Source organism: Schistocerca americana, chromosome 1 (assembly GCF_021461395.2).
Source record: "Schistocerca americana isolate TAMUIC-IGC-003095 chromosome 1, iqSchAmer2.1, whole genome shotgun sequence".
NCBI lineage: Eukaryota > Metazoa > Arthropoda > Insecta > Orthoptera > Acrididae > Schistocerca > Schistocerca americana.
The window spans coordinates 854,450,490-855,027,205 of NC_060119.1; the positions used below are offsets into that span (position 1 = coordinate 854,450,490).

Here is a 576,716-nt window from a genome sequence, read left to right on the forward strand (position 1 = left end):
TTAAGTGACTGTTTAAAATAGTTGAATAAGTGATAGTGCATATTTTAATGCTACTGACATACATAATCAGGTAAATTTACTTCATGGTCATGGTTTGGATTAAATACAAATTTTAACTGCATTCCTTAAGAAGAGGTTTAAGTTAATGCTCAAGAATACGGGATAGATGGGAGTTCACATTTTCTCGTAACGACATAGATAAATTTGCATTTTATCACCACAATTACAGTTAAACTACAAGTAACAGCATCACACTTTTTCTTTAAGGGACTGCTTTTCTTAGGCAGTTTCCTCCACTCTTGTACCTTATAACTCTAAGTATTCATTCATTTTACACAAAGTTTGTCCGATGAGGAATAATTTTAGTTTCCTTTTGAAAACCTGTACATTATTTATTTCCTTTTCTATATCGATAGGGGGCTTATTGAAGACCTTTATACCTGACTCAGTAGCTCCCCTGTGTACTTTAGTGACAGTTGCAAAGTCTTGGTGAAAATTTTTCACCTGTCTTGTGTCATGGTTGTGGAAGTCACAATTTTTCTGCACCAATTCCCTGTTGTTGACTACAAATAACACCTGCAGCACGCCCTCAGAAGATTATGCCATAGGAGAGAACAGAACGGAAATGTGCAAAATATGAAAGCAAAATTATTTCTCTGTCCACTAACTGATGGAGACCTCTTAGTGCAAAGCACGATGAGCTAAATTCCTTGACCAGCTTATCAAATCGTTCTTTCCATCTTAGTGACTGTCTATCTGGATACCTAGGAATTTTGCACGTGTGGTTTCATTAAGTTTGTGATTGTTAACACGTATTTCAGGAACTTTAGGTTTTTTATTTTTTGTCATAAACTGTATCATACTGGTTTTTGAAAGTTTTAAGGTTAGGCTATTCGCAGTGAACCATTTGTGTACTCGAGTGTAGACTGTCATGGCTGTATCCTGCATTGTGGTGTTGGGTCCTTTTATGAGGATACTTGTATCATTGGCAAATTGTGATTGGTAGATACTTAATGTAGATCAGGAAAATTAGTGGCCAAAGAATTGAGCCCTGCGGGTCTCCATACTTTATATTTTCCCAGTCTGATTTTAATGCTGTATCTGTCCCCCCTAAGACAACCATTTGCTTCCTGTTCTGTAGCCGGCCGGTGTGGCCGTGTGGTTCTAGGCACTTCAGTCTGGAACCGCATGACCGCTACAGTCGCAGGTTCGTATCCAGCCTCGGGCATGGGTGTGTGTGATGTCCTTAGGTTAGTTAGGTTTAAGTAGTTCTAAGTTCTAGGGGACTGATGACCATTTCTGTTCAATACCTCCTCATTAGTTATGTGATCTACCCATCCAATCTTCAGCATTCTTCTGTAGCACCACATTTCGAAAGCTTCTATTCTCTTCTTGTCCAAACTATTTATCGTCCATGTTTCACTTCCTAGTTAACGTGCCAATTACGCTCTTTCGGAACATTAATCCACCCCGATTATGTAATGGAAAAAGACTTGCTGTGAAAAAACTGATGCAGAATGTCATCGAGGCAACTATACTTAATGGAAAGTCGAAGGTGAAGATGTGCTCATTACATGCATTCCCAAATTCCCACTGACATGCCGTTTAATTTCAAATGACTGCAGTTCCCAATTCAGCTTGTATTCTGAATGACCATCAACAAGGCACAAGGTCAATCATTTCAAGCGTGCGGATTAAATCTAGAAAATTCTCATTTTTTCACAAGGCTAGCTGTAAATTGCATGCTCACAAGTTGGACAGCCACGAAATTTCTCTGTTTTTGCTGGAGATGGAAAAACAAAAAATATTGTCTACCTTGAAGCACTTGAATAATAAAGTCAACAAATTAAAATGAATATTATTTGTACTTGTCTCTTACATATCATTCAATTTCAATAAATGTATTTGTTATTGACAATAACATACATATCATTCTTTCTGTCATTCCTAATTTAGAAAAACTGGAAGCATTAGGTATTCATGGGACAGGGAAAAAGCGGTTTGAATCATACCTACAAAACATAACACAGATTGTAGGACTTACGTCAGATTAATCCAACCACAAAATAAATTTATTATCAGATGCAAAAGAAAGTGAAGATGGAAGTGCCGCAAGGCAGTATTCTAGGTCCCTTATGGTTCCTTGTCTACATAAATGACGTTCACACCTCAGATAGAGCAGCAACACTATTCGCAGATCTACTTCTACATTTACATCCATACTCTGCAAGCCACCAAGACACCTGAAGGCGTGTGGCAGAGGGTGCTTTGAGTACCTCTATCGGTTCTCCGTTCTATTCCTGTCTCGTATTGTTCATGGAAAGAAAGATTGTCGGTATGCCTCTGTGTGGGCTCTAATCTCTCTGATTTTATCCTCATGGTCTCTTCACAAGATATACGTAGGAGGGAGCAATATACTGCTTGACTCCTCGGTGAACGTATGTTCTCGAAACTTCAACAAAAGCCCGTACCGAGCTACTGAGTGTCTCTCTTGCAGAGTCTTCCACTGGAGTTTATCTATCATCTCCATAACGCTTTCGCGATTACTAAATAATCCTGTAACGAAGCGCGCTGCTCTCCGTTGGATCTTCTCTATCTCTTCTATCAACCCCATCTGGTATGGAACCCACACCGGTGAGCAGTGATCAAGCAGTGGGCGAACAAGTGTATTGTAACTGTACAAGACACCATGTCAATGTGGCTGTTACCACGTCGACCACACAGTACACACGGTGGAGTAACGCCGGACGAACACCAGAGGTGCTTACGCCTACGGTATCCAGAAAAATCAGTCGTGGCAGAAAACGCCTTAGAAAATGGACACCGAATTCTATTCGACGAAATATCTGTCGTTATGAAGACGAAAGGATTTTGGGATAGCCTCATAACAGAAGCTATTGAAATAAAAACCTCTGAAAACTCCATTAACAAGGAGTGAGATTTGCAGCTCAGCACAGCCTGGGACCCGGCTATCGCGATGTTAAAACGGGCGCGATGGACGCGGAATGAAAAAATTGCCATATATGGCGAGGAAGAGAGCACCAGTGACGTCACAGCCAGCAGAGCGGCTATATAACGACGCGGCCACGGCAACACAGCAGTCAGCCTTACCACTTGACAATGACCGGAGAGAACGCGGTTGAAAGCTCGTGGGATTTTAACCACCTAACGCGGCTGGAAGCCCGAGAGAATTTTATTAATTCATATCGCCCCGAAACCATGCATTCATACAAGTGTACTGTAACCTACTTACTTTGTTTTCGGATTGCATTTCCTTAGGATTCTTCCAATGATTCTCAGTCTGACATTTACTTTACCGACGATTAATTTTATATAGTCATTCCATTTTAAATAATTCCTAATGCCTACTCCCACATAATTTATGGAATTAACTGCTTCTAGTTGCTGACCTGCTATATTGTAGTTAAATGATAAAGGATCTTTCTTTCTATGTATTCGAGCACATTACACTTGTCTGCATTGAGATTCAATTGCCATTCCCTGCACCATGCGTCAATTCGTTGCAGATCCTCCCACATTTCAGTACAATTTTCCACTGTTACAACCTCTCGATATACTACAGCATCATCCGCAAAAAGCCTCAGTGAACTTCCGATGTTATCCAAAAGGTCATTTATATATATTGTGAATAGCAACGGTCCTACAACACTCCCCTGCGGCACACCTGAAATCACTCTTACTTCGGAAGACTTCTCTCCATTGAGAATGACATGCTGCGTTCTATTATCTAGGAACTCTTCATTCCAATCACACAATTGGTCTGATAGTCCGTATGCTCTTACTTTGTTCATTAAACGACTGTGAGGAACTATATCAAACGCCTTGCGGAAGTCAAGAAACATGGCCTGTAACTGGAAAACCGTGTCTATAGCCCTCTGAGTCTCGTGGACGAATAGCGCGAACTGGGTTTCACACGATTGTCTTTTTCGAAACCCGTGCTGATTCCTGCAGAGTAGATGGTTCAAATGGCTCTGAGCACTATGGGACTTAACATCTATGGTCATCAGTCCCCTAGAACTTAGAACTATTTAAACCTAACTAACCTAAGGACATCACACAACACCCAGTCAACACGAGGCAGAGAAAATCCCTGACCCCCCCCCCCCCCCCCCCCCGGGAATCGAACCCGGGAGCCCAGGCGCGCAGAGTAGATTTCTAGTCCCCAGAAAAGTCATTATACTCGAACATAATACGTGTTCCAAAATTCTACAACTGATCGTCGTTAGAGATGTACTCGTAGGTCTATAGTTCTGCACACCTGTTCGACGTCCCTTCTTGAAAACGGGGATGACCTGTGCCATTTTCCAATCTTTTGAAACGCTACTCTCTTCTAGAGACCTACGGTACACCGCTGCAAGAAGGGGGACAAGTTCCTTTGCGTACTCTGTGTAAAATCGAACTGGTATCCCATCAGGTCCAGCGGCCTTTCCTCTTTTGAGCGATTTTAATTGTTTTTCTATCCCTCTGTCATCTATTTCGATATCTACCATTTTGTCATCTATGCGACAATCTAGAGAAGGAACTACAGTGCAGTCTTCCTCTGTGAAACAGCTTTGGAAAAAGACATTTAGTACTTCGGCCTTTAGTCTGTCATCCTCTGTTTCAGTACCATTTTGGTCACAGAGTGTCTGGACATTTTGTTTTGATCCGCCTACCGCGTTGACATAAGACCAAAATTTCTTAGGATTTTCTGCCAAGTCAGTACATAGATCTTTACTTTCGAAATCATTGAACACCTCTCGCATAGCCCTCCTCACACTACATTTCGCTTCGTGTAATTTTTGTTTGTCTGCAAGGCTTTGGCTATGTTTATGTTTGCTGTGAAGTTCCCTTTGCTTCCGAAGCACTTTTCTAACTCGGTTGTTGTACCACAGTGGCTCTTTTCCATCTCTTATGATCTTGCTTGGCACTTACTCATCTAATGCATAATGTACGATGGTTTTGAACTTTGTCCACTGATCCTCAACACTATCTGTACTTGAGACAAAACTTTTGTGTTGAGGCGTCAAGTACTCTGAAATCTGCTTTTTGTCACTTTTGCTAAACAGAAAAATCTTCCTATCTTTTTTAATATTTCTATTTACGGCTGAAATCATCGATGCGGTAACCGATTTATGATCGCTGATTCCATGTTCTGCGTTAACTGTTTCAAATAGTTCGGGTCTGTTTGTCACCAGAAGGTCTAATATGTTATCGCCATGAAAACTGCTCAAGGTAGTTTCCAGATAATGCACTTTAAAATTTTTTATGGATTCTTTGTCCCTGCCACCTGTTATGAACGTTTGAGTGTCCCAGTCTATATCTGGTAAATTAAAATCTTCACCCAGAATTGTGACATGGTAGGGAAATCTACTCGAAATATTTTACAAATTTTCCTTGAGGTGCTCTGCCACAACAGCTGCTGAGCCAGGAGGCCTATAGAGACATCCAACTACAATGTTTGAGCCTGCTTGAACCATGACCTTCACCCAAATTATTTCACATTTCGGATGTCCATCAATTTTCTTCGATACTATTGCACTTCTTATTGCTATAAACACGCCTCCCCCTTCACTGTCCAGCCTGTCTCTGTGGTATACATTCCAATCTGAGTTTAGAATTTCATTACTGTTTACATCTGATTTCAGCCAACTTTCCGTCCCTAGTACTATGTGGGCATTGTGACCGTTTATTAATGACAGCATTTCTGGGACCTTTCTATAGACGCTCCTGCAGTTTACAATTACCACATTAATATTGTTATTCCCTGTTGCGTTTTGCCTACTACTACCTTGTCGCGTCTCAGGAGGCGTCTTGTCGGGCATAGGGAGGGAATTCTCCAACCTAAAAAACCCACATGTGCACTCCACACGTACTCCGCTACCCTTGTAGCCGCTTCCTGCGTGTAGTGCACGCCTGATCTATTCAGGGGGATCCTACATTTCTCCACCCGATAGAGGAGGTCGAGAAATTTGCACTCCAGATCTCCGCAGAATCATCTGAGCCTCTGGTTTAAGGCTTCCACTCGGCTCCAAACCAGAAGACCGCGATCGGTTCTGGGAACGATACTGCAAATAGCTGATTCCACCCCGCGAGCGAGGCTTTCCCCCTTCACCAGCCGCCTGTACGATCTGAGGATGACCTCTGATCCCAGACGGCAGGAGTCATTGGTGACGACATGAGCAACAATTTGCAGTCGGGTGCACCCAGTGCTCTCTATCGCCGCCGGCAGGGCCTCCTCCACATCTCGGATGACACCCCCCCGGCAAGCAGACAGAGTGAACGCTGGCCTTCTTCCCCGATCTTTCCGCTCTTTCCCTAAGGGGCTCCATCACCCGCCTAACATTGGAGCTCGCAATCACTAATAAACCCCTCTCCCCGTGTGCCTGCTCGGACCTTGCTGAAAGAACAGCCACATGTCCACTCACAGGCAGAGCGGGCGATGCCACACGGCCAGCCTCCACATAGACCCTCCGCCTTGTGTGACGCAAACGTCGCTGAACCCGCCACTCCCCTTGCGGAGAGGGCGGCCCAACCGCGCCCGGTACCCGCGAAGATGTCTCCATAGCAGCGACCGTGGGTGAAGCATGTAACACCTGGGGTGTACCATGCGCCGCACCAGACTCCCCACTGCTGCTACACTCCGAGGCAACAGCCTGAAGACGGCTGACCGCGGCCATCAGCACGCTCAACTGTTCGCGAACAGTGGCCAGCTCCTCCTGCGTCAGTCACACATCCTGCCCGTCCTAAGAAATCAACAATTTACTGTAGAGAGTTAATCAACTTTTAACTAGACTGCTAATTCACTAAAGGAGGTTGATAGCTGACTAAACTGTGGTTACTAGACACTTCTTGTTGGAAACAATGAAAATAAGCACTACCTGTCTTTGGACTGTATTCAAAACACACACGAAATCTATGGAACACTACTGCTAGTACTCGAAAATTAAAGCTTCCTAATAGCAAAAACACACGGAAAACGAAGTGACAAGTAAGAAAAACACAGTTAATACTTAAATTAACGTAGCTCGCTGCACAGCAGATGTGAAGCAGACGGCTGTCACTACGACACTGGCACTATTGGCACTAAGGCTGACTAAAGAGACTCTCTCTGACTGTATTTAAAACAAACACGAAAGCTATGGAACACTATCACTAGTACTCGAAAATTAAAGCTTCCTAAAAGCAAAAACACACGGAAAAAGAAGTGACAAGTAAGAAAAACACCGTTAATAAATGCAGTTTGTATTGCATTCCTAAGGACTATATATTTAAGTAGTTAAGCAAAGAATCATATGTATCTACAGTAAACATTAGAGACAACATACAAAGTAGAATATTCATAATGCATCTTTATTTTTGTTGTTTGGTTTCTAGGTACTCTGCGAGACTGTAAAAGCAGTGATCAATTAAATTTGCCTTTAGTTCAGCATTAAAACTACTGAGTTTACTTACTGATAATAGTTGCACCAAAGAATATGCTGCAAACTACTACTGATCAAGTAATAAAGAATATCCACACTTGGTTCAATGCAAACCGGTTGACATTAAATGCAAATAAAACTTTGGGAAAATATGTCAAAATGTAAATCTTGATCTGTTGTTAGGCAACAAGGCCATAGACAGAATGGCATCAACAAAATTGCTGGGGATTCGTGTAGATGAAAATCTTAATTTTAATGATCGTGTAATGAAACTTGTGCAGAAACTTAACTCAACTTGTATTGCTCTTAGAATTATTGTAAATGTTTGTACTGCACAGGGTGGCATATTTTGGCTATTTTCAGTCTCTTGCACCATACGGAATAGTATTTTGAGGTTCCACCACTTGCCATCTAAAACAAATCTTTCTGTTACAGAAGAGGGCTATCCGAATACTAACACACAGTCATCCACAGACACAATGCAAACCCTTATTCAACAAGCTTAAAGTACTAACAATACCTTCCTTATATATATATACAAATGTGTTTTATATGTTATGACCCATCTTGCAGATTTTCAGACAAATGCCGACTTGCATAACTACAATACTATTCGAAATAGCACAGCACTCCATACTCAGCGAACAAACAGAACACACACACAAAGGCATGTGAGCCATTCTGGTACAAAGCTCTACAACGCACTGCCAGCCAACATCAGGAAGTTAGAAGATAAAAACAGATTTAAAGTAGAACTTAAAGAATTTCTACTTGAACAGTGTTTTTACTTGGCAAATGACTATTTAGGCCAATAAATAATTCTGAAGTGTTTATATTAAGGCTAAACTGAAAACACTATCTTTCATCCCCTAAAGTTTCTGTTAATTTTTTAAATCTGATGGACATCTGTCGAGTGTGGAAAAACCTTGACTGAATTATTGCAGTGATTATAAGGGCTTCTTGTTTAGGAAAGACAAAAGTAAACCCTTTGGGCAAACAGACAATGCAGTTACAATACTGTTAGTACACATGTATAAAAAGTTGTATTACTGTGTCTTGTATGACCAAGTATTATTCCTTGTACATTTCTTTGCACAATTTTGTATTTATTATTCTTTGTATGACTTGATGTAAAATTTTGTATGTTCCTTTTTGCACAGATTGTTTCCCATAAATTTACATGTACTTTTGGACAACATTCATACAATGTTTATTGGCTACATATGGATAAATAAATAAATAAAATGACTAAACAAGATAACTCTTTCAACTTTCACACAATAGTTCCACAGTTATTTCTTCTGCGGTAGCAACATGCCGGGTACCAGTCTAGTAATAGATAAAAAATCTGCTGATTGGATATGAACCTCGGTCCCTGCCATCAGTGGTCAACACTCAGTGAAGTAACCTACACGAAATCATGCAAAGTCTGTCACTGCATATATCCACAATTTGAAACTCTACTGACACAGCCTAAAAATGATGCATTAGCAGCAACCATGGGGACAAATAACAATCCAACTGGTGAGAAGCCAGCGCAGGTTAATTTCCGAAAGAGGAAATTCAGTTTTGAGTCTTTGCTTTCAAAAATCATCATGTGCTAGTAGTATTTCCATTATCTCCTACCAAGTTCTTTTAAAAGTAGGTGGTAGCTAGCTCTACATTACTTTAGTGCAGTTTTTTGTTAGCAGGAAAGAGGAAGTGGTAGAATGAAATTCTCTCTCAAGGGACGTGCTGAAATGGGTTCCCTGAAAGAAGTCCTATAAATGGTATATAGGCAGGTTCAAGTTGGTACCCAGTACAGTTTATCTGTCTAATACACTGTTGAGAAGCTGACTCTAATCCAGGGTTGCCACAAGTTTCCCCAAGTGAAATTCCCTGATTTCCAGACAAGTTTTAGCATCTTTCCCTGACAAATTTTGAGATCTCAGGGGTAAGTTAAGACGTACGTTGACAATCTGTCTTTCTAGCTACAATACAAGAAGCAATGGTACAGACAAGAAAATACACTCCTGGAAATTGAAATAAGAACACCGTGAATTCATTGTCCCAGGAAGGGGAAACTTTATTGACACATTCCTGGGGTCAGATACATCACATGATCACACTGACAGAACCACAGGCACATAGACACAGGCAACAGAGCATCCACAATGTCGGCACTAGTACAGTGTATATCCACCTTTCGCAGCAATGCAGGCTGCTATTCTCCCATGGAGACGATCGTAGAGATGCTGGATGTAGTCCTGTGGAACGGCTTGCCATGCCATTTCCACCTGGCGCCTCAGTTGGACCAGCGTTCGTGCTGGACGTGCAGACCGCGTGAGACGACGCTTCATCCAGTCCCAAACATGCTCAATGGGGGACAGATCCGGAGATCTTGCTGGCCAGGGTAGTTGACTTACACCTTCTAGAGCACGTTGGGTGGCACGGGATACATGCGGACGTGCATTGTCCTGTTGGAACAGCACGTTCTCTTGCCGGTCTAGGAATGGTAGAACGATGGGTTCGATGACGGTTTGGATGTACCGTGCACTATTCAGTGTCCCCTCGACGATCACCAGTGGTGTACGGCCAGTGTAGGAGATCGCTCCCCACACCATGATGCCGGGTGTTGGCCCTGTGTGCCTCGGTCGTATGCAGTCCTGATTGTGGCGCTCACCTGCACGGCACCAAACACGCATACGACCGTCATTGGCACCAAGGCAGAAGCGACTCTCATCGCTGAAGACGACACGTCTCCATTCGTCCCTCCATTCACGCCTGTCGCGACACCACTGGAGGCGGGCTGCACGATGTTGGGGCGTGAGCGGAAGACGGCCTAACGGTGTGCGGGACCGTAGCCCAGCTTCATGGAGACGGTTGCGGAATGGTCCTCGCCGATACCCCAGGAGCAACAGTGTCCCTAATTTGCTGGGAAGTGGCGGTGCGGTCCCCTACGGCACTGCGTAGGATCCTACGGTCTTGGCGTGCATCCGTGCGTTGCTGCGGTCCGGTCCCAGGTTGACGGGCATGTGCACCTTCCGCCGACCACTGGCGACAACATCGATGTACTGTGGAGACCTCACGTCCCACGTGTTGAGCAATTCGGCGGTACGTCCACCCGGCCTCCCGCATGCCCACTATACGCCCTCGCTCAAAGTCCGTCAACTGCACATACGGTTCACGTCCACGCTGTCGCGGCATGCTACCAGTGTTAAAGACTGCGATTGGGGCTCCGTATGCCACGGCAAACTGGCTGACACTGACGGTGGCGGTGCACAAATGCTGCGCAGCTAGCGCCATTCGACGGCCAACACCGCGGTTCCTGGTGTGTCCGCTGTGCCGTGTGTGTGATCATTGCTTGTACAGCCCTCTCGCAGTGTCCGGAGCAAGTATGGTGGGTCTGACACACCGGTGTCAATGTGTTCTTTTTTCCATTTCCAGGAGTGTATTTAAAAAAACCTTCCAAGCTGGTGGCATTTCCTGATGTGAGCAGAAATCTTCAGAACTAACATCAGCATCTTTTGTAATGAACTGGTTATAGATGAAGAACGCAAGCCAAATGGTATGTATGTTTCATAAAGACCACTGATGTTAATTTATTTGAATACAACAAAACACATTTGGTAAAAAAAAATATGTATTTCCTTGGAGTCACAAGACAGATTTAAAATACCTTCACTCATTTTGTAAATAACTTCAGAATAAAGTAGGCCTCTTGAAAGAAATGTGTAAGGCGGGGAAGAATTGTGTAAATCAACACTGTAGGTGACCACCGATAACATGTTGGTTCTACTTTGTTCTACTATGCCTACTGTGGTATATCTATTATTTTATACGTATTTTGTGATGTTTCTTATGAGAAATATATGAGTACATAGCGTACAAACCACCAGCGACTGAGACAATTTTCATCTTCTTATCGTCCATACTTTTTAACATATAAACTACTTCTGAACCGCCAAAATGTTCTAGAACAAATAAAATTTCTATAAAATGCCACACTGTACAACGCACTTGCAGTGAGGCAGTCGCAATTCCTAAAATCCATCGCCCGTGGCCTCTAGCCTGCTGAGGAGCACCACAGTCCTGGATCCATGGATAAACCATGAAAATCCGCTGCACTGTGCCACACAGACAGACCCGGCCTGTGGGCAGGTTGGTGAGACTAGATCCGACGGGCAAGGCCTGCACATTAGTGGAAACTGAATGGCTTCAGATCGGCAGGTGCAATCCATTACAGATACCCGCAGAAACGTCCTGCAGTTTTAGCCCATCCCCGAAATCCACTCGTGGAAATACTCTGAGAATCAATAATAATGAGGATAGGTAACAACTCACTACAAAGATGATTGCTGAGCTGCAGACAGGCATGTAGAAAAACAGTCACACTCTCACAACCAAATTTTCAGCCATAGCTTTTGTCAGAAAATGAGAGCACACATGCATTCACACAATCACTCAGACACAACTCATGCACGCTGCCATCTCCAGCCACTGTGTCTACAGTCTCTAAGAAGATCCAAACAAACCACTCCTAATGCCTCCCCGCCTCTCGTCAGCAGCTGCTAGGATAGCTGCAAGAAGTGGTGGCAGCACTGACTGCAAGTGCACCTCAGTAATCATACCGTTTCACCCATTGAGACAAAAAATTAGATTTTTCCAGTGACTTTTTTTTTCAAATTTCCCTGACATGTTTGAAATTCCCTGATTTCCAGATCCTGTGGCAACCCTGTAATAAAAAATACAAGCAATAACTGTACAGGATCAAGATATCCACAGATGCTTCTTACAAGAAAGGTGTACTCTTCATATTGATTATGCAGAATTCAAAGATGACAAGAAATAGAGTCGGCCTGTAATATCCATCATGTTTGTACTTCCATTATGAGAGTAATGTAATATCTTAGCAAAGATTGTGGTGAAATTTCACAGGAACCATTTTGACCACGTTAGTTACCCCAGCTCCTTGCAGCAGATTAGACAGGGCAGTCTTGCGAATATTGAAGAGTCATTTCTATCCACAACAATAGTTCCAAAGACACAAAAAATGTTCACGTAACTGATCAAGGATAACCATTCCACAACAAGATGATGAAACTCTGATGTCTAGACTTTGCCTGCAAAGTCTGTTACCTCAGAACTCACAATTTCCTGATCAACTGTGTCAGGGGCATAAAGTAGTTGATCCTTTATGTCAAGACATCTTGCAGCCATACAGATAGACCTCTTCGTTGTGGTGCCAAAATGCATACTGTATAATGGATAAATGTGCTTTTCAGAAATGAGTCCTCCCCCTCTTGAGATTACAGAATTATTTTTCTCTCTCATTTGTGGAGGGCAAGCAGTAACTTCTACAAACACAAGAACATTGTGGGAGAGCAGTTTGGTAGTGATATATGGCGTGAGCAGGCATCATCTAAGATGGAGCTTCGCATGGAACAGTGGCCACTGAAGTTTTCAACCCATGGTCACACAAATATTGTTCACTGATTAAATCGGTCATGACACCGCTCATTTTAAATAGCCTTCTTGGCAAATGGCTGTCTCAGAATGTGGTAGCAGTGAGCAATTCTTCAAGGCTCCTATTAGAGTACTATAGAGACTACAAACTATCACCAAAACCTCTTCACACCTTGAGAACATTTCATTCTAAGGGATTGGAGTGATTGTCAGTAGAACTGTTATGAACCACATAACAGAGAGCATGACACCTTGCTGTCCAGTATAAGTGATGGTTGAGAGTTACCACATCTATTAATTATTTTGTTGTTGGAAAAGATTTTCCAGGTTTTTTTACATTTAAAGAAAAGTGTATAATTTGTTTCATAACTTTCCTAATTACGAGTTCTTGACACTTGTGCAATAAATGTTTTGTGGTTAAACATTACCTTGTTCTGTAACCATTCTGACTTCCTGTTGAGTCATGCCCTCTTTTCCAGGACAACACACTGTGCCCATGCATTCCTTACATGGACTTTTGAGACTTTGTAATACTTCATAGCATGTAACATCTGGTGCAATGAAATACTTGTAATATGGGTACGTTTGTTTTTTAACACAAGCCACTGAATTTTTCATCCATTCAAAATGGGCATACAATTAAGATATTTAGCTGTTCGTATTTTCTCCAAATGTGTTGAAATGTGACAGATATAAACAGCAAATAAACTTTCTCCATGCAGTTCTCTTTCCAAGAACACAGTGTGTAAATGTTAAAGTGGAAATTCTAACCATATAGATGTGTGAAGTCTTTGTAACATGCCAGTTCAGAATTTCCCTGACTAGAAATTTATTATGGATTTCTCTGGTATGGAGCTGCATGGATAATTGATGTATTGACACAATTAGTTTTCAGTTTTCACCTGCTCTGAGAATGATATTTTTATTTGTCATTTTTAATATAAAAAAAGGTTTGTTGCCAGTACAGAAGAGTAACTGTCATTTCTATGTTTGCCTCACAAATCCTGCAGCTTTCCTCTCTCTGCACTATTTGCTGTTTGTTGATGTGACTTGTGTTAAAAGTTCACACTGAACCCACTTGTCCTGGATGTCACCTGCATCAATTTTTACCTTATGGAAGTCACACTGTTAGCAGTTTAGGTTGAGAGATTAAATCTATTAAAAAGATTAGAAAATGCATTGTGGGAGATTCTCCATGTTTGTGCTAATACAAATGATAACTCCCGTGGATTGAGAACCTGTGATGAATGTACAAGGATAATCCCAAAAGTAAGGTCTCCTATTTTTTTGTAAGTATATAGACCTGTTTATTTCTACAATGGTTCACATCAGTTTACAGCTTGAACATTTAGCTATTTCTTGACATAATCACCATTTCTGTCGGCGCATTTTTGTAGATTCTGTGGCAGTTTTTGTATGCCCGTGTCATACCAGCTTGCTGCCGTGCTGTTCAGAAAGTTATGAACCTCTTCTTTCACCTCGTCGTTGAAGCTGAATCGCTTTCTGGCCAAATGTTCTTTTAACCTATGGAACAGGTGATAGTCACTGGGCACCAAGTCAGGACTGTAGGTGCGTGATTACGTTCCACTGAAACTGTTGCGGGAAGGCAATGGTTTGCCGAGCGATGGGTGGGCGAGCATTGTCATGCAGAATGTGTACACCCTTGCTCAACGTTCCTCTTCTCTGGTTCTGAATTGACCGTTTTCAGAGTCTCACAGTACCTGTCCATGTTAATTGTGGTCCCAGTGATTCAGCTCCAGTGGCGAAGTGAAAGAAGAGGTTCATAACTTTCTGAACAGCATGGCGGCGAGCTGGTATGACATGGGCATACAAAAACTGCCACAGCGTCTACAAAAATGCATCAACAGAAATGGTGATTGTTGTTGTTGTTGTGGTCTTCAGTCCTGAGACTGGTTTGATGCAGCTCTCCATGCTACTCTATCTTGTGCAAGCTTCTTCCTCTCCCAGTACCTACTGCAACCTACATCCTTCTGAATCTGCTTAGTGTATTCATCTCTTGGTCTCCCGCTACGATTTTTACCCTCCATGCTGCCCTCCAATACTAAATTGGTGATCCCTTGATGGCTCAGCACATGTCCTACCAGCCGATCCCTTCTTCTAGTCAAGTTGTGCCACAAACTTCTCTTCTCCCCAATCCTATTCAATACCTCCTCATTAGTTATGTGATCTACCCATCTAATCTTCAGTATTCTTCTGTAGCACCACATTTCGAAAGCTTCTATTCTCTTCTTGTCCAAACTATTTATTGTCCATGTTTCACTTCCATACACGGCTACACTCCATACAAATACTTTCAGAAATGACTTCCTGACACTTAAATCTATATTCGATGTTAACAAATTTCTCTTCTTCAGAAACGCTTTCCTTGCCATTGTCAGTTTACATTTTATGTCCTCTCTACTTCGACTTATCATAAGTTATTTTGCTCTCCAAATAGCAAAACTCCTTTACTACTTTAAGTGTCTCATTTCCTAATCTAATTCCCTCAGCATCACCCGACTTAATTCGACTACATTCCATTATCCTCGTTTTGCTTTTGTTGATGTTCATCTTATATCCTCCTTTCAAGACACTATCCATTCCGTTCAACTGCTCTTCCAAGTCCTTTACTGTCTCTGATAGAATTACAATGTCATCGGCAAACCTCAAAGTTTTTATTACTTCTCCATGGATTTTAATACCAACTCTGAATTTTTCTTTTGTGTCCTTCACTGCTTGCTCAATATAAAGATTGAATAACATTGGGGAAAGGCTACAAACCTGTCTCACTCCCTTCCCAACCACTGCTTCCCATTCATGTCCCTCAACTCCTATAACTGCCATCTGGTTTCTGTACAAATTGTAAATAGCCTTTCGCTCCCTGTATTTTACCCCTGCCACCTTCAGAATTTGAAAGAGAGTATTCCAGTCAACATTGTCAAATGCTTTCTCTAAGTCTACAAATGCTAGAAATGTAGGTTTGCCTTTCCTTAATCTAGCTTCTAAGATGAGTCGTAGCGTCAGTATTGCCTCACGTGTTCCAATATTTCTACGGAATCCAAACTGATCCTCCCCAAGGTCGGCCTCTACCAGTTCTTCTATTCGTCTGTAAAAAATTCGTGTCAGTATTTTGCAGCTGTGACTTATTAAACTGATAGTTCGGTAATTTTCACATCTGTCAACACCTGCTTTCTTTGGGATTGGAATTATTATATTCTTCTTGAAATCTGAGGGAATTTCGCCTGTCTCATACATCTTGCTCACCAGATGGTAGAGTTTTGTCATGACTGGTTCTCCCAAGGCTGTCAGTAGTTGTAAAGGAATGTTGTCTACTCCCGGGGCCTTGTTTCGACTCAGATCTTTCAGTGCTCTGTCAAACTCTTCACGCAGTATCTTATCTCCCATTTCGTCTTCATCTACATCCTCTTCAATTTCCATAATATTGTCCTCAAGTACATCGCTCTTGTATAGACCCTCTATATACTCCTTCCACCTTTCTACTTTCCCTTCTTTGCTTAGAACTGGATTTCCACATGAGCTCTTGATATTCAAGCAAGTGGATCTCTTTTCGCCAAAGGTCAATTTAATTTTTCTGTAGGCAGTATCTACCTTACCCCTCATGAGATAAGCCTCTACATCCTTACATTTGTCCTCTAGCCATCCCTGCCTTAGCCATTTTGCACTTCTTGTTGATCTCATTTTTGAGACGTATGTATTCCTTTTTGCCTGCTCCACTTACTGCATTTTTGTATTTTCTACTTTCATCAATTAAATTCAGCATCTCTTCTGTTACCCAAGGATTTCTACTAGCCCTCGTCTTTTTACCTACTTGATCCTCTGCTGCCTCCACTATTTCATTCCTCATAGCTACCCATTCTTCTTCTACTGTATTTCTTTCCCCCATTCCTATCAATTGTTCCCTCGTGCTCTCCCTGAAACTCTGTACAACCTCTGGTTCTTTCAGTTTATCCAGGTCCCATCTCCTTAAATTCCCACCTTTTTGCAGTTTCTTCAGTTTTAATCTACAGATCATAACCAATAGATTGTGGTCAGAGTCCACATCTGCCCCTGGAAATGTCTTACAATTTAAAACCTGGTTCCTAAATCTCTGTCTTACCATTACATAATCTATCTGGAATCTGTCAGTATCTCCAGGCTTCTTCCATGTATACAGCCTTCTTTTATGATTCTTGAACCAAGTGTTAGCTATAATTAAGTTGTGCTCTGTGCAAAATTCTATCATGCGGCTTCCTCTTTCATTTCTTAGCCCCAATCCATATTCACCTACTACATTTCCTTCACTCTCTTTTCCTACTACAGAATTCCAGTCACCCATGACTATTAAAGTTTCGTCTGCCTTCACTATCTGAATAATTTTTTTGATTTCATCATACATTTCTTCAATTTCTTCATCATCTGCAGAGTTAGTAGGCATATAAACTTGTACTACTGTAGTAGGCATGGGTTTCGTGTCTATCTTGGCCACAATAATGCGTTCACTATGCTGTTTGTTGTAGCTTACCCGCACTCCTATTTTTTTATTCATTATTAAACCTACTCCTGCATTACCCCTATCTGATTTTGTATTTATAACCCTGTACTCACTTGACCAAAAGTCTTGTTCCTTCTGCCACCGAACTTCACTAATTCCCACTATATCTAACTTTAACCTATCCATTTCCCTTTTTAAATTTTCTAACCTACCTGCCCGATTAAGGGATCTGACATTCCAAGCTCCGATCCGTAGAACGCCAGTTTTCTTTCTCCTTATAACGACGTCCTCCTGAGTAGTTCCCGCCCGTAGATCCGAATGGGGGACTATTTTACCTCCGGAATATTTTACCCAAGAGGACGCCATCATCATTTAACCATACAGTAAAGCTGCAGTTAAATGTTCAAGCTGTAAACCATTGTAGAAATAAACAGGTCTATGTACTTATAAAAAAAATAGGAGACCTTACTTTTGGGATTACCCTCGTACATACATAGACCGAAGCAATGAATGAAAATTGATGCCAACCAGGATCTCCGGCTTACTAGGCAGATGTGCTAACCATTATGCCACCCTGCCACAATGGCTTTGCACCTACCTCCTCAGTCCAAATTCTGTATGAGTATTTACACATTCCAGTTTTGTCTTGTACTTTGTGATGGTTTGTTGAAAGATACGATAAATTCTTCTACTTCATTCTTTCCCGGCAGTGTGATACTCATAGAATACATTTGCCTCTCAGCCATAGGTGGTGTTTCTAATTAGATTTATGTAAAAGACCTCTAAAATCATTCTATTCAATTTTCATAAAATAGTTTCAGTTACATTACACTTCTTTTTTCAATTCCTCTTAAACATTAAAGCTGTAGTTGGATTTCTCATCAGTTCAGCTGTAGCAAGGGTAAGTAAGTGTGACTTGAGAACAAACATCACAGAGGAAGAAGTAGTAGTTGGTTGAAAGTCAGTAACCTAGAATGAATCAGATGAATATGACAAAGTGAAAATTTCTAAAACAGTCATTGTTACACTGGTTGAACTTTTGATATAACATTACTCTAAGCATTTTTTTCCCTCTTCACCAACAACTACTTTCATATTGACTGTTGATTTCTGACAAATGCTCTTCCTATTTGATGTTGTTTTGTATTAGCAGTACCAGTACAAACATCAAATGTTGTCTGATAGCAACAAAATTACCAGTGAGGTTATGACCAAGTAAAATAGTATATGTTTGTGGACATATATTACAAATAGACACATTGCCAACTCACCAAGGTCCAGAGATCCTTAGAATGCAAATATGTTTCATATGTACTTACACTTGCAGTGTGATTTCAGTTGCCTGAGACTGCAGTCGTGTGTGTGTGTGTGTGTGTGTGTGTGTGTGTGTGTGTGTGTGTGTCTATTGTTGGCAAAGGCCCATTAAGCGTGAAAATCTTTTTGTTGTGCCTATCTGCGACTCACCATCTCCGCTGTATGGTCAGTAGCAACTTCCCTTCTCATAATATTGTTACTTACACCTGAACACTTTCATATCAACCATTTGTATCACAAAGGCAGTGAGTGTACAATGTTTACATGTCCACATAGCATCCTGTCATTTGATGATGGTCTGAGGTATGCCAACTTTTGTCACCACCAGACTTATTGCTATGTTTAATTGTTTTCTCCGCCAGCATTCATTGTATGTACAACTATGGTTGACACAACATGTGTTATGATGCATGGTGGTATGAGCTATGAATGAACAATCATTAGCAACACATCAGTGCGTGTACAATGCAAAATAACGGGGCCATTACTGAGCATTTATAAAGCAATAGTTTGATGCGCACATATGTTTTCGTGTGCTCATTTTCTGAATGCAGCCAGCAGATAACTTTGACTACTGTAGCAGCAATGGTTGAGTTATAAAGGAGAATTAAAACCTAATATTGAATTTCATCCCAAAATATGTAACATCATTATTGTGACGACGTCTCATTTGCAGAATTCATGTTAATTTTGATAGCTGACTGTTCATGGGTTTGAAATGGAATACTTTTAAAGCAATAATTACCATGATCTTAAAGTGAGGCATTTGAGTGATATTATGGTTGCATGGTCATGTTCATGAAAGAAATCATAAGTAGGAAAAAAAGTTCCAGCATCCTGCAAATAACACTGCTGAAGAAAATACTCATTGCATCTACCAGAATGTCGTGAGGTCTTTGGACTGTCTCTATGAAAGTTTTCTGCACTGCTTAACAGGCAGATATCACTCAAAATGTAGAATTTTGACACTTGATAGGTTTAGCTCCAGCATCCCAGTTTGACCAAAACATGAAGAGTCATTCATCTAAATCTTTCTCAGTGAACAGGGATGTGACAGGCGCTTTTATTTCTAATTATTAGATGAAAGATTGAGTCAAGGAGACACCGAAGAAAAACAGTAGTAGCATTAATACAGAAATTTGGGTTGCATACTGGCTTTGGTGGGGCGTCCACGACTAGATAAGGGTGTAATACATTTTAGGAGATTGGCAGTCACTGAAAGAAATAAAAATACATATAAACTCTAGATCTTCTTGTATAATAGAGGTATGGGGACAACAACCAGTTTTAACATCGAAATGGCTAGTCGTCTATTTTTTCATTCAGTTGGTTTTTCCAGTTGAATGGAACAACTGTATGGAACTAACCTCCATGGTCACATCAGCTATATGAATGTTTTGCATTCACTCTCCAGGTCTGAGTGGTTTCACTCAATGTGAGGCAACCGAGGGAGGTAAGATTACTTATGCAGATGTTTCCACTCAGTCTCTGGGTTTCAACTGTTTCACTTATACATTTGTTGTGTCTTCTATGAGGTGCTACCCAAATGTACTCGGAACGTATGTGTATGTTGTTGGATGTTTAAGGGGGACTAAACAGCGAAGGTCATCAGTCCCGTATGTGTATCTGGCGAAGTCTAGCGAGTATGGCGAAATGTTGCAAGATGGTACCTCACACATCCTTTGAAGAGTTAATTCGCATGTGTTATGTAACTGATTACGGCGGTGACTGAGAATGAGTGTGTATCAACTGAAACTTGGAAAAACCGCTACGTACATAAACACATGACATGTTGAAGGGAGCTTATCAGGAAGATGCCAACATATCAGGAAGATGTCACAGTCAAACCTGCAACCTTTTTAAGCATTTTCAAGGTGACAGAACATTGTTTTACGATGATCCCCACGCAAGACAGCTGTCAACTCACATTACTTCTGATACTGTCACTGCTGCTTGGAATACAGTGCTGGAAGACCGTAGGTGGACCTCCAGGCTGTACACAAAGTCATGGAGCTGCCTTATGGGAGATGTCAGGGGATGTTGTCCAACAAAAGCGGTGTATGGCCAATTGGTTCCTCCATCATGACAACGTCAAGTCACACACTGTTTTGATCACCCAGGACATTCCGGTAAAAAAAAAACAGATTCAAACACAATCACAAGCGGAGCAAAACAGGACATGAAAAATGTGTTTGAAAGAGCTTTCAGTTCATGGATAAACTGCTGGGAGTGGTGTATACTACTTAGAAGGTGATGGGTGATAAATGAGATCCAAGTAACGAATAATTTTAATTATTGGTGTATTCCAGGAATTTTTGGGTAGCACCTTGTAGTTATACATGAATCATGACTAGGTTGAAAATTATTTTAGACGGAAGTGCTGTATTTTATTTCAAGGTGGTTAAAAAAGAAATCTTTCTAAAAATTAATATTTTCAAAATTCATTTACTTACAAATGAAGTTTTCATGTTCTTGCCATCAAACAACAATTTTTTGTTGGTTTGAAAGTTGCGTAACTGGCGCTACATTGTATATTTATGTCTAAATTAATGACCAATTACTTTTTCTCTTAAATTTAAGCTCTGTCTCTCTTCACTTTGGTTTGCACCAATCACCAATGATTCTCTTCTGGTAAATGCTGAGGTGATGTGAACAGAAATCATAAAGGATACAATATTTTTTGTTTCTTGACAATCACTTATTTTTTAAGCATATACTGCCACTTGTCGGCAGTATTTATTTAAGGAAGTAATTGCCATCATTTGTTAATTTTCTTCAAATTTCTTTAATTATTAGTTTCAGAATATGAATCATTCTTGCAAGCATTACGTACCAGGTGTCTCTCCTAAGAGCTGTCAGATGCATTTTCTCTGGCTTTTTGGCAAATATTTGCAATTTCATTTTTGCACTGTATAGCTGGAGTCAACCAAACAGTTATGATCAACACGTGTTTCAAGCCACAGTAAGTGTCAAAAGAAAGCATTGGTTTATTTCCCATTGCAAACAAAATTATTTTTAAACCATAATTTTATCTGCACTTTTGATAAGAGTGCTCCAAAATTTGTCTAATCCATTATTTGTTACACTGATATGTATTAACAGGGACAGTAAACCAAGAAAAGTAAACAGCAATCCAGCAGTGATTCAGTAGTGCTGCATGCTTGGCGTTAGCAGTCAGTGCGGGCCACAGCACTGCTGGAGTACTGGTTATTCTTAGAGTTTTAATGTCCGTGTCAACACATATAGAAAAAAACGAATATCGAACTCGAGTAATCTGGGACAACTCTATCTAATGGGCACAATAATTCCACTTTAACCCCTTAGCTTACAATGACTTGTGAGAGATGTAGCATGCCAACCTGGCCAAACATCACTTACACGTATCAGAGGCGTGGTATGTTTACTGCGCCGAAACAAGCGCAAGTCGTGTGAGAGACCAGGCCAAACATCAACTAGACGTATCAGAGACGTGGTACGTTTACCGTGCCGAACAAGTTCATGTCGTGTGAGAGACGTCATCGGTCAGCCACGCCAAATGTAAACAGAACGTATCTGACACGTTGCAGAGCTGATCGAGTACACGCGGCATACACGAAGTGTTCTTCGTCGCATTCAGACCTGCCGACATCACAAAAATACTTTCACAATGTTCCCGACGTGTAGCAAACGTGTTCACGAGGAAAGGCGGACATGTGGTGGCATAGCCAACAATGATTTTGACAGCAGCAGTGACAGTGGTAGCAGCGTTTTACCTCCTGTACGAAAATGGTGTAACCGGCTGGTGATTGAAGATGATACTGACGAAGAAGAGCAAACCTACCAGCAACAATCAAGAGTCGTGGATGTGGCAAAGGAAGACAATGAACCAACAATGTGGAAATTCCCGGAATAAAGGAAGCAGCTTTACAGCACGCGAGTACAAGCATAAGAGAACTAGAAATTTTCTATGTAATATTTAATAGCACATTTTGGAAAAACATCATAACTGAGATGAATAGATATGCACATGACATATTCAACAATGAACAGAAGAGACAAAAAATAGACCAAAAGCAGTCTCCTTACGGCTGTAATGAAATAAAAATATAAATTGGGCTACGTATAATCATGGCTGAAGTAAAGAAACCATTGATTCAGATGTATTGGTCTAGGAGGGCCGTTATAGAAACACCAATATTTAGGAAGACGATGCCATTCAGGAGATTTCTGCACGTAAGTAGATTTCTGCATCTAGCGAATAACAGTTTAGCCAATAACACGGATAAGCTGTACACACTAAGGCCAGTCATAGATATGTTCAATCGAAAATTTAAGGAAGTGTACACAATGTAAGAGAATATTGCCATTGATGAATCATTAATGAAATTTAAGGGGCGTTTATCATACAAACAATTTAACCCATCAAGAAGAGCGAGGTTTGGTATTAAAATTTATAAATTGTGTGAGTCAAGTTCAGGATACGGCTATGATTTTAAGATATACACGGGTAGTGACAAACGTGATGCTAGTGGTACTGCCTCTGCAAGTGTAGTTCTAGAACTATCACTGTCGGTATTACACAAAGGGCATACTCTATATTTAGATAACTAGTTTTCTTCACCGAAACTTTTCAAAACTCTCCTCACCAATAAAACTAATGTGATTGGAACAGTGCGCTCAAACAGAAAAAATTTGCACACAGACTTCCTGAAGGCAAAATTAAAGAGGGGAGAATATACAGTGAGGAGTTGTAATGGAATATTGGCACTAAAATGGAAAGATAAATGAGACGTTTACAGGTTTTCCACAAAACATTCAACAGCAGAAATGATTGCCATAGACACACCTCTCCGCAATGTGTCGTGGAAACCGAAATGTCTCGTCGAATACAATAGAGGCATGATTCGAATTGATGGCCAAGATCAGATGCTCGCATGCTTCCCTCTGATGAGAAAATGTATGAAAGGATACCGCAAGATATTCTTTTACATCTACATCTACATCTACATTGATACTCCGCAAGCCACCCAACGGCGTGTGGCGGAGGGCACTTTACGTGCCACTGTCATTACCTCCCTTTCCTGTTCCAGTCGCGTATGGTTCGCGGGAAGAACGACTGTCTGAAAGCCTCCGTGCGCGCTCTAATCTCTCTAATTTTACATTCGTGATCTCCTCGGGAAGTATAAGTAGGGGGAAGCAGTATATTCGATACCTCATCCAGAAACGCACCCTCTCGAAACCTGGCGAGCAAGCTACACCGCGATGCAGAGCGCCTCTCTTGCAGAGTCTGCCACTTGAGTTTATTAAACATCTCCGTAACGCTATCACGGTTACCAAATAACCCAGTGACGAAACGCGCCGCTCTTCTTTGGATCTTCTCTATCTCCTCCGTCAACCCGACCTGGTACGGATCCCACACTGATGAGCAATACTCAAGTATAGGTCGAACGAGTGTTTTGTAAGCCACCTCCTTTGTTGATGGACTACATTTTCTAAGCACTCTCCCAATGAATCTCAACCTGGTACCCGCCTTACCAACAATTAATTTTATATGATCATTCCACTTCAAATCGTTCCGTACGCATACTCCCAGATATTTTACAGAAGTAACTGCTACCAGTGTTTGTTCCGCTATCATATAATCATACAATAAAGGATCCTTCTTTCTATGTATTCGCAATACATTACATTTGTCTATGTTAAGGGTCAGTTGCCACTCCCTGCACCAAGTGCCTACCCGCTGCAGATCTTCCTGTATTTCGCTACAATTTTCTAATGCAGCAACTTCTCTGTATACTACAGCATCATCCGCGAAAAGCCGCATGGAACTTCCGACACTATCTACTAAGTCATTTATATATATTGTGAAAAGCAATGGTCCCATAACACTCCCCTGTGGCACGCCAGAGGTTACTTTAACGTCTGTAGACGTCTCTCCATTGATAACAACATGCTGTGTTCTGTTTGCTAAAAACTCTTCAATCCAGCCACACAGCTGGTCTGATATTTTACTTATTTGATGGTCCTTTATTTAACACATACATTTTGTATTACAAAATACACTGCAGCAAACGACAGAGCTACGCAGAATATAGGATTCACACTGCAGAATCATTGTTGAAAACTACACCGTTTTCGGAATATAATCAGAAGGGACGATTAGCATCCGGCGATATACCACCAAGACTGCACACGCAACATTGGACACATTTTCCCAAATATATTGATCCAACACCATCAAAAGTAAATCCTACGAGAGCTTGTGTAGTGTGCAGAAAGCATAAACGACGCAGCGAAACAATGTGGGAATGCAAAAAGTGCGATTGCTTTACATGTGCCAGATTGTTTTGAACGATATCATACAATCGAAGACTATTAAATTCGTTTACTTGTTATTGTGAAGACACTGCGTTTGAAAATACGTTCGCCAACGTACTAACATAACAGGTCCCAGAATGTTTTGAACAAAATATTACACAGTCTTAGATCATTGCATTGTTGTGAATATTATTATTAAGATGTTTTTCATCAATGTATGTTTGCTTATAAAGGGGAAAAAAACGTTTGTGAATATATCGTTGCGTTTGAGACAATGAATGATTCGTTTCCAATGGGCAACTTATCGTCGTTATTTATGATAACTGTAGAAATGTCACCTCCCGAGGGCGTCTGCACGACTGTGGACCCCACCAGGTGTAGTGCACCGCAGCCTCAGCGTGTGTAAGCGCCGGGAATCGTAAGGCGCATCCGTACCTTTGAGCCACTTACGGCTCATGCTAACGGAACTTATAGCCAAGCTCAGTGGTAAACGGTGCTGCACAGTGGTAACTGTATAGGAAATGGAGTGCTGTCACCACACCAGGGTAAGTCTCTTGTTACAGCAACATGACTAGGCATAAGGTTTTAGTGAAACAAATGGGTACTGGAGGCATATACGTCTGGATTTTAAGGCAGGGATCATTTGTCATTGCTGGAAGCCAGCTGTAGTACCACAATGTCAGACAGCAATGAGACGACTGTGCACCGTCAGATACAGCCATGGGTTTGAGAATGGGCTGCACCCACCACCTGCACTAAATTCTTCATGAGACTTGGTGTCGCAGCCCTGATGTCCACGTCTGCTGCCACCGATGCCGAATTCCTTGGCACCACAGCACTAGCTGACTTCTCTCTGAGGGCTGTGGGTTAAATCCCACACACAGCAGACACCTTGATGCTGCTGTGTGTGGAGCTGAGGGGCTACCTGCCGAGTGAGATGCCATTGCAGCATTCTACAATGCTCCACTGACATCAACGGCCGTGCCCCATAGAGGCTGCTAGCCTCATCAATGCAAGGCACCGGTTCAGCAGCAAAACCAGGCAGGAGCTGCCACCCATTTATCAGCCCTGGCCAGGATAACAAATGAGAGGCGTGCCTGCCTCCCTGTGCCATGTGTCGAAAACAATAAAGTTTTTTTGTAACTTTTAAGATAACTGAAAAGCCACGATCGCTTCAATCGTTTATTAGATGACCGGTTTCATCACTCTGAAGGTGCTATCATCATATCTGTGAAGGTAAAACATAACAGGTTTGAAGGAGGGCTTACATGAGTTAACTATATACATTACAATTATTACAGAATCACATACCTGAAACGTGGATTAACATTTATAAAACCATATACCATGATGCCCATATGGTTTTATATATGTTAATCCACGTTTCAGGTATGTGGTTCTGTAATAATTGTGATGTATATAGTTATCTCGTGTAAGCCCTCCCTCAAACCTGTTATGTTATACCTTCACAGATCTGATGATGGCACCTTCAGAGTGCTGAAACCGGTCATCTAATAAACGATTGAAGCGATCGTGGCTTTTCAATTATTTTAAAAATAGTGTGATTGCCCCATGACACACCATGTGTTTTTTGTAATTGTTAACAGTATTTGCCCACAGACCCCCTCATCTCTGTCACTATACACTACACAGTGGTGTCAGCAGAGGATCTTTCAGCCAGTCACCATGCTGTTTGGCGAAAGCAGGAGGAGCAACAATGTCTACAGTACCTTCATTCTGGGATGAGTGCAATCTCTTTCTTTTGTTTGACTGTGAGTGTCGTGGCAAGTCAGTGGGCTTTGTCAGGGGTTGAGTTGTACTCGTACGTTCAGCGGTAAAAACAGACAGAAATGGGAGGAGCCGTAAATACATATGCCACTTTTCACCTGGTTGAAGACAATATGAGTGTCATGAGCAAGATGTGTGGCTCATTGTTGAGAACTAACCACGAGTAATAATTTGGGAGGTGAAGCTAAGTCAGTCATTGTTCCGTTGTGTAATAGTAAGTATCAGTAGTCACTCGAGTAAGAGTAATTAAGTTATAGTTAGAATAACACGACGGTGTTAAGTGTTCTCGAAATCAGATTTTGCTTCCTGTACAGCAAGGAGTATGAGTCAGTAATTAAACATGAAGGGTGGAGAGAAGTGTTAGGGCAGTGGTATGTTTAAGTGATTTTCTTTTTTAGTTATGTTTGCATAATTGATAGGAGGTAATTACGCCATGATCAGTATCACAGGGTGTAAGGTTTTTGATACCGCAAGGGGCTGGCACAGAGGAGGTACTGAGAATTTCAGGAGGCAAAGTATGTAAGTTGCAATAGGAAAAAAATGAAGCAGGGTAAGAGATTCAAAGCATTTGATGTTGAAGTGAAGGAAATAACTTACTACAAGCCCTAGAGTATAGGGAGGAGTTGCATAGAATGAACAAAGAATGATCACTGGTATGTGATGAATAGGTTGATTATAGAAAGAATGGAAAGAAAGAAAAAAGAGGAAGCAGAGAGGGGAGATAAGGACACTGAATGGAAGAGGAACAGGCTCATGGATAGCTTGCCTGTTCCTGCAGGACAGCCATCTTCCATTAAGATAGTTGAGCCTGTCTGTCCTAGGAAAATTAAATTATTTGAGGATGGTGTTTTAACATCAGTTCCTGGGAATTTGAGCAAGGCGCAGAACAGTGACGCCATTGGAGTTAAACAGAGTAATTTATAAGTACCATCTCCAGTATCCAGCCTAATTGAGGAGTCTGGTGTAACAGCAGTACCAGACAGAATAAATGTGGGCTGTACTGATGTAGCGATTTTTGATGGCAGAGTTATATGCCCCACTGGATGATAATGAGCGTTTTGTTCAGGTCCGAGAGACTGGGCCATATGCGCGGGGAACTGCATGTGGCAGTGATTTTTGCATCACGCAGAGTAAAACTGCAGACAATGTTGTTGTTTTAGATACTACACAACGCAAAATTTAACCGACAGGAAGAAGATGCTGCGATATGCAGATGATTAGCTTTTCAGAGTATTCACACAAGGTTGGCGCCGGTGGCGACACCTACAACGTGCTGACATGAGGAAAGTTTCCAACCGATTTCTCATACACAAACAGCAGTTGACGGACGTTGCCTGCTGAAACGTTGTTGTGATGCCTCGTGTAAGGAGGAGAAATGTGTACCATCACGGTAAAGGTCGGATTGTAGCGTATCACGATTGCAGGTTATCGAATTGTGACATTGCTGCTCACGTTGGTCGAGATCCAATGACTGTTAGCAGACTATGGAATCAGTGGGTTCAGGATGGTAATACGGAATGCAGTGCTGGATCCCAACAACCTTGTATCACTAGCACTCGAGATGACAGGCATCTTATCCGCATGGCTGTATGGGATTGTGCAGCCACGTCTCGATCCCTGAGTCAACAGATGGGGACGTTTGCAAAACAACAACCACCTGCACGAACAGTTCGTTGACGTTTGCAGCAGCTTGGACTATCAGCTCGGAGACCGTGGCTACAGTTACCCTTGACGCTGCATCACAGACAGGAGCGCCTGTGATGGTGTACTTAACGACCAACCTGGGAGCACGAATGGCAAAACGTCATTTTTTCGGATGAATCCAGGTTCTGTTTACAGCATCATGATGGTCGCATCTGTGTTTCGCGACATCGTGGTGAACACACATTGGTAGCGTGTATTCGTCATCGCCATACTGGCATATCTCCCGGCGTGATGGTATGGGGTGCCACTGGTTACACGTCTCGGTCACCTCTTGTTCGCATTGACGGCACTTTGAACAGTGGACGTTACATTTCAGATGTGTTACGACCCGTGGCTCTACCCTTCATTCAATCCCTGCGACACCCTACATTTCAGCAGGATAATGCACGACTGCATGTTGCAGGTCCTGTACGGCCCTCTCTGGATACTGAAAATGTTCAACTGCTGCCCTAGCCAGCACATTTTCCAGATCTCTCACCAATTGAAAACGTCTGATCAATGGTGGCCGAGCAACTGGTTCGTCACAATACGCCAGTCGTTACTCTTGATGAACTGTGGTATCGTGTTGAAGCTGAATGGGCAGCTGTACCTGTACACGCCATCCAATGCCCAAGCGTATCAAGGCCGTTATTACAGCCAGAGATGGTTGTTCTGGGTACTGATTTCTCAGGATCTATGCACCCAAATTGCATGAAAATGTAATCACATGTCAGTTCTAGTATAATATATTTGTCTAATTAATACCCGTTTATCATCTGCATTTCTTCCTGGTGTAGCAATTTTAATGGCCAGTAGTGTAGTTGTTGGCAATGATGTTTTAGCATAAATGCTACAAGCACACATATTTCCTCAGGAAGAGGGTGAATGGATGAAGAGGAAGAGGAGACGAGTTAGTAGAAATGATAATGAAGTAGACAGGGCTGATTCTGTTGAAGAGTGTAAGCCAGCAGTTCAGAATTGGACACGAACACAAATACTCGCTCACACTCTTGCAGGGCAAGCAGGTGACATGGGCAGTGAGCTGTTTACAGAACAGCTGAAATCTGATGGTATGCAAAGAGAATGAAATGGGTGAAGCGTCTTACACAGCTCTGAAAGTAAACATTCTGACTGAACATCATGCCAAAGTTAACCTTTGGTGATAGGAAGCTCTTGCCAATGTAGAGCTGTCACGATGTGCATCTAGTGTAAAAGACAAACCAGGTAACCCCCGTACAATTACATTAAGGAATAATCCGTACAATGCTTTGGAGTATGTTTTCTTACGAAGTGTAATGAGAATTGTTTTGACAAGGACAAAGTTCTAAAACTTGTTCAAAGTAAAGGATTACAAAACCACCTGACATGGGACACCAACCATAAGAGTTTAACAAACCCAGACCATGTTTTGTGTAGGTTGATATGTTAGGGGTAATTTATTAAGAAAGAGTCATTTTTAGTTTGTAAGTGTAGAAAGGAGAGTTAGAAGTTGTGTGTGCAGGAACATGGCAAGAAGCCTAGCAATAAAATATGCTTCTTAGTTTCTGAGTTAATGTGCAGGGCAAATAAGCAGTATCAGCATGAGACGAGAAATGAGTTTATGGAGTTTGTAAGGAGTAGTGTGGTAACTGCCTAGTCAACAGGAATAACCAGTCTACTAGTCTATTAATAAGTCTAGTTGTCTGTGGATTACAGGGTAGAGGTATCTTAGTGAGAGATCAGTTACAACATGCAAGGGACCAGGTCTTCTTCGTAAGGAGGGCAGTGTAGTGACATGACCCAATCTTTGGTCATAGAATTATTACTCTTTAACAATACTAAGGAGAAGTAGCACGGAAGCACCACACAGCACTGCATTAACAGCAGCGGGTCGGTGGTCACCAGTGTGGCGACATGTGGGTTAGATTAACAGACATGCCAGTAGATTATGAAGCCAGGATAGCCAACTTCAGTGCTAACTGTGTAACAAGTGGGGCAGTGCCACCACAACAGGGCAAGTCTTGACGATGGGGACTAGGTGCTGGGTTTTAGTAAAACAAATTGTAATGGAAGCAGGTAAATGAGCCTGGGTCACATGTCATTGCCAGGAAGCAGCAGCACCACGACGACACTAGACAGCATTACAATTGAGCTCTGCCAGCTGCAGCCATTTGTTTCAGACCACGCTGTGCCTGCCATCTGTGCTACATCGTTCACAGGTCTTGGTGTCCCATTACCGCCTGCCATCACTGACATTGAGTTCCTAGCAGGACTCTGCACTACAGCATCATCCACCGGCCGACTTTCACTCGAGGGCAGCGAGTTGAATCCCGCACACAGAAGACTCTTTTCACACCACCAATGCGGAGCCCAGGGCTGACAACGAAGTAAGTGTCCAAGGAATAGAAAAGCAACTGGAATCACTCAACAGAGGAAAGTCCACTGGACCTGACGGGATACCAATTCGATTCTACACAGAGTACGCGATAGAACTTGCGCCCCTTCTAACAGCCGTGTACCGCAAGTCTCTAGAGGAACGGAAGGTTCCAAATGATTGGAAAAGAGCACAGGTAGTCCCAGTCTTCAAGAAGGGTCGTCGAGCAGATGCACAAAACTATAGACCTATATCTCTGACGTCGATCCGTTGTAGAATTATAGAACATGTTTTTTGCTCGCGTATCATGTCGTTTTTGGAAACCCAGAATCTACTCTGTAGGAATTAACATGGATTCCGGAAACAGCGATCGTGTGAGACCCAACTCGCTTTATTTGTTCATGAGACCCAGAAAATATTAGATACAGGCTCCCAGGTAGATGCTATTTTCCTTGACTTCCGGAAGGCGTTCGATACAGTTCCGCACTGTCGCCTGATAAACAAAGCAAGAGCCTACGGAATATCAGACCAGCTGTGTGGCTGGATTGAAGAGTTTTTAGCAAACAGAACACAGCATGTTGTTCTCAATGGAGAGACGTCTACAGATGTTAAAGTAACCTCTGGCATGCCACAGGGGAGTGTTATGGGACCATTGCTTTTTACAATATATATAAATGACCTAGTAGATAGTGTCGGAAGTTCCATGCGGCTTTTCGTGGATGATGCTGTAGTATACAGAGAACTTGCAGCATTAGAAAATAGTAGCGAAATGCAGGAAGATCTGCAGCGGATAGGCACTTGGTGCAGGAAGTGGCAACTGACCCTTAACATAGACAAATGTAATGTATTGCGAATACGTAGAAAGAAGGATCCTTTATTGTATGATTGTATGATAGTGGAACAAACACTGGTAGCAGTTACTTCTGTAAAATATCTGGGAGTATGCGTGCGGAACGATTTGAAGTGGAATGATCATATAAAATTAATTGTTGGTAAAGCAGGTGCCAGTTTGAGATTCATTGGGAGAGTCCTTAGAAAATGTAGTCCATCAACAAAGGAGGTGGCTTACAAAACACTCGTTCGACCTATACTTGAGTATTGCTCATCAGTGTGGGATCCGTACCAGGTCGGGTTGACAGAGGAGACAGAGAAGATCCAAAATTTCGTCACAGGGTTATTTGGTAAGCGTGATAGCATTACGGAGATGTTTAGAAAACTCAAGTGGCAGACTCTGCAAGAGAGGCGCTCTGCATCGTGGTGTAGCTTGCTCGCCAGGTTTCGAAAGGGTGCGTTTTTGGATGAGGTATTGAATATATTGCTTCCCCTTACTTATACCTCCCGAGGAGATCACGAATGTAAAATTAAAGAGATTCGAGCGCGCACGGAGGCTTTCAGACAGTCGTTCTTCCCGCGGACCATACGTGACTGGAAAAGAAAAGGGAGGTAACAACAGTGGCACGTAAAGTGCCCTCCGCCACACACCGTTGGGTGGCTCGCGGAGTATAAATGTAGATGTAGATGTAGGGGCCATCTCCCGAGTGAGACACCATTGCAACTCAACATAATGCACTGCTGAAATCAGCAGCAGCAGCACCAGGCATCATCTGTCGCCCATTCATCAACCCCAGCCACATGAACGAGAAGCGTGCCTACCTCCGTCATATATTGAAATCAATAAAAGTTCTTTGTAATTGTCAACAATGTTTGCCTACGGCCTCCTTGTCTCTGTCACCATCCCTCTACTGCTTCAGAACAATGTACTTGGTGTGGCTATAAAATGAGACTATTGCTTTTAAATACTTTATTTCAAAAACATACATATATAGTTATTGTTACATATTTGGTTATTGTCACCCCCAATATACTCAGTTTTCACTGTGAACTGGTTTTATCTCCTCCACATCATCATAATGTTTCCTCTTTAGTGATTTTTTATGTTCACGAGAATACGAAAAAGTCACATACCATAATATCTGATGAATACGGAGGGTGGGAAATAAGAGACCATCCTTGAGGCACCGTATAGTGGGTCACTCGCAAAGCCGTGTGCGGGAAAGGGTGGGGGCGGCGTTGTCATGACGAATGAGCCAGTCACCTGATCACCAAAGTTTCAGATGTTTCTCACAAACGTCTTGGAACCACCAAATAAAACTGCTGGTTAACAGTTTGGCCAGGAGGTGCTAATTCCCAATGCACAATTCCATGAGGATCATTTTGACATTCGAATTCACTTGGCTTGCCTTTTTTGGTCTGGGAATATTGGGAGTAGTCCACTGGTTTGACACACTGTTTCTGCGTCATATCCACAACACCAATTCTTCGTCGCCTGCAATGATTATGTTGCAAGGCATCCAGGATGAGGGTGGTCTTCAACATTGATCTCATAGTGTTTAAAGCGCTCTAAGCAGTCAAAAATTTGGTTGTGGTTCATAACATCCTCCTGGAAAGCTTATAGCATTTGGTGAGTATTTGTTGCCGACTATTTAAGCAGGAAAAAAAATTTCACACACACTGTTTGTTCTTTTTAAAGTTGCCATAATGGCTTCATAAATGGGACACACTAACAGTCAGATAAACACAACACCACACTCTCACATTCGCCTACACACTGATGCTGTCAGCACACAGGATATTAACCAGCACTTCTGTACTAACACCACTAATTCGCTCATTCAAACTTTGTGACTTTGGGCGCTTTCGATCCATGGACTGGCACCTACTTTCTTAATTATAAGTGAAAAACCAAGATTTGTCAAGTTTTCACTCTTTCCAAGAAATCATCATTTTAAAATGGTATTCAAAGTGTCCATACATAACATTTTCACAAGCTTTTTTCCTGTTAGATCGTGACAGCTGTCTACCTGTTCTGCAAACATTTTACTCCTATGAAACTGGTTGTGTAAAATTTGCCTTGTTCATTTTTTGTGAATGCCTACAGTTTTGGCAATCTATCAAATACTTAACCGGCCGTCAGAGCGAATCAGGTTACCTACTTTTCTGATATTTTCATCCGTTTCTGATGTTGAAGGGTGCAAGTCATCTCCAAAGTCTCCTCAGTTATCCTGGAAATACTTTGACCACTAGAGTCTTTCACTTCTCTTAGTGAAGGGTTAAGTTTCTGTAGAAGATTTTCCAAGTTTCGTGTGTACCATCATGACAGTTCATTATTCTATTATTACACTTCTTACACCAGAGACACTGTATTCAACTGAAGCTTTCACACTTCACAGTTACCGATTGTTCATCTTTGGCACACGTGTACTTACATGTGACAGCATGTCCTGTTATTTTATAGCCACGCCTTAAATTTACCTTCCACACACATAAATAACCGAATAAATGATTAAGGACTAGATTAATACAATTTTTAATTCATGAAGTTCATCACAATGGAATAAAATTTGCACTAAAATTCGGCGATGTTTCTTTTTCTTCACATACCCCTACAGGAACTTTTACACTCAACTATGCACTTGACGAAATGGCTGCAAGAAAAATGTGAAGACATCGAAAAAGATACAATTGTCGGAAGGACAGACTCAGCATACAGGAAAGTCAAAACAACCTTTGGCGACATTAAAAGCAACGGTAGTAACATTAAGAGTGCAATGGGAATTCCAATGTTAAATGCAGAGGAGAGAGCAGATAGGTGGAAAGAATACACTGACAGCCTCTATGAGGGTGAAGATTTGTCTGATGTGATAGAAGAAGAAACAGGAGTCGATTTAGAAGAGATAGGGGATCCAGTATTAGAATCGGAATTTAAAAGAGCTTTGGAGGACTTACGGTCAAATAAGTCAGAAGGAATTGATAACATTCCATCAGAATTTCTAAAATCATTGGGGGGAAGTGGCAACAAAACGACTATTCACGTTGGTGTGTAGAATATACGAGTCTGGCGATATACCATCTGACTTTCGGAAAAGCATCATCCACACAATTCCGAAGACGGCAAGAGCTGACAAGTGCAAGAATTATCTCACAATCAGCTTAACAGCTCATGCATTGAAGCTGCTTACAAGAACAATATACAGAAGAATGGAAAAGAAAACTGAGAATGCGTTAGGTGATGATCAGTTTGGCTTTAGGAAAAGTAAAGGGACGAGAGAGGCAATTCTGACGTTACGGCTAATAATGGAAGCAAGGCTAAAGAAAAATCAAGACACTTTCATAGGATTTGTCGACCTGGAAAAAGCGTTCGACAATATAAAATGGTGCAAGCTGTTCGAGATTCTGAAAAAAGTAGGGGTAAGCTATAGGGAGAGATGGGTCATATACAATATGTACAACAACCAAAAGGGAATAATAAGAGTGGACAATCAAGAACGAAGTGCTCGTATTAAGAAGGGTGTCAGACAAGGCTGTAGCCTTTCGCCCCTACTCTTCAATCTGTACATCGAAGAAGCCATGATGGAAATAAAAGAAAGGTTCAGGAGTGGAATTAAAATACAAGGTGAAAGGATATCAATGATACAATTCGCTGATGACATTGCTATCCTGAGTGAAAGTGAGGAAGAATTAAATGATCTGCTGAACGGAATGAACAGTCTAATGAGTACACAGTTTGGTTTGAGAGTAAATTGGAGAAAGACGAAGGTAATGAGAAGTAGTAGAAATGAAAACAGCGAGAAACTTAACATCAGGATTGATTGTCACGAATTCTGCTACCTAGGCAGTAAAATAACCAGTGACAAACGGAGCAAGGAGGACTACAAAAGCAGACTCGCTATTGCAAAAAAGGCATTTCTGGCCAAGAGAAGACTACTAATATCAAATACCGGCCTTAATCTGAGGAAGAAATTTCTGAGGATGTACATCTGGAGTACAGCATTGTATGGTAGTGAAACATGGACTGTGGCAAAACCGGAACAGAAGAGAATCGTAGCATTTGAGATGTGGTGCTATAGACAAATGTTGAAAATTGGGTGGACTGATAAGGTAAGGAATGAGGAGGTTCTACGCAGAATCGGAGAGGAAACGAATATGAGGAAAACACTGATAAGGAGAAGGGACAGGATGATAGGACATCTGCTAAGACATGAGGGAATGACTTCCATGGTACTAGAGGGAGCTGTAGAGGGCAAAAACTGTAGAGGAAGACAGAGATTGGAATACGTCAAGCAAATAATTGAGGACATAGGTTGCAAGTGCTACTCTGAGATGAAGAGGTTAGCACAGGAAAGGAATTCGTGGCGGGCCGCATCAAACCAGTCAGTAGACTGATGGAAAAAAAAAAGTGAGAGAGAGAGAGAGAGAGAGAGAGAGAGAGAGAGAGAGAGAGAGAGAGAGAGAGAGAGAGAGAGAGAAAATGCACTTGCAATGATGCATCACCTGAATTTGTTACACGTTGATTCCATCTGGAAGAAGTTAATCCACATGAGTTGCAAATTATGAACAGAAGAATTAACCTATTCATGGCATACCTCTTGAGATGTCTTAGCGTTTCCACGAGAAGAGGGTTATCTTCTAGGTTACACATACCTCATTTGTGAATCCCTGCTTTAGTTAAGCAAACTAAAGTACTACGGACTAATTTTGCTAAGAGGAGTGAATGGATAACTCAGTAAAAAAAACCAACCATATGAAAGAATAAATAAATGTCAACTGACAACTACAGACCAGTTTCACTTGAAAAGAAAGCATGAGTAATTCACTCAACACACCAAACTACAACAGACTGAATCAACTGCTTTTACTCGGTTGCTCCCACATACTGGTTTCACTGTAAGGAAGAGAACGAATAATAATCCAACCAACACGTAAAACTGTCCGCATCCACAGGTGAGTTGTTAGCATGGTCAACTGCGATGTGGAAGACCTGGGTGTGATTCCGAGTACTGTTACAAATTTTTTCCTGGTGGGAGGATCGGAAGGGGGTACACTCAGCTTCGTGGTGCTTACTGAGGAACTACTAGGCCAAAGTATTAGTGGCTCCAGGTCATGACGACTGACAACGTAAGTGAGAGTGGTTCACTGACCCCACACCCCTCCGTACCGCATACAATGATGCCATTGGCCCAGACGACATGATGGTTGATAGGTACTGATAGGCCCACCAAGGTCTATGGACAGAGTTTTTAATATGTAAAACTGCAAGCGACAATCTATTTTAATTTGGTTGCTCTCTTCACTAGCAACAGCTTAATTCCAAGATCAGAAACTATAACCCTGCAGCCTTTGAAAAAACTGGGATGAGTAAAGGGTTGTTAAAAAGTTAACATAAGCAACCTGCAATTTTAATGAAATATTAATGATAGTGTATACTGCCGAATCCACTACTGTTTCCGTAAGATGTTTATGTGAATGAGCTACAGAAAGCTTGACAAAAGGACAGATAGTAAAAGTTCCAACTTCTTCTAGTACAACAGCATAGTAACATGTTGACTGAGCAGCCCCTCACTAGGCCTTTAACCTGTCCTTCAGTAACAAAAATCAGCCAGGTGTGTAAACTCAGAAGAATTTTGAAATCACTGTGCTATGCTTTTAGACAATCTCATGTTCCTATTGACTGCTAAATTCTCGATTTCACTGATTCAACAGCTTCCAACATTTACACTTCAAAGGAAAAATAAACTTTTGTATGTGATCAAGTTTGAACTTGATATGCCAAATCATTACAGAGAAAGATGGTCTTAGCAGACAGACAAGATAAAAATGACAATTTTTTTTGTGTTACATAATTTGAAAGTAATGATTTCCAGATTTTTTCCTTTCATTAGGACTGTGAAACCTTGCTTCTTTCCAAATTTCATTATTATAGGTCAATGGGAACACACTATTACTATCTATATATTCCAATAAATGCATGTTGGAGTTATGGCCCTAAGAAAACACAGTCTGCTGTTTGTCTCAAATGAATTATAGTGCTCTACAAGACAAACGACATGCATACACTGCTTTCAACTGTGTAAGTGTAGTTGAAACGGAAATTTTCGAACATTGTCATCTCATCTTCTGACTGGAGACAACTTCAACTATACTCATTATTAAAAACACATATGGAATTTAATAGTGCGCTATATGGTTTCAGATTTATCAAACCCACAAATTTTGTTTTATACAAACTTCATGGTACACCACCCGTTAATATTCTCTTGATATTACGTACGTCTTTATTCAGTATTTTGGGTTAAAGCAAGAGTATACAGAAAAATTGTATTCCTGAAATGGGGAAATTATATTCTACATCACAATTTTTGTAAAGAAAACAGTCTCCATTATTAACTGGTAGTGCAAGCTTGAGGGTCAACGAAAGGTTCATGCTATTTGATGTAGAAAATTTATTCATGCTATTTGAATGTTGGCCTTGTCAAGGTCATCTACATAAACATGATGCACTTATGGATTTATTTACTGATTAATTTTCACTTATTTGTAGGCTAGTAACAATTAAGAATGCAAACCAGACCACTCAAAAACCTGGATTTATCTGAAATTTTACTACTGATAAACCTTTTGGAAATTACTTTCACTTATGCTTTTGTTTTGAATGAGAAACTTTGCATGGAACATTCTGTTAATTTAGCTATTTTGAATGCTTTCAGCTTTTCCTGGTGGTTTAGTGCTTTTAACTACAATATGACAACAGAAATGCACGTGTTTTCTGGAATCTTCACCATTCACCACACTTCTCTCATGATGGGAAGTCTCGCAACAAAACCCTCCACTTGTAATTTGGTGGATCAATGTTTAGGGTGTACCAAGTAGGAAAGAAACTATAAAATTCATACCAAAGGTGTGTCTTTAAATTTTTTGTATCATCAAATATAGAAATCTGAGATTTATTTTAAATTTTGTGAAAACAGCACATTAACACTGAACACACAATAAACTGTGAATCCTGTTTCTACAGGTATTACAACTTTCAATTAAAATTAATAAAGGAGTCAATTGGAAATACTGTCAAAAATATAACACTGCATATAAAATAAGACATGGCTAATGAGAAGATACACATGTAACATGTCTGTAAATGCTTATACATCCTAAACATTACTAAAGAAATTTAAATTACAGTCTTATGAAGTAGCAGTGCTTACACAAATTACAACCATTCAGGCTGCACATATTTCACATATTTCAGTTACAGATCCACAAAATGAGATTCATTTAACTTCCAAAGCACTACCTTAAAGATGCCACAAAACTTAGAAAATCCTTATATGCACACAAATTGACAATCGCAAAAACAAAAAAAAATGAACAAGTACAAAAGGTACACCACCGCTTTACACTGTCTCGTATTCTTTTCGAATTGACTTGGCCAAGCAGCATGCTAGGATTACACCAACCAGCTGGAAAAAGACAAAAATGTTATTTTACCTTTCAGATGTACCCATACCTTTCACATAATAGTCACTACAACCCTCTCTTAAATAAGTTACATTACGGTAAGAGGAATAGCTGTGATTCTATTTGACCTCGTAGACATGTCACAAAATTGCTATCTTTCAGCTTCATAAGGATTCATTGACAAATAAAAGGGTTTGATGAAATGGGAATAATCAGTTATTAAAGCGAGACATCAGATTACAGTATAGAGCACAAACTAAAATGTGGCAGTTGGCCACAAATGTCAAAAAATTAGAGATCTTACATCGACCGACAGGAAGGAGTGGTGCAGGGGAACAATCCCCATATCCTCTCAGTGCTGGCACCAAGACCAATGTTTTGCACTTCTACAAAAATAGAACTGATATACTGCCTTAGGGTTAGGAGTAGTGCTCAAATTCTGGAAGGGAAATGTACTAGTCTCTTCACTTTTTTAAAAAATAAGAAGACTATGAACTATGCTTAATCCAAAGCAAGGCAGAGAGCACAGAAAGCAAAGGGTATGGTTACAGCACTAGTGCTTGCTCAGGTTGTCAGTGTCAAACGCGGCAGTTTATGCCCTACTATCTCTACCAGGATCTTAGGCAACCATAGTTCAAAACACCACCACATGAAACTACCACAATGAAGTATCAACACAACATGAAAAACAAAGACAACCTACATGCCATGATTTACAGACTTGGGTCATTTGAAGTAGCAGAGAGAACTTGTAAAGTTTGAGAATCACAGACTGAAAACCAAAATCTGCGAGCAGAGCAACTGAGTGAAAGAACACAAGAGCAACTTATAGAGAAGCAGCAAGTAAACATGTCAGGCACAAAAAACAAACAGTGACAACAGGGCACAACAGCTGTGGAATTTATTGGAATTAAATGGCAGGGGGAAAATTATTAACATTGAGACCAAGAGGGTGATTGGAACTAACTAAATTCTGAACAGCAAGCTGTTACCTGCCGAGATTTAGATCAATGATGACGCGAGAAGATTGAGACATGGTGCAATAACTGTCAAGGTTACAGTTATCAGGTTGCACAGCATTTTCTGCGACCAGTACAGAATGTTTATTGTCTCTTTGAAAACTTAGTGATTACAACAGTGCAAAAAGCAGAACCATGGTTACACAATGTAATTTTGCCCATATGAAGCTTGGTGCTCAGTGATGTGCAGTAGCAAAAATGTGTATAATGAGACCACCAAGTAATAGTGTAATTCCACTGGATATTTCTGTAGGGGTTGATGTATTAGCACATGTATGCTGACTGCAGCTCAAAAGGATGTAAGTTACAGTAGTTATTCAGAGATGAAGAGACTTGCACAAAATGTAGTAGTATGGAGAGCAGCATGAAACCAGATTGGAGACCACAACACCAACTGCTGTTTTGCCAATGTCTTTTCTTCTCATTACGAAGAAAAGAAGTGTGATAGTGATCACAGTAGTGTCCGTATGTGAAGAGAGAAAGATCCTACAAAGAACATTGCCAATACTGCAGCATAATTTTCGTTCTACTTCCGTGGAGAATGTGTCTGCCTTCTGAAGTATGAAACACTAATATGAAGACTGCGCTCTAAGGTAGCTTTCCTTTACAGCCTGTCCAATTGGTGATAATATATTGGCACAGAATGGCACAGAATGGCACATGATGGCTTTACACAGGTGAAGATTATGAGGCCATATGAACCCTACAACAACGTCATTTCACTCAGGAGCACAGCATCTCACTGAGATGTTCTGAGGCTGGGAAAGTGAGGTTTAGTTTGCTTTAATTTAGGTTAAGTTGCTTTGAATGGCATTAGGGAAACAATGGTTTGGGTTGATCTCATTTTACAGTGAACATATTAACAGTGAACTTCATAAAATCAGTGTTCTGACTGAGAAGTGAAGTGATGATCAAAATTAATACAGTAGGTTACTAATCCATAACAAGGAGCATTTTGTTGTGTACAATTTTATCATCAAGAGTTTATTGCCAGCAACTTACTTCTAATCATCCTAAGGCAACTTACTTCTAATCATCCTAAGGTAAAGTAACATGGTATTCCAAAATTTCTCCTAAGGTCAAAATTATACACAGAGAATCCTGAACTGGGAACTTTCAGATGATCTATTGGGTAGAAAGTAGTAATATGTTTGAATTAACATGAAACCCCTAACATTTTAAATTTTACAAAATGTAACTATAGACAACATAACAGAGATTCAGTGACTGTTTAGATAATTAAGATAATTCTTCGTTTACTGTTATGTCTCAGTTGCAAATTCTTAATTAGATTATATGTTTCTATCACTGCATCACCTTCAGATGTGAGTAGTTGTGTCAGCAACACAATTTGTCTACTCAGAACCACATACCAGAGTACTGTTAGCCAAAGATAGTCACTGTGTATGAGGTGCTTGCTTGTGTGAATGCATGTGTTTCCCTTCCAACGAAGGCTTTGGCCGAAAGCTTCACGAGTAACTGTCATTTCATTACGTCTGACTGCAACTAAACTAGTCACCTATTCTTTCCCTAATTATTGATATTTCAACCTGGGCTCTCCATTGTTTGAAAATAATGAGTTATAAATATTCAAAGGTCACCATTAATAAAATTAGCTGCAAACTGTTCTTTGACTACAACAGCCTGAAATTTAGTAATCTTTTGCTCTCTGTGTATGTATGATTAACTACGTAGAAATCTTTCAGAGTTATATGGCGCACAGCATCGAAGAGCACCTGTCAGTCATCTGACAACCGTCATTTTCAGTCTTTAATGACTAACATCCCTTTCTCCCTCACTTTTTGAGCCACTAAATTCAATATCAAACAAACTCTGATCACTACTGCCATCCACTTTCAGAAGCACTACCTAAACATCAATACAGAACATAGGCTAAAAGTTCACAAAATGTGAAGTATCCAAAGCTGCACACTACAGATGGTATCTAGTGGCAACCACTTCAACGAAAGGACAACAGCCAGGCTAAAAATGTAGGACAGGATGCTCTTTAGCAGCCAAACAACTACAGCACTGGGACGGATATAACAGATTTCATTTCAAATGCCTGAGTATACCCACTATTCAGCTTGTGTCAAAATAATAAAAACAAGATAACTAGAGACTTTACATTAAGAGGTTACCCACTTATAATTTATATCAAACATTTGAAGTGGCTATGTCTTGTTTCAATATATGCATTACACTCCACTAACAGAATTGAACTCTGGTTCCAAAGTCATTCAGTCCCACTGATTGAACATTTTTATGATTATGTGTATAACTGGTGCTCCAGCAGTAGTCTGCTTACTCGTTTCCCACACAAGCCAAGACTGTCTTCTCAAATTCCACCAATTAATTGTTAAGAAACTTTGCCAACTATGTGGCTTGAACAAACTAGGTTTTTCATATCTCTGAACCTATTAACACTCTCTGTACCAGGCCTATTTTATGCACCCGTCCCTAGAAACCGGGCAATTTTACCAATATTAAAAAAATTACTGCATCAAATCTACTGTTTGGATTGTGGCAAATTTGGTACCATCTTGAAGCTGCACATTTCTACTTTAATTCTGAGTGAAAGAAACTACTTTACAATGCACAGCTTTAAGGTACAGTTATAGAAATCACTTAGATGTTTTAAGAATTTAGAAAAAGTCATACGAATAAGGGAATACAATTGTGATTTATTTTTAACCAAAATTGTGGCACTACATTACATGTTTCTGATAGTATACAGTATTACATATAAATTTCACACAGAATCATATTGTTTTTTAGTGTGGAAAATTTTAAAGCAAGGTTCCAGGCAGAGTGCAACGCCACACTGTTCACATTCGTATCGTGTCTCTTTGCGAGAAGCCTTGCCACTCTGTTTCTTGCTCCTGGAACTGCACACGTGACACACACGAGCAGCATACTTCTTAGTAGTTGCAGGTATGTGCTGCAAAAAATGTCTCTTTGTTAGCCGACCTACAGTTCCTTCATTTCTTGGAATGAATTCAAGTGTGTCGTCTTCAACAAGCTGAACTGCAAGCACTGTTATAAAGTCTGTTATTGTAATTTTCTTCCTGTGCACTGCATTGTACAGCCAAAATGCATTTGATACTCCCATAAGCAGCAAATGGAAATATAATTTTCGCCACCATTTCACAGTTCTGTGCTGGAACGGATTGTACTGCAGGCGTTGGTCTCCAATATCCACTCCAATTTTATTGAGGTTGTAATCAAGTACCTGAAGTGGTTTCAATACTACAGACCCATTTCTCTTAGTATGCGTACCAAATGTTGCTTGATGCCTTGTAGACAATGTATACACATCTCTCTTATCTTTCCACTTCATTGCCAATACATTATCTTTACGCCGAAAAGACATTTCGCCCTTTTTCAGCTTAGCAGATACTAAATCTTTAGGCAATCCTTTCCTGGATTTGTTCACAGTACCAACAGCTCCAGTGCCTTTCTCTGCCAGTTGCTGAAATAGCTCTGGACTGGAATAAAATCGATCTAAATACACAGTGTGGCCTTTGTTCAGCAAGCTGCTGTCAGACAACAATCGCAAAATAACCGCAGACGAAGAATTGTCAACAATATGCTTACCAGCATAAACTTCAAAATTTACAACATAGCCACTACTGGCTTCAGCAACAGCATATACTTTCAGTCCATACTTATGAGGCTTATTTTGCATGTAAACACGGAAACTCACACGACCTCGAAATGGGCAAATTCCTTCATCAATTGTCACTTTTTCTGAGGGACGATATGCCTGGATACATCGCTCCTTCAAATTATTATAATATGGCAAAACTTTGTAAAGTGGATGAAATCCATCTTCGCCTGGTTTTTTCTGATTTGAATTGTCAACAAGATGCAAGCATGACAGTATCTGAGTGAAACGCAAACGGCTCATGACATGGGGACAAAAGTTACAACTAAGAACAGGATTAGTGCTCCAATGGTCCGCAATTTTTGGCTTTTTCGAAACACACATGTGGAAAATAATACCCAAGAAACGCCTCATCTCACTTATAGTCACTGGCTTCCACGAACTCAAAACTGAATGGGGCTTCAGATTATTTCCTCTTCTTTTCTTCTGTATTGTCTGTGATGCATACAAATTTGTCTGTCTCTTGAGTTCATTTACGTCACTGTCAGTAAGGAACACTTTACTGCAATCCAGTACAGAACTCGACTCATCAATATCCACTAGTATCTGCCTGGGTGTCGTGTTGACAGGCAGAGGTCGGTAGGTGTCAACTGCAGTCCACTCACTGTCTTTCGGATACGGCACAGCTGCTGGATTTGAAGCAACACCTTCAACATCATTCTCGTCTTCATCTGAAGACAAACTGTCATCAATCTCGTCTTCTAAAAAGAATATCACATTATGTGTAACTACATACATCGTTTACACATGTTCAACAGATATGTGCGTACTGCACAATTACGTGGAAAATTCGGAAATACGTACCTTCAAACACACCATTGCATTCAGAATCGTCTGAATCACTCTCTACATTATCCAGAGTGTCGCTATGATTGATCAAATCCGCAATTTCTGCGTCTGATAAACCGCGCCGAAACATGATGACAAACAACTGAATGATATACAGACTGAGAACGCAAAGATAAGTTTTAACATGAATTACAGCGCTGCCGTGACATCTATGGACGCATTTTGTTAATAAACATCTGAAAAACGTATAGCGCTGGCCAAACCCGTAGAAATAACGTTGCAGTGTTTTGAATGAAATTAAATGTAGCGGCCCGTAAATTTTACGGGCTTGGTGATTTTCGCGCGATCCCAGGCCCGTAAATTTTACGGGCTTGGCGCTTAGAGTGTTAAAACTTTCCTCTACATTTGTTTTGCTTGCCGGGCAGTAAATCCTGCTGCATCATACATTAAATGACATCCAAAATGTAGAAAGAGAAATGCTCAGCCTCCAAAACAGGCAACTGTTATGAAACAATGTGTACGCACACGCACACCTGCCTTACTATCTAATAATTATCAGCCATTGGTTTCTCATTTCAAAATACCAGTCTAGCACCTCCTATTGTCTAAGTCTGACCCTGAATGTTTGGGGTGCACAAGAATAAATTATAGCTCACTAACGGAAACTTAGTATTAAGATCCTTATGGCACTCAGGAAGTCTTCTGCACATTATACCACTATGCAATATAACTGATTATTACAAATTATCTGTGAAGCAGTTTACTATGATGGCAGGTTTACCTGAACGAATGCAATTCCTATGCCGACGCCGCCAAGTACTACAGCATGGTGACTGATGAGGTTTTCTAATGCGCCCATGCAACCTTTGTCGTACTGCTTGGATGCGCACATCCCATTAAGATCATAGCTGGGGCAGCACGAGTCAGGAACCTTCAGCCCTACCTTATTCCAGTCATTGGGACCATTGATGCCACAGCAGTTTAACTAAAATTATGAAAATTTAAGTTACAGTCTTTTATACTCTTTGCAGAAGTAATATTAATACACATCAGGTCAACTGTACCTGAAGAAGAGCACTATGATTATACAAGAACTGAATTTTTGTAAGGTTGGATAGTACAGTTTATAAACTGTGACTAAACTCTGCCAGAAATGTAACAATAATCTAAATACACTTTTAGCAACAGCACCTCAAGGTAAAGCATGAAGTAAACAACATGAAAATGTTTACTGAAGGCAAGGCTCTTCTTGTTACACACAGAGTCATTCCATGCCAACTCACCTAGGCCTTCCTGCTCAACCATCACGGATTTAGTTTAAATATTATGTAAACATTCACAGATGTCCCCAATGAACACTGGTACAGTTTAATTTTTGTCTAAACAACACTGGGACATCTTTAGAGTACATTCACTACTTTATGCAGAGAGAGAGAGCATTTCTGGTGAGTAAGCTGTTATATAAATGGAAATATTTTGTTTAAAAGAAATGAAATTTGATCATCTTTAACAACTTCATGCATTCTCTTAAGAATAATAGTGAAGAGACTTTACAAGCCATATCTCACTAAAAAATTTTAGGCAAAATCCTGGGGGGTTTCAATGTTTGGATTCTTATATATCAGGGACTAAAGGTATGACGAACATTGAACTTAGCATGTAGTAATCAAACAACACAAGGTTCTCAAATATAAAGTTTCACTCAAATATTACTTTCCAATACTGAATAAATTAAGTGCACAAAGTTGTAAATTTTGTAAAGAAGAGTATAAAACACAATATTTTCAACCAGACTTTGCAAAAAATGATGTTCTTTAAAACTCTTCAAATTGGGCTCACTAGGAAAACCTCCAAAAAATTCATACAATTATTCAATGCAGGCTAAAAAGCTAGATAATTTAACTGATTCTTATTTCAAATGCTTGGTGACCACCGAACTTAATACACAATAGGTCTGTAGAACAAGTGTGTGGAGTACAAATTTTCCATTCATCTGCTATTTTCCAATGGGGTAGGATCTTTGTGAAGAGGTGAAAACAGGGTACAATTGACACTTTAAAAATACTGTTTTCTACTGAAGCTTCAAAACCAGCTTCTTCAAAACAAAATGTTTTAATCTCTCCCCAAACAATGGGTACCTTTGGTTTCTCGTCGATTAAAGGCATGATAAACATGAAACTTTAGGCAACAACTTAGCAACATAAGATTTTCAGGTATAAAATATAATTCACATACTGCTTTCCAACTTTCTGCAAAATCAGTTCCAACCAGATTTTTGTAAAAATTACAGAAATTGAGCACATTCAATTTGCTTTTAAAAAATTTGTTTTCTGTAACAGATTTCAAACTAATCACATTTGGAAAGAAGATGCGGGGGGGGGGGGGGAATAAGTTCTATTGTCTAATGTGTGCTAACAATACATGAAAATTACTGACAAATTTGAGGAAATGTACTATGGCAACAGACTACATTGCAGCAACCCATTGTCTATTTTGTTGATAGTTTCTATTTTTTAACTGACAATATCACTCAGGTTCTCAAGCCTGTAATTTGGTAGAGCCTTGTGGTGGTACCTGCCTGCTTAAAAAGCCATTTCGTAAGTACCTTATAGCCTCTGTTCATTGCTGGAAGACTATATTCTTTTCCTCAGAAATTTCAGTGGTAGGTGCATGCAAGTTGATCATGAATGTCACTGTGGACCAACGCAATACTCCGAGATGATATTTGATAATACACAAATAAAAAAACAAATACAACGAAACACTGTCAACAGGTAGTTTAAATATAGCCCACGGCTGTGGTACATTCCCTCAAATTTGTCCATCATTGAAGCACTATTTCCAGCTGCGACTAGCTTGAAATCAATTATGGATAACTGAATTTTCTAAATTCAAACTGAATGTGATCAATTTTTGTAATTGTTAGTAAAGTCAAGTTTGAACTAATTGTCTAGAAATTAGAAAGCCATTACGTGAAATATATTCAGGTTGTATATGTGGAAAAGCAAAAAAAAATTCCCGAATTTCCTGGTTAAAAATACACTTCCTCCCGGATGAAAATACACTTTTTTCGTGTTAAGTGACAGTATGCTCTTCCTCGGCACTGTAAAAGTCATCAATCCTTTGAATGTTTATTGTTTTATATACCGACGTAGAATTTCCCAGCACTTTAGAAAACGAAACTCAGGGAAAAACACGTTTTGAAAGACCTTCGATTTGCAGCAACATATACACTGAATATTTTCGTATTACGAAGGTACAAATTTGAATTCCACCAAATAACGCATGTCACTTTCCGAAGCATTGAAATTGAGATTGCGATGCACTTTTGTAAGCGTCATAGCTCATTCACGTGATCTCGCCAACTGATGACAGCAATAGGACACATGATGTAGTCAGCCAATAGCGAGATCACTTAAGTAGCGCGAATACACAAATAAGAAAAGTTAATGCCTTAAATTAATATACTTAGCATTCACATATAATATTGTGTCTCTAAGATTAATAAGTTTGAAGAGAAGCTAAGCTTCGACATATAATGTTGATCTTTTTGCGCATATTGCACTTTAAGATACACACACAAATGTGCCAGTAAAATTTTTAATAACGACGCAAATGTCTCATCTTCTGGGCTCTAAATACTTCTAAATGGACATCCTCAAAGAGTTGATTTGTAAATGAGAGTCTAACGCTTTTTGATTTAAGAAATTCATCGTACATTCTCACACACAATTCATCTTACGTAGAAGGAAATCTGCTTTGAATGTAACGCTTTTCAAACCACCCGCGACCTGTTAGAAATAGGTTCGTTTCAGCAGTTGCAAGAAAGCACCAGATAACTGGCGTCACCGCGCTTGCGCAGCTAGAATGACGCAGGAAGCCCATATGTTCGCACGTGTAAAACATTAAAAGATCTTACATTATGTCATAAAAGAAACAAGACATCAAAGCATACTTCAAGAGCGTCGGGATTTCGCATAATTCGGCTTAAAATGCACATCCGTATGTAAATTCTCTTGGAGTACTAGTACTCGTGTTTGGTTCTTTATTATAGCATGATGCCATATGTGCACTTTAAATGCAGTGAACAGTTTAAACTAGCCAATAGTGTGAAATTAAACACTTCGTTTCAAATAAATTGACTGCCTCGGTGGAAAGGATTAATAGATGCCAAATCTCTTTAGCAAACCAGCAAAAATAACTTCATTGTTTTGTAAGGCGATTAATGCTTGACTGTCAAGGGTGGAAATAAAATCTGAAACTACTAACATATATTAGCCTGCCATAATTATGCGAACATATTTTAATTTATTTGATAGCTCCCGGCCACAAAAATCCGTCCTCATTTTGTTATTATTTAACGTGAGAGCAATAAACAAAGAGGAAACAACAAAATCACAAAGTAAACACAGGTCACGTGGAGACCCAACTCCCCACCACAACTCTGACTGCTCTGTGCATCAGCCCCGGATCTACAATATCTCAAAACCAGGGCAATATTAAATAGCGGCACCTAGCCACAGTTCCATAACCAGAAGTGCGAGAAAGTACTACCATACGTGACAACTGCGCATGCGCAAGAGTCCGCCCGCAACTGCTCAAACGAATCTAATTTAAACAGTTGTCACGTCACGCTCTTCGGAGGCAATTTTTTGTTATAAAGCATTGCATAGTGTTCCTAAAGCCTTTGACACACTTTACTGTTGGCAGACGCTTGTATGAGCACTGTTTTGTTGTTGTATACGGCGCATTTCCTCTGCAACTTAAGTTTTATTTTCTTTTTTTTTTTCCTTCTCCCGTTCATGTTTTGTTGCTGCAGTATCATTCCACAGTAGCTGGATACAATAATATCTTTTGTTAGAGTATTGGTTCTTACCAGTCAAAAATCACAAAAATTTAACTGAAAACTAAAAGAATGAAAAATTCCTAGAATCCTACACAATTCACGGGTTTTTCCCGGTTTTCTCCCGGATGGAAAAATTCCCAGGTTTTTCCCGGATGTCCCAGGTTTTATACACCCTGATATTTTATGCTGGAAAACCTTATATTGCTAAGTTGTGCCCGAAGTTCATGTTTCACACCTTTAATCAATGAGATGTTAGAACCCGAAGTAAAAACTTTATTCACAGCACGATTTTCCCGGAGACTACTTGACCTGAATTTATGCGGCATTGTTAAACCATGTTGGAAATTAAATCAACTGTTCCGGGCAGGCTGAAAACATGTTTTGAATGAGACTTGTTTCGAAGTTTTAAAAGGTATGAGTATTTATAAAAGAAGTATCGAATATACAGTATTTTCCACCTTTCCACAAAAATAATCATCTTTTTAATGAATTTGTACATCACTGGAAAACAGCAGATGAATAAAATTTTGTACTCCAAATCGTTGTGCAAGCAAACTATTGCATATCAAGTTTTATGTTCACCATGCATTTACTCAAAGGGATAAACCATTTCACGATCAGCTTAGATTCAAATTATCTATCATTGTTAGCCTGTGTTCGATAATCATGTAAACATTTCAGAGGGGTTAAAACATACAGCTGAACAAGACGGCCAAATTTCATTTCTTTCAACAAAATATTGCGCAAGCTTTAACAGTTCTAAGTTGTCCGAAATTCATGCTCATTCTGTGCAAAGTTGTGAAGTGCCTACCTCTGTCAGTATTGCTTCAATGAATGTTAAACTCTACTTATGTCCATTGGGGACAAACTCCAATGATCACACAAAATTTCAGCAGTATTGGTGATAGTGGAGGTGGAACATACTCCAAAATATGGCAACTGACATGGGATGTTCCTATAAATAGCCAGCAGAACGAGCCTCGAAATAAGTATAACTTATTGCATATGCCAACAAAAAAGTAAGAAGACAATCGATATATGAATACAATGTGTATTGTATTTAATTTACCTTATTTACTAAGTATAATAAGCTTCTATTTAATAACATAGATGTAGTTTGCTGTCTGTGAGGTGCTTTAACACTCAGGGAAATCACTGTAATGCACATATGAAGATTTCCCTTTAATGGCTCCCCCCCCCCCCCCCCCCCAATTACGTATAATGGAGAAAAGTAGTAATTTTCCTTAGCAAAATTTCAGTTTCCATGTGTAGGACATAAAAAAATTCATTACCTCATTGCAACAGCAGCTCCCTAATGACAAGTACTACATACATATTTAAAAAAAGGGGAGGCAACAGTATTTAAGGGAATGATACGCTACTGCCCCAGTATTAGAAGAGTTGTTTTAGAGTGAATTTTCATGGTCATCATTTAGAAAATATTCATTTTTTGTTCCATAAGTCTCAATATCAAACAACCTTCTGGTATACTCACACATCTTTCAGAAAATAAGACTACTAATCTTTCAATGAACTACTGTACTAGTGTACTATTTGTAGTGATAAGATTTTAACACAAAAATTAAACATGAATGCTACTATACTTCGTTCATCATAAAATAAACTTTATGTAAACATTATACTACATATTCATCCGCCTTTGCTGTAACCTCATTGGATTTTGTTTCACGTGGAGCAGAAGCCAAGCTGCCTCGAGTACAGTCAAGTAAGATAACGAGGATACGTTTCCTCCTGTGCATTACGCACACTGACTTGGCAATAATACGGCACAACAGCTTTAGTGGCGCATTTGAACTTCGATAGCACTGGCCAGGCAAGTGAGCCAACTAACGTGCAGTGATGTGAACCGTTTCAGTAAAGACGTAAACAGAGACGAGCAGAGTACAATATAGCTTTGAATGTCATTTAATTTTGAAACAGTAGGGAATAATATATGGTGTGACTCAGGCGATGCACCTGCTAGGTGATCGGATGAAAACAACACCCTCTCGAACTTAGCAAACATATTACTGTAATTAAAAACAAAGAGTGATAAGAATTTCTGACTTTAAAAATGGTAATTTCTCTGTATGGGCTACGTGTGGCGTAAAGTGCACTGCTGGGATTTCACAAAGTTGTTAAATATTGAAGCCACTGAAGCCATGACAGTCAGTCATCTCTGAACTACTTCCATATCAGACTCCGAGGAATACATTTCAGTACAGCTACAATGATGAGGCGATCAGCAACAGAATCCCAAGCCACCAAGAAGTCCACGTATCCTCCTCCTCTTATGACAGGCTGTTCTGCATTTCGCCATTGATCAGCAGAGATGTGTCAAAAAGGCTTCGGGTGATAGTTCCAGTGCATTTGACAACTTAGACATACTTATTTCTCGGAACAAATTCCTTGACTTGGCTCCAGATCAAATCTGTTTGGTTCAGATTGCAGTGTTACGGCAGCAACCGTAAAAATGCAGCATGTCTACAACGTGCTCAACACCGTGAACATTGTTTTCCACTTTTCTATGATGCTCATCACTCTGGTTCGTGAGAGACCACATCTGTACTACAAAACAATGGGCATATTTGAACAAACAGTATTTGATTTTTCATTCTTCTCCAAACAATTTAATTGTGTTCTGATTTCTTAACTTCAATAATAAAAGATCAATAATTAAGAATGTGCATTTTCAATGAAAACCAGAATTTTCCATGCGGTACAGTTTACGGGTCATCCGAGGGGTTTCGAACAGCCGCCCTGAAGCACTCCCGTACGATAGTCTACGATGGTATCAATTACACCACACATTTAGTTTAGTTTATGTCCCTTATATTTAGGACATAGTTTTTCTCAAAAGACATCAAAGATTTAATCTTGTGAAAGCGTTAACAACAACCTGTTTTAGCCATCAATGGAGTTCCAGGCACATTTCACTACGAAGCAGGAAGTAGTGTCATCCATTTTCACAGTATGCAAAAACACCGAGACAATTACAGCACAAGTAGCATATAAGCCTGTGACAGAGACTGACTGTACACGATTTCTGAAATAAAAATTGGTAGCTAAAGTATGATTAAGAAAAACACTGATGGCTACTAATACATCAGAATATATTAAAGTTTCATACACGATGATATAGTAATAAGATTTCTAGAATGTAAGTTGGTCCTACTTCCAAGGGCGGAACAGCACCAGAGAACAAGAGTTATGGCTGCTGACCAATCATTGTATTTGTGTTTGTTTACATCAGGTTTATTCTTACGATGAACGGAGTATACTTTCGAAGAAGCACCTTCTGCTTCAGTTACATTACATTTGTTACTATTCCTCTTTTACTGCTAAATTAATAGTATCTACGTGACCAAATGACATTTATCGGCTAAAGTGTCCTGTGTGATGTGACAGGCCGATCTGTAGCAAAGCCCAAAATTTAGAATATGTTGGAAAGTGTCGATTTGGTTATGAAGTGGCAGAGCTTGTAAATGCAAAATATAGGTTCTATTAACAAAAGTGATTGGCACTGAATCCCAAAATACATATTTGTATATGACAAATTTTCTTCCATATTTAATACAACTAAGAAAGATGATTTACGACTCCTCCTTTACGGCTGGTTTAGCCGTTTCTCATTTCAGTACGAATCTGAACAGCCAACATTCAACATTTTTAAAAATACACTGTAATATAAATCTCTGCCGAGTATCTGGTGCACATTATATACATCAACTATGAAAATACAACCCCCCCCCCCCCCCAACGAAACAGGGGGGGGGGGGGGGGGGGGGGGGGGGGGGAGGAGTAGGAACAGAGTGAGGGAGTGAAAGAGGGTGGGGGTGTAGTTTGAACACATTCGACTGCTATTAACCACCACTAGCCTTGGAGCACAGAACATGTTAAGCAATGTAAATGCTGAACATAGCTAATTAGTTTTGTAGTAATGCAAGAAATTATGTTCTAAACTATATTATTCAGTTCATCAGATGTTATCTATACATATGTTTGTTACTCAACACGAGTTTCACTTACATCTGTTTGCATGATGTCCCACGCCTTTTTAATATCTCCGTTACTTTCATATTTGTAAAGTGTGCTGTTCAACTGAGTATGAAGATCATCTTCCAAAACATCCTTCAAGACATAACCCGCTATGCCCCCTCCTAGTTCCATGGCAAAGATGATCAAAAGTAGCACTGAAAACTGAACACAGAAAATTATACATTTCACGTATGCACCAATATACAGTGTGTGTCAATGTATGGCTCTGAGTATCAATTTCACTCTTAAGTATACTTACTGTAACTACCATACAATGATTTTCCTTCAGCGCTCCACAACAGCCAAAAAATGCAACTATAAAAACAATGATTCCAACAATAAGCAGCAGCACAGGTCCCGCAATGACACTCCCACCAAAGAAGGTATCGTAAGATGAAAAATTACTTATAGCAAGTGCACCAACTGATACAATTACTATACCAGAAATCTGAAACATACAAAAACATTTTTTGTTGTTTTAAAAACTTAGTGGTTTGATTAATAACTACAACATTAACATGACTACATCAATGCACTATAGATGTATCTGCTATGAAGCCCTGTCTATATTCCACATACCTACGAACCTGAAAAAGCAACAGCCTCTAAAGTGTCTAATATGATAACTCTTATTCTTTATGCTAAGGACATAGAATATTACGTAACTCTGTACTGTCACCCTCCAGACTTAAAAATGTACAAAGTACCTACTATATTAACCGAACAGTAATTTTGAGTGCAATTTTAGAATTAACATTGCATCTCAAGAAGAAAGTACCAATATTTACACTACATGATACATTGTGATGTTGAAACTTCTAGGAGCTTTGGTTTTTTTCCGATATCTACAGACACAGGTTTACAGATCTAATGGCTAAGTATGCACTACAGTTTTTTTCACGAACTGCACACTAAATTTTGAGCTAAAGGTCCTACTGTGGACACTGAAATCTACAGTCATAATGAACTTCAAACGTTTCATTTCTTGTTAACAGAAATAAGCTTCCAGTGAATATAAGACTTATGTACACTATGGATGCTATCTACATAATGACATTTTATTAAGGTAATGGTACTTAGGGTCGAGGCCCCAGTTACGGCCACATTAAGGGCAATTCGAGATACATCACATTTTTACTATAGGAAGAAAGTATACAAATTACTTCAAAAAATTGTATCTATTGCTTCAAAGTCTACACATTACAACCATGTAAAAACAAATATTCTAAGTTGTATAACAAAAGCAGAAAAAAATATTGAAAAATAAATGGCGCATTTCCCCAGTTTTGGCCATGTTAACCCTACTTATAGCCAGTTGTTTCCCCACTTATGGCCACTTCATATTATAATAAAACAATGGCTACAATAATTGTCAATCATGTGCCAGAAAGTAATTTGTGCTTTATACAAGTATATAAGACAACAAACATACATCAAATAGGTAAAAGGTACAGAAACTGAATGAACAGAAAAAAAAATCATTAGGCAAAGTATTGTCCCAGTAATTACTTAAATCAACTTCCAGACAAGTTTATTTTTCATGAGTATCAATGGAACCAGGGAACTTTGTTTTTAATGAATGTCCTCCTTCCATCAAGACTGGATCTGGCAGTTTCCCTATAATACCTTCACCCGTTATAGTCGAAACATCATTTGCAATGTATTCGAAACAAGTTTTCTGAACATTAGAACTTTTTAGGCACTGAATTTCATATTCAGAGTCAGAAAGCACTTTCAAAATTACAGATACATACTTAAAAATTGCAGGTCTTGTTCTTCTATTTCCTGTTAAACTAAATTTTACCAAAATAAAGTCCTCTACTTTCAAATTCTCACTCGAAGATAGTTTCACATTTTCTGGTATTTCATCTTCATCTCCTTCTATGTAGTCATCTAAACTGCTTCCACTGTCCGTCCATTCTTCTTCCTCGGAAGAACTTGTTGGCCTATCACTTAACTCTGGTCTGTTTTCTGTTTTCTCCTTTTTTACATGAGATAATGCCAAGTGCTGCTCTTTGGAATTTAACTCCTTCATAGCTTTTCTCTTCCTTTTTTCCTGTTCCTTCTCCTGCTTCTCTTTTTCCTTCAGTTCATGATATTCCACCCACTTGTCATTAGTCACAACAGTGGGTGTATGTTCATTCTCTCTCTTTGTGCCTCATTGTTTGGGTTCTGGCCAAGTGATGACACTTTCAAAAACTGTTGCTAATGATTTTGGTGGCGTCACTTGGATACGCACTGAAGATGGACTATGGTTGGATGTTGGAGTACCTGAATTATGTGAAATACTATTGGTGGTTGTTGATATATCTGCCTGAATTTTGTAAAATGCTGCTGCATGTTGAAGATATGTCAATATTATCAACATTTTGAATGGATGAATGATTAAGTCTGTCTGTGTTTTGTGAAAGATCCTCTGTTTGATTATCTTCGGAGGGAGGCGCTAAGCTATCTGTCAGAATGTCATCAGTGTTACCACTAGCACCATGCATTTCAACCTCATCAGCTATTTTTCTCCAGAACTTGAAAAGTAGGCCTAATAATGCTTCTTGATTTCCTTCCCACTCATGATTCCTTCTCTTGGTTGCTCTGAACTCATCTAGAAGGACAGGATCAATTTGCTTTTCTATATATGAGAAATGTCTCTGAAGTTCCTCATTTGTCCGAACTGTGGCTGAGGCTGGTATACTATGAACAACTATCTTGCTGTAATCTACATTGTTCACATTAAATGGAAACAGACCAGTTGCCCTGAAACCAGCACAAATATTTGCCACCATTTTAGGTTCTGTAATAATCTGTGACAGAACAGAAGGTACATCAGATTTTGAAATTTCAGTGCCATTATTTTCAAAATGCCATTTTTGAACAATCTTCTTCCACATTTTTTTCATAGGTCCAAAGACAGCTACACCTAATGGTTGCAAGATGTGTGTAGAATTGGGATGGAGAGCAACTAGAATGATCTTATTTTCCCTACAATATCTGCTCAAATGAAGTGTCAAATGAGAGCAGTGCCCATCTAAAAATATTACTACAGGCCGGGGAATTTCAGCTTCTTTCAAGAACGGATCAAACATTTGTTATATACTCAAAAAAACTTTCACCTGTCATCCACCCATTTTCTGTTTTTCCAATGCCCCAGTTTAGAGGAGCTGCTTTCACCAATGATGCTGGAATCCTTGCATATTTGAACAGCGTTAAGGGAGGAGCAAATTTTCCAGCAGCATTCACTGCAAACAATGTAGTAACGTTATCTTTGTCAGAGTTACATAAACATGATGGCCACGAGGACCTATGATTAATTCCCCTTTAGGAGCCAGAAAAAAAGAAGTTTCATCCATATTAAAAATTCTATTTGGGTCATTTAACACATCAATATCATTTAAAGTGATGGATACTTCGTACAACCAGTTTCTTATTTTCTCTTCTGTAACAGAACCCCTAGCCCGATTGATATATTCTGCATGTTTTGTGACAGAACCTTGTGTCTCTTAAAAAATCCATTATACCACTTTTTTCCAGGTCGATTATTAGTAAATGTAGCCTTACAACTTTCCATATCTGCACTCTCAATAAGTTTTTGCACAGATGCACAGAGATTTTCTTTAGTAACTGGAAATCCCATGCTAGAACAGTCCAAAACCCAGTCCACCAATTTTTTTTCAATTTGTTCTCCTAAGACAGAATGTGGACCACAGTGCCCTGTAGATTCTTTTGGAGATACACCAGAAATTTTGTTTCTTAATGTTGTCCTTGGAACTTTGTACAACTTGCTTGCAGTAGCAACCTTCATTCCCTCATCAATAGCCTTTAACTTTGCTGGGAGAGTACTGAAACTTCTTATTCTTTGGTTGACTCATTTTTCCTATAAATAATGCTCAAAGATAGAGTTAAAGAATGTTGCACATTTGAATAATGTCTACTGCATATTTTGTATCTTATAAGCATTAGTAAATTGGTATGATATGCCAAGACAGTACTAACAATGAGGTATATATTGATATAAAAATACCAAAAATATTTTAATAAGCCTATTTATATAAAATTAGCCTAGCTTAGTGTAGGACAGAACACTAATATTGATGTTTTTGTATCAGTTTTTAGAAGTGGCCAAAACAGGATACATATATGTCTCCACTTACGGCCACATGCATGGCCATAACACGGAACCAGGGCCAAATATGGATCTGTTAATGGCCACATACTTTTGATAACATGTTTTTAGGCTGAGCGATATAAAACTTAAAAGAAATTAAAATATAATCTCTTATCTTACCTCTGAACAGATTAAGTTTCTTCTGATGTTTTATTTAAACATGTAAAATACAAAAAAAACAGATCATGTGTTGCTTAAAGAAAACTTCTGCAAAGCCCAGCTTCTGCAACACTGATCATTTAAAGAAATGGTGTCTCCAAACAGAAACAGACAAAAGAATGATTATGTAGACAAATGAATAGAGCCTTTCACAAAGTTTATAATAATCTATAGCAGAACTGGCCGGTATTCCAGAGAAGCTTAAAAATTAACCTTTGACATCAAGGTGGCCATAAGTGGGCTAGTGGCCAAAACTAGAGCCTTCACCCTATCCAATCATGCCAAGGCTTGAAGAATAATTTCGCAAGTACATTAAATGTGAAAAAGTTACGGAAAATCACCGGGAACTCTCAGCCACAGCTTCATGGTACGACACTTAACAGAGCATTCAGATACAGCCCCACCATCAGTGCAACAAAGAACGAAATTTTATAATTTAACGGACCACAGAATGTCGGGTTTGGTGAGTAATTTAACCTCAAGGCTTGTGAATACAATACTGAACAAAGTTGGCTGATCCACACTAGAACCAAACACTCTACCATGTCCCCCCAATTACCTACGCGACAACACATCCGGAGTAGGTGAAGTTAGAACCAACCAGGAAACTATTTAGGCCTGCACCACAGATTTTTTAACTAAGGGAATATTCTTTCAACTTTTGTGGTACGCAATATAATGTTTTGAGATAAGAGCAGAAATTTCTGAAACTTACTGTTAAACGCTGCACAGCATAAACCTCTTCCTCTACAGTACATCATACTTCTTTTAAACTAACCATAAATTCTACGCATTACGGAAATACTGTCATTGACATCTGTCCTATATATGTGCGCAAGGATTTTCTTTTCTTTTAATTACTAGAAAGGTATTTTTTTCTTTTTTTTTTACCGAGAACCACATACTAGTATTTTAGCACAATTCGCGGTACAGTGAACACACACAGGGTTAATACAACCAATAGCACTGGGCATCAATAATGCATTAAAGACACACAATATTGTTTTAATTTTTTATGTGAAGCTATAAGTCAACAACGAAGCTCTACAACAACGAAGCTCTACTAAGCCAGGTATCTACTATTCAAATTCGCCACGTACGACTGCTAAGCAAACATTTAGCTACGAATTTTGAATCACAAACCAATTTATGTATCTGGAAATACATACAATACATATGGAAAATTTCTTCCGGGTTATTTACTTCCAATCGTGTATTTTTCTCAAAATGTTGACGATTTCCGCTTACATTACAAGTATTGGCAACAAAAGGGGTATATTTTTACAAATCAATGTTTCGAATACAACTAAAACGCCTATTTATACACAAGCCAGTGAGTTGCCTGAAGTCTACCTCTTACATCTGTCCGAGCGAATCTAACGAAGGCTAAAAATTCCACTAGGCGCAACAGTTACCGTTGTAAAACATTCTTATTCTTCACACGTGTTAAGGGAAACAACAACAGACAACAAAGTGAAAACTACTTTCCACTCTCACAGTTTATCAAGAAATACGAATGGAAGCGTGACATACGAACCACAAACAACAGGTTGAATGTGAAGAGTAAATACTTCACGCAGGACATTCCACCGGACACCATGTTGGCTTTTCTTTCTGAAAACAAGAAAACCAGTAAATAGAAGAGTCGCAATAAGCCATACACATACAGTACACCCTAGATAAATTCCTTACTTAATGTATTAACCTGATTACACTACAACACTTTACAACCACACTACCCAATTCGCAGTCCACTACGAACTGTCAGTGTCGCTCTCACGATCCCGTGATGCCGTTCACGCAAGAAAACGAAGTGACGTATTCTTCCGCGAATCAACATCTCTGATACGCTGTTTACTCGTATAATTCAAAGGTGGAGAGGTACTTCGTGGGTAGTTAACTTGGAAACTGACAGCAGGCAGCTATACCAGTAGCAATCTGCAGATAACTGATTTGAGGGCAATTTTGTAATGTTTGGGCACTATCTCTCATCGCGTAAATATTCATTTCACATGCTTTTAAGGCCTTAATCACGTGAGTGCCCACAAAAGTTGGAAAACTGTGGCTTGCTCGATGTTATTGTTGATGACGTTCGTAACTTTTAAGTTAATACATCTATTCGTTTCTTTCTTTCTATGCAACAGTAGTTAGTACTTTCATTATTATTTGAGGCAACGCGACACATCGTTGTTTCACTAGTGAACTAATTGTTCAAATTTCTGACATGTCTTGCGTTCGGAAACAGTTTTCTAAAATGTAAGAAAGTTTATAGATATGGAGGTGAACTACTCTTTAAGTCTTGAGTGTCCATTTATCATTACCATCACTAAAATCATACATCTATGGTTTTTCTGACAATGATCTTTGTGGTAATGGAATGTATGTTCCGGCTATTGTCTACGGCACCAGTGCCCATTGTGTGTGACAGGCCAAAGAAAACAGCAAATGTGCGTCACAAATCACGTACAAAAGAAGCAAGAGAGTAAAAACGTAGATACAATTATTTCGCTAGGCGTTGAATGTAACAGTTAAATTTTCTTAAATCAAACATGTCATCGTTGTTAACACAGGTCAACACTGATTTTCCTTTTTTGATATGACGCTTGTTTCACGCTGACTTTGTTCACCCAGATCCAAAATACCATTATTTTTGCCCTGTCACATAGTTTTAGTATTTGTCATTAAAATACTAACAATGCAATATACCCAGTGAAGCTGTTGCACAAATATTTATTTAAAAGTAAACAGCCACATCGAAGTAGTTAATTTTCCATTACTTTGTCTTTGCAGATAAAAAGTATTACGTATGACGCTGAACACGGCAGCAATTTCCACTGTTATAATTGTGGGAATCAGATACAAATTACTCAATTACGTGGAGCAAGAGATCTAGGAGTCTTTCAGTGGACTGTCTTGTTTTAGTTTATTTCTTGAGCTATAACCATGCAGAGAGAAAGTGTGGTGAACACTCGAGATATATGTTATATTTGTGGATGTTTTATGATCGGCACACATAGACCAGGTACATATCTCATGTAAAGTGACCAGGCGTTCCAATTTGATTGGGATAGTTACGATTTATGGAGTATGGTCCCCTAGTCCCCGTCAGATTCTGCCGGGATGCTTAAATGGCCCGGTATTTAGAAATCAAATCAAATTCTCAGTCACGTGAGTTCTAGCATTGTGAAAGTGTCTGTATTTTATTTCAATGTCATATCCCTAATCTAACATACCGTATGACGAAATGCGTTTACACGACCTTATATGTGGTGCATTCAAGCTCGAAATCTTCAATAGTACTAGCAATGGATATGGTATTACTCAGCTGCATTTGTCTAGAAGTAACTAATGCTTTCATGTGTATTTCATTCGCGTAAGTATTATAGGACATGTAGTGCAGGTGATAGATTGTTTATTCACTTTGTTTAGACTGGAACCATCTTCGCAGTGACCAAACGCCACTGCAGTTTAAGTGCGGAACTTCAGGAGAAGCAACTAACGTATTCATAATCCAATGCCATAAACAATATAACACTGTTTTTTATTAAATCAAATCTGAGCAAACAAACTCTCGCACATTATCATTTATTTACTTTTAAAATGGGTATCCATTCATAGTAAAGAGAGGTCGAACATACTACGATGTCCTTTGCACGAAATGTGGAAGCGCGTCTTCTGTTGCGCATGGAGTGAATTATGACATAGAGTATCGTTTCAAAACGAGCAAATACAAGTTGTACCTTCGAGAAATTTAACGGACTTTTTTCAGCAAGTCGTTCCAAGTGAGCACGAATTTAAACGGCCTGTAACGGAAGGCACACAGGTCTTCCATTTAGTACAAGAGGACCATAGCATTCATTCAAATGCTAGTAAGTCTAAACTTATTCAAAAATCTTTCGAATCTAAGAACATTTGTTGTTGTGTTGTTGTTGTGGTCTTCAGTCCTGAGACTGGTTTGATGCAGCTATCCATGCTAATCTATCCTGTGCAAGCTCCTTCATTTCCCAGTACCTACTACAACCTACATCCTTCTGAATCTGCTTAGTGTATTCATCTCTTGGTCTCCCTCTACGATTTTTACCCTCCACGCTGCCCTCCAATACTAAATTTGTGATCCCTTGATGCCTCAGGACATGTCCTACCAATCGATCCCTTCTTCTAGTCAAGTTGTGCCACAAACTTCTCTTCTCCCCAATCCTATTCACTACCTCCTCATTAGTTACATGATCTACCCATCTAATCTTCAACATTCTTCTGTAGCACCACATTTCGAAAGCTTCTATCCTCTTCTTGTCCAAACTAGTTATTGTCCGCGTTTCACTTCCATACATGGCTACACTCCATACAAATACTTTCAGAAACGACTTCCTGACACTTAAATCTATACTCGATGTTAACAAATTTCTCTTCTTCAGAAACGCTTTCCTTGCCATTGCCAGTCTACATTTTATATCCTCTCTACTTCGACCATCATCAGTTATTTTGCTCCCCAAATAGCAAAACTCCTTTACTACTTTAAGTGTCTAATTTCCTAATCTAATTCCCACAGCATCACCCGACTTAATTCGCCCACATTCCATTATCCTCGTTTTGCTTTTATTGATGTTCATCTTATATCCTCCTTTCAAGACACTGTCAATTCCATTCGACTGCTCTTCCAAGTCCTTTGCTGTCTCTGACAGAATTACAATGTCATCGGCGAACCTCAAAGTTTTTATTTCTTCTCCATGGATTTTAATACCTACTCCGAATTTTTCTTTTGTTTCGTTTACTGCTTGCTCAATATACAGATTAAATAACATCGGGGAGAGGCTACAACCCTGTCTCACTCCCTTCCCAACCATTGCTTCCCTTTCATGCCCCTCGCCTCTTATAACTGCCATGTGCTTTCTGTACAAATTGTAAATAGTCTTTCGCTCCTTGTATTTTACCTCTGCCACCTTTAGAATTTGAAAGAGAGTGTTCCAGTCAACATTGTCAAAAGCTTCCTCTAAGTCTACAAATGCTAGAAACGTAGGTTTGCCTTTCCTTAATCTTTCTTCTAAGATAAGTCGTAAGATCAGTATTGCCTCACGTGTTCCAACATTTCTACGGAATCCGAACTGATCTTTCCCGAGGTCGGCTTCTACCAGTTTTTCGATTCGTCTGTAAATAATTCGCGTTAGTATTTTGCAGCTGTGACTTTTTAAACTGATAGTTCGGTAATTTTCACATCTGTCAACACCTGCTTTCTTTGGGATTGGAATTATTGTATTCTTCTTGAAGTCTGAGGGTATTTCGCCTGTCTTGTACATCTTGCTCACCAGATGGTAGAGTTTTGTCAGGACTGGCTCTCCCAAGGCCGCCAGTAGTTCTAATGGAATGTTGTCTACTCCCGGGGCCTTGTTTCGACTCAGATCTTTCAGCGCTCTGTCAAACTCTTCACACAGTATCGTATCTCCCATTTCATATTCATCTACCTCCTCTTCCATTTCCATAATATTGTCCTCAAGTACTTCGCCCCTGTATAGGCCCCCTATATACTCCTTCCACCTTTCTGCTTTCCCCTCTTTGCTTAGAACTGGGTTTCCATCTGAGCTCTTGATATTCATACAAGTGGCTCTCTTTTCTCCAAGGGTCTCTTTAATTTTCCTGTAGGCTATCTGTCTTACCCCTAGTGAGATAAGCCTTACATCCCTACATTTGTCCTCTAGCCATCCCTGCTTAGCAGTTTTGCACGTACTGTTGATCTCATTTTTGAGACGTTTGTATTCCTTTTTGCCTGCTTCATTTACTGCATTTTTATATTTTCTCCTTTCATCAATTAAATTCAATATTTCTTCTGTTACCCAAGGATTTCTACTAGCCCTTGGATTTCTACTAGATCCTCTGGTGCCTTCACTACAGAAGTTTGGAAAGTAGGAGACGAGGTACTGGCAGAAGTAAAGCTGTGAGTACCGAGCGTGAGTCGTGCTTCGGTAGCTCAGTTGGTAGAGCACTTGCCCGCGAAAGGCAAAGGTCCCGAGTTCGAGTCTCGGTCGGGCACACAGTTTTAATATGCCAGGAAGTTTCATATCAGCGCACGCTCCGCTGCAGAGTGAAAATCTCATTCTGGAAACATCCCCCAGGGTGTGGCTAAGCCATGTCGCCTTAATATCGTTTCTTTCAGGAGTGCTAGTTCTGCAAGGTTCGCAGGAGAGCTTCTGTAAAGCTTGGAAGGTAGGAGACGAGGTACTGGCAGAAGTAAAGCTGTGAGTACCGGGCGTGAGTCGTGCTTCGGTAGCTCAGTTGGTAGAGCACTTGCCCCCGAAAGGCAAAGGTCCCGAGTTCGAGTCTCGGTCGGGCACACAGTTTTAATCTGCCAGGAAGTTTCATATCAGCGTACACTCCGCTGCAGAGTGAAAAATCTCATTCTGGAAACATCCCCCAGGCTGTGGCTAAGCCATGTCTCCGCAATATCCTTTCTTTCACGAGTGCTAGTTCTGCAAGGTTCGCAGGAGAGCTTCTGTAAAGTTTGGAAGGTAGGAGACGAGGTACTGGCAGAAGTAAAGCTGTGAGTACCGGGCGTGAGTCGTGCTTCGGTAGCTCAGTTGGTAGAGCACTTGCCCGCGAAAGGCAAAGGTCCCGAGTTCGAGTCTCGGTCGGGCACACAGTTTTAATATGCCAGGAAGTTTCATATCAGCGCACGCTCCGCTGCAGAGTGAAAATCTCATTCTGGAAACATCCCCCAGGGTGTGGCTAAGCCATGTCGCCTTAATATCGTTTCTTTCAGGAGTGCTAGTTCTGCAAGGTTCGCAGGAGAGCTTCTGTAAAGTTTGGAAGGTAGGAGACGAGGTACTGGCAGAAGTAAAGCTGTGAGTTCTGGGCGTGAGTTTTACAAAAACCTTTGTTGTTCTTGTATGATACATCTTGCCTCTTGAAGGCGTATGTGTGAAAATTCTCCAGTTTAATGAGCAGCCTGGTGAAACTGCAGAGATATAAATAATACTTTTAGTGATAAAGTTGTAACATTCTTAGTGAAAATGATAGCATAAAACTTTGTGGGTGGTTTCGAAGAATGACAAACAATGTTTTTCACAAATTAAAGGTCGCGGTTGGCAAAGATGGACAAACAATATTATCCACAAATTAAAGGTTTAGCCTGGTCATGACATCATTGGTGTAGGATGTGCAGTGCATATTATCACTGTGATATTATCACTCGATGGAAAGTGTATCATTCACAAGATTCTGTCCAACATATGTTATGTCCACGAAGAAAGCATAGAACAATTCTGTACCTTTTGACGCAGAGTACAAACAGTTATTTGGATACAGCAGTACCATACGGTTGGCCTTGATGCTAGCCATCGAGAGAGTTTGCGGCTATGTAATACCACTAAAATCACATTTTTCTGAGTGAAGTAAAGTGCCTAACAATATTAAAGACATTTTCTGAAAACCTGTTTTTTGAAGTTCTTCGCATGTTTTTACATAATCAGGCATCAACTTTTCATTCAACAGTATTGAAGGTAGAAGGACAGCATGTCACATTCGTGGAGGCCGAGAAGCAATTAATGATTTAAGAATAAATACGATAGAAAAACGAAAAGCCATACTCATGCCACACACTATAAGAAGTACTTTAAGAAAACTTGAGTCTGAGGGGGAGACCATCCGTGAACTTTATGATAGCAGTGCACACTATGCTGAGCAACAGACGAATCAGTTTAAGGTCTTTTCAGACTACAAAGTGCTTTAAGTAAACTTGAATCTCAGGAGGATGTAAATGTTACTGAGTTCACTGAAACCGTCTAAATTTTATGATAGCAGTACACAATATGTTGAGCAGTGGAGAGATCATTTTAATGGCTGTTCAGGCTACAAATTGCTTCTTTTTAACTATGTACCTACGTGGGATGAGGTGCAAACATGCTATAATTATCTTGCAAATGTGTTCCCAAGCTGCAAAATGATTATAATAACTTGTTCCAAGAGTGTGTTAATATGCAGCAGTTTGTCACACCTCAGGAAATGGAGTATAGAAGAAACTCTCACTGATAAGTGTCAGGTACAAGTGTCCCAGCATTCATATCCAATACTCTAACTTATGAAAATATTTATAAGATTAAGGATTATATGTTGTGTGTTCCCAGTACAAATGCAGCTGTTGAGCATGTCTTTTCTTTGATGAATAAGATATGAACATCTGAGAAAACTAAAGTGAAAGTAGAGACTTTGAAAGTAATACTGATGCTGAAAGTCCATTTGAAATACAGTTAGTTGGAATTCTATGCCTTCTTAAACTTAAAGGGAAGCAAACATTTACTGAATCAAATTCAATCATCACAGAAGTATGGGGACGTGAACAACTGAGGGTGTTAAATGCCGTATGTGGTTACCTGCAGTGTAGTATCCTGTTTAATAACTTTTATGATTTAAGTGTGTTATAATTAGACAGTAGGCCCTAATGGTGAATGTACCTATGTTTTATATTATGTTTGTTGTATTATCAGTTGGTACTTGTAAAAATGTACAAAAATTACAGAGCATTGTTGCTTTCTGAGCAGTGAGCAGCTATAAAACTGGTTCCAGCCTTCACTGCCACTAACATTGTTACCTTATGTCATTTCTTAAAAGTGTTTATTTTGCTTGTTTTGAAGTTAAAATGAGAAATCAGAATACGTCATGGGTACCTCATAGAGTCTGTAGCGTTTGTGTTTCAGAGTAAGAAAATGGTCAAAGGGAAAGTTAACGTCCCTTATTTTTCGAGTTAAACTGGTGTGGCGTTAACTCAAGAACCACATGGATTGCTGTTACTTCTGTATTTGCGAAGTAAACGGTTCCAAAACAAAGAACAAAACGCAATGATTTATCTTGATTTGGAGTACATGTACATCTACATTTATACTCCGCAAGCCACCCAACGGTGAGTGGCGGAGGGCACTTTACGTGCCACTGTCATTACCTCCCTTTTCTGTTCCAGTCGCGTATGGTTCGCGGGAAGAATGACTGTCTGAAAGCCTCCGTGCGCGCTCGAATCTCTCTAATTTTACATTCGTGATCTCCTTGGGAGGTATAAGTAGGGGGAAGCAATATATTCGATACCTCATCCAGAAACGCACCCTCTCGAAACCTGGCGAGCAAGCTACACCGCGATGCGGAGCGCCTCTCTTGCAGAGTCTGCCACTTGAGTTTGCTAAACATCTCCGTAACGCTATCACGCTTACCAAATAACCCTGTGACGAAACGCGCCGCTCTTCTTTGGATCTTCTCTATCTCCTCCGTCAACCCGATCTGGTACGGATCCCACATCGATGAGCAATACTCAAGTATAGGTCGAACGAGTGTTTTGTAAGCCACCTCCTTTGTTGATGGATTACATTTTCTAAGGACTCTCCCAACGAATCTCAACCTGGTACCCGCGTTACCAGCAATTAATTTTATATGATCATTCCACTTCAAATCGTTCCGCACGCATACTCCCAGATATTTTACAGAAGTACTGCTACCAGTGTTTGTTCCGCTATCATATAATCATACAATAAAGGATCCTTCTTTCTATGTATTCGCAATACATTACATTTGTCTATGTTAAGGGTCAGTTGCCACTCCCTGCACCAAGTGCCTATCCGCTGCAGATCTTCCTGCATTTCGCTACAATTTTCTAATGCTGCAACTTCTCTGTATACTACAGCATCATCCGCGAAAAGCCGTATGGAACTTCCGACACTATCAACTAGGTCACTTATATATATTGTGAAAAGCAATGGTGCCATAACACTCTCCTGTGGCACGCCAGAGGTTACTTTAGCGTCTGTAGACGTCTCTCCATTGAGAACAACATGCTGTGTTCTGTTTGCTAAAAACTCTTCAATCCAGCCACACAGCTGGTGTGATATTCCGTAGGCTCTTACTTTGTTTATCAGGCGACAGTGCGGAACACCTTCCGGAAGTCAAGGAAAATAGCATCTACCTGGGAGCCTGTATCTAATATTTTCTGGGTCTTATGGACAAATAAAACGAGTTGGGTCTCACAGGATCGCTGTTTCCGGAATCCATGTTGATTCCTACAGAGTAGATTCTGGGTTTCCAAAAACGACATGATACTCGAGCAAAAAACATGTTCTAAAATTCTACAACAGATCGACGTCAGAGATATAGGTCTATAGTTTTGCGCATCTGCTCGACGACCCTACTTGGAGACTGGGACTACTTGTGCTCTTTTCCAATCATTTGGAACCTTCCGTTCCTCTAGAGACTTGCGGTACACGGCTGTTAGAAGAGGGGCAAGTTCTTTCGCGTACTCTGTGTAGAATCGAATTGGTATCCCGTCAGGTCCAGTGGACTTTCCTCTGTTGAGTGATTCCAGTTGCTTTTCTATTCCTTGGACACTTATTTCGATGTCAGCCATTTTTTCGTTTGTGCGAGGATTTAGGGAAGGAACTGCAGTGCGGTCTTCCTCTGTGAAACAGCTTTGGTAAAAGGTGTTTAGTATTTCAGCTTTACGCGTGTCATCCTCTGTTTCAATGCCATCATCGTTATGCTGTTTCGAGCCACTTACTGATTTAACGTAAGACCAGAACTTCCTAGGATTTTTTGTCAAGTCGTTGCATACAATTTCACTTTCGAATTCACCGAAAGCTTCACGCATGGCCCTCCTTACGCTAACTTTATCATCGTTTAGCTTCTGTTTCTCTGAGAGGTTTTGGCTGCGTTTAAACTTGTAGTGAAGCTATCTTTGCTTTCGCAGTAGTTTCCTAACTTTGTTGTTGAACCACGGTGGATTTTTCCCGTCCCTCACAGTTTTACTCGGCACGTACCTGTCTAAAACACATTTTACGATTGCCTTAAACTTTTTCCATAACCACTCAACATTGTCAGTGTCGGAACAGAAATTTTGGTTTTGATCTTTTAGGTAGTCTGAAATCTGCCTTCTATTACTCTTGCTAAACAGATAAACCTTCCTCCCTTTTTTATATTCCTATTAACTTCCATATTCAGGGATGCTGCAACGGCCTTATGATCACTGATTCCCTGATCTGCACTTACAGAGTCGAAAAGTTCGGGTCTGTTTGTTATCAGTAGGTCAAAGATGTTATCTCCACGAGTCGGTTCTCTGTTTAATTGCTCGAGGTAATTTTCGGATAGTGCACTCAGTATAATGTTACTCGATGCTCTGTCCCTACCACCCGTCCTAAACGTCTGAGTGTCCTCGTCTATATCTGGTAAATTGAAATCTCCACCTAAGACTATAACATGCTGAGAAAATTTATGTGAAATGTATTCCAAAATTTCTCTCAGTTGTTCTGCCATTAATGCTGCTGAGTCGGGAGTAGGTAAAAGGAGCCAATTATTAATCTAGCTCGGTTGTTGAGTGTAACCTCCACCCATAATAATTCACAGGAACTATCCACTTCTACTTCACTACAGGATAAACTACTACTAACAGCGACAAACACGCCACCACCGGTTGCATGCAATCTATCCTTTCTAAACACCGTCTGTGCATTTGTAAAAATTTCGGCAGAATTTATCTCTGTCTTCAGCCAGCTTTCTGTACCTATAACGATTTCAGCTTCGGTGCTTTGTATCAGCGCTTGAAGTTCTGGTACTTTACCAATGCAGCTTCGACAGTTGACAATTACAATACCGATTGCTGCTTGGTCCCCGCATGTCCTGACTGCCCCGCACCCTTTGAGGCTGTTGCCCTTTCTGCACTTGCCTGAGGCCATATAACCTAAAAAACCGCCCAGTCCACGCCACACAACCCCTGCTACCCGTGTAGCCGCTTGCTGCGTGTAGTGGACTCCTGACCTATCCAGCGGAACACGAAACCCCACCACCCTATGGCGCAAGTCGAGGAATCTGCAGCCCACACGGTCGCAGAACCGTCTCAGCCTCTGATTCAGACCCTCCACTCGGCTCTTTACCAAAGGTCCGTAGTCAGTCCTGTCGACGATGCTGCAGATGGTGAGCTCTGCTTTCATCCCGCTAGCGAGACTGGCAGTCTTCACCAAATCAGATAGCCGCCGGAAGCCAGAGAGGATTTCCTCCGATCCATAGCGACACACATCATTGGTGCCGACATGAGCGACCACCTGCAGATGGGTGCACCCTGTACCCTTCATGGCATCCGGAAGGACCCTTTCCATACCTAGAATGACTCACCCCGGTATGCACACGGAGTGCACATTGGTTTTCTTCCCCTCTCTTGCTGCCATATTCCTAAGGGGCCCCATTACGCACCTGACGTTGGAGCTCCCAACTACCAGTAAGCCCACCCTCTGCGACCGCCCGGATCTTGCAGAGTGAGGGGCAACCTCTGGAACAGGACAAGCAGCCATGTCCGGCTGAAGATCAGTATCAGTCTGAGACAGAGCCTGAAACCGGTTCGTCAGACAAACTGGAGAGGCCTTCCGTTTAGCCCTCCGGAATGTCTTTCGCCCCCTGCCACACCTTGAGACGACCTCCCACTCTGCCACAGGTGAGGGATCAGCCTCAATGTGGGCAGTATCCTGGGCAGCCGCAGTTGTAGTCCGATCGGGGGATGCATGGGACGAGCTGGCCGTCCCCGACAAACCCCCATCCGGACCCCCACAGTGATGCTCATTGGCAACAGCCTCAAGCTGTGTGACCGAAGCCAACACTGCCTGAAGCTGACAGCGAAGGGATGCCAACTCAGCCTGCATCCGAATACAGCAGTTGCAGTCCCTATCCATGCTAAAAACTGTTGTGCAAAGAACGTCTGAACTAATCTACAGAGAGCACAAACAAATCGACACCAAATTTAAACGGTTATTAAAATACAAGATTGCCTAGTAAATGCAGTAATGCTGCTACTTGCGCACTGCTGACACACTTCTCGGCGGCGTAAGGAGACTACGCGATGTTACACTATTCAGGTACTAAAACGCGATGCTACAACTCTCAAATACTACAATACGCCCGAAATTTATGAATTAAACAATGCAAGTACCAAAAACACGCAAACAAATTAAGAATTAAACTATGTAACAAATGAGTGAGCTAGGAGTATACGACTTTCTGCTGGCAGCTGATTATCCAACGGCGGCAGGGAGTATGCTAGAAAACCTGTACCGTATGTTGCTGGTGGCCTATACCTATCCTTCCTACGAACCTTCAGACATTACATTCTGAATCAAGTTGTACATCAGATGAGCCCTCTGAAGATTCTGATTGGGCAGGTGCCAAAGACATACCGGTACCCTAACATTTCACATAAATTGAGCTAAACGATTTGGTCAAAGATTTAGATCTGTCAAAGATTACTTCAAAACTCTTAGCTCCAAGGCTGAAAGAAAAGAACTTAACTAGCTCCAGAAACAAGGGTAATTTTGTACAGACACACAGAGAAAAATTTGGAACGCTATTTTAGGCAGGAAGACCACTTAGTATACTGAACGGACATTGAAAACCTAATGATCAAGATAGAAACAGATGACTGGATGCTCTTCATTGACTTGAGTAAAATAAATTTAGAAGATCTGCATGCAGTACTGAACCACTGACCACAGATATTTTAGGACCTGAAAACTGCCAACCAGCTTATTTGACTAATCGATTTTTGGCTACTGAGTTTACCCAAAGTATTCATGTGCCATCTACTTTCAGTACTGATGTTTATGACAAGGTGACAACTGTATCTCCGAACATACCACAGCCCACTGAAGAACTCAACGTCAGTGACAAAAGAAATGAGACAATACAGTCAGAAAACATTCAGCCTCATGTCAAAGACTCTCTTCCAAGAAGAAATGTAATGAAACTTAATTAGTGTTTCTGACATACACTCTCGTCAAAAAACACTCTTGAAGAAGGTAGATTAATAGACGAAAATGAAGAAATGTAATAGGCCTACAGGAAAATGGTCTAGAAATGAAAGGAAGATAAACTTGAAGAGAAACGTATTTGACTTGGAAGAATCCAAAGAGCCTGAAGGATATGTTATCTATGATGACTCATCTTATATTCATCAGAAAATTTTGTGAATGTGAAGATCTGTGGCAAAAAGTCAACAACTTTTAGACATTATGTTGCTAAGGTTTCGGAAATGCTAAAAGGTGGAATCCAAGTATCATTTTGTATATGTATGACTGGAACAAAGAAATTTATGCAAACACATGAAAGAAGTTTAGTGCAAGTTACTGATGATGTATTGAAATTCGAGGTTAGTTCCATATACAAACACAGTATCTTTTAATATCGCATTTTGAGTGTCTTTATGTTGTTTTAGCTGTTTATTAGCTTTTTGTGTTAGCTTGTGTCTTTAATTTATTGTTTGTATGTCATTACACTGTATTCCATAGGGTGCAGCGATGTGTACTTTGTTTCTGTATGTATACCACTTAATGACACTGTTTCAGTTAACTGCAATGCATGGCTTAGTTAACCCGCTTCAGGTGGTTGAGTGGACCACTTGTTGGTCTCTGCTTTTGTTAATTTTTGTTTTAGGCTCGTACTATTTTTCCCAAACATTCCTTACATAGCAACCAAACCAGGAATGTGTTAAACTTCACTTATTGTGAAAAATAAAAGTAGGAAAAAATGAATGTAAAAGCTCATCCAGTTAACATTATTCAAAATCTTGAAATTAAAATGACATTGTTTAATGCCCCCGCTCCCAAAAACAAGTGTTTTTGTTCATCGTGGTTTTACAGAACGCAAGGGATTAACGACACTACAACAGAAAAGTATTTTTCACTTACTTCGAATATTTTGCAACGCATTGACCGCTGTATTCTCCCTGTCGAATACATAGTGTTCCAGCTACAGTATTGTCACATCTTCTGAACTAGTTTGTTACAGTATATGTAGAACGACTAGGCTCAGTAGAGTTCGTGAAAACACCACCGTTTTGCATTCTCCATTCTCTTTCTGCAGTGACTGAATGGGGGAATTGAAAGTACTGAGAGACACTTCTTTGTTCAGAACATGCAGTAAACACTCGCCTCCATACAGGAGCACCGACAGATTTTCATGTCAGTAGGGGCATAAAATTTTCTCCACACGCTGTGATTTAGGAGTTTCGAGGACGTTGTTACCTGTTCACCAATTGCTGTCATTGATTTCTACAGTGCACATTTCAGTAACTTGTAATTGTTATACACTCATTCCATCTATAGGACGTGACGATCCCAAGTCACACACACTATATGCCTCCTGTTCCTCCTGCCTCTTTCTTTCATTCAGTGATAGCCATCACTCTGCAGTCTGTCGCCTCATCTTGCCATTTACGTCAGAGCTGACCTGAAGATCTCAAGTCTTCCATTTTTTTCCGTCATACGTATTCTAGCAGGGCCGTTCTGACAATTTTGCCTGCCCACTGCAAAAGTTTCGCTTTGGTGATCTTTACTGCTGAGAGTTGCTTAGCTAGCTCAGCTAGTTCTGCATTGGATCTCCAAACCCATCTTCATGTTGCTTAATCAACTATTGACCCAAAAACTTTCTGTACACTTTATTAACAAAGACTGATAGTTGGTGGTCTTCTCTTTCGGTCATGCTCGATGTTTCCACACTTTACAGTACTGGCCTGATGACTGTGTTGCAGCATTTCAGCTTGGATTTTCTGGTCATGAGTTTGGAGGATGCAAGTCTTTGGAGGGAAAAATGAACTCTATTTTATGTAGTACAATTTATCATCGACATGTCTTCTATTACAGTAGTTTACTTTCACACCACGTCATTTGAAGTTGAGAGTGTTCTTGAAAATGTAGTTTTCTATATGAAGTCCATCACGTTATTTCATAGTAATGTTCTCCTTTTGTATAATCATGTATTCTGTCTTTTCTTCATTAATTTTCAAGACGACTTTCACGACAGTTTCGTTTAGTTTTTTGAAACGTGTTTCAATTCCATAAGTGCTATTTCCTACTAAAATTATATCATTATATGGGCGAGTTTATTTGTTTGGTTATCTGTGATGTTTCCATTTCTTTCTCTCACTACTTTCTCCATGAAAGATGGAGCTAAGTGGGGGGTAGCGCATCCCATTGCTTTAGTCCAGTTTTTCTCAAAACAGTCTGCTAACGAGTTGCACTGTGTCACTTTCTCCAGACACGATTTGACCAGGCTTATGCGCTTCTGATCTATTTCGCATTCTGCCATAATTTCCTATACTATTTCACTCTACACTCAATCGTAGGTACTCTAGGAGTCAATGAACAGTTAATGTGCATGCTGTTGTACCTCCACAATGGTTTTCGAGTACCATTCTGTTAATCCCCTGTTAAGCCCTCAGTATAAGTGGTGAATTTTTGAAATGTTGTACTTTGTAGGCTGTGACTAGTAGGGAAGGCCATCATGTTGTCCTCAGTAATTCCTGCAGTTTCGATTATCTCCTTTACTGTGTATAGGTACTATGGTTGATTTCTTCCACCCATTTGATATTTTTACATCTCGCCAAATTGGTTAAGAATAAGATGAAAGTATTTCCCATGAAGTTTACGATCATCAAATTTCAGCAATTCCATTGGTATTTCGTCGGTTCCGACTGCTTTGTGTTTTTTAAATTTTTTTACAAACTGTTGTGAACCTCTTCGTATTTTGTGCCATTTACAAGAGATTCAGCTGCTGGAGGGCAAGTTCTTGTCTGTTTGTTTCCTGCTTTAGGGCAGTTCAGTAGGTAGTCAAAATATTCTTTTCAAGATGTCATATATATCTGACCCAGCGATAACGTTACCGCTGATGTCGCAAACAGCTGTTGTTCGCTATATCCCTTTCTGATGTTATTTATGCTGCCAAATGCGGATGTTGTTTTCTTTCTTGTCGCTGTAGTGTGCTTCAGGCGTACCCATTTTTTCTCTTCGTAGAATCTTACTTGGTTCGTTCTGTGTGTCCATGTAGCCATGTCGTAATACTTAGTTTTCCTGTCTTGTGGGCATGCCTTCCTGGCTAAGAAGCTAGTTTCTACTGCCGTTTTACATATACAGAAGAACCATTTCTTTTTCTTATTTTCTACTTTCGTTAATGTATTTTCTGCTGACGTTTGAATCACTTTCTTGAAGTCTGTACAGAGTCCATTAATGTCTGTAGTTTCACTGTCATACACGTCTGCTGTTGTTTTGTCAAATGTTTCAGATACAGTATGTTGCTCATTTCCTATTGATACTGAAAAGTTTTAGGATTGTCCCTCAACGGCTGCACTTCGTACTACGCTGTGCGTCCTTCGTGTTTTCTGTGATTTGTTTTCAAATTTGACTTCCATACATGCTACCACCAAGTTATCATCAGAGCCTGCGTCAGCTCTTCGGTCAGTGGTACAAACAAGGTAGCAGTATAATTATAGCAAAGGCTGTTTTTACATTCCCAAATGTTACTTTTTCCCGCCATTTTCCTTATTTGCTGTTGGTCCCATCATAACTGTATTCTCTTAGTTAATTGGTTTCCTGCCATTAAAAACTTCGTATGGATGACATTTCCTACATTTTACACTTTTGAACCACTACCACGAGTTTCAACATCGAATGATGTGGAATCTACGTCGTGTTCTGGCTCACACACAACCAGTAGGGTAATGCATAACATAAACTGGTAGCCTGCAGTTTGTTTCAGAATCTAAATCATCTTGTGTTCTATGAGAAATGTGGCATTATTAGGGGCACTTTCAAAATGTTTCCGCAATGTTTCGTCATCTGATTGTTCTCTATACAGCAATAGCTCAGTAACCGCATTTCAAGTTCGTTTTCCTTTTAAAGGCAAGTCATGTAATGAACGAAACGATACGCAAGAGCTAACTGATTTCGACTTAGCGCTATCAACCTGTACTAATTTTGCAGGATTCTTACTGGCTTGTTCTTCTGCACTCTTGGTAGGTATTTTTCATCATCATATTAACTAAATTACTGGACTTCTTAACTGCAACTTTATGCCACTCAAGATTCGTACGAATTCTAAAAGATTCGTGAAACTTTATGAAATTTCTGTAGTCCTATTGTGAAAGCGGCATGATGACTCTAAATGTTCTCTTTTACACGATCTACGTCATTCTAGAAATTATACTTTTGGTCAGGTTGCCATGGATTCAGTAAAATCTATACTCTTGGACAGCGTCGCCCTTAGCTGGCAGGGGCACTTTGTGAAAACTTCTCCGTGGGGCTTTACCGCTTCTGTCAGTCACTACGTTTACGTGCGACACATCTTCCGGAAGACAAAAACCGAACTTCGGAAACCGATTTTTGCTGTCGCGTTTATATGTGATGACCCGTAGCGGATTTCCTAGCCCAGTTAAATATGGCGCCTGGAAAACAGCTGTTACAATCTTTGATTTAGTCAGCACAGTCGCAATTTGTCTTCAATTAGACCCGGTGTAAACAGATTCAGTCTAATTTTTCTACTTATCCTTCACTGTACAAAAAGTCACTCCGTCCATATTAACCGAAAATTTGTAAGAACGAACAAAACCCGACAGCTGAAGCACGTTCCAAAACCGGTTACGTTTACGTGGGGGCGAAAATCGATTGCGAAATTGGAAAACCGGCACCAGAAGCGGATTTCCAGAATCAATTTTGCAGTGTTTACATGACCGCCCAGAAGCAGTATTGGGAAATGGGTTTAGGAAATCCAGTTTTGGGAGCCCCGTGTAAACAGGGTGAATTACTCTCCCCACTCCCTCCCTATCACTCCTCCGACACAAATGATACACCTTTTCCAGATTTAGAAGGATCGGTAGTTTCGTCGTTGACTTATTACTAATATATCAAAAAGCTATTAGTACAGCAGAGCTACTGTTATGTAGGAAAATAATTCACAGGAAAAGCAATCTTAATACGTATGGTAAATAGTAAAATGTTTATAATAAAAACTAACTTACCTGTGGGAACCCTTCGAATTTAATGAAATTCAAATTCAAACAAAGTTCACTTCACTGTTCTCTGTACTCACATGAAATTAAATGATTTGTGAGTTATGAACACTAAGAGTTTTCTGCTTTTTATATTTTGCACAAAACGTCTTTTCCTCACTTTTTGATGAGCAACAGAATCATAAAAATTCAATTTTGAAACCACGTTATGCTCCTCTAACAAAATAACAAGTGAAAACAAGTGTTCTCGGAAGATGCTGTTGCTGAAATGATTCTTGATTAACTATCAACTTCAAACATGAAAGCTCCTTTTAGAGGAGACCACAGTCACTGGTATGGTTAGCAAAATTCTATATGGCATATAAATTTTGGGAATTATGTTTCCAATTTCCTTAAAGTATTCCAGTATTAGCACTGGAGTTTCATATGCTTGGGCACCATTTTTCTGAACACTCTGATTTTTGTGAAAAACAATGATTTACAAACATTCACCATTTATGTGTACACTTATCTCTTTCTCATGTTTTTTACATAGCAGTTTCAGTTTTTCGTTCTGTATGCGTCTTAAACTTTATGGAGAAAACAACAAACTGAACATTTCGGAATACTTTCCCAATTGGCCAAAACTTTCTTCAAATTTTTTAAGACTGTGTCAACGGCAGGTTTTAAAAAATCAGTTTCGTGTTCCTCCTCTGGAAGTTGTACCCTGCAAACCATGTCGCTACTTTCGTAACCAAATTGCTTCGCCTATTTGCCAATTCTCTTTTTTTAAATTTTGGCCCAATTTGTAACTTTTCAGCTCTGTTTTGCAGTTATCTGCGCACAAACAAAATCTCAAAATTCTCAAGAAAATTCACGAAACTTTCGAGGGATTTAGTTGCTACTTTCACATTCATATTTTCTGCTTGAAGTGCGTTACTTGCTGCGTTAATGGCAAAGAGAAGATGGTACCATATGACAATGCCTACCAAAAACTCAAAGTTTTCTAATTTGTTCGCAGCAAGCGAGTGTGCTTCAATCTTCGTTTTCGATTCGTCAGTTTATTGTTCACCTCAAGAAGAGTACCTCTTACTCCTCTTTTCCGGAACTTTATAGATATGACACTCTCCACCCTACTTGCCCAATTTGGTATCCGAAAACTTATTCACTGATAATGTTGATACCCTGCCCAGTAATCTTCCCATATCTGAGTGGATTCACCAGAAACAATATACGTTCTTTGAATTACACAAGAAAATGATTTCTTTACTGAAGAGTTTGCCGCGTCTGCTAACACAAGATTAAGGCAGTGGCATATGAAATGCTCTTGGATTACGCTTTAGAGTGGGCGTGAACACCACTGTGATGACCTTTCATATTTGTGACATTATTGTAACTTTGGCCTCTGCAGTCATGAACATCGAGACCTTGTTGATCTAGTTTGCACAAAAAGGTTTCAGTCAAACTCTCTCCTGTTGCTGAAGCGACGTTCAGAAACCCGAGAAAGTATTCTACAGTCAGTGCATCTTCTGAAAAGTTTACAAACCTAACAACCAATGTCTTGTTTTTTACTTTGTCAAGTAAATTTATGAGTTCAGTTTGGATATTTCTTTCGAAGATGATGGTCATGAATTTCTTGAGTTTTGACCTCCCTTAAATGTTCCTGCAAAACAGGGTCAAATTCTGCTATCATTTCAATCAAATCAAGAAAATTATCATTATTATCTTGACATGATTGTCTTAAGAACCTGATGCCTGTGTTTGTTCTCTCTTTCTAGCTGTTCAAGGTCAATTCGATGAATACTACTTTTTTGTTGCAACTGTATCTAACACTCTGTTCATTTTTGTACACTCAATGTGGTTAAATGATTATTCATGCTCTGAAGCTGATTTCCTAAATGAACCGAATCACAGAGTCCCATCACTTGACAGCTTATTTGAAGGAGATCCAAAAGGTTTCGAATACACAAGCCGTTTTCAATCCCTTTTTTTCGTCCATTGGTTGAAATTCTTACTTAAAATGAGTTAAAATTTTTTTATTCTCATTTAAAGTGTAATGAACATTTACAATTGTAGTAGGGTATACCTGAACAATTTCGTCTATCATGGAAAATGTTAACAAAGTAAGCCAATCGCATGGGTCCCAGTTTGTAATTATTTCATGGCCGCTACTAGTAGTCTCCGCTACTTTTTAATTTAGTCCTAGAATATATTGTACGAATGGCGGCAGATAATTCAGATGGTGTGGAGTTAAATGGAAATATTAAGATATTAGGGTATGCAGATGATCTAAACATCATTAGCGATAGGAAAAAATCTGTAACAGCAAATGCGAATGCGTTAATGAAGGCTAGTGAAGATGTAGGTCTAAGGATAAGTGAAGACAAAACTAAATACCTAGTAACTACTAGAATGCCAACAGCATTAGATCAGGAAATGTTAGGAGTTGGAGACATGCAGTTTGAAAAAGTGAACACATTTAAGTATCTAGGCGTGAACATCACTTCGAGAAATGAGATTGAATCCGAACTGAAGAAGAGATTACTTTCATCACGGATATTGTTTAGGAATTTAAAGATTAGAATATACAAAACTGTTGTTCTACCAGTTATGCTGTATGGGTGCGAAACTTGATCTCTCACTGTGCAAAATGAAAAGCCGTTTAGAGTATTTGAAAACAAAATTTTGAGGAAAATTTTCGGAGAAAAAAAGGAATGACATTAGCGGAGAGTGGCAAAAACTGCATAACGAAGAGGTTCACGAACTCTATTCAAGCCCTGACATAAACAGTATTATTAAATCACGTAGGCTGCGATGGGCGGGTCACGTAGCTCGAATGGATGAGGGCAGGGCAGCGCGCAGAGTATTGGTAGGGCACCTAGAGGGAAAACGTCCTATGGGGAGACCGAGGCGTAGATGGGAGGACAATGTGAGGGCTGATTTGAGGAGCCTAGGTATTGAAGGTGAATGGAAGGAAATAGCCCAAGACAGGGACAGATGGCGAACATACGTTGCTGCGGTAATGGACTCTCGAGTCTGGTATGACCAGTGAGTAAGTAAGTAAGTACTAGTAGTCCTATGTGTATGTGGGATAGCAGGAGGTTTACATTCCAATACATTGTCATTTGTAACTAAAATACCATATGATGAGAGGCTACTGTTAATGCCATCGCCATTTAAGCATACTTTGGTTTTATTCTTAATTTGTGAAGATGTTGGTCGAAGAAACTTTTCGAAAGCACCTTTTCGCAAGTTCATGATGTAGTATTTTCTTGTTCTTTTGAGTAACTGAACCGTTTTTTTAAAATCTGTCCCTTTTACGAGGCATTTCCCTGCCAGCTCTTTAAATTTCACAGCACAGGAAAAACGCTATACACTAGACTCTCTGTAATCCGGCCATTCCTGGCACATATGGCTGCCGGATTAGCGGAAGTGCCGGGTCTGAAATTTATTTCATTCATTTACTTTGTTTTTTATTTATTTTGGAAACATAGGGATGTAGTGTACTATACTTCATTAAACCTAAGGATACAATTTTATAACATAGAGGATATACTTTATTAAATCCAAAAATACATTAATTTTCAAAGAAAACTTAGTCCTTGCGTGTATACAGTACAGAATTATATAGTCGTGGCGCTCACTATGATACATCTCCCTAATTTTTAACTGTCACAATAATGATAGGCGGGCATGCTTTATCACGCAACCGCTTTACAAGCATTACATCGGTACTGCATGTATCTGGTCGTTGCATAACGTACTCCAGAAAGACCTCGACAGCAGCAGCACCAGCAGTGTGAGAAATCTTCATGCTCTCTCCTCCTGTGTTCTCTTCTTCATCACTTTCATCATTACTTTCTTGCACGACTTTGATTATTTCTTCATTTGTTAAAGTTTGGTTCGTATCACAGTTTTCCGGATTCAGCCACTAGTAACATCTTCATCATGAAGGTTGTGGGACATGTCAGTGTACAAAGTAATTGATAATTCCGAATTGACTGGCTCATCGCTGTCACTCATTACTGGATCCAACTCGGCATCAATGGACGGCCACAATTTTCTCGAGCTCTTCATTATGGTAGCGTTCTCCACTTTATCCCATGATTCGGACGCTTGGAAAACAACATCATGTATGTTAATTGCTTTCCACGCCTTCAGCATAGTCTTCATAGAGTCATTTTCACTTTCGTTCAGCAAGGAGACGATAATGACGTTTAATTGATTCCAAAATTCCGTGGCCCATGGGCTGAATTAGGGCTGTCACATTGAGTGGGAGAAAGAGTGCTTGTATACCATCGGACTTCAGAGAAACATCTGACGGATGACTGGGAGCATCGTCAGTTATAAGGATAGCTTTCAGTGAAAGATTTTTCTTCTTTAGCTCCTTACTGACTGCTGGTACAAACGTTTCATGGAACCACCGAGAGAATATTTGTCTGTCCATCCACGATTTCTTCTGAGCATAATACTGCACTGGTAGAGTATTTATGTCAGTGTGTTGAAAACAACGTGGATGTTGGCATTTTCCTGTCACCATAAGAGGTGGTTTATGACTCCCATTTGCATTACAACACGCCATTAATGTTACACGCTGTTTCTGTTGCTTCCTTGGCAGCAAATGTTTTTGAAGGAAGCACCTTGTAAAATAGTCCTGTTTCATCAGCATTATACAAGGATCAGTAGTTAAATCTTCTTCATTATCTTCTGTATCTTGCTTATAAACTCATCAGCATCTTTATCGTTAGCTGAGCGACTTTCCCCAGTGACTGTCAGCTGCCGAATGCCATGTCGTTTTTTCTCGTTTGATAGCCAACCTTCGCTCTCTGCAAGCAAGTTACTACCAAGTGGTTTGCTACATGCAGCAGCATTTTCCTTTATAATCGGGTCACTGACTGGAATTTCTTTACTGTGTTGTTGTATGAACCATCTATAAACTGCTACGTCCAGTTCTTCATTCTCACTCTTTCGAACAACCTTCCGTTTTCCCAGCTCGCTATCCATTTGTGTTACATCTTTTTTCTATATTATAAAAGCTACAATTTCAATTACAGTATATAAAGCATTGTTTATCTAAGCACTGTTGCGCACGATAATTCATTGTGCACTTGTTTTTGGATGTGCACCGGATTACTGAGAGGCCGGACTACTGAGGGCCAGATTAGGGAGTGTTTAGTGTATCTGGACACAGAACGCACACATATACAAATGAAAGGGCGTGAACCAGAAACACATATTTATACTCATAACAATGAACAGATTATTCTGTGAGAGACGCCTACTGACCAATGCTTGATTGTTAACCACAGCAATGAGTTGCAAGGGCATGGAGCAGTGTGGAGAGCCAATGAATTGCGTATCTCTTAATTACAGATGAGCAGTAGCGTATGCTAACGCCAGATATTACATTATGAATGAAATACACACAACAATGATGTAATATTCTACCAATATTAATTACTTGTTACACGAACTGGTTTTCGGCTGTTACACCATTATCAGGTACAAAGACAATTATGTGGTGCAGTGAAATTTTGTTGGATCAAAGATTTTAAACTAGTGAATCTACACAGTAACATCATTTCCAGAGATGATAAACGTTAATGTTAGGAAACATGAGGGATTATTTCAGTGTAAATGTAATGTAAGATTATTTAACTAAGATAAAATTGTGACACATTAACTAATGTATCACAGACAAGTTGCAGTAGTTTTATATAGAAGAAAATAACAGTAAGCTTTCGTGACATATTACAAAGATGTGGCTGAACAAAATAATCTTGTCTTTGATAGGTACTAAACTACAAACAGATAAAATAGAGTAATGGTATTAAGCTGGTGAGTGAAGCAGCTGTGATATTAAAAAGTAAAATTTTTTAGCAGAGTGAAAAAAAATTATAGTGACTGAAGTAAAGGAAAATGGAGCATGTGAGTAAACGGGGTAATTTAAAACACGGTCTGGATGGGATTATGAGTAGTATCTGCAGTTAGAAGTGGGGAGTTAGAGAACTGTGTCTGGTTATTCAGTACTAAGCTTGTGTTGATGGACATGTGTTTATTTATTTCCGTTACTCCAAATAGTTCATTTTCCTTCCTTTATGGATGTGATGCAATACTTCATGTTTTACCCTCTACGTATGGAATTCTTCAAGCAGGTGGTCTGCAAAAGTAGAGTGCCATTTTCTAAGTTTCTAGCTTATGTAGTGTTTTTTCAAGCAGGTGCAATTGCCCTACCAGACTGACCTACATGGAATTTTCTACAATTACAAGCAATTTTATACAATCTTTTCTTTTCCAAAGCTAGAGTGCTGTCTTTACCATTGGGCCAAATGTGTCCAACAGTACTGTGCACAAATATTGTGTGTCTTTACACTTCTGGATTTAAGCTTTCTGGCTACATCCTGTGAGATTTTCCTAAGTAAGAAATTTGCACCATTTGTTGCGTTCTTGAGATAGTAGGTCAAGTGTTAGTATTAGTATTAGGATCTGATGCACACTTCCTCACCAACATAAATCCTATAGCTCCCAGACTTTATAGTCTCTGTAAAGACAATATCCCAATTTGTCCTGTGGAGTCTTCATTCTCAGCTGTCACAAATTAGCCAGAGACTTAAGTGACCTGATCAAGATCAAAACCAAGTTCAAACCCAGTCATTGTATCCTCAATTCAGCTGACTTAGTGAACAAGTTAAAAGATGTGCAAATCCCTCCTAGTGACAAGCTGATTTATTTTAATGTTAGCAACTTATTCACTAATATTGTCGCAGAAGAAGCTGAGTAGCACAGTCATCGTGGTGTAGTGCTTGTGATACCAGTATGTTGCATGGAGGGTTGTGAGTTCAAAACTCACCTGAACTGTAAAATTTTAATTTCTATATTCAGTTAGAGTACATTCTAGAAGTATCCACAAATGTCAGGAATAAAATTAAATTAAATGCAGTATGACTAGGGCCTCCCGTCAGATAGACCGCTCGCCAGGGGCAAGTCTTTCGATGTGACGCCACTTCGGTGACTTGCGCGTCGATGGGGATGAAATGAGGATGATTAGGACAACACAGCCGGGAATCGAACCCAGGCCCTTAGAATCGGCATTCTGTCACGCTGACCACTCAACTACCGGGGGCGGACGTGTCAGGAATCATTGTACTGGAATGTTCTGCAACTGTATATATACCGTATGTGTTCTGGCCGGAGGCAGTTCGCTCCGCGCTCTTGTATGTGCAAGTGCTGAATAAACCTTCGTTAAGTGAAAGTAGTGTTCGTCATTCATCTAATTTCACCTTCTTCTACGTGACATTATTCTGGCGGAGGCGCTGGGTATTGGAACTTGTGATAGCGCACATTATCGACGACACAGTGGCTCCCATCAGGCCACGACAGAGCCGCTGTTTACATGACGAGAAAGCCGAGTTCGAGCCATATTAAACAGATCGCAATCTATCGGAGACAGAAGAAGAAGACGACGTTACGAAGACATCAACTGTGTGCCACCACATGAGACATCCTTCCGGGTTCTCGGTGACGATGGCCAAGACCCAAACAAGTGGCTGAAGGTATATGAGCGTATAGCCAAATTTAACAAATGGGATGACACCGTGTGTTTGGCTAGCGTATTTTTCTGCTTGGAGGGCACTTCCAAGCAATGGTATGAGAACAACGAGGAGAAGTTCACAAGCTGGGAAGTATTCCAGGCGGAACTGCGCAAGTATTTTGGCGACACACAGCGACAGAAGTGCAAGGCTGAAGATAAATTAAAGTGCAGGGCACAGTATCCAGGAGAAAGTACAGCATCCTACATTCAAGACGTCTTGGAGCTGTATAAAATAGTGGATCCTAGAATGAAGGAGGAAGATAAGGTTGCACATCTCATGAAGGGTGAAAAAGTCGAGACCCTGGTGAAGTTACGTTCCTACAATGCCGCATGAGGAACCTGTCTGGGCACCAAGGAAGACTGACTTCCGGAGGACCCCGGATAACCAACCAGTATGTTTTCACTGCGGCCGACCGGGACATGTGGTATGCTATTGTCGAGAAAGGCGGATATTTGATGACGCCCGCGCCAGAAGACAGCAGACCGATCTTAGCTGACGCCAACTACGGGACGAAGAAGATGAACAAGAAGATGTGGGTGCAGGACGACGTAGGTCACCATTGCCGCAAGCTAGCCATGGGAGAGGGCGCTCCCCAACACGTCGATCAAGGTCTACATCGCCGTTTAGAGGCTCCAGCCGATCACCTAGCCGCCGCAACCTGGAAAATTAAAGGGTGCGACCTTCCTTGGAGGTGAGGCCGCTGAAGAGAAAAATCCTCCACCGTCGATTACTACGAAAATGATAGGAAACTACGTCGATATCCTCATGGATGGCCGACCAGCCCAAGTTCTTGTGGACTCTGGAGCATCATATTCAGTCATTTCGGAGAAGTACCGTCGCCAGTTGCAGAAAACCGTATTCGTCGACTACACGGTGGCTAATGGGAAATACGTAAAACCTACAGAAAGATGCGTCATTCGTGTGGGTATAAGTGGCCAAACACTGCCCTTAGAATTCATCGTTTTACAAGAGTGTAGTCAAGACGTCATTCTCGGATGGGATTTCTTGAAAGCTTCTCAGGCAATTATAGATTGTGGTCACTCGAAGATTATGCTAGACGTGATGAGATACTGTGGACAGGAAGATGCGCATCTGAGTGTGTGGAGACTATGTGTACTGGCTGAAGTGATCATTCCTGCAGTCAGAGCTAGAAAGGTAACTGTCATGTGTCATGCCATGCATCATCCCATGGACCTTGTAGTGGAATGTAAGAGAAGCATACCACTGAAGAATAACTTGGTCATCCCAGCGTCTGTCGTCTCATTTAAGAACGGACTCGGTGAATTGTGGATAGTTAACTGTCGCCGAGAACCGCAGATCCTTCCAAGATGCATGTGTGTAGCAAACGATGAGCCGTTAATCGCCGAACAGCTGAGCATCATAGAAGTCTCCCATGCCGAGTCTGTGGGCGAAATTGGCGCTACCACTACGAGACAAGATCTTCTACCTCGACTATCACTAGATCTCACTAAGGAACAACAGAAGAAGCTACTTGCCATTCTTCAACAGTTCAGTGAATGCTTCAATCAACGGGTGAAGAGCAAATTAGACAAATCGACGGTGAAGCACCGGATTAGCACTGGATACCACCAACCAACAAGCCAGAGAGCATATCATGTGTCAGCAACGGAACGTCGAATGATTCGCGACGAGGTAGAGAAAATGATGAAGAATGACATCATTCAGCCTTTGCAGAGCCCATGGTCATCACCAGTGGTTCTTGTCAGGAAGAAGAATGGCAGTTGTTGCTTTTGTGTTGATTACAGGAAGCTTAATAAGATAACTAAACAGGACGTTTACCACATTCCACGAATTGACGATACACTAGATTGTCTGAAGGGGGCTACGTTTTTCTCAACCTTGGACATGCACTCGGGATACTGGCAAATCGAAGTAGATGAGGCTGATCGTGAGAAAACTGCATTCACCAACCATGAGGGTCTGTATGAGTTGAAGGTAATGCCATTTGGTTTGTATAATGCACCAGCAATTTTAGAACGGATGATGGATAATCTTCTAAGTCACCTGAAGTGGACGATGTGTCTTTGTTATTTGAATGACTGTAACCTCCCCAGAGAATTTTGAAAAATGACATAATTAAATGTTAATGGGAATAGAACCTAGTGTAACCTTCCCACAAAAATGAAAGGAATTCAATAGAATTGCAAATAGACCCAAATGTTATCTTCCCACAGTAATAAAAGTCAATGATAACAAAAATGTGCAAAAATGCTAAGTCCCTACAAAATTAACGTTAAGATCAACCTGCTAAATTGATTCTGGGAGGAAAAGCAAAGGAAATATTGTTTCAATTGTAATGATTATTTTCTTAAAAATTGATAGCTTTGAGAACAAAATTATTATTGGGGCAATTCTTGAACAAATTAATTACAGTTAATATACATTACATTATCAGATGAGCGCAGTGCTGCTTCATTACCTTATTTAAAAATATACCTCATCCCGAATCTTGACCAGAGACCCATGTCGACGCCCGCCGACAGCGTCCCACTCGCGACAGACTGCCATTCGCAACTGCGTCCCACTCGCGACCGACTCTCATTCGCAACTTACAACTCGGAACTGAACTCTCGCGCGGTCAAGCGCAGACTAGCAACGATAAATAACTCTCTGGTCAGAGATTCTGTCATGCATCGCCATCGCTGGTACTGAATACATGAATACATATACGTTTCATAACCCTCCACAGGGGGGGGGGGGCAAAAATTTGGCAGCGATGGTGAGTCATTTGGAGTTGCCATGAGCAACAATTTTTTTCTTAACTAATTAACTTTTACAATTCACAGAATATACAGATGTAGTAAATAGTCAATAACAAAAAATATATACAATGAGTACAGAACGTATCAGCAAATCAGAAAAATGTATATACAGATCATATTGATAAATGACAAAAGTGCACACTTACTGACGTTCAGCACAAAAACATATTATCACATGACATAAGTGCACTTGCACTGAAAAATTCTTCAACGTTTTCACAACAAATAAATGTAATGGCAAAAAATCATCAAATCACAAAATGTATATACAATATAAATGACAAGAGTGCACATATACTGTGCTTCAGAATATATCAACAAATCGAAAAAAAATGTCTTTAGCATTTTTACAACAAATAAACATAATGGCAAAAAAATCATGTTGACAAGTGACATAAGTGCACATGCACTGCAGTTGAGAATATATCAGCAAATCACAAAATGTATAGAAATCATGTTAGCCAAAGAAATGATTTTCACTATGTTACAAGAATTAGGATAGGAAAGTGAAGGATTGCATCATGGTTGTAGCACTTTAGGTTGCATGCAGCTGCTCTGAAAGTCCATATCTTTCCACAGAAGTACAACACCAAGTGAGACAATCTGAAGTTCTTTTCCCAGAAGTGTTTATCAGCGTAGCCAAGACACTGAAATGTCGTAGTAATATTCCATGTTATCATTTTCGCAGTACATCAGGTACACCAAACAGTGGGACAATAATAACGTCTCCATCGCTCACGGTGGTGGACAGCATGTCGTGTCAACACCACGCTCTTACAAGGCACACCAACGTAGAATTAGTGCAAAAACCAAATATAGTGCTCCATGATCAGGAGGATGTACAGGACAAATGGATATTGCAGTAATTCAGGGTAGCGAGGTCAGAAGGTGAAGGACATTAAGTTACATACTAGTCTTCATTAGGAATTACATTAGTAGTTTGCGGCATTCATAGCCCAGTTATTGAACATTTCTGTACCATGTATGTAGTATTACAGAAAAAGTTCATTAATTGTTTTACATAGAATATTTGCACCCATTCTCTAATTACAAATCATGAGAAGTCATTACTTAAAACAGGAGGTAGTCAATAATAATGTTGATACTCAATCATTTGGTCATCCCAATACAGTCATCATTTCTCAGTTACAAAGCATTACTAATTAGTAGCATTCATTTTCCAGTTATAAAGCATTATTAATTAATCATTTGTCATTTCAATAAAGTAATAATCAGTAGCCTTCTTTTCCTGGTTACAAAGCATTGGTCATCTCTATACAGTAATTAGTGGTATTTTCCTAGTTACAAAGCATTATTAGTAGTTTTTTCTAGTTACAAAGCATTGGACATCTCAATACAGTAATTAGTAGTATTTCCCTAGTCACAAAGCATTATTAGCAGTTCTTTCTAGTTACAAAGCATTGGTCATCTCAATACAGTAATTAGTTTTCCCAGTTACAAAGCATAATGAATAGCATTCAGTTTCTAGTTAGAAAGCATAATTAGTAGCATTCTTTTCCTAGTTACAAAGCATTGGTCATCTCAATACAGTAATTAGTTTTCCCAGTTACAAAGCACAATGAATAGCATTCAGTTTCTAGTTAAAAAGCATAATTAGTAGCATTCTTTTCCTAGTTACAAAGCATTGGTCAGTAATTAATAGTATTCTCCTAGTTACAAAGCATTACAGTAATTAGTAATATTCAATTTTCAGGTAACATATTATTCATAGCTGAACAGCATTACTCAGAACTCTCTTAAACTGGTATCATTATTTGGGACTGGTAATACATTATTTTTGTTAACAATGCATTGCGTTGGGTAATTATAGAGGAAAGCAAGAGAGAAAAATTTGCTTCTGGGTTGTTGGTGTAAATGAAAATGTGTAACGTCATTCGTCATAAGTCAGCTGTGACAAGATTATGAAACAAGTAGAGTATATGTAATCACATTCATAGACGACATAGATTTAATGAACCACTGCTTATAGCACATTAATTTCATAAATAATTTCTCCTGCAAAAATATATAAAAAAATGGATTATTAAGCTGAAAGAAGAAATGCATTTTATGCTGAAAAGTAGTGATCTTCGAATTAACAGGTAGTGAAATGTGTATAAAAATGTGTCCCATAGCTGTCCTTTCCAAAACCTTCTGTCATTATACTATGCAATATAACACCTGCTGTCAAAGCAAACTGCAACAAATACTTAAATAACTATATAGCATAAATGCATAACTTCAACAATATCCTCATCTGTAAAGAAAAAACTTCGTTATCCATCACTTCATTACTTATATTATCATAACTCCATTATTATCATCACCTGTAAAGAAAAACTTCATTATCCATAGTAGCATATTTTTCATCATTATTCATCAGCATTCATTATCATCTGCAAAAAATCACTTCGTTACTCATTACATAACTATTCCTTATCTCTAGCATATTTCATCACTAAAACTAAGATGTGTAGTTCTGTCTGACAGCCTGCATCAATCGCTTCGTATTCTGAAAGAAACAATTAGTTAAGACTGCTATTCTGCGATGTGTATAGTATATTCTTGTTAATGCTTGTTAATTCTGATCCATTTACTCTTCCTCATAAGGTTTTTGCATCTTCTTTCGTTTATTCCGAAGGTGAAATTCCCATTTCTGTTTAATTTATTTCCTTTACTCGTTATTTCCTTCTGAAAATGATGAACAGAGATTAATGTCGTGCATTTACATCATATACTCATTAAATAATGACTGGTTTATGGTAACATAATTAAGCATACAGCATAACATGACAGAAAACGTAATATGTCAAAAACATTGACAGTGTTCAGATGCAAAAATGTACACAGAATATCACAATGCAGCAGCAAATAAAAAAAAATGTAAAACAGTCACGATGTTGAGATATCATAGGGCAAAAAATGTCAAAGTCAACTGGTGTTTGTTATATCTTAACCATTTCATAGTGCATACAAACAAAACATGAAAACAATCGTACATACATTAAAAAAATAGATAATGTGCACGGTCTGATGTGTAACGACAAGAAAAGCGACCTGCTAACCTTACCTTGCCGGACACTTGCCAAGAAAAAATACGATAATCATCAATAGGTAGTCATGTGAATATAATTGCAGAAATAGTCATAAAATGTGTAAATGGCATCATAACATGTTAAATCATAAAGTGTCTTCATTCAATAAAGGGTTTAATGTTAAAGACATGGTGGTTGCCTTTACTTTTTCTGGTTCTCAGAGTTTCGACATGTACTACATTGGGGTGAGGAATGCTGCGAATCCGATATGGACCTGCATATAGAAGTTCAAATTTACTGCACTTACCTTTTATTCTGCTGGATAAATAGTGTGTACTTACTAATATCTTCTGTCCAATGTGAAAGTCTCGGCGTGTACAAACCTGTTTTTGCTGTCTTCTCCGGCGCTCTGTGGCACGTTTGATGTTGTTCAGCGCAATGTCAATTATTTCGTGGTGTCGTAATCGACGAGATGTAGGAAAATTTACTAATTCTGTAATTTTGTTTGGTGGTTCAACGTTTTTCAGTATAACAGACGGAGATAGCATAGTGGATTCATTTGGAATGGAATTAATTACATCTTGGAATGAGAATATGTGTGTGTCCCAATCAATATGTCTTTTGTGGCAGTATATTCTACACAGTTTACCAATTTCTTTCATTAATCGTTCACAAGGGTTCGAAGAAGCATGGTACTTGGATATATAGATCGGAGAAATGTTTCTAGCTCGTATCATGCGTGTCCATATAGCAGAACGAAATTGTGATCCATTGTCGGAAATTACTTTCATCACGTGCCCTACATGAAATAGAAAATGTTTTGCAAATGCTTTTGAAACTGTTTTGGCAGTAGCTTGGCGTAACGAAGTGAAAGTAACAAATTTTGAAGTGAGTTCAACAGCGACAAAGATGTAGCAAAAACCTCTATTAGTTCTGGGAATCGGACCAAAAATGTCTACAGCGGCCATATGTCTTAATTTAACAGGTACAATGGGATATAATGGAGGAATATGTGAAGTGGTGTCTGACTTAGCTTTCTGGCAAATTTTACATCACGCTAAAACTCGTCGTATACGTTTTTCCATATTGGTAAAATAACAGTTCTGTCTCAGTATAAGAAAACATTTTCTGGCTCCGTAATGTGCGTAACTTAAATGAGAGTACCAGATTAATTTGTTAACCAGTTCGTCAGGAATGCATAATAACCAATTGTTGCTGTCAGGATGAGAGCGGCGAAATAGAATGTCATTGCGTACAGTGTAATGGTTCCTAATCGTAACATTATTGTTATCTTGCCAAAGGTGTTTAACTTCTTTCCACACATTGTCTTTATTCTGCTCTTGTGCTATGTCCTGTAATGACGACGAAATAAAATTTTCAAATGCAACTTGCTGAATGTACATGACGCTGAAATTTGCTTTGCAGAAGTTGGTTGCGACGTCTTGCTGATTGTTGCTGAGAGAACGGGATAATGCGTCTGCTATAATATTTTGTGTGCCGGGAATGTGAACAATTGTAAAATTAAATTCCTGCAAGTAAAGTTTCCATCTGCTTAATCTGTCGTGAGTGAATTTAGCCGAAAGTAAGAACTGTATCGCTCTGTGGTCTGTGTAAACGGTGGTATGTCTGCCATAAAGAAAGTGCCCAAATCTCGTGAAAGCCCATACAACACATAACGTTTCCAGTTCTGTAACAGAATAATTTCGTTCAGCAGGTGACAGAATGCGACTTGCAAATGCGATGTTTTTAATTACGGTTGAGCCATCTTCTTCAATTTCCTGAGAAATGTGTACGCCTAAAGCGGTGTTGGAACTGTCGGTGGCAATGGAAAAATTTCTAGTAAGATCTGGGTGCGATAAAAGTGGTGCATTCAACAAAGCATGTTTCAGGTTCATGAATTCAGAATGTGCTTGCTTATCCCAAGACCAAATAGTGTTTTTACCTGTCAATTGGCATAATCTAGGTGTGTCTAAAGCAGAATGATGAATAAATTTACGAAAAAAGTTAATTAAGCCCAAAAAACTGCGTAGTTGTTTCTTCGTCGTAGGAACAGTAATGCCACGTAGAGCTTGAAGTTTTTCCGGATCAGGCGCAATACCTTCTGCTGAAATTACGTGTCCAAGATATTTTATAGAAGTTTTGCCAAAATGCGATTTACTGAGATTAACTGTAAGTCCTTGTGCATGAAAAGTTTGCAACAGTTGTTCTAGAATCAGATTGTGTTCAGACCAGTTAGCTTCTGCGACAAGAATGTCATCTACGTACGTCGTAATTCTGTCCTTAAGTTCTGTCGGAAGTATTGTGTTCAAACCGCGAATAAAAGCTGCTGAAGAAATAGTTAAGCCGAACGGTAATTTGCAAAATTGATAACAGTCGCCAAAACAGAGAAAAGCTGTATACTTTCTACAATTCGGATGAAGTTGAATTTGCCAAAAATCCCGATTTCAAATCTAGCGTAGAATAAATAGCCGTACCATGAAATTTCTGTAGTAGTTCTTCTAGTGTCTGTGGTCGATCTGTTTCATTAATAATAATGTCATTGATGTGACGTGAATCAAGTACGAGGCGAAGTGAGCCATCTTTTTTCTTAACAATATGCAGCGGGTTTATGTACGGACTAACTGCCGGTTCAATAATTCCTTGGTCAAGCATATCCTGCAACTCTTTTTTAACCTGTTCTCTGTGGATATATGGAATGGGATAATGCTTTGCTTTAAATGTGTCGTGCTGTTTGACTTGAAATTCATACATAAAACCGGACATAGTACCAGGAATGTTGTCGAAAACTGGAGCTTGCTTTAAAAGAATTTTGTGTAGTTGCGTGCGTTCGTCGTCTGTATTTGCACTACTTTGTTTAACTTTATCAGAAATCATCTGCATTACGTCGTAGTCAGCTTCGTCTGGAGTATTATAGTTATGTACGTACGTATCAGTGAACAATGTGGGATTACAGTCTATGTTACGTGATACGGAAATGACCTCTGTGCGGTTAATTGTTTGTTCTTCCGCAGATAGTGAGTGCTGAAATTCTAAAGCAAGTTGTACATTTTCGTCCTTCAACATTAAATAGGAATTCTGAAAATCAATAATTGCGTCGTGTTGTACCAGAAAATTCGTACCTAAAATAACGTCTGTTGTCAATAATGGAACAATCCAAAAATTTGAATGAAAAGTATGACCTGCAATACAAAATGATAAATGTGTCTGTAATTTAACGTCTACTCCTTTACTCGATACTGCTCCTTTTACTTTCGTTTTGCCTAATGGAAATGTAGGATAGGTATTCTCTTTGTTACACTCGTTAAAGGTTTCTTCGTTTATTACTGACATAGGTGATCCAGAATCGATTATTGCTGAAAATTTCGATGAACCTATTTTAATTTCGATGACAGGATGTGAAATGGTTTTTTGAACAACTGGTCTTTCCTGCAAAAGAGTGTCTCTGATATCGTCAAAAGTAATTACATTTTCGTGAACAACATTCTGCGTGTCTAAAGTAGTGCTTGTGTTACTGAAAGATGCGATCTGTACTGTATCTACTCAAATTCTATCTGACGTATTATTATTATCAGGAGGATGCTGTGGCATTTCGACTATTTGAACTGTCCTATTATTTCTTCGAGACGTATTACGCTCTTGATGATACCTACTATCTGGTTCATTCATCAGAATATCTTGTTGCTGATCATTTTGCTGCTGGTAGGACCGATTGTTATTAAACGTATGTTGGTAATTATGCTCATTGTTTTTTACGTCTGTCGTGATAGTCATTCCTATACGGTGCATTGCGATAGGAATTGAAATACTGTCTTCTCTGTACGTAGTTATTTCCTTGCTGCCGTGCGTTACTATTTGTTGGATCTGGGACTATACGTGCACGCGGCGAAACATTAAAGCTTGGCTGACCTTGTGTATTACATTGTTGGTTATGTATGCAAACCGGTTGACTTCCATGCTGTTGTGGTGGAAAACATCTATTGTTACTAAAATGTGGTTCCTGTTGCTGAAAATTTTGACGATATTCATAGTTAGAATTTTGTCTGTTATTAAAGTTCTGGTGGTAGTTTTGGAATGCCTAATGAAAATTGTCACTTTTGGTAAAAATTTGTCACATCGGGCTTTCATTACTACGTTTCTTAATTCTAGATAGAGCAATAGTTAAAGAGCTGTTTTGATAGATATAAAGGATAGCGGAAGAGAAGGCAGCAGTGCAGAAAACTAAAGATGAAACAGCACTACTACAGCTCGGGGCCCTATGCACGCTACGGCACATATTCATTAAAGCGTAATGAATCCCCTGAGGTCAATTACGCACTGCAAATAAATTTTAGCTTTTGCGTTACGGCACATATTCATTAAAGCGTAATGAATCCCCTGAGGTCAATTACGCACTGCAAATAAATTTTAGCTTTTGCGTTACAGGCAAAGTCGGTGGAAAAGCAAAGCTAAACTGTTGTATCCGATCCAGTGGGTGAATCTGTGTTCTGACGTTCTTAAACACTTTAAATTTTCTCACTGATAGAAAATGTTTGTAATCAAAATTATCGTCTCTGTATGATGGAACAGGTTCACGATTGAAAGAGAATCTGTTGAACTGTGGTTGTTCGGAATCTAAGTCCCGTACTCTCTGTAGATTACCCAAATTATACGCGCTGCGTGAGTCTGACAAATGTTCGCAAAGTGGCGTCTGCTGTGATGTGTTGAACCCAGAAACATTTTTTATCTCTGTTACCTCTTGCTGTAAACATGACAATTTTCTACGTAGGGTGTTATTAGATGAATCGATCTCATTAATTGTCTGCTGTAAATTTTGAAATTCAGGTGTTTGGTTAAATGAAACCGGTGCAGTATCGTCTGATTTATTGTCATTAGTACTTTCGATAACATCAATACGATAACATCATATTTTTCAGTAAGTATTTTTACCTGATCATCGGTTTTAGTGTCTGAGGCATTAATCTGTTTTTGCAATTTACGTGTAGTTTCGTTCAGTTTTTTAACGTCAGCTTTGACGACATCGGAATCCTGTGTTAGTTCTAATTGTTCGAGTCTGTCGGTCACTGTTTGAAAATCTGTTGTGTATGTGTCTGTTTCGATTTAAGATCGGAAATTTCGCCACGTAATTCTGTGTTCGACTGTTTGATGGTATTAATTTCGTCGGACACTGTAGCAATATTGTTGTCTACGTATGTCTTTGCTTTCGCGAACAATTTACGTTTGTCTTCCTGTCTCTGTGCAGTGATTGTTTCCATGACTTGACGTTTTACTTTATTTTGATCCTGAATAAATTTGCGGAAACGCGTATCACTGTTTTGTATGTTGTGATTAAAACGTTCGTCAATCTGAGTGTTCTGTTGGTCGAATTTCGCGTCTATCTTTGTATCGATTGTCCGCGAAAGTTCTGCTGTCATTGCTTTAAACTCGTCGCGTAATTGTGTAGCTTTTTCAGAGCATTGTTTAGCGACTCCGCTAATTTCGTCTCTAAGTGTTTCTGTTGCAGCTGTTTGCATTTCCCTTAATTCCTGAGCAACAGACCTAATTTCTTCGCTATTTTTTCTTGAACAAGCCTCAATTTCCTCGCGCAACTGTTCCTTAGTATCATGACATTGCGCAGCAACGTCTCTAATTTGTTCACTAAGCTGTCTGGAATTGTTGTCTAATTTTTCATTAAAGTATTGTTTGAGTTTTTCGTTATCTTGTTTGTTATCTTCACTTTGTTGTCTGACCTGTTTACTAAGTTGTTTGAGATCTTCATTATTATTGTCTAGTTTTTCATTAAGATTGTCTTGTTTTTCATTAAGTTGTTTGAAATCTTCCCTATTTTCATTAAGTTGTTTACTCATTTGTAGCAACAATGCCATAATTTGATCCGACACAAAATTAGCATTTCTATTCTCTGTGCTATTTAATGGTGGATCTAGAATTGTCTCGCTTTCTGTAACCATTTGGTTATTCTGGGATTTACAAAAAGGTTTGCCAGTCGAATGTGCACTGTCGGTCACTATTTCGGAATTAAATAAATCCGTCGTACTTTCAGTACACTGTCCATTTGCATTAGAAAAATTTGTCTGTGCGTTACTTGAATTTTCCAAACCGGGTGTGTTAAGCTGGGCAGCGCTCATTACAATAGGGCGCCCCGCGTCATCAATTGTAGTCAAATTAACAGAGTTCGTTTGTTCATCATTAAGATAAAAATCATCATGAGTGGTTGGAACGCACTGATTGTCAGTGAACGCAGAATTGTCATCATTACACTGCGTGTCACAAGTACTATCGGTGCCCGCATCTCGTGGTCGTGCGGTAGCGTTCTCGCTTCCCACGCCCGGGTTCCCGGGTTCGATTCCCGGCGGGGTCAGGGATTTTCTCTGCCTCGTGATGGCTGGGTGTTGTGTGCTGTCCTTAGGTTAGTTAGGTTTAAGTAGTTCTAAGTTCTAGGGGACTTATGACCACAGCAGTTGAGTCCCATAGTGCTCAGAGCCATTTGAACCAAGTACTATCGGTGAAGTTGTTTAAGTCGGTAATTTCGTTCATAATACCTCGCGATACACTATTCACAGTCTTTCGCGGCATTTTTACAATAGACACAATTATTCACTAATGAAATAAGCACAATGCAAAAAGCAACAAACACAAATACAACAGAGCAACGAATTGCCGATGATCTGAGGAAAAAAAGTCATAAAATTAGTAAAATGCTAATTATATTAATTAAATAAGAGCAAATATCTGACTACTTTTCAGAAGATTCTCAAAGAAATACGATCCTGGACCGGATGTCGCCAAGTGTAACCTCCCCAGAGAATTTTGAAAATGACAATAGTGTAACCTCCCCGGAGAATTTTGTAAATTGACATAATTAAATGTTAATGGGAATAGAACCTAGTGCAACCTTCCCACAAAAATACAAAAATGAAAGGAATTCAATAGAATTGCAAATAGACCCAAATGTTATCTTCCCACAGTAATAAAAGTCAATGATAACAAAAATGTGCAGAAATGCTAAGTCCCTACAAAATTAACGTTAAGATCAACCTGCTAAATTTTATAAGGTTAGCTGCGCTAACCTTAAGCCCTGTGCAATAATGTTAAGTCCCTACAAAATTAACGTTAAGATCAATCTGATAAATTGATTCTGGGAGGAAAAGCAAAGGAAATATTGTTTCAATTGTAATGATTATTTTCTTAAAAATTGATAGCTTTGAGAACAAAATTATTATTGGGGCAAATCTTGAACAAATTATTTACAGTTAATATACATTACATTATCAGATGGGCGCAATGCTGCTTCATTACCTTATTTAAAAATATACCTCATCCCGAATCTTGACCAGAGACCCATGTCGACGCCCGCCGACAGCGTCCCACTCGCGACAGACTGCCATTCGCAACTGCGTCCCACTCGCGACCGACTCTCATTCGCAACTTACAACTCGGAACTGAACTCTCGCGCGGTCAAGCGCAGACTAGCAACGATAAATAACTCTCTGGTCAGAGATTCTGTCATGCCTCGCCATCGCTGGTACTGAATACATACGCGTTTCATGACATTATAGTGTTGTCAGAGACATTTGATGAACACGTAAAAAGACTGAGGGCCGTTCTTGTCTCCAACAAGGCGGACTGAAATTTAATCCAAGAAAGTGTCTCTTTGGAGCAAAAGAAATCAAAATACTTGGACACCTTGTGTCAAACGAAGGTGTGCGGCCAAACCCAGAAAAGATGCGATCTATAACGGAATTTCATACTCCTAGAAGTATTAGAGATGTGAGAAGCTTCCTCGGACTATGTTCTTATTACTGTCGTTTCATCAAAGACTTTTGTATCAAAGCCAGGCCACTCCAAGAGTTGTTAAAAGCCGATGCTAAATTTATCTGAAGTGGTGCTCAACAACATTCTTTCGATGTCCTGCGAAAAGCTCTGACGACTGACCCTGTACTTGGTCTGTATCATGAGAGAGCACCTACAGAACTACACACAGATGCCAGTGGGTATGGGATCGGTGCTGTTCTGGCGCAAATTTCGGATTGAAAAGAGAAGGTTATAAGCCTATGCTTCTAGAACACTTACAAAAGCCGAAAGAAACTACTCAACTACAGGAAGAGAATGTCTTGCTGTGATCTGGGCCATGTGCAAATTTCGACAGTATCTCTATGGAAGGCCATTCAAAGTTCTTACAAACCATCATTTACTTTGTTGGTCGACAGGTCTTAAGGATCCAACAGGTGGGCACTATGTCTTCAAGAGTATGACATTACCACAGTGTACAAAAGTGGAAGAAAACACCAAGATGCCGACTGTCTCTCAAGAAACCCTGTGCAAGACCATCAAGACTTTGGTGGAGACAGTGACTGTCTCCCTGTACTCCAGGATCTCTCTGCTGAGCAGAAGAAGGACGCCAAGATATCTCAAATTATGCTTGCCTTAAATCGGTCAGAGGATGTGAAAGGACAATTTAAGGTGGTTCATGGATTACTTTGTAAGATAAACTTTGATCCATTTGGAAAGAGGTGGCTACCACTGATTCCTAAACACATGCTCTTAGATGTTCTACAGAAATTCCATGACACACCTGAGGCCGAACATTTAGGATTTATTAAGACATACGACAGGATGCGCAAGAGATTTTTCTGGCCAGGTTTATTTAGGAGTGTCAATCACTATGTGTCGCACTGCCGAGAGTGCCAGGGGAGAAAGGCAGTTCATCAGAAACCACCTGGCCGACTCATACCAATTCCACGAGCCGGAACGCCTTTCCAGCGTGTTGGGATTGACCTCCTCGGACGATTTCCAACGTCTGCTGGTGGCAATAGATGGATTATTCTTTGCATTGATTATCTGACGTGCTATGCCATTACAAAAGCCGTGAAAACAGCCGAAGCATTCAAGGTAGCCAAATTCATCGTGGAAGACATGGTATTAAAACACAGTGCCGCAAGACTTAATTACGGACCGAGGGAAAGTTTTTCAATCGAATCTTCTGACAGAGATAAACCGTCGATGCAACATTACTCATCACATGATGATTGCCTACCATCCGAAAATCCGCAAACTAACGGGCTTACTGAACGCCTTACTAAGACCTTGGCCGACATGCTATCAATGTTCGTCAATGTTGAGCAGAGCAACTGGGACGAGGTGCTACCTTTCGTGACGTTTGCCTAAAACACCGGCAAACAAGGCACCACAGGATTTACGCCATTTTTCCTGGTGCATGAGCGTGAGGCGACTACGACGATGGACACTGTGTTTCCGTTACATCCTGATGACGTGGACGACGACTACATGGGTCAGGTGTTTACCAGAGCCGGCCGGAGTGGGCGTGCGGTTCTAGGCGCTACAGTCTGGAGCCGAGCGACCGCTACGGTCGCAGGTTCGAATCCTGCCTCGGGCATGGATGTATGTGATGCCCTTAGGTTAGTTAGGTTTAATTAGTTCTAAGTTCTAGGCGACTGATGACCTCAGAAGTTAAGTCGCATAGTGCTCAGAGCCATTTGAACCATTTTTTTTTTTTTTTTTGTTAACCAGAGCTGACGACTCCGCACGCTGCAGGCTGAAGAAAACGATCGCCGAAGGTATGACGCGAGCCACCGCCCTGTTGTCAACCAGCCTGGTGACCTCGCCTGGATCTTCACTTCCGTTCGGAAGGTTGGTCTCCCCGAGAAGCTACCCAAGCGCTACTTTGGACCTTATAAGGTTGTAAAAAAGTTGTCTGATGTTACTTATGAAGTCGAAGATTTCGACCCCGACAAAAGACGACGAAAAATCAGAGATACGGTCCACGTCCTTCGAATGAAGCCCTATAAGAATCCTGAAATCCAGGGTAAATTCGAAGCTCGAGCGACAGGCAACAAGCGGAAAGGTTGCGAAGAGTGTAGCGGCAAAGGAAGTTCTAAGAAGATCACCGCCAGGGCGAACATCAGTCATTGGGTGTCGGAGTATGCAGGACCGATGACTCGTTCCTGGACTAGGAGGACGTAACACCGACGACGCTGTTCACTTCAGGAGTGAGCAATGTCGCAGAAGAAGCTGAGTAGCACAGTTGTAAGTAGGCTGTTTAGGTTTTTATGTTGGTAACGCCACGTAGCGCTCTTCATGAAAATCACTGACTGTGCTGTGTGAAGTCTGTGGCTGGTTTGCGCTGTTGGAATATTTGCTTTGGAGTGTTGGGCAGTTGGATGTGAACAGCGCGTAGCGTTGCGCAGTTTGAGGTGAGCCGCCAGCAGTGGTGGTTGTGGGGAGAGAGAGGGCAGAATTTTGAGAGCGGACGATCTGGACGTGTGTCCATCAGAGAGAGTAAATTTGTTCAAATGGTTCAAATGGCTCTGAGCACTATGGGACTTAAATTCTGAGGTCATCAGTTCCATAGAACTTAGAACTACTTAAACCTAACTAACCTAAGGACGTCACACACATCCATGCCCGAGGCAGGATTCGAACCTGCGACTGTAGCGGTCGCGCGGTTCCAGACTGTAGCGCCTAAAACCGCTCGGCCACACGGCCGGCAGTAAATTTGTAATATTGGATATCATGAACTGATATAATGTTTTTGAACATTATTAAGGTAAATACATTGTTTGTTCCCTATCAAAATCTTTCATTTGCTAACTATGCCTATCAGTAGTTAGTGCCTTCAGTAGTTACAATCCTTTGTTCAGCTGGCAGTATTGGTGCACACTGTATTGCAGTAGTTTGAGTAACGAAGATTTTTGTGAGGTAAGTGATTCATGAAAGGTATAGGTTATTGTTAGTCGGGACCATTCTTTTGTAGGGATTATTGAAAGTCAGATTGCGTTGCGCTAAAAATATAGTGTGAGTTTAGTGTTGATCAGAATAAGCAAAGAGAGAAATGTCTGAGTACGTTCAGTTTTGCTCAGCTGTTTGAAAATTAAATAACGTAAGGGGTTAAGAAGTACAGTAATTGATAAATTTTTCTAAGGGGACGTTTCACATGTCGTGCACTGTAAGGAAAAAAATCTTGCGCCAGCTCTGTGAAATAAAAGGAAGGAAATGAGAATAATTAAAAGCCGCCTAGTGGTGGGAAAATATCCCTCCAATCAGCAGGCTACAACAAAGAAGATGTTTTGTATTCAGACGGTCTCACAAATTCCGTACTGTTTTCTGTAGGCACGAGCCATTCAAGAGAAGAGCTAAAATACGCGTAAAATGAAAAGGAATGTGTTTAAGCGAAAGGGAAAATAAATGGAAATCGTAAAGGATCGACTCTGTGAAGGCGCTGTGGGAGTAGTACCGGCTGCCTCCGCAAAGTCAATTTTAGCAGTGAGCAGCGCTGGCAGAGAGCTGTGATTCAGATTCCCTCCCGGCAACGGGTACCTGCCCTCTGCTTTGCGCTGAGTGGCTCATGACGTCGAACAAGTGTGACGCATACTCACGCAGCAAGTCTTGCGTCATTCATTCACCGTCCTGTATCTTGGCAATCCCCGCAGCAATGTCGCTTGCCTATGGCCTACCACACGCGCCTCTGCGTCACCGTCCTTGACGGGCCTCAGTGGAAGAACAACGTCATTGGGTTAAGTCTTGAACACTCGGTTAACGTTAGGGGAATTTGCTGTTGTAGGGCGTTCAGTCAGTTTAATAAAAAAAATACGGCTATCTATATAACGTATTTTGATATTTACAAATTCACTCATCAAAACCTATAGGGCACTTGCCGTTGATCTAGAATCATGAAATTTGCCAAAAAGCGAGGTTTCACAGTACAGCTTCAGGAAAGAAAGTCCGAAAACTATTCTTTTGTAATTACACCACACGAACAAAAATTTTTTTTGTCGTTTGTTGTTGAAATAGATGTCTATGATGCCTTGTTGGCGAAAAAAATGTTAAACATGTTTGATACACTACACGCTAACTCACTCATTGAAACCTGTGGGGCACTTCCCGTTTGCCTGCTATTGTTGTGGTCTGCAGTCCAGAGACAGGTTTGATGCAGCTCTCCATGCTACTCTATCCTGTGCAAGCTTCTTCATCTCTCAGTACTTACTGCAACCTACATCCTTCAGAATCTGTTTAGTGTATTCATCTCTTGGTCTCCCTCTACGATTTTTACCCTCCACGCTGCCCTCCAATACTAAATTGGTGATCCCTTGATGCCTCAGAATATGCCATACCAACCGAACCCTTCTTCTAGTCAAGATGCGCCACAAATTTCTCTTCTCTCCAATTCTGTTCAATACCTCCTCATTAGTTATGTGATCTATCCATCTAATCTTCAGTGTTCTTCTGTAGCTCCACATTTCGAAAGCTTCTATCCTCTTTTTGTCTAAACTATTTATCGTCCACGTTTCACTTCCGTACATGGCTACTCTCCATACAAATACTTTCAGGAATGACTTCCTCGCACTTAAATCTATACTCGATGTTGACAAATTTTTCTTCTTCAGAAACGCTTTTCTTGCCATTGCCAGTCTACATTTTGTATCCTCTCTTCTTTGACCATCATCAGTTATTTTGCTCCCCAAACAGCAAAACTCATTTACTACTTTAAGTGTCGCATTTCCTAATCTAATTGCCGCAGCATCACCCGATTTAATTCGACTACAGTCCATTAATTTATCCTCGTTTTGCTTTTGTGATGTTCATCTTATATCCTCCTTTTAAGACACTGTCCATTCCGTTCAGCTGCTCTTTCAAGTCCTTTGCTGTCTCTGACAGAATTACAATGTCATCGGCGAACCTCAAAGTTTTTATTTCTTCTCCATGAATTTTAATTCCTACTCCGAATTTTTCTTTTGTTTCCTTTACTGCTTGCTCAATACACAGATTGAATAACATCGGGGATAGGCTACAACCCTGTCTCACTCCCTTCCCAACCACTGCTTCCCTTTCATGCCCTTCGACTCTTATAACAGCCATCTGGCTTCTGTACAAATTGTAAATAGCCTTTCGCTCCCTGTATTTTACCCCTGCCACCGTTTACCTAGAATCATGAAATTTGGCAAGAACATGGTTTCACAGTTCAAGCAAAGCAAAAACCAGTTAGTTATATCACACGAAGGAAATTTCTTTGTCATTTGTTATCTGACTGTCTGTCCCTCTGTTAAGACCCCTTTTTCTGAGGTGGGTAGATGTATATTTTGCCCATATCGATATCGATAGCAGACAAAAATTGTGAAGATTTTCGATTCCCGGGATTGACAAACTGTCTATGTAAACAATTAAGTTTGTACGGGGCCCTCGGTGCGCGAGTCATAGTCGCACTTATGCACTTATCCGGATTTTATTTAAGTATGTAATTTTCTTAAAGAAAGTCCTTTCCCTGCGTACGCATTCTATTATTTTGAAATAAAAATCTTAATTCGTGACTCAGCAAGTAACAAATTTCATCTCCTTGTGCGTAATCAAGCGGCCTGGTAGTACAAAACAATAACAAAAGATACGTCAGCTTCAAGCAAGATCAAGAAATAAAAGTCAAAAATATACGAATATATAAAAAATGCTCGTCTTAGTTACTGACGTTATAACAACTGAGACGTGTACTTCGAAACCTCTTGACGAGGTAGCTGGAGGCTGTCAGGGCGAAGTGTCGCGGTGAACTGTCCGAGGGTGTTCTCCGCTCCACGGAAACGCACAACTGAATCTGCACTGGACGCAGTCACACATATTACTATTTCGGGCTATCAAATTTTTCCTCGGCCACATATTTTCGTGAGATGGAATCCAGTGACTTCTTCCTCGGATGAGGATACCATGGCAGACATTTATAGAATAATGACGAAGTGATTTTCAAGATGGAGCGTTTCCTAAATAATCAAAAAACCGGCTTTCTACAAACAAGTTAGCCATCGTTGGGAAAATGTGTCGCACACTTAAGTATCAGTATGTAGAGAAGGACTAATGTCAGCACCAGGTTTCATAGTCGCAACTTGATTTTTGCGAGTTGACAATTAAAACTTTGTAACTACCCCATCATAAATCTGGAAATCAGCCACAAATTGAACTGACGAATGGGCAGTGAGGAGAAGCAAATAGGAATTGCAGGAAGGAACTGAGAGTTGAAATAAAAATTTCGGTTGAAATAAAAACTTTCGTGTTTCGTGACTTCTGGAGACGACTTCTACAAGTCTACCGACCAGCAAAGAAGCAGACTCTCTGCATAACTGTGAGATATTTGCTTCTTTGCTCTGTTGTTGAAGGTCGTGTGCACATAATTAGAGCTCATATCTCTGACATCAGTCTGTCGTAGAATTATAGAACACTGTCGTTTAGTGATCAAAACGCGAGATTTCCGACTATTGGATCAGATTTGTATTTGTGACTGGGTTCTGGACTTCCATAAGATAGAACTCCGTACGTCTCTAACGCGATCGAGAGATGAAAAAAGAACGTCGGATGATCCCCATGGGAGTCTTATACGCCGTTACTGTTTCATTGTGTGGTGTTGTCCGGTGAAAGAGGTTCCACGGCAAAGATGGTACCACACCACAGAGACACAAGTGTGAACAGTCGCCGTCTGACACAGCAACGAATGAGAGGCGTCGGCATAGACACGCCCTCGAGAGGTTCCATACGCCACCGCTGCTGGAAGAGTGTTTACGTCATAGTGCAGTGGCACTCACCCCAATTTGCAACCACTGCTTACGTGGACAGCATCATCTTTCCCAGATCCAGCAGCGCGAGTTGTATTAGAAGTCAGAACTGTATCGAAGTTTGTAGTCAGTTGTACACTGAAACGAGACTATCATTCCGTATTGTGACAAGTGATAAGTAACGTGTCCAGCGACAGTAACAAATGCATATACATTCTTGTGGATATGGATTGTTTCCATGTTAAGTCTTTCAGATTGTTCAAAGTTTAATAAAATGACATGAGTTTTGTGGGTGTTGTAGTATCTCTCCAGAAGTAAATGTAATCTTGCAATAACCCACTACAGTGTTGAAGCGAATGTCGCAAGGGTTTTTTTCGTCCGGCGCCATACATTGTGTGTGCACTAAAAGTGGACATTGACACGCTGTGTGTCCATCCTTCGCTTTTATGACGGCTTGAACTATGCTGGGGACACTTTCAATGCGACGTCTGAATGCCTGTGGAGGAATGGCCGACTATTCTTACTCAAGAGCCGAAACCAGAGAAGATAGTGAAGTATCACGCTGGGAACGAACTCGACGTTCCATCTCATCCCAAAGGTGTTCCACTGGATTCGCGTCGGGACTATGGGCAGGCAAATACATTGCAGGAATGTTACTGTCAACGAAGCATTGCCTCCCAGATGCTGTTTTATGCCAGGGTGCATTATCATACTGACAGAAACGATCATCGTCTCCGGACTTTTCCTCTAATGGATACAATACACAATGCTATAAAATGTGTTCATATCCTTCCGCCTTCAGCGTTTCCTTAAGCGGAATGAAGGGACCGTACGCTAACCAAGAAAAATACACCCTTACTGCATCATCTCATCCGTACTCCACTGTTGGCGCTACACACGACGGCAGGTAACGTTCTCCAGGAACTGACCAAACCCAAACGCTTCCACTGGCTTTCCGCTCATAAACGATCGTTTCTAGTCATCCACTATGCAGTGGTGCCGCCCTTTATACCGCCTCAAGCGTCGCTTAGCAGTGAGCACAGAAATGTGTGGCCTGCGAGCAGCTGCTCGACCTCTGTACGTCATAGCTTTTAACTCCATACGCACAATCATTGTGCTAGCTGAGCTGCTGGTGGCACTTTGCTACTCGGCGACCGAAGTTCCCCAGGTGGGGACTCCTGACCATCAATGGCATACTATTACTTTAATAGCTACATCATTTCGTTACTTTCCACGCCTGTCACTATAACAGTTGTGTCATCTGCAAAGAGAACGATTTTTGTGTCATCTGTCAGGTTTTGTGGTAGATCATTGATGCACATCAAAGAAAGCAACGGAGCCAGAGCAGAACTCTACAGCATCTCCCGCCCCCTCACTTTACATGACGTCAGCCGCTCTTAATGGAATGTAAATGTCTTGTGACTAGCGAGGGCCTCCCGTCGGGTAAACCGTTCACCGGGTGCAAGTCTTTCGATTTGACGCCACTTCGGTGACTTACGCGTCGATGAGGATGAAATGATGATGATTAGGACAACACAACACCCAGTCCCTGAGCGGAGAAAATCTCCGACCCAGCTGGGAATCGAACCCGGGCCCTTAGGATTGACATTCTGTCGCGCTGACCACTTAAAAAAAATTTTTTTTAAATCTCATTTTGTTCGTTATAGTTCGTTGCAATTGTTCGTGGCGGACGTCCCCAGACGCCCGTTGAAGTTCGTTATTGACCCATTCACTCAGTTTTTTTATTACAGAGGACAACTAACCCTCTTTTTTTTTTTTTTTTTTTTTTTTTTTTTTTTTTTTTTTTTTTTTTTTCATTTTGTTCGTTATTGATCGTTGTGTTTGCTCGTTGCGGACGTCGCAAGACATCCTGTACAGGTTCGGTGGTTGATCCTTCCACTCAGTTTTTTTATTACAGAGGCCAACCCTCTGACCGAACACGCTGAGCTACCGTGCCGGCAAATCACTCAGCTATCGGGGGCGGACACTTAATGGACTCAGTCTGGTCCCTTTAAATCCCCAAACCAACCAACTTAATGGACTAAAATCGACGAATGTAAAGGTCATTTTCGGAGTAAGCCAAGAATGTGTCATAGGAATGTTACTGTTTACGAAGTATATAAATGATCTAGTCGAAAGCATCCGAAATTCCTTAAGACTGTTCGCAGATGATATGGTTGTGTGTAAGAAAGTAGCAACGTAAGAAGACAGTAACAATTTGCAGAGGGACCTATAGAGTATTAATGAAAGGTGCTCGGACTCGCAGTTGACCGTGAACATAAATGAATGTGACACATTGCGCATACATGGAAAAAGAAACCCACTTCGTACAACTATATTATTGATGACAAATTTCTGGTAGCAGTAACCTCCGTAAAACATCTAGTAGTATCTATTCAGAATGAACTTAAGCGAAATGATCACATTAAACAAATAGCAAGAAAAGCAGATGCCAAACTGTGATTCATACGAAGGATGTTAGGGAAGTATAATTCATCCAGGAAAGGGAATGGCTTACAAGACGCTAGTTCGACCAATTCTTGAGTAACGTTCACCAGACTGGGACCCTTACCAGTTAGGACTGGCAGAAGAGATGAAGAAGATCCCACGAAGAGCGACGCGTTTCGTTGCCGGATCGTTTAGTCGACGCAAGAACGTTACAGAAATACTCAACAAACTACAGTTGCAGTCCGCCCCTGGTAGCTGAGTGGCGCCTGCACGGTAGCTCAGCGTGTTCGGTCAGAGGGTTAGCTGCCCCTTGTAATAAAAAAATGAGTTAATCGATCAACAGCGAACATAAACGCATGTCTTACGACGTCCGCCCCGAGCAGATGCAACGAACAAAAGCGAACAAAATGAGATTTTTAAAAAAAGTAGTCAGCGCAACGGAATGTTGTCCCCAACAGCCCGGGTCGGAGATTTTCTCCGCTCAGGTAGTGGGTCTTGTCCTTATCACAATCATTTTATCCCCATCGACACGCAAGTCGCCGAAGTGGCGTCAACTCGAAAGACTTGAATCAGGCGAACGGTCTACCCGACGGGAGGCCCTCGCCACATGGGATTTCGATTTCCAACTACAGCTGCAGACGCTACAGGAGAGGCATTGTACATCACGAAGAGATTTGGTATTGCAATTTCGAAAGGGTACTTTCTGGGAAGAGTCGGACAACATACTACTTCCTCCCACATACATTTCGCGAAATGACCACGACGAGAAAATTCGAAAAATTACAACTAATACAGAGGTTCACCGGCAATCATTCTTCCCAAGTGCCAATCACGTGTGGATAAGTTAGTGGTGCCAGAAATACCCTCCGTCACACATTGTTAAGTGACTTGTGGAGCATGATGTAGATGTACATCCAAACCTCTTTCCTGTTTATTGATACTGGAGAACGACCTTCTGCTTCCTACTATCGATTTATGAAGTGAACCGATGTTGAACATTTTCCCTAATACCGTAATGTTCCAAATTATTCAAAAGTGTTGTACGATCTACACAATCAAATATTTTAGTAAAATCAAAGAACATACCCAAAGTCTTCAGTCTATCGTTCAGCCCTGCTAATGCCTCACAAATAAAAGAATAAATAGCATGTTCACTCGACACACCCTTTCAGAAGCTAAACTGACATTCTGGCAGCAAACTATGTGTACTAAGATGAGCCACTACTCTCACACTCATTGCTTTCTCAGGAACGTTTGAAAACAGTGGTAGCAAAGAAACTGACCGATAACTGTCTACGTTATCTCCTTCGCCCTTTTGCACTAACGAATATTTCAGTCTGTCAGGAAATTCATAACAACTGAAAGATTCATTGCAAAGGCGACTGGGTACAGACCTAATGTATGATGGAGTGATCTCCATAGCCCTACTTGGAATGTCATCATTCCATGGAAGTCTTTATTCTTTAATGATGTAATTATTGACTCTTCATCTGAGCTTGTTTCCTCAACTGGTATATTACGTAATTATCTCAGAAAATCAGCTTTCAAGCGTTATACATATTTGCCTGAACTAATAAAATTTTGATTTAACTTCACAGTTACGGACATTATTAAATATTTTACACAACTCTGGTGGATCCCTAACAGTTTCATTCTCATATTGTTGTTGTGGTCTTCAGTCCTGAGACTGGTTTGATGCAGCTCTCCATGCTACCCTATCCTGTGCAAGCTTCTTCATCTCCCAGTACCTACTGCAGCCTACATCCTTCTGAGTCTGCTTAGAGTATTCATCTCTTGGTCTCCCTCTACGATTTTTACCCTTCACGCTGCCCTCCAATACTAAATTGGTGATCCCTTGATGCCTCAGAACGTGTCCTACCAATCGATCCCTTCTTCTAGTCAAGTTGTGCCACAAACTCCTCTTCTCCCCAATCCTATTCAATACCTCCTCATTAGTTACGTGATCTACCCATCTAATCTTCAGCATTCTTCTGTAGCACCACATTTCGAAAGCTTCTATTCTCTTCTTGTCTAAACTATTTATCGTCCACGTTTCACCTCCATACATAGCTACACTCCATACAAATACTTTCAGAAACGACTTCCTGACACTTAAATCTATACTCGATGTTAACAAATTTCTCTTCTTCAGAAACACTTTCCTTGCCATTGCCAGTCTACATTTTATATCCTCCCTACTTCGACGACCGTCAGTTATTTTGCTTCCCAAATAGCAAAACTCCTTTAGTACTTTAAGTGTCTCGTTTCCTAATCTAATTCCCTCAGCATCACCCGACTTAATTCGACTACATTCCATTATCCTCGTTTTGCTTTTGTTGATGTTCATCTTATATCCTCCCTTCAAGACACTGTCCAATCTGTTCAACTGCTCTTCTAAGTCCTTTGCTGTCTCTTGACAGAATTACAATGTCATCGACGAACCTCAAGGTTTTTATTTATTCTCCATGGATTTTAAAACCTACTCCGAATTTTTCTTTTGTTTTCTTTACTGCTTACTAAATATACCGATCTCATACAAGGGAGGAGTAATAAGCTCAGCACTCGCATTCTGCCCTGATACATCTTTCGCAACTGGCCATCGATGGTACACAATGAAAACCTCCAAACTCTATTTTGTTAAAATTTATGGAAGAAGCAAAAATGGTTTCTTGAAACATAAGTAAAGTGATACAGATGATGTTCGTAATGTTTAACTATCCGATAGAAGCCCAGTTATTGACAAGTCAGGGAAATCCGTGCACTTCCAAATCTCTCTTTGATGATGGAGTTACTGCTTATTGGAATCACGAGGTTTTCACAGATGAGTGGAGTTACAAGGATTTCATTACATGCCATTGCCATTTAGTTTTAATTTCGTTCCAAGTGCTTTCTATTCTCTCGGTGCAACGCATTGTTTTAGCCCTCTAATGTCATTTCTCAGTACTTTGCAGAATGTTCTGTAGTTTAATTCTATTACTGTGCGCTGACTGCCCTTCGGCGGCCTGTGTGGCCGAGCGGTTCTAGGCGCTACAGTCTGGAACCGCGCGACCGCTACGGTCGCAGGTTCGAATCCTGCCTCGGGCATGGATGTGTGTGATGTCCTTAGGTTAGTTAGGTTTAAGTAGTTCTAAGTTCCAGGGGACTGATGACCTCAGCAGTTAAGTTCCATAGTGCCCAGGGCCATTTGAACCATTTTGACTGCCCTTCACGTTAAGATATTCCTCATACGCGATATTCTAGTGCCATTAGTTACGAAATAGTTTGCTTATTAGTAGTTCATATGTGCTTGCACTTTTAAATGGAAAGGAGCTATTGAATAAAGTGATAATAGTTTGAAGTAATGTGTTACATTTGTCGTTCGTGTTGTCTGTATTGTAGACTGTTGACGATTTTGCCCTTCGAAACTCTCTCCTTCTCCTTCCCCAACTGTGTCTCTCTCTCAATCTCCTTCTCCCTCTGCGAATTCCTCTCCATCTCTGACTGTCTCTCACTCTCCCCCTGCCTTTCTCCCTCCCTCTCCCAACCCCTCTCCCTTTCTATCTCCCCCTCTCCCTCTGAGTAACCTTTCCTGACTCCCTCTCCCTCACCCTCTGCCATTCCATTTCCCTCTCCCTCTCTTTCTCTTCCTCCCCCAAACTTTCTCTCACCTTCATTGCAGCAAGTTCCTAAGGTTTACACCTATCTTTTTGTTTATTACCATGCTGTTCACAAATAAAGAATATAAACACTGGATTTTATCATCTATATCCATGACTGTTTACACTATTAATATAATAAGTATTTTCAGTCGAGGTATTTCACATTAGATGTAAGACCTCTTGTAACATTAATGTCGTAATAAATGTAATGAAAAATGTGAGGAATACCTAATTCGATGTATGTGAAGATCTAATGGCGTTAGTATTTCCAGAATAAATGAATAAATAAAGAAATGTAAGTTCCACAGTAAGCTTCAGTGTTCTCCTGATACCTTTTTCAGATCGATTCTTTTTTATAGCATTTGCATTGGATCGAAAACAATCGCAGCTTACTGGATTGACGAAAGAAAATCGGTAATGCCGAAGCACCGATCGACGCTTCAGATGTCCCTCCAGCAAGAGGAGAACTGCATGACGGCCAGCAACTGCAGCTGCTATCCTCGCCGCCGGGTCAGCTAGCGCTTCCTTCTCACGCGCTCAGCATGTGGTTATGACGCCTCGCCGCTGTTGCTGCCGGTTGCGCAATACAGTGTGGACACAGTACCCACAACGAAGAGTCATTCTGCAGCGGAGTGTGCGCTGTTTTGAAACTTCCTGGCAGATTAAAACTGTGTGCCGGGCCGGGAGTCGAAGCCGGAAGCAAGATTCTGCATTCAAGTCCTGCTCCGGCACACAGTTTTAATCTGCTGGGAAGTTTCACTGTACAGTTAATTCTAAGCCAGTAGTGGTAGTACTCCAGAAATTTACTCTCTACACGGGAACGGAAACAAAACGATCGTTTATTTCACTGTCACCTGCTTCAGTGATAACAATAAATAATTGGACGACAGGAATATGGTGCTGGCCAAGATGCTACCGGTATGAGATTGCAGAACTGTTAGTCATTTGCTACGAAGTACAATCGCACCAAAAAGTATTGGCACACGTGCGTGTTTATCGTTGCTGGTTACAAACGCCGCACCGTCCCGTACACAGCACATGTACGTGCTACCTCACATACCAGACATTACAATTCTGCCCACAGTGCCTAACATTAACAAATAAATGCAGCGTTTGGGGCAAACATGTATCTTCTCTGCACATAAAAAGTATTGGCACAGAGCGTGGCTTCTCGGTATATTGCTAGGTTTTCAGGTACCGGAACGCCATCTGCTGACGCAATAGACACTGCGTGTTGTTGATGTCCCAGTCGCTGGTAGGTTGCTGTATTGCGCGCTAATGGTCAGCATGGGGCCAAAGAAGAAGGAACATTCAGTGGCGTTGCGTGAGAGAGTGGTATTGCTCCATTCACAAGAGAGAAGCTATCGACAAATCGGAGCAGAGGTGTCTGTAAGTTACACCACAGTACGAGCCATCATTCATAAATATAAAGAGACTGGAACAACAGTGAATAAGTGTCGTCCAAAAGTGCTTACAACCAGACAGCGTCGCCGTATCATCGCACTTGCTCGGAAGGAACCTGCTACAAGTACAGCAACTACTGCCGAGGTTGTTCAGGCAACGTCCGACAAGATGGTTAGTGTTCAAACTATACGAAATGTGTTGAATGAGGCTGACATGCATGAACGTTCTCCCAGGAAAAAGCCATACATACCGGAAATTAACCGGCAGAAGGCCGCGCGGGATTAGCCGAGCGGTCTTAGGCGCTACAGTCATGGACTGTGCGGCTGATCCCGGCGGAGATTCAAGTCCTCCCTCGTGCATGGGTGTGTGTGTTTGTCCTTAAGTAGTGTGTAAGCTTAGGGACTGATGACCTTAGCAGTTAAGTCCCATACGATTTCACACCCCTTTGAACATTTTTTGAACGGGCAGAAACGCCTACAGTTTGCCAAGGACTACAATAGCAAGCCGATGGAGTTTTGGAACACTGTGATATTTAGCGACGAATCGAAGTTCAGATTTGATGCAAGAAAGAAAGTTTGGCGCAAGCCGAATACGCACCTCGACATCAAACACATGCATCCCACAGTCAGACACGGTACGGGCGGCACCATGGCCTGGGGCTGTATGGCGGCGTCCGGAGTTGGAAATCTGGCTGTAATCCACGGTACAATGGATCATATGAGGTACATCGGCGTGTTGCGAGGTAATTTACACGCTAGTGCACAGACATTGGGCCTCACTGGGGTGCTTCATTTCCAGCGAGACAACAACCCAAAACATACCGCCATGAAAACCCGCGAGTGGTTACTGTACAATGCCCCCAGAAGGGTTCTAACACCACCTCAGAGCCCTGATTTGAACCCCATTGAGAACCTGTGGGCTCATCTTGAGACACAAATCAGAAAAAGGCGTCTGTCCGGTAAAAACGACTTGGAGAAAGTGCTCCTGGAGGAATGGCCGAAAATTACCCCTGATATCACCCGGGATTTAATATAAAGCATTCCTAGGCGTTTACACGCTGTTATATATGCTAAAGGGATGCACACTAGCTATTAGAAGGTAAACATCAATGAAGAAAATGAACACACTGTCCGATTCATACGCGTGTGCTGATACTTTTTTGGATGCAGAAGAGCGATGTTTATTTTCATAACACTGTATTTAACTTTACGGACAGGTGATTTAGAGATATTTGTAGCCTATGTAATGTAAGGAGGCACGTGTCGGGGTTCTGTTCTGAAATATATGCTTCGTTTAACCTACAACCACTAAAATGTAACTGTGCCAATACTTTTTGGTACCATTGTACGTTAATGTAAGGATGCAGAAAATATATTCAATTTCTTTGATTGTGGAGCGTGTGACGAGTGACACACAGTAACAAAATTTTTATGATCTGAATATGACTGCCAGTACAATCGCAACAGGTCATATTATTGCATACTACTGGGATAAAGACAACAAAAAATTACAAAAATTTATTTAAAAGAATTATATTGAAATACATTAAGGATTAAACGGTAGAGGCTTTTTCACTCGATCACAATCATAAATTGTTTGCATGCGTTCGAAAAACGTATAAGCAGATGGGGAGACTTGAACTCTTCTGAGAAATGTAGAGCCTTTCTCTAATAAGGATCAACAAATTATCGAGTACGTAGATCCACAATCATCGTAAACCATTTTACCTTTTATGCTGAATGAAAGACAATTACCTCACATCTGCAGCACAAAGTTTTTAGATTTACCTTGCTTGTTTCCATTAGATTTTCACTAATGTGGTTTTTATGATTTCGTACATCAGTCGGTAGAAACGGGTCTGTCTGTCCGTTCGCCTGGCCGACTGTTAAAGAACTCTTTTTCTCAGGAACGGGGTGGTGTATCAAGATGAAATAGATGTCGTACACTGACATACGTGGCCCATTGCCGGTGTAAAAGATTTAAGCTTCTAAGTCAATTAAATCGAAAAATACGACTATTTATATCACATATTTTGATACTCGCAGACTCACTCATCAAAACCTATAGTGTACTTCCCACTGACTAAGAATCATGAAATTTGGAAAGCAGCAAGTTTTCACGCTACAAGTAAAGGAAAAAATCCGAGAATTGTTAATTTGTAATTATACTACGCTAAAAAAATATTTTTGTCATGTGTTACCCGATTGTCTGCCTGTCCATCTCTTAAGACCACTTTTTCTCAATAATTAAATAGAAAATGCGAAACTACAGAAAAAATTTGAACTTGAAAATAGAATCAAATATTCTAGAAAGGATTGGAACTCCCGAGAAAGAAACCTTGCCAGTATCGATATCGATAACAGGCAAAAATCGTCGAGATTCTCGATTCCTGGGATGTGTGAACTATCTCTGCACATAATTAGGTTTGTACGGAATACTCAGAGTTTGTTTCCTAAAGTGAATGCAAAACATTACTTTTTAGTCCCTCTTTCGTCAGTTCGTTAGCTATTAAGCATGTTTAGGGTGAAAACAGTCATTAAAAGGTAACAGCATGGTTCATTCTGGACGGAAATTATCACCTAATCATTTGCTTTATTTCCGAGACACAGTTATTTGAATCCGTCAGCAAGAGGACGATGCCGGGGATCGTAAATTAAAAGACGTTCGATTATAGCATTCCATTACCAATTTCGTTTCAAAACTCCGCCCTAACAAACTACATTTTAGTATATTCTAAGGGTTGTGTAGACATATGTTTTTGTGCTAATCGGAGCCTTGCTACTCATTCTAATTTAAAGTGCGCACAATCACTTCAAATGGGGGAAGCAAATGCATCGAAGTTGACAGTACCAATTTCTGAAAAGAACTACACTGGAACGGCGAGAATAAAAGACAGCACGTAACGAGCTACTAATTTACTAATACCTTCGTCCGCTCGTACCAGCGTAATACAGTTACATCACAAACAACTGAGAGTAGAAACGTGATTACTCGATGTTTTCCTTTAGGACGGTCCAAACTATCAAATGACAACGTATATTCCATCAGTTATCGACGATGCAGCGGGAACACCTTTATTTCCTGTTGCGATATTTCTGCACGCAGCTTCCCGGCCATTGTTAAGCGAACCGATAACCGATTTTTGAGCGAGCGCACATGATCTCTTTTTTATTCTATGGGAAGCCGATAACACATGACGCAACGATGTATTGGGCAATTCGAGGCGCATGTCTCAGGGCTGATCTACAGCAATAGACAAAATTTACAGGTTTTTAAATGAAATGGCTAAGCGAAGAAACTGAATTAGCGCCCAGTGAGCTGCTCGACTGAAGGTGCATGCTTGTAATGTTTATGAGTAGACCTAGGAGTTCCAGGTGCTAGGCCTATACAGTTTAAGTGTTGTAAATTTCTGATCGTAAAAAGAAAACCTGAAATAAACTTTCCTACCTGTAATATTGTGTCGCGTCGTTTTCCAGATTCAGAATCTTTTTCTTTCTTTCTTTCCTTTTTTTTTCCAACATCATGACCCTTTTTTCCATCTTTAATAGTTTCATGCCACATTTCAGTTACCATATTTTTTGAGATCCGCTGCTAAATTCGTAAACGAGTTACTCATAAAAGACATATATTCAAAAGTTTCCCAAGCACTCCACTTTTTTAGGTACTAATAGAGACAAATATTGCCTAGTGGAATACAAGTGGGAAGTTATGCGAAAACATTATTCTGAAAGTTTGCATTATCTCCTCAGAAATAAATATATTTAACCTTCCTGCCACAAGGTAGAATATCAGAAAATATGTCACAAGGCTGTGCCGTATACGACACTTGGCTAAAAAACTGCTTTCCCCCTTACAAATCGGGTTCATCTGGTTTACATGCGTCAGGCACGGTAGTTCATTCTAGGTCTGTTTCCAGTACAAACGAAAAGAAACGAGACATGTTGGATCAGACACCGCCTTGAGGTAGGAAGGTTAATCATAACCGTTAGTGAACTGCAAATATCAACAATGTTTCATTGCCATACTTGCATACATCGTGGAATTCGAACGACCTTTCCTCCACTTTTTCAGTTTCGAACTACTCTAGAGTCACAAAGTAACAACTCAGCTAGTGCCTATCATTGAGTCTACACTTGTAAGCCAGTACTGGTGAAGCAAACTGACAATTTTCAGTTCACTTAAACAAATAACAAAAGTATACATTAACAAGTGGGAATACAGTTTAAAATTTGTTTATATAGATCCGCGCTTCTCGTGCATTTGATCCATCACGTTAACAGAAACTACGTAACTGTGCACCGCTACTAGAAGATCTAAACAAATACTTTTCTCACAAAAACAGTTCCAAGTGCGAACTTCGACTGCTCGCGTAGATTTCCAAGTCAAAACTACCGCAAATCACATCTACAAAACATACACTCGACGACTACCGCGCAATGACTATTTATTTTAATGATTACAATAGCAAATTATCACTTGACAAACGATAAACTGAGAACTCGCTCAAGAGTAACTCGCAAAGAATAAACGTGCAAACAAACACCACTCAGACGATGGGCCAAAGAATAATTAAGTCTCCAGAACGAAAATTTCACTCTGCATCGGAGTGTGCACTGATAAGAAACTTCCTAGCAAATTGAAACTATGCCGAACCGAAACCGGGATCTTTGCCTTTCGCAGGCAAGATCTTTATCAAATGAGCTACCCAAGCACGTTTCAAAGGCTGTGGCTAATCCATGTCTCCGCAGTATCCTTTCTTCGAGGAGTACTAGTCCCACAAGTTTCGCAGGAGAACTTCTCTGAAGTTTGGAAGGTAGGAGACGAGGCACTGCCGGAAGTAAAGCTGTGAGGAGCCATTGTGCGTCGTGTTTGGGTAGCTCAGGTGGTAGAGCACTTGCCTGCAAAAAGGAAAGGACCCGAGTTTTAATATGCCAGGAAATTTCAATAATTAAGTCTCTCCACTCGCTGTTCGTAACTGGTGCCTGCCACACAGTCCCGTGTCTGCCCGCCCCCGCCCTCTCGGTACAGCGGAGCCCCCCGGTATGTGCGGGAACGTGGGCCGTACTCCTAGACCTGTCTCTTGCTTCTTTTGTGATATAGTTTTCGCGTCGAAGGCGGCGCTGTTGCAGGTTGTACAGTCTCCACGTCGGGAGGGGCGAATCGCCGGTGTAGCAGCCATATTTTCTAGCTGTTGGATAGGCGTGTCGGGAGTGGCATCATACGCATATGTCTTTCCCATGACACTTTCAGAGGCCGGTCGTTGTACGCTGTTTGGCCGGCCGTTGTCGCCGAGCGGTTCTAGGCGCTTCAGTCTGGAACCGCACGACCGCTATGGTCGCCGGTTCGAATCCTGCCGCCGGCCGGGATGGCCGAGCGGTTCTAGGCGCTACAGTCTGGAACCGCGCGACCGCTACTGTCGCAGGTTCGAATCCTGCCTCGGGCATGGATGTGTTGAAACGTCCCCTTAGAAAAATTAATGAATTACTGTGCTGATAAACCCCTGACGTTATTTGATTTTGAAACAGCTGAGCAAAACTGAACGTACTCAGACATTTCTCTCTTTACTTATTCTGATCAACACTAAACTGACACACAATATTTTTTAGCGCAACGCAATCTGACTTTTAATAATCCCTACAAGAGAATGGCCCTGACTAACATTAACCTATACGTTTCACAAATCACTTACATCACAAAAATATTCATTGCTCGAACTACTGCAATACAGTGAGCGCCAATAGTGCCAGCTAAATAAAAGATTCTAACTACTGAAGTCATTAACTACTGATAGGCATAGTTGGCAAATGAAAGAATTTGATAAAGAACAAATAATGTATTTACCTTAATAGTGTTCAAAAGTCATAATATATATATATATATATCAGTTCATGTCATCCAGTCTTACAAATTTACTGTTTCCGATGGACACATGTCCAGATCGTCCGCTCTCAAAACTCCGCCATCTCTCTCCCCACATCCACCACTGCTGGCGGCTCACCTCCAACTGCGCAACACTACGCGCTGTTCACATCCAACTGCCCAACACTACAATAGCAAATTCCAACAATGCAAACTAGCCACAGACTGCACACAGCACAGTCACTGATTATCATATAGAGCGCTACATGGCGTTACCAACATAAAAACCTAAACAGCCTACTTACATTGTGTGATGTCCTTAGCTTAGTTAGGTTTAAGTAGTACTAAGTTCTAGGGGACTGATGACCTCAGAAGTCCCATAGTGCTCAGAGCCATTTGAACCATTTGAATCCTGCCGCGGGCATGGATCTGTGTGGTGTCCTTAGGTTAGTTGAATTTATGTAGTCTTAAGTTCTAGGGGACTGATGACCTCAGATGTTAAGACCCACAGTGCTCAGAGCCATTTGTACGCTGTTTGGACCATACCAACATTGCATTTTAATACGCGGAAACGTCCACAGTAAGATGGTTGTGATGGCGAGCGTACAGCATCTGTCCGCAACATCACATGGTGGCCTGTCGCAATGTCTTTATCTACAAAAACTTTCTGAACCTCGTGACGTAATGCTGGGGACGGGCGTAGCCAGGCTCTCAGGAACCCCACCTGTTGCAGCATATACGACAGTTTCGCTTCCACAGACGCCGGCAGTGTTGGAAAAAACTCTGACGGATGACACAGTTTTTCGCCGTATACCATCTTGGTGGTTGAAGCCTTAATGTCAGGCTTAAATGACAACCCCTGACAACACTACTGGAAGAGCTGCTTTCCAGCAACTGTCGTAGCACATGAGAGCTGCCTTTTAGTATTCTATGCCATCGCTCCACCATTCCAACGCTCCAGGGATTGTAGCTGGTGGTATAGTGGTACTGGAATTTACGAGTAGATAGCTCAGGAAACAACGGTGGCTCAAATTTGCGCCCTTGGTCAGGAGGTTGCGTGTTCAGATAACGTCGTGGTTACCATTTTATAGATACTACTAATAGTCTAGGCTATAGGACAGACCTTCAGAGAATACCGCGCAGTAACTATTCGTATTACTGATTACAACAGAAAATTTCGCTTGACAACCGATAAAAAGAGAACTCACCCAAGAACAGCTCGAAATTAATAAACGAGCAAACACATGTCTGCCGGTCGGTCAAAGAATAATTAAGTATCTTCGTTACGTACGAGGCGAGTTTTTTTTAAGTAAGTACCGTTTTGAAATTAAAAAAAGACGTGCTAAGATATCTCAATAATTTTATTTTTACATGAAAGCCTGTACCTTAATCTACTTTTCTACATAATTTTCTCAATATTGAGGCACTTGTCATAACGTTGTACCAGTTTTTGAATACCCTCCTCATAGAAGTCTGCCGCCTGACTTGTTAACCACGGCATTACCACTGTTTTGACTTCGTCATCGTCCTGAAAATGCTGACCGCCCCGGTGTTTCTTCAAGTGCAGGAACAGCTGGTAGTCATTGGGCGCAAGATCGAGGCTGTACGGAGGATGATCTAGAGTTTCCCATCGAAAAGACGTGATGAGATCTTTGGTCTGATTCGCCACATGCGGACGGGCATTGTCTTGCAGCAAAACGATGCCCTTGCTCAACTTCCATGGACTGTTGCTTTGATTCTGGTGTGACGTAGGGCACCCATGTTTCATCGCCCGTAACAATTTGGCTTAAGAAATCATCACCGTCGTTGTGGTACCGCTCAAGGGAAGCCAGTGCACTGTCTAAACGTTTGGTTTTGTGCACATCCTTCAACATTTTCGGTACCCAACGTGCGCACAATTTTCGGTAATTCTAGAGCTCGGTCACAATGCCATCCAAAACACTACGAGAAACATTAGGAAAGTCATCCCGCAAGGAGGAAATCGTAAAGCGTCTGTTTTCTCTCACCTTATTGTCCACTTCCTGGACCAAACTTTCATTAACGACCGAAGGACGCCCACTCCGTAGTTCATCATGCACATTTGTGCGGCCATCTTTAAATGCTCTCACCCACTTTCTTACCGTTCCATCACTCATAATGTTTTCTCCGTAAACTGCACAGATCTCACGATGGATATCGATCGCTTTTAGGCCTTTAAGAAATCTTGTAACAGCCCGTACTTCACAGTCGGCGGGACTCACGATTATCGGAGGCATCTTAAACACTCAGTACACAACGTAAACAAGGAAGAATCAGACTGTAAAGGCGTCAGTGCGTAGATTAAGGGACAGGCTTTAATGTAAAAATAAAATTATTGAGATATCTTAGCACGTCTTTTCTTTTAATTTCAAAACGGTACTTACTTAAAAAACACGCCTCGTATATTGAAGGTGGAGGGCAGAGAAAGGAAAGGAAAGGGAAGGGACTATTGATGTCAGTTGCATCGGGACTTTATGCGAAATGAGTGTAAATGTCTGCCGGACCGGGATTAAAACTCGGGCTCTCCGCTTATTAGGCACTTGTGTTAACCACTGCGCCACCCGGACGTAGTTTTTCTCGCAAGTGCGCCATCTGGGCACGCCTCTCGGGCGACCCGCACTGCCACCCAGCGCCACCTATCCACAGTCCTTGTCCACGTCCTCCATGCTCACCACTTTGAGATTCCCGCAGCAGTCTGTCCTTTCCGACATGTCCGAAACAACAGACGGCAGGTATTCATATAAGTCTCTTCACTCGCTGTCCGTAATTGTTGCTTCTTATAATACTAATTCAGACAGCTCGTGTAGAGTTCCAGGTCAAAACCACAGCAAATCGCATCTCGAAATACACTCCTGGAAATGGAAAAAAGAACACATTGACACCGGTGTGTCAGACCCACCATACTTGCTCCGGACACTGCGAGAGGGCTGTACAAGCAATGATCACACGCACGGCACAGCGGACACACCAGGAACCGCGGTGTTGGCCGTCGAATGGCGCTAGCTGCGCAGCATTTGTGCACCGCCGCCGTCAGTGTCAGCCAGTTTGCCGTGGCATACGGAGCTCCATCGCAGTCTTTAACACTGGTAGCATGCCGCGACAGCGTGGACGTGAACCGTATGTGCAGTTGACGGACTTTGAGCGAGGGCGTATAGTGGGCATGCGGGAGGCCGGGTGGACGTACCGCCGAATTGCTCAACACGTGGGGCGTGAGGTCTCCACAGTACATCATTGTTGTCGCCAGTGGTCGGCGGAAGGTGCACGTGCCCGTCGACCTGGGACCGGACCGCAGCGACGCACGGATGCACGCCAAGACCGTAGGATCCTACGCAGTGCCGTAGGGGACCGCACCGCCACTTCCCAGCAAATTAGGGACACTGTTGCTCCTGGGGTATCGGCGAGGACCATTCGCAACCGTCTCCATGAAGCTGGGCTACGGTCCCGCACACCGTTAGGCCGTCTTCCGCTCACGCCCCAACATTGTGCAGCCCGCCTCCAGTGGTGTCGTGACAGGCGTGAATGGAGGGACGAATGGAGACGTGTCGTCTTCAGCGATGAGAGTCGCTTCTGCCTTGGTGCCAATGATGGTCGTATGCGTGTTTGGCGCCGTGCAGGTGAGCGCCACAATCAGGACTGCATACGACCGAGGCACGCAGGGCCAACACCCGGCATCATGGTGTGGGGAGCGATCTCCTACACTGGCCGTACACCACTGGTGATCGTCGAGGGGACACTGAATAGTGCACGGTACATCCAAACCGTCATCGAACCCATCGTTCTACCATTCCTAGACCGGCAAGGGAACTTGCTGTTCCAACAGGACAATGCACGTCCGCATGTATCCCGTGCCACCCAACGTGCTCTAGAAGGTGTAAGTCAACTACCCTGGCCAGCAAGATCTCCGGATCTGTCACCCATTGAGCATGTTTGGGACTGGATGAAGCGTCGTCTCACGCGGTCTGCACGTCCAGCACGAACGCTGGTCCAACTGAGGCGCCAGGTGGAAATGGCATGGCAAGCCGTTCCACAGGACTACATCCAGCATCTCTACGATCGTCTCCATGGGAGAATAGCAGCCTGCATTGCTGCGAAAGGTGGATATACACTGTACTAGTGCCGACATTGTGCATGCTCTGTTGCCTGTGTCTATGTGCCTGAGGTTCTGTCAGTGTGATCATGTGATGTATCTGACCCCAGGAATGTGTCAATAAAGTTTCCCCTCCGTGAAATCTTCTCGGGTGATCAGCCGAGTAAAGGCGTCGTCTTCTCGCAACGTTTCGAAGGGTTTCGTACCCATCATCTTCAAGCGCTTCGCTTGAAGATGATGGGTACGAAACCCTTCGAAACGTTGCGAGAAGACGACGCCTTTACTCGGCTGATCACCCGAGAAGATTTCACGAATGGAATACGCCGAGAAAGTCTCAAATCACATTTAAAGTTTCCCCTTCCTGGGACAATGAATTCACGGTGTTCTTATTTCAATTTCCAGGAGTGTATGCTGATCCGGACTTGACAGACACACAAACTTTACTAAGTTTAATATGCGGCTAACTACCCAAGCACTATTGTGACGAAGCAAGCTGGGATATTTTTACTTCCCCTCTTGTTTTGTTATCTGCCTCTTTAGAATTCATTTTTCACTTTTAACTAATTACCATTAACGTATGTGAATATAATCTGCATTTCCGTAAAAGAGAAAGTCTGGCCCTCAGTTTTAAAGAATATAACACCAGATCTAATTTTGTGCTTAGTTTAATGTATGTAATTGATTTTCTAATTAATGTCGACTATACCTAGCTAGTATCTTTTGTTACAGCGTGAAATCAGTAATTGTTTGGTAACTTAAATTCTATTGTTGACGTATAAACAAATACAAATTCTATACTAATTATAGATATTTGGAGGAACAGCTAATAGCATTCTTAAAGGATCTATTTGGCTCTGTTTGAAAACATGTTAGAAAATCCAGCCCTTAATTAATTCCAAAGTAATTAACAGTATTGTCAAAAGTATGGCTTGCGCAACGATACATGTTAATTTCATCATATAAAGCAATAATTCGGCCTAAACCTTGTAGTAGAAGAAACTGTTAAAAGGAACGAATTTTTCGATATATTTAATTAGTTTAATGAGTTAAGTTTTAGTTGTAATTTCTGTAAATTTAACTTCGAACAATGTGTAGTTTCAGTACCTATTATTCTGAGGATATATAAGGGCCCGATTTTTGGTTCCGAGACAGTCAGTCCACGGCCGAGTATCAGACGAGGAACCTGTACTGGTTAGGACAACAACAATGCATCCTTGAAATAAGTGTAACACAATTAGGCCGTGTGTTAAAACAATGACAGTCTCTGCTCCATACGTACCTTTCTGTTCTTCATGAATTGTGAACTTTCTGGTTAGGTTTTTACTGCTCGTAGATGTTCAGTAGTAAACTATTGTAGCAGTATATGGAGGTTTGCCCGCAAACTATTAATGAGGCTTATGGAAAGTTAAAACAATAGTGCACTGGCCATATATAACTGTGTATTATTGGGGGGTTGTGAATAGTTAAAAGTAAAGTACTGTGAAACGCAAATGTGCACCTGTCAGCTACATCATTTCAAGTATTCAGTGTTGTACTTCCACACCCCAATCTTCAGCCAGTATAGCAACGCAGGACGTCGACACCGAGGACAACAAACAAAGAAAAGAACTGTCACACTATCGCCGGCCGGAGTGACCGAGCGGTTCTAGGCGCTACAGTCTGGAACCGCGCGACCGATACGGTCGCAGGTTCGAATCCTGCCTCGGGCATGGATGTGTGTGATGTCCTTAGGTTAGTTAGGTTTAAGTAGTTCTAAGTTCTAGGGGACTGATGACCTCAGAAGTTAAGTCCCGTAGTGCTCAGAGCCATTTGAACCATTTTTTTTTGTCACACTATCTCTGCTTCAGAGACACATGTGTAAAGACAATAGCACGAATGGGATAATCTCACTATTTCTCCAAAAATACAAAAAAACCTTTAACTTGTGTTTGTAATTTGATGCACATCTGGCTGTTGTCCTTGCTTGCCCTATTATTGCTTCTGAGTGTTTGTAAAATTATAACCAGTACGGAGGTATTGCTAGTAAAAGAGCAATGGTGGCAGTATTCATTACTTTTACTGCGATAAATACTGAACACAAGATAATGGACCATTATTCTTTTTTTATTTACCAAATTCAGTACCCTTGTTGGCGTGATGTTGCGTCAAAATAAGCGTCTAGCTACCACGCCATCTATATGTAAGCTTGTATATAAAAAAACAGAGCTAGTCCTATTTTTCAACATACCAACAAAAACTGACCCTTCCTCCACACGCGTTCTCATCCACCTATCATCAAAAATCTCCCAATATAAATCTATATAATATTGTGCCAATCCTACTCCAGTTTAAGATCTGAAACACAATCCTTTACTATCATCCAGCGTATTCCGATGAACATGTACGTCCCCAAACTCCAATGGCTGGCGATGACATCACACTCACGATAAAACTTACGTAGACCGTTTACTATTGACAAAGGAGCATTTTTAATTCATTATAAACATTGTAATGATGTCAGCCTTCGCTGCCGGCCGGAGTGGCCGTGCGATTCTAGGCGCTACAGTCTGGAGTCGAGCGACCACTACGGTCGCAGGTTCGAATCCTGCCTCGGGCATGGATGTGCGTAATGTCCTTAGGTTAGTTAGGTTTAATTAGTTCTAAGTTCTAGGCGACTGATGACCTCAGAAGTTAAGTCGCGTAGTGCTCAGAGCCATTTGAACCATTCAGCCTTCGCTGTTAGTGGCCGGATATTCTCTGTTTGAGGGTGTTCGCTGCCGGCAGCTTATGTGGTCCAGGTTATCGCTGTTAAGTTACGTTGTGCAAGACGCGACACTTGGCTGCGACTGCGACGCTGCCCCCTCCTCTTTCCCCACCCTGGCAGAAGGCGACACGGCCGCAACACGACTGGAGTCGTCGCCGTTTCCCAAGCACCGGTCGGCGGCGGCGGATTCAAATACATAAGAAAAATAAGAATTCCGATTTTCTTGCTGTAAAAAATACTGTATGTTAATGCAACAAAGTTACATCGGCTCCCAGAGTTAGTTTTTCGATACAGATTCTCCTTTTACTTTAAAAAATTGAAAAGTATCTCTTCCGGTTTTGCGTGTTTTTTTCGCTGTATATTACTTCTCTATCAATTGTGAGGAAAGTAAAAGGCACAAAAAATTGATGTTTGCGTATCTTACAGTTTCACATCACAGCTTGATAATATGGTGTCTATTTTTCCGATATTCGTCACAGTTATCCCGATACTTAATTTACAAGTAACCTACTGCATAAAATTTGAATTGTGTACAGTGAAAAATGTGGTCGCTGGCTACTTTACGTATGGTTCACGTTAGGTCATACATCGTTGCCGATGGAAAGAAGCTAACATATCGAAATTATTTTTTAAGTTGAGATCAGATTGATATCGATCTCCGTTTCCGAGATTTGGGCTCATATATCTCCGGGAGCGTCGCGACTAGCCGCCAGTTCTGTCGACGCGCAACGAGAATCGTGTGGTCATCACACGATAGAGAATGCATTTGTTTTGTTTCGCTGACACATTTGGACCTAATGAAACCATTTTATGTCATATTCCTCCGGTATGAGCTACTAATGTTTCTCCATATGCTCTTGACAATTTCATTTAAAATGCCACGAAACGTAGGTTTCTTAAAGCCAAGTGATCAAGCAGAACCCATTTTCTTGGTTTTGCTGAGGCATCTGAACCTGTTCCAAGCTTTCTTTCTCGTTTATTTCTCTGATACGAGTCCCGAATATTCCTCCATCTGTTTTTGCACATTTCACCTAAAATTCCAATGAAAGATAAGTTTATTAACAATAAGCGCACGCTAGCTTCATTGCATTGTTTCAAGTTCTTGACAACAAGATAGGGTTACACCTTAAACATCTCTAGAATTTTGATTCTGAACGTCTACAGTATACACTGGCAGAAATGTGGAAGAAATAATGTCCGTGCTTGTTCACAAAATTTCCCCAAATTATACTTGTCAGTTTCTCCCATGCAGAAACTTTTGGAACAAGCTAAGGCAACTTTCATAGCCGACTGACTCTTTATTCCCATCCAAATGAACTTCCATATTCTTGTATTCTGACAGCATACATCGTTATGGATGACATCAACATTTAATCCATTTAATCTTGCCAAGCTGCACTCAAAAGATGACTCCAGGATTTACAAAAGACGAATTTCAGTTGTGAACTGTGTCAGACCAGAAGGGCCTTGTAAAACAGTAGTGCACTTTTGGCACAAGTTTTTTGAGCACCATCTTCTACCAATGAATTGAAGTGAATGTGACAAATTACTTATTGCAGCATACTGTTTGCGCAATCTGTTGAGAAACGCCTTCCTCAAAAACGAACATCTATTGATTACAGAAAGCTGTACAACAATCTGGCGGTGGTTTTTCACAACTAGAAGGTATCATCAAGACACCAATCTACCGTTTACTTTCAAAGTGAAGGTATTGTAAAATGTAACTTTCTCGTTGTACGTTATATTGTTCATTTTATAATGTATTTGCCGTTTTCAATTTTTATCGTCACAAAAAAGAGTAATGCGAAAATTGACCTTCAAGTTCATTTTCATCATTCTAATTCTACATCTGCATGGATTATACTCATTTTCATAACAGGCCTGAAAAATTTGCATTAATGGGAAAATATTATATATTTCACTCACCTGCCAGTTTCAACTGTGCACCAATTTCTTCCCAAATTCTGTCTCTGAACATAGTGTCTCTATATTTAGGGTTCTTCAAATCGTAAAGGCAAGGCTGTTGCGAGACCAGCTCACAGAGCATCACATCCTGTGAGTGGCTCATTTCAGTTTTCCTTGACTGGCTCGACATCTTCTCGCAGCCGTACGTCTTTGTGTCGTGCGACTTCCGTCGCAACACTGCTCACTGGTGCAGTGCTGCGACAGCTGCCGCAACAGTCGCGCGTCGCATCCCAAACTCGAACTGCGCATGCGCCAGCGGACAACTTCTGACGTCACGTAGCGACCCGTCGCAGTCGCTGGTGTGCGTCGCGTCTTGGACAACGTACCTTTAGGTGGTTCTTCTCTTGCCCCATACCTCTCAAGCACCGTACGATACATGCACAATAATACTTAACAAAAAATGGCTCTGAGCACTATGGGACTTAACTTCTAAGGTCATCAGTCCCCTAGAACTTAGAACTACTTAAACCTAGCTAACCTAAGGACATCACACACATCCATGCCCGAGGCAGGATTCGAATCTGTGACGTAGCGGTCGCGCGGTTCCAGACTGAAGCGCCTAGAACCAATCGGCCACTCCGGCCGGCAATACTTAACAACTGCAATTAATGTACATTAGAATATATACTTTTACTCTTTTCCTAATTCTTAAAAAAATTAATTAGCAGCTCGAAATTCTGAGTGGTGTAAATGTGTAGAAAGAAAACTGACAGGAAGAGAAAGTTGTATCTTAAACAGGCATCTTTGTTATTCTAAATACTCCCATCATACTCAGATCTTTACCCTGACAGAACTGTCAAAACTAGCCTCCCCTCTTCTCCCCCCCCCCCCCCCACTGTTAAACTACTTGTTTGTAATGTTTCCTACGCAGATTTAGAAAATTTGTTAATTGGCTGGATAAAATGAAGCGTCATTGAAAAATATGACTTAAATTAAATAAATTTGTGAAAAATATTGCACACAACAAATTAAGGGTGTCACTGTAGTAAATAAATCACAAATTGTATAATTCTTCTCGTAAGCGAAAGATACGCACGTACTTCTACCGGTTAATTCTAAAAAAGTCTTTCGCTCTTATTTTTTTATCGGTCGGTTTGTGCACCCTTCCTGCGCTTGCGTCTTCGGTACAGCCCTGGTCATTCTTAAGAAAGAATCATACAGTTTTACATTCAGTTTGTATTTTTGACCATTGGATCTCACACTACATTATAATTATGTCTTCCTACTTTAATTTGCTGTTTTAATTCATTAAATTGGATGAAAATTGGCCCTTTCATCAGCATTTAATTTGTAAGCCGTAAAGAAACGACATTGCATGTAGTTATTTAAATTTATTCTGTTTTATGCACTAATGGCATAAGTCCACTACAGATATCTAGCGCTCATCTCAATGGAACAAAGTTTTGTTTCTTTTTTCTTTTCTTTTTTTTTTAGCTATGTGCTTTTGGTTAAAGTCAGTTTTCGTTTCGGTCTATAAAGATATAATCAGCAGTAACTTTTAAAACATTGGTGATCCAAGAACGAAGCCACTATTTAGGATATTGTGCCAACAAGCTGCAACATTGCAAATTACCTGTTATTACACCTATCTAATTTTATGTAAGCCTTTGCTTACTGAAATGACGGTTTTCAATAAAAACTACAATTCTTGTTTTAGTTTCATGCAAATCCGCGCCATTCTTAGGCTTGAATAGTGGTCATGCATGTTCTATAACTTAATCGGATCATCAAAAATGTAGTTTTAGTTTTATTATTTTACATGCTGAGATGCCGAAAGGTCCTCTGTCAGCTCTGGAAGCATGGGCTTTGTATCTCTGTCATCTGCTGTCTCTTCCGGAAACGAACTGCCAGCCCTTCGTCACAATACAGGTGCAGCCCTGGAAGCATTCTGCTAGACGTTCACTGATAGTTAATTCGACTGAAGCTTACGTTCTAGTGCTGTGTGGCACACAATAGAGGCGTTCCCAGTGCTCAACGTGCCCCTGTAGCCTTCTTTAGAGATCGTAGTTTTGCCTGGGCTTTTCAGTCTCCCTCTCTCGCTTTTACGACCAATTAATCACGATGAACGCTTTGTTTGTTTCATTTAGACGCGAGCCATGCATACCGGAATAATCAAAAAAATATATTAGCTTGAAAGGATGTTTCCCATCAGAAACGTACAATTATTGGTTTGGTTTTTCAATTTAGCTTTTCCACAAACACAAATATTTAAGGGGAGCTAGAACGGAATTTTTTCACATTTTAGGTTATTTAACTCATTACAAAATTTGCAATTTTCCGAATGAATCACTCATAAGCTCAAATGGGAAATATTTTATTTTTTTAAATGTAATCTACGCCAGTTGAAAATGTTAAATTTTTACGTGCATTACTTCAAGATCTAATAAAATCGGTAATTTTTTATGTAGAAGGTTGTGGATTGCTGCGTTATAAAGGTCATGTCCAGAAGAGGATGGGCACCAGTTTCAGGAAATTGAAACAAAGTTTGAGAGACAAGAAACTTTTTAATGGTAAAACCATAAGAGGCATGCTGACAGACAAAATGATTGATGAACTACAACAGTATTTTAAGATGGCTATTAGAAATAATACTGAGGATTTGTTGAAAATGAAGCAAGCAGTATGGGCTACCTTCTTACAGACTGTCAACTGATGAAAAACCAGTACAACACCTTTGCGCTTCTGGACTCTTTGCCCTTCTGGACTCAATTCATGGTGCAATTACCGCAACACCCAGTACTCAAACAGTTCATACAGCCATAAACATTCCATCCCAGCAGCAGTCATGGATATCATAAAAACTATTTTCAGAGACTTGGCAAATTCCGAATTACTCGAGAAGTGTCTGCATGGTCAGATTTAAAATCCCAATGGACTCGCTTACCAAAAAATGTTTTTGTTGGAATGAAGACACTAAAGGGGAGGGGTGGTCAGTGATGCTGTTATTGCTTTTAATGATGGCAACATTGGTAGGGTGAAAGTGCTACAGCGTATGCAAATTAATCCTCGAGCAAACTGCACAAGGTTCAAATTGATAAAGCAGAGTATGCAGCACTTTGGCCACTAAGGAGTCCAGAAAGCAGAAAAGCAGAAAATACTTGGAAAAAGATCAAGAGGATGATATACAGTATAGTCCAGAGTGCTTCTGACTGATTGTTGCATTTTCCCCTAAATTTCAGAAACCACTTCGAGTAAAGTATTCCAATTTTCTGGGAGTAACTGACTGAAACGCAATTATTATAGTTAAGTAGACTCAGAACATACAGTTTAATGTCCTGTAAAGTTTCATGTCAGTGATCATACAATGTAAGCTTTCACGGCCGGTATTGTCTTCACTTAAAACTTCCGGGCTGATAGGCCGTGGTCGAAGTATAAAGCTCTCTCCTGACGTTTCGTCTCCAACTACGGCAGACATCCTCGGAGGTAAAGCGACGAACTGGTCCAAATGGCTCTGAACACTATGGGACTTGACATCTGAGGTCATCAGTCCCCTAGAACTTAGAACTACTTAAACCTAACCTAAGGGCATCACACACATCCATGCCTGAGGCAGCATTCGAACCTGCGACCGTAGCAGTCGCGCGGTTCCGGACTGAAGCGCCTAGAACCGCTCGGCTACAACGGCCGGCCATGTCAATGGCTACAGTGGTTCCTGAAATACAGGGAAGCCAAGATACTGAATTTAACATTGTCGGGATAGGGCGTTCCAGCTTCCCTTAACAAAACGATAGCCGGCCGGAGTGGCCGAGCGGTTCTAGGCGCTTCTGGAACCGCGCGACCGCTACGGTCGCAGGTTCGAATCCTGCCTCGGGCATGGATGTGTGTGATGTCCTTAGGTTAGATAGGTTTAAGTAGTTCTAAGTTCTAGGGGACTTATGACCTCAGAAGTTGAGTCCCATAATGCTCAGAACCATTTGAACCATTTTGAACCAAAACGATATAGTAATCAATACAAATGAGAGGATTAAATGATTCAGTCAAATCTTCCGGCCTTTCCATACGAGTTGTCGCAGTTTTTAAGAGCGGTCGGTTATCAATTAATAACGCAACAAAAAAGCTATATGAAAAATCCATATGCGTCCACGAAATCTATTTCTTTAGCAGAGGTTTCGTTATTTGTGCGCTGTGTTCAATCGCATAGACACCACGAGCTAACAGAAGTGGCTGCGGGGGCAACGGCAGGGCTTCTGGAGTTTCAGGTTACAAGAAGGGTGCTGAGAAGTGCGAGACGCGAGGGAGGCGTTTGTCAACGAAGCTATCGGGTACAGCCGCAAGCCGTTGCTCAATAAAGCATCGAAGTTGGAGACACAACACGTTGGTAATGAAAGACAAGTTATTAGACGTGGAATATAAGCTCGAACTGGAGACACAACATCCGCCAGATGGCGTTTCTGGGGACCAAAGGACTATAATGGTTTCTATAATTGTGTGATCAACAAGGAACGGATTTTTTTTTTTAATTTCGCGGGCTTTATAAATCCAATTTTCAAAAATATTATCTTGTTGGTACACATATACCTGATGTATGTTTGCATTTTGAGCTCTTTTCAGTATTTAATTTATTGTCGGTAGTCGAAAAGGTTATACGTGTTCTCGAGTGCTCGGCGGGTTTTTACTTTCGAAAAAGATGGATCAAAGAATTCCTTTTAATTTTGCTTGCAAAGTGGAATAAAGTGCTGCACCGCATTCGAAATGCTGACTGTATCTTACGGCGAATCTACTACGAGTCAGAGACGATTTTACGAGTGGTATGAGCGTTTCGAAGAGAGAAGACCTGAAGACGACGATCGCCGTGGACGCCCTAGCATATAAATTAATGACGACAGTGGGGAAGAAACAAAGCAAATGGTTGTTGAAAATCGCAGGATCACCATCAGAAAGGCTGCTGATGATGTCGGCATATCCTCCGGCTCAGGCTAAGCAATGTTTCGGATGTTTCAGGCATGAAACGTGTCGGTGCAAACTTTGATCCGAAATTTTAGAATTTCGACCAAAAACGACGTTGGGAATTGCTGAATGAGGTCGACAGCGATTCATAACTTCTAAAGAAGGCTATAACAGGTGACGAAACATGGGTGTACGGGTATGACGTAGAAAGCAAGGCCCAATCGTCGTAATTGAAACTGCCTGAAGAGACAAGACCGAAAAAAATCGACACGTGAAAGTTCTTCTCACTGTTTTCCTCGATTACAATAGGATAGTGCATTATGAATTCCTGCCTGTGGTAGTGCGGTCAATGAGGAATACTATCTGGAATTTATGTGCCGTTTTCGTGAAGCAATCCGAAGAAAACGACCAGAATTGTAGCAGAACCACTCGTGGAAATTGCATCAAGATAATGCTCCTGCTCACATCTCAACGCCTGTTCGTGATTTTTTGACAAAAAAGAAAACCTTTATGTTGCCTCAGCCTCCGTATTCGCCAGACATGACTTCCTGCGACTTTTCCACTGAAGGAAAGCATAAAACGACGTCGTTTTGCCACCACTGACGAGATAAAAATAGAATCGCTGAAGCAGCTAGCTGAACGGCATGACGATAAGTGAGTTCCAGAAGTGCTTCCAAGACTGGAAAAAGCACTGGCTCAAGTATATTATATCTCAGGGGGATTACTTTGAAAAGGACGATGTTTTTTGAATAAATAAAGACTCTTTAAGAAAAACAAAAATTCCCGTTACTTCTTGATCACATCTTGTAAAGATTGGGCAGAGATTTGGAATCCGCTCCTTCAGAATACGAAGTCGGTCCCTTAACCACTATGACTACTCCCCACCACTAGCTGTACTAAAAAAAAAAAAAAAAATACTAGTTCATATTGTGAGATCAGTTCAGTTACATTACACGTTTCTAGGTACATGAATGACGCGTTAGCTTGAATTCAAAACGTAGTGTCCTAATGTATGACTTACGAGATAAGCCCAGTACTACAGCATGTGTGAAGCTGTAGATAAAGACTCCGAGTGGCGCGTAAACTGAAAACTGTAATATTTTCATTCAATAAGTTTTGTAAACAGAAAAAACACCCTTATAAACGCTATAATTTTTTATTTGATTAATTACACAAACATTTATTTTCACTAAAAAAAATACTACTGCAAAGTAGCCATAATGGGATGAAATTACACATGTTGGGATTTATTACCATACTACCAACTAGCATGAAGTCGATGATGATGCGGAGCAGCTGCGCAGTGTGGCCCTGACAATTGTTTCTGTGATCGCTGGCTCTTTCTTATAGCACATAACTTAGATCACTTCTTTGGTACGTTTTCGAATTCCAAATGCTTGTGTGTCATGTTTCTGTGTTTTAGGTGAGAAACCGACCAGGAATTCATCAAAACAGTATACCCAAGACGTTAAATGGATGCACAGGCTCCATATGAGTACAGATGTATCACTTCCTTTGACGAAATAAGGCTGCTGCAAATGTCAAAAAATTTCGTTCTGTGGGTACAACGTGGTGAAATTTCTTTGTGGCCCTCTGAAGCATGTTGGACGAGGATAATTTCGATTTTACAACGTTTTCTTATAACCATGTGGCGCGAGACCTACCCTGCAAAAGAAATCATTGAGCTGTCTTTTCCAATAAGAACTTTCTTTCTGTTGATGTTGTCAAGAAACTCTCATTCAGCTAGAACAAAACATCTTACTATTTTAGAATTTTGGTTACGAAAGACTCTTTTTGTCCAAGAATATTTTGCAGTTCGTTCTGGTGGACAGCTGGCTGGTTGTCATACTAACATAAAAAGCTGTGCTGTGATTGTAGCAGAGTTGGAATACGACAACGCTGGTTTTACAGGTGGCCCTGACTCTGATGGGATAGGATAATCGTGTGACAGGACTGGAGTAGAAAGTCACGCGTGGGTGGATTGGGCAGGTTTTGCACCTGGGCTTCCGCAGGGAATTGATCCCTGTGTTAAGGGGTTGGGAATGTGAGTGGCACAGAGGTGGACCAGGGTGTCGTGTGGGTTTGGTGGGTGACAGGATACCACTTTAAGAGAGGTGAGAAAGCCATGGTGAAGGATATGGTTCAGTTGTTCCAATCTAGTGTGACAGTGAGTGACGTTGACGCTGATTCTTGGGGGCTGTGGGAGGATTAGGGGTTTGTGATCACAAGACACAGGAAATTTGTTTGTGGACTAGATTTGGAGTGTAGTGCCACTCAGAGAAGGCCATCGTGAGACCTTCACTGTACTGGACAAGGGAGCTCTCATCACTGCTGGCACACTCTCTGAGCCGTGCATGGCTCGCTGCCCCACAATTTGATATTTTACACCCTGTTATAACGTCTTTCCAGTCCACCACGTTGATTTAAGTTACTGGCGTACAGAGTTGCTGTTTGCCTGACCGTCATTGGCGCTAGTAGCGCGTATCGATATATCCCCTCTGTAGGATCTTTGCTCGTCTGCTATTACTTCCCAGTTGTCATCTGTCGTGGAGTGAGTCGGAACGTGCGAGGAGGAGAGTTAGGCCCTGGCAGTCAGTTGCAACGCGTCTGGAGTGCAGCCCGGGCCAGCCAGTCGCCGGCTTCAGCAGCAGTGAGCCCTGCGTGGACATCGCCCGCCCGCCTGCCGCCACGCATCACTTAAGCCGGGCCTGACTTTTGGTTTATTGTTGGTCGGTCGGTTGGTCCGAGGACATCTCCGTGCGGCGTGGTCGACTGGGCCGCTGGCTGTCTCTGCGCAGTGTCGGATTCTGTCTGGAGCTGTCCGATTGGTACGAGCATCGTCGCTCGCCGACCTAGGATGTGAAGGTTGAGTGGTTTTGAGCATTACGTTGTTGGTTCCGGCGTTGCTGTTGTGGAGGTTTTCGTGCGAGCAACGAGTGAAGTGTTCGAGATAGCCGCCATCAGGTGGAACTGATCAAATTAATTTCTCCATAGTCAAGTACGCCAGCGGAATTGTCTGCCTTGTGGCCGTTAGTGTACTGGTTACCTGCCCTGGCCGCTAACGTAGATTTTGGGCAGTGTCTTTTCCTCACCTGTTGTTGCTGCCCAACATGGTGTGTAGTTTTGGCAGCTCAGTTCACATACGCCTTTGTTTGGGGACAGTGATACTTATATTTTTTTTTGGGGGGGGGGGGGGGGGGAGAGGCTTGAATTCTCGTGTACTCCGTCGTGGCAAGCAAGCGGTTAGTCGGTCGGTCCGTGACTGTCCCTTGGTTGGGTTCATCTACATCTACATCTACATTGATACTCCGCAAGCCACCCAACGGTGTGTGGCGGAGGGGTTCACACGAATTAAGTGTAGTTGGACTCACCACCTGTCTCACCTAAGTGAACGAGGGCAGACCGATGCACTGGACTCTCCCGAGAGCCGTTCTCTTAATTATCTTTTTGGCAGTGGTAATGTTGTTGTAATTTAACTGTATTTTATATTTTTAATTTGGCAAGGTTAGTTTGGACCTTCAGCCCTGGAAACATGTTCTCAGAGTTTCCTTCAAGTCCAAACATTCTCGTCTTCTGCTCTTGAAAGGTGGTTGTAATTTCCTCTGAAAGATTTTACAAGTTATTGTGAGCCTTCCGCCGTTGGTGTTGCAAAAGGAAATTTTTAAATTTCATGTATTGTTTTACCGATTGTTGCAATATGTATTTCCTTAATTTGCAGAATTTAACTTTGCGGCCTTCAGCCATTTTATTGCGTTTGTTTATCTCTTTCTGTGCACCTTGTGGGCCATCAGCCCTGTTAGCATCTTAAAACATTGTGGCCTTCTGCCTTCAGTAATCATCATAGTATATTTGGAATTTTGAAGATTTAATCCGGCGACCTTCAGCCGCTCTGCATGCTGATCTCATATATGTATACATTTTATCTTATTCGTAAATTTAACTGTGTGTCATGTCTTTTCGAAATTGACCTTATTCTAAAGCATCTGTTTAGAGGCCTTCAGCAGCAAAGCAAATTTAATTATTTCGAAAGTGTATTTGTGAACTAAATGATTATAAATTACAATTGTGAAATGAATCCGACCGCAACTCCCTTGGCCCTTTCCACAATCCTAATTACCTGTTAGTCCTGCGTGATTTAGCGGACGTTTCACTCTCCATGGGAGGCCATACTGTATGGAAGCGATTTTTTTTTTTTTTTTGTGTGAGAAGGGTGACAGCTATAGAAATGGTGGTACTGTTGGTGGTTAGTGGGTTTAATACAGACAGAGGAGTGGATGGCTCCGTCGCAGAGGTGGAGATCAACGTCCAGGAATGGGGCATGTTGAGTTGAGGAGGACCAGGTGAAGGGGATGGGGGAGAAGGTGTTGAGGTTGTGGAGGAACGATGATAGGATGTCTTGGTCCTGAGTCCAGATCATGAAGATGTAATTAATGAACCTGAACCACACAAGGTGTCTGTGGACGTTCCCCTCAATGGAGAAGAAGTCATGTGTCAGGGTATGGTTGGTAAAATATATGAGGAAAGTGGTGGTTGGTTTTGAGTCAGAAAGACATTGGGAGAGGTGTTCGATAGCGTTGCCGTTATCAAACAATGCCTTTTCCATTGTCCTTCAGACTCCAAACCAAATGTGTCAGTCTTCATACAATTTACCACCTATATCCCAAAACAGGGCTTCTCCTGTGAGGGCAAGACATTTAAACAAATCTTCAGCACAGCCATTGACACCTACATGGTTCCCTCCCATGGCAACCATTTACATATCATCTAGAGGAACCTTTCCTAGCTTCCTAAAACCCAGTGGCAGTCCTACAGGAGATACATGGTGCATCACTGATAGGCTTATTTTTAGAACGCAGAGAGCGCAGATACCTCGCCAAGTTAGGCAAGATATTACGTGTCCAATATTTATCTCACTATATGGCCATAACAGTAAAATTAGACACATTCTATCTTGCATAAAGGTTTACAATCACTCATTTCGCTCACCATTCCCGAGCAGAAGAAGAGGGATGGAGGATAATAACGATATTTAATGTAACCTCCACTACACATTGTAAAGTAGCGTGTGAATTATAATAACGGCCTAGAGTGTAGTTGAGTATATCCTTGATGATGAGAAACCAAGGGAAAGTACACTACTGGCCATTAAAATTGCTACACCAACAAGAAATGCAGATGATAAACGGGTATTCATTGGACAAATATATTATACTAGAATTGACGTGTGATTACATTTTCACGCAATTTGGGAACATAGATCTTGAGAAATCAGTACCCAGAACAACCACCTCTGGGCGTAATATTGGCCTTGATACGCCTGGTCATTGAGTCAAACAGAGCTTGGATGGCGTGTACAGGTACAGCTGCCCATGCAGCTTCAACATGATACCACAGTTCATCAAGAGTAGTGACTGGCGTATTGTGACGAGCCAGTTGCTCGGCCACCATTGACCAGACGTTTCCAATTGGTGAGAGATCTGGAGAATGTGCTGGCCAGGGCAGCAGTCGAACATTTTCTGTATCCAAAAAGGCCCGTACAGGACCTGCAACATGCGGTCGTGCATTATCCTGCTGAAATGTAGGGTTTCACAGGGATCGAATGAAGGGTAGAGCCACTGGTCGTAACACATCTGAAATGTAACGTCCACTGTTCGAAGTGCCGTCAGTGCGAACAAGAGGTGACCGAGACGTGTAACCAATGGTACCCCATAGCATCACGACGGGTGATACGCAGTACGGCGATGAGGAATACACGCTTCCAATGTGCGTTCGCCGCGATATCGCCAAACACGGATGCGACCATCATGATGCTGTAAACAGAACGTGTACTCATCCGAAAAAAATGTCGTTTTGCCATTTGTGCACCCAGGTTCGTCGTTGTGTACACCATCGCAGGCGCTCCTGTCTGTGATGCAGCGTCAAGGGTAACCGCAGCCATGGTCTCCGTGCTGCTCCAAACATCGTCGAACTGTTCTTGCAGATGGTTGTTGTCTTGCAAACGTCCCCATCTGTTGACCCAAGGATCGAGACGTGGCTGCACGATCCGTTACATCGATGCGGATAAGATGCCTATCATCTCGGCTGTTAGTGATATGAGGCCGTTGGGATCCAGCACGGCATTCCGTATTACCCTCCTGAACCCACCGATTCCATATTCTGCTAACAGTCATTGGATCTCGACCAACGCGAGCAGCAATGTCGCGATACGATAAACCGCAATCGCGACAGACTACAATCCGGCCTTTATCGAAGTCGTAAACGTGATGGTACGCATTTCTTCTCTTTACACGAGGCATCACAACAACTTTTGACCAGGCAACACCGGTCAACTGCTGTTTGTGCATGAGAAATCGGTTGGAAACTTTCGTCATGTCAGCACGTTGTATGTGTCGCCACCGGCGCCAACCTAGTGTGAATGCTCGGAAAAACTAATCATTTGCATATCACAGCATCTTCTTCCTGTCTGTTAAATTTCGCGTCTGTAGCACGTCATCTTCGTGGTGTAGCAATTTTAATGGCCAGTAGTGTAAGTAATTGTTGTATGAGACACTGCATGCATCGTATCGAAAGGAGCTGCCGCTGACTCGGCTGTGAAAATGTGTGTTGGAGGAGGATCCCGCTGTCGACGACAGTGCCTCGGTGAGCGAGCAGCGCGCGGCGGCCAGGTGTTGAGAGATGTGAGGGGAGCGGCGCGCAGGCCGGTGGGCGTGCGTGGCCCGGTAGGGGGAGGTGGCCGGCAGCCGACCCGGCGCCCACTTCAGGGGTCGAGTAGGGCAGGCGCGTGCCTGCGGCAGGCGCGACGTGGCGGCGCCGGCCGGTAATGGCGTACCCGGCACGCCGATAACTCCCCAGGCCCGAGGCACTGCACTCCAGTTAACGGCGAGTGCAACGCTATTAAAATTCACAACGCGTGTGTACCAGTTTGGTACAGCACAACACCGTCTGTAGAGAGAGTAATTTTGTCGAGCAACAATAACTCGTCGACGTGCCGTCTGACATACGGTTAATGGCGATATCGACGACCGTACCCAGGGCGAAGAGTGGGGGGATGGGGAGGGTGGTAATGAAATTTTGAAATTTCACGGCAAATAGCACTAGGTACATTTCCATACTATCGTTAGTAATTGTTTGGCAATTACATACCATTTTAGAAATAGAAATACAATTCAGTACATAATTTACGACATATCGATATAAATAAAAATATAAATTTTCATGTCTTCAAACTCATATACAGTAGAGCGTCGATTATCCGAAGTAATTGGGGGACATGGGTGTTCGGAAAACTGGTTTGTTCGGATAATCGAACTGTACATGTTTATTTGCCAAAAAGAAGTACTGTACACTGTTCGCACCGTGACAAGTTCTTCTTGGGGGCCCGCAATCCTTCAAACTGCACGGAGCGGCACGCCTCAACTCTAAGGTGGCGCAGCTGTTGCTGTGAACAGCATTTCATACTGCCGCTGCTTCTACTGCCAGTGCCAAGCCGACAGAAGTGTGCTGATTGTTGAAACAGCGACTGGCGGCTTGGTCTGTCAGCAGCGCCTTGTGAAGACCCCATTAGAAGCAATGTTCCGCCAGCGGTGGCCCAATGCGGCGACTACTGTGGGAAACTTGATTTGGGAGTGAGGATGGTAGGGTGGAAGAGTAACCGGTGCGAGCGAGTTCACAGTTCGGTTAAGCGGTCGTTCGGTTGACCGACGTTCGGATAATCGACGCTCTACTGTACCTCCGAAAGTTCTTCACTGATTGCTTTGAAGTTTTGATACAATGCTGCACTCGATTTTTTATAGAGGTGGAACCCCTCCACACCGGTATGATGGCCAACTCAAAAGGTCTACTGCCATCTCTGCGTGAAGGGTTAGTTTTCACTAAAGTGAGGTGTCGCAGGATCTGGGTACTGCGATGTTTGCGTACGTATGGCTTAGGTTAGCCATTTATACGCGCTCATCTGGAGATAGCTTGGGTCGAAAATCGAACGAAGGGTAGCGGTTTTAAGGGAAGAGGGAAAAAAGTGCCAAGGCAAGCGCCAAGGGAAAAAAAACCCTCTGCGATAGTTAGGTCGGCTAGTAAGAGCAGTAGCGGATGTCTTGCTGACTGCGATAGGCCGTGCAAGGGTAGGTTATGTTAGAGGCGGGTATCATGCAATCGGATACCGTGTCATGCCAAGTTTCGTCATAACAGATCAGTCCTGGACGGTGCTGCAGCGCAGAGTGGTGCAATTCGAGTTGAGAGAGCCCCTACCGCACTGTCAGTGATGACATCACGTAGGCTAGGGCCCAGGTCGTCCATCGGCGTCTGGTGGGCGTACGTCGAAGCCAAGTCCTCGGAGATGCAATCGAATACGGGCGTGTTTTTATATACCTATTGGAGCGCTGTATGTTCGTTTGTTCAAAATCATAATCTCTGAAAGTTCTTCATCAGTTGCTTTGAAATTATGACACAAGGTTGCATTCGAATACGTACATGTTTTTATGTACTTATTATAGTGCCACTCGTAACATAATAACATATATGTAATAGTTACAGAGGAAATCAATAAAAATGTAAATTTTAGTTTGCACAAAATCATAACTCTCAAAAAGGTGACGGTGTTAGCAAACAGGAAAGTTTAAGTTATGGGCTATCGGCAGTTTATGATTAGAATACTACTACAGAATCTTAATATGCAATAACAATAGACAAGGGTCAAGGACAGAGGGATGGGGGTCATGGAAGATGGACAGTGGGGTGCAAGGAAATGGAGATAGGAAGCAAAATGGTGGAGACAGATAAGGGGCAGGAGAAGATGGACATAGAAAGGGGGGAGGAGGTAATGAACTGAGAGAGGGGGCAGGAGGGGATGCGGCAGAGATAGTGGGGAGGAGCCAGCCGGTGTAGCTGAGCGGTTCTAGGTGGTCTGGAACCACGCGGCTGCTACGGTCGCGTTCGAATCCTGCCTCAGGCATGGATTTGTGTGATGTCCTTAGGCTAGCTAGGTTTAAATAGTTCTAAGTTCTAGGGGACTGATGACCTCAGATGTTAAGTCCCTTAGAGCTCAGAGCCATTTGAACCATATGAGGAGGAGGTTACAGACAGGGAGAAGAAGAAAGAAGGGGGGTAGGAGGAGGTGGGGGAGACTGGGGAGGAGAACATGAACAGAGAGAGGGTGGAGGAGGTGATGGGCAGAGAGAAGGAGAACGAGGAGGGGATGGACAGAGAGAGAGAGGGAGAGAGAGAGAGAGAGAGAGAGAGAGAGAGAGGAGATGGACAGAGACACAGGAGAGAAGGAGATTACGGCCTACATCCAATTCCCATACATATTAGAAACGTTGATTTGTTTGTGCTGTGGTGTTGTACCCAATCATTAGCATAGCCAGACTTCCTGGACTGAGTGATCTGCAATACACATGCTAAATAGTAACGGCCCTAGGACTGAGCCTTGAGGTAAGCCATTGTTGACTCTTCTGGTCACTTGTGGTATTGCCTATAACTACCTGAAATGGCCTGTCAGTGAGTATATTGTCAGCAAGTTGTGCTATTCTTTTGCAGGGCATCACACGGAGGAGGTCAATGGTGGCCGAATAACTGGCTCGTCACAATACGCCAGTCACTACTCTTGATGAACTGTGGTATCGTGTTGAAGCTGCATGGGCAGCTGTACCTGCACACGCCATCCAAGCTCTGTTTGACTCAATGCCCAGACGTATTAAGGCCGTTATTACGGCCAGAGGTGGTTATTCTGGGTACTGATTTCTCTGGATCTATGCACCCAAATTGCTTGAAAATGTAATCACATGTCAGTTCTAGTATTATATATTTGTCCAATGCATACCCGTTTATCATCTGCATTTCTTCTTGGTGTAGCAATTTTAAGGGCTAGTAGTGTAGATTTGTCGATAAAGAAATTAGTAGATTGATCTGTCCTCGTGGCAGCTTACGATTGATTTATTGTGAAAGTGCGATAGGCTATTACATCCCTGGGTGGGAAATTTTCTAAACTCGCATCCAGTGAGCATAGAGCATGGTAAGCAATGCTTGGCCAGCGTCGACAGAAACATCAGTAACTGCAAAATCGACACGCTTGCAGCTGGAAACGGATGGCCCATGTAGAACATCGATTATGTTGGCAGGATCAACGTTCATATTATAATCGGTCTCGCAATCCACCAGTGTATTGCGATGATTTTGGTGCGGCTGCAGTCAGTGGCCAACATGCCTCGCCGTCGCACGCATCGTGTGTATCGATGGCGTCCTACCATCTACAAAACAGTTGTAGACGTAGAGACTGACTGTATATGAATGCTGATCCTCCCAAAACAATCGATGTCCTACATGGACCAACCGTTTTCCGTGGCGAGCCTGTCGATTTTGCGCTTTCTGTCGACATTGGTCTAGCATGGCTTACCGTCGCCATTTTTCCTATTGATTCACCTCTACGTTCACTGGCTACGAATTTGGAGAATTTTCCACCCAGAGATGTATTCACCTATCGCACTTTCACGATAAACCAATCATGAGCTCCCCCGAGGATGAACCAATCTACAAATTTCTTTATCGACAAACCTATGCTTATTCGTACTAGACGTATGTGTAAATTGTCTAAAGATGACTCTGTATCAATATTTATACGTGGTAGGGGTATTGCAATAAATTTATCGGTGGCTGTACTGTGTATAATAGTGCATAAATTTCTGGCGATAGCCGAGTCCCGTTCACGTACATCCCGAACGACGGGCTCAAATATACAACAGTAAGCTTAAAAAACTACATTTATCTGTCTTTAAAGTCTTTTTATTTGTATTCCTATCTTCACCCACCAACCTATTCATTGACCTTTCTGCGCGTAAACATCTATTATGTAATTAGTGGCAATGCTTTGTGCCACAAACGGGTACCTCGGCGCAATGTACGTCGTCGCTGTAAAGTTTGTAGTGCTGCGAATGGAAGAAGGCGGTAGATGGGGTGATGGAAAGGATAGAGAGCATTATTTAAGGGGCAGTCAAATGAAATCAAGACAGCGCGGACGTTATTAATGCAGGCAGGTCTGTGTATAGAAGTGCCCTCTATTAGGAATCACGAAGGAACAACACGAATGTTGGAACTTCCTGGCAGATTAAAACCGTGTGCCGGGCCGAGACTCGAACTCGGGACCTTTGCCTTTCGCGGGCAAGCCGTGAGTACGGGGCGTGAGTCATGCTTGGGTAGCTCAGTTGGTAGAGCTCTAGCCCGCGAAAGGCAAAGGTCCCGAGTTCGAGTCTCGGCCCGGCACACGGTTTTAATCTGCCAGGAAGTTTCATATCTGCGCACACTCCGCTGCAGAGTGAAAATCTCATTCTGGAACGCGAATGTTCATTGCCTGGCCATTTGTCTGTTATATGTGATCGAAGTGAGGTCAGCGAGTGAGGTCAGCGAGTCGTGTTTGCGTCCGACTCCACAAGGGGGACCGGGGAAGGGGAATAGCGGAGTGTAATGCGGTTTTTGATTGCGGAAGGAGTGTCGGGAAGTGAAATTTACGTCCGGATGTATGCTGCGTATGGCAAACACAGTATGTCACGTGAGCGTGTGTTTGCGTGGAATAAACGATTTCGAGTAGGTTGGGTGTCACTGCAAGACAGTATTGGGGTAGGACAGGCCCATGGTGTTATTACCCCTTCTGGCATTGCTACGTTGGATGCTGCAGTCAGGAATGACCGATGGCGGTCGGTGGAAGACATCTGCTCATGTTGGACATCGGTAACATTACCGCTCACACCATCCGGAAGATCTACGCGCAGTGGACTGCTCAGAGCTTGACGGAAAAGCAGCAGTCCCCAACAGCATTGAACATCAGTCCATCACCTGGACCGGTATCACAATGAACAATATCGTTTCCTGTCCCTCATTGTCACGGGAGATGTAACATGGTCTCATCTTCTTGAGCCAGAGAGCAAGCCTTGAAGCTGACAATGGAAGCACGTGGATTCACCACCACCGAAAATATCCAAAGCCATGCATGCCAACTCCGGGAAAGTCTAATGACCTTTCTTAGAGCGCAATGGACTACTGCTCTGTGCTGCACTAGTATTAATCCTAGTCGAAGGAAAGGGAAATTTTGTCAAAATTCAATGAAGGCAAGGTTTGGCAATGAAATCTGGCGCCGCTGGCAGAGTGTGATAACAGTCAACAGCCAGCGGGCCAGGCAACGTAAACATGGCACTCGCAGGCGCGGAGCTGCGATGGCAGTATTGCACGCGCAATTTGAGTGGAGCAACTATGAACCAGAAAACTGCAGCGTTTCTTTAAGTTATTACGATGTATGAGGTGGGGCACTAGGCCAGAACCAAGAGTGCCGATTTGTAAGTAGCTGACGTGTGGGAATTTATCCCTGCCATAGTTTCTGTCTCTCTCACACACTACATCAAAAGCGAGGGAAAAACTGATATAAATAGACAGATAATTTTAGCTTGGGACAGAGTGGATGGATCTGTGCTGGTCTTCGTTTGTAGGGGCCAGTCTGGCAGCAATGGTATAAGTATTCTGCATAAACTACTAAGAGGTCCGAGCACATGTAATTTCGATGTATTGCTCATGCGCTGCCTGCGATATGCAAGGTATAAGAAAATCTCTGACCAGAGAGCAGTGTTGACTGCAGTTGGAACTGTGTAGCTGTAGCAGTAAGTTGTTGCTAGTCTGCAGTCTGCTCTCGTCTGGTCTGGTGTATCGTGTTGGCTGGCCCGGTCGTGGTGCAGCGATGCCGGAGCCTGAGTATTATTGTATAAGGTAAAAAGCAGCCTCGCGCATATGTAGTAATGTTATCTCAAGTCCCATGTAAATGTTTTAAAAATCTCGTAATAATAATCTTCCTCATAAAAAGTAACTTTTTACAACCATTCATTTCAATTTAAAGAATTTACTAATTTCTTCCATCCATGATCATCCGGATGGTTGCAAAAAAAAAAAAAAAAAAAAAAAAAAAAAAAAAAAAAAAAAAAAAAAATCAGTTTCTTCCTTTCATAAATGACAGATCTATCGGGCAGCATTGCACAGGGCTGTGCCAGAAAAACTTTTTGTAAGAGCAGATGTATATGCGTTATCCGGCGACTTCATTGAGGTAAGAATTTTTCCTTTTTTTTTTTATTCAGAATGATCTTTCAGGGCCATGACGCAGCACTGCTGTCGTCCAAAATTTACCAGGTTAAATTCACAGTGAATTATTGAAAAGTCATCATAAGTGAGCGACAATTTAATTGAGAGGTTTGTTACATTGTATCATTACCAGGTTAGTGAATTTATTTTTTTTGTTGGGACGTTACACATGAATGTGAATGACATAATTATAATTTTTACTGTTGAGAATTTTAAGAATTTTTCTGTTTTGAGGATACATTAAAAGAGAAAAAATTTTGTGGGGAGGTTACAAACTTGTATTCTGTTTTCTATGTGCTTGTTCGGGCTATATTCCGCCTCCGGGGACACAACACCAGGGCGGGACGGAACGACAGCCTGGAACTTGGAGATCGCACTGTCTGCCTGAAAGAGGGCAGTGACAGCAGTCTGCAGCGGGTTCAGAAGGGGCTCGGTTCCACTCGAGTCTACGGGCCACGTTCGCTTCCCACCTGGCGTACCAGGGTCTGGGCGAGGCGCACGCTGCAGGACGCGCAGCAGCACTGCAACAGTGTCAGAGACGGTGGCGGGTGTTGCCATCCGGCAAGCGCCACCAGCGGCAAGTTGTGGCACAGCATCCAGGAGGGCGTGGGTTCGAGCAGTCCTGTCCTGGGAGCAGTGGCGAACCGAGGGCCACAGGTGACAAGTACACCCACCTTTGTCCCACGGTCGGACAGAGCAGGCCAAAAGGGGCGGAGGGTGGCGAGGACCAGGGACTGTAGCAGGCTCCGGAATCGCGGGCAGCAGCGAAGCGCAAGTCGCAACGCATCGGCGGGCGGTGACCAGGAGAGCGTGGCCGCCTTATAGTGGCGTGGCGTCGGCATACCAGGAGTCTGCTGAGACAGCTGGACTCGCGGGACAGTGCGCGGACGGCACGCCGACACTACACTTCACCCATCGAGTACTGTAAATTATCTGAATAAACGAATGGTACCGAATACCGCTGTATCACTCTGCACTGCTCCTTGACACTCTTGAACTTGCTCGGCTTCCTGACAAAATACTGCGCCGTCGGTCCTGGCTTCAGCTCTGCCATCTGGAGTCCCGGGTTCGACACACCGACCCTGCAACTGCTCATTGACTTTTTGGAAACCGGCGCCACAGTTAAAGCACAGCGATACGTGGACACTTTCAAAAATTGAAGCATGCCATCAAATTCAAACGCCCAGGAATTTTGACGGATGGAATCATTCTGTTGCAAGATAATGCCCACCTATATGTTGCCAAAGTTATTTCAGCTACGCTGCAGACGTTTCGGTGAGAAGTTCTTACACCTCGTACACAAAGTCCCGATCTCTATCTACGTGATTTCCATATTTTCGGAGCCCTGAAGAAATATATTGGTGGTCGCCGATTTGCTTCTGACGAAAAGATGCACTCCTGGGTACAATCATGTCCGTAGGCAACAGCAAGCATTTTCCCATGAAGGCACTGACCGTCTTGTTTCACAGTGGGATAAATGCATTAACAGTTGTAGCGATTACTTTTGAAATAACATACAATTTACATACTTTTTTCATCTGTCTCCAGTTGACTGCCCGTTATACTATGTGATGCACCAACCACGTGTGTCTGTAGTAAAGCATTGCACCCATGTAACAAAACTGAGGAGCGGCATCCGTTCCCCATCACCAGCCTTGCATGAGGTGCAAAAGTATGCGCCCGGCAGTTTTCCCACTGAACATGTAAGTAGGCTGTTTAGGTTTTTTTATTGGTAACGCCACCTTTGTATAAAAATCACTGGCTGCGCTGTGTGCAATCTGTGGCTAGTTTGCATTGTTGTCTGCCATTGTAGTGTTGGGCAGCGGCAGCTGGATGTAAACAGCACGTAGCGTTGCGCAGTTGGAGGTGAGCCGCCAGCAGTGGTGGATGTGGGGAGAGAGATGGAGTTTTGTAATTTGTCATGAACTGCTATATATATTATGACTATTAAGGTAAATACATTGTTTGTTCTCTATTAAAATCTTTCATTTGCTAACTATGCCTATCAGTAGTTAGTGCCTTCCGTAGTTTGAATCTTTTATTTAGCTGGCAGTAGTGGCGCTCGTTGTATTGCAGTAGTTCCTGTAATGAAGATTTTTGTGAGGTAAGTGATTTGTGAAAGGTATAGGTTAATGTTAGTCAGGGCCATTCTTTCGTAGGGATTTTTTGAAAGTCAGATTGCGTTGCGCTAAAATTATTGTGTGTCAGGTTAAGGACAGTCATGTATAATTGTTCTAAGGAGACGTTTCAAACATAAAGCAGCCACGAACTTGCTGAGTGCAGGGCATGCGGCGGGTGTTCCCGCCACACGGCTAAGGAAATAAGCTCTCTATACAGCTTCGTCACGACGTAGCGGCTCTGATGTTGGTCTGCGTTTAGAAATAGAATTTCTAATTAGCTGTCGATTTTCCATGTTTTTAATGGAGATTCACCAAGTACCATATTATCAGAGAGTCTGAGTAAATACACTGAAGGTATAAGCACGCGTATTCAAATAGAGATATGTAAACAAACAGAATACGGCGATGCGTTAGGCAACGTCTGTATAAGACAAAAAATGTCTGGCGCAGTTGTTAGCTCGGTTACTGTTGCTACAATGGCACGTTGTCAAGATCTAAGTGAATTAGAACGTGGTGTTACAGTCGGCGCACGAGCGACGGGGCATAGCATATCCGAGGTAGCGATGAAGTGGGGATTTTCCGATACGACCATATCACGAGTGTACCCCTCAATAGCAGGAATCCGGTAAAACATCAAATCCCCGACGTCGCTGGGGCCGGAAAAAGATCCTGCAAGAACGGGATCAACGGCGACTGAAGAGAATCGATCAACATGACAGATGTGGAACCCTTCCGCAAATTGCTGCAGGTTTCAATGCTGGGCCATCCACAAAAGTCAGCGTGGGAACATTCAACGAAACATCATCGATATGGGCTTTCGAAGCCGAAGGCCCACTCTTGTACCCTTGATGACCGCACGAAACAATGCTTTGTGCCTCGCCTGGGCCAGTCAACACCGACATTGGACTGTCGATGACTCGAAACATGTTGCCTGGTCGGACGAGTCTTGTTTCAAATTGTATCGAACGGATGGACGTGTACAGGTATGGAGACAACCTCATGAATCCATGGTCCGCCCCGGTAGCTGAGTGGTCAGTGTGACAGACTGTCAATCCTAAGGGCCCGGGTTCGATTCCCGGCTGGGTCGGAAATTTTCTCCGCTCAGGGACTGGGTGTTGTGCTGTCCTAATCATTATCATTTCATCCCCATCGACGCGCAGGTCGCCGAAGTTGCGTCAAATCGAAAGACCTGCGCCAGGCGAACGGTCTACCCGACGGGAGGCCCTAGCCACACGACATTTCCATTTTTATGAATCCATGGACCGTGCGTGTCTGCAGGGGACTGTTCAAGCTGGTGGAGGATCTGTAATAGTGTGAGACATGTGCAGTTGGAATGATATGGTACCCCTGATACGTCTGGATACGAGTCTGACAGGTAACACATACGTAAGCATCCTGTCTGATCACCTGCAGCCATTCATGTCCATTGTGCATTCCGACGGACTTGGGCAATTCCAGCAGGACAATGCGACACCCCAAACGTCCAGAATTGCTACAGAGTAGGTCCAGGAACACTCTTCTGAGTTTAAACAGTTCCACTGGCCACCAAACTTCCCGACATGAACATTATTGACCATATCTGGGATGCCTTGCAACGTGCTGATCAGAAGAGATCTTTACCTCCTTGTACTCTTACGGATATATGGACAGCCCTGCAGGATTCATGGTGTTAGTTCCTTCCAGAACTACTTCAGACATTAGTTGAGTCCATGGCACGTCGAGTTGCTGCACTTCTGCTTGCTCGTGGGGGCCCTACGCGATATCAGGCAGGTGTGCCAGTTTCTTTCCTCTTAAGTGTATAAAATTAAAGTGACAAGCGGTCAGGCCCTGAAGACCATGCGCCAGTTGACCGATCGCCGTGTCATCTTGAGGCATTTTTCATCGGATGCGGTTAGGAGGGGCATGGGCTCAGCACACCCCACTCCGACGTTTCGACCTTGCAGCCGCTACCTCTCAAGTAGGTATCACCTTAATTGGCCTCACGAGGCTGAGTGAACCCTGTACCAGTCCTCCCACCAAGGAAAAATCTCCGACACTACAGGGAATCGAACCCAGGTACCCACATGAGGGTCCACTACGTTTACCGCTCGGCTACAGAGGCGGACACATGAATATTACAACTGGTTATAATTATCAGCTTTGTTTATAATTAACAAAAAAAATTGATCAGAAAATTAGCCAGAATCTCGTGAGTAAATCGAGCAAATCTCGTTATAGTTGATAATACTAACTGCACTGAACGGGAAGAGGAAGGGAAGTACATCGTGCAGGTGCACGCAGCAAATTCGCTGCCTGTGTGCGAGTGAGCACGAGCGTTCGCATCCGCGTAGTCACTCGCAGCGCATACTCGCCTGCGTCATTAGTCGAGGCAGCATCGATTATCTTCGGCAACTTTCGCCAAGCTGTGCGAAGTGCATTGGCACTCTCGCCACTGCAGCTGCCTGCAGACCACTCGGATGGGCCACGAGCCTGCAGGGCGCTGGACTGTCGCATCCGCTTCGAGGTATACGTGGGACATTTAGCGTTGATTTTCATGTTACTTTATATATGGTGAAAATACTTAGCCACTGCAATGTCCGTTTGTATGATATGAAGCGTGTACATAATGTATTACATTACCAAGCGACAGTGATTGTTGCCGGTGCATATAAGGGTTTCTGGGGACAACCAGAAGCGGAAACAGTGGCCCATTGTTGCGCTTGTCGCAGCATTGCCTGCTGCCGGGGTAGCGTCAGAGGGGACAATGGCGTCCCGAAGTATTCTCCATCTCTGTGAGCGCTGAATGCATCACAAAGCCTTCTCGTTACCTGGACACCACTATAGCACTGGCGCATGACTACCGGCACTGGACTCTCGAAGCACAGAAGAAAGGAGCCTGGACTGAAGTGCTGTCATTGGTACATGTCAGTCGTCGAGTACAGCAACATCAAAAACCATATGAGATGATGCATCTGCTTTACCAAATGGCTACCATTCAGGTGAATGGTAAAGGTTTTGTTGTGTGTGCCATGTATACAAAGGATGAAATGGGACTCCCAGTACATCTGCAATTCTCTCCCACCAACGAATAATAAAGGACCCTTGTGAGGCAATGGCCGAGTTGTGGCGCCCTGGCCGCACTGGAGCCTATCTGCGGGCCGGCCGCGGGTCGTCGGCGGCCACGTTGCGCCGAAAATTAGCCGGAGTCCATTGGCTGCATGGCTGGGAATTCCATGGTGACTCTGCGTCAATGAAGGAGACATGCAGGGAGCGCCAAAGATGGCGGACTTTGGGAAACTTAATGGCAGATGTGAATCTTCAGGTTTTGGCGGCGCAAAGACTGTTCCATTAAGTTTCGGGTGTGCAGCCGCAAGAAAGCTCCTTCTTCTTCTAATATTTCGGCTGTATAACGTTCAACCATCTTCAGAATGAGCCGCAAGACTGCCGCTCCAGTGCTCGCTTCGTCCCTTTATACTGTTGTACCGCGCGACTGCGCATGCGGCCACAGGTGCAAATGCGCCAGAGACGTTGGTCGGCGGCAGAGACGTGCATAATACGCGAGTTGTATCTATGACTCCGCAGTTGATCTGTGTTGGCATATCGATATATCATTGTGCGCTGCACTGTGACGACGTCTTTGCGAGTTGTTACAGCAAGTGCCGGATTCACAGTACAGCTCACAATGATATATCGATATGCCAACACAGATCAACTGCGGAGTCATAGATACAACTCGCGCATTATGCACGTCTCTGCCGCCGACCAACGTCTCTGGCGCATTTGCACCTGTGGCCGCATTCGCAGTCGCGCGGTACAACAGTATTAAGGGACGAAGCGAGCACTGGAGCGGGAGTTTTGGGGCTCACTCTGAAGATGGCTGAACGTTATACAGCCGAAATATTAGAAGAAGAAGGAGATTTCTTGCGGCTGCACGCCCGAAACTTAATGGCAGACATTTCACTGTTCATATAGAAATTAATAGTGGCTAGATGAATCATGATACCTCAAAAAGAAACATGTACATGACCATTATTTGCACGACAATTCTGTTGGTGTAATCAGATTTTCAATATCTTTATTAGTTTACATTTTAGTATCTGATGATAAATTATACAAGAAATAGCCAGCAACGAATTTCCAAAATCTAAACGGTTCATTCGATTTTGTCGATCGACGTGTCTTTAGAAAGCTATTAGTTTAAACCTAAATTGGTATAAATTACAGGCATGTAACTTGAATAGTACATGAGTTATTGGAGGTCAAAGAGGCCGATTACTATCGAACGCGTCAGGCCATAAGTACTCCACAGTTACACGAAAAAACGGTAGCAGCATGCTTATAAATATATTGTTTATATCCAATATATATACTATTCATGAAGAAATTGGTCAAATATTTACTGCGTTTTAGAAAGCACAGAGACATTAGGCTACTGGCCTACTTTTGCTTCCAATTCCTTTGATATATGTTTATTTGATTTGTTTATGTATTTAATAATGTGTGTTAGAGCGTGTTTATGGTCCAGCGGTAGGAATATTTATTTAATTTCAAGTTACTTAAATGTAAATCCAGTATTTCGAATGTGTTTCATTATATTTGTGTGGGTGCATTGACTTGAAGACATGGCGCGAGCGCTGTAGCCATTCACAGCGCTCGTGAATGGGGAGACTGGATGAAAGCGGGAGAAGAGTTCTGGGCAGGATGGCACAGGACACGGGGGAGTTTGGAGCAGTGCGGCGCCGAGGGACAGTCGCACAGGACACGACGGACGCACGGTCGCGGCAGATGAGCGGTTTGCGCGTGGTCGCGGCGGATAGAAATACTTCGTAGTGCCGACTTGTGCACTTGTGAGATTTCCGTGGCTTCTGCAGTGAAGACGTAGTGTGTCGACATAAAAGTTTTCTGGGTTTGGTACCGCGTCATAATGTAAAAACTGCTGCTGCTATAGAAAAACCAACGTTTCGGCCACGATTGCAGCGGCCTTCTTCTGAGTCTATCGTGATATTAACAGCAGACAAAGGCAATGCTACTGTCATCTTAGACACCTTGCAGTATGAAGACAAGATGAATGAAATATTAAATGATCCCATCTACAAAGAACTAAGGGTGGACCCTACGGCGAAGATAATTCGAAAGATGCAGGCCGCGATTAAGGACTCGACAATTGACGCTGACACAGCCAAGGGTCTTATTCCCAGAGTACCAGTCTCTCCTAGAATTTACAGTGTTCCAAAGATACATAAGGAAAGTTCTCCTTTGAGGCCAATAATGAATGGGATCAATTCGCCTACATACAATTTGGCAAAGTACCTAGCCTGCAAATTAAGAAGTCTAGTTGGCAAGACGGATTCGTATGTGAAGAACTCGACACACTTTATAGAACGCCTAAAGGGAGAAACAATTTTACCTAAGGACATCATGGTCAGCTTTGACGTAAAATCACTATTTACGAACGTGCCAGTAGATGAAACTATCCACATCCTTCAGGAGCATGTCCCGCCAGACATAAGCGACCTGGTTAAGTTGTGCCTGACTTCAACGTACTTCAAATGGCAAGGAAAATACTACGAGCAAACAGACGGCGTAGCAATGGGGTCTCCCCTATCTCCGCTGGCAGCCGACATATTCATGGAAGCCCTTGAAGCAACGGCCCTAGGTTCAGCTCCTTTACGCCCACGTTGCTGGTTTAGATACGTGGACGACGCGTTCGCTATATGGCCTCATGGTGAAACGGAGCTACACAAGTTCCACGAATATTTGAACAATATGCAGGAAAATATACAGTTCACTCTGGAAGTAGAAAAGAATGGTGCTATCCCGTTTCTAGACGTCGAAGTGTACAGGAGAACGGAAGGCACACTGGGACACAGAGTATATCGTAAGCCTACACATACCGACAGGTATCTGCACGCCCAATCCTACCACCATCCAGCGCAGAAGAAGTCTGTCATCCGCTCTTTGGCAATCCGTGCGCAGCGCCCAAGTGATGCTCAAAACATCACACCGGACCTTAAAAGATTACGCACAACTTTTCTAGCCAATGGCTTCAGCCGTAAGTCGATAAACACAGCCTTGTCGACGAACACAAGCAAGAAAGATAAGCAGGAAATAGACAAACTGCAGCCAACAGTGCGCTTACCCTATTTGAAGAACGTCATTGACCGAATAGGCAAACACCTTCGCCGCGTTGGGGTGCAGCCTGTCTTCTATAGTGGTCGTAGGATCCAGGACGTGCTAGGCTCCACTAAGGACAAGGTGGACGCATTACACACTGCAGGCGTTTACAAGGTGGAGTGCGAATGTGGAGAGGCATACATCGGTGAGACTGGTAGGCCAATAGCAACGCGGGAGCACGAGCGTTATATTCTCTAGGGCAACACAACAAATCCGCAGTGGCAGAACGTCACCATGACTGCGGAAAAGAAATAAAATTCAGTGAAGCCTGTGTGTTGGCCAAGCAGCCAATTATGACGAAACGCAAAATCAGAGAGGCCATCGAAATACTTAAACACCCTAACAACATGAACAGGGAGGATGGACTCAGGCTTGCCCCATCTTGGCTGCCAGCAATCAGAGCCCAACAGACCGCACAGTCAACACGAGGCACGAGCACTACCGGCGAGTAACTGCCGCCGCGCGGCCGACGTCCAGCAGTTGGTAAACAGCAGCAAACTTCTCAGTCGACGGTGGCCACCAATCATGGCACATAACACAAGAGTCAATGGACAACAGAGGTCACATTCTCCCTCCACCGCAATCACCTATTAAAAATAAAGTTCCCTCTCCTTCTTCCTTAAGTGACCAATGAAACTATCTACCTTTTTAAAATCATGACGTAATGGCATGCGCAGTGAACATTAACAACAAAATATAAAGGACACTGAATAGCTAGAACGCGACATTAGATCCAGAAGAAGGCCGCTGCAATCGTGGCCGAAACGTTGGTTTTTCTATAGCAGCAGCAGTTTTTACATTATGACACGGTACCAAACCCAGAAAACTTTTATGTCGACTGACTCTGGCCGCGGAAGCCTACGCAATTATATATTCATATTGTATACTGTAGACTCAGCAGTATTTGGCTTGTAATGTGGCAACTACGTATCCCAGCCACTAGACAACGAAACCAGCCAAAACTTTCAATATTTCAACTTTGAGTCTGAGGGTACGTGGGCCTCAACACACCATTTCAACATTCTGTTTTGAAAGCCTGCTCCCTATTGTGCTATGAGATAGATCTGTTCATCCGCAACACTTCGCAGCCATTTGTACTTTTAGCAGTACTATGTATCAACCCGTTACTGCCGAAATGTGTAGAGTATGGCTCCAGAGACACTCTGTGGACTTGAGGGAAGATTAGGGTTCTCGGAACATGAGGATGATTGTGTAATCCTCGACACCACCAGACAACTGGATTGCCCTCGGTCGAGATGGGCCCACCTGGACGCAGATGTGGCCAATCTCCGTGAGCTGTGGGTAGTGGTTGAGGGTCATACCAAGGTTCCTCGACAGCGTCACAGTGAAAGGGATTGCTACAGAACAGGAGTCTCTAATACAACGACTTACGAGAGCATCCATCCTACATGCATATTCTTTGTCGTCTCAAATCATCCCTTTGAGTACTTTTTGATAGAAGAAAACAGTTCCCTGAGTTTTGCCAACTCAAAACAGGAAACCCACCTATTTATCAGCTAAATCACAGCTCATGCGTGGAGAAAAGGTTCACTCCCGATCTGCAGTCCGCTTACTCGTATATATTTGCGTATCCCTAGCGAGTACTCCACCCTGTAGAACCATCGAACACATTACATTCGTATACGCTTCTGTGCACAGTACTCGATTAATCAGCATTCTGGTTGTGGCAATAGAAGGCCATTGTTAGGAACTAATCACGGTCCTCTTCTTTCGTGTACAAAAGAGGAAATATATTCGAGGCACATTCCTTGGTCGTCCATTACTGAACAAATCATTGAAATTACGAGGGTTGTTCGGAAAGTAAGTAACGATCGGTAGCGAAATGGAAACCACAGTGAAAATCCACTCTGTTTTCTTTGCACATTTAGCTACACCTTCCGGGTACTTCTCTACATAGTCGCCGCTCTGACTTAGACATTTGTCGGAGCGTTATACCAAATTTCCAACAGCATCATCATAGAAGGCAGCCGCCTGTGCTTTCCAATAATTCGCTACGCTGGTCTATAGCTCGTAGCCTGCGCCCAAGTGTTGTCTTCGTATCCAACTTTTCATGTGAACGGAGCCAATTAGGGCTGTGTTGTGGGTGATCGAACACTTCCCATCGAAAAGGCTGCAGGAGCGTCTTCACTGCCCCTGCAGAGTGTGGCTGAGAATTGTCGTGAAGAAGAAAGTGCGTGGCAGTTGTGTTAGGTGGGCTGCATTCATTAAGGTGAAGCCTCTCAGCAGGCCCTCCTACTTAGCGGGTAGACATTGTTGTTCTAGGCACCTTTACTCGCTCACAGTGCGCTCACAACTGAAAAGAGCGTCTTGATGCGATGGACGGGCATACTAGAGACACTGCCCAAAACGTCTGTGAAAAGCCTCGTCGGATTTTCACAGTGGTTTCCATTTCGCGACCGATCGTTCTTCACTTTCCGAATAGCCTTTGTGAAATCATATTTTCAGCTATGAGGTAACGGTGGGCATCTGTTTATGCTTTCATTTATGATGGCATTTTGCAAACGCCTTCAGGCAATACAAGTGTTATCTATAACTAGGGAAATATTTTGGCAATCTGTGCCTCTGGAGCCTATCATTGTATTTAGTTGAAACGTACGCATTGGAGAAACTCAAGAAGAAGAAGGAGTTGAATACGTGTGTGAATAAAATGAGAGACAAAATGAATAATCAAAGTAGATATGCGAAAGGAAAACCAACTTGGTGTAGCATGTTTTGATGAATCCAGTACAGTCGATCTGACAACGGAGAGGAAAAGTGGGCCGGTAGATGCATATTGGAAAATGCATTAGAGTCTACAAAGGAAATTTGTATACTCGATATACAAAAATAAAAAACGTGAAACAAATGGAAATTTCTGGAAGAGAGCATCAAACCAATGTACAGACGGTATGGCTGGTATCAGTTTATGGAGAAATTTGATGGTAGATAAAGTCTGTACTAAGCTGAGTAGTTGCACTTCGACACATCCAGTCTTTGGCACTAACACATTTGTGCTCATTCATACCCTGTATGGAGAAGAAAAGTACCATGTGAAATTAGTACGAAGAGCTCTGTGTGTTTTTTACGAACATAAGGACTGGAACCACAGACGTGCACGAGAATCGAGTGGGATCTAATTCGACAATAAGGTGAGCGTGCCTCTCAGAAACAAGTGTGCCCTTCTGTAGTCAAATGGGGAGGAAACAAATACTGACGTATTAACCAAACATTGATGTTACCACCCAGAAGTTTATCGCTTGTATATGTTGATGACTATACACAGTTATAATGCAGGAATCCTCAACAGTTTATACAGTATTTTTGTGACTATGGAACATTCCGCCTCAGGAGGAACAGGCTTCATCCGAGAAAAATGCATTGGCAGGAAAGTATTTGCCACACAGCGCTGCAGCAGCCACTGACTCAGAACGACGAGTGGTCCGAAGTCAGGGGTATTGAAGTTTCCACTTCGTGTAAATGGAATCGTGAAATCGCAGTTCACCTTTCACTTTCCATACAGTACTGTGTGTGACATCAATCACACGTGCAACTGATCAGTGATGATAGCTCGTGATTCAGTCAAGAAAGCAAGGCGTCTTCCAAGTCTGGTGTGCGTCCAGTTCGTGCCGTCTTCCGTCGTCGTACTGCCCTGTTTTCCTTAATAATCGGAAAAGTCTTGGAAATATGATGTACTTCGGAGCTTTCTTACGTGGAAATTTGGTCTTGATAAAACTTGTCAGCTTGACATGTAGATATACGAAAATAATCTATGCAGTTCCATAAGCGGATAATGTGCCACTTAACTAGGTACTGATGGAGTGTACGCTTCAACTTAAGAACGCAGACTGCAAACTTAGAGCTTTACATCAGGACTTATCATGTTAATGCGTACTCCACGCCATTTCTTTAACGTTCGTGGAGTTTCCTGTCCTCATGACAATGTACTGCTTGCTGCATTGTAGTCAAGTCTGCGTATCCGACAGTGCTAGCAACAACGTACATAATTAATCCGTTTATTACAATGGGCAATAAATGATGCATAAGTCTTGGTAATCCACTGAGAGAAATATCCCGCAATACATTTGGTTTCGTAATTTTTGGCACAGGTATTTCCTGACTTTTTGTCGACAGTGGCGTAAACATCGCGTAACACTTGGCTGGCAGTGCTACTTTCCGTGCACTGTTCGGTAAAACCTTCTAGAGAATTTTCCATGTGTCACAGTCCTCAGGTTCACCCAGCCATGCTGTTCCGACATGCTTTCTGTTATTATGTACTCAACTTCCATTAAATAGTCATGTCTGTCTTTTATAATTTTTAAAGAAACTCATGATGAAGACGTAAGCAGCTGACAAGATGAATCTCGTTATAGTGTTACCAGTTCTATCATAAAGGGTCATTCAGTCACAGGAACAATTACCTTAACATCCCTATGTGTAAAGAAAATGACCTCGGAAATGCTCGTTCTGAGTCGAATTCGTTATTATAGGGTCATCTCTACCGAATACTTTTGATCCCTCGACAAGGTTTGCAATAAAACACAGACTGATATTGCGTCATTCTTGTCATTAACTTATACTTCATTATGAAAGTAAAAAAATCTGCTCTGAACTTCCCTATAATCGAGAAGTAATAGTTCTCGCCAAATAAAAGATGAAAATGTGGCAAGTCATCATTATTCGAATAGTATTTAGTTCAGATATATTGTAGATTACTACAGTACTCACAAGGCTGTTAGAAATGAGGAAAGAGGGGGAGGGGGATCAGCTTCCGCCACTAGCAAAGATCTGAGAGAAGTCCAGGTGAATACTACAGATGACTTAATACTTCCGATAGCGGCCTACACGCACCGCTGTGAATGTGCAGAGCAGTTGTCCTGACGTAGCTATGGGCGTTATGTGACAGAAAATGTGATTCACAGAATCTCAAACCTTGTTACCATTTATCCGTGATCGAGTCATAATGTCTCTGCACCCACAGCAATCTGGATCCCAATTGCAGCAAGGGGAGATGAATGGTGTACACCGAAACACTTGCACCATCTCCAGTATTTTACTTGAATCACAGGCTCGCCACAAGTTATCCCCAATTTTTCTTGAAAAAGATCAAAGTTTTAGTGGTCGCGTTTCTGAATGATATATGGACGCCCATCGTCTTGTCTACTAGTGGTGTCATAGTTTTTGCCCAACTCTGATAGAGGCTGAGGTCAGTAGAACCGGAACATCCGAGGGGCTGATGTTAAAGTCGTGAAATCAGCAGCTTCAATCACTGTAAGCACGCAGAGGTGCCCCAGTTACTGTCACACTCTCTGGCACTCAATCGGGCTGTATACCTTCCGTATGACGTCACTTACATCGGTGTGATTGTAAGCACACTGACTCCAAAACTAGAGGATTAGTTGTGAGGTTCTGAACGAACAGCAGAATGAGTAATTTCTTTTTTTGTTCATGTACTAGATTTGATTGCAGCACGATTAATTTCCACAGATCGTAAGTTTCCTGGCAGTACAATTCCTTTCTTTTTCTTTTGCATCATTAGATATCGGTTTTCTTCTTCAGTTCGTAGTTAAAGCAGATGTGTCATTTGACACATTAAAATTCCCTGGATTCGGGATTCATGGGAAGTGGAGAGAAAATGTTTCTCAGAGAGTGGATAGCAAAAATAGATAACAAAATAAAAAGTACGACGTGATTTAAAGCTGTTAAATGTAACAAAATGTGCCGTAGTAATATCCCTAGTGTAAACAATGCAGATTTGTTTCGCTATACCAGCACTGTCTGTAAGAGAGGGTTTAATACACTGCTGACCATTAAAAATGATGCACCACGAAGATGACGTGCTACAGACGCGAAATTTAACCGACAGGAAGAAGATGCAGTGATATGCAAATGATTAGCTTTTCAGAGCATTCACACAAGGTTGGTGCCAGTGGCGACACCTACAACATGCTGACATGAGGAAAGTTTCCCATCGATTTCTCATCCACAAACAGCAGTTGACCGGCGTTGCCTGGTGAAACGGTGTTGTGATGCCTCGTGTAAGGAGAAGAAATGCGTACCATCACGTTTCCGACTTTGATAAAGGTCGGATTGTAGCCTATCGCGATTGCGGTTTATCGTATCGCGACATTGCTGCTCTCGTTGGTCGAGATCCAATGACTGTTAGCAGAATATGGAATCGGTGCGTTCAGGAGGGTAATACGGAACGCCGTGATGGATCCCAACAGCCTCGTATCACTAGTACTCGAGATGACAGGCATCGTATCCCCATGGCTGTAATGGATCGTGTAGCCACGTCTCGATCCCTGAGTCAACAGATGGGGACGAATACTCAACGACGAACCTGGGTGCACGAATGGCAAAACGTCATTTTTCCGGATGAATCCAAATTCTGTTAACAGCATCATGATGGTCGCATCCGTGTTTAGCGACATCGCGGTGAACGCACATTGGAAGTGTGTATTCGTCATCGCCATACTGGCGTATCACCCGGCGTGATGGTGTGGGGTGCCATGGGTACACGTCTCGGTCACCTCTTGTTCGCACTGGCGGCACTTTGAGCAGTGGACGTTACATTTCAGATGTGTTACGACCCGTGGCTCTACCCTTCATTCGATCCTTGCGAAACCCTACATTTCAGCAGGATAATGCACGACCGCATGTTACAGGTCCTGTACTGGCCTTTCTGGATACAGAAAATGTTCGACTGCTGCCCTGGCCAGCACATTCTCCAGATCTCTCACGAATTGAAAACGTCTGGTCAATGGTGGCCGAGCAACTGGGTCGTCACAATATGCCAGTCACTACTCTTGATGAACTGTGGTATTGTGTTGAAGCTGCATGGGCAACTGTACCTGTACACGCCATCCAAGCTCTGTTTGACTCAATGCTCAGGCGTATCAAGGCCGTTATTACGGCGAGAGGTGGTTGTTCTGGGTACTGATTTCTCAGGATCTCTGCACCCAAATTGCGTGAAAATGTAATCACATGTCAGTTCTAGTATAATATATTTGTCCAATGAATACCCGTTTATCATCTGCATTTGTTCTTGGTGTAGCAATTTTAATGGGCAGAAGTGTGAGAAATGCAACACGTTTTTTTTTTTTAAAGCAGGTTAGTTTTATTCAGGATTCCAATACACAATATCATTCCGCAGTCTTTTGGCCGTAAAGCCCTATTTTTCAACATAATCTCCGTTCAATGCAGTAGCTTATGTCACATTACTGGGAGGGCATGGATATCCGCATGGTACTGCTCAACTGCTCGATTACAAAGCTAAAGTCTTGCTGCTTCAGTAACCTCTCCACAACCTCGTACTGCTTCCTGCGGAGAGCGTTCTTCATTGGGTCAAACATACGCTCTTTATTGTCTTCGGTCGAGTGGCGAGGAACGTAACTGGTACACACATTTGAGTATCCGAACTAGTGGAAGAGTGTGTCAGCACTACCTACAGTGACGTCCAATGGAGCATCGAAGTGTTTGATTCTGAACCGTCGATCAGTTCGAATCAGAGTGTCCGCACGTTCAGTCATTTCAGCAGAGACAGTTGTGTGCGGCCAGCTAGCACGCGGAAAGTCGGACAGGTTTGCGCGACCTTGTTGCTATGATAGACGCCTCGCCCGGGGATTCACCGTGCTTTTGTTCGCAAGCCCCTATGAATATCTGCAATGTTCTGCTTTTCCGCCAAAAGAAACTCAATGACAGCTCTCTGCTTGGACCTCCGTTACAGATGCCATTTTGAAGGCTACGTATAGCCCCCAGCAAACTGAGTCCCACTTATCGGAACTTCATAAAACTATAGGGGCTGAAGCAGGAATATTCCACAATGTTCCACATCAAATTTTCTGATTTTTCAACAGAAATTGGATGAGAAAAGAAAGTGTGTTGCGTTATTTATTGAAGCCTCTCGTACACTACAACTAACAAGAAATAAGAGATATAAATAATCTTTGGGTGTCACACTTTCGCACAGCATCTAAGATGACCCGTTTATTCTCCATCTGAAGGATGCCTCAATATAAAGATCCATGAGTGTCTGCTGAAATTTGGTATGAGTTTTTCAGGACTAACATAAGAAGTCCTGCCATGTCCCAGTGAGTCGTATATTTGCAACACGCATTAGACTATTAAGTTTGTACTGCGAAGCCTGGCTGCTAGCGCAGTCGATGCCTGCGAGTGTCCGACAACAGGCTCAGAACTGGACTTGGCGGCAGACCGTGACCCAGATTCTATTGGAGCCTCCGTTGTTGCGTGACTCAACCTTGAGTCAGGTGCGGTATTCGGGCATTAAACCTCTCTGTGTTCTTTTTGTTACCCGGATAAAAAAGATATGGCCGACACTCGGTTTTACCTTGTGTCGTATCTCCCCAGTTTCTCCAAATCGCTTCAGACGAATTAAATACGGAGTCCAATGGTTAGCACACTGGACTAGCATTCGGAAGAACGAAGGTCAAACCCGCATCCGGCCATCCTGATTTAAGTTTTCCGTGATTTCCCTAAATCGCTTCAGGCAGAAGCCGGGATGCTTCCTGGGAAGGACGCGTCCGACTTAACTCCCCATCCTTCCCTAATTAGATGGTCCCCGTCTCCAAATCAACCAACCAATCAACTAACGAATTAAATGAGTAGGTTTCCTCGGAAAAGACTCAAGTGCATTACAGAGCAACGAAATTCAGTACTACTTTTGTGTCAACAAGAGTGGCTTCACTGACCGTTCAAAAACCTTAGTCAGTTACATGTTCCGTAGATATGTGAATGACTTTTTTTATAGAAATGATGTTATACGAGTCAGTTCACGGAATATGTATACATGATTCGCGCTAATTATTCCAGAAGACGTTGTTGATTGAAATTATTTAGAATATGCCAGGAGGCTGGTCCGTCTGTTTCCAAGTCTAGTAAATATACGAAGAGCAAAAGCAGCGGATCTTAACCGTTTGAGCAGCTTCCAGTTCAATACGTGTATGAACACCCAAGAAACTGGAGCATTCAACCCTCTTTACTGGCTCCTATTCATGTGCTATATCGACTGTTACTATGGCTCTAGTTGTTTGCACAGAACTGAATATTGTTTGTTTCCTCAAAACCGAGAGTGAGTCCATTTTCAGAGAACCACTTAGTTAACAACCTCTTCTGTTGCTTTCTCCCTAATGGAGTTTATTATAACATCAGTGTCATCAGCAAAAAGTGCCAATTATGGTTGATGAGTTTGAAGTGGAAGATCACTGACGTATACAGGGTACGACAGCTAAAACAGGCCACTAGAAATATGTCCAGAATGAATAAATACAGCGAGGTGCGGTTTTCGCCAAATTATAGCGGACAATATGGAGAATTTCCTGACGGGTGCAAGTAATTTACGACAAACATTTTTTTTCTAATGGAGCTATATACTTTTTTCGGCGGCATTTGAAAGAAGCTTCTAAGATAACTTCAGCGATATAAAATGTATGGGATATAAGAAAATAGTATCGAGATAACAGCGCCGGAAACTACTATCCCGCCGTGAGGAGAAAAGGTTCCACAAACGTCTGCCATGCTATGCCAGACACATAACTCAGATATGGTTCTTGTGTTTACCTGTCAGTCTGTGTTCTGATGTTGAAGCAATCATATAACTTCCTCGAAGCCGGCCGGAGTGGCCGAGCGGTTCTAGGCGCTACAGTCTGGAACCGCGCGACCGCTACGGTCACAGGTTCGAATCCTGCCTCGGGCATGGATGTGTGTGATGTGCTTAGGTTTGTTAGGTTTAAGTAATTCTAAGTTCTAGGGGACTGATGACCAAAGAAGTTAAGTCCCATAGTGCTCAGAGCCATTTGAACTTCCTCGTAAAGTTATTGAGAATGTATACGAAAGTCGAATAAGTGAATACCGAATATGCATGCATGCTTGAAGGACCTTTGCATCGAATTATACGGACGCGGCTGTATACAGATACGGCACTAAATGTATTTCACACCAGAGCAAGGCAAAATGACGAGAAAACCATTGTCTCTCCCTACGAAGAAGTCATACGAACGGTACGCGAGCGCTGTGGGAGGTAGACATTGTGACGTATGGAAGTTTGGATCAGTGTTGGAGGCGTGCACGGATATCTGAAGTGGTTAAGACGACCGCTCGCGAGAAGCGCGAAGTCCGGGTTCGAGTCCCATTTGGCACAAATTAGCGTGTGTCTACAGCTGATGTAATGTTGTACTCGCAATTGGAAATTACATCTCAATAATTACTTTTACTTTTCTGCAAACTGTTACATATATTGTGGTCCTGCTCTGTTCTAATTTCTCTTAATACTGTCTGTCTATAACCTGCCTTTAGCCTAAAAAATATACCTGTCTTACTACGCCGGCCGCTGTGGCCGAGCGGTTCTTGGCGCTTCCGTCCGGAACCGCGCTGCTGCTACGATCGCAGGTTCGAATTCTGCCTCGGGCATGAATGTGTGTGATGTCCTTAGGTTAGTTGGGTTTAAGTAGTTCTAAGTCTAGGGAACTGATGACCTCAAATGTTAAGTCCCATAGTGCTTAGAGCCATTTGAACCATTTTCTCTGAATCCAGTAACTACTGGGATTTTGCCTTATATGCTTGTGGCGTTCCTTACACTTTCTGCAAGATGCTCAACTAATCTGTCCGTAACATCTTCAACTTTTGTAGTCCTGTCTTCCTCAGTTGCGTGTAATATTACGGTATATGGTAATTTTTACTTTTGGACTGTCTAACTGCAACTGAATGAAACACAATTTTCGTGTCATACACGTTTCGCCTTTATTCTGTGCAAGGCATCTTCAGTATGTCAGGTTGCGTCGAAGATTTTCTACATGTTGTGTTTTTGTTCCATTTTTGGTGTCTTCCTGCTATAATTGTCACACAAGCCAAAACTTTGTATCAAAGCAAGTGTTCGGTTGCTAGTGCTGTGAAATGTGGGAAAGCAAAACCCCTTCTGGCAATTATAGGAAGAGGAACGGCACCAAAAACGGAACAAAAACATAACACGTAGAAAATCATCCACGCAACCTGCCACTAAAGATTCCTTGCAGAGAATAAAAGCGAAACGCGTATGGTACGAAAACTGTGGTTCATTCAGTTGTAGTTAGACGGTCCAAAAGTAAAAATTATCAATATACCGTAATAAGCTGTCCTCCCCCTTCTGTTGACGCGCAGGCCATGATTTGTGTATCGACTTCTCCCAATTGCAGCAACGGGTACAGCACAGATAAGAGACTTCGTTTTAGTCAAAAGCAATATACTCAGCTATTTGTTTACACGGCTGACAGCTGTGTTAACTCAGGTCTGGTCATAGCGTTGCAGAACCTCCATGCAAACCACACGAGTATACGATACTGCTGCTTCTGTCTCCTCCGGGTCACGTTTAATACGAGTGCTAAGTTGCTAGCCAGATTGTTTTGTGCTCTTTCTATTATAAGTACCCGATCTTCTTCAAAAAAATATCGACACAAAGCCTTTATGTTCCCTGTCACCTGGCTAAGCTTGGTACTGGCTTTCACCGTGCTCTTCCTGTAGCATTGGGCTGCACTCAGCCTCATCATACCAATTGAGGAGCTACTTGACCGAATAGTAGCGGCTCCGGTCAAAGAAAACCATCATAACGACGAGAGCGGTGTGCTGACCCCACGCCCCTCCCATCCGCATCCTCAGCTGAGGATGACACGGCGGTCGGATGGTCCCGATGGGCCACTTGTGGCCTGAAGGCGGAGTGCTTCTTCCTCTAGCATTTGGCCAACATTCGTACCGTCACTGCTACCCTAGCGGCAGGACTCTTTCCTTTCTACTTGACTTTTCTACAAATCTAGACTTAAAGTTGTTTCTACGAGTGTGCTCTGCTGCACTTTGCTCAGAAGGCTTGTTGAGGCTCTTCCTCTATTTCTGGCAACAAGTCACTGATGCTAACCGGAATTTGAAATGTGATTTCTGAGGTTTCCGCTTTTTGGTTGATACTTTTTGCCAGTGCCCACTGTCTCTCTCTCCTTCTTGAACCGGCCCAATTCAAAATATGCCGTTACTAATTCCGCCGAAAGAGCACGATTCTCTTGTCTCAGGCGATACTTTACTGGCCTCCCCGCTGCAGTCGTCCCAATGAACCACCAATCCATAAACTTAACATGTTTCTCTCATACTAACCTATGCCAACATCTACATTTATTACACACAGCAGTAATTGCAAAGTTGTCTTCGTTGTGGTCTTCAGTCCGAAGACTGGTTTGATACAGCTCTCCATGCTGATCTATCCTGTGCAAGCCTCTTCATCTCAGAATAACTACTGCAGGCGACATCCATTCAGTGTGCGATTTGCAGGGGGGGGGGGGGGGGGGGGGGAATGGAGGGGATCCCCCCCCCCCCTCTGCATCAGACCATCCCCTCCTCTGGTTTTAGTTTATGCATCCCAACCTATGATGTTTATTTCCCACGCACTGGAGTATAACTTTACATATAATTTAATTTTGTGGAGCCGAACACTGAAAGTTTTTAATACAGTCTTACTTTTAATACTACTAATATGTTTGCTTATTAAATTAGAAAAAGTGTTATGTAGTAGTTAAGCATTTCAAAACATTTAGAACTAAATCGTCATTCTCATGTTGTCATTGTTGCTTTCGTCTAAGGTGCGTCATCCGTTTACTTGCGAGCTTGTGAGGGAAGTAGTGTGGCAGTCATACCGCATCAGTCGTACCGCAGAGTTGGGTGAGCTGGGGGCTGAAATTCCCACCCCGGGCCCTGACACAGGGTGGTGACCGGCCTAATACCTGTGCGAACATTTACCGTTAGGCCACCTTTTGGCAGCGGTATGGCGCGGACTAACGCGCCTGGGACGAAAGCACAAAGTAGTGCGAAGTGAGCAACGGTGCTGGTCAGACGGGATCGGACATCTGACTTCGCTAGCAGCGAACCACGTGGCTGGAGCTAAACACAGGCTCCCCAGCATCGCGTACTCCAAATTAATTGGTGCCGTTCTTCGTTGCCTCGCGTCCGCCAAACACACGGCGATCTTCACACGCTCCCGCTTCAGTAGCTTCATTAGTGAGTTGAGTGCGTCTGGGCCTGTAAGAACTACGGAATTTCAGGATGTCATTCAAACAAAGCAAAATTTCTGATTTCCTTAAGAGCAGATTCGAGGTGCTGGAACATCCACCATACAGTCCAGACCTGGCTCCAAACGATTTTCACATGTTTGGACCCTTAACAGAAGCACTATAGGGAAGAAGATTTGAAAGTGATGAAGACGTCATTGCTGCGGTGCAAAATTGGTTACAGATGCAACCGATAAACGTATTTTCTGATGAAATCAAAAAAACTCGTAAAACGTCGGGAGAACTGCATTGAAGTCCAGGGAGGTTACGTAGAAAAATAACGCATGTTTCGGTTTTCTATCATCAGAATAAGTACAGTTTTTCACAAATGTGCCTTTACTTTTTGAATTCCCTTCGTATACCTGTAGGTAGATGATTTTGTAAATAAGTTTTACCTATAATGTATTTTTAAAGATATAACAAGGGATACCTTTCCTGATAGTGCATACGCGTGAATAGTGAGTTTCGGCATTAACATCTATTTATAAATAACTGTTTAAAGATGGGCAACGCCACGGGCCAAGCTAGTAACATATATAATTCTACTAACCCCCTAAGACATCCCTCCCACTGGTATAAGCACAAATCGCACACTGCATCCATTTGAACCTGCATACTGTGTCCAATCTCTTGATCTCCCCCTACGATTTTCACCTCCCACCCTTCCCTCCAATAAACCGTAATAAAGTAAGAAGTAGTGAAAACTTATCTTATGATGAGTTGCCCACCTAACTTCCAGACGGTGGGTGGACGTAAACACGAGAATCTGAACATCACACAGATATTCACGCAACATAAATTATAGATCGCAGAAGACATGAAACGAATGAAAGTTAGGCAGCATGATATTTTTAACAATAATATTAAACAGACACTATCCACAAATAATGAAGAACCACCGTAATATATCCAAAACAACGCTCAGACCTGCACTTGACCAAGCAACAAGAGTCAGTTTTTATATCGTCACAGTTATCTCTGTTTTAATGCAAATACCACGCAATCAACGCCGCAGTCTGTAAAACACAGGAACAATAAAATTGCTATTGTACTTTAAGAGGTGTCAACAACGCAGACGCATCATGTAACTTTGTCGGTGACACACTTATCCTGCCCACTTTCCATGCAAACTTGTGTGCCGCACGGGATTAGCCGAGCGGTCTCAGGCGCTGCAGTCATGGACTGTGCGGCTGGTCCCGGCGGAGGTTCGAGTCCTCCCTCGGGCATGGGTGTGTGTTTGTCCTTAGGATAATTTAGGTTAAGTAGTGTGGAAGCTTAGGGACTGATGACCTTAGCAGTTAAGTCCCATAAGATTTCACACACATTTGATTTTTTTCTTTTTTGCAATCTTGTGACGCCATAGACCGGAGCTCACTACTATACGTAAATACAACAGTGTGTAAAAATAAGAGAAAAAAGGAGGCATCTGAATTGTGTTGATATAGAAACAAAAATTTTTAAATATGCGTTTGTTGAAGGAAGAGTATTAACTAGAATAGTCAAAGAATCAAGTCAATGGCGGACTCTTTTCAGAGGGGAAAAGCAGGCGGCTGGTCGACTTTGACGATGTCTTGGACTAGTTGTCCGTAAAGGAGAGAGCAGAGCAGCTGAAAGCTGATATGAGGTAACGTATTGTGAAGAAGGATGGAATCATCAACCTCACCGTATCATGTTCGTTTCTTGTCTGTCAAGCCTGTTAGTATCCCACGATTCCCTGGCTTGAGCCACACACTAATCTCAAACGACTGGACTCTGTACTCTCACCTCCTTCTTTGTCCTGAGGCGAACTTGATTTTTCTATCATTAGCTTCCCTAAACCACTTCAGACAAAATAAATGATTATTAATTGAAACCCTCAGCTGCCGGCGGGTGTTGTTGATATACCTCGATGAGGACAGCTGAAAATGTGTGCCCCGACCGGGACTCGATCGCGGGATGTCCTGCTTACATGTCAGACGCTCTATCCATCTTTTTTTTTAGTTAATCTCATTTTGTCCTATATTGTTCGTTGAATTTGTTCGGGGTGGACGTCCGACGACACCCGTTCAGGTTCTTCGTTAATCCGTTCACTCAGTTTCTTTTTATTACAAAGGATAGCTAACCCTCTGACCGAACACGCTGAGCTACCGTGCCGGCGTCCATCTGAGCCACCGAGGACACAGATGAATAGCGCGACTCCAGGGACTTATCCCTTGCACCCTTCCAGTGAGACCAACATTCCCAATTTATTCTAGAGAAGCTGCAAGGTCATCAATGGTACCTGTTCTTTTGAGAACAGTTACTATCTTCACATATATAAAGGCTACTCAGCCACTGACCGTCGTCTGTGCAAATGCGCATAGGTTGCCCGGGCTCTTACGGAAATCGTCACCTTAGTGTGCGCGAGTAATGAGTAGACGGCCAAATATCTATTAGGTACATTACGTATGTATATTGTGGACAGTTGGGAATGTGTGTCTCGCGGGAAGCGTGCAAGGAATAAGTCCCTGCAGTCGCGCTATTCATTTGTGTCCTCGGTCTCTCTGATGGATAGAGTGCAGCAGATCCCGGGTTCGAGTCCTGGTCGGGGCACACAATTTGAGCTGTTCCCATCGAGGTATATCAACAACACCTGTCGGCAGTTGAGGGTTTCAATTAATTATCATTTATTGTAGAGAAGCTGCACGGTCATCCATGGTATCTGTTCTTTCGAGAACAGTTACTATCTTCATATATACTTCAAACAAAAGCTGGCATGGTTCCTTTTGCAGGCGTGAGCACTTCACTATTTCACACTGCTCCAGTCCAGGTAATCTTCTGTGTCTAATGACTTCCGACACACACGGTAAGATGGATTTCGGAGTGCGCATGTAGTTCAGTATACAAGTTTAAACTGATTCCTTCCAGCGGCCTTCAAGAGCATGTTCATACATGATCTTTAAGATTGGGTAATAATTTTGCAAGAGAATGTGGAAAGCGAGATAGTTAAACTGACTCGGGCTCAGAGTGCAAAAATATTGCCAAACTCGAGTGTCGCTCGGCGGGGGAGGATCGCCTGCGGTGACCGTAAAATTAGCCGCGCGTCAGCAGCTCAACAGGCCGTTGTTGTTGGGAATCCGATAGCAGTGTCGGCCCGTGCGCATGCGAGTCGCCTCCGGGTTACTGCTCTCCCGCACTTCTGTGCCTGGTTACTGCTGCAGTCCTTACAAGGGAACATCCCCATCGCACCCCCCTCAGATTTAGTTATAAGTTGGCACAGTGGATAGGCCTTGAAAAACTGAACACAGATCAATCGAGAAAACAGGAAGAAGTTGTGTGGAACTATGAAAAAATTAGCAAAGTATACAAACTGGGTCGTCCATGTGTAAGATAGGCAACATTAAGGGCAATGTCAGGCGAGGAGTGCCGTGGTCCCGTGGTTAGCGTGAACAGCTGCGGAACGAGATGTCCTTGGTTCAAATCTGCCCTCGACTGAAAATTTTGCTTTCTTTATTTTCGCAAAGTTATGATCTGTCCGTTCGTTCATTGACGTCTCTGTTCACTGTAATAAGTTTAGTGTCTGTGTTTTGCGACCGCACCGCAAAACCGTGTGATTAGTTGACGAAAGGACGTGCCTCTCCAATGGGAACCGAAAACATTTGATCCTCCACAGGAAAACACGTCTGATATTTTGTATACGACACTGGTGACAGCATGTGCGTCACATGACAGGAATATGTTGTCGACCCACCTAACTAGTACACTTGGCGAATGGGTGAAAAGATTCTTCTACCTTGCCCGATTTAGGTTTCTTGTGGATGTAATAATCACTCCAAAAAAAGTGATGAAAACACAAGAGTTTTTCACATAAACTGAAAATAAAAAGTTAAAATTCTCAATCGAGGGCAGATATGAACCAAGGACCTCTCGTTCCGCAGCTGTTCACGCTAACCACGGGACCACGGCGCTTCTCGCCTCGCATTGCCCCTAATGTTGCCTATCTTACACATGGACGACCCAGTTTGTATATTTTGCTTATTTTTTCATAGTTCCACACAACTTCTTCCTGCTTTCTCGATTGATCTGTGTTCAGTTTTTCAAGGCCTATCCACTGTGCCAACTTATAACTAAATCTGAGGGGGGTGCGATGGGGATGTTCCCTTGTTAGTATTTGAGCACCTCGCACACTGAACTCCAGTGCTGGAAGGTGGGGCATCAAAATATACGAGGGGCGTTCAATAAGTAAAGAAACACTTTTTTTCCTGGCCAATTTCAGTTGTGGGACATTCTGGAATATTTCAGTTTCAATCCCTACAGTTTCACGAAGTTCCGATAGGTGGCGGCCTTATACGTAGCATTCAAAATGGCGTCTGTAACGGAGCTACATTCGAAGCGGACAGTTGCTATTGAGTTTCTTTTGGCGGGAAACCAAAGCTCCCCAGTTATTCACAGGCGCCTGTAGAATGCCTACGGAGACGTGGCCGTGAATGAAAGCTCGGTCATTTGTTGGACGAGGCGTCTGCCACCATCGCAACGTAGTCGCGCAAACCTGTCCGTTTTCCACCCTGCATCCCGGATCTAGCACCTGCCGACTTCCATCTGTTCGACCCAATGAAGGATGCACTCCGTAGGAAGCAGTGCGTGCATGACATTGATTCCGACGTCGACCACTAGAGTGGTACCATGCGACCATGCACGCCCTTCCCAGTAAGATGGCGTAAGACCATCCCATTAAACGGAGATCTTATTGAAAATCAGGATTTTGTAGCCAAAAGTGTGTGGAATAATACTGTGTATTAGAACCCTGAATAAAATCAAATTTATTTCAGAAAAAAGTGTTGCATTACTAATTGGGCGCCCCTCGTATGTGGACAGTTTACTGTAAGTCACATAACATTTTGTTATTCCCAGAATAACACAAGAAAGGTCTTGCCACATTGTGCCAAATGACTGGAAGAGCAAATGAAAACCAAAACTACTTTCTCGATTTGAGTTAGGGTCCTACTGTGTCTTCACACCTGGTGGTAAAGTAAGAAGTTTCCGAATCTTTAACGAGTATACCTTAATAATGGCACTTTGACTTATAGCTGAAAATAATCAAAAATCTGTTGTAGTGTTCAGTTCCCCACGCTAGGCTATCCTGTGGAAACCTCTTCATCTCTAGATAACTATTGCAACCTACACCAGTTTGAGCCTGCTTACTGTAGCCAAGCCATGGTCTCCCTTTACAATCAATAGTTTTTGCTCAACCTCTTGCCACACTTCCTTCAGTTACCAAATTAACAATTCATTGGTACTTCAGGACTTTCGGACTGCGTTTCACGACCTTTTTACCTTTGCGTCACATTGAAGTACATTTCAAAGTTTCACTACAGCCCTACATGTAATTTTTTCCCTCAGGATCCGAAAAACCAAACACGTTAAGTAAATACAGTACTTTTTTTTATAATGGAACGACCATGAGATACAAATTTTACAGATTTATTACTCTAAGAAACGATTTGGCGATAAATGTTTTACGTTCTAAATATCTTATCTGCGGAGGATTAGAAAACATTAAAAATCTCTCGATACACCTCACATTTATGAGCGACACACTAATATGTCGCGACACAGCAGTTAAGAAACGCTGCCTTGCGGTGCGCGCAATGTAATGATCCCTTCTTTTAGTCAACTTGTACCATACATTTATTTTCTCCCAAGTGCGTGCAATCCAGTATCTCCTCATTCTACCCATCTCACCTTCAGCATTCTTCGGTAGAACCATACTTCGAAAACTTCTATTCTCTTCCATTCTGGACTTTTTAACGTATTAAAAAACTAGCTACCTGGACTTTAGTTCTTATAAATGTATTGTCACATTCCAAAGCAAAAAGACTGAACAGATATAGTTGCTTATAGAGGTATCTTGATTCTTCACTACTGGGACAGAGAGACTGCAGGTACATGTCAACGCAATATGTATGTTTTCACAAATCTTATTTCTTGACCAATTAAAATCAGAAAATACATTGAATTGACGCTATTTAAAAAGAAATGTCTGTGCAGTAAGACATATAAAGAACTATCACTATCATGTTGTGATAAATCTGGGTGTTGTACAAAATAGCCAAGAAAATAGTTATAACCATCTCATTACAGCACGAGAATATTACTACAGAGCATATATTTTAATAGAATAATAGATACATTGCTTTCACTTTTACTCTAAATACAAAACTAAACTCTTTATGGTACGACATTCGATTACATTTTTCTGCAATGTTGCACAAATTATGTTGACCTTTAAAATGCATTTCTTGATTATGCAGTAGATAAATAAATTACATGACAGCAACACAATTTTCTTAAGGTTCAGTTGTAACTAATTTGAAACATTTACTATACCGCAAACAATATTACAACCACTGTCCAACAGGGTTGGTTATTTTGTTCTTCTGCACAATGCATTGGCTCCTTCTCATTTGTACTCTTTCTGTTCTTCTTTGACGGGTCAGGTAGTTCTAGATGCTTTCAGTCATGTCCAGCTGCCTGTTTCTCCCTCTGAAAAGAGTTCTCCCTTGACGTGCTTCTTCGCCTGTTTTGGTTAATAACTCTTATATCGATACAGGTATGTTTAAAATATTTTTCTGTAGCAACATAATTCAAATGCCTTTTGCGCACTATTCCTTTTGCATTTATATAAAGCGGTGAGTTCCGGCCTGTGATGTCACAGGACTGCCCGGGAAGTGGGCAAGAACTAGATGTGTGTTTCTGACAAAGTTACGTGATGCGCCTGCTCTGTTCACGCCTCTTAACCCTAGGACACTAAAAAGGGAGGGGGGTGCATATTACATTGTTACTAAACCATCGTAAATTTTACTACTCCATATTTTATTCAAAGGAGGTCATAATTTATAGTTGGTGTGCTAGTTGATTACAATTATAAAGTCTCCAGTAGTATGCCATGTACAGTTTAAGTACAAAAATCATATTTTACACCCTGTATTGACAATTCCAGATTGATGGGAACCGCAAATTATTACCAACTGTAACCGTAAGTTTTACGAGGGTTTACTAATTAGAGTTAAAGTACGTGAGCGATTTGATAGCTCGTGCTTTTTACAGGTTGTGGCGTTGATTGTGTGGTATTTGCAGTAAAACAGAGACAACTGTGGCGATACAAAAATTGCCTCTTACTAAACGTTACGTGGTTAAGTTTAAGACAACTTGTTGTTTTGCATACTTACAGTGCTTTTACAGTACTTACAGATAGTGTCTGTTTAATATTGTTATTAAAAGTATCATGCTGTTCTAATTTTCATTCGCTTCGTGTCTTCTCCGATCAAAAACTTACTTTCAGTGAATATCTGTGTAATGTTTACAATATCTTGCTTATATCTACCCGCCCGCATCTCGTGGTCGTGCGGTAGCGTTCTCGCTTCCCACGCCCGGGTTCCCGGGTTCGATTCCCGGCGGGGTCAGAGATTTTCTCTGCCTCGTGATGGCTGGGTGTTGTGTGCTGTCCTTAGGTTAGTTAGGTTTAAGTAGTTCTAAGTTCTAGGGGACTTATGACCACAGCAGTTGAGTCCCATAGTGCTCAGAGCCATTTGAACCATTTATATCTACCCGCCGTCTCGAAGTTAACTACGTAACTTATCGGAATGTAAGATTTCATTAGTTCTTTTTCACTAGAGACAAGTGTGCGAGGTAAATATTTTAGTAGACCAAGATACGAATACAGTAAGCAGGTCAAATAGATGTAGGCTGCAGTAGCTATTCGGAGATGGAGAGGGTTACTAGGAGTTTGTGACTACATAAAAATTCCCTCCTAGTAAATTCTACGTGGTAAAGTATGAGGTATTTTTTAGCTCAGTGAAGTCACTGTTGATGCTACATCAGTACTGAACTTCACTCGTGGTTCGTAGTTTACCTGACTTCTTTCGAAAAACCTAAATGCGTGATGGTTGTCTAGTTGATCAAGTGTAATTTCAAACTGACTTGAGAAAGGAGCATAAATTATTTCCGTAGTTTTCCCCTTATTGAAATGTAGATAATTCAGCAGCAATATTAATGTTAATAATAAAAATTGAAATAATTCTATGACACTGAGACCCCAATTTAATATTGGACACAAACTTGCAACACAAATATTTATTTAGTTACCACCGAATTACAGCAATCACACACTGTTACGGCCGATACATTTATTTTGTTTGCCCTGTGAGTTTTCTGATGATTTCACGTCCATCTACACCAGAAGCACATCTCAATTGACACTGCATGAAGCAAAAGAGAAGCTCTTGTCAGTGTGGTTACGAAAATGATACCCAGGGGTGTAGTACACACTGTTTGCATGTCTGATACAAGTGAAGCCAAGGCATAAGAACATGAAGTGGCCAGCAGGGACGCGAACTTACAGTGTGTTATTATTAATAACATGAACGTTATTTATCGATACATCACGATACTTTTTACTGCCTTATAACACTATATATTTATCTTACACTAGAAATCACGTATGAAAAACGCTTTTTGGTTTAAACGGGCACTGGTAGATATAATCTCTAACAGTTAGTATAATGTTATTAACAGATATTACTTTTTGTAAAAGTAGTGTAGTGAAATGAAAAAACTGATATGCAAATAATGGACATTAAAATGCAAATGGCCCTACACTGGAGACCAAATGAAGAAATTAAAAATTGACCTTTGAGACACCTCACGCTGGGCCCCAAAATGTAGTGAATTGAATATCGTGGGAATTAACATGCATATTGATTAAAGGATCTAAACTTGGAAATGTTTACGTTTATTGTACTAAATATAAATTTCAGGGCCAATTTAATTGTGTACGTAGACAGCCGGCCGGAGTGGCCGAGTGGTTCTAGGCGCTACAGTCTGGAACCGCGCCACCGCTACGGTCGCAGGTTCGAACCCTGCCTCGGGAATGGGTGTGTGTGATGTCCTTAGGTTAGTTAGGTTCTAAGTTCTAGGGGACTGATGACCTCAGATGTTAAAAAATGGTTCAAATGGCTCTGAGCACTATGGGACTGAACATCTGAGGTCATCAGTCCCCTAGAACTTAGAACTACTTAAACCTACCTAACCTAAGGACATCACACACATCCATGCCCGAGGCAGGATTCGAACCTGCGACCGTAGCGGTCGCGCGGTTCCAGACTGAAGCGCCTAGAACCGCACGGCCACACCGGCCGGCTCAGATGTTAAGTCCCATAGTGCTCAGAGCCATTTGAACCTTTTTTTTTTTTTTTTTTCGCAGACGCGGCCAGCAGATGTGAGGTCGGCGCAATCTGTCCGACACCTCGCACTTTGTGTGGTGGTGAGTTGACAGACGGCATGTCTCATCTTCTGTGTTACGTGACTTTGCGGGACGTCCAGGGCGGCTTAACTCGTTCCTTGATCGAGCGAGGTGACGCAGTGGTTAGCACACTGGACTCGCATTCGGGAGGGCGACGGTTCAATCCCGCGTCCGGCCATTCTGATTTAGGTTTTTCTTGATTTCCCTAAATCGCTTCAGGCAAGTGGCGGGATGGTTCCTTTGAAAGGGCGCGGCCGTCTTCCTTCCCCATCCTTCCCTAATCCGATAAGGCCGATAACGTCTCCTTCCCAAATCAACCCAGCCCCCAACTCGTTCCTTCTTCTGTGCTGGCTGACCGCCGGACTCAATTCTTCAGGTAGCGCGTAGTGGGGGGCGCATTGTTCCTGGATGGCACTGCCGGTGGCTGTCATCCTTGGTAGTTGTCTTGCCGTATCAGTGTAACGTTTGAAGGCTGGGGTCTGACCAGGAAGCGCAACTGCATACTAAGGATCCAAGTACCGTACCACAAGACTTTTTCCACTCAACACGAAGCGAAAATGGATGTGTCACAAAGGTACGATACGTAATAGTATGAATGCAGGGATCTGACGAAGACTGAGGCGACAAGACGTTGACATGCTTCCAGAATGGAAATTCTCTGTCTCTTCTGATTCATCTGACTCTGCATTGCTAACTTATTGGCCTCTCACTGCCTAATCACTGTCTCTTCACTGTCCGTCTGCATGACTATGCCCTTGGCTGCTGCTGCTTCGCAGTTCTGTTACTCGTCTCCCTTAATCTGTCTTTCAGGACACTGAATTTTCCGTTGTATCGGCTTCGTTCTTGTCGGACTCAATTTGCAATCCTACCCAATGACTGACTGACACCGCGTAACCGCGCCTCTCAGTTTTCCTGAAGGGTGAGAATTTCCGATCTTATGGTGGCCAGTGGGTAAGCCGGGAACTCCCGCCTTGTTCTCGCACTGTGTCTCATCGTGACAGTTCCGAGAGCCGACTGCAGTCCCACCAGCGAACTGTTTCAAGTATTTGTCTACATTCCCGAGTTGGGAAGTTTGTAACGGGAATACCTGTGCTTCGTTCAAGTGGCCCCAGGTGTTTGTGACTTGGCAGCATTCCTCTTGCTTGCTGTCAGACTTTACGTGGTCAGTCCTTCCCAGACAAGCCAAACACTAAAGTTAAGCCGTCCCTGTCTGGATTTTGAGAGTCTCATGAACCGGTTGCGGCTTGAACATCCCTGTTGTCCACAGTGCCTACGTTGAAGCACTGCAACAGCTTTCAAGTAGGTTGTGGTTAATACGAAACTAGCAAGTTTAACTGAACCACATTTTGTTCACAGTTAGGTGCAACAGGCTACTTCTTAACAAACAAATTAAGACTTTTAATAGATGAATGAAGACAGTGAAGTCTACATCTCCATCTCTAATTCCCCCTCTCTCTTCCCCTAGAAGGAGCGACTGTAAACCTCCATGAGATATCGGATCTTTCTAATTTTACCTTTTGTGATCTATCCAGCAAAATGTCAATTGTCTCTTCTATGAATGTACGCTATCGGAATTTCAAGAGTAAACTACACCGTGATGTGGCCTCTCTTGTACCTTCTGCCACTGGAGTAGAGTGAACATATCCGTGATGCTTTCGTACTTACTAGATGAACTAGTGACGAAATGCGCTACTGTTATTTGTAGCTTCTGTTTTCTGTATCAGTACTACCAAGCTTGGAGCAAGACCCAAGCCTTGCCGGAATGAGAGATCTGGAAGCTACCTCATTCGTGGTGGACTACACTTTCTGATCATTTCTCAGAGAACCTTCGGTTCGCATTTGCTTTTCGTACTATTACTCTATTTCAAATCGCTCTATACGCATACTCCCAGACATTTAATGCATGTGTCTGTTTTCAGTGTTTGTTCAGCAGTAGTGATACAAAGACTGCTCTTTCTTCCTGTGTACGTTGAGGGCCAACCGCCAATCCTTGCATCAAGCACCGATCCTTTGAAGATCTTCCTGCTTTTCGTTATAATTTCCTAGCGTTGCGACTTCTCTATATACGACAGCATCATCCAAGTACAGCCTCAAGGAACTAATTATATTATACCCTTGATCACTGTGGGCAGTTGTGATACACTCGAAGATGCTTTTACGTCAGAAGATCGCTATTCATTAACGACGACGTGCTGTGTTCTATTTGGTAGGACCTCTCCAATTTAATAATGAAGATGATCTGATACTTCGTACGCTTGTATTTTGTTCACTGAGCATTAGTGGAGAATTGTGTCTAACCCCTTCCAGAAATCAAGGTATATGCTCTCAACTTGGGCGCAGGTATCCGTTATTTTTTGGGTCTCGAGGACGAACTCGTTTGCAAAACCCCTGATGATTTCTACGGAACAGTATGTGTACACAAAACGTGTTTTTAAATTGTACAGCTGTTTGGATTCAGCGATATACACTTATTAGTTGTGTGCATCCGTTAGACGACCCTTCTTACAAATGGGAATGACATGCTCTTTCTATCGATCACTTGGAACGCTTCTTTCCTCTAGCGAACAACGACAGACCGCTGTTACGAGAGTTCTTCCGCATGCTCCATGTAGAAACGTGTAGGTTTCCCGTCAGTCCCATTGTTTTTCCTCTGTTAGGCGTATTTAGTTTCTCCCGGGATTACTTATCTCCATAACTTCACTACTCAACACCCATTTTGCATCTGGTGCATCAATTAGTATCTATTTTCGTGTGTAGAACCCGAAAGTACCTTTCAAAATGTTCTAGCGCAAAAGATTTTTGAGTTTTTAAGGTATTTTTTACTGTTTATTTTCCGTATTTTCTTGTTTACTGTGCTTACAAATTGAGTGAAGCGAAGCTGAAAGTAGGTATATTTTTTGAACCACAAATAAGAAAACTGATGAAAGAGCAAAACAAATATCGAATTACTTCCTTAGTCTTCTTTCAAAGCAATTGCGAAGGCCTTTTTGGGCAACAGAAGAGGTGATAACTATATTTTCATTGTGAGTGATCTGTTAGTCAACTACAAGAACATGGGGTGTAGAATGTCGCTTAAAATTCGCTTTTTAAATTCCCACATTGATTTCCTTCGTGAAAACTTGGGAATCGTAAGCAATGAGAACGGTGAACGATTTCGCCAAAACATCCGTAAGATGCAACACCCTTACCAAGTCACTGGTAGCCTTCGATTGCTGGCGACTATTGTAGGTCTCCTGACAGAGACAGCAAGCAAAAAAAGAGTATCGTTGTCACATTTTTCGAAGACAAAAGAAGATTAAAGTTGAAAATACGTTGCGAACTAATTTAAATCTTCTGTTGGCATCGTGTCCATATATAAATGTTAAATAGCATTGAATTCTTAAGTTCTGGATATGTGAAAATGGTTCAAATGGATCTGAGCACTATGGGACTTAACATCTGTGGTCATCAGTCCCCTAGAACTTAGAACTACTTAAACCTAACTAACCTAAGGACATCACACACATCCATGCCCGAGGCAGGATTCGAACCTGCGACCGTAGCAGTCGCGCTCTGGATATGTATTTCTTATTTGTTTTAATTCCATCAGTGTTTGGCAGTACTGTTTTTGATTCTGCTGTGTATCTAGGAAATGTAACGACATAGAGAATAACCAATATTATCAATGAACTCAGCACCCAGGAATTGCGTAAATCCACCCATTTACAAAGCAAATGCAGAAGAAAAGTTTTAATTTGTTGACTTGTGATTATCATTTTATAATTCGTTCAGAGGTTGAAAGGAGGAGTCGCAGCACGATATTCCTCCGTGAAACAGTTTTGGAAAATAGAATTTAGCATTTAGATCTCGTCTCTGTCATTTTCCATTTTGATCGCTGAGTGATTGGATAGATGCTTTGATCGATTTACTGACTTAATGCAAAATGACAATATGTTTCTAAAGATTTTTTTGGCAGATTCCTGGATAAAATTTTACTTTCGAATACGTAGAATGATTCACAGCTCCTTACACTCACGTAGGCTTCTACATCTACATGACTACCCTGGCAGAGGGTTCATCGAACCACCATCAAGATATAGGGGGAGCCAAAAGGATTTTACAACTTTGGAATGATATAGAAATTTATTGTGTCATTTTGTAGCAAACAACCTCAATTTTCTCATAAAAGTGGTCATGTGTCATTTTGGTTCGATGTGACTAGCATTTGTGATGCGGCGAACAACCCACAGGTAATCAATTTCTTCCCACACTCGTTGTAGCAAGTCGGGCGTAATTTGTGCAAACGGCAGCGTAGATTCCATTTTTCAGGCCCGATATATTGTTTTGTTGGTTAGGAACATACACACGGTCTGAAACCCCAGAGAAAGAAATACAGTGGTGTCGAGCCTGGGGAACGAGGTGGCTATGCGACGACCCCTTCACGGCCAGTCCACCGACCTGGGAAGTGATTGTGGAGGAAACCTCGAACTACCCGTGAGGAAGTGAGGTGGTACATCGTCTTGCTGGCAGTAAACCATCCCATCTCGATCATCTTCAGCGATCTGCGGAATTTTCAAGCATATCCAGATACACAATACCAGTGACAGTTTTCTCGATGAAGAAGGCCTGGTGATTTATCACGTCGCAGTGAACACCTGTCTCAACAAAGTTCTTGAGCCGAGAGTAAATTGTAGGCCTGCCCGGAGGTTGTTTTCTACAAAATGACACTGTTACCGATTCTGTAATTTATCTCAATAAGTTTCTATATCACTCCAGAGTCGTGAAGTTCTTTTTGACTCACCGTGTATTTGTCCGCCCCCAGTAGCTGAGTGGTCAGCGCGACAGAATGTCCATCCTAAGGGACCGGGTTCGATTCCCGGCTGGGCCGGAGATTTTCTCCGCTTAGGGACTGGGTGTTGTGTTGTCCTAATCATCATCATTTCATCCCCATCGAGGCGCAAGTCGCCGAAGTGGCGTCAAATCGAAAGACTTGCACCCGGCGAACGGTTTACTCGACGGGAGGCCCTAGTGACACGACATTTACATTTACCGTGTATTTCTCTATCGTTCCATTCTCGAACAGCGCGCAGGAAAAACAGAGACACTTAAATATTTCTGTGAGAGCTCTGAATTTTTATTACGATGATCATTTCTCCCTATGTAGGTAGTCGCCAACAAAATATTTTCATATTCGGAGGAGAAAGTTGGTGATTTCGTGAATAGATCTCGCCGCAACGAGAAACGTCTTTGTTTTAATGACTGCCACAACTTGCTCGTCATATCCCCGAGACACTCTCCCTCATTTCGCAATGAAACAAAACGAGCTGCCCTTCTTTGAACTTTTTCGATGTCCTCCGTCAATCCTATCTGTTGCGGACACCACACCGCGCAACAGTACTCTTGAAGAGGACGGAGAAGCGTTGTATAAATAGCCTTTTTGCGCTTCGTTCAGTATTTGTTTGTCAATACGGCTATGGTTACTATTACATATTGTGAAGTCCTCTTTTATTTCGTGGAATCGTCCATTTCTTCTGGGTGTTGTTGACGTTTAGTGCTTGCCGGTCGAAGTGCTTATCAGGGTACCCGGTCAGGACAAACACAGGGCGGAGATAGCTAGGCTGGATCTGGCCCTATCAACGAGAGTTCGTAATACACCACTGCGTTGGGATGGTTGATGGCAGCTCGTAGCTCGTAGATATTGGTCAGTGCGCCGTTTGCGAGTTAATTAGAATTTAAGTTAGTCGATCAGGCCGTTGAGCACGCAAATTCAAGCGACTCAACAGACACAATTATACAGTGTCAGATACAATTAGTGTCAATTGTTCTCATATGGTAGATGATAGTACGCAAAACTGCTCAACATTTGACTCGTATTTGATTGTTGCTACAGCCGCAGATCCAATTTTTGTATCTGTCTGTCATTCGGTTTTAGAAAACCAAACGAAGAACGCGTTTAGCGACACCGCTACGGGGCTCTTGAATTTGCACCCAACGGCCTGACTGGCTGACATCAAAGTGGTGCAGTACTCCTGGATTTTCGACAAGACCTTGCTCATTCGTGTGGTAACAACGCAGAAACATGACGCAGGGGCTATGACAATATGACTTCTCGTTGACTTAAGTTGCTGAAACATATGCGCAATCAATGAATACGAACTGCATAGATACGAACTGCACTGAAGATCATCCAATGAAAACTTCCACGGCAGATATTTGTATATTTCATGAATTCTGTTATATGGGTAGTGATACAAGGCGCATTCCCCTGCCTAACGTTTCGTCTGCCAATGCTGCAGACATCATCATAGTCATTGACAACTACCGTTGCGTGGATAAGTTTCAACAGTTCGGCTTCCTGAGCTCCTCTGAGATTTAACTGTTTTCTGAGTGTTTGTGGCCTCTGATGGTGCCTTCAGCACTGTGCACAGCGCTTTGTGCTAGGAAACTTAAGAACATGGGGTGTGCGTAAGAATAATCACAGACGAACAATTTCCGTTGTCATTAACCTGCTGAAAGTAGTAATGTGTACCTACAGTCAAGCTATCGATATTTTTTGCAAATTTTCCTTTATGATGTTTAAATCTTGAAATTTACCCATGTTACCTTCAACAAAAACAAGTTCCTCAACACCTGATGGCGCAAAGTCGACATCCATATTTTATACCACTTCAAACCTTCTTCTTTTCTATTAAAATTATTATGGTGTTTATGAATTTCTATCGCTTCTCTATACGTGCGTGCATGATAATGCGATGCCCTTGCTAAAACGCTCGTCTCACTGAGTTTTACTTCGTGGTTCCCATATCAAAAAACATGTTCTGTTTTTCGGTATGTCCCAGAAAAGGTTCCTTTTGTGTTCGGGTATGCGGGTGTTGACACTTCTTTTGTTAGTTCTGATACACACTTGCCTGCAACTGCAAGGAATTTCATATACCACAAGTATTGCCAGGGGCTGCCGTGTATCTTTTGCCCTTCTAAATATCCATCAATCTTCCTGGTAGATCTAAAGGTCGCTTCGACCCCATACTTGGCGAAAACTTTCTCGATGCGATCCGTAATTTTACTATGAACGGGAGAAAAACTTGTTCAGGTGGCGGCCGTAGGTGTTCAGTATTTCCGGCTTATTCTCTTCTTTGATCGAGTGCATATTCATTTTTCTTAATGGCCGACCGCAAGTAATTTAATTCATCCTGCAAGTAACTGCCTCGAAGATCTTGTTGGCTCTGTGAACCAAGGTTTTAACGACAACTGTTTTTTGTCTAGGATGATTCGTTCTGTTTCACTGTATAAATACGAGAGTGCCTCAAACCTTAAGCCATATTCAAAGATGCTACAGAAGTGTCGCCACAGCTAGTGGCATACGGCAGTTACATGTATGAACGCCCAGTTTTTAGTGGCGCAACTGAAAGAGATGCAACGTTTGTCATGCCACAAAAAGTTCAATTTGATTGTACTATGTTGTGCCACTTTCCTTCCATCACTGCTCCCTGGTGGCAGTGTTTCGAAACATGAGCATTATGTCTAGTTACTGTGGAGTAGTTGCTGCTAGACTCCATTCAATTTCAGTGTGTTTTAATTTTATTCCTGAAAAAAGCGAAAACAGTGGTCAGCTGCAGTGTGTGTGTGTGTGTGTGTGTGTGTGTGTGTGTGTGTGTGTGTGTGTGTGTTTGTGTGTGAGCGGGCAATATTTGCAAAACAATGACATATCCCATTGTCTTAAACGATTTTTGTTTGAATAAATAAATAAAATTAATATATGTAACCAAATCGCATAAATCGTGAATTATATGTGGGAAGTTGACCATGAGTGTGATATGGTAGTCATTCAATCAAAAATTAGTTATCAGCAAATAGAATGAGACGCAAAAATGTTGGAAGAGAGGCGTTGTCTGTAAGTGATATTTACCGGCCACTTGTGGTTTAGTTTGCCATTGCAGTCGCCGGCCGCGGTGGTCTAGCGGTTCTAGGCGCTCAGTCCGGAACCGCGCGACTGCTACGGTCGCAGGTTCGAATCCAGCCTCGGGCATGGATGTGTGTGATGTCCTTAGGTTAGTTAGGTTAAAGTAGTTCTAAGTTCTAGGGGACTGATGACCACAGATGTTAAGTCCCATAGTGCTCAGAGCTGCATTGGAAACCATTTGCCATTGCAGACAGCATTTTCGCCTCTGAGTTTTATTTCTTTTGTAAATGTGTTTTTTGGTATCTGATTCATACCACTGCGAAATCTATTTTCTGGTCCAACATCTGGGTTTGCCTTCCTGGTATTTAAATCTTGTCGCAGCTCTAATGCCATAAATTGCACTGTAATATTTGTACCCACACACATCATTTCAATTGACGCCGTATAGAAAGCTATGCAACTATGTAAAATTTGTGGCGTCCTGTGTGATCGGTAGCTCACGATTCCTCTACAGAAAGCCACAAGCTGAGGTGCCAGTTTTGTTACGTGTGTGAAGCCGGCTTTAGTGGCAGTAGCCGTAGCCGTTTTCCCTCAGAAGAAGCTCTCGCAGTTGGAGACAAAACGTTAGGAAGCAGTTTTATACACCGAGCACGGCCTCTCAGTCCGGAAGTTTTAACTGACGAAAACCGGTTGTTTCATCGATAACCGGCGTCCCTCCCGCGGGGCCCCTTTGGGCAGAGAGTACTGACTGGCTGCGAGTACAGTTGCTGGTAACTAGGTCGCTGCATTGGAAAGCAGCCGCAGGCGCAGGTGGCTGGCTTAGTTAGCAAGTGCGCAGGTATTCCCCGGCGCTGGCTGCTCACGCCGCCAGCCTGCCTTTTGTTCCGCCAGCCCAACCGACACTTCCTGCTAGCCACTGCCAAGGTTGCGAGGTTTGCTAGCAAGCAAGCCACGCCATCGTTTGGGACCATCTCTGTCCAGTAGTTCCAAACTGCTTGCGGCAGAGCCTCATATAGTAAATCGCTCGTGCACATTATGTGTTCAAGTTTTACTGGCAAGTACGAAACAGCCATATATTGCTGTTCCATTAATTGTGAACAACACTGCCGCTAGCGCCACTAATGATATGAATCACAAAGGAGCCAGTTCCCCCTGTCAGTCATGCTTTTATTACACCATTCAACTGTTACTCCACCACTAGTACGTGACGACTCAGATCGCTTATACTTATAACCATGGAAAAAGCATTCATACAGGGCTGTTCATGTAGAATAACTTTATTTATTAGAACTAAAGATCTCTGGCTTCCCAGCCATCATGTTCAGGTACAAGAAGCTCTTCTGAGAGCAGTTGAGAAGACAGCAGTGGCAAGATGTAATGTGGTGTGAGATACCGATGACAGATGGTTTGTTCGGTACATGTATTGTGAGAAAGACCGCCTAAATTGTGGTTCTTCTCTGCGATTGGCTGCTGCGTTCGGAAGTTGTGCGCCAAAATGAAAATCTTCTGTTGTTAATACTATTAGAAAAACTGAACAGGGTATTTACGTGCATTTCAAATTAAAGCATCTCTCAATAGCGTGCTATCATTCCATAATTTCACAAGTATTAATAACCAACGTAATATTAAACAAATGCTAGACGATAAAGCAGACGAAGCACTTCGGAGATCTTCGGATCGCTCCTAACTGGATTCGGCAGCGTCGTAGGACACACATGTTGTCTGCCGCGGTCAGTGTCAATTAACACTTTGTTAGCAATATATGGTTTATAAATCTGAGAGCTGGTTGGGTAATCTCGGAGGACGGACATATTGTCTGCGGCAGTCAGTGTTAAGACTTTATTGTCAAACTCTTCTTATTTGGACATATAGTTGAGAACAGTATGATACTAACTGCGGAAATACGCAGTTCATTATTTTATTGAAGAATGGAAATTATTTGTGGCTCTGAAGTGGAATCTAATTGTGCTGTTTGTCGTGTTCTGTCAATAAAAAGCGAGTGGCATCCCATACAAACAAGCTAATTGGAAATTTAATTATTACATAATATCATTTTCTCGCTAAGAGTGTCTTATAGCCTCAAGATAACGGATTCACGACCTACGTGCTGTTTTCTGAGAAGGGGACAACAACTGTAGAAGACTGCAGGTTGGGGAACATTAAATAGAACTTATGTATTCGACTCAGGGCGGTGGATGCGAATAGGCACCACGTGTGTACTGCAATGAGATCAGTGACACAATATCCGTGGTACGCAGAGGAGCTATGAAGGAGAGAAATTTTGGAGGGAAGGGGTTTATCACACGCACATATATATCACCCTTTCACTCCCTGACTCTCATTTTTCAACTTGTCGTAACAACCACAGCTATTATTTGCCAAACTAACAGGATGGGATTTCCTTTCTAATCTGTACATATAAAAGGATTCACTAAATTAGCCTTCTGCAAAAAGTACATAAAAATTCTGTACCAGCTGACTTCACACTGTGAGGAAAAAGGTATTAGTACACTACCAGAAATGTAAATACAGAAACGACCAACGAACCGCTTGCAGCAAGGAATATGTTCAGTGGCAAGCTGCGCTTCGTGCATGTTGATTTTGACAGACGGTGAATGCCGTGCAGCAGCAAATTGGGCTGCAAAGGGAAGCGAACAACTGTAGAGAAAAGGTATGTAGTTATCTCCCAGTACGAAAAGAGAAAATTATTTTCAGAAATAACTGATATTATTGGAAGAACAGTCCATAATATAACGATTGAGAGACAGAAATTCATTAATAGCGAAATAAGCGATCGACCACAGAAGCCAAAACAATGAGATCGAAATATGTTCATAGAGATGGTCAAAAAAGATGCTAGATTGACGGCTTCTACATTGTCTACACGTAATACTGAGTTCAGGATGGAAATCACGTCAATGACTGCAGGTTATGGAGCTACGGCATATAGAAGAAAACTATACATTAGCAAGAAGGGCAAGAAATTGAGACCTGAAATGGCCTGAAAAGATATAAGCAAGAACACAGGGTTCTGGGACAAGGTACTGATCACATAAGGAAGTAAATGTACTCCAATATATTTATAAGCGATGGCAGAATTTTGGTGTGGAGATGACCAAATACTGAGCTGGTTCCCAAATACATTCAACGCATAGTAAAGTGTGGTGGAGGTATTATGGCATGGAGATGTACGGCTGCATGTGGTGTTGGGCATCTTGTTTTTGTTGAAGATAAAATGAATGTATTTCAGAATTTAAATATCTTAAAGCAAAATGTGGAAAAAAGTATTGATAGCTGGCGTTTAGGTACACATTAATACTTCCAACAAGACAATGACCCTACTTATACTGCGTAGATTGTTCGCCTTTTGTTGTACCATACTCCCTATGTTTTCAAGTTTCCAGTACAGTGGGCATACGCTAATCCAATTGAATATCTTTGGAGTACGCTTGAAAGAATGGTCAGGAAACATGAAAGACGAAGTAAGACTGCTCTGGAACAATGCCTGCAACAAGCATGACAATATATTACCCCACAGACTAGAAAAAAACTTGATCATTCCATGCCAAAGAAGCTAACAGAAGTGATGCACACAAGAGAAATGCCTAAAAAGTATTAATACTGCCATTATATTTATATATACTGTATTTTTTTGTATGTATGAATACAGAACTTTCATTCACTTGTTGTAGAGGGCTAATTCAGTTAATATTTTTGTATGTACAGATCAGGAAGGAAACGCCGTATTGTTAGTTTACCAAATAACATCTGTGGTCGTGATCTTTTGTTCCAATGATTAAAGTTATTCTAAATGAGCGACGGTGTACGAATACTTTCCTTCATGGTTGTATCTGTAACTCAGACTTACAGTCTGATTAGAAGGAGTTGTCATTTGACAGGCAGCGGGCTGACCTCCTGCGACCAGCAGTACACCAGAGGGTTCCCACTGCCCAAAGCATTGCGCTTACCAGTCCTCAAGTAGGGAACGATTCGGCCGTGAAAATTTAGCCTATTTCGAGAAAAACGTAACTCTGTCCCTAATTTAATTTAAGAACAGAATCTTGACGTGCTTAGATACATTATAGAGATGTGTACCATAAACGTATTTCATAGTTTGCACGTGATTTTTGTATGAAGTACGGATCGCTGCGATGGATGGCTGCACACAGTACTTTTCACGACAGTGTCGGCTACTTCGGGCCTTTAATGTCGTTTTCCACCTAATTTAAAACACACCATAAGCGATTTGTCAAAAATGGTTCAAATGGCTCTGAGCACTGTGGGACTTAACTTCTGAGGTCATCAGTCCCCTTGAACTACTTAAACCTAACTAACCTAAGGACATCACACACATCCATGCCCGAGGCAGGATTCGAACCTGCGACCTTAGCGATCGCGCGGTTCCAAACTGTAGCGCCTAGAACCGCTCGGCCACCGCGGCCGGCAGTGATTTGTCGCAGCAGCAAGAAAGCTGCATTGTTGTGAAATATATAGAAATGTTCCTATCGCTGTGTGCTTCTTTAATTGAAATCTGTTGGCAACGTGACTTATTTAATGCAATCCGTTAGCTTCACACTCCCAAGCAGTTCTCATTCAGTCGTATAACAAGTCAGTAACTAAATCACATAAACTCTATATTAGTATCAAAACACTGGTAGTTTACATGAGGAGATGATGGTTTCCAACAAAATTTTTAGTACCGTGTAACTATTGTAGATGGAGTGGTACTCGTGCCTTCACTGAAACTTGATACAAATCTCCTCAAAATTAATTCAGTTTTTAAGGATAAAGCTGGCATGAAACGAAATTTAATTAAATGAATATATATCGACGAGCTTATATTTCCTCATATGCGGCAGCATTTTTCTTGGATCTGCAAGCAAACTATGTATTCATTAACTGGGATTTTTAAACCCTAAGTTCTACCAAACACTATGCTTTCTTTTTTTATTCTTTGCCCAAACGTGTTCCGACATCTATGTGTCGTCTTCATTGGGTCTCGTTTTATTGTTAGAAAATATTATTGAAAACTTTTAGTTAGTTTTTCATATTAGGTCTAAAAACCATAACATGTAACTCTTTATTTTGTTGTCATTGCTCACTTGAAACTGCAATGATTTTAAAGATGGGATCGCACAGTTTGCTTTGCTTTTATACATTTTGTGGCTTGACAGCGTACGATCTGAAAAGTAGTCGCAAAAACATTTTTTTTTTGTTCGAAGAGTAACTAGTTTTGAATACTTTAATTTATCAGAATGTGCAGGTAACCTAGGTTACACAAAAGCACAAGTTCAGCATGTTAGAAAATGTAGGTCACACTGACATAAACAAAAGGGACGGCTATTTAGCAAAGGTACACACGTGGGCAGCACAGACGTTGCAGCTAAGGAGGGAACAAGGAACAAGGCAGTTATTAAAAAGAAGACACGAGTTTCGAGCTATATTTGGAATGAAACTTCCTGGCAGATTAAAACTGTGTGCCCGACCGAGACTCGAACTCGGGACCATTGCCTTTCGCGGGCCACTTGGTAGAGCACTTGCCCGCGAAAGGCAGTGGTCCCGAGTTCGAGTCTCGGTCGGGCACACAGTTTTAATCTGCCAGGAAGTTTCATATCAGTGCACACTCCGCTGCAGAGTGAAAATCTCATTCTATATTTGGAATACTATAAAATATGATGAATTAAACAAAACAGTTCCTAAATGTGTATAAGAGGATATGAGAAGACACAATGAGTAAGTGACTGGAGAAACAATTGAAGTATTCGAAAAGATGACGTACGGCGCAATAACTACATCTACATCTACATTTATACTCCGCAAGCCACTCAACGGTGTGTGGCGGAGGGCACTTCACGTGCCACTGTCATTACCTCCCTTTCCTGTTCCAGTCGCGTATGGTTCGCGGGAAGAACGAATGTCTGAAAGCCTCCGTGCGCGCTCTAATCTCTCTAATTTTACATTCGTAATCTCCTCGGGAGGTATAAGTAGGGGGAAGCAATATATTCGATACCTCATCCAGAAACGCACCCTCTCGAAACCTGGCGAGCAATCTACACCGCGATGCAGAGCGCCTCTCTTGCAGAGTCTGCCACTTGAGTTTATTAAACATCTCCGTAACGCTATCACGGTTACCAAATAACCCTGTGACGAAACGCGCCGCTCTTCTTTGGATCTTCTCTATCTCCTCCGTCAAACCGATCTGGTACGGATACCACACTGATGAGCAATACTCAAGTATAGGTCGAACGAGTGTTTTGTAAGCCACCTCCTTTGTTGATGGACTACATTTTCTAAGCACTCTCCCAATGAATCTCAACATGGTACCTGCCTTACCAACAATTAATTTTATATGATCATTCCACTTCAAATCGTTCCGCACGCATACTCCCAGATATTTTACAGAAGTAACTGTTACCAGTGTTTGTTCCGCTATCATATAATCATACAATAAAGGATCCTTCTTTATATGTATTCGCAATACGTTACATTTGTCTATGTTAAGGGACAGTTGCCACTCCCTGCACCAAGTGCCTATCCGCTGCAGATCTTCCTGCATTTCGCTACAATTTTCTAATGCTGCAACTTCTCTGTATACTACAGCATCATCCGCGAAAAGCCGTATGGAACTTCCGACACTATCTACTAGGTCATTTATATATATTGTGAAAAGCAATGGTCCCATAACACTCCCCTGCGGCACGCCAGAGGTTACTTTATCGTCTGTAGACGTCTCTCCATTGATAACAACATGCTGTGTTCTGTTTGCTAAAAACTCTTCAATCCAGCCACACAGCTGGTCTGATATTCCGTAGGCTCTTACTTTGTTTATCAGGCGACAGTGCGGAACTGTATCGAACGCCTTCCGGAAGTCAAGAAAAATGGCATCTACCTGGGAGCCTGTATCTAATATTTTCTGGGTCTCATGAACAAATAAAGCGAGTTGGGTCTCACACGATCGCTGTTTCCGGAATCCATATTGATTCCTATACTCGAGCAAAAAACATGTTCTAAAATTCTACAACAGATCGACGTCAGAGATATAGGTCTATAGTTTTGCGCATCTGCTCGACGACCCTTCTTGAAGACTGGGACTACCTGTGCTCTTTTCCAATCATTTGGAACCCTCCGTTCCTCTAGAGACTTGCGGTACACGGCTGTTAGAAGGGGGGCAAGTTCTTTCGCGTACTCTGTGTAGAATCGAATTGGTATCCCGTCAGGTCCAGTGGACTTTCCTCTATTGAGTGATTCCAGTTGCTTTTCTATTCCTTGGACACTTATTTCGATGTCAGCCATTTTTTCGTTTGTGCGAGGATTTAGAGAAGGAACTGCAGTGCGGTCTTCCTCTGTTAAACAGCTTTGGAAAAAGGTGTTTAGTATTTCAGCTTTACGCGTGTTATCCTCTGTTTCAATGCCATCATCATCCCGGAGTGTCTGGATATGCTGTTTCGAGCCACTTACTGATTTAACGTAAGACCAGAACTTCCTAGGATTTTCTGTCAAGTCGGTACATAGAATTTTACTTTCGAATTCACTGAACGCTTCACGCATAGCCTTCCTTACGCTAACTTTGACATCGTTTAGCTTCTGTTTGTCTGAGAGGTTTTGGCTGCGTTTTAACTTGGAGTGTAGCTCTCTTTGCTTTCGCAGTAGTTTCCTAACTTTGTTGTTGTACCACGGTGGGTTTTTCCCGTCCCTCACAGTTTTACTCGGCACGTACCTGTCTAAAACGCATTTTACGATTGCCTTGAACTTTTTCCGTAAACACTCAACATTGTCAGTGTCGGAACAGAAATTTTCGTTTTGATCTGTTAGGTAGTCTGAAATCTGCCTTCTATTACTCTTGCTAAACAGATAAACCTTCCTCCCTTTTTCTATACTCCTATTAACTTCCATATTCAGGGATGCTGCAACGGCCTTATGATCACTGATTCCCTGTTCTGCACTTACAGAGTCGAAAAGTTCGGGTCTGTTTGTTATCAGTAGGTCCAAGATGTTACCTCCACGAGTCGGTTCTCTGTTTAATTGCTCGAGGTAATTTTCGGATAGTGCACTCAGTATAATGTCACTCGATGCTCTGTCCCTACCACCCGTCCTAAACATCTGAGTGTCCCAGACTATATCTGGTAAATTGAAATCTCCACCTAAGACTATAACATGCTGAGAAAATTTATGTGAAATGTATTCCAAATTTTCTCTCAGTTGTTCTGCCACTAATGCTGCTGAGTCGGGAGGTCGGTAAAAGGAGCCAATTATTAACCTAGCTCGGTTGTCGAGTGTAACCTCCACCCATAATAATTCACAGGAACTATCCACTTCTACTTCACTACAGGATAAACTACTACTAACAGCGACGAACACTCCACCACCGGTTGCATGCAATCTATCCTTTCTAAACACCGTCTGTACCTTTGTAAAAATTTCGTCAGAATCTATCTCTGGCTTAAGCCAGCTTTCTGTACCTATAACGATTTCAGCTTCGGTGCTTTCTATCAGCGCTTGAAGTTCTGGTACTTTACCAACGCATCTTCGACAGTTGACAATTACAATACCAATTGCTGCTTGGTCCCCGCATGTCCTGACTTTGCCCCGCACCCGTTGAGGCTGTTGCCCTTTCTGTACTTGCCCAAGGCCATCTAACCTAATGTCACAGAGAAAACTTTACAAGAATTCCTGAGTTTCTTCAAACGATTTTATAGTTCAAGAGATGAATCAAGAACGCAGAAAGACAACAAAGAAAATGATGACATTCTACATGTACCGTTAGGCATAGCGTGTAGCGTCATTCGTGATATACATAATGGCAAAACGTTGGGAGGTGATGGTATCTAACAGAAATTCTTACAGATGGAGGAAAAGTTGTCCAAAAAAACCCACAAAATTATTTAGAGAATGGTATCGAAATAAGGCAATGCCTCAAAACTGGTACAACGCTGTTATTTTGCTTACCGTAAAGGAGCGGAGAGGACATAGAATACCAGAGACCTATGAGCCGGTTATCAGTAATGTGCAAGATATTCATTAAAATTATCACCAACTTCACAGATTACGGGGGAGGAACAATCTGGTATTAGTGGATATCGCACAATGGACCGTTTGCAAATCGGTGAACTAAATTGTACTTTGTCCGAGATTCAAAGCATTTTAGAACACTTTTAGAGTCAGTGTAAACAAAATCTGTGCTGACAGCCCTTGAGAAATAAGGTATTGCATCAATCTAAGTTAATATACTAAGGAATATCTATGTCAGTGCTACAACTTCCATTAGACTTCACAAGGATAGAGACAATATTCATAATCGATCCGGATTCAAACAAGATTCTATTTCACCAAAATTGTCGTCATCAGTCAAGAGTTTGTGAATGGTACAAATCGGCAAACGAGGAAGCAGCACATGTTACAAAATCAACCATCATTTGCTGACGATGTCACAGGGTTTTCCTCAAGTGCAGACAAACATCGGCAACATATGGAATAACGTAAAAGACGAAGTTTAAAAAAACTGAAAGTAGACTACAATAAAACTAAAATAGCATATAACCACCATGTCGACAACAAAATGGTACCAATTACTAATGAAGTAATAATAGCAATGGATGAGTTGTTACAATTAAAGCAGTAAAACAATGACAGAATGAGCAGGAAAAGAATTGAAAAGATGAGTAAACGTGGCCTGGAATGCTTTTGGGAAAGTAAATAGGGCTTTGAAAATCAAGCCTCTAGTGTCGCTGGGAAAGAAAGTTTGCCGTCAGCAACCCGGCTCAAATCAGAGATCGCTCGTTCACACTTGTTGTGTCGTGGCGCTCGAATCGGACGCAGCCCCTGCGAACACTGGTGGTGGAAGAAGTTTTCGTCGCTAGTACTTGGCTCTCAAGGCGAGGAGAGGTGGAGACGTGAAGTTCCTGATCACCAGACTTTCCGGCAATGTTCTGGATTAAACTGTAAGCCTCTGCGCAATGTCTCATGGATTAAAAGTACGTGACACTGTTGATCGTAATTCGTCTGTCAGACAGGAACGCCAGGCTCTGCGATGCCCTTGGCGCTCTTAGAGAGAAACAGGCTATGCGTCAGCAGTGTGTCTCCCCATATTCTTCCCCTTCGATCAGAACAACACAATCACTAACTGTACAAGCATTCAACACAGTCATCCACGCGAAACTGTTACCTCCTCGACACTTGTCACCTTTTTCTATGATCGAGACTGATAAAACACTATGAGCCTCCATTCAGTGATGCCACAGATACAGCTAGGGGACTTCATCAGTAACATGTGATGAGTTATTGAACTGACTACAGTCCATTCCAGCGTTCTGGCCCCGGAGTTCGCTTGTGCTATGCGTCATTTAAATGCGAATAAGCCAAAACATGTCTCCACGTCACAGTATTTATTACATAAACACAAGTCAGAAAGGAATTTCACAGTGCCAACAGACATCGGCCAGGTACTTGCACCGTTGCCAACCTACATTTGGATTACATTCACAGAAATAAAAGTATTGTACGTATACGCGACCTGACAACTTCAACTCACTCTGAACTGCCTTTTGGCGTCTCTCCAAAATCTATTTCTAAACTCCTGTCTCCCCACCAGGTTAAGGGATGTTAGGTAGCAAAAACGAAGCACAAATATGAAATTCGTAGTAGAATAAAGCTGTTTGCTGCCTAGCGCTATTTTAATTTCTGTTAGTTTTAACACAAATGAGTTTTTCCTTTGTATTTTAAATTTATTGGAATGTGTGTTAAAGTGGTAGCAATCATACTTGAACTCACTATTATTTCCCCAAACCGTTTTGCCTTCTTAGCAAAATAAAATAAATGCAGTTTTTACGAAATTTAAAACAATGCGAAATGATGTGTAAAATACCTCATCTGGAAGAAATTTTTGTGTTGATTCGAAAACTGGTTTTAGATTTTGGAAGTCTCTAATATTTCCGAAGTTACGGAGAATTTAATATTTTGGTACATACTGTAGCAAACAATAATTAAACTCACAGGTTCGGGTTACAGCTGTAAATGCAAGACACAAATTCTGTCCTCCATCATCATTTGAGTAAATGTTGCTTTGGATAACAGTCGTGTAACTGAATTTTAACGTTGCACTACGACTTCCTTTGTTAATACATGAAACAATTTTGCAATTAGCCAAATGAATAGGTTCCCTATGAAACATCTTATACTATTACTGGTGTTAACGGTGATAGATCCTCAATTCATGGGGCGAAATGTGGGGTGATGAATTTCACTCGTTTCAACATTCGAAATACCGCAGGAATCGTTCTTCATTGAAGATATTAGACATTGCTTCGACCTACCAAATACGAAAGCATACAATATCGTCATCGAGGAATGACAGAACAAAGCTAAAGAGGCACAGAATAAAGCAGCAGAAGCGACGAATTCAGATGTCTGAGAAGGACCGAACTGCGCCACATGTACACACAGTTTCCGAGGGAAAGTATGCCAGAAGGGATCGTATCACGACCGCAGGGAGGACAATGCTACAATCCATGCCCCGGATACCATTTCGTGAAGTGTGAAAGCACAGCTCAACCACTACTCACAGTAACAACAGTCTGGTGACAGCTTAACTTAAATTTTCACGTTAGTATTAACGTTAGAAATAAGGATTTCTTAGAGGAATCTGCAATGCGGTTTCCGAAGGATGATTGGTATCTATGGAATCAGCAAGCAATCAACAATGTTGTGTTGTTGTTAAATAGCATGTCTTAGGTATAAAAAATGGAATTTACGGGATTCCATTTTCGATTAAAGGAGCTGTTCCTAGGTGACGCAATCGACATTGCTTCAGTAGTCGATATTCGATATTGATATTATGTTGTTGTTGTTGTGGTCTTCAGTCCTGAGACTAGTTTGATGCAGCTCTTCATGCTACCCTATCCTGTGCAAGTTTCTTCATCTCCCAGTACCTACTGCAGCCTACATCCTTCTGAATCTGCTTAGTGTATTCATCTCTTGGTCTCCCTCTACGATTTTTACCCTCCACACTGCCCTCCAGTGCTACGTAAATTGGTGATCCCTTGATGCCTCAGAACATGTCCTACCAACCGATCCCTTCTTCTAGTCAAGTTGTGCCACAAACTCCTCTTCTCCCAAATTCTATTCAATACCTCCTCATTAGTTATGTGATCTACCCATCTAATCTTCAGCATTCTTCTGTAGCACCACATTTCGAAAGCTTCTATTCCCTTCCTGTCCAAACTATTTATCGTCCATGTTTCACTTCCATACATGGCCACACTCCATACAAATACTTTCAGAAACGACTTCCTGACACTTAAATCTATACTCGATGTTAACAAATTTCTCTTCTTCAGAATCGCTTTCCTTGCCATTGCCAGTCTACGTTTTATATCTTCTCTACTTCGACCATCATCAGTTATTTTGCTCCCCAAATAGCAAAACTCCTTTACTACTTTACGTGTCTCATTTCCTAATCTAATTCCCTCAGCATCACCCGATTTAATTCAACTACATTCCATTATCCTCTTTTTGCTTTTGTTGATGTTCATCTTATATCCTCCTTTCAAGACACTGTCCATTCCGTTCAACTGCTCTTCCAAGTCCTTTGCTGTCTCTGACAGAATTACAATGTCATCGGCGAACCTCAAAGTTTTTATTTCTTCTCCATGGATTTTAATACCTACTCCGAACTTTTCTTTTGTTTCCTTTGCTGCTTGTTCAATATACATATTGAATGACATCGGGGAGAGCCTACAACCCTGTCTCACTCCCTTCCCAACCACTGCTTCCCTTTCATGTCCCTCGACGCTTATAATGGCCATCTGCTTTCTGTACAAATTGTAAATAGCCTTTCGCTCCCTGTATTTGACCCCTGCCACCTTCAGAATTTGAAAGAGAGTATTCCACTCAAATTGAAAGAGAGTATTCCAGTCAAATTGATATTATATCTCATATTTAATAACAGGCTGGGGAGAAGGCAACGGCAAACCACCTCTACTATGACGTTAGCCAGGATGACAGTGCAGGATTCCCATATCTGCACCCAACGATTATTTCCCGAGTGTGGAACGGACATACCTTTCTAGACATGCAGAAATTAAGGGTTCCTCAACGACGATGGGGACTTACAAGTGAGAAGTCAGTAGGAGAAACAGGAAAACAAACAAGTGGACCAGAGTTCAGACTGGTGTGTGTGAGGTGAACTGATCGTGACGAAAAACGAGTGGCAGTGGGCAGGCTGTGTAACCTGACGAAGGAAAGGTAAATGGACCTTAGAAGTTCTTTGATGGATTGCACGAGATACGGAAAGAACGGCAAAAATCGAAAAGTGTCAACGAAGACTTTATCCACAAGTGTATAGCAAATGATTGATAAGGATTTATAGGAAACAGAGTGATTTCGTTAACATACCATACCTTTCCTTGTACAGGCGGTATTTTTAGAGAGATTGGCAGGCCAGTAAATATGTTGGCCTCCCACGTAAAATCGTATCTGCAGAATCGTCCTAGACTGTTGTTTAGCTAAGCTTAAAAAAAAGAAAAAATGGCTTTGAGCTCTATTTGACTTAACATCTGAGGTCATCAGTCCCCTAGAACATAGAACTACTTAAACCTAAGGACATCACACACATCCATGCCCGCTCAGTAACTTTTCACATTTATCGTCTAAACGTTTACTGTAGCGACACTACTTCGTCGCTCGAACTTCGACAGGGGACTACTAAAGTGACTTGTAGGGGATCACCCATAAGAAAATCAACTCCAAAAGCCCAGGAATGTTGACAGATGGCATCGTTCTTTTGCAGCATTTTGTTTCGATTACTGTGAAGAAGTTTCTCTGGGAAGCCCTTACACATCCTCTATAGAGTCCCAATCTCCCCCCTTACGATTTTCATTTTTTTTAAGCCCAGGAGAAAGGTATCCGTGGCTGTCAATTTACTTCGGACAAAGAGGTGCACATCTGGGGAAAATCATGGTTCCGTAGCCAGGCGCAGACATGTTTGCATGAAGGCATTGACCGTCTTGTCTCAAAGTTGGATAAATGCATAACAGTTATGTCGGCTTCTTTTGAAATAATACAGTACTGGCCATTAAAATTGCTACACCAAAAAGAAGTGCAGATGATAAACGGATATTCATTGGACAAATATATTACACTAGAACTGACATGTGATTACATTTTCACGCAATTTGGGTGCATAGATCCTGAGAAATCAGTACCCAGAACAACCACTTCTGGCCGTAACAACGGCCTCGATACGCCTGGGCATTGAGTCAAACAGAGCTTGGATGGCGTGTACAGGTACAGCTGCCTATGCAGCTTCAACACGATACCACAGTTCATCAAGAGTAGTGACTGGCGTATTGTGACGAGCCAGTTGCTCGGCCACCATTGACCAGACGTTTTCAATTGGTGAGAGATCTGGAGAATGTGCAGGCCAGGGCAGCAGTCAAACAGTTTCTATATCCAGAAAGCCCGTACAGGACCTGCAACATGCAGTCGTGCATTATCCTGCTGAAATGTAGGGTTTCGCAGGGATCAAATGAAGGGTACAGCCAAGGGTCGTAACACATCTGAAATGTAACGTCCACTGCTCAAAGTGCCGTCTATGTGAACAAGAGGTGACCGAGACATGTAATCAATGGCAACCTATACCGTCACGCCGGGTGATACGCCAGTATGGCGATGACGAACATACGTTTCCAATGTGCGTTCACAGAACCTGGATTCATCCGAAAAAATGACGTTTTGCCATTCGTGCACCCAGGTTCGTAGTTGGGTACAGCATCGCAGGCGCTCCTGCATGTGATGCAGCGTCAAGGGTAACCGCAGCTGTGGTCTCCGAGCTGATAGTCCATGCTGCTGCAAATGTCGTCGAACTGTTCCTGCAGATGGTTGTTGTCTTGCAAACGTCCCCAGCTGTTGACTCAGGGATCGGGACGTCGCTGCACGATCCGTTACAACCATGGGGATAAGATGCCTGTCATCTCGACTGCTAGTTATGCGAGGCCGTTGGGATCGAGCACGGCGTTCCGTATTACCCTCTTGAACCCACCGATTCCATATTCTGCTAACAGTCATTGGATCTCGACCACCGCGAGCAGCAATGTCGCGATACGATAAACCACAATCGCGATAGGCTACAATCCGACATTTATCAAAGTCGGAAACGTGATGGTACGCATTTCTCCTCTTTACACGAGGCATCACAACGAAGTTTCACCAGGCAACGCCGGTCAACTGCTGTCTGTGTATGAGAAATTGGTTGGAAACTTTCGTCATGTCAGCACGTTGTAGGTGTCGCCACCGGGGCCAACCTTGTGTGAATGCTCTGAAAAGCTAATCATTTGCATATCACAGCATCTTCTTCCTGTTGGTTAAATTTCGCGTCTGTAAAACGTCATCTTCGTGGAGTAGCAATTTTAATGGCCAGTAGTGTAGTTTACTTACTTTTTTTTCCATCTGTCTCGTTTCCATGTGACTGTCTGTTATATTTTAACTATGTACTGTGTTTTTTTCTGATCAGATGATGACCTGGCAACGGTACAGTAGGCAAAATAAAAGCGCGACAGTAGACTAAAGCAAATAATTTTTGCAGAAGGGGAGCATTTGCATGCAGTAGTCAGCGGGCGGGCCGAGTCCTCTCTGCACGAGCGCAGCTTTCTCCTGGGCAGGTGGCCCCTGTCCGATGACGTCAGCCGCGTGTGACGTGGTGCAGCCGCAGCTTGTGCAGGGCAGCAGCCTTGGCACCGCCTGCAAGGCGGCGTCGCCGTCTGCTCGCTGCAGTCATTCTTCCCGCGCTCCATACGCGGCCTTAATAACTGAAACAATGTAAAGTAAGTACCCTCTGCCACGCACTTCACAGGGCCGTGATCGGGCGGAGGTGCGGCTGTCAGCTGTTTATCATTGCTGGACACCCGCTAAGCATTCTGTTAGAGTGCCTTCGCAGTGGCACCTACAGCTTTCGTCAGACGCTATCGCCAGAAGTTGCCCGATAACATCGGCCGACAGCGGCTGTGCGTCCGATCTCCTTCGTCAGTTTTTGGTTGCGCCAACGATGTTAGGCCAGGTTAGAATCTGTACTATGGAAGAAGTAGGTTAAAGTTTAACCTCCCAGGGTGGGATGGATACCGTGACGCCTTTGTGCTTGAAGACGAGTGCTGCATTGCGGCTTTTGCTGTTAAAAAGGCGCCGAATGCATGTGAATGAGCTACATCTGTCTCGAAAAGAACGTGGCTGGTACCGCCCACTCCTTCCTCAGTTATCGGAATAATCAAAGAAGTTTTACGAATACACTGTAAGTAGGCTGTTTAGGTTTTTATGTTGGTGACGCCATGTAGTGCTGTGTATGAAAATCACTGACTGTGCTGTGTGCAGTCTGTGGCTGGTTGGCATTGCTGGAATATTCGCTATTCTAGTGTTTGGCAATTGGATGTGAACGTTTTGAGCGGACTATCGGGACGTGTGTCCGTCAGAAAAAGGAAATTTGTTTAATTGGATGTCACAAAATTATATATGACTTTTGAATGATATTAAAGTAAATACATTGTTTGTTTGTTCTCTATCAAAATCTTTCGTTCGCTAACTATGTCTATGACTACGGCCGGTGTGGCAGAGCGGTTCTAGGCGCTTCAGTCTGGAACCGCGCGACCGCTACTGTCGCAGGTTCGAATCCTGCCTAGGGCATGGATGTATGTGATGTACTTAGGTTAGTTAGGTTTACGTAGTTCTAAGTTCTGGGGGACTTTTTACCTAAGATATTAAGTCCCATAGTGCTCAGAGCCATTTGAACCATTTTTTGAGCCTATCAGTAGTTAGTGCCTTTAGTAGTTACAATCTTTTATTTACCTGGGAGTATTGGCGCTCCCTGGATTGCAGTAGTTCGAGTGATTCATGAAAGGTATAGGTTATTGTTTGTCAGGGCCATTCATTTGTAGAGATTATTGAAAGTCGGATTGCGTTGCGCTAAAAAAATATTGTGTGTCAGTTTAGTGATGATCAAAATAAATAAAGAGAGAACTGTCTGAGTACGTTCTTTTACTCAGCTGTCTTTGTATCAAATAACGTAGAAGTTTACCAGCACAGTCATTCGTCATTTGACATACGTAACATCCCCTTTGAAAAATTATGACTTGCAATAATCCCTACAAAAGAATGGCCCTGACTAACAATAACCTATACCTTTCATTAGTCACTTACCTCACGAAAATCTTTGTTACTCGAACTGTTGCAATACAGCGAGCGCCAATACTTACAGCTAAATAAGAGATTCTAACTACTGAAGCCACTAACTACTGATAGGCATAGTTAGCAAATGAAAGATTTTGATAAAGAACAAACGATGTATTTACCTTAATAGCGTTCAAAAGGCATAATATATATATAATTTTGTGACATTCAATTAAACAAATTTCCCTTTTCTGACGGACAAACGTCCAGATCGTCCGTTCAAAACTCTGTCACCTCTCTCCCCACATCCACCACTGCTGGCGGCTCACCTCCAACTGCCCAACGCTATGCGCCGTTCGCATCCAACTGCCCAACACTACAACAGCGAATATTCCAGCGATGCCAACCAGCCACAGACTGCACACAGCACAGTCAGTGATTTTCATACACAGCACTACATGTCGTTACCAACATAAAAACCTAAACAGCCTACTTACAACATGAGATGGCGTTACCAACAAAAAAACCTAAGCAGCCTGCTTACAACGTGAGATGATGAAAGAAGCTTTCTGCCACATACTCGATATGATTCGTGGCGACATTGAAAAGCAAGATTACGAACACTCTGTTTAGCTGTATTTATTTGAAGTCGTAACCTTCAATGGCTGTCAAACTGCAATGGCTGTCATTCAGCAAACGTATGAAAGACAAGCATAAAATTTAGCATAAGACACTGATAATCTAAAGCACTCAAAAGCGTACACCACATTTGCAAAACACTCCATATTATAAAATCACCATCCTACTCGCATAAAAACGCCAGTAAGCGGGAATAATAAGTTGTAGAGAGCTAAGCCGGCCAGTGTGGCCGAACGGTTCTAGGCGCGTCAGTTTGGAACCGAGATACCGATACGGTTGCAGGTTCGAATCCTGCCTCGGGCATGGATGTGCGTGATGTCCTTAGGTTAGTTAGGTTTGAGTAGTTCTAAGTTCTAGGGGGCTGAAGACCTAAGATGTTAAGTCCCATAGTGCTCAGAGCCATTTTCTTTTTTTTTTTTTTTGTAGAGAGCTAATGCCAACCTACTAAAACCCAAAAAATATCCACTACAGTACCTACAAGCATAAGATACGCCGCTCTCCTCATTTGAACAAATTGCGTTTTGAGGTTATAATTTACACCTAAAGTTTCGGATAAACATCATGCCTACTTGCGGTTTCAGTCCGTACATTCCAAACTCTATACGGCGATTCTGATATTTTCATCCTCAGGATGCCACAAACACTTTCTAGGACTAACCTCAGCCAGTTTCTCACACTCCATATTTCGTGTGTAAGAACAAGAAAACAAACTGATTTGAATTTCATACTTTGTCGTCCGAAGTCTGTACGTTCGGGCGATGAGATCGGCTATATTGTGACTGCGCACGTAGCGCCATAGTCGTTTGAAAAGATCTGCCGTCTTCGGCCGATGTCTGTCGTCGGCGGAATCTACAGATATCGGTGCAACTGTGACCACAGCCTTAGCGGGAAGCCAGCGGCCGATATACAGGACAACTGTGCTCCGGCGGGTGCAGTATTCGAGGAACACATCACTGAGGTACAGTCAGGGGATACACCGTAGACACAAGTTTTACTAACATTGAGACCGTATTGTCCGTTTCCAGCATGGGCACTTATGGTTGGGAGGCTTCGCATTAATGGTAATAATAACTTCAGACTTTTTGCAGATCGACAATTACGGTGTCCAGAACGCTGTGAAGTGCGTGGCAGAGAGTACTTCATATTGTACCAGCTATTAAGATTCTAACCATTCCGTTCACGTATGGAGAGCGGGAAGAATTATTGCTCAGACCCCTCTCTGAGCGCTATAATTAGCCTGATTTTGTCTTATCGTTGCATACGTCAGTGATACAAAAATCGCTATAATATTTTCCTAGAATCTTCGCGTAAGCTGGTTCTTGAAATGTTGGAAGTAGGATTTTGTGGTATAGTTGACACCTATCTCGAAGCGTCTGCCAATTCAACTTTTTCAGCACCTGTAAAAAGCAGCACCAATATCCACTGAGATATCGGTACGATTTACAGCTTTCATTAAATCTTCAGAAATGTAAAATTGTGCATTTCACAAAATGGGAAAGCATGCTATCCTGTGACTAAAACGCATATGGGTCATATTTTCAGTCACCAAACTCGTAGAAACGCCTGGTTGTGAAAACTTTGTGGGGATATGGAATGAAATGATCACACAGGTACAGTCGTAGGTAAAGCACAAGGTAAAATAAAGTCAGCCCACAGAGCAGAGTTCTTGCAAAACACTGATCCTGGAGTATTATTCAATCACATGGGACTGATCTCAGGTAGGTCTAACAGGGGATACTGAACATGTACAAGGAAGCATGGCACTAATGGTCATAAGAACAGATCTAGGGTTTGGTTTTTGAGTGGGGAAACGCAGTTTGTTATATCCTCCCCTCCTCCAACCACGACCTCCTCCCAAACCCCTGGGTCGATTCCAACCACATGTGGCACACAAACAGCAAACTTCATGAGTAGCCAGACTGTGAGATTTATTATCTCCTCGTTCTGATAAGAGTGGAGATAAGGGTGGAAACATATTGTTTCAGCCCCTGCCATACAGGATGGCCTGCACATCAGGCAGGCTGTGTGGGAGAGTACAAGCCTGCCTTACCGATCTGCTTTCCAGAGCAGTCTACATGTTTTTTACAGCCCCAGACCTGTAGGCTACCCTACGTGAAAGGTGTGTTGTGGGAGTAGTATCAGCCTACCTTATTGACCTATTTTGCAGGGGCTTCATGTGTGTATAGGCATGGCAGGTTGGGATGGGTACAGGAGGGGATGGGCAGAGACAGGAGTACAACAAGGGATGGGTACAGAGAGAGGTGGCATGAAGGGATGGACAGAAAGATGGGAAGGAGGAGAGGGGGAGATAGGGAGGAGGAATTGGGTAGGGAGAGGGGAAGAAGGAGATGGATGGGGTGAACAAGAAGAGGTGAATAGTGAGAGGGAGGCAGGAGGAGATGAATAGTGGGGAAGAGGAGGTCGATGGGGAGAAGGGGAGGAGGACATGGATAGGAAAGGGGGAGGAGGAGATGTCAGAGAGGGAGGCAGAGAACGATGGAAAGAGGGAGGAGGTAGGAATGGACAGAGAGAGGGCGACATGTAGGAGGCAGGTGGAAGGTTTAGAAGGGTAATGGGCAGATGTAAAAAGGAGGAGATGGGCAGAAGAAATGGGAAGGAAGATATGGTCGGAGTGAGGGGGTGGATGAGATGGACAAAGAGAGGGGCGAGGAGGAGATGAACAGATAGATATGGGAGGGTGAGGTGGACAGAGTGATTTTGGGGGGGGGGGGGGAGTAGGTGGATACAGAGAGGGGGCAGGTGGAGATGGTGCAATACATGTGTCAGATTCGTACGCAAACTAAGCTGCACGAAAAGGCTAGCAATAATAATAAAATAAATATAAAGTAAATATAATAATCATAATAATTCGTTTCTATCAATATGTAGTACATTCCTTTAATGTAACACCAAAGATTTGCCATTAAGAGAAATATAGTATTTGGAAAACATTTGTGCCAAAATTTGAGAAGACTATATGTCGTGTAATTCATTTAAGAATTATACTGTACAGTCACGTCAATGTGACTTCCTGTCAAAAGCCTAAACATCCAACTTTCGCTGCGTGGACCGCTGCGAGACATGAAGGAAGAGAGTGAGTCTCTGGATGGTATCGACAAGGATCTGGAGCCATGCCAACTCCAGTGCTGTAAGCAGCTGCGCTAGGTGTCTCGATTAAGGGACCCATGGCGTGAGTAGTTCGATCGACGCGGCCTCACAAATCCTCGACTGAATTTAAATACAGGGAGTTTATTGGCTAGGGGAGTACGGCAAGCTCATCCTGGTGCTCTACGAACCACACACGTACACTTGCAAGCTGTATGACGCGTTGCACTGTCCTGCTCCGGAGAGACAGACTAAAGCCCTCGTCACAGGTTCCGTGTATTGGAAGGTCAACATTGAGCGTGCCGGGTTTCTGACGTCATAGCATGGAAAAAGCAGGTTCGGAGTCTTTCCAAACGTGTAGGGTAATATCAAACACGGCAGATACTCTGAGCGTGCGTTTGGACATAGACCAACGAGATGGAAGATGACCATCTATGTCACATGTACGCCGTCTCTTTTCTGTACAGAGTCGGGACACGCCATATTGGCCGTCAACTGCAGCCCCTATTTCGTGCGTTTTATATTGTAACTTACGCCCTACGAATAGATGCCGCTTAAAAGCACCAGCAAACTCAAAAAAAAAATGGCTCTGAGCACTATGGAACTGCTGTGGTCATCAGTCCCCTAGAACTTAGAACTACTTAAACCCAACTAACTTAAGGACATCACAAACACCCATGCCCGAGGCAGGATTCGAACCTGCGACCGCAGCGGTCGCGCGGTTCCAGATTGTAGCGCCTATAACCGCTCAGCCACCACGGCTGGCCACCAGAAAATTGGGGCTCTGTAGAAAACCCGTTGTCTGTTGGTTCGATCTATTGTAATAAAATCGAGAAAAACGTTACATCGGTGGTTGAATAATTTTCTAATTGTAAACCGTGTGTTATAAAAGTAAGCCATTTGAAGGCAAAGGTACAGTGAATAGCTATAAAAACACATTCTTCTTGGCAGGGTTGGTTGTAATTAAAGTCCATCTAATAACATATCTGCGATCAAAGCCTTCAGAAGATAGTAACAAGAGAGTAACATATAAAACGAGGTTGTAAATGTAGAAATTCTTCCTAGCATAATGAATAGAGACGCAGAGCTACAAAATGCGTGTTCTGGAGTTAGTTTGCGTCTCACTATCTCCATTTTTTTTTCCTTTTTTTACTCGCCTTCATGGGTCTAATAGGTTCTGAGAGTTACTTATTAATTTGATAGAAGTATGTTCGATATTACTTAAATATAAGAGACCTCTCCCTCCAACGCGCGTTTTTCCTTTTTTTCCTTTATTGTATTTCGATCCCCCCCTCCCATCCCAGAGGGGCAGCAGCTTAATACGCCGCTCTGCAGCCTACAGATAAAGTTAAAAAACATAATGAAGAGACATAACAACAAAAAGAGGTGATAAAACGGTGACTGTTTAAGACTGGTACATGGCGAAAACTTAGCAAACAGACAGGCACAATTTAAAACACGGCGACAGTCTGGTTTCTGTTCGCAGCACTTTAAAAGGGCACGCACAACACTGGAAACTCACGGAAAATACTGCACTATAGAGAACGATGGCATATGGGTATGGGGGGGGGGGGGGGAGGACCCAGACAGAGGAGGGGGGAAAAGGGGGCGAGCCGATGGAGGGAGAGGGCACAAAAAAAGAGGGGGGGGCAGGCGGATGCGAGAAAGGAATGGGGAAGACAGTGGAGGGGAAGAAAATGGACCTGGGGGAAGAGAATGGAGTCAGGTAGTGGGTAGGTGGAGAAAAAACAGGATGGAAGAGGGGGGAGAGGGGGCCCAGGAAAAGGACAGAGGGAAGGAGGGGGAGGTGAGGATCAGAGTTGATAGGAGGGATAAATGGAGGGAGAAAAGGCATCATCTGGGAGGGGGAGTCGACAGAAGCCTCCTCAGGAAAGGAGATGAAGGGTGTAGAGGTGGATAGTTGGGGGGACACAACGGTGAACGCGCGGCAGAGGGCGGGGGTTAGAGAGGAGAGGAGCAACCAGGGGATGAAGGGGATCAAGTCGGCGGGAGGTGCAGAGGATGCGGACATGTTCGAGGACAGACGCACGTTTGTTCGATTGGCTTTATCTGCAAGACAACTTGCACTACTTACAGTAATAATTTTGCGCTTTCTTATTTAAACACTTAGATTTCACATGTTGCAAGGATTCTGCTACTGAATAGAAGTAGTGATCAAGTAAGAAGGGTTTTACTAAAAAGTTAGAGTGATGACTAGCATATGGAGAAGGTAGGGTATGTGCGTTTAAATAGAACTAATGTAGGGATTTTACACCCGTCCATAACCGTGTTATTTGCGAGCCAGATGCAGCCAACAACTGCCACTCGAGCGCGCTTCGATCGCGTTTACCACGTTGAGGCATACCGAGCGTACGCGGAAGCCGAATCGTTTCCGAGCGGTTAGCAGCGCGGTGGAGATGTCTCGAGTCAGCAAGGCGCACGATGTACGCCACGGCTGGTGTGCGGCGGCTTAAGAAATACCACGTTCGACAAGGAGCGTCAACAAGAGCGCCGCAAACACCAGGCGGCCGCGGTGTCAGAAGAAGGAAAGAGGAAGAAAACGCCCGCTACTAGCGACCCACGCGCAGAGCGGGGCGTAGGACGAAGGGCGTGGTGTACGAGCGAGGCTGGTTTACTCTGGTAGCCAGCCAAGCACGTCGATCACATTGAGCTGTTCCGCAGAGCTGTGCCGGGCCACAGGGCAGCAACAGCCACAGTAGATGACGGACCTGGCTCTACAGTCTACACCATCCGCCAACGCTTGCCGAACTTCCGGATGCGAGACCACCACCTGTCTTTCAGGTAAAAGCTGACTATAGACGGTTCTTGCTGCTTATCATACGGTGGGCCAAGGCGACGCTGTCGAAAAAGACAGATCGTGATGCGTATGTCACAGCACGTGACTCTGAAGGTTTTACTAGTGCCAGCAGTCGTCTCTGGCGGAGACCGAACAGCTATTTCAGACTACTGGCCATTAAAATTGCTACACCACGAAGCTGACGTGCTACAGACGAGAAATTTAACCGACAGGAAGAAGATGCTTTTCAGAGCATTCACACAAGGTTGGCGCCGGTGGCGACACCTACAACGTACTGACATGAGAACAGTTTCCAACCGATTTCTCATACACAAACAGCAGTAGACCGGCGTTGCCTGGTGAAACGTTGTCGTGATGCCTCGTGTAAGGAGGAGAAATGCGTACCATCACGTTACCGACTTTGATAAAGGTCGGATTGTAGCCTATTGCGATTGCGGTTTATCGTATCGCAACATTGCTGCTCGCGTTCGTCGAGACCCAATGACTATTAGCAGAATATGGAATCGGTGGGTTCAGGAGGGTAATACGGAACGCCGTGCTGGATCCCAACGGTCTCGTATCACTAGCAGTCGAGATGACAGGCATCTTATCCGCACGGCTGTAACGGATCGTGCAGCCACGTCTCGATTCCTGAGTCAACAGATGGGGACGTTTTCAAGACAACAACCATCTGCGCGAACAGTTCGACGACGTTTGCAGCAGCATGGACAATCAGCTCGGAGACCATGGCTGCGGTTACCCTTGACGCTGCATCACATGCAGGAGCGCCTGCGATGGTGTACTCAACGACGAACCTGGGTGCACGAATGGCAAAACGTCATTTTTTCGGATGACTCCAGGTTCTGTTTACAGCATCATGATGGTCGCATTCGTGTTTGGCGTCACCGCTGTGAACGCACATTGGAAGCGTATAATCGTCATCGCCGTACTGGCGTATCGCCCGGCGTGATGGTATGGGGTGCCATTGGTTACACGTCTCGGTTACCTCTTGTTCGTATCGATGGCTCTTTGAACAGTGAACGTTACATTTCAGATGTGTTGCGACCCGTGGCTCTACCCCTCATTCGATCCCTGCGAAACCCTACATTTCAGCAGGATAATGCACGACCGCATGTTGCAGGTCCTGTACGGGCCTTTCTGGATACAAAAAATGTTCGACTGCTGCCCTGGCCAGCACATTCTCCAGATCTCTCACCAATTGAAAACGTCTGGTCAATGGTGGCCGAGCAACTGGATCGTCACAATACGCCAGTCACTACTCTTGATGAACTGTGGTATCGTGTTGAAGCTGTACTGTACACGCCATCCAAGCTCTGTTTGACTCAATGCCCAGGCGTGGGTACTGATTTCTCAGGATCTATGCACCCAAATTGCGTGTAAATGTAATCACATGTCAGTTCTAGTATAATATATTTGTCCAATGAATACCCGTTCATCATCTGCATTTCTTCTTTGTGTAGCAATTTTAATGGCCAGTAGTGTAACTGCTGGCTGCGCGTTTCAATGCCTGTCAGCTCTCGATAGCACACGGAGAAGTTTACACCTTTAGTGGGCACGTTTTCAACTACCTGTTGATTTCCCGTCGGACCTGCTCGGAGCCGAGCATTCGTTAAGTGTGGCGGACAACCCGACTAGTAGGACGTCACAAGCTCGTTGCAGGGAGCGTATTTCTCGCGTACCCCGGCCAAGACCGATTACACCGTGACAACTACAGGAAAAGGCCTTTTGAACCAACTGGGCGATTAGCTGCCTGTTGTTATGTGGCTGGTAATTTTTTTGCTGTATCTTCTTGCATTATACTACGAGTATACCGATCATTGTTCCCTGGCCACTTAGCTATCGTGAGGAGCCTCAAGTTAGCTAGCTTCGGGCTGCCCCAAATGTTGCTCATCTCAGTAGTGTACTGTCAGTTATGACGATAGGAACGTAAGGACAACGCAACACCCAGTCTCCAGGCGGAGAAAAATCTGAGATCCGGCCGCAAATCGAACCCAGGCCCCTTCGCTTAGCAATCTGCTGCGCTGAGCAAGTACCGAGGTGGAAGTGGGAGAAATTCAGAGATGCTTTAGCTCGCCTACGGGGCGCTGAATTTCAAGAAGGCATTCAGTCCGACCACGTCCAAAGTCCAAACCAGGTGCATGACATCAGAAGCGCGGAGGTGCGCTCCTTCCGGCGTCCATTCCCGGACGCGCCTGGCGGAAGACGTCACCAGCTCGGGGCCGGCTCATTGGCCCCGCACGGGGCTGCTGTCTCTGCCGACCTCAGACACAGCAGCTGTGGCCGCACCCATACACGCGGGGAGGCGTGCAAGCGGCACAAAACGACCGGCACAACAATTCGGAGGTGCGTCCGGCATTCACATGAAATCGGAAAGCGGTTACGTGACGTACCTCGCTCGCTACTATTCAGAGGCCGTATTGGTAGTTTACATGCAATAACATTCGTGTTATGACAGTACGCCGTTTTAAGGCAAAGGCACTACGAAGTGCACTCTAAGTGCGATTTGTTATAACTAATTGTCGGTTAATGACACATTCTTTGTAAAAGTCCTGAAAAAAATTACTATGAAAGGTTTCAAAGCACTCATTTGCACGCTATCGCTGTGGTCGTGTGGTTAGAGACGTAAGGGTGGTGGGAGAAAGGAAGTAGGTTGGTAGCTCTCTACATGCTAAATTTTTTTTGTTTGACCTTCACATTTGTAACACATTCTGTGAGGTTCTTATTCATGTAACAGAAGTACGTTCTGCAATATTCGACGTTACTTACATATAAATGTGTGTTATCTCATTAATGAGTTCCCATCATTTTGTGGCTGATGAAAAAACGAACGATGAAATTGCTGCAAATGAAAGAACCAGCAATGATTCTTATATTGTTTCTTGACACAAATATTAGACCGTTTTTCCCGAATATGCAGCGGCTACCCTGGGTGTAACTTTGAGGTTCGCCGATGACATTGTAATTCTGTCAGAGACAGCAAAGGACTTGGAAGAGCAGTTGAACGGAATGGATAGTGTCTTGAAGGAGGATATAAGATGAACATCAACAAAAGCAAAACGAGGATAATGGAATGTAGTCGAATTAAGTCGGGTGATGCTGAGGGAATTAGATTAGGAAACGACACACTTAAAGTACTAAAGGAGTTTTGCAATTTGGGGAGCAAAATAACTGATGATGGTCGAAGTAGAGAGGATATAAAATGTAGACTGGCAATGGCAAGGAAAGCGTTTCTGAAGAAGAGAAATTTGTTAATATCGAGTATAGATTTAAGTGTCAGGAAGACGTTTCTGAAAGTATTTTTGTGGTGTGTAGCACTGTATGGAAATGAAACGTGGACGATAAATAGTTTAGACAAGAAGCGAATAGAAGCTTTCGAAATGTGGTGCTACAGAAGAATGCTGAAGATTAGATGGGTAGATCACATAACTAATGAAGAGGTATTGACTAGAATTGGGGAGAAGAGGAGTTTGTGGCACAACTTGAAAAGAAGAAGGGATCGGTTGGTAGGACATGTTCTGAGTCATCAAGGGATCACCAATTTAGTATTGGAGGGCAGCGTGGAGCGTAAAAATCGTAGAGGGAGACCAAGAGATGAATAGACTTAACAGATTTAGAAGGATGTAGGTTGCAGTAGGTACTCGGAGATGAAGAAGCTTGCACAGGATAGAGTAGCATGGAGAGCTGCATCAAGCCAGTCTCTGGACTGCACAACAACAACAACCCAGGGTGTGATTAGGCAGAAATCTAAGAGTACAGCTTAAATTGTTGCTAGTAAAACGAGCTGCAATTACATATACAGGGTGTTTCACAATTCACTTTACACCCTTCTAGAAGTTGTAGAAGGAACATAGTAGATCAAGTTTTATATTGGAACTTATGTTCGGAAAGGTTATCCAGCGACGCTACCGAGCATCAAAGATACAGGCAACAGCGCCTATAGATGTACAGTAAGTATATACAGGGTGATTCCGTGATGATGTTACGAACATTCAAGGATGACGGAGACAGATAAATGTATCAATCTGAGATAAGGGTCCCTGGTTCTGAAACGAATGAGTCTAAAATTTATAGCGAAAATCGTTCTGATACCTCTGACAGTGGGATACCTGTACCAGTAATGCTGTTGCTAAGAATGTCGGATGCGCAACTCTCAGAGGTGCTAGTACGGGCCAAGACGAGAAAAAATTAATACCTGAGGAGGTACGAGCGCTTGTTCATCTTCGCTAGTGTGAAACACATCTCCTCAATTAACAAGTACTCATAATAACTCTTAAGGTATGCATTTTAGAGCTCATGTTTACTTCAAACACACACACACACACACACACACACACACAGACACAGACACACACACACACATATATATATTGAAAGGTGGCTACACTGAGTCACAGCGCCAGAGATTGCGCCAAAGAGTATGATTCAGCCGCCTCCACTGGCAGTGCTTGTCGAGAACTCGTCGTGGAGAGTGCTTATTGAGAAGTGGGCAGTAGGAGTTCTGATGTAGCCGTGACTAGTTGTGAGCATGTTGTATGCAGTTGTTCTGATGGGCTAGACAGTCGATGCTGTTCGATTGCAAATGTTGTAATGATCAGTGTGTATGTTTCGTCAATATATATGAGGATAAAGAAAATCTTTTATTTTTTATTTCAAATGTGCTAAATAACAATGCCTCTTGGTCACAAGTTCAGTCAACAAAGCATCTGGCTTGTGTTCATGTATTAGACTGTAATTCGGGTTTCTATGTGCAATTGTAGTATTTCAGTTTTATTTAATCAATTCAGTGTAAATGGTATTTAAAATACCTTGTCTTACTGAGGAAGAACCGTGCCAGATATGTACGTTGAATCAAACTTCCACCCACAGAACCGTTACATTTGTGTTTTATTGTTGTGTAGTTTTGTTTCGTAGCTTTTATAGTTGCTGGGGACTTAATTAATTAATTGTGTTAACGGAAGTTTTCTTTCATTCTTTGTTGTTATTTTAAGCAGTCAGTAATACTAGTCAGGGCCAACCGGTTACGAGACTGCGTAACAGGACACACAGCGACTAAAATTAAAAATTATTTGCATTATATTTAATTAAGCCCCCAAGCAATATATATATATATATATATATATATATATATATTCCTGTCCTTCATAAGTCTTCGACTGAAAACATTTCAACAGACAAGATCGCATAAATTCGTCTTTATTTCTCACTTGTTACTAAACATGTTCATTGCGAGTTAGAGCCACATGACATCGGGTCATTACGGTGGATAAAATATAGCATTTCATACTAAGGTTTGTCAGAAATAAAACATTTACATTTAAAAATCACCTTATGCAACGCCATGTCCGCATACGTAGCGCTCACAGATGATTGTTAATTCTTAAAAATCACAATATACAGTAAAATGCACACTGTATGTTGTCAATAATATTAGGAAAAACTACCGTAAAGGTGACCCATTGAGTTGCAGACAGGCACGACGAAAAGACTGTTACACATTAGAGCTTACGCCCAAAGCCTTCTTCATCAAAGAAAACACACATAAATTCACATAAGCAAGCACACATGACCGTTAACACCGGCGGCTCCAATCGGAGCTTTGGCCGAAATCTATAATGTGTAACAGTCTTTTCATTACACGTGTCTGGAACTCAATTGGACATCTTTCCGAATAAAGCAGAAGCAGTCTTGATCGCTTAACTTTTTTAATGGTGACCGGTTTCGATCTTTATATCAGATCGTCTTCGGACCATGAATGTCTGCCGCAGGCGGTGGCTCATGGAAATCCTCTTGTTCGTGGCTGGTGGTGTACAAACAAGAGGACTGTCATGCGCCACCGCCTCCAGCAGACATTCATGGTCCGAAGACGATCTGATATAAAGATCGAAACCGGTTACATTAAAAAAAGTTAAGCGATCATGACTGCTTCTAGTTTATTTATAGTAATAACAGATCGCTGTTTTTCCTATATAAGAACTATGTTCTTTAAAATGTTAAAGGCCATCTTTAGGGTGAGCACCAATCTGTCCTTTTCCTAGTATGGTTGTTATTCCGACCTCGGGCATACATTGTATTTGTGGTTTTTAAGAATTAAGAATCATCTTGAGCGCTATGTTTGTTGACATCGTCATGTGCACAGGGTAGTTTTTAAATGTAAATGTTTTATTTGGGATAAACCTATGTATGAAGTGCTACATTTCATCCACCTAAATGACAACATGTCATTAACACGCAGTGAGCATGTTTAGCAACAAAAACGTTTTGAAGACCAGAAGGTAACAATTATGCTGGTCGAAAACAGTTGTAAAAAATGAAGAGGAATTTACGTGATCTAGCTACTGAAAGTTTTACGCCGAGTAAAACACGTCGCTTCTTTTAATTTATCAACATGAGAAAGTTCAGTAAAAATTTTTTGGCTGTTTATTTTCGAATATGTGAAGATTTTTGTGGGTGTGGTTAAGTAGGAACCTAAGAAAATCTGTGTGTGAAATCTTATGGGACTTAACTGCAAAGGTCATCAGTCCCTAAGCTTACACACTACTCAACCTAAATTATCCTAAGGACAAACACACACACCCATGCCCGAGGGAGTACTCGAACCTCCCCCGGGACCAGCCGCACAGTCCATGACTGCAGCGCCTTAGACCTTAGACGGAACCTAAGAGTACAACTTAAATTACTTGCGAATGGAACGAGCAGCAATCATATTTAGAGTGTTGCCTGTCACAAATATTTAGCTGCTATCGAATCCTTGACAAAGCTTTCGTAAATTTATGTTTTAAGACTAAGATCACACCACACAACCAAGAGACGACACGTGACCGCTTTCCAATTTCAACCGAATGCCAGACGCACTTCCGATTTTTTAGTCACACGTGCCTGGAAGCGTACTCCTCAGGCACACACTTTGAAAGCCCAGATAAGCTGGAGATGAGGTGCGTCCCACAAGCAGCAGACGAGGCGGATCAGGACACAGCGACCTCCGCCTCTGCAGCAGCCAGGAGAAGGGCAGGCGAGACGTCTGTTTCGTGGAAGGTGATGACAACAGCCAAGTGGGGGGCGCCGACCGCTGTAGCACGGCGCCCAGCTCCAGCTATGCTGACGCTGCGCAAGTGGAGGCATCGGCAGCCTACTTCGTTTCAGCAGCTGCCAGCGGGTTCACGCGCATGCGCGGAACTGAAATCGTGTTTAAGCAGGACCCCCCGTATCTGGCTGCTTGGAGTGTAGCTCTCAGTTGCTGAAACAGCGTGTACCAAGCGGAAAGAACCTGCCAGACTCTGCACGGGGATATTTTTCTGGCGTTGCCAACCTACTTGGGATGGTGGTTATCGCTGAAACAACCGATTTTCGATTATACCGGTTTTTTCGCCATCCGTTTAACCTGACTGCTAAATTCGCTCAAATTAACTACATTCCGAAATAATCATATCTCAGTTTTTTATTTGTTGTTATTTCGAGTTATAAACGTACTAACAAATAATGAAAAATTTCAGTGCAGGTGAAAGAGAGGAGGAGGTCTCGATCGATATGGGGCTGAGGTTGTGGTAGTTATCGGTCTCACTGTCTCCAGCAACGCTGGTAAAGCTGAAGGAGACAGGCGCTGCAACGGCGAGAGCTAGAGGTCATAAGCTGGTGACTTCACTGCAGCGTCACTTTTGGATGGTACCAATTTTTCACCCTGGCAACGGCCTTGCCACAGTGGCTACACCGGTTCCCGTCAGATCACCGAAGTTAAGCGCTGTCGGCCGCGGCCGGCACTTGGATGGGTGATCATCCTGGCCGCCATGCGCTGTTGCCGTTTTTCGGGGTGCACTCAGCCTCGTGATGCCAATTGAGGAGCTACTCGACCGAATGGTAGCGGCTTCGGTCAAAGAAAACCATCATAACGACCGGGAGAGCGGTGTGCTGACCACACGCCCCTCTTATCCGCATCCTCGGCCGAGGATGACATGGCGGCCGGATGGTCCCGATGGGTCACTTGTGGCCTGAAGACAGAGTGCAAGAATTTTTCACCCTGAAGCAACCGCAAAATTAAGGGTTAAGCTATTATCCCAAATTTATGGCAAGTCTATGGAATTATGGGTACACTATGCGATCAAAAGCATCCAAACGCCTTGCTGAAAATGACTTACAAGTTCGTGGCTCCCCCATCGATAATGCTGGAATTCAATATGGTGTTGGCCCACCCTAAGCCTTGATAACAGCTTCCATTCTTGCAGGCATACGTTCAATGGTGCTGGAACGTTTCTTTGGGAATGGCGGCCCATTCTTCACGGAGTGCTGCACTGAGGAGAGGTATCGATGACGGTCGGTGAGGCCTGGCACGAAGTCGGCGTTCCAAAACATCCCAAAGGTGTTCTGTAGGATTCAGGTCAGAACTCTGTGCGGGCCAGTCCATTACAGCGATGTTATTGTCGCGTAATCACTCCGCCACAGGCCGTGTATTATGAACACGTGCTCGATCGTGTTGAAAGATGCAATCGCCATCCCTGAATTGTTCTTCAACAGTGGGAAGCAAGAAGGTTCTTAGAATATCAATGTAGGCCTGTGCTGTGATAGTACTACGCAAAACAACAAGGGGTGCACTCCCCCTCCATGAAAACCACGACCACACCATAACACCACCTCCGAATTTTACTGTTGGCACAAAACACACTGGCAGATGACGTTCACCAGGCATTCGCGATACCCACACCCTGCCATCGGATTGCCACATTGTGCACCGTGGTGATTCGTCGCCCCACATAACGTTTTTCCACTCTTCAATCGTCCAATGTTTACGCTCCTTAAACCAAGCGAGGCGTCGTTTGGCGTTTCCCGGCGTGACGTGTTGGTTATGAGCAGCTGCTCGACCTTGAAATCCAAGTTTTCTCGCCTCCCGCCTAACTGTCAGAGTACTTGCAGTGGATCCTGATGTAGTTTGGAATTCCTGTGTGATGGTCTGTATAGATGTCTGCCTATTACACATTACCATCCTCTTCAACTGTCGGCAGGTCACTGTCAGTCAACAGACGAGGTCAGTCTGTACGCTTTTGTGTTGTACGTGTCCCTTCACATTTCCACTTCACTATCACATCCGAAACAGTGGACCTAGGGATGTTTAGGAGTGTGGAAATCTCGCGTACAGACGTATGACTCAAATGATTCCCAGTCACCTGAACACGTTTGAAGTCCGTGAGTTCCGCAGAGCGCCCTATTCTGCTCTCTCACGATGTCTAATGATTACTGAGGTCGCTGATGTGGAGTGCCTGGCAGTAGGTGGCAGCACAATGTACCTAATATGAAAAACGTATGTTTTTGGGGAAGTCCGGATGCTTTTGATCACATAGTGTATATCAATCAAATTTACCATTTTTTATAAGGGACAGCCGGCCGCGGTGGTCTCGCGGTTCTAGGCGCGCAGTCCGGAAACGTGCGACTGCTACGGTCGCAGGTTCGAATCCTGCCTCGGGCATGGATGTGTGTGATGTCCTTAGGTTAGTTAGGTTTAAGTAGTTCGAGTTCTAGGGGACTGATAACCACAGCAGTTGAGTCCCATAGTGCTCAGAGCCATTTGAACCAATTTATAAGGGACATTGTGAATTTTTGCTTGTTATACACTCCTGGAAATGGAAAAAAGAACACATTGACACCGGTGTGTCAGACCCACCATACTTGCTCCGGACACTGCGAGAGGGCTGTACAAGCAATGATCACACGCACGGCACAGCGGACACTTCAGGAACCGCGGTGTTGGCCGTCGAATGGCGCCAGCTGCGCAGCATTTGTGCACCGCCGCCGTCAGTGTCAGCCAGTTTGCCGTGGCATACGGAGCTCCATCGCAGTCTTTAACACTGGTAGCATGCCGCGACAGCGTGGACGTGAACCGTATGTGCAGTTGACGGACTTTGAGCGAGGGCGTATAGTGGGCATGAGGGAGGCCGGGTGGACGTACCGCCGAATTGCTCAACACGTGGGGCGTGAGGTCTCCACAGTACATCGATGTTGTCGCCAGTGGTCGGCGGAAGGTGCACGTGCCCGTCGACCTGGGACCGGACCGCAGCGACGCACGGATCCACGCCAAGATCGTAGGATCCTACGCAGTGGCGTAGGGGACCGCACCGCCACTTCCCAGCAAATTAGGGACACTGTTGCTCCTGGGGTATCGGCGAGGACCATTCGCAACCGTCTCCATGAAGCTGGGCTACGGTCCCGCACACCGTTAGGCCGTCTTCCGTTCACGCCCCAACATCGTGCAGCCCGCCTCCAGTGGTGTCGCGACAGGCGTGAATGGAGGGACGAATGGAGACGTGTCGTCTTCAGCGATGAGAGTCGCTTCTGCCTTGGTGCCAATGATGGTCGTATGCGTGTTTGGCACCGTGCAGGTGAGCGCCACAATCAGGACTGCATACGACCGAGGCACACAGAGCCAACACCCGGCATCATGGTGTGGGGAGCGATCTCCTACACTGGCCGTACACCACTAGTGATCGTCGAGGGGACACTGAATAGTGCACGGTACATCCAAACCGTCATCGAACCCATCGTTCTACCATTCCTAGACCGGCAAGGGATCTTGCTGTTCCAACAGGACAATGCACGTCCGCATGTATCCCGTGCCACCCAACGTGCTCTAGAAGGTGTAAGTCAACTACCCTGGCCAGCAAGATCTCCGGATCTGTCCCCCATTGAGCATGTTTGGGACTGGATGAAGCGTCGTCTCACGCGGTCTGCACGTCCAGCACGAACGCTGGTCCAACTGAGGCGCCAGGTGGAAATGGCATGGCAAGCCGTTCCACAGGACTACATCCAGCATCTCTACGGTCGTCTCCATGGGAGAATAGCAGCCTGCATTGCTGCGAAAGGTGGATATACACTGTACTAGTGCCGACATTGTGCATGCTCTGTTGCCTGTGTCTATGTGCCTGTGGTTCTGTCAGTGTGATCATGTGATGTATCTGACCCCAGGGATGTGTCAATAAAGTTTCCCCTTCCTGGGACAATGAATTCACGGTGTTCTTATTTCAATTTCCAGGAGTGTAGATGCTGCAAGTTTGTTGTGCCTCATTCCATTTTTTTTTTTTTTTTGTATTATAGCTAATGAAGTGGTGTACTTCGTTTTTACCGCATTTCGTAAAAAAAAAAACCAAACTAGGGTTGGCACCACCTGCAAAATAACTGACGTCTGAGGACGAAAGCGAGAAAGTATCGTATAGACCAGATAGTGCAAGTCTTGCCCATTGCACCTACACGCTTATTATCTGATAGGCCACGCCATTTGGCAATAGGTACATTACTGTCTCAGCAATGCTGTTCCGAATCATGTGTTGTTGCTTGTTTCCAGCTGTCCATATTGTTATTCAAATGGAACTGATCACTTACCCCATTTTTTGTAACCATCCAGTATTTCAAGGCAATGGATGCTAGGAATAAACAACACTCGCTTTAAAAAAAAAGTTTTATTTAAAAACCCTGGTTTTTAGCACTCCTGCTATGGTAAATAGATATGCCAGCTTCTTTAACCAGTTAGTAGTAACAAATAGAAAAGAACCTGTTATAACCGAGACCAGAGAAATACCGAAAAATATTATTTATTTGGAACTAAAATACCGGTATCGGTTTTAACCGGTCGGTTTTTCTCATCCCTACAAGCTACAAGATTCATTCAGGCGCATAGCTGTGTCAGTTGTGGTGGGTGCAGACGCGATGTGGCCCATGTTCAGGTTTCGTGATTTTGCTGTTTTCTGTTTTCACTTCGTATACTGGGTGGACCACAACTTATCGCATCTGGGAGTGAGAGAGCTTCGGTCTGCTTATTGTGAGTCAGCACGTAATTGGGGTTGTGGCGGGAGGGAAGGGCGGTGCGACTACAGTTATGCAATGAAAGCTGCACTCACCTTGGTGATTAGAGCCAAATTCTTCATGTGTTGTATCTGTATCCTTGGAATCCGTACCAGCCGACCGCTGTGGCCAAACGGTTCTAGGCACTTCAGTCCGGAACCGCACTGCTGCTACGGTCACGGGTTCGAATTCTACCTTGGGCATGGATGTGTGTGATGTCCTTAGGTTAGTTAGGTTTAAGTAGTTCTAAGTCTAGGGGACTGATGACCTCAGATGTTAAGTCCCATAGTGCTTACAGCCATTTGAATTCGTACCAATTTCATCAGCCGCGTCAGATTCCGTATCACTGTCTTCGTTACATGTTCATCTTTATTCACTGGACCAATATAAATCATTATACTATCTTTGCTTCTTCCATCAACCCATCTCTGTGCCAAAATTCATTTTCAGTTTCTCTTACATGTTCCTGAGCATTTAACCAATCACTTGGTTAAGCTTCGACAAAAAGTATTTGGTTATTTGTTTTAGGGTAGTTAAAATAATGGAAGAAACTTTTTTCTGCTGGTTTTTGTTTATTGATGTACAGATTATGGGTATCATATCACAAAGGTGTGATGGATGCCTCAGAACAGTATGTCCCTTACTTCAGAACTCATCTGCTTTAAAAAAAACAGGCTATGGCTTATTATAACGCACAATTTGTAAGAGCTCGTTTCTAGTTAAGTTCGGTTGTCTGAACAATGTGATAAGGTGCGTTATCGTAAACGGCAATACCACAAGCTGGGATGTTATGAATCAGTTTCTCTTCATCTTATTTGTGATACTCATCCCCATTCATGTTTTCGTGATAAACTTGGAAAATTAAATTACGAATCATAAATTACATGTTATCGTGATAAACTTGGGGATTAAATTTCGAATCATAAATTAACTCTAGTCGCCCTATCAAACCCATTGCCCCTTCATGGTGGACAACAATAGCTCTTTGGCCTACACTGCTTTTAATCATTAATCTGGAACTTGTTCATGTGGCCAGCACTTGTTCATGTTATATGGCGCATTCACCCATGGTTCAAATGGCTCTGAGCACTATGGGACTTAACATCTGAGGTCATCAGCCCCCTAGAACTTAGAATTACTTAAACCTAACTAACCTAAGGACATCACACACATCCATGCCCGAGGCAGGATTCGAGCCTGCGACCGTAGCGGTCGCGTGGTTCCAGACTGAAGCGCCTAGAACCGCTCAGCCACTGAGGTCGCATGCACCCATGTTTCGTCCGTAAATACCACTGGTTTATTTGACCCCTTTTTATTATTTCTGATTGGTCTCAAGTATTTCGCATGCTTTGAAACAATACCGAAACATTTTGTTAGGATGGTTCTCTTTTTTACCCCATCTCTTCCAAAATTTTCCTTCCTCTTCTCCCTAAAAATTTGTCGGGTTTTGAAAATATAAGCAGCTTTCTCGACGTTGGGATTTCCTTCCTCCGCTGATAAAACACTAAAAATTGTCGATTAAGTGCTTTATCGAACACATATACAGGAACTGCTTTTCTAGAATGCCTTTGGTTTCTATGAGTTGTAACTTTTTCCCCGGTTTCTTCCGCTTTCTTAGAGTCTTTCAAGAAGTATTTTTCTGTTTTTGTCTGACTTCCCTCTTAGTTTTGCCGCTTTATAAAGAGGTATCATTACGTGATTCTAGTTTTCTTTGTTCCTGGCAAAATTGTACAACTCAGGGGGTATTCGTGATACTAAGTAACACTGTACTACACTACTGACGATATTTCACAAGAGGACTCACTGAATACTTGATAGTAGTATATGAACAGCTGACATAAAAACATTGTCAGTGCGATGTGTTTTCCTTATTCACCACTGCACTTGTTTACTGCAGCGTCGTCACCGTGTGGTTCAAATGGTTCTGAGCACTATGGGACTTAACATCTATGGTCATCAGTCCCCTAGAACTTAGAACTACTTAAACCTAACTAACCTAAGAACAGCACACAACACCCAGTCACCGTGTGTTTCCGACAACAAGTGTACTAATGTCGTCGTTGGACAGTACAACTTTCATGTCAAATGAAAACAAAACGGATTTCTGTGACTGGGAGCTATCAGGTGAACTGAAATACGTTCATATAATCGTGGAAGGCGAAAATAATATGTTGTTAGTTTCAGTTTTTCGATTTTATTCTATTTCCAAACATTATTAGCGGGTCAGGTATTAATAATCGTGCAGAACATGTAAGTTACTTTTGTCTGTCTGCTTAAGAAATTTAGCTTCTCTAAATCGACTATATAATCTGTTTTTTCCGCCGAGGCAGTCAATTTATTTGAAACAAAGTGTTTCATTCCACACTATTGGCTAGTTTCAACTCTTCGCTCAGTTACAGGTGCACATTTTCATTTCCTCGTACGTATCCGGCCGCTGTGGTGGAGCGGTTGTAGGCGCTTCAGTCTGGAACCAGGCGGCTGCTAGGGTCGCAGGTTCGAATTCTGTCTCAGGCATGGATGTATGTGATGTCCTTAGGATAATTAGGTTTAAGTAGTTCTAAGTCTAGTGGACTGATGGCCTCAGATGTTAAGTCCATAGTGCTCAGAGCCATTTTTTGAACCTCGTACGTATTGCATTAACAGACCACACTTATTACGCGATAATAAATAACTAGACATGAGGGAACAGTACAGGAAAATTGCCATCCCGAAAACCGCATCCAAAAGCATATTACCATGTACTTCACTGTGAATTTAGGCGTATGATTGTTCACATTAAGACGAATTATGCGTTTAGTGTAGTTTACGAAATTGTGAATTTTGGGTTTAGTGTGGTTTACGAAATTCCGATGCTCTTGGAGTATTCTGTGATGTGTTATTTTATGACTTAATGTAAGATCTTATAATGTTTTACGCATGAACATATCTAAATGTTTACTTGAAGATGCCTAAGCAGGTGAATTTGGTCAGTAATATGGAAAAAAATATTTTGACAGCTTTAACAGAATATTTTTTTCACACGAATCTGCTTTTCTGCTTTTCGCGAAACGCAGTGTTCACAAGACACGTTTCGATACCTGTCTGTGCCTTTTCTAGACCTCACGTTATTTCTTACTTTGTACTGTTTATATCTTATTCTTTTGTGAATTATAGACAGACAGCATACCGTGTTTTATCGTTGTAATACATTTTCCTTGGGTGACACGTGTGATATATTTTGTTTTTTATAGCCTCATTATAAGATACATTTCCTTCCTGTCTCTAATGTCAACAGTATCATGAGACCCAAAGGTAATTAACATGGATATGTTACACCTTCATTAATATACTTTACAAACGTTTCTTCGATGATACATCCGAAATTGTTGACCAGATCTTCTTGGACTATATGGGAGGAACAGATTTTCATGAATGTGTCATAGGCTTTTTAAAGTTATTACAATCCTGCGCTAATGTGGAAACGAAGTATATCTTCAAATTTCCTGTTTTCAGAGACTTGTAAAGCCCTACACAAATGTTATTGTTTTCAAAATGACTTACATTTGTTCTGTCAATCTCAGTAAGTTCATCCCTGCTACGAGTCCATACATTCCTTCTTTTGGCCTCAACAGAATCATGCCGGCATTTGGAATGTGTTCTTTTATCTTCGTGGAAAACGTTTTAAAACCTCGAGGAACTGGCGTTGATCCTTCAAAAACCCTGTATAAGCCGTCCGCGGTTCTTACGTGTGAATTAAAAACCTCATCGACGCGTTTTTTTAACGCGTCGTACTTAACATCGTATGAAGGACACGCGTTATCCAAATACTGTTCTAAATCGGCAAGACTTCTAACAATATACTAGCAATTTTCATTCTTTCTTTTCCCGTTTTAGTATCACTATATTTTAGAGCACATATAATTGACTAAAAGAAAAAATTCTTGTATATAAGACATGCAGTCATAATGCGTGAAGTCTGGAATACTCAACATGAAGGTAAAAAAGGAAGGCCAATGGCACTACGGACTTAGGCTGTGCGCTGTTTTGAAACCAGAGTGGTGAGGGCCTGCCGCCATCTTAAGTAGCCCAAAACATTAGCAAACTACTGTTTACGATTGGTTCGTGTTCGTTATTCCTGTCGTGTGCACGCAACGACTGTTTTAATACTAAAAATAACAGCTTACATGAATAACACAGTGTCAGGAACGCAATTTCGGACGTTTTCTATTCTTAAATGCGTGTTTGACTTCATTAATGTAACTTTTTTTGTTGTTGATATATTTCGAATAATCAAGAGGAGAAGGAAGTGACGTGCAAAGCACGCTTTCGTAATCCATATAATTCCACTTTTACTGTACTTGTATCGATAGCGTATGAAGCTGGCATCCTAAAAACGTGTGCAATGACGGAAGACGCAAGACATGCTATCGTATCTTGTGCATGTCTACAAAGTGAACGATTGTTGAAATGTCAAAGAAACAGAACACCATAGAGGTACCTCTTGCGGACTATATTTATTGTTTTATTAGTAGTCAGTGCATTAGTTTCACTGTAGTTTGCACATCATCTCATTTTTAAATCCTAATTATGATGCGTCATTCAGTGTGTGACCAAAAATAGAAATTTACAGGGTAAAAAAGATGTAAGTTTTTAAGTATGTTCTAGATTGTGCAATACTATAAATGTGATTAAGGGAATGGTCTCAAACCCTTAGATCCCGTAAAACGGACATTTTGCTTTAACACGTATGTAAGTCATTTTTCTTTAGTAGTGATAACCTAACTCGTGTAACATAGTGTAGGCCTACCTTTCCAACAGTGGCCTGTTTGCTTGGTTTCCCAGAATATTTATCGCCAGTAACTCGATCAGTTTTTCAGGAATAACCAAATAAACCATAATTGAAATTTATGTCTACTTTGATCATCTGCTTCGGCTTACTTTTGAATTTCATTTTGAGTTTTTCAAAGTATATACGCCTGTACCATTCTTTGTGATATACCGATAGCTAGTTAGGTTCATGTTTCATGTGCCATTTGCATGGTAACTCATAATGATATGGAACGAGACTTTTTATATTCAAATAACTTTTTTGTAAATATGCCTCCATGCTGATCATTTACTAGATTTTTGTTTTTTAAAATTAAAGACAGACAGATGTTAGAAATTCCTACCCATCACCATTTTCGTTACAATAATAGGAAGTCTTTAGCGGAATAGGAGGGATGTCGAAGAGAAACGTTTTAAGTTAATTTCAGCTTTTACTTTTCCGTCTCTCAGGCATTTTATATCGCTTGGCACGTGATCAAAACTTTTGGTTGGATAAATGATCAATGTTTTGTGTGCAGCATTTTGAACCCGTATTTGTGTTAAAGATAAGCTTAGTGTGGCATGATGAATGTCATTATATTCTTCTAGTACTGTAATTGTATACATCATTGCTCTTGTTGAAGAGCAGTGGATTATTTACAACGAACTTCATGAGGGAATAACTACACCGTGAAGCGGATAGGTTGCTACCCACACGGCGAACAGCAGGACAGCAGGCAATCATGATGAAAAGAGTGTTCGCGTAAGTTTTCCGCCAAAGCCATCTTCAGAAAGGAAGCAAAGCACACTAGCAAGCACATCCCCCCCTCCCCCCCCCCCTCCCCACCACACACACATTCATATAATCGTACACACAAAACTCATACCCACATGACCCCTGTCTCCGGCTGTTTTAGCCAGAATCTTTTTTAAAGAACGTCTGTATGTGAACAATGAATAATTATCGGCGGGAGGAATTCAGGGCATGAGATGCTGCACCAACAATAAGCGCGGTCACGTAGTCGTGTGTTATACGGAGACGAGAAAGTTGGTACAGTGGGACTCGGAGTGTTTGCAGCTTGGAAGGCAATGAAAAACAGAGAAATGAATAAAGGTAAACAGCGCAACTATAATTCATGTATACAAAAGAAAATTTTGCTTTAAAGGCTCCACTTACAAATGAAATGTGATTTATTCAAACTTTAGATTACGATCAGATCGGTTACTACACCAGTAAACGAGGCAAGCTGGTATTTTTAATGAAGCAGCTACGTCTCGACACAATCAAAGCACCAGATGCTATTTGAGATATGACCCTAAAACTGGATAGATGTCCCCAACGGTCGAAACAGGGCACGGGCGCGTCAGAGTGACATCACGGGGAGGTATCACGGTGGTAAACCATGGAGGTTCAAATGGTTCAAATGGTTCAAATGGCTTTGAGCACTATGGGACTCAACTGCTGTGGTCATCAGTCCCCTAGAACTTAGAACTACTTAAACCTAACTAACCTAAGGACATCACACACATCCATGCCCGAGGCAGGATTCGAACCTGCGACCATAGCGGTCGCACGGTTCCGGACTGCGCGCCTAGAACCGCGAGACCACCGCGGCCGGCAAACCATGGAGGTATAAATGCAGTGAACCTAGTGTTTTGGGCGACAATGGACGGCAAATGTCGGCTTCAAGTTATGACATAATGACAACGCCTACCTTTTCTTTGCTTCCTGGTAATTAGTTTAGAAAATTTTATCGTTGTAAAACAATATCCGACTTTTTTCTGACATACTTCAGTTGTTACTTCCCGCTTCACGTTTACTCCTCCCAACTGCGATCTGTTAAGGCGCATGTATCTCTGTAATTTTCTTTAACTGAGAATAATACTCATTTTTGCTTAAACCTTGTGTCATGATATTTTGTTTTGGACGGCTTGGTGTGTTGTTGACTGGTTTGACAATGGAAGCGCAGGTGACTGTGATTGTATAAAGGCGAATAGCAGGCTTGCGCGATGTTTGTTGAGCCACGATTGAGGCTGTCAGATCAAAAGTTGTTCATATTCGTTCTGCTGCGGTCCTGTTCATGACGTTTTAGGTGTGATACGAGCTGCGTTCTAGATAAAATAAACAGACGAGGATCAGTTGTCCATTTTGCGAAACTATCACATTCGCTTACCAGCAGACTTTAATAAACTCACCGAAGAGAAATGAGTTCGAGTAGTTCGTACAACGAACCTGCTAGAAATGACTCATTTGCCTAGAAGTGATTGTTTAGTCGAGTGATCCCTTCCGGCTTCTGAAGAGAGAAGGAACTAACGACTGCAATTATTTCCGAAAGCTCCACGTAGGAATTCAGTTCCCAATCTTCGGAGGCTTTAACAAGAGTTTTACCTTTTACTTTCGTATTATAACTTTAGCAAGAGCTTGGCTACGGAAACGGCTGGTGGAAGGGAGTCTGGATGTCTACTCCCCTCATCAACCCTCCCATCCAATCTCACAGGTGCCTCTGCTCCCGTATTTTACTGGTACCCTGCCTCCTGTGACTTCTGTGTCAACGAGACGCTCAACTATCTTCGCGTCTTTGTCTTTGATGGATTATTTCATCTGTGATAAAATATGATTCATCTGCAACTAACATGTTACTAATCCGTCGTTATTGTTACGTTTGAAAGAGCAAAAGCAAGCGTTTATATGTACGTTTCAACTGTTTCCAAATATAGTAAATGGTCACGTCGAATCAAGGTTGTTATGAATGTGTGAAATGAGACTCTAAATGTCTGTGGTAAATGAGATTGTAAGAAACGAGAAATAGGAACCGCAATGACACATAATTTCGCTTTATGCAAGTATTGTTCCAACTTTATCTGTAAGCTGTTTTGTTGATTTAGTTACTTATGTTGCGTTGTTCTGCGATTCTAGGAGCTTTTGTAGCGGGGTAACAGCATTCTCAACATATGAACTACTCCCGTATACGTTAAGCAGAAAATGAAAAAAGTTTCTCATCGCTATGGCGCTGCTTGGAGCGAAGTGATATTTCTCAATGGGGCACAACGTACAGTTTTCAAATAACGAAAATGTCTACATTTGGTGCAATTAATAACGCCTCAATGCAAGGTTTGTGTTCAGAGCAAAATTCTGCGTTGCTACATAGCCTTAAGGTCCGTAGCGCATGCAGTTCTGAAGAAATTTGCCCGGAGTGTAGCTTTGTGCAGAAGTGAAACGTGAACAATAAACAGTCCACCTAAGAATAGAATAGAAGCTTTTGAAACGAGGTGATACAGAAGAATGCTGACGATTAGATGTGTAGATGGGGTAAGTGATATAGAGGTACTGAATCGAACTGAGTATAAAAGAAATTTATGACACAATTTGTCCAAAAGAAGAGATCGGTTGATAGGACACATCCTGCGGTAAATGAAATGTACCGGACCGGACTCGAACCTGCTTATCGTGAGCGATCGCCTTACCATTGGGCTATCCATTTACGGCTCAAGCCTAGTCCCAAACTTTCATATGTAGTCAACATTAAAATGTCTCCCCTGATTGGGAATACACGTAATGAATGCACGAGTACAGGTTGTAGACACATCGTTGACGACAAGTGGAAGTTTGGGTATGGCCGTGAAGCTTGCTTAGATAGTCTACTAGTAAGGCGACCGATAACGACAAGCGGTAAATACGGCTTCGAGTCTCGGTCCGGCACAAATTTTCGTTGTCATCATTCCATTACACAGCTGATAGCTGTCCATATTCACAACTGCGAGTACATTTCATGTATTTCATAGCGGCTGTCCGAAGGAACTAAACAATAGAAGCACTGCAATATCGCATACATCCTGTGGTTTGAAGAACTGGTCAATTTGGTAATGGGAAGGTTCCATATATAGAAAGGGCGAGGGTTGCAAAAACTGTAAATAGAGACCAAGGCTGAGTACCTCACCTACCCTGTATTTAGAATTTATCCCAAGAAGGTGATGGACAATGTGACCAGGAAGTGAAGGCAGCACCCTCTTCTTCTTTCTTCATGGTCGCCGTTCGAAATCCCGCAGCATATGTGTAATATGACGACTCTTCCCGAGATAGTACGACTGCGACCAAATGTCAAGGGTATGGCCCACGAGCAATTCTGGTGCTTGTAATCGTGGAACTTGGGTCGTGCGTCACAGCAAGTAATGTAGAAAGTTACTGACTGAAATTTCCTTCTCGGAAAGGAGCTAAGACGCTGTCTCTGTTCGCCAGATTTTCTCTCCGTAGGTCAACATCTGTTGTCAGATTACAAACAAAACTCGTACTGCACCTTCCGCGAGTGACATCTCATGAGTTTCACTGTATTCGTCTTATAGCGCTCTACGCAGCTCGACTAGTCTTTCTCAGTATTACATTTCCTATTTGCCGGTTTTTGTGTGAACAGAAACCGTACAAACGATTTGACCAGTTAAATAATATAGAAATCATGATACGTGTATCGTTAGAGATCATAGCTTGAACAGAATTCGGCATAAAGGGACCATTTGGAGAGCGGTCACGGTGCACGTAATTTTTGTTTGTCTTTATTGCACAGCTTTTTAAATAAAATTCCTGTTTTCGGCTGTACTGTAACCATCTTCAGATTTTACAATAGAAATTAAAGAAAGTAAATGACTAGCTAATACGTTAAGAGATAAAAACAAATGAGAGAAATTGTAACAAAAAATGCAATATACTTCTCATTCTGCTGCACTGCAATAAGTCATAATATGACAAAATAACACGATTCAAAACTGACATGCATGTATCAACCAATTATACACAGGATGCAAAGCAATCCTAGAGGTCGTTGATGCTTACATAACGAACAGGTAATTATACAACTGATTAGAAAGGAAATTAATTTTAAACTACAGTTCTTTACAATATCCTCAGCTGAATATAATAAAGCACTATTTTTTGTGTGTTTGTCCATATAAAATTTATTCAGCTACTGACAGTTTAAACTGGTCAGAATTTAACACAATATTGAGAACAAAAATTGGTTACAGAAATCATTGTAAAGTTGAACAAAGTGTCAGGCCTCTAAAATCAGTCTTATAAAAGAAGAAGACGAAATTAACTTTAAGAACATGCATATTATCCTGTTTATCATATTCCAGTTTATATTTAGATTAGGACAGTAACTAATAAAAATGAAACGGAAACGGACTAAAGTAAGTAAATTTATAAGACTGATTTTAGTGCCTTGACACTGTATTCAATTTTACAATGATTCCTGTAATCAGTTTTTATTTTTGATCATTTTGTTAAATTCTGACCATTTTAAACTGTCAGAAGACGAGAACACATTTTGTATGAATCTTCAGGTTTTGGCGGCGCAAAGGCACCCGAAACTTAATGGAACATTTTGTATGAAAAAACTCTAAAAGAAACTTACTTTCTTATATTCAGCTGAGAATATTGTAAAGAACTGTACTTTTTTGAATTTCCTTTTAATCACACGTATAATTATCTTTGACTCGTATTATTTTTACGTGTTTTGACATATTGCAGTGCAGCATAGTGAGAGGTATATTGTTTTCTCATTATAACTTACCCTCATTTGTTTTTATTCTCTTATTGTATTACCTTGCAATCTGACTCGCAGTGCCAGCTAGTGAGGTAGAAAAGTGAGCCACACCATAATCAATTCTGTGGATTAAGGACGAGTGGTTTCCTATATTGGCTAGCGTTCAGTGTCGTTTTTAGACTGGCTCCCTAAGCCACACAAATCGTGTGGCTCATGATAAATGTGTCCGTAAGTGTTGATATTGCTTTAATTGTTGAGAAAAACTGATCGTAATCGAGGAAGTAAACGACTACAACTAATAATCGGCCCCCTTGAAAGGAGTCTACTGGGATACACTTGTATGTGCCACCAGAATAAGATAAGAATATTAATAAATTAAAATGAAACTAGTATACAATAAACGATGAATGTCTCTGATAGGCTGGATAATGGGGATCGCTGACTGTGCGTGACCGCAGAGCCAAAGATGCTTTGTTGGAGTAAGAGAGCAATGGGCGAGCAGTTGTAGGTAGCTGTCTGTGAGGGAAACACGATGGAGTAAGCAGTCTTTGTGATGTGTTGTGTGAAGACAGCAAGTGTTAGATTAATGTAGGTACCTCAGTACTGTTGAACATGGAAGCAGAAGTCTTCATGCAGCCAAGCTAATGATGTTAAATAATTATGATTTCTGTTTTTGCCAGTGTATTAGTGTAGATAAGATGGCTGATAATTTGTAATTGTTGAGTAACTGTTTTGATAAAAAAGGTTAGTTAGATATTTCACTTTGTAATGCTTTTAAGATTTGTTAACAGAGCTATATTTAATTCGATGATTTTCATTTATGTGGGATTAATGAAGTTAGATAATGCTTGCTGTTTACATCTCATTGTTTGTGAATCAATTGTGAGTAATGTAACTTCAATTGTCAGATGTTTCTGAGAAGACAAACATAACTTGCAACATAATTTTGCCAAAAAAAATCAGTGTTAGTAATTCACCACAATCAGTACCACATCCCTGTCCATGTCATATTTTCCAAAGAATTTGGATTTTCATAAATGTGTTCATTCATCAGCCAAAACAATTTCATGTACATTTCAGAGTATTACAGTCAGCATTGCACATCGCTGACCCTGTAGCTAGCATATTTATAGTTTTTGTGAGAGACCAGAATATATCGCGTTCCACCGTTGCTGCTCTAGGGGTAAGACAGTTTAGTTTGTTATGTACACGGGGACCAAAGTTATCAGTTTTGAACAAAGCCAGATGATTCAGTGCGTACGGGGCTGAATGTACAAGGGTTGGAACTTAAATAGTGGCAACTATTTATTCACAACCGATACAAAAGTTACATGTTTGCTGTTACTGTCCTTCAAAGTAGTCGACAGCGTTGTGTCGAACCTGTTGCCAGCGATGTGGAAGGCTTAGTATACCGTTAGCAGAGCCTGTTCTGTTGATGGTGCGAATGGAGCAGTCTATTGCCTGTCGAAGCTGTGGAACAGTTCTGAAGCGAATGCCACGAAGTGGTTCCTTCATCTTCGGAATCAAATCAGAGTCACAAGGACTTAAGTCCGGGGAGTATGGTGGATGGCACGGTACTTCCAGTCCCATCGACCGAACAGAGCAGCCACAGCGTGCGCTGTATGCGCCCGCGCATTGTCGTGCGAAATGATGGGTGGGTGGCGCAGAAAGTGTCTCCGCTTCTTTGCAGGTGACGCTCCAAGAAAGAACAGTAATACTGTGCATTGACGGTCTGCCGTGGAGGAATGTAATGCGTTAGGATAACACCATCACAGTCGTACTCGAGAATCACCATAACTTTAATCATACTGGGGCTCTGATGCACTTTCGCCTTTCGCGGCGACCCATAATGACGCCATTCGTTGGACTGGCGTTTCAGGTTTGGCTCGCACGATGTGACCCGTGTCTCATCCAGTGTTACGATACGGAGTAAGAAACCCTCTCCTTCGCGGTCATAGCGTTCCAAGCAGCATCGTAGCGCATCCATTTCTGCGTTTCCGTCAAGTCATGCGGAACCCATCGTGGCGCAATTTTTCGCATGCCCTGGCGATGCACACTCGTATGCGCTAATCCGGTTTCGTGGGTGAGCTCACGAATCGTATGGCGTCGATCACTGTCCACTAACGCGGCAAGAGCACGCACTTCTTCTTCAGAGACGCTAGGACGACTTCCCGATGCATGTCTGCCACAGTTTGCCGACCTTCGTTGAAGGCTTTCACCGAACGTGTCACAGTTCTGTGCGGCAATGCCGATTCTCCGCACGCCCCTTGAAGATCTTGATGACACTGTCGCGCTGTACGACCTCTGGCACATTCAATCTTGATCCAATTCTGTTGTTCCTGTTTCGAAAACATAGTGACACGGTTACGTTAGACAGCTCGCTCACAAGTGACTGTGTTTCTCTTGATCGTGCGCACGCCGGTCACGTAGGACGGGCGAGTCTATTTGCTCGGAGGTGGGGTAGGTATGCCAACGACGTGTGCTATCGGCGACAATAGTAGATTCCATTGCATAATGTCTCCACAGCAGTGTTGCCACTATTTAAGTCCCAACCTACGTATTTTATTGGTATTGGGAGTTGAACTGCCCAATCGATTCGTATTATGTTTTGCTAACAATAACACAGTGTAAGTACAGCTCTTGCAGTTACAACACGCTACACGATGATTCGAGTTTTTTATCCATTCCACGGTTCAGATATTCATTCATCGTAATTGTAAAGATTTCTTAGTATTTATTAAAAGAACAAGACTCATAGATTTTTGTAAACAATTTAATCTAAAACTAATGCCGACATGTTTCAGGAAACTTGCAAGAAAGAAAAAAATGTGGGTATCACCTAGTCAAAATCATGGTGAATATCAGTTGGAGCATGTGGCAATAATGACTCAAAACTACAAGGAAATCTTGGATGTCAGAGTCAGGAAGGGCCTAAACATAGACCATTATCTGACTGAAATAAGGACCATGTTCCAACCGAACAAACCTAAACCAAAACCAAGAAGATTTCCAAGAGTAAACACTAGATTTCTCATGCAAAATCAGGACAAATTCTGTGATATTCTAAATACAAGAAAAATGGATGATTGGGAAGAAACTAAAGAAACAATGCTATAGTCAGTTAAAGAAATGGGACAGCCACGAAGAATACCAAAACACAGATGGTGGAACGAGCTGTGTGATGAAGCAATTGACAATCTACTAAAGGCATGGAAAAAATGGAACAGTAATAAGAAACACGAATACTGGGAAGAGTTTAAAAAAGAAAGGAAAAAGACAGCAAAAATCATCAGGTCAGTGAAAAGACAATATGACAAAGACATATTAGAAGAAATGGATTCCGACTTAAAAAGGAACAACACTAGACTTTCAGAGAAGTTTTAACACGATTACAGTCACCAAGTTTACATTTTAAAGATAAAAATGGAAAAATGGTTTTAAGCAATAAAGAGAACTGCCAAATTTTAGCTGAATACTTTGAAAATCTATTAAACTGTGAAGAGCCTAATGACAGATTACAATTTCAAAAACCACAAGATGAAAATCCACCATCGGAACCATCTGCAGCAGAAGAAATAGAAAAGATTATCAAAGCATTGAAGAATAACAAAGAACCAGGTGAGGATGGGATAGTAGCAGAAATGTGGAAACTAGGGGGCTTATTCGCATGGCAGAAAATTCACAAAGTAATTAAAGACATTTGGACAAAAGGAATCATACCCAGTGACTGGAAACAAGCATTGATCCATCCTCTCCGTAAAAAAGGAGATAAAACAGACACCAACAACTACAGGGGCATATCCTTGTTACCAGTGACATGCAGAATACTTTCTAAAGCACTTTTAAATAGAATAGAGGAACAAGCAGGACCTAATATAGGAGATTATCAAGCAGGATTTAGAAAAGGTAGACCATGTGCTGAACAGATTCTTAATTTAAAAACAATTTTGAGAGTGAGAGCTATACAAAATAAAAATAGAGTAGTTACTTTCGTAGACTTCAAGAAGGCCTACGACTCAGTAGACAGACAAACACTATTCCAGATACTATGTGAATCAGGGATAGGTGAAAACATCAGATGACTTCTTGAACAAACGCTCACAGATACAACATCAAGAATTAAGTTTCAAGGCGAAATTTCTGAACCATTCAAAATCAAAACAGGAGTTCGACAAGGAGACGGGCTGCCCCAATTTTCTTTAGCTGGGTTTTAGATAAAATAGTAAAAACATGGGAAAGCACATTAAAAAACAGAGGTACAAAGGGTATAAGCATGGGCCAAGGAAAGAACAAATCTGAAGTGAAATGTTTAGCCTTTGCGGATGATATGGCATTGATAACTGAAAACCGAACAGACGCAACAGTTATGCTTGATCTGTTACACGAGATCGCTGAAAAGACTGGGCTAAAAATATCCTATGAAAAAACCGAGTATATAGAACACGAACATAATACAGAAAAGTTTATGAAAACGAAGTATGGAAAAATTAAAAGAGTTGATAGATTGAAATACCTGGGGGATTGGATCCACGACAATGGACTGGATAACACAACACGTAAAGAAAGAATAAAAAAGTTAGAATTTGCATATAAATTAACACAAAACTACTACAATAAGAAATCAATATCCATACAAGCGATGATTAAGCATTATAATTCAGTTATTAGGACACAAGCAACGTATGGATCAGAGTGCCTAACACTGAATAAGAAAGGCGAATTAAGAGAACTAGAAAAAAGAGAGAGAAAAACACTAAGAAAAATTCTAGTTCCTGAGACAAACAAGGAAAATAGGTGGATTAAAAGGAGAAATGAAGACTTATACAAAAATACAGAAAAGATCGCAGATACAATGAGGAAGAGACGGCTAAAATTTTATGGACATTTAAAAAGAATGGAAGAAACACAGATTACAAACAAAATTTTTAATTACGTTAGTAAGCTGAAAAAACTGTAGTATGGATAGAAGCAGTAAAGAAAGACGCCAACAAAATAGGTGTCACAGAAGAAATAATCCGCGACAGGAATCACTTCAGGCTACTGATAGAAAACGCAAACTATGAAGAGGATGAGCCAAAACCTCGACCTAAGGACCCAAGAGAGTGTGGACAGATGAGCAGAGACGAGCAATTGGCAAGAAAATGAAGAACTGGGAAGAACGGAAGAAAAAGAAACGCCGTAAGTCTTAAGTTGTATGCGGTCCATAGCTGGCCAATATTATATATATATATATATATATATATATATATATATATATATATACGTGTGTGTGTGTTCTGTTCTCTCACTCTGTATCAATAATAATAGTTTGATTTTTTTTGGCGCAACGCAATTTACTAACTTGTACAAAATTTTTTCACAGTTCATCATCGGCATTCTTATGCTCCGCCTTGTTTTCCATTGTTTTCATTGCTCAATATTTTTTGTCTTTGGATTTGCACTTTGTATGTGACGTACGATGCCGCGCAAAAGTGTCAAGGTTCCGGCGCGTAATCTGACAATTAGAGATATTGAAATAGACGATTTTCCTATTATTGATAACAGTGTTGAGGATGACAGTAACCACTCTGCAGTGCAACAGTTGCAAAGCACCACAGAAACACGAGTTCCGCTTCCCAGAGTAATGTACAGTTTCCTGACAGTATGATTTCACCTAATTTATCATCTGCTCACACTGTCGATTCCGGCATAGCGGAAGATGCTGAGGTACATATTGTTAACACGCACGTGTCAGAACACGATTGTTTACCGGATCAGGTCAATGAATTTCCCAATTTTTGTACATTCAATCAGAATGCCAAGAATATGTTAGAGGACACATTAGTGCAAAGTACTCGGCCTGTTTGCAAAAATGTGTCACATTCCATTAGCGGTGGTTATGCAGATAATGCAACAAACGAGACGTCCATGGTTGTAGATGAAGTCCCCACACGACAAAACGCAAGTGACACTCGACCCATCACTTGAAAAGAATACAGAACCGAGGCTTCAAAATTTCATGCAAATGATGGTTAAACAGTTTATCAATTTAATGAACGGTTTAATAAAAATGATGAACACTTTTTCATCATACAAGAAATACGAGAAATACAAGTTGACACCACCACTCAGTTCAATGAACAATTTTCCTCCATATGTGACGAGCTTAAATCGTACACGGAAACGACTGATAACGTTTTCAAACAGGTAGGTACAGACATTAACGCCAGTGAAAAACGTCCTTGCGATAAAATTGAAGCCGTAGCCAGGCAATGCGCAGACAGTTCCAAACCTTTGAGAGATGGCATTAATGCTTTAAGACATCAATGTAGTGAAACATATAGAAAGCTTACCGAAGAAATCCAATCAATCAATGAAACAATAGATCCACAAGACGGTCGGTTAGATGCACGTCTTCAAGTTCACAATGAGACCTCAGAAAAGCGATACAAGGACTATCTCTGTAAACACACAAAGGAACACAATCAGTTTTTACAGTCATTAGCAGTACAAACACAGGAAGTAGAACAGCATTTACTCACTAGTCTTACAAACCATGTTGACGCCAGTATAAAATCCGTTACAGACGTTGCTACGTCACAAACCTCAAACCCCAATGAAAAATCCGTCGACAATACAGAGCACGATTTTACGGAGAAATTAGCCATGACCTCTATTAAGCTGCATGAAATTGTCAGTTTTTCCTCCGACGCTACCGTCAGCGACAGTAGTTTGATAATCTCGGAAAACATTAATGAACTGATCGAGGCTACCAACTCTGATAACAAAGCTAAATTTCCCACGTCAGTAATTTCATTACATTTCATTGATACTGACGACAATACCGTCTGGAGTGACGCTCATGACCGCTCCGTTGAGCCACCCACGCAGTCTGAAACAGTTCATAGTGAACATATCAAACCCCATATTAACCCGGCGAGGATGTGGTAGGATCAATTTGACCCTGCTCATTTTGTTTTGTGGTAGTTTTTTGTTACGCAGTTGCACATTGTCGAAGTTCTCAGTAGCTGTAATTATTGAACTCCCCTCTCTAATGCGTGCGTGCACTCTTTCGGCTGCCGGCCGTGAAAGGAAATAAACGAGTGCAAACAGTAAGAGGGTGTTTTTGATCCTTCCACAACCGTGAAGTAGTATTTCTATGCCATTTTTCAATTTAGCTTTTTTCATGAATGTTTCGTGATTTTTGGTGTTTTAAGTCAAAATGGACAACGAAGAAAGGGAGGCTGAGTGTGTATGTCGTTGGCTGGCGGAATTAGCAGACAATGAAAACGACTTTACGACAGATGGCAATGAAAATGAAGATTGTGTAAGTGAGCGCAGTGGCAGTAGTGGTACTGAGCCAGATGCAAGTGAAGACAGTGACAAAGAAGATAATATACCACTAAATAAGCTACAAAATACTCTCCACAACGCTACGTTACCAGAATTAGTCGAGCGATCGAAAAATTGGGTACGCAGTTCATTTTATTTTGGTAAAGATGGATCCACGCGATGCAAAACTCCACCTCAACAATAAGTTCGGACCCGTTCTGAAAATATCATCAGGCAGGTACCTGGCGTGAGTTTAGTGGCAAGATTAGCAAAGACAGTCCGTTTTGCAATGAAAATATGCTTAGCATTATCTTGAAATACACAAACTTGCAACCTGCAGAAAGGAAAGCAGCTTGTGAAGTAGTTGCAAATCACTGTTTTAAGAAGGAAATGACCATGAGCGAGCTGAATGCTCATATAGGCTTGTTGTACATTGCTGGATTTTACTGTTTTGGGAGGCAGTACACCATTGACCTTTGGGCTTCAGACGGAACAGACATTGAAATATTTCGGCTGACAATGACACGGCAACGGTTTCATTTTATTCAAAACTGTCTCTGTTTTGGCGATAAATCCGCACGTGAAGAAAGAAAACAGCTGGACAACTTGGCACCATTTCGTCAGATATTTGAAATATTCGTTGAAAACTGCAAGAAAGCCTATGTAGTAGGAGAATATGCAGTCATAGATGAAATATTCAGAGGCAGATGCAAGTTTAGACAATACATTCCATCAAAACCGGCCAAATATGGCATAATAATATTTGTCTAGACCGACTTAAAGAATTTGTATATCCTCAATAACGAAATATATGCTGGGCAGCAGTCAGAGAGACCGTTTTCACTGAGTAATAAACCATTTGATATGGTGAATCGGCTGGTGCAACCCATTTCAGAAACATTTTTGATGCGACTTTTGATAATTGGTTTATGAGCTATGAACTAGTGTCACAGCTGCTTAAAGAACACAAGCTAACGTCTGTGGCAACAGTGCGTGTAGGCAGCAAATCCCTCCTTCTAAGTTCGGTTTCCAAACGGATATTACATTTGTTTCTCTTATACCAAAGAAAAACAAAGTTGTTTTGCTCATGTCTAGTCTTCACCACAGTGCTGAAAGAAACCAGAGATAAACATGTTTTATAATTCTACGAAAGATGGAGTTGACGTTGCAGATGAGCTGTTAGCGACTTCTTATGTAAGCCGCAACTCAAAAAAATGGCCTCAGACCGTCTTCTACGCAATACTGAATATGGCTAGCATAAACGCTTCTATTGTTCAGCGATCAAATAACAATAAGAATCAACGGCGTCGTAATTTCATAAAAACACTAGGCCGTATGCTCGTCAGTGAAGACTTGAGTGCCCGACAAGAAATACCTCAACTGCCAAGCACTTTGCGTAAGACAATCAGAGAATTTAGTGGAGATCTTCACAAGAATCGACTGCCAGGGTTCAAGGTGTACGAAAAAGCTGTCAAGAGTGTCCCTATCCTAGACATCGTAAAACACCTCGTATTTGTGTAGGTTGTCATAAGAACATTTGTCAAGAACACATTGTTCCATTCTGCCAACATTGTGCTGTGGCAGGAGATGATTAACAGCTTATATCAAAAGTTTATTGTTCATTTTATGTTAGAAGAAGATTTATCCCGTAAATGCTTCGCAAAAAATCCGAGCTACTGGTAAGAATGTATGGTTTTGTAAATTTTAAAAAATATGTAACGTTAAGAGCTGTTAAAGTGATTATTTTGAAGACTTTACGTAGAAATTAAGTAATAAAGCATTTGTACACTTAATGGTGTTGATTTCTATGAAAATCCTTCAATTAATAAATAATTCATAAATTTAATTCCTACCTTTTGTTAAAAAGTTCTACCACATACTTAAAAAATATAAGTGAAAAACAGTCAGTATGACCCTCCACATCCTTTATGTACCCTTTTTGCACCACATCCTCGCCGGGTTAAGCCTGATGACACTGACAGTAAAGAAGTTTTCTGTCAACCCAAAAATGATATACACAAGGCCGCCTTTTCTCATAAAAACGTTCCGTTCACACCACAGCTTTCCGCTTCATCGTGTGTAAACACTTCTGCTTCAGTTAATCTTTGTGCTGACAAATGCTATTCTCCACCTATCAATCTGCAGACCAGATTCATACAGCAAAGTCAATCCTCAACAAATAACTTTTATTTCCCTCAGATTAATAATGCGAACAATCAAACATAAGACGCCACATTCAGTCTCAACACAGAACAGAGTTTGTGTCTTTCCGTGACGCATACCAGAAATATTACACTGTCACTGCGTCACAACGCCAACTGTTTTGAAGAACAAGACGATTTCCCTTACATTGAATCTTTGAATTGTGCAACTAATACTACGCAAAAGCAAACTATGTATACCCCCCACAGCTCACTGACATACAGTACTTACAAGGGAACCTCCCCATCGCACCCCTCAGATTTTGTTATAAGTTGGCACAGTGGATAGGCCTTGGAAAACTGGACATAGATCAATCGAGAAAACAGGAAGCAGTTGTGTGGAACTACGAAAAAAATAAGCAAAATATACGAACTGAGTAGTCCATGTGTAACATAAGCAACATTAAGGATATTGTGAGCTCAGGAGCGCCGTGGTCCCGTGATTAGCGTGAGCAGCGCCGGAATGAGAGGTCCCTGGTTCAAGTCTTCCATCGAGTGAAAATTTTACTTTCTTTATTCTCGCAAAGTTATGATCCGTCCGTTCGTTCATTGACGTCTCTGTTCACTGTAATAAGTTTAGTGTGTGTTTTGCCATCGCACCGCAAAACCGTGCGATTAGTAGACGAAAACACGTGCCTCTCCAATGGGCACCCAAAACATTTGCTCGCAAGGTCATAGGTCAAGCGATTCCTCCACAGGACAACACGTCTGATATATTCTATACGACACTGGTGACGGCATGTGCGTCACCTGACAGGAATATGTTGTCGACCCATCTAACTTGTACACTTGGCGAATGGGTAAAAAGATTCTTCTACCTTGCCGATTTAGGTTTTCTTGTGGATGTGATAATCACTCCCAAAAAAGTGATGGAAACATAAGAGTTTGTCACATGAACTGCAACAAATGAATGCAACAGTGTCACAGTCGCACAGTTTTCCCTGTGCTCTGTCAAAACATATGTTTTTAACCAGAATGAGATTTTCACTCTGCAGCGGAGTGTGCGCTGATATGAAACTTCCCGGCAGATTAAAACTGTGTGTCCGACCGATACTCGAACTCGGGAACTTTGCCTTTCGCGGGCACGTGCTCTACCGTCTGAGCTACCGAAGCACGACTCACGCCCGGTACTCACAGCTTTACTTCTGCCAGTATCTCGTCTCCTGCCTTCCAAACTTTACAGGAGAGCTTCTGTAAAGTTTGGAAGGCAGGAGACGAGATACTGGCAGAAGTAAAGCTGTGAGTACCGGGCGTGAGTCGTGCTTCGGTAGCTCAGATGGTAGAGCACGTGCACGCGAAAGGCAAAGAGTTCGAGTCTCGGTCGGGCACACAGTTTTAATCTGCCAGGAAGTTTCATATGTTTTTAACGTTTTCAAATTTTTCCGTGTGTAGACCGTCAAATCCTGCATGTGTCCAAGCAAATCTGAACATGTCCTGGAATTTTGGAGAGCGAAGTTGATTATGTTTGAGTGCCTTAACTTTGATAATAGTCTGAAAATAAAAATTCACTCGAGGGAGGCTTGAACCAAATACCTTTCGTTTCACAGCTGCTCACGCTAACCACGGGACCACGGCGCTTCAGCGTTAACAGTGTCCTTGATGCTGCCTATGTCGCACATGAACTACTCAGTTTGTATATTTTGCTTATTTTTTTCATAGATCCACACAACTTCTTCCTATTTTCTCGATTGATCTGTGTTCAGTTTTTCAAGGCCTATCCACTGTGCCAACTTGTAATTAAATCTGAGGGGTGTGCGATGGGGAGGTTCCCTTGTTAGCAGCCCATTCTGAGAAGCAAAATTTTTCCAATAACACTTCGATCTACTATTGCTTCGGATTCCTGTGAAACGTCGCAATATATCACTAGTCCGTTTATCCCTTTCAAACCAGATACGTATAATCATGACAACCTAGGGTCAGAACGCAAAATTAACAGCTACAAGAAGACGATGTCCATTACTACAGAAAATAAAACACAGCAACTTCGTGGAAGTCACATTCAAAATTCCAGCACGGACGCATATATTATTTTGAGTAAACAAGAGTTTTATGAGCGACGATAAGCCAGTCCAGTCTGATGTCACAGCCTGTAAGAATGATTATCACAACAGTTCGGATTTATTTCAGCAGCCCACTTCTAATTCTAACGAACAGCATATTCACTCTGATTACGTTAGAGAACTACAATTGGCAGCAGCTTTCATAAAAAATTATCTTCTAGCACAATTGACCCTGCACTGTCCAGCAACACTTGTGATACTTCAGACAAAATTTATGAAACCGCTCAGAGTAATACTTTCAGCATCAGTACAGAAAAGCCCGAGCCACGAAAGCAACGTCGTAGGAAGCATATTCAGAAGGCCAGTATATATGCAGATGTTATTTTGTGTGAACAGGAGAGACAGCTCGTCAGGATAATGCCAAAAACAGTTCCAAATTATTTTCGCAACAGACTACGCAAGGGGAAGAAAATATTTTATATTCAAGTCACCGTATATTTAATACCAGCAAACACACAGGTTCCGATGTACCGACCCCTCACAGTTATCCTACACAAACTGAAAGCAGCTCTGATAACACTGAGATTCCTCCAATGTTACAAATTATTCAAGGTCAAGTTCAGACGGTAGTACAGCCTATTGAAAGTGATGTGTTGGCAGAAGAGCCAACACCGTGTAGCTAGAGGAGGCCGAAATGCAAGCGTTTAAGCTCACGCAAACTGGCGTGAGGTCTGAAACAGGACAATGTAATTAATATAGCCAATAAGGTACGTTGCTGCTGGAGTACTTAACTTTAATCCATAATTGGTGTACATCGCTCTTGACGGTACATGTTTTACAATCTCAATATTAACTGGTAATGGCGCCTTGCTAGGTCGTAGCAAATGACGTAGCTGAAGGCTATGCTAACTATCGTCTCGGCAAATGAGAGCGTATTTGTCAGTGAACCCTTCCTAGCAAAGTCGGCTGTACAACTGGGGCGAGTACTAGGACGTCTCTCTAGACCTGCCGTGTGGCGGCGCTCGGTCTGCAATCCCTGACAGTGGCGACACGCGGGTCCGACGTATACTAACGGACCGCGGCCGATTTAAAGGCTACCACCTAGCAAGTGTGGTGTCTGGCGGTGACACCACAGAAAGCGTAGAGCCCACGTGCAGACAAAGTATGATATCTGCATCAGGTAAGTGCCGTGCCGTCCTTGAAAACTGCAGAGGCGCGGTGAACAATACCGATGGGCCGCACAACGGCGCGCCAAAGCTTACTTCAAAGTAAGTATCGCTACGCCGACCAAAACAAAACTCTGCTCCGTATATATCGAGCCTAACGACGTCAGAGTTACTTCCTTTTACTCGCGATGCTCATCTGATTTAACAGCAGTGCACAGATCCTACGAAATTAGTCGCAAATTCATGAACAAGAAATCCACAATAAGAGCCAAATACCACAAGCACCAAACTGTCAAACTGTTTAATTGAAAACATCGATTTCCAAAACTAAGCACATCTACATTCATCTAAAAAATATTATGACAAGACAGACACAGAGCTGGGTCAATTATATTGCGCTATGTAAATATAAAATAGCAGTTTCTGCCACCTCAAATTACTTTTTATATGATTTTGCTTTCCAACTGCGACGTTACACACCGTTTTGACGCTGATACACGAAATTTGTTCATTTTTTTTTACATCTTTTGTAGCTATGCAAGACCTCAGTGATATGTGCTGAATTTCATTTCCATCGTATAGCAATAATGAGAAATTACTGAAATACCAATAAGGTAAGTTTTAGCGCCAAGAATACGGCTGCGATTATGAACGGAATTATATGCACGCTTATTTCAGCAGCAAGAATTTGAAGAGAAAATTTTACGGCATTTATTGCACGAAATTTGTACATAACCAACTACATTATTTACGCTAAACATATGCACCAATCTTGACGACATAAATTATTTCTTGAGTTCGCCGTCTTCCATTCTAGAGGCATTACTCTACTGCTGTTTATATCTACTTCTTAACGCCGTTCAGCTTGGTATAAAGTTTTTTGCTGTTTTTCAGGAACTATGCTAATTGCCAAATTTTTGACAGATGTGCGTATTTATATTGCCGGCTTTCATATATGCTTATTCTGATTTACATATGAGTGTACAAAATAATAATATGACACAACACAGAATTTTTTACCTGACACATTTCCCATGCTTATACAAATTCTATTGGTACATTGTTTTCACGATTCCCTGATTATTCAGCATTTTATTAGGCGGCGACGTGCCCGCAAGGAGAATCTTGCAGGTCGGTTCTCTTACCGTAAGCTTAGGCATTGCACACTTTTCTGTTTTCACATGCATGAGCCCGAAAACAACAACTGAAAGAGACACCATTTATTTTGGCATGTGTCTAGCGGATCACATCGCTTGAGTGGTCTGACCGCTACAAACTGTAACTCGTCATTACTGATACCATCAAATGTGCCATTTTTTGATGCTGTGCTACACCACTTTGCCATTACTGCACACCCTAAGCAAGATAATATTTCTACTGCTATGTACGCTATTGTCTGATGAATTATTATTACTTTTTTGTTAGGTTAGGCACTCTTTGTATTTTATAATATTGACATGTTTCATTTATGCCCAGTTTTGTGCTATATTTTGCTATATATCTCTTGATGATGTCAATAGTTAACTTGCTTTCACCTACGTAGATTTAAGAAATCAATGTACCCTGTAACTCATGTCCATTACGTATACTCATAAATTTTGTATATTTTACAGAACCAATGTACCAAACTCTCATTGTATCCAAACGAGACATTATGCTCATAAACAGAAGCACATGGAGTGTAGGAAATGCAGTACTTAGAAAGCATGACATTAGCAAGTTATATGGAATATTAAACACCACTGACACTTCTGACACTGTTTCCTGCTAGGCTTTTATAATCATTTTCCTATTGGTGTACTAGGTAAATTAGATTGCCTATAAGGATTTAGGATTAAGGATACTTTTTTCTGCATTTTGTGTTAGGTATAACAGTATTGTTCGATTATTTACTGAGTGTTCATACCACATGCTGCACCAAATTTCCGGAATAATGATGGAATGTTGATGTTTAATGAGTGTTCATGCCCTGAGCTGCAGTTCCGAAATGAGGATTATATTGATATAGTGATGGTTTTTCTATAATGGTATTGTATGATGCTATATGTATTTTGTGTATGTTGTGTTCTTTCTAGGTAAATCTGTCTTACCTTTTTCTAAATAATTGGAGGTGATTGTGAGAGACTGTCACAGAAGCTTTACACCTAAAAACATGTTTTTCACCGTTCCTTATGAGATTGCGTATGATACTGCCTTCTTATGTTAGCATGCATGACTTTTTTTTCAGGTTACTAATCACATTTACAGGTTCCACTATTTCTGCACTTCATTCGTATTTGTGCATATTTTTTTCATGATTTGGCCATGGCAGTTCTTGACTCTAGACGAATAACGATTGACTGTTAATCATTATCTTTACAGCTAAAGTGCACTGCACTTATCAATCATTCGCATATTGTTCCCTGTAGATATGTGCATTATTAGAGATGTAGGTCATTTCATAGATAGTTTTGTGAAGCCCTGAGGGGTGCTACACAACCTATAAACATTGTGTCTTTATTCACATGATACCATACTTCGATTCTATGATTCTATTTGTCTAACATGTACTCATACAGAGTCATACTTTTATATAATACTGCTATTTATGCACTTTGTTGTTGTAAAAGCCATGTCGAGTTACGTATTCTCATTATGAATTATGCATAGGCTTCTGAGTGCCATATAAAGTAATAGGTAAATGATATCTCATGACGCTTTCCCAGCTTTGATGTTTATGCTATGTAAGACTAGGCCACAACAAGAATTCTGCCACGTTTTTGGTTATGAAGGTCAGCATTTACTTCATGTAAAACTAGCCACTTTGAGCCACAAATATGATTTCTGTAACAAGGTTTTTGCTACTAAGATCGGCATTCATGTATGTAGAAAGGTCTCTTGGAGCCTCTGACTGATATTTTCTATTCAATTGTTTTAGACATTAAGGCTTACATGTATTTCATGTACTAGGCCACTTGGAGCAGCAAACATTTTATAGCTGCTAAGATCAGCATTTATGTATATAGAGAGGCCACTTGGAGCCTCTGATTGATATTTCCTCTATAATTGTTTTAATTTTTTAAGATTTGCATGTATTTCAAGTACAAGGCCACCTGGAGCCATTCAGTTCTTGACTTTACTGTCAGGTTTTCTTACATAATTATGTCTCAGTATTGCATATACAAGGCCACTGAGAGCCATAGTATAATGTTATGAACCAGTGATGTTCTGTCTAATGTTTGGTTATTGTGTGTCTAATTGGCAGCCTGATGCCACACATATTGATGTTGTCATATTCAGAGTTCACTTTCAATTTTGCCTATTCATTTTTAGGTAAAACGTTGGTGCTTCAACCAGTCTGTAATTTCATTACGATACAGAACTTTTTCTGATCAGAAAGATTACTCGATGTTGACATAGGTAGAAATGGTCATTTTCCACCACTACCTTTCCTTTACTACCTTCTCATGCCTCCTATTATCCGGTCTCCTACCTCTGTTCATGGTATTAGAGTAATTTACTACTGGTATTCATACTTCAACATAAGTGACTACATATGTTGTTTGGGTCTCAGAAGAATCTCTACTATGAAGAACAGTGATGATGCTGGTCATCCCATCACTGACATTACGATAATCGCCAACTATAGTTGTTGGTAATATGTTGCCGAGTAACTATTGTATCTCTGCACTTAGGAAAATTGTGTGGAGTTCAGATGTCTTCATGCACTGAATGCAATCCACATAAGTTGTTAAACCTGCACAAAACAAACAGAAATGGACTTTATGATGCAATCACCAACATGCTCACAGACTTCAGCCATCAGTCTTCCTCTCCCTTGCCCAATCCTATAACATTTTGTTGACGGTTAGGATTGTATACTGATTCTGCTTTACAGGATTTATTTCTCAGCAACCTTGTTTATGCGACAATTTACTCATAATATTACCAGATTATGATTTATACTAGTGCACCTGAACAATATCAATTCTTTCGAGGTTAATGATGTTATACAATGAGATAAATTTACCGCACATTTGTTGCACAAAATACTTCCAAATATGTGTTAAATTTGTTAAACCCCGCTGGAGCGTTGTGAAAGGAGTCTACTGGGAGACACTCGTAAGCGGCACCAAAATAAGACAAGAATATTAATAAATTAAAATGAAACTAGTACACTATAAACGATGAATGTCTCTGATAGGATCGATAATGCGGATCGCTGACTGTGTGTGACCGCAAAACCAAAGATACTGCTTTGTTGGAGTAAGAGAGCACTGGGCGCACAGTTGTAGGTACAGTAGCTGTCTGTGGGGGAAAGACGATGGAGTAGACAATCTTTGCGATGTGCTGTGTGAAGCCACCAAGTGTTAGATTAATGTAGGTATATCAGTATTGTTGAACATGGAAGCAGAAGTGTTCATGCAACCAAGGTAAAGATGTTAAATAATTATGATTTCTGTTTTTGCCACCGCATTAGTATAGATGAGTTGGCTGATAATTTGTAATTGTTGAGTAACCTCAGAATGTACTTAAACCGTTTTGATAAAAAGGCTAGTTAGTTATTTCACTTTGTAATATTTCTAAGATTTGTTAACAGAGCTATATTTAATTCTAAGATTTTCATTTATGTAGGATTAATGGAGTTAGCTAATACTTGCTGTTTGAATCTCATTGTTTGTGAATTAATTATGAGGAGTGTAATTTCAACTGACAGATAGTTTTGAAAAGACAAACTTAACTTGCAATATAATTTTGCCAAAAAAATCTGTGTTAGTAATTGACCACAATCAGTACCACCTCCCTGTCCAGGTCATATTTTTTTCAAAGAATTTGGATTTTCATAATGTTTTCATTTATCAGCCAAAACAATTTCATGTGCATTTCAAAGTATTACAGCCAGCATTGCACATCGCTGAGCCTGTGACTAGCATATTTATAGTTTTTGTGAGAGACCAGAATATATCGCGTTCCACCGTTGCTGCTCTAGAAGTAAGACAATTTAGTTTATTTGTTATGTGCACAGGAACCAAAGTTATCAGTTTTGAACGTGGCCAGATGATTCAGTGCGTAAGGGGCTGAATGTATTTTGCAGTGACTGTATTTCTTTATTGGTATTGGGAGTTGAATTGCCCAAACGATTCATATTAAGTTTTGCTAACAATAACACAGTGTAAGTATACCACTTGCAGTTACAGCACGCTACACGATAATTCGAATTTTTTTATCCATTCCACAGTTCAGACATTCATTCGATGTAATTGTATAGTTTTATCATTATTTATTAAAAGAACCTTACACCCTCACAATGTTAGATGTTGTTATTGTTGCTATTATTGTGGTCTTCAGTCCTGACTGGTTTGATGCAACTCTTCCTGCTGGTATGTCCTGTGCAGTCCTCTTCATCTCCACGTAACTAGTGCAAATTGCATGCAACTGAATCTGTTAACCATACTCAAATCTTGGTTTCCTTCTACAATTTTTATCCTCCTGCATTTACTTCCATTACCATATGACATAGACTTTTAGATTTCTTCAAGTTCTACAAGTGAGCTATGGGTTAACAAAAATTTAAGCAGTGAGACATCAGAGGACAGTATGGCAAAAGAGTAGCTGTAGAAATTGTGGTGCCACCGCCAGACACCACACTTGCTAGGTGGTAGCCTTTAAATCGGCCGCGGTCCATTAGTATACGTCGGATCCGCGTGTCACCACTATCAGTGATAGCAGACCGAGCGCCACCACACGGCAGGTCTAGAGAGACGTACTAGCACTCGCCCCAGCTGTACAGCCGACGTTCGTAGCAATGGTTCACTGACAAATACGCTCTCATTTGCCGAGACGATAGTTAGCATAGCCTTCAGCTACATTTGCTTCGACCTAGCAAGGCGCCGTATTCAATTGATAATTAATATTATGAAGCATGTACCGTAACGAGAGATGTTCTACAATTGTGGATTAAAGTTAAGTATTCTACCAGTTGCCTCCTGTTTTGCTAGTCTTATTTCTCTGACCTGTTCCAGACCTAACGCCAGTCAGCGTGTAATTAAACGCGGGCATTTCGGCCTCCTCTAGAAAAACAGTGTTGGCTCTTCTGCCAACACTACAGAAATCACCTCTAGTGTTCTGTGCTACCACCAAGTACGGACTAATGCTCATTCAGAGATCGGTGATAAAGTGTTTCAAGTGCTTCCCCGACTGTACTGTGTTCAGCTGTTCCTCTACGTACAACAGTGGCTTAGGATTTTTACGGGAATACAGAAGTTATGTTCATTTTATGACTAGACCTAGGCATCTGGTTCGCATACTGCCTTGCTCACTTATTCCTGACAATTTTCACCACCTATACAGCCAAGCACTACAGGTAAGCTGCTCCATCACAAATTCAGGAAGACTAAACACCGTTATTCACTGCATGGCGTCCTAGGAAATGGTTCATATAAACATATTTAGAATAACGAAACACAGTCGTTACTGACATCGCATCCAAGTGATTCGTTCATCTGAACTACTATACAGTTAATATGAGACTGTTCATTTCTTCGCGCACTTTCATTTACTTCAAATAACTTACTACTAATCAGCTGTAGATGTTTACAAATTTTTCTCTTCGGCTCTCCCTGAAACATGGCTATTTCTATTGCTTTGTGGAATCGTTACGTTTTATGTTAACTCATCGCAGATATGCTCAGTAGATGGAAGTTAATTTCAATTCGTCTACTTTCGTCAGTGACGGAATACAAAAATGCAAACATTTTAGGTTAGCTGTCCAAATCTTTAAAATACACACACACACGCGCGCGCACACACACACACACACACACACACACACACACACACACACACAAATCACATCCTTTTTCTGCCGCCACTTACCTGCACATTATTCTTAATGAAGTGCCAGAACAAAAGCTCTCCAACCCATTCATAAAATCCAACTCCTCCCACATATCATATTTTGCTCTGTTATCCTTGACAACTTAAATGCATTTGTATGTGCACTTATTACACTACTGGCCATTAAAATTGATACACCAAGAAGAACTGCAGATGATAAACGGGTATTCATTGGCCAAATACATTGTACTAGAACTGACACGTGATTACATTTTCATGCAATTTGGGTACATATATCCTGAGAAATCAGTCCTAGAACAACCATCTCCGGCCATAATATCGGCCTCGATACGCCTGGGCATTGAGTCAAACAGAGCTTGGATGGCGTGCACAGGTACAGCTGCCCATGCAGCTTCAACACGATACCACAGTTCATCAAGAGTAGTGATTGGCGTATTGTGACGAGCCAGTTGCTCGTCCACCATTGACCAGACATTTCCAATTGGTGAGAGATCTGGAGAACGTGCTGGCCAGGGCAGCAGTCGAACATTTTCTATATCCAGAAAGGCCCGTACAAGACCTGCAACATGCGGTCGTGCATTATGCTGCTGAAATGTAGGATTTCGCAGGGATCGATCGAGTGAAGGGTAGAGCCACGGGACGTAACACATCTGAAATGTAACATCCACTGTTCAAAGTGCCGTCAATGCGAAGAAGAGGTGACCGAGACGTGTCGCCAATGGCACCCCATACCATCACGCCGGGTGATACGCCAGTATGGCGATGACGAATACACGCTTCCAATGTGTGTTCACCGCGATGTCGCCAAACATGAATGCGACCATCATGATGCTCTAAACAGAACCTGGATTCATCCGAAAAAATGACGTTTCGCCATTCTTGCACCCAGGTTCATCGTTGAGTACACCATCGCAGGCGCTCCTGTCTGTGATGCAGCGTCAAGGGTAACCGCAGCCATGGTCTCCGAGCTGATAGTCCATACTGCTGCAATCGTCGTCGAACTGTTCGTGCAGATGGTTGTTGTCTTGCAAGCGTCCCCATCTGTTGACTCAGGGATCGAGACGTGGCTGCACGATCCGTTACAGCCATGCGGATAAGATGTCTGTCATCTCGACTGCTAGTGATACGAGAACGTTTGGATCCAGCACGGCGTTCCGTATTACCTTCCTGAACCCACCGATTCCATATTCTGCTAACAGTCATTGGATCTCGACCAACGCGAGCAGCAATGTCGCGATACGATAAACCGCAATCGCGATATAGGCTACAATCCGACCTTTATCAAAGTCGGAAACGTGATGGTACGCATTTCTCCTCCTTATACGAGGTATCACAACAACGTTTCACCAGGCAACGCTGGTCAACTGCTGTTTGTGTATGAGAAATCGGCTGGAAACTTTCCCCATGTCAGCACGTTGTAGGTGTCGCCACCGGCGCCAGCCTTGTGTGAATGCTCTGAAAAGCTAATCATTTGTACATCACATCATCTTCTTCCTGTCGGTTAAATTTCGCGTCTGTAGCGTGTCATCTTCGTGGTGTAGCAGTTTTAATGGCCAATAGTGTATTTAAAACAAATAAGCCGTGCATTATAACGACCAACTGTTACAGCATAGGTCACCTGTTTTGCCACTTCACCGTTCATCGGGATTCAGTTCGAAGCGGGACTCATCACTCAAGACAAGTCTACTGCACTTAGTGAGACTCCAGGCAGAAGACGTGTCTGGAGACGCCCCAGGCAGCAGTAGGATTTGAATATGACTGTCGTCCGCCGTACGGCCAGGCAACGAAGAATAGTGCTCTGGGGCGCCATTTCTTTTCATAGCAGGACTCCTTTGGGTGTCATCCGCGGCACCCTTACGATACAGCGGTACGTCGACGATATTCTACGTCCTGTTTTGTTGCCCCTCGTGCAAGCCATCCTGGCCTTACATTGCAACAAGGTAATTCCCTCCAGCGACCGGCGAGAGTTTCTGCTGCTTGTCTCTGTGCTTACAAACACTACCTTCACCCGCAAAGTCGTCGGGACTCTCCACAATTGGGAATGTTCGGAGCATTATGAGCAGGGCCCTCCAACCAGCTCGGGGTTTAGACGATCTAAAGTGCCAACTGAACAGAATTGGGCACGATATTCCTCAGGTGGACATCCAACAACTTTATCAATCAATTCCAAGCCGCGTAGCTGCTTGCATAAGAGCCAGAGGCGGACCAACGCATTATCCCATTCGTGAAGATCTGTCTCTTGAATAAATCATCCAGTTTCTGAAATTGTGGTCATTTTTTTGTCTGAATATGTACCTCCCATTTATCGATTTCCATTTCCATCTCATTCCGGTAATTCCTACGTGGTACGTCGGTTTGTTTTTTCCTCAGAATGTACCTCTCGCACCTGAGAAAACGTGAACAATGGCTTGAGGCTAGCAATTAAGGAATCACTTGTTTTGCCGTCTAAAGTGTTGATTGCTTATCTGTCGAGATGTGAGCTCTGATCCTCGCAGCAGAACAAGCTGTCTTCCCTTTTCCCTCCGTCTCCTAACCATCTTTTCTCTTTCCCTCTCACCACGTACCCACCACCTTCACTGTCTCTCTGTCTCTTCTTGTTTTTTCTCCCTCGACAAACTCTCCTCATCCTTGTCAGTTCTCTCACTCTCAAATATTATTAAACCAAGACTGACTGTTGTTGTTAGTTACATATAACTCAACACTGTTGGAAGTATACTGATAAGACCATTACACATGTTATCTTCTAGTATGAAATCTTCGAAAATGTCAGTTGATGAAAAGTGGAGTGTCTTATGCGGATGCTATTCGGAAAGTAGTCTGTGGGCTCTAATATGTATTTAAATATTACCTATACATTAGGAATAACCAAACAAATGAAGTAGCTGGAATATCTATTTTATTTATTTATCTGTGTCCAAAGAACACTAAAACGCAATATAATTTAAAACTGCAATATAATATAAATTACAGATAATTTCACACAGCAAGGAAGATTACGAAACAATGGGGCGTAACCTGGGCAACGTTGAGGGGAGCTCCAACGGCTGGATCTTCCGTCATCAAAGATACTACAACAACACTACAATGAAACGTGAATAAGAGAACCATTATGGTTTCGTTTCCTGCTACGACAAAGTACCACATGCTGCCCAGAAACTCGACACGCAGAAACACATACTTTTCGTTAATTATTTAAATGATTCCACCTGCTGACGAAGGTGTAATTCCCAGAAACGCGTAATAAAAACACTAATAAAACAACTGTTTAGAGGCTTGTATTTCAGTCGTTTCATTAGAGTTGCTTAAGGGTTGTTAAAATTGTCAAAAGTTGTGGTCTGCATTTATTATTAATTACGTCACTATACAGCACAGGTGGAACAGTATGAAATTTGCAAGAGGAAATGTGCCACTATCTGAAGACCAAGTGAGCCCCGAAATTAACTAGGGTTAAACAAATCGTTTATCTGATGAAACTCTGTTTACAGCGTGTTCTCGTCATCACAATAATTTTAAACAGTCTCGCATTTCCCCTCCATAACGTACGGAATATACTATACTATGATCTCCGCTTTATAAATGCGAGAAGCGCCATATTGACATTAATAAACGACTGTTTCACATCGTCGCGCCATTGTGGGTGGCAGGAAAGTGCTAAAATACTGCCTGACCTAGTTCAGTGCAAACTTTACTGAAACTGAAACCGCTGGGCATGTAGCAATAAACTCCACGTTTCATAGAATGTACACCCCAATAACTGACTCCATTCGCCTTGCCTTTCAGCTTTAGCGCGTTTCTCGTATTCTTTTGGGAAAGTTTCAACGTCGTCATTAAGAACCTTTAGAACACTCACTGGAAACTAGAACATTGGTTAAAGTGGAAAAACAAGTGACAGTATGTGTTCATATATAATAGCATGTGACTTGTTACTTTAACCAAAGTTCAACTCTCCAGGGAGACGGTGTACATCTGCGATTGTCTAATTTAGCGGTACTGGGTTTATTTACGATTTGTACAGAAACCAGATGGCAGTTATAAGAGTCGAGGGGCATGAAAGGGAAGCAGTGGTTGGGAAGGGAGTGAGACAGGGTTGTAGCCTATCCCCGATGTTATTCAATCTGTATATGAGCAAGCAGTAAAGGAAACAAAAGAAAAATTCGGAGTTGGTATTAAAATCCATGGAGAAGAAATAAAAACTTTGAGGTTCGCCGATGACATTGTAATTCTGTCAGAGACAGCAAAGGACTTGGAAGAGTAGTTGAAGGGAATGGACAGTGTCTTGAAAGGAGGATATAAGATAAACATCAACAAAAGCAAAACGAGGATAATGGAATGTAGTCGAGTTAACTCGGGTGATGCTGAGGGAATTAGATTAGGAAATGAGACACTTAAAGTAGTAAAGGAGTTTTGCTATTTGTGGAGCAAAATAACTGATGATGGTCGAAGTAGAGAGGATATAAAATGTAGACTGGCAATGGCAAGGAAAGCGTTTCTGAAGAAGAGAAAGTGTTTGTATGGAGTGTAGCCATGTATGGAAGTGAAACGTGGACGATAAATAGCTTAGACAAGAAGAGAATAGAAGCTTTCGAAATGTGGTGCTACAGAAGGATGCTGAATATTAGATGGGTAGATCACATAACTAATAAAGAAGTGTTGGATAGGATTGGTGAGAAGTTTGTGGCACAACTTGACTAGAAGAAGCGATCGGTTGGTAGGACATGTTCTGAGGCATAGAGGGATCACCATTTTAGTGTTGGAGGGCAGCGTGGGGGGTAAAAATCGTAGAGGGAGACCAAGAGATGAATACACTAAACAGATTCAGAAGGATGTAGGTTGCAGTACCTACTGGGAGATGAAGACGCTTGCACAGGATACAGTAGCATGGAGAGCTGCATCTAACCAGTTTCTGGACTGAAGACCACAACAACAACATGGGTTTATGTGCCCAGATCGTACAAGAAATCCGAATGTCCATTAGAAGTATGCGTCAGTTGCTTCTAATGGAGTCTACTGGTTTGATAATACAACAGGTTGTAAAGACTAACTGCATCATCTGTCAACGTTTCAGGTTGGCAGATAAAAGTTGCAGTTTTACAAGTTCCTGGAATTGCAGTCTCATCACTGCACCACGTATTGGTGAACGTGGTATCTGAGATTTACGTGGAATATAGGTCATAGGAAGAGGTTGTAGGATGGCAGTACCTTTCATCTGTTCTTACCCTAGTCTGGCTACATACGGCAAACACTTAACAGCGAGAATCTACGTGTACTCCGCAAGCCACCGTACGGTGCGTGGCGGAGGGCACCCTGTACCACTACTTCTCATTTCCCCTCCTGTTCAACTCGCAAGTACAGCGAGGGAAAAATGACTACCTATATGCCTCCTTATGAGCCATAATTTCTCGTATCTCATATTTGTGGTTCTTACGCGCAATATATGTTGGCGGCAGTAGAATCGCTTGGCAGTCAGCTTCAGATGCCGGTTCTCTAAATTTTCTCAATAGTGTTTCTCGAAAAGGACGTCGCCCTCTCTCCAGGGATTCCTATTTGAGTTCGCGAAGCGTCTCCACATCACTTACATGTTGTTCGAAACTATCGGTAACAAATCTAGCAGCCCGCCGTTGGATGGCTTCAATCCGACATATTTGGATCCCAAACACTCGAGAAGGACTCCTTGAGTCGCACCAGCGTCCTATATGCGGTCTCCTTTACAGGTGAACCACTCTTTCATAACATCCTCCCAATAAACCGAAATCGACCACTCGCCTTCCGTACCACAGTTCTCAAACGCTCGTTCCACCTCGTATCGCTTTGCAACGTTACGCCCAGATATTTAAAATACTTGACTGCGTCACGCAGGACACTAGTAATACGGTATCCGAAAATTACAGGTTTGATCTTCCTACTCGTCCGCGTTAACTTACATTTTTCCACATTTAGGGCTAGCTGCCATTCATCATACCAACTAGAAATTTTATCTAGTCGTCTGGTTTCTTCCTATAGTCACTCAACTTCGACATCTTACCGTACACCACGTCCGCCAGAAGAAGTTTCCTTTCCACCACAAAAAAACAATGTCATCTTGTGGCTTTTCGGAAATTTTGTCAATTATGTTGTCAACAACAAAGGCAATGACAATCTACAAGAATATCGAGAATATATGAGAGACGAATACTTCAAACTATACCGGAACAAAGACCATAAAAAGAAGTCCGGGAATATGATGCAAATTTTGTTTCAGAAACAAGGCATCGGTTAATACCTACATAATATGAAATCGACGGAACAAGATAGACTGCCAAAGTAGGGGCTTGCTGTTGAGCGTGAAGTACGGTGGGGACTTCGTGTGCCCCGGGGCCGATACGGTAGCCATGAAAGCCTCAACAGAACCCCGAAAAAGCATGCTTTCCCAAAAAGTAACAGGAGTCATGGGGTCATGCCACAGCACAAGAATAGTAGGGAAAAACTATTCTAACGCATAAGACGTGCACCACTGAAGAAGTTTAATTTCTTCTCTTAATTTTTACTTTTGCTTCTCTCTCATTTTTGTTTAAATTCTAATGGAAGAATATTTTGTGTTCCGTTAATGAAGTCAACAGTATTATAGAGAGAGTTATTTTCACGGTAATCTATTCGGATTACAATTTTCTAACATTTTTTTCAAGATGCAATTCAGTTTCATAACCCATTAAAAAAAAAAAAGTGGGACATTGAAGCTCGCCGAAGAAGGCGCATGAAGGAGAGCGAATGGAAGGGCGAGAAGGGGAGATGGGAGGCTGAGTGGTCAGCGCCACAGAATATTAATCGTAAGGGCCGCGTTCGATTCCGGGCTGGGTCGGAGAGTTTTCTCCGCTCAGGAACTGGGTGTTGTGTTGTCCTCATCATCATCATTTCATCCCCATCGACGCGCAAGTCGCCGAAGTGGCTTCAAATGGAAAGACTTGGACCCGGGGAACGGGCTACCCGACGGGAGGCCCTAGTCAGATGACAGTTTTTTTACCGTGCTCCACATCATCAGCAAACAGCCGCAGATTGCTGCCCACCCTGTCGCAATCATTTATGTATACAGAGAACGACAGTGGTCTTATGACACTGCCATGGCGCATTCCTGACGATACCCTTGTCTCTGATCAACACAACACGCGCTCACAGCAGGCACGTGGTATCAGCTCACTTTCTGAAGCACTTCTACGCTGCACTGCCAATGGTATGACACTTCTTTCCTCATATTACGAGCCTGGGACCGACATTCCTCTTGGTTTCGTAGTATAAAGGAAACGAAGCTGCAGAGCGACATTCTGTCGAATCGTAGATTAGTCTCAGCCGATAGAATTCCTCGAAATTGCACGGTAACTTGCAGCGTGTACCTGACGGCAGGCAGCGTCAGCGCGCTCGCTATCCAGTCGTAGCGACCCGCAACGAGCAGGCAAGGCCGGAAGAGTGACGTGTGCACGTCTCTAGCGCATTACTATAACTTCCGCGCTATCTGCTTCCATATGAATCATCCATACGCTGCGCTTTGCACTGCACCTAATCTAAAGTATGTTGTTCTTCCAGTTCAATCGTTCCAGCGATTGTTTCGAAACATCTAATATGACACGCAAAGAGGTTGTAATTTCTTCTTACGATTTCGGCGTTCACACGAAAAGTTCTTTTAGGCCAGCTCACAAATTATTGTTGTTCTGGTGTTCAGTCCGAAGACTTGTTTTATGCAGCTCTCTACGCTCGTATATCCTGTGCAAGACCCTTCATCTCTGACTAACTCCTGCAACTGACACTGAAGCGCCAAATAAACTGGTACAGGCATGCGTATTCAAGTATAGAGATATGCAAACAGGCAGAATACGGCGCTGTGGTTGGCTACGCCTATATAAGACAGCAAGCGTCTGGTGCGGTTGTTAGATCGGTTACTATTGCTACAATGGCAGGTTATAGAGATTTAACGTGGTGTTATAATCGGTGCAGGAGCGATGGGACACAGAATCTCAGAGGTTGAGATCAAGTGGGAATTTTCCAGTACGACCATTTCACGAGTGCACCGTGAATATCAGGAACACGGTAAAACATCAGATCTCCGACATCGCTGCGGCCGGAAAAGATTCTGCAAGAACGGGACCAATGACGACTGAAGAGAATCGTTCAAAGTGACAGAAGTGCAACCCTTCCACAAACTGCTGCAGAATTCAATGCTGGGCCATCAACAAGTTTCAGCGTGCGAACCATTCAACGAAACATCATCGATATGGGGTTTCGGAGCCGAAAGGCCATTCGTGTACCTTGATGACTGCACGACACATAGCGTTACGCCTCGCCTGGGCCCGTCAACACCGACATTGGATTGTTGATGATGGAAACATGTGCCTGGTCGAACGAGTCTCATTTCAGATTGTATGGAGCGGATGAACGTGTACGGGTATGGAGATAACCTCATGAATCCATGGATCCTGCATGTCTGCAGGGGACTGTTCAAGCTGGTGGAGGCTCTGTAATGGTGTGGAGCTGTGCAGCTGGAGTGATATGGGAACCCTGATACGACTCTGACAGCTGACACATACGTAAGTATCCTGTGTGATCACCTGCATCCATTCATATCCATTGTGCATTCCGATGGACTTGGGCAATGCCAGCAGGACAATGCAACACCCCACACGTCCAGGATTTCTACAGAATGGCTCCAGGAATACTCTTCTGAGTTTAAACACTTCCAGACATGAACATTATTGAGAATATCTGGAATGCCTTGCAACGTGCTGTTCAGAAGATATCTCCATCCTCTCGTACTCATGGATTTGTGGACAACCCTGCAGGATTCGTGGTATCAGTTCCCTCCAGCACTTCTTCAGACATTAGACGAGTCCATGTCACATCGTGCTGTGGCACTTCTGGGGCCCTACACGATATTAGACAGGTGTACCAGTTTCTTTGGCTCTTCTGTGTATAAGGGGCGACCAAAAAGTTTCCGTTTGAGGGCGTTGCTGCAGCGTATATGCAACGTAGAGCGACTCCGATGCAAGTATATAAGCATCGACTTGTAACCAAGGGATTACACTGGCATTCGTGTTTTTCAATCGTATTGTTATTCTTTTCTACACCAATAGAAATCCATCGAAAAATGAAGAACGTCTGTGGGACAGCATGTATGTCGAAAATAGTGCGCCAAATTCCGTGCCGCCCCTTATCGCAAATGTCGCAACGCAGAAGTTACGTCAAATCAGTTGGGAGACGCTCGAGTAACCGCCCTATAGTGCTGATCTCTCTCCAAGCGATTATCACCCATTCGATGCCTAAAAAAAGGGCTCGAAGGCTCGACGATAACCTGTAGGACGATGTGCAGCAGTCAGTTACAGATTTCTTCAGGCAGCAGGACACGTACTTTTACTAAACGGGTATCTTCAACCTGGTGCGTCGGTGCGAGGATTGTCTCAACGCCCACATGGACTTTGCCTAATTGGCTTATCCATTCTGGGCTGTACGGCATTCGATCGGTAAGTTTTTGATCACCCCTTATACATAAAACTGAATATGCCAACTGTTTTCATACCTAGGTCTCCCTCAACAATTTTTACATCCCACGCTTTCCACTATTACCAAACTGACGATTCTGTGATATTACTACTACTACGTGATCAGGCCCAGTGGACCGCACGCATCTACAAGTTTCCTCCTCCACTGTATTCAGTCCATTGCTGCTATCCGCCATCCGTCCACATCTATTGACGCTTGATTTAAATCTTCATGGAGTCCATCCCTCCAACGCTTCTTGGGTCTCTCTGGCGGTCTCTTTCCTGTAAGGAACTTCCGAGGCCTCTGTGATCCTCCATCCGGGCCACACGGCCGGCCCTCTGCATTCGTTTGGCTTTGACAGTTCCTGCTATGTTGGGCTGCTGGTATAGTTCCTCAAGCTCTTGGTTGTATCTGATCCTCCATTCCCCTGTATCTGCATCCAAAGCCGGGCCGAAGATCTTCCGAAGCACTTTTCTCTCAAAAACAAGGAGCTTATGGAAGTCCTGTTTCCGGATACTCCATGTCTCACAGCCATATAGAACAACAGGCTGGCTCAGGGTTTTGTACAGTCGAATCTTGAACTGTCTGGAGAGATATATGGACCGAAGCAGTTGTGCTAGGACCGATGCCCTAGAATATGTCCTCTCAACCTATTCTTAGTCACATTGTGTCATAAATTTTTGCCATTTCGACTCAGTACCTCACAACTGCACTTTCGAGGAGAGTGGGAGGAGGGAGGGGAGAATGTGAAATTAATCGCCGGTTGGGATCAATTTGGTGCTACCTAATCACCAGAAGGAGAGTACACGACCTTAAACTAGTGTAAGGCTCATCTGTATATAAGGAGTTGTATCATCGACTGTTGCTTTAAGCCCTTGTAGAAATATTGATCTTTCATTAGGCACAATGATTTAGCAGAGACAATCACCGAAAATTTTGTATAGCAAAATAAGTAAATGAATGAATTCATACAATAAACGTGATATTAAAGGAATGAATGATCCCTCAGGATAATGATGTAGCCTAATCAAAGGGATAAAGTTTACTATCGTTTTATTCAGATTAATCACAAAGTTACTTAGGATGGTGGCCTTACAAGGCTGGTACTGCAGTACAGTAAACCAATAAGGAATCAATTGATAGTCTTAGCTGATCCTTGCTCATCTAAGTCCATCAATTGACTTCTTATTGATGTACTGTGTTGAAATACCAGCTTGTGTGAGGGCACCATAAAAGTTCAGTTATTGATAGCAGCACCAACACTAACTGTTCAAATAATTTCGAAGTACCGAAGTGTTACACTAAAATACTCCATAGTCCTGAATAGACGCAAATCGAAATACTCTATGTTTCGACCAACACTTAAACTCAGGCTGCTCACCGGCCAAGCACATCTTACCAACCAACATCACCCACCATGAAAGGAACATGCTCTGCTCACCTGTTTATAAACTTCGTTACATGCCCAACCACTAAAGTCAAGTGAGCACCTTATAGCTAGCTCACTATTCTTGCGACTACGTATTTTACAATCTGTACATATTTGAAACATATATTATACACATTTTTAGACAATATGCGGATTTATAATTCTTCTTTACACGCTAAACATTACAAAAGAACTTTGATTTCCATTTTATGCACCATAAGCGGAACAGCAAAATGCTGTTCAAACTCAAGTCTTCATTCAGTTTGCCACTGCAATACTACGTTACTGAAATAGCTATCTTACAAACATTAACTTATTAAATTCTCGTTACATAAACATAAACAAATTGGATAATAGGACAAATCATTTGTGCTATACTATTGTGTACTGTGTCTGTTAAGAACTCTTTGTTTTGGCGCTATTTTCTGAGATGCTAAACAATTAATTTACAACAATTTGTATGTCTGTTCAACAATAAGATAAATATGGCCATTTTATAGTTGGCTCTAAGAACTATCCTACTACGCATACGCATACGCATACGTAACTTGTCTGTAGCTTTTGTTATTGATTTTATGAACAACCAGCTATTACCCACGGCTGCTATACATTACACAATATGTACATTATAAGCAATTTAATTTCTTTTAGTGGCTTATATAAAAAAAAAGATTTTCATTCCCTTCTTCATTCTTTTAGGGGACGATTTTCTTTTTCATTTTGAAGTAATTATGTTCTTCCTCAGGATTAATCAAAATCGGTTCAGTGATTTAGTCATGGAAACGCAGCAGGCAGAGTTTCATTCCCTTTTATAATATTAGTAAGGGTCTTTCATATAAACGTTAATAACTTTGTTAATATTTACTTCGCAAACATAGTAATAATTCTACTGACTTCGTCTCTTTATTGTGATTTCAATGCTGTTCTTTTATGTAGCATGTCTGGAAATGGTTTTCGTGAATATTTGAAGCTTTTAGTTTTAACACAGTCATAGACTGGGCACACTGTTCAGTGTGCAAAAGCATGCAGCGGCAATGGTTTACCTGATCATCCTGGGAATCCCAAGTTGCGACCACCCAGTGGCCCGGCAGACAGCTACCTCACCTCCTTCCACTGTTCGCTGTAGGAATTTGGAACACTCCTCAGTGCCCACTTACCTACCTTACCCCTTCACTTCATGGCAACTTGTCAGCCGTATGCTGCCCAAACAAACCCGCTATTTCACAATAGATTTCACAACGGGTACACGACTTATAACGTTACAGCCTCCTCATTAGTTATTCAATCTACCCATCTAATCTTCAACATTCTGCTAAGCACCACATTTCAAAAGTTTATATTTTCTTCTTGTCTGAACTGCTTATCAATCGGATTTCATCTCCATACGGGGCTACACTCCAAGCATATACCTTCTGCAAATATATACTTCCTAAAACTTAAATTTATATCCAGTTTTGACAAATCTCTCTTTTTCAGAAACATGTTTCTTGGTATTGCCAGTCTGCATTTTATGCGCTCTCTACCTTGGTCATTGTAAGTTATTTTGCTCCCAAATAACAAAACTCTTCTGCCACTTTCAGTGTCTCATTGCCATATCAAATTCTCTCAGCATTACCTGGTACAATTAGAATACATTCTGTTACTCTTGTTATTTGTTCATGTTCATCTTATAATTTCTTTTCCAGATGCTATCTGTGCCGTTCAACTGCTCTTCAGATCCCTTACCCATTTGTGACAGATTTATTACGTCATCCACAAACCTGAATCTTTTTCTTTCTCTTCCCTGAACTTTAATTTCCTTTCTAAATTTTTCCTTCGTTTCCTTCACATATTGCTCTTTGCACAACTGTGCCGCACTTACTTCTCAACTATTGGTTCCTTTCATGTCCTTCGACTCGATTTTATAACTGGAGTTTGGTTTTTGTACAAGTTATAAATAGCATTTCGCTTCCTGTATTTTAGCTGGTAATGATTGCGACTGAATCGGTCTGACTTCAGAGACCATATGTTCCTTATGGAGAAATATTCGGCCGGCCGCGGTGGCCGAGCGGTTCTAGGCACTTCAGTCCGGAACCGCGCTGCTGCTACGGTCGCAGGTTCGAATCCTGCCTCGGGCATGGATGGGTGTGATGTCCTTAGGTTAGTTAGGTTTAGGTAGTTCTAAGTGTAGGGGACTGATGACCTCAGCCGTTAAGTCCCTTAGCGCTTAGAGTCATTTGAACCATTTTTGAAAAATATTTGTTTTGATGATCTCTACCTCCTGTATTAACGTGAACAAATAGTTTCAGAACGCGCTGTATAGACCCAGAATGCTTGTGTAAGCATGTTTATAGACCGTCAATTACCGTAGATGTAAACTTTTTTCATATTGGGTGTCACAGTTACAAATTCATCGAAAGATAATTCCATTTTTCTCCTTGACTCTGTTCTGATCACAGTCATTTATTTCACTCCATCACCTTATGTGAGCGATGTGCCGTTTTACAATGATCACTTATATCCTCGTAATTTTACACGACAACCCTGAGTGTGTGTACATTGTACAAGGATTGCCCAGAAAGAAATGCACCGCATTTTTTTCTTCAATAGTTCTTTATTCAGCATAATGAGAATTACACACACGAAAGAATGGTGTTTTATCTACATCCCCTATTTTTCCACGTAATCCCCATCCCGTTCTATGGGCCTTCCACCACCGCGAAACAAGGGCGTGTATGCCCTGTCGGTACCAATCCTTGTCCTGGTGGCGGAGCCAGTGCTTCACCGTGTGAATTACCTTTCACAATCCGGGACAAGAACGCCACCCCCTCAGCTTCAAAACGTTGCAACAAATCAAGACAAATGTTTTTTCCGTGCAGTTTGCGATCCACCGTTAGACATTGCGGGACTCATCTTGCACAGACATTTGAATATCCAAGAGTGCAGATAATTGCATCCACACTTCCTTTGGTTACTGACAGATGTAGCGCCAACTGCAGAGCCATAATGCGTCTGTCCTCGCGAATGACATCAGCTCGCTGCTACATGTCAAGTGTTACAGCCGTGGAGCTCCGCCGAACCGCCTTCTGATATCACCCTCCGTGCCCAGCGACTAACTGTACTTCTGTCGACAGCAGATGCTCCATAGACTCTACACAAGCGTTTGTGGATGTTCCCTACAGCTTCAATGACGGCACGTGGATGTAACGTACATCACCTACAGACACCATTTTGAAACTGTCCTGCAGCTACGCTATCTGTCGGAAGTAACGGAAACTGGGCGCCGCGCTTACTCAGAAGACTTCAAATAATACGTATGTAGCGTTTTGAATTCGTAGCATTGTTTCCGGCTGAGAAAAAAAATGTGGTGCATTACTTTCTGGACAACCATCGTATATACCAAGACAGGATGACTGCGTAAAATTGCTAGAATAAAATGGCACGTCGCCAAAATAAAGTGATGTGTAAAATTCACTCTCAGATAAAAAAAGACGACGAACCACGAAGGAATTGTGATTCTTCAGTTTCTCCCGACGTATTTGTTGCTCGAACAGTCCACGGGTATACTGCCGGTTCATAGTGTCCAGCGGGCACAATACTTCGGCGATCAGACATGTCGCCATCGTCAGGTACGCTGACGAACTGAGCTCCTGAGGGCGGGCGGCCGATTTAAATCCCCTCCCCCCTCCCCTCAACGCACCTGACGATGGCGACATGTCTGATCGCCGAAATATTGTGCCCGTTGGACACTATGAATCGGCAGTATAGCCGTGGACTGTTCAAACCACGAAGGAATTATTCGAATAGGACGGAAATCTGTAGAAGTGATATACATGTACAGACAAGCAAAGGATTGCAGTTTCTGAAAAAATGGATGATTTATTCAAGAGAAAGGGCGTCATAAACTGAGCAAGTCTTCGCTGGTCATCACGGTTCAGTACGAAGCGGAACTCACCACGGAAGACAATTCCACTCCACTCAATGAGACTGCAGGCCATAGACGTGGCTGGAGACGCCCCGAACAGCGGTGGGGTACCAACCTGACTGTCACCCTCCAGACGGCCCGACAACCAGAGGTGATGATCTGGTGTGACTTTTTTTTTCACATCAGAGCCCTTTGGTTGTCATCCGTGACCCACTTACAGCACAGCGGTACGTCGACGATGTTGTATGCATCGTTTTGTTGCCCTTCGTGGCAAGTCACCCTGGCCCTACATTTCAGCAAGATAATGTCCGCCCGCGCCGACAAGCCTTTCTACTGCTTGACTTCGTGCTTACCAAACCCTGCCTTGGTCAGCAAGGTCGCCAGATCTCTCCACAACTGGAACATTATGGGCATGGCCCTCCAACCATTTCGGGATTTTGACGATCTAATCCGTGAATTGGACAGAATTTGGCACGATATTCCTCAAGAGACATTAAACAACTCTGTGAATGAGTGCCAAATCGAATAACTACTTGCATGGGGGCCAGAGGTAGATCGACGCATTATTGACTTGCTCAATTTGTGAAGCTCTTTCTCTTGAATAAATCATGCAATATTTATGAAATTATGATCATTTGTTTGTCTGTATATTTACACCACATCTACCGATCTCCAAAACAGTCTGATAATTCCTTCGCGGTGCGTGGTTTTTTTGTCTTAGAGTGAAAATGATCGTGATCATAATAGTGTGAAGGTGGAAAGTGGAATTGTCTTTCACTTTATCAGTGTTCTGTGAGGCTGGGAAAGTCCTCATTTGTAGAGAAATTCCTGAATATGACGAAGAAGTTATTGCGTCAAGGACATTGTCTCAAAAAGTATGAAGGAATGCCAAGAATAGGTACTCAATATGAGTTTCTTGGTCCTTTTATTGTCTGCACAGCTTGATATTTGGTGACAGCGATAACAAAAATGATCTTGAACAGGATTTGGTGTATACATGTTTCATTTTGATTTTCTATTTTTGCACATCTCCTGAAATGTCACTAAAGAAGTTGCTAAGTGGATTTGGCACAGTTGAAGGATAGGCATCTACACGGCTCGTAGTTAATGAGAGAAACTGCAGTAGTTTAGTGTCGCTTGTCGTCTGCTTGCGTTAGCGGATGACCCTCTGTGTCAGAGCGAGAAGTAGGGATGGGAAAAAAAGATCAGTCAAAACCGATAACGGTATTTTAGTCTGAATAGCCGGTATTTTTCGGAATTTATTTGGTCTCGGTTGTAACAAGTGTTTTTATTTCTTACTGATAACCGAGTAAAAAACCGAAATATCAATTAGCCATAACAGCAGTGCTAAAATTTTTCGTTTTTAAATAAACCGTTTTTCTAAAAGGAAGCAATTTTTATTCGTAAAATATGAATTGGTTTGAAATATTGCGTTATTATAAAAAATGGGAAAAGCGATTAGTCTATTTTAATAACAATGCCGACAGAAACGAGCAACAAATACATGGCCTTAAATTGCTACAGGATTGCTGACACAATGTCCTTGTTGCCGTGGCTTAACGTGCGCTTGTTTGTGCAGTGTCCAAGACTTGCTCCATCTGGTCTGTACTGTTGTTTCTCGCTATCGTTGCTGGACATACGTTGTATTGTAGAATGGCATCGACCCTAGTCTGGAACTATTTTTACGGAGTGAATTAGCAATGAAGTACAACGCTTCATTTGCTTTAAAATGTTATAGATTTCTCTGCCGCTTCTATGAAATAGTGAAGGAGAAAGGACAATTTGGTAACAGAAATAAATTAAAAACTTAACAACAGTTCATTCATAGTTTACAATAAAAATAGCCTGTGTCTATAAAATAGACCTTAATCTGCCTGTAGTTCTTGAAAACAGACAAATTAACACGAAAAACAGAGTTCTTCAACATCATTTTCCATCCTTTAGCACTGAGATTTCGTAATGTCCGAATAGTGTTTGATCCCCGATTACAACATGATTTCTGAGTAGAGTTTCAAAAAATTAATCTGTAGGTAATACTGGTAATTTTTTTGTGTTATTCAACCACTTACCACATTTTTGGAAAAGCAGTAAACGATGGACAGACTAAGTATGTATTATTTGGCTATTTAATATCTTGATTCTATGTATCTTGAAATTGAGAGAGACGGAATTTCTCAACCTTTGTTGATTTCTACGTTTATTACAGGATATAATAGGAATAGAAAACCGAAAATCGGTGGTGTCAGAAGCTGGTTACGCCTATTTTGAGCGGTTTTAACAGTCAGTTTAAACCGGAGTGAAAAAAAATCACACGGTATAACCGGAAACCGGATGTTTCAGCGATAACCGCCATCCCTAGCTAGAAGACACGATCGCGGTATCTGCATAGCAGCGGCGCATGCCGACAAGGACGCTTGCGTCACAGGCTGTGGGACAGCCCGGCGGCAGCCACGTTTCCCACGCGTTCTTTTGTTTCTAGGGAAAAACTACACTGCCGCTGACGCTCCACTCCTCTCTTTCCGTGGTTAGCAAGTCGGCTGCGTGGACTGGCCGGTAGATGGCTATTCCGAATCGAAGCGGCGTCAAAATTCTGAGGAGTTTCGAAGCAAATAGAAAAATTTATACAGTATAGAAAACTGTTCATGTAGGTTAATTCTTACAAAGAAGAAAACAGCAACCAGCCACTATTAACACTGCTATTTATTTAGGTAAATAGCGCCGTTACCGGTTTCGAACTGGCAAGTTCATCATCAGACGGCTGTTCACAAGATTTTCAAGATACAGTTTACATTATCGTCCGTTTTCGATTTTTATTATTCCACTGTGGCGAAGTATTTTTGGTGTGTTGTTGCCCTACGGTAGAAAAACAGTGATAGAAGCGCCCTATGTGAAAATAACTAACCTCCAGACAATGAAATACAGCGTAAATAAATATGTGAGGTTAAGTGATTATGGTACTAACATCAAAAATTCCGCGCGATTTTGTTGCGAAGTTGCAGGATTGTATTTTTCGCATATTCCTAAATATATCCAGCACTTACGTAACTTGTATATCACCATATTGTGCAAAGCACCACACACCCACACACATCAAAAAGAATTTGCCACATGTGAAGTTATCACAGAGATTGCAGATTTAACAAACACAACAGTGTCAGAGACGTTCGTTCTCAGAGACATCACAATATACAGGTTGATTTCATTTCACAGAATGACTGTTTTAAAGAATAACATAACTTAATGAAAATTGAAACACAAAGATAAACGTTACATTATGAGCGTATAATATTACAAATGATGTTGACAGATATAGTAACCAGCTTGTGTGAATGTTACTTATATGGTAATTTGTAAATACTGTGCTATATTCAAGGAGCAACATAGAGGTGAGATAAAATGAATAATATGATAGTAACAATTGTATTAACATCTGTCTATGGTACACTGAAATTTTGAATCAAGTATAGTAGCAGTTTGGACAAGAAGAGAATAGAAGCTTTCGAAATGTGGTGCTACAGAAGAATGTTGAAGATTAGGTGGGTAGATCACGTAACTAATGAGGAGGTATTGAATAGGATTGGGGAGAAGAGAAGTTTGTGGCACAACTTGACTAGAAGAAGAGATCGGTTGGTAGGACATGTTCTGAGGCATAAAGAGATCACAAATTTAGCATTGGAGGGCAGCGTGGAAGGTAAAAATCGTAGAGGGAGACCAAGAGATGAATACACTAAGCAGATTCAGAAGGATGTAGGTTGCAGTAGGTACTGGGAGATGAAGGAGCTTGCACAGGATAGATTAGCATGGAGAGCTGCATCAAACAAGTCTCAGGACTGAAGACCACAACAACAACAACAACAACAACATAGTAGAAGTAATTTTTTTTCTTCAAGAATCAAGGTAGCATTACAAGTACGTTACAAGTATTTATATTACAAAGAATACCATATTCAGTGAGCATTAATTACAAATAAATTGGGAAAATGTGATGGCCAGTTGTATGAATGTTACTTATATGGTATTTTGTAAATACAGTGCAATAAACAGGTGACAACATTTACAAGAGATATATGAATAATGTGACAGTAGTAATAATATAAATGTAGTATGGCACACCACTTTTATTTTGAAATCAATTTTACAGTTGCAGTAATGTGTGATTGAGCAGGCAGCTATATTATGATGTAATACTTTATTTGGATTATTGATTGCATGTTGTTGTTAAAAGGAGTAGTGTTTATTTATGTTTTAGACTGGATAATAGGTGAGTGAAGTTTTGTAGAAAGGTTGCATTGGCTAGCTCTGTCTGTTCATTAAGAATATATTGCGGTGATTTGCTTTTATGTGTATATATTTCTGTCCCTTCAAGCTGATTCATGAGGCTACCTTTCTCAACATGATGCAATATTTGTATGTGGTCTTCAATGTTTCTTACTCTATGTTTACTGAGAGCTGTGTGCATTGTAAACTGTTCATATCAGAGCAGGACACACTGCTTTGAAACAATCCGTACTGATCGCAGAAGTAACGGGAATATGAGGTCGAACCAAGTACAGAGAATTGATCCTTCATAGTTCTCGTAATCGGATGTTTCTTCAACTCCTCCCCTCCCATATTAAATAACTGTCGTCTTCCAAACACAGTAATAGCAGATCTCATACGGTGTTTCCTGATTCTGGCCATGAATAAAGCATCTTAAAACTACTCCACTTCACTCATACGTCCACCACATACTAAAACTCAGGTGGTCGCTACAGTTCTTCCTATAGTCGTTACAGCCTTCTCCCTGTTCAACAACTTAGTAGCCTCCATACCTTATGTGCAGTTTTGCACTTAGCTTCTGTTTTCCTCTCTGATATTTCATCCTTCCTTTTTCCTCCTATCCTTACCTCTTTCTCCAATTTTCTTTCGTATAATCTTCCGATACGTTTATCTTTTTCTTTCGCCGACTAACCCATCTATCAATAATAGTCCCAGCGTTGAATTCCTCCCTGATCCGAGTACCGTTAGTACACCTGTTAATGTTATGTGATGTAAATACTATCTCATAAATGGAACTGATGAGCTTGTACTAAAGTCCCGATAAAACCACAAAACTCATCACCAGTAGCAGCAGCATTAGCATCATCATCATAAATGTGCAATTAGTAATAAACTATGTGAACTGGATTGCCATTGCTGTGGTAGCTACTGTTTTTATAGTCATATTCACAATCATCTCCTAATAATTATTAAAGTTACCACTATAATCAAGATTTCCAGTCAAGTGCCTCAGCACTGGGCGAGTTGGCGCAGTGGTAGCACACTGGACACGCATTCGGGAGGACCACGGTTCAAATCCGCGTCCGGCAATCCTGATTTAGATTTTCGTGATTTCCCTAAATCGCTTCAGGCAAATGCTGGGATGGTTCCTTTGAAAGGGCACGGGCGACTTCTTTTATATCCTTACCTAATCCGATGCAACTGATGACCTCGCTGTTTGGTCCGCTCCCCCAAATCAACCAACCAATTAACCAACCAAAATGCCTTACCATCTACGCTAAGTGTATTGTTATTTGCACAGAAATACTAAGAATGATGAGTTGCTGTACAGGGTGATCAGAAACAGTCTGAAAAATATGTGAGGGTGTTGCAGGGTAGGTTGTGCTGAGAAATAACTGTTACGACAAAAATTCTGTACGTTGCTCCGTTTCCGAGTTAATTAGCGTTGAACTTAGGCAATAAGACCGTAGCGCGCCCAAATTCAATCGGCCTGACAGATACAATTAGCGTCAGTTGTTCTCATAGCGTACATGATAGCGCACGAAACTGTTCAGCCTTTGGCTCTGGTTTGATCATTAGTAACGTCGCATGTTGCATTTATACATCACCTTCCTTCTTCTTTTTAGGAAAGCAAAGGAGGAACACGCTTGACGACACCGTCTCTGTATCACAGACACAGTCCCTTTGACTTTTCAGAGATGTCACTACACCCGTCCAAAGATGTAAACAACCATGCATGAGCAGCGCCTAATAGACGGAGGGGGTCCGACAGACGATCAGTTCCAGTCATTCCACCAGGAAGGAGGTACATGGCTCGAGTTGACTGTAGTTAAAGCATGCCTAGACGGTCAATACCTCCGTTCGACCGCGTCCGCATTGTTATTTTGTTCCAGAGAGGGCTCTCAACAAGCGACTCGGAGTGAACCAAAGCAATGTTCTTCGGACATGGAGGAGATACAGAGAGCAAGGAACTGTCGATGATATGCCTCGCTCAGGCCGCCCAAGGGCTACTACTGCAGTTGATGACCGCTACCTACGGATCGTGGTTCGGAGGAACCCTGACAGCAACTTCACTGTGTTGAATAATGCTTTTCGTGCAGCCACAGGACGTCGTGTTACGTCTCAAACTGTGCGCAATGGGCTGCATGATGCGCAACTTCTCTCCCGACGTCCATGGTGAGGTCCATCTTTGCAACTACGACACCATGCAGCGCGGTCCAGATGGGCCCAACAACATGTCGAATGAAGCGCTCAGGATCAGCATCACGTCCTCTTCACCGATGAGTGTCGCATATGCCGTCAATCAGACAATCGTCGGAGACGTGTTTGGAGATAGCCCGGTTGGGCTGAATGCCTTGGACACACTGTCCAGCGAGTGTAGCAAGTAGAGGTTCCCTGCTGTTTTGGGGTGGCATTATGTGGGGCCGACGTACGCCGCTGGTGATCATGAAAGGCGCCGTAACGGCTGTACGATAAGTGAATGCCATCCTCCGACCGACAGTACAACCATATCGGCAGCATATTGGCGAGGATTCCGCCTTCATGGACGACAATTCGCTCCCCATCGTGCACATCTTGTGAATGACTTCCTTCAGGACAGCGACATCGCTCGACTAGAGTGGCCAGCATGTTCTCCCGATATGAACCCTATCGAACATGCCTGGGATAGATTGAAAAGGGCTGTTTATGGACGACGTGACCCATCAATCACTCTAAGGGATGTACGCCGAGTCGCCGTTGAGGAGTGGGGCAATCTGGACCAACAATGCCTTGATTATGCCTTATGCCTTATGGATAGTATGCCACGACAAATACAGGCATGCATCAATGCAAGAGGACGTGCTACTGGGTGTTAGAGGTACCAGTGTGTACAGAAATCTGGACCACCATCTCTGAAGATCTCGGTGTATGGTGGTACAACATGCAATGTGTGGTTTTCAAGAGCAATAAAAATGGCGGAAATGATGTTTATGTTGATCTCTATTCCCGTTTTCTGTACAAATTCTGGAACTCTCGGAATCGAGGTGATGCAAAACTTTTTTTGATGTGTGTAGAATCTGCATGTCCTTCTGTTACCAGATAAAATAAATAAATCAAAGTAACTGATAAAGATAATCCAGCTGTTTCGCTATTTGGCGATTTTCCAAACAAAGTTATCTTCTTCAGCTTGATATTCTCAAACTGCGACTAGCATGTTTTCGCATGGTATTCCCAGCCATTAATGTTGTGTATTGGCAGGAGAGCAAACCCACGAATTTTAGAGGATGCCGAAAGGCACGCGTTTAAGCTCACGCAGGCTGGCGTGAGGTCTGGAACAGGACAAGGAATTTAGACTTCAATAAAAAGGAGGTAACTGGTGGAATACTTAACTTTAATCCATTAATGTTGAACGTAGCTCTTGTCTGTACATTATTTACAATATCAATAGTAACTGATAATGGCGCCTTGCTAGGTCGTAGCAAATGACGTAGCTGAAGGCTATGCTAACTATCGTCTCGGCAAATGAGAGCGTATTTTGTCAGTGAACCATCGCTAGCAAAGTCGGTTGTACAACTGGGGCGAGTGCTAGGAAGTCTCTAGAACTGCCGTGTGGCGGCGCTCGGTCTGCAATCACTGATAGTGGCGACACGCGGGTCCGACGTATACTAACGGACCGCGGCCGATTTAAAGGCTACCACGTAGCAAGTGTGGTGTCTGGCGGTGACACCACAATTAATACTGATGCAACGGCAGCGTAAATGGTGTATGGTGACTCAGGTCTTAACTCATCTACCCACTTTTAAAATTATATTGCTAGTTGCTTAGAACTGTGAAACGCGCTGCAGAAAGGTTAAGCGTCCAAGCTGAGTGACACAGACATGCAACAGACTTTGCAATTCTGTGTTCCAGTTCGCACGACCACAGAGCGATCAGATAGTGGGATGAACGGGAAGTAGCTGTCCCTCGTGGGCCCCCGAAGGAAATAAAGGCTGGCAGAGCGATAGGGAAACGCGACGCAGGGCGTGTCAACAGCAGCGCTAGCGCATGCGTCGCTACTGCGTCACGATAGCCTTCGCACGCGATGGCACTGCGTCACACACACACACACACACACACACAGCGGCCGGTGATGCCAGCCACAACGTCTCTGCCTCTGGCAACGTCATTTCAGCAGCTGACTGACCGCTAGGGATTCAAACTAGGGTACAACTGAATATCTGATACTCCAATTGGAATTAAGATGTCAAATTACTAACAAACAGGGGCTGCCATGAAGTTAATACCGAAGAAAAATTAAAGGAGAGGCAGAGTAAACGGTATGTTCCTGATACACTGCCTGACAAAAGAAGTGAATGAAACGTTGCTCATGTAAACGCCATCGGCAGGTATGTAAATGATTAGAGTTGCAACATTCTCTGTGACAGGTAACGCGCCCACCAGGGTGCATTAGTGTTGTTCACGTTTAGTGTTGTTACCAGGCCTCGAAGGATATACAACGGAGGTGAACGGCATGTTGAGTGATCGCGGTTGAGGGCACGAAGATGCCGCATACTCTTGTGAGACATCATTAGCAACGCCTGAAGAGTTTGAAAGGAGCCTTACCTGGGTCTTCATTTGGCCGGCTGGTCGAATCGTGCAATATCCAGTTTTTTGAGGAATTTAGGTGTGACTGTGGCTCCATGTTGGACTACATGAAAATATGAGAACAGTAATAAGCGTCGCCAACGCCCCAGTCAACCAGGTGTGACCACCATAAGGGAACACGCACATCGTAAGGTCTTCTCAGCTGCACGTGCCTCCCGAGAACAAACAACAAAAATCGTGGTACATTCTTTGTCACTTTGTGTCATGGCCTTCACATTTACGCAGTGGATTACTTATTTCTCCAAAACTTGACCGTAACGATTAACAGTTTGTTTTTTGATGAATTGCCGGCCGGGGTGGCCGAGCGGTTCTAGGCGCTACAGTCTGGAACCGCGCGACCGCTACGGTCGCAGGCTCGAATCCTGCCTCGGGCAGTGATGTGTGTGATGTCCTTAGGTTACTTAGGTTTAAGTAGTTCTAATGGGACTGATTGCCTCAGGCTTTAAGTCCCATAGTGCTCAGAGCCATTTCTTGATGAATTCCTGTTTTCACGAGCTCCCCAATGACTTTATATAAAAGTACTGTACCAAAAAGAAAAAATTCTTTCAAAATTTTCGTAGTTTAAGAATCGCCAAACTGTAATATACGAGGTTTGCGCAAAAAGTAATGCACCGAATTTTTTTTCTCAGTGAAAAACAATTCTAGGAACGCGAAACGTTACGCATGTCTTATTTGAAGGCTCCTGAGTGAGCGTGCCAAGTTTCTGCCACTTCCGACGTATAGCGTAGCTGCCGGACAGTTTCAAAATGGCGTTTGTAAGTGATGTACGTTACAACCAATGTGCTGTCATTGAATTTCTCACTGCAGACAAAGAAACTGTGGGGAATAATGGTGCTCCATAGCGTTTGTGAATTATTCCCCACAGTTTCTTTGTCTGCAGTCGACAGAGGTCTGCTGTCGACAGAGGTACAATCAGCTGCAGGGCACGGAGGGTGAGGTCATCAGGAGGCGGTTTGGCGGAGCTCCACGATTGGCAGCGGTCTGGGTGAGCATCCACGGCTGTCACACCTGACACAGCTGACCTAGCCCCCTCGGACTTCCACTTGTTTGGGCCATTAAAGGATGCCATTCGTGGAAGACATTTCGAGGACGGTGAGGTGATTCACACAGTGAAGCACTGGCTCCGCCACCAGCACAAGGACCGGTACCGTCAGGGCATACACGCCCTTGTCTCGCGCTGGAGGAGGGCCATAAAACGGGATAGAGATTACGTGGGAAAATAGGGTGTGTATATAAAGCATTGTTCTTTCGTGTGTAATTCTCATTATGTTCAACAAAGAATTGTTGAAGAAAAAATGCGATGCATTACTTTCTAGGTAACCCTCGTATGAAATATTAATAAAATTTTACGAATATCCAAATCCCGTTATGACATCTTCTCTACTCTCAGAGAACGGATTTGTTTTTCTGTTTTTAAACACCATAGATCACAGACTAGCAGCAAATGGACTAGCGATTACCGTCTCATGTGTAAGCTGCCAGTTTATAACACAGAAGGCTGTGTGTTTGGAGAGGTGCCTTGACCAGGAAGCATGGGCTGCTGATCAGTGGTACCGCGCCATGTTGAACGACGAATCGCCGCTCCGCACCACTACGGATGATATCGTCGGTGAGTATGGCGACCATCTGGGAAGAGGTTTTATACTTCTATTGTTTTGGAGTGGCACTGCGGTGTTACCCCTGGTGTCGTGCTGTGCTGAGCCATCGAGTATGAGTCCAGGTTACGCATGGTAGTCACTGAAGAAATTCAGTCAGCGCAGAGGAATGTCACGGTCAATCTGCATCCTCAAGCATTGTCTCTCGTACGGCAGTACCATGGCGCCATTTTAAACACGACTTTGTTCATCCACCAAGGCACGTGTCTCTGTGAGCTATGTACTTGATGTTGAGGCACTTCTGTGGCCAGCAAGATCACCACGTCTCCCCCCGATAGAACACGTGCGGGACCAGCGCGTATGTCAACTTCATCCCACACCCAATGTCAGTGACATCGAGAACCAGTAAAACACTTGTAGGCCAGCTTGCCCCAGGAGAAGGTACCACGGCTTTATGACGCTCTTCCCAACCGAGTCAGTGCATGCATGCAGGCCAGGAAGGGTGCAAGGTCACACTGATAACTGGACTCATACTGACAAGTTCTTTGTAAATTTGACTAAATTTTGTAGACAGCAAATACCATCACATATCGCCGGACCGGTGAAGTTTCATTTCGTTTCCTCCTCCCCTTCTACGCGCTTCACTTTTTTGTCAGTCAGTGTATTTTTAATTTTTCTCTACATACGCTCTGTTTCCTCATTGTGAATACTCTGCTACTGCAGACTCTGAAGCACTCTGTGTATTCACAGCTTCTGTCATCTCGCCATCGCCGAAAAAACCTTTTTCAAAATGTGTTTTTTTTTCAGTTAGCAAAAGTGAAAGATATCAGTTGTTGTCTTTGCAGTGATCTCTCAAAGGCCTGCCGCAATTTCAGATTTTAGCAGTTCCCACCATGCTGACTACGTGACTGCACTGCGTCTCTGTCACTTGCGCATTGCGTATCAATCTAATTTAAGCCATAAAATCCCGTGAGTCATACCTAGACTAAATAGAACCTCCTTCCTAATCTCGTGTTCTTTAGTCTGATGTTGCAGAGGACAGAGTTTGAATTAATCACGACCATTCATAGTTGGTAGACAAAGGCAGGAACAATATCGACAGCTCGCCTGAAAGTTTTGGTAGGTGGCCAGATAAAATATCCATCCTCGTAGAAAACTAAAACCATTTGCACTTCCAAAACGTCGTCAAATGTTACTTTACACACAGGTACTAGTGTGCTTAGTGTCTGTGTGGTCTACTGCATTGTATTACCTCAAGAGGATATATTGCAATGATTATATGAGTTCATATGTGCTAACTTTATTTCCTGTTTCAACAGTACTTACAGGCAGCTAATAATTTATATCACTTCAATTTATGCTCGCAATTTCGTTCATCGTAATCGATGTTTTTTTGGAAGTCTGCCACAATGTCATTCACAAATAATGAAAAACTAAAATAATAAAATAATGAAAAACGACGCCAACTAAGTAATTTTTCGTGCTTAGTACAACACGTTTCGATAATTTATTCTAATTTTGGAGTGCATTTGTCTACATAAATATTTACTGTGATGTTTGCATGTTTGATTTTCTACCTCCCTTGCACTGTAGTTGTCTTTTTGAAGTTACACAAAGTATCGTACACACGCCAATCATAGCTTACACTGTTTGTTTTTGTAATCAAAATATGTTACAGAGATGATGTTAAATTATACAGTTTAAATAAAAGACAGTTCGATTTTCACATTACTTTAATACTCGTACCGTTGGCAGTGTAGCACTTGATCTGATCGTTCACATCAAGTTATATATTTGGAGTTAGAAGGCAGTGTTTGTTTACGTCGCATTTAAAACCGATATTTACTCAATGGCAGAGCGGCAGCCAGTAGTCACGGCTCTTTAAGAAGTACTCGTTTGTCGTTTGACGGCAGCGTCGACTGCTGTACAGACGGTACAATGCCACGCAAAACTAATACCAGTTTTGATATAAGACGACGTATGATTTTTCATAAAGCGAAAGCGAAAACATAATTACAGACAAATTGCTGGCATACTGAACATGAATAAGAGTACTGTGGCATATATCGTCAGACGACTGAAAAACGGGGACCATATAGATTCTGTACCACAGTAGGGCCAACCAAAGAAATTCGACGCACGTGACGAGAGGAATCTACGAGGAATATTCGGAAAGTAAGTTACGATGGGTCAAGAAATGGAAACCACTGTGAAAATATAATAAAACTTTGCACATATGTGTTCGACAGTGTCTCTAGTATTCCTGTCGGTTGCATCACTTCGCTCTTTTCAGTTTTGAGCGCATGGTGAGCTCATAATCCTTGTGAGAGATTTCGCCTGATGTTTTGCAGCCCACATTGCAGAACTGGCATACGGTTCCTACTTCGTGACAATTCTCGGTCGCAAGCTGCAGGGGCAATGAAAATGCTCCTGCAGCGTTTTCGATGGGAAGTGTTTGATCACCCGCACTACAGCCGGTAATTGGCTCCCTCTGTATTTCATCTCTGCTCACATTAACTACTACATATGAAGGCAACATTTTCGCACAGACAACGGGCTATAGATGAGCGTAGAGAATTGGCGCGAAGCACAGCCGGCTGCCATCTATGACGAGGGTATTGGAAAGTAGGTATAACGGTGCGACAGATATCCTAGCTGGAGCGGCGACAATGTAGAGAAGTAGCTGGAAGGTGGAGCAACTGTCACAAATAAAACATTTCTGATTTTCAGTGTAGTTTCCATTTCGCGACTGATCGGAACTTACTTTCTGGACAAGCTTTGTAATACCTAAGGTAAAGAAGGATAGTACACGCAGTGCACCAAAATCAGCAGGTGAGCTTCTAAACAAGACTGGAAAGCAGGTACGTCCTCAAATGTTTCTCAGGGCGTTCAAAGATACTAGCAGCAACAGTAAAACGGCTAGGTAGAATGATAAGAAGAGATTGGACTTTGCTAAAGAATTTATTACGAAGGAAGAAACATGGCGGAACGTCGTCAGTTTTATCAAGGAAAATAAATTTAACGCTTTTGGGTCGAACGGACAACGGATGGTGTCATGGAAGAATAAAAGAATTAGTCACAAACGTTAAGCCGACAGTAAAGCACGGAGTGTGCTGTGCTCCTGTCTGGGAATGTATATCCACATTTGGACCAGGCGAATTAGTGTTTGTCGACAGTATTATCGACAAATATGTGTACTTCAACATATTAAAAAAACAATTTTCACAAAAAGCTGAAAAAATGGCGATGTCAAACGTTTTCAAGTTTTACCAGGCCAATGACCCGCTCGCACCGTGCAGGAATATCTGTTGTACAATTGCCCGAAGGTCTGAAAACCGCCACCTCAATCACCAGACGTTGACCATATGAGGAATGCGTGGGGAGAAAGTTATGTTAATAAAGTTTATGCTATTATCTACAAGACATATAACTTAAAATAATACCTGGTTACGTGATTTGTTTGTTTTGTTACGAATAAAGTTACGATGCTAGTAAAAATCTCATAGTGTCCAAATATTAACGTTACTCACTGTACTCTTAGTGTCCATAGTTGTGCAGTGAATCACTTCAAAGTATCTTCACTCCACTCGCTTTTCTTCCACTGTCGATCACAGCTTGACGTTTTGCACATTGACGCATCGGGCGCAGAAGTTCATTTGCGCTCTTATTTTTGCACTATTCAAGTCCGTGAGCTGCTAGAGCAAACATCTGTCGATGACTGATATAGATATTGACATCATCAGTTGAAAGTATAATAAATACTTCTTCTGTGCTACGTCTAGCTGACATCCAGTGTCACCAGCCAGTATTTGTAGCAGCTTTTGTTTTACGTCGCATTTAAAACCGATATGTACTCAATGGCAGAGCAGCAGCCAGTAGTCACGGCTCTTTAAGAAGTACTCGTTTGTCGTTTGACGGCAGCGTCGACTGCTGTATCAAATGAACGTATGTACCGGGGGGGCGCTGTCCTAAGGAGAGAGAACGCCGAATGTGAAACCCAAGGCTGGCAGCGCTACGTCACTCCGTGCTTACGCTGCAAAAGACATGACGCACCATATTCCGGGTCTTCACAATCACACACTGGATTCCTTATTTCTCCAAAACTTGACCGTAGGGCTTAACAGTTTTTTACTCGATGAACTCATGTTTTCATGAGCTCTCCAATGACTTTATAAAAATACTGTACCACAAAAAACAGAAAGAAATTCCTTCAAAATATTCGTAGATAAGGCAATCACCGAATTTCAATATACGAAAAGTTAATAAAATTCTATGAGTGTCCAAAAACCGTGGTGACTTCTTCTCTACTTTCAGGGTACGGTTCCTATGTTTCTAAACACACTCAACGTCGTTTCTATATGAAAGGAAGTTTCACGATTATCGCTCTCAGGTGGCACGCGACAGCTGCTTGTTATGCTAAAGATAAGCTGCACGCAAATTACCCACACATAGGTTAAACCTCATGTACTGACTTCGGTGAGGTGCGGGCCTTGCTTTCTAAGCAAATAAACAAATGTGTGGGCGCCCCGTAACAAAGAAAGTACATTCCATGTACTGGAAGAAAGGCACCCTACCTGTGGACAAACGTAAAATAAACTGCATAAGAAGTGGAAAAATCTGACGGCTTTCGAACGTACACTTACTGAAAATTCTTTGGACTTTGGCCCGTGGAGCAAATGCCTAGGGGAAAAGCCACGAAGTCATAAGAAGAAGCATACCAAGTACTTCCCTGTAATAGACAGGAGGAAAGGAAGCTTAAGGTTTTTAGGGAGGAAGGTGATAAAATGTAGGACTGTTGTACAACATGTGAGCTGTGACCGCATACCACTACCGCAATGAAATCCAAACAAATTATAATCACCAAGTCGGCGATTTCAGCAGAGTAACCCACATTGTCGATTTCTAGAAAGAACTAACGCCAGTTGTGGTGTACACTGCGAATTTACTCAAATCGTTCAAATGGCTCTGAGCACTATGGGACTTAACATCTATGGTCATCAGTCCCCTAGAACTTAGAACTACTTAAACCTAACTAATCTAAGGACATCACACGCATCCATGCCCGAGGGAGGACTCGAACCTCCGCCGGGACCAGCCGCACAGACGAACTCCCCATCGCATAACACTTCCACGGTGGTACTGGGCAGAATCGTGATGAAATTTGGTGCCAATGTGACATCATTAACCCACCTTACACCTCACAAGAACTTCAAAGCTGGGTGGACTTTTTTTTCGCATGTGTCAACAACTTTCTCTTGGAAGCGTCGTTGAACCCTAGGGCGTCACATTTTTGCACCGTTATAGAGGAAGGTTGTAGGCATTTTTTCGCTAAATTTCACACTTCTGCGTTGCAACTGAGCTAAATGACGGGTTTTCAAGAATGTGACCCCTTAATTGCTTTGCGTAGTGGCGATGTAGATGTAAATACTTGCTGGCCGGAGTGGCCGAGCGGTTAAAGGCGCTACAGTCTGGAACCGCACGACCGCTACGGTCGCAGGTTCGAATCCTGCCTCGGGCATGGATGTGTCTGATGTCCTTAGGTTAGTTAGGTTTAAGTAGTTCTAAGTTCTAGGGGACTTATGACCACAGCAGTTGAGTCCCATAGTGCTCAGAGCCATTTGAACCATTTTTTTTGTAAATACTTGTTTCTGTGACACAATCTTCTGGTACAAAGTACCTAAGGTCAAAAATATTTACTGTATCAGTAGGACAAAACTGATGACACATCATTGACATACAATAAAAAGAGTGTAGAAGCTATTACTGAACACAGGGAGACGCCTGATACCACCTGCCTCCATTGTGACGCATTGCTGGAGAGACGTCATGTATGACCGAAACCTTTGTACTGCACTGGGTGAGAAATTTAGGCTGCAAGCTTTAGCCCGTAAAATGTAGAAATCGACAGTGTCAAATACTTTCATGGGGTCTACGAAGCACGTGAGCTCGTTTCTTCTGCATCCATGGCTGTCTTTATTAAGGCAAATGATGTGCTGTGATGTTTACAAAAACTTAATTGGTATTCGTCTAGTAGGTTGTTTGTGACTAGTCGACTAGAGAACTTTCACCTCTAATGAATGAATTTTAAACTATCAGTATTGCTGCTGCTTTTAAGAACGGTATTTGAATCTGAACACTGTCTCTTGATGTATCCATACACATAAAAGTGTATGTGTATTTGTATGTGTGTGTTTGTGTGTGTGTGTGTGTGTGTGTGTGTTTGTGTTTGTGTTTTCCACTTCCGCTCGTAAACCACTGGACCAATCTCAATCAAACTTCGTACACATACGCCTTACTGTCAGGCAACAATCGCTAGGTGGGTGGATGAGGGGGGGGGGGGGGGGGGAGGGGGAAGGGTTGGGGAGGGACATTATAACCACCTACCTATCACATTCCAGAACTACGACGTCACAAAGAATGAGATGTATCAAAAACTGCTGCATAATGCGTAGTGTTTAATTTATTATTTCTGTGCTACTCTGTCTGTTCCCAATAAATTTTGAAGGCAGTATCCATATATGCGGCTAAACGCATCTACAGACTTATGTCATTGTACTACACATAGTTCAGGAGATATGACATCATAAATACTGAGCTGTGTGGAAAACTGTCTCATAGTTTTTAGAATTTCTATGATACACATATTTTTTTTAAATTTGTTAAATTTCTCACGATAATTTATATATGTTCCTGTATGTTGAAAGAGCGGAGACTGACATCCCGTGCTTCCAGAAGTATTACGCTTCCGCTCAGCTGTCTCTATTGATTTGCGTGATAGTTACGTAATTAAAATGGGCGATGACCGTTGTGACCATCTTACATTCGAAAGGTTTTTATTTTTCGCCTTGGCGCAGTGATATACAAAGAGGCAGGCAGTGCTTTGTCGACTAAGAGAAGCAGCGCCATCAAACTTAACAACTGCACCCTGGAGACCATTCTCCTGACAGTGTCTTTTTTATGTACTTCTCAGAGATCGGTACCGTAATAGTAACCGATTGTTTCTTGTGAGTCTCACGTCATTAATTCATTCATTCTTGCGTTCATTCACGAATCGTGTACCACAAAATACAGCCACTGTAGATCGCTTGTAAAACATACTAACAAGAAATTATGACTAGTACTAATGTACTCGCGTTGATAATTATAGGAATTGTTTCTAAAATGTACGTTGATGACCTCCAGATGTATCCAAGTACAAAACCAATCATCCCGAAGACAGCCATCAAGAATCTCAATACCGACCTGTGTGCACTATCAAAATGGTCACAGAAAATAGGGTTAAAGTTAAACCAAGTGGTACTGATTGGTCACCCCAGACTTACTAGCCCAGAATATCGGCAATCCCTTGCCTCCTTAATTCTAAATGGGACAATTATCAACTTCAGTCACTCAGAAAAGAGTGTAGGTGTAATATCGGATGAAATATAAATTGGACTGAGCACGTAACTGCAGTGTGAAAGAAGACATCACCATCTCTCCGTGCTTTACAAAAATAGAAAAAGCTATTCCCTCGTGATCTGAAAAAGAAACTTAAACGAGCACTTATACTTCCAGTCATTATGTTATCCTGCAAAGCCTTTCTCAGGAATATTCACGGCGCCTGGAACTCGCTATGAACGCCTGTATTCGATATATCTGTGACGTCCAGTTCTTTTATCATATTTCACCATAACATGCACAGTTATTCTGGCTGGGTGATAAGAAGCACCAAGATTTCCATACGCTCTGTCTCCTCCATACACTCAGTAAACCTATAAATTCTCTTTATATCTGCCCCTATTATTATCATGATTATTATTATTATTAGCGACGGCAGCAGCAACATTAGTAGAAGTACCGTTTGTATTAACTTCATCAGTTCTTATTCAGTATTATTTACTCACATTGTCTCTACCACTCCGTCTACTGGCCACAAGCTCATCGGGACCATCCGACCGCCGTGTCATCCTCAGGGGAGGATGCGGATAGGAGGGGCGTATGGTCAGCACACCGCCCTCTCGGTCGTAATGATGGTATTCTTGACCGAAGCCGCTACTATTCGGTCGAGTAGCTCCTCAATTGGCAACACGACGCTGAGTGCACCCCGAAAAATGGCAACAGCGCATGGCGGCCTGAATGGTCACCCATCCAAGTGCCGACCACGCCCGAGAGCGCTTAACTTCGGTGACCTTAAGAGAACCGGTGTACCCACTGCGGCAAGGCCGTTGCCTCACATTGTCTCTACAGGCTCTCAAGTCATTGTAATACAATTTGTCGTAACAAAATTACTCTTATTTCTTAGGTCACTATGATGTAAAAAGGTACTGCTTGTCTGTGAAACCCTGGTGCGATGTAAGAGAGGGAAAGGTAGCCCTAATCAGATGAAGCTAAACGAATGAAGAAATAAAACAGACCGCAGCGACGATATGAGCGCCGTTAATTTCGACATTTACTGCCACGCATGTGAATGCAGTTGGTACTACTGTCTACCACACACAGAGAAAAGGTCGACCAGGATGACTTCGTCGTCATGATGAACTACAAAAACTCTCCGTAACAGTCGCTGAGACACGTGAGAGTAGAACACAACTGAAGAGGTACTTGGCGCGTAATTGTGGGGACAGCCTTCACCGCAGAGTCGCAGAGTACGCCTGTTATACCTCCAACACAGGAAGACAGGACTGTGTGATATCACAGGTATTGGTTGACATCAGTTCGTGCTGGTTACTAATTTTCCCATTCGTGCGCAAGGTTCTCGCCGGAAACCTTATAACTTTCTCCGAACCTCTTGTGGCTACTACTAGAGGCTGCTTCAAGCCAATTCCGATCAATAGGTCACATGCGTTCAAAGGGATGAAATTATTTAAGTGCGCCTGCAGTGATTCTATAGACTTTTTGGAGAAGTTTAAACAAACATTTCCGTCCATGTTCGAGCAGGTCAATAAGTTGGGAGGTATTGAAAATATTTGTTCGTCTCCAAGAGACTTCACAGAGCAGTAACAGGAATCTGTAGTCAGTTTTCAAATCTGTATGGGTTAACACAAAAACTGCAATACCTAGAGAGATCCATTCGTGAAGCAGCCACACGAATATCGGATTCCATCATCCGTGAATGCTATCAAAACTGCTTGTTTGAGAGTAGTAAAGCAATCGGTGTCCTCAGAGTTGGAAGATGAAACGTTTCACGTTAATTCACAGGGTGGGACAGCAGTCTGCGAATCACGGATAAGACATCCAAACATTCAGTGGGGGACAGTTGAAAGTAACGACTGGTGTTAATGGCCGCTATTTGGTGTTATCAAGGAGGTTAGAGTATAGGGAGACCTCCTTATGCCAAAAAAGGGAAGTGTACCTCCTCCATATTACTGAGTTTTGGTAGTGTGTTGGTAATGCAATGCCGATCTTTGATTTCATTTAAAACGGGAGTTAAACGCTCGGCTGTTTTTCCGGGATGCACACCATGCGAAAAGTGAGAACACGCGTAAAAAAAAAGTGAAAAATAAAAAAAAAAATAAAAAAAATAGAAATTCAACTGACTGGAGACGAGCCTTCTTCCACGAAAGCATAAAGTTTCAAAGAACATAGGCAGAACTGACTGTCACTTCAAAGGATTAACGCTAACAGGGTAGGTTTAATACAGGCTTTAACGGAGAAACTGTCTTTTAAGGCTCCCCGGGATGGCGGACGGTCTTCAACTGACGTCTGTGCCTTATCTCTTTATGCAGTCGCACGTTTAGTACTGCAGACTGCCAATATGACGTATGGTGTAGTTGTGAGTGTGTTGTGTTCTGTAAGTTCAGCAAGATTACAATAAAATTAGTTACTTATTATTAATGAACATGAGGTTTTATTTCAGCACTGCTTTCCCCGGCTAATGAACTTTATTTTGTTACAGAAATCTCCACCTGGGTACGTGTGTAGCAATGTTGTTTTTCAAGCAGTGTAAATGTCACTAAGCCAACCAACAAACAAGCTAAATGTATGATAAGTAATCTGAACTAAAAAGGATTAATGATTTCTAGTAATATGATTCCTCTTATTTAAAAGAGTCTTTGCTAATTGCAGATCATTTATCATAATTAACACTACTGTTATCTCGAGGCGGTAATACTTTTCTTTAAGCAAAATGAACACTTTCGTCACACAATACCACACATACATAACACTAATGTATTGTCTGTCAAAATATTTCATAAAAGTTGTTACGAAATTACCAGGCATCTTACATGAGCAGATAAGAATTTATATCACGTAAGATGCTGTTTGCATTCATAAACGTTAGATGTATTCAGAGTCTAGCTGGAATTTATTACCTCAGAGTGTGTACCCAGCCACTAGTACACAGTTATTATTGCAATTATAACCAACAACATTTAAGTCTGTATGGAAAATCAATTTAAAACTGTCACTGCGATATTTCACTAAGATGGCGGCTAACATAAGACAATCACGTATCGATTCAGCTTCAAGCTGTGTCTTACTCGTTATAAATAATATATATTAAATCTTTTCTCACCTTCAATATATGAATTAACATTTGAAAATATTTCTGAATCTTACAAGACACATTAATATTCACCATTTACCAATAAACTTCGCTATAGATCAATAGTGCTCTTGGCTGCGCTCTTTGGTAGCTTAGCAGAAAGCTTAACATTTATATAGGACGAGAATTACAGTGAAATAAAACTCTAAACAAAGAAGATTCATTTCAGTAACACATAAACTCTATGTTCAAACATCGGTTAGCAACAGAACAATATTTAGTACAGTTTTTTACAGACACCTGTGTTACGAGACATCAATCACATCCTATGAGTACAGTAGTTCGAACAAGAAGAAGAATTTTTCTAATTTTTCTACAAAATCGTAGATAACAAAAGATTAAGATTTTCATTATCTTTTTATATGGGTGTTGTCTGAGATACAATTTTTTACAAAATATTAAGTTACGTCATTGGCAGTAATTATTTATTACTTTATTAACGATGAAGTCCTTTTTATTAGTATTTCCAGAATAGGATCAAAGTTCAGTCACATTCCACATACAGTGCTGTCGTGAATATTATTTTGAGTAAAATATAGGTGTGGATATTACAACAGGCACTTACGAATGTGACACAAGGTAGGCTTAGGACGTATGGGAAACCAAACTAGTGCCCCCGTCAGCTGAGCAGTTTCCAGTGTAATCAACTGCAAACGATCGGCTGAACTTCAGGTATGGCGATCAACAATCAATGACCAAGTGAGCTGCAGTGTGCCGGTCTTTATTGGCACAAGTTCCAAATGCTGTGTCATGAATGTGTGATATGTCGCAGTTCACACAGGAGAAATGTGGTGTTCTGCTCTAAATAAACTCTCAATTACGTGCAAGATCTGGATAGTAACCTACCACACATTACAATATATTCTTAAGCAGTAATACCATCACGATACATGTTCGGACCATATCTTTTTAGAATGGTACGTGAATGAAACTCCTTATTTGCACAGACTGCAATCGTGGTTAACACTCAGTTTGAGGACAAGGGAACCACTGATTACGTGTGGTTACAGGATTTTTTACTGTTCAAATGCGTAAGTTCTTTATGAGCAGTTTCGATGTCACTGGATTGGGTATTGTCCAAAACCATCTACAGCCCAGACCTTACCACGCCGAACAACTTATTATGAGAAATAATAAAATCCCACGTGGATAATTCTCAGTATAGGACTAGTGGAGAACTGTACCAAAGCGTTGGGGAAGCCTTTCAAAGCGTAACTACTAAGATGGTGCACTATATGTACAGGGGCTATTCATAAATTAACTTCCGATCGGCTATTAGAAATAAGAGAAAATGGTTGTAGCATCACTGTTCTTGCGAGTTTGGAAAACGAAACCTTAAAGATCACTTTGAGCAAGTTCTCTCTTTGTTGGGTTCATCAATGAGTAAGCAGCAAGAGACTGAATTAGCTAGTGTTATTCTGAAGCAGAACGAGTAAGTGCCGACGAGATCCAGCGTCAGTTGTGTCCTGTGTGTAAGGTTGGGCTCATGGCTGTAAGAGAGCGGTGCAGAAAATTCAAGACAGAGCTATGAGTACTTGTTCATCTCCCCTACTGTGAAACACATCTTTGCTGTGGAACAAGTGCCCATAGCACTTAAGGTAAGCATTTTAGAGCCCATGATTATTAGACTTTTTTTTCTTATTTCGGTCCATACTACGAGGGGCGTTCAACGAGTAATGCAACTGTTTCGTGTTGTTTTGGTGCTGAGAGGGTTCGTGAGTGCTGCATTCAGTTTTGCAGTGACTTTTGCAGCTGTCGTCCCCTTATTTTTCATCCCAATCCTCTTCAATGACTGTGTGTACACGCCTCCGTGACCGATGTCGCTAAAGCACGCTTGTGTGGTGGCGCTCGACCCGAGGGTAATCTGCTTCGAACCCTGGTGGCAGAAAAAATTTTCACTGCCAATATTTGGCCGGTGAGGGGAGCAGAGGTGGTGACGTGAAGTTCCTGATCAGCAGACTTTGTACCAACGTCCTGGTTTAAATACCAGACCTCTCCGCACTGTCTGGTGAATTGAGGGCATGTGATGGCGCTCCGTCCATCGGATGGGAACGTTAAGCTTGTCAGGCCCCTTGGTGCTGGCACCGGGTTTCACCCTCTCTCCTCTCTTATCATCATCATCGCCATACAACACAAACATTCTACTTCTACTACTACTACTACTACTACTACTACCACACACACACACACACACACACACACACACGTACACACACCACACACATACGTACATGTTCCATTACAAATAGTGTGCAATGGAGCCTGTTGTAAATAAGCAAGCGAACAAAGAGGATAATGTGATCACTCAATAAGCTCTTTAGTCCGCGTTGTGCCGTAGCGGATGATCTTTTCACGATTTCCATGTATGGTGCCCGTTGAAATACCAAATACTTCGGCTACCTTGGTTACGAAAGCATCCACCATTTGTCAAATATCCTTTAAATGAGACCTTTTATATAATCTTTGACAATGTATATGTTTCATAAAAGTTTGAGCATGATCCTAGCTTCTATAAAAAAAAATTCAAAAAATTTTGGCGATTTAATACGGGCCTTAGCTCCGGAGGAAGAAATATTGGGTTTAACGCCTAGTCGACATCGAAATCATTACACACGGAGCACAAGCTCGGATTGTGTAGGATGGGGAATAAAATCGACCATGCCCTTTAAAGGAATCACCCCTGCATTTTCCTGGAGCGTTTTAGGGAAATCACGGAAAACTTAAATCTGTATGGCCGGAAGCGGATCCTTCCGATTGGCAATCCAGTGTGCCAACCACTGCGCCACCTCGGTCTTAGCTCCGACATAATGGACTCCCAGATACACGACCACGTTCACGACTGACGCTTGTAATGTGTCGATGACATTGCGTAGGTGCCGTTCGTGGTCAAACACACCAGCGCAACCTGGAGGCTTGGCTAGCATCTATATTTATGTTCGTGCTTGCATTTCTCACGGCGTCCCATTTATCCGATGACCGCCTGCCCGGGGTATTGCAGGCCTGACACGAATGCCGCGTCTGCCGGTCGAATGGGTTCCGTGGGGACCGCACGTACCGCCCCCCCCCCCTTTTTTTTGTCCGCTCATACTATTCGGAGATTGTTTGGAAAGAAGTTTCCGGGTATTCGAGTTCCGAGTCGTGACGCAGATCACAAATTAGTGAATACATCTCGTGAACCGGGAAGAGTTCAAGACAAGCAGCGTTAAATACGACGTGTAGTGCTCACATGATGACATTGCATACCACCCGAAAAATTCCCCGAAAAAGTCTGTTAGACCTCTTTCGCAGCAAACACAAATATCGTGCACCTCTGTACAAAGAGGTGCTAAGTTGCTTGGGCTAAGGCCCTGTAAAGTATCAGCAGTACAAGAACTTCGACTTGATGACCCTGCGCACAGGATTAAGTTTGGTAAATGGGTTTTAAAACACGTGCGTGGCGCTGATATGGGTCCTTACCTCACCTACTTTATTTTCAGACAAGGCTTTGTTCCATTTACAGGGATATGTTAATTCCCAAAACTGTCAACATTCGAGCTTTGTGAGGAACCCCTTTATGGTGAAAAAATCCGGGTGTGGCGCGCAGTTAGTGGTGACAGAATAATAGGCCAAATTTTTTTTAATGACATAGTTACAAGTGAAAGATATGTTGTAATGGTTCTTTATTTGCGAAACCATTACACCTGCGAACCCAATTTTTCGATACCGTAGATTAATGAATATTTTTCTACGTAATGTCTCATATTTTTCACTCTATTCAAATTTGGTTTCATTTTTATAAGTAGGTACGTCGATATTTTGAGAAGTTGAAATCGATATAATGTCTAGTGTGAATATCTTTGTACTTATTGTTATCTATGAGGCTGGCTTGTGATTTTTGGAGCGGAAGCGTACAGAGTAGTCAAGTTTTTGTGTTGAATATAACAGTCTTGACTTTGTGTTGGAAATGGAAAGATGAGTCTGAGTTGTGGACAGTGAAAAATGTTTTCTTCAAGTCGGCGTAGTTAACATCCGAGTGCCTTTCTCACCAACAGCTATAGTCGTGCTACCTAGACAACAATTTTAATTAAACAATTTTAATTACGAGCCAAAGCCAGAGCGAGATCGTCGTTGGATTGCAAATACAAGATAAGTGATATTATTGTTAATTTTCTTCATTGACTGTAATCAATTGATGTAGCAATACCTGCCATATTAAAGACCTTTAAGTTGCGCAATAAAAAGATCATACTTTGAGTGCGCGACGTGATAAATTGTTATAATGTGCAAAACATTTTGCGACCGTCTATTTAATGAACGGAGTGAAAGAGGAGTTTCGCAGTTTTAGAACAGGATTCAGCAAGGGTTCATACGGCCAATGTTTCTTTGCACACAATTCACGATGTGTTCGATGAAAGAGCCCGCTAGAAGTCCTGATTTAACTCCGTGTGAATTTTATTTGTGGGGTGCACTGAAGGACGAACTGTACACAACAAATCCTCACACGATAGAGGAACACAAGGATAATATCCGTGAAATAATTAATTCGGTATCTCAAAGAGAATTACATCTTGAGTAGATGTCAGAAATGCGTGGAAAATAATGGCAAGCAGTTCCAGCATCTCCTTGCATAATGTAGGCGAGTACAAATTTCTTTTTTGCTTATATTTTAAACGTAGTCATGTCGTACCGCGGCAGTAGACGAGCGACACGGCATCAGATCGCCAGGTAACGGATCGCTCGCTGCCCTCATGTATTGTGTCGCACAGGCGGTCATCAGATAAATGGGACACCCTGTATTTGTGCGTACACTGCTTCGACCTAGGGGATCGGCGACTCCTCGAACACAGTGCCCAGGCGAGCAGTGATGTGCTGAGATGCGGCCTGTGACGTGCAGAGGGCGCGGCTGGCCGTTGTCGGTCTGTTTGCCCGGCGGGCTGGCTGCTGGCTATTTCTGGCGACCCAGCCGGGCCCCGCCAACTGAGTCAGCGCGCCGTGTGCGTGGCGTGGCTTCGCCCGACGCGACACCTATCACACGGCCTCCCGGGAGTGCTTCGCTAATCGCGCGACTCGCCTTACTTCCCAGTAGCGGCCACCAGCTGCTGACGCTACTCACTTGTGTTGCAGGGGGCGTACATCCTAATGCAGACATCCACAGTAGCAGCACAAAGTATCGGCGCACCTACCTTTGTATGTACATTACAAATAAATAAATAAATAAAGGTGATGCCAAAACACTGTAATGTTTATTTAAACGTACAGTAGTAAACACAAGGTTCTTCTAGTATAACAGTAGCAACTCTCAATACTCAATAACAGTTCACATCATCATAAAAATGATAACAATTGAAAAGTCAAGAATTATGAGATATTTCCAAAAGCCACATATATGAATGAAGGTGCTCTATTGGCAACTACCAGTTTTACGTCAGTATAGACGCATCTTGAGACTTATCAGCCAAGAAAACAAATCACTGTGTGAAATTTTGAAATGGTATCATTACAGAAACGTAGTGTTGTCATTTGAGACAGAAAAGAGTACTCATAATCGTTAGATTTTCAGAATGTAGATGGACAATTACGGAGTCCGAGCTTTCGGGGAGTTATCCAGCTTGAGAGTCAAGCCACAAAGATGGGTCGTTATGATCCAACTGAGTAATCCAAAGATGCTCGTCAAAATGAACAAAGCGTGACTGCTGAATGAATCGGGCCTAGGGAAAAGAGGGAGAAAAACCAGTAATGAATGGGACACTGTTGTGAACGGGGATAAACTGCCAAAAAATTAACTAACGTCTAGGGAAAGTCCTGTAAGTACATGGGAAATATCACCCAGAAAATAATAGTCTACTGTTGTTGTTATTTGCGGTCTTCAGTCCACAGACTGGTTTGATGCAGCTCTCCATGCTACCCTAATACTCTACTATCGAATCAAAACGTCGAGAATGGGAGAAATCTGAAAAATAGCCCACTCGATAACACCCTGTAGAATAAACTGTAAGGTCCGGTAGACACCAGCTACATGAAAACCAGCGAAGTGAAACTTAAAATCCCGTGTAATGTTCGTACCCCCGCGTTATTGATAACTAGCCATGGGGTGTAAGCAGTCCATGGAAGGCCACGTTGCCTAAGAGATTGTAGTGTAATTGTTTTCTCACAACTAAAATATTAGTTACAAAACGAAATCAGTTGCTGTAGACTTCAGAAAAGTATTGAAACCCCTAGACAAAAATGAATTAAAGTCACTTTACTTCAAGTAACTCAATTCTAGTAGCCCGTGTGCGCATCGTTGGCACTGCTCACTGCTTGTAGACATCTTGGGATGGAGTGAACCAAGTTGCGAGTAATATCTTGTGAGATCTTCGACCGTTCCTCTAATAGCACCGCTTTAAATACCCGCTTCTCTGAAGAACTACGTTTTCGAACTTTTGTGTCCAATTGTGCGTTAAGATCAGGGTTCTGTGGCGGTGTGAAAACCCTTCTTGGAGCATTATATAAAAACCACTCCCCAATTCTCCCGTGTGTATACGGTCGTTGTCCTGTTGAAAGTAAAAGACGCCATCAAGACCTAGTTTCTGAGCATTGTTGCGTAAATGGCCTCGCAACACAGCGATATATTTATGATGCTCTATGACACAAACAGTAAACGCCAAGTCACCAACACTAGAAGCTGCCCTGCAGCCTCGAACAATTACGCTTCCGCCCCCATGTCTAACTGTAGGTAGGACATGTTGTGATTTGAGCTCTGTGTTTGGTTTGAGCTACACTTTTCGCTTTGTGTGAGATCCAAACAAGTTAAACTTACCAGAATTCTGGAAACATCCCTCAGGCTGTGGCTAAGCCATGTCTCCGCAATATCCTTTCTTTCAGGTGTGCTAGTTCTGCAGGTTCACAGGAGAGCTTCTGTAAAGTTTGGAAGGTAGGAGACGAGATACTGGCAGAAGTAAAGCTGTGAGGACGGGTCGTGAGTCGTGCTTGGGTAGCTCAGTTGATAGAGCAGTTGCCCGCGAAAGGCAAACGTCCCGAGTTCGAGTCTCGGTCCGGCACACAGTTTTAATCTGCCAGGAAGTTTCAAGTTAAACTTAGATTCGTCAGAAAACAACACAGTGTTCCAAAATTCAATCGAGTCATTCACATAAGCTTCTTCGGTTAACTTCCGAAACATATGGCGTCTCCCTGGGGGATCAGCCATGAATAACAGCTGCGTTGAAATCATTCCTAGTAGTTTGAGCGCTGAGCTGTTTGTAGGATATTGACTAGATGTTCGATACAAACGATCTTGCGCTTTTAAAGGGCTCTTTTTGTGCAAGACGAACTCTCATTCAACGCTCCCTACATATAAGAACTTTTGGACGTCAGAATCAGCGTTTATTGTGTGTTTTACCAGTTTCTCGTAACTTCTTGAGAATTTCACGCACTTTTGTATAATTAGCAGAAAGTTCTTTACCAATCTAAAGGTAGTTTTTACCCAGGAAATGCAATAAAACCGCCTTATTGCGGAACAACACGAACTCATCGTGACAAATGAATGCCCTTTACACTGGGCGTCAGCCAAGCGACTGAACTGTTTGACAACACCGGTTGCACAAATCCGGTATGCGCGGCGCTGTCTGTCGAGCACAGTAACAAACATCGTGCCGCGTGCCAATACTTTTTTGAGCAGCAGAAAACCTTCATTTTGTTGATTAGATGTGTTTCTGTTGTGTTGGAAAAATATTTTAATATACAAATTATTTCCTTTCTTGAGTCAGATTTAATGGTATACATACAATGTTCCTAGTGTTTATACATTTGGTATTAGATGCGAAAATGTGTATGTGCCAATAGTTTTCGGTGCCACTAGTATCCGGGGCTTGCCTTCCGACTTACCTGCTAGCTATCCGCCTTCTGTTCCCTCTATTCATGAAATCGGTTCTTCGGATGCTGGAGACATCATCAGAGGCTATAACGAGAACCAGGAAAAAGAACCATTTAAAGGGAATTTAAGTGCTTCCATTCATGGTTTGCTGCTGAGACAACAGCCGATATGTATATCAAAAGTGTCAAGAACATCGTCAGCTGTAATTTCATCTCCAATTTATTGGCTACCGGTTTCATCAGACCCTCTATTCCAGATGGCGATGTATTGTAACACTGAAACCGGCAGCCGATAAATTGGAGATGAAATTACAGCTGACGGTGTCCTCGACATTTTTAACATTTAAAGAAAACACTTTCCTACAGTGAGTAAAATCGGTCATAGACCGCTTCAGCAGAGGACTCAGACGGTATTGATACATTGTTTAAACCGACTAGAAAGATAAGCGAATATTTGAACACTGCAAAGGATCTACTCCCACCGCGTGCCGCAGCCGGGGTACATAAAAATCCCTCGTACATGCGATTAAGAGTTCTCAGGAACTACAAAAGGAAGGCTTGTTGTTGTTGTGGTCTATAGTCCAGAGACTGGTTTGATGCAGCTCTCCATGCTACTCTATCCTGTGCAAGCTTCTTCATCTCTCAGTACCTACTGCAACCTACATCCTTCTGAATCTGTTTGTGTATTCATCTCTTGGTCTCCCTCTAGGGTTTTTACCCCCCACGCTGCCCTCCAATACTAAATTGGTGATCCCTTGATGCCTCAGAGTGTGTCCTGCAAAGCGATCCCTTCTTCTAGTCACGTTGTGCCACAAATTTCTCTTCTCCGAAATTCTATTCAATGCTTCCTCATTAGTTATGTGATCTACCCATCTAATCTTCAGCATTCTTCTGTAGCACCGCATTTCGAAAGCTTCTATTCTCTTCTTGTCTAAAGTATTTATCGTCCACGTTTCACTTCCATACGTGGCTACACTCCATACAAATACTTTCAGAAACGACTTCCTGACACTTAAATCCATACTCTATGTTAACAAATTTCTCTTCTTCAGAAACGCTTTCATTGCCGTTGCCAGTCTACATTTTATATCCTCTCTACTTCGACCATCATCAGTTATTTTGCTCCCCAAATAGCAAAACTCCTTAACTACTTTAAGCGGCTCATTTCCTGATCTAATTCCCTCAGCATCACCCGATTTAATTCGACTACATTCCATTATCTTCGTTTTGCTTTTGTTGATGTTCATCTTATATTCTCCTTTCAAGACACTGTCCATTCCGTTCAGCTGCTCTTCCAGGTCCTTTGCTGTCTCTGAGAGAATTACAGTATCATCGGCGAACCTCAAAGTTTTTATTTCTTCTCCGTAGATTTTAATTCCTACTCGGAATTTTTCTTTTGTTTCCTTTACTGCTTGCTCAATATACAGACTGAATAACATCGGGGATAGGCTACAATCCTGCTTCACTCCCTTCCCAACCACTGCTTCCCTTTCATGCCCCTCGACTCTTAAAACTGCCATCTGGTTTCTGTACAAATTGTAAATAGCCTTTCGCTCCCTGTATTGTACCCCTGCCACCTTCAGAATTTGAGAGTATTCCAGTCAACATTGTCAGAAGCTTTCTCTAAGTCTACAAATGCTAGAAACGTAGGTTAGCCTTTCCTTAATACATTTTCTAAGATAACTCGTAGGGTAAGTATTGCCTCACGTGTTCCAGCGTTTCTACGGAATCCAAACTGACTTAACGCACGACTTAGGGAACCCAGGAGAAATTGTCATCTGGGCAACACGGATTAATCGGCAGTACCAGAACATGCACTAGCACCAGGGAACCACCAAGTTCTCTTCTCTGATGACATCGTTTTATCAAGCTCACATCACTACTGTGCTACAATTGGGCAGAGAAATAATTATGTCTTGGACCACTGTCTAACGCTCATAAAACATTACAAAAACGCAAATACCGGCCGTGAAAATCTGCATTATATGAATAACATCTCCGTAGTATATAGTTGCAGTGTTGTACTGACCACCTGTCAAGCCGGACGCTAGATACTGTCAACGAGAGCAAACTGTCGATGCTTGCTTACCCAAAATAATCGCAAAGCTCCTGCATCTATATAGATCTACTGAATGTAGCGTGGTTGTAACATAGAGAGCTAACGGAATACGCGTGGTTCCCGAAATCAAGATATTAGGGAAATGAAACTTTCTGAGAGGCTGAGGAGAGCATTAAACAGACGAAAGGAAGACAGGAAGATTAGAAATTAGCAGCAGTAGTTTCATTCATACGGGCATCACTTTTACAAATATTCTGGTCTTGTTACGACGCTACTGTTTAAGAACGAAAAAACGTAATTAATAAATACATACTTTCAAGTGCTGACAAGGACTACGTGGAAAAGTAGGGGACAGTTACTCGTCATTGCCCTTACAGTGGCAAACATCACGGCATTTGCCTGAAGGAGTACAAGAAAATCATAGAAAACCTGAATCACCGGCCGGATGAGAATTAGAGCCTCCATGACGTTGAACGGAAGGCCAGTCTATTAAAAAACTGTACAAGCTCGTTCGTTTTACCCGTAATGTACAATACTGTGTTCTTTAGAAGTTCTTAGAAGGAAGTTATTCCATAATAGGAAAACCAAATGCTATAATATTCATTCATTTCTTAACACTAACTGCAATCGAGTTTGGCGTGCCTCGAAAACCAAACGTTGGCGTGAACGTTTCGCGGAGTTAGGATTCCATACTAAATCGCAGGTCCTATTTTCTCGGTACTATTTCTGGGGTAGGTTAGGGAGACGCATGTGTCCGAAGTGGTGGCCAATAGAAAGACTTGCACCAGGCCACAGAGCCACACTAATCACTAATCATCAGTTAACCTTCATCATCAACACGGTATGTAGACACAGTCAACTGGACAGTGACAGGAAATGGAGCTTTAAATAATTTAGGAAATCCGCGGGAACTGCATAAACAAAGCCTTAAGCAATTCAGTTGAGTGCAAAGCTTTAGCGTTGCAAGGTGGGCAAGCCCTGTAATAGGCTGAGAAATCTAGAACATGTTCTGACTTCGAATACAATAAATTTCTTAGGGACCGAAAAGCTTGTGTCCACGAATCGGCGCGGTTTTAGAAAGTTTCGTTTGTGCGAAACTGAGCTTGCCATTTTCTCACGTGATATAGTCCGAACTATGAACGACAGGCAGATTCCATATTCCTAGATTTTCGAAAAGCATTTGACACGATGCCCCACGGCAGACTGCCGGCCGCTGTGACCGAGCGGTTCTAGGCGCTTCAGTTCGGAACCGCGCTGCTGCTACGGTCGCAGGTTCGAATCCTGCCTCAGGCATGGATGTGTGTGATGTCCTTAGGTTAGTTAGGTTTAAGTAGTTCTAAGTCTAGCGGACTGATGACCTCAGAAGTTAAGTCCCATAGTGCTTAGAGGCATTTGAACCCACTGCAGACTGTTAACGAAGGTACGAGCGTATGGAATAGGTTCCCAGATATGTGAGTGACTCGAAGACTTCTTAAGTGATAGAACCAAGTATGTTGACTCGACGGCGAGTATTCATCATAGACAAAGGTATCGTCAAGAGTGAACCACGGAAGTGTGATAGGACCGCTATTATTTTCTATATACATAAATGATCTGACGGAGAGGGTGGGGAGCAATCCGCGGTTGTTTTGCTGATTATGCTGTGATGTACGGGAAGGTGTCGAAAATGATTGACTGCAGGATGATACAAGGTGACTTAGACAAAATATCTAGTTGGTGTGAGGGATAGCAGATAAACGTAAAAAAAAGGTATGTTAATGCCGATCAGCAGGAAAAACAAACACTTAATGTTCGAGTACGGCATTAGTTGTACCCTGCTTGATACAATCATTTCGTTTAAATATCTGGGCGTAACGTTGCAAAGGTATATAAAATTGAACGAAAATGTGAGAATTGTGGTAGGGAAGCTGCCTGATCGACTTCAGTTCACCGACAGAATTTTAGGAAAGAGAGGTTCACCTGTAAAGGAGACCGCTTATAGGACGCTGTCGCGACCTATTCTTGAGTGTTGCTCGGATTAAAGAAAGAAATCGAAGCAGTTCAGCCGGCCGTGGTGGACGAGCGGTTCTAGGCGCTAGAGTCTGGAACCGCGCGACCGCAACGGTCGCAGGTTCGAATCCTGCCTCGGGCATGGATGTGTGTGATGTCCTTAGGTTAGTTAGGTTTAAGTTGTTCTAAGTTCTAGGGGCCTGATGACCACAGAAGTCCCATAGTGCTCAGAGCCATTTTTGAAGCAGTTCAGAGGCGGGCTGCTGGATTTGCTACGGTAGGTTCCCATAACACGCAGGTGTTGGGGATGTGCTCAAATGGGATTCCGTAGAGGGAAAGCGACATTCTTTTCGAGGAACACTATTGAGAAAATTTGGAGAATAGGCATTTGAAACTGATTGGAGGACGATCCTTCTGTCGCCAATATAAATTTCGGAGATAAGAAACTAGATATTAGGACTCATACGGAGGCATATTGACAGTCGTTTTTCCCTCGCTCTGTCTCCGAGTGGTGCTACAGCGTACCTCCCATCACGCACAGTACGTTGGGTTGCGGAATATGTATATGGATGTGGATGTAGAAGTAACAACCAATGTAGATATGTGATGTCCCCAAGGGGTCTACACGTACTCTGATCCGCACAAATGACATATGTCTGCGTCTTTTCCAAGCCCTGAAGCACCATAAAGTATTACGTGATGTTAATCGTGGTTTTCAGTGGCCCCCGTGGGCACAACTAAAGATGGCTGCCAAAGTCTATGCGTCCATTTCGAGTGAGATGATCCATTCAGTGGCGATAATATCTAAGGTCTCTTCTCCAGTACCTGTCAAGAAAATGGAAAAGTCCCTTTCCCAGGAATGATAAAGGTCCCCATTCACTACCACGCAGGATTTGTTCACATTTATCCCCTGCATGATTCAGGCTGGATGGCAACGGAGACCTGTTACTGTATTACATGGCTTCCACTCCCTTGTGTCTTTCCCCTGTACTTTTCTACTTTTTATTAAGCAATGGTATCGTCACTAAGCAGCTTCGGGTTTTCCCACACTTCACAACTTTACATGGCAGTGGTACGATCTTCAGTAAGTATGGCATTAGCTCAGAAACATACTTTTGTGCACTCTGCTGGTGCCTGGAGTTGTGTGCAATGGCGCCGGTATGGGTACTGTTTGAAATGCTGTATTCAAACCATACCAGAAACCTCGAAATATCTTTACTGTTGTCAAATATTGGAATTAGCCATGTAGGTTGCCAAAGAGTAGGCAGTGAGGAAATCACGTGAGGTTCTGCGACTGGTAGCTACAGTCCGTGGCGCAGCTGTTTCTCGTATCTCTACGGAATTTCCGCCTGAGGCTTACCCAGCAAAAGGCGCCTACACGACATGCGCGTTTAGATCTTATGGTACTTATGTGTCTTACGACGGAACAGACACTCTACAATAACGAAGCTACAGCCCCTCGCTCACTTGGAGGTGCTGAAAGAGGCAATTCGGAACATTCTGTAGCACTTCACCGCAACATCGATCACGCCCGTGGGACAGTTATGCAACTACAACATATTGGTATCACGGAACATCGAGCCTGGCGTAGACATGAGTTTCCTAGGACACTGGTTAATGAAAATTCAATTTTAGCACAACAATACTGATGATAAGATTACGGACGATAAACTGACCGTCGTACCCTTCACCTAAGTGAAATAAAGAAAGAGCCTAAAGTTTCCTAACATGCTACAACGAAGTATAGGCCACTAGACCATGATGAGGTTGGACACACATAAAAAAAGATACACACACACACACACACACACACACACACACACACACACACACACACACACACACATTTCGTTTCTGTCACCACTACCTCTGACACAAACCGAGGCTTACTCGCGTGTGTTACTTGGCGTTTCAGTTGTACTTTGGATTATCCTGCGGGATATCCAACATTTATCGACGGATATTATGATAGTTACTGGACGTTTTTTGTGGAACTTAAACTGTCTTCAGTCTCAAGTGTCTTACTTTAGACCAGCGCTCGAAATCCCAGGTGAACTCTGAACTCTATGTTGCCGTAATAACGTGTAAATGTCCGGTAGAAAATGTGACATCACAAATGCATTCCCCCAACACTAATATAATGTTCTGTTTGGCGAATGTAGTGCCTTTTCCAGATGAAAGGACTTAAGAACAATGTGCATAGATCAGTTGCGGTTTAGGCTAGGCAGTGATTCTTGTAGTCTGTACATTTGGTGGTGCCAGTTCCCTGTTTCAGGCGTGTAGCGGCACAGGCAATAAGCAAAGCAGATACCAAGCTAATGTCGGGTGCTGTGATCGCTCTCATAACGATGTGAACAACCAGCTCACAATATCAGCAAGCTTTGGCTCGCGAGTCGATGAGATTTTCTACCCGTAGCCAATAGCAATTATTCAGCCAAGGCAGCTATGAAAACGAACCAGTCTCGATTCGCATCACCTGGGGCTGTTATTCAGTTGTCAAAGCCAATACAACGTAAGAGAGTTTATGACGGGTAAAATCGGGGATGACGTCTGGGTAGATGCTGGCGGCTAGCTGGCTGGCATGACATTGGCTGTGTGAGCTGCTCGAATGATTTCGCTGAAATACTTCTTCGTGATGAGGATAGCCGAAGTAGAGAGGATACAAAATGTAGTCTGGCGATGCCAAGGTAAGCTTTTCTGAAGCAGAGAAATTTCTTAACATCGAGTATAGATTTAAGTGTCAGTATGTCTTTTCTGAAAGCATTTGTGTAATAGTAAGACAGAGATTTAGAAACCAGGATTTAAATTGTAGGGCATTTCCAGGGGCAGATGTGGACTCCGACCATAATTTATTGTTTATGAACTGTAGATTAAAACTGAAGAAACTATAGAAAGGTAGGAATTTATGGAGATGGGAACTGGATAATGTGAAAGAATTAGAGCTTGTAGAGAGTTTCAGAGGGAGCATTAGGCAACGATTAAGAAGAACAGGGGAAAGGAATACAGCAGAAGAAGAATATGTAGCTTTGAGAGATAAAATAGTGATGGCGGCAGAGGATCAAGTAAGTAAAAAGACGAGGGCTAGTAGAAATCCTTGAATAACACAAGAGATATTGAATTTAATTGATGAAAGGAGAAAATATAAAAATGCAGTAAATGAAGCAGGCGGAAAGGAGATCGACAGGAAGCGCAAAACAGCTAAGCGGGAATGGCTAGAGGACAAATGTAAGTATGTAGAAGCATATATCACTACGGGTAAGATAGATGCCGCCTACAGAAAAATTAAAGAGACCTTTGCAGAAAATAGAACCACCTGTATGAATATCAAGAGCTCAGATGATAAACCAGTCCTAAGCAAAGAAGGGAAAGCCGAAAGGTGGAGAGAGTTTATATAGGGTCTATACAAGGGCGATGTACTGAAAGTTCTAAGTAGAAACAAGGCCCCGGGAGTAGACAACAATCCGTTAGAACTACTGATAGATAGAACTCTTCCATCTGCTGAGCAAGATATATCAAACAAGCGAAATATCCCCAGACTTCAAGAAGAATATAATAATCCCGACTCCAAAGAAAGCAGTTGCTGACAGGTGTGAAAATTACCGAGCTATCAGTTTAATGAGTCACGGTTGCAAAATATTAACATGAATTCTTTACAGACGAATGGAAAAACTGGTAGAAGCCGATCTCGGGGAAGATCAGTTTGGATTCCATAGGAATGTAGAAACACGCGAGGCAATACTGATTCCACGACTTACCTTAGAAGCTAGGATAAGGACAGGCAAACCTAGGTTTATGGTGCTTGTAGACTTAGAGAAGGTTTTTGACAATGTTGACTCGAATACTCTCTATCAAATTCTAAAGGTGGCAGGTGTAAAATACAGTGAGCGAAAGGCTATTTACATTTTTGTACAGAAAACGAGAAAGCAGTTATAAGGGTCGAGGGGCAACAAAGGGAATCAATGGTTGAGAAGGGAGTGAGACTGGCTTGTAGCCTATCCGCGATGTTATTCAATCTGTCAGAGACAGCAAAGGACTTGGAAGAACAGTTGAACGGAATCGGCAGTGTCTTAAAAGGTGGGTATAAGATGAACATCAGCAAAAGCAAAACGAATATAATGGAATGTATTCGATTTAAATGAGGTGATGCTGAATGGCTATAAGCACTATGGGACTTAACATCTGCGGTCATCAGTCCCCTAGACTTAAAACTACTTAAACCTAACTAACCTAGGGCCATCACACACATCCATGCCCGATGCAGGATTCGAACCTACGACCGTAGCAGCAGCGCGGTTACGAACTGTAGCGCCTAGAACCGCTCGACCACAGCGGCCGGCTGGTGATGCTGACGGAATTAGATTAGGAAATGAGAAACTTAAAATAGTAGATGAGTTTTGCTATTTGGGCAGCAAAATAACAGCATGGTCCATGTAGAGAGGACATAAAATGTAGACTGGCAATGATAACGAAAGCGTTTCTGAAGAAGATAATTTTGTTAACATCGAGTATTGATTTAAGTGTCAGGAAGTCGTTTCTGAAAGTATTTTTATGAAGTGTAGCCATGTATGGATGTGAAATATGGACGATAAATACTTTAGACAAGAAGAGAATAGAAGTTTTCGAAGTGTGGTGCTACAGAAGAATGCCGAAGATTAGATTTGTAGATCTCGTAACCGGTGAGGAGGTATTGAATAGAATTGGAGAGAAGAGGAGTTTGTGGCACAACTTGAGTAGAATAAGGGGTCGGTTGGTAGGACACATTCTGAGGCATCAAGGGATCAACAGTTTAGTACTGGAAGGAAGCGTGGGAGGGGGGGGGGGGGGGGGGGGGAGGGAATAAAAATCGTAAAGGGAGACGAAGAGATGAGTACAATCAGCAGATTAAGAACGATGTAGGTTGCAGTATTTACTCGGAATGAAGAGGTTTGCAAAGGATAGAGTAGCATGGAGAGCTGCATCAAACCAGTCTTTTGACTGAAGACCACAACAACAACAACTTCTTCATGAGGACTCGCATCTACATCTACATACATACTCCGCAATCCACCATACAGTGCGTGGCGAAGGGTACCTCGTACCACAACTTGCACCTTCTCTCCCTGTTCCACTCCCAAACAGAACGAGGGAAAAATGACTGCCTATATACCTCTGTACGAGCCCTAATTTCTCTTATTTTATCTTTGTGGTCTTTCCGCGAAATGTAAGTTGGCAGCAGTAAAATTGTACTGCAGTCAGCCTCAAATGCTGGTTGTCTAAATTTACTCAGTAGCGATTCACGAAAAGAACGCCTCCTTTGCTCCAGAGACTCCCATCCGAGTTCCTGAAGCATTTCCATAACACTCGCGTGATGATCAAACCTACCAGTAACAAATCTAGCAGCCCGCCTCTGAGTTGCTTCTATGTCCTCCCTCAACTCGACCTGATAGGGATCCCAAACGCTCGAGCAGTACTCAAGAATAGGTCGTATTAGTGTTTTATAAGCGGTTTCGTTTACAGATGAACCACATCTTCCCAAAATTCTACCAATGAACCGAAGACGAGTATCCGCCTTCCCCACAAGTGGCATTACATGCTTGTCCCACTTCATATCGCTCTGCAATGTTACGCCCAAATATTTAATCGACGTGACTGTGTCAAGCGCCACACTACTAATGGAGTATTCAAACATTACAGGATTCTTTTCCCTATTCATCTGCATTAATTTACATTTATCTATATTTAGAGTTAGCTGCCATTCTTTACACCAATCACAAATCCCGTACACCACTGCATCATCAGCAAACAGCCGCACATTGCTATCCACCCCACCCAAAAGATCATTTATGTAGACAGAAAACAACAGCGGACTTACCAGACTTCCCTGGGGCACTCCAAATGATACCCTCACCTCCGATCAACAGTCACCATCGAGGACAACGTACTGCGTCTTCGAGCCACTCACAAACTTGGGAACCAATCCCATATGCTCGTACCTTAGTTAGGAGTCTGCAGTGGGGCACCGAGTCAAACGCTCTCCGGAAGTCAAGGAATATGGCATCCGTCTGATACCCTTCATCCATGGTTCGCAAGACATCATGTGAAAAAAGGGCTAGTTGCGGGTTCGCAGGAGCGATGCTTTCTAAAGCATGCATGGACAGCAACTTCTCTGTCTCAAGGAAATTCATTATGTTGGAACTGAGAATATGTTCAAGAATCCTGCAACAAACCGATGTTAAGGATATCGCAGCCTACAGATGCACCATATTTTGCCTCTGATTAACTTGGGAAGTTTTACCCAACACTTGGTGAGAGGCTGTCGTTTGCTGCTATTTATGTTGTTACAGTTTTCCACAGTATGAATAATTCGTGACCTGTCAAATCCCAATTTCATTATTACTACAGTGATGAGCGAGGAATGCAATTACCAGATGTTACGTGGGTTGAATTTACCAGGATTAAAGATAGTTTTATCCAATGCAGAGTTCTTCATTCCACGTTGGGTGCCCGTTGGTGACATATGCATTTTTCCTAGTCTCTTGTTGATGTTGTTTCAGGTACTCTGTGCGGTGGTGTGAATGCATTTCTTTAGCGACGGGCCACAGATGTGAAGGTAGCGGTGGGTGATACTCGTGTCCGTGCAATGTAAAGCAGGTCTCAGTTAGCCGCTTACTGTAGGTTGCGAAAGGGCACTGTAGGTATTAGCAGTAACCATACTCCACTAGAACCCAGTACAGGTAGCATCATTTTCTTAGCATTTAAAGTGCTGCATAAGTTTAATAATGGCGCTGTGACGGTTGTGGTTTACATGGACGACACCCTACATCGGCGGGTGTGTCAGTTTCGTAGTATACCGCATGGTTGCATTTCACTGTGCCAGTCACTTTTTTGTTTCCCCATACACATTACAATGGTTCACACCATCCACTTCAGGTGGAGAATTGTGTTGTCACATTCCCGATGTTAGTGAAGAGGCGCAGATGGCTTTCCACAGCAGCAGACCAAGTGCGATACAGGTTTCGTTTCGTCTGTTGAATGGTAATAGAATTGAAAAGATGCTGCGTACTGCTGCTGGTTGCATGAGTTCTTCACTACACATTCTGTTAAGACTGTCACGAAGTAAGTACGCAGTACTGTTCATCACAGATTTCTGCGCAATGAAGTAAAAGCACTGCTGGGTAACTTCACTCTTGCAGAAAGACGAAGACAGAGGGTTACACACGACGGGGCACTCTGACAGTTTCATGGGTGGTGGGTTGGTCGGGAGGTGCAGTAGCGTGGCCTCCCCGTTCACTAGACCCGAATACAATAGATGTCTGCCGATTAGACCATATAAAGCCCAAGCCATCGACAAGGTGTAGGAGCGAGTGACCAATGCATTTGACGCAACCCAAATGGAGTCGGGTGTATGTGAAAGAGTGCGTGATTCACTGCGAATAAGGGCTGACGGATGTGCCAGAGTGTGTGAAAACCTCATACAGCACTGCTTCCACGTAACAGACAGATGGGAATGAAAAAGAGAGATTGGCTCATGTCTAAACAGATATTGCTTTCCGGACTTAAAATTATAGGAACTTTTCTTTTAGTTTTGGCCATTACTACTTCCGGTAGGAATATGTGACATTTTTAGAAGTATTTTGTGTGACTAGGGCTCACATTAATCACTTTGCGTCTTGCTCGTCTCGTGATTCAGATGAGAAATCTATCCAAGTATGATGCACTTATGTTATTCACAGTGTAAGCCGTGGGTTACTGTACCTGTTTTCTCTAAATTAAGTGTAGGACATTGACAACCCTGGGCTAATACGGACACATTTGCAAAGGACAGATTCCCCAACTGTGTCGCCTCTGGGGTCAGGCCAAGGCTTTTGAGATAGTGTCTTGTCGTTCTAGCGTTATCTGCCTGCTGCGGCTGAGCCTAGCCGTATCCTAGGCGCAAACACTCCGGTGTCCGCCGCCGGTTTGGATGAATGATTAGCGCTTACACGGCTGCTCGGATAACTGGGAAGCCTCCGATGCCCTGGCGCCTCATACTTCGAGCAATGTGTATGGCTGTGGAGTCTCATGCTTACACGTTGCGGAGTCGTGTATGCTTTCGTTCGTTCTCATCTTGGATCTTAAGGGGAGGAGGCGTTTCCGATGGTCACAGAGCCCGCGTTGCCTGCAACTGAAGAAACTAAAGAGAATTGTGGACATATACAACTAGTTGCTTACTTTATATCGCTGTACATGATTTGATGAGTACTAGTTTCGCCTTAGTGACGAATCTTTGTCGTTAACATCTGAGACATCCGTCAGTTTGGAGTGCCTTTCGCCATCGAGATGCTAAACCATCTTAAAACATATGCTTTTTGATTTTCTTTCACATCAAATAATATAATTTTCAGATCATGTATGGTATTTATTTGTGATAAAATTAAATTAGAACTTGAAAAGGCAACATTATACTTCAAGTTCAATGGTTCAAATGGCTCTGAGCACTATGGGACTTAACATCTGAGGTCATCAGTCCCCTAGAACTTAGAACTACTTAAACCTAACTAACCTAAGGACATCACACACATCCATACCCGAGGCAGGATTCGGCCTGCGACCGTAGCGGCCGCGCGGTTCCAAAGTGAAGCGCCTAGAACCGCATGGCCACACCGGCCGGAATACTTTAAGTATAAAGTGACGATCACGATCAGTTTATCTCATTAAAACATAGGCATTTTCAACGTTTTATAAGATGCCACATAGAACACACAAAAGACTATTAAAGACAGCGACACATGCCGCTGAAGTATATGTACTCGTATCATAAACAGGCATAATTGTTTCCGTGGAATTATCTAGCGAGGTCGTGCTAGTTTTGGATTACCACAGGGGGTTGGGTGTTTAGCTTATTGCTTTGTTTCGTATCCAGGGACTGCACTTAGAATTCGATTTACAGCATCTTTGCCCTATTAGAGGCTGCACTCCATGTCTGATGACCTAGCAGCCGATGTGACGTGAAGGACTTTGTTCCTTATGATTACAAACGGTGAACCCGAAATCCGAAATTTACACTACTGGCCATTAAAATTGCTACATCAAGAAGAAATGTAGATGATACACAGGTATTCATTGGACAAATATATTTTACTAGAACTGACATGTGATTACATTTTGACGCAATTTGCGTGCATAGATCATGAGAAATCAGTACCCAGAACAACCACATCTGTCCGTAATAACGGCCTTGATACGCCTGGGTATTGAGTCAAACAGAGCTTGGATGGCGTGTACAGGTACAGCTGCCCATGCAGATTCACCACGATATCACAGCTCATCAAGAGCGATGACTGGCGAATAGTAACGAGACAGTTGCTTGGCCATCATTAAAAAAAATAAAATAAAAAAATTTCAAATGTGTGTGAAATCTTATGGGACTTAGCTGCTAAGGACAAACACACACACCCATGCCCGAGGGAGGACTCGAACCTCCACCGGGATCAGCGGCACAGTCCATGATCGGCCGCCATTCACTAGACGTTTTCAATTGGTGAGAGATCTGGAGAATGTGCTGGCCAGGGCAGAAGTCGAACATTTTCTGTACATAAAGGCCTGTACAGGACCTGTCACATGCAGTCGTGCATTATCCTGCTGAAATGTAGGGTTTCACAGAGATCGAATGAACAGTAGAGCCACGGGTCATAACACATCTGAAATGTAAAGTCCACTGTTCAAAGTGCCGTCAATGCGAACCAGAGGTGACCGAGACGTGTAACCAGTGGCACCCCATACCACCACGCTGGGTGATACGCCAGTATGGCGATGACGAATACAGGCTTGCAATGTGCGTTCACCGCGATGTTGCCAAACACGGATGCGACCATCATGATGCTGTAAACAGAACCTGGATTCATCCGAAAAAATGACGTTTTGCCATTCGTGCATCCAAGTTCGTCGTTGAGTACACCATCGCAGGCGCTCCTGTCTGTGATGCAGCGTCAAGGGTAACCGCAGCCATGGTCTCCGAGCTGATAGTCCATGCTGCTGCAAACGTCGTCGAACTGTTCGTGCAGATGGTTGTTGTCCTGCAAACGTCCCCATCTGTTGACTCAGGGATCGAGACGTGGCTGCACGATCCGTTACAGCCATACGGATAAAATGCCTGTCATCTCGACTGCTAAAGTGCGCGTCATTTATGACGGCGGCCGAGTTTAGGTTCGTTCTGCGCATCTGGCGTCACAAAACACAGTCAGCTAATGAACAGAGAACGATGTTGCCAGAGCTCGACTGCAGTGCAGAGCAAGGACGAGTGTCTTCAGTTTTAGAAACGATCAGTCACAAATAAAGTAATTGAACAAAAGCAATGTCTTGATAGCGCACTTTCTTTTATGGAAAGTTTGGAAAAAGCATTCTTTATACCAATTGCTTCATATTATATTAATTAATTAAACCAAACAAGCAATAAACCTCCTAATTCGCCGGCCGGAGTGGCCGTGCGGTTCTAGGCGCTCCAGTCTGGAACCGAGCGACCGCTACGGTCGCAGGTTCGAATCCTGCCTCGGGCATGGATGTGTGTGATGTCCTTAGGTTAGTTAGGTTTAATTAGTTCTAAATTCTAGGCGACTGATGACCTCAGAAGTTAAGTCGCAGTGTGCTCAGAGCCATTTGAACCATTTGAAGCTCCTAATTCAGGCGATAGCAAGGAAAGGTGTTTGTATCATTCTCACTAACCGCTTTTTCGCAATAAAGAACAGCGGTAATTGTTATTTCCTATTGTACTTCGACGAAACGTGAGTAATTCATAGTCATACCAACAGTGTTTGTCGGTATTTTGCGTGATATTTTAAAGTCCTCCGGGAGATACATTGAATGACGAGCTGCGTTAGCGTAATGGTTAAAGCGTATAGCTGCTCCTTGATTGGAGCTTAATATTTTCTTTATTTAAAAACAATATCGAAGTGTCTTACTTCGTGAATTTTATTCGTTTGAATTTAATTTTTTGAAATTTCTAGTGGCAACTAAAATCGACCATATGGAAAGTACACGCTATGGACTTTTACCTCTGCAAACTCTTCAAAATTTCGTGCAATGGTTTACTACATCTAATGCTGCACAATAACTGCGTTGAACATCGAAACAAAATTAAGTCATTTATGGGGGGAAGGTATCAGTCAAGAAGATGTATAAAAATCAAATTTTTGGGCCAAATAGTTTTTATGAAATCGAATGATAAAGTGTGTCAAAGCAGTCGAAACACCATGTGTCTGCACAGGCAAGCAATGCAATGATGACAAAAGCGCGCACATCGCGGAATGCGGGGAGCACGTCTCTGTAGCAGCGAAAGGGTTAATGCGGCCGTGGTGGCTATACTTCATAAACTGCGCGCTCCCCTCTAAACGTAAGTTTGCGAACTATACTATGGCGCTGCTTCCATTGGCGCGTACAACTGGTAACGCAGCAATCTCCCGCGTCTGGGCGGGCATGCGCGAACCGCCAAGAAAAAAGAATTGAACTATAGCGATACGAGGGAGGCCGTTGGGATCCAGCACGGCGTTTCGTATTACCCTCCTGAACCCACCAATTCCATATTCTGCAAACAGTCATAGTATCTCCACCAACGCGAGCAGCAATGTCGCGGTACGATAAACCGCAATCGCGATAGGCTACAATCCGACAATCAAAGTCGGAAACGTGATGGTACGCATTTCTCCTCCATACACGAGGCATCACAACAACGTTTCACCAGGCAACGCCGGTCAACTGCTGTTTGTGTATGAGAAATCGGTTGGAAACTTTCCTCATGTCAGCACGTTGTGAGTGTCGCCACTGGCACCAACCTTGTTTGAGTGCTCTGAAACCTCTGTAGAACGTCATCTTCGTGGTGTAGCAATTTTAATGGCCAGAAGTGTAGGTTCTTCAGGTTCATTTTCTGACGATTTTGCTAGAACCTTGGTACATATAGCATTTAGTAAGATTTCTTACCCAATTTATCCGTGTATCTGCATTGCCCTGAAAATATGTCCATGACAGATTATAAATCGACGACATGCGCTGTGTGTCTTGTTTAGAAACAAATTTGTTCGAGTCACCTACGGTCCTTGCAGCTGACAACACTAATTCCCATCTTCGTCTTCTCCGTCAAGCTTGGATTCACTACCATTCAGTTCTGTCTCAGCTTCGTGTATCTGGCAGTGTTCGTTGTGCGGCAACATAGCTACAAGCCTGTATGGATAGATTTACTGACGAAAAGTTGGTCGATGTACACCTGGTGTATGGATTCACTGAAAGCAAAGTAACTATGCAGAGCGATTGCTGCAACGACGGCAACAACAACATTACTTTTGCATCTGTCTGGGGATGGCTGCATTATTCCGTGTTTTGTGCTGTACGTTTTGGTGATTGCATATCACAGGCGTTTTCACTTTTGAGAAGGTATTTTCACCGAAAAAAGGCAGGTTTGGACAAGAAATAAATAATTACGTTATAATTTTTGTAATGAGACTCTCAGAAAGTACCCCTGAACAACCTTAAAAATTTTGTTGGTGGAATTCAGGTTCGCCCTGAACGGTAATCCACAGCCATTGCGAATGACATGGTGCAATGCTCCTTTTCGTCAGTTATCATTTGTTGCTACTGTTCAAATGGTTCAAATGGCTCTGAGCACTAAGGGACCTAACATCTGTGGTCATAAGTCCCCTAGAACTCAGAACTACTTAAACCTAACTTACCTAAGGACATCACACACATCCATGCCCGAGGCAGGATTCGAACCTGCGACCGTAGCGGTCGCGCGGTTCCGGACTGAGCGCCTAGAACCGCTAGACCACCGCGGCCGGCTGTTGCTACTGTTCAAGGGTGGCTGGCTCAGAATGTCTACTTGTGAATGCGTGCAACCTGGTCTATACTCGAGAGGAAAAGAGCATCCACAATGCCACTTTCCTCTTCGCCATCAGACTTGCTGGTGTGGGTGTTTCAGTTGATCCATTTCTAATTTTTGCCCCTAACAGACTATTTGCTAATATATTACCATCACTAAATAGACATATTGAGCCTGTATTACATCGTATCAAATGTTTCCATAAGAGCAGTGCTTATATGTACAAAACAGGATGTTTGAGTGTATGCGCGTATGTGCAGCATCTCCTCCTACACCAATGGATCGATTTCAAACGTATTAGGTACACATACTGCTTGCAATATGAGAATCAGCACAGCAGGGTAGAACATCCTAGATTCCATAGGAGTGAAGATACGTGCAAAACAGGTTTTATGACCCCTGACATGTAGGCTGCAATGAATAGGCAGGCTCAGCAGAGAGAAAGGAAGGGGATGAACAGAGGAAGATGGAGGATATGGACAGAGGATGAGGGAGGATGAAGTTGGCAGCAAATGTAGGAGGAGGAGACAGAGGGAGGGGGAAGTGATGGGTGGAGAGAGGGAGAAGAGGAGATGGACAGTGAGAGGGGAAGAACAGGAGGAGGAGGATGAGATGGACAGAGAGAGGGGGAGGAGGAGAAGGAGAGAGAGTGTGGAGGAGGTCGAGATGCACAGAGAGTGTGGGATAGATAACATTGTTAGAGAGACTGCCAAGGAGGGGGCAGACAGAGAGAGGAGAGGAGGAGATGTGTAGGGAGGAGAGGTGGCGATGATCAGAGAGAGATGGAGGAGAAGATGGACAGAGGACGAAATGCAGCGTATAGGTGGAGGGTGGTGGGCAGGTGGAAAAGTAAGATTGGCAGAGGGAGGGGGAATGATATTGTTGGAGAGAGGGGACAAGGGAGGAGGGGATAGACAGAGATGTGGGGGATGATGTGGGCAGAGAGACAGGAGGAGGAAGAGTTTGGCACACAGAATATGTATGCAAGTGAAGCTGCATAGAAAAGGCTAGACGAAAAATAATTTTTGGAGTTAAAAAAGATGGATTGGACTTAGCTGGTTTTACTGTAGTTAACGTCTGTTGTCTATTGCTCCACAATAGTGTGAAATTCCACTTATTTTCGAAGTCGTTGGCAACTGTTCTCCATGTTTCTTCACACAGCGGAAATCGGGTTCTGAACAGTAAGACGTTCTAGTATAGCGACAATCTTACTTTCGATTGGTAATGAATAAGCGTGAACTACGGATGTATAGTGAGATCATTGCGCTGAATTGCTATTGAGCTCACTGAGTGAGACATTTTAGCAGTGCGGCGACTGCCCGCCGTGCCTTGCTGTCTGCAGTACCGTCGTGGCAGTGTTGCCAATACAGAGAAACTCTACAACTGAAGTTCCAGTCTGTGCTAACGTACAATTCATGTTGTCTGTTAATCTCTCCATTACCAGAATAATTACAGCACGTTGCATAGGTGATGTGTACTTCTTTTGTTTCTGCAGGGTTTTTAACACTTGCATATTTTTCTTCACACTTAAACGCCCTGGGCGAAAAATCAGTCACCCCAGGGGACATTACGCTAATATGTAACACCTCCTCTAGCCCAGATAATGGCCCCAATTCGGTGACGAAAAGATATAAAAAATTTCTTCAAATATGACATATCCAACTGAAGACACTCGTTGACTATTAGATCTCACAGAGATAACGAATTTCGCGGCACCACATATGTAATTCAGGCGACGTTGGCCAATGATCCTTTTAGTGCAGAGGCACACCAAGCTCTAATTCTTACGGGAATCAGCGAGATGCCGCGAGTAACGAGGAGTTGCTGCAAGGGGTACTGCATCAGCAGTGTCAGGATAAGTTGAGGCTTTGGGTCCGCCAGGAGGCTTGGTGGGGTAGTCCATGCAATTGCGATGACCAATGTGTCCAGATGGCGCAGGAGACCCAGGTTCGAATACCAATCCAGTACAAATTTTCAACTTTCACCACTGATTTAAACGAATGACCACTGACAGTTAATGTGTCTTGGTCCTGACTAATGTATGAGCAGGCTCAAGTCCTAGTAAGAAAACATCCCCAAAAAAAGACTGCAATATCTCCGATCTGAATTAGCCACTAACACACTAGCGGTTAGACGTCTAACTGCATCGTTGGTGCGCCCGATGATTTGCTTCACATGGGAAGGGGCAAAACCGCGACTTGTTGCACCATCCCACACACATTTTGCTAGATAATCTATGATATCTGTGTTGTTTGGCCCATTCAGGACGTGCAGCTTTATGTGGCATTGCGAGGTAGGCAACTCAGCAGTTCCCTTGAAAATTTTCGTTCGGAAACTGGCTGAACTGTACTTACAATCACTGAATGCAACAACTCCTGTCCGTTTAGAAACCAGCTGGCACTGACACGGCGTGACACTCGTCTACGGTCCCTGTTGTTGACGATATTTTAATTCGACTACATTCCTTAGGTTCATTACTCTTCTTTTACTTTTCCCCTCCCCCAAAGCAACCAACCAACCAACTTGCTTTACGTTTGTTGATAGTCATCTTATAACTTATTTTAAACACTTCATATATTCCTTTTAATTGGTCTTCCTCGTCCTGTGCAGTCTCTGTAAGATTTACGTCTTTGGGAAACCTCAAATTTTTTATTTCTTATCTCTGAATTTTAATTTAGTTTTGAAACTTTGGCTTGGTTTCCTTTACTGCTTGCTAAATTTACAGACTGATCGTGATCTCTCACCCCTTTCTCGACTGGTGCTTCCTTTCCATGTCCTTAGAATTTTATAGTAGGATACCAATATTGAAGTCTTACATACTACGGCCACCTCATCAATGTGAGGGCAGACATCATCGATGTTACTTTACACTGACGCGATTAAAGTCATGTGATAGCGAAATGCACAATAGTGATGGCGATAGCATCGAATACATAAGCTATAAAAGGGCAGTGCATTGGCGAAGCTGTCATTTCTACTCAGGTGATTCACTGTGAGAAGGTTTCCGACGTCATTACGGCCGCACGACAGGAATTAAGATAGTTTGAACACGGAATGGTAGTTGGAGCTAGATGAAAGCGACATTCAATTTTGAAAACCGTTAGATAAATCAATATTCCGAGATCCACAGTGTCAAGAGTGCGCCGAGAATACCAAATTTCTGGCAATACCTCTCTCCACAAACAGTGCAGTGACCGACGGCCTTCACTTAACGACCGAGGGCAGTGCCGCTTGCATAGAGTCGTCAGTGCTAACAGAAAACGTAGGCGAACAAGGAACGTATCAGCTAGGAGATGAGTCATGGCAGCAGACGACCTACGCTAGCGCCTTTACTAGCAGCACGACATCGCCTGCACCGCCTCAAATGGGCTCGTGACCGTATCTGTTGGACCCTAGATGACTGGGAAATCGTGGCCTGGTCAAATGAGTACTGAATTCAGTTGGTAAGAGCTAATGGTTGGGTTCGAGTGTAGAGCACGCTCCGTGAATGCATGGGCTCAAGTTGTCTTCAAAGCACTCTGTAAGCTGGTGGTGGCTCCATAATGATGTGAGCTGTGTTTCCGTGGAATGGACTGGGTCCTCTAGTCCAACTGAACAGACCATTGACTGGAAATGGTTACGTTTGCTACTTGGAGATCATTTCAGCCATTCACGGACTTCACGTTCCCAAACAGCGATGGAATTTTTATGGCTGACAATGCACCATGTCACTGGGCCACACTTGTATGCGAGGGGTTAGATGAAATTCTGGACAGGTCGAGCGAATGGTTTGGCCACCCAGATCGCGCGACGTGAATCCCATCGACTATTTATGGGACATAAATCTGAAGGTGCCAGAGGTAAAATACAGGGAGCGAAAGGCTATTTACAATTTGTACAGAAACCAGTTGGCAGTTATAACAGTTGAGGGGCATGAAAGGGAAACAGCGGTTGGGAAGGGAGTGAGACAGGGTTGTAGCCTTTCCCCGATGTTATTCAATCTGTATATTGAGCAAACAATAAAGGAAACAAATGAAAAATTCGGAGTAGGAATTAAAATCCATGGCGAAGAAATAAAAACTTTGAGGTTCGCCGATGACATTGTAATTCTGTCAGAGACAGCAAAGGACCTGGAAGAGCAGCTGAACGGAATGGACAGTGTCTTGAAAGGAGGGTATAAGATGAACATCAATAAAAGCAAAACGAGGCTAATGGAATGTAGTCGAATTAAATCGGGTGATACTGAGGGAATTAGATTAGGAAATGAGACACTTAAAGTAGTAAAGGAGTTTTGCTATTTGGGGAGCAAAATAACTGGTGATGGTCCAGGTAGAGAGGATATAAAACGTAGACTGGCAATAGCAAGGAAAGCGTTTCTGAAGAAGAGAAATTTGTTAACATCGAGTATAGATTTAAGTGTCAGGAAGTCTTTTCTGAAAGTATTTGTATGGAGTGTAGCCATGTATGGAAGTGAAACGTGGACGATAAATAGTTTGGACAAGAAGAGAACAGAAGCTTTCGAAATGTGGTGCTACAGAAGAATGCTGAAGATTAGATGGGTAGATCACATAACTAGTGAGGAGGTATTGAATAGAATTGGGGAGAAGAGAAATTTGTGGCACAACGTGACTAGAAGAAAGGATTGCTTGGTAGGGTATATTCTGAGGCATCAAGGGATCACCAATTTAGTACTGGAGGGCAGCGTGGAGGGTAAATATCGTAGAGGGAGACCAAGAGATGAATACACTACAGAGATTCAGAAGGATGTAGGTTGCAGTAGGTACTGGGAGATGAAGAAGCTTGCACTGGATAGAGTAGCATGGAGAGCTGCATCAAACCAGTCTCTGGACTGAAGGCAGCAACAACAACACAATCGAGAGGTCAGTTCGTGCACAAAATCCTGTGCCGATAACACTTTTGCAATGATGGACGGCATTAGACGCAGCACGTCTCAGTACCTCCGCAGGAGACTTCCAACGACTTGTTGAGTCCATGCCACGCCGAGAGACTGCACTACGCTGGGCGTACAGGATATTATGAGGTATCCCAAGACTTTTATCGCCTCAGTGTTATTGGTCCCTGTATTCTTACTCCGAGCATAACGGATCAGTAGTAGCTGCGGCACGAATCTATTTTACAGTACCTGTGCGATACAGTCTGGACTCAACATTTGGGGAAAGGTAAACGACGTCCCTGGCCACGTCCACAACATTGACTCGTTTAGACTTTTCCCAGTGGGGCTGATCAGGAGCACACTGTGAGACGGAGGTAGTCTTCGGTTGCAAAGATGGATGGGATTGGCAGATTTTAGCAGAATGTACTGCTGAGCTAAAATCTCTACGCTCAGCGTGGTGGTAGCTAGACAGAGATTTTTTTAAAGCATGAAATACATCAACAATTTCAACAACTGCGCGATAGTTGAAAATTATTGAGTCGGTTTGTATGCCTTTTAAAATGGAAATGGGCTTTTAAGTAGAAACAGCTACCAGCTGATGTTACTGTTTTCTAATTGTACTTTATTGTAAGAATGAAGTTGTGTTTTCATACAGCTTAGACTAGACAACAAACGGACTGTTTCCCGACGCGTATAACCCCAGGCAAATCTTCCAATACAAAGGAACAAAGCCCATCCACAGTCTCTGCAAGTGCGACACGGAAACCGCGTGAGACGTTGTGCAGTGAGGCGCGGGCGCAGCGACCACAGAACAACAAGAAAACAGCGACGCAGTTGCCTGGCGCGCAGGCGCGAGACAAATGGCGACGAAGTGCCGAAAACAGCGCATGGAAACAGGCCGGCGGGCAAATATTTGCCTGCACGCAGGTTGAGTGACGCTTCCGCGCCGGTGGCGACGCGCTGCGGCTAGCTGACTACAGCACTCCGCCATGTTAACCACTCTCACAGCTTGTAACTCCCCACACGCCAAACTTTTTGATTCTACAATAAAGGCATAGACGGAACAGCTGAAATATTAATATAATGTTTTAAGGAATTTACCACTCAGCTTCTTTATAAGCAAATGAAGCTGCTTACGGAAACTTTTATCGCTCTCTTGCATTGTAGTATTTGTAGTAGAGTGGTGGTTTACCTCTACGTGTGGCGACGTATTACTAATGAAAAGCTCCTTAAGCATTTGAAATAAACGAATTGATAAATTGATAGCGCAGAATTTATTTGACACTAACAAACGCGACCTTCTGTAGTCCTAAAGATTTACTGCAAAGAGCCTGATCGAATGTTTCCTGCCAAGAAGAGCCCGATGAAAAGTGGCAATAGTTTAATTAATTTCAAGCGAAATTCGACAGCCTACAAGCAGAATCAGAATAGAATCCAAGAGCCCCCCCCCCCCCCCCCCCCCCCCGCCCAACAACGGGGAACGTGAGAAACCGTTGCGAGCGGAGGGGCACAAGTCTCTTTCCCATCCTGCTTATAACTAGGGATGCAACGGAGCTTTTCCGAAAGAATAACACTTATGACTGTGGCCATAATATACCGTAGGTCTTTCAAACAAAAAGAAAATGCCAACTAGAAGAAAGCGCAGGTTACATGTGTATACAAGAAGAACAGAAGAAGAAATCCACAAAATTCCGTCCGTATCTTTGATATCCGCCTGTTTTTGAATCTTCAGACATCTTCCAATTTCATAGGTAAAGACGTATCTCGAACGGAAATGATCACCTCCAAGCCAATCGGTGTGGATTCCGAAAATATGAGTCATGTGTAACCCAACTCGCGGTATTGTCACACTGCACTATGAAAGCCATGCATAAGCACAGGTAGATGCGGTATTTGTCGACTTCCGAAAACCATTTGACTCGGTGTCACATCTACGCTTTCTGACGAAAGCACGGTCACATGTGCTACCAATGAAAATTTGTGGGTGGTTCAAGAGGAAAGACGCAACGAGTAATCTTGAAGAGTCGCAGACAGATTTAGCAGCAACTTCAGACGTGCTCCAGAGAAGTGTGTTCCGACCTTTATTGCATATTAATGACCTACCAGACAATATTAATAGTAATCTCAGACTTTTCTAAGGTCGTACACTTATCTATACCGAACTGCTCTTTGAAGAAATCTGAAAAAATATTATCGGTGGAGGTATTTATAGAGTGCTCAACAGCGAGGTCGTCAGCGCCAGACATATTATCAGATCTTGGTAAGATTTCGAAGTGGACCAAAGTTTGCCAACTTGCTTTAAGTAGTGAAAAGTATAAAATTGTGCACTTAACAAAAAAAAACTAGTATCATGTTACTACAATATTAATGAGTCACAATTGGAACCGAGTGAGGTGGCGCAGTGGTTCGCGCACTGGACTCGCATTCGGGAGGACGACGGTTCAATCCCGCGTCCGGCCATCCTAAATCGCTCCAGGCAAATGCCGGGTTGGTTCCTTTGAAAGGGCACGGGGAACTTCCTTCCCTGTCCTCCCCTAATCCGATGAGACCGATGACCTCGCTGCCTGGCCCGTCGCTCAAACCAACCCAACCTTTACAATTATAACCAGTAAACTGATACTAATCCTCATATAAATATCTGGGTGTAGCGATTTGTGGGCGCATGAAGTGGATCATCGCAGGAGCTCAGCCCTAGGTAAGGCGAGCGGCTGACACTGGTTCACTCGTAACATACTGGGAAAATGAAATCACGCTACAAAGGGGATTGCTTACAAAACACTCTTGCGATTCATCGTCGAATATTCCTCAAACGCTCGAAAAGCGATCGAAATGGATTAGCATGGTATGCTGAACGCGCACAAAGGAAGTCACGACGAATGGTCACAAGTTTGTTTGACGAATGGGACAGCGTCACGAATTTACCGAAGAAACGTGAAATGGCGGACGCTAGAAGAAAGATGCTAACTCTCCCGCCAAAGGCTCCTTAAGGAGTTTCAAGAACTAGTGAGGAATCTAAGGATTTATTAAATCTCCATAGGTATCGCTACAGTAGAGTCCGCGATAGCAGCATTAGACTAATCGCAGGAAGCGCAGAAGTTTTTAAATGATCCCGTTAATGGGTCTAAAAAGGGCTCTAATAATTGGTACAATGGGCCGTACCCTCTGCCATGTGATCTGCAGAGTATAGATGTAGATACAGTTTTATAAATTACACCTCCGACTCGGCCTGTGGTTCCGACAGCTTAGAGAGAGGGTTTTATGGGCGTTGTTTATGATCTCTCATTGTCGTTGTTTCACTTTCTACACAGCCCAGTCACGTTAATGTGACCACCTGTTAAATGCCTGAATAACAACTTTTGCAATGCGTACTACTGGGAAACGTGCAGGACGAAAGTCACTGAGATTTTGGATGGCAGCAACAGGGATTTAGAGCCATGCCAACTCCAGGGCCGCGGTGAATCCACTAGGTTGGGGCTGGTCCCACAGATTCTCGATTGGTTTCCATTCCGGGCAGTTTGGTGCCCATGTGAGTACGGTAAGCTCATCCTGGTGACCTTCGAACCACGCATCTACACTGCGAGTTGTGTGACATATTGCCCTGCTGGTAGACGCCGTCGTGCCGAGAGAAAAAAAAAAACAACATTGCATGTACGGGTAGACATGGTCCCCAAGGACAGATGCATACTTGTATTGATCCATTGTGCCTTACAGTATGACTGTCACCCATGGAATGCCACAAAAACATGTCGCAGACCATAACGCTCCCTCTTACAACAATTTCTGCTTGGCGTTTGCTCTCTGTCCGACGAAGCATAAAACGTAACTCATCCTGAAAGGCGACCTGTCGCCAATCAATGAACGTCCAGTCGCAGTAATGGCGTGTAAATCCCAACTTCGTCGCTGATGAACAGCAGTCAGTATTGGTGCATGAACCAGACGCCTGCTCCGGAGGCCCATACGCACCAGCGTTTGCTGAATGGTTATTGAGGAGATACGGTTGGTAGCCCCTTGGTTATTCTGGGCGGTCAGTTACTCAACTGTTGCACGTCTGTTCATCAGTACACATCTCCGCAGCTGGCGTTCAGCACTGTCATCTATGAGCCATGGTGCACCACAGTTGTGTTGGCGCTGGTTTTGGATAGGGCCATTTTGCCATGCACAATACATCTACATAGATACTTTGAAATCGTTTTACGTGCCTGGCAAAGAGTTCATCGAACCACCTTCTCAATTCTCTATTATTCCAATCTCGTATAGCGTGCGGAAAGAACGATCACCAATGTCTTTCAGCGCGAGCTCTGATTTCCCTTATTTTATCGTGGTGATCGTTCCTCCCTATGTAGGTCGGCGTCAACAAAATATTTTCGCATTCGGCGGAGAAAGTTGGTGATTGAAATTTCGTGAGAAGATTCCGCCGCAACGAAAAACGCCTTTGTTTTAACGATCTCCACCCCAAATTCTGTATTGTTTCAGTGACACTCTCTCTCGTATTTCACGATAATACAAAATGTACTGCCCTTCTTTGAACTTTTTCGGTGTACTCCGTCAATCCTATCTGGTAAGGATCACACACTGCGCAGCAGTATTCCAAAAGAGGACGGAAAAGCGTAGTTTAGGCAGTCTTTTTAGTAGATCTGTTATATTTCCTAAGTGTCCTGCCGATAAAACGCAGTCTTTGGTTAGCCTTCCCCACAACATTTTCTATGTATTCCTTCCAATTTATATTGTTCGTAATTGTAGTTCCTAGGTATTTAGTTGAATTTACGGCCTTTAGATTTGACTGATTTAATCGTCTAACCGAAGTTTAACGGATTCCTTTCAGCACTCATGTGGATGACCTCACACGTTTTGTTGTTTAGGATCAAAATGGCTCTGAGCACTATGGGACTTAACTTCTGAGGTCATCAGTCCCCTAGAACTTAGAACTACTTAAACCTAACTAACCTAAGGACATCACACACATCCATGCCCGAGGCAGGATTCGAACCTGCGACCGTAGCGATCGCGTGGTTCCAGACTGAAGCGCCTAGAACCGCTCGACCACACCGGCCGGCTTGTTTAGGATCAATTGACAATTTTCGCACCATACGGATATCTTTTCTAAATCTTTTGCAATTTGTTTTAATCTTCTGACGACTTTATTAGTTCATAAATGAAAGCGTCATCTGCAACCAACCTAAGACAGCTGCTCAGATTGTCTTCCAAATCGTGTATATAGGTAAGGAACAGCTAAGGGCCTATAACATTACTTTGGGGAACGCCCGTTTTACTCGATGACTTTCCATCAATTACTACGCACTGTGATCCTTCTGACAGGAAATCACGAATCCAATCACATAACTGAGACGATATTCCATAAGAACGCAATTTCACTAAAAGCCGCTTGTCCGGTAGAGTATCAAAAACGTTTCGAAAATCCAGAAATACGGAATACATTTGAAATCACTACGGCACACGAACAGCTTAAAAACTTCACCATTTCTGAAAAGCTGCCACACTTGGCCCGCAAGCCACTGCTAATGACGCCGCCGGTGGTCTGTGAGCGATTATTGCACGTTGAAGTCGAATATAGCAGGCAACGAGTGAGGTGGCGCAGTGCTTAGCACACTGGACTCACATTCGGAAGGACGGCGGTTCATACACGTCTCTGGCCATCTTGATTTAGGTTTTCCACTATTTTCCTAAGTCGCTTCACGGAGATGTAGGGATGGTTCCTTTGAAAAGGCGCGGCTGATTTCGTAACATAATCCGAGTTTGTGCTCCGTCTCTAATGACGTCGTCGTCGGCGGGATGTTAAACACTGATCTCCTCCTCCTCTTCCATAGGCGAAAGTCAGATTAATGCGACTGGACCTGTAGATGAAATGTAACACTCTCTGTGTTGTAACACTCAACGAAAAAAATGGCAATGCTTGTGCGCTGACAAACATAATACAACACAAATCACTCCTGAGCAACGGCATCATCTCAATAAACTAATAACGATTCCCGAATCATTTCCGCAAAAATATGGTACCTCATCATTCAAAGCTTTCGTGAGCAATGCTATAAACTCACGCTCTGCTAGCGGAGGAAGTAAACTGTACACTAATGATAAATTTAAAACAATAATAGAAGATTTGGCGAATTATGTCGTAACATTTTATTCTGTTTGTAATATTGTTAAGTCCGGAGCATAAAAGACTTTTTCCGTTGATGAAAAAGTTCAAGACGAACGAATGTGTTTTATTGGTACTGTTTATGAGTCAGCTCTTCAAAACGAAGACTGAGGCTTTTGCCCAAAAATGTGCAAGGGTAGAATTGTCAGCACTTAATACAGCAGAAGCTGTAACATAGGAATACCTTCTCGGTAAAATCATTTTAAGCGATAGCTTCCTCAGTGAGTACGACCGATTGAAACGGATTCCTCCCCACGTATAAGGATCCTTTTCGCGTTGGGAATGAAATACAAAGTTCCTAATGTTCCGCTCGGTAGTACGACGGTGTTTCTCCCCCTCCGCATTTAGTGGCAAGTGAGCAACTTTTTAGTAGAGCAGCCTGCCAGTGTGGCCGAGCGGTTCTAGGCGCTTCAGTCTGGAACCGCGTGACCGCTACGGTCGCAGGTTCGAATCCTGCCTCGGGCATGGATGTGTGTGATGTCCTTGGGTCAGTTAGGTTTAAGTAGTTCTAAGTCTAGGGGACTGATGATCTCAGATGTTAAGTCCCATAGTGCTGAGAGCCATTTGAACCATTTTTTAGTGGAGCAGAGTGAATTAAACAACCTTTAACCGACAAATTAGAAGGATGTAGGGCCGCAAAGATACTGTTTATTGACTTTAACTTACCAGACGTAGAATCTCTTCTTTTGATTTTTCTGCTAGCCCTTTTCTATCTTTAGTACACATATTAGCATTATATGTCGTAATTCTTAATTATACAAGGTGCAACGGGTGTAAGTGCATATATTTTTATTGGTGACTGACCGGAGCTTGCTGACGAACATTATATCAGTGTTTACTTCATTCGAAGACTAATAATTATTGGTATTAGGAATAGCATGTTTTTTGTTTGGTCACTCCCCCCAAGAACATGTGGCAACAGCAAGCCATTAAAGCTTATTTTCCCCTAGGCAACAGGTCAATTGTTGAAGTGTTGGTTAGTCTACATGGACATGCGTAATCCACTTGGTGCAGTTACGACCTCGCAGAAAACATCAGGTCGTAAGGTTCATGAAGTGTTTGAGGGCAGACTGATCGACGCAGAGAAAAAACAGCGAACACATACATGTGTGCATATATTAACGTACGACATATCTGCATCTTATACCAGTTACATCCTGTATAAGTAATTTCGATAAAACTATCTTTATTACAACAGACAGACATTTTGCGTTCTTCTGTTGCTATTCAGAAACGATAATAACGGAAATACCACCTCCACCTTCGAATTCGACTCTGACAAAAAACTGCGCATCCCCGGACTGGGACCCCGTTACGCCGCTGGTATGAACACACCGGGAACACTTGTGAGCGAGACGTCCGCCAACACCCGCCCACTTGGCCGTATCAGCGCCTCGCACTCGCAGTCATGACGGCCGCGGCCACGCAACGTGACTGCCATACACCACGAGCACTCCATCGTCTTCTCTTTGTGCGCAGCTCCGACTCATCAGGTGCCTGCCACTACATCAAAATAGCAACACACGCAGTTATTTAATATCCTGCTTGTACCCATCCATAAAACGAAAACATTCTCAATCTCATACGGAGTAGTTGTTGTCCGCCTCTGCAACGAGCTTCGCCGCACTACACGTACAATTCGGCACTGGAACGTATTTAAGAAAAAAACGTGTTGTGCCTTCTGTCATGACTTTTATCACAAAAGTTAATGTGCTCGATCATTTCCTCCCATCAAACAGTGAAGCAAACGCTAATTTCTTCTTCTAGTCTTTCTTTCCACGTTTTCCGTTCATATTAATTTCTTTTCCTCCTCTCTTTACTGCTTCCTTTCCTCCCAACGTTTCCCTTCACCTCTCCCGTACTTTCTCTTACGTCCGTTGCTGCCGAATTTACCTCCTGTAAATTATCTCTATTACTCTACTCTTTAAAAACTTGTATAAAGTGGTTTAATATGTTATACGAAGGCTATTCGAAAAATAAGGTGAAATTGATAGCGAAATGGAAACCACAGTGAAAGTAAAAAATGTTTTACTTGTAACAGTTTGCTACACCTTCCAGCTACCTCTCTACATATTCGCTGCCCCGACTAAGACATATGCCGTAACATTGTACCAACTTTCCAATACCCTCGTCGTAGAAGGCAGTCGCCGTTGCTTCCTGCCACTCCTTAGGCTGATCCATAGCTTTTTTCTGTGGCGAAATGTTGTCTTCACAGCCAGGGGTTCATGTCAGCAAAGGTGAAAGTCATAGGGAGCCAAGTGCGGGCTGTATGGAGGGTGATCTAACACTTCTCATCAAAAACGCAGCAGGACTGTCCTCATTGCCTCTGCAGTGTGCGGCCAGACAGTAGTCATGTAGAAGAAAATGCATGACAGTTGCTGATTCAGCATTGAGAAAATCAAAACAACCGTCGGTGAAATTAAAAGCAGTTATGGTAGTATTAAGAGTCAAAAGGCAAATCCACTATTAAACGCAGATAGATAGGTGGAAAGAGTACAAAGAAGGCCCCTAAAAGGGGAAGAACTTGTGGGATGACTTGATAGACGAAGATACTGGAGTCGATAACAAAGACATAGGGAATCCAGTATTACATCTACATTAATGCACAAAATCAGGCGAAATCACTCGCAGGCACTATACTTGGTGGGAGACGCTATTGTTCTGGGCATCTATGCGGTGTCACTGTGCGCCCAGAACTGATAGCGACGTCACGCGTTAGATGGTCATATTACAGACACCGGTCAATACATCTGTGCAAAGCTTCATCGGATTGTCACTGTGGTTTTCATTTCGCGATCTGTCGGACGCTACTTTCCGAATAGCCCTATTGGTTAATTCAGTCTTTACTATCTCTGTCATAATACTTCTCCATTTTAAATTTCGATAACAAATGTAAAACGTTTTGCAACATATGCGTCGTAATGAATGTAACAATAATTGCACATTGCTCAGTGGTCTGGTGCAAGTCTTTCCATTGGACGCCACTTTGGCGACTTTCCTGACCCTAAATTACGCATTATACAAATGGGGAAAGGGAACCTACAGTCTAACATGTAATCCGAGCCATGTGTCGTTCCTGGTAACCCTTCACATCGTTGAGAGGTGAAGGTGAGATCACAGGTGGACCGAAAATTTCCGTGCCACGACCAGTAGTCAGTCCCACGACCTTACTGCTTCCAGGCATCCGGTTTAGCATTAGACCCCAGATACAACATGAATTAAACGATAATATACAGGCGGTTGAACAAAAATGTGGACGCACGGCAAGAGATGCGTCGGTGAACATAAATGCAGATGCGAGCTAGTCCTGCCGGCTGCGCCGTTGTACACTACTGGCCATTAAAAGTGCTACACCATGAAGATGACGTGTTACAGACACGAAATTTAACAGACAGGAAGAAGATGCTGTGATATGCAAATAATTAGCTTTACAGAACATTCACCCAAGGTTGGCGCCGGTGGCGACACCTACAACATGCTGACATGAGGAAAGTTTCCAACCGATTTCTCATACACAAACAGCAGTTGACCAGCGTTACCTGGTGAAACGTTGTTGTGATGCCTCGTGTAAGGAGGAGAAATGCGTACCATCACGTTTCCGACTTTGATAAAGGTCGGATTGTAGCCTATCGCGATTGCGGTTTATCGTATCGCGACATTGCTGCTCGCGTTGGTCGAGATCCAATGACTGTTAGCAGAATATGGAATCGGTGTGTTCAGGAGGGTAATACGGAACGCCGTGCTGGATCCCAACGGCCTCGTATCACTAACAGTCGAGATGACAGGCATCTTATCCGTATGGCTGTAACGGATCGTGTAGCCACGTCTCGATCACTGAGTCAACAGATGGGGACGTTTGCAAGGCAACAACCATCTGCACGAACAGTTCGACAGCGTTTGCAGCAGCATGGACTATCAGCTGGGAGACCATGGCTGCGGTTACCATTGACGCTGCATCACAGACAGGAGCGCCTGCGATGGTGTACTCAACGCCGAACCTGGGTGCACGTATGGCAAAACGTCATTTTTTCGGATGAATCCAGGTTCTGTTTACAGCATCATGATGGTCGCATCCGTGTTTGGCGACATCGCGATGAACGCACATTGGAAGCGTGTATTCGTCATCGCGATACTGGCGTATCACCCTGCGTGATGGTATGGGGTACCATTGGTTACACGTCTCGGTCACCTCTTGTTCGCATTGATGGCACTTTGAACAGTGGACGTTACATTTCAGATGTGTTACGACCCGTGGCTCTACCCTTAAAAAAAAAAAAAAAGGTTCAAATGACTCTGAGCACTATGGGACTTAACATCGGAGGTCATCAGTCCCCTAGAACTTAGAACTACTTAAACCTAACTAACCTAAGGACATCACTCACATCCATGCCCGAGGCAGGATTCGAACCTGCGACTGTAGCAGTGGCGCGGTTCCAGACTGTATCGCCTAGAACCGCTGGGCCACTCAAGCCGGCTTTGGTGTTTCAAGCGGCACCTTATCGAAGATTTGTATCACATACAGGGAAAACGGACAAACATCATCCTCCTAGTCACAATGCGGACGGAAAGAGTGTATTGAGTAATCGTGACGAGAGGTCATTGAAGAGGATTGCGACATCTGCAGTCACTGCAGAACTGAATGTCGCACTCGCGAACGCTGTCAGCACCGCAACTACACGAACGGAGCTCCATAAGAAGGGAACTGCGGGGCGAGCTGGAATTACAAAACCACCTATCAGTGATGCAAATGCCTGTAACAGATAAACATGGTACCGACGCTATAAAACCTGGACTATGCAGCAACCGGAGAAAGTCATTTGGTCCTACGAGTCTTGTTTCTCACTGTTTCTAACTTCCGCCCGAGTTTGCGTCCTAACAATGAATCGTAGCGGCGGTCCGTTGATGTTTTGGACAGCTGCATCGTGGTAATCAATGTGCCGCGTGGTCATTCTATAAGGCAGCGTTACTGCCAAGTGTTATGTAACCATTTTCGCTGGTTAGGTCCACCCCACGGCAGAATGATTGTTCGCCAATCGTGATGCTGTTTTCCACGACGACAGGGCCCCTGTTCACACAGCTCGTATCACCTGGGACTGGTTTTGTGAGCACAAAGATGAATTTTGGCATCTCCCTTGGCCACCACAGTCACCAGATCTCAATATTATTCAGGCTTTGTAGTGTAGTGGCAACTTCTGCCACCGAATGCCGTTTAACGCTTGCCCACCTCTACTATCTCTACTTCTCCATCCTCCATCGTCTCCGCCTGTCTCTTTGTCATCGTACTTAACCTCTCTCTAAAGTACCGAGCGCTATTCTGTTTTTTGTACCTTTGTAAAAGGCCTTCCTTTAGCTGCTTATACTGTCCTGCCTTCCTTGCGGCCTCAGAACACCTTACATATGTATTCGCTTCACCCGTTAATCTAATCTTGGATATATGTAACAACTGCTCATCAGACCAACCATTCATCACCGCTGAAGTCTCCAAGTGCTCCACAAGCGAACGCACATCCTCAGATGCCTTGCCAGAAAACGGAATAATCAAACTCACGGCAGCTGGATCAATCTCCTGCACTCTAAGCAACAACGACTGATCAGATGCGGTTAATTCATTTCTCAACTGCGTATTTTCTGCTGTCAATTGTGCTACTTTTTCCATCAAAATCGGCACCACTTCTGGTTCCGACCGACCTTGCGCCCTTGACACTGCCATTGTGTTGCTTTCGTTCCCAGTTAGTCCCGAAGCAAAACATTGAAGTACAAGAATAAACCAACTCCCTACACCTCAGTGTCATCATACTCGGTAGCATTATACTCAAACCGATACAAAAGTAATTAAATGCCACGAAAAAAAATAAATCTTACTGCCCCGAATACACTATCACTTATTCTGACAAAAGAGTAATATGCCTACGTAAAACATCTAAAATGGCCTGCCATGAGCCATACTAAAAAAAAGAAAAAGTTCAATACTCAAAAGAAAACTGGTCAAAACTCACGACATCTTGTGAATGTAATGCAGGCGGTTCGCTCGAACATCGTATGGGACAGACAATGTCCACTGTTCCAACTGACGATCGACTCAGCGCCACTCGGTGTCAGCCAGAGGTGGCCAGCTGCATGCCTCTCACCGGCATGGTTGAGATCACGGTGACAACAAGCGCCCACGATCTGCAGTCTAATCTGTGGCCCTCGCCTCGGGATGCCTCCGGTGTGTGTTGGAAACCAGGACGACTGCCAATGGTAGCGAGCCGTGGAGTGGCCCGCCGCTGGCTGGCTACAGACCCCGCGTTGGCCTCAGAGGTTTGAACCAGCGACCCACCGTGGACTGGAACGCTGGCGTCCCATCTGCTGCTGCATGTAGCTGGTGGTGTGGCACGTCCCGCCATCCACGAGAACTCTCACACTTGAATGAGTCTCCTTAGAAAACCGCACCTATTTATACGCGACTGTTCGCCTCTGTTTTGCCATACGTGCCGTTTCGCGTCACATACTCACAACAGGCTAAGTTGGCCAGTGGGCCCCTTCTGCCTGTCATTTGCGACGTGCAAAACCGTTTCGTATACTCTTTCAGCAATCTGACGACCCTGTGGCCTCTATTTTGCGGTAAAAATGGTGTTAACCATACAGAACTTGTATTTATCCATTCCAAGACGACTGGAAGCAGTTTTGAATGCCAGCGGTTTTCCTACATCGTACTAAGGATGGTAATGCGTTGTGTTTTCGGCGTTTCCGTATTTTTATGCATCCCTGCACGGAAGAGGAACTTTTCACGGGTGAATCCAAGAGAGGGAGGGCGATGAAGGTAATGATTTAGCACCGTTCTCTCCAAAACATTTAAATTCTAATTTCTCAGAAGAAAGTGATATGAAAACCACGGTTCTCGAAAATGGCAACAAATTAGAGAACATTACAAGCTACGTTTGACTTTTCAGTCCTTTTCCTGATGTTAGCTCACCTGGATGAGCCGCGTGCAGAAAACAAACGTAGCACACCGGTAAAGGCGCCCGTGTTACGAACGGCTATACCTGCTGCCAGCAACAGATGCGACATGAGTCCTGAGAGGTGGGACCGCTCAGGTACAGGAAGTTTAGTAGGCAAGGGTAAAAGTAACAGCATTCCCCACCTTTTTATACATCCACATAGCAACTGACTGCAGTCCTGTAAACACTATAGTAACTATCTGAAAAACTGATAATGGAGAGACCACACATTATACTTTATAAATTGTAATGATGTTTAAGGTATCACTGTGTTACTATTATACACCGCACAACGCAATTAAAGGATCACTTTTTCGAAACGCCGTAATTGTCTCCCATTGCGACGCGTAAGTTTGAAGTTTGGCCCAAAGGTGCCTACGATCTTGCTTTGTAATGGTGTAAAAGCGTGGCCACCTGCGACGTCAGCCTCGAGCACGGCGACGCTGCGAACGGCAAGACGTTGACGCACGCAAGAAAAGGCCAGAGATTAGAAGTTCTTGTGAGCTGTAACGTGGTTAATAATGTCACTCTGGCACCAAATTTCACCAGAGTTCTGCCAAACGCCACCATGTACGTGTCACACCATGGGAAGGTCCTCACAGCCCCTCTTAGCGAGATTTTACCCCTTCTTTTGACGCTTCTGCGACAGAGAGAACCGCGACACCCACCGTTGAAATCACGCGTTTTTCTTATGGGTGACAGTGACAAACATTTCAGATAGTCTGCCGCTCAGAATCGACACGGAAAGGTCCTAGGGGTTTTCGTAAAGGGCGTCAATGAAACCACCACTTTCTCACACATCTCGAAATCGAAAGGCACTTCGCAGTGTGATGATCAGCAGGACGACGTACTTGAGAACTTTTGACACTGCTGAAACCTCCCGGAGGATTCAACCCTTCCCTAAAGACATCGTGGGCCAGTAACCCACCCTGAGCGTCATTACATCACTTTGGAATGCAGTGCGACTGCTGTTTTTGCTGTGGTGTACAGGGTGGAAACTCTAGGGACCGTTCGAAACGTTTCGGCGGAATCTGAATGTGATCAAAAGCAGCAAAGTGTGCTTATGCTTCTTCAGCGCTCCTGTTTTGCGCCCTCCTGTGGTGTGATCACAGGGGAACGCAATATTGGCACATGTGTGAATAAAACGGCAAAGGGTCCTTCTATGACCCCTCAGTTCGGCAGCGACCTCGGTGTCACCCACTTCCTACTCTTGAGCACTTAAAAAAAAAGTGCCTGAACAGAGACAATAAGTGACGAAGTGCTAGGTGCTTGCAGATAGGCAACCCCATCGACACCCCTCATATTCCAGATGGTCTAATAGAAGACACAAAGATACCAGCGTAGCATGCCTGCAGATGCCTAGGACTCTTGTCACGTGTTGTGTCTGTACAGGTACATTTTTAAGGCGCTCAACGAAGGTCAACGAATAGCAATAAAGGCGTTACCGAGCTGGGTGGTCTTAGGGATACACTTTTCCGTTTTATTTATGCATTTGTTAATACCAAACCCCTCCGTGATCTATCCGCACTAGGGCGCAAAACAGGGGGACTGAAAACGCATAAACACCATTTGCTGCTCTAGATCACGTTCAGATTTCGTCGAATGGTTTAGAACAGTCCCTATTGGTTCCACTCTGCGCAGCGGAGCAAAAATTGCTGTCGCACTGGACCCCAAAGGGGTGCGATCATGGTCAATGTCCTTACTGACCCATGATGGCCGTACAGTCGGGTTGAGTCCCTGGAGAGCATCAGCAGTGTCAAAGGTTGTCAACAAAGTCGTCCTGTTGATCGTCACACTGCGAACTGTCGTTTTCGATCATGAAATGTGTAGGAAAGGGTTGCTTTCATTGACGCCCTTTACGCCAACCGCTAGGGCCTTTCCACGTCGCTTCTGAGCGTGTCTGAAATGTTTGTCACGACCAACCATAAGAAAACCACGTAATCTTAACATTGGCTGTCGCGGTTCTGATCTCCATCACAGAAGTGTCAAAAGAAGGCGTGAAATGTGGGTACGAGATGGTGTGAGGACCTTCCCATCGAGTGACACGGACATGGTGTCGTTTGACAGAATTGTGGTGAAATTTTGTGCCATTGTGACATCATTAACCAACCTCAAATTTCACATGAACTTCTAATCTGTGGCCTTTTCTTCTCATGTGTCGACGCCTTGCTGCTTGAAGCTTCGCCGAGCCGTAGCGTGACGCCACTGGGCGCCACGTTTTGCATCGTTACAGAGGAAAGTTGCAGGCAACTTTCAGCGAAATTTCAATTTCGCAACGGGACACGATTAAGTCGTTTCAAAAAAGCAATGCTTTAATTGTGTTGCTCAGTGCAGTTATTAAATTAATTTACACTACACATTTACTGTTCATATTTTAGTTTTAGTAATTATGTGTCTCTCAGAAACGCAACTTCTTGGAATTTGTGCGAAAGCCGTGTACCAACACTGATGTAAACAAATAATTATCGTCATTTTATATATTTCATTGTGTCTGAAATTTTAACAACAATCCGATGCACTAGTGGCACCTTGAAACTCAGGAGCGGTACCTGCGGACGTGGAGAAACTACAACGACAGTGGCCTACATGCACAACAATAGCACAAAATCTGGAGTAATGTAGGTGTCTAAACTGTCCTCTCTCCCCCTCCCCCTCCCCCATCCCTAAAGAAGATGCGGATGATACAACATCTTTTGAAAATTATCCGAAAACAATAACAAACTATGAACCCACCTCCATTCACACAACCTTCCACATGCTTCTGGATGTTACTGCAATAACCATTATAACAGTATATGGACAGTAAAATGAAAACTAAATAGGTGGAAAAAAGCGCATTAACTCTTTCTAATTTCAAAAGTATTCGTCATAACTGCTAATACAGTTCTGGCAGTGTTAGACAATATGGTCAATGCCTTCACGGGAAAATGTTTGCGGTTGCCTAAGGAACCATGATTGTACCCTGGCGTGGGCCTCTTCGTCCGAAGGAAATCGACGGCTACGAATGTCTTTCTTCAGGACTCCAAATATATGGGAATCCAATGGGCAGGGATCAGGACTGTACGGAGGATGTGTAAGGGCTTCCCAGTGAAAGCTGCAGCGTAATTGAAACAACAAGCACTCCAACTTCGGGAAAGTCACGACGACCTCTATCTTTGACTGCAAGAGCCCACTGCTGAGTAACCTTTTTGAACATGGCGCCACAATTAACGCTCAGCGGTAAGTGGACTCTTTGCGAAAATTGAAGCGCGCCATTAAATCCTAACGTCCAGTAATTTTGACGGACGGCATCATTCTGTAGCAAGATAGTGCCCGCCACATGTCATCATGGGTCATCGCGACTTCCCTGGAGCTGGAGTGCTTGTTGTTTCGACTACATCGTAAAACTTCCATTAGGAAGCTCTTTCGCGTCCCCGATAGAATCCCGATCTGTCCCCAACCGATTTCCATATTTTCGGAGCCCTGAAGAAAGATATTCGTGGCCGTTGATTTGCTTCGGACTAAGAAGTGCATGCGTGGGTCGTTTACCGTTCCTTAGGCAATCGCAAACATTTTCCAATGAAGGCATTGACCTAGTTGTATCACAGTGGGATAACTGTATTAATAGTTATGATGATTACTTTTGAATTTAGGTTTTACTATCTATCTCGTTTTCGTTTGACTGTCACCCATACAAATGGATTAAAGCAATGTAAACTGTGAAAAGCCATCTCTGTTGAGGAAAAAAAAAATACAATTTTTATCTACTTTACCTGCGGGTTGAAAAGTAAACAAGACACAGAGGATAAAGTAAAAAGAACTTGGGGCCACTCACACAGGCTAAAGACAGCAAGAAGCAGTGTATTTATTTAAACGTTTTCAGTGACAAAGTGTTCTTCGTTCTTTTACAGCTCCATCATGAGTGTGCCGTGAACACTCCGTCTTTCACGATGATAATACATGCGATCGCGGGGCAGCACAAATGCGTTTGTGGTTTAATTAACATACAGGCAAGACATCGTATCTCGACTGGCCTACTAAATCACTCGACCTTAATCCTATAGGAAACGTCCAAGGCTAAGTGGAATCGCGTGTGAAAGTTAACAATCAACAACGTCGCCAATTCTAAGTTCTACGGGATCTAACCAGTGAGTAGCTTCAGCTGTATGCGGCATACTTGAAGGAACTTGACGACTCTGTTTCTCACCAAATTAATGGCATTACCGAGACCAGAGGCCTTGTTATATGCTATTAGCGTCACGTTTGTCGTGCGGGGTAGCCGTGCGGTCTTGGGCGCCTTGCCACGGTTCGCGCGGCTGCCCCCGTCAGAGATTTGAGTCCTCCCTAGGGCATGGGTGTGTGTTTTGTCCTTACCATAAGTAAGTTTAAGTTAGATCAAGTAGTGTGTAAGCCTAGGGACCGATGACCTCAGCAGTTTGGTCCCATAGAACTTACCACAAATTTCCAAATTTTTCCGTCATGTTTCTTTTAGATCACCAATATTTTGTTCAGTGTACTTACTGTTGTGAATGTACTAGCTAAATGTTACTATTAATTCAGGACAAACATCACAGCAGTAGAAAAGTGTTTCTCTGTTACAGTTACTTACGATCGCTAATTAAATACTTATTTCAAAGGGAGGCACCATAATAGAAGTATAGCAACACAATAATAAATAGTATCTAGCATAAATAGCATGTTGCGAAACGGTTCCTGACTTTAGTATGTTTCAGTGTGTGACACTTGGAAATTTCGTTGAAATCTAAATAACTGTCCGTATATGATATTGTCACTATAACTGACAGTAGTGATTACAGGCACTCTTGATAGTCCTATTGCCGGCCGGTGTGGCCGTGCGGTTCTAGGTGCTACAGTTTGGAACCGCATGGCCGCTACGGTCGCAGGTTCGAATCCTGCCTCGGGCATGGATGTGTGTGATGTCCTTAGGTTAGTTAGGTTTAAGAAGTTCTAGGGGACTGATGACCTCAGAAGTTAAGTCCCATAGTACTCAGAGCCATTTTTGATAGTCCTATTACTCCGTAAACAGTGACTGCTAAATCAGAAGGTAGTTTTCATCAAACTTTTCTCGGCTGGCTGCAGGCACTGAATTGATCTAACTTAGAGCTGTGCTCTACCAAAATTACGTTCCAGTAGTTTTGGTACACTACAAAATGACCTAGCAAATTTAGGCTTACAGAAATTATTGGTAGGATTGGCACGTAAAGAAACATAGATGAATGTGCGAAACTGGGCGCTGACGACTTCTCGTTGTTTTTTATTTTTTGTTTTGTACATAATTAGAACTGCACATGGTACAGTATTGGACCGCTGAGCATTTTATACCCTTATAAAATATAAATTGTATTTTGTAAGTAACAAAAAATAGTTCATCACATAAGTTATCCGCTTTTATGTAACCAAAGCAATTACTTTTGACGCATGTAAGTTTACAAGCACAAACATAAGAAATTTATGTAATTATTATAGCTATTTGTACTTAATAGAACATTCTTCATCATGATCAAAGCCAAGAGTATCATGTCACTACTGATAAGTGCGTAAGTTGTTTATGAATAACAGAAAAATGTTTTATATAAACTCAACGAAGTACTGAATTCATGTTTGATATATCTTTGATTTGTAGTTTTCTTTTATTTTACCTTTTTTTGAGGAAACTGCTTTTTCTAGCGCTATATGATAAATCCGTATTGTTTCTTATTTTTATTATAGCACCTCTCTGTTCACATTACAAAACAAAAATATTCGAATAAAACCTGAATTAAGCATTAAAAATTACAGTTTTGCTGTATGTATGTGTCACGCGGCGGTTTGTATATCCTCACTTTGTTTCTAGACGGTTCACCACTCCGGTTTCTACAGAATCTGGCAAGACACTGATCGCATACGCAAACAAAGCAATCGCATGCAACGCCCGATAGATATGCGATACACGTAGAGCACAGGTAATGTGGTTACTGTCTTAACTGAGCAAAGCTACTAGGAAATTCAGCGTAGTCTGCGGTAGTTTTTACAACTCCAATCTAACTGCTGCTTGGGAGCTGTCCGTGTGCCCACAGTGCGTGGTGCATTGCTGCCTGTCGGCAGAAGGATTTCCATGTCTGCCGCTACAAGGCGGAAGCACTGTAGTTTGCGATTGACAGAGGTCAGTATGGCATCTGTCCACACAATCAGCGGACGTATGCAATGCACTGAAGGAAGTGGTGTGAAAGCAGGAAGAGGTCCGAGTTTGTGAGCGCCATCTGGAGGCTGTTGATGTAAACGAGAAGCGCCAGGCGAATGTTAGTGCTGCGTGGTGCTTCTTGCTTCGTAAACATTTGCTCTTACAGACCGAAATGCTGAAAGTGACTTCACGAGTCGTTCACGCACATGGTTGAGTGTATACGACCAGAGACACAGGATAAGAGAGGAGCCAATAAACCGAAATTTTATTTTTATCACCTGCAAAAAGCAAAGCTCCGCATTCTGACCCTGATGGGCCAATCGGGACCGACCTACACCCGTGTCATCCCCTGACAATGCCGTCATCAGACGCATTAATGAGGGGCGTGGGGGTCAGCAGACTGCTCTTACAGCCATTCTTAGATTTTTTGACCTTGAAACTGCCACTTCTCACCCAAGTAGCTCGTCAGTTGGCATCACGAGGCAGAGTGCACCCTGTTCCATGTCTGCCACATAGGAAAAATCCCTGGCCATACCGGGACTCGAACCTGGATCCTCCCCGTAGCCGCCAGACACACTGACCTCTGAGCTGCAGAGATAGACCTCTCCCCTGTACCCTAATGGAAATTAATCTTCTCGTGTTATTAAGTAATTATCGTGGCGTTTATAGGTGTGATTGTTCTGAGATCTTGAATAGTGTTCTTACGTTGTAGCAAGAATCATCAAAATCGATCGACAATTTAGCAGCAAACGAGAACTTTACTGCAAATGTATTCATAGTCGATAAAATAAAGTGTTCTGTACGACATCTGACATAACAGAATGACTAGACTGATGCTGAAAATTAGTGCACTTACCAAATATCCTTAATTAGTAATGGTCGTCTTCAGTGTAGGAGCCATTTGAGTCCGCACACCTTGACATTCTTTCCTTCCATTGCTCAAAACTTTTCTATGTCTTTCTTTCTGCAAAGTCGAACAGGATGTCCGACATTTTAGCCTCACAGTGAAGATCGGGAAGACGTCTGCAGTGGATTGGTCGCCCACTGGATCTTCTCTTACTTTCTTTTTACCAACGTCTTGAGTCATCCAAATGCACGAACTAACCCTGGAGGCCGTTGCTCAAGCCTTATCCCAGCCTTCAGAAACTGAGAGGAGCTACACAGTTATCTACAACGCCGATTAGTGACAGTCATGAGAATGCAGTATTTCACTTTGTCCCAGTGTGAGCATTATACACTAGGTGGGAATCCCAATGAAACATTAAAGGTCCACTCACACTTTACGATACGGAACGTCAAACATGCCGCAGTGCATTTTAAACGGATGCAGTCACATTGACTGCCAACAGACCAGGACGGATCGGAAAGTATACTTCAAGATTTTCGAATAGAGATTTTTGACGCTGGCGTTGATGTCAACATCAGATTATAACACTTGTCTGCCGTGACACAAGGTAATGTTACCCTCTGAGAGGGTTTGGGGAATATTGACCGCGTGTTTGTACAACGGATAAAGGTATTGCTCTGTTATTTTGAATATCTTGCAATTAACAGAAAAGCTGAACAGGTTCTAACCTTGAGTTTTAATGAAAGTAGTAAAATTCATATGTGAATGAAAAAACGAACGGTCGCCAGCCTAATTAGGCACATTAACTTGGAAATATAAGTTTACGAAAATTTAATATCAGTTATTGAAGTTACTTTGATTAATATTCCCTTTGAATAGCACACAGGATACAAACGAACACAGGGGACTCTGAGCTGCGGGTAGCAGTAGTTGCCAATATTGCACATACTAGTAATCACAGAAAGCCAGCTCGTACCAAGCTCACACTAATAAGAGCGACACTCAAGATTGTTACTTGGATCAGTACTGAAATATTACTGCAGGCAGTGCAGAACTAAAATTGGCCAGGAGGGGGTTCTGACTTAATTGACGTATAAATACCACAAATAAAAAATAAATAATATCACACTCAACACTGTTTATACTCCCATTTATAGAAATGTATCAGATTTCCTTAGTAGCAATAATATTCCAATTATCTTTCTAATATGAGAAGAATATGGTAGGGACCCATAAACTTGTATTGTATCACTAGTCAAATCCTATAGTTTATATTTCTGCTTTTTAAGGCAAATTATTCGACATTGAGCTCAATTAGCTCCAAAAAATTCGTTCATGATAGTAATCAAAGCTAAATTAAGTTTCAAATCAGTATAAGTTATTTGCCTTTTTTCATCACCTGTGAAGCAGGTATTTTAGACACTGACATTTACACAGTCTGGCACTGAATTTTTGCAAAACGGTACTTTGCAATAAGATGAGAATATTTTAGTAAAATTCTCACTAGCTTCACTTTTAATAATCCTTGCACATCTGACAAACTATAAACAATCATAGTGCATTTGAAACAGGATACTAGGTTTTATAAACACTTAGGAGCGGATCCTGCATAGGTTCATGATCAGGATAAAAGTTATGGTTCTAAACACTGGTTTATAGCACTTGGATTATTATTAAAATCACTCACACAAATTAACTGGTCCATGCTCTGATACATATCTGTATGCATGGAGTTGGTGGAGTAGTGGTGCAACAGTGGTGGCAAGCGACGTGGCAGCTAACTGTACTCACGGCTCTTGGCGTTTGAATCTCTCTATACAATTTCTTCTTGGCGACAGATTTTTAACGTGTTAGATAACATTCCTTATTGCCAAGAGTACCAAGGAACAGCCAAATCCACATCCGAGGCAAACTTTCTTATAAAGCGGCTTCCAGTTGCCTCCCTTGGCACCGTCGATGTGTATCGTGCAACGGCAAACCACTGACTGCGTCCCGTTCATACCAAGGAGCCGCACAGTTCGACCGCCAAAACCACCTTTTACACCGCGCCAAGCCACATTCGTTGCGGTGGTGCGGAGGGACTTCTTGCATTTTTTACATTTTACGATACAATTGCCCTAAGCATGAACCAGCTTCCAATATACAATGTTTTTCTTCTAAATATAAAAAATGGCTCTGAGCACTATGGGACTCAACTTCTGAGGTCATTAGTCCCCTAGAACCGAACGGTTCTAGGCGCTACAGTCTGGAACCGCGCGACCACTACGGTGGCAGGTTCGAATCCTGCCTCGGGGATGGATGTGTGTGATGTCCTTAGGTTAGTTAGGCTTAACTAGTTCTAAGTTCTAGGGGACTAATGACCTCAGCAGTTGAGTCCCATAGTGCTCAGAGCCATTTGAACCATTTTTTAAGTTCATCAGCCATCTCCCTGATTGTAAGTTTACGATCAGAGCTCACTAAGTCGCGACCTTTCACAACATTTTCATTCATCTCTGAGGTGGAAGAACGGCCAGACCGTGGTTCATCTTCAAATGATTCGCGGCCATTTTTAAATCTGTTGAACCAGACAAAAACATTTGACCGGCTCATACAATTATCTCCAAAATCTGTTTTTAATAGTTCATAACTCTCAGAAGCTGATTACCGGGTTTTAAAACAGAATTTCACGCAAACCCTTTGCTCCGTTTTTACGTCCATTTTCACGCAGACAGAATCCGGCAACAAGCTATAACAGACCGGCACTACCAGAGGCCACATCGAACTGAATAAAGGAAACGCAATTTCCTGTCAGAGGGCGTTCAAGGAAAAAGCAATGACTCACTCCCCATCCTGCATGTACCTTCCCGCCAAACCAGTAAGCAGTAGCGGATCCATTACTAAAACTTTCCAATCAAACCCCGTGTGAAAGCGAAAACTAATTTAAATTTTTTGTGGGGACACAAGGCTCCACTCAGCCGCAGCAATTTGAAAAGGTGTGTGAACAGAGTAGCGGTGTCGACTATGTGACTCTGAGGACGCTGTCGGTGACAACACCGCGACACGATCGCTGGTCCGGCTCGGCGAGACCAGCTGGAGACGAGACAAGAACGTGGCGACCGCCGAGCGATAAGATCGGAGGGAACCCGGAAGTAACATCGAGCAAGCGAGCAGGATGGATTTGACCGCACTCCTGATTAGCCGTGGTCTCTTCGGCAGCTGATAAGAAGAGTGTACTGGTCGGATTGTAGAAATACTCAACACTCAGTGCTCTTCGCTATGGAGTAATCTGTTCCTGTCTGTTACTGGAAGGCTCGAATTGAGGCCGCGTCTCGAGCTTGGTGCAAGGTATTTTAACCATCTTCCCTATATGATGGGTATTTTCCTCGCGAGAGAGAGCAGACACTGTAATTGCTGTGCACACAGGCTTTTGGGCTGTGCCATGGTAATAACTTATTATTGCTTCTTTGTTAAGTATTTTGTTATAAATTAATTCTCTTTCTATTTACGTGACTATAGCCAGTTAGTGCAGCTGAGCAGTAGTACTCAATGAACCACCGAGTCGCAGTGACTCCAGAAAGTACTCATCCGACCACGACGCATAGAATATAACCAGTTCAATCACAAAAATATAGCTAAGAAACATGCAACACCTAATCCCTTATATCGGTTAATATTTAAATTTAGAAATAAAACGCTATTTGGGTTCATATGGCGCTTAATTTGTGAAAAAAATCCGTATTATTTAAAATCATGCCCCAGGTGATGTCAAATAACATTTATCTAGTAAACACGATCCCAGGTATGATGCGGCACTGACACACACACCTATCGTTTTTCTTATGCAGTTGTGTTTCGTCCACTGTAGTGGATAGTTCCCTTTCTCTTTTCAAAATGGTTCAAATGGCTCTGAGCGCTATGGGACTTAACTTCTGATGTCATCAGTCCCCTAGAACTTAGAACTACTTAAACCTTACTATCCTAAGGACATCACAAACATCCATGCCCGAGGCAGGATTCGAACCTGCGACCTTAGAGGTCGCGCGGTTCCAGACTGTAGCGCCTAGAACCGCTCGGCCACTCCGGCAGGCTCTCTTTTCAAAGCTGATGACTGAAATTTTTAGTAATATAGGTCGAAAAAAGAAGCGTCTGCATCAAGTTGTTTCGAAAACGAAAACGTTTTCAAGAAATCGGAGAAACCATTGGCAACGTAACCAGTACAATGAAGACTATTATACACAAATTTAAGCAGAACAAAACGTACGAAAACCAATCGCGGAGCGGTCTTTCTGCAGTTCTGTCCGAGATGGAAAAACAACAGCTCTGCAATTTGATGCTGCAATTAAAATGGACACAGGGAAGTGCGCTACAGCACAAAATGTAAGGTATGTGTTTTGTAAAGCTGGGTAACGTAAGATTTCTGAAAGAATGTTATATTTACTTATGAGAGTTGATAGGTGAGTAACAGTCTCGAGAAAAAACCAATTGTGAACTTGAAGAGAGAAATACAACTGTGAACATCCGTTGAACATGGAGTAGATTCAGTACTTGCCTGCGGCTGCATAATTACCAATTAGTGTGGGGGAATTTTGTTTTTATTGCTGGAATTGTGGACCACAAGGTTTACATAAACATTCTAAAAACACAGCGTGGAGAATGTGGGCCTTCCTGCGGACTGTATTTTCACACACGATAAAAGTCTAAAACGTGCAACACCATATGCAAGGCTGTGGCTGCTGTAACACACTCCAAGCTGGATGCGGACACCATCACACTCCCCAGACAGTAATCTAATAGCGAATTTGTGGACTGTACTCTGTGGAAATATGAGGAATCATCAGATATCAAATAGAAAAGATATAAAGACGTTGCCGGCCGGGATGGCCGAGCGGTTCTAGGCACTACAGTCTGGAACCGCGTGACCGCTACGGTCGCATGCTCGAATCCTGCCTCGGGCATGGATGTGTGTGCTGTCCTTAGGTTAGTTAGGTTTAAGTAGTTCTAAGTTCTGGGGGACTGATGACCTTAGAAGTTGAGTCCCATAGTGCTCAGAGCCATTTGAACCATTTGTAAAGGACGTTCTATTAGAGGAATGGCCTAAAATTACAGTGCACACAAGAGGATCTCTGGTGAAACCCATGCCAAGGAGAATGCAAGTCGGCCGGGGTGGCCGAGCGGTTCTAGGCGCTACAGTCTGGAACCGCGCGACCGCTACGGTCGCAGGTTCGAATCCTGCCTCGGGCATGGATGTGTGTGATGTCCTTAGGTTGGTTAGGTTTAGGGAGTTCTAAGTTCTAGGGGACTGATGACCTCAGAAGTTAAGTCCCATAGTGCTCAGAGCCAGGAGGAAAAAAGGTGTTAAACTATATATTGTTTCAAAAGTAATCGCTGCAACTGTTTATATATTTATGTCAGTGTGAGACTAAACGGTCAATACATTCATTCAAAAATGTTTATGGCTGCCTGCGGAGCGATGATTGTACACAGTGGAGCACCTCTTCGTCCGAAGCAAATCGCCAGCCACAAATGCCTTTCTTCAGGGTTCCAGAAATATGGAAATCGCATGGGAAGAGATCGAGACCGTATTGAGGACGTGTAAGTGCTTACCAGCGAAACTTATGCAGCGTATTCGAAACAACCTCGGCAACATGTGGGCCAACATTTCCTGCAACAGAATGATGCCCTTGGTCGACACCCCTTGGCAAAGCGCAACTTTTCCACGTAGCACTGTGCATGAAATTGTGGAGCCGAGTTCCACGAAAGTCAATAAGCAGCGGGACCTTGACGCCAAAGAAAAGGTCGTCATGACTTTCCCGGAGCTGGCGTGCCTGTTGTTTCGACTACGCTGGGAAGCCCCTACATGTCCACCATACAGTACCGATATCTCCTCATTGCAATTTCTGTGTTTTGACAGCCATGAAGAAAGACATTCGTGGCCGTCGATTTGCTTCGGCCGAAGAGATACACAATTGGGTACAATCATGATTCCGTAGGCAACAGCAAACGTTTTTCTATGAGGGCAGTAACCGTCTTGTTTCAAATTTTTCCACGAAGGCAGTGACCGTCTTGTCTCACAGTGGGATAGATGTAGTTACAGTTATGCGATTACTTTTGAAGTAAGAAACAGTTTGCCGGCCGGAGTGACCGAGCGGTTCTAGTCGCTTCAGTCTGGAACTGCGCGACCGCTACGGTCGCAGATTAGAATGCTGCCTCGGGCATTTAGGTTAGTTAGGTTTAAGTAGTTCTAAGTTCTAGGGCACTGATGACCTCAGCAATTAAGTCCCATAGTGCTCAGAGCCATTTGAACCAATAAACAGTCTATTTGGTTTCATTTGACTGCGCAGTAACGCGTATTAAATGGTAAAAGTCAGTTCTATTGAAAAAAAACGATTTTTTCAATGTTCTTTTCCGCTTAGAAAGAAAACAAGGCACAGATGATAAGGTTGATAGTTATACACACATAAAATTAAGTGTTGCATCACCTCGGTTCTGAGAGTTCCGGAACCTGCACAGAATATTGGAACAGAGATCAACATAAACATCATTTTCGCCCTTTTTATTGCTCATTAAAACCACACATTGCATGTTGTACCACCATACAGCGAGACCTTCAAAGGTGGTGGTCCTGACTGCTGTACACACCTGTACCTCTAATACCCAGTAACACGTCCTCTTGCATCGACGCATGCCTGTATCTACATCTACATCTACATTCATACTCCGCAAGCCACACAAGGGTGTGTGGCGGAGGGCACTAAACGTGCCGCTGTCATTACCTCCCTTTCCTGTTCCAGTCGCGTATGGTTCGCGGGAAGAACGACTGCCGGAAAGCCTCCGTGCGAGCTCGAATCTCTCTAATTTTACTTTCGTGATCTCCTCGGGAGGTATAAGTAGGGAGAAGCAATATATGCAATATATCCGATACCTCATCCAGAAACGCACCCTCTCGAAACCTGGACAGTAAGCTACACCGCGATGCAGAGCACCTCTCTTGCAGAGTCTGCCACTTGAGTTTGTTAAACATCTCCGTAACGCTATCACGGTTACCAAATAACCCTGTGACGAAACGCGCCGCTCTCCTTCGGATCTTCTCTATCTCCTCCGTCAACCCGATCTGGTACGGATTCCACACTGATGAGCAATACTCAAGTATATGTCGAACGAGTGTTTTGTAAGCCACCTCTTTGTTGATGGACTACATTTTCTAAGGACTCTCCCAATGAATCTCAACCTGGTACCCGCCTTACCAACAATTAATATTATATGATCATTCCACTTCAAATCGTTCCGCACGCATACTCCCAGACATTTTACAGAAGTAACTGCTACCAGTGTTTGTTCCGCTATCATATAATCATACAATTAAGGATCCTTCTTTCTATGTATTCGCAATACGTTACATTTGTCTATGTTAAGGGTCAGTTGCCACTCCCTGCACCAAGTGCCTATCCGCTGCAGATCTTCCTGCATTTCGCTACAATTTTCTAATGCTGCAACTTCTCTGTATACTACAGCATCATCCGTCGTTGCATACTATCCACAAGTTCATCAAGGCACTGTTGGTCCAGATTGTCCCACTCCTCAATGGTGGTTCGGGGTAGATACCTCAGAGTGGTTGGTGGGTCACGTCGTCCATAAACAGCCCTTTTAAATCCATCCCAGGCATGTTCGATAGGGTTCATATCTGGAAAACATGCTGGCCACTCTAGTCGAGCGATGTCGTTATCCTGAAGGAAGTCATTCACAAGACCCGCACATTGGGGGCGCGAATTGTCGTAAATGACGACGAATGCCTCGCCATTATGCTACCGATGTGGTTGCACTATCGGTCGGAGGATGGCATTTACGTATCGTACAGCCGTTACGGCGCCTACCATAACCACCAGCGGCATTCGTCGTCCCCCATGATGCCACCCCAAAATAGCAGACAAACTCCACATTGCTGTATACTCTGGACAGTGTGTCTAAGGCGTTCAGCCTGACCGGGTTGCCTCCAAAGACGTCTCCGACGATTGTTTTATTGAAGGTATATGCGACACTCATCGGTGAAGAGAACGTTTCACCAATCTTGAGCGGTCTATTCGGCATGTTGTTGGGCCCATCTGAACCGAGCCGCATGGTGTCTTGGTTGCAAAGATGGACCTCGCCTTGGACATCGGGAGTGACATTGCTCATCATGCAGCCTATTGCGAGCAGTTTGAGTCGTAACACACCGTCCTGTAGCTGCACGAAAAGCATTATTCAACATGGTGGCGTTGCTGTCAGTGTTCCTCCGAGCCATAATCCGTAGGTAGCGGTCACCCACTGCAGTAGTAGCCAGTGGGCGGCCGCAGCCTGAGTGGGGCATGTCATCCATGTGCGAAAAACATTGCTTTGTTTCACTCCGAGTCACCTGGACACTTCCCTTGTTGAGAGCCTTTCCTGGCACAAAGTAACAATGCGGACGCGATCGAACCGCGGTATTGAACGTCTAGGCATGGTTGAAGTACAGACAACCAACCCGTGTACCTCCTTCCTGGTGGATTGACTGGAACTGATCATCTGTCGGACTCCCTCCGTCTAATAGACGCTGCTCGTGCATGGTTGTTTACTTCTTTGGGCAGGTTTAGTGACATCTATGAACAGTCAAAGGGACTGTGTCTGTGATGCAATATCGACAGTGAACGTCTATCTTCAGGAGTTGTGGGAACCGGGGTGATGCAAAACATTTTTGATGTGTGTATATTGCCATTGCCTTCAAAATATAGTTTAGCATATTTTTATGTTTATATTTTACAATTAAAGAGCAGAAAAAAGAAATAAAAGACCTATGTTTTGAAATATTCGGACGACACTTTTCGTATTGAGTTGGAAAATTTACCATTGGATCTTCGCCAAGAAATTTGTTATGAATTTTTGTTTAACCATTAACAAACTCCCCTAACCTTGCTAATTCTATAAGTCTGTTGTTATACTCCGATTTTTCTTATCATGAATGGCATCACATTCCCTCCCTTTTAGCGTTCAGTGCTGCGCTAAGCGAAGTGACACGTTGACGTCTGAGCTAGTGTGAACCACAACCACCACTCAACAATGACGTTCACTTTCGTCCCGTATGCGTTTAGTGAGAATCGACCTCAAGGAAGTAAAGTACAGCGAAGCAACGGAAGAATGAACAAGCAAATCAGATGAAAGAATGAAACCGTCGGAGAGATAAACTGATGAGTGTAAACGGAAGCAGAAGAGTAAATCTGAAATTCTGTAGTCTCGGAGCAAGCCTTGGTAGGTTTACGGAACTTATAGCCGCTATTCACCGATTACAATGACTTTGTGGTCGGCAGACTGAAGTGGCGGGGAGCAGAGTAGCCGATGTGCAGCTATGCACGCTAGACTAGGCTCTGCGTATACCTAAAACACAAGCAACAAAGCGAGCACGTGGCGCTCGGGAAACAAGACCTATTGGCTAGCAGCTGGCCCCACTAATCGACTCGTTGAAATATCGGAGGCAAATGTGTTTTAACTGAAGTACACCCCAAAGTGGTGTGAAGTGTTTCCGCTGCCGACCTGCCCCGTGTCTTGCGGTTCGGTGTGTACTGTACAGTGCCTGCAGAGGACGCCTCGGCTTAGGCAACACTCCAAGGACATCGGTGCTGCGGGAGGCGTCGTTTGCTGCGAGAGGGGGACAGCTGGAGAGCTCCATTCGCAAAACGTTATACCAAATCGGACGAGAATCTGAAGACTACCGAGGGACGCTAAAAGTTGTGTAACTGTACATCATTGTTGTTGTACTAACGCAGAACAAACGAAAAATTATTTGTTTGCATTAACTTGAAGTTTCGCTCGGTATATTAAGTAGATTGGCGCATAAGTTTGTGGCGCTCTTGTTTTGCATGGTGGTATTCCGGTATCAACCGGAATACTAACACGCAAAACAAAAACGCTACGAAACGGCATATTCAAAGGAAATAAATTATGAGAAAAATCTAACTTAGAAATAAGATAACCTAAATAAGCGCCTAAAAAAATGGTTTAAATGGCTCTGAGCACTATGGGACTTAACTTCTAAGGTCATCAGTCCCCTAGAACTTAGAACTACTGAAACCTAACAAACCTAATGACATCACACACATCCGTGCCCGAGGCAGGATTCCAACCTGCGACCGTAGCGGTGGAGCGGTTCCAGACTGAAGCGCCTAGAAACGCTCGACCACCCCGGCCGGCCAGCGCCTACAACAACAACAGTAATTGTTAAAAAATTCAAAAAGTAAGGTAAAGCAATAACCTGAGGAATAAGAACAATTAATCAAGACAAAATGCTACCACCAAAAACAGCAACAAATAATAAACCAGCTATGTGTTTCTTTATCGATTGTCATTTTTTATTTGTAGTTCAGTTTTGCTATTTGATTTTACATATTGTCATTGTGCCATTTGGAGATAGTGAGTGCAGATGTGACCGCTAGAAAATAGTGTACCGACTGGAGAAACCGGAACATTTTCGACATAACCTTCTGTTTAAATTCAATAGAGGGGTGACAGCATCGCAGGCTGCCATAAACATTTGCGTTATGTATAGGGCTAGTGCCATCGGACAGAGCACGGCAAGAAAACGGTTTTCCCGTTTTAAAGAGGATAGTTTTGACATTAGTTACTCTCCACGTTCAGGAAGACTTCCGGGGTATGATAAAGACCGTTTAAATGAATTAACCTACCATGATTCACGTCACTGTACTCGAGAACTGACAAATGCGATGAACAGTGATCATTTCACCATCGTGCGACATTTGCATGGAATGAGGAAGGTTCAAAAATTGGGTGTATGAGTAATGCATGCTCCAAGCCAAAATCAGCGGGTGGCGGTATGTGCATCTCTTCTAGTTCGTCATCATTTGACTAGAGAATAACACCGAATTTTCTATCCTGTATCGTTACTGGTGACGAGAAATGGTGTATGTGTGTTAACATGAGGAAAAGAAAGAGATGAGTGGGCCCAAACAACTCCCCGTACAAATAGCTGCGCGTATCCACAAAACATAATGTTACGCATTTCGTGGAATAGCGACGGTGTGGTGTACTACGAATTGCTTCCCCGATGTGCAGCCATAACTGCTGACATTTATTGTCAACAACTGAGACGTCTTGCTGAGGCAGTCCATGAGCAACGACCAGGAAGGCTGCGTGAAGTGATGCTACTCCACGATAGCGCCCGCCTGCATTCTACTACACTGTTAGAAAACACTTTACAGGAGTTGAGTTAGGAAGTCATTCTGCATCCAACTTATTCACCTGATCTTGTGACCTCAGATTTTCACCATTTCTGCTCTCTATCGAACAACCTTCAAGGAACTTCCTTTCCTGATGAAAATGTGCTCCGAATATGACTCGAAGAGTTCTTCGCCTCAAAACCACGTGATTTCTACAGTCGCAGAATCTACAAATTGCCCCACCGTTGGCAGACTGTTGTCAATAGTGAATTACAATGTATTATTGATGGCTAAACTTCCTGTGTATATATTCATGAAATTACGGAAAAACGCTACTAACATACGCACCAATCCAATAACTTGACGGCGAACGTTTTTCGTCATGAAGCTAATTCAATCAGAAAACTCATTTCTGCTATCACTGCCGGCCGGTGTGGCCGAGCGGTTCTAGGCGCTTCAGTCTGGAATCGCGCGACTGCTACGCTCGCAGGTTCGAATCTGCCTGGGGCATGGATGAGTGTGATGTCCTTAGGTTAGTTAGGTTTAACTAGTTCTAAGTTGTAGGGGACTGATGACCTCAGAAGTTAAGTCCCATTGTGCTCAGAGCCATTTGAACCTTCTACTTTCACTAAGTTCCATTCTTAGAGTCGCATTCGGGTGAACGACTGTTCAGATTTGCGTGCGGCCATCCAGATACAAAGGTTTTCCGTGATTCTCCTACGGCGCTCCAGGAGAATGCCGCAATGGTTCCTTTGAAAGGGTACGGCCGATGTCCTTTCCCATCCTTGACATAATCTGAACTTGTGCTCTGTCTCTAATGACTTCGATGATGACGGGACTTTTACCCTAGTCTTCCTTCCATCCTTCATCTGTTCTTGTGCACTGGAGTGAGTAATATATTGTTTGGTGAGCTTATACATAACGAGGTTAAGGTATCTGGTATGGAAGAAATTCATATGTATGAATATCTAAAAACTATACAGGAGTTTTTTCCATTTTCGTTTTCTTGATTTAAACGACTATATTTCAGTATTCACTGAGCAAGAAGATATGTTTACGTTTTATTCATCAGCTGTTTCGAAATATGTACATGTGGTTTCTCTCGATGTTGGAAAGTAAGGGCTTGACACAATGTTTGCTCAGTTTCAAAGTAAGTCAAAACTTGTGGTGCACTGCGGTTTTCGGGTCGATGGTGCTGTACGGGTAGCACTTTGCTGTTAGTCCCCCTGGCACGCGCTTGCAGTCGGCTGAGCAGCGACCGGACAAGTAGCGACCGACATCGCAACTGAGTGTTACTTTACGTAAGGTTAGCAGGGCATTTCACAAAAAACTGCTTGCCAGACGTCTTTTCAGTCTACCATGCTATCCTTTATTTCCTCTAATTCAGATTTAATATAATCATTTCTGCGTACATACTATACCCAGTGCCGATAGTAACCTGTTCTAAGTTTACAAAGTTTCGTCTTCTGTTTCAGTTCATACACTTCTTGGTCCGCCTAGTGGGAATTAACTACAGTACTTACTTATCTCCTTACCTGTCCGACACCAATTTGTCCCTTAATACACAAATATTTACGGTGTGAAATGGATGTCAGAGATAGACAATTTGATAACAGTGTACTCATATGTGCGACAAGTACCTTCATGCAATACCGAGCAGCCGTGCTACGCAGTTAGTGCAGTGGATAGACTTTTGCCTTAAAATATACTCGAGTTAGAGAGTTACATTCGAGGTTAGTTGTAATTTTTTTAATTTTCTAACTTGAGGCTACTGAAGGTCTTACACGAAATGCGTGAAATTATTTAATGCTAACACAGAACTTAGAGTACAATCGTTTTTACTGTTCCATTTTTAAAGATTGTTTTTAAAAGTTTACTCTGTTCTATTCCAGACACTACACCCCTCGATGCATTCTGCTCCACTGTCAGTATTGCTTCTCCCCCCCCCCCCCGCCCCCCCCCCAAATCAAAAAAGAAAACCGACTCCACACCTCTCTTTCATGGCCTACCTCTGCATCTTTTATCCTAGCAAGTTCTGCTACAGCCACACAAATCACGTACGCACATCGTCTAAGCGTATCGTTTCGCACTACTTCACTATCTGCATTCCAATCCAGCATTCGATAGCTTCCTTCCATTAGTTCTATCGACTGGTACCAACTACCATTCTTAACAATATTCATTACATTTCTTTAGGACATTACGTCACCAGCAGGCTAGCAACCCACTTCAAGGGTCATTACCAATTAAATTTTTACTGTCGTCAATTATCGACTAATTATGTCTTTCGGCTTTCCATCTATTATTATTATTATTGGCTGCATCGATGATTGCATCACCCCAAGCGCGTAACCATCGTGCCCAAGGACATGGTGAGCAGCAGTCTGCAGCTGTGTGCTGATGATGCTCTCGTGTAACAGAAGATATCGTCGTTGAGTGACTCTAGGAGGATATAAGATAACTTATGTAAAATTTCTAGTTTGTGTGATAAATGGGAACTTTCTAATGCAGAGGAAAGACAATGCCGTAATGTTCGAATATAGCGTTAGTAGTGTGCTATTTGACACAGTCGCGCCTATTAAATATCTAGACGTAACTCTGTAGAGCGTTATGAAATGGAACTAGTATGTAAGGACGGTAGTAGGCAGAATTTTAGGAAAGTGTAGCTCATCCATCTGTAGGGGTATATAGGACAACTCCAGGGGGAGCATTGTCAGTATTAATGGGACTTTGTCCTCTTGATATAAAGATTAGGGAACAGGCGCCGTGGTACTGGGTAAAAAAGGAGAAGAGGGACAAAATAATCGAACTAATGGGGATTCACGTGGGGAACACATCAGAAATTAAACGTAGAGGGGAGGAGCTATGGCAGGAACAGTGGGACAACGATGAAACGGGTCGTAGGACATACGAATTGCTACCCAACATTATGGAACGATTACAGCTACAACACTTTTAAGCCATCTAGAGGACTGCTGCACTTCCTTACTGGACATGGACCCTACCCGGCATACCTATGCCGGTTAGGGAAGCGGGCTATACCAACGTGTGACTGTGAGACCACAGCAGGCCACCCAGGACCATGTGGTGTATGAGTGCCACCTCTCTGACGATGTAGCGGCATAATTAAGACAGCAGCTGCCAAATTACGGCTCATACCACCTGTTCAGGCAAGAGGACCATTTCCAAATCTTGAATGAACTTGCGAATGAAATATCAAGCAAAGTTTTAAAAGAATTCCTAAGGAACACTCATTAATAGATCATACCTGATTTAGACTCCGTACAGCTGTTCCCCCGGGGCGTGGACTTGGCCAGCCGCTTCATGGCTGGGATCCACCACGTCTAGGATTAGGGGAGGGTGCACATTCTAACTGATTCAGAGACTCACTGGGCATGACTGTAGGATTTAGTATTAGGTTGGACGTAGGATAAGATAGGATAATTCCATTAGCATAGTACTGCAGCGATTCAAATATTCTGGGCCAGCCCGGTGCCACGGGGATGCCCACTGGGATAAGCTCGGTGGGCACGGCGAACAGTGTAGGTTTATAAACGTTGGCACACCTGTAACGCTGCAAGCAGAGTAGATTAGCAATAAGTAGTAGATAAGTAAAACACCGGTAACCCAAAGACATAGTAAGTAATGCCCATAGTGGAAACAGGAACAACACTATATTCCTACAACTCAGATAAGTTGCAGTAATTATAATTGTAATAAGTATAAATTAGGATCCACTAATGTATTAGGCGGTGGGTTTTTATTGATCAAGTATTTGAAAAATAAAGATTTTTTTTATTTTAAAAAAGTGTTGCTCGTCTGTAAGGGAGACCGCTTATAGGACGCTAGTGCGATCTATTCTTGAGTACTCTCCAGTGTTTGGGATCCCTATCAGATCGTATTAAAGGAAGACATTGAAGCAATTCGGAAGCGGGATGCTAGAGTTGTTACCGATACTATTAGGCAGATGCTTCATGAACTCAAATGGGAATCCTTGGAAGTAAGGCGACGTTCTTTTCGAGTAGCGCTGTTGAGAAAATTTAGAGAACCAGCATTTGAGGCTGATTGCGGAATGATTCTACTGCCGCCAACGTACATTCCACGTAAGGACCACAAAGTTAAGAAAAATTAGGACTCGTACTGATGCATATAGACGGTCATTTTCTCTTCGCTCCGTCTGCGAGCGGAAGAGGAAAGGAAATTGTCAGTAGTGATACACGGTACACTCCGTCGTGCACCGTACGGTGACTTTCGGAGTAGATGTGTAGATGTAGATTTCGATACGTAGGAAAGTCTTGTGTAATGCCGCTAGGGAAACAACATAGTTGGAGTCTTATGTGTTTCACGAGAAGTGAGCGAGATGTCGCAATGGTTAGCACACTGGACACGCATTCCTTGGAAGAATCCGAATCTGTGCTCGTCTCTAATGTCCTCGATGTCGACGGGACGTTAAAGCCCAATATTCCATTTTTTCTTTCCACAAGTGACAATGTTGAGTGGAATAATTCACAACAAAAGCTTTATTTTGTTTTTCTTTCTTTTTTTCACAAGTCATTAGGCATAGCCGATTGCTTGCTAACGTCATGGATGAGTTCATCGTGTGTTAAGCGACACCTTTTGTGAACCGTTAGCTAATCGTCATCATTATGTTTCTCCAAAACACTCTCAAAGTATTCTGAAAATCCGTTCACCGTTGACTTTATCAAGAAATATGCTTGTGCTTAAATTCAGTTTAAAGAACTCGAAGGTGATCTCCACCACGCCGCATTAAAATATGCCGCCAAAAACAATGTTTAAGAGGGTTGCTGCGCGTTAGGGACAAGAGTCCACTTCTACGAGTGAAATGTTTACAAATTCTTCTCCGGAGACAGAATAGTCGCGAGCAAAATAACGCCCAGTTAAAGTACTCTTCTGTACACATATCGTCCTTTTTTCTTGTGTTTCTCCTAATGCTGCGTCGGCAGTAGTATGACACACAAACTCCAAATACGTAGACATCCCTTTGGCCTTGGCGCTCCTGATAACAGGGCTGGAGTTGCTCTTGTGAGTATTTTGCTATGGATCCTGGCCAACATCATTTAGAGAAAAATAAGTTCCGTCGTCTGGAGCTTCAGCTTCGAGAGACCTCTCCTTTCACCATCATTGAATAAAGGTCGTCTGCGGACTATCCATAATCCATCTAATGAAGGAGCCATTGTAGAAGCTATAAACCACCAAGCTCGGCGACGTACATGCGAGGTAGAAAAGCAACTGCACGGGTCGCAAGCGCATGGTCATCGACGTGTTGCACGATGAACGGCTGCATCCCTACCAATATCCATTAACGCAACACTAACGTAGCCAGAACAGTTATCTACGGATGCAGTTTTGTGAATGGTTCCAACAACAAGACAAGCCAAGGTTTGCATGGTTCAAATGGCTCTAAGCACTATGGGACTAAACATCTGAGGTCATCAGTCACCTAGACTTAGAACTACTTAAACCTAAGTAACCTAAGGACATCACACACATCCATGCTCGAGGCAAGATTCGAACCTGCGACCGTAGCGGTCGCGCGGTTCCAGACTGAAGAGCCCAGAGCCGCTCGGCCACACCGGCCGGTCACTGGGGACAGGAATGGCATCAGATCGTGTTTTTGGATAAATCTAGGTTCTGTTTGTTTCAAAATGAGGATCGCAAATTGGTTCGCCGCAGAGAGAGGGAGCGGCATCACAGCGACTGCATTCGCACAAGACATACAGAGCCAACTCGAGGTCTCGTTGTGTGGGATGCTATTGGATACAACCACAAATCACAGATGGCGCGTGTCCAGGGCACTGTGACCAGTGTGATGTACGTGAATCACATCCTGCGACCCGTAGCCATACCCTTTTTCACAACATCCTAGACGCCATTTTTCACCAAGGCAACCCACAACACGTGCGTTGCTGATGTCACAGGATGTCAGCCTTTTGCCCTGGCCCGCCAGATCACCAGACTTGTCACCAGTCGGAAATGTGTGGGATATGGGGATATGGGTGCAGCGCTGTTGCATCACGCCGACAACCACAGATGAACGTTGGAACCAGGTGAACGCAGCATGGATAGCTAGACTACAGGGCGCCATTCGCACCTCGTACGCGTCGATGCCATCAGGCATGGAGCAAGTTATCAGGGCCCATGACGGACCCTGTGCCTACTATGCAGCAGGTCACGCAATGAACCGAGTTGACTGAAATGATCATCATTTCTGCAAAACGTACTAACGTACATGTACTGTGAATATGAATGTCCTACCTCTAGTCGTTCAAGGTGTTCTGGTATTCCTGAACGTCAGTGTACATAGTTCACCCACCTCCGGAATTGAGAATCTCCACGATTTTTGCCCATTATCGATATCAATACTGGAAAGATATTGGTCCAGGGAATTCCAAAACCGTATCAGAATCTCGACAGTAATTGCTGAGGTTAGCCTGGACATACAAAAAGAAGCGTGCATTGTGCTTCAGTTTATATATGTAGAGAGAGAACGTTTAATATTTTTTATTGTCTGACTAAAACGTAACTACAACTTACATTTTATGTTTGCATGTAATAATATTATTCTATTATGCTTTTAACGGATGATAATAGGTTGTAAGTTCTAATGATAAAGAGATATTATTGTGTGATATAATTAAAATTTAACGACTTTCGGATTTTTTTCGTTTCACTTGTACTGCGAAATTTGCTTCTTCCCAACTTTCATGATTCTAAATATGTGACATAAATGGACGTATTTCTTAACTGCAATGACTTAAAAGCTTAAATTTCTTACACTGCCAGGGGACCATAGTATGTGGCACAAATTTCAGGTTCATACGTTTACCCGTTCCTGGGAAAAAGAAGTCTCAACAGACGGAGAGACCGTCCGATAACAATAGACAATAATATACAATAGACAATAATATACACTACTAAACCTTAAAATTGGTAGACCGCGAAGAAGTGCTACAAACGCGAAATTTAAGAGACAGAAAGAAGATGCTGTGATACGCAAATGATTAGCTTCTCAGAGCATTTACACAAGGTTGGCGCCGATGGCGACACCTACAACGTGCCGACATGAGGAAAGTTACCAAACGATTTCTCATACACAAACAGCAGTTGACCGGCGTTGCCTGGTGAAATGTTGTTGTGAAGCCTCGTGTAAGGAGGAGAAATGCGTACCATCACGTTTACGGCTTTGATAAAGGTCGGATTGTAGCCTGTCGCGATTGCGGTTTATCCTATCGCGACATTGCTGCTCGCGTTGGTCGAGATCCAATGACTGTTAACAGAATATGTAATCGGTGGGTTCAGGATGGTAATATGGAACGCCGTGCTGGATCCCAACGGCCTCGTATCACTAGCAGTCGAGGTGACAGGCATCTTATCCGCATGGCTGTAACGGATCGTGCAGCCACGTCTCGATCCCTGAGTCAACAGATGGGGACGCTTGCAAGACAACAACCATCTGCACGAACAGTTCGACGACGCTTGCAGCAGCATGGACTATCAGCTCGGAGACCTCGGCTGCGGTTACCCTTGACGATGCATCACAGACAGGAGCGCCTGCGATGGTGTACTCAACGACGAACTTGGATGTACGAATGGCAAAACGTCACTTTTTCGGATGAATCCAGGTTCTGTTTACAGCATCATGATGGTCGCATCCGTGTTTGGCAACATCGCAGTGAACGCACATTGCAAGCCTGTATTCGTCATCGCCATACTGGCGTATCACCCAGCGTGGTGGTATGGGGTGCCATAGGTTACACGTCTCGGTCACCTCTCGTTCGCATTGACGGCACTTTGAACAGTGGACGTTACATTTCAGATGTGTTACGACCCGTGGCTCTACCCTTCATTCGATCCCTGCGAATCCCTGCATTTCAGCAGGATAATGCACGACCGCATGTTGCAGGTTCTGTACGGGCCTTTCTGGATACAGAAAATGTTCGACTGCTGCCCTGGCCAGCACATTCTCCAGATCTCTCACCAATTGAAAACGTCTGGTCAATGATGGCCGAGCAACTGGCTCATCACAATACGCCAGTCACTACTCTTGATGAAGTGTGGTATCGTGTGGAAGCTGCATGGGCAGCTGTACCTGTACACGCCATCCAAGCTCTGTTTGACACAATGCCCAGGCGTATCAAGGAGTTATTACGGCCAGAGGTGGCTGTTCTGGGTCCTTATTTCTCAGGATCGGTGCACCCAAATTGCGTGAAAATGTAATCACATGTCAGTTCTAGTATAATATATTTGTCCAATGAATATCAGTTTATAATCTGCATTTCTTCTTGGTGTAGCAATTTTAATGGACAGTAGAGTAATTACAAATTAACAGTTTTAGGATTTTTTTTCCTTTACCTGCACAGCGGAACCTTGCTCCTGGCCAAATTTCATGATTGAAGGTTCCGGGGCGTACCCTATAGTTTTTAATGAGCGAGTTTACGAATGTAAAAACATGTGGCATAAATGGCCGTATCTCTTCATTGTACTGACTTAGAAGTCTAACGTTTTTCACCGCGAAGGGACTGTAGACCTCAGTATGTGACTAAACTTTCAACCTGATATATCTACCCGTTCCTGAGAAAAAAGCGTGTTAACAGACAGATGGGCAGACAGACAGACGGATAAAAAATTTTAAAAAAGTATTTTTTTCTCTGATGTAATTACTAATTGACAATTTTCCGATTTTTTCTTCATTTTTACTGTGAAACCTTGCTTCTTGCCAAATTTCATGATTCCTTGTTAGTTATGGTTTTCGATGAGTGAGATTGCGACCTTTTGCCTGCTTGATTTTGAAGCTTCAATTTTTTGCACCGCCAAGGGGCGGTAGAGCTTAGTACGTGACAAAAATTTTAACGATAGATCCAAACGTTCCTGAGAAAAAGAGTTCTAAATAGTCGGACACACAGACAGACAGACGAACGACAGAACTATGCTCTATGGGTTTCGTTGTTAGTGACTGAGGTACGGAATCCTAAAGTATCAACTAGACCCGGCATCGTGCGTTCTAAACAAAGCTCTCACCGCGGCGGTAATTAGAGAGCACAGCTACACAGTACTGAATCGGGATACTAGTCGAACATCTAATTACAGCGTAGCTAAATTGCCTTTCTCTAAAGTAATATTGCACCGAAAATATGTGGGGATGAAAGTGAATTACAGACATGTTAGTATTGCTAGCATGCAAGGTATTGCGCTGCAGCGTCCGAATGCTCAAATTTTGATTCACCCTCCATGAACAAAACTTCCTTTAATTCGTATTTTCTGCGTCCACTCAAAGCTTTCAAGAGAAACGTTGGGGATTACTCCACATTAAACTTTCACATACTATTTGGTCTCAACTCTTGTACCTTCTGTGGTTTTAGTGATCAGAGATCTAACCAAATACTGTATTAAATTTCGAGAAGGCGAAAATAATAAAGACAGCAGTCCCAGCCTGATTGCTCCGAGCTCCACGAGCCAACAGTCAGTAGCGGGGTGTTCGGAAAATCCCGTTACAAACTTCTAGGACTTGCATAGGGCTGTGAGTACATAATGTTTTGAATAGAAACCCATGTTCGAAAATGTTCCACTGTACGGCGGTTTCAGTTCAGACGTGCCTGCTGTGGGAAAGAGAAAAGTCTCAGAGCTGCTTGTCCTGTTGTGGAACAGCGTAGACAGGACTACGTCTGCTACGTGAGACGGTCACCTGATGTCACTCAACGTCTGTGTTGCTGCGAGATCTATTCAATGCCTGTGCGTCTCCGATGCAGTAAAGATGGTTCACTACACGTTTTCGGAATACACAGACGTGCTCCTTGCGTATGGCGGAGCTCGAGGTAACGGTAGAGCTTCTTGTCGGTTGTATCACGAACGTTTTCTGCAACGTAGGACGCCGTCGCTCAAACTTTTTGTCGAAATTAGGCAGCGGCTCCGAGAAACAGATATTTTCACCATGAGGAGGATGGACTGTGGTGCTCCACGGCAATGCAGCAAGCCCGAATTTGAAGACGATGTAGTGCATCGCGTGCAAGAGAACCCGTCAACGAGTACTGAAACAGTTGCGCGTGCAATGGGTTTTAGTCGCAATAGCATCTGGGACTTTCTGCGTAAACAACAATTACATCCGTACAACTTACACGGGGACACGTAATGGGTCCACCCGAATTTCCACAACTCGTTGCCTACTGCTCACGGTTGCTGCACCACTGCATCGACACACCCCTTTATCCACGTCGAGTTCTGTTCACAGAAGCACGTAAGTTCACTAGGGACTATGTTCTGAGTTCGCGAGACAGCCACGCGTGCCCAGACGAAAACCCTCGTGTCACGCATGTTCGCCGGCCGGAGTGGCCGAGCGCTTCTAGGCGCTACAGCCTGGAACAGCGCGACCGCTACGGTCGCAGGTTCGAATCCTGCCTCGGGTATGGATGTGTGTGATGTCCTTAGGTTAGTTAGGTTTAAGTAGTTCTAAGTTCTAGGGGACTGATGACCTGAGCAGTTAAGTCCCATAGTGCTCAGAGCCATTTGAACCATTCACGCATGTTCAGGGATTTCGGCACCGGTTTGGTATTAGGTATTAGGTTGGTAGGTGAGCCGTCGCGAGCTGGCGCCAGTGTTATTTTGGTCACGTATCGTTGAGATCGACTGTGGTTGAGCTAAGCTATCTTTGCTTTTCGTGTGTCATGTCTTCCGGGTTGGCGGGCGAAGGGATTGGGTTTTTAGCCCTCGACGAGTAGCCCTTGAGATCTCGTGACATTCGCTGGGAGACGAGTGTCAACGGCTGCCGAACGAGAGTGATGACCGTTATATGTTGTGGTGTGAAATTGGTCGGGAGTTTTGGCGACATGGGCGGATTGGAGATACAAGTTCTGTGACTTCGCTGGGAACAAAATTTGAAGTGAAGCTGTGGATCCCACTCCTTCGTATTGTGTACGTGATAAGAAGCAAGTGGTCGTAATTGATTTTGTTGACAGACACACTCATAGGCGTTTATATTTTGTTATTATGGTGAGACTTTTATAGTCGAACTTTAAGATGGTGCAGAAGATTTCAGTTGGCCTAGTTAAATGGTGTCCGTTATTTGAAAGTTTTCTCAGACGGTTTACTAGTGCTCTGTGTTTCTTGTAATCAAATGATTTTATGTTGTCGTTTTCAAAGCCTTCACTCTATTAATACAGTCGTCCATGTGTAAAATGCTTAAGGTCAAAGATTCGAATTCGTCAGTAGTGGAACGTGTTCCTTTACATGCTTACCCATGTATCGAGTCAAAGAGTCTGCCGAGTGTTTCTATGTTTCAGAGTTATTCGAATGTCCTTGTGATTCGTGCAAAAACCTTTGATTGCGCCAGAGTCTTGGGGGGGGGGGGGGGGAGGAGGGGGAAGTGAAATGTCATCAGAGGTCTAGGCCTGCCGGTGTTTAAGAACCTGGCCACTACCTCGAGTTGTTCACATACCGCCTTCCGAAGTTTAGTATTTATCTTCCTTCCGCCAAGGCGGGTTAAGCTGGTAGCTATATAAATACGTAAATTATGTAATCTGTTCTTAAATATTAGCGACTCGCAACTGGCTAAACTTTAAATTCCATGGCATCTGCTCAATTCCTTGCGCAGCTCCTTCTAGCAGTCTTTTATTAACACGTCTGAGCACGTGAAAATTCATTTTTAAAGATCAGTTTTCTGATGTAGTTTATTTTATGTAAGTGGTTCTATCATGTTATGTAATTGGATCTTAGCTTGGCACGAGAGCTGAAGTGTCATTAAGTGACCCTTTATTGGTAATTGTTTTCATTATATGTATTTTGAGGGAAGTCCTATATGGGAGTTTATATTTCTGAAGTTTGTCAGTAATTCTGTTTTCTTAATAAGGGAAAATAAAGTGAGGGGTAGTCTATTAGTGCCCGCCAACGTTAAGTTTGTAATTGAAATTTAACAAGTGCCTCTTTAACGGACTGAAATAGTAAGCTTATAAGGATATTTTAGTGAAGAATGTTAAGTGTGGCCATCTTAGTGTAATAACTGGTTTTAAGGCGTTTGATGAAGTGGCTGTGTGAAGTAATTGATACCTGTTATGCTTAAGGTTTCTATAAGTGCCTGGCACCTTAAGTTTTTTATAACTTTCTCTTAAGGGACTGTTTATTTGAGTATTGAGTACGCTGGGTTTCTAACTGTATGTGGAAAGCCTTATCTAGTGACTCGTCCACAAATTGCAATTGTTAAATTCCTTAAAAGGCGTAATGTCAATAAACTGTCTTAATAATAAATTGTGACTACCGACCATGATTCCATCCCGCTTCCTCTTTTATGGTATCTAAGATATGGTGGGTAAGTGTGGTACGAATAGGGAAACACGTACCAGTAGGTATTCTGAATGGTCATATGATTGGGTCATATCCCCTTCCACTGAAGATGACTGGTCCTGCAAAATTGATCTTCCTACGAAACGTATTGGAAGCTGAGCCATTGCATGTCCGTCAGGAAATGTGGCTTCAGCATGATGGTGCACCACCTCGCTTCTCACTTGCGTTTCGGAGACATCTCAGCAGACGATATGGTGAAAGATGGACCGAGCAGCGTGACCGCCGCGATCGCCGGATTTAACTCAGACTACATTTTGTGGGATCGTATCCAAAGTTTAATTTACGTGACTCCTGCAGGGACAGAGGAATTGCTGGCACGAGTTCTGACCGCTGCACCAGAAACTGAAGAGACACCGGGTGGTATGGAGTGTGTGTACCAGAACATGCTTCGTAGAATGGTTCGAAAGGCTCTGAGCACGATGGGACTTAACATCTGAGGTCATCAGTCCCGTAGAACTTAGAACTACTTAAACCTAACTAACCTAAGGACATCATACACATCCATGTCCGAGGCGGAATTCGAACCTGCGACCGTAGCGGTCGCGCGGTTCCAAACTGAAGTACCCAGAACCGCTCGGCTACACCGGCCGGCATGCTTCGTAGGTATGATGTTTGTAACAAAGTGGGTGGTAGCCACATCGAGGCACTGCTCTAATGCATCAGAACTACCCTGAACGTACATTACGCGATTATTTTTTATTTTGAAATAAAGTAAACACGTAATGTTTAAGTCTTAACACAAACAAATGTACTTAAGTGATAAATGGATGTTTCGTTATGTTTTCTCTCGAATCTTCACGCCTAATTCAGTTCCTTAAGCGATTACGGATGAGTTATCTAAACTAACAGGATCGTCAAACGGAAACGGTACTTTTCTGGGTATGAGTTGTTATTCAAAATATTATGTACTCACTCCTATCTACATGTCCTGCAAGTTTTTAGCGGGAATTTGCGAACACCCTGTATATCAACCGTTATTGTGGGTACCGTTCTTTCCAATATTTGTTGTTCAGTTGAAAAACTCCTGATTATTTGGTAATACGGCTAGAAGACCACATAGTAGCAGGCTACCTACTTATTAATACAACCGCACAAGGTAAACGTTCCCCTTGGACTGCCACAAAATGAAGGCACCGTTATCGCCAACGGGACAACTGGAAGCGCACAGTCGGAGACTCTTCCTGCTGGTCCGCTGTAGTAATTTAAGGTGCTGCGCGTAATTCGAAGATTGGGCCCTCGCGAGGTTTCGGGTTACGCTAAGAGCATCCAGTCACGAGCACTCAGTTTGTCGGAGGTACAGCGCCGTGGAGCCGCACAGACCCAGGCTTCGGGTAATAACATGTGAACGTCTAGGATAAAGTGGCATTTGTGTCAAAACTAATGTTATATCTCGTTTCAAGATTTCTCAGCAAATAACCTAGAAAAGCTCGTTCACAAACTTACCACCGATGGAAATTTATTACACTTGCCGGCCACAGACAGACCGATCTCTTCAGCAAGGTAAAGAAGAATACCAAAAACAAGCAGAAAAGTCTAGCTCTTTTAGTAATATGGCGGAAAATTAGCCTGCATAGGAACACCTGCTCACATAGATCAAGGCGCAGTGCGCTAGCTTGCAAGAGTGGAAGCTGAAGAATTCACGCAGCTAAGTAACGATCATTAGTGTACTACATGGGCTGACCTGGGTGTGGTTTTCAGGCGCCTTTCCATGTGCGTTTAGGCAAATGCTGGGCTGCTCCATACTCTTTGCCTTAGAATAAATGTCATACAAATAGTTAAAATATGACAGCATACAGAACAAAGTTTACGCGATTCACAATGAGATAGCCCACATGACTTCAGCAACTTACTTAGGTTAACTGACAACGATCCGGAAAAAAAAAAAAAAAAAAAAAAAAAAAAAAAAAAAAAAAAAAAAAAAAACTTTCAAATCATAAAAACAGAGGATTCCGTACAGCGGTAGACAATGGTCATGTAAAAGAAAACCGACTCAAGTTGAAGCAAACAGTCGAAGACTCTGCGAGCGTGTAAAAATATACGAGGGTTGATACTTCAATAATGGCAACTATTTATTTACAGCTCGTACAAAGTAGATACGTGTTTCAAAGTTTTACTGACCTTCAAAGTAGTCACCAGCAGTGTGTATACCGTTGCCAGCGACGTGGAAGTCGTAGGATCCTCTTAGCAGTGCCGGTTGTGTTGACAGTTCGAGCGGCGCGATCTATTGCCCGACAAATTTGTTGCAATTTTGAAGCGATGCCGTGAAGTGTTTCGTTCAGTTTAGAAATCGAGTTGAACTAAGGAGGGCTTAAGTCAGGGGAGTGCAGTAAGCTCAGTACGTTCGGTTTTACTCAGCTGTTTCAGGATCAAATAACGTAGAAGTTTCAATTTCTCAGTCATTCTGCAATTTAAGTACAGACACTCTCATTTAAATAAAGAAGTTTCAGTAGGCCATGACTGAAGACTCAGCCCTCTTATAAGTGGGCTTCATCGAAATGTTTACGCTTTAGATACATTTGCACTAACTACGGCAATCTTTCAAACTTAAGTCATTAGCAGCTCGTAACCAGCTATTCGCAAATATCACAAACGGCTTGTTCTCGGAGCCATGTTTTCTGAAACGCGTTTGCTTCTGTCATCACTTGCGCTCACCTGTTTCAGTTTTCGCTTTTAATTATGATACTGCTTGTATAGGAATCTCGGTCTTTGTTTCAGTGGCTATCTCAGTGTCATTCAAATGAAGCTGTGACATATACGTTCTCGAGACGACTTTTGAATTCACTGTGTAACGTAACTATGAAACGGCATGCGAACAGGGAAATTTAGAAACTTCTGTGGTTACTGAAATGGTACTGTAGACCAGGGATGCCAAAACGTTTCCTCTGACGGAACAGACATTCCTGTTACTTTGACGGAACACCTTGTTTATTTTGAAGGCTAAGAAACTTAATAAAATTTTAAAAAATGAGAAAAGCTTGTTTTACTCAATGATTACTTTGATTTTAAATCATAACTAATAACACTGAATTCGCAATAAAATTTAAAAAGAAAATTATCGAAAAAAAACGAGATGGTATTAACAGTTTTCGAGTAGCACTTTTTCGCTTCCCGCGGAACACGAGTGTTCCGTGGAGCAGTTCGGGAAACTTTCCTCAGACTAAAATATAAATTAATGTTTCGGTTGTTTGGAGTCCGTACTGTGGAAATTTAGAAATGATTTTAAGAGGTTTCATTTATTTCTCAACTGCTGCAGCCATCTGAAAATGCCTTATAATTGTACCTGGGGCAACAAATATCCTTCTTGCCATAAGAAACTCCTGTTAGGTATTAATTGTCGCTTTTGAGGACGAAAAACGATGTTGCTTCTGATAAACGGTGTTAATCAAGAGGGAAATTAATAGCTGACGTGGGAAGCACATTGTAAGTCAGATAAACAACGTTGTAAGTGATGATTTCTTTCGTGCAGTTTCTCTGAGGTCACCGAGATTGGGCGATAACGCCTTGCGCTTCTGCAACCCAACTAACAGTGCAGACTGGCGGCTCGTTGGCAGACAGGGACCCCCATTCAATAGTTGCGGACAGTGCAGGGAACATAACAGAAATCACAGTCATATTTAGTAATTACCTTATTCACTTTCAAACTAACAAAAGATTGATGGGGCATATGAATACCAATTTTTGTTGACATTTCACTTCATTATGATGTGGCCTTGTTGTCGTCGTCATCAATATCAAAATTCTTTAGCCCGGCAACCAGTCTTCTGTTTCAAGAGGTTCTGTTATAAAAGTAATAAAATAAACGAGTGACATCACTTTCCGCTGTGGATGCACCTCGATACAAAACTGCACTTCATTCCGCAACGAACTTTTATGCAATAGATCCAAGGCACGACCGCCTTGTACGAATGCTCCGCGGACGGGGACGACGCGCTGCATTTAACAAGACAATTTATTCGATCATCTCTTAATAGCGAGAAAAAATTAATAACTGTAGTAGATACTGTATTTATGATTCAGCAGCTTGCGGCGTCCATAATTCTCCATAATAATTCATATACTCGCGAGGGTACAGTTATTCCTTTATGCTCTCTTATACAAGTTGTCCCCTGAATAATGCGCACAATTAAGGTGTATGAATTTTGTTCACTCTATTATTGTTAATTTACGTCAGTAATAACCGAGTCGGCTCTTTTCTCAATAGCGTACCATCACGAACGCAATTTCCTTCATACATGCGTGTCTTTATTGCGAGTGCCTACAGTGGTCTTTGTCACACGACGTTTGGGTAATAATTCAGTGTACAGAATCACGTAGTACTTAATCTATTTACGGTGATAGGGGTCATTAGTAAAATGATTAACACGCTCGTAACGCGAGGAAACGAATACGTGGGCCGCAGCACCTCAGACGCGAAATGCAATGCCTGAAAAGCGTTCTGAGGAGCAATGGGTATTCTACCAGTTGTATAGGAAGTGTCACAGAGTCACAGCCGGCGAAGTGACACATCGGAAAAAGAAATGTCGGGTACGGCCTTTCTGCCATATATTCCCAGAGTGACCGACAGAATCGGCTGTATATTGAGCAAACGTGGCGTAGATACTATTTATAAGCCAACAAAGAAAATCAAAGAGAGTCTCAGGTCGGCAAAGGGACCCACTTGCAATGTCGAGAATACACGGCATACCATGTGCATACGGAAAGTCTATGTTGGAATGACTGAACGATCAATCGCCATCAGTTTCACCCAACATAAGGACACTGCACACTGGGACAGGTGGTGAAATCGATCGTGGCAGAGCACGCACTGTGTGAGACCGACCACATATTAAAATTCGCCGACATGGAAGTTCTTGCTATAGAGAAGGGTTAGCACACCCGCTTATTCAGTGAAACTGTAGAAATACACATACATGACAATAGCTTCAACAACAAAGAAGGTAGCTTCAAGGTGAACGGATCACGGATTCCCGTGCTGCAGCGAACGACCATTACAGGTAGCAAGTGGAGAACCGCACCGGAAATGACCACCGGAAAGCCCTTGGACGTTGGCGCACCAGGTACACATCATCTGTGACCCCTTACTCGACTCCACCATCAGAAATGGAGAGTGAAGCTTTGAAAATGACAACCACTCGTGCTGGCGAAACGTCAGAAAAATCATCAAACAAACGTCGGCCGAAGAAGCCGGTACAGAAGTCACCAGGCACTTTGTCAAGTCCAAGATAGTGTACATATTGACCTTTAAATGTGCTAGCACAGCCGTGTCAGCTGCGTGCAAGTGAAATTCAGTTTCTTTGTGTGTATCATTCTTTGATGACATATTGGTCGAACTGGTTAAGGAAATACTTTGAGAACGGGCGCCGGCCGCTGTAGCCGAGCGGTTCTAGGCGCTTCAGTCCGGAACCGCGCTGCTGCTACGGTCGCAAGTTCGAGTCCTGCCTCGGGCATGGATGTGTGTGATGTCCTTAGCTTAGTTAGGTTTAAGTAGTTCTAAGTTCTAGGGGACTGATGACCTCAGATGTTGTTCCATAGTGCTCAGAGCCATTTGAACCATTTGAGAACGGGCAGCCACGTTGACGCCATTTTGATTATAACTCCAGTAATGTCTTGCGCTATTGTATAGGGCGTTAATAACAAACACCTGTCTTACCAAGTTCCTTTAGGTATTAAAAAATTTAAGAACTCAGATACACAGTATTGATGTTCCACAATATTATTTATTCTGTAGTTCGCTGTGAACCGGGTTTCGGCTTCCGAGGCAATCCTCAGATAACTTACGACTAAACACATTGCCCACTCAACATTAGCGACAGTTTTTACACTGCCCGAACATGAAAAGAGTTGGAAACTGAAAAAGAAATATTGTACCTTTGGTGAAGACACTCTAAATGAATATCGTTCTTGTGATTTTAAATGTGACGTTCCATACACAGCAGACAAAGGCAGAAAACTAACAATACTTGAAATTCTAGCTATCAACAAATACTTATCGCAGAATCCTGACTTAATCCTTAATGCCAAAGTTTTGCAATCGTAGGAGCAAGTTGGTGATCGAAATTTCATGAGGAGCTCCTGTCGCAACGAAAAACGCCTTTGTTTTCATGAATGCCACGGCAATTCGCGTACCATATATGTGGCACTCTCTCCCTTTTTTTGCGACAGTACAGACCGAGATACCCTTTTTTCAACTTTTTGGTGTCCTCCGTCAATTTTATCTGACGCGGATCCCATACCGCGCAGAAGTACTCCAGAAGATGACGGACAAGCATAGTGTACGCAGTCTCTTTAATAGACCTGGTCACTTTTCTAAGTGTTCTGTCAATAAATCGCAGTTTTGGTTCGCTTTCCCCACAACGTTATTTAGGAGATGGTTGCATTTTAAGTTATTGGTAACTGTACTTAGTTGACTTCACAGCCTTTAGATTTGTGTGCTGTTGTCAGAAGTTTTTTATTTTTTTTATTTTTTTATTTTTTTGTTGTAATGTTGTGTCATCCCTGCGCAATACGTTGCTTTGCCAAAGTGGGTCTCCTATAACCCCGTTGTGACACCGGACGATAGGTGAAATGTCCATTCTTGCGATGTATAACTTCCAAAAAAGTAAGTGGAACCTTTACGACTGCCCCCAGATCGACACTGCTTTCGAGAAGGAGCTGTATGACGACACGGCTCTGCCAGAAGCAGGCGCTAATCTCTCTGGCGCCAGATAGTATCGATCTGTGGAGGAGCTGGCAGCTGCCTGGCGTCTGCGGACCTGTTTGTGTGGCGACGCCTTGTCTGAGTGCCGGCAGCCCGCAGATAGCGCAGTGTGGACCTGCTCAGGGACAATGGACACGTCTCTGGGCAGACCTCTCAAAGGAGACCGCTCCTTAGGCGTGAGTCACGGACTACCCGTAAAAGAACAGGGCCGTAACACGTACTCTGTATGAACTTCGGATTTCGACTAGGTGGTCAGGCTGTTCTTAATACACTCCTGGCCATTGATACTGCGTCACCAAGAAGGATAGCAAACTACAGTAAGAAGAGTAGAGAACCACATTAGGTGATTTGAGAGGTGTACGGAATTGCAAAATTTTGTAGCCAGAGCTACTACTTCTGGCAGCAACAACGGGTCGGATCCGGCTGGGTGTCGATTCGAACTTAACATAGATGACAAATACACAAATACAGGTGCGTCTTTCCGTGGTGCTTAAACTCTATGCCGGTGCTCAATCAATAACCCGTGATCAGATGTTTTAATGCATGAGAGATCAGGAGGAGAATTTGATGGCCAGGACAACAGATGAACACCCTGTGTATCGAATATATCAGGACAGCACGGCAACCTGCGATCTTGTGTTATCTTGTTGGAACAATATGTCACAAAGACTTCGAATACAGGGCACTGCCACCTGCCTTAACACGTCAGAAAAGTAACGCCCACTTTTCAAATTACCGGTTGTGTGAAGCAGAGGTCATGGTGTTGTATTTCCAGTGGCACTCCATACCATTACGCTAAGCGCTAGAGTAGCACAGTCATGGCCAATATAATCCGGCAACGTCCGTACTCCTAGAAGACTCTGCATGTAGATATGTCTATCGTGATTCTGTGCGCGGAACTGGAACTGGTCTGAAGAGGCGGCCTGGAGCCACTCCTGTGTCGAGTGTTGTCGTCGTCAGTGCATCTCTCTCTCTTATGCCACATCAAGAGAAACCAAAACAATGACCGCCGCACTCTCCATGTGGCTACTCTTGTCTTGTTCGAAATACCCACATTTACTGGTTAACCGTACTTGAAGTACCAGTTTGTTCATGAACGAATGAGGAACAATGTGTCTGTCCTCTCTGGCACTAGTCTAGTGGGGTCTTTGTTGACAATGGTCCTCCTGAAACTATTGATGACAATAGCGCTTGATAGTGCTGAGATGCCGGCCAATGTTAGCAACAATATGGCAGGGCAGGAATCTGCAGTGTCTATAGGGCACGGTTCTTCTGCCGTCCAATTCCGGAAAGTGCCGGGGGACGTTCTCTTCCTTACACGGGGTAAACACCTTCTCACAAACATCCAATAGTCAAATGCGAGTTCTGAATGAGAAACACTCTGCGTGCCCTTTCATTTCATGCGTAATGTAGATAGCGCCACACGTATCTATTTTGTGAGGTTGCACTCAAATGCTAGTCATTTACATATCGGAGCATGAAGTACACTTCATGCCGGTTTGATGTTCGCGCATTCCGCCTCGCTGCCCAGCAGTGTACTATACGTCCGGTGAAAATTGCAGCAGTGTGACCATAACGAAATCAAACACAGAAGCCTCCAGTTGATTTGAAAAGTATACTTCATTCATGCTGTAATCGCAGCCTAAATGGAACGTGGGAATAATCACAGCCTCAGTAATGGAACGCACATCAAGTTACGCATGAGATACTTCTTGTAAATCTGGTGTATATGCAGGGTGATTCGAAAGTCATATCCCATACGATACACTGGGTGAACCAGAATTCCATCAAAAAACTGTGGGAGGTGGTTGTCTGGACCAAAACAAGAAAAAAAGTCTAGTAAACGTGGTCTCTAAAATGCATACTTCAAGATTTATGGACGCTTCTACACCTTCGATGCTGTGAAACACATCTCATCTACTGAAAATGGCCTAATAGCTCTTAACGTACGCATTTACTACATATTAGGTATTCTTTCTTGGGTAATACGACGGTTGGAACTTTAGTATGGTGGTAACTATTTATTTACAGCTCGTACAAAATACATACGTGTTTCAAAGTATTACTGACCTTCAAAGTAGTCACCAGCATTGTGTATAACCCATTGCCAGCGACGTGGAAGTCGTAGATACTCTTAGCAGTGCCAGTTATGTTGAAAATTTGAGCGGCGCGGCCTACTGTCCGACGAATTTGTAGTAGTTCTGAAGCGAATGCCGTGAAGTGTTTCCTTCAGTTTAGAAATCGAGTTGAGCTTATGCCGGCTTAAGTAAGGGGAGTGCAGTAGGTGGTATAGCACTTGGCAGCCCCATCAGTCAAACAAATCAGTAACAGCTTGCACCGTACGTGCTTGAGCTTTGTCCTGCAAAATGATGGTCAGGTCGTGCAGGAAGTGTCATCACTTCTGTCTCTATGCTGTTCATTTTTGGAACACAACCTACGACCAGCTTAGAGACAGAAGTGATGACACTTCCTGCACGACCTGACCATCATTTTGCAGGACAAAGCTCAAGCACGTACGGTGCAAGCTGTTACTGATTTGTTTGACTGATGGGGCTGCCAAGTGCTATACCACCTACTGCACTCCCCTTACTTAAGCCGGCATAAGCTCAACTCGATTTCTAAACTGAAGGAAACACTTCACGGCATTCGCTTCAGAACTACTACAAATTCGTCGGACAGTAGGCCGCGCCGCTCAAATTTTCAACATAACTGGCACTGCTAAGAGTATCTACGACTTCCACGTCGCTGGCAATGGGTTATACACAATGCTGGTGACTACTTTGAAGGTCAGTAATACTTTGAAACACGTGTCTATTTTGTACGAGCTGTAAATAAATAATTGCCACTATTTAAGTTCCAACCCTCGTATATATATATATATATATATATATATATATATATATATATATATATATATATATATATATATATATATGTGTGTGTGTGTGTATGTATGTACATGACGTTACTATCCAACATGGTGGAAAACTCAATCCTCCTTATCTATCACGTCATCATCATCATCATCATCATCACCACCACCACCACCACTGTTACCATCATGTGCCATACCGACAATTACCCTCTTCGTTCCTTCCCTCTCCCCTTCCCCTCCCTGTCCCCTCCAAAATCCCTCTCCTCCCCGTCTCCTCGCCTCTTCACCAACAGCCAATCACAGACTATCATTTTAGCGTTCATTAATATAAAACAACCGCTCACTACGTAGCAGCAGTCATTAAAGTGAATCATCCAATCAGAATCCAGGCGTGCAAGTGAGAAATTTAAAAAAAGATTCGAAAATGGCTCTGAGCACTATGGGACTTAGCTGCTGTGGTCATCAGTCCCCTAGAACTTAGAACTACTTAAACCTAACTAACCTAAGGACATCACACACATCTCTGCCCGGGGCAGGATTCAAACCTGCGACCGTAGCGGCCGCGCGGTTCCAGACTGTAGCGGAAGATCCGAAAAATCCAAGACTGCTGAACTAGCTGGTTTTGCATTGTACTCTCCCCCCCCTTTTCCCTCTCCTCCTCCCCTTTCCAGTCAATCTCAGCATAGAGGAAATTAGTCACTTGAACTGTATAACAGTGGCCCCATGTTCGAAGATAGTATTTTCGAAAAAAATACGTAAGTTGCGCTTGAATTGGCATCATTTTCAACTGTGTTTGCATAAAATGGCGTTGTGTTCAAACATATTTGCCTCTGAGTTGCACACACAGACACATAGACTCGCGCACATACACCAGATATTTGACTGCCATCGTGAACTTCAAATAATAATCGATTCCCTTCAGTAGATATTATTTCACTATCATGTGAATTATTGCCCGCCACTTTCGAACCTAGCGAGGAAGCTAATAGGTGTCCTTCCGAGTCGTTGTTTCCATTGTATACACAATATTGAGATGGACGAACCAGCTGTCTCCTCCAGGTGCTACGAGTTTTGCTGTTACGTGTACTCACTGCTTGGATTTCAACTAGTCTGTTTGGAGTCTAGGCAGCGAATACAAGTAACAACAAAACTCTCAGCACCTGGAGAAGACGGTTCGGTCATTCATCTAAATATTGTGCATACACTGGAGGCAACAACTCGGCAGAACACCTGGAAGAACACTATTAATCAATCACGCCAAGAAAAATCTGAGATATAGCAAGAAAACTAACAGCACTACGAATTCATTTGGGCTATTCGTGTGGACATAGTTGCTATCTGCTGGCGATTAATTGGGGACAGTCTTCCAATTGTGAACATCATCTTCCTCATTGTGATCATTCTCTCCTTCTTCATTAGCATTATCTTCATCATTGTTATCATCGTCATCGTCATCAACATCGTCATCATTATTATCTCCTCCTCCTCCTCCTCGTGTGCCGTCATAGTAAACATCCTCTTCTCCTTCATCATATTCCTCATTGTAATCATCCTCTTCTTCTTCTTCTTCTCGTCTAATATCTCCACCTACTGCTACCATAAATATATTATTTCCTTTGGCTTTCACATCTTCATCTTCATCGTACTAGTCTGTCTCCTTCTGCTTTCGGAGTAACTGTCCCTGTTTCATCAGTTTCTGTAGCGGTTGAGGAATAGATTTAAATACTTTTTCCAACACAGATCCCATTTCAATGTTTTGCAGCAATGACAGTTTCTTGTGGATATTTCGTCGAGATGCCAACCAACAAAATCTGTCGAGATTCTTCTTTATCCAACACAAGACACAAGAGAATTAGGGTCTGAAATTGAGAATAATATGATATCTCATTAATAACTCTAACAACTAATCACTTTCTAATTAGTTCTGTTCATGTGAGTACTAGACGGTAAATGATGGGATCATCTGCAAACAGTCTGGGGTGGCGTGAGGTGAGGAGCAGTTCAGGTTGTCTCCCAAATGATATATTAAGAAAAGTTGAGTGCCTATAGCGTTTCCATGCAGAACCTCTCAGATGTAGCTCCAGTTTCAGTAGATGACTTTGCATCAGTTACTAGCGACTGTGACCTTGCTGACGGGAGATAATGAATCCAGCTGCATGACTGAAACGACACATCATAGGCAGGTAACTTGATTAGGAGGTAATACAGTAACCTCGTAAGATACATCTTATCTTTCCTAAGAGAGACAAGTAATGAAGTGCAGTGAGGGAGAGTGATTCGGAATAAAGCCATGCATTCAGGGTAACGGTAGTCACCAGGATCGAGGATAATGGTAGTCACCCTGTAAATTGGCCACTATAGCCCACCCTGAAAACTGATCAAATTAAACTACCCCGACTTTAAATGTAAGACGCATTTCTCTAGAAAGCATGTCAGAAAGTTGAAGGAATCCATAAACTGAAATTTTAGGTCGCTACAATAGCCCACTGCGGTGGGTAGATATACTGCAGTACGTACATATGCTCTGTGCAGAATTATTTAATTTAGGGGCGACTAGACACTTCAACAATAACAACAAACAACAGGATTAGCGTTGCCACAACTTAGCAAATAGCCTCTAGTTCCCCAATGTTACACCAATGCCCGTTCCCAACTGGTCATGGTTGATTGGCTAATGGAGATAGGTGCCTTCAGTAACTGCTTACACAAAATTACTAATTTACGTAATTTATTAGTAATAGTTCACCGCCAACAACAAGTATTAAAAGACTTCATAAGAAGCTGATTAAATAACTGTTCCTTTGGGTAATAAATACTCAACCAATAATAGTAACAAACAACATGCAACATTATGCCTCCCCACACCAGAACACCTGGACCACAAAAAAGGTCATGTTCGGCATTGCTGGGTGCATTACGTGCTCCCACGTGTAGCCTTATGAGGATTCTCCCAGAATGACTACTCAGACTGAACCTGCTCTCATCGAGAAGAGCACGTGACTCGTTAGTCCAGTCACTATGTTTTTGGCAGCATCGCAAACGGTGCCGCAGATGTGCTGGAGTCAGCTGAACACAAAGAGATCACCCCCATGCAGTCCCCGTGACGCCGTGGAGTGTGACCTGGAGTCCTGTTAAATGTGGTTGTAATGGCACCCGCTGTTTGACCTGGGTGTTTCTTTCCTACTGCAAAATGTAGCTGTCATCTGCTGCTGTAGTTGACCTAGGCAACGATCAACACCCTTCGGTCAGCAGTCTCTGTCATCCGTATTCTCCCGATGCACATGAAACAATGCCGTGAGCAATACCAAACTTCTGGCTTACACTCGTCATATGTCACCCTTCCAGTTTCGCGACAATTCTTCCCCATGTCAAGACATCCATATATTTTATTCGGACAATGTTTTAATGAAGAACATTACCGCAGTGGACTGTAGCTGATCGCTCATTGAAACACACTGTCGTTCATCGTTTCCTCGTGCTACGGGGCCAGCCACAAGAAACTGAAGATGACGTCATGGTGCTCGACCATTCCTATCTGCCGCTGCACTGTAGTTACTGAAAAAGCAATAGGGCACGTCACTGTTTGTTACAAGGTACTCTTAATTTTTCTTTTAAAAAAATCGTAAGAAGTACTGTTTTAGAACAGTTGATCTAACGCAAGATTTCGTGAAAACTTTACTAGCTCGATAGTAATGTATCACAAGATCATCACTGAGAGGATATAAATTGGCGGAAGGGAGTATGAGATTTGTAAAATTTAAAAGCCTTCGGTCGCAAAAATTTTTGTTCTATTTTTTTTCGTGCACTGCTCTCACTGATTGTTATGCACATTCTTTTTGTCATTTCTAGAAATATCTGATAAGCATCATATAGAACGAAACAGCTTATTAAATAAACGGGAAATATGTTAGCGATTAATTCTGTACATTTTAAACATTCGATTTATGTGTCCTTCATTGTGATTGTGTCATATTTCTTCAAAAAGGAAGAATGTTCGAATACATTAAATGCTATAAAAAGAACTTTTTACATCCACAGAAGTTACGACGTGCATGGTTCTGAATCAGAAGTGAAACGAAAAGCCTCTCAAGCTTACGCTTTGGAAGTAGTAAGATTCTGCATTTTATGTACCACCAGAAAAACTACAACGTGTGCGCGCTGCTATTTCAGACTTCCTGTAATTGTAGAGCACATTCTTGTTCGATAGAAACATATGCTACATTTTACGCTATGCCCACGAATGATGACTTTGGTTACGAATGAACTTTTGCGTAACATAGTTTTTATTTTTCCTGTATTCATTGAACCTTATCTACGAGTACACTCACATGTAATGGATGTAAATAAATAGTGAAACGACATATAGTAACAACTAGTGGTTTTTTTTCTTTTAGATAATGTTGCTACTGTTTCATTCTATGCCGTTTCCTCTAAGTGAACAATGAAGAGTTCACCTTCTTTACTTACAACACGTTATCTTCTGTATCCTATGATCTTGTGAGGTCAACCACGGTTATGGTTTGGGGGAGAAAACTACTATGCAGACAGTTCGATGAGTATCTCTAAATGTGACGAGTTACCCGCACTAGACGAGATCTTTCGCTGTGTCTTTTGACCTAGACGGACCGACGCTAACTGCCTTGGGTGAGCAATATGCGGGCAGACAACGCAGACACACTTCCGCTGCTGCTCCGGCGGCCGTGCTCTGTCGTAGCGTGCTGCTTGCTGCGCAGCACTGCGCGCCGCTGACCCCATTCAGCCGGACTACTGCGTCACTTGTTTACGTAGTTAACGGAGGAGCGGTGAGTTGACCCCGTCACACTGGTCGATCATCGCGAACCTGTTTCCTGGTTTTACAGCATTGCTGGTATAGTTTAAATTTAACTACTGGAAAACTATGAGTCTCTTTAAGCACTTTCTAAATAGCAGTTTTTTTAGTGATCTAGATACAGAAAAATAAACACAAGACGCTGCCTTTGTACTTCTTAGTTCATATATTAACTTTTTTATGTTGTGTGTAACACTCGGACACGAGAAGTGAGGGCGCAAAACGGTGTAGATTCTGCACTGTAAAGAAGGGAGGAAGGATATGCAGGTTGAGCCATCTAGTGGCCAAAGACAAAACTAAAGTCGACTACGGCGCTGCACACGGACACAAGCGGAACTGTTTTGTTTTCCTTGAGCCTGTTGCATGAACTGTGTCACTGCTGTCACGGAAAAAGATGTGTTCAGTCCTAGCAAAAGTGATGGATTGTAACTTGCATCTAATGTTATTCAGAACTTGGAAGATATTAAACTGCAACTTTTTTAAATAGACTTAGAGTAGAGGCGCTCCATTTCCCTTTCCTTCAGTAAAATAATCTCACCAAACTACCGCATCCTTATACATACGTCTGAAACCTTAACCATTACTAGTGCCACTGCAGCAGTAATAACATATTTCGTGGAAATCTAGATATAGGAAAAATACACACAACAGGCTTCTTCGCACTGCTTTATTTATATCAATCTACCATTCCCTATGAATTCCTCATTCTTATTACTGTTCATTTTCCATCTGTTTTGTCGACGCTGGTCTAAATATTTAAAGCCGCTCCTCCGCAGAACTCCGGCTATGCTGTTGGTTTACTCCCGGCCTCCAAGGTGATACAGTATCCATATCATGCTGTAGGCCTTCTGAAAAGCAACTCCACTCGCAATGTTTTAACATCTCCTAATCTCTTTGGGCACAATACTGTACCGGGCTGTGCCCCTGCAGAAAATGATCACTTACGCAAGCAATTCACTATTACCTACACAGCACCTCACATCCGTACACACATTCCCAGCTCCAATCAAAAAGTAATCCAAAATTATTCATTCAGCAACAATGTACTTTTGGAAAGAGCAGACTCTCGAGTTTTACATCGTTCCCGCTAAGTAGCAGCAGTGTGCTTGAGTTCTAGTAAAAATGGTATCTGGACAACAGAAAGCATTTTGTATTCTACGTTTTCCACAGCGCGGGTCAGTAATAACTGTTCAGCGTGACCTTCGTGCTAGATATAGTGTGGAACCTCCTACAACACAGAGCATTAGACTATGGCATGAACAATTCCGAGAAACAGGTTGTTTGTCTGAAGGCAAATCGCTGGGCCATCCCCGAGTGTCTGACACAGACGTGGAATGCATCTGCCATAGTTTCACAAGGAGTCCGTAGAAATCCGTTCGCCGTGCAGCTGGGCAGCTCAACATACCCCCGATGTCCGTCTGGTGTGTGTTGCGTCGACGTTTACACATGAAACCATACAAAATTCAGCTACTGCAAGCTCTTCGTGAAGCTGGCAAACAACAACGTGTGGAGTTCTGTAATTTCGTTCTTGGCAACATGGAGCACGACAGTTTTCTCCCACCCCTAGTATTTAGTGACGAGACAACATTCCATTTAAACGGAAAGCTGAACCATCATAATGTGAGTGTATTGGCTAAGGAACAACCACATTAAGTTGTAAAACATGAGAAGGACTCTCCAAAGTTTAATGTATTTTGTGCAGTTTCACGGGAGAGGGTGAAGGATCCATTTTTCTTTGCCGAGAACACTGTTACAGCAAGCACATATCTCGATATACATGAGAACTTTCTTTTCCCACAGTTGGAAACTAATTCGAACGACTTCATTTACTTACAGATTGGGGCACCGCCACATTGGAATCTGGAAGTGCAGGAATATTTAAATCAAAGGATTACTGAACGGTGGATCGGTCGCATGGACCAAATGGTGCAGCCTAACATTACTGGCATCCAACGTCGCCCGACCTGACGGTATGTGATTGTTTCTTGTGGGGGTTTATAAAAGACACTGTTTATGTGCCTCCGTTACCAATAAAATGAATGAACTGAGACATCGCATAACAGCTGGGGAAGCTGTAATTCAAGGCATGCTTGTTAGAGTGTGGGAACAATTTGAATAGCGCATTAACATATGCAATGCTTCTCAAGGGTGCCAAATCAAATGATTCTTTTTGATACACCCTGTACATCAGTATCCATTAACTCCTCTTAAGCATTCGAGAAGATTCCACCACCTCAGTGATAAAAATACACAACTGGCCATTAAAATTGCTACAGCAAGGAGAACTGCAGATGATAAACGGGTATTCATTGGACAAATATATTATACTGGAACTGACTTGTGATTGCATTTTCACGCAATTTGGGTGCATAGGTCCTGAGAAATCAGTACCCAGAACAACCATCTCTGGCCGTAATAACGGCCTTGATACGCCTGGACATTGAGTCAAACAGAGCTTGGATGGCGTGCACAGGTACAGCTGCCCATGCAGCTTCAACACGATACCACAGTTCATCAAGAGTAGTGCTCAAATGTTCAAATGTGTGTGAAATCTTATGAGCCTTAACTGCAAAGGTCATCAGTCCCTAAGCTTACACACTACTTAACCTACATTATCCTAAGGACAAACACACACACCCATGCCCGAGGGAGGACTCGAACCTCCGGCGGGACCAGCCGCACAGTCCATGACTGCAGCGCCCTAGACCGCTCGGTTAATCCCGCGCGGCATCAAGAGTAGTTACTGGCGTATTGTGACGAGCCAGTTGCTCGGCCACCATTGACCAGACATTTTCAGTTGGTGAGAGATCTGGAGAATGTGCTGGCCAGGGCAGCAGTCGAACATTTTCTGTATCCAGAAAGGCCAGTACAAGACCTGCAACATGCTGTCGTGCATTATCCTGCTTAAATGTAGGGTTTCGCAGGGATCGAATGAAGGGTAGAGCCACGGGTCGTAACACATCTGAAATGTAACATCCACTGTTCAAAGTGCCGTCAATGCGAACAAGAGGTGACCGAGACGTGTAACCAATGGCACCCCATACCATCACGCTGGGTGATACGCCAGTATGGCGATGACGAATACACGCTTGCAATGTGCGTTCACCGCGATGTCGCCAAACACGGATGCGACCATCATGATGCTGTAAACAGAACCTGGATTCATCCGAAAAAATGACGTTTTGCCATTCGTGCACCCAGGTTCGTCGTCGAGTACACCATCGCAGGCGCTCCTGTCTGTGATGCAGCGTCTAGGGTAACCGCAGCCTTGGTCTCCGAGCTGATTGTCCCTGCTGCTGCGAACGTCGTCGAACTGTTCGTGCAGATGGTTGTTGTCTTGCAAACGTCACCATCTGTTGACTCAGGGATCGAGACGTGGCTGCACGATCCGTTACAGCCATGCGGATAAGATGCCTGTCATCTCGACTGCTAGTGATACGAGGCCGTTGGGATCCAGCACGGCGTTCCGTATTACCCTCCTGAACCCACCGATTCCATACCCTGCTAACAGTCATTGAATCTCGACCAACGCGAGCAGCAATGTTGCGATACGATAAACCGCAATCGCGATGGGTTACAATCCGACCTTTATCAAAGTCGAAACGTGATGGTACGCCTTTCTCCTCCTTACACGAGGCATCACAACAACGTTTCACCAGGCAACGCCGGTCAACTGCTGTTTGTGTATGAGAAATCGGTTGGAAACTTTTCTCATCTCAGCACGTTGTAGGTGTCGCCACCGGCGCCAACCTTGTGTGAATGCTCTGAAAAGCTAATCATTTGCATATCACAGCATCTTCTTCCTGTCGGTTAAATTTTGCGTCTGTAGCACGTCATCTTCGTGGTGTAGCAATTTTAATGGCCAGTAGCGCAATTCTTCGTACCACTATCCAGTCCTGCAGAATAATCACTCTTTGCCGGAGCTCCCAAGTAAAGCCACCCAATTCCTATCTCTCAGATAATTGTTCGTGTATAATTTCTAATGTTCTCCTCTCCACCCGTTTGATTACTCTGTAATCCGGACAGAACACTTACGAATCAAGACCCTCGTTCCAATACACTGCCTAAGAAGAAAAAGACGGATGTCAAATGTTTTTTATTCCAGTCTTTGATCACAATATGAATTCTTTAGACGATGACCGGTTTCAATCCGTAATAACCATCCTCAGATCTATAATATACAAATATATACACCTAGTGAGCAAAAGAATGGTGCAAATGGCTCTGAGCACTATGGGACTCAACTGCAGTGGTCATCAGTCCCCTAGAACTTAGAACTACTTAAACCTAACTAACCTAAGGACATCACACACATCCATGCCCGAGGCAGGATTCGAACCTGCGACCGTAGCAGTCGCACGGTTCCGGACTGCGCGCCTAGAACCGCGAGACCACCGCGGCCGGCCCTAGTGAGCAGTGTGTCTTTCAACATAATACAGCAATACGTATCACAATTATACTATCATACAACCAGGGAAATGTACAGAAAATAGGGTAAAACGTACCTTTTTTACACCATGTCCTAAAGTGATAAGGCCATAATGGTATCGTCAAACATATAAATATAATCAGCACAGCATCGTCATATAGATCTAAAATAAGGTGTAGAATAGGCCACATCGTCCACACAGTCATTATTGCAACTGGCTACTGAAGTACAGTAGGTACCAGAAATGTGTTTGCCTACATACTCCCTAGATGTCGCTACTGTGGGCTTAGATGTAGTCATCATTTACGCAAAAATCATAATCTGATAAAGCACATTATATGATATACATGTAGCAGACTTTTAAAATTGATAACTATATAGAGACCAATTGTGATACATTAAAAGACGAATACAGTTACCCATATAAAATTATTAAGAAGAAATATACGAATAGAATAGGACCAATCCTTTTTATAGTGAATTTACGGTCAGCTTATAATATATAGGTTGCTACAGGCAATGTATTACGTATCTTTGATCTGAGGATGGTCATTACAGACTGAAACCGGTCATCGTCTAAAGAATTCATATTGTGATCAAAGACTGGAATAAAAAACATTTGACAGTATTGGATCACTGTTTGTATACGCGACCATGTCGCAGTTGGTGAAAGACGGATGTAATTTCAGGCACAGACTTATCTTCGGCAGGTATGTAAACGATTACAGTTGCAGTTCTCCGTATAGGTAGAACGGCCCCTAGAGTCCGTAAGTGTTGTTCGTGTTTGGTGTTGTTACCAGGAATGGTAAGGTATACAGGGGGCGTGAACGTTGGTCAGTGGTTGAGTGATAACTGTGAAAGAACACATAGATGCCACGTATTCGCCTTATCAGCACCTGCCGGAGTTTGAAAGGGATCCCAGTGTTGGTGTCCATTTGGCCAGTTGATCGTCCAATGCCCAGATTTTTGGGACATTCGCATGTGACAGTGGCCCGATGTGGGACCGCATGGGAACGTGAGGGCAGGCTTACTCGTCCACACGTTGTCGATCGACCACGTCTGATCATCGCGAGGGAGGATCACAATATTGTGAGCCAAGCACTTCGCAGCCACTTCACATCTGCGCCTGCCAAGAGAGAACAAGCGGAGGACCTCTTATTATTCACTTTCCCACAGGCTAATACCTCACAGTTGGCTGTCTTTGACCCCAAGATGCGTTCACAATGGCACCGACAATGGTCGTCAGACGCCGCCGCCAAAGGTCGCCCCACATCGGCCGACAGCTTGGTCACGGTGCGTCCGGTCTCCTTGGGCAGTTTTTGGCGGTGTCAAGGAGGTTAGGCTACAATTTTATCTATGAAACCTCTGTCTTTGGAGATGAGGACGAGTGCCGCAATGCGACTTTCGCTATTAAAATGATGCCGAATGCGTGTAAATGAGCTACATTTGTGTCGAAATAACTGTTCTCAGTCACTGAAATTGCCAGACAAGTTTTACAAATTTATGAGATGAGGGGAAAAACGTGAAGCCGCAAAAGTTAAAAATGTCACGTCACTTTCCTTCTCCCACCACCGATTAGTGTCAGAAGGTGTAAGTAGGCTGTTTAGGTTTTTATATTGGTAACGCCACGTAGCGCTCTCTATGAAAATCAGTGGCTGTGCCGTGTGCAGTCTGTGGCATTGACATTGAACAGCAACATTACAAACACTCCGTTTTGCTGTGTGGAGACACACGTCACTTAATCGTCAATGATTGTCATTCAGCATACGTGTGTCAGACAAACATAAAAGTTTAGAAAAGATACTCTGAACACATAGAGCACTACTTTCTGCAACAGAATCACCACCGTACTGACACAAAAAAGCCAGCAAGCAGTAATAATAATTTGTAGGCAACTGTTGTCCACCTACCACAACCTAAAAAGAGAGCTACTATAGCAACTTTAAGCAATACGCCATCCTCACTCGAACAAATTATTTTTTGAAGTCATAATTTACACTTAAAATGTAAGATAAAGATTTTTACATTCTTGTGGTTTCCAAGAAACCTGCGTTTTCAGTCCATAGATTCACCGTCAGGATGTACAAACTTCTTCTTTCTTGAAACAAACTTTTCAGTTTCTCACTGTCCATGTTTCGTCTCGTGTCAGCTGAAATGGCCAAAGAAAACAAACTTATTTGAATTTCGCCAGCTGTTGTCCGAAAACTGTACGTTCTGGCCGTGAGATCGGCTTCATTGTGACCGTGCACATAGTGGCGTACTGATTTGATAAGATAGGCCGTCTTGTGCCGATGTCGGTCTTTGGCGGAATCCACAGATATGCGTGCCACTGGCAGCAGCGTTAGCCACTGTGTCTGTCCGCCGAACTTGGAGAAGCCAAATCCGGCCACCACTAATGCCTGCGTCCACAAGCGGGCCTTTCTTTTGCTCTTGTTTCTTTATTATTGAAACAGCTTTTTACCAATTTAAAATAAAATAACAGTTTCGTGAAATGGAAATATATACTGTTTGATAATTTAGAAGAGAAAAGAACACAATATGATCTAAATGATAACGTTAGAGCCGCCATCTTAATGTTTGCGAGTGAATACAACGGCATTTTTCATTGAGCCTTTGACCCCCAGACATCAGACTTGATTATATTTTACTGGTGTGGTAATTTGGTTAAGCTAAATCTAACTTGTTGGGTACAATACACATAGATCTAAGGTTGTGTACGGGCTGATAGTGCCTTAGGTAACAATATTCGGGCCCTGTTAAATATACTACCTTATGCTTATGTGAAGTTTCAGAGTGACCTTTCGGTAAGAATGACAGATATCTATTTGGCCTAATGTACTTACTTGTAATATATCTCACGTCAAAGTGTCTGGAGTTCATAGTCAGTTAACATTTAAATGTCTTCTTCCTCCTCTTATTCTCCCACCATATGGAGTCTCTCGTTTTGCTGCATATTGAATTGCTCCATGTATGGCCTACTATGCTCTTTGTGAGTTGTTTTAGAAATTTCGTATGCTAATTAAGATACATCCATTAGAAACGTTCCTAATGACTTCATATATCTGGCGTTCAGGGGTTACTTTGTGTATGTCTGGTGTTTCTGTAATTTTCACGGCACAGGACAGTATGTTATGGGGTTCCTAATTCCGGACAAATGCAGTTTGGTGTCTTACTTAGACTTGTGCAGTTTAAGTACGTTGGATAAAATCTTAACTGGTTAAGAAATGCACCATGGCGTGGGTAGGATCGGCACGTTTCACTCTTAACCGCTCCGAGATATCGGGGTACATGTCACTTATCACTAAAATCCCATTCACCTTACCAAGTCTCGATTCGCCAGAGCTTAAATTGACATTTTTATTAATAGGTGCACCGGTTATCAATCATACCTGGTGAAGTCTACCCTTCTTTAACTAGCATTGCCTCCCGATATATGATAGTGATATCAGTCGGGTGTATTCCAAGCACCACGCACAGTGCTATCATCGATGTGGTGCCAAACACATCTGACAGTCGAAGCAGGACAGTCCTTTGCCCTCGTCTGACAGACGTTCTGTTTGTGACGAGAGTTAATCGATGTGCCCATGTACTGGCTGCAAAGGAAAGTAGGGATTCGAAAAGTGCACAGCGATGTGTTTGTCTAAGTTGTAAGAGTAGTCTGTATCCCCTCAGTTCGATATTGCCAATTTATGTACCATTTTTTCTGCTTTGTCTGCAATTCTATCGTTCATGAAAATTTAATCGTTTATCGACGTATACTTTCAGATTTTGTGTTACGATTGCTTTTTTTTTTATACTTTTATTCCCAGTTCTTAACGAAGAATCCTTTCTCACTCGACCCTTCAGTAATGTGCGCGTTGTTTTGGCCTCTGTTATCCATGTTTGTGGTGCACCACTTTGTGTTTGTGTTTACTGTGCCATTGGCTTTCTCTTCTGGCTAGCCTCTGTCGTTTGCCGAGACTACTACTAGTAGATCATCTGCGTATGTGACAACTCCATCTGTCCTCAGACCCCCATCCTACAGGTACGACAGCGGTTCAATAATTATGCCCCAGAAGATGGGACCGTAACTCGACCCCTAAGTGCAACCCTCGGTAATTCTTCTGATTACTTTCCGATTGTCCACCTGCCATTCTGCTTCTCTGTCCCTGCAATGGTTTAAGAAATGGTTGTATAGGGACCTGTATTTGTCTTACCCTCGCAAACATTGTAGGCCTTCAACGGTTGTCGAAAGCGCCTACAATGTCTATCATGATAGCTATGGCACACTTGTGTTGTTGTGATAATTTCTAGAGGTTTATTAACAGTGTCGTCTATTAATTTTCCTTGTATAAATACGGAAAGGTGTGGGCTGAGGCTCTGAAGAGCTCTATGAGCTTTTAATAATCACCACACTAGCTTCTCCTGGACCTGAGCCATTGTATATATAAGGCAAATTGGCTTATACTTTTCTGGAACTGAGGGATTTCTGTCCATCGATTTTTTTGATGATTAGTGCATTGAGGTTTTCCAAACTGTAGATGCCTTGCCTAGTCATACAGTGTCGTCTATTAGTTGTTAAGTATGGGGTAATTCGTTGTGCTAGCCTTTTGAATACCTCTGAACGGATCCCGTTCAGATCTGATGCTTTTTTCTTCTTTAGTTCCGTTATTGTCACCGCATCTTCTTCATGCGCGAAAGGGCAGGTGAGTGTGTAAGGCGGCAAGATTTTGCCACCGTACATTAAATATTCTGTCAATTGTTTTTGATTTATGTTTGTATTAGACCACTGTGTATGGTGCACAATCGGATTATTAGTCTTTTCGTTAGTTGATACTGGATAGCACCACGTACTCTGTAGTACTGCGTGTCTGGGAGTTAATCAGAACCGAGCACTGACAGGGAGGCTGGCGTGGGCGACGCGTTCCTCGAGGGCCCTACAACACTGGAGGCGTCGGAGCGGAAATGGAAACTGCCAGAAAATCTTCTGAAAGGAGCACGAGCTTCAAGTGATTGGCTGTCAGATTCGAGACCAATGTAAAGGGAGGTAATATTTTTATAAAGGTCAGTGGGATTCGTCATTTGAGTACAAACGAAGATGCTGCGTGTCCAGGAGGGAGCGGGCGTGAAGTGAGGAGAAGCTGAGGCAATCGTTGATCAATTCATTATTTGGCTTTAAAGAAATATGCTCATTTTCCTGATCCCTTTCTTCTTGCCTTGAGTACTACGAGCGATCCGCGATCCATCACTGCGACGCGTAGTTAGCCCACACACGTGTGATCTACGGATAGATTTCGCGACCTGGCGAGTGACTGCGATCCATCACTAGGGTGTAGTCTAAGCAGAATGTCTTCGTTAAGATGCGTCTATTAGTTTATATCTTCCTTTACTATCAATGTACATGACATTGCATGAATTTTTTTGTAAATAATTATAGTGTTCGTAATGTTCATGTGAGACAGAAAATATCTTTGTACTCTGATAAAATGATGCACACCTTTTTGTCTGTTATTCTGGAAGCCTTACATGGGCCAATCAATTTCTTTGATAAAGGTTTTACACTGTCGTTGCCTAATCGTGAAAGCATCTTCAAAACCATATTTAACAGCATGTTAGGTCGATTTCGTATGGCTTATGGAGAATCGATCTTGAATATCAGAGCAGTCATTTCTTCTGTAAATTTTAACGATCAATTCATTACACAAGTGGTGAGTTCTTCGCCAGTAATGTCGCAAAACAACTATCAAAATTGTGAGGCTTTATTTTTACGGAATTTTTTATTCTGTCAAAGCCTGCTGATTATGCGAACTTCAGTTACACAGCCATAGTGATTTTTTTAATGATTCTACTATACTATTATATACTATTACATTTGTAGCTGCGAGTAAATAATATAGTGTATTTAGAGTTGTAAAGTAGCCGTAGGCTACTGTAGACAATCATAAGATAGTGGAGACTGCGGTAGTTTTTCTAGCACATTTGGTCTTTTGATGTCGTACCTGCATTACCTGTATGTTAGGTGTGGTGCATACCTATCGGGCGTTACCTCTTAGTCATCGTTTTCTTTACTGTATAAAGGGCCAGGTAACCTATAGAATAGTTCTGTTCTACATAGTTACCCTCTTGTCTGTTACTTAAAAGCAATGAGTATTTATAAGAAAATTGAAATTACCAATGTTTAATTCAGGTCTTATTTGAAAATTGTGGATTTGTAAAATAAAATAGAAGTATGCTGTAGTAAAAATTAAGAAAAACAATACAGATTTATCATATAGCGCTAGGAAGCACAATATCTGCAACAAAAAGGTAAAAAAAGCACAAAACAAAAAGATGTCAAACATTGTTCCAATACTTCATTGAACTTACATGAAACATGTTTCTGTTATTCATAAACAACTTTGGCATCATATATATATATATATATATATATATATATATATATATATATATATATATATATATATATGATAATTATATGATCAACTAATTTTTATTATTTATAAAATGCAGTTTGTATTCTTAAGCACATAAAATACACACTGGACTTACACTGAATGATGAGTACCCCTAATTATGTGCTAAAAATAAATAAATAAAATAAAAAAGAAAGGGAGAAAGAAAGAAAACGAAGAGAAGTAATCGGCTCACAGTTTCTCTCTTACGTATTCATTTACGTTCCCTTCGCTGCCAATACTACCACGAATCCTACCATTTATTACGTCATTTATGTAGTATACCAAAACTAACGAACCGTAGTTTTGGTACAGCGCAACTCTAGCCGTCAATACGCTTTCGTTAACAGTTTCCTGACTACGGAGGTATAATAAGGGGAGCTACGCTCTACGTTGCTTTGAAGCCGGCGCCACCATGTTAGTAGACTCCACACGCTAGCAAACTACTGTTTACAATTGCTTCTTGTTCTTAATTTCTGTCACGCCCACGCAACAGCTGTTTTAAGTAGTAAATATTACAATGCTTTCATTTTTACACATTTTTTTGGTCTTAAAGGCATATTTCATTCAATAATATGACGCATTTGGCCTCGTTAGTGTAACTTTCTTTTTGTTACATATTTCGAATAACCAATAAGCGAAGCATGTTATGTGAAAAGGCTGCTTTCGTATTGCAGCGTTTTCCTTAATACGAAATAACGAAACTGAGATTTCGTCTAAGCCTTCTTCCCGAAGATTCTGAGACCATATTTTGCTGTGCCTGATGGTTGGCAGTATTTCCTTCTTACTGTGTTCAACCAAGAGCGCTCTTCGTGTTATGTTGATAGGATGTTTAAAGTCAAATTACAGAAATAAAACTATTAAAGTGAAAGTAACCAGCACAACAGAAAATCATGCAAATACAAGAAAGTATCTGCTGAAAGAGCACACTTACGAATGAAACGTGATTTATTTACACTCTAGACTATAATCGGAACGACTAGTACACCTATAAATGATGCAAGCTGGCATGTTTGATCGAAACACTTGCACCAAAGCTAATGTTTGGGACTACTAACACGGCAGACATCAGCTTCCAGTCGGTGACATCATGACAACACTTCTTATTATACCTACACGTTCCTGACTATCTAAATTTTGCACTTGTTACCCATTATCCTCTCTGTGTGTGTTACCACCTAAACATGCTGCAGTAAGTTTGGAATGTGAAAAATGGACTTATGAGTTTGTCATGGCACTAGTAATATCAATACATAAATTACCAAGCTGCAATGAGCACATGCAATGATGCTTGATTTCCGCTAACAGTGGACAATAACACTCCTACAATATGAGTCACTCCCTGTTCCAACATCTGCGGAGAAGTATTGTGAGTAATAAAATGCCACTCAAAAGTAGCTCAAATAAGTCCTATGGAAAAGTACAACGGACGCTTCGCACAGTGAACTGCTTTTGAGTGCTGTTAAAAACCGATTTAGTCATTTAAAAAGATATACAGTTCATATGAGAGTTAAGAGTTCACACGCTTTTCTGGCTTAATAATCTTTGATAGTCGTCTCGGATTTGGTGCCGGATCATAAAATCAACATGACACAACACTTCGGCGCTCCATCTGTCCGCCATCTTAAGCAGAGACGCCGCAGCTGTTGCTGAGCGTCGCTGAAAACCTGCGCCAGGGTTGGAAACCATCGTCCTCAACAGGCCGTAAACGATAACTGTTTACGACGTACCACTGTGGTTTAGAGAAAATCAAGAACAACAATTCGATAGGAGACTTGAGATGCATCAAGTCGGGAAACTACATCAAATTTGGCTCACAAAAACAACTGAGAAACTGCAACGCATGCGCGTCTTACGGATTATCAGTATTCTCTCCCTCTCTTCGCGGGAGCTATTAGTCCTAGAGAAAAAATTAACAGGACTTGTAGGAAATTTAATGTATTTTAATTTTGTTCTAGGATATGTTTTCGTTAGAGACCGTGGTCCGTGTTATGCAACGGAAACGCAAAAGAACAAACGCACCCACACACTCTCACCCCGCCGTTTAGGGTTGTTCATGACAATTCCTCCTTCCACTGGACAAAAATTTGCGACCACACAAATTATGTTCTGTATTCAACCCTTTTTGGTCTTCATTTATGGGGCCATTGCGCCACCGGCTTAGTCCTGTACTTACAAATTGTAAAATTGACGTTTATGTAAATTTACCTGACGATTTTGCGAATTGAAATAAAATTAACAGGGCCGCACGGGATTAGGCGAGCAGTCTTAGGCGCTGCAGTCATGGACTGTGCGGCTGGACCCGGCCGAGGTTCGAGTCCTCCCTCGGGCATGGGTGTGTGTTTGTACTTAGGATAATTTAGGTTAAGTAGTGTGTAAGCTTAGGGACTGATGACTTTAGCAGTTAAGTCCCATAAGATTTCACACACATTTGATTTAAAATTAACAATTAAATATTTTGCTTGTCTGATCTTCCTACTAGGAAACTGCTGTATTTGTAAGGTTTAAGATTTAATCTAACTGTAAACGTAATTAATTTTCACATGGCGTTTATGAAAGTCGTTTTTCCCTCACGTGAAATTTTATATTAACAATGTTACGAGAAAAGCTAAGACAGTGGTGTTCTGTTCCAGACAATGAAGACCAAAGAAGGTCGAATTTGGGAAATAATTCATATAGTCACAAATTTTTGTATAGTGGAAGGAAGAAGTGCCATGAACAACATACTAAAAATCCTGACTGATGGGGGTGAGTTTGGGCGCATTTGAAGGTCGCTTTTTTACGTTTTCCTTGAATAATTCGAAAACTGCAACTTATAGCGAAAACTTGTGCCAATACAAAATTAAACTATGTTAAATTTCCTGCAAAATAGTCCCATTCATTTTTCCTCTATGTCTAACAGTTCCAGCGAAGTTTGATGCGAGATAGTACAGGTTTCCACGCCTTGCTAAGTTCTTCTCTCTATTAATCATATTCTCTAGCACCCTAATATCAATTGTATACTTCTAAATACTGTTCCAATAAGCAGATGTACTGGAACCTATCAGGATATCGTCAAATTTCATCCCGTGATGACGGGATGACAATCGATGATGGGGACACGTTTGGCTGGTCGCTTCGAGGGTGTATCCCTTCCATAAAGCCTCTTGCACTCTGTACTCGATATCAACTTCGCTTGAGAAAGAACAGATAGGGGCTCAGATGCGGTTACGATGTTACTTCAACTACAGGGTACAGTCGGCACGATTTGTAGCCCTTGTCATCTATAAAAGATCCCCCTCGATACTAAATCTAAAATGAACACCTATATACTGATAAATTACTCATCTATCACTCTCTGAACGAGTTTCACTTCCTGTCCCAAATATACTGTCGTTCTCCAAAGAATTTAGTGTAATAAGTGATTCTCCAACGATTTTCGGCGCAAAGTTGACTTTGCTAGACGTCATCGGTCATTATTACTGTATCAAATGCGTGATGTTATCACACACACACACACACACACACACATTCACAAACACAAACACACATTCGTTTCTAGGTAAAAGAGTTGAGCGACATGTAATATTTTCGTAATCAGTGACGAAACAACATTCTTGAATTTCGCATTAATTACTTTACGTTTTGTTTAACAGTTGCGGGGATTGTGAATTATTGTTATTTATTTCAAATCCAAAGTAATAAAGTACAAAGCGTAGCAAAAAGTGAAGGATCCAGAAGTGATGTCTATTAGTCCTCTTCTTTCGTTTCACCCTCTTTGGGGTACGCTGGATCAATCATTTCTTTGTGCGTTGTGCTTTCCTTAGGGCCCAGTATTTCTTCATTCTTTCTTATCTTCTTTTCCTCTCTGCTTCGGAGATGAAGGGTTTGGACTTATGTGTAGATTTGTCTTGGAACATTATGTTTTCATCTTTAGTAATTAATTTAGCTGTTCGATCAATAAGTGAATTTTCTGAAATCTTTAGTTCTGCTAGGTCTTTCTCAGTTTCTTTAAACCAGTTGGGTTTTGTTTTGCGGTTACGGAAAAAGTCAAAGATTTGTTTAGTTAATCTGTAGGAATTCATTCTGAGAAGATGACCATAAAAATTTATTCTCCTGTTTCGCATAATATCTGAAAGTTTTTCAATTTTCTTGTAGATAGTTTCATTTTTGATGTATGTAATCTTATTGTCTTGAAATTTTGGTCCTATGATTTTTCTTGAAATTCTTGTTTCTTTTATCTCCATTTGGCCTTTGAAATTCATGTTTAGTGTTTCTGCTGCATACAATGCTTCTGGCTTAATCACTGTCTTGTAATGTGTAATTTTGGACCCCCATGAAATAGATTTTTTGTTGTACGCGTTTTTTGTTCGTTGGAAGGCCAATTCAAGTTTCTTTTTTCTGGATTCCATTGCTTTGCTTTCCCCAGCATTCCAACTAATCCATTCTCCGAGATATTTGAATTCTTTAACTATTTCAATCTTTTGTTCTTGAACTCTGAGGTATTTACGTGAGTGCTTGATGCTTGTCAATATCTTACTTTTTTCAAAGGAAATGTGAAGACCTATTTTAGCTGCTTGTTTCTTTCGTTCAAAGATTTGCTCCCGTGTTTCTTCCATTGTTTTCGCCAACAGGGCCATATCATCTGCAAAAGCAATGCAATTTACTTTAAGGTTCTTCTTTTTGCAACCCAGTCTTATACCACTCTTGATATTTGTGTTCCATTCTTTGACTACTTTCTCAAGCGCACAATTGAACAGCAACGGTGAGAGACCACCCCCTGTTGCACTCTCGTTTTTATTTCGAAGGGTTCTGATAATTCGCCCATAAATTTAACTTTCGAAAATGTATTTGCAAGGGTCGCTTTTATAATATTAGTTGTTTTCTAATCCAAACCCATTTCTTCCAGGACTGATAATAGAGATTCTCTATCAATCGAATCATATGCTTTTCCGAAATCGATGAAGGAGATTACGTATGCCTTTTCCCTTGATTTTTGGTGTGCCTTGATGTTTTTGAGGTTTAGTATTTGTTCCGAACATGGGGTACCATTTCTAGAACCTCCCTGGTATTCCCCGATTTGCGGGTCCGGTTGCGACTCTGCCCTGTTCAAAAGGACTTTAGAAAGAACCTTGTATGTTATATCCAGCAGTGATATTCCTCTTTAATTGTTGGGGTCTGTCTTCAAACCTTTCTTGTGGTTAGGGTGGATGAGAGCTGTTCTCCATTCTGTGGGGATCTCTTCGTCTTTCCAGATTTTATCGAAAACGCACTTAAGAGATGTAATCGCATTTTTGTCAGCCTTTTTCCATAGTTCAGCCACTATTTGGTTTTCTCCGGACGCTTTGTTGCTTTTAAGTTCTGAAATGACCTTCTGTAGTCCTTCAGTCATCGGTGGTTCTGAATCCGGCTTCTCACGGTTATTTGGGATGGACTCAAATTTTTCAAGGATGGGTTCACAATTCAAGAGTTTCTCAAAGTATTTTGCAATTTTCCGTGTTAATTGTGAGCGATGGTCCCATTTACATCTCGAAATTGGAGGATGTGAGCTTTAAATCTTGATAATCTTTGTTTGAAAGTGCTGTAAAAGCTTCTTGTGTTGTTTTTAGCAAATTCTTCATCAATTTGGAGGAGAATTTTGTTTTCATGTGTCTTCTTAATCCTTTTTACATTTTTATCTACCAGTTTTCTAACTGTAATGAAATTCAGTCTGCTTTCTTCTGTTTTCTGTGATTTCCAGTTTTGTCATGCCTTTTTTCTTGTTTCAATGAGGGCATCACATTCCAGCGACCACCAGGCATTTTTTTTTTTATTTTTATTTTTTTTACTTTTATGTTAGGTGCTATCTGTTCGGCTGTAGTAATGAGGTTTTCCTTGATATACTCCCAGCTTTGTGTCTGAATGGTTTCTATTGCTTTTGTGAATTCATCTGATTTTAATATCTTTTCTGTGTTGTAATTCCGACCCTTAATTTGTTTCATGCTGCGTTTCCTGTTTGCGATGATTTTGAACTTAATTTTAGAAAGGTAGTGGTCTGAATCCAAGTTTGCACCCCTGAGTACCCTAACATTCATGATTTCTTTGCGAAAAATCTTCTTGATTGCCACATGATTGAAATTCCCCAAGGCTAGGATTTGGGGATATCCATGTCTTTTGTCTTCGTGGTAGTTTCTTGAAAGATGTGGATTTAAGAAGCTTGGCAAAGTTCTATTAGCCTCACACCATTTCTGTTTGTTCTCTTGTGTGCAGGATAGTCTCCAACTATTTTCTTATATCTTTTTTCTTTACCAATCTGTGCATTAAAATCTCCAAGAAGAATGATGATTCTTTTTAATCTGGAATTTTCTGAATAATGTCATCTAGATGATTCCAAAAGGCATCCACTTTTTCTTTGTTTTTCCGGTTGTCCTCATTTATAGGGGCATGTGCATTGATAATTGTGTAGATTTTGTTTGTGCGTGTGAATGTAATACTTGAGATTCTATTAGTATATTAGTCTGTTAGTGATACAGGTGATTCTAAAATATTTCTGCTGATGGCAGTAGCTTGGCAGCGAGGAATGTAGTGTAAAACATTCACACAGTGTCAAACAATGCAGTTCAAGACATAAGTTCATGACTTTTAGAAAACAAATTGATGCTAAATCACAGTAAACCTCCTTTTTACAGTTTCCAGCACCCAACTAAAAAAAAAAAAAAAACGATCTTTTCATTACACAGAATGGGCATATGGCTAGTGAGGCTGAGGTGTTCAAATTCCTAGCCGTTCAGATAGTAAGCTGTCATGGAAAGCCCATGTTCAGGATCTTGTTCAAAAACTAAATGCTACTTTTTTTTACTGTTAGAGCAGTATCTGAAACAAGCGACAGTTCGACACAAAAAGTACTCTGCTTTGCTTATTTTCATTCGCTTATGGCGCATGGTATTTTTCGAAGTGTCTCTTCTGATTAGGTTCCGAAACGGGCGGTTCGAGCAGTATCTGGCATAAGTTTGCAAACCTCTTGTCGGCCCCTTTTCAGTAGTCTGGAAATTCTTACACTGGCCTCTTAATATATATTTTGTTTGGCGTCGTTTGATGTTATCATATCATCTTATTCCTAAGAGTTAGCAGCTTTCACTCACAGAAATCCAAACTGCATTTGGAACGCACCTCTTTGACTCTTGAGCAGAAAGACCGGCAGTATTCTGTTGCACCCATTTTCAATAAGCTGCTACAAGAACTCAAAAATCTTAGCAGTAATTCTCGCATTTCCAAGTCTATCTGAAGGGTTTCCCAGTGGCTGACTTCTATTCTCTCGATGAACCCCTGGAAAAAATCAAAAAATTAAGCTAATTCGTGTGTAACATTGTTGATTATGTTTACTTAAACTTATGGCGCCGGCCAGTGTGGCCGAGTGGTTCTAGGCGCTTCAGTCTGGAACCTCGCGACCTCTACGGTCGCAGGTTCGAATCCTGCCTCGGGCATGGATGTGTGTGATGTCCTTAGGTTAGTTAGGTTTAAGTAGTTCGAAGTTCTAGGGGACTGATGACCTCAGATGTTAAGTCCCATAGTGCTCAGAGCCATTTGAACCATTTGAAACTTATGGCTTGTCGTCCGCTTACGATTCATATACGTTTCATTTTATCTGTTATTATTCTTCCGTTACAATTCCATGGACTGCCTCGTTCCATGATTATGGAGACTTGCTCCTCAATTTGGTCCTACGGAACATGACATATATAACAAAATAAAATGAAGTGGATGCGGAAACGAAATGAAGTTTCACAGATTGACAGGGTATGTTACGTTGCTACACTGATTACAAAATCAAGTGAAATGTGCAATGGCCTAGACAGAATCAGCCTTCTCATCTATATGACGATGCTCCCCGGTATGGCCTGAACGCATGCACTGATTCGGTTGAGAAGGGTGCCATAAAATCATTGTATCCTCTTTTGAGGCTACCAGGCACGCTGATATCCTCGATACTGGGACTGCGGCAGAGTTGACGTCCGAGGTGGTCACTCACATGTTCTATCAGGGACACCTCTGGGTTTCTTGCCGATCATATGAATGTCTGAACATTAGGCAGACACCTCACAGACACACTTACCATGTGCAGATGTGCGTTGTCCTGGTGATTAATGTCAACACGATACTGTTATGCCGTCAGAGTTGCTCGAATCAGTACCAGCTATGACCTGAATTCATAGCCGATGTCTCCTCTCACCAAGACGCCAGGAGTGACACCGCAGTGCCTCACCAAAACACTGGAAGCGTGGTCATCCGGGACACTGAGAACAGTAATTAATCGGTGAACACAATGCGACGCCACTGATCAGCAGTCCGCTATTCCTGGTTAGGGCGCTACTCCACACACAGCCATTTCTGTTGCGGTGTTCACGCCAGCCTATGGATGGAACAGTGATTCCATAGTGCGGCTACTGCCGGTCTCCAACCATCGTTGCGAGATCGGATGGCAGGCGTAGAAGTGAAGTGGTCACGATGTGCTTGGTGGACAATACGGCGATTTTCCATTGTGGTGGTCAGACGTTGTCGACCTGAACTTTCTTTCACGGTCTAACATGGGACCTGTCTCACATCCGAATATTCCACTAAACTGGATAATGCACGATTCCGCCAGCCAGCCATATGGAGATCGACAATGACGCAGCTATCGAATTCTGTCAAGTGCTGATAACGCTGTCTCCCGTAAGTATCTTCGTGTCCTTCACAGTGATTACTCAACATACGACACTGTTCATGCCCCTTATACTGGGTGATTCTCAAAAACATTTAAAAAAACCCGAAGCGACGTAGATGCTGCTAAGACAAGTAGTTTAATATTCGAAATACCCCAATAGTGGATGGACTGGGCGAGGTGGCGCAGTAGTTAGCACACTAGCGTTCGGGAAGACGACGGTTCATACCCGCCTCCGGCCATCCTGATTTAGGTTTTCCACGATTTCTCTAAATGCCAGCAAATGCCGGGATGGTTCCTTTGATGGGTCACGGCCGACTTCCTTCCCTACACTTCCCTAGTCCGATGGGACCGATGATCTCGCTGTTTGGTCCTTTCCCTAAAATCAAACAAAATGGATGACAAATTTTGAACATGTGATGTCATCAGATGACGCACCTCGCCACACATGCAGCGATTGGACTTGCCCATCTTACCCTCCTCAGTAGGGGGCAGTGCTACCACACATCGCTCCGCTAGGCTAATAGATTTTCGAACATGTTTTGTAAATGTTATTTGTTGTAAACGTAGAAGATACAAAATTATTGTCCTCGCTGCAACCGAGGAGAAGATATTCTTATTTTGTGTTTCTTTCCTTTTGCCCCCTCTTTTTTTGTTTACAGACTTTAATTTAGAACACGTAGGTCATTTACTGGTAGCGATGGAGCTCGGAAGCTTTTACTTATTTGTGTTGTACTGTACTTTGCAATTAACCAGCGGAGACCGCGAGACAGGTAAATAAAATAACAAATCTAACCTCAACGTAAACACATAAATGTCTAACGCAAATGCAAAAAAGCGTTGCCTACTAGACCTAAGACTCGAACCCTGAGCCCAACGCGCTAAAGATGCGCATGTAGGCCCGGAGCCTCACTGACGTAAATGCTTGACTTAGGTTGGAATGATCAGATGCGAAAGACCGATGGGATACACCGCTGGACGTGCGGCGAGGCACGTCATCTGGCGACGTCACATGTTCGACATTTGTCATCTAATTTTGGGGTATTTCCCGACTTTTGCGGCCCCATCTGTCTTGCATTAATGTCAGCGTCATCTCCGTCGCATCGGGTGTTTCTAAAAGTTGCTAAGAATCAGCATGTATGTATTACCATGCCTAGTAACAACACGAAATACATGTTGTCCTAATACATTCTGTTGGCCGTTCCAACTGTCACAGACAATTGCGACTATATATCCTGTGATGGTGTGTATGTGTACGAAGTTACACTGACATTCAACCATGTCTTCTGTGTGCTTCACTTTTTTTGTCAGCCAGCGTAAATTTAACGACGAAAGAGCTCTGTCTTTCGGCCGAGATAACAATACGTCCACTGACAACAACCGTTTAACGCAGTGAAGTTGCCAGTATTCTTTAGGTGCACAGTGGCGCAGTTCGTCGTTTCAGCATCAGCGGAGGCGGTCAGAGAGGATCTCTGCCAATAAGGCGCTCATCGAGCCGTCTCTCGCGGCTGTCAAGGTTTCGCGGCACCACGGCCTAAAAGTTGTTAAGCCAATCATACATTAAATGTCTTCAATCGATACGCTCTCGGACGCCGGAGTGACGTCAGGACGACGCGAATCCATTGGACGGCTACGCAGCCTGCTGCCACGCTCACAGCAGACGCTCTGTCTCTTCCTAGAAGACATTTTTACTGAAGGAATTCTGTGACCTGCTTAGGAAAGCCGTATTCTTGCGTTCGTGAAAAAAAATGTTCTTTAGAAATCTGTCATTTATCACCGAGACTGATGCTGCAAACTCGTGTACCTACCAAAATACACTGCCGGAATAGAATTAGTACACCCTTTTAGATGTTCCCAGTTCACTCAAGTCTTTTTTTTACAACAGTGCATGTTGGATATATTAAATGATTACATTTATAAGTCAACAGCACAAACGGTTCTGAGGAACCAGGTGCCGATGCATGACTAAACACGCATATTAGTACATAGTGTAGTCTCCACAGGTGGCAATGCAGGCGCTGACTCATGGCATCCAGTCGATCGTACAGATGGTCAATACTGTCCGGCGCACGCCTGCTCGACATATTCAGTTAGTTCTGTAAAACACTTGTTGGATGACGAGTAACAGGAGACACTTTTCGTCCCATCATACCGCACATGTGCTCTTTTAGGGACAAGTCCGGAGATCATGTTGGCAAGGGAAGCTGCTGCACGTCCTGCAGAGCACGTTGAGTTTCACAGGCAGTGTGTGGGGTGTAACCTCCCCCTCAGTTATCGACCTTAATGACAATGAAAAATTAAACCGCGTGTATCTAATGGAAATTTGGGAAAAAGCAATCGTCACCGAAGTCAATTTGTCGGTAAAGAGTGAGGAAAGAGTTACATCTAAATGAAAGGAAAAATGCAAATGAAACTGGTGGAAATTAATTTTGAAAAGGGGTAAAGTTAATAAAGAAAGTAAATGTGCGGCCGTTACGTTAACAATTAACTAGCGGTAATTAGATATTTGAGATTTGGGGGAAATTACGGTCGCCAGTCCTAAGGACAATTACTATGGTAACTGAAAAAAGAAAGGTTAATACACATATAATTAGCACTAGAAGCGTGGCAACTGAATGTTGACACGTGTAGTGTGAAAACTGAAAGTTTGTCAGAAGTAATAAATTTCGCTACACTCTGACTTAATTTAGCAAAAGAATTAATAAAACCAGAAAATCGAAAGTTAATTTAGTGACTGAAGTTAATAGTGAGCTTTCTTTCTGAAGCGCATCGAAATTCAGTAAAATACGGTTAGTCTTGGATTACCTCAACAATCATTTCAAAAGCTACTTGAATATACGCAATTTAGAAATAAGAGATTTAACTTTGAACTTGAATTAAATGATTCTCAACAATTAACAATAGTAAAATTTAGTACATACCAAGCTGAGCTGCAGTCACAGGTAACTAAAATACGGTAACAAAACTCGCACTCTTAATTTGTGCTTGTGCAATCTAAATATCGTAGCCAGCTATGAATACCTTAACTGAACTTTGAAATTAAAGCAGTGAAATCGAATGATGCTGGCGTTTGAATTTCAACGACACTCGGACTCATTTCGGAAAAGGAAGGGACCCTGCTTGGCAATGCAATTGGGACAATGAGCAACAAAGGTTCATGCTACGTTGCTGTAATTTAGTTATGAAACAATTTTAAAAGTTTGAAAAGCTGAGGTCTGCCATACAGTTATAAAACTTTACGTGCTTCCAGTCTTCCTTGTTGGCTGATTGAAGGTTTGAAGCCGTCGATCGAGAAGGTGGCGACAGTCACTCATTGTCGGCCGTCGCTGTTGCAGAAGGTGGATGTTGGCGCGCCTTCTTCTCGACACGGTCACCAGACGAATCGGGCTCTTGATGTGCGCCAGCTAATGCTTCCCGTCCGCGACACCATGTCAGAAACTATCATCGCAAGTCGAGCGCAATTACATGCTGCCAAGCCCCGAAAGCGCGGCAACTCGCGGGAGCTTCACACAACACACCTGCTCCACTGCACCACCCCAGCCAGACTCTCTCTGCTCTGCCCGCGCTCCACGCGGCAGAGTTAACACTACCAAAGATCCTAAACACTTTGGTTGTCCACGCGACCTATCCATGTAATGGTTCGATAGCATAGTTTCCCTAGGCCAGACCCAGCGTAAAAATACAAATAATCTTTACACAACAAACCAATTATACATCGACATAAATGCATATATATACAAATAGTAAAACAATTACAATATACAAAGACACAGAAACATCATATATTCGGGTAAGAAAATAAGGAAAAAAATTATAGTACAATAGATGGAAATACGAGGATATGCATTTCCGGCGTTACAGGGGGAGCATTATCCTGTTGGAATAATACATCACCTTCCTGTTTCAAGAATGCCAAAAGAAAGGGTTTAACAACATTCTGCACGTACCGAGCCCGCATAGGGTTGGGCCAGTGAGTCTTGGACGAATGTACTCTACGAGACAGCGCTCACCAGTTCTACGTCGTACGCCGAGACGAGCATCATTTTGGTGCAGTGATCCTCTGACGGCACCAGTCGAGCCGTGCATATGGTTCAAATGGCTCTGAGCACTATGGGACTTAACACCTGAGGTCATCAGTCCCCTAGAACTTAGAACTACTTAAACCTAACTGACCTAAGGACATCACACACATCCATGCCCGAGGCAGGGTTTGAACCTGCGACCGTAGCAGCAGCGCGCTTCCGGACTGAAGCGCCTAGAACCGCTCGGCCACAGAGGCTGACCGAGGCGTGTAGGTCGATGCTGTGGCTTGAGTGGAAGACGAGCGCTAAAGGTGCGCACACCCGTAGTCCCAATGCCAATAACCGGTTCGTACCAGTTGATGTTGACACGTCTGCGCTCACAAGCCCATTTATCCTGTTGCGGTAGCTGCACGATCTGCCACTGCTGCCCTTACAATAAGACAGTCCTGGCGGTCGTCAGGCTGCGTGGACGTTCAGAATCTCGTCTACGGGAGTGAGAATGTTTACGTAACCAGATATCAGCACTGATGCACAACTGGCGCAGCACCTCCAACTTGTGTGGAAATTCTCGGAAAGGTCCATCCCGCCACCATCAAAGCCACAATCAGACCCTTTCAAACACGCTCAGTTGGCCATAGGGAGCACGAGTGCGTCTCCGCGGCATGTTGCTTGCTTCACACGTTTGCACCACACTGAGCCTTCTTGGCTGTGGGCAGTCCGTGGTAAAGGGTAGACAAAGATGCACTCTGGTAGCTATGCCACTACGCTCTCTGTTGGCGGACGATGTCGAAACCTTTATCAGTAGGCCTACATATACTATCCCGCAGGTGGCAGATGGCGACATCGGACCAAAATTGACGTCTTCTGTTCGGGTGCACAACTTTTTTCTGGCAGTATATGTTCAATCAGCGGCGATTTCTTTTCAAATAGGGTCTGTTTGAATCCATGCACATCTGCATTCGTTCCACTGTTGCCTTAAATACTCCTGAACGAAATTTTGTACTAGTATGAGGGTTCGCATGAACTCCGCCGTTTTCACCTACCGACCGAGCCTCAGATTACAGACATAGCTCGTCGTTGGAAAACAACCGCACACCGATAGCCATGATATTTATACTGCAGGGTATGAGATATAGAGTAGTTCCGAGATAACGTTAAAGTCAGCGAACCTGATGCGCTAGATTGTGAGATATGACACAGTCAGTACACTTTAAGAACGATTCGTTGGAATCCCTGAGGCTCCGACTTCCGGAAGAAATCGAATGAACGAAGAGAAGCTATACAGGGCATAAACGATATCTGTTTAAACATACCAGAGTGGTGTAGAGGAAGGCGAGACGAACAGCTACGCTTGTGGTCTGTTAGGACGGGAAAGTACCTCAAATTGGCCCACAGAAATCACTTAAGCTACAGCATACGCTCGTCGCGCGGGGTTCTCGTTTTCTCTTGCTCTCTGAGGTGACACCGCCAGACACCACACTTGCTAGGTGGTAGCCTTTAAATCGGCCGCGGTCCGTTAGTATACGTCGGACCCGCGTGTCGCCACTATCAGTGATTGCAGACCGAGCGCCGCCACACGGCAGATCTAGTCTAGAGAGACTCTCTAGCACTCGGCCCAGTTGTACAGCCGACTTTGCTAGCGATGGTTCACTGTCTACATACGCCCTCATTTGCAGAGACGACAGTGTAGCATAGCCTTCAGCTACGTCATTTGCTATGACCTAGCAAGGCGCCATATTCAGTTACTATAATTACTATCTTCAAGAATGTATTCTGAACAGATAATATTGTGAATCATGTACCGTCAAGAGCGACGTTCACCATTAATGGATTAAAGTTAAGTGTCAAACTAATTACGTCCGCTTTCTGAATTCTCATTCCTTGTCATGTTCCAGACCTCACGTCAGTATAGTTCTTTCCTCCTCACGCCAGCCTGCGTGGGCTAAAACGCGTGCATTTCAGCCTCGACTCGTAACACGGTGTTGGCTCTTCTGCTAACACAGAACTCTCTACGCACAAACTGTTAGTCCTAGAAAAAAAGGTATATTGAATTTTTTGCAGTAATAAACCGTTTTCTAGAACTTTATCAATGTCTGTACACTGCAAGCAACGGCACGGCGTATGGGGATAGGTAAATGGGATATAGAATAGTTCTCCCCTTCCCACATGTGACATTCGCGAAGAAAAATTGTCAGTTCTTCATTGCATACGACAAGATGCCTCTAACGTTTCCATGATGGTCATAGTGCTGGTTATAAATTGGACGAAGTACAGTATGTCACTTGGCTCGTATTGGGATTATGCTCGTACATAATTGTTTACTCATACATTATAACACAGGTATTTAAATACAGGTATTAAAACTTCTAAAATACAAAACTGAATGAAAAGTCCAGTAGTTCACAACAGGGGTATTTATTGAAGTCGGTTAGAGATTCACACAGCTGGTTTTGCAACTTTTAACCCTTTGACTGCTCTGGACATGTTAACGCGAGCGCCTTTGTACCTGTCCCTGTGTGCTCTGAACGAGTTTACGCACGCCACCGGTCCTTCTACCTGGTCCTCTGAACGTGTCTGCGCGTAAACACGTTCAGAGCACACAGGGACAGGTACAAAGGCGCGCGCGCTAACACGTCCAGAGCGGTTAAAGGGGTAAGTTGCATTTTCTGGCATATATAAAGCTACGTCTTATAGGGAGTTATTTCACAATGCCTTAGAGCAGCAGTTGGCATGGTGAGGCAAAGTTCTCAGTCGTGTTCTGTTGGTACAACCATCATCAGTGATGAATATCCAGTCTGTGTTACAATCACGACTAACTGTCACTTGACTGATAAAAATATATCCCCATGGGCCAATCTCAGCCAACGGACGATGCCTCTCGTAAATGTTATCCCGGAAAATAATGCACCCAGAAACCTACAAGCTTATGTGTTTGGCACCAACATAACACAGACACAGACACTGCAATATGAAATTTATCGGCCGGTACCACGCAGCGACTTTCAATGAAGACGTCCTCCACTGTACGGGAATTACATAATGTGTGTACGATTACAGGTTGTGACGCAGCAACGACCTTGGGTCTGGCCGTGAGTCGTCCACAAATAGCCGCGGCTGTTAAGGCTACCGCTGGCGTAAAGCGGAAAATCTGGGTTCAAATCCCAGTCCGGAATTAATTTTCATTCTAGTCATTTCTTTAAACAATTGATGATTGTCCGTATGCACAACTGCGAAACCACGAGTAGGCGATAAGAAATTGGACGTCCAAATCTTATCACAGAAGGCAGTGGTAGGAGGCTTGCCGGCTCTCCAAAGCAGGATAGGCGGCGATCTGTGGCAGATCTAACAACAGAGTACAGGGCTGGCGCAGGCACGAGTGTTTTGGAGCACACTGTTCAGTGCATAGTGTTGAAAATGGAGTTCCGCTGGAGAGGACCCCAAAGTATTCCCATGTTGACCCAACAACATTGTCAGTTATGATTACATAAGGCGCGGGATCATCGAGATTGGGCAGTGGAATCCTGTTTATTGTTAAACCAGGTCGATGGTCGTGCCCAGGCACGCCCTCATCCAGGCTAACGGCTGCTGGAAACATGCAGCGCGCCATACTATTATTGCTATTATTTTGTGAGGGACATTTGCGTGGGCTTCCATGGGACCAGTGGTAGTAATGGAGAATACCATGATAGCTGTGGGCTGCGTGAACATTACTAGGGACCAGATGTAACACCTCAAGCTTGATGACTTTCCCAACAGAAGTTGCATCTTCAAGCAGGATAATTGTCCATGTCACAAGGCCAGAATCGTGTTGCAATGTTCAAATGTTCGTGCCGTATTTTATAATAATTTGCTTCACTCAGTTACAGCAGTTTCCAAAAGCGTCAACTAAAGTTAATAGTTTCTTAAGAGAATAATTTTCTTGCTCAATAACAAACAAGAATACATACAGACACCATTTTAAGACGTGCTTAGTTGGGGAATTCGGCCGCGAATTAAGTAAAGTTTGCCGCTTATCTCAGGGCCAGAGCGGGATGTGGCGCGGCCACTGCAGTGTCAATAGAAGTGAGAACGAGAATACTTTATTGTTTGTCTTCCAGTGCTGACAATTAAGGAGCTTGAGCAACTCGTAACAGTCAGCTGCTATGACGTACATGTCAAACGGAAGCATTTTCAGAGTTAAATTTTTAATTCGAGAACGATTTTATAAGGGTGACAGTTATGAGATATACACTCCTGGAAATTGAAATAAGAACACCGTGAATTCATTGTCCCAGGAAGGGGAAGCTTTATTGACACATTCCTGGGGTCAGATACATTACATGATCACACTGACAGAACCACAGGCACATAGACACAGGCAACAGAGCATGCACAATGTCGGCACTAGTACAGTGTATATCCACCTTTCGCAGCAATGCAGACTGCTATTCTCCCATGGAGACGATCGTAGAGATGCTGGATGTAGTCCTGTGGAACGGCTTGCCATGCCATTTCCACCTGGCGCCTCAGTTGGACCAGCGTTCGTGCTGGACGTGCAGACCGCGTGAGACGACGCTTCATCCAGTCCCAAACATGCTCAATGGGGGACAGATCCGGAGATCTTGCTGGCCAGGGTAGTTGACTTACACCTTCTAGAGCACGTTGGGTGGCACGGGATACATGCGGATGTGCATTGTCCTGTTGGAACAGCAAGTTCCCTTGCCGGTCTAGGAATGGTAGAACGATGGGTTCGATGACGGTTTGGATGTACCGTGCACTATTCAGTGTCCCCTCGACGATCACCAGTGGTATACGGCCAGTGTAGGAGATCGCTCCCCACACCATGATGCCGGGTGTTGGCCCTGTGTGCCTCGGTCGTATGCAGTCCTGATTGTGGCGCTCACCTGCACGGCGCCAAACACGCATACGACCATCATTGGCACTAAGGCAGAAGCGACTCTCATCGCTGAAGACGACACGTCTCCATTCGTCCCTCCATTCACGCCTGTCGCGACACCACTGGAGGCGGGCTGCACGATGTTGGGGCGTGAGCGGAAGACGGCCTAACGGTGTGCGGGACCGTAGCCCAGCTTCATGGAGACGGTTGCGAATGGTCCTCGCCGATACCCCAGGAGCAACAGTGTCCCTAATTTGCTGGGAAGTGGCGGTGCGGTCCCCTACGGCACTGCGTAGGATCCTACGGTCTTGGCGTGCATCCGTGCGTCGCTGCGGTCCGGTCCCAGGTCGACGGGCACGTGCACCTTCCGCCGACCACTGGCGACAACATCGATGTACTGTGGAGACCTCACGCCCCACGTGTTGAGCAATTCGGCGGTACGTCCACCCGGCCTCCCGCATGCCCACTATACGCCCTCGCTCAAAGTCCGTCAACTGCACATACGGTTCACGTCCACGCTGTCGCGGCATGCTACCAGTGTTAAAGACTGCGATGGAGCTCCGTATGCCACGGCAAACTGGCTGACACTGACGGCGGCGGTGCACAAATGCTGCGCAGCTAGCGCCATTCGACGGCCAACACCGCGGTTCCTGGTGTGTCCGCTGTGCCGTGCGTGTGATCATTGCTTGTACAGCCCTCTCGCAGTGTCCGGAGCAAGTATGGTGGGTCTGACACACCGGTGTCAATGTGTTCTTTTTTCCATTTCCAGGAGTGTAGTATAAAAAATCAGTAGCAAAACACATTTATTCTCCTAACAATGGAAAATATGAAATACCGGTCACAAGCCTTCAACATAGTATTTGAAGATGGCTTTGACATACCATATACAAATGTTTTCTACGTGGTACGAGGTTTTCTAGAGCATAGACGTCCCAATACGTACAAACTAGCAGAATTAATGAAGTGCATAGTAATGTTTCAAATAAACGTCTATGATGTGCAAGAAAACATAGTTAGTTTGCTTCAGACATTCTTGGAATGGAAAACACGAAGATTTGATCCAATTATTGTGAAACAGACGCACTATGAACACACGCCGAAGTTGCGAAAGTATTTCGCTACATGCTAGCGCTAGACAGATATGAGACATAAGCGTCCCATCGCTCAAAACTGCATCATATATATCCCATCAACCACGAAAGGGTTAAAATTGTCTCTGTTCTATTATATTTAGCCTAATACAAGAGTCAGATTGAAAATTGCCTGCTACAGCCGCTTTATATTCTCTAATATTAGGCCCTGAAGATGCCTAGAAAATAGGTCCGCAAGTCGGAAAAAACAAACACGGGTTCTTGATGCCATAACATGGGCCGCGTTGTATGCTTGGGTACTATGTAACCCAGCAAAGCCAATTCATGTAGTTCCTCTATGATATTTTCTTTTTCATTTAAAAATATGTTCTGCGATACCTTATAATATTTCAAAATGTGTGAGTGGTAAACTTCTATAAATATGCATGATTTAGTGAAACCTCTATTTCTCTTTGAGTGGCCGTATTGTTGCCCCCCCCCCCCCCATCCCGCCAATCCACCCCTCTCTCAGCTCTTTTGCGGTCCGAGATGTCGCCTCACGATGTGAGTATTGGCTCCTCCTGAACAAAAACGTTTGACCGCCACTGGTGGAGATGAAGCGCGCTAAGCGCTGCGTAGTCTAGCAACCCAGCGAACTCTGCTGGCGTGCGGGCTGCAGCGCTGACGGCGCTGCGTGCTGTGGGCCACGTGACTCACGGCTGCTTCTCTGCACCCCTCCATTATAACTTCCCTCCTAAATAGCGCTGTTAGCGGGCAGGCAGAACGGCGCGCCGCTACTAGTTAATTGTGAGCGGAAATATCCGAGCTTACTTCTGACACCAGTTTGAGAACGTCACGTTGTACGAACGCTGCGTACTGGTGATAAAAAGTCCTCATTGGTAGTTTACACTTTGATATTGGCAGATTAGTTTCACAAGATTGCACGTGGTTCACAGTGCGCAGTTCTGTTAGACAGCAGCGTGACACAGAGCGGTAAACAATCCTGTCCAGCGTCAGAAGTCGCGACGCTAGCAAATTGTAGCGAAATATGGGAAGAGCTGCAGAGGATCGATGCTTGATTCAGGGAGTGGAAACTGACCGTCAACATAAATAAATGTGACGAATTGTGAATACATAGGCAGAAAAAGCCTCTATTGTATGATTACACAATTGCAGAAAAACCATCGGAAGCAGCTATTTCCATAAAATACCTAGGAATATGCGCACAGAGCGATTTGAAATGGAGCGACCACGTAAGATTAATCGCGATTAAGGCAGATGCCAGACAGAGATTCGTTGGAAGAATCCTGAGGAAATGTAGCCCACCAACAAAGGAAGTAGATTACGAAACACTCGTTAGACCAATACTACAACATTTCTTGTCAGTATGGGATCCGTACAAGATAGAACTAATAGAGTAAATGGAGAAGATCCAAAGAAAAGCGGCGCGTTTCGTTACAGGTTAATTTAATAAGCACGAGAGCGTCACAAATATGATCAGTCAACTCCAGTGGCAGAGGCTGCAAAAGAGGCGTTCTGCATCAGGGTGCGGTTAACTTATAAAGTTCCAAGAGCGTACTTTCCTAGAAGAGTCAGCAAATATAGTGCTTCCTCCTACGTACATCTCACATCTCGCGTAAAGACCATGAAGATAAAATTACAGAGGTACGAGCCAACACGGACACTTACCAGCAATCGTTCTTCTGCGAAGCACACGCGGCTGGAACAGGAAAAAGGGGAAGCGGCACTGGTCACAAAGTACCCTCCACCACACACTGCAAAGCGGCCTGCTGAGTCGATATCGATATATGTACAGGGATTGCAAAAAATATTGAACGCCCACTAATATAATGTACAATTACCTTGGCACACAGAACAGCCTGAATCATTTTGAGGATCGATGCAAACAAATATGATTGCTGAACAAAGAGATATTATAGCTTTATTTCAAAAAGAAACGTTTCTGTATCTTTAGACATGCTGCGGCAGGGTAACGGTCGCTAAATATTTTATCTACAACAGACTACCAAGGCTGGATAAATAGTGCACTGTGGTGATTATGGACGCGGCAAAGGACGTAAGGACGTACGGCTACATCCCCACATTTCTCAATCTATCTCACAAGATAACACGCAAAAATAAAGTATCCGACAGTATCAGGTTCCAGTATTATTAGTCTGGAGCTTGACACACGCGCTTAAAAACCTATTGGCAAAGGAAATGGAACGGACACGTGAAATCAGTTGTACGAAAGGAGAGTGGAGGATTTGTACACAGAATGTCCCAGGAGGAATGGTCAATATCAGGAACATGACAGGAATGCTGACTTGAAGCAAAAACTTTTATATGAACATATGCCCCGTTCCTAATGATTTCCGACATAGAACACATTTAATGTAAATTTTTTTGTGAGCAAGTGGCGCGCACCCAAACTCTTTGATGTTTCATTCTAGTCCTACCTACCTCGCTACTTCCAACCTCTTTGCTCAGAATGGCTTTCTGGCTGAACGCGCAGGAGTCCGTGGTGTTTAGCGTATGTTGTAGTGCTAGGGACTGAGAGTATATAAGAGAGAAGCATCGATTAGCAGTGTTTGTACACGCGCTAGCTAAAATGCCACACATCCACACTAATGAAGAACATGCAGGTATCGTGTATGTGTATGGCTTTTGCGGTGGTATTACTCGTGCTGCTATTGAAGAATACCGTTGGCGCTTTTCGAGACGTCGTATCCCTGCTAATAGCGTTATCAGAGTGTTCAGCACAGGTATTCTTCCTGAATACCTTTTGTTCTGAACGTGTAGTTTAATTATCTGGGCAGTAACAGCATTTAAAGCGACATCCTCGTCTGGCATTACTTTTCCTCAACAGTAGTAGTCGATACCAGTAATATTTTTCGAATTTGGGGAGTTGTATCGTTCTCGCTTCCTGCGCACGGGGTCCCGGGTTCGATTCCCGGTGGGGTCAGGGATTTTCCCTGCCTCGAGATGACTGGGTGTTGTGTTGTTTTCATCATCATTCATCCCCATTGCGGTCGGAGGAAGGCAATGGCAAACCACCTCCGCCACGACCTCGCCCAGTCGGCGGTGCGGGTCTCCCGCATCGCTCCCTGCGCCCCTCGGAGTATGGGACCTCATCATCATCAGTATTATCCCAGCTGTTTCTCTGAAAAATTTCATGTAATTTTATACACAATATGTTACACTGCCATTTGTGGAAAGTGCAACACTGAGAATGAATTACCCGAATAGTGCCACACTTGGTGGAAGTGGCGACGGATGAGCTATCAATACGTAACACGTTTTGCAGCGAGATAGGGTGCACGTATGCCGTGCAGAGGCCTCTCGTGTCGGTCCGACAGGGTCGGTGTTACGCCTAGTGTAGTCGGTGCAGAGCTGTCACACAAGGTGGAAACAATACAGTGGGTGCCAGTATGCCTCGTTGACGTCAAAGGGAGCCATATCGGCATGTGATCGAGTTCGCACGGGGCGGAATGATCGGTCTCCGGGAAACGGGGTTATCACACCGTGACATTTCTGCTTGCACAGGGCATGCTGCTACGACAGTGATGCGTGTGTGGAAGCAGTGTATAGAGAAAGGTCGTACGCAGCGACGAGAGGGAACTGGGCCACGGACCATGACAACAGCACGGATCCGCATGGCAATTATGGACCTTACTGCGCCATCCACAGTGTTGGCTCGTCGCTGGAGCACTGCAACAGGTGTAAACGTGTCTGCATCGACGGTTTGTCGCCGTCTGCTGCAGGTTGGACTGGTTGCACGCATGCCATTACGTCGGCTTCCATTGTCCAGAAACCACAAGCTCCTCCGACTGCAATGGGCACGAGAACACTGTTACTGGGATGCTGCGTGGCATCATGTAATCTTTTCGGATGAGTCCCTCTTCAACGAGTCCTACAGTGCTGGCCGCATACGTGTACGGCGGCACCGTGGTGAGCGCGACCTGGAGGGCTGCGTTGTGGAACGGCAGAGCGGACAAACAGCGGGTGTGATGCAACAACCAACCTCGCCTCGTACGTATTGCGGGCACTTTGAACAGCAACCGGTACCTAACGGGGGTTGTGGAGCCTGAGGTACTCCCCCAGCTTTAGGCATCTCCACAGGCCACATTTCAACAGGACAATGCCCAGCCGCATATTGCGAGGAATGTACAGGCCTTCTTGGAAGAGCGACGGGTACCATTGCTTCCCTGGCCTGCACGTAGGTCGGCACGTGGTGCGTCACGGTCGTCCAGTAACTGGTGTCACGGATTTGTGGGCTCGCATACAAACTGTGTGGAGGGAAATCACTCAGGAACGTGTTTAGAACCTTATTGATTCAATGCCACTGCGTATATCAGCTCTAATTGCAGAGCATGGTGGCCACACGATATACTGAATAGTAGGGTTCAAAGGACATATACAGACTTGAAAAGGAAATCATATGCTACTTGTCATGTACCTGACCTGTGGTGTTAAATTAATTGAATTAATACGTTTTCTTCTTGGTGTTGCAATTTCCACAAACGGTAGTGTATATTTCAAGCTAAAATTTATGAAAAGGAATTAGTTTATTTTAGTTGTTACTATCGATATGTACTAGCTCTAAATGTTCCGTTAAAATTGTTCTTTTTAGTAACATTTGAAATTACGAAATATTTAACGCACTTAAAATTTCTATCATTAATTACGCAATCTAGTGCTGTTTATTATGTTCATTTCTGGATTCATTAATAAAATAATAATCTAAACTAATAGGAATTTATTTGTCAAGAAAAACTGTAAACCCTTAGGAATATTGTTATTACCGAAAACTGAGGTAGTATATAAACATGCCTCTGATGTGATCGGACGTATATTTGTATTTTGGACGAACAACGTAATTTGGGCTTTGTTAATGTGAGAATTCATAAGACAGAGTGATATAATAAAACGTGAGACAGTATATTGTTGTTGTTGTGGTCTTGAGTCCAGAGACTGGTTTGATGCAGGTCTCCATGCTACTCTATCCTGTGCAAGGTTCTTCATCTCCCAGTACCTATTGCAACCTACGTCCTTCTGAATCTGTTTAATGCATTCATCTCTTGGTCTCCCTCTGCGATTTTTACCCTCCACTCTGCAGTAGGAATTAAAATCCATGGAGAAGAAATAAAAACTTTGAGGTTCGCCGATGACACTGTAATTCTGTCAGAGACAGCAAAGGACCTGGAAGAGCAACTGAATGGAATGGACATGGTCTTTAAAGGAGGATATAAGATAAGACTGGTGATTCCGTGATGCCTCAGAATATGCCCTACCAACCGATCCCTTCTTATAGTCAAGTTGTGCCACAAATTTCTCTTCTCTCCAATTGTATTCAATACCTCCTCATTAGTTATGTGATCTACCCATCTAATCTTCGGCATTCTTCTGTAGCACCACATTTCGAAAACTTCTATTCTCTTCTTGTCTAAGCTATTTATCGTCCACGTTTCCCTTCCATACATGGCTACAGTCCATACAAATACTTTCAGGAAAGACTTCCTGACACTTAAATCTATACTCGATGTTAACAAATTTCTCTTCTTTAGAAATGTTTTCCTTGCCATTGCCAGTCTACATTTTATATCCTCTCTACTTCGACCATCATCAGCTATTTTGCTCCCCAAATAGCAAAACTCCTTTACTACTTTAAGCGTGTCATTGCCTAATCTAATTCCCGCAGCATCACCCGATTTAATTCGAATACATTCCATTATTCTCGTTTTGATTTTGTTGATGTTCATCTTATATCCTCCTTTAAAGACCATGTCCATTCCGTTCAGTTGCTTTTCCAGATCCTTTGCTGTCTCTGACAGAATCACAATGTCATCGGCGAACCTCAAAGTTTTTATTTCTTCTCCATGAATTTTAATTCCTACTCCGAATTTTTCTTTTGTTTGCTTTACTGCTTGCTCAATATACAGATTGAATAACATTGGGGAAAGGCTACAACACTATCTCACTCCCATCCCAATGACTGCTTCCCTTTCATGCCCCTCGACTCTTATAACTGCCATCTGGTTTCTGTACAAATTGTAAATAGCCTTTCGCCCCCTATATTTTACCCTGACACCTTCAGAATTTGAAAGAGAGTATTCTAGTCAATAAATTATAGTAAAAACAAAAATTCTGCAACGATATTCTTAAAAATTATTTAGATCAATTGAACCATGAGAACCTAAAATGTGAGACTATCAGCTTCAATGATCACACCCATAGACATGAAGAACTGGAGCCAATTATGCGAGAAAAAATAAGTAAAAAGTTTATTGTGAATCTTACTCCTTTCGAATCTTCTGAAAAGGCTTTATCACAGTGGACAGTGGCGACAACAAAGAAGGGAGGGGTAGATTACAAGCAACACATTGTTGAAATACTGCAGATTAGTCATACTACCAGCACAGCTGCAATGTGACGTGTACGATAATAGTTAGAGGTGACTGTGTTAAAATTACGTATTTTTCAGTTGATACTTAGCAAAAAGCATGTTGCAATGTTTCCTAACAGCTGTACATGTGTGATCCCAATAGTGTATTGAATAATACAGAAATAAATAACAATGTACATTAAGTGTGTTCTGTCTCTATAGACGTAAATGAACTATTTGTATAATGTAGTTGTCATGTAGTTAAGTAGAGACGTACTTGTGTGGGTTGTATTAATTCTGCTGCATGGGCTGCTGGCTCGCGAGAGGTAGCGACGCTCGCCTGAGCATGTGCCAGTTACATGCTTTGTGTCGTTAGCGCGTTCCACTGTGTGGCACAGGTCGTCTCCTCAACGCCTCCAGATGGCCGGTTGGCAGCAGGCGAAGGACAACTGTAACTCTTCTAGTGTTTCTTATCTTATCGGAAAATATAACAGAACTGAAACTGGATGAAACGGAAGAAGCTGCTCTCGCAGGATTGCATTCTTTCGCGGCGTAATACTGTTATCCTTCAGCAGGAATTTAAACCGATCTACCAACATTAAACGAATAATATCCTTTATTAACTTTGCAAAAAAGCAATACGTGGATATGAAGTAGTTTACGTTATTAGACTCTGATAGAGTCTTAAGGGGCTCCGGAAAGGCTCAAAATCATGAAAAGTCCAATTTTTAATTTTTTTCCTTTTTTTGAATCTGCAGACTATTACCCTTTAATAGATATATAATTTATTCAATTCCGAAGACTACAACTATTTTTAAATTTTTTTTGAAATGTGTTCTACATGGGCGTGACCCACTGTGGAGCTGTTAAACTGCTGTCAAATGGTGTTATTATTAACGTCCGTGTTCATCAGGTACATTTTAGTGATGTGAGATAAAGTATGTGTTGTGGCTAATCTGTGATGGTTCAATATATATCGCTGGTGTGATTGTCGATTGTTTCATGTTTATTTACTCTGTCGTTATCTCGAAAATATTCGTAATTAATTCTGCTTCCTGAGTCTCTGTTTTGTTGAAGTATAATAATGAGTAAAAGTAAAGTTATTAGAAATCCTCTGAAGGCTTTTAAGAAAAGGAGACATGTTGGAAAGCCAAAGGTATGTGTTATTACTGTAAACAATAAAGACGATAACCAAGTGAGTGAACCTAACCTCTCAAGTACACCTGCCCATAGCAGTCAAAGTGGGAAAGAAAATACTTCACATAAGAAGCTTGGTTCAATGAGTGAAAACTATGAATGTTTTATGGGCGAATCGGATGTGAATGAAATATTTGATATGTCGGTTCTCAAAGGAATTTTTTCAAACTGTGTAAGATGTATTCATTGTAGTGAAGTTGGTCTGGAACTCTCCATAATAAAGCACGTAGGACTTGCTAGTGAAATACAACTGAAATGTGATAAGTGTTCATACATGACCACCTTTTGGAATAGTGTTGCAGTAACTGCAACTGAAGAAGATGGTAGCAAAATCTACGAACACAACAAGGAGCGATGCTTGCTTTAGACAAGGAACGCCTTCGGGCTGCAGACAGGGCTGTATAGAGTCTAGAAATACAAGCAAGAGTAAACAGGAGGAGGAACAAGAGGAAGCTGGAGGAGGAGTTTGCAGAGGATGAAGATAATCCATCCTATGGACCTGGAATGCACTAAAAAGTTAATCCAATCTTTGTCGCTCGATTCCCAAAACTTTTATTTTCTCATACTAATTACATGTTTTCTAAGGATCTTCCAAACATATTTGTTTCAAACTTTCAGTAAATGTTACGCAGTACCTTCTGCATAATTTAACACAGCCTTTTTCCAAAAAACTGTATATTTTTGAATATATAAATAAAAAATTGCAAAAAAATGTTGTGAATTTTCATTACAATTGAAAAAAAATCATTTTTAATAACTGAACTAAAATTTTGTAAAATCCCTGTGTTAAGTTGTAGCCCATATTCCAATAAATAATCTGTAAAAAGTTCAACTTCCTACCTCAAATACTTTGTGAGGAAAGATGTAATTTATAAGCGTTATTTTAACATTGCAAGTATAGGGCGTTCCGGAGCCGCTTAAGCGCAGAAAGTTTTGAAGAAGATGTCATTCACGCATTATCGATCCAATTAAAGAATAATGTGTGATGTCAACAGCTTCCACAGTTTGATCAAAAGCTACATATTTGTCGTAACACTAGATTTAGTAGTTATAGACGCACCATCTACATTTACGACAGGTATTACAGATCAATCATTTAAGCGTGTGAAGTCGATTTGGCGTCACTGGAGTCTGTGAGATCCAGCAAGATCTTAGGTTAACACAGTACAACGAATACCACAGACTTATTGGGAGCGAGCTCCATCAACCATTTATTGTAGTATTAACGGTAAATCTAAAAGACATTTATTGTGGTAGAGACAAACTCAAGAAATAAAGTCTAAAAGTGAAGCATACTAACGGAAAAAGTTGGAGCACCAAGAAGAAGTTGTGCAACATAAATGGAAGTTGGTAGACGTGTTTCTACGTTTTAAAGAAGATGTCTATTAAAATTTCTCGCCAGTCGTATAAGAGTGACGCTAATACTGCCACTATGAGGATGCAAATCAGATTTTCTTTAAATATATGCCGTAACGGTCGTGAGGTTTGAGATTGGGCGTGGTGAGTTGATGTTAGTCAAGAATGTCTCGAATACGACAAAGACACCATTATCGACATCTCACTGATTTTGGACGAGGTCGTCTAATAGGGCTACGGGAAGTTGGATGTTCGTTCTGCAATACTGCATAAAGACTTGGCAGGATATGTGATTGCTGGCAGCGGTGGTCATGAGAATGTACGGTCGCAAGAAGAGCTCCTCCGGACATTACAGAGAGGGAAGGCCACCGTGTTCGGCTTATGGTTCTGGCTCATCGTGCTGCATCTGCAGCAGCAATTTGTACAGCTGTTGGCACCACCATGACACAACGAACTGTTACACATCGGTTACTTCGAGAGCAGCTGTAATCCAGACGCCCTGTAGCGTGCGTTTCACTGACCCCAAACCACCGCCATTTCCGACTTCACTGGTGTCAAGCGAGAGCTCATCGGTAGAGGTCTGCGCAGATAAGAAAAGTGCAATCCGCATTCGCACCGCATCCGCAAGGTCCTAATCAGCAACCGCATCCGCATCCGCAGCAATTAATCCGCATCCGCAAGTTCCTTATCCGCATCAGCATATATTTAAGTTTTGAATGAGTAATTAATAGTAATAGACAGTAGTACTTAGAATTATGGTATGTAATGACATAGTTATTGTTAGGGTGCCATTTCTGCGACAACTTAACTACTTTTGACTTCTTAAATCACAGGAAATGCTCTATACCTACTCTAAAGCAGACCATTCAAAACAGGAAAGCATTGGCGCTCCGGAGCACACACAGTAGCGGCTCGGACCTCGTGAGATTGGAAACGCTATTTAAAAAAATAAAATTCAATGTAATAGTATTAAATGATGAAAATACGTGTATAGAAACAATTATATTTCGCCGCTCTTGTGCCAAGGCAGCTGAAAATGACGATGGTTTTAAACTGTTACTAGCACATTGCATCATTTACCGACAGTTTTTTTGCACTCACTGCTTGGATGTGTCAAATTTTGAAGCCATTCATGTCAGCTGATGATTATATTATAGCGTACGCGTTCAGTCCTCGTCATTTCCAGGTGAAAATATTTACAGTATTAGGCCTACACTGCAAAACGCTGGTGCACCTGTGAAAAAGTTAAACTGCCAGCAATAATTGACGTTGTCTGGAAGAAATAACTTGTCTTCCGAAGAGTGACAACAAAATCAGTGGTTATAGAAATTAGGAGTCCATTTAGCTTTAGCTAAACATACGATTGAAATCTCGAACCTCATCTTCTGGCTGATTTATCGAATTAAGACCTAGCGATAAATGAAATGTCTGTTTCATTCTCAACCAAACGAAATTTTTCACACTTTAAAACATCCTCAACATTAGTCTAAATTACTAAAATAAAATTTGCAGTAGATTTCCCAGTTAATACTTTCAACGTTAAAAAATAATTTTTTTCAGATTTTAATGGAACTGCAAACGATCTCAAGATGTCTATATAAAAACCACTGTCCCATAACTTCAAATGTTAGGCACTGTTCCCTGTTAAGCAATACCGAGTTAAAATGTTGAATTTTGTTACGAATTTCAGCCCTTATCTTTACTAATTGGCTGGTAAATTAAAAGACACATTATTATTTTGGATGATTTGAATATTTTGTAAGTTTTCAATGTGATCAGAATAATCTTTCAAGGCCTATCGCAGTCACAGCTTGAGGTGGTCGTGAGCCGTAGTCTGAAGTCCCACTTGTAATTAATTACAAGGCCCACCGTGCCACCGCTCCGGTCGGGCTGTTTCACTGCTCACAAAGAACGACAATGCTCGGCGGCTGCAAATTTAGGCAGGCACTTATGAGATCATCATTACTTAGTTTAATAATATTGACGTGTTACCTGTTGAATGTTCTTGTTTCGAAGAGTAAAAACTTAAAATTGAGCTCTTTAATATGAAAATTACAACAAAACAAATTGCTTGTTAAATATTTCCTTCTTTTACCTAATGCTACTTAAATGTTCTTGTTGGGAATAGTAGAAATACTAACAATATGTCGTGGAAATTCTTTACTATAAATATTACAATAAAAACTCACAGGCTTCAGATTAAATATTTTCATCTTCTGCTTGCTTCTGATTCAAATTTTGTAAAAGAAAGAATCGGATGAAAAAAAAATTGTATCTAATTCAGATAAGACCAAAAAATACAGTGAAGTAAGAGAAGTTGTACAAGTACCTTTTTACTTTGGAAGATTACTATGCTGGAACATGATGTCATCAATCGTCTGTGGCTTCAAAGGCGTGCGTCGGTCCTGCTTTATTTGTCCCGCAGTAGATAAGCTTCTCTCAGATGGCGCGCTGGACGCTGGAATGCAGTGCACGAAGTATGCGAGTTTGGAAAGACGCGGATAGACGTTTTCACGCCCATGCCACCAAGCTATCAGGTCGATGCCTTCCGAAAATTGGACTTTATCATTCGTATATCTGAGAATTTCATCTGACGCAAAGTCAAGATCTCTCGTCGATTCATCTTCTGAGGAATCCTCAAATTCATTAAAAAGTACGTCAGACTTCTGTTTTTTTGCAGGAATTCCAGATGTTGTTTCCTCCTTATCTTTTAACTGTGGACAATTTCTCGCAACATAATTTTTCGCTTCCTTTACAACTTCATCTTTTTCGGCACTGCTAAGAAGTTTTAGGTTTTTATATTTTGGATTCAGAAACGTTGCTAGTTTATGGGTTACTGTTATGTCCCATTTTCTGGTTAAAATAGATTTGGCTGTACTCTTTACATCTATCAGAAATGGGCTGTCGCCATCATTTTTTTCAAGGAAAGAGAGAAGTTTTAACTTCCACAACACACATAAATGAAGCGTAGGGGTTTTGGAGGCTTCGAGATCACAAGAAGCTATTTTAAATGATGTCAGAAAGGATATTATGTCTCCCAACATCCTCTTGTCTGTAGAATCAATCAAATTATCTTGATTTTTCTGTGACAAAATTAACAGAACTTCAAACAATTGTGAATTAATAGACTCAAACATATCCAATTTACTGTTCCATCGTGTGTCTATATCTCCTTTCAATGACTTCTGAAGGCGATTCTGAATACCAGATCTTTTAAAGAAAGTTGTGATAGCTCGATAGGAATTTATTAGTCGCTGCACGTCACTCTTCTCATCATTCCCGTCTCCTCGAGTCCTGTACTCCAGCACAGTATTAAGAATGTGTGCTGAGCACGAGAGCCTCTTGTATTGGCGAAGTGCTGCCACAATATTTGGACCTCTATCCGTAACGAACACGATGTTATTCACAGTACTGAATAAATCCAACGACCATAGTATCTTAATTAATTCAAGTTTAATGTTGTCTCCTGTTTTTTCAATCTCACTCTCAAACTTTCTGGTGCACAACACTCGATCCTGAAGTTTCACTTCTTCATAATTAACATAATGTGCAGTCACTTCCATATAGTTTATTTTACGGTACGAATCACTCCATAAATCGACAGTTAGTGCTCCACCTATATCTCTGAATATATTCTTCACTTCTGCGGAGACAGTTTCACGCAGACGATCGGCCGTTTCCTTCAAATTTCTGGCTGTGGTGGTTGGATGAGGTAGCAGTTCCTTAGCACTGGCTGCACCGTACTTGGCCCCACATCAATAAGAAACTGTGCCGTCTCGAGAAACCCAGATCCACACGCAACTTCGAATGGTAAAATGTCTTTGCTGACAAGATTGATAAGTTTTTCTGTCGCGGCTGTCTTCAAATTTGGCGGGACTTCAGGAACTTTCACGTCTCTCTTGGTATTTAAATAAGTAATTATGCTACTTTGTCCACCGTCACACGAATATTTAGCAAATTTGAAGTTCCACTTTTGTGTCCAGTATAGGAATATACTTTTTTGCATGCAAAACAAGTCACTATATCTTTTATCTTTTCGTTGCCATCAAATACGTATCCGATTTTTTCCAAATTGGCGATTTCAATTTGTTTTCCTTCACTAATATAAAATCACCTTTTTTCACCTTACACGAAATTGTATCCATCGATATGGTGTTCATTTGAGGAATGAATTCTCACTGATATTTGCTACGATGCACGTTGTCACTCGGTCACTACAAAGCGCTAACTGAAGGCAGCGGAATATTGCAACGGGCACCTGTCTGGTAGACTGGTAGACAGTGGGCAGGTTTGCCACCCAAAGAGCACTTCACAGGCCACACAAAAGACACGGTCGCGGAAACAGATTAGGCGCAGGTCTATTGGGTAGAGCTACGTCGGTCGTAGCCAGGGGCTGAGGACAACAGACATCCGCTCTACCCGGGCCCTGCAAGATTCCAAGAATGTCAACAGACTTGAAGTTTTCAACTAACATTGCAACATACGTACTGGACAGATGTCTTGCTCATTATCCGCAGATGACCCGTGGATACCTGCCCCGGTCGCGATTTTATCCGCCAAGTAACAAATACCGCGGATATCCGCGGATATATCCGCGGATATCCACATCCGCGCAGACTTCTACTCATCGGAGGTCAGAGTGGAGGTTTGTCGCGTTTTCTAATGAAAGCTGGTTCCGCCTCGGTGCCAGTGATGGTCAAGCTTCCTGCGTGCGTGCTAGACACAATGAACCTATACCTGGAGTTACGGTCTGGGGTCCGGTTTCGTATGACAGTAGGAGCACTGTCGTGATTGTCCCACGCACCCTGACTACAAAACTGTACGTCGGTCTGGTAATTCGACCTGTTATGCTGCCATTCATGCTGTCGTGATTACCCCCCGCACAATGACTGTACATTTGTACGTCAGTCTGGTAATTCGACCTGTTATGCTGCCATTCATGAACACCATTATAGGGCGTATTTTCCAACAGGATAACACTCTCCCACTTACGGCTGTTGTAACTCAACATGCTCTGCCCAGTGTAAACATGCTGCCTTGACCTGCTCGATCACCAGATCTGTCTCCAATCGTGCACATATGGGGAATCATCGGACGACAATTCCAGCGTCATCTACAAGTACAAACAGCATTAACCGTCCCAGCATTGACCGATCAAGTACTACAGGAATGGAAGTCCATCCCACAAACTGACATCTGGCACCTATACAATGCAATGCATGCACGTTTGCATGCTTGCATTCAAAATTCTCACGATTACATCGGCTCTTAATGTAACAGCATTTCAAATTTGCAATGGCTTACATTAAATGGTGAGCTTGCAATGTTAATCACTTAAATATTTTACCTAGAAAAATGTACTCCAGAAATTTCATTACTCTACGTTAATTATCTTTCGCTATTGCGATTTTTCCGTCAGCGTATTCATCTCATTATTGCGATAGAGTTCTGTTGATTATATCTGTTTAACATATCTATTAACGTCACATGAAGTCTGAGTGTTTCCCCCGTTTCCATTACCTACTTTTATGAACATATTGTCGTCTGGCATATCCAGGGATTCTGTATTTGAAGCAGGCGCAGTGTTAACGGGGAAGCTATCGGTTACTGACTGGCTGCCGGCGAACGTCGGATGGCGTGTATGTAGCGTGACGCAGACCAACATCAAAGCGGGTCTCTCGCTCGCACGCGAGCGTGCCCTCATCCGCTGGGTGTTATTCCACGAGAATGCCTCCCAAGGGTGACGCAGGTCGCCAGCTAACGCAGTCCAATACACAATGTAGCTAGTAAGAAACACAACACTATTGTTCCAATATATAGTAAAAAGCTGTTATAAAAATAATTTTAAGGTATAAACACTCTTATGAGGCGAAACGTCTTTGTTTCATACTCTAGGTAACAGCTTTTGTGAAATAAAGCACAGATTTTGTTATATAGGATGGACCTCGAGAAATAGTACATTTTGTTGGGCATCCTGCTAATATGTAGATGTGCTCACGCCGTCTGCCGCATCTAATCGGACCCACATGGTACGCCATTTAGTTCAATATGGAATGTTGGCCACGTGAGTGTAGAGGTAGTGAAGAAGTTCTCTCCTGTGCAGAGCCTACGGGTGTCCATCGCACAATGCGCCATGGAAGAGACACAGAAAAAGACATCACCGACAAACGCGATCTTATAAGATTGCTGGTAAATATATGGCAAAGAGATTTGGAGACATGCGAAAAAGGCCGGAGAATCTGAGTTTTTCCAAACATAAGAGAAACGTTAGGAGTAAAACAAGCTACCCCAAGCCACGGAATAATAAATATACAATACATACCTTTATATGGGAAAAAGGTGTTATTTAATGATTAGAACTGTAATATGGACGCCCTGTTTTAAAATACTAGATAACATAATTTTGTCCATTTCTGTCTGTGTCTTCCGTTAGTGTATTACTTTCGTAAAATAAAGAGCAACCGCCGCCAGGCATGTTTGCCAACACTGAGCTTCAGAAAACATGTATCCACTACTGGAAACAGTAAGTTATTTTTCGATCTGTATTATTTTTGTAAACTTTCGTTCATAATGTACTCTTACCAGGATCAGAACTAACTTAAACCCGTAAAAATAATCGATATAAACTGTCAAAGTACGTGAAGATGAGCCCTCACGGCTCGAAATGCGTCATGCACTGAAATAAATCACGATTACGACTGAAGGCGGTTGTTCCTTATTTTACGAATACCAGGAAACAATTCTTTAAACATGCAATAAATGAAAAAAAATAAGACCCCATTTCCGTGTTCGCGACAGAAGGACAATATCCAGGTGGACAAAACAATGACATGAGGCGGGTTCCGTAACCAATGCGAAGCATGATGGACCTGAAATGATAATTCGAACGCCGGAAAATATCCGACGAGTTGGTGCAGCTCTGCAGCGAAGTCCCTCGCGATCTGTCCGTCGTCATTCCATAACATTATAACCCTCTCTCACGTCTTTGCAGTGGACTGTGAAACAGGATTTCAGGTTTCATCATTATAAGCTGCAAGAGACACGACAGGTACGGCTGGGAGATAAAGTGAGTAGGCGCGATCTCTCCGTCACAGTATCGGACGGGATTCACCAGGATGCCGCATTTCCCACAAAGCCTATGATGTCTGATGAGGTAAACTTTCATCTGAATGGATTTGTCAATAAACAAAACTTTCGATTTTGCTCGTATACAAACCACGAACTCCTTTATGAAAAGATCCAGGGTACCCCAAAGGTTGTCGTCTGGAATGCTGTTCTCCAGTCCACTGGAATCATTTCACCATATATATAGCAAAGACCGCCCAACGGTTGTCAGTTACAAGCGATATGAGGCCATGCTTAACAATTTCTTCATTCCATAGCCGCAAGGCCATTGCCTTCTAAACGTGAGACACTGTTTCGGCAAGAAGGAGGAAAGGCCCATACGGTCCGTAATTCAATGACTAGGCTGAGGCGCTACTTTCCACATTGATTACTCTTGCGATTCGGTGATATTCCAGTGCCGGCACTATCAACTGATCTTTCAACCCCAAAAATTTTTTTCTGTGGGGTTATCTCAAGAACACAGTTTTTCCCTGTGACTGCACTGTATTCATCAGTTGAAATCCACAATTCGGTAAGAGATAGAGGATATTCCTAAAGAAATTATTGAAATCGTAATGAGTAACTTCTGCGAATGTCTTCAGAATGCATCGCCAATACTGGAAGCCATATGTGTGAGGTGCTTTTTAAGAACTAAACTTGTGTTTGGCTTTACAGTAATGGCCATGTATACAGGAAAGTTATCTATTAATTATACTGTTGTAAATATACGATAAACGTCGTAGTAACAAGATGAAAACTTTCTACTTCTCTTTGGACATACTATGTATTGAACTATACATTATTTTACATTTTTGGATTCAAAGAACAATGATCTTGTGTGTTGATAAGAATACAGAAACGATCATTGTGATCTACATTAAATTTAGAATACATTTTGTGGAGTCTTCGTTACCCTGACGTGCTTCCTTCGTGTTACTTTTAGCAGACTCCCATGCGTACTGATATGATTCACATCCTGTAGCTTGCACCATCTTTCCATCTCGTTCTTTATCCGTATTTCCAATCAGTGATTATCTAGAGAAACCATAATGTATTTCTGATCAGCTCGTCTCTTCTCCTAGTCCCTTCTCTAGCTGCTCCTAAAGCCATTAAACGCCTTCTTCAGCGTTACTGAAAAGCCCCCCTTTAATTATTAGCTTTCTCTCCAAATACCCTTACAACAGCAAGCCAGCTTTTTTTGCTGCGTTTCGTCTCCTACAGAAGGTTGGAATGTACATTTTCGAGACTAAACCACTTCCAGCGTAATAAATCGACACAGTAAATAAAGGAAGCATACACAGGGGGGTCGAAAGTCATAATCTTGGAACATTGCCCCTGCAATTTCACCATGTAAACATGCATTAGGAATCGTTGTCAGCGATATTGCAGTACTGCGCCCATTATACAGGGTGGTCAGAGCCAATTTGAAATATTGCAAGAGGAGTTGTGCCGAGAAGTAATTGTTAAGACAAAAATTCGATACAGTGCACCGTTTACGATGTAATTAGCATTGAAGTAAGAAAATCATGTCGTTGCGCTCAAAAACGCGAGCAGCCTGCTAGGGGCAGTGTCGCCAAACGTGTTTTTCGTTTGGTTTCGGTTTGTTGGTTGTTTCGGGGAAGGAGACCAGACAGCGAGGTCATCGGTCTCATCGAATTAGGGAAGGACGGGGAAGGAAGTCGGCCGTGCCCTTTGAAAGGAACCATCCCGGCATTTGCCTGGAGCGATTTAGGGAAATCAGGGAAAACCTAAATCAGGATGGCCGGACGCGGGACTGTACCGTCGTCCCCCCGAATGCGAGTCCAGTGTCTAACCACTGCGCCACCTCGCTCGGTCTTTTGGTTTTATCAAACCGAATAAACGTGGCTTTTGCTCACTTTGCTTAAATTTATCATTTCCGAAAAAGGCGCGTTTTTGCTCATAATGTACATTTCAACAACTCATGGACACACAGATGTCTGCGCATAGCCGCATTCTAGCACGTGAAAGTGCTTGAATTTACGGGCGCAATTACCTGTTGGCTAACGTCAGTTCTAATTAAATCGGAACGACGCAAGGTATCGAATTTTTATCTTAAACACCCTCTGGAACACCCTTACAAGCTTTTCAGACTGTTGCGGATGACACTGTATACAGATAAAATAACCAATTTCTTCTCATCTGTTGAAGTTGTTGGTTACTGATTCGTTTCAATTACTTTAAAGTTTAACTGTCGGTTCGGTGAAAGAAATAGACTGAAAACCATTTCGTGCCTTAATTCACTCGTTATATTTATTTATTTGCTGTCTGAAAACTTGTTTATCAATATAGTAGGCGCTATAATGTCTGCATTACATTAAAGGTTCTATGCACAATATTGTGGTAGTTATTTAGAGAAAATTTTTAAGTTGAAATAACATTAATACGTCATGTTATTTCAACTTAAAAATTTTCTGTACTCTACAAATGAACATAAATTTAACAAAGCAAAATTCGTCGTCAATTCTAAAAGAAACCAAAGCGGAAGTGCCGATAAGCTTAGTTAATGTATGGATCACGTCATAACAATTCTTCACCTTGTAATGGTACTTGAATTACGTAACCATTACGACACCTCACCTCAACCTCTCGATACCAGCAATATTCTACCGTGTCTCTGTAAAATAGTTAACATATTTCTCTGACAACATTCAGATTTGATTTCATTAATGTAGAGTTACTTCGATACACCGATAAGCTTTGGTCGCCGTGTTAAATAGACGCAAATTGTAGTCAGTTTATGAAATGTGAACTTTAACAGTGAGGAAGATATTTTCAAGTATGTTTTATATTGTGAAGTGATGTTTTGGAACGAGTTACGTGATATTGCAACAAAAGTAATAAAAAGGAAGTGTAACTTAAATTCGGAGTGCTGATTACTTGTTTACATCACCATTGTCCTAACTTGCAAAAGTTTGATCTTCAAGAATGGTTTATGAAACATATGGATAAAACTTTTGAATATCGCAGAATAACACCTAGGCCTCTTTGCATCCGAGCTTGGAATCAACACTACCTAGATTTTCGACGATTGAGCCATGAGTTCACAACGAGACCAGCGTGGGAAACACGTAAAGATGAGTGCCTAGTTTATCCATTATTTCGAGAAATGACTTTATTAACTGTGCACTAATGACACCTGCCACATAATATAACTTTGTTGTTGCCCGAAAATGCAATATTTAGTAGTGTGAGCAACAGTACAATCATAATTAATTTTTGAACTTTGTTGTGGTAGGGTTGTTAGAACCTGTACAGAGTGCTATTGGCGGCCTTCGGCGTTCGGTGCACTTCGACCATGTCTGAGGTCGATGAGACGCCATTTGCATCCACTTTTCCTACAGCTGTTATCACTAAACCGCTGTACATTTAGTCTTGCATAGTAAAAAGACCTGCAACTACTGTGCGTCTCGACGTATCTCGAGCCATCACAACTCCGAGAAGATTATGAGTTTAATCACGTTTTGCAGCGCAATGAATGTCAAATACGCTATTGAACTATAAATTACCATTTCCTCTCAGGCAACACGGCGAGACACAATTCGCCTTAATTCCATGCAGCTAACTCATACGCACCTCAAGAATCACTAGGTTCTATTATACGAAAGAAACTGAAGATTAATTATGCATCGACTGATTACGTGTGCCTCTTATCGACGTGGTTTTTGCGGAGGTTGTGAAATCCGACGACGGAATAACAAACCACGAAATGTGGCAGCCAACAGAACAGCTCTGAGAGAGGGAAGCGTGCTCGTTATCGCCACGCGAGCCGGATTTGGCGTAACACGCGCCACACTCGCTGCGCACCTGTGTGACGTAGGCCCGTCGCCATGTGACGCCGCGCAACCGTTCCAGGCCCACAGCCGCCTCTCTCGGCCACACCGCGCTGAAACAACCGGCTTTCGGGTACACCGGTTCTTTTTTCTCCGGTTCAACATGTCTGTTAAAACCGCTCAAAATAACCAGTTTCTGAGATAAATTTTTTTCAGTTTTTTTATTGCTGTTATTTGCAATAATAAGCGAATATTTAAAAGTTCTAATGAAGGTGAAGAATTAGGAGATCACGATCGATATGGGGTTGACGCAGCGGCAGAAATCGCTCTCATTCTCTCCAACAAAGATTCTGAAGGTGAAGGGGACGGACATGGTGACAGCGATAGTGAAATGTCACAGGATGACAAGTTCCCTGCATCGCGACTCTTGGACGGTATCAGTTCTTCACCCAGAAGCAACTACAAAATTAAGCGTTCAGTCACTATCCCAAGTTTATAGCACTTCGATAAAATTATATGTATATAAATCAAATTTACCTTCGCTTCCAAGTTGTGGATATTTTCGCCCTACATGTTGTCGCAAGTTCGTTCCTCCTCCTCTCGTTTTCAATCTTTTAGATCAAATGGAGAATTGTACGTCACTGCCACCGCAATGCGTAAACTAATTCCAAACTAGCAATGATACCATTGTTCAATACAACTTATGTCCGAGCCGATGACGACAGCGAGAAAGTACCGCATCGGCCAGGTGGGAGCCTGTGTTACACACTGGACATATAGACTGAAGAGCCAAAGAATCTGCCTAATATCGTGTAGGGCCCCCGGGAGCACGCAGAAGTGCCGCAACACGACGTGTCATGGACTCGAATAATGTCTGAAGTAGTGCTGGAGGGAACTGACACCACGATTCCTGCATTGCTTTCCATAAATCTGTAAGAGGGGGTGGAGATCTCTTCTGAACAGCACGTTGCAAGGCATCCCAGATATGCTCAATAATGTTCATATTTGTTGAGTTTGGTGCCCAGCAGAAATGTTTAAACTCAAAAGAGTGTGCCTGGAGCCCCTCTGTTGCAATTCTGGACGTGTGGGGTATCGCATTGTCCTGCTGGAACTACCCAAGTCCGTCGGAATGCACAATGGAAATGAATGGATGCAGGTGATTAGGCAGGATGCCTACGTACGTGTCACCTGTCACAGTCGTATCTAGACGTATCTATCAGGTGTCCCATATCACTCCAGCTGCACACGCCTCACACTATTACAGAGCATCTCTACACGGCAGTCTCCTACTGACATGCAGGGTCCATGGATTCATGAGGTTGTCTTCATACCCGTACACGTCCATCCGGTCTATACAATTTGAAACGAAACTCGTCCGCCAAGGCAACACGTTTCCAGTCATCAACAGTCCAATGTCAGTGTTGACGGGTACATGCGTGGGTGTAAAGCTTTGTGTCATGCAGTCATCAAGCGTACAGAAGTGGGCCTTCGGCTTCGAAAGCCCATGCCGATGATATTTCGCTGACACTTGTTGGGAGCCAGCATTGAAATCTGTAGCAATCTGCGGGAGGGTTGCACTTCTCTCACGTTGTACGGTTCTCTTTAGTCGTCGTTAGTCTCTTTACTGCAGGATCTTTCTCCGGCCGCAGCGATGTCAGAGATTTGATGTTTTACCGGATTCCTGATATTCAAGGTACACCCGTGAAATGGTTGTACAGGAAAATCCCCCTTTCATCGCTACCTTGGAGATGCTGTGTCCCATCGTTCGTGCGCCGACTATAAGACTACGTTGAAATTTATTTAAATCGTTATATACTGCCATTGCAGCAGCGGTAACCGATGTAACAACTGCGCCAGACACTTGTCTTATATAGGCGTTGCCGGCCGCAGCGCCGTATTCTGCCGGTTTACATATACTTGTATTTGAATACGCATGCGTATATCAGTATCTCTGGCGCTTCAGTGTATGTGTATGTGTACCGTCTAATAGCCCACGCCCTACGGCAGATACCTTATTCTCTCGGCATGTGTCATGTGTCTCTTGCTTGTTTCTAACTGTAGGCATTGTTATTACGAGTGCTCATCACTTTTCCCCATTTCTGTAACAAACCAATATTTCAAAGCATCGGAAATTTTACGAAAAAACATTACTTGCTTTTCAAAAAGTTGCTTTTTTTAACCCAAAAGTTTTCGCACTGCTGCTCTGACAAATGATATACCTGGTTATTAGCAAAAATGAAAAAAAACTTCTAATAACCGAGACCAAATAAATAGCGACAAATACAGGTCGTTCAGAACTCTGGTGTCGGTTTAAAGCGGCCAGTTTTACCCGTCCATAGCCACTAGTTCCTGAGCGGTGAGCGACGAGTTGCACACATCGCGCTCAACCACCGCCACGCTTTTCTCCCTGTTTTTGCACCTGCATGCAATATGAAAAACAATGAACATCCGATCTTCCTTCTGTCTCTTTCGCCTTTGTGCAGGTTCAGCCTGCGCTATCACTACAATATTACACTGCCTGTGTTATTCCGAATTACGACGCAATGCTGCTTTGGACAGGCACGTATGTCCGAAGGAATATGCACTGCTGGTGCTGCAACCGTTTGGAAATACATGAAATGTATTCGCAATTCTGAATATGGACAACCATCGGCCGTAGAATGTATTAAAGACAGTGAAAATTTGTGCCGGATCGGGACTCGAACCCGGATTTCCCGCTTATCGCGAGCGGTCGCCGTACCATTTGGCTATCCGAGCACGACTCACGGCCACACCCAAACTTCCATACGTCGTCAACCATGCGTCTACAGCCCGTACTCCTACGTCCATTATGTACATTCCGTAAAGCGAAGACATTTTTACTTGAAAGTCGCTTGCCCGATGCCGGCAGGCACTGCAGTATCATATTTATCCGCTGACATAGGCTTTACTTTCAAGTAAAAATGTCTCCTCTATGCAGGAATATACATAATGGATGGCTGTAGACAGATGGTTGACGATATATGGAAGTTTGGGTCTGGCTGTGGGTTGTACTCGAACTGCCAAATGGTAGGGGACTGCTTGCGACAAGCGGGAAATCCGGGTTGGAGTCCAGGTCCGGCATAAATTTTCATTGGCATCATCGTCCTTGTCGGAAACTCATAGTATATGTCCACGCTATTCAATGTCGGTGGTCATGTTTTCTTCTTCACACTAACTCCGAAGATGACTTAGACATTGCAGTCTGGGTGTTCCTTTTCCTCGCTTGCTTTGACTCATTCCTTCTATTATTTTAAATAAAAAGCTATTGTGTCGGTTGAGGTGGTCAGTACTGCTGGCCTTAGCCATTGTGGTAGATATTTTTTTGCGCGTATTCTTCCAAGAATTTTTCATTTGTAAACTTTGCTGTCCACGGAGTCTTTTACATCTTTGTCCAGCACCGCCTTTCTAATGCCTCCAGACTTTTCGTTTCTGAGCCATATAAGGCCACGCTCCATACAAATCACTTAATCTTTTGATCTCCATGTTTAGATTCCTAGGAGTAAGCAGCACTTTTACCATCTGAAGTGATTTTACTTCCTAAGTAGTTAAAAGTTTTCTGAGTAGTATATCAGTAATCTGAATGTCTATTGCGATGTGACATTCGAATGAGGATGTGCCACCCAGGAAAGTAAATACCTTATGCGATATGTTGGTAGTTGCGTACCATAATTTCTCTCTTATTTGTGTTAATTTGCATGTTGTACTTCTATTTTAAGCCTTTGTTCAGTCTAGCTAACTTGTTTCGTAGCTTGTGTTTATTTTCCTGTATAACATCTATGTAGTCAGAAAATTTTATGATTTAGTTTCCTTTTCAATTATTTTTTATGCCTTCCGTATACCCTTTTGTGGTGAGCGTACTGTAAGACCTTCTGTACACACACCATCAGATTATTTGACTTTTCGCTCTAACGAAGTAGGCGAGTGTCAGCAATATGTCTCGTGGTCTTATTGTGGCGTGTTTATCTTCTGCCGTTAGGTCAGACGATAGAAATGCCACTTGCACGCTTAGAGTAGCAGATTGACGGTGAACAACTTTAAACAGAACTTGATTAATTTTCACACACATTTATTAAAATAATAACAAGCATAAAATTACTTAACTTGATTCTGGATGCTATTTACAATTGACACTCTGAAGTTCCTTTGGTCTTGGTACGTTAATCTTATTCTCACATATCTCTGATACTTGGCAAAGTGTCTATACATTTATCTTCATGGCTATGTACAGGAATATGATAATCTTATTAGGCGCAGGCAGAAACTTGACTATAGACTGGTACAGACTAATGCAGACTCGTACAGACTGGTGCAGACAAATGCAGACTGACTAATCAGAGGTCTGTACACTCGTTATAATACCTCGTGCGTTCAGGTATCACTGCGCGAGTGTGATCCGCGAGGAGAAAAGGTTCTACGTTAGCAGCAATCTCATTGGCTGCGTTATATATTAATACGCGGATCGGCGGAAGTAGAATTTGGTCCGTCTCTAAGGCAGCACCATCTCGTAATGCGGAGACAGCTGTTGAGCTTTGCGGGGCGCACTCTAGTGGGAAAGTTGTGTACACACTGACTACGCGGAACTACGTACACAACACCTTTACATTCCTCAATGCCTTTCTCAATATACACGTTGAACAACACTAGTGACATATTACATACTTAAAGTACTCCTCTGTATATGTAAATCTCTCCTTCTTCACTATTTGTGTGTATGATGCCTCTTTGAGTTGTACACTCCTGGAAATTGAAATAAGAACACCGTGAATTCATTTTCCCAGGAAGGGGAAACTTTATTGACACATTCCTGGGGTCAGATACATCACATGATCACACTGACAGAACCACAGGCACATAGACACAGGCAACAGAGCATGCACAATGTCGGCACTAGTACAGTGTATATCCACCTTTCGCAGCAATGCAGGCTGCTATTCTCCCATGGAGACGATCGTAGAGATGCTGGATGTAGTCCTGTGGAACGGCTTGCCATGCCATTTCCACGTGGCGCCTCAGTTGGACCAGCGTTCGTGCTGGACGTGCAGACCGCGTGAGACGACGCTTCATCCAGTCCCAAACATGCTCAATGGGGGACAGATCCGGAGATCTTGCTGGCCAGGGTAGTTGACTTACACCTTCTAGAGCACGTTGGGTGGCACGGGATACATGCGGACGTGCATTGTCCTGTTGGAACAGCAAGTTCCCTTGCCGGTCTAGGAATGGTAGAACGATGGGTTCGATGACGGTTTGGATGTACCGTGCACTATTCAGTGTCCCCTCGACGATCACCAGTGGTATACGGCCAGTGTAGGAGATCGCTCCCCACACCATGATGCCGGGTGTTGGCCCTGTGTGCCTCGGTCGTATGCAGTCCTGATTGTGGCGCTCACCTGCACGGCGCCAAACACGCATACGACCATCATTGGCACCAAGGCAGAAGCGACTCTCATCGCTGAAGACGACACGTCTCCATTCGTCCCTCCATTCACGCCTGTCGCGACACCACTGGAGGCGGGCTGCACGATGTTGGGGCGTGAGCGGAAGACGGCCTAACGGTGTGCGGGACCGTAGCCCAGCTTCATGGAGACGGTTGCGAATGGTCCTCGCCGATACCCCAGGAGCAACAGTGTCCCTAATTTGCTGGGAAGTGGCGGTGCGGTCCCCTACGGCACTGCGTAGGATCCTACGGTCTTGGCGTGCATCCGTGCGTCGCTGCGGTCCGGTCCCAGGTCGACGGGCACGTGCACCTTCCGCCGACCACTGGCGACAACATCGATGTACTGTGGAGACCTCACGCCCCACGTGTTGAGCAATTCGGCGGTACGTCCACCCGGCCTCCCGCATGCCCACTATACGCCCTCGCTCAAAGTCCGTCAACTGCGCATACGGTTCACGTCCACGCTGTCGCGGCATGCTACCAGTGTTAAAGACTGCGATGGAGCTCCGTATGCCACGGCAAACTGGCTGACACTGACGGCGGCGGTGCACAAATGCTGCGCAGCTAGCGCCATTCGACGGCCAACACCGCGGTTCCTGGTGTGTCCGCTGTGCCGTGCGTGTGATCATTGCTTGTACAGCCCTCTCGCAGTGTCCGGAGCAAGTATGGTGGGTCTGACACACCGGTGTCAATGTGTTCTTTTTTCCATTTCCAGGACTGTATATAGTACATACGCTATCGCCTCTCTCTGAAATCTAGACCAATACTAGACAAAATCTTCGTCAATATATTCCAGTTCACATTATCGAAGGCTTTTTCTATACCTAAAAATTCAGTAAATACGGGTTTTAATACATACAACATTTTTCTATAATATGCCGTAACATCTGCTTTGCCTTTGTTCCATCCAGACTCAAAGTGGTCTTGTCAATTCTTGTCAATAATTTCATCGTGCCCCACTGGAGTCTCAGGTTCCAATGTTCCTCACATTTGACATTTCTAGGTTTCTTCGGTACTGGGATTATGAGGCGTGTTTTAAAATATATTTTGGGATTTCCCCAGTTTCATACTTATTTTTCCACGTTAAGTGTAAAAATATAGTCGTGCTCTTAGTTTGTTAGAGAGGGTCCCAGCTGATCACCTGGTATGCTGTTTCGTTTTCAACATTTCTTACCTTTGCTGGACCTTCATATGAATTTTCTATATATCACTTCCATCTTTCTCTCACTTCTTTGCGTTCGAATATCAGTTTCAGATTTCCGTTTGATATGCTGGCACTATGTCCTCTGTTTGATAATCATTTCTTACTGTGCGCACTGATAGCTGAGTGTCAGTGCTACGGACTGTCATGCCAAGGGGCCCGGGTTCGATTCCCGGCTGGGTCGGAGATTTTCTCCGCTCAGGGACTGGGTATTGTGTTCTCTTTATCATCATCATAATCTCATCTCCATGGACGCGCACTTCGCCGGTGTTGCATCAGCTCAAAAGACTTGCACCAGGCAACCGGTCTACCCGAGGGAAGGCCCTAGCCATACGGCATTTTCATTTCCATTGTGTCATGTGATTTTCAGTCAGCGAGTCACCCTGAAGATAATTGCAGTTTAACAGCTGAGATATGGGAGGAAGAAACATTACCGTAACACGTCCTAAAGATGATGAAATATAAAGTTTATAAGCAGTTTATAGGTCTACTTCTTCACCATTTCCTCTATTCCCGTGCACAGTCTCGTTGTTTTCTTCCTTGGTCTTCAAAAATGGTTCAAATGGCTCTAAGCACTATGGGACTTAACATCTGAGGTCATCAGGCCCCTAGACTTAGAATTACTTAAACCTAACTAACCTAAGGACATCACACACATCCATGCCCGAGGCAGGATTCGAACCTGCGACCGTAGCAGCAGCGCGGTTCCGGACTGAGGCGACTAGAACCGCTCTGCCACAACGGCCGGCTCTTGATCTTCGTTGCTTCTCTTTCGGAGTCTCTCATCCCTTCTTTACTATTTCAGGTTTTGAATTTCGACATTTCCTCGAGAAGTTTAATCAAATGTTTTAAAATCCATGTTTCTAGAGTTTATTTCGTTTTCTTATTTCTTGATCCGGACCTTTTAAAATAGTCTCTAGCGCCCATCCGTTTCTCGTGTATTAAAGAAACGGGATACATCTCTAGCATTCTATTGTAACACTTTTTGATAGTTTTCCGTGTTTCTGTCTTATTCTAGATTTCTGACATTATATCTGCAAATTTTCGAATGTTCTATCTCTTCCTTTTAATTTCAAGCTTATTTTAACAGTAGCAGTTTTTGACTAAATTAGCTCCCAGGTAACATCTGAGCTGCTTGACTTGGTTAAGAGGTTAAGGGTTATACTTTTGTGGCCAGCGGAATGTGGTTTTCTGCATAAGTTGTGAATCATCTGCGGTTCTCCTCCTGCTATTCCTATATAAATGAAAAACAGACGAATGATCTGATTGAATTGTGATCGCATTCCTCTCTTAATTTATAGGAAATGAGCGGTCCGCTCGCTTTTCCTTGCGACACACTCGCCACTACTGGATCTTCAGCAGAACTTATTGGTTCTCCCCGTCCATGTATATGGATTCAATTTGGTGTCTGTCTACGGCCTAGTATTATGTCGTACACCATTCGCCTCTATATTTCCGAACAGGGTTGGGTTGGGTTGTTTGGGGGAAGAGACCAAACAGCGAGGTCATCGATCTCATTGGATTAGGGAAGGACGGGGATGGAATTCGGCCGTACCCTTTCAAAGGAACCATCGCGGCATTTGCCTGGAGCGATTTAGGGAAATCAGGGAAAACCTAAATCAGGATGGGCGGACGCGGGATTGAACCGTCGTCCTCCCGAATGTGAGTCCAGTGTGCTAACCACTGCGCCACCTCGTTCGGTTTCCGAGGCAATGAAGTGATTGGCGGTGTAGAGGCATTTCGAACAGTTTTCCCCAGGTGTTGCCCTTATCACTTACAATACTCAAATAACCTCAGACTTTATGTTCTTTCTTCTTTGTTATGGCCTCTATCCCGTCTCTTCTTGAGGTTGGCAGTGGACAGGGTGGCCGGAACGGAATTTGTGTACCCCAACTCTTTGAGCCTAGTTTCATCCCACGTGACTGTGTATGAACGTTTCCTAATCGCGAATCGTATCTGAGACGGCACGTGGGTAACATCCAGATATTCACTTAGGCCAGTGGTTCCCAACCGTTCTGAGACCGTTGTTTCTGAGCACAGTCGGACCGCAGTCACGAACATTAGCGTCTAACTAGTGTGAAAAAGAACTTTCCTTGGACACTCCTTTTTTAAAGTGACGAAAGATAAAATAATATTTAGTTTTTGTAGGTGTTTTATTGAGCCATGAACTAAAACGTCTGTGAGACAGTTGGTACTGCCTATTTCGAAAACATTTATCATAGAATGATTCACTGCGAATGCCTTTGCAACTCCTTCTCAAAAAATAAAGTCAACAACTTACAGTGACGTTACACACTTGGTACGAAATATGCTACGTCTACAACACTCCTGTTCCTTGCGACGCTCGTTTCATCCACACTCTTCACCTCCACACAAATTCAAATGTGTGTACTGTACGTAGACCCAGTGATTGTAAATCACTTGAGAGCTCGACTCCTTGTTTCTGAAGTGGTAGAAATTCAAAGACTTCGGGCTGACAATGCTTTTTGTCTGACCACTGATAATAATAATACACTATTGGCCATTAAAATTGCTACACCAAGAAGAAATGCAGATGGTAAATGGGTATTCATGGGCCAAATATATTATACTAGAACTGGCATCTGGTTACATTTTCACGCAATTTGGGTGCATAGATCCTGAGAAAACAGTATCCAGAACAACCACCTCTGGCCTTGATATGCCTGGGCATTGAGTCAAACAGAGCTTGGATGGCGTGTACAGGTACAGCTGCCCATGCAGCTTCAACACGATACCACAGTTCATCAAGAGTAGTGACTGGCATATTGTGACGAGCCAGTTGCTCCGCCACCATTGACCAGACGTTTTCAATTGGTGAGAAATCTGGGGAATGTGCTGGCCAGGGCAGCAGTCGAACATTTTCTGTATCCAGAAAGGCCCGTACAGGACCTGAAACATGCGGTCGTGCATTATCCTGCTGAAATGTAGGGTTTCGCAGGGATCGAATGAATGGTAGAGCCACGGGTCGTAACACATCTGAAATGTAACTTTCACTTTCAAAGTGCCGTCAATGCGAACAAGAGGTGACCGAGACGTGTAACCAATGGCACCCCATACCATCACGCCGGGTGATACGCCAGTATGGCGATGACGAATACACGCTTCCAATGTGCGTTCACCGCGATGTCGCCAAACACGGATGCGACCATCATGATGCTGTAAACAGAAACTGGATTCATCCGAAAAAATGATATTTTGCCGTTCGTGGACCCAGGTTCGTCGTTGAGTACACCATCGCAGGTGCTCCTTTGTGTGATGCAGCATCAAAAAATGGCTCTGAGCACTATGGGACTTAACTTCTGAGGTCATCAGTCCCCTAGTACTTAGTCCCCTACTTAAACCTAAGTAACCTAAGGACATCACACACATCCATGCCCGAGACAGGATTCGAACCTGCGAACGTAGCGGTCGCGCGGTTCCAGACTGTAGCGCCTAGAACCGCTCGGCCACCCTTGCCGGCTATGCAGCATCAAGGGTAATCGCAGCCATGGTGTCCAAGCTGATAGTCCATGCTGCTGCAAACGTCGTCGAACTATTCGTCCAGTTGGTTGTTGTTTTGCAAACGTCCCCATTTGTTGACTCAGGGATCGAGACGTGGCTGCACGATCCGTTACAACCATGCGGATAAGAAGCCTGTCATCTCGACTGCTACTCATACGTGGCCGTTGGGATCCAGCACGGCGTTCCGTATTACCCTCCTGAACCCACCGATTCCATATTCTGCTAACAGTCGTTGGATCTCGATCAACGCAAGCAGCAATGTCGCAATACGATGGACCGCAATCGCGATAGGCTACAATCTGACCTTTATCAAAGTCGGAAACGTGATGGTACGCATTTCTCCTCCTTACACGAGGCATCACAACAACGTTTCAGCAGGCAACGCCGGTCAACTGCTGTTTGTGTATAAGTGATCGGTTGGAAACTTTCCTCATGTCAGCACGTTGTAGGTGTCGCCACCGGCACCAACCTTATGTGAATGCTCTGAAAAGCTAGTCGTTTGGATATCACAGCATCTTCTTCCTGTCGGTTAAATTTCGCATCTGTAGCACGTCATCTTCGTGGTGTAGCAATTTTAGTGAGCAGTAGTGTAATAATAATAATAATAAAGTGTAGGCCCTAAAGAAGTGCAGTAGGTATTTCAAAGTGAAAAATGAAGCAAATTGTTCTCTGTTGTGGGAACTACATATAACTCACATTTTCATGAGAAATTTAAGCCCATTTGATGTGTACGCCGCAATTTTACTGTCATAGGTGCATCGCACAACGCTCGAAGTTGTTGTGTAGTGGGGACAAAGTGAAGAAATGTTCATACATTTGTTTCACAATATGTAGCCGCCACCACATTGTGTCGCGCGTTAATACAAGTATCTGAAAATAGTAATTGTGAGCAACTTAAGAAATCAGCGTTATAGTCTTACGTCATCGTGACAATAGTAAAGTTTTTTTAGGAACAGTTTAATTTCGTGACCAAAACTCAACTGAATCCTCTTGCTTTCACCCTTCAGAAAATTTCGCTTTATCTCTCAGGGGGTAATTAGCTCTAGGTTGGGAACCAGTAACCTAGGCGGATGTATGAAAGTGCCTAAAAACCACATCCAGGCTGGCCGGCACTCCTGTCCTCGTCGTTAATTCGCCCGGCAGATTAGTTCCAGGAGTGGCGCGTCTCTCCGAATCTCGAAAGCGGAATACTAACGTTCGGAGCAGATTAAAACCCTGTTCCGGACCCGGACGCGAACCTCGGAGCTTTGGCTTCCCGAAGCACAGGTGCTCGACCGACTGAGTTATCAAAATACAACTCACGAGCCCCCTCCCCCCTCACAGCCCCCATGTCCTTCGAGGGTGGGTCGTGGTCGCGCTTTTAGAAACAGTAACAGAACCTGTGCCGGCTGCGCTGGCATTGACCAGCGATACGTCGACAACCGTGACTGGTCTCTCGGCCTTCTTACAGGTCCTGTGGTGTCACGTGTCGCGACACAAACCGATACCCTGCTTCTCGTTACTGACCTTGGCAGCGGAAGTGGAGGACACAGGAGAGATAAACATTACACACACTACTCTCATAAAGTTTGGGGAGCAAAATAACTGATGATGGTCGAAGTAGAGAGGATATAAAATGTAGACTGGCAATGGCAAGGAAAGCGTTTCTGAAGAAGAGGAATTTGTTAGCATCCAGTATAGATTTAAGTGTCAGGAAGTCGTTCCTGAAAGCGTTCGTATGGAGTGTAGCCGTGTATGGAAGTGAAACACGGACGATAGATGGTTTGGACAGGAAGAGAATAGAAGCTTTCGAAATGTGGTGCTACAGAAGAATGCTGAAGATTGGATGGGTGAATCACGCGACCAATGAGGGGGTCCTGAGTAGAATAGGGGAGAAGAGGAGTTTGTGGCACAACTTGACAAGAAGAAGGGACCGGTTGGTAGAGCATGTTCTGAGGCATCAAGGGATCACAAATTTAGCATTGGAGGGCAGCGTGGAGGGTAAAAATCGTAGAGGGAGACCAAGAGATGAATACACTAAGCAGATTCAGAAGGATGTAGGTTGCAGTAAGTTCTGGGAGATGAAGAACCTTGCACAGGATACAGTAGCATGGAGAGCTGCATCAAACCAGTCTCAGGACTGAAGACCACAACAACAACAACAACTCTAATAAATGTCTCAGCATTGACAGACTATGATGACAAGAAGGCTATCAGGCATTACAGCTAACTACTTCACGGCATGTATGCCTGATATGGAGAAAACCAAACTAAATAAGGAGCGTCCGTTATCTTGCGAGCAATCGTTGGTGGTCGGTTTGTTTAGTGAAATACTTTGACAGATTAAAACTATGTGGTCGAGCTCACCGTAGCAATGATGTTACCTAATGAGTTCTCTGTGCACGACCCCGGACCGCCTCTCAGAGCAGTAGTACCCCTCTACTACTTTGCTAACTTGGCAGGCGCTCTCCAGTCGACCTTGCTGGACTAGCACTCATGTTACAAAAGATTCTGTGACGGCTAAAGTCTATTTAGTGTCTTAGGATATCAGCGGTCTTTCCACATATAAGGAACATTATTACATAACTTGTTTCACATTTTAGCAAACACGCAGGAAGATTTTTTACCTCTATCCGACGGAAAGTAGCGTAAGATTCATGGTTAATTAACATTTAGCGTGACTCACGTGCGTACACAGTAAACAAAAAAGCACTGCAACTCAAACTTGTCATAGAGACAACAAGTAGGAATATACGAAAAAAATGGTGGAGAAGTAATAACTGTAAATATTCATCACAAGTTACGGGGATATATAGGGCGTTTCACTGTTACACGTATAAACGAAAGGAGAGGGCAGTGGACAATGAACCTAAGAAAAAATTCTCATAACCATAGATCCGGAAACCAATAGTTTTCCCGAAACGACGTATGCGGAAGTTCGGTCATGTCGATGTAAAGACACTGTTTATGTCTAGGCATATTGCGAAACTCCTGAAGTGAAATGTAAATTACAAAGTGATAAACAGCAGTCGGTTATTTTTAACTTCATTCCGGACACGTGAGCGACGGCAAACAGCGTTTCGACAAGTCATCTTGGATATTAATAAAACCCTAAAATGCTTTTAGAGAATTATCATATCAGTGGATGTCTCAGTGTTCTTATTCCTTGTTGATTTATTGCTATGCAGATACTCATCTGAAGATGGTGTTTCTAGTGCCATAAAAGCGGTAGTGATCTAAAATTAAAAGACTTAATACAGCTGAAGCGGTTTATTAATACCCAAAATGATTAATCATACTGTGGTTTCCCAACCTATGAGATTGTCTGCAGTTTCGACTAATATATCGGTCGTGGCTCGCCAACACCACATCCTCGCAGGTCTCCTGACTTTTTTGTGTGCGAATATTTAAAACTTTGGTGTATTCCAGCCCTGATGATATTGTCGATGAACTCCGGGAACGCCTTGTTGGTGGTTGTCAGTGCATTCGGAGCATGTCTGATATTTTTGCGCTTGTATGGGCATCGATGAGAAAACTCGCTGAAGCCTGAACGGTGGTCTGTCGGACTCTTGTGCTGCGTTCGTCCTCAGGTTCATGTCTGCAGTTTGGATTTTCTGCGACTCTGTCATAAGGTGTTCATGTCCTCACTTGTAATACATCGTGTAGGGGAAACCATCGATTTCTGGACTTACGTTCGTTAGGATTATTTCATTGTTTTGCTGTCCTTACTCTCTTCTTTCGTTTGTACCCATAACAGTCAAACAATCTGTATATAAAAAATTAAGTTAATCTTTTAAGCGAACGTAGATTTCCGCAGCTGTTGTCATCTGCAGCGTAAAGGTTTGCTTCGTTATACAGACCAACATTTCGTATACAGTTCCAAATGCTTCTCATCAGGATGATTTATTTATTATATCTACTACATCATGATAAAAAATTTGTATCGTAATGCTCCCTCCCAAGTTGGGATATCCTCTCTGTACAACGTTATTAGATGTGAATGCGCTTGCTTTTGCGAACGTTTAGAGGTACTCGTTCTAAAATACTCCAATTCCCCAAATAAATATTTGCAAACTTATAAACTGTATATGTACCTCGCACGTAATACATTTTCTGAATATCAATCACCTTTTGTGGTTTTGAGGCTTTCGGCACGGCAAAAACGAAATAACGTCCATGCAGCTAAGTTCCTAATGAAATTATACATGATGTGAAAGAGGTAACTTCCCACATTTTGGAGGGCAATTGAAATCAATAAAGACAAGGGACCATGGAAGTTACGTTACCTATGAAAGTCACATAGTGTATTTTCAAGACAACATCACTCCTGTACGCCCTGTTTTGAAATTAGTTACTTACTATTATTTCTTTCTCAACTCGCAGGGTTGTGGTTGGAAGACAATAGAGAGTACTACAATGGACCAATTTACTCACATGGATGTGAAATAAAAAAGAGAAAACAATAAATAAATAAATAAAAGTCAATCCAGTCACCTTGTGCGGTATACGCACACCGTTTTGGAGCTACTGAACAATTAAAGGAAGTAACAGCACAACAATGTGCGATAGTTTGCAAAATAGTTAATACCTTGCAAAGTCGTCGAGAGTTTGCAAAATCACCGATAGCTTGCATATTCGCTGACAGTTTAATGAAACAGCTTCAAGACTGCCGTCAACAATGGCACAAACTCAATAGGTTGAACATGAACTCTTCCCCTGATTACAAAAACTTATTTTTAAGGAACTATGCTAGATACAGATATGCGATATTTTGAAAATGGTAGCTAAACTCATAAAAGTTATTCTGGATACAGTTCTACACGTCCACTGACAGCGTCTGATTTATTTTCTCTCTCTCTCTTGTTAGTGGTAGAGCACTTTAGGATTTCTGTTGTCACATTAGCGTCTATGCAGGAGAAAGCACCATGAACCTTGATCAAATGGTTCAAATAGCTCTGAGCGCTATGGGACTCAATATCTGATGTCATCAGTCCCCTAGAACTTAGAACTACTTCAACCTAACTAACATAAGGACATCACACACATGCATGCCCGAGGCAGGATTCGAAGCTGCGACCGTAGCAGTCACGCGGTTCCGGACTGAAGTGCCTAGAACCGCACGGCCACCGCGGCCGGCCATGAACCTTGTAGTTGCATGAAACTTTGTCGCGTAATACAGATGAGTGACAGTTCCGAAATGGCTATGGTTGAGATCTGCCACATGTGAAGAGCCTCAAAGAATGGTATGAAAAGTTCAGAGTGACGGGCAGTATTGGTGACAAGGCAAGAAGCGGTAGCCCTGGAGTAATAAGTCACGACACTGTTGATAACTTACATACAGCATTTCGGAGCTGTCTGCGAAAACCTATGCGTTGTGTTCCCACAAAAAAACAGGTTCACCTAAGAGCACTGTGATGAAGATTTAACACAGACAGATACATTTCCATGCAAACAAAATCCAACTCCTGCGCGATTTGCAGCCAGATGATAGGCCCAGAGGTGCTAAATTTGCAAGGAATGTGTTGGAACGAACTGATGCACGCATTGACTGTCTTAATAAAGTTTGTTTTTCCGATGGTGAATTTTTTCGCATCTCCGGGAAAGTAAAAAAATCATGAAGCCCGGATATGAGGTTTAGAAAACACATATATGACGTGGCGGAACAGAAAGGGACAGCAAATGCGTCGTGTGGCGAATGCGTGGTGTGGCGTAACGCACAATACAATTATGGGGCCATTCAAAAATTGTTCAAATGGCTCTGAGCACTATGGGACTTAACATCTGAGGTCATCAGTCCCATAGATCTTAGAACTACTTAAACCTAACTAACCTAAGGACATCACACACATCCATGCCAGAGGCAAGATTCGAACCTGCGACCGTAGCGGTCTCGCGGTTCCAGACTGAAGCGCCTAGAACCGCACGGCCACTAGCGGCCGGCTGGGACCATTCTTTTCCACAAAGCCTACCATTACGGCACACTGCATCTGGTCACCACATTCACCAGACGTAATCCCTCCTCACATTTTTTTGTGAGCTTACGTCAAGGATAAAGTCTTAAGTTCACTAGTTCCTGACGTGCAGACTGTTACAGCACGAAAACGAGATGGTGCAGTGGTGGTTGGAGAAGAAGTGTTGTCGAAGGCATGGACAGTAATTGGTTAGCACCTGAATGAGGTTCTAACGGCAGAAACGAGTCACACGTGGAAATGTATTGACAAAAGGTTTGTGAGTTAAGCTATCATTTGCAACTAACCATATAGCTGTATCTAGCATAGTTCCTTAGAAATAAATTTTTGTAATCAGTGAGTTACTTGATGCTCACGCAAGTGGTTGAAATAAAATACGTGTCATTTTGGGTGCTGTTGCGTATACAATATTGAATCACATGAATTTTTTTACAAATAGCTTGCTTTCTAAATGATTTTTTTGTTTTTTTATATTCTTTTCTTTTTGTAAAAGCAAACGTGTGTAAGCTACCTATGTAACACTTGTTCTTCAACCGGTGGAATAAATTTTCATTTACTTCTGACAAACGTAACGTTAACAATTACTAAGCTGTGTATATAACATATATTTTGGATAAAATAAAAAGAAAATTTCCATTTACTTCTGACAAACGTAACGTAAACCATTACTCAGCTGTGTGTATAACATATACATATATAACATATGTATTTTTGATAAAATAATTCTGTGTATTGGGCTGCGTCACTGTAAACTACTAAAAAAGTTCATTCCCAACGTTTCGACTGGTTTTCCGCGCTTCTCTTCAGGTTTTAGTTGTTTAAATTGATGAGAGTCAATACCCAAGACTATTTTATCCAAAATGACACAGGCCGTGGAAGCCCACGAACTCATGTGATACATATTAATAGGTGTGATGAATGACACAGTGATGTGCATTTCCTGTCACACAAGGCGAAAATGCGAAGTGTTACACTTTTATCGTCACTCCACCAATTCTATGCTTGTGGGATATATTGATAATAATACATCCTTACGCGAGCTTATTCTCGGTACAGAGAAAGGTCATTCCTACTGATGAAGAGTGGTGTGAGTACTTGATGGCTATCGGGTGTGTCTATCGTTACTGAAACTTTTGAGGTGAAGATCGCAGCACAGCATTTCCAGATGAAGCTTATCGTCATGTTTCGGGCCTTGAAAAAGGTCTAACCATTGGCACGTGGGGCACCGTAGCACCGATATACCGATAAATAGAACGGACAGTTGACTGTAATGTAATTACTGCACAATGAGTGATGACGAAAAGTCTCAGGATAACGTCCAAGCAAGAAGTGTCCTTCCAATCCTGCATTACGAGAAGATCTTTGGATTGTTTGACTGGTTCTGTTAAATATACCGATGACAAAAGATGGAATCCGTGCAGGAGTTATAGCTAGTGTATTACCGTGAACTGCAGAGAACAGATTAGTGGCAGCTGGATTGAGATTTCCGGTTGCTATCCGTCGTTTTTCGCTGATAACTTATCACAGACAACCAAGACTTCCATGCTCCAGAGTAAGAGTCAACTAGGACTTTTAGTGGCATTCTGTGGAGTTCGGCAATGAGTTTCGCTTCTGTTTGTGGCTCTCATTTGACATATTTCAACAGGACTGATTTCGTAATTGTTGAAGGGAGCTGAACGCTTGCCAGTGAGTAACATTGTTGTGCCACGGTATCAAACACCATATTCTGGCAGGATAATGCAAGGCCCCACATTTCAGTTCACATCACAAATGCCTTAAGGAATCTAAGAATCCTTGATTCTCTTACCCATTCCTCCAGCTTGTCAACCATAGAGCATGACTGCGACGCTATGGGTAAACGTATACTGTCGTACCACCCGACTGCCATCAGTTTTTATCAGCTGAGATATCACGTGTTTCGGGTGCGACAAGAAATTACTGCCCTGCCACAATAAATGCAAGATTGTATTCGTGCCGATGGGTCACACCTCATACTGTTTTTGACAATGGACTGCAAGTCCAATGGATTGAAAGTTTATACATTTAATATCCAATATCCGATGAGTATCTCCGAAGTACGATAAACATCGGACTGATGCTTCATGATGTAACACTTTCAATCTCTGTCAGTATAATTCACTTCATTATCTGACGCGATATCTGTCTTTTTATAACCAACCAAACTGTGCCTATCTTTTGATCTACCTGTTGATGGGTTGGTTCCCGGACTTCAGATTAAGAATAAATATTTTATACCTAGTTTAATGGTGGGTGCTTGTCAAAAAAATTCATTTATGAAGCAAGACGGGGAATGTCATACATCTCAAATGAATTTCTTATTTGTTACATTTTATTTTTATCGGTTTGAAATATGTGGGAGTGATCACCCGAGGTATGGTAGTTATTTCTGTGGCTCCTTTTATAGTAATGTTGGTGTCGACCAGTGTATACGTAAAATACATAAACTGGTAATACTTCATACAGTAATGTTAGTAGCTGAGCGCTCATATCGCATTTTGAGGCTGATGCTATAGATCAGCTAGAGAAAGCAGAAGGCAATGAGGATGTACCATAACAGGCAGACAGCACTTTTGCCAAATTCATGCAGCCCGTGGCACATGGTTGTATTTGTTACAGTCACGAGAAAAACCATGCCGCTGTCCGTGCCTGTCCTGCCCCATTCATCAGTTACTGCATGCTGAGCGTCACAGCCTGAACTCGGGAGATGGTAACTACTTCAGGAACTGACTATTCAAACGTATGACACTTAAGTCATCATTCATGAAAAATATTCGTCTCGGATGGTAGTAGCTATAATCGTAGGAGCCAACAATTCGAAATTTCGAAATGCACAACAATCCGTGGAAGACAAACTGCAGTGTAATGATGCGAAGATCAAGTGGTACGGGGCCCGTTCAAGAACATTTATCCATAGCAGCGACATACCTTTTGGCGCCCTTCCTCCTCCCTCCATTTATCCACACAAGCTACACATCATTTGGAGCACCCCCTCCCCCTCCCTCGTTTATACACTGAAGCATCAGAGAAACTGGTATAGGCATGCGTATTGAAATACAGAAATACGTAGTGGTGGTGGTTAGTGTTTAACGTCCCGTCGACAACGAGGTCATTAGAGACGGAGCGCAAGCTCGGATTAGGGAAGGATTGGGAAGGAAATCGGCCGTGCCCTTTCAAAGGAACCATCTCGGCATTCGCCTGAGACGATTTAGGGAAATCACGGAAAACCTAAATCAGGATAGCCGGAGGCGGGATTGAACCGTCGTCCTCCCGAATGCGAGAAATATGTAAACAGGCAAAATATGGCGCTGCGGTCGGCAACGCCTATATAAGACAAGTGTTTGGTGCAGAAGTTAGATCGGTTACTGCTGCTACAATGGCAGGTTATCAAGACTTAAGTCATTTTGAACGTGGTGTTATAGTCGAGGCACGAGCGATGGGACACAGCATGTGCGAGATAGCGATGAGGTGGGGATTTTCCTGTACGACCATTTCACGAGTGAACCATTGTAAGTAGGCTGTTTATGTTTTCTCTATGTAAGTAGGCTGTTTATGTTTTCTTATTGGCAACGTTACGTAGCGCTCAATATGAAAATCACTGGCTGTGCTGTGTGCAGTCTGTGGCTAGTTTGCATTGTTGTCTGCCATTGTAGTGTTGGGCAGCGGCAGCTGGATGTGAACAGCGCGTAGCGTTGCGCAGTTGGAGGTGAGCCGCCAGCAGTGGTGGATGTGGGGAGAGAGATGGCGGAGATTTGTAATTTGTCATGAACTGCTATATTTGTATATGATGATATCAAGGTAAATACATTGTTTGTTCTCTATTAATATCTTTCATTTTGCTAACTATCCCTATCAGTAGTTAGTGCCTTCCGTAGTTTGAATCTTTTATTTAGCTGGCAGTAGTGGCGCTTGCTGTATTGCAGTAGTGGGAGAAACGAAGATTATTGTGAGGTAAGTGATTTAGTGATTTGTGAAAGGTATAGTTTAATGTTAGTCAGGGCCATTCTTTTGTAGGGATTTTTGAAAGTCAGATTGCGTTGCGCTAACAAAATATTGTGTGTCAGTTTAAGCACAGTCTTGTATAAATTGATCAAAGGGGACGTTTCATATGTCGACCCTTAGCCTAGGATACCTCACTGGAATCTTCTGATTTTTTCTTGTAGTTTGTGTATTTAGTGTAGCTTTTGTTTATTGCTAGCGCGTAATTGTAGAGAGAATCTCCTTTGTAGTTGTAGCCTTTCATTGTTGTACAGTAAAACAGTTGTGGCATGCATATAGATTTGCACCAAGTATTTCGCAGCTACGCTTGCAATTAACTAGATATTATTTTCAGTGCTATGTTAATGTGTTCTCCTATTTTTGCACTTCAAATTGTGCTTTTCTGTGTTATCGTGTGAAATATTGTGACAATTATGGCGTGTGAAAAACGTAACACTAGGCTCCAAACTAAACTGAGAAATAATAGTGACGACGAGCGTAGCTTATCAGCGCCGCAGAGTAATGAATTTACTAATGTTCAAAGTAGTAATTTGGTAACTGTGCACAGGGAAATGGAGCGGGCGTCAAACAATGGCGGGGACAGTGAAACAATTAGTGAAGAGGGAAGCATTATCGATCGATCGGTCGGCAATAGCTCGCCTCAGGAAGCCGAAATGACACGACACGATATCGCAAATACTGTAGATTCAGGTTTTGGATCCTCACCGTTTTCTCAAATAAGTCAAGACACATTTTCTGCTTGTCAAAATGTGAATGTTTCCGGTGTAAATTCACTGCCGAAAAGCACTGAGGAACATGTTTCAGACACCAATGCATTGTTATTACAATTAATACAACAAATGGGACAAACACAGCAAAAGCTTCAAAAGTTAGACACAATGGAACAAAATCAGAGACAAACACAGCAAAAGCTTCAAAAGTTAGACACAATGGAACAAAATCTTAAAAAGTTAGACTCATTGGAGCAAACTCTTGAACGAACACGTGAGGATTTAACTGCTGAGTTACATCACATTGAATCGAAATGTCAAAAAGTCTGTAATGACGTAAAAACACAAATTTGTGAGCATTTCCAACCTATTTTTTCGCGTCATGAAAATGCACTACAGAATCACGAAGCAGCCATAAAAGAACTGCAAACTATTGTTCATGAAAATCATGAGACCTTGCAAGCAAAATTTGACTCAGTTGCATCTACCGATACGGTTATGCAACTTGCAAAAACTCAGGAAAACTTAAAGGTCACAGTAGACACGATTTCAACACAAATGGACACTCTGAAACTTGGTTCAGAAAAACATAGAGAGGAAATGATTTCACTATCGGATAAAGTAGCCGAACTTTCAGATCAGTTCACTAACTTATCTACAAAGGTAGATGATGATCTGAATGACACAACACCTGTAGCCTTCATGGACACTGAAGAGTATGAACGAATTAGAAAATTCAAACAAAATCAAAATCAAATCAATACACAGTACAAAAGAGAAATCAGGGAAGTGCAAGATCAGTTGGCACAAGTAGTACAAGAATTACGTATTTCAGAGGACACTCGCGCCCCAATACGGGAAGAGGGACATACAAATACGGAACAGACACAAAATAACAACACAGGGCACTTCGGAAATTGTGAAAGAAGTTGGCAAGGTACGCCGAATTTTGAGATGGAACCGCCGAAACGACGTAACAATGACCGACATGCGACTTGCCGACATGATGATTTTGACTATAAGCTGTTCATTACTACACGTAAATTCAAAACATTTAAGAATTCTGGCAACGACATTCATCCACAAGCATGGCTCCATCAATTCTCTCATTGTTTTCCTCCCAACTGGTCGTTAGAACACAGATTAGAATTCATGTGTGGCTATTTAGAGAATGAACCAGCTGTAAGAATGCGATCGGTCATTCACGATTGCCACAGTGAAGGAGAATTTTACCATGCCTTCCTCTCAGCATATTGGTCTCAAGCTACACAAGACCGTGTGAAACATAGCATCATGATGATGAAACACTTCGAACAATCTGAATTTTCCAGTCTTGTGAAATATTTTGAAGACATGTTGCACAAGAATCAATACCTGTCAAACCCATACAGCCCCTCAGAACTCATCCGCATTTGCTTAATCAAATTACCTGAACATTTACGGCATATTATTTTGGCAGGACGTTGCAAAGATGACATTGAAGCTTTTCAGGGACTCTTACAAGAATTAGAAATTGACACAGACAGTCGCGGGATGCGAAAACAGGAAAACAATCACTACAGGTCACATCCGTCACAATTCCGTGATGACAGAAATAATAACTGGACACGACAAGGCTATTCTCACCACACAAATCGTGACCAAAATAGACACCACCCGTATGACAACCGTTGGCAGAGTAGTAATAATTACAGGGAAAGATCACCTCTCCGCAGTAATGACTATCACAGAGACAATCATAGAAACAGACAATTTGGCAACCAGAACTATTATTATCACGGGAGACAGAATAACTTCAGACGCAATGGTCCAGCGCGCAGTTACGATTCAGGGATAAATTCTCCACCACGTGACCGACACGAAAGAAACTGTGTAAACTACCGACAAAACGACAGACCTGAATTCCATCAGAACTGGCGAGCTTTAAACAGAGCTGGGCCCTCTCGGCAAGGCGAATTTGTGGAAGTTAGGCCTCCTAATCCCAGTAACGACGCGCGCCAACAAAGAAACAGACAATGACTCACACCGCAGGCAGCCACGTGCGCCGGCTGGCTCAGAGAAAAATAACATTGACGCTAACCTTGAGCAAAATTCCAGTATTCTTTACGGACGAATACCGCATGATAATTGCATTCAAGTTGAAATTCTGTGTACTAGGAAGAGTAAAGGTTTACACCATATTTCACATGTAAAACCGTTTATTGAAAGATAATCTGCTTTTTAACTTTGTCTTTGCCATAAAACGTTTCACTTCACGTTACTAGTATGCTTTAGAAACTGTTACCATGCAACAATGTTTAAAGTTAAATATCCAGTCAAGAACCAAGACAACTTATTCAAACAGAAATTACGAATGCATTGTTATTGCGAACAGATGACACAGCGGTTAGTTAATGTGACAGCTACACGATTTTATCACGACGCTACTAATGAGTGACAATTTACAATGTTGCTTTTGCAGTGTATCTGTTTTATATCTGCACAGTTTTCTGAATTCTTCTAGGAAGAAAAACATGTTTTAGTAGTAACTTTTGTGGTATAGCAACAATGAGACAGCCTTTTTCGTGGCATAACAATACGTTACTGTACAGTACTTTCCTCATCACGGCAATAAACGTAATAACTAAGATATCTATACGCAAAGCATTTCACTTTTGTGTATCATGAGGTAAGTACATTGACTTTAGCAGAACTTTGCTTACAGAGGACGATAACTACGACAGTTCCACAGAATTATCTTACAGCAAGACGCGCATTTAGCGCTACAGGACACGCATTTGAGTGATTAATCTTATACTTAAAACACTTATTTTCAAAGATTTTTTAATTACAAAGAAACTTTTCCGTGATACATTTCATTCCATTGCTGTAATCTGTAACACCTGAGGGTATAATTACATTAATCCTCAGGGGGGTACACGCTTACTTTGTGTACCATGTGTGTGGCAAGCACAAGGAGCCCTAGCTAATATGGTATTTACTTATACAACTTTGCACATCGGTACCATATTTCTCCAACACAGAATTACACAGCTATCTGATTATTTAACAGAGAAACAAAAATTTTTTTTATGTCAGTGACACATGTTTAAGCAATTACACAGTTGGATAATTTCACACTTACGAAATTGTATTTTGTCTGTACTTTGAGAAATGCTCACATTTTTCGGAACCATTGTGATACTATGAGAGCTTTGAATGATATATTTGGTAAGGGAGCATGATTTTAAAGTACGTTTGAGGTAGATGACACTATTGAAATGAGCAGAGAATTTTTTTTACGTTTTGAAATTATTGGAGGAAGTTACGACGATTTTGAGATTTGACTGAAGTGTTATGATGTTATTATTACGACGACGATGTGTACTATGCTGTTGAGGTATGTTTATGATAAATAAGCTGATGCTATATGAGGAATCTGATTATGCTATGTAGCTATTATGATGAAATATTGAAGACGTGTTGATGAATATGAATATGTATATGTGTAATAAGGTAAGGAATAAGGAGTAGGGGTTAGGGACTCTGATTTATGAAAAGGTTGTTGGAAACCAAGAATCGTACTTTAAGAGTTATGAAATGTGTGTGTATATGCATGAATGTATTACAATGCAGACGAAAATTCTTTGGACACTGTTATATCAATAGCATTTTGTTTCTACAGATTTGCAACGCTCATTCTTGACCTGTGAAATATTTCTATGTGAGACTGTCACTGTAGCGGAAACTGCTGTCGTAAATATTTCCGTACGAAAGTTAAGTGACCACCTGCACGTAATGCGTCGCGGGCACCCAGCTGTGTCAGACGCCTGGAGAAAAAGCCATTATTGCGAGCCCTTTTCAGCGGCACAGGTAGAACAAAAAAAAAGGGGAGGCCATTATCCTCGGAAATATTCTTACATCTGCAAACCTGATAATGACAAGTGTCTTTCTACGAGAATTGAGAGCTACTGACTTACGAAATGCCACATAGCTATTGAATGATGTTTTTATGCTTTGGTTTGCGTAATTGCTTATTTCATTTGATATCTGGTTTCCAGCTGTGTTGCAGCATTGCTTTTATAAAATGAAATGCATTTGCTAATGTGAACACTTTCTGTCAACAGATTTATTAAATAATTATTTTCTGATCCACATTCTTCGAAAAAGGAGCTCTTGGAATGGAGAGAACAATAACAAGGGACTAATACCAGTAACTGCATCTATAATTTTCTTTTCAAGTACTTGGTAATTTCTTTTGTAGAATAATTTGTGGTGCACCACTTTAATTACATAGACATTAAGATGTGAATATACACTTCCCTTATCTGCATTGTTGTTTTTACTGTAATATTTTTTCTGCTTGAGCTATGTCATGTTTAGATATAAGCTGCTGTTTGCCAGGCATAGTGCTACTGAACTTTAATTTGTGTTACTCTGCTAAGCCAGATTTATTTTTTTGTTGCTGCACATTGGCTCATATTAGTTGTAATTTTGCATTTTTTCTGTTAATTTAGATTTACTGTAGCTTGCTTTGCGATTTTCCATTTTTTTTTCATTGCTGTTTATATTAATTGTTTTATGTGCTGCTGCATTGCCTCGTCCCTTAGTTTAGCATCTGAGCTCAGTAGATTTAAGTTAGCTTAAGAGGGGGTAGACTATATAAGAGAATGAGTTGCGATGAATTGGAAGAAATGCATTGAGAATTAATACGAAAAAAGTACAGAAAACAGGTTTAGGTAGGATTTTCTTGGAAATAAATGTTGAGGTAAGAAATGTGTGAACATATAAATACAGAAAGCATGCTTAGATAGAATTTTTTTGGTGGAAACAAAGGATGATATAAGAGGAAAGATATATGAAGTTTTGGGTTGGACTGCAGTACCAAATGTTACACTGAAAACGAACCCTGTCCTTTCCTATTGGTGTTATCCCACTATGTGTGTGTGTACCCTTGTGTATTTGTTTTCTTCCTGTCTCTGTGTAGTTTCTTAGCATTTTTTTTTCTTTTAATATTAAGCTACATTCACTATGATGAGGAATACTGTTATCCTCAAATATAATTGGCATTAATAATATGTTATTTACTTTGTAAAGATGTTAGACATTATTAATTCCGTTCTGTTTAATGCTCATGTGAGAAGTTGATGTTTCGAAAGTTATTCTGATCTTTTATGTATGTACTTATGTCATAATTCCTGTAACACTGACGTATATGTCTATTTCTATTCTTTTGTAACGCCTGTTTTACTACAAATGTTATCTGTATTGTTATGTTCTTTAATGATGTATTTTGTACCTTTGTAATTGTATTCTCATGTTATAATATTGTAATTGACACCAGTTCATCAAATTAAGTAACTTGTAAGCATTCCTTTCACTGTACACATTTCTGTTGGTCATAGTATATGGACAATATGTGAGACGTAGGGACTGTTAGTGTTTGCACGTGTGTTACTAATTCAGCAAGGGACTGGATAACAGCATTGCTGGTTCTAAGGACATTTCAAACAAATTTTTTTGTGAGTGGACATGTGGTGGTTTATGGACTTGCCATATTCTCCACAAGACTCTTCGAGGGTGATTGTGCACCTGCACAGTCGCAACAGATGGCTGCTGGCCGTCTCTACAAGGACTACAGTGGGTCTGCACCTTCGATGGCCCACCAATACCATTATCTCTACAAGGACTACAGTGGGTCTGCACCTCTGGTGGCCCACCAATACCATACTCTCTACCAGGACTACAGTGGGTCTGCTCTGTGATGACCTACCTACCAATATTCTTCCAAAGTACGACTGACTCTGCTGTGGGTTTGCTCTGTTGTGGCCCATTATCTGTCAGCATGTTGCTATTCTGCTGTTATGTACGATTAGGACTGTCTTTATAGACTGTGAGAAAATTTGAGCTTTTGACCAACATAATATCAATAAGTGTGTGCATTTGATTTCTTTGTTATTGTAATTATGAAAAATTTTATCAAATCATTATTGGCCACTGCCCAAAAAAAAAAAATTTGTAAAATTTTTTGTGGGGAGCATGGGGGCTATGTAAGTAGGCTGTTTATGTTTTCTCTATGTAAGTAGGCTGTTTATGTTTTCTTATTGGCAACGTTACGTAGCGCTCAATATGAAAATCACTGGCTGTGCTGTGTGCAGTCTGTGGCTAGTTTGCATTGTTGTCTGCCATTGTAGTGTTGGGCAGCGGCAGCTGGATGTGAACAGCGCATAGCGTTGCGCAGTTGGAGGTGAGCCGCCAGCAGTGGTGGATGTGGGGAGAGAGATGGCGGAGATTTGTAATTTGTCATGAACTGCTATATTTGTATATGATGATATCAAGGTAAATACATTGTTTGTTCTCTATTAATATCTTTCATTTTGCTAACTATCCCTATCAGTAGTTAGTGCCTTCCGTAGTTTGAATCTTTTATTTAGCTGGCAGTAGTGGCGCTTGCTGTATTGCAGTAGTGGGAGAAACGAAGATTATTGTGAGGTAAGTGATTTAGTGATTTGTGAAAGGTATAGTTTAATGTTAGTCAGGGCCATTCTTTTGTAGGGATTTTTGAAAGTCAGATTGCTTTGCGCTAACAAAATATTGTGTGTCAGTTTAAGCACAGTCTTGTATAAATTGATCAAAGGGGACGTTTCACCATGAATATCAGGAATCCGGTAAAACATCAAATCTCCGACATCGGTGCGGCCGTAAAAAAGACCCTGCAAGAAAGGGACAAACGATGACTGAAGAGAATCGTTCAACGTTGACAAAAGTGCAACCCTTCCGCAAATTTCTGCAGATTTCAATGGTGGGTCATCAACATGTGTCAGCGTGCGATCACTCAACGAGACATCATCGATAAGGGCTTTGGGAGCCGAAGGGCCACTCGTGTGACTGCACGACACAAAGCTTTACGCCTCACCTGTGCCCGTCAACACCGGCATTGGACTGTTGATGACTGTAAGCATGTTGCCTGGACGGCCGAGTCTCGTTTCATATTTTATCGCGCGGATGAACGTGTATGGGTATGAAGACAACTTCATGAATCCACGGACCCTGCATGTCATCAGAGGACTGTTCAAGCTGGTGAAGGCTCCGTAATGGTTTGGGACATGTGCAGTTGGAGTGATGTGGAATCCCTGATACGTCTAGATACGACTCTGACAGGTGTCACGTACGTAAGCATCCCGTCTGATCACCTGCATCCATTCATGTTCATTGTGCATTCAGACGGACTTGGGCAATTCCAGCAGGACAATGCGACACCCCACACGTCCAGAATTACTACAGAGTGGCTCCAGGAACACTCTTCTGAGTTTAAACACTTCCGCTGGCCACCAAACTCCCCAGACATGAACATTATTGAGCATATCTGAGATGCCTTGCAACGTGCTGTTCAGAGGTGATCTCCACCCCCTCGTACCCTTATGGATTTACGGACAGCCCTGTAGGATTCATGGTGTCAATTCCCTCCAGCACTACTTCAGACATTAGTCGAATCTATGCCACGTCGTGTTGCGGCACTTCTGCGTGCTCGCGGGTACCAGTTTCTTTGGCTCATCTGTATACATTCGTTGCCTTTCCTAGGGCTCGTAGAAGAGCGTTTAGAAATAAATCTAGTGAGCGTGTAAAAAGGTTGTTTTAGCGAATGACCATGATACATCCTGTGCACAAATTGCAATAGGTCTCTGGCGACCTTCTAAGTTTGGTGCCTCAAGTGTCCGCTTGTGTCGACTGGTTCTTAATGTGTCCCTGGTGTTAACAACTGATTGACCAGCCGACTGGTTTTTCGTACAGTCTGTTTCTTCAGTCGCAATAAATTAGTCTTCGCGTAAAAGTCATTTGTACCGATATTTCCCACCGAATGATTTAACTGAATGTGAGGCAACCGAACTGACAAGTCTCTGACGATTACTTCAGTTACATGAATATTTTTCACTCTGTTTCCGGCTTTGAACGGTTCCATTTACTTACCTGTTCAGCCTTCTCAGTTATACACGAACCATCACTAGATTTCCAGGTCTTTTTAGATACAGAAAATCAAATCTTATTTCAAGGAGACGTAAAAAAGCCAAATTTCTAAAAATATGAATTTTTCGTACTTCTGGCTTTAAGTATCGACTCTTGATTGGTTTTAAGAGCTTATTAACTTGTGTTAGATCGTAAATTTATGTTTAAACAAACGAACAATTATCTTTTAATTTAAATTTCTTGAAGCACTTTCTGTTTCTTCACTTTGGTTTCCACCCATTACTAATAATTATCTTTCGGTAACTGCTGAGGTGAGGTGAACAGAAAGAATATGGAATACAATATTTTATGTTTCGTGTTTTAATCACTTGTTCCTTAAAGCATATAATGCCGCTTGTCGGAAGTATTTTTTGTGAAAAATATTAGCAATCATTTATTAATTTTCTTCCAGTTTCTGTGATTAATATATTTTCAGATTATGAATCTTCCTTGCAGATACTATATTCTGTATGTTTATTGTTGCTGTTTTCAGTCCGAATACTTGTTTGATGCAGCTCTCCACGTTGCTTTGTCCTGTACAAGCTTCTTCGTCTCCGAATAACTACTGCAAACTACATCCTTTTGAAACAGCTTACTGTACTCATGTCTTGGTCTCCTTTTACAATTTTTACCTTCCCCCCTCCCCCCAAGCACACACACTTCCGTCCAGAACTAAATTAGTGATCCCTTGAGGTCTCAGGATGTGTCCTGTCAACCGATCCCTTGTTTTAGTCAGTATCACCTGATTTAATTCAACTGCATTCCATTACCCTTGTTTTAGATTTGTTGATGTTCATCTTATATTCCCTTTTCAAGACACAGTCCATTCCGGTCAACGGATCTTCCAAGTCAGAATTACAATCTCATCGGCAAACCTCGAAGTTTTTATTTCTTATCCCTGAACTTTAATAATTTCTCCAATTTTTCTTTGGTTTCCTTTATTGCTTGCTCACTGTACAGATCGAATAACTTTGGCCATAGGCTACAACCCTGTCTCATTCCCTTCTCAACCACTGCTTCCCTTTCATACCCCCCCCCGACTCATATAACTATCGTCTGATACATGTTGTAAGTAGCCTTTCGCTCACTGTGTTTTATCCCTGTTACCTTCAGAATTTCAAAGTGAGTCTTCCAGTTAACATTGTCAAAAGTATTCTGCCTCTAGGTCTGCAGATGCTATAACTTAGGTTTGCCTTCCAGAACCTAGCTTCTAAGATAAGTCGTGGGGTCAGTATCACCTTGCGTGTTCCTTCATTTCTCCGGAACACAAACTCATCTTCCCCGTTGTCGGCTTCTACCAGTTTCTCCATTTTTCTGTACATAATTCGTGTTAGTATTTTGCAACTGTGAGCTATTAAACAGATAGTTTGGCAATATTCGCATCTGTCAGCACCTGCTTTCTTTGGAATTTTGTGTATCTCATTAAAAGTATGTTGAGGACCAGTGTTTATGCTGTCATTTGATTTCTGCCATTCCCATGCAACTGAGCGTTTCGGTATTTTGATGCAGACGCCATTTTCACTGCTATTTAAAGCACTATTCATTAACGTGACTGCAAAAATGAAGTGAAATGTACTTATTGCCATCAAATGAAAGGTTAATATCTGAAAGACTGCATCAGTGACGATAGGTAATAACAGAGTGCAGTCAACAATAATGATTTAACAGCATCAAAATGATCGATTGTTTCCGCTCAGGATTGAATGTGCCGGTGTCAGGCGATTGTTGTTGTCTTTCCTAGCGCTCCAGAGAGGTGTGAACTCGGTTACGTACTGTCCCCAATGTTGGAGATAGGCTTAGTACTGTGATTGAGGTATCAATGCGTGGATGCGAGTAGTACTTCTACATACCTGTGAAATACTATACCTGCAACTTTTCACTGGCTCTGGGATTTGTGTGCATGGATGTGATTTCCTGCACAATACATTTAGCCTCTACACTAATAAATGTCTGAATAAATGTATAAGAGCTGGACTCAAATGATTTTAAATTTATGGAGATTACCACACCTTTTCATTAAAACACAATCTATACTGTCGCTAAAATTTGGTAATTCGAGTACCCCTAAGGGAATTTTGACGCTCAACTTAGTACCCACAATGATACATCAGCTAAATTAGTTACTCGTTAATTGCCTCTGGAATAAGTTTATCAACACCAGTATATTAATCAGTTGCAAATTATGGGTACCTCAGTTGTATAACACTGCGTTGATTTAACCTTTGAAACTATTACAGGCTGGTTCACCCAGAAGAAATAACAGATACCACAATCAATTAAAACACTAAAGAGAGGTTTCGGTTGAAAAAACGAAAACATGTTTCAACTGGCAGTAAAACTGCAGACTAGTTTCACTTGAAAAGACAGAATTACTTAACTGACTCAGAACGCAAATCTCCAACAGCCTGTATCGATTGTTTTTATTCCATTGATGCCATAGACTGGTTACATTCAAAACATGAATGAATAATTCAATGTGATTTCAGTCTTTCTCAGCGTATTCCACTGATGAATTCTTCTCGGGTTATCAGCCGAGTGGTGGCGTCGTCTTGTCGCAACGTTTCAATGAGTTTCGTACCTATCATCTTCTGGCGAAAATGATGGGTACGAAACTCATTGAAACGTTGCGACAAGACGACGCCACCACTCGGCTGATAACCCGAGAAGAATTAATCAGTGAATAACTCAATATTCGTAAAACTAAAACCGAATGAATACATTGTTTTCCAACAAACGACTGCATCAGTTGTTCCTTCAATACTGCAACGGTGTTGCATGCAGGTTTTTTATCGAAATATTTACCATTATTGCTCACGTATTTATGGATTCATGATTTAGTTTGTACGTTTAGTGAAATTCCGTAACGTTCTTTTCACGTTCAATGGGCAAGCCAGTAAATGTTTTGGATTGGTTACATGCAAAAGTTCATATGTTTCTTGATTGTGGTAAATGTTCTTATTTCAGATGAACACTTCACAGAAATTAGAAGACCATTGATTAAGCATAAGGAGAAGTAATATGAGGCCACAAAGTTAAGAATATGAAGGATGTGAAGTCACGGTCCAACGAAGCCTCTGGGTAGCTGCGTGTTAGCATTACATTGCACTTGCGCTTGCGCTTGAAGCTGTCTCCACGTTTTTCCCCTTTTGCAGCCTCAGGATGGTTGGCAGAGAACGTTATGGGTTACGATAACACTCTAGTATTCAAAGCCTTCCTTGCATGAAAGATATACTATCTGCTGTGCATGAACTTTTGTATAAGGTGTACGGAGTTTTCCTTGTGCTGGTGTAAATACGCAGTTTTTCGTTACTTTTTTGGATTTGAATGATCGATTTTATTCACCACGTAACTGATTAGAGTCGGTGGAGATGCTCAAATGGCTATCCACTTTTTTTTGTCGTATCCACTTAAATCATAATGTGCCCCCACCCACAAACGTGTTAACATTGACCTTGGTTAAGTGGTTGCATTTTACCTCATCAGCGGAATTACGAACTTACTGAAATAAATCGACACGGATTAAAGCAAACTGTAGACCATCAGGGTCTTTCTGAAAAGCGGATTGTCTGCGTCGAATTGACGTTTTAGAGACGATAAAATCACTTCGTGCAATACTTTGTCCAAGCACATCGTCCTCGTAGGTTTCACATATGTTGAGCTGTAGGATGTGAGGTCCGTCAGTTACGCAAAACACCGTTATTTCTCAGTACTAAAACATGTTTCAGCACCCCTGTGCCTTCATCTGTAGGTTTCCGTTTTATTTATTCTGTAATGTGAACATTTTTATTAAATCATTACAAAATTATGTGGATGTTTAGTTCAAACAATAGTTCGTTTCTTTTTGTTAATACCTTTACACTTGGTGTGCATGACTTTTTCGGATAACTTGTGTATTATTTACTAAAGGTAGCTTGTCATATGCAGCAAAACGATGTTGATGAGAAATTTTACTGGGAGTTGACCTATGATCTAGAATGTAATTTAGTTTGTCGCAATAGGTTAACTCCCAGAAAACTTTCTCATCATCATCGTTTGGTCGCATATAACAAGCTACCTGTAGTAAATAATACACAAGTGATCGGAAAAATCATACACACCAAGTGTAAAGGTATTAACAAAAAGAAACGAACTATTGTTTGAACTAAACATCCAGATAATTTTGTAATCATTTAATAAAAATGTTCACATTACAGAATAAATAAAACGGAAACGGACTGATGATGGCAGAGTGGTGCTGAAACATGTTTGGGTACTGAGAAATAAAGGTGTTTTGCATAACTGGCGCACCTCACATCCTACAATTTTAACTGCAAACACGGTCAACGCAAGGAGCTGCAAATCCATATGAAGATTACGTTGAGCTGTCTCCGCTTCCTTTGTCACTGCATTACCTAAAATTAAGTATTTGCCTTTTTTCATTTACCACTACTTTGCTTAGCTCAAAAATAACACTAACGAATGCATATTTCCGTAACTGAACTTCTTGTGACAAACTGAACCCTCCAAACAACAGAAGACAGAGAAGATATGCAGTCACTGCTTACCTAGCACGCAGTGTTGAGGAAACGTTAAAAATATAATCAACTTAATAGTATGACAGCACTGATAATACGACATTTTTAAGTATTTAGAAATTTTGTAAACTTTCTTTTATCCAGTGATGCTATACTGGAAACGGGTATTTTTAATTGCAGTACCAGAATGACGCGGAGCACTGAATCTAATGCCCTGTAAGTAAGCGATCTCGGACCGAACTGCTGTTTCAAGCTATCGCTGCAGTTCATGGTTAGTGTCCTTCCACTGAAACAGTCATCGCTCTTATTGGGTCGCACATACCTCTCGACACTAGGAACGAGGTGGCCCAGTGATTGGAAGAGCTCAGACGGATGAGGCTTTAAATCCTCGTCCGTCCACGCTGAATTACGTTTACGTGTTCTTCCTAAATCGATTAAGGCGAATACCGAGATGGCCCCTTTCTAAAGGTCAATGTCGAGTTTCTTCGACATCTTTCCTGTGTACGAGCTTGTATACCGTCTCTAATAACTTCGCCGTAGACGGAACGATAAAACCTGACCTAACCTTTCCCTCCTCTCCCCCTGCGGTCGTTGCCTTTCACGGTACGCATTACGCGGGCATGTGCTGAGCAGCAGGCAGTGGGTCAGGAGCTGCCGCAGGGGTGACAAGTATGCGGCGCGCAGCAAGCGGGAGGCCTTCACATTTACACCCAAGGAGTCTGAGCAGCCGGCCTGGGGCTGGCGCTGAACGGCGCAGTCTGTTATACGGATTAACAGCGTCCTACCGCCGCATACGTCTGATACTCATAGTCTTGCAAAGCTATCTGCTGTTATGCACTCTATTGACAACGAACGACGTAAACATACACAATTACATATGTAGGGGATGGGCAAGTACGCACATAGTATAGCAACGCTTTGAATTAGTAATCTTTCGTGACTATTTTTATCACACATGAAAAGGAAAGTGACCTGTCATGCCCAGCTTCAGGAAATTGAGCTGCTCCTCACGAATTGCTTATGTACAGGGTAAACATTATTCAAGTATATATAATAATTCCAAAAGAAAGCAGGTGTTGACAGATGTGAAAATTACCGAACTATCAGTTTAATAAGTCACAGTTTCAAAATACTAACACGAATTCTTTACAGACGAATGGAAAAACTGGTAGAAGCCGACCTCGGGGAAGATCAGCTTGGATTATCTTAGAAGAAAGATTGTGGAAAGGCAAACCTACATTTCTAGCATTTGTAGACTTAGAGAAAGCTTTTGACAATGTTGACTGGAATACTCTCTTTCAAATTCTAAAGGTGACAAGGATAAAATACAGGGAGCGAAAGGCTATTTACAATTTGTACAGAAACCAGATGGCAGTTATAAGAGTCGAGGGGCATGAAAGGGAAGCAGTGGTTGGGAAGGGAGTAAGACAGGGTTGTATCCTCTCCCCAATGTTATTCAATCTGTATATTGAGCAAGCAGTAAAGGAAACAACGAAAAATTTGGAGTAGGTATTAAAATCCATGGAGGAGAAATAAAAATTTTGAGGTTCGCCGATGACATTGTAATTCTGTCAGAGACAGCAAAGGACTTGGAAGAGCAGTTGAACGGAATGGACAGTGTCTTGAAAGGAGGATTTAAGATGAACACCAACAAAAGCAAAACGAGGATAACTGGAATGTAGTCGAATTAAGTCGGGTGATGCTGAGGGAATTAGATTAGGAAATGAGACACTTAAAGTAGTAAAGGAGTTTTGCTATTTGGGGAGCAAAATAACTGATAACGGGCGAAGTAGAGAAGATATAAAATGTAGACTGGCAATGGCAAGAAAAGCGTTTCTGAAGAAGAGAAATTTGTTAACATCGAGTATAGATTTAAGTGTCAGGAAGTCGTTTCTGAAAGCATTCGTATGGAATGTAGCCATGTATGGAAGTGAAACATGGACGATAAATAATTTGGACAAGAAGAGAATAGAAGCTTTCGAAATGTGGTGCGACAGAAGAATGCTGAAGAGTAGATGGGTAGATCACATAACTAATGAGGAGGTATTGAACAGAATTGGGGAGAGGAGGAGTTTGTGGCACAACTTGACTAGAAGAAGGGACCGGTTGGTAGGACATGTTCTGAGGCATCAAGGGATCACAAATTTAGCATTGGAGGGCAGCGTGGAGGGCAAAAATCGTAGAGATGAATACACTAAGCAGTTTCAGAAGGATGTAGGTTGCAGTAGGTACTGGGAGATGAAGAAACTTGCACAGGATAGGGTAGTATGGAGAGCTGCATCAAACCAGTCTCAGGACTGAAGACCACAAGAATAACAACATGAAAAAACGTAAATTACTTTCAAACTACGGCGTGCACAGACTTTATTCAACATGTGAAAGTCACCACACATATTCGGATTAGGTTATGACATGTTCGATACGCTTGCCATCATTGTCGATGGTGTGGCGCAGACGAATAGCGAAATTCTGCATGACCAGCTAATGTCTCCGAACATCGATGCTTTCGGTGACCTCCTGAATGGCTGTTTTCAGTTCAGCGTGTGTTCAATCCGGAGAATATGGTGGCCAATCGAGGCCCATGCCAGTGGCCTCTGGGTACCCCAGGGCCAGAATGCGGACCCCAAAGTGCTCCTACAGGACATCAAGCACTCTCCTGCTTCGGTATGGGTCGAGCTCCGTCTTGCATGAACCACGTCTTGTCGAAATCAGCGTGGCTTTGGATAATGGGGATGGAATCATCTTTCAAAACCTTCACGCACCGTTCGGTAATCATCGTGCCATCAAGGAATATCACACCGATTATTCCGTGACTGGACATTGCTCACCGCACAGCCACTCGTTGAGGGTGCAGAGATTTCTCGATCGCGAAATGCGGATTCTCAGTCCCTCAAGTGCGCCAGTTTTACTTACTGACGAACCCATTCAAAAGAAAAACGGCCCTGCTGTCAACCATGCAGTTTGAGCCTCTTAACGCAAATCGTTCAGAAGTTTTGATGATTTTATTTCACATAGATCAATAACTGTCACCCTGTATTACGATCTACCAGCAGGTTTTGCTTTCACCGTAAGTGCAACATCAGGGAGTTTGCAGTTGCAATGATATCATATGTCGTTGCTATGTGATAGACACATTACTTGCTTTAACATTTCCAATGAAAATTGGTGTGCTATTTTTATATATACATTTGATGTTCTAACTTTCTTTTGGGCTGTATTAAATGTACCATAAATTAAACGGCTATCCGAATATATTTACTCAAAGAAATTGCAGTAGTTCAAAAGAAACATAACTTTCACATACTGCGCATTAAGTTTTTTTAATTATCTTGTGCACACAGACGCGTGTCGCCGTTGTTAGAAGGCATCTTCAGTGGATGTCCTGAAATATTACTCGATTTTTTCGTTTGTACGTATAGGTTATCGTTTGGTGATAAAGGTTATAGATTTAAAACAGTTAGTTGAGGGTTTTGTAGTAAAATTGGAAAGTACTTACAGATCAGCGTATAATTCACTATTTGTAAGCCAAAAACGAAAAAATCGTATAATATTTCAGGACACTCATTGAAGATGCCTTGCAATTAAGGTGAAACGCGTCTGGATGCACAAGATAAATAAAAAAAATCTTAATTTGCAGCATGAAAAATGCGTTTTTCTTTTGAACTATTGTAACTTATTTACAGCTGCTGCGAGAATGGCCAGCACAGAGAAACTTTTTAAACAAAGAAGATTGTTTCGCACATTGATTAGTCCCTTGTCACGGAATTAAATTCGTAGCACAATATCAACTGTATCTTACGTTGCGGCAATTTATTAAATTACGTTGACGTATTAAGAACACAAAATGCAAAGAGAGCATTAAACATTTACAATATCATTATATATTTTGTCAAAAAATTATAAAGTGATCACTGAACCCAGAGATCGCGCCTTCTTTGTTGACTATTAGTATTTGACAAACAAATTAGGGATAAAAGTTCACATAAAATTCACTTAAATGAATTTGATCAGTAAAACAGTTCGTTATTTTTAACTCATCCGTTAAGAAACGAAAAACAGTTCATTGTTATTTCAGCGTTTGGGTCAGAAGCAGACTGTCCATTGATAAAACAATTGTTATGCCGGGGATTTGACAAAGGAGGACAGTACTAACCAGGTATAGCACGTAACGAAAACTAAGACGGATTTGCGATCGATAGTTGAAAACATGAGGTCAAAGCGTAACTCAAATCTTCTAATACGTTATTTGCAGCGTAATATCAACTCTCTTGATAGAACAAAATGTAATTGAAATTTAAATAACTGCTTGCAAGCATGTAAGTGTTAGTAATTTTTGGAGAGAGGTAACTCTCTACTGGAAAAAAAATAATGAGTTAAGAGAACGGCTTGTTTTCCGTATTTGCTCTTGCTCTCTTCAGTTTTTTTCTTAAATATTGATCTAAGCCCACAGTGACGCGGAAATTAGATTTCAAAAAATGCAATATAACACGACACTCTATACCACAACCGGCATAATGAATACTCTGAACGCTCTGAATTCACTCTGAAGATAAAATCTAATGCTAAGTAAGTAATTAAAAAGGCAATGAGCATCATTTACTCACGGTTGGTCCCCAAGCCCACGATCTCCAAGAAGAGTTGGCGGAACTCTTTGGTTGTCAGCATCTCGAAATTACAAGGCAAACTCCAGTTTCCAGCAGCTCGCGTTTTTCTAGACAATAACGTCTGCTTAGAGATATGCTGTGTAGCTGTACGTCACACACGTCGTATATAAGCAAAAAGAGTTAACGGAAGAAGTGCTGCTGTGGTGCACCTACTATGAGAGGCGACACAGTAGAGGTGGCGGCGCCCCGTTCGCAAAATGAGATCTGGAAGGCTGCCACGGAAGCCATTCGCCGCGCACAGTATGGATGCTTGCGCTACAAACGCATCGCTGAACTGAAGCCACAAAACCTGCTAGCACACAATCACGTAACTGTGAACTAGGTGATGCCAGCCAGTCGTGTGTCCGTCCTGTGCCTCTTACTTGCATTCACGTCATTCGCGAATTCTGTTGGTATTTCCCTGTTGGTTATACACAAGAGTTCCACGCGGTGGAAACCTATAACGCAATTTCTATTTGTTACGTAAATACTACAAAACAGGAAATGCAGATCAGATCGTAACGTACCGTGAACATCGAGGTTATTCGAAAAGAAACGCCGTTTCAACTGGGCAGTGATGAAGAAAAAAAAGTGTCAGTAGGTTTCACGTCGTTCACTCAGCGTGTTTCAGGAAAACCACGCGAACGTGAAGTAGGGTTGCCAGGACCGTATCTGGACCCCCCCCCCCCCGCCCCTCACGAATTCAAAGCCAATGTCAACCACCACGCCACCAAGCTCGGTAGAATCTCCTAAGTCCGACCATCGTGGTGTGAACACGGTCCAGTCACAGTAATGTGAGCACCAGTCAGAAGCATGAATAACTACATTCTGCAGCGCCGAAGTGCAGGAAGAGAGTCAATGAGGTACTGGAAGGTACCGACAGGGATGTGGAGCCGTGCCGACTCCGGAGCTGTGGCCATGTGTTGAGTTTCTTAAAAAAAATGTTCAAATGTGTGTGAATTCCTAAGGGACCAAACTGCTTAGGTTATCGATCCCTAGACGTACACACTACTTAAACTAGCTTAAACTAACCTATCTACTTATACATCTACATGGATACTCTGCAAATCACATTTAAGTGCCTGGCAGAGGGTTCATCGAACCACCTTCACAATTCTATATCATTCCAATCTCGTGTAGCGCGCGGGAAGAATGAACACCTGTATCTTTCCGTACGAGCTCTGATTTCCCTTATTTTATCTTTGTGATCGTTCCTCCCTATGTAAGTCAGTGTCAACAAAATATTTTCGCATTCGGAGGAGAAAGTTGGTGATTGGAATTTCGTGAGAAGATTCCGTCGCAACGAAAAACGCCTTTCTTTTAATGATGTCCATCCCAAATCCTGTATCATTTCTGTGACATTCTCTCCTACGCTAGGGACAACACACACACTCAAGCCCGAGGGAGGACTCGAACCTCCGGTGGGACGGGCCGCGTAGTCCGTGACATGGCGCCTCAAACGGCGCGGCTGTTGAGGTTTAATCGCGTGAACAGCCCGATCGAGACGGTCCCACAGAATGTCGGCTGGGTTTAAATCAGGGGAGTCTGGTGACCTGGGGAGCACGGTAAACTCATCCTAGTGCTCTTTCAACCACGCACATACACGGCGAGCCGTGTCTACATCTACGTGATTACTCTGCTATTCAGAATAAAGTGCCTGGCAGAGAGAGGGTTCAATGAACCACCTTCATGCTGTCTCTCTACCGTTCCACTCTTGAACGGCACGCGGGAAAAACGAGCACTTAAATTTTTCCGTGAGATCTCTGATTTCTCTTATTTTATCGTGATGATCATTTCTCCCTATGTAGGTGGGTGGGAACAGAATGTTTTCGCAATCTGAGGAGAAAACTGATGATCGAAATTTCATGAGAAGATCCCGTCGCAACGGATAACGCCTTTTTTTTAATGACTGCCACTCCAATTCACGTATCATGTCTGTGACACTATCTCCCCTATTTCGCGATAATACAAAACGAACTGCCCTTCTTTGTAATTTTTCGATGTCATCCGTCAGTCCCACCTGATGGCGATCCCACACCGCACAGCAGTACTCCAGAATAGGGCGGACAAGCATAGTGTAAGCAGTCTCTTTGGTAGACCTGTTGCACCCTCTAAGCTGTTCTGCCAATGAATCGCAGTCTTTGGTTTGCTCTACCCACAATACACGTTGCACTGTCCTGCTGGTTGATGGCATCGTGCTGAGGAAAAACTAAACAGCATGTAAGGGTGAAAATGGTCCGCAATGATAGATGTTACGTGTGTTGATCCATTGTGTCTCCCAGAAAGATGAGATCACCCAGGGAACGCCATGAAACCAAACCCCAGGCCATAGTGCTTCCTCTTCCGGCATGGAATATTCTGACAATTATTGCAGGGCCGTTACACACCAATGGCCACCTGTCCGATGGAGCGTAAAACGTGGTTCATCTGAAAAGGCCATCTATCGCCATTCAGTGGACGTCCAGTTGCGGTATTGGCATGCAAACTTCAGCCTTCATCGCTGATGAACAGCAGTCAGCATGGACCATGCGCTTGCTACGGAGGCCCATACGCAGAAACGTTCGCTGAATGGTAGTTGAGGAGACACTGTTGGTAGCCCCTTGGCTAGCTCAACCGTTGCCCGTCTACTCGCCCGTACACATCTCTGCGTTTATGTTTCAGTCTTCCGACTGATGTGGTCAGTTCGTTGTCTATCTACTTTTTTCCTTCTCGAGCTCGCAGTGGTTTTTGGAGGAACTGAGTTAAAATGCCGGTTAGCTCATGCCAATTTCCGTGGTTTATCAAAATCAGTTTAGGGAAATGTCAAGACAGTTTCTCTGAAAAGGCTGCCGTTGGTTTCCTTTCCCAATTCTTCTCTGAGCAACTATTATGCCTTCACTACTACATCTACATCTACATATACCCACCGAGCGAGGTGGCGCAGTGGTTAGCACACTGGACTCGCATTCGGGAGGACGACGGTTCAATCCCGTCTCCGGCCATCCTGATTTAGGTTTTCCGTGATTTCCCTAAATCGCTTCAGGCAAATGCCGGGATGGTTCCTTTGAAAGGGCACGGCCGATTTCCTTCCCAATCCTTCCCTAACCCGAGCTTGCGCTCCGTCTCTAATGACCTCGTTGTCGACGGGACGTTAAACACTAACCACCACCATCTACATATACCTACTCCTCAAGCCACTGTACGGTGCGTGGTGGAGGATATCATGTAAAACTACTAGTCATTTCCTCTCCTGTTCCACTTGCAAATAGAGGGACAGAAAAACTACTATCTATATGCCTCCGTATGAGCCCCCATCTTCGGGGTCCTTGCGGGAAAAGTATGCTGGGGGCAGTAGAATCTTTCTGCAGCCAGCTTCTATTACCTAAGAAGTCTTCGAGCCATTCACATATCTGTTTAGCGAAAAGAGCGTCATCTTCCACCCAGACGTTCCCATTTGACTTCATGAAGGATCTCCATAATAAACCAGTGCTGATCGAACCTACCGGCAATAAATCCGGTACCCTGCGTCTGAATTGCTTCGATGTCTTCCTTTGATCCGATCTTGTGGGAACCCCAAACACTCGAGCCGTATTTAACAATGTGTCGCACAAGTGTATTCCGACTGAACAAGTCTCGAAAGGCACAACGATACCGACAGACCGCCGAGTCCTCATCAGCCGACAGGCGTCACTGGATGCGAATATGGAGGGGCACGTGGTCAACACACCTCTGTCCCGGTAGTATTTAGTTTCAGCGACCGGTGCCGCTACTTCTCAGTCAAGAAGCCCCTCAATTGGCCTCACAAGGGCTGAGTACAACCTGCCTGGAAGCAGCGCTCGGCAGACCCGAACGGTCCCGGTCACCCGCCCAAGTGCTAGCCAAGCCCGACAGTGCTTAATTTCTGTGATCTGTCGGGGACCGGTGTTACCACTGCGGAAAGGCCATTGGACTCTGTCCCTTATTGATGAGCTACAATTAACTAAAATTCTCCCAATAAATCGATGCCAATCATTCAGGTTCGCTTCTACCATCCTTTCATGATCGTTCCATTTTACATCACTTTGCAACGTTACGCCCAACTATTTAATCGATGTGTCTGTGTCAAGCAGCACACTACTAATGCTGTATTCCAATATTACAGCATTGTATTTCCTACTCTTCTGCATTAACATACATTTTTCTACACTTAGAGCAAGCTGCCGCTCATCCCACCAACTAGAAATTTTGTCTAAGTCATCTTGTATTATCCTACAATCGCCGGCCGCAGTGGCCAAGCGGTTCTAGGCGCTTCAGTCTGGAACCGCGGGACCGCTTCGGTCGCAGGTTCGAATACTGCCTCGGGCATGGATGTGTGTGATGTCCTTAGGTTAGTTAGGTTTAAGTAGTTCTAAGTTCTAGGGGACTGATGACCTCAGATGTTAAGTCCCATAGTGTTCAGAGCCATTAGAACCATATCCTACAATCATTCAACGAGGACATCTCGAACACTACAACGTCATCGCCAAACAGCGCTGATTGCCGCTCACTCTGCAGGCCTACGTCGGATCATTTATGTATATAGAAAATAAAATCAGTCTTATAAATAATTCAAAAGCCAAGATCGCTTAAACACTGTTTACTAGATGACAAGTTTCAACACACTAAGGGTGCCATCATCGGATCTGAATATAGCTTAACATGCATAAATGGTTCAAATGGCTCTGAGCACTATGGGACTCAACTGCTGTGGTCATCAGTCCCCTAGAACTTTTTTTTTTGGTCATCAGTCTACTGACTGGTTTGATGCGGCCCGCCACGAATTCCTTTTCTGTGCTAACCTCTTCATCTCAGAGTAGCACTTGCAACCTACATCCTCAATTATTTGCTTGACGTATTCCAATCTCTGTCTTCCTCTACAGTTTTTGCCCTCTACAGCTCCCTCTAGTACCATGGAAGTCATTCCCTCATGTCTTAGCAGATGTCCTATCATCCTGTCCCTTCTCCTTATCAGTGTTTTCCACATATTCCTTTCCTCTCCGATTCTGCGTAGAACCTCCTCATTCCTTACCTTATCAGTCCACCTAATTTTCAACATTCGTCTATAGCACCACATCTTAAATGCTTCGATTCTCTTCTGTTCCGGTTTTCCCACAGTCCATGTTTCACTACCATACAATGCTGTACTCCAGACGTAAAAGCTCAGAAATTTCTCCCTCGGATTAAGGCCTGATATTAGTAGACTTCTCTTGGCCGGATATGCCTTTTTTGCCATAGCGAGTCTGCTTTTGATGTCCTCCTTGCTCCGTCCGTCATTGGTTATTTTACTGCCTAGGTAGAAGAATTCCTTAACTTCATTGACTTCGTGACCATCAATCCTGATGTTAAGTTTCTCGCTGTTCTCATTTCTACTACTTCTCATTACCTTCGTCTTTCTCCGATTTACTCTCAGACCATACTGTGTACTCATTAGACTGTTCATTCCGTTCAGCAGATCATTTAATTCTTATTCACTTTCACTCAGGATAGCAATGTCATCAGCGAATCGTATCATTGATATCCTTTCACCTTGTATTTTAATTCCACTCCTGAACCTTTCTTTTATTTCCATCAATGCTTCCTCGATGTACAGATTGAAGAGTAGGGGCGAAAGGCTACAGCTTTGTCTTACACCCTTCTTAATACGAGCACTTCGTTCTTGATCGTCCACTCTTATTATTCCCTCTTGGTTGTTGTACATATTGTATATGACCCGTCTCTCCCTATAGCTTACCCTTACTTTTTTCAGAATCTCGAACAGTTTGCACCATTTTATATTGTCGAACGCTTTTTCCAGGTCGACAAATCCTATGAAAGTGTCTTGATTTTTCTTTAGCTTTGCTTCCGTTATTAGCCGTAACGTCAGAATTGCCTCTCTCGACCCTTTACTTTTCCCAAAGCCAAACTGATCGTCACCTAGCGCATTCTCAATTTTCTTTTCCATTCTTCTGTATATTATTCTTGCAAGCAGCTTCGATGCATGAGCTGTTAAGCTGATTGTGCGATAATTCTCGCACTTGTCAGCTCTTGCCGTCTTCGGAATTGTGTGGATGATGCTTTTCTGAAAGTCAGATGGTATGTCGCCAGACTCATATATTCCACACACCAATGTGAATAGTCGTTTTGTTGCCACTTCCCCCAATGATTTTCGAAATTCTGATGGAATGTTATCTATCCCTTCTGCCTTATTTGACCGTAAGTCCTCCAAAGCTCTTTTAAATTCCGATTCTAATACTGAATCCCCTATCTCTTCTAAACCGACTCATGTTTCTTCTTCTATCACATCAGACAAATCTTCACCCTCATAGAGGCTTTCAATGTATTCTTTCCACCTATCTGCTCTCTCCTTTGCATTTAACAGTGGGATTCCCGTTGCACTCTTAATGTTACCACCGTTGCTTTTAATGTCAACAAAGGCTGTTTTGACCTTCCTGTATGCTGAGTCTGTCCTTCCGACAATCATATCTTTTTCGATGTCTTCACATATTTCCTGCAGCCATTTCGTCTTAGCTTCCCTGCACTTCCTATTTATTTCATTCCTCAGCGACTTGTATTTCTGTATTCCTGATTTTCCCGGAACATGTTTGTACTTCCTCCTTTCATCAATCAACTGAAGTATTTCTTCTGTTACCCATGGTTTCTTCGCAGCTACCTTCTTTGTACCTATGTTTTCCTTCCCAACTTCTGTGATGGCCCTTTTCAGAGATGTCCATTCCTCTTCAACTGTACTGCCTACTGCGCTATTCCTTATTGCTGTATCTATAGCGTTAGAGAACTTCAAACGTATCTCGTCATTCCTTAGTACTTCCGTATCCCACTTCTTTGCGTATTGATTCTTCCTGACTAATGTCTTGAACTTCAGCCTACTCTTCATCACTACTATATTGTGATCTGAGTCTATATCTGCTCCTGGGTACGCCTTACAATCCAGTATCTGATTTCGGAATCTCTGTCTGACCATGATGTAATCTAATTGAAATCTTCCCGTATCTCCCGGCCTTTTCCAAGTATACCTCCTCCTCTTGTGATTCTTGAACAGGGTATTTGCTATTACTAGCTGAAACTTGTTACAGAACTCAATTAGTCTTTCTCCTCTTTCATTCCTTGTCCCAAGCCCATATTCTCCTGTAACCTTTTCTTCTACTCCTTCCCCTACAACTGCATTCCAGTCGCCCATGATCATTAGATTTTCGTCCCCCTTTACACACTGCATTACCCTTTCAATATCCTCATACACTTTCTCTATCTGTTCATCTTCAGCTTGCGACGTCGGCATGTATACCTGAACTATCGTTGTCGGTGTTGGTCTGCTGTCGATTCTGATTAGAACAACCCGGTCACTGAACTGTTCACAGTAACACAGCCTCTGCCCTACCTTCTTATTCATAACGAATCCTACACCTGTTATACCATTTTCTGCTGCTGTTGATATTACCCGATACTCATCTGACCAGAAATCCTTGTCTTCCTTCCACTTCACTTCACTGACCCCTACTATATCTAGATTGAGCCTTTGCATTTCTCTTTTCAGATTTTCTAGTTTCCCTACCACGTTCAAGATTCTGACATTCCACGCCCCGACTCGTAGAACGTTATCCTTTCGTTGATTATTCAATCTTTTTCTCATGCTAACCTCCCCCTTGGCAGTCCCCTCCCGGAGATCCGAATGGGGGACTATTCCGGAATCTTTTGCCAATGGAGAGATCATCATGACACTTCTTCAATTACAGGCCACATGTCCTGTGGATACACGTTACGTGTCTTTAATGCAGTGGTTTCCATTACCTTCTGCATCCTCATGTCGTTGATCATTGCTGATTCTTCCGCCTTTAGGGGCAATTTCGCACCCCTAGGACAAGAGAGTGCCCTGAACCTATATCCGCTCCTCCGCCCTCTTCGACAAGGCCGTTGGCAGAATGAGGCTGACTTCTTATGCCGGAAGTCTTCGGCCGCCAATGCTGATTATTTATCAAAATTTAGGCAGTGGCGGGGATCGAACCCGGGACCGAAGACGTTTTTGATTATGAATCAAAGACGCTACCCCTAGAACTACTTAAACCTAACTAACCTAAGGACATCACACACACCCATGCCCGATGCAGGATTCGAACCTGCGACCGTATCAGCCGCGCGGCTCCAGACTGGAGTGCCTAGAACCGCACGGCCACCGCGGCCGGCTAACATGCATAAATCATTTGGATACAACGATACATGAGGCAGACCAGCTGATATAAAATCATTGCTGGTCTGCCTCATTTATCGTTATAAGTGATTTATGCATGTTAAGCTACATTTAGATCCATTGATGGCACCTTCAGTGTGTTGAAACCGGTCATCTAGCAAAAAGTGTTTAAGCGACCTTGGCTTTTGAATCATTTATATAACGGAGTGAACGCCCCACAAGACACTATGCGTTCACTGCAAAATCGGTCTTGTCACACTTCCCTGGGCCACACCTGACGCTACCCTTCTTTCTGATGAACACTCACCGTTGAGGGCAACCTGCTCGGTTATGTTACCTAAGAAGTCTTCGAGCCACTCACATATCTAGGATCCTATTCTATATTCTCGTACCTTCGTTAACAGTCTGCAGTGGGGCACCGTGTCAAACGCTTTTCGGAAATCTAGAAATATGGAATCTGCCTGTTGCCGTTCATCCATAGTTCACAGTATATCACGTGAGAAAAGGGCAAGCTGAGTTTCACACGAGCGATGCTTTCTAAAACCGCGCTGATACGCGGACATAGGCTTTCAGCCTCGAGGAAATTTATTGTATTCGAACTCAGATATGTTCAAGAATTCTTCAGCAAACCGATGTTAAGGATATTGGTCTGTAATTTTTCGGGTCCGCTCTTTTATCTTTTTATATGCAAGAGCCACCTGCGCTTTTACCAATAGCTTGGGGCTTTTCGCTGGGCGAGAATTACGTAATAAATGCAAGATAAGTGAGGGGCCTGTGCCGTAGAGTACTCTACGCAAAACCAAACTGAGATTCCATCCGGATGTGCCGACTTATTTATTTTCAACTCTTTCAGTTGTTTCTCTAATCCAGGGTCGTATCGCTATGTCGTCCATACGGGACTCTGTGAGATGGTCAAACGACGGTATGTTTGAACAGTTCTCCAGCGTGAACGATTTGTTAATAGCCAAATTTAAAACTGCCTATTTGCTTCTGTCCCGGGTTCTTCGGCCGACGTTCGTTTGATGATTTTACTGACGTTTCGCCAGCACGAGTGGCTGGCATTGTCAAAGCTTCACCTTCCATTGCCGGTGGTGAACTAGAGCCGAGTTCGCGGCCGCAGACTATATGTACCTGGCGCGCCAACGTCCGAGGGCTTCTCCGCGGTCATTTCCGGTGCGGTTCTCCTCTTGCTACCTGCGACGGTATGAGCGTATGAATCATGCCTCTTTTCTGGCTCGGGTGGTGGTTTGATAGTTTGTGCAGGTATCGGTCCGTGTGTGTCGGTTTTCGGTACACGCTATGTCCCAGGTTTTCGCCGTCCCTTGTGACCAGCACCTCTAGAAATGGTAGTTTTTTGTTCTTTTCTGCTTCCATGGTAAATTTTATGTTGGTGTGGACGCTGTTCAAGTGTCTAGGAAGTCACCGAGATGTTCTTCGGCATGGCTCCACACAACGAAAGTACCATCGATGTACCTGTATCACACCTTAGGTTTACAAGTCGCCGAGTCCAGTGCCTGTGCTTCGAAATGTTCCATGAAGAAGTTGATCACCACTGGACTCAGAGGACTACCCATGGCGACGCCTTCCAGCTGTTCGTAGAAATTCCCATTCCACGTGAAATAGCTCGTGGTGAGACCGCCCAGATTTAAAACTTCGGCTTTCGTTGTGCTACGCTCTACTGCAACAGACTGGTCAACGAGTGACTGGATGGAAACCTAGTGATTTTACATAGCACGAGAATTTTCTCGGATTTTGGTCAACAGAACATTAATAAAAGGGGTATTGCAGCGCCTGTGTTATTTTGATTACGACGCAAAGTTCTTTTGGACATACACGCATGTTCAAGGAACAGGCACTGCGGCAACCACTGCCGTCGCGAAACACATCAAATGAATATGGGAAGATACATAATGAATGTACGAGTGCAGGTCGTAGACGCATGGTTGACAACATATGGTAGTTTGGATCTGGCCGTGAGTCGTGCACGGATAGTCAAATGGTAAGGCGACCGCTCGCGATAAGCGGGAAATCCGGGTTCGAGTCCAGGTCCGGCACAAATGTTCATTGTCGTCATTCCATTCTACAGCTGATGTTTGCCCTTATTCGCAAATGCGAATTCATTTGATGTGATTAATAAAAGGGTTCTTTCCTTCGCTTTTTTCCCTTGATTAGACTGTGTATCTGTTTATGTAATAAAAGTCCGTTTCAGCTGGTAGTGATTATCTTATTTTATTCCAAGAGCGGTTTAGAAGGTTGAAACTTCATCTTCAAATATCACCAAAAAATTACGTTTACATATTATTTGGTGACATCTGAAGATGAACCGCTCGTGGAATAAATTAAGAATATTACTAGGAACTGAAACAGATTATTATTCTATGAATATTTTCTTCAGTTCTGGATGTTCACCTGATCAAATATTTTGTATGGCTCTGTTACACCCAATGCCTTAATCAGGATGTACTCTGCATTTACCTACTGTTTCTACTGATACAGCCACCTAATTTCCGTTTCATCTGGAGAACATTTCATTATTACAGACCCTGTTCAACGATTCTCATTTTTGGTATTCACGAAATCCAAGTCTCGGCCGTACCTCTGTAGTTGGGAATAGTTTTACATGTAGGCAAACAATCTTTGAGATAGGACTACTACTGTGTTTCAAAAACTACATACTCCATCCCTCCCCTCCCCATTTCCCCTCCCATCCCATTACGTGCAGGTGGTCACTTAACTTTCTTACGGAAATATTTACCGCTACAGTGACAGCCTCACATAAAAATATTTCACAGGTCAAGAATTAGCGTTGCAAATCTGTAGAAACAAAATCCTATGAATATAACAGTGTCCAAAAAAAAATTTTCAGTGGCATTGTGATACATTCACACATGATTCACACATGTCATAACTCTTAAAGTACGATTCTTGGTTTCCAACATCCTTTTTCACAAGTCAAGAGTCCCTACCCACTATTCATTACTCCTTACCTTATTACACATATACGTATCCATCGACACTCGTCAATATTTCGTCATTATAAATATGAAGCATAATCAAATAACTCATATAGCCTCAGCCTATTAATCGTAAACATACCTCAGCAGCATAATACACATCGTCGTCGTAAAAATAACATCATAACACCTCAGTCAAATCTCAAAATCGTCGTAGCTTCCTCCAATAATTAAAAAAATTCTCTGCTCATGTCAAAAGTGTCATCTGCCTCAAACGTACTTTAAAATCATGCTCCCTTACCAAATATATCATTCAAAGCTCTCATAGTATCACAATGGTTCCAAAAAAAATATGAACAGTTTACAAAGTACAGACAAAATACAATTTCGTAAGTGTGAAGTTATCCAACGGTGTAATTACGTAAACATGTGTCACTGATGTAGTAAAAATAAATGTTTGTCTCTCTCAGTTAAATGATCAGATAGCTGTGTAAATTGTGTGTTAGAGAAATATGGTACCGATGTGTAAAGTTGTATAAGCAAATACCATATTAGCTAGGGTTCCTTGTGGTTGCCACACACATGGTACACAAAGTAAGCATGTACCCCCCTGAGGATTAATGTAATTATACCCTCAGGTGCTACAGATTATTGCAATGGAATGAAATGTATCACGGAAAAACTTTGTATCATTGTGTTTCAAATATCTTTGAAAATAAATGTTTTTAGTACAAAATTGATCACTCAAATACGTGTCCTGTAGCGCTAAATGTGCGTCTTGTTGCAACATAATCTCTGTGGAAGTGTCGTAGTTATCGTCCTCCGAAAGCTAAGTTCTGCAGAAGTCAATGTACTGACCTCATGATAAACAAAGTGAAATGCTTTGCGTATAGATATCATACTTATTACGCTTATTGCCGTGATGAAGAAAGTACTGTGCTGTAACGTATTGTTGTGCTACAGAAAAGGCTGTCTCCTTGTAGCTATACCATAAAAGTTACTACTAAAACATGTTTTACTTTCCAGAATAATACAGAAAAACTGTGCAGATATAAAACAGAAACACCGCAAAATCAACATTGTAAATTGTCACTCATTAGTAGCGTCGTGATAAAATCGTGTAGCTGTCACATAAACTAACTATTGTCTCATCTGGTATCTCACAGAAAGTACTTTAAATCCGGAATGTATTTTCAAGTAAACCAAAATGTTGCATTAAAATCTCATTAGCAGTACTGGTAAATGTTCTAAGTATGTGAGCCTTATAGTCGTTACGTAATCGTGCAACAAACAAGCAAGAATGCACACACACAATAACACTGTGTCGTCTGTCCACAATAACAATGCATTCGTAATTTCTGTTTAAATAATTTCTCTTGGTTCTTGGCTGGATATTTAACTTCAAACATTGTTGCATGGTAACAGTTTCTAAAGCATACTAGTAACGTGAAGTGAAACGTTTTATGGCAAAGACAAAGTTAAAAGACAGATTATCTGTCAATAAATGGTTTTACATGTGAAATGTGGTGTAAACCTTTACTCTTCCTAGTACGCAGAGTTTCAACTTCAACACAATTATCATGTGGTATACGTCGGATTCTGTAAGGTCCATTGTAAACTAGAAAGAATTTGTGACTCAAGTGTTTCTTCTTATGTGACAATGAATGAGCTTTAATGAGAACTTTCTGACCAATATACAATTTCTTTGCATTTGCTTTACCGTGTAGTTTTCTCCTTTTGTCTGCTGCAGATTTTATATTTTTAAGAGCCAAATCAATTATGTCTTTGTGTCGAAGTTTACGTGTATTTGGGAAAGGTACAAGCTCTCTGATTCTGTTCGGTGGTTCTTCATTCTTTAGTACAAGAGTAGGTGGTAAAGCAGTGGAATCATGAGGCATTTCATTCAGCACATTTTGAAATAAGTGTAAATATCTGTCCCAATGCTGATGCTTGCTGTGACAATAAAGTCTGCAAAGCTTATTGATTTCTTTCATAATCCGTTCAGACGGGTTACAATGTGGTGAGTACAATGAAATAAAAACAGGTTTGATTTTATGGTTGCGAAGCATGCGTGACCAAACAGCAGATCTGAATTGCGGTCCGTTATCTGAAATGACTTTACTAACGTGTCCAACTTCACGTAAGAAATTTTTAACAAAGGCGTTGGATACAGACCGTCCAGTGGCTTTACGTAACGGTGTGAAAGAAACAAATTTTGAAGTAAGTTCAACAGCGACTAGAACGTACGAAAATCCATTAGATGTTCTGACAAGCGGTCCCAAGAGATCAACAGCAGCAAATTCTTTTAATTTAGAAGGAATGATAGGAAACAACGGAGCACGATGTGAGACAGTAGATGGTTTCGCCTTTTGACAAAGTTTACAAATAGACAAGACTCTTCGAATTCTTTTTTCCATATTGTTAAAATAACAAGTCGTTCGAAGAATATGATAACATTTTCGTGGACCAAAATGTGCGTAGCTGAAATGAATGTACCAAATGAGCTTATTAACAAAATCGTCAGGAATGCAAAGTACCCATAGCTTGTCATCAACAGTGCAGCGTTTGAACAGTATGTTGTTTCTAACCAGATAATAATGCCGAATCTGTGTGTGTGTCTTTTCATGCCATTTGCTCTTGATGTCTTTCCAAATCGGATCTTTATCTTGTTCATGAGCAATGTCCTTTAAAGATGTGGTGATGAAGTTTTCAAAGGCGACTTTCTGAATGTAAAGAATACTGAAATTTTTCTCGAGGTTGCCTTCTGTGTTACTTTTCTCAAGCCCAGCCGGTGCGCGTGACAGTGCGTCCGCAACAATGTTCTCCTTGCCGGGAATGTAGACTATTGTGAAGCGGAATTCTTGCAGAAACAATGCCCAACGTTTTAACCTGTCATGATTTAATTTTGAGGACATAAGAAATTGTAATGCACGATGATCACTGTATACTTTTACGTGCTTACCAGAAAGAAAGAAACGGAATTTGTTAAATGCCCAAACGATAGCTAAAGCTTCTAATTCAGTAACGGAATAATTTTTTTCAGATTTTGTTAGCACTCGGCTAGCAAAAGCAATGGTTTTCTGAACGGTAGTGTCATTTTCTATGGCTTCTTGAAATAAATGGGCACCAAGACCGACTTTAGAAGAATCCGTGCTAAGGCAGAAATCTTGTGACAGATCTGGATGAGCTAAGATTGGCGCGTGAAGTAACGCTTCTTTCAAAGAATTGAATTCCAATTGTGCTTGTTCGTCCCAGTTCCAAATAGTATTTTTTCCAGTGAGAGAACAAAGTTTTGGTGTAACAAGAATTTGCATATTCAGAAAACGACGGTAAAAATTTACGAGACCTAGAAAACTGCGGACTTGTCTTTTTGTAGATGGAACTGGAATGGCTCTGATTGCTTCTAACTTTTCAGGATCCGGCTGAATGCCTTCAGAAGAAATAATATGTCCCAAAAACTTCACTTTTGTCCTACCGAATTCAGACTTTTCCAAGTTAACTGTAATTCCAGATTCTGCAAAAATATGTAACAAACTGTTGAGAATGCGATTATGTTGTTCCCATGAAGCTTCTGCTATCAGAATATCGTCCACATATAAGGTGATGTGACGTTTTAAGAACTCAGGTAATATGGAATTTAACCCACGAATGAATGCTGCCGAAGAAATGTTCAAACCAAAGGGAAGTTTCCGAAACTGATAACAAACGCCGAAACAAAGGAAAGCTGTGTATTTTCTGCATTCTGGATGAAGTTCGATCTGATAAAAGCTGGATCTGAGATCAATGGAAGACAACACTTTTACACCATTAAAATTTTGAAGAAGTTCTTCCATCGTCTGCGGCCTGTCTGTTTCAGGAATAATGATAGTATTGATTTGTCTCGAATCTAAGACAAGTCTGATCGATCCATTTTTCTTCTCAACAACATGTAACGGATTGTTGTATGAGCTTACTGCAGGCTCAATAATGCCCTCGTCAAGCATAGATTGTATTTCTGTTCTAACACGGTCCCTATAATGTGCTGGAATTACGTATGGTCTAACACAAAATTTAGTATGCTCACGAACACGAAATTGGTATTGAAATCCCTTGATTGTTCCTGTTTTGTGAGTAAAAACTGTGGAATGTGCTTGTAAAATTTCAAAAAGGTCCTGCCTATCAGTGTCATTACAATTCTCAATTGCTTGAATTTTATTCTGAATTAACTCATTAATTTCAAATATGCCGTCGATGTCATCCCTGTCAGTACTTGCAGAGTTATTGTTAGTGCCAAGTTCCGTCGAAAATTCCGAACTGTTGTCTAACAGAAGGTAAAGCCGATTAATTTCCTCGTCATGGTTTGAGAGCCAATCTTCAAATTTCAAAGCTACTGACTTACCTTCTTTTTCTAAACTTATTTCAGCATCGTGAAAGCTTAAGATTGCTTTGTATTCATTTAAAAAGTCTACTCCCAGTATAATTTCCGTCGACAATAATGGAACAATAAGAAAGTTCATAGAGAACCTGTGGCTTTGACAAAAGAATTCTAGGTTGGTTTGTTGGCGTACATCTACACTTTTTCCAAAGATTGCACCTTGCAATTTAATCTTACGTAACGGAAGTGTGGGGCAATCGTTCGATTTGTTGCACTTGCTAAAGGCTGTTTCACTGATTACTGAAATGGGACTGCCAGAGTCAAGTACTGCCGTAAATTTTACGTCATTTACTGTAATGTGAATCACAGGATATGCAATGTTGTTATGTTTTACGTCGTGTTCTTGGAGTAAGATGTCCCTAATGTCTTCCATTTTTACGTAATTACTAGCTACGGCAGCTGCGTCGTCAGTTTCATAAGTACGTATTGTGGCTGCCAGCTGAGTGAGTCATTGCCTATTGTCTCTTTGTTGGCGCGCGTCGTTATTGGGATTTGGAGACCTAACTTCTACAAATTCATCGTGACGAGAGTGCTCTGCTCTGTTTAAATCTCGCCAGTTCTGATGCAATTCAGGTCTGTCGTTACGATCATATCGTCTGTCGTCATGTCGGTAGATTTGATAGTATCTTTCTTGTCGGTCACGTGGTGGAGAATTTCTCCCTGAATCGTAACTGCGCGCTGGACCGTTGCGTCTGAAGTTATTCTGTCTCCCTTGATAATAATTATTTTGGTTCCCATATTGTCTGTTTCTCTGATTGTCTCTGTGATAGTCATTACTGCGGAGAGGTGATCTTTCCCTGTAATTATTACTACTCTGCCAACGGTTGTCATACGGGTGGTGTCTGTTTTGGTCACGATATGTGTTGTGAGAATAGCCTTGTCGTGTCCAGTTATTATTTCTTTCATCGTGGAATTGTGACAGATGTGACCTGTAATTGTTGTGCTCCTGTTTCCGCGTTCCCCGATTGTCAGTGTCAATTTCCAGTTCTTGTAACAGACCCTGAAATGCTTCAATGTCATCTTTGCAGCGTCCTGCTAAAATAATATGTCGTAAATGTTCAGGCAATTTGAGTAAGCAAATGCGGATGAGTTCTGAGGGGCTGTATGGGTTTGATAGATATTGATTCTTATGCAACATGTCTTCAAAATATTTGACAAGACTGGAAAATTCAGATTGTTCAAAGTGTTTCATCATCATGATGCTATGTTTTACACGGTCTTGTGTAGCTTGAGACCAATACGCTGAGAGGAAGGCATGACAAAAATCTCCTTCACTGTGACAATCGTGAATGACCGATCGCATTCTTACACCTGGTTCATTCTCTAAGTAGCCACACATAAATTCTAACCTGTGCTCCAATGACCAGTTGGGAGGGAAACAATGAGAGAATTGATGGAGCCACGCTTGTGGATGAATGTCGTTGGCAGAATTCTTAAACGTTTTGAATTTACGTGTAGTAATGAACAGCTTATTGTCAAAATCATCGTGTCGGCGAGTAGCATCTCGGTCATAGTTACGTCGTGTCGGCGGTTCCATCTCAAAATTCGGTGTACCTTGCCAATTTCTTTCATAATTACCGAAATGCCCTGTGTTATTATTTTGTGGCTTTTGCGTATTTCTAAGTTCCTCTTCCCGTGTTGGAGCGCGAGTGTCTTCTCAAATACGTAATTCTTGTATTACCTGTGTCAGCTGATCTTGTACTTCCCGGATTTCTCTTTGGTGTTGCGTATCAATTTGATTCAGATTTTGTTTCAGTTTCCTAATTTGTTCGCTCTGTTCTGTGTCATTAAAGACTACCGGTTTTGCGTCATTCAGATTATCATCTACCTTCGTAGATAAATTATTTAGCTGATCCGAAAGTTGAACTACTTTCTCTGATAATGAACACATTTCCTCAGTGTGTTTTTCTGAACCAAGTTTCAGAGTGTCCATTTGTGTTGAAATCGAATCTACTGTGTCCTTTAAGTTATCCTGAGTTTTTGCAAGTTGCGTAACCGAATCGGTAGATGCAACTGAGTCAAATTTAGCTTGCAAGGTCTCATGATTTTCATGAACAATAATTTGCAGTTCTTTTATGGCTGCTTCGTGATTCTGTAATGCATTTTCATGCCGCGAAAAAATAGGTTGAAAATGCTCACAAATTTGTGTTTTTACGTCATTACAGACTTTTTGACATTTCGATTCAATGTTATGTAACTCAGTAGTTAAGTCTTCACGTGTTTGTTCAAGAGTTTGTTCCAATGAGTCTAACTTTTTAAGATTTTGTTCCACTGTGTCTAACTTTTTGAGATTTTGTTCCACTGTGTCTAACTTTCGAAGATTTTGTTCCATTGTGTCTAACTTTTGAAGCTTTTGCTGTGTTTGTCCCATTTGCTGTATTAATTGTAATAACAATGCACTGGTGTCTGGAACATGTTCCTCAGTGCTTTTCGGCAGTGAATTTGCACCGGCAACATTCACATTTTGACAAGCAGAAAATGTGTCTTGACTTATTTGAGAAAACGGTGAGGAACCAAAACCTGAATCTACAGTATTTGCGAGATTGTTTCCTGTCATTTCGGATTCCTGAGGCGAGCTGTTGCCGACCGATCGTTCGATAATGCGTCCCTCTTCACTAATTGTTTCACTGTCCACGCCATTGTTTGCCGCCCGCTCCATTTCCCTATGCACAGTTACCAAATTACTACTTTGAATGTCTGTTAATTCATTACTCTGCGGCGCTAACACACTGCTTTCATCTTCACTGTCATTTCTCAGTTTACTTTGGAGCCTAGTATTACGTTTTTCACACGCCATTATTGTCACAATATTTCACACGACAACACAGAAAAGCACAATTTGAAGAGCAAAAATAAGAGAACACATTAACATAACACTGAAAAAATATCTAGTTAATTGCACGCGCTGCTGAGAAATACTTGGTGTAAAACTGCATGCATGCTACAACTGTTTTACTGTACCACAATGAAAGACTGCAACTACAAATGAAATTCTCTCTATAATTACGCGCTAGCAATAAACAAAATCTACACTAATTACACAAACTACAAGAAAAAAAATCAGAAGATTCCAGTGAGGTATCCTAGGCTAAGGGTCGACATATGAAACGTCCCCTTTTGTACTATTTATGCATGACTGTGCTTAAACTGACACACAATATTTTTAGCGCAACGCAATCTGACTATCAAAGATCCCTGCAAAAGAATGGCCCTGACTAACATTAAACTATACCTCTCACAAATCACTTACCTCACAAAAATCTTCGCTGCTCAAGCTACTGCAATACAGCGAGCGCCACTACTGCCAGCTAAATAAAAGATTCAAACTATGGAAGGCACTAACTACTGATAGGGATAGTTAGCAAATGAAAGATATTAATAGAGAACAAACAATGTATTTACCTTAATATCATCACAAGTCATAATATATATATCAGTTCATGACAAATTACAAATCTCCGCCATCTCTCTCCCCACATTCACCACTGCTGGCGGCTCACCTCCAACTGCGCAACGCTACGCGCTGTTCACAGCCAGCTGCCGCTGCCCAACACTACAATGGCGAGTATTACAACAATGCAAAGCAGACACAGACTGCCCACAGCACAGCCAGTGATTTTCATACAGAGGTGGCGTTACCAATGAAAAAACCTAAACAGCCTACTTACAACTGGTGCGACCTGCGCAATTTTCCAAACTGTAGGCACAGATCTATCGGTGAGCGAGCGGTTGTATATGATTGCTAAATAGGGAGCTATTGTATCAGCGTAATCTGAAAGGAACCTAATCGGTATACAATATGGACCTGAAGACTTGCCCGTATCAAGCGATTTGAGTTGCTTCGCAACCCCTAAGGTATCTACTTCTAAGAAACTCATGCTAGCAGCTGTTCGTGTTTCAAATTCTGGAATATTCCATTCGTCTTCCCTGGTGAAGGAATTTCGGAAAATTTCTTCTAAATACGAGAGTACAATGGTTATCTCGAGACGAAGTGTTAACGCGAATGTTTGAACTTGGAAATGAAGTACTTGCATTTTTTAGTATTAAGAGGCATGAGTGGCCGGATTTATTTGCAGATGATGTATCGGTCTCCAAGTTGGCATATTTTCCTATATTCTCGTACACTTAAATGAACCAAACATTATATTACATTAATACTTGTTCCAGAGATCATGAATACGTCATTTGGAAATGACGTGGAAGGAGTCAGTTTAACATATGTTTTCTTTAGACTATATATATTCCCTGTAGAACCAGGTCTTCCAAACCTGCTGTGCGCACATTCCGCCGCCTCCCTGCACGTTCGTCTGTCTGAAAGGAGCCATGATCACACAAACGCCCAAAAAGAGCTTGAAATGTTGCGTGATGTGGTTGGTGTCAGTGAGGGTACTTTCCGTCTGGTTTTCCGTACACAAACACCATCTCGAATTTTTCCCGACATGAATACCGGACCAATCTGCTACTTACATTACGCTGCGTCAGTCAGACAGCCTGCAACACACAAGTAAAACACGGCACATGCTCGAGGAATTTTCATTCGCTAGCACCATCTACCGAGGCACTGATTCATTTTCCGACACATGTTCATAGGACCATCTTCCTCCATTTTCAGCCAGGAATCCTTCGCTGCAGTTCGTCGGTTTTATTAATGTTCACCCTGTATTACTTGTCTTCTCTTATAACTTGTACTGTGTATTTAAACCGGAGACCTAGAAAAGAAAGAGAGGCTTCGTCCCGCCACAGCCCACAGTGGTTCACAACCCCACAACAGGCCACACCCCACTGCCGCCCCACATAGAACCCAGGGTTATTGTGCGGTTCGCTCCTCCCCCCCCCCCCTCCCCCCCTTCCTCGTGCACCACCGCCTGGAACGTCTCATACCAGACGAGTGTAACCTCAAATGTTTATGTGGTAGAGTAATTATGGTGTACGCGTACGTGGAGACAGTATTTGCGCAGCAATCGCCGACATAGTGTAACTGAGGCGGAACAAGGGGAACCAACCCGCATTCGCCGAGGCAGATGGAAAACCGCCTTAAAAACCATCCACAGACTGGCCGGCACACCGGACCTCGACACTAAACCGGCGGGCGGATTCGTGCCGGGGACCGACACGCCTTCCCGTTTGGGAATCCTTACACTTTTCTCAGAATTATAAACATCTTTCACCGTTTGCCACTGTCGAACGCATTTTCCAGGTCGACAAATCTATGGACGTGCCTTGATTATTCTTCAGTCTTGCTTCCTTTACCAGTCGCAACTTCAGAACTCTCTCTCTGGTACATTAATCGTTCTTAAAGCGAAACTGATCGTCCTCTAAGAGATCTTCAGTTTTCCATTCTTCTATGTATTATCCTTGTCGGCAACTTAGATGCGTGAGCTGTTAAGCTGACTGTGCAATAATTTTCACACTTGTCGACTCTTCCTATCCCTAGAACTGTGTGGACGATGTTTTTCCGAAAGTCTGATAGTACAACACCAGTTCCATACATTCTACACTCCGACATGAATAGTCATTTTGTTACCAAATACTCCAGTGATTTTAGAAATTCCAAAGGAATGTTATCTGTCCTTCCTCCCTTATTCGATCTCAAGTATTCGAAAGCTCTCTGAAATTCTGATTATAATACTGGATCCCCTCTCTTTTTTGTTTCGACTCCTGTTTCTGTTTCTGTCACGTATTCAGACACGTCTTCCCCCTCACAATGGCCTTCAATGTATTCTCTCCATCTATCCCTTCTGTCCTCTACATTTAACAGCGGAATTCCCATTGCACTCTGAAATATTACCGCCCAGCTTCTATATGCTGAGTCGCCAACGGCCTTGCGGAAGTGGTAACACTGGTTCCCATCAGATCACCGAATCACCGAAGTTCAGCTCAGTCGGGCGCTTGGATGGGTGACCATCCGGTCTGCCCAGCGCTGTTGGCAAGCGGGATGCACTCAGCCCTTGTGAGGCAAACGGAGGAGCTGCTTGATTGAGAAGTTGCGGCTCCGGGAGAGCGATGTGCTGACCACATGTTCCTCCATATCCGCATCTGGTGACGCCTGTGGACTGAGGATGACACTGCGCAGGCGACGTATTTCTTACGTTATCCATGGTATCCTCGCAGTTACCTTCCTTGTAACTATTTTTTTCCTTCGAACTTCCTTGATTATCCTTTTTAGAGGTGTCGATTCCTCTTCAGTTGACGTGTCTACTAAACCATTCAGTATATCAGTATCTACAACCTCAGAACTTCAAGCGTCTCTCTTCATTAGTACCTCTGTATCCCACTTCTTTGCGCATTAATTCTTCCTGACTAATCTCTTACACTTCAGTCTAAACTTCATCCTTACTAAATCGTAGTCTATACCTGCTCTTGGGAACTCCTTACAATCCAATATCTCATTTCAGAATTCCAGCTTGACTATAATGTAACCTAACTGAAATTTTCCGGTACCTCCCGGCCTTTTCCAAGTATACCTCCTCCTCTTCCGATTGTTGAACAGAGAATTCGCTGTTACTAGCTGAAATTTGTTGAAGAACTCCATTAGTCCTTTGTCATTCCTACCATCAAGCCGATATTTTCCAATAATCCTTTCTTCTACTCCTTCCCCTACAACTGCATTCCAGTCTCCTATGACTATTAGATTTGCATCTCCCTTTACGTGCTGAATTACTCCTTGATTATCCTCATATACTTTCTCTATCTCTTCATCTTCTATTTGCGACATTGGTATATATACTTGAACTATTGTTATCCGTTGTTGGTTTCCTGTCGATTCCGATGAGAACAACCCTGTCACTGAACTCTTCACAGTATCTCCCCATCTACCCTACCTTCTTATTCACAACGAATCCCACTACTGCTATACCATTTTCTCCTGCACTTGATATTACTCTATACTCGTCTGATCATAAACCCTTGTCTTCTTTCCATTTCAAGATTGAGTCTTAGCGTTTCCCTTTTCAGATTTACTAGCTTTCCTATCACGTTAAAAGTTTAGTCTTTCCACGCCACGATCCACTCTCACTGCTGATGATTTTTATTCAAATCTAGCTGAGAAATGCAGCGTTGACTGGGTATTGTTACAATCTTCTATTGGTCAATCTCGTCCTCCCTCCTCTCTCTGTCCATCTCCTCTCTCCTCCCTCCCCCTCCATGTCTATCTTCTCCTTCCCCCTCTCACTGTCCACACCATCCTCTTCCCTCTCTGTAGCTATCCCCTCATTTTTTATCCACCTCTCCTCCCTTCTCTCTCTCTATCCTACCTGTCCTTGTCAATCGCTTCTACCCCTCCCACTCTTTGTTCATCTCTACCTCCCCCTCTTCCTGTCCACAATCTCCACTCCCCATTCTCTGTCCTCTCCTCCTGCCCCTTTCTCTGTCCATTTCCTCCTTCCCTCCATCAGTCTGCTCCCATCTCCCCCTCCTGTTTCCATCTTGTCCTCCCTCTCACATTGTCAACCTCCTCCTCCTCTCTCTATCTCCTCTCCCCCTCTCACTTCTGTCCATCTCCCCCCCCCCCCGTGCCCACTCTCTCTGTGCATCTACTCCCCTATCCTTTCTGTGTCCTCCTCTCCCCTCTCTCTGTCCATCTTCTCCTCTTCCCTGTCTATTTGCTCCTCCCACTCCATCTGTTCATTGGCCCATTTCCCTCTCCCATATCTCTGTCTATCTCCTCCTCTTCCTGTCTGTACCAATCTCCTCCTCCACCCCTCCCCCACTGTCTGTCCATCTATTCGTCCTCCTTTCTCTCTCCACCTTGTCACACTCACCCCAACAGAGGTCGTTCTTAGCCCTACATTATTTCTTTCCAAACTGTAACTAATATGTGTACCAAATTTGATTGAAATAGTTTCAAGGGTTTAGGATGAGCTTTTTACCTGTGACCTTGCTTAGATACGCGCATGTCAAATATGTTTGACTCGTATTTAACATATTTCACCCATATTTTGTACACGTATTTCATCCGTATGTCTAGCGAATTTTGCCCTGCAGATTTGTTTTCATGCACCTCAATCTTTGTGTGTTGCGAATAGACTTAGCAGTAAAGAAGTAATAAAATAAATCATCATGATGCGACAGTTTCTCACGCATCGGGCGTTTATGACGTCGTATCTGCTGAACTGTAGGTCGTACAATGATATATCTTTCTAGGTACAATCAGCGGCGTATGTGGCTGCTTTCTGCGAAATGTGTTGCGAAAAGAGTTAGCAGCAAAGAAGTAATAAATTAAAACGTCATGTTTCATGTGGCAGTTTTAAACAGCGAAAATGTAGTAAACGACGAACTTTATTCTATTCATCATTTGGTGGGAGTCGTCAGCGAGAAGTAGTTTCGTAAAGGTTTGAAATTATTAGTTACGTTTATTGTAAGTCTCTAAATGCTCTGTCTCAAATACTGCACAAATAAAGTATGGATATTCTTGCGTCGTGGGCTACACTGCTTTTTCATTCCCACTCCTTTGAGAGGTGGGTAGTTCTTACTCCCGCAGTGATTCTTTTCAGACAGTAAACGATATGCGTACCAAGTTTGGTTGAAATCGATCCAGTGGTTTAGGATGAGATGTGGAACGTACATGCATACATACATACATACATACATACATACATACGCACGTACATCCAGTGCTATAATTTGTATGAATTTAAGCAGCGGTGATGTTCGAACCTGGGGCCAAGGACGTCTGGTTACCAGTCAAAGACGTTACCCTTAGACTACGGGTGCATTATCCAACCTCTCTCATTGTTTCAAAAACTTGATTGAATAGCCAGTTATTATACCAAAAAACTAATGCAGGCAAAAATATACCTTTTACCAAAAAGAAAGAGGTAGAATAGACCCCTCCAAATATCACCCTATCAAATCCTTGTGCACAATACTTGAAGTGTTGACAGCATATGTAAGCAAGATGATGTACAGACATTTGACTTAAAATAAAGCGCTGTCAGGCCAGACTATAAGGCAATCGTCAAACTTGGAACTCCACTATCCAGGAGTGTCAAGAACCTTACCCGACAACCGAAAATCTACGTTCATATAGCAAGACATTTTCAACAAAAGAAAAAATTCTAATGCGGAAAGACACCGAGCAACAGAAACCGCATTACTTGATTTGCTCCACTGTTGGGAACCAGTGAAAGGTTTCCAGAAGAATAAATCATATACATTCGTTTTTATAAATGGTTACTTATGCACAATGTTAATTCTTAGCCCTAACAGTTATTTATCTCCAATAATGAATGCAGTGCCACATGGTATGAGTAGACTAAGACTGCCAGTTATAAACATTCTTAGCATGAGACTTACGTAGCATAATGAAGAAAAAAGTAATAATAAAAACAGGAAAATTTATATGTTTGTGTTATTTGGATGATAAGATGTAATTAAGAAAGAGTGAGAGGTATCGAAACTTCACTGTAGAAATAACAAATGAATATGTAAGTTGTAAATATATTAAATAACAATGGGACTAGTTAAATAGCTGGACAGCTAGAGACTAAATGTGTCAATACATATTATAAAAATGGATATATGTTTGTGTGAATGTGTGTATATTCCGTATCTCCTCCTCAACCACTGGACCGATTTCAAGCAAACTTGGTACACATATCCCTTACTCTCAGACAACAATCGCCGTGGGAGTAAGAGCCTCCTACTTATCATAGTTCACGGGATATGGCGACACAAATAATTAGATGCTTGAAAAACCGCCACATCATGCATGACGTTTAAATTTATTACTCCTTTGTTACTAACACTATTCGCAACATATTTCTCAGACAATATACAAATATACCACTGAATATACCTGCAAAACATCTCTGCACGAGACACTTTTCAAAGATATGACACCAAAAATTTGAGTAACGTGAAAACCAAAATGCAGGGCGAAATTCACTAAGATATAAATGAAATATGTGTACAAATGTGCATGAATGTGCTAAATATATGTGAAGTATATGGACGTATTCTGGCAAAGCCGTTGATAAAAATCTCCTCCTAAGCCAATGAATCATGAATCGATTTCAACCGAATTTCGTATATACACGATTACTTACTACACTACTGGCCATTACAATTGCTACACCAAGAAGAAATGCAGATGATAAACGGGTATTCATTGGACAAATATATTATACTAGAACTGACATGTGATTACATTTTCACCCAATTTGGGTGCATAGATCCTGAGAAATTAGTACCCAGAACAACCACCTCTTGCCGTAATAACGGCCTTGATACGCCAGGGCATTGAGTCAAACAGAGCTTCGATGGCGTGTACAGGTACAGCTGCCCATGCATCTTCAACACGATACCACAGTTCATCAAGAATAGTCACTGGCGTACCTTGTCGAGCCAGTTGCTCGGCCACCATTGACCAGACGTTTTCAACTGGTGAGAGATTTGGAGAAAGTGCTGGCCAGGGCAGCAGTCGAACATTTCCTGTATCCAGAAAGGCCCGTACAGGACCGGCAACATGCGGTCGTGCGTTATCCTGGTGAAATGTAGGGTTTCGCAGGGATCGAATGAAGGATAGAGCCACGGGTCGTAACACATCTGAAATGTAACGTCCACTGTTCAAAGTGCCGTCAATGCCAACAAGAGGTGACCGAGACGTGTAAACAATGGTACCCCATACCATCACGCAGGGTGATACGCCAGTATGACGATAACGAATACACGCTTCCAACGTACGTTCACCGCGATGTCGCCAAAGGCGGATGCGACCATCATGACGCTGTAAACTGAACCTGGCTTCATCCGAAAAAATGGCGTTTTGCCATTCGTGCACCCAGGTTCGTCGTTGAGCACACCATCGCAGGCGCTCCTGTCTGTGATGCAGCGTCAAGGGTAACCACAGCCACGGTCTCCGAGCTGATAGTCCATGCTGCTGCAAAAGTCGTCGAACTGTTCGTGAAGATGGTTGTTGTCTTGCAAACGTCCCCATCTGTTGACTCAGGGATCGAGATGTGGCTGCACTATCCGTTACAGCCATGCGGATAAGATGCCTGTCATCTCGACTGCTAGTGATACGCGGCCGTTGGGATCCAGCACGACGTTCCGTATTGCCCTCCTGAACCCACCGATTCCATATTCTGCTAACAGTCATTGGATCTCGACCAACGCGGGCAGCAATGTCGCGATACGATAAACCGCAATCGCGATAGACTACAATCCGACCTTTATCAAAGTCGGAAACGTGATGGCACGCATTTATCCTCGTTACTCGAGGCATCACAACAACGTTTCACCAGGCACCGCCGGTCAACCGCTGTTTGTGTATGAGAAATCGGTTGGAAACTTTCCTCATGTCAGCACGTTGTAGGTGTCGCCAACGGCGCCAACATTGTGTGAATGCTCTGAAAAGCTAATCATTTGCATATCACAGCATATTCTTCCTGTCGGTTAAATTTCGCGTCTGTAGCACTTCATCTTCGTGGTGTAGCAATTTTAATGTGCAGTAGTGTACTTACTAACTCCTTACTTACTTACTTACTTACTTACTGATTTATTACTTACTATATGGATAGAAATATTGTGGATGTAAGAACCACCAAACTACAAGCCTGCTTTTGGTGGGGGAAGGGGTGGTAACTTGGTGAAAGAAGGTGGGGAGAGGGAGTGAACAAAAAGGCAGAAGGAGGAGCTGAGCCCAGGTAGGGGATGAGGAGGTGTGAAGAGAAAGGGATGAGGATGAGATGGAGGAGTGAGGAGGAGGAGGAGGAGATGAACAGAGACTAGGGAGGTGTAGATGGACAGGGAGACGGTGGATGAGGAGATGGACTAAAGGGGAAAGAGGAAGTGAACTAACAGGTTTGGAGTACATACCCGAACAACTCGGGTACTCAGCTGGTACGTTCATCAAATATGCTGTCGTACCAGAGCAGAAGCAGCTAAAAAGCCGTGACGTAATTACACCGCACATTGATTATATATTAAAATCATTTCATTCTGTTCCACGTAAAGCTTATTAAAGGTTGCGGATCTATAAGATAAGCACTACAATCTTCAACACGCTCCTCAAGTGAGAATATGATGAAGCACTTGAAGATGCATTGACACATAATGAAACGATAATAAAACAGCAAATCAGAAACAAAAGACGCGTATTTCAAGGAGACTTGCTAAGCCCATTGTGGTTCTACTAAGCACCTTCGTCAGGAATCAGCTGTACCGGACTTGAGTTTATCATCATAAGCGGCAACACCAAAGTTGCTACTTAAACTGGAGAATACATTAAACTACGTGCCTTAAGAGAAACAAACATAACCCACTATCTAAAACAGTGGATATATTTTCTGAATTTATAAGCGTGTCATATGGTCTGGAGGAATGCAGGAGAATGAATATAAGAAACGGCAAGATCCAAAGTACTGCGTTTCAGATGAGCGATGGAAACATGACAGAACACATGAATGAACACGATACCTACAAGAAAGGCGAATGATCCATAAAACCACGAGCCAGGAGTAAGGGAAAGTATTGGACCTTGCTGCACTTTTACAATTTTAGGCTTTAGACAACCCTGTAATAGAAGTTTAATAGAATTTCTTATTCAATTTTTAAATAACTGCATTTACTTTTTATGTGCTCCAATTTTTTCCTGGACTTACTCCGGAAGTTCAGGTTTTATGCAAATGTGGAAACATGTTCTAAGGTACAAAGTCATCAAGTACCTGGGAACAAATATTCAACTGAAATTTAAAAGGGTTGCTATCGAGAAAATCTTGTCAGCACTTTATTTAATAGTCTAACATTATTACTCTGCTACGCACCAGCAACCAACAAGTCGAAACAAACTACGCAGAAGTATTCTTAAAAACCAATTACAAGTCAAATGCGTTTTGAAATAGAAGCTGTTGGAAACTAACACAAATTTCCAGGTAAAATTGTTAAGACAGTAAGTAAACTCAGTTCATTTGCAAGTATCTCAGATTCCACGATAAAAGACCTTGTTTTGTTTCAATGTATAAGATGGCACATGACCGAAGAAATGTTATACAGATAGTTATGAAAATGTACACCATTTAACTCGTGATGAAATTTTGTACCTGGAGAATTGACAATATTTTCCAAACAGCTTTAATACATTACACAGCACTTAAATGTGTAGAGCACTAAATATTTACAAATACTGCGCAAAGGACAACCTCATGTCTAACAACGACAAAAACTGTAGAAGATGGCAGAAACTGCTTATGGCCGTCTCTACTGCACATACCCTTAAGCGATAGTAAAATCAGTCACTAGACTGAAGTACCGACCCAAAAATATGGTAAGTTACCATGTACACTATCCTACATATATCGGCAGATATATTCAATGCCATTAATACCTATGCAGATCCAGTGCTGGCTTAGATTTTTGGCCTCATTAACAATACAAAAAGACCTGGAAAAATTCAGAGGAAAACACGAGAAATTTTCACGAAGTATGCCTTTCATTATCCTACGTCGGCTCTTTAAGGGTTCATCACTCCACGTGAGAAATGGGGTGGGAAGATAACAAGTACTGTGGAACTGCAGAGATAGCAACTCTAGAATCTCAGACAATATTTTCGCAAGAGCTACTTGTCACTCTATGAACGTAAAATTATTTCACACACATTTTATCATAAATCTAGCAGAAACATCTGCCTTAGGAAAATATAATTGACACCAAGACGATCGTTTGGATTAAAAAGAAATTGCAAGGGAAACATGCGAACGATCTGCAAGCATTGAATAACGGTTGGCGTTAGCAAGTTTGAATACAGAGATCAAAAAATTTCTCACAACTATAGAATATCAAACTACTGTGACGAGGAACTGCCGGAAGTTTTTATTGAAGGTGCAAGGAACAGATGATAGTTGCAGGAAGTATTGCGTCCAGAGGGGGACTATATCGCCCGTTACATCTATATGTAAAATTCGTCAACTTGGAATATTTGCGAATGAATTAATGAGACCGCCGAAACAATGAACCAAAGGCGTCGACAGCAGAATCAATGAATTAAAGATTGTTATTCATACTACGGTGTCGTAGAAAGTGAAAAAGACAAAATGGAATTTACTGGAAACGCAGCATAGTAATCGATACAACAGTCCGATATAGTAAACGTGACACAAAAACCGTCAATAAAACTGAGAAAGTCACTTCCCCCATATATATCACTTCCCCGGACACCCGTAATTTGCAAACCATTTGCTATGAGAAAATTTCCAAATACAGGGATCTGGTAGACGCGTAAATGCCGTGTGAGGACAGCTGAAATAACAAAGGCTGGCATTATCCCACAGCAAACTTCACAGAGCATACAGTACCTAGAACTGCATCCCTCGCTTTTCCGGAAACTGCAGGAGGTAGTTGTGCTGAACCACAGCAGAATAGTTCGTCGGGTTTGCACGAAATATAATTAAATAACTGATAATCTGTCGTTCATTTGTTATCATTATATGAATGCTGTTTCAATCTGAGTAAGCCATAAATATTAACAAGGCTGAATGAGGTAACAGTGACGTCAGCAATGGAACGCTTTCCATCTTCAGAAAAAAATTACAAACTGCACTTCATAGGGAATTTAGAGGGTACTTTGACTTCTTGCGCATTTGTCTCCTTTACAAGGGCGCCCATACGATAGTTTGTAGGAGGGGTGGGGGAGGGGGGGGAGGGGGCTAGACCTTTGGGTAAGGTACAGTTTTAATGGAATACGAATGGAAAGTGCAAGAAGCCAAAAAATTTCCAGTTTCGATCTTGTTAAAAACCTGTGTAATGCTGACTTTTAAATCGTTTTCTTGAAAGAAAAACATTTGAATACACTATGTCTCTTCCTTTCAATGAAAGTTAGACTCATTGACAGAATACGTGTCCGGAAAAGTAATTCGATTTGACCTAAATGTCCAGCGTTAACTAATACTTCGAAGGGGGTCATCAATTGAAGTGATGGCAGGCTTAGGTATATGTGAGTCGGGTGAAGAAAATATCTGTTGGTATACTGAGGACAAATTTCATTACTACATACTGGTGTGCAGTTCTGGAAATGATTACACAGTGTATGACATGATACTTAAAACATTTGGATCTTGATCATCTCATAAATGTTTGACCAATATTTTTTATTTGTTTGTTGGCTAAACGAATTATTTTTGTTTTTTCAGAATCCAAAATGATCTACTCAGCGTCATCTTTTATTAATGAAATAACGATGCCATATAATGAAGCATTTACTGCTGTGGAAGTTGAAAAGGACTTACCTTACTTATCAACTCCATGTAGAGGCCATAGTGATTATTAGGCGTTCCACGGCTACGAAAACAATTCCTGCATTACATGAGATGGGTTCTTTTCAGTAAATATATGCGCACAAACAGACATGCTGTGTAAGGCTGATAAATAGATACGTAGAGAGAGAGAGAGAGAGAGAGAGAGAGAGAGAGAGAGAGAGAGAGTGAGGGGGGGGGGGGTATGTCACCAAATGTGGGGCAATGAAAGTCAATGGTTTCCATTACCTAAAAGACATTTTTCCACAGTCGATATTTTATCTGTTATATTGTACAGCGTACCTGTCACGTATTTTGTTTTCTAGGGCACGGAAGAGATATTCCCTCTACGTGACTATGTTATCTCAGAAGACTACTTGGCTGACTCGTCGAATCAGCTGTTCGTTGACTTTCGCTATCAACGACTAGAAGTTTCCATTTTCGAGGTTAGAGCTTTCGAACACCTGTCACTGACGATGAAGAAAAAGAAAGACTATGAGGGTGCAATATTATCAGGTTATTAGTCATTCAGTGACCAATGACGTCGATCAAGTACTTTGTTTACTCTACAAACCTCTGCATTTATCTCTTGACACGCAACTCATTGTAATGTCTAAAACATTTGCCACATTTTCAGATTTCGAAAGGCCTGTGGCTGTACTGTCACTTATGGAACAAAATTTCCACTGTTCACTTATCTGTAATTTGACGTTATGAAGAAACACTATGGTTGGTATATTGGCATACTGCCCTGTTGCCGTAGGAACTATATTATTTTGTAGGAAATCAGTTAATATGTCACTTCAAAAACTGAACCCCCAAGCCAACTACAAATTCATCATCTTCAAACATTTACTAAAAATATACCAAATAATCATCCGTTGCACTTTCTGCTGTCAGTACCAGCAGTTGGCAGTTGCTATATTTTTTAAAAACGTACTACAAACAGTCAGTAACAATGCATAGTTTAACGCAATCAGTCATAGAATTCTTTACGGGTAAATTACAAGAAGTATTACTATGTTTGCAGTTTTACGGTTGTGACACATGGTTTTTTTTACCATGTTACAGACTATAAACAGTGACTCGCTAAAGATAATACAGAAAAAGCTGAAAAATGTCCAGCTAAAATAAAATTAAATAACTGTATCTGGCACATAGCGGAAGGATTGCACTATTCTTCAGTTTCAATAAGCGTTGAACACTGATGGGAGTGTTATTCGATTTTAAAACTTTTTGAATGGTTTTTGTCCCTTCTGAAGCATTAAATTTAATTTACAATACCGTGAAAAGTGGAGCGTCAGTCAGGTTGAAAGTTTCTTTTAATGATTCTTTTCATTTGATTTGAGATTTCGCAATGGCTTGGTTGGTTTGTTGTAACTTTGCTGTTATTTAGCTTTGGGTGATTTTGTGCATTTCCAACTGCGAGCGAAACCAAATACATCTGCCTGCAAGAATACAACATGAATTTGGCCCTGTTTTATAATCTAACTAAAAAGAATATGCAAACTGATTAAATCATGAACCTTATTACTAATCTCTTTAATAAAATAATGCTGTTCACGAAATGGTCTCTATGCGATGATAATTTTCGTAGCAAACTGTTCCTGAAATGAAAATATCTTACCTCATGATGTAATTGCTTCGAAACGCGGTGCTTCTCGCTCTGCGCACCAGTTGAAAATTGCTAACTGCAGTTACTGAGAGTTAGTGCAATGCTCCAGACAACAAGTAAACTGTTTTATGCACATCACTGAGTGAGACACTCCATTAAATAAAACTGTGGACAATGCTCTTATCTGAAATATTCCTTCAACAAAATGTTTTTAAACTACCTTATATATTATTAATTGTATGACATGCATGTAACTACACTCATTAACATTGACAAAGGGCAACACAGATATCAAACTCCTACTCTCACAGAAGTCAGACAAATAATTGATAAACATAAAAAATACCTTACAGTGAAAATTACACTATCTTTAACGAAAAATCTAAAGTTCCTTGATGTGGGCGTCTCATTCAAAAATGAATCCTAACTACGCGCGATTGCATTGCCACTAAATAAAAAATATTACCTTCATTCTTCTTCATATTCTTTTTTAATATCCTTACATCTCATTTCATTCTAAATCACTAATCAAATCTTACTCCTCTGATTCACAATATACAAAAACAAATCATTTTACTTAAACACAGATACACTTTATGTCTACATTGCCACGAGACCTCTGCTCGGCGTCTTTCACTATTACTCCCGCGCTTCTCGCTGCCAAGCAGCGATGACAAAACAAACACATCTTCCAGCGACACACTGCTCTGACCAAAGACTGCGTACGAGTAAAAAGCGATTCAAAATTGTCGCTTAGCGTTTAAGACAACCAAAGTATGTACAAATTCCAGAAATGCAAATAACAAACTCACTACAGACGTGTTTTAAGGTTAAAATCATTGTATGATGAAGATTCCCTCTTACATTCTTAAGTTTCATGTAAGTTGTATACTGAATACTTTAACAGGCCAGTACAGAGACCTCACTATTACTACACTATTAGTATCTCGTGTTTTTGTATTAAATTAAAAACTGTGTATCTGTAGTCGAAGCTCCAGACACTATCCACGCCAATAATGTGTACATTGTGTGTTTCACATTGTACCATTCAGACTTTGATTCATGTGCATAGTCGGTGCGCTAGAATGTGTCTTCACATTTTCTCAAGACAAATTTCATTCTTAAACGTTATCCCTTAGATTCAGATGCGATGAGTAGCAATCCTCAGCGTAAGCAGTAATGCGACTGTATGTTACTTTTGAGCGGATGTGAAACTTATTCGATGTAGTATTTGTACGAGTGCTCGATTGTTTCAAAACAACAAATTACACATATAGCAATTTACCATTTCATGAAAATATTCTTGGAACTATTACAAAGGATAATTTATCAATAGGTATCTTAACATGTATTAAATTACGTACATCCAACAACTTCACAAAACTGACACGTATTTACATGAAACGATTCTGAGCTTCTTACAACATTAATTGCACTGCTTGATGCCTCTAATTTAGAGACATGTCATGCACTCCAAAATAATGAATAGGAGGGTTACTATGAGACTGTTTCAAAGTACGGTCCATTTAACGATAAAATATTAAATGTATGAAAACGATTTCTTTTAATACATTCTGTATAGGCCGACATGCCTGTTTTCAACCTGGTTTTGATGTTTGTTTCATAATTCATACTAACGACATGCGAATTTTTGTACTCGTCAGTCGTGGCATTTCGTCGCCTGTTAGGAAAGCTACGCGAATCGTTCTCACTCTGAGTCACAAGTTAAACTCATGTGTCATCTTTTGTGACGATGTGATGACGCACTTCATCTATTTACTCACTGTAACCCGTCTAAAATTCATAAATGTTTATTTGCTGTCACTGTTATACGTCAGTTAAAAGATCCGATTTCTATCTTCAGGTTTTCAGTCATCTTGAAGTGATCTGTCACGAGAGAACGGTGGATAAGCTTTATTTAACACGATAGGTAGCGTTTATCTCTGCCCCCTCATTAAAATGATCAAGAATTCATGAGGAACATATGAACAATAGTAAGTTTCGCACTGTAAAAGGCGTTTAGAACCGAGCATTTTCTGAAACTTCGCGTGTAATAAGCGTGTGCATGTGCGATATTAAAATCAAAACTCCCCATTTTTGTAAACAAGAAATAAAATCAGTTAATTCCCAGTGAATTTAGACGAACTTCTAGCATTGCTACAAAAATGCTTTACTGAGTGGTGAAATTTTAAGTATAGAAAACTAATAGAAACGTTTTAAATCCATAATGGCAGTTAATCGAGAGTGACTGATTCAAAAATATAATAAGGATTTTCAGAGACCGCCAACAGTCACGATTTTTGTTGACTTGCTTAAGTAACGTAAGTTCATGCAGAATGTTATAATGTAGTCAGTCACTGTAAACGATACCCACAGTCTCACATACCTACGTGCCATTCTTGACTGACACGAGCGTCAAATTTTCCGCGTACGATATCACGCTGGTTCATGAAATGAGAAGAAAAAATAAAGGCACCAAATTTCTGTGTAGGAATGTGTGTGAGAAAAGTAATGATACTGACAACATTGCGAGCGATCCGGCAACGCTGTGTTGTTGTACTTATGTAGTCCGGCGTGTTCATCCCTTCCAGAAGCTCAGTCCGAATTTCAGCTCCGGGCAGCCATCAGTGAAGTTGTGTTTTTGGTGTCTGTTACGAAAATGGAACAATGAAATTCAGACCAACGTTATGCCATCAAGTTTTGTGTTAAAAACTTTGAAAAGTTGAAAGAGGGCTGTGGAGAACATTCCTTGTTAAGGGCACAAGTTTTTCGCTGGCAAGTTTTTGGAGAGCCTAGAACACGATGAAGATGAACCTCGCTCAGGGAGACCAACTTCCAAAACCGAAGAAACTGTCGAACACGCGCGTGCTCTTCCGAAATCAGGACGACATTTAACAATAAGGACGATGGGGGACCTGTCAAACAATTGCACGATTTTGCACACTACAGGCAAGTGGGTGTTGCATCATGACAACACCCATGTCACACGGCCACTTTCGTTATTGAATTTTTGACTCCAAACAGCATTCCTGTTTTTCCACAGCCCCCCTATTCACCTGGTTTGAATACTTGACTTTTTTTCCAGAAATTGAAACTGCCTGAAAAGGATGACATTTTCGGACTCTGGAGAACATTCAGAGGAATGTGACCGACATGTTAAAGGCCCTACCAGTTGAAGGCTTCCAGCGCTGCTACCAAGAATGGGAACGACTCCGCCGGTGTGTAGCTGCCGAAGGGAACTACTTTGTAAGGGACAATGTTGTTCGTGCGGTAGCGTTCTCGCCTCCCGCGCCCGGGTTCCCGGGTTCGATTCCCGGCGGGGCCAGGGATTTTCTCTGCCTCGTGATAACTGGGTGTTGTGTGATGTCCTTAGGTTAGTTAGGTTTAAGTAGTTCTAAGTTCTAGGGTACTGATGACCATAGCTGTTAAGTCCCATAGTGCTCAGAGCCATTTCAACCATTGGACAATGTTGTTGCCTGAAAAAAATAAAAACTTCGACAGGTAAACAATTAGCCCCATTACTTTTCTCACACACCTCATATATCTCTCCTTAACTGTACAAATGAAAGCACATGGACTAAATCCGGTATCTACTGTCACAGTATTTAATAAGAAAATGAACACCACGAAATTTACCCAGTTCAGGGGATGAGGTAGGAACCACAGTGGACAACAAAATGCAGAACCGCAGTTTGATGTACTAAGTTATGAACTTCTAACATTTAGTAGTTGGATAGGTGCTAAAATAAAACATTGATGTTGTTCCTGTAGGCAGTGACATATCTTTTTGGTCAGATGATTAGAGAATTGTAGAAACTCTTTGGAGATTTACAGTACATAGATGATATCGCCTAAGTGGTAGTGGAGCAGGTTTAAAATATTATCAGTATAGCTATGCCAATGAAGAGGACCCTCGGATAGTATCCTAAGCTATAGTCGGGACGTTCCATGGAATGGTTAGAGCTGTCCAAAAATCAGGTGGGTGTGCGGCAGAGTTCGCTATAAAGGAACGAGAGCGAAGATTAGGACTTCAGAGAGACTTAAAAGCCGTTTGAACGAGAATGGTTAAGAATACAGAAAGTAAGTGGAAGATGTTCTTACTACATTGCTGGGTTACACTGTAAGAAGTAGCAAGACAAAGAACCAGGCCTTCCAGGGAAAGATGATTAGAAAACGGACATGGAGCTATACATCTGAAGTCTTCGACACGTATTACCAGACGATCAGTAACAAAAAGAGTACACACCAGAAAAACAGTAGAGAGAGAGAGAGAGAGAGAGAGAGAGAGAGAGAGAGAGAGAGAGCGCTTTAATAAACATTTACGAAATAAATCGGTTTTATGTCCTTAATAACTTTATATGTACATCTATATCTACATACACACTCCACAAGCCACGCATGGTCCGTGGCGGAAGGTACCTTATACTAATACTAGCCATTTCCTTTCCTGTTACTATTGTAAAGAGAGTGAATGAAAAGTGAATGTATATATAAGCTTCTGTACGAACCCTAATCTCTCTAATCTTATCTTCATGGTCCTTACGCGCAATGTATGTTGGCGGTAGTAGGAGCATTCTGCAGTCAGCTTCAAATGGTGGTTCTTTAAATTTTTTCAGTAGTGCTTCTCGAAAAAAAACTTTGCCTTCCTTGCAGGGATTTCCATTAGAGTTTCCGAAGCACCACCCTAATAACTGCGTGTTGTTCCAACCTACCGGTCACAAATCCGGCAGTCCGCCTCTTAATTGCTTCGATGCCTTCGTGTAACCCGATATGGTGCGGATCCCAAACTCTCTAACAGTACTCACCAATGGGTCGCACTAGTGTCCTGTATGCGGTGCCCTTTACAGATGAACCACGCTTTCCTAAAATTCTCCCAACAAACCGAACTCGACCATTCGGCTTCCCTACTACAATTCTTACACGTTCATACCGTTTCATATTGGTTTGCAAGGCTACTCCTAGATATTTAATAGGTGTGGTTGCATCAAGAAGTACACTACTAATGCTGTACTCTAACATTATGGGTCTGTTTTTCCTACTCATCTGGAATGACTTAGATTTTTCTACATTTAGAACTAGCTGCCGTTTATCACACTAACTACAGATTTTGTCTAACTTATCTTGCATCCTCCTATAGTCACTCGACGGTACCTTGCCAAACACCACAGCATCATCAGCAAACAGCTGCAGACTGTTGCTCAATCCGTCCGCCAGATCATTTATGTATACAGAAAATAACATCGGTTCTATACCACACTTCCCTGGGGCACTCATGGCGGTACACTATACACATTTCTGGGAACTTATTTCGTATGCCTGCACCTTCGTTAACAGTCGGCAGTTTGGCACTGTGTCAAATGTTTTACGGAAATCTAGGAATGTGAAATCCACCTGTTGAACTTCATCCATTGTTCGTAGAGTATCATGTGAGAAAAGAGCAAGCTGAGTTTCGCACGAGCGACACCTTCTGAAAACCGTGATGATTTGTGGACAGAAGCTTTTCCCTCTCAAGGAAATTGATTATATTTGAAATAAGGTATTCAGATATTCTGCAGCAATGTTAAGGATGTTGGTCTGTAATTTTGCACGTCCGTTCTTTTACCCTTCTTATATACAGGGGTCACGGGCGCTTTTTACCAGTCACTTAAGACTTTGCTTTGAATGAGAATTCGCGATAAATAGTTACAGATAAATGGTCTGTGCTTAAAATGAGGTCTAGGAGATACAGTGTGAAATACACTCCAGAAAGACTTCTCTAGGCATGGAGTGTACGTAGAAGCGACTGAGACTTGTAGGATATTGTATGGTAGATACACATCATCCACCGAGCATGTAACACCTGTTCGCTGATGCCTCGATGTTGAGCGCCCATAACCGCCCCCCTGTAACGCCTGTTGCAAGAAGGCACGAATGGCAGGTCGTCCATTGACAACGTGAGGCCGCCAGAGGGTGATACAATAGTAGGTTGGAACTGGCCACACGCTTCTCAATGGCTTACGTTGATGCGACGGAGACTACGGGAATTTGTGGAGCAATAAGTTGAAGATTCTGGGGCTTATTAGGTTAGATAATTCAGTGGACGATATGTACCACTACTAACTAATAGGAGAGGTCCCCCGGGTCAGAATCGAAAATCTGTCTATTGCTGGGCAAAGCGCTCAGTGATATATAGATACAGAATAGAAATAAATATAGTAAATGTAGTACCTCATCTTGTAAAAAGTTACTCTATGTAATTACAGCAACTTCACGGCTTGTTTTAGATGCTAGGTTGCGGACGATGTTGTACGAGAAGCAACAAACGACAAATGTAACAGCACGATACTATTGCTGTCCATAAAACAAGGGTCATTGCTCATCATTTTGTTTTCCAGCACCTTGGTTCTAATGGCTCTGAGCGCTATGGCACTTAACTTCTGAGGTCATCAGTCCCCTAGAACTTAGAACTACTTAAACCTAACTAACCTAAGGACATCACACACATCCATGCCCGAGGCAGGATTCGAACCTGCGACTGTAGCGGTAGCCACTCCGGCCGGCGCAGCTCCTTTTGTACTGGCCGTGTTTGCAGTTAAAATTGTTGGATGTGAGGTCCGACAGTTATGCAAAACACCGTTTTTCTCAGTACCCAAACGTGTTTCGGCACCACTGTGGGTTTTCGTTTTTATTTATTCTTTACATTTGGTGTGATCCAGAAATTTCATGCATACCCAATGTAAACAAAAAATAAAAACTAAAACCCACTGATGATGGCACAGTGGTGCCGAAACATGCCTGGATACTGAGAAAAACGGTGGTTTGCATAACTGGCGGACCTCACATCCAACAACGCTCATTGCGTTCTGATTGAAATATTTGGCCTAGCTGGTCGTTTCGAAGTCTTTGCATTCAAAGCCTAGGGGTGATAGATAACATCATGAGGAAAAACTTTCTTTAGAGATAAAATGTTCACTCACGCTACCCACTGATGCTAGCCGTCTTTTTATTGCATTCGCCCGCTCTTGGCGACGGTATCTCACAAAACTAGCAGCGTCTATTAATCAGGCGTATCGCCTCTGCGAATTACCTACTCGAGTAAATTGATAGATTGATTTCGAAACCTGAAGAACGAGTGTCTCTAAGCGGAGAAAGGTACTTAAGAAGCGAACCAGATACTGTAAGTTTGCTCCTTCACGCGGAGCAGATGGCTGGATTACAGGCAACAAACATCGCATCCGGACGCTGTAGAGTGGCTTCACCCTGTCGCCTCTCACGGGCAAAACCCATAGTAAGACGCCCAGCACCGCTGCCAAGCATCATCGACGTTTGATCTTGAGACTAGGACACACCCTGTACACTTTCCCTCCCTCATACACACACACACACACACACACACACACACTCACACACACGCACACACACGGAAAAAGCATCTTGTCATGGACACTTTCGCAGCAACCGTAAATAAATTACACTACTTCAAAACGTGTATGGGTGCACAAGTTAGATTAAGAAACTTAATGTGGAGCAGCCAAAAGACGCTTTTTTTTTTTTTTGCTTTCGATATAGTGACCTTCCGCGGGTGTTTGGAAATTTAGACGTCTTAAAACGCTATTATACCGCTTTCTTTTTCAGAAGTACCGGAACGGCGTACCGGCGCGTATCCTCGCATTGCCTGGGTATTCATTTTGCCAGTTTTCTGTTGGAAACGAAAACAACAAATATACTGAGTCTGTAGTGAAGTATCCGCTTTCGCCTACATCCGTTTGCTCTTCGCAGTCGAAAGCGGTCAAAAGCGCTGCGCCGACCGCGGTGGCCGAGCGGCTCTAGGCGCTTCAGTCTAGAACCACGCGACCGCTACGGTCGCAGGTTCGAATCCTGCGTCGGGAATGGGTGTGTGTGATGTCCTTAGGTTAGTTAGGTTTAACTAGTTCTAAGTTCTAGGGGACAGATGACCTCAGAAGTTAAGTCCCATAGTGCTCAGAGCCATTTGAACCATTTTGAACCAAAAGCGCTGCCGCGTGTTACGGGCTTACTTAATATGAGTCGACTTTACGAGTGTCTTAGTAGTAAATAATAAATGTGTATTAAGACTTCATACATGATGCGGCAATTTTTCACCCATCTGATGTTTATTACGTCATATCTATTGACCTCTGTCTGGTACAATGATGTAATTTGGTAGGTGCATTCGGAGGCATATGTGGTTACTCTCTGCTAAATGTCGTGACAATAGTATAGAAGTAATGAATGGAAACGTCATGCATGACGCGGCAATTTTTCATACATCTCATTGTTTATGACGTCGTTTGTCCTGTATTATTTTAGGTAGGTGGTTCTCAGCTCCCCCAGCAACTGTTGCCTGACAGTAAAGGATAGTTGTACCAAGTTTGTTTGAAATCGCTACAGTGATTTAGGAGGAGATGTGGCTCGCACACACACACACACACACACACACACACACACACACACACACACACACATACACACACACTCTCTCTCTCTCTCACACACACACACACTTTTATAATATGTAAGGATATATATCCCTTACTTAAAAAATAATTCTTAAGCTGGTACCAAGTGTCCTCTGAATATTGCTTGAAGCACTGCTTTGCTCCTCCGAGTGCAGGGTTCACTGGCATTGGGTGGTGAAGGCCGCTGTTTGCCCAGTTGTCACATGACCGCGTATCATGTGTGTTCAACGGGCCAGGCGAGGATTCTGCGGAGTGGGCGGCCCTGAACAGTATCTTTGACTGTGCGGTAGCTAGCAGAACTGGAAATTCCGGGCCTCGGGTTGTTGGAGCATAGCACCAGGTGTGTGCTGGCGCTAAGTTCTGTCTCAGGCTCTGCATCTTTGCTGGAACACTACTAGCGACAAGTTTATTCCGAATTATTCACAACAGCAGAGAAAAGCTGTCGATAGCCCGTGGCGGCATAGTGGCACACTTAAACTTACTCAATGCGTCAATCCATTCTACATACTCGAACACAATGGAAACAAAAAGTCGTGTTTCGCGTAACTGCAGGTCGTTGGATTGCAAGGTGAACTATAATCTGTATGAAACAAGAACTGTTACCCGTTCACGTCTTGCCCCGTGTACATTTTGAAGGCTGGGCGTCAGTTGTTCTCTGTCGAGGGAAAAACAAAGAAAATGTTCACTGCAGTCCTCTCCTAAGGAGATACCAGCAAATGTCGGAAGTGGACAATGTCCTTCCTGTAGCGGCGCACCAGAGTGGTGTTAATACTCGATAATCAGCTGTCTAGTGAGTCACGGACATGGCTGAGTTCACGTCATGTCGTGAACCACTATTGGACTTTGGAGTGTTCGCGTCCTTTTCAGTCCACAAATTCCACACACTCATCTATTTTCTCTTCTGAGCAGTTCGTCATTCGTCACTCTACACTCCCATTGTCCCACGAGGCCGACAACTACTAGTCTCTTTATGTACCGAAATCACGTTCTGAAATAGATGCAGCATAAACATTAACTGTTTATTTCCAGACTTTGGTATTTAATACCCATCTTTTTTGCCATCCATTCAAGTTTAATTCCGTTGTAAACTCTCTAAGAGTGTCGGACGTTACAATTTGGCAACGCACCTTCGCACGTTATCACCAGCTCGTAACGGTAGTTCCAAAGCTGCATTAACGTTTAACCTCTATGTAAAGGCCTTATCCAGTATGTGGACAGCATAACATTATCACCGTCGGGAGACGTACGTCCGGTGCCAGGCAAATGCTCACACCAGTCGTATTTCCAGTTTCGGAACAAGAAATTGCAAATTACGCATTGATATCCTCTGGTATTCTATTTATTCAATTGAGATGACACAGTGTAAAACACTGTAATGATATTCTGGAGAGCCGAATTTTAAATCCCCCACCTTGATTTAGGATTTTTTGTGATTAAATTCATAAATAATTTCTTCACGGACATCACAACGAAGTTCCACGTATGGCTATATGCAACTGAGATAACGGTCTGCCTAATGACCTCAGTGCAGACGCATGTTCAAACACATACTTCCTCCAGTGTTCATTTCAAAAAGAGAGAAGCGGCGCAGCATGACCAGTGTAGACGTGCTTGATGCGGCGTAGTTCCTTAACAAAACTATATTAATCCTCACAAGCAACTAAAAGAAGTCTTCCATAAACTTGTGACTCCATTACTGTCAAATTTCCAAAATCCAGTTTCGGAGCTACATCTCCGAATAAGGAAGTTTTTCCTACCTGAGGTCTTAAAATATTCTTCATATGGCCTTTCTTAAATTTCCTTTTGTTCTCCAAAACGTCTCTTACATATTAACATAAAATTCATAGCATTAGCCGACAGTAATCCAGGCAGGGTGTAATTGGGTATAAGTGCAGGAAGTTCTATTGCTGACTGACGACAGTATATTGAACAACATTACGTCAGTATATGCGTAATTTGCAGACTAATAATTATAGCTATTACAAGTCGCATGTTTTTAGGGTGGGTAGTACCTCCAAGTACATATGGCAAGACTAAGCCATTAGTGTTTATTTTCCTCTGAGTAGCAGTCAGATGTTGAAGTGTGTACGTGTGGATGTAAAATGGTTAGCCTCTACTGACGGGGGTAGTCTACTTAGAAGTGTAGTTGTGACTATGCAGAAAATATCAGGTAGTCAATTATGTTACATGTTTATGAGAAGACTGTTAGGGGCAGAGAAAAAACAGAGAGATCTAAGGCCGAATATGTGCCATGTGCCACACTGAAATGTGTGTGGGCTCCTGTATCTAAGAGGCGGAAGTCGAGTTGTGACAATAAATTTTCGACACCTCTGCCTCGGCCAGTAAGCACGGTGCTACCCCACAAAGGGTTATGAGCGTTAAAATACCCCAAAAGTGGGAAAGGTTCAGGGAGTTGATCAATCAGTGCAGCCAATGCGTTTAGGGGTACTGAACCATCTGGAGGAAGATGCACATTGCAGACCGGTATTTCCTGCGTCGTCCTTATCCTGACAGCCACAGCTTCATGAGGGGTTTGAAGGGGCATACAGAATTCACGACATAGACACAAACTCCACCAGTTACTCTATCATAGTCAATATGGTTCTTGTACTACCCCCTATAACCGTGGAGGGCAGGTGTCCACATTTCTGGGAACCAGATTTGCTGAAAGGCAATGCAGAAAGCAGGTGTAAAGCTTAAGATCTGCCATAGCTCATCCAGGTGGTGGAGAATCGCGCCGCAATTCCAGTGGAGAACGACGTTATCATGAGTCTGGGAAGGCATGAAGCACGCAAGGAGTCACCCGCTACCACCGATTATTTGTAGCCATTTCTATGATGGATGAGGCATCAGTGAGATCCAGATGGAGACTTGATAGGGAGTGGTAGTGTTGGGACCACCAGAGTGTCCTGTTTCTTAGCAGACTACTTCTTAGTTTGCTTGCGCTCTCGTTTCTCTTTAGCGATTTGCTGGGAAGATTTCTCCGAAGCAGCTTCAGGCATGGAGGAAGATCATGAAGCTCTTCGTCCAGCAGCTTTTGGCTCCTTGAGCCACTAGCGAGTGTCCGCCCTGGCATTAGTGGAGAACTTGGGAGAGAGGGCCCTAATGGACCCCTTCCACATGAGAGGAGCCGGAGGAGGCTGTTGCTTCTCCAGCAGGGGGGACGGGACGCCATGCTTTTGGGGGACCTTGCTCCCGATGTAGGTGCTTTGGGAGCAACAGAGGAAGGTTTGCCGCCTACCACCAAGTGGGTGGATGTATTCTGGTGGCTCAGAGGGCCTACTGTTGGTGGCACACAGTGAGAAACCACTTACACTTGGGATGAAGATGGTGACGTAGCTGCGGCATATGTCGACGTCAACCGAATGGGGTGTAATCTTTCAAATTTTCGTTTATCCTCTGTGTGAGTCAATCGGTCCAGGGTCTTGTACTCCATGATTTTCCGCTCCTTTTGGAGTACTGGGCAGACTGGCGAGCAGGAGGAGTGGTGCTCTCCACAGTTGATGCAAGTGGGAAGGGCGCACATGGAGTATCTGGGTGCAGTGGACGTCCGCCGTCTCGATATGTGGCACTGGAAATGCAGCAGGAAGACATGTGCCTGAACTTCCAGCACTTAAAGCACCGAATAGAGGGCGGGATGTACGGTTTAACGTCACAGCGTAAACCATCACCATGACCTTTTTAGGCAATGAATCACCCTATTGTCTTTGGGTCCCCTGTAAACGCGCCGGATGAAATGTCACGGAGTTCGTCGTCAGACTGCAAGAGGAGATCGCGATGGAAAATGATCCCCAGGACCTTGTTGAGGCATTTATGGGGAGTGACGAAAACAGGAATATCACCCAGCTTGTCACAGGCGATTAACTCTCGGTATTGGGCTGGGGATGCTGTCTGAATCAAGACTTCGCCGTTTCGCAATTTGGACAGCGCTGTCACTTCTCCAAACTTATCCTGAAGGTGTTCAACGAAAAATTGAGGCTTCGTAGATAGAAAAGAGTCCCCATCAGTACTGCTACAAACTAAAAACCGAGGTGAATATGGCTCTCTCCGTTCTGTAGCCCTATGTTCCTCCCATGGTATAGCGAGGGAGGGAAACGATTTAGGGTCATATCTGTCAGCATTGTATTCGATCTTGGCCTTCTTAGAGACTGCTGGTGCCATACGGTCACCAGCAAGAGATGACTTAGTCCGCTTCACTGCGGGTAATCCACCCTGATGCTACCCACTCTGATCAGGGGCTCTCCCCATGGGCGCCATCCAGCCACAGCAAAGGCCAACTGGCATTATGACCGTTGCTGGGAGTCCTGATACCCCAGGAAGGCAGGAATCTACTCCTTGGCATACATGGGGAGTTTACAGCTCAGGCATAACAGTGCAATCACTGTGTTGTCAGGGGGCCACCATCAAATGGGTACATGACGACCCCACCAAAACGGACTGGCTATCGTGCTGGGTATTGGGCGCAGAGAAATCCAATATTGTCATGGGGACGAAAGAGGACAGGAGACAAAAGAAAAAGATGACATACCCCGGAAAGTGTCGTCGCCCAAATAGTTGAATCGCAGATGGAGATGCAAAGACATGACAAGAGATTCAGGAGATAGAATCTGAGGGCACTATGGATAATTCGTGTACCACACAAGCCGTCCTTCCCCATATGGCCCGCACTTCTGTAGAATTTGTAAAGTGGTAGGGCAAATCATAGAATGGGACCTGAAGTCATAGGGCCGAAAAGTGTGAGACTCCTTTTAGTCACCTCTTACGACAGGCAGGAATACGTCGGGCCTATTCCAACCCCCGGACCCACAGGAGCATAGGGACCGACGACCTCAGCAGTTTGGTACCATAGGAACTTACCACCACATAAAACACCATTGCATCGCATAGAGCCTGTGTAATACACGTCTTTCACAAGTTCTGAAAATTCGGCGGCTAGAAATGGAGGGAGTGCCATCTTAACTTGCAAAATACTTGTATGTTCCGTATATGAAACAAAGTCCAGAACGAAAACACCTTCATCCAAACGATTAGTCTATGTTCAGAATAAAATACATTAAAAATATGCGCAAATGGTTAATAATAGTTGATTATAAAACAATGGAATGGGCGATAGAAACGAAGTGTTTAGAGAACGCTGATTAATTTGACGCTTGAACTTAGAAATGGAGCATAAATTCAGATTGAGGGAGGAGGCTGAAGAAAATCATTTTAATCGCTTTCAAAGGAACCATTCCGGTATTTGCCTTTAGCGATGTAGGGAAACCAACGAAACCTTAATTCTGTATGCACTACTTGAATTCCGCTGCTCCGGATGCGAATGTATTGTCTCACTTCTGGGCACCACTTGAGATCGAACGGTCAAGCCTACATAGTTGTCGGATACCAGATGTAGTAGAGCAACATTTAGAAAGCCTACCTTGATGCGAAGAATGCAGCATATACAACTCTACTACCACCCACTCCTGAATATTGCTCTTGTGTTCAACAAGTTCAAAGAACGGCCGAACAACGTATAATTGGCATGTCAACAATCTCCACATCTCGATAAACTATCGTCCTTATAATTCTGCGAAATCACCCTTCAGACAGAGTCTACGGGTATTCACCGATTTTTACAAATCAAGGAGAAAAACACAAATAGGACAATACCTGAAGAACCAAACGGAAACAAATGGACGTCTCTGCATCGGACTAGGACTCACATGCCCTCACTGCAGTATACTATTTACTTATTTAACCTGATCATATTAGGATCTCGAAGCCCTCCCTCTCATCAGAGCATGGTTTCACACCTACAGTATTTTCACAGCTACACAAGAAATAACAATTTTAATATGACCACAGTAATAAAATAACAGTAAAAGAATTAAAAATTATTTGGATGTATGTAGGAGCAATGTGTATAAACAGTACTAACTACAAGTTAACAAAGTTAATACTTACTGTACTTTCACTACTGCTACTACTTCTGCCACTGCCACTAACAATAATAATAATGATAACAATAATACAGTAATCGACTCAAACATCCCAGAGCAAACAAACAAAGAACAACACGCATCAATTAAACAATCAGAGGAAAACGAAATCTTCAGACAGCCACCAGAACAAGCACAAATAGAACACGAAGTGACACACATGTTAGATATAGAAGAAAAATTTCAGTTGACATATATAGAATACAAAGACACAAATACAGACATTAGACCATTCTTGCATAGACCACTAAATAACCCACAAGTCGAAACAACAATAACAACTACCAACACAATCATACACAACAAAATAAATGAAAATACAACTATGGAAGAGTTACAACTACTGGTTTATATAGGAGCACTCACTACACTAAATATACACACTAGGCAGAGATCAGAACCAACCAACACACAGAAGAAACCTACAAAACCAGCATGGCAACACAGGCTACAGATCAGAATCGAAAAACTGAGAAGAGACATTGGACAGCTAACACAATTTACAAGAAATGAAATATCAGACAAAAAACGAAAAAGGTTAGGTAAAATATCACAAGAAGAAGCGATAGAGCAATTAGATGAAAAGAAGCAGAAATTACAAGCATTGGCCAAACGACTTACAAGATACAAAAAAAGTGAAAATAGAAGGAAACAAAATCAGACATTCAACACAAACCAAAAGAAATTTTACCAGACAATAGATAACACACACATTAAAATAGACAATGCACCAAACATAACAGACATGGAACACTTCTGGAGCAACGTATGGTCAAACCCAGTACAACATAACAGACACACACAGTGGACACAAGCAGAAACAGACTCATACAAGATGATACCCAAATGTCTGAAGTGATAATTTTGCAACATGAAGTCACCCGAGCAATTAATTCTACTCGCAATTGGAAAGCCCCTGGAAATGATAAAATAGCAAATTTCTGGCTAAAGAAGTTCACCTCAACACATTCACATCCAACTAAATTATTTAACAATTACGTTGCAGACCCATACACAGTCCCTGATACACTTACACAAGGAATAACTTGTCTGAAACCTAAAGATCAAGCAGACACAGCAAACCCAGCAAAATATCGCCCCATAACATGCCTACCAACAATATACAAAATATTAACTTCAGTCATTACACAGAAATTAATGACACATACAACACAGAACAAAATTATAAATGAAGAGCAAAAAGGCTGCTGCAAAGGAGCACGAGGATGTAAAGAGCAACTGATAATAGATAAAGAGGTGACATATCAAGCTAAAACTAAACAAAGGTCGCTGCATTACGCATACATTGATTACCAAAAAGCTTTTGATGGTGTACCCCACTCATGTTTACTGCAGATATTGGAAATATACAAAGTAGATCCGAAATTAATACAGTTCCTAAACATAGTAATGAAAAATTGGAAACCACACTTAATATCCAAACACATTCAAATAATATCATATCACAGCCAATACAGATTAAGCATGGAATATACCAAGGAGACTCATTAAGTCCTTTCTGGTTCTGCCTTGCTCTGAACCCACTATCCAACATGCTAAATAATACAAATTATGGATATAATATTACTAGAACATGCCCACACAAAATAACACATTTGTTATACATGGATGATCTAAAACTACTGGCAGCAGCAAATCAACAAGTCAGCCAATTACTAAAGATAACAGAAGTATTCAGCAATGATATAAATATGGTTTTCTGAACAGACAAATGTAAGAAAAATAGCATAGTCAAGGGAAAACACACTAAACAAGAAGATTACATATTGGATAACCACAGCGACTGCATAGAAGCGATGGAAAAAACAGATGCCTATAAATATCTGGGATACAGACAAAAAATAGGAATAGATAATACAAATATTAAAGAAGAACTAAAAGAAAAATATAGACAAAGACTAACAAAAATACTGAAAACAGAATTGACAGCAAGAAACAAGACAAAAGTTATAAATACTTATGCTATACCAATATTCACCTACTTATTTGGAGTAGTGAAATGGAGTAACACAGACCTAGCAGCACTCAGTACACTTACACGATCACAATGCCACAAATATAGAATACATCACAAACATTCAGCAACAGAAAGATTCACATTAAGCAGAAAGGAAGGAGGAAGGGGATTTATCGACATAAAAAACCTACATTACGGACAGGTAGACAATTTAAGAAAATTCTTTATAGAACGAGCAGAAACTAGCAAAATACACAAAGCAATCACTCATATAAATACATCGGCTACACCATTGCAATTTCATAACCACTTCTACAACCCTTTAGATAACATAACCTCAACAGATACGAAGAAAGTGAATTGGAAAAAGAAAACACTGCGTGGCAAGCACCCGTATCATCTAACACAGCCATACATCGATCAAGATGCATCCAACACATGGCTAAGAAAAGGCAATATATACAGTGAGACGGAAGGATTCATGATTGCAATACAGGGTCAAACAATAAACACCAGATATTACAGCAAACATATTATTAAAGATCCCAATACCACAACAGATAAATGCAGACTTTGCAAACAACAAATAGAAACAGTAGATCACATCACAAGCGGATGTATAACACTAGCAAATACAGAATACACCAGAAGACATGACAATGTAGCAAAAATAATACATCAACAACTTGCCATACAACATAAACTAATAAAACAACACGTTCCCACATACAAGTATGCACCACAAAACGTATTGGAGAATGATGAATACAAATTATACTGGAACAGAACCATTATAACAGATAAAGCAACACCACATAACAAACCTGACATCATACTCACCAATAAAAAGAAGAAATTTACACAACTAATCGAAATATCCATACCCAATACAACAAATATACAGAAGAAAACAGGAGAAAAAATTGAAAAATACATCCAACTGGCTGAGGAAGTCAAGGACATGTGGCATCAGGATAAAGTTGACATTATACCTATTATACTATCAACTACAGGAGTCATACCACACAATATCCACCAGTACATCAAGCAATACAGCTACATCCAAACATATATATATATATATATATATATATATATATATATATATATATATATATATATATATATACACAACTACAGAAATCTGTAATTATTGATACATGTTCAATTACCCGAAAGTTCCTAAATGCAATGTAACATATACCGTACAGTTAAAAGGAAGTCACGCTTGATCAAGGTCCACGTCACTTTCCATTTTGACCAGACGTGGCGTCTGAGAGGGGAGAGAAATAACAATAATAATATGCCCTCTGAGAAAATCAAATTCGTGACAAATATTGTCAGCCTACAGGGTAGTGAAAACTAACAATGGAAAATTTGAAAGAACTAATAGTATCTAGAAGAAGTAGCTGGACATGACATTTCGGAAGAAGAAGTCATTAAAGCAAGAGTTAATAAGATGAAAACTGCGCAATACCTATGAATGTATAGAATAAGAAATCATATCTCTCAATGCTAAAGTTAAACACTTTATACAACTGAATGTTTAAATCTAAACAAAAAGGCGATGATGGAAGCATAGGAAGTCACAAAAATAGAAGTACAAAGGAAACTTTTGCGGCCAGTTAAAGAGCAAAACAATACAGGGAACGTCATAATAGTGAAGTTCATACATATATCGAAAAAATTACAGAGATGATTAGGAAAAGAAGAATATAACCACATCCAAATGTTCATTCCTAACAGAATGATAAAAAGATTCAAATGGTTCAAATGGCTCTGAGCACTATGGGACTTAACATCTGCGGTCATCAGCCCCCTAGAACTTAGAACTACTTAAACCTAACAAACCTAAGGACATCACACACATCCATGCCCGAGGCAGGATTCGAACCTGCGGCCGTAGCGGTCACGCGGTTCCAGACTGAAGCGCCTAGAACCGCACGGCCACACCGGCCGGCGATAACAAGATTGTTCACTTACTTCGGTAAAATAAAAATGGATAAAACGTGGTCCAAAGAAGGTGGAAGAGACATGGCCGAATTCTGAGTTACTCCACAAGTCAATGAGAAATGGTCACCATCAGAAAGGAATTACAAGACTCCGAAGGTTTCCGTGGAAAACCTAATAAGAAGGCTGGAGCCACTTAAACAGAAGAAAGAAGAGACAGATATTGAGAAATTACGAGAGAAACGTGGACGACAGGAAAGGATAAACAGTTCAAATGACCGAAATCCACAGTGGCTCATACATAAAATAATAATAATAATAATAATAATAGTAACAGCAATAGTGATAGTGGCATGCACAAAGAGTATTTATAGGTATACAAAACTGATATTTTGTTATGTAGCCAGTTCTGAAGATGAGAAATTAGGTAGACTGTACTAGTTAAGAGCAATGGGAAATGAGGACCGTCTGGTCTGAAAGAAGAATGTAAAGGGGCAAGAAGCGCATGCCGAAAAGGACTTCGAAGAAGTGGCTGAGTGACGAAGTGGGACAGAAAGCATTTTGCTCTGATTAGAACGGGGGTTTCTGCCGTGTTATTCAGGCAGAAGCGTCGAAGTCGAGGGGAGATGTGAGGAACAGGGTACACTGATAAGACAGCAGAGGAGGCAATGTGTAAGGAAATCTTTGCTCTTGTTTGCACGCAGCCAGGACAGCTGTGCATGTAATGGTGAAACAAGATAAAAGAGTCGAACGTCACAGACATATCGAACACAGGCGTCTGTAATCAGTTCCAGGTGCCGCAAGCTTTATTGGGAAAGACTTCGCAGGATAACATCGCTGCAATCAACAGTTGGAAGTATAAGCGTTTGTACACGTTTCTTTTTCAGGTCAAAAGTTAACAGCTTTTTATATGAAACATTCTGGCAGATTAAAAATGTGTGCCGGACCGATACTCGAACTCGCGACTTCGTCTTTCGCGGGCAAGTTCTCTACGAAGCACGCAAAAGGCAAAGGTCCCGAGTTCGAGCCTCGGTCTGGCAACAGTTTTAATCTGCCAGGAAGTTTCATATCAGCGCACACTCCACTGCAGAATGAAAATCTTATTCTGGAAGCTTTTTATATTTTTGTAGGACACAGAGATATGCTGATGCCTTAATGCATACTGCAGTTAGGTGCTACAGTCTGGAACCGCGCGACCGCTACTGTCGCAGGTTCGAATCCTGCCTCGGGCATGAATGTGTGTGATGTCCTTAGGTTAGTTAGGTTTAAGTAGTTCTAAGTTATAGGGGACTGATGACCTCAGAAGTTAAGTCCCGTAGTGCTCAGAGCCATTTGAAGCCATACTGCAGCTACGTGCTCAGTCGAATTTAGATTTTCATCTACACTCGCGTGGAAACTTTAAGGACAAAAGTAACTTTCGCATGATGTGTCACTGCCAAGTAGCATAGCTCCTTGAAACTTTGACCATACACAGAAAGAACTTCCGCAGTTTAGTGTAGTGTAGTATAGAAGGTTACTGAAAAATACGCGATGAGATGAACAGAAATGAAACTTTTATTCAAAGACCATTATTACGCTGAATTAAACTCAATTTATGATTGTCACCAACAACACCAATGCATGCTCTGCAACCTGCTCTCATGCTCGCCCCGTGGTTGGGAAGAATGTTTTGTGACAGGGCGTTCCAATCGTCCACCAGGGTGGTTGACAACTCCTGGGTGTGGTGCATGTGGGCGTGCTGCCACACGTCTTCCCACCGCAGGGAAGGGGCAGGCTGTTCTATCCACCGGATATCCTTCCGTTCCAAGAGTCCCCCACCTTCGCAGTTCGATGAGGTCTACATCTACAGCCACGTGATTACTCTGCTATTCAATGAACCACCTTCAAGCTGTCTCTACTGTTCCACTCTCGAACGGCACGCGGGAAAAACGAATACTTAAATTTTGGTGTGCGAGCCCTGATTTATTTTATCGTGATGATCATGTCTCCCTATGTAAGTGAGTACCAACAGAATGTTTTCTCAATCGGAGGAGAAATCTGATGATTGAAATTTCATGAGAAGATTCCGTCGCAACGAAAAACGCCTTTGTTTTAATGATTGCCACTCCAATTCACGTATGATGTCTGTGACACTATCTCTCCTATTTCGCAATAATACAAAACGAGCTAGCCTTCTCTGTACTTTTTCAATGTCATCCGTCAGTACCACCTGATGCGGATCCCACACCGCACAGCAGTACTCCAGAATAGGGCGGACAAGCGTGGTGTAAGCAGTCTCTTTAGTAGACCTTCTAAGCGTTCTGCCAATGAATCGCAGTCTTTGGCTTGCTCAACCCACAATATTATCTAGGTGATCGTTCCAATTTAGTTTATTTGTAATTGTAATCCCTAAGTATTTAGTTGAATTTAAGCCTTCAGATTTGTGTGACTTATTGCGTACTGGAAATTTAGCTGATTTCTTTTAGTACTCATGTGAATAATTTCACACTTTTCCTTATTCAGGGTAAACTCTCACTTACCGCACCACACAGATATCTAAATCATTTTGCAAGTCGTTTTGATCATATGATGACTTTACAAGACGGTAAATGACAGCATCATCTGAAAACAATTGTGGGGCGGCGGATGAGTTTGTAGAAAAATAAACTAATCTGATTGCTGGATAAACACTTGCAAGTTGAATCAGTTTCTGGCTTTTAGAATGTTGTTAATGCTGTCTTTCGCCGTTCTCAACACTGGCTCTCTATTTACTTCTTGGCACCCAGAAAGTGATTTAATAAAACATGGAGCCAGTAATTAGAGATCCTAGTGCCCACTTCAATTGAGATACCATTATAGCTGCAGCTTATAGCTCTGAGGAATTAGGAGATTGTCCGGGATTTCTAATCAAAAACGGTTTTCCAAAATAGTTGAGTATATTCTGAAATTCACTGATAAAAAACACAAGTATCCCTACAACCTAACTAACAGAGCAGTTCAGAGTCTAATGCGCTGATGCAACTATAAATGTCCGAATTAAATGTTAAAAGAATGCTCGCCATAATTTGATGAAAATATTTCATCAAACGCCACGCTAAATAATTGGTAGAATGTCGGTCCCGCGACGGCACGTGAAAATACGACAATACGCAAACTGAAGCTAGATAATGAAAATCATTCCAGAATTAACACTTCACATAAAATGTTTTCATGGTTCCGCGTATCTCTAGTAACTTAATACGGCACCCGAGGCTGTTTGTAGCAGTGACACTGATGCGACGCGGCTCCCGACACAGAGGGCGTGTCATTCAGCGTCTGGAGAGAATGTCTGTCCCGCGACGGCACGTGAAAATACGACAATACGCAAACTGAAGCTAGATAATGAAAATCATTCCAGAATTAACACTTCACATAAAATGTTTTCATGGTTCCGCGTATCTCTAGTAACTTAATACGGCACCCGAGGCTGTTTGTAGCAGTGACACTCATGCGACGCGGCTCCCGACACAGATGGCGTGTCATTCAGCGTCTGGAGAGAACTGGGGCCTTCCTTCCTCGCGCAGCGTCCTTATATATAAACCCGCGGTGCGGACGGCGAAGGGAACGCCTGATCTTTTCGGCTCTCTCGACTAGCCACTGGGCTAGTAACGCACCACTTCAAGTTACATAATAATTTATAGCTTCTTTGGCTGATGGCCGATGAAGCTCTTAATTTAAACGTGCATTCAGCACGCAGGTAAGTATTGATAATAAAATTTTGCCGTGGCTAAGTTAAATATTCTGGGCGAGAGAATTAATTAAATTACACTGTACGCAGTAGATGAGCTCTGAACTGGCCCTTTTGAGATCCGCTATCGCTATAATTTTATAGGTATTCAAAAGAAACTTTTCACATCTTCATAGTCATAGCGGACCTCCAACCTATTTAAATCTAAACATCCTAGCCTTATTTACTAGCCTACTTAATCTATCTTGCTTCCTTCAGTTTTGAGACGAAAACCACAAAATCATGAATTTCCACTAAAATCTTAATATGTGAAATCCAAAGTACTGTTTTTATTAAATCATTATGAAAGATAAATCTAAATATAAATTTTGAAGTCTCTAGCTCTTTTCTGTTGCGCCAATGATTTTTCCAGAAAAACGTCCAAATTTCGAAAATGGCTGAAGTTATCGAACTGATATTCAACACACATTAATTTAGTATTATTCCTGACATGCTAGAAAAGTTTTAGTTCATTTGCTTGATTTTTAAGGTATTGCGCAACATTTATGACGTCAGAGCTAGTTACAGCAGACTGGCTGGCACACAATGGAAACTGATGTGAATTTACTACAGTGTGAGTAGGCTGCTTCCCTACACAATCTAAGACGGCTACTCAGATTGTCTCGTAAGTCGTTAATATAGATCAGGAACTATAGAGGGCCTATAAGACTTCCTTAGGGAGCGCCCGATATTAATTCTTTTTTAGTCGATGACTTTCCGTCTATTACTACGAACTGTGACCTTTCTGACAGGAAATCACGAATCCAGTCGCACTACTGAGGCGATACTCCGTAGGCACGCAGTTTGGTTAGAAGACGCTTGTGAGGAACGGTGTCGAAAGCCTTCTGGAAATATATAAATATGGAATCAATTTGACATCCCCTGTCGATAGCACTTATTACTTCATGAGTATAAAGAGCTAGTTGTGTTTCGCAAGAACGATATTTTCCAAAACAGTGCTGAATATGAGTCAATAAATCGTTTTCTTCGAGGTACTTCATAACGTTCGAATACAGTTTACGTTCCAAAACCCTACTGCAAATCAACGTTAGTGATATAGGCCTGTAATTCAGCGGATTACTCCTACTTCCCTTTTTGGGTATTGGTGTGACTCGAGTAATTTTCCAGTCTTTAGGTAAGGAACTTTCTGTGAGCGAGTGATGTATATAATTGCTAAATATGGAGCTATTTTATCAGAATACTCTGAGATGAACCTGACTGGTATACAATCTGGAGCGGAGGCCTTGCCTTTATTAAGCGATTTCAGCTGCTTCGGTCGCGCAACATTATCCATAAAAATGAAGCGAGGGCCGAATGCAGCCCTGAAAAGAAGCACTTCGGGAAGCAGTACTGGTAGAGTAACGTTGACTGTTCAGAAGAGCATCTGACATCACACCTCGTTGTTCCAGTCTCTGTGCTCTTGCCACCATTGCAAGCGGAGTCAACGGAACATAACGTACTGGTCGTTGGCCAAAGAGGCCAATCCCATGCAGTCGCCGAGCCACTGTGGAGCGCGAGATTGCATGTTTCGCAGTCCTGTTAAACCGCTGTCTCACGCGAGTCCTTTCTTGCGTGTTGCATCATGTAATGGTCATCTGATGCTGTAGTTGACCAAAGTAGACGACCTCCACTTCACCGGGCAATAGTGCGTGTGGTTCGGGAAGCTCCACTTGCACGCGAAAAAATGTTGTTAGCACTACCAAACTGCAAGGGGACACTAGTCACACTTTTTCTTCTTCCAGCTTCCCAATGATTCTTTCCCATGTGAAGTCATTCAAATGTTGTCTCCAGGTCATGATGTGATGAACACCACCACCAAAGTGCACGGTAATTGTTTGCTGATAGACACACACACACACACACACACACACACACACACACACACACACACACACACATAGACACATAGACAGGCTGTCTTTTTGCGGTTCCTTCAACTGCCTCGTGTTGTGGGGTCACCCCGATTTTTTGCTTCGGTCACGATGACCTCACGCCATGTGACTCCAACATTCTGTGCACAATTTGAGATCTCTGGCAACGTGCTCCTGCACTTTCATTCATTTCCACCGAGTAGTTAATATGCAGTGTTACTTTTTTATCTCGTCCGTAAGTTTTGCAGAGCAGTGTATTATTATTACTAGGCTCTTTGCTGATGGAGAAAAGATGATGTTTGTTCTATTTAATGTTAAAGACGGCAGGAATTCCCGATATTTCGGGATAATGAGCCTAAAGTAACCAACTAGAGCCGCTTGGGTGTGGTACGGGTTGAGTTTTAACCTTCATTCTGTACCCCTTTTGATAGCTGATCCAAGTCAGTACTGAACTTCTCGATAGCAGTCTTCAGGTGTATTTGTTTTGCACTTGGATAATACTGGAGGTCATCAGCATACATGTGCTATGGTCAGCAGAACAAAACTGATGACACATACTTTACATACAACGAAAAGAGTGTAGGATCTAATACCAAAGCCGGGAGGATGTTCAAATGTGTTTGAAATCTTATGGGACTTAACTGCTAAGGTCATCAGCCGCTAAGCTTACACACTACTTAACCTAAATTAACCTAAGGAGAAACACACACACCCATGCCCGAGGGAGAACTCGAACATCCGCCGGGACCAGCTCCACAGTCCAACCGGGAGGATGACTCATACTACTTGTCTCCATTGTGGTTTTATGGTGCTGAAGATGGCCTTTGGTGGAGACACGCCAGGTGTCAGCGACATCATTACATAGCACTTGGCGAGAAATTTAGGCTGCTAATGTTGGCAAGTAAAATATCGAAGGCTTTCATCAAACTGAAGTCTAAGAAGCAGACGATAGTCGCCGCTTTCAGCACCTCCGCCTCGTTAGAGTAACGGGCCCAGGTATTTGGTTTTAACAAATTAGGCGTGCACACAAGGGCTATTGTTGGAAATGAACAACTTCAGGCCCATCTCGCGGTATTTCTCCGTAGGGCACTCACTTCGTGTCTTTTAAAGGTATTCCTCTCGCTGTTATGGATATCATTGGTTATGACCTCGTTTAACTCTGGCTCTGTAATGGTGAGAATCCTAGTAAAATCCGTAACTACTTTTCAGCAAAGAGTTCAAAGGAATACATTTTATTAAGAGCTGCATTGTCAACACATTCAAAATTACACAATTACGTATTTTACAACATGACTTTTATGTTAATCAGTATAGCACACCCGAAATCATGACGATATCGAACTGATTACAAACAATTGACCATCTATGCGACCGCCCTCAGATCCGACCCACATCTGAATCCAGTTATTAATCCGAATCACAACTTGTGAACAGTGACACGAACTGTGCGACAGTCAGTGTCGCCACCAGACCCGTTCATGAAACAATATTTCGTAACAATCGGCCAGAGCCATCGACGAGAGCGTCCACCTCGGGCGTCGTCACCCAACTCGGCTACCAACACAAGAGAGCTTCTGGCTCGACCGTTTTAGCCAATCGTAGCAGAGAAAATGTCGTGCTACACTATAAGATCGAGCCTTCCTTGGCCAACAGCAAGGGAGGACACCATTTCCAGGCGAGTTGTGAGGCCGTAATGTTGACACTCAGACACCAGCGTTGTCTTCTGCCCAGATTTTATGTGTCACACCATATTAAAAGTTCACTGATATCGATTTAATGGAATTTTTACAGCCTTGTCTATCCATGGTAAGCTTCCGGCCGTCTGTTACTTTCACTAAGGCGGATGTTGTGCAGCGATTTTTACAGGAACCTTGGTTCAAATGGCTCTGAGCACTATGGGTTTTAACATCTGAGGTCATCGGTCCCCTAGAACTTAGACCTACTTAAACCTAACTAACCTATGGATATCACACACACCCATATCCGAGGCAGGATTAGAACCTGCGACCGTAGCGGTCGCGCGGTTCCAGACTGAAGCGACTAGAACCGCTCGGCCACTGCGGCCGGCTACAGAAACCTGATTGGTATTCATCTAATAGGTTACTTGTAGTTAACTAGTTGGTAAGCCGGTCGTGGACTATATACTGTACAGCCTTATTCTGTGCCAAAAGATTGCAAATAGGTCAGTAATCAGAGGATGGTGTGCCAATATTCTTTTTGACTAGTGTGTTAAGGAGTAACTCTTTCAAGGCCTGAGGGAAAATATTTGTGGTTAAGGAGTGGTTGAAGATAGCTGTTATAGCGGATAGTAGTGGGTCAATAATAAGCCCTATCATTTGGGCTGTGAAGCCATCATATCCAGTAGCGGCTGATCTGATACCTATGATGGTTTTTTCGCGGTATTGCAACTTTATTTAGACAGAGTTTTACATAGCCACAGCCGTTTCTTCCCTTGAAGATATCAATAAGTCTCAGTTTAGTTTGTAGCAGAATGTTGGTGAACGCACCGTGAAGTACCGCTTCAATTATTCGGCTGGGACAATGGGATCAGCTGCAGCTTTTACTTTCCCTATACCAAGACCACGTAGGTTTTTCCACAAAATAGCTGGTCTATGTCTGTTATCGATTAATGTATGGACATGCTTGAGTTCAGCATTTCTTAGATTCACTGATTCTGTTCCGGTTCTGCTTGTAAGTAGGGTGCACAGTGTAGTTTATGTCACCGATTTGTAGTGTCACTGAGATTCACGAGAATGATTTATCTATGATAGACGCGGACGGGTATCCAACCCGGTGCCACGCGACCAAATAACCAAAGGAAGTACTGGGCCCGTTTTTGTTCATTTGCACACAGTTGATGGGTAGATAACACAGACTTTATTTAACATTAAGTTAGCCTTGACAGTACAAGCTAGTGATCTTTAACAATTTATGAGTTATTTAAAAAAAACTGGTAACAAGCTAGGCAGATACAATTTTCACACACCGCATGAAGGGCTAATATGAAAAAACAAACTAAGACGGGAATACAATAAATGCCCAAGTAAAACGCCAGAAGGGCTGATTTTAAGGAACAGCAAACAACAAGAAATAGCGCCTGAAGGGCTGATGTAAAGAAATTGCTACTACCACAACCAATAAATCCTGAAGGGCTGATTCCAGCAACAAATAGCAAACTGCAACCACTAACAACTGAAGGGCTGATTTTAAGAAATAACAACTGCATCAATGATACCTTAAGGGCTAATTAAAGAAATGCAATTAAAAACTCAATTATTAACTAGTACTTGAAAAGTTAATTTTGAAACAGGGCTGAAGGAATATCTTAAACACAGGCTACTTGACAAGATATTTGAGTGAATAATTAACAAGACACTTTAGACAAAAGCAAAAGCTTTACAAAGGAATCACATACTTTAAAATTTCCACAGACAATAATTACAATCGCCAATAAACTAACTGAAGATTTGGTTCTCAACTCTAAATTAGTGCGAGCTGCTTCACATTGCGCTCATACATGACCTGGCCGGTACACTATCAGTTTAGCGTGGAATTGTCCACAAGTCTGCAACACACTAAAACATTCAAATACCAGCCGATACTGACAATTAAATTAAATAATAACAGAAACGAGAACCTAAACTGAATTATGCTGGCCCCCACGTTAATAGGCCGGCCGAGGTGGCCGAGCGGTTCTAGGCGCTACAGTCTGGAACCGCTCGACCGCTACGGTCGCAGGTTTGAATCCTGCCTTGGGCATGGATGTGTGTGATGTCCTTAGGTTAGTTAGGTTTAAGTAGTTCTAAGTTCTAGGGGACTGATGACCTTAGAAGTTAAGTCCCATAGTGCTCAGAGCCATTTGAACAATTTGAACCCACGTTAATAAGTTGGCGCCCCAAGGAAACATTTTGTTACTGAAATACAAGTTCGCCGCCCCAGCCGCCAACTAAACAAACACACGTGAGATACCAACACGCCAGACAATTCGTACACAATAAGCACTCTCTCTGTGAAGTTGTTAAAGAGACAGAGCATACAAATATCTTAATATAGGGAGGGGCAGATTGAGCCGACAGAGAGATCAGATCAATAAGTACAGTCTGGCAGTTCAAATTGCGTAACGACTAAATGGAACGGCTGGCCATAGCGGAAGAATCTTGAAGAGATGGCAACACTTTCGTAGTAGTCTGCAGAAGCAATTAATAATTATGCTCACCGTAATGGCTGGCTGCTGATTTCAATGCTGATCTAGCAAAACCGGAATAGACAGCCTCTAGCGAATCCTGCCTGTGCGTCTGACACAAACACTGAGGCCGTCATTCCATAATTCCTTACCGGTTTTTCCTCTTAAGCAAGCCCGGGCGCGTTTACTTCCTCATACAGGCCACTACTTCCCGCTAAAAGCACACACCGAGCAACCTACACGCTATCACGTGCCAAGCCAATCCAGTACTCACTGCAGATCGTTCGCATTGACAGCCAAGGCGCGACTATCTACTGCACACCCGCTCACTAACCTTTCTGACAAAGATCACCAGTCGTAAACAGAAAAGATAAACTAGCCGATCGCTGATGGCGATCAGTTTTAAGGCCATGCTAACACTAACTATTTTTCTCTTATAATGTCCCTCGAAATGTTCCTTACAACCATTTCTACGTAATATGCATATGCATTCGTAGAACTTAAGACGCCGAAAGAGTGGGAGGGAGGGAGGGAGGGAGGGAGAGGGAGAGGGAGAGGGAGAGGGAGAGAGAGAGAGAGAGAGAGAGAGAGAGAGAGAGAAAGAGAGAGAGAGAGACAAGCAGAGCGAGAAAGATGCTGCTCATTTTCACTTACCTTAAATGTCTCTTACGACAGTCCACAAACAAGTTTTCGATTGATCTCTATTCTTTCTGTGAAATGTTTTCACATCGAGACAATTCAGTGAACGCCTTTTTGTCCAGGAGAAATTGCACACTCTTTTTCATTATTTTACTAACGGCATATCCAAGCTTAATCTTCCGCTTGCTAGTTGCTTGGTTGGTAGTCCTGCCAGTCGTCTGTATGCGATCATCGTAGTTATTGACCTTTCTGAAAATTTATTTCCCTTGTAACTTATACATGTATGCGCTGTCTCATCACCCGATGTGCAGATTCAGTTCCTCTGGGTGTTTTCCTTTCTTGTATACATTTGTTGATAATGCTGCACACCATCAATAAGGAACGATATCGTGGACTTACCAAGAGCTGTTTTAATGAATATTTATTTCCATACAACTTGTGTCGGTCAGGCGACCATGTTCAAGTCGCATACATTTGCATAATTACACTCCTGGAAATGGGAAAAAGAACACATTAACACCGGTGTGTGAGATCCACCATACTTGCTCCGGACACTGCGAGAGGGCTGTACAAGCAATGATCACACGCACGGCACAGCGGACACACCAGGAACCGCGGTGTTGGCCGTCGAATGGCGCTAGCTGCGCAGCATTTGTGCACTGCCGCCGTCAGTGTCAGCCAGTTTGCCGTGGCATACGGAGCTCCATCGCAGTCTTTAACACTGGTAGCATGCCGCGACAGCATGGACGTGAACCGTATGTGCAGTTGACGGACTTTGAGCGAGGGCGTATAGTGGGCATGCGGGAGGCCGGGTGGACGTACCGCCGAATTGCTCAACACGTGGGGCGTGAGGTCTCCACAGTACATCGATGTTGTCGCCAGTGGTCGGCGGAAGGTGCACGTGCCCGTCGACCTGGGACCGGACCGCAGCGACGCACGGATGCACGCCAAGACCGTAGGATCCTACGCAGTGCCGTAGGGGACCGCACCGCCACTTCCCAGCAAATTAGGGACACTGTTGCTCCAGGGGTATCGGCGAGGACCATTCGCAACCGTCTCCATGAAGCTGGGCTACGGTCCCGCACACCGTTAGGCCGTCTTCCGCTCACGCCCCAACATCGTGCAGCCCGCCTCCAGTGGTGTCGCGACAGGCGTGAATGGAGGGACGAATGGAGACGTGTCGTCTTCAGCAATGAGAGTCGCTCCTGCCTTGGTGCCAATGATGGTCGTATGCGTGTTTGGCGCCGTGCAGGTGAGCGCCACAATCAGGACTGCATACGACCGAGGCACACAGGGCCAACACCCGGCATCATGATGTGGGGAGCGATCTCCTACACTGGCCGTACACCACTGGTGATCGTCGAGGGGACACTGAATAGTGCACGGTACATCCAAACCGTCATCGAACCCATCGTTCTACCATTCCTAGACCGGCAAGGGAACTTGCTGTTCCAACAGGACAATGCACGTCCGCATGTATCCCGTGCCACCCAACATGCTCTAGAAGGTGTAAGTCAACTACCCTGGCCAGCAAGATCTCCGGATCTGTCCCCCATTGAGCATGTTTGGGACTGGATGAAGCGTCGTCTCACGCGGTCTGCACGTCCAGCACGAACGCTGGTCCAACTGAGGCGCCAGGTGGAAATGGCATGGCAAGCCGTTCCACAGGACTACATCCAACATCTCTACGATCGTCTCCATGGGAGAATAGCAGCCTGCATTGCTGCGAAAGGTGGCTATACACTGTACTAGTGCCGACATTGTGCATGTTCTGTTGCCTGTGTCTATGTGCCTGTGGTTCTGTCAGTGTGATCATGTGATGTATCTGACCCCAGGAATGTGTCAATAAAGTTTCCCCTTCCTGGGACAATGAATTCACGGTGTTCTTATTTCAATTTCCAGGAGTGTATGTGTAAGAAATACAACATGTCAAAAAAGTTATTGTGAACCATTGTAGCTATTTGCTGATCTGTAAGCAACATCACTTACATACATCAAATGATCCAGTCGTCAGTTTAAAGTACGACTTCGCCCAGGCAGTATTCTTAATACTATAATAGACCTTCGTGTTCCACATTTAGTGAAGTACTAGCTTAGCGCCGATTGCTTCGTTCGCATGGACTGTACGGTCTGCAGAGATTTTTTTTGTTTTATTTAATCGAATTGCAACACCTTCTAAACTTGTCACACTAATTAAGGCAATACAAGCATCGTCTTCTCCGAATGTACTTCTGACCAAAAAGCGATTCTGGTAGCTGGAGTCCGAAGTTTTTGTAATCATGCCCTTTGCATTATTGTGGAGATATTTCCATAACAACTTTCATCGCGTAACAAATATTCCTTTATATCTAACCGAGGAGCGAAATACCAGTTTTCATAAATTTAGCTTCAAAATTTTTTTAATCTAACGAAATATTTTCCTGAAAATTTTCATCCCCTTCGGGGTTCAGTTTCCGGAAACACTAAACACGTATTCTTTTATTTCTAACCAAGAAGTCAAATACCAATTGCCACCAATGTAACCTTAAAAATTCTTTTGTGGTTCTTTAGAAATTCTTTATTTTCACTATTTTGCCCCCTTAGTGGTTGAACTTCCAGAAATGCTGAAACACCTTTTTTTTTATTTTCTGACTGAGCAACCAAATACCAGTTTTCGTAGTTCTAGCTTCGAAATTCCATTAACAGCGCCGTACTTTCAAAATTCCTTTCATCCCCTGTATCAACCCCTTATGAGCGTAATTTCGGACAATCCCTTCGTAAACGATACCTACAGTATAATATCCACAGCCTCTCCAAACTTCAAGTTTCTATCCTTAGCGGTTTGGGCTGAGCGGTGATGAATCAATGAATCAGTGTGACCCTACATGTTTTATTTCTAACAGAGAAGTCTAATACAAATTTTCATAGATGTTGTTGTTGTGGTCTTCAGTCTTGAGACTGGTTTGATGCAGCTCTCCATGTTACTCTATCAATGAATCAGTGTGACCCTACATGTTTTATTTCTAACAGAGAAGTCTAATACTAATTTTCATAGATGTTGTTGTTGTGGTCTTCAGTCTTGAGACTGGTTTGATGCAGCTCTCCATGTTACTCTATCCTGTGCAAGGTTCTTCATCTCCCAGTACCTACTGCAACCTACATCCTTCTGAATCTGTTTAGTGTATTCATCTCTTGGTCTCCCTCTACGATTTTTACCCTCCACGCTGCCCTCCAGTACTAAATTGGTGATCCCTTGATGCCTCAGAACATGTCCTACCAACCGATCCCTTCTTCTGGTCAAGTTGTGCCACAAACTTCTCTTCTCCCCAATCCTATTCAATACTTCCTCATTAGTTATGTGATCTACCCAACTAATCTTCAGCATTCTTCTGTAGCACCACATTTCGAAAGCTTCTATTCTCTTCTTGTCCAAACTATTTATCGTCCATGTTTCACTTCCATACGTGGCAACACTCCATACAAATACTTTCAGAAACGACTTCCTGACACTTAAATCTATACTCGATGTTAACAAATTTCTCTTCTTCAGAAACGCTTTCCTTGCCATTGCCAGTCTACATTTTATATCCTCTCTACTTCGACCATCATCAGTTATATTGCTCCCCAAATAGCAAAACTCCTTTACTATTGTAAGTGTCTCATTTCCTAATCTAATTCCCTCGGCATCACCTGACTTAATTCTACTACATTCCATTATCCTCGTTTTGCTTTTGTTGATGTTCATCTTATATACTCCTCTCAAGACACTGTCCATTCCATTCAACTGCTCTTCCAAGTCCTTTGCTGTCTCTGACAGACTTACAATGTCATCGGCGAACCTCAAAGTTTTTATTTCTTCTCCATGGATTTTAGCGTCAAAAATGCTTGCACAATGAAATATTTCGATAAAAATTTTCGTCCCCCGTTTCACACCCATAGGGGTTGAATTTTCAGAATCGGTGAAACAGGGATTTCTTTATTTCTGACCGAGAAACCAAATGCCAGTTTTCGTAAGTCTAGATTCAAAAAACTCTTCGTCCCCTGTTTCATCCCCTTATGGTCGGAATTTCGATAATCCGTTCTTAGAAGATGCCTACAGAAGAAGCTACACACCTTCTCCAAATTTCAAGATTCTATCCTTAGCGGTTTGGGCCGGCCGGTGATGAGTCACTCAGTCAACCAGTCAGTCAGGACATTGCCTTTTATACAGTGTGTAACAAAATTGTACGGAACAAATTGCAAGACACATTCCTCACACGTAAACGAAGAAATTGTGAACATTGGTCTGGAAACGCTTTGTTTCCGTTTTACAACTCATTTCTTCCAATTCATTAATCATGGTTCAAAAATGGCTCTGAGCACTATGGGACTTAACTTCTGAGGTCATCAGTCCCCTAGAACTTAGAACTACTTAAACCTAACTAACCTAAGGACATCACACACAACCATGCCCGAGGCAGGATTCGAACCTGCGACCGTAGCGGTCGCGCGGTTCCAGACTGTAGCGCCTAGAACCGCTCGGCCACTTCGGCCGGCCATTAATCATGGGAAACATAAAAACACAACGCACCAGCATACCAAGTGCGACTCTTTCTCACGTAAGATGTTCAATATGCACTCCATGGGCACTGATACATGCGTCACCCCTCCGTCATAGTGAATCTCGGATGCGCTGATGTATCCCTAGAGTATTGCATATGGTTTCGAAGCCTTTCATAATATGAGCACGGAGACTGTGAACATCTTGTACTGGAGTTCGATACACAAGAGCTTTCAAATGCCCCCACAAATAAAAGCCCAGTGGATTTTGGTCCGGAGAGCGTAGGGCCAGGCAACTGATCCAGTTCTACCTATCCATCTGTCACCCAACCTGTTATTTAGAAACCGACGGACATTAACACTAAAATAAGAAGGTGCTCCATCATACATTAAGTACATGTTTTGTCGCACAGCTAAAGGCACATCTATTAACAAATCAGGTAGAACATTCTTTCAGAAATTGTGATAACTTCGTTCGTTGAGCCTGGGTGGAAGAAAGTGAGGCCCCACCAAACAATCACCAACAATGCCGGCCGAAATGTACGTTGATGGCTATAGAATCGTTCTGCAGTTGGTCTCAAATGCCAGTTCTCTAAATTTTCCGAATAGTGGTCCTCGAAAAGTACGTGATATTCCCGCCAGTGATTCCCATTGGAGATTCCGAAGCACCTCCGTAATAAATGCATGTTGCTAGAACCTACCAGCCCACCTCTGAATTTGTTTGATGTTTTCCTTTAATCCGATATAGTGCGGACTGCAAGCACTGGAACAGTACTCAACAATGGGTCGTATTCGTGTCCTGTAGTCTCCTTTGCAGATGAACTATACTTTCCTAAACTTCTCGCAAGAAACCAAAGTCGACCATTGGTCTTGCCTACTATAGTCCTTACATGCTCATTCTATTTCATACTGCTTTGCAACGTTATGCCTAGATGTTTAATCGACGTGACTACATAAAGAAGTAGTAAGTAACCAGTTGTATAAAAGAAATTTAATTTCTTTACCGGTTTCGGGCACCTACTGCTCTTCTTCGGAAGGTTATATCATCGCATTATTTGCGAGTATCAACAAAATGTACACATATTATTGTTGACACTCGCAAGTAATGCTACACGTATAATCTTCTGAAGAAGTGCCCGAAACCCGTAAAGAAAATAAAATTTTTTCGCGCAACTGGTTGCTTATTATTTCGTTATGTGCGACTACAATTGTTGAGGATGGTTAAAATACTAAACTCGACATGACCGTGTCAAACAGCACACTGCTAATACTGTGTTTTAACATTACGAGTTTGTTATTCCTATTGATCTGGATTAACTTACATTTTTCTACGTTTAGAGCTAGCTGTAATTCATCACACCAACTAGAAATTTATTACCTTTTGCACCTTAGGAAGTGTTCCGAAGGAATTAGTACTCAGACCATCGAATTGAACCGGCGAGGCAGTCAAAATCAAGAAGGCGGAGAAAGAGATTGAGCCCGACACCAAAGATCAGAAACCAACAGTCGCTTAACTACGTTGTGGTGGATCATCACTAAGAAAGATCGGTAGACTCCTACGGAAAAATGTCATCCAGTGTATTTCGCTCCCTTCGGCTACAGTAATAGTATTCATTGTGATGTTAGAGACAACCTAGGCCTCCAAAGGCAGGGTGTATATCGCATTCCATGCGGATGTGACATGTCTTATGCTGGGCAGACTATCAGAACAGATGAGGAGCGATGCAAGGAACGTTAGCGACACAACCGACTAGAAGAACAAAGCAAAGCAGCTGGCCGAGCACTGCCTCCTATACAGGGAGTCCCAAAATTTGAGACCGGCCTAATGTCGCGAAAATGGTAAGAGGCAGGGACGGAGTGGATATGGATATAAGCAAAGGGGCTTTGGGGGGGGGGGGGGGGGGCTTTTGGGTTACCTGCAAGAGCCGTCCGCCATCTTGGTATCCATAATACTGGATTCAGCTCACTTTTCCTGAATAGGAGGAGGGTTGCGGTATACACGTTTTAAGGGTAGAATTTGACGAGAAACGCAGTGGTGAAGTCCTTTTTGCAATATCTTTCGTAGGTAAAAAGTGATGCATCATTTATCATGACATGAATAATTCATGATGTAACATGACACAAATGACACGTAACAGTTTGTAAAACAAATTGCACCTTGCGCAACGTTTTCCACATGCTGTCCGTTTATTTGAAGACGTTTCCGTATCTGCATGGACAAGACACAACACAGCAAGTGTGAAAGTATCACAGGCCTCGATAAACCTTCTGTTCCAGGTGCTGCACATCGTGAATCTACACGGAATATACTGTGGTGTCACCGCCAGACACCACACTTGCTAGGTGGTAGCTTTAAATCGGCCGCGGTCCACTAGTACATGTCGGACCCGCGTGTCGCTACTGTGTGATCGCAGACCGAGCGCCACCACAAGGCAGGTCTCGAGATACGGACTAGCACTCGCCCCAGTTGTACGGACGACTTTGCTAGCGACTACTGACGAAGCATCGCTCGTTAGCCGAGCAGATAGTTAGAATAGCCTTCAGCTAAGTCCATGGCTACGACCTAGCAAGGCGCCATAGCAATTGATAGTTTGATAGTTATCGTATGAAATGTCTCATCAAGAACTCTGTACACAAATGGTGGATTAAAGTTAAGTATTCCAGTAGCTACGTACTTTTCTTTATAGCATTCATAAGTATCCTGTTTCAGACCATCAAGTCTGCCTGCTTGCTTAATGGCCGCCTCCCTTAAATAATGTGCGTAGTGTTGGCAATCTGTCAACACTACAGATGGCGACGAGGATTAAAAGAGGATTTCGCGTTCGTATTGCTCTAATTTATGGCGCCGACGTTCCAAACCGCCTTCTTTCTCTTTGATTGATTTACTTGTCATGGCTTCGCCACAATCTCCCGATGTACTGTCCGAATTTTATCGCTTGCAGAATCAGCAGACGCTGGCGTTATTGGATGCCCTTGGACAGCTTGTCCAGGGTCAACGTGCACGGCAAACCGATGCGGCAGCCACTGCTCCACCACTACCGCAGCCACAACTCGCAGTTGCACCGCCTTTTAGGCCCTACGACCCAGCTCAGGAGACATGGACTGAGTGGTCACGCCAATTTGGATTTCATCTCGCCGCCTACAGAATTCAAGGTAATGAGCGGCAGCCTCACTTATTATCCTGTGTCGGTGTGTCCACCTACCGTGTGATAGTGAAATTGTTTCCCCGACGTGACGTAGCAACTCTGTCCTACGAAGGAATTTTGTCGGCATTGGACGCCTATTTCAAAGAAACAGTCAATGTCGTTGCAAAAAGGTATACTTTCTTTCGTACAAAACGTACGGCCGGTCAAACTAATAGGGAGTGGGTTGCAACTTTGCAAGGCCTTACACGGGATTGTGCTTTTGAGTGTGAATGTGGACTCCCTTATTCAGATACAATGGTACGTGATGCAATAGCACAGAACGCGTCTGATGTTCGCATACGGGAACAGATTTTGAAACTAGTCAATCCCTCCCTTCAACAAGTGATAGACATATTGGATAGGCAAGACACACTTGACTTTGCTCAGGAATCAATTGCAATTTCGCCAGCCGTGTGTAACATTAACCGGCCCGCCGGGCGCGCTGCGCGGCCCGGTAATCTGCCCTCGCGCACGTCCACGCAGCTGCCGCCACGCTCTAAACCAGGTGTGCCGCGCCAGCACACAAATGCAGTGAAATGATGCCCGCGGTGTGCAACTAGACATTCGCGTGACAATTGCCCGTCACGCCAAGCTATTTGCTTTTACTGTAATAAGAAAGGACATGTTCAAAGTGTTTGCCAGAAAAAGCTCAGATCAGACACTCACAACCATTCCAGGCCCTTTGCTTCACGTTGGAATCGAACCAAGGACACTCAGGCTCGTGGACCTTCGCCCATGGACATTCATGTAGTTAATTCCACTTCGTTCAGTGCCACTGTCTCTAACAGTGACTGTGTTCGTCCCACAAAAAGTGTGCGTCGACGTCGCCGGAAATCACGTCAACTAGCAAGTGATGCTGTACCTGTATCAGTTCAAATTGCACGAGACAGTCGCTCTTGTCATCAGCAGGACAATAAACTTTTTGTAGACTTGGACTTTAATGGCAAGGTCATACCATTCCAGCTTGATACCGGAGCTGCAGTTTCATTGCTCAATCACGACACGTACAAACAACTGGGCAAACCTCCGTTGCGTGCCGCAAATGTTCAGTTAAATAGTTATTCAGGTCAGAATATCCCTGTGTTAGGACAGTGCAGCCTTCTTGCAACATATAAGGGACAAACAAAACTTGTGTCATTTTACGTTCTTCGTTCTTCTTCTGCAGTGAACTTGTTTGGTTTAGATTTATTTCAATTGTTTAACATGTCTATAGTAAATCAGGTCCTATCAGTGAATCAGACTGTGCCTTCAGACAGTGTTTCTCATCTGTGTGAAGAATTTGCAGACATTTTTGCACCAGGCCTTGGTTGCGCTAAGAATTATGAAGCACATTTGGAACTGAAAGTAAACGAGCAACCGAAATTTTTCCGAGCGCGCAATGTTCCCCACGCATTGCGTGATGAGGTCGCAAGAACATTAAACGATTTAGAATCACAAGGTGTAATTGAACGTGTGCAAGCTTCTCTCTGGGCCTCACCATTAGTAATTTTGCCAAAACCTTCCGGAAAACTGAGACTTTGTGTGGACTTCAAGGCAACAGTGAATCCACAACTCGTGATTGCAACTTTTCCCTTATCCCGCCCGGAAGATCTTTTTGATAAACTGTGCCCGGGTAAATACTTTTCGAAGTTGGACCTAGCAGATGCGTACTTGCAAATCCCAGTGGACGCCGAATCCCAGCGTGTCTTGGTGGTTAACACGCATCTTGGTTTGTACCGATTCAAAAGACTGCCATTCGGGTGTGCATCCGCCCCTGCATTGTTTCAGAAATATTTACAAACTGTTTGTGCGTCGGTCCCTACTGCTGCGAACTATCTGGATGATATTGTGATCTCCGGAAAGACAGCCAACGAGCATTTAGCACACCTACGAACATTATTTCAGGTATTGCGACAAAATGGTCTTCGCTTGAGGAAGGACAAATGTGTGTTTTTTGCTCGTGACTTACCATACCTGGGACATGTAATCAATGTCCAAGGCATACATCCGAGTCAAGAGCACCTCCGTGCCATACATGACTTGCCTTCGCCACAGAATGTGAAGCAGCTACAGAGTGTGTTGGGTAAAATTAACTATTATCATCGCTTTTGCGCAATGCCTCTTCCATTTCAGCTCCGCTTCATAGCTTACGCCGTAAGGGTGTTCCGTTCGTCTGGACGACGGAATGCGAAGGCGCCTTTCGCCAGTTGAAATCGGCGTTGCTTTCTAATACTTGCCTTACGCCATTCGATCCCCAGAAACCCCTTTTGTTGATGGTAGATGCATCGGATTTCGGGATCGGTGCTGTGCTTGCGCACAAAGATGGATCGCATGATCGCCCTATTGCCTTTGCGTCCAAATTGCTCTCATCTGCGCAAAGAAATTATTCCCAGATAGAGAAAGAAGCTTTGGCTCTCATATTTGGTGTTACTACGTTTCATGATTTCTTGTATGGTTGTCACTTTACCATCATCACAGACCACAAACCTTTGACATCGCTTTTTCATCCGAACAAGCCTGTACCTCCGCGTACAGCGCAGAAATTCATTCGCTGGTCTATTTTCCTCTCGCAGTACCGCTACGATATCTTGTATCGGTCCACTGCTAAGCACAGAAACGCCGATGCGCTGTCCCGTTTGGGTGTTGCTGAGGATAGAGCATTCGATTCTTCCGAACTTGCTTGCATGTTCATTGATTCGGAAACCGATGAAGTGGTCGAATCGTTTCCGATTGATTTTCGACGTGTAGCTACAGCCACAGCTGCTGACCCTGTCCTTGCTACCGTTTTGCGTTTTGTTGCTACGCAATGGCCCTTGTCAAAGTCACGGATCGAGGATCCGTTGGTTCGCCGATTTTTTGCTCATAAGGAGAGACTTTTTGTAAGACGTGGTGTTTTGTTGTTGCGTTCTGATAATGATCAGTCCATAGTCGTGGTCCCACGTTCGTTACAGTCCTCTGTTTTACGGCTTCTTCACCAAGGACATTGGGGTATAGTGCGAACGAAACAACTTGCTCGTCAGCACTGTACTTGGTTCGGAATCGATGCTGCGATTACGAATATGTGTTCTTCTTGCATGGCGTGTGCCGAACAACAATCCGCACCGCCGCGGAAAGTCTTTGCATGGCCAAAAGCCACTTCCCCTTGGCAACGCTTGCACATCGATTTTGCTGGTCCATTCTGGAATGCTCGATGGTTGGTTCTGGTAGATGCCTTCAGTAATTTTCCTTTTGTTGTCCGGATGTCTTCCACGACGTCATCTGCCACCATCCAAGTGTTGTCTGCTATCTTTTGCATTGAAGGTCTTCCGCAGACTATTGTTTCCGACAATGGCCCACAATTCATGTCCGCAGAATTTCAGTCATTCTGCCAGGCCAATGGTATTCAACATCTGACATCCGCGCCGTTTTCGCCTCAGTCAAACGGTGCCGCTGAACGATTGGTCCGGACTTTCAAGTCACAGATGTTGAAATTGAAAGAGTCGCATTCTCGGGAGGACGCGTTGTTGCTCTTTTTGTCATCGTATCGCTCTCAGCCCCGAGATGGTCGCTCGCCGGCTGAGTTGCTCCACGGTCGTCCTCATCGAACCTTGATGTCTTTGCTGCACCCGCCGCATCAGGTTCCTGTGCAGCGGCAGACTTCTGCTTTTGCTCCAGGCGACGTTGTATTCTATCGCAACTATCGAGGTTCACGGCGTTGGCTCACAGGGCGCATTCTTCGCTGCCTTGGCCGCGCGATGTATTTGGTTTTGGGGGCCTCTGGTGCGGTGCGTCGGCATCTCAATCAGCTGCGCCTCTGTCGTCGCACGGGTTCTGCCGCTCCCCGTCTGCTTTCAGCGACGATGCCGTCCGGTCAGCGCCCTGGGGACCCATCTACTGGCTCGCCTCGTCCCCAGGTGTTACCGACGATGCCTTCCATTTTGCCCCATGGCGACGCGCCGCCGCAGCCGCTGCCGCCGCCTGTTCTCCCGCCGGCGCCGCCCGCATTCGACGCTTCGCTGCAGCCGCCAAGTGCCTCCCTGGGTCACGCGCCGCCGATCGCTTCCCGTGACCAGCTGTCCTCCGCCATGGAACTCTTGCCCGCTCCGGACCACATGACGTCATCGCGCTTCGGGTACCCCGACGCAATGGAGGTCGACCCTTCGGCCCCTCCTGTCTCTTTCCGGGCGCATACACCGCATGTTGACTTGCACCCTGGACTAGGTTTTCAGGCGTTTCCAAGATCCCCTCGGACCGAATGGCCGGGTGCGGGTGGCACAGCCTCGCCTGTTGTTAGGCTCCCCACCTCATCGCATACGTCAACATGGGGTCCTCCCCACGGCGGGCAGAAGCCTTATAACACGACCGCTCGCCGATTTGCGGGGGAGGAATGTGGTGTCACCGCCAGACACCACACTTGCTAGGTGGTAGCTTTAAATCGGCCACGGTCCACTAGTACATGTCGGACCCGCGTGTCGCCACTGTGTGATCGCAGACCGAGCGCCACCACAAGGCAGGTCTCAAGATACGGACTAGCACTCGCCCCAGTTGTGCGGACGACTTTGCTAGCGACTACTGACGAAGCATCGCTCATTAGCCGAGCAGATAGTTAGAATAGCCTTCAGCTAAGTCCATGGTTACGACCTAGCAAGGCGCCATAGCAATAGATAGTTTGATAGTTATCGTATGAAATGTCTCATCAAGAACGCTGTATACAAATGGTGGATTAAAGTTAAGTATTCCAGTAGCTACGTACTTTTCTTTATAGCATTCATAAGTATCCTGTTTCAGACCATCAAGTCCGCCTGCTTGCTTAATGGCCGCCTCCCTTAAATAATGTGCGTAGTGTTGGCAATCTGTCAACACTACATATACCATGGACTTCAGGTAGTAATCTAGAGGGGTCAGATCAGGTGAATGTAGTGGCCACTCCACGGGACCCCGACGCCCAATCCAACAACCAGGGAACAGCATACAGAGCCATTCCTGTAAACAGGCACAATAATGAGGTGGTGCCCCATCCTGCTGAAAGTACGAAAGAAGTGTTCCATCTTCGTTGAGAACCATAGACATGACCACCTCACCCATCATCTGCAGATAGGTCGTAGCATTGAGGGTTTCCGTCAGAAAGATAGGTCCAACGAGACGAATTCCCCAAATACTGCACCAAACCACCACTCTGCCACGTCCTTGAACCCTACAGGGAGCTTTCCATCTTGGGTTGTCTAATGGTTGTGCTTGTTGACCTGCCCATTGACGCAAAAATTCGCATCGTCACTGAAGAGTATGTTGTAAGCAATATCGTGCTCGATGGCGTGTTGTGCTAACACTCACTCACAAAACTGCATCCTTCGATTAGGGCCGTTTTCCGCCAGATTTTGGTGGAATTGCATTTTGAATGGATGTCATTTCCGTTACTGTAGGATTCGGTGGATTCTATAGTCTGAGGAACGCCATGCCGTTGGGCGAGTCGCCTGATACCTCAGACGGGACTTGGGGTCACTGCTGTTAACACTGCTGTGGTCGTAGCTTCATCAGTTGCTGTGGGGGACGAGCGGTACGGGGCTTACCGTATATGCCACCGATCCCGTCTCTTGAAACTTTCTGATCAATTTCGTGACGGCACTATACATGACGGGTTCCCAGCCAAGGTGTCGCTGCTTGAAGTCCTGGTAATTGCTGTGGAACTCTTGTCACCAGCTAGCAGGATGATCTCGATCCGAGGAATTACTTGATGTACACTCCTGGAAATTGAAATAAGAACACCGTGAATTCATTGTCCCAGGAAGGGGAAACTTTATTGACACATTCCTGGGGTCAGGTACATCACATGATCACACTGACAGAACCACAGGCACATAGACACAGGCAACAGAGCATGCACAATGTCGGCACTAGTACAGTGTATATCCACCTTTCGCAGCAAGGCAGGCTGCTATTCTCCCATGGAGACGATCGTAGAGATGCTGGATGTAGTCCTGTGGAACGGCTTGCCATGCTATTTCCACCTGGCGCCTCAGTTGGACCAGCGTTCGTGCTGGACGTGCAGACCGCGTGAGACGACGCTTCATCCAGTCCCAAACATGCTCAATGGGGGACAGATCCGGAGATCTTGCTGGCCAGGGTAGTTGACTTACACCTTCTAGAGCACGTTGGGTGGCACGGGATACATGCGGACGTGCATTGTCCTGTTGGAACAGCAAGTTCCCTTGCCTGTCTAGGAATGGTAGAACGATGGGTTCGATGACGGTTTGGATGTACCGTGCACCATTCAGTGTCCCCTCGACGATCACCAGTGGTGTAGGGCCAGTGTAGGAGATCGCTCCCCACACCATGATGCCGGGTGTTGGCCCTGTGTGCCTCGGTCGTATGCAGTCCTGATTGTGGCGCTCACCTGTACGGCGCCAAACACGCATACGACCATCATTGGCACCAAGGCAGAAGCGACTCTCATCGCTGAAGACGACACGTCTCCATTCGTCTCTCCATTCACGCCTGTCGCGACACCACTGGAGGCGGGCTACACGATGTTGGGGCGTAAGCGGAAGACGGCCTAACGGTGTGCGGGACCGTAGCCCAGCTTCATGGAGACGGTTGCGAATGGTCCTCGCCGATACCCCAGGAGTAACAGTGTCCCTAATTTGCTGGGAAGTGGCGGTGCGGTCCCAGGTCGACGGGCACGTGCACCTTCCGCCGACCACTGGCGACAACATCGATGTACTGTGGAGACCTCACGCCCCACGTGTTGAGCAATTCGGCGGTACGTCCACCCGGCCTCCCGCATGCCCACTATACGCCCTCGCTCAAAGTCCGTCAACTGCACATACGGTTCACGTCCACGCTGTCGCGGCATGCTACCAGTGTTAAAGACTGCGATGGAGCTCCGTATGCCACGGCAAACTGGCTGACACTGACGGCGGCGGTGCACAAATGCTGCGCAGCTAGCGCCATTCGACGGCCAACACCGCGGTTCCCGGTGTGTCCGCTGTGCCGTGCGTGTGATCATTGCTTGTACAGCCCTCTCGCAGTGTCCGGAGCAAGTATGGTGGGTCTGACACACCGGTGTCAATGTGTTCTTTTTTCCATTTCCAGGAGTGTATTACACATGTTATAACAAATGGTGCATAACTATTTACCCATCAAACCTATCGGAAAACGCTCTTCAGCGTGGTGATCATTGCGCAATTTGTAAGTTGGTGGTACAAGGTGGCGAACGGGTCTCGCATGTCACCCAATAAGTTTTCTACACCGCCTTTGTTTACACCTATATCCTCCCCGTCCCTGCCTCTTACCATTCGCACGACATTAAGCACGGTCTCGACTTTTGGGACACCCTGTCTAATAACGAAAAGAAACGGAATGAGACTAGTATCGTAATGCAAACGACAAGTTTCTGCCACACCACGATTTAAGAGTCTATCGAAGAAAAAGAAAAAAAGCTACATCTACATCTACTTATATACTCCGCTAGCCACCAAGAGGTGTGTGGTGGAGGGCACAATTCGCACCAAAGTCATATTCCCCCCTCCCTACGCTCCATTCGCGGATCGTGCTGGGGAAAAACGAATGTCTGAACGCTTCAGTACGAGCTCTTAATCTCTCTTGTCTTTGAATGACGATCATTGCGCGATTTGAAAGTTGGTAGTAGTACGAGTAATATATGCTCCACATCCTCGGCGAAGATCGGATGTCGGAATTTAGTGAGCAGCCCCTTCCGTTTAGAGCGCCGTCTATCTGCAAGTGTGTCCCACTTCAAACCTTCTATGAGATTTGTAATGCTCTCGCGATGGCTATATGTACCAATCACGAATCTTGCCGCTCTTCTTTGGACCTTCTCAATCTCTTGAATCGGACCCATCTGATAAAGGTCCCATACAGACGAACAATACTCTAAGACTGGACGAACTAACGTATTGTAAGCAATTTCCTTTATTGAAGGACTGCATCGCTTCGGGAAACCAAATCACAGGGCCAGAGGTTTCAGATTGAATAACGCCTGGTGTCCGGCAACCAATTTATTAAAATCTTGCCTGCCATCACGTCAACCAGAGTTGGAAAACTCTTATAGAGAATTTGCGTTTCACGCAATATCAGAGCAAACTCCGAAAAACAAAAAAATCCTCAAAGAGCGCAGTATTCGTCGAGCATCAAACTCGACTATAAATAGCGGCCCGAGACACACAACAGTTCACAGTCTGGTTGGAATCCCGGCAGCGAATACAAGTGAGAGCAAAACTCGCTGCACCTGAAGCAGACGGCTGGGTCGGTCGTCGAAATATTGTGCGGTAAATGGGAACAACTCGGCAGAACACACGGAAGCTCACTATTAATCAGTCGCGCTGAGGAAACCTGAGAGATCACAGGGTTCGAAATGAGTACTGAGGAATGGCAGCCCGTTCTTCCCCAAGAGTCGACACCACATAAAATGGTGAAGATGGACGCTGGGGTCTGGGGCGATGACGACGTTCTACATGTTCCGTTGTGTTGAGTTCGTGAGTCTGGGTAGGACTATTTCAGGAACCTTATTGTCAACAAACAATTACCTCAGAGGTGCTGCTTTATGAAAAGCTGTGTTGTCTGCTAATATAGTCATCTTCTCTGAACTGTGCCTTGACTGTAAACGGTGTTGTAAAATGTAATATTTGAAGAAATACTTCAGAACCAAGATCGTATTTAAATATTTATTTACAATTGAGACCAGTTTCAATCTGCTCATCGCCCCCTGGTCAGAATATCTGTAATATATAGCTGTAAAATATGTTCATTTTCTCCCGCATTTAGCGTTTTCTTACGTGCTATATGGGAACGACACCTTAACCACGAAAAACAACCCTGTAGAGTAACGCCATCTTCTTCGTACTTCAGGTTTGGCGGTAAACATAGCGACACTAACGTTCTTTGTGCGTTCACCAAAGCGAAACCCTTCCATCGGATTGCTAGTGGGTATAGGGTGATTCATTATTCCAAATCACTCGTTTCCGGTCATCCAATGGCATTACTCGTTGCACCACCTTTAGCGCCGGTTAGTACTGACTGCAGAGTTGCATGACTTATGAAGAGCTATTCGACCATTGTCCCTCGTTCTTTTTTACTCAATGAGGTCCGCCCCTGGTAGCTGAGTGGTCAGCGCGACAGAATGTCGATCCTAAGGGTCCGGGTTCGATTCCCGGCTGGGTCGGAGATTTTCTCCGCTCAGGGACTGGGTGTTCTGTTGTCCTACTCATCGTCATTTCATCCCCATCGAAGCGCAAGTCGCCGAAGTGGCGTCAAATCGAAAGACGGTCTACCCGACGGGAGGCCCTAGTCACATGACATTTCCAACTCAATGTGCACAGTAATTGTGCTGGCTAGACTGCTAGTATGACTTTTCGACTTACGAGTGATTTCTCCTTCTGGCGGCACGTGAGTTTTTACAACCGCCTTCCGCAGTGGTCGACGATCCCTGTCTGTCAGAACATGAGGTGTGTCCGTTCTTGGTACAGCTGTGCTTGTTGCTTCGTGTATCCACTTCACAGTCACATCACAAACAGTCGACCTGGGCAGCTTTAGAAGAATTGAATCCTCCTTGATGGATTTTTTACTCAGTTGAGATCCAATGCCTAGTCCACGCTCGACATCTATCACTGAGCACTCCTGACCGATCCAGTCTGCTGTTACTGCTTGTCTACTGATAACGCAAAACTCCCCACCTCCTTTTGTACTGGCGGGCCCGCTTGTAATATCTCACAACAGAACAACATTTAACGATAATTACGATTCCGACCATAACGAAGAATGCGATACTACAACGTGGAGTTTAGGCGAAGTTACGTAAACGCGGAGCTTGAAACGTATAACGTCATTGTTGTACTGTAGTGATGAGGATAAGTCGACTAAAGATCAATTATGGTCACTTCAGTCCAAATGCAATCAATTTATGAAAATATTGAAGTACAGACTAAAAAAATGTGAAAAGTAATGTAAACAGAACTCCACTTTTTGTTCATAAAATTCATATGTTGGAAAATGACAGTAATTACGATACAACCAACTGTAAAGATATAGGATACGTGTAAAGAACTAAAACCAAATTGTGTTCGTAAACTAATTAAAGTATAATTAAAATATTGTTATTGATGCACATTTCACGTAATTTTGATACGAGAATTGTAATATTTCGATGTGATAACTGTTTCAGAAACATCGCAATCAACTGTAAAGTCAAATTCCATAACTAGTTTTGTAAAAGCTCTGAAATCTTAGCTGTAAATTCGAATTACTTTGAAACAGTGTGTAATGTAACTTTGCAATTGTTGATATCTATACTGGTTGCTTTACAATTCCCGTTACAAGCTTCTAGGACTTGTAGAGGGAACTGAGTAGATAAAATTCTGAATTGGAACCCATGTCCTGAAACGTACTGTTTCCGTGCTGCAACCATTTGAAAATATGATCATAACGTGACCACTTTGACAAGTAATTTGTTACCCGTGACCAAATACATCACTTGGTTTGCAATTCCGCTGCTCGTGCAATTGTTGACGGATTCTCTTCAACGTGATGCAGTATGCCATCTTCCAATTCGGATGTGTGACTGTTGACCGTGAGGGTACCCCTTTCTCGAAGCCGTTTCGCAATTATGGCGAAACGGGTATGCGACGGAGTCTCACGTTGTGAATAAGAATCTTGATAAAGGTGACAAGCAGCTCTTTAATTACCGCGAGCTTCAGCCTATAGAAGGATCATATTGGTGTATTCTGTGAATGTGTCCGGAGCCGCGCTGCTGCTACGGTAGCACGTCCTAATCCTGCCTCGGGCATGGATGTGTGTGATGTCCTTAGGTTAGTTAGGTTTAAGTAGTTCTAAGTTAAGTCCCATAGTGCTTGGAGCCATTTTTGTAAATGTGTACTGAACCATGTTGCTCGAACGCTGGCAGACGGATGAATGAGGCTCGAACCAGGTCAGAGAGGTAGGATATACGTCAAATGACATCAGCCTATCCGACGTAAGTACCCCTCACCATGACTACCCTGTTGCATATCTACGAAACAAACGTGTTTTCAATCGGCTGTAACACGGGGAAGGTACCTTCCCAGACATAGGTTCCTATTCAAAAATATTGTCTACTCAGTCCCCTCTAAACGTCCTACATCTTTGTAAGGGTAATTTTCGAGCGTCCTCAGCGGCAGTAGTTGTGATACCGTACGTCAGTCCTACTTCATGTTTTAGGTACAAAACCTTTTGTCAGTTTTATCAACTGTGATGCAATACAAATGTTTCAAAATTATTTTGATTGCTTCGGCTACGTTATTTATTTGATTAACTCTCCAAAAATCGCCTGAATGTAGATATTGGACACACATGTTGTGTCAGATGGAAGAAACGAAACAAGTCTGATGTTACACACCTCAGTCAAGTCGTAGACTATCCACAAATTAAGTAGTTGAATTGGAGCCACGATTGCTCGTTATGTTTTGCGTCTCTCTTGACAACTAGTGGCCAATTCCTCATTGAAGAGTGCTGTCCGAATAATGTTGATCAGATACTCTGTGTATAAAGCATATGTATTTTAATATCTTTTGCTTTGAAGTGTTTCGTGAAGATTTTGCAGCTAAAAAACCATTACGTATTTGACGCCAAGAAATTTTCCTTTAACTTGTACTGTTTAATCAAAATGGCTCTGAGCACTATGCGACTTAACTTCGGAGGTCATCAGTCGCCTAGAACTTAGAACTAATTAAGCCTAACTAACCTAAGGACATCACACACATCCATGCCGGAGGCAGGATTCGAACCTGCGACCGTAGCGGTCCCTCGGCTCCTGACTGTAGCGCCCAGAACCGTACGGCCACTCCGGCCGGCACTGTTTAATCCTTGAGTATTTCCATACAATGGTTCACCCTAACTATTTTGCGTGCATTATTTTTTATACATCATCATGCACATGTAGGTAGCGAGAGGACGGTCTTGACAGAACCTAGTTGTCTACAAATAACAGCTTTTGGTTCTTTGATGATGTCGTTTATTTTGTTTGTAGCAGTGTCCTAAAGCAGTTTCTAGTAACAACAGCAGTGAAAACGAAAAATCAGATATCTTTTAGAAAGTGTGATTTTCATCCCGTAAGAGACATGGCGGCAGTAAACCGATCGGACGAGCACTGGAAGCAGCAGTGAGAGCCGACCGCTGAACAAAGGGCGCGCCTGGTTTTTGCCTGCCTGGCTGGAGAAACCGCGTCCTCGGAGAGAGTGGACCTGTTCTGGCCGCACCGATACCGAGGTAGCGGGAACACGCTTCCTCGACGACGAGGAATCGCCGTGACCCGCTCGAGTTCTTCGTTAGCATCTCAGTTTCGTTTCACTGATGGCTTTTCTCATAAGGTTGCCCAGGAGGAGCGAGGTGAAGCAGCTGAAACATTTCCTTAATTACAAAAAAGCTATCCTAAAAAAAGTTGGAACAAATACTACGTAAACTAAAAATAATTTCAAATGGTAACTCATCTCCTATCATTAAATAACTTCCTCTTAGAATGACAGTCCAATGGGTCTAGACTAATGATAAACCTTTCATTGAAAAAAAAATTGTTAAACGTAATGTCCACGGAAACATATCAAAGAATTCCCACTTGTCCCAGTGTCATTAGTTCTTACCATACAAATCGCGACCTGTTCTAACTTCTCCTCCACCCTCACGATACGTAACGAGCTTCACATAAACTGCATCTTCTAGTATAAGGCGAGAAACGCCACAGCAAAACAAAATTCACGGTCCGAATCAGATAATCGACGTTTCATTCGTCCTAATAAATCCTTATTTACTACGACTTCCTTGGAAGAGATGATTTGGCTTTTACCGACTGTTCTACAATGAAGAGCCAAAGAAACTGGTACACCTGCCTAATATCGCGTAGGGCTCCCGCGAGCACGCAGAAATTCCTCAACACAACGTGGCATGGGCTCGACTAATGTCTGAAGTAGTGCGGTAGGGAACTGACTCTACGAATCCTGCAGGACTATCCATAAATCCGTTAGAGTACAAGGGACTGGAGATCTCTTCACAACAGCGCGTTGCAAGGCATCCCAGATATGCTCAATGATGTTCATTTCTGGAGAGTTTGGCAGCCATAGGATATGTTAAAACTTAGAAGAGTGTTCCTGGAACCACTCTGTAGTAGCTCTGGACACGGGGGGGGGGGGGGGGGGGGGGTTGCATTCTCCTGCTGGAATTGTCCAAGTCTGTCGTAATGCACAATGGGCATGAATGGATGCAGGTGATCGGACAGGATGCTTACGTACGTGTCACCTGTCAGAGTCGTAGCTAGGGGTCCCATATCACTCCAACTGCTCACGCCCCACATCATTACAAACTTGCACCACCTTGAACAGTCTCCTGCTGACATGCAGGGTCCATGGATTCATGAAGTTATCTCCATATCTGTGACGTCCGTCTGCTCGATACAATTTGAAACGAGACTCATCCGACCAGGCAACATGTTTCTAGTCAGCAACAGTCCAATGTCGTTGTTGACGGGCCCAGGCGAGGCGTAAAGCTTTGTGTCGTGCAATCGACAAGGATACACGAGTGGACCTTCGGCTCCGAAAGCCTGTATCAATGATGTTTCGTTGAGTGGTTTGCACGCTGACACTTTTTGGTGGCCCAGCACTGAAATCTGCAGCAATTTACGGAAGGGTTGCACTTCTGTCACGTTGAACGATTCTCTTCAGTAGTTGTTGCTCCTGTTCTTGCAGGATTATTTTCCGGCCGGAGCAATGTCGGAAATTTGATATTTTTCCGGATTCCTGATATTGACGGTACACTCGTGAAATGGCCGTTCGGGAAAATTCCCAGTTCATCGCTACCTCGGAAATGCTGTGTCCCATCGCTCGTGCGCCGACTATAACACCACGTTCAAACTCACTTAAATCTTGATAACCTGCCATTGTAGCAGCAGTAACCGATCTAAGAACTACGCCTAACACTTATTGTCTTATATAGGCGTTGCCGACCGCAGCACCGTATTCTGCCTTTTTATGTATCTCCGTATTTGAATAAGCATGTCTGTACCAGTTTATTTGGCGTTTCAGTGTATAAGAACCATAATCAATTGGACGTTGCTATGCACTGCAACAGCATTTCTTACATGTCCCTTAACCCTTTCTTCCCACCAATATAAATACCCAAAAAATGCACTTGTCTTTCAGTAGTGCTGCAACCCTCGCTTACACTTCAGCTCTCCACATACTTGTCTGGCAGCCTGACCGAAACTACGCTACTCTAACATAAAACCCACCCATTAGGCCTTTTTCCTGTGTCCCCTGTCTCCCTCTACTATTTTAAGGAGCCTTATGCTAAATTCAGAATCGCTGTTATAATTGTGAAAATCACAGAACTCAATTTTCAGTTATTATTAAAATCATCTCCTACTGAGAAACTGAATTCTTATCAGTAGTTTCATCCAGGTCGGTAATGTTTTTACTTTAAAAACAAATTGTGAATTCTTATTGTGAATACTCTGAAACGCTTAGCTGAAGAGCACACAAAAACTGCCGTTAAACAGCCCATAACATGAACAGTAAGTAGCGAGAAAGAAAAAGAAATGCATCCTCCACGGCAATATTTAAATTTGCTGGAAACGAACAGGCATAAAGTTGCTGAGCATGCTGAAACTGTGAACATAATTAGTTGGGCAACATTTATCACCAGTACTGAAATTTTTGTTAACCTGCTAACAAGATTATAGAAAATTAGGTTTTTTACCTGTTAAAACGCGTAGACTCAAAGGTATAATAGCATCTGAAGTTGTGGGCTTCCTGAAAATAGCAAAACTATGGGCTCCAATCTTATTCGTAACAGAAATGTCAAGGAAATCGTTTTATTATCGACCTGTTGTTCATACGGGGTGTAAGTTGTTAAAAATGCTTAATATTTTACCAAGGCCATCATTCTTCTTTTTGTACAGCATAATAGTGTCATACACATAACGATAGTAGTATAGAACTAAGTGAGTCAATCCTGCGTACTGCGCAAAGACGGATTCTTCGAAATAGTTAAGAATAATTTTGGCCAATGTCCCAGATAAACAACAACCCATTTCCTGACTGTCTTCTTCTTGGAACATTTTACCATTTAAATAAAAGTAATTATATGAGAGAACTAGTTCAATTAATAGTATAAACTCATCTTTCTCATAAGAACAAACGTTCATACCTAAGGAAATTCTTCCTGATAAGGTCAACAGTTTCCGTAACAGCCATATAAGCGTATAAATTAGTAAGACCTAAAGATACCGACTTGTACCCATTCAGGATTTTAGCCACTAAGTCATAGGTATTCTCGAGCGAGAAATTACTCTTAAAGATGTAATTGTTAACCAGAATCTCATTCAGTCTGTCGCTTAGCATATAAGATGGGGTACCTATATAACTGTCAATTGGCCTCACAGTTACATACAATTTAACTGACATGCATGCGGCTTCATAACTTGTAATGTTTTGAGGTCTTGTCAACAAATGAAAAGAAAACTGTTTTGAAAAAAAAAAACTTAGATCCGATCTTGAAATTCCATTATTCTCAAAAGACTCCTTTACTTTACACACACATTCACTAATAGATAACACCACAAGAGAATTCCCTTTATCAGCCTATTAACCTACTGCCTCTTGGTTTCTGAGTTTTTCATACATATTGTGTACAATTAACTCTTCATTTTTTCTGTTTTTATATTATTTTTTCTGCAAAGTTAAGCAATTGCTTTAGCCAAATGATTACCAAGCAAACCTGTTGGGAGTTACTGACCTTACGTAGTTCACAATTTGTTTTATGCCAACAATCAACGATTTTATGTCATTACTGTGCAATGTTCTATCTACTGCGTATTTATTGCCTTTGAAACAAATCAAGTTCCTCTTTATTAAAAATAGTATCAGTATTCTTAACCACTTTATCAAAGAACTTGTGAGCACTAAATTTATTCACGTTAGTGACGCATATCTTTTGTTGATGCAGTTAACATTTTTAAGTTTAATCACTCTTTTTTTGTATCAATCAGTCAAATTTTGGTCGTTATTTACACCAGTTTTGCGAATTACTATCACTTTTTTGTGTATAGTTAGGTCATGTTGTAAATTTTGTATATGAAATGAAATGAGATGATCGTATGGAATTGCTGGCCGGGAGGCCCCACCCGGGGAAGTTCGGCCGCCGAGTGCGAGTCTTATTTCAGTCGACGCCACATTGGGTGACTCGCCTGCCGGTGATGAGGATGAAATGATGATGAGGACAACACAACACTCAGTCCACCAGAGGTGAAAATCTCCAACCCGGCGTGAATCGAACCCGGGTCCACTGCATGGGAGGCGAGCACGGTACCATTCAGCTAAGCTGGCGGACGTATATGTAATAATTAATGTGCATGTATGTGTTAGTGATAAAATCGAATTACTCCTATTCTGTCACACAGTTTGAGGACGTACGGCAGTGGACCTTGAGATGAGATGTGCGTGAGAGCTATGTGTCCAGCGTATGCCGCCACCTGCGGCCATTTGCAGTCCCTTGAGGCGCGACATGCCGATTGAAGCTTCGCCAAGCTGAATCAGCTGACCGAGAATACGCTTTCATTCTGCACATGCTGACAAGCCAAGATAACTGTGGGTCTCCCTCTGTACCAATAGCTGTCAACTAGAGGGCATGTCCCATTCACTTCCCGCTGGACGAGATGAGCGGCATTCCTGCGTTCCATCAGAATGACTCACACCATGCAACAGGCACGCCTTCGACCCATCCAGCAACTTACGAGTGCACGGTGTGTGCCACCGAATTGCACTCCACAACGGGATCCCTGCTTCGTGAGCAAATTAAGACAGACTTGGAGTCTTCGACGGGAACCTGTCCCAAGGTCTGACTATAGCAGCCCACTGCCTGTCGCTACCGGCCTACCTATCTGTCCGCTGTCTTGCAAATTTCACCACCCTCATAACAAACACACTTAAACAGCGCTGTGGTTATACTTATTATGTTAAAACGTGGAGCCTGCACCAGAACACTTAATATTTTTCTGCTCATGTGGCACAATGATCTGGAACATTTTTCCTTGTGAACATTCTTATAACGCTATTTTGTCTAAAACTGACATGGTGAGACCGTGGCCGTGTACAAATGTAGGTTAATTCTTACAAAGAAGAAGACAGCAACCAGACACTATTAATACTGCTATTTATTTAGTAAATAGCGCCGTTACCGGTTTCGAACTGGTAAGTTCATCATCAGACGGCTGTTCACATGATTTTCAAGATACACTTTACATTATCGTCCTTTTTAGATTTTTATTCTTTCACTGTGGCGAAGTATTTTTGGTGTGTTGTTACCCTACGGTAGAAAACAGTTTTAGAAATGCCCTATGTGAAAATAACTAACCTCCAAACGATGAAATACAGAGGAAATAAATATGTGAGGATAAGTGGTTATGGTACCTCACATACTTATTTACTCTGTATTTCATCGTTTGGAGGTTAGTTATTTTCACATAGGGCACTTCTAACACTGTTTTCTACCGTAGGGCAACAACACACCAAAAATACTTCGCCACAGTGAAAGAATAAAAATCGAAAACGGACGATAATGTAAAGCGTATCTTGAAAATCATGTGAACAGCCGTCTGATGATGAACTTACCAGTTCGAAACCGGTAACGGCGCTATTTACCTAAATAAATAGCAGTATTAATAGTGTCTGGTTGCTGTCTTCTTCTTTGTAAGAATTAACCTACATTATTCTTATAATGAACAAGCACAGAGTCTCCGACATACCGAAAAAGGATGTCTCTCATAACAGTGGTTGTAGGAAGATAGACTGCGGGGCATTTGGAGATTGAGACAGTTGCAGTGTTTGGAAAGATAGTGATCAGGAACTATCAAGTGAGAGGAGTTTTCCGTGAACAATATTAGGCATCTTACTGTGAACTATGCTAACGATGGTACACCACTAAGGTGATTGAAAGGATGCTATGCGCAGCCTGAGTGGTTCATGCTTATTGAAGTTCTTCGTGTGCTATCTGGAGCCATGTTTCAACACCCAGCAAATACTGTCTGCAAGTGTGTGTACTCAGTGGACATACTGATGTTACTGATGTTCCTAGAAGCAAGCAACAATTTGATACTGTAATGACGCAAATGTTGCACAGACTGTCATTACAACGGTCTGGTTTTGCAGCGCACTGCTGACTAACGACCAGTTATTCAGAGACTAGGTGGTGGCCTCCAGTGAAAGTAGATGTGGTAGACTTTGAACCAGTCCCAATCTTGTCAAGAGTACTACTGGCCCAGGAGGTCCTTCATTTGCATTACGTGAGCGCCACACCGCCCCAATGAACCACAACTGAGTATTGTTTCTCGTGGGAGTAAAGAAGAGAGGGCAATGAATAAGTCTCGTGTGACAAACTAAACGCACTGAATCGTTGATTTGTAGTGCATTACGTGATGTTTTGTTTCAACTATTAATCTGATTGAGGAAAACCATTTGTGTTGGATCAGTCTGTCACTAGTGCTAGTTTCGGTTCTGATTTCCATCATTGCAAATTTTTCTGCAATTATGACCTCTCTTACTTTTCCTATGTCCATTCATATGACTCTGCGACGTCATTTGCTATCACTGATCTATCATATGTCATAATCTTATGATCTCTTAATGTTAGTGAATAATTATTGGTCAAGCGTTATGTTTTAACATCACTCTCATTTGTGTGAGTCTGTGTTGTTGCACTTGTGTAATAAATTGGATTTAATGTCATTTTAGACTTTATCTGTCACATGCACAAGACTCACAAATGCGTTGACACTGACATATGCATATACACTTCTTTAAATTTTCAATGGAATTATTATATTTGTTATTCTGATATAATTTACGCCTATGAACCTATTTTTCATATATACATAAAACATGTGGATGAATGCCTTCAACTCATCTTAACGTCTTGTACAATACTTAATCAATATTACGCATGTAGGTTCCTGTTTTTCGTATGATATTTCTTAGGGAAGTTACCCCTTTGTCACTTTAATGCAACTTATTTGTTTCCACAGAGAAAATGTGGCTTGTACCATACGAAATGCACGTATTAGTTATTAGCTGTTACGCGTGGCTGCATTCCCAGATCAGTGTTTTTGTTATGATGAGCGATGGTAAGTGGGTAAGCAATAATATTAGCAATAATATTAGTTGCCCTTTCGCATCTGCTCTGTTCGGTTAAGCATAGCTCGTGATGTGCTTCCCGTTCCGCCTCCTCCCACGCTGTCCCAACGCACGATGCGTTGGGATGCGCAGCATCGCTGCAGAACAGTGCATGCAGTGAGACAAAGATTTAAAGGAAACATGCCTGGTCCGTTTATTGTCTCCCAGGGCCTGTCCCAGGGTCCAATTCGAAGCCCCCTCTTGTCTACTTTCTGCACTTACGATTTAGCAAGAATAATCACTCCCCCGGCAAAAATTATACAATATTCAGACGATGTTTGTGTTTATTCAACTGCAGACTCATATAGTCAGGCCAAAACGGAGTTACTCACTGCTGTAGAACATAGCGATGAATGGCTAATAATGGGTTGCAGATCTCAGCTGAGAAATCGACGATCGTACTTTTTTATAAATCGAATTGTTGATAGCGCCAAATGCGGAAAATATACTTTCCAAATAAAATCTTATGGTTGATTTCTCGGTGTGATGACTCTCGGCTCAGCTGGGCGCCCTGCATGCAATCTACTGTTGGTAAATGCGAGGCAGGATTAAATGTAATTCGCTCTCTTACTCGCGTATGGTTGGGAGCGCATCAAAGTACTCATGATGTATCGAGAGAAGAATGCGAGCTAGACTGGACTATGGTTCTATGCTGTATCACAATGCGCCTAAGATTTATCTCTCCAAATTAGTCTTCAGTTCAGAGCCAATCTTACCCGCCCTGGTGCCATGCGTTCGACGCCTACAAATACTCTATTGTTGGAGGCAGATACTGTCAGATAAATTTTTCATTCAAGGAGTGGCCTTCATGGGAAGCCCTGTCTATAAGAGTAGAGACCGAATTTACCAATTACGGAATGCCTCCAACAGAAGAACTAAAATTCCGGCCGTCAGCACAAAATTTGACTCTTGGTATCCTTTCATACGTTCTATGCGATGTTCTTCACATTTGCCTTTATTTGAATATGATCTTGACACTCTCAGCTGCCATATTCCGTCTGCTATTGTATTATGACACCTAGCCGAATTGAACCAAAATTTCAGATTTCATTGTATCACTGAAGCTCAGTGGCCTGGTTATATCTGTATATACACTGATGGAGCCAAAATTCCACCACAGGAGTATACTGGATGCGCTTTTCTTCGATCTCAGATCCAAATGAGTAAGGCCTACAAACTGGCCAACAGTGCTTCAATTTTTTCGGAGGAGACTATGGCAATTTTGGAAGCAATTAAGTTTGTGTCTTCTACTTCCTTCTTGAAAATATTAATCTTGCCCCGATACCAACCGTGTTAACTCTGAAGATGTGGCACTGGAATATATTCGCTGTAAGCAGAGAGGACAGACAACCATTCTGCCATCGGTGCAGACCCACACTGGCATCCGCTACGATGAGGACATTGACGTCTTAGCGAAGCAAGCTGCATCTACAGGAACTGTTCTCGATTCGAAATTACACAGACAACTTACGTGAAGTCAAGAGCCACGGCAAACAGCAGTGGCAAGAGATGTGGAGTGTGTCCCAGAAAACGGAAGGTGGATATTATGCAGCAGTACAACCTCAAATTGCTGTAAGGCTGTAGTTTACGCATTTTGACCGATCTACGATTTCCACCATGATTCGACTCCGCTTTAACCATGCCCCATTTCCTTTACATCCGTGTAGAATCGCCGGCCGGTGTGGCCGAGCGGTTCTAAGCGCTACAGTCTGGAACCGCGCGACCTCTACGGTCGCAGGTTCGAATCCTGCTTCGGGCATGGGTGTGTGTGATGTCCTTAGGTTAGTTAGGTTTAAGTAGTTCTAAGTTCTAGGGGACTGATGACCTCAGAAGTTAAGTCCCATAGTACTCAGAGCCATTTGAACCATTTTTGAACCATGTAGAATCAATATTTACGATTCCCCCCAGGTGAGTGTAATTCCGAGTCATATGCTGATGTAAACCATATTTTGTTTTCGTGTTTCAAATCTGACAATGATCGAAATTTGTGAGGACTTTGATGAGTATGGGTTACCTCCTTCCTGAATTAGCGTCCTCTCTTTTGGTTTCTAAAGACATTCGTATGTATAAAGTGACTGTGAATTTTCTTTAGAGTACAGGGAAAAATCTCTACGATTCATATTTTCATTCATCTGCATTAGTTAAATTTAAGAAGTAGTGTAAATTGATTATGTAAATACCTCTAGTTTACTTATCAGTCTATTGGTTAAACATTTGTTGTGGTAAAAGCTTGAGATTTGCATTCTGTAAATATGTATTTTTGTTTTTTTTCTTTGCACAATGACGTATTCTGTGTAAACATGTGTTCTCGATGTCTAACTAGAGTACAAACTCTGGAAGCCAAATGAAACAAAGCATAGAGAAGGGCATGGCAGGAATGTGCATCTTTGTGAAAGTGTGTATTAAACACATTGAAGAGTGTATAAGCATTGTATTTATTACCTTGAATCCTTCCACGTAGTACATATAACAACCAATAAGAGCATTTTTAGAGATATGATGAACACCAAAGCCAAGAGTCAGTAGCTTTTCTAAAGAGTAAATATTTTCCCTAATTAGCGTAATATTCCTCAAATTAATAAGTATCGTGTGGTGTATACTTTCTAAAGTAGCCTGTGTTTGTTCTCAGAGTTCTAGCTAACCTCATACCAAATATTATCGAAATCGGCTCCTCAGGCTAGTCGTGAAGACGTGATAGAGTTAGTTCCGCACTTATAATATTAGCATAAATAAAACTTTCAGACACGATAAATATTTTTCCGTGATCGTATTTCGATGAAATGAAGCGTATACGGTGCTCCAAGCTATGCCCAAGTTACCTGCGAAAACCCCGAGAAAATTCGCCTGGTGGTTTTGGAGAGTCGTGTTCAAGCAGGCAAACAGACATATGCAATAGTTTTTAACAGATGAATTACCAGTACAGATTTTTGCCTAGCGACTGAAACGTCAGATTTCTGTGTTTACGTTGGCGTTTGTTCTTAGCTGATTGTCTTGTAGAGTACGATGAATGTGGGTAATAGAAACAAACTGTTCAAGTAATGAGTGGATCCAAGGTCTTGTTAACTGTTCAAGCCAAGGATGACGGTCGTTAGACAGCTGAGCCACCATTAGAGTGAAAGAAAGAATCATTTGGGTCAGCAAAAAAATCGAAAGTTGTAATACATGAGTATGAAAGAGACAGATACTAAACAGGAAAAGCCCCACGGACAAAGCCTGCGTGCAAAGTTCCGAGGAACGGTATGAAATCAGGAGTCTAGGAAGACGCTACAACATGCTACATCTCGCTCCCGTAGACAGGTTTTAACTAACGGCAGCGTGTAAAGGGGCATTTAAGCAATCGTTCTTCCTGCGATCCATTCGCCAATGTAACGGTACGAATCTTTAGTTCGTGGTACGTTGAGAAGTACCCTCTGTCATTCACTTCGCAGCAGTTTTCGGAGTATAGCTGTAGATGTAGGTACAGATTTTCTACTATTCAATGAATTATTGTGGGCTGATTTATGTTTACGCAGCCTTATGTTTCTTGTACTCATTAGTCAGCAATAGTGAATGCTCCCACTCTCTCAGATGCTTCCTTGAACGCGTTGCACAATAAACACGATTCTTGGTATACTGTTATGTTTCGGTGTAGAGAACTGTAGTGAAATACGTCGTTCCACGGACTAAATCTGAATTGTGGGCTGAGAACGCGACCGTTTCCGCTAGCAGTGGACCGCAACCCGAGAGTCGCTGTTATGCTATCTTATCTGCGGCCCTCAGCGTAATGGACGTGTCTAGTCTGCGGAACTGTCCTCTTGGCACAACTCCCTCTGAGTGTAGGTGGGCCGAAAGGACGTACATCAGTTTGCAAACATCACGTGCTCGGGTACTGAACAATGCACCGTTAGCGGTTTCTCAACCTCGACTGGTTTCAGTGCTCATTTCCAACCGGGAAGTTCAGTCACATCACACGGAAATCTTACCCATCTCCATACCAACTACACTGCTACTAATAAATATACCGGTACTGCAAAGGATGTAAGAAATTAGTACAGGATGCACCACAGCCTAAAGACAACAACCTCTTCCACGCTGAGGAACACATTAAAGTAATTGCGACTATCCTTCTATCCCAAAACAGCTTGTCACTCAGTCTAAAGCTATCCAAGTTATATTAAACATTCTGTTACACACAAGATCTTTACCCGAACCATAATTACTTTTTCATGTGCAGCCCAAATGTACTACTGTAGTAAAATTTACCACATGCCCAAGATTTCGAAATTCAATTACCTCATCGCACTTCTCTCATACAACGACTGCCACAGATATTGCACTGCACTGAAAATACCGCATACAGTGCCTCAAAAATACACAAAAAATAAGTTTTGACTGAAGCTTTGTAGCCACGGACAAGATGAGTTTGGTTTTCAGCTTGTGGTAGCGCATAGCAAAAACTTGTATTACTACATTTGTATGTAGACAATGACATTTTGCGCTTACCCAAAAGTATGTGCAGATTTCAATTTGATAAAACAAATAATTTATAATTGTAATGCTTATCAAATCAATTCTGTATGTAAAAGAAATCACTCAACTGTCCATCTAAAAGTAATGTTACATGCTAATTTAAATACTGGTTTGTCCTGTACTGTTCTACGGCTGAGGTAAGAGAACAGTGCCTAATAACCTGATGAATGAAAAAGACCGAGCGAAAATCAGGTCGCTTCTATGGTGCCATCCGGAGTCATTCTGCACGAGAAGAATCAGCACTTTAAAGGTCTGAATTACGCTACGGTGATAATTATTACTTTGGGATCGTCTTATCACAACTGGACAAAACACAATTTATGGGACATAATCGAGAGGCAATCCGTGTACAAAATCTTGCACCGGCAACATTCTCGCGGCTGTGGGCGGCTGTAGGGGTATCATGGCTTAGTATTTCTGCAAGGGCGTCCAGCCAGTTGTTGAGTGCGTGCCACGTCGAGTGGCTGCGCTACGCCGGGCAAAAGGAGCTCCGACACGATATTAGGAGGCATCCCACGACTTTCGTCACCTCACTGTATATAGGTCATAAAAAGGTCATCAACATTTCTGACAATATGTATAACGTTCTAAATATAAAGTAGATAATATAGACAAAACAGCACAAATTGCAGGTCACTGAATATATCGTACAAAGAATAATGTCGAAAAGCGCATGGCACATACATTATGTTTTATTCGGATGTGATTAGACTGTCCCAAGTGAGGCCTAATAATTATCAGCAAACTGTAATATTATGCACAAGTATGAAGGAGAGAACTACAAAAGTTGTACAGGAAAAGACTTTATGTTACGCTCTTGTGATATGCAGGCATACTCGGCTGGCTCGCGTCGACGGAATTGTTTTGCTATTTGAGGTGTTAAACTGCATTGTGGTACAGTGACTTGTTTATCACATTGGCACACTTGCCATTATCAGCATATTACGACAGAAAGATAACCAGCATTGAAACTTATAGAAATAGACAATTTGGAAGCGTTAATCACGTCAGTTTTATGACGTCAGTGTTATGATTAAAATTGCTCATTCGTTTTCAATCGTACAGAACGACGCGGGATAACAACCGTTCTGGTGTTAATTTGAATTTTCTAACTCGCATTTTTAACATATCAATGTGCTGATTTGAAATAGTATTTCGTTTTATAAATAGTCATGTAGTTCTGGACCTGAGTAATTATTGTAAGACGGAGTGTGAAGTTTCTTATCACATGTTTTCTATAGGCTTGCCATTATTACTGCTATTTTATGTTGACACTACTATAAACTTAAATAGTTATATAATATTTTAATTGATTCTATGTTATTGTTGTCATTCATATAAAGTGTTTATATTAGACACTGTACAAGTGTTTAGCTATGCTGTTATTATACTGAATTTAATATAACTTCGTACTGCTGTCGTGAATTGGCAACTTGATAAACGAAGAACTATTACTGGGTTTCCAGAATGCTTTTTTTTTTAATGGAGGCGGCGTCACTTTAACAACACTGGAAAACTTATTACGCCAGTACTGTGGCGTTTAAATGTACGTACGCCTGCTCGCCTGTGCATGTGTCGTTTCCTGCACAGTTTTGCACAGCTAAAGCCAGCCTGACTAAACTGCAAGCTGACGCCTCACTGCTAAACGGGATCCAGCACTACTGCTGCGCGTCGGTGCAGAATTTCATGTGTGTTCAGACTGCTGCCCAATTATCTGCTGTAAACACAGGCTGGTGTATTATTGATTTATTTGCTTGTTTGCGGAAAATCTGAGCATTTGTTTGTCCAAAGCGTCTATTCAATACAGGCACTGTCTCAAAAAATGCTTTACACACTGCTTTATTTGTTATTTTTAAGTCTAATTGCGTAATACTAAAGATGACAGTTTTATACAATATAAAGAAATACAAAAAGAGCAACAAAAAAATAAATAAATAAAATAAAAATAAAAATAAAATAGTTCAGTAAATGACACTGAAATGGCAATAAGAAGTTATCGACAAATAAATAAAAAAAAATATTCTACTGTTACTACTGTTTGCCATGTGATTTTTTATATATGCCCTTCAGTATGGAGCATCCTTGGTATGTCTCAAAATGATGGAACACTAGAGCTTAACGTACCATGTAACAGAACATCATCAAAGACCGGTATGTCTGTAGTTTCCTGTGCGCCTAACGCAATCATCATCTACGTGTTCAAATGCGTGTGAATTCCTAAGGGACCAAACTGCTTTGGTCATCGGTCCCTAGACTTACACACTACTTAAACTAACTTATACTAAGAACAAAACATACACCCATACCCGAAGGAGGACTCGAACCACCGGTGGGAGAGGCCACGCAGTCCGTGACATGACGCCTCAAACCGCGCGGCCACTCCGCGCGGCCATCATCTACGTCTACAGCAATTCGTACATCTTCTACAGCTATTATCACTGAACTGCGCGACATGTGTTAGCGTAGGACGAATATTCCTTCGATTACAAGGTGTATTAACTTATTTCCAACCGTCACAGCTCCTAGTATGCTTTACCCAGTATCGTAGTTGTACTCTACATATCGAAGTTACGTATACTTCTGCATTTATTGTGATTGCAATTACCTATTTTACCCTGCAGCCCGTTATTGCCAGTATATGAACTCTGGCGATGGCGCTGCTTCTTCTGTCATGTAGCTTCTCATTTGGCCTTACGAGTCTGAGTGGACCCCCTTCCAGATCTCCCTACCTTAGAAAAATCTGAGGAGGTATCAGGAATCAAAGACGTTTGCTTCTCCACCGGACGCAACGTCGCTAATGATGCGGCTACGGCAACGGTCTAGACTTCTAGACGTACAGGGGATTCAGCTGGCCCTACCTTTGAGTTTTATGCAACCTGCAATGGCTTCTAACACCACGTGCGAGATATTTATATTCTCTCGTTCTCTACGCACAAATTGCTAGGCCTACAGAAAAAAATGATCGGGACCTTTTCGTAGGAAATTTAATGTAATTAAATTTTTACTGGGGTACGTTTTTGCTGGAGGCCACAGTTCTCGAGTTATTCAGGAAAAAAGCGTTTGAAGGTAACTTTTGTACATGTTCCTTGACTATTCCGAAAACTACGGCCCCTTACGAAAACGTATCCGTGTATAAAATTCAATACATTAAATTTACTACAAAAAGGTCCTGTTCATTTTTTTCTGTAGTACTAATAGTTTGTGCATAGCGATGGAGAGAATACGTAAATGTTGATCGTGGTATTTGAAAGTCTTGTGGGTTGCATAAAACCCGTAGATAGGGGCAGCTGAATCACTCCGTATAATAAAATTTTAATGTGTTTAACTATTCTTTGTTTGCGCTCTGAAGCTTCGATAAAATATATTTTTATATATACTACCAATATGTGCTACTTTCTTTATTACGCTGTAACTACGAGGGCTATTCCTAAAGTAAGGAAAGATAGGTTGCGAAATGGAAACCACAGTGAAAATCAAAACTGTTTTATTTGCAACAGTTAACTATAACTTCCAGCTAGTTATCTCCATTGTCGCTGATCCGACTTAGAGGTTTCTCGTAGCGTTGTACGAACTTTCCAATACCCTCGTTATAGAAGGCAGCCACCAGTGCTTTCCGCCAATTCTTTACGCTGGCCTACAGCTCGTTGTCTGTGCCAAAATGTCTTCATAGCCAGCGGTTCATGCGAGCAGAGATGAAACTCAGAGGGAGACAATTACGGGCTGTATTGTGGGTAATCAATCATTTCCAATTGAAAACGATGCAGGAGCACCTTCATTGCCCCTGCAGAATGCGGTGAGAATTGTCTTGAAGAAAACGCACGACAGTTGTGTAATATTGGCTGCATTGCTTCAGGCGAAATTTCCCACGAGCCCCTCGTACTTGGTGGGAGACACTGTTTTTCTAAGTATCTTTTGTGCTCCCTGTGTGCTCAGGACTAAAAAGAACGACGTAACGCGATCGACGGGCATACTAGAGACACTGTCCAGCACACCTGTGCAAAGTTTCATCGGATTTTCACTGTGGTTTCCATTTCGCGACCGATCGTTCCTAACTTTCCAAATAACGCTTGTAATTTCCACAGTTTGTGTCACCACCTGGTAGACTTCAACGTTATTTGCTGTTGCACAATGTGCTACATTTCTAGTTAATGCTGTGGAATCAGAAGCAACTGGACCTGGTGTATTACATATGATCCAACCTCCAAACATAACTGTTGCTCAGCGATTGACATAGGGAGAGATCACCAGCACGAAGCGAACACTGACTAGTTGTAAAAAGGGCCTCTCATGCAACACCGTGTTTCTGCAGGTTCAAGAACCCCGGAGGGCCTCGGGCCATGCGCCACGGGACGCATCCTAGAGTGTTAAATGCAGAACCTCAGGAAAGAGAAAAGCATACCAATCATTCTCCGAATGATAGGATTAAACTATGGTCAGTTGCGCCACGTTCTATTACAAGGGTTATTCGTTAAGTAAGGAACGATCGGTAGCGAAATGGAAACCACAGTGAAAATCCGATGAAACTTTGCACAGGTGTGTTGGGCAGTGTCTCTAGTATGCCCGTCGATCGCATTACGTCGTTCTTTTTAGTCCTGGGCACACAGGGAGCACATAAAGATGCCTAGAACAACAGTGTCTCCAGCCAAGTACAAGGGACTCGTGGGAAATTTCGCTTGAAGCTATGCAGCCAACATTACATAACTGTTGTGCAGTTTCTTCTTCAAGACAATTCTCAGCCACATTCCGCAGGAGCAATGAAGATGCTCCTGCATCGTTTTCAATTGGAAATGTATGATTACCCACAATACAGACCGTAATTGTCTCCCTCTGAGTTTCATCTCTGCTCACATGAACCGCTGGCTGTGAAGACAACATTTTGGCACAAACAGCGAGCTGTAGGCCAGCGTAGAGAATTGGCGGAAAGCACTGGCGACTGCCTTCTATAACGAGGGTATGGAAAGTTGGTACAACGCTACGACAAACGTCTAAGTCGGATCGGCGACTATGGAGATAACTAGCTGGAAGTCGTAGCTGACTGTTGCAAAAAAATAAATCTGTTTTGACCGAAAATCGCTCATATCTAGGGACTTCAGAAAGTAAATTACACATGTCGTTCCACTTTTAAGAATGCTGCGGGACAATAGTGGCCCTCTGTCAAAAAAGAGCATATGTTCTGTATTTCCTGCAGACACAGTTCTGATAAGAAGTGCATCATAGTGTGTGAGTGAAGCTGCAAGACAACTGGCAACTGGATGAATCTGCAGCATTGAGGCATGATTCCAAACAACTGTCTGAAGGTGACGACCTCTGTATTTAATCCCATGATCCACCACAGTGTTGTGGTATCAGACGCCAAATGTGGCGTATTGAAACTCATCTGAGCTTTTCAAATGATTTATTTGCTTCAACTACAGTGCTACGTTCACCTCGGTCTGTGTCACTGGCCCCACAATGCTGAGGAAGCACCCCAGCGGCCTGTGCAACGCAACGCTGTGTCCGGCCGATCTTGTACGCCAGCTCCAGAGTTCAGATTGTGTCAGGATGGCTGCGCCAGCAGCCAACTCAGCGGCCACCACCCTCGTTGTTTCCGCAATGCTCTGCTGGGAGCCATAGGCCGGCCTCGCTGCTGCTTCTTCGCCCACTGGCATAGCTAAGAACGCGGCGGCAACGACCAACTTCGATCCGGCATTCGAATCTGTGGCCCTCGCCTCGTGTGTCGGGAGCTGAGACGACTGCCCGTGGTAGCGAGCTGAAGAGTGGCCCGCCCTGGGTACTGCAGACCCGGCGTCAGCCTCAGAGGGTCGAACCAACCATCCGCCGTGGACTGTCACGCTATCGCCCCATCTGTTGCTGCGTGTAGCCCAAAGGTGTGGCACGCCCCGCCGTCCAGGAGAGCTGCCACACTTGAATGAATCTCATTAGAAAACGGCACCTATTTATACTCGGCTGTGCACGTTTTGCTAACAAGTCACTTTGTGTCACATACGCATAACACTTACGTTGGCCAGTGGCCACCTTCTGCCTGCGACTTGCGCCATGCTGTGTGCGCCCCCTCTGGCAGTTCTACGCCCCTGTGACCTCTATTTCCCTTCGCAACTGCTGGTATGCAATCCAGCCCGCACCTGGCTGTAACTCGTGCTCCGAATATCACACAAAATTAACTTTCCCTATCCCAAATGGTGGTGCCGCTACAACAGTAACAAGTAGCTGACATCGAGCGTTCCACAAGGCTCTCTCCATCTCAACCAAGTGGTCAATCATTATGTGGTAGTCAACAGCATATCAGTGGATGGATGGAATGTATAAGACACTATTGATATGGGGTGATGCTCAGTAGTACACACTGCAGTTGATAGCGTGATCAATTCGAGAAATTTTACCAGCTGTTCTGTAATTTCAATGCCAGCCAGTGACATACAAGATTGCTTCCTAATTTCTGTATCATTGCTAAATCACCTCTCCACTCGCTTGCGAGTACCATATACTAGTTTATGAAAGCAGATAGATGACTGTGCAGTACATCCATTTCATCATATACACCAAAGTACACAAGACAGCGTCCTATACCAATGCAATTAGGTTATCTTCATATTTCTAGCACATCAGTCATAGTGCAGAATTTATGATTATGACTGATTATCTTCCCCCGTGTGGATGGGCGTTACAGAATATACTCACATTCATAGGATAAAGTCGGAAATTGACAGACCCCTCCCAGACTGTCCTTGACCAATCCTCCCTGCAACACAGTCGCCAGTTTAACCTGCAACTGACCAGAAGTATGAGGGTCCTACTCCCACGACATTCCACGTCTCGTGAAGGAACAGGGCAAACTGCATCCATTACTGCTCTTCAGTGAAGACTGTTCTTCGTCAATCTTACCCAAGGAACCCGTCCAGATCTGTCCATATGCATGCATGTCGAGGAGGGTAGCAGTTCCTACCGGTGTATAACAGACATGATAATGTTTCAGTGATATAACAGACATTTAAGAACAAATGAGTGCTTACACACTATGGAGCTCCAGGTGGATGGTGAAACATTTCGTGTAACTCAACTGTGCTATCAATTCTGAAGTATTATTTCACTGCGTGGAGTCAGTACCAGGAAGGTACAGGCATGGGAGAAATGATCGTAGAGAATAAACACACACTCCTATGGCTACACGGTTCTGCAACTAAAAATGCTATATTGTTAAAGCCGTTTGGTTTCCGAAGTATTAGTAATGCGGAATGCAAAGCTCATAATACTCTAATCTTGGATATATTTGTCCAACATTAGACATACAGCCACCCTCCAAGTTTCCTACCCCTCGCTTTTTGTTTACTCTGATGACGGTTTTGATATAGTGAGGACATTATGCAGTGGTTGGTAGTTTTCACAGCAAAATAGTGGGAGTTTTTCTTCCCAGTTTTACACAGAGTGGATATGTATAGGAGGAGTGTAGGCCGACCTCTGAATCGGCGGCGGAGCACTTAATTGGATGTCGCAAAATAATGAGAAGTAAATTGTATTGTGCAGTCGAACGTAAGAACTATACCGATTTTGGTCATAAAACTAAAAGGAAATGGATTACTCCTATTTTCGTGGTAAGAAGGCGCTTATTGTCATTGCAATTATATTTTCCTTTTTCATAGACGTTTCATCATAGGTGGTGCATTGACGTTAAATACACTTGTTACAATGCAGTGTTTTCGCACCATACGTTGAGGAAGGGAGATAGGGGGAGGGACTAGGGAAAGTAGGAGTTCCTTTAATTCCACAAATTTTCGCCTGTACATCGAGGAGAACACACATTCAACTGCTGCCCATCTGCAGTCTTTTGGGATAACGATTTTCTCCCGTACATGCGTTGCATTATGATGCATTCATTAGGAGTGTTGGTTTTTTCACAACAATTCCGATGTATAATTAGAGCTGTGAAGCACTTTCCATCAGTTGCGGTAGCGTGTTTTGGCTTCGATTACCTGGGCTGCAGAATGAGGCGTCTGTAGTGAACTCTCATGTCAAGCAGCAATAGATACAATACTCAGCTGTACGCTTACAGGTAATCAACTTACTAAACCCCCCTTTGTCCAACACCAGAATCTCATCAATTGAATACAATTCTCACCACAAAATAAAAATAATCCCTTTCACCACAGCCTTTTTCGTGGCATCTTGTAGGTGAAGGGTAGAGCTTGAGTACATTTGCCACTAGTTTCCAGGGGTATTATGGATTATTTTTCCCAGCAGAATAACACCAATTGTATGGTATTGTCCGTTTGTGATTTTAGGCACTCCTTGTTTCGTGCTATACGTATAGTTATGAAATTAAGACCGGTCTTTATGATTAATTACATAATTAGTATCGACTTATACTTCAGTTTCCCAACCCAAATTGAATAAAATTCATTAACCTAACTTCCTTCTCCTGCACCTGGACTGTTTCAGTATGTTGCGGAGTGCACGTTGGCTTTCCATCCAGAAGGATCAGGATTTGAGTCCCAGAAAGGTCACTGCCATTTTCAATTTCTCGACAGTTCCCGGGTGGGGGTGGGGTTGGACGTCAGGACAGCTGTGGGATACAGAAATTCCGATCATTTTTGAAATTCCCACCAAAATTCGAAATTCCCAGGACAGGTGTAGCAGGAGGGGGCGGGGTGGGGAGGGGCAGCGTGATGTGCCAGCTAAGAAAAACACATGAAGTCATCTGTGGGTGGGCATGGGGAGGTAATTAATTGATCAATTTAATTTATTTGCATGTCAGTTTGATATCAAAAGTGGGTAGATACACTCATCTTACTACTACTGACAACACCTGAGGCGATAAGAAACGAATAACTTCTAAGATCCAATGACCCTTTGTCTGTAAATGCATTTTTCCCAAGTTAGTGCCCATTTTTTTCGTATCTGCACTTCATAATATTCCATTACAGAGTGCGTTGCTGGCTTTGAGAGGTGTCTGTTCGCTAGACGACCCGCAAGATGCACTCTCCTAACACAGATATGCACCATTTTTGAAGTATTTAGTGTCTTACCACAACCCTGACACTGTTGTGGAAGAGTGCCGATAAGGTGGTTACAGTGTCCTGGAATGGGGCACGATCATCTTTGCAATGTGTATGCAACTGTAGGAGTTTCCTATCGGTAATGCATCGGCTGTGATCTATACGGATGACGTTCTCCATCGACTTATGCATGCCTTTTATGGTGCTCATTCATTTGCATTCCATCTGAAGGATGGTAATTGAGGAGGTCCACACCTGGTTTAACATAGAGAAACACAGGTAACCAATGAAAGGTGAGCTTATTGAACTGAACGTAAAACTTCAATTTTCCTTATTCAGAAAAAATGGCTCTGAGCACTATGGGACTCAACTGCTGAGGACATTAGTCCCCTAGAACTTAGAAGTAGTTAAACCTAACTAACCTAAGGACATCACAAACATCCATGCCCCAGGCAGGATTCGAACCTGCGACCGTAGCGGTCTTGCGGTTCCAGACTGCAGCGCCTTTAACCGCACGGCCACTTCGGCCGGCCCTTATTCAGAGCATAATTACATAACACAAGAAATAGTTCGCAATTAAATATCCGTCTTTGAAGTGGGTAGGCTATGTAAATCCAGTCGACTATTGTTCACTGAAAGCTGAATCACAATTACTAGAGTCAAAGTACTGGTTGACAGGGATCTGAGTGTCTCTTATTCCACAAACACTGCCTTGGGCTAAAATACCCAAGTCCCAGAATTGTGCACTGTGGAGGCCAAGCCTTGGCATAGCTCGACGACGACTGCTGATGGCTCTACATAGAGAGGAGAAGATCCCAGGCAGGTAGACTGACATTGGATGACAGGTCGCAGGATGATTCCAGGAGAGCATCTGGTTGAGGAACCGTGGCAGCAGTCACCGTAAAGCCCAGAAATCTCGCCTGTGGAGAAATGACTCGCTACAGCTGTGGAGCGGCCTAAATGCTGATGAGGCAGCAGAATATGATGCTACCTATATTTTGACATGTGATTCTGTGCAAGGAAGTGAGTCTGTGCCGACTGTGCTCTCTGGGAGCGAGGCCACTGCTGCCTGTCGGCGACGCATGTGTTTGGAACTGCAGTGGCAGTGTTTGCCATTGTAGCCCCTGCGACATTTGGCCTAGGCAGAGGGTGACGAATCCCGATATAGTATCACTCATACCAATTGAAGAGAGATGGTGGCACATTTCAAAATCCCAGAAGATGATGGTGCAGCTGCTGCTGCCTTGGGGAAGCAGAGAACTCTGGTAACTGCTGTCGACATCCATGGGAATCGGTGCATGGTCTGCTGAAAGGCTAGTACCCCATTGTCCAGCGACCTGTGAGTGTTGTGGCTGATGTGGCCAACCGTCATGCTCAACACTTCTCGGTGTAGAGAGGACCAGCTCTGGAACCGAAAATTTTAGGAATTCTTCTACCTGGGCAGATGAGATCCTGTGAGGACACACCTGGTTGATATGGTAACTCCAGTGTGAGGAGTTTGGCAATTGAACTTTCATCATTGCTCTGCCAAAGGGTGTGTGACATGTTCCAGTACCCACTTCTGGCGACCCTGGAAAAAACTAGTGCTAAGACTGCATTCTGGATACAGTAGTGACAGCCCAAATGCTTTGAGGGACAGGGGAGTGATGGGATGGGAGATAAAAATTTGTGAGTGAGGCAGCCTACCATGGAGTTTTTTCAGCTGGGCTGGTTCTCACCTGTGGAGAGGAGTGGTAGGAGACAAGAAAGGAAGTGAGTGATTCCTTGAGAACATGATGTCAGTACAACTTCGCCAGCTGAATTTTAAAAGCCGAATGAAAGTCCGTTGGAAGAAGGCTGGAGCAGCACATATGTACTAATGCCATTTTCCGTACAAAAGCTATGAAGTGATGCTGATGTGGACTGAAGGACATATCCACCACAATGGTTTCTGGGAGCTTTTCAATTGAGAAGATGCAAGATAGTGCCTGAATAGTTACTGTTAATAATACAGAGTGCATCCGTGAAACATATGGAAAACTGCTGCTGGCGTCTATCTAGGTCAACCAAGAGTATCCCTGAAAGGGCGCTGTGAAATGTAGATGAATGTGAGACCACGGTGGTGACTCACCAGGCCAAGATGAATATGGAAGGGCTGATGCTAACTGCTTGCTTTGACATTTCATGCAGGCAACAGCCATTTTTCTATATATTTGCTGATGCCCCTCCAGAAGACATGTTGGCGGGCTAACTGTTTAATGAGGGCCATTCCCCAATGACCTACATCTCAAGACACAGCACTGGGGTGCTTGCAGAACAATCACTGTGGTGTGGCTATTTTCCTCTTGCAGGAAGGCGTCATTGAGAGTGAACAACTCATGTTGGCAGTACCATTAGGCCTGAATGTCCAGTTGTTCAACAGTCTTGCAAAACCACTGGGGCAACCACTCTTAATCAACCACATGACTTCATAGAGGACAAGGTCCTCTAGCGTCCTGTAGGTGATAATTACGGCAACAATGCATAAGTTTGTCTTTACTATCTTGGCTCTTTCATCAGTCACAAGATGGACTTAAGGAGTTGCATCAAGCCCAGAGACTTGTCCCACTGCCGGCCGGAGTGGCCGTGCGGTTCTAGGCGCTACAGTCTGGAGCCGAGCGACCGTTACGGTCGCAGGTTCGAATCCTGCCTCGGGCATGGATGTGTGTGATGTCCTTAGGTTAGTTAGGTTTAATTTGTTCTAAGTTCTAGGCGACTGATGACCTCAGAAGTTAAGTCGCATAGTGCTCAGAGCCGTTTGAACCATTTGAACATGTCCCACTGGGAGATACGACAGGATGTCTGCATGAGCATGTTGCACTATGGACTGATGTCATAGTGATGTCCTGAGAGGCACAGTGTTCATCTTTGCAAGCTTGGGCAGTCCTGGTGAGAATATTGGCATGGGCGCTGCACAGTGATAACAGATGCTTATGATACATTAACAGGATTAACTACTGTCCATAAACACAATTGCGAAGTTCTTTCATTAAAGAATTATAGGCAAGGCTTTCTTCGCGGCTCTGCATTAACGTCTTGGAAAGAAAAACAATTGGACGTTCAATCCCGTCGGGTTTCTGCGAAACAGCACCGCCCCCCCCCCCCCCCCCCGAAGCCATGTATGAGGTACGTTGGGCAGAGTAGAGCCTTTTTGAGACCTTGAAAAGCCTTGTCGAACGTGGAGGTACACTCCTGGAAATTGAAATAAGAACACCGTGAATTCATTGTCCCAGGAAGGGGAAACTTTATTGACACATTCCTGGGGTCAGATACATCACATGATCACACTGACAGAACCACAGGCACATAGACACAGGCAACAGAGCATGCACAATGTCGGCACTAGTACTGTGTATATCCACCTTTCGCAGCAATGCAGGCTGCTATTCTCCCATGGAGACGATCGTAGAGATGCTGGATGTAGTCCTGTGGAACGGCTTGCCATGCCATTTCCACCTGGCGCCTCAGTTGGACCAGCGTTCGTGCTGGACGTGCAGACCGCGTGAGACGACGCTTCTTCCAGTCCCAAACATGCTCAATGGGGGACAGATCCGGAGATCTTGCTGGCCAGGGTAGTTGACTTACACCTTCTAGAGCACGTTGGGTGGCACGGGATACATGCGGACGTGCATTGTCCTGTTGGAACAGCAAGTTCCCTTGCCGGTCTAGGAATGGTAGAACGATGGGTTCGATGACGGTTTGGATGTACCGTGCACTATTCAGTGTCCCCTCGACGATCACCAGTGGTGTACATCCAGTGTAGGAGATCGCTCCCCACACCATGATGCCGGGTGTTGGCCATGTGTGCCTCGGTCGTATGCAGTCCTGATTGTGGCGCTCACCTGCACGGCGCCAAACACGCATACGACCATCATTGGCACCAAGGCAGAAGCGACTCTCATCGCTGAAGACGACACGTCTTCATTCGTCCCTCCATTCACGCCTGTCGCGACACCACTGGAGGCGGGCTGCACGATGTTGGGGCGTGAGCGGAAGACGGCCTAACGGTGTGCGGGACCGTAGCCCAGCTTCATGGAGACGGTTGCGAATGGTCCTCGCCGATACCCCAGGAGCAACAGTGTCCCTAATTTGCTGGGAAGTGGCGGTGCGGTCCCCTACGGCACTGCGTAGGATCCTACGGTCTTGGCGTGCATCCGTGCGTCGCTGCGGTCCGGTCCCAGGTCGACGGGCACGTGCACCTTCCGCCGACCACTGGCGACAACATCGATGTGCTGTGGAGACCTCACGCCCCACGTGTTGAGCAATTCGGCGGTACGTCCACCCGGCCTCCCGCATGCCCACTATACGCCCTCGCTCAAAGTCCGTCAACTGCACATACGGTTCACGTCCACGCTGTCGCGGCATGCTACCAGTGTTAAAGACTGCGATGGAGCTCCGTATGCCACGGCAAACTGGCTGATACTGACGGCGGCGGTGCACAAATGCTGCGCAGCTAGCGCCATTCGACGGCCAACACCGCGGTTCCTGGTGTGTCCGCTGTGCCGTGCGTGTGATCATTGCTTGTACAGCCCTCTCGCAGTGTCCGGAGCAAGTATGGTGGGTCTGACACACCGGTGTCAATGTGTTCTTTTTTCCATTTCCAGGAGTGTACATTGTCACTTAAAATTCTTGTGAAGGAGCTGATGTAGTGGTTAAGCGACAGATCCCACACGAGGAATGAATTTTCCTTAATGGTCCAATTGATATAGCATGAGTTTGAATAGTTTGGTGTCTGTCGGTGTTCAGTAGGTCTGGTGTGGTCTTGGTACAGAGTGACAATTATTGAACTTCATGAAATACAAACGTCACAACTTCTGAACGTTTTGCGTTAGGACGTTCAAACTGCACTGCTGGTCGCGGGGGATGGGGCCGATGGGAATTAGTATGCACACACAAGGTTTGGTTTAGCAATGAAGTCCACTTTCATTTGGGGGGGGGGGGTTGTCAATAAGCAAAATTGGCGCAGTTGGTGGACTGAGAATCCGCATTTCGCAATCGAGAAGTCCGTTCACACTCAGTGGGTGACTGTGTAGTTTGCAATGTCCGGTCACAGAATAATCAGTGCAATATTCCTTGATGGCACGGTGACTACCGAACGGTACGTGAAGATTTTGAAAGATGATTTCATCCCCATTTTTCAAAGTGACCATGATTTCGTTAAGAATGTGATTCAAGCAAGATGGAGCTCGACCTTATCGAAGCAGGAGATTGTATTATGTTCTGGAGGAGAAATTTGGAGACCGCATTCTAACTCTGAGGTACCAGAGGCCACTGGCACGGGCCTCGATTGGCCACCATATTCTCCGGACCTGAACACATGCGACTCCTTATTGTAGGGCTATTGCAAAGACAAGGAGTACAGCAGTAACACCAAAACGACAGCTGAGCTGAAAATAGCTATTCACGAAGTCATCGACAGGATCGAAGTTCTGGCACTTCAGCGGGTCATGCAGAATTTTGCTATTTGTCTGTGCCACATCATCGGCAATGATGGCAGGTATATCGTACAAGTCATAACCTAAATCCGAATATCTGTAGTGATGTTTACATGTTGAATAAAGTCTGTGCACGCCAGAGTTTGTATATCATTTATGTTTCATGTTGTTCAATAATTGTCACTATGTATGATGCTGATTGGGAGGCGTCCCCGCTGTGCTGAAAACATGTCGCAGATATTCCGCTTCTGGCATGAAGTAACAACATTTTTCGTTATTGCGTTTCAGATTAGCCCACTAGAGCACACTGGACAGGAAGTCAAAACTGGGTACTAGATCCCTTGGATTTTTGCCGATGATAATGATATCGTCCAAATAATTTGCTGTCACTAGAACATCTCGTATAAGGTGTTACAAATAGCTTCGCAATGGCCAGTGCACTGGCGATGCTGAAGGGTAGGCGATTATACCGAAAAAGACCAAATGGCGTGTTGAAGACCTGGATGATTTTGGAGGCTTTGTCCAAGGAAACTGCAATTAAGTTTCCTGTAGATAAATTTCTGCAGAAACTTTACCTCTGGCAGGGAGCATCATGATGTTCTTTACTTTTGGAATAGGATATGCATCGGTGAGGTACCCCCAGAAATCCCCAATGATCACTTGCTGTTTCACATGTCACAACACAGTAGCCTACGGTCTTCACTTGACGACCGAGAGCAACGGCGTTTGCGTAGAGTTGTCAGTGCTGTCAGACAGCAACACTGCTAGAAATAACCGTAGAAATCAAGGTGACCCATACGTATACTTTAGGACACTGTGGCAAAAATTGCCGTTAGTGGACTACGGCAGCAGACGACCTTTGCTAACTGGGCGACATCGCCTGCAGCGCCTTACAAGGACTCGTGACCATGTTGGATGGACCCCAGACGACAGGAAAACCGTGCCATGGTCGGATGAGTCATGTTTTCAGTTGGTAAAAACTGATGATAGGGTTCGAGTGTAGACCCACGAAACCACGGACCCAGGTTGTCAACAATTACAGTGTAAGCTGGTGGTGGCTCCGTAATGGTGTGGGCTGTGTTTGCCTGGTCCTCTGGTCCAACTGAACCGATCATTGACTGGAAATGGGTACGTTAGGCTATTTGGAGACTATTTGAGGCATTCATGGGCTACATGTTCCTGAATAACGATGAAATTTTTATACCAGAACCGGAGTTAATCACCTCCAATTCTGGCTTGATGTCTGCACTTATTTGGCTTCTTTATACTTCTTTGTACATGCACTATGAACAACGTGACCGCACCAGTATGCTGCATTTAGGTGCCCACCTGTGGATACCTTGTGGATGGGTTCGCTGCCTGACTGACTGCTGACGACATTCCAGCTAACAAGGGGCGACAACTCACATGCTGGCCGTAAGTGCTGCCAGCAACAACCCCGACAGGGATATGTGGAAACTAAGGTTACAAGGCTCGTAGCTCTTCCAGGAAATTGAGTTTCTCGCAATTAGTACCACTGTTGTATACGGTCGCGCCCATTGAAACGGATGAGTGGTAACGGTCATTGTTAGCGTTCGCACTCTCGCTGTGACAACGCTTGAACATGAACGCTCTCATTCGGTCTCCAGTCTAATGCGAAGCGCGTCCTGTGACATCCCACCTGGATGTCAAGGGCATACTTAATTTGTCTTAAAAATCAAAGATTTGTGTGCCGTTTCTATGAAATAATAAAAGAGGAAGGAAACTATGGTAACAGTAATAAATTAAAAACTTAATAATAATTCATTTATAGTATACAATAGAAATAGAAAGTTGCTGGATCCGCTGGATGATAATATGCCTCTGTTTGTAGTGCTTGAAAACGGATATATCAATATGAAAAACATCTTCAACCTCAGATATCATTATTTAGCAGTGACTATTCGTAACCCCTAAATAGTTGTATGATCCCGGTTAACAATATGATTTTTGAGCAGAATTTCAAAATCTCAGAATAGATAGCAAAATACTAGTAATTTTTTGTGGTGTTCGACCAATTATCAGTTTTTGGGAAAGACAGCGAATGGTGGACGGACAAAATCTTCTTTTATTTGCCTATTTAATTTAATATTTTTCCTCTGTAGATCTAGAAACTGAGCGAATCAAAATTTTTTACTCGTTGTTCGATTTCTACATTTATTACTGGAAATAACAGGAATGAAAAACCGAAAATCGTTTGTTTCAGAAACAGGTTATTCTGATCGGTTTAGTCAGGATGAAGTGGCGCGGAAAAGAACCGATATAGCCTAAAACCGGTTGTTTCACAGATAACCGCCGTCCCTGCTGTACCCTTCACCCATGCAGCCAAACCGTGGCTCCCCACCTGATACCGTTATAATCACAGCGCCCAATCCGCAGCTGACAGGTTTGGTCGGTAGGAGCAACACCGACCCAAAGGAAGGCCTCGGCGCTTGTTGGTGACGTCACGTCAGCTAGGCACGGCGAACGCCAGGTCTGTTGCAGGCAGAAACGCCTGGGCGTGCTTATCACTGTAAATCTCTTATTTTTGGACAAAATGTTTGGTATTGTTTTGGATTCTGCAGTTTTATTTAGATGAAAGATTTTCTTACTATCGTGAAGCTACAAATAAAGATCATAGTTCTGTATTACTAAATCCTGTCGAAACAAACGTAGATCAATATGGGAAGATGCTTTGCCCCATTTCAAGCTTCGGAAATTTTACATTCAAGTAACTACATTTACTTGATCCATTTTGTTATCGAAACTTACCCCAACCCCCTTACAATTAGCTCCTTTCTTTTATTTATTTATTTATTTTCATTTGACATCATCACTGGAAGTGTGAACTAATTTACGTGTGTAAATGTCCAACTGTTGCCAGTCATTAGATTACAGTCGTTTTCAACGAAATGAATTCTAAACAGGAAACAAAATAGCTTCATACATCGAAAATACTGCTCAGCTTAAACTTTTTTAAACATGCACAATAGAAAAGATAAATATTCCCCTCTTGCAACTGAAAGGAGAAACTTTATAAGATAAAAAAATTTTATTTGATAAAATAAGTATCTCTCTTTTGCCTCTTCTTCTGTCCCCCACCCCCTCCTCCAACGTGTACAATCGCAAGATATTTCATTAACATTCAGTGCTCCTCACCCCATAGTCAACCAAGATACCTAAAGAAAAGCGGTAGCGTTCTCGCTTCCCACGCCCGGGTTCCCGGGTTCGATTCCCGGCGGGGTCAGGGATTTTCTCTGCCTCGTGATGGCTGGGTGTTGTGTGCTGTCCTTAGGTTAGTTAATTTAAGTAATTCTAAGTTCTAGGGGACTGATGACCATAGATGTTAAGTCCCGTAGTGCTCAGAGCCATTTTTTCAACCTAAAGAAAAGCACCAATATGTTCACAGTTTCTTGTAAAAGCAACCCAGTACAAACGTAACTTCCTCAGATTTACAAATAAGGTAAAGAAGCCCGAATTCTGTAGCTGCTGGACCATGAAGTTGTTCTTGTATGTCAATCCTTAAAACAGGTGGACATTTAAGTTCAGGAGTACACTATTTGTTAAGAAGTGTAATGAATTGCACAATTAATTGATTGCAGAACTCTCTCAGAACAATGTGTGTTGGTCAACTACCGCCAATAGTTTCACATTTTCCTGTGTCAGAGAGGGAGACACCACCATTATGAGTATGCCTGCAACAGACCTGGCGTTCACCGTGCCTAGCTGACGTGACGTCACCAACAAGCGCCGAGGCCTTCCTTTAAGTCGGTGTTGGTAGGAGGCGCGCAGGGGTGGGCACGGTGTTTGCTGCGACCCCGGAGGCGGCAATTAGCTGGTCCACGTGCCGCTCGCCCTATCGACCGCCACCCGCGGGGTTGCCGGCCTGCGGGCCACGCGCTCGCCTGCCGTGACGTCACGGCACGTCACGCCTACGTCGTGCCGCGCCGTCTCTGGTGTGCGAGCACGGGGCAGCGCGCCCCCTGTACACTGAGGGGGACGTCGACATCCGTGTAAACGTCTGCCGGTCATTAAAGCTGTCGGCACACGGCGCAATTTAGGTACTGGTGACGTACCGCTGTACGAGTTATGTGACGACATTTCCTGCTGCTTCACCTTGAGAAGCCATTCCGTCATGAGAAACACGCAATACGTTCTGCGGTATTTCGGCAACGTGCCGCGTGAAGCAGGACCAATAGGAAGCAAGAACGCTCCCTACGTCACAAGCAGAAAGGAAGACGCCACACTGTATTTGACGTGCTCCGTAGAAGCCCGTACTAGCTCGGTTTTATCTTTCATGTTACACCCTAAGAATACATACTGCTTCTAAGCACCAGCTCATGGAATGTCTCGTGAACGAATCGTTATTGTTACTATTTGTTGCAACAGAATGACGGGATACGTCCTGTTTGAGGTTAAAGAATTTTCGTATTTAGCTACTTTCGCGTCATAACACGCGTGTTTTCAGGCAACGACCCATTGAACATTCACGAAAATTTGTCGTTCTTGTTAGGATTTGTTATAATTAAATGTCAGTTAATAGCATCACAGCAATTAAATACTTTAGAATATTGTAACATAAAATACGAAGTAGCTGTAAGCAACGTTTCAGTACTTTACGCGCTAACTACCGGGTGATCAAAAAGTCAGTACAAATTTGAAAACTGAATAAATCACGGAATAATGCAGACAGAGAGATACAAATTGACATATATGCTGGGAATGACATGGGGTTTTATTAGAACCAAACCAATACAAAAGTTCAAAAAATGTCTGACAGATGGCGCTTCATCTGATCAGAATAGCAATAATTAGCATAACAAAGTAAGACAAAGCAAAGATGATGTTCTTTACAGGAAGTGCTCAATATGTCCACCATCATTCCTCAACAATAGCTGTAGTCGAGGAATAATGTTGTGAACAGCACTGTAAAGCATGTCCGGAGTTATGGAGAGGCATTGGCGTCGTATGTTGTCTTTCAGCATCCCTAGAGATTTCGTCGATCACGATACACTTGCGACTTCAGGTAACCTCAAAGCCAATAATCGCACGGACTGAGATCTGGGGACCTGGGAAGCCAAGCATGACGAAAATGGCGGCTGAGCGCACGCACGATCATCACCAAACGGCGCGCGCAAGAGATCTGTTGGACATTTTGTGAACTTTGTTGTTTGTTTTTTTTTGTTCTAGTCAAACCCCATGTCATTCCAAGCATGCGTGTCAATTTTTACCTCGCTATCTACATTATTCCGTGCTTTATTAAGTTTTGAAATTTATACTGACTTTTTGATCACCAGGTATGTAGACACTCGGCGCGGTGGCTGGTGGAAGCGACCGTAAAGGGATTTCCCATTCACAGTGGCTCCCATTAGTCACCACGCCGAATGTCAAGTGAGTGAGTATAGAGCGGTTGGTTGAGGAACCACGTAATGGAACTCTTGCCCTCTTGTGTGTGAATTCCTAAGGGACCAAACTACCGAGGTCATCGGTCCGTATAGTTACACACTATTTAAACTAACTTTAGCTTATGCCATGCCCGAGGGAGGACTCAAACCTCCGACGGGAGAGGTCACACAATCCGGGCGCCTCAAACCGCGCGGCTACTCCGCGTGGCGCAATGTAACTGAGATAGGGTCAGGAGACAGTTCGCGTCCTGATACGTACACTTCTCTTTCACTTTCGCGTTTTATAAAAGATTTCCTATGAAATTAAGCGAAATAGTTTCTGCAATATTTGATGCTATGTAAATATAAGTGCGCCCTCTGACACGAGTGTGTGTATTCAATTTGGTGAATTTGTGTAACATGATATCCTTACTGAGTGGACATGTGTCTTTTATTTTTGTCTTATTATACATTTTGGATGCTGAAGTTTTTATTTTTTAATACAATGGACAGAACAACATGACTACCACATGGTCAAGAAAGGAAATGTGCGTTTTAATAGACCTAACGCAGGAATCCTCCCCCCATGAACCATGGACCTTGCCGTTGGTGGGGAGGCTTGCGTGCCTCAGCGATACAGATGGCCGTACCGTAGGTGCAACCACAACGGAGGGGTATCTATTGAGAGGCCAGACAAACATGTGGTTCCTGAAGAGGGGCAGCAGTCTTTTCAGTAGTTGCAGGTGCAACAGTCTGGATGATTGACTGATCTGGCCTTGTAACATTAACCAAAACGGCCTTGCTGTGCTGGTACTGCGAACGGCTGAAAGCAAGGGGAAACTACAGCCGTAATTTTTCCCGAGGACATGCAGCTTTACTGTATGATTAAATGATGATGGCGTCCTCTTGGGTAAAATATTCCGGAGGTAAAATAGTCCCCCATTCGGATCTCCGGGCGGGGACTACTCAGGAGGACGTCGTTATCAGAAAACTGACATTCTACGGATCGGAGCGTGGAATGTCAGATCCCTTAATCGGGCAAGTAGGTTAGAAAATTTAAAAAGGGAAATGGATAGGTTGAAGTTAGATATAGTGGGAATTAGTGAAGTTCGGTGGCAGAAGGAACAAGACTTTTGGTCAGGTGATTACAGGGTTATAAATACAAAATCAAATAGGGGTAATGCAGGAATAGGTTTAATAATGAATAAAAAAATAGGAGTGCGGGTTAGTTACTACAAACAGCATAGTGAATGCATTATTGTGGCCAAGATAGACACAAAGCCCATGCCTACTACAGTAGTACAAGTTTATATGCCAACTAGCTCTGCAGATGATGAATAAATTGATGAAATGTATGACGAGATAAAAGAAATTATTCAGGTAGTGAAGGGAGACGAAAATTTAATAGTCATGGGTGACTGGAATTCGTCAGTAGGAAAAGGGAGAGAAGGAAACATAGTAGGTGAATATGGATTGGGGGTAAGAAATGAAAGAGGAAGCCGCCTTGTAGAATTTTGCACAGAGCATAACTTAATCATAGCTAACACTTGGTTCAAGAATCATGAAGAAGGTTGTATACCTGGAAGAATCCTGGAGATACTAAAAGGTGTCAGATAGATTACGTAATGGTAAGACAGAGATTTAGGAACCAAGTTTTAAATTGTAAGACATTTCCAGGGGCAGATGTGGATTCTTACCACAATCTATTGGTTATGAACTGCAGATTGAAACTGATGAAACTGCAAAAAGGCGGGAATTTACGGAGATGGGACCTGGATAAACTGGCTAAACCAGAGGTTGTAGAGAGTTTCAGGGAGAGCATAAGGGAACAATTGACAGGAATGGGGGAAAGAAATACAGTAGAAGACGAATGGGTAGCTCTGAGGGATGAAGTAGTGAAGGCAGCAGAGGATCAAGTAGGTAAAAAGACGAGGGCTAATAGAAATCCTTGGGTAACAGAAGACATATTGAATTTAATTGATGAAAGGAGAAAATATAAAAATGCAGTAAATGAAGCAGGCAAAAAGGAATACAAACATCTCAAATATGAGATCGACAGGAAGTGCAAAATGGCTAAGCAGGGATGGCTAGAGTACAAATGTAAGGATGTAGAGGCTTGTCTCACTAGGGATAAGATAGATACTGCCTACAGGAAAATTAAAGAGACCTTTGGAGAGAAGAGAACCACTTGTATGAATATCATGAGCTCAGATGGCAACCCAGTTCTAAGCAAAGAAGGGAAGGCAGAAAGGTGGAAGGAGTATATAGAGGGTCTATACAAGGGCGATGTACTTGAGGACATTATTATGGGAATGGAAGAGGGTGTAGATGAAGATGAAATGGGAGATAAGATACTGCTGAAGAGTTTGACAGAGCACTGAAAGACCTGAGTCGAAACGAGGCCCCGGGAGTAGACAACATTCCATTAGAACTACTGATGGCCTTGGGAAAGCCAGTCATGACAAAACTCTACCATCTGGTGAGCAAGATGTATGAGACAGGCGAAATACCCACAGACTTCAAGAAGAATATAATAATTCCAATCCCAAAGAAAGCAGGTGTTGACGGATGTGAAAATTACCGAACTATCAGTTTAATAAGTCACAGCAGCAAAATACTAACGCGAATTCTTTACAGACGAATGGAAAAACTGGTAGAAGCGGAACTCGGGGAGGATTAGTTTGGATTCCGTAGAAATGTTGGAAAACGTGAGGCAATACTAACCTTACGACTTATCTTAGAAGAAAGATTAAGAAAAGGCAAACCTACGTTTGTAGCATTTGTAGACTTAGAGAAAGCTTTTGACAACGTTAACTGGAATACTCTCTTTCAAATTCTGAAGGTGGTAGGGGTAACATACAGGGAGCGAAAGGCTATTTACAATTTGTACAGAAACCAGATGGCAGTTATAAGAGTCGAGGAGCATGAAAGGGAAGCAGTGGTTGGGAAAGGAGTGAGACAGGGTTGTAGCCTCTCCCCGATGTTATTCAATCTGTATATTGAGCAAGCAGTAAAGGAAACAAAAGAAAAATTCGGAGTAGGTATTAAAATTCATGGAGAAGAAATAAAAACTTTGAGGTTCGCCGATGACATTGTAATTCTGTCAGAGACAGCAAAGGACTTGGAAGAGCAGTTGAACGGAATGGACAGTGTCTTGAAAGGAGGATATAAGATGAACATCAACAAAAGCAAAACGAGGATAATGGAATGTAGTCAAATTAAATCGGGTGATGTTGAGGGGATTAGATTAGGAAATGAGACACTTAAAGTAGTAAAGGAGTTTTGCTATTTGGGGAGTAAAATAACTGATGATGGTCGAAGTAGAGAGGATATAAAATGTAAACTGGCAATGGCAAGGAAAGCGTTTCTGAAGAAGAGAAATTTGTTAACATCGAGTATAGATTTGTCAGGAAGTCGTTTCTGAAAGTATTTGTATGGAGTGTAGCCATGTATGGAAGTGAAACATGGACGATAACCAGTTTGGACAAGAAGAGAATAGAAGCTTTCGAAATGTGGTGCTACAGAATAATGCTGAAGATAAGGTGGGTAGATCGTAACTAATGAGGAGGTATTGAATAGGATTGGGGAGAAGAGAAGTTTGTGGCACAACTTGACTAGAAGAAGGGATCGGTTGGTAGGACATGTTTTGAGGCATCAAGGGATCACAAATTTAGCATTGGAGGGCAGCGTGGAGGGTAAAAACCGTAGAGGAAGATCAAGAGATCAATACACTAAGCAGATTCAGAAGAATGTAGGTTGCAGTAGGTACTGGGAGATGAAGAAGCTTGCACAGGATAGAGTAGCATAGAGTAGCTGCATCAAACCAGTCTCAGGACTGAAGACCACAACAACAACAACAACAACGCAGGAATTCTACACGAATGCATTTTAGAGAACAAACAGTATATTTTGCGAGCCAAATAAGGCCGACAACTACCGATGGAGAGAGCTGAGAGCGCAGTACCACTTTAACCAGCTGGTGGCGCGTACCGACTGCACTGTCTCTCGTGACGTTGGGTTTCCACTCTGCGTACACGTCAACATTTGCTGCTTCGTCCCGTGCGCCGACGGCTTCAGCACATGGGCCCCTCCATCAAAAATCTACTCCATTAGCTAGTCACTCTTAGTCCGAATGTGAAAAAAATGTGGTATCAAACTGACCGCAGAAAAACTGAGTTATTTGAGGACAAACTGAAGTACTTCACGACTACCTGCAGCTAGCTATGTAAAAGTGTCAAAAAATTCATCTGTCCAAAATCTAGATGGTTTGCGCATAAAAAGTAACATTGGCTTTACATTTAACTCTCAAAAATTGGAAAATAAAAGACTTTGAAAAATACGATTAATTTTTTTGCGAAATAAAGGTGTAAAAGAAAGAAATAAAATAGATTAGAGAAACTTTTGGCGCGCCTTTGAATACTACTCGTAATCATGTAGAGCAAATGCAATGCCGTTTAATAACAGTATAATTGTGCAACACATCCACATATATAAGTAGAATTTTAGACTGTCCATCGTAAAATATTTATTTATGTCAGTACGCCGGCCGTGGTGGTCTCGCGGTTCTAGGCGCTCAGTCGGGAACCGTGCGACCGCTACGGTCGCAGGTTCGAATCCTGCCTCGGGCATGGATCTGTGTGATGTCCTTAGGTTAGTTAGGTTTAAGTAGTTCTGAGTTCTAGGGGACTGATAACCACAGCAGTTGAGTCCCGTAGTGCTCAGAGCCATTTGAACCATTTTTTATGTCAGTACGCTAACCTTATACTTGTTGTATCTTTTTTATAGACTGCACTTGAGAATGACCTGTAAGGCCGAAACTGGCCAATCGTGGAAGATGTAATAAAATGATAATTGTCAAAAACAGCTGTCTTGTAAGAAATATATGGCTGTGATACATCACATCAAAAAAAATTTAGCTCAGAATTTTAAACAGTACTAGAGTAACTTTGTCTGTTGCATTATGTACACCATGATGCAGTCTGCTGCTGTGCAGCCTTGACTTACTGTTGCTACGTGAATTTAAACGTCGAGCTTCAAATTGTCAGTCAGTACCACATCTACTGCACATTAT

The 576,716-nt window shown here is 42.6% G+C and overlaps 1 protein-coding gene, 1 non-coding gene and 1 pseudogene across 4 annotated transcripts; 2 read left to right on the forward strand and 1 right to left on the reverse strand.

Moving 5' to 3' along the window:
* Positions 1-38,561: 38,561 nt before the first annotated feature.
* LOC124613525 (CD63 antigen-like) lies at positions 38,562-459,446 on the reverse strand. Of its 3 annotated transcripts, none has more exons than XM_047142238.1 (6): positions 459,228-459,446; positions 59,303-59,379; positions 53,707-53,895; positions 53,439-53,609; positions 45,345-45,548; positions 38,562-39,090 (listed from the first exon to the last, which is right to left on the reverse strand). In XM_047142238.1, the coding sequence occupies exons 1-6, from the start codon at positions 459,286-459,288 to the stop codon at positions 39,025-39,027; spliced, it is 768 nt and encodes a 255-aa protein (XP_046998194.1). In that variant the 5' UTR covers positions 459,289-459,446; the 3' UTR covers positions 38,562-39,024. The 3 variants fall into 3 exon arrangements, with proteins under 3 accessions (XP_046998194.1, XP_046998200.1, XP_046998208.1); XM_047142244.1 differs by lacking the exon at positions 459,228-459,446 and adding an exon at positions 59,458-59,585; XM_047142252.1 differs by lacking the exon at positions 459,228-459,446 and adding an exon at positions 59,471-59,538.
* Positions 64,017-64,091, forward strand: Trnas-cga. Its single transcript has one exon. It is a non-coding gene; the product is annotated as a tRNA-Ser (tRNA).
* On the forward strand, positions 214,509-214,626 carry LOC124555602 (annotated as a pseudogene).
* Positions 459,447-576,716: the final 117,270 nt, after the last annotated feature.

What these genes read in the sequence shown, in the direction of transcription:
- LOC124613525 (XM_047142238.1), bottom strand. Translation starts at nt 459,288, where the DNA reads ATGCTGACAACCAAAGAGTTCCGCCAACTCTTCTTGGAGATCGTGGGC. An exon ending in ATCATTGTATGGTAGTTACA is followed by an intron (nt 53,610 to 53,706) that starts GTAAGTATACTT and finishes TTCTGTGTTCAG; the next exon opens with TTTTCAGTGCTACTTTTGAT. An exon ending in TAGGAATTGCATTCGTTCAG is followed by an intron (nt 39,091 to 45,344) that starts GTAAACCTGCCA and finishes GTCTTTTTCCAG; the next exon opens with CTGGTTGGTGTAATCCTAGC.